The sequence below is a fragment of the Podarcis tiliguerta genome, assembly GCF_965153285.1.
Source record: "Podarcis tiliguerta genome assembly, chromosome: 2".
In the NCBI taxonomy this organism is placed as follows: Eukaryota; Metazoa; Chordata; class Lepidosauria; order Squamata; family Lacertidae; genus Podarcis; species Podarcis tiliguerta.
Window position 1 is genome coordinate 64,063,835 of NC_139535.1, and position 576,716 is coordinate 64,640,550.

The 576,716-nt window shown below is 40.8% G+C and overlaps 1 protein-coding gene and 1 long non-coding RNA gene across 3 annotated transcripts; both read right to left on the reverse strand.

Annotated features, from left to right (window-relative positions):
• Positions 1–3,125: 3,125 nt before the first annotated feature.
• Positions 3,126–13,276, reverse strand: LOC310672186. The gene is made up of 4 exons (XR_014508461.1): positions 13,225–13,276; positions 10,663–10,746; positions 7,788–7,856; positions 3,126–3,216 (listed from the first exon to the last, which is right to left on the reverse strand). It is a non-coding gene; the product is annotated as an uncharacterized lncRNA (long non-coding RNA).
• Positions 13,277–34,185: 20,909 nt separating this feature from the next.
• SPOCK1 (SPARC (osteonectin), cwcv and kazal like domains proteoglycan 1) lies at positions 34,186–426,818 on the reverse strand. 2 transcript variants are annotated; one of them, XM_083428898.1, is made up of 12 exons: positions 426,522–426,818; positions 425,805–425,972; positions 304,837–304,882; positions 210,657–210,771; positions 167,050–167,182; positions 113,081–113,195; positions 58,252–58,368; positions 49,768–49,989; positions 47,426–47,488; positions 44,843–44,980; positions 42,806–42,886; positions 34,186–42,559 (listed from the first exon to the last, which is right to left on the reverse strand). In XM_083428898.1, exons 1-11 carry the CDS (start codon positions 426,801–426,803, stop codon positions 42,810–42,812), a joined length of 1,476 nt encoding a protein of 491 aa, XP_083285024.1. In that variant the 5' UTR covers positions 426,804–426,818; the 3' UTR covers positions 34,186–42,559; positions 42,806–42,809. The 2 variants fall into 2 exon arrangements, with proteins under 2 accessions (XP_083285024.1, XP_083285023.1); XM_083428897.1 differs by lacking the exon at positions 42,806–42,886.
• Positions 426,819–576,716: the final 149,898 nt, after the last annotated feature.

Sequence of the window (576,716 nt, forward strand, 5' to 3'; positions counted from 1 at the left end):
TTAGGTTTAACCCTTTTTCTCCTGACATGATCTTAGTGAAAATGGCATCCATAGTTGCTGTATGCATCAGAAGCCTCCCCTTCTCCCAACAATTGTTTGCATCTATTGGCACCAATGAAGGCTTCTCTCCTTATGCAAACAACCATGGCATGGGGGAGATTTTTAGTCAGCATCATATAAGGGGGGGGGAGGGGCAAACTCTCCCACCCTCTTCAGGCCACTGCTGCTTGGCTTCTCCATTACAGTGGTACCTCGGGTTAAGTACTTAATTCGTTCCGGAAGTCCGTACTTAACCTGAAACTGTTCTTAACCTGAAGCACTATTTCTGGGTTAGTGGAGTCTGTAACCTGAAGCTTATGTAACCTGAAGCGTAAGTAAACCTAGGTACCACTGTACTGCTATTTTCACAACAAAACCTGTGCATGTTAATGGCATGAATTCAATTAATGTTAAATGCAATTGGTCTCGAGAGTGTGAGGTATAAGCCCCAAGTCCCTGGTTTAAATGTTGCCTCTAAAGAACTCACTACGTGGTTTTAGATAAGGCACTCTCTCAGGTCTTAGGGGGTTCTCAGTAACTTTTTGGTGCCCTTCTCCCATAGCTTTCCTTCATGGCAATGGTGGATGACTTCAAGCTCTGGAGTATTGTGGAATATTTAAATTTGTGGTTCATAACTGCCTAAGGCACTTGTTGGGCACTGGGGCTGCAACATGCGCCTGGAGGTAGCAGGTGGTGACACTGGGCTTGCACCTCTCTGAGCCTTGCCCCATCTGTATTATGGGGATAATACTAGTGTACTCCATAGAGTTGGAAGGAGATGCCACACCCAGAAAGGCGCATCTAGCTCTTCATTGCTTGCTTTAAAGCATGTTATACTGCATTTTTATACAGTGTGGGTTTTGTTTTTCATAGAATCATAGAATCATAGAGTTGGAAGAGACCACAAGGGCCATCGAGTCCAACCCCCTGCCAAGCAGGAAACACCATCAGAGCACTCCTGACATTTTTCTGCACTTTACTCTCATTGTTTTTTGCTTTTTAATTTGTTTTGTGGTTTTTAATTTGTTTTTGTTTTTTTAAATTGGTGGTTTTTATTCGGAAATTCTTGTAACCTACATTGAGCTGGTATTTGCTTAGAAAGATGGGGTATACATCTTATTATTTTTAAATGAGTAAGTAAATGTATGTTCAGCACATAGAACACTTTGATATGATATATGAATACTAAACATTCATTTGAAGCATGATCTTTGGCCATTTTTGCATCCTCCCAATATGTGGTTATGCTTTATTATAAAGAAGATTGGTATTTTGTGTAGATAATTTTTAATTTTTTTCCTTTAAAACGTCGGATGGAGGAAACGTAATTTTGAAGCTCTTATGCAAACAGTTTCTAGTTTGGTTTTAAAAATGAACTTCAGTGTAACGGTAAGCAGTTACTCTTTACAGAGTAGGCAAAAGAATGTTTAGAATTTGTCCACTGGGAAATAACAGCTTTACCAATATTCCACATGCTGGTGAGCATGACCAATAGCTTTGCTCCATCATAATTATATATTTTCTCCATATGGTTTTCCCCCAATTAAATTCAAGTGCATGGGCATTTAACTAGGCTTCAGTGTTTTTCTTATTAACTAGTGAGCCATTTCAGAAAACTAGTACAGCAACTTGCTGTAAAGCGTACATTGCTCATGTGTCTGACTTACAATGCCCATAGCTTTTTTCCACTGACTCTTTGGAATATCTGTGACAATGGTAGTGACTTTTGCCGCTGCTTTAGCAAATGAAACAGGAGAATGGAGGTAGCTTGATTGAATGCACAGTGACCTTTAGTGGGAGACAGAGATGTGCTAATATTGAAAGACAATTATCTGAAGTGCCAGTGGGTACCAGCTTCCTGTTGATAACCTGCAATTCTAATTACCTACAAGAATCCAGGGCAGATGTTTGTGACTTGAATTAATTGGCACTCAGGAAAGAGTATTTATCGTGGTCACCAGCAGAAAAGAATACAAGAAACAAAGCAGGTTTGTCAGCTAAGAGTGCAGACCTCTTACAGTTCTCATTTTCTCCAGTTATCATTATGCCACAATCACGATTTTTATTTAGCTTTATTAAAATCATTCCTGCATTACTGTTTGCCATATCACCTTTAGATTAATTAATTTATTGTGCTCGTCTAACATTGCTGGTGATCAGAAGTCAAACTGGATCCTACCTCCTTATCTTTCTCTATTTGAAAGCTTTATAGATCTATAAAGGAATGAGGGGGGATCGATGCCTTTTGAATCAAGATTGGTATGCATGAGGTGAGAAGGAGAAATTGAATTGGGTGCCACTTGTATACCAATGACACCTCACTCCATCAGCAGATTCATATGAATGTTAAACAACATGGAAACAAAATAGAACTCTGAACGTTGCAGCATAAATATCATGGTACAAAGCAACCCCTCCTCTGCCCCAATTTCTAGAAGTGACCTGTTAGAGCAAAACCATTGGAGCATGGTGCCTCCTCCTACCATTCCTGACTGGTAATCTAGAAGGATTCCATGGTGGATAGTATCAAATGCTGCTAAAATGTCTAGGACAATCTAGGGCTGCCGTATATCCGGGTTTTCTTGGACATGTCCGGGAATCAGACTGTGAAAATGGCGTCTGGGTGAACATATAGCAACTAGGGTGATTTTTGTAATAAAAATGCTTTAAAAATCCCCCCAAAGCCCAAAGACTTTTTTTTGGGTGGGGGAAGATGTTCCCAAAAAATCTCAACAACTTCACCCTCTCCCCAAAAGTCAACAGCTTTGTCTGGATTTTCACTTTTGGGATATGGCAACCCTAGGAGAATCAGCAGGTATTCATTCACCTATTTCTCGCAGAGGTTATCAGCCAGAGCAACCAAGGCAGATTTAGTTTTGAAACCAGGTTAAAGATCAGATTGAAATGGGTTAAGGTAATCTGTGTTATTTGGGAATTTCTGGATTTGGGCCACCGCCAGAAGAACAGAGCACCTTTTGTCAATCATTAATATAGTAATCTCCATACACCTGGTATTAGAGAAAGTATCATCTGGGTGAAAGGCTGTCCATGTGAAAGGCTGTCCGTTTAAAAGCTACTATTTAGTCCTTTGTCCTCCAGCCCTTTATTTCAGAAATTAAGCAGAATAGAAAAGCATCAACATTCTGTGCTGTTCTTGTGGGAAGGAGTGTGACGTATCTAGAGAAAAGAGCAGAAAAGTCAATTGAGACTCTTGACACATATTTTAATTAGGATGAGTAACGGAGCAAGGCTAACTAGCTTTCTTCGTTGCTCACATTTGGGAAGATGCACTGAGTTTTCTGTCTACTGTTGCCCTATTTAGAATACCCAATTGCCTTGACACACAAATGAAATCGGAGACATATTCTGATCCAATGGAACAAAATGGAAACTCTTACTGGCTCCAAAAGTGTATCATTGTTTCTTTTTGACTTGCAGAAAGCCAAAAAGTATAAAATGCACAAAGAATTGATCAGGCATTAAGAATGTTAAAAAACATTAATAATGCTAAGGACCAGCAACCCAATTATAGCAAAAGAATAAGAGAAACATTAAAAAAAATCTCCAGCCTTCAGATTTGAAATTCCTAGTTACTTTGTGCTAGTAGAATTTAAGAACTTCACCTGCCTTTCAAAGGCAAGGAAATAACTAAATGTTCAGGGTTCATTTGTGGAGGAAGTTTTGCACTATGTATGAAGGTGTCATGCGCAAAACAGCCCTGCTGCTAGCAGAAACGTATCCAACTTAAGATGAGGTATCCAAAGCAGGGCACCCCCCATTTTAGATGAATTTTAGATTGCTTATGTAAGTAGTTATTTACAGATGTTATCCGCACCCTCTCAAAAGGGTTGTTTTCTGCCTTAATAGGAAGTGGGTAGTTCCTTGGAGCTTTGTCGTGCTTCGATTCTAACCATGACCTATTATATGAATGTAAACTTGGGGTTTGCCCCCAACTGTGCATTAATCAGGGACCTGCAGCCAGTCGTAACCCCCTGACTAGCGTATGATACCTGTTGCAATTGCACTTCGTTTTAAGTGTAAACATATCTTAAGCTTACACCTACAAATGCAGTATTTTAAGTGGCCTGGACACCTATGCATGCACACTTGAACTTAGTGGGACTTGCAAGTAAAAGCACACATAAGATCAAGCTTTGCTGTACAACTGAGATTTGTTGGGAGTGTGACATTTTTCAGAACTGGTCTTCAGAGTAAGTTGTTCATGACCACTAAGGAAATAATAGGCAGAAATTTGGGGTGATGACATTAAAGGTAAATTTTGACATGCAAAAATATACCAGAAACAGTTTTGCCCAAATTCATTGTGTTTTCCTTAGGCACCATATGCCAGTGTTGCCTTAAAAAAGTAGCTGCCCCACGTATCTGAACTATTAGTTATCTGAATGACTTGAATGTCCCTCAGGGAAGCGGAATAAATGAGGTTGTACCGTAATTAAAATTTGACTGGATCAGTCATGCTTGCAGGCTACATACGTGGCATATGTCAAAGTTAAACCATAATTGGGAAGGATTTACCGTCCTTAGATTATGCAGTCCCCAAATGCAGGCAAAACCATCTGTAACTATTTCCCATGCAGATAATCATGCACAATGTTATGAATATTGAGTTGATAGTTCCTCATTCTATTGTATTTCCTCCCTAAACAAATTTTAAAGATTGTTTTTATGATTTATAAGATCTAGTTCAAGTAGAGTATCCACTTGGATGTATATGAACATTCAAATGTTTGTTGTTCATCCTGCTCTCCTGCTAAGCATATATTGACCTCATCACTAGATATATATGAATTTGTGTTACTCCTGGCTAGAAACATCATTGTACATCTAATTGTGCATCTTTCACGCTGAGCGTATGAATAAAATCTGTCATTCATTTTGGCTGCTCTTCTGCGGATGAATTTAGCTCCTGTGTGTAGTATATACATAACAGTTTAGGGTGGTTTTGTTCCAGCTGTTATTTATGGTGAAGTTATAGCTTTAAGACATGTCTTTTCCAATGTTGTGTGTGTGTGTGGGGGGGGGGGAAATATATGTGGTTTGCTAGGGTAAACCTAAGGGCTATAGTTAACTTACTGTTTTTAGTACAGTCACTTTCAAATTGCTTTGGAACAAAAAACAAAAAACTAAGAAGCAAACCAACCTTGAAAAAAATTGGATAGTTCTGGACAGACAACCTTTATTTGTGGTTGCCATTTGATTGTTAGGTGTGCAGAGCACATAGCAGATACCCAGAGAAGAAGGGACGCATCAGAATGAGTCAAAGAAAATCTTTGGGACTTGGTAACCCTTTATAACAGCACAAAACTATGGGTATTCTCTGCAATGACTAGAGTCATTGGATCTGGTGTGCAAGCTCAATTCCATGCCTTGTTCCTATGCTATTTCAACCCCTCTCCCCATTTCCTGAAGCCATTAGCACAATAGTTGCCAGCCTGGTGCATCCCAGATAGTTAAGTATACAACTCCCATCTGCTGCAGCTGTGCTGGCTGGTGCTGATGGGAACTTTAGCCCAAAATACATAGAGTGCACTGGACTGGCAAAGGCTGCCTCACCCTCTGTTCCTGGTAATGTTGGCCGAAACAAAATGACATTAGCATATTGGCTTCATGCAGACCTGATCTCTAAAATATTCTGCAGCAGAGTTTGTAGCGGCAGAGTAAGAATACTAGAAGAAGCTTAGGGTCCTACAGGTAATATGAAGTAACCAACACAGCATGTCAAATGGGAACCCAAAGTAATAAAAAAACCACATAGGGGCCCCGCCTTGAATGCCACCCCTGGGTGTGGGGAACTCTCCTGTGTGCCAGTATTGTAGCTAGAGTTCTCAGGCTGCTGCTTTGGTAAGGGACCTGTATCTTTTAAAAGGCCTGGTACTTTAATAAGCCCACAATGCACTGCACTCCTGCCACTCCTGAGCAGAGATTGAGAGAGGGGAGCCAGCAATGATTAGTTTGCCCCACACAGGTCTTATACATTTTTTAAGTTCCAGCCTGGAAGGCCTAATTGTGTTTCTGGAAAACTAAACCAGGAAGCACTTGGGATCTCTCCTTAGTGTACCAAATGCCCCGAGTTAATGCTTATATGATCAGATTTGTACTTTTATGTAACACTGTTCCTTTTCATTTTCACGATATTTGCAGGAACAAAGAAATGTGGAGCTCAAAGTTAACAATAAGTACTTGCACATGATAAAAGTTAAACAGCAGTGGTGTTAGACTAATTCCGTTTGAACTTCCAAGGGATTGCTTTTGGATGAGATTGGAATATATTTGTATAATCTCTAAGGATGCTTTCAGAGTGTATGGGCAATGATGGTTCTATCTCCAAGGCCAGCCATGCCATGATGCACTGTGAAGCAGTTCCTTCAAGTGGCAAATTTCACAGTTGCGGCCATTTCCTTACCTTCCACTCCCATCAGCCTGGACACCGAGGTCCAGCTCTGAGGGCCTTCTGGCGGTTCCCTCACTGCGAAAAGTGAAGTTACAGGGAACCAGGCAGAGGGCCTTCTCGGTAGTGGCACCCGCCCTGTGGAATGCCCTCCCATCAGATGTCAAGGAAATAAACAACTATCTGACTTTTAGAAGACTTCTGAAGGCAGCCCTGTTTAGGGAAGTTTTTAATGTCTGATGTTTTATTGTATTTTTAATATTTTGTTGGAGGCCAACCAGAGTGACTGGGGTAAGCCAGACAGATGGGTGGGGTATAAATAAATTATTATTATTATTGTTGTTGTTGTTGTTGTTGTTGTTGTTGTTGTTGTTGTTGTTATTCCAACTGCAATCTTTAATGTTATTTTTTAAATAATAAATATTCCAGTTTACTTACATTTTTGCAGGAAGCAGACTATACAATATCTACCTAATCTTGACAGTAGTCTATGAAAGCACTGTTGCACCATTAAAAATAATAATTAAAAAACTGGAAAAGTTTACCAGTACTATACAAAATGGAGTGCATGAGCATGACTAAACAGGAAAACCGAATAGCCTCATCCTCTACCACAGTACTAGATGATAAAATCTGCTCACTAGTTGCTGTGATATTTATGAAAGCCATCCTGAATGCATGAGCTACATGCAGTAAATATTATTGTTGTCATGTTAGTGTTGTCATGGAAGTGTATCTAGCCCCTGTGGTTTGAACAGTGTATCCGATTTGAAATTTGATCATTATCATGTTCATTTCTTTGTTCTGTTTTCAGTGAACATTCATGGGAATATCTTTCCGTCTCACCAGTGCTTTGAGCACAGGGCTTTTATTCCTGTGAATTTGAGCAGCTGTACGTGAACTAGGAAAATAATAAATAATGGCATGACAGAGACTCAAGGAAAAGAATGAGCCTTCAGTGATAATAGGCCCCATTCTGCTTTATTATTTTAAATACATTACCTGCACGCGCCGTTAGTGCACTAGAACCCATTCTTTAGGAAGATAGATTCCTGGGTAAGTTGTTGAATTTTGACATTTGCTGTGAGATCCATCAAATAAATTCATTATTTCATTTATGTTCCCATAAAATTGAGCTAGCTCATGGCAAACTAAAATATTACCCCTTCAACATGCTACACTTTAAAATAATGATTCCCCAAAGGTGGTAGATCATATTGCACCAGTGGGTTGTGGAAGGTGTGTGTGTGTGTGTGTGTGACGTGAGGGAGGGAGGGAGGGAGTGAACTAATCACAGTGAAAGGAGAAAGTATAGGGCAAAAAATTCAGCTAGAATTACCAAGTTTGACTTCAGAACATAAGGCAAATTTGGAACCCTTATATCCAGTGCAGAAATGCAGGCCACAATCTACAGAAATAGAAAAGGAGTATTAAGTCAATTTCTAGTATATTGTTACTCAGTAGCTTCAAGTTGACCTTGCAGGGAAGTGAGACCTTGCAGGGAAGTGAGTCATTTCTTTTAGCATACTTATTTCACAAATGACTGTTACTCTGATATCTTGGTTTGCTCTACCTCTGCTGAGGTCAAGAGCACATTGCAAGTATTCTCCAATAATGCCAGTTTTCTCTCCTTCAAAATGAACTGTTACTTTTTGACACAAACAGATGGTTCCAACTGGTTAGCATCTGCAGAACTTAGTAACAGACTGACAAAATTGATAATGACCAGTTTCAGCAACAGATGGCTTATAGTCAGATTTCTGTGTAAACTGACAACGGTACATTTAAAACGAAGGCTCCAGTGAACCTGTACGTTATAGCTATGATTACAGCACCACTTATACCCTGAAAAATTAAGCCAAGCTTTAACATAAGCGTTATGTAATGTCTGAGACAAAAGGTTAAGAATGATTGATTTGGCAATTACCATTGCTTTACAACATCTGCAGCATTCTTGTATAAATATTCCCTGCATGAACCGTTACAATGCTTATTTTAATATTTATCATGCAGACCGACAAGAGATGCATTTGCTTTGTGAGGTGTATTTGTTTCAGATTCAAAAACCTCATTTAGTAGAAAATTATCTGCCGTAAAAGACTGAAGTGCCAAGATACAAGAATCTGACCAAATTAGGATGTAAAAATAAAACACTGAAGCCACCTGTGGAGTAATTTTCATTCAAATATGAAATATGAGGACGTTGTCTTTGTTACTGAAGCTCATTGACTTGGAGGTCCAATTTTCTATCCTCAGCCGCCATCTAATGTTGGTACTTTCCCCAAGAAGCTCTCTGTCTCAGTATCGCCCAGCAGCAGCTCATGCATTGCATGTCCTAAAGATAACCTATTACAGTTGCCTAGAATATGTCTCAGATAATCCCTCTCTGCTGCTCTCTAGAACGTCACCACCATACTTCCCTAAGCTTCCTGCTACAATGCAGGTTCAATGTCTACATGAACAAAACAACAGGGAGTTTATTTTTCTTGAGATCCATAGTTGTAGGCCTGTGGCCAAATAGGGAAAAGAGAGAACATGCCTCTCTTCCCTTGACATGCTCTGTTGGAGATGTTGAAAGAAACCCTTCATTGCTGACCTACTTATAAGAGAAAGAAGAAAGTAGAGAAGACCATTAGCAGAGGGAGCAGAGTAGAAAGGCAATTGAACAAACAAACAAAGGAAGCTTCTTTGTCAGGCTATGCTCCCCCGGCTAACCCGATTGTCAGTCGGGGGACATGACGCGGCTGGGAGTCCCGATGATGTGGGCGGCATCACTCTGCCCCCTGCCAGGTCACAGTGAGGTCTTGGATGCCCGCCCACAACTCCACCCCCCAGGGAAGGGGAGTGGTCTAAACCGACAAACATAGGAAGCTACCTTATACTTAGTCAGGCCACAGAATCATCTAGCTCAATATTGGCTACACTGACTGGTAGTAGCTCTCTAGGGTTGCAGGCAGAAGTCTTTTTCCAGCTATACCTGGCAGAGGGCAAATGGGGGACTTTCTGAATCAAAGCAGATGCTTTATCATGGAACTATGGCCCTTCCCCAAAGAATTGAGGGACAATGGTTTCCAGCACAGCTGGAGTTTGAAGGAAGATCCATGTGCAGGTTTGTCGTCTTTGAGAGGATTGTATAAAATGTTTCAGTGCATGACAAGTCAGGGATTCTGAATGGCCAACTAAGATGGAGCCTGGTACCTATGAGATTCAGAGGGTATGTTATGGTCAAGGTATGCAGGGTTCAGGCGTGCGAATGAAATATTTTTCAAAATTGCACTCTGATTTTACCAAGTATTTGGTGAATCTGATATGAAGGAAAGCTGATCTGAATATTGCCAGTGGTTAGGGATCCCACAGTTGGATCTTGTGTGCTTAGCAATGGGGGATTGCCAGGATGGGTGTTGGCAATATAGGTAAAAAAGGTAAAGATAGAGGACCGCTGGATGGTTAAGTCCGGTCAAAGGCGACTATGGGCTGTGGCACTCATCTTACTTTTCAGGCCGAGGGAGCAGGCGTTTGTCCGCAGACAGCTTTCTGGCTCATGTGGCTTGCATGACTAAACCTCTTATTGCACAATGGTATACCATGATGGAAGCCAGAGCGCATAGAAATGGTGTTTACCTTCCCACCACAGCGTTACCTATTTATCTACTTTCACTGGTGTGCTTTCGAACTACTAGGTTGGCAAGCTGGGACAGAGCAATGGGAGCTCTCCTGTTGTGTGGATTTGAATTGCTGACCTTCCAATCAGCAGCCCAGGAGGCTCAGTGGTTTACACCACAGCGCCACCAGTGTCTCTGTTGGCAATATAATAGTTCCTTGCAGCAGGAGGTGGCTTCTCTGCACTATCCAATGGAAACATATTTTCTCACCATTGGGTGGGTACTGAGGATGGCTCTGTGCAAATAGAGCATGCCTTGCCCATATCGCCTTCAACACCTTGACGGGAACAAATTGACAGATCCTCAAGACTAAAGGGAGAGATGAGAATCATTTCTCCTCTCTGATGAAGACTCTTTGCTTTAAGTGGCACCTTTAAAAAGATTTTGGGTGAGATGTTTGAATCATAGAATTGTAGAGTTGGAAAGCAGGGATGTTCTCTACACAATAGGCAAATTGGCTTCTGATGGCATCAGAAAGGTAACCAGAGGGTCAAAATCTGAGGTTTTTGTCTTGTTTTTTGTTTTAAAGGAATTCTTAAAACAGAGTCTTACCTTCATTTTAGATGATTCCATCACTTTCTGGCTTAGTCCAGGTTATGCAGGACATAGTGCTGGGTAGATTTTTCTGTTAAAATCCTGGGAGGCGGGGGGCGGGGAGAGGGAGAAAGAAAGAGGAGGAATTCATACTGTAATGGAGAGGAGGATTGTTTTTATCTTGTGAATTGCCCTGTGATCTTCATATGTCGGACAGTATACAATTTAAATAAAAAAACAGAATAGAATAGAATAATGTTGGGACGACTAGGCTGAAGATTGGAGGAAGCATTTTATAGATGAATGTCAGAAACCTTTGGACCCAGTCTGCACCATAGATTGTAATTAACGTTCTCACCTCCTACCATTTTGTATTACTTTGCACACATCACCAGTGACAATTTTTCTCTCTCAATTGCCTTCACGATTCACTACTGTTAGGAGAATATATTTTCAAGCTTTTTCTTAAACTCTTTGTTACTTTTCATTGAATTGCAATGATTTATGTGCAGTTTCCAAGGGATTAGTACATCTGATACCAACTTGAAATTGAAGCTGTAAAAATACAAAAGTGAGCTCCACTGTGGCTTGTTCTGTCTTACATCAACCTGCGCAAAATAATTGCCCACTTCAAGAAAGAGAAACATTTAAATTCCCAAGTTCCCTTAACCCATAAACTCATATAAATAGTATTTTTTAATGGGAGGTTCTGTGCACTTTGGCTTCAATGGTCTGTTTTGCAGGTAGGCAATGACTGCTGCTCTGTTGCATGTCATAACTCTTGAAAATCATTCTTTTCGGTTGTCATTTTTGCTAAACTATCATTTAAAGTACATGAGATTCCAACACAGGGGGGAAATTGCATAGTCAAAATGTATCAAAATTCTAAGCCTAGTTAATTTCCATAAAATATTCAATTCAGTTTACTCTGGATTACTTTCCAACACAAATCACTTTTTCATGAATGTGCAGTGCTTTTATAATGACACAAAGGTGGGGGGGCCACTAGGTGGCGCGTTGGAAGATGGCCGACAATAACATCTCTCTGACCCATACGAGGTATTAAGGGGCTGCTATGGGAAGTAGGCAGCCTTCCTAAACCCCCCCAAGGGCATGGGGGGGCCTGCCCTTGCCAGCGGTGTTCAATGCACCCCCTGATCCGAGAGACGGGGGTGTGGAACACTTGGCACAAGCCCTCGATGGATTCAGATCTTCCCGACGCCGATTCCAATCAGCGCGTGCTGGTTGCTTCAGTCTGGAATTATATTTGGACTAATTGGCGATAACGGATTGGAAGAAAGACTGAAGCACATATATCAAGTAAGGCTCGAGATAAGGACTGCTGACTAATGCATCTCTGTGACCGGGAGCGACGGATGGATAAGTAAATCTCTTGATGAATTACCACCATGAGAACGTAAGGCTGGAACGAAGGGGGGGGTGGAGGGAAAAATCCTCTTAAATCCCTTCATATGATATGACTACAATAATCCTCCACCCCAGAAAGAAACAAGATCGTCGCGTTGTAAATAACATAAACAGAACTTTAAAACTGTGTGGGGAAAGGATTACAATACGAGAAGATTGAAAGGCGAGAAGGAGGAAAATTCTTATGACGCAGTTAAAAAAACATGGCGTCTCGCAAAGACAGGCTAGCAGGAGAACAGACGAGGGGGAGGAGATTCAGGAATTTGAAAAAGAAAGAAGGCTGGAATGCAAGTTGGACCTGACAGAGCCCCCGATATCGTTTGATTTATGGCTAGCCTGGGAAAAATAATGGACCGACCGAAGGCTGACAGAGGTCGCTCCTGAATAATATGAGTTTGGCAGAGCATACCCACACAGGGACGCTAAATCTTCAATCTGTTTGTGGAAACCATCAGAGACCGCAAAGAAAGGAATAAATGATAACAACAAGAAGAGAAAGAAGGTAATAAAGATCTATCCGAATCGAACTGGATGGAACTGTCTAATAAAAGCAGCAAATAAGTGATGTCTGGAGTCATCTGGAATTTTGGACTCGTGCTGAGCTTGATATATGGGTACCCCCCAAAAATTTTAAAATTTGGCTGTATAATTTGGAATTAATGTGATTTGAATAATGTGATGTGATTGGCCTATCAATAAAAAATTATTGAAAAAAAAAAAAAAAAATGACACAAAGGCTATTATGGTTTCAGCTTCTGAGAGTGATCAACTTGTAGAATAAAAGTGTTCTGTGTCCTAATCCTCATGGCAAAGGCAGGTGGCTTATTCCTTTGCTAGCTTCCAGAAAAAGGAATAACCCCCCCTCGTTTTTTATTCATCCGGATTCTCATTTTATAAGGATGCTGGTGTACTAGGATTAGATTTTGCTCCCCAAGTATCAGGCCTGCAGATTTACTATTCGCAATGGAGAAAGCCAATTATTTACTATCCTCTAATCAAGAGAGGGAACCAAGGTGACAGAATTGGGTTCTTGAGCTTCTGCATTGTGCATAGCTGTTTTTAATAGATGGTCTCTTTTGCAACAGAGTTTAATTAGTGTTAAATTAGTGCAACAGGATATGGAGGGTTAAGAACAGAAGTTCCTTCACTCACCAGATTTTTCCACAGCTCTCCTTTTGAAAGCTACTCTTCACAGAATCCCTGGTTAAAAACAAAAACTAAAGTTCCCAAACAACTTTAAGAAAAGAAAAGAAAAAAGAAAAGAAAGGAAAAAACCTAGTTTGTTAGGCCAGCTTTTTTTAAAAAAAAGGAAGTGTGGAATGGGTGGGAAACACCTTTGGTTGTGAATGTGAAAGTTGTGTGGATGAATATCCTTCTGTATTTCAGCATATAATACTAATTTAAAGCTTAACAGTTTCTGAGCCGCATAGTTGGATTTATTCAAAGGTCATGGTAGTAAAATTCAGTGCTTGTCAGAAGTGGGAATAGATGGTACCAGATTTGAGATTGCTGTCTGCTTGGTTGTATGCTATCAAAATAGTTTTCAGTTTCTCCTCTCGTTGACTCTTTCTTGGCAAACTTAGGTTCAATGTTATTGGGACATTGGAATATTCACTTACATGTAAATTAATTAGCAAATGAGTAGTGAGGAAGCAGGCCTTGAAATAGTCATAATAGTGGTTGCCTGTTAATATGTGTGACATATATGTTAAATAACATATACTTCAATTGTATATGATGTTGAGGCGGAGGAAGGTGGGTGCGGTGGGTGCGGGCTGCCCCGGGTGTCACCACTGAGGGAGGTGACAAAATGCCGGGCAGCACTCACTGGGGGGCCTGCAACGCACCCAAGCCACACATCTCTCCTGGGAGAGACGTGGTGGCTTTGGCACACGCAGGCTCTGCGCTGCCCCAACGGTTCACTTGCTGCCTCCCCCCCAGCTGTAGGGTGGCTGAGTGGGAGGAAGCAGGCAGACTCTGGAGGCCCCGCGGTGTGCCCTGCCCCTATGGGCGGCTCACCCCACCCTCGCCCTGCTCCTGGGCGCACCACCCCAGGCGTCCGAGCGGCTTCCTCGACCGCCGTTTGATGTCATTTTTTGTGATGGTAGTCTGGTTTAAGGTTGTCATTACAGCAGATAGACCAAGACACTGGTAGAGTCTGGAGAACCTTTCTGTGACGTTACATAATGTAGCCAGAAGTGTAACCATAATGTAGCACACACAATCTAATGAATATGTCACAAACACTGCCGTGATTGCAGTTAAACCTTGATTGCAGTGGAGACAATAATTAAGGCTGCAAGTGTTCAGGCAAGATGCACCGACTTCTGTTTTTAACCACCTAACAGACGGACTAAATATTGAGATTTCATTGGGAGCTATAAAAGAGTCTGTTTCAACTACTGTTGCCCAACAACCATCAAGGACTATTTTATGACTATGATCATAAACAGCAGCATGAGATTTTCCCTCTAACAATGGAGCAAATCCCCAGAGCACTATACAATCAAAACTAGTCTCTGATAGATATTGGCAGCAAAGAAAAAAAAGGAAATCTGCAATGCTTTACTAATGGCGCAAAGGCAAACTGCAAGACTGATTGATTGTTTGATTGATTGATTGATGTCCAGTGAAACCTGGTTTCCTATATCATTAATGCTTCTCATAAAGCCTTGTGAAACTGTCTTTCTGTTCTAAGTGTGAAGCCCTGTACAACTGGTGACCTCCTAAGCTTAACACAACCCAGCTTAGGTTCTTAGCAGTAAATTTAACCAAATTCAGTAGGATTGAGTAAACATTCATAGGATTGTGCTGCTAGCCATATATGAAAGGACAGCAATGCTCAGTAACTGCCCAAGCTTTTTGATATGGCAAAAAATAGTGGGATTTTTGGCCTCAATATATTGATAATGATGGCATTGCTCACTAGGATACACATGCACCTAAAACAATTTTGCTTCATTAACTATTATTTTTTATTCATATACCTTTTTAGGCAATTATGATCACTTAATTGACCAATCAAGCAAGTCTCATAAAGAGTGACTTCTTCAATTGGGCAACAGCCCCAGTAGTGATTGTATTTGACCTTTTCATCCTCTAGAACCTTCCGTGGAATCTGAATATTGCCTTGTTTTGCTTCATTTACTTGGCATCTGTTGTCTCCCTTGAAAGTTCCAGGGTCATGATCACCAGCTGGTACTGTTTTCCTTTTTTCTAATTGGTACAGACAAGTTTTCAAACCACATACTTCATCTGAAGCCTAACCAGACAGTCTTATGGTTTACAGTAGCTTCTATTTATATATTCCATTGCATTGGAAATAATAAGCTAAAGTTCAGCGCAGGTAACAGAAAAGGTTAGGTAAAGACCAATAGACTGTCTGCTTAAATTATAACCACAGCACTGTCTTTTCTCTCTCTCTTTTTTGAGGGCAAATATGTAATAGGGAACGGGCAGAGCTAAATTGTGGAAACTGCTGATGGGTGTGAATTTGATCTGTAATTTTGGAGGAGAACGTCTCTACTATGCCTACTTCTAGATTGATGGTTTGTAGGCAGAGTGTGCATTGGCTTTGTGTGTACTCAGAATTATGAGATAATTAGACCAGGGATCACCAACCTTTTTGGACCAGTTGGCACATTTTGAATTTTGACAGGGTGTTGTGGGCATCAGTCAAAAAATGGCTGCTATGGGGTGCTGCATAGTACAAAATTAGAGAGAGTACAGTTATTGCTGCTTCTCCAACCCCCTAACTCAGACAACTTCATGTTAGTATAGTTGTAAGTGTCCCCACCTGTCACGTGGGAGACTCGATTTCAGCCTTAGGAAAGAAGGGTGATAAATGATTAAAGCAGGATTTGATGTGATAAAAAACAATATAAGCCACAAATAGAGCAAATGAAACTTTTTTTTTTAGTGCTATGCAAGAGAAACATTTACTCTGGTTCCAATTTCTTCACAACAGCTGCAAAGAAGAGTAATAATAGTGTACAACCAAACTCAGTTCAATGCTAGCCAAACAGGGATGTTTGGATACTAAGGGATGGAGACAGGGATGTTTGCGTACTAAACTCAGATATTTAAACCACATTTAATTAATAAAAAGTATTGTCTGCACTTTAAATTAAGTGTCTCCAATAAAGATTTAATTTAGATGTATTTGGTCAATGGTTAATTAAATAGCAATTGATTATTAGCAATGGATAATTTAATAGCAATTGATAATTAGCAATGGAAGAGGATAACGTTCTGTAAGCTTAGAAGCTTTATTGCCCCATCACAATCTTTGCATCAGCATTTCTTAAGGTGTAGATGGGAAAAGTTTATTTCTTAATGAAAAGGGGGTGGGGAAGAGAAAGTGGTTATGGCATGAATCAGGGAGGCAGTGTAGGAACAATGAATTTCAGTTCCTATATTCAAATACGTATTTGTCTGAATTTCTGGTCACAATAATCTCATGAGTAAGGTTCACTTTTGCAGTGCAGCAGAAACATGAAGAAAAAGATGAAATAGGCCACCCTTATTTTTCAACAAGTGTGCCATTAACTTGGTAATAAAATAGAAGCAGGTTTCCAGACACTTGTACAGTTTCTGCCCCATCCACCATGGTCATATAACAGAAGTCAAAATCCGGACTGCGGTCCAAATACAAATAACAGTGGCATTTCTTTGGGAAGTCAGAATCCATCTGGGATTGCTGGGAGCAGCTTTTTCCTGTCTTAAACCTTAGCACCAAGAGACCATGGTGGCAGATAGTCACACTAGCTCAGAAATCTGACTACAGTATATGGAGACCATAGAGAAGTACTGTAATGCCTTTGCCCTCTACTCCGTAGTCAGGAACCCAGGCCAGTTGTCTTATCACTTCTCACTGTTCTTTTTAGCTTTGGGTAAGATTGAGAAAGCATACAGGCAGAGGATCTGGAGAAATGTCCCAATATTCATGTTTATGTTCTACTTTTGCCACTTCTTCTGGCTTTGCCAACTTTGCTGCAGTGTGGACAACCAGCAGGTTCTGATCAAAGTAGTGCAGACCTCAGCTGGAAAAAGGTTCCCTCTTTCTGGTGTAAGGGACACATTTTAAAATGTCTTCAAAATTTGTATATCTTTTATTGACCTCACGTTACATTTAACAAACAGTTAAAAGGTCATAACTAAGTTTTCTTATTAGCCAAACCTGATATACTGGAGAGAGGAAGTTTCTGAAATAGTGTCTTACTGAGTGACCTTCTAATATAGGAAGGAGGTACCTTCAGCGGAGTGATTATATAAATACTAAAATATAGTCTGGTACACGGAGAGCCTCTTTAATGGATTTTGAGAAACTGGCAATTAAAAGATTTCTAAAGGTAAATTATAAAATGTGTCATCAGATGCTCAGCTGGATGTAGTGTCAAACAGAAATAGGGGGGAAATTACTTGGGACAACTATAGTAAAACTATTTAAGTGCAAAACGTTACCAAATATTTCACTTATATAGAACACTTAAAGGTAAAGGTAAAGGTACCCTGACCGTAAGGTCCAGTCACGGATGACTCTGGGGATGTGCACTCATCACGCTCTATAGGCCGAGGGAGCCAGTGTTTGTCCGCAGACAGCCTCCGGGTCATGTGGCCAGCATGACAAAGTCGCTTCTGGCGAACCAGAGCAGCGCACGGAAATGCCATTTTCCTTCCTGCCGGAGCGGTACCTATTTATTTACTTGCATTTGACATGCTTTCGAACTGCTAGGTTGGCAGGAGCTGTGACTGAACAATGGGAGCTCACCCCGTTGCAGGGATTCGAACTGCTGACCTTCCGATTGGCAAGCCCTAGGCTCTGTGGTTTAGACCACAGTGCCGCCTGCTTACGATCCACCTATTATTATTTTTTGGTATGTGTGTTTTTCTTAATAGTTGCTGTCTTTGTATCCACATCTTGCTGTCCAATTTTTATAGCTGAGCTGCTTCACTCTCTTGAATTGTGTAGCATATTATCCACATAATCCCAACTATCTTAATTTTTGAGTTATTTTTTAGAAAAATCACCAAAAACGACACTGCCGACCTGGGTTGCCATACCTCCTGATTTTCCTGGACATTTCAGCGATTTCTGCCCGGACACTGTTTCCGACAGCCAATTCCTGGCAACCCTAAACTATCTGCATTTATGGTTTCTTGTTCCAAGATGCTGCTTGCCTAAGCAAGGAAACCTAACTTGTGAAGGCCACAATTCTGCAGGTAGTTCAGTACACTTCATGGATGATTTCTGCGGGACTAGCATGCATAATAAGTTTTCACTGGAAGCCCCAAATTGGAAATGAGTACCCACTAATTTGATAGAGGAGTGGTATTCTCAGATATGATTGGTAGCCCATATGGAAAAATTTACTTGTCAATTGAGCGAAAGGAGAAATCTAAGGAGAGAGAGAGACATAATGTGAGATGGTTTTGTTTTATTAAACACTTTTCAGACAAAGAGCACAACTGACTTCCTTCATTCCTTCTTACCCCGGAGCAACTATTTATATGACAGCTTCAAACATTGTTGTAGGAAATGTTGCTGGGGCTGGAATTGCCCATATCATAGCCATGTCAGAGCCTGAGAATAGCAACTCACAGGCTGGTTCTGATTATGTCTGTGTAGATGGTTCTGATGAGTTTCTCAATGCTAGTAAAGTATAGTGGATTGAATACTAGATTTTGAATAGGGTTCAAAACTCTGGTTTGCCCTGCTGCATGAACTTCCTTAGATGAGTACTTTCAGAGAGTGGTTGAGGGTACTGTGGATAACCCCCATATATAGTTCCCTGAGGAATGGGGAGAAAGAGTCGAACACAAATCTGATAAATAGGTAAAGAAATGCGTCTTATTGGCTAAGGCTAAGAACAGGGAAGTGTAGATTATGCTCCCTTGTGTTGCAAACAACAAAAAATGCCACATTGAAGGTAGCCCTGGGCACAAGGGTTGGAGATTGGGTTTAATAAGATGAGTAAAAGAAGTGTCTCCTTCCTCCTTTAGAAGTCGCTGTTTCTCCTCAGTTTTAATGGATATATGAAACTATTGCTGTCGAAACTAGACATTTCTTCTCTCTTCACCTTCAGGACTTCAGCAATTTAATTGGATTCTAAGAGTCAGGAAAACAGCATTCATCAGTATTAATCATCCTCCTCTTCTACTGCCCTGCACATTGAGTGGGCTTTGCTTTGTAACAGTGTCATCCAGTCACATTTATGTGTGATATTAACATCAAGTGCAAAAACATGTTTAAGCTCTTGATGCAAATGAAATTTTCATCAGAGAAATCACACCCCACTAGCAACTTTTACAGCATCAAGATTTCGATAAGCCTCTTGCTACACTTCACTTTTCCATGATTAATTTCACCTTTCCAGGCCTCCTTTGATACTCCAGTGAACCTACCAGCTAAATAAGTTTTGTTAAGGCAGATGAAATAGGCTATATATTTTATTTGGTACAGCATATTTTCATTTATTAGCTACCCTGTCCAATCCCAGCTATTTAGTTTAAAGGATTTCACTGTATAAATAGGATTCCAACACTGTAAATTTATCCCTGTAGCCTTCAGAGATAGTAATTTGATTAGGTTGAATGTATTTGGATTAAGCTGTTATCGAGCATGGTGATAAGTACAAAATCCGGGTTCATTTTTCTCTAAACAAGGTTGAGCATCTCTATAAAGTTTGGCTTTATCTTTAGATGCTGATTTTAACTTCTTAGCGTTTGGGAGGAAGTATATCTTAGGAAAACAGCTTAGAGAAGCATTTTGCACCATAAAACTAGTACCTTGCCTTGGAGCTTTTCTATCCCAGGTTTTTGTGGGCTGTTCATCAAGAAGGCTGTACGTCAGCTCTCAAGTGCCATCATGCTGCCTCCTTCAGTCATGCCCATTTTGCCGTCCCTCCCCTTTCTCCTGTTCCCATGGGTATTTAACAATGCCCTTCCCATTCTTCCCCAGTTAATTAACAAAGGAGTGAAATGAATGAATGCCAGAAAAAAAGGTTAATGCTGTTTACAGGTCATAAATTTTGATTCACATGGCAGTATGTAGCGAGGATCTAGCAGGGGCATAGCAAGTGGGTGTAACACGGCAAACAAGTCAAAAGCAACCAGTGGCTTAAGCCATGGAAGCAATTCCAGGTTGTTGTTTAGAAAGATGATTTGATCAAGGCATACATTTATCTATTCATTTTTCTGCATTTATGTAGGTGCCCCATAATAAGAGTTCACTGGGCAGCTCACAAAACAAAATGGCAAGACAGAATTCTTAAACGCTATCAACTCCTTGCTCACTCTCGTCTTACAAATGAGAGTCAGAGGCCGGGAGATCAGCTGCTGCCCATGCCGTTACTACATACAACATTTAAACTTTTCTTTTTTATTGTTTTGGTGTAACTTCAATTAGAAATATTAGTTTCAACATAGCCTGCCTACATTAAAAAAACTGCATTATTAAACTTCAGCACCTAAACTAAAAATCAGAGCCTGGCTCCCTTCTCCCAGCTCAGCTTTACAAAATCAGCTAGCTAGAAGGTGTTTTATTTATTTATACAGTTGATAGTCCACCTTATAACTGAAATTTGCTTCAGTATTTTATAGGTGTTAAAATAGACAAAAGTTGCAAACAGTAAAACTACTCATCTACTTAACTTGTGGTACTGTAAATTCATTGGTTCTCACCAATAACTAAACGACAGCTACTTTTGTACAGAAAAATTAAAGTGAGTTATCCAACTTCCTTTCCTTCTATAATAACAATCTCAAGTCATAAGAACAAAAGAACCCTGCTGGATCAGTCCAAAGGCTCATCTAAGCCCAGCATCTAGTTCTCACAGCTGCCAACCAGATGCCTATGGGAAGCCCACAGGCAGCAGCCCTCTCTCCTCCTAGCCAGTTTCAAAAATACATCTATGTTACGTTTGTGTGTCCCCCATATTCACAGATAGAACTGTACACTGAAAGGGAGGGAAACACCCACCTTTTCACTTGCCAATAACCATCCCATTTAAGTCAGGGTCGCTAAGGTGAAAGAAGCCTTCTTTCAATGCTCTTGAGTGTGTCCCCATAGACTTCCTATAAGTTACCTGACAACCCTTTTCTGTTCTGCTCCTTTATGCCTCTCAAATGACTTGAAAATGATAATCATCCTCCTGCTGCAAAGCATGGCTAAGGCACTTCTCTGGCTTCCACTTGACATTGCACGGAGACCATTCATTAAGGTCAGTGCTGTGAAAGTTGTCAGGCTGTCATCAAACACAGGGCAACTGCCAATACAATAACTTACTATTGATTGCAAGTTGGATGATTCTAAACCCTGGCTAGCCATAATAATTGTCATTCCCTGGTGGGCAAATTGAGAAAAAGGAAGAGGCCTAAATGTGCCTGATTTGTAGCGTGCTGGCACCATGCCACAGCTATGCCGATGTCACTCCTGATCAGCTTGTTGTTGCCAATATGCTGCAAATCTCCTAGCAGTTGTCTCAGTTCTCATTTATCACCAAGAGCCAGCAGCTGAAACAATCCTGTTGCTCCTGAGCCCCCTGGCAACTCTGATGTCTGCTGAGATGCAATTCTCACCTATTAACACAGCTTTCCTTTGGGATGATCAAACAAAAGGTCGAAATTGACATTAGCTATAATTATTCCTTTGCAAACATTCTGCTGGGCTACTTGCAGCACTGGCAAGGATGCAAGCAGCTTGGTTCTGCTCTTTAGGAACTTGGAACTGTAGCCTAAGGAGCGAGTATTTAGCTGTGCAGGCAGGAGCTGTACTGGCAGGTGACTCTTTGCAGATGGTCACCATCAATTGGATTAAAATAGGCCACAACTCTATTTAACTCTCAAACTTAGCAGTGATCAATGTTCATGGGAATTGCTTAATATTGAAACAATGTTTTAAAGTGTTTTTAGATTTAAAAATGAAAACATTTTTATTGAATTTTACTTTTGCATACAAAAAATGTGTAGACATAGGAGAAAACAGGCAAGTAACAAAGAAAATGAAAAAAAGGGTTGCGGAATGAAATCAAAACAGCAAACCTGTATACCAGACTACAATCATACGTCACTAAATATCAGGTGGTATTTAAATACCCCAACCATTATGAAGACTGAGAAGCTGGAGGGGAGAAGATCCCTCCCTGTTAAATATATTCAAATAAGATGTTTTTAACCATAATTTGCTTTTAGATAAAGTAATAATCCCACCCTAGTGGAACTGTCCTCCCATAAGAGTCTCCTGGAACTCCTAGCTCAATCCTGAACCAGAAGTCTACCCTGTGGACACAAAGCACTGCTTTGCACCTGGCGGGTGGGACTCCCAGTGGCAACAATGGGAGCATTCCCCCACTCACCTACCAAAGATTAATAACAGCACAGAGGGAGGGGATTTTAGTCAAGATCATTGCTAGCTGTTGTGCTGTGTGCTGAGGCAAGGCAAAACTGGCTGGGTGCAGGCTGAGGTTCAAGTTGGGTACAGGGCAGACTGAGACAGGAGTGGGTTAGGTATGGAAAGGTTCAAGTTGAATGAAGGTACTAGACTGTAGTCTATGAAAACAAAACTTGTATGTTGCTTCAGCAGTGAACAACTGCACCTCCTCAGTCATGTCATATATATATATATATATATATTTGCTTTCGTAGATTTTCACGGGTACAGGAATGCAGGTTTTGGTGTCCTCGGGTGTCTTCCCGTGTAAAAGTTGGGGTGTCTAGGCGACGTTTCGACGAGGTCTCACTCGTCATCTTCAGGCTGGTGCTTTCGGCTTCTTGTTACTGGAACAGAGCAGGATCTCAGTGTTTGAGTTCCTATAAATACTGTTGAGGAGGTGTGGTGTATAGCCTCCAATGTTCTGGGCAGAGAGGAGGTTCCCAGGCTAGTGTGCCTTTTCTTCTTTTGTTCCTTAATTACTTGAGGGATATCTTGAGTGATTTCTTGAGTGATTTCCTGAATCCCACTTAGGTGGGTCATTAGGTGTGGATTAGTTGCTAAAGCCTTCGTGTCTTGAACTCTTGAACTTTGTGAAGAGTTTTTCTGAGAAGATGGCTGTACTGCACTTGGTTGTGCTCTGGCTTGGCTTCGTGTATAGGGGCGAGCTGTGGTTTTGTGGCCTGTGCCAGCCAGATCTGTGTAGGGATTGCAGGGGGGTGCAGCATCCGGAGGTGCCACCCTGGTTTGGCTACTGGATGGTGTCTGTAATTTATCTGTGGAGAGGGTCTGGGTTTGGGTCTGGTGTGGTTGATTGGTGATGGCGTTCTGTGTGCCTCTGGATCTGGTGTCAGATTTTGTGGGGAGGGCTAATTTCCAGATGTCTGGCAAGCGGGATGTGTCGTCACGCTTGTTCATGTTGTGAGGGTGTTTCTCTATCTCGATGGCTTCCATGATTATTCTCTTGTGGTGATGTTCCATGTTAAAGAGCAATTTGGAATCTGCAAAATTAATTTCGTGTCCTGTTTCTTTCATGTGTTGGAAAAGAGAGGAAGTTTTTTCTTCTTTTTTGACGGCATTCTTGTGTTCTGCGATCCGTGCATTTATTCGTCTGTTTGTTTGTCCAATGTACGTGGCTGGGCAGACTTTGCAGGGTATTTCATAGACCCCTTGGTTTTCCAACTGAATTTTATCCTTGGGGTTTCTGAGGATATTGGCTATTTTTTGGTTGGTGCAAAAGGCTGTTTTGATATTGTGTTTATGGAGGATTTTGCTAATTTTATCTGTAGTGCCCTTGATATAAGGAAGGAGGGCTATGCCATTGTTTTCTTCTGTGTCTTCCAAAAAGAAACACCCCCCAAAAACCAAGACACAGAAGAAAACAATGGCATAGCCCTCCTTCCTTATATCAAGGGCACTACAGATAAAATTAGCAAAATCCTCCATAAACACAATATCAAAACAGCCTTTTGCACCAACCAAAAAATAGCCAATATCCTCAGAAACCCCAAGGATAAAATTCAGTTGGAAAACCAAGGGGTCTATGAAATACCCTGCAAAGTCTGCCCAGCCACGTACATTGGACAAACAAACAGACGAATAAATGCACGGATCGCAGAACACAAGAATGCCGTCAAAAAAGAAGAAAAAACTTCCTCTCTTTTCCAACACATGAAAGAAACAGGACACGAAATTAATTTTGCAGATTCCAAATTGCTCTTTAACATGGAACATCACCACAAGAGAATAATCATGGAAGCCATCGAGATAGAGAAACACCCTCACAACATGAACAAGCGTGACGACACATCCCGCTTGCCAGACATCTGGAAATTAGCCCTCCCCACAAAATCTGACACCAGATCCAGAGGCACACAGAACGCCATCACCAATCAACCACACCAGACCCAAACCCAGACCCTCTCCACAGATAAATTACAGACACCATCCAGTAGCCAAACCAGGGTGGCACCTCCGGATGCTGCACCCCCCTGCAATCCCTACACAGATCTGGCTGGCACAGGCCACAAAACCACAGCTCGCCCCTATACACGAAGCCAAGCCAGAGCACAACCAAGTGCAGTACAGCCATCTTCTCAGAAAAACTCTTCACAAAGTTCAAGAGTTCAAGACACGAAGGCTTTAGCAACTAATCCACACCTAATGACCCACCTAAGTGGGATTCAGGAAATCACTCAAGAAATCACTCAAGATATCCCTCAAGTAATTAAGGAACAAAAGAAGAAAAGGCACACTAGCCTGGGAACCTCCTCTCTGCCCAGAACATTGGAGGCTATACACCACACCTCCTCAACAGTATTTATAGGAACTCAAACACTGAGATCCTGCTCTGTTCCAGTAACAAGAAGCCGAAAGCACCAGCCTGAAGATGACGAGTGAGACCTCGTCGAAACGTCGCCTAGACACCCCAACTTTTACACGGGAAGACACCCGAGGACACCAAAACCTGCATATATATATATATATATATATATATATATAATATGAATGAAAGGTAAAGGACCTCTGACAGTTAAGTCCAGCTGCACATGACTCAGGTTGCGGTGCTCATCTCGCTTTACTGGCCAAGGGAGCCGATGTTTGGCCGCAGACAGTTTTTCCGGGTCATGTGGCCAGCATGACTAAGCCACTTCTGGCAAACCAGAGTAGTGCATGGAAATGCTGTTTGCCATCCCGCCGGAGTGGTACCTATTTATCTACTTGCACTTTGACGTGCTTTCGAACTGCTAGGTTGGCAGGAGCAGGGACCGAGCAACGGGAGCTCACCCCGTTGCGGGGATTTGAACCGCAGACCTTCCGGTCGGCAAGCCCTAGGCCCAGTGGTTTAGACCACAGCGCCCCCCCCTCTCTCTCTATATATGCAGCACATCCACCACTTATAATGAGTTCACTCATTCTTGAAGACAGTGCCTTGCTTAAAAGGGGACCAGCATCCTCAATTTGTTTTTTCTGTGATGTAACAGAGGAGTCTCTGGTCACACTGAGTCCTCCATGGAGTCCTTTGAGTCCAAGGAAGGCAGTGCCACATCCTCTGGCCAGGGGAAACACTGGCCCTGCAGGCTAACTGGGTGGTGACACTTCTGGGGTTTGCCCTGGAAGTCCTTCCCTAATGTTGTTGGACTTTTCAGTCTACCATCCTACCAGTTGTAATTGAGCTAAAGGAGTGAAGTGATAGGATATGAACAGTTTAAGAGAACAGAGTCTTCCTTTACCCTCATTGCTTTCAATGACACCACTATATGTGAACTTGTTGTCTATTTAGCTCATCTGTTTTTTTTTCCAAGGCTGCTGTTTGGCTGTGAATCATTTTTGCATAGTTATAGGATACTGCTTTCCGTACTAATTTTCAGTACTAATTTTCAAGCAGGTGAAAAGTTAAACACCGTCCTCCTGGGACAGACTGAGAAATAAGCCTTTGGTGCTCTGTTATTAAACTCAACTGTTTGTTTTGGGAGTAGGTCACTGGAAAGAAACAGAAATGGTGGGGGGAATGAATGTGAAAATAGCAATTAGGTTTCTCAATTCCCTGTGTGGCTATATCCACAAAACTGATCTTTATCTGCGTTTTCTTCACTTATTAAGAGATGCATGAAGCAAATTATTTTATACCCAAAGTTTGTATCATAGTCTTAAGGGACTGCCAATTAGTGAGCTGATATGCACTTTCCCGATGCCTAGGTAAACACTTTTCCGTTGTTTATAGTAACTTTCCTTCCCATTTATTTAGCTAATTGCAAAAAAGTGCCCCTTTAAGTAACCATTTAGGATTTTTCTTTTAGTTAGTTTTGATAAATCAGCAAGTGGTCTTCGCCTGTTTTTCATAAGACAGAAGAAATATATTCTATTCATTAGGACATTCAGTGGACTGAAAGATACCACAAGTATGGTTGGGTGAAAATACCTTAGGATGCTGTGCAAATATTGCTTGTAATATCCAAGTATATCCTTGGATTGCAGTACTTCTGAACAGATATTCTGTAAAATATATTCAGTGATCATTTTAAAATGTTATACTCCACAGAGCTGCATTTAGAAAGCTTTGCATTTCTTCATATGGGACTTCATTTAAAATCATTAAGTGTTTGGGTTGTAACCTCTCTATAAAGACATGTAAAAAAGATTACATGGGATAAGAAATGGCCTTCCTGGCCTCTCTTCCCCAACATGCTTACTACGAAGCAAACACAGTGAGACTTTTTTTGAGAGAACATGTACAGGGTCACATTGTTGGGGTACAATCTTATGATACTTTTTGACAGGCAGAAAGGGAAATCCACCCATGGAGGTTTGATTGCTGCTGCGGTGGCTCTCCTTTCACCACCATCAGTGCTCCAATAGTGTGGAGGGCAAAAACCAAATATTCCAGGATGTATGTTTGACATGTACCCTGAATGAACTGGGGGAATATAGCTGATACACTGATTTTTTTCCTCCTGTTGGAACCACTGAGAATGATTTTTTTTTTTTATTTTTGGAGGGGAATTAAACTTCCCTAGAGCAGATTTTGGGATTTGGCACCTCTGCCTTGTTTGATTCTTCACCTTCCTTCCCTTTGGATCAGTGGTGGCCAAACTCGGCCCGCCAGATGTTTTGGGAATACAACTCCCATCATCCCTAGCTAACAGAACCAGTGGTCAGGGATGATGAGAATTGTAGTTCCAAAACATCTGGAGGGCCGAGTTTGGCCACCACTGCTTTGGATTATTCTTTCTAGGAGCCTCCTGCCCATTCTTCAAACCTTTGCCCACTAGTTCTTTGCACAATCCTTGTTCATATGATTTCAAATAACAAGTCCTGGTGTCTTTCAGTAGGGTTACGTAATCCTCACAGAAAAGATCAAGATGTAGAATATCAGTTGAGAATTGTTTCTCTGATGCTTAATACTGTGAGATGATTGACATGTTTGATGCAGAAGTGCAGCCTAACACTTGAGTGTTTGCATTACAGCATGTAATGGCTTAGCATTATGAGGATGACTTATGGTAAGCTTCAAGCTCATGCACTCTCTTCCTCTATGCCTCACACCTCTAGGATGGCAGGGAGATGGAGTTTAAAAGATTTTGCTGGATCAATTTTATATTCTATATTAGGTTTGTCTGATAGCCATAGGCCTCATTTTCTGACTTCCTTTATGTAAATATGTCAGACACTGTAGTAAATCTTAGATGCCTCATTATCGCCTCATTTTCTTGCCCGAGTAAGGAGCATCAACTGCTCTAATGCTGTACAGGTAGTCACTGCTCCTGCGTAGGGAAGAATAAAACCATGAAACTGCATTCCTCTTCTTCATAAACACATTTAGGAAGCAGATTTTGTGTTCGCTAACCATAGTTAAGATTAACCACAGTTTAGTGGACATAGTGCTAAACAGGGTTTAAGCTAAAAAGGAAGTAGGAATCTATTTCTTGCAGAAACAGGGGAGGAGGATAAGGGATAGAGGATTATGCAAGCTCAAGACTTGCCTAGGCTCACCCTCATAACACTGAATTAATAGTTTAGGATTATGTGCAAACTGGGCATCCATGTAGTTTGTTCAGCTTTGATTTGCAGTAGCTGAACAATCAAGTATTTGGGGAACATAAACACACACACACACACACACACACACACACACACAATATGCAGCTTAGGAATTCATGAACCAGACTAGTTTTTACAGGGTACCTCCAAGTATATGATACACTATAATGTTTTATATCATATATTCAACTTTTATTTTCTAAAACGGCATTTTTAGTTGGAAAAAATGTCCATTTTGCAAGGAGATTTGCTTATATTGGGATATATAATAAACCCATTCCAAATGGTACCTACCTCTCAATTTTCTACCTTTGAACAAAAATTCAGAGTGACATAAAGTTCCTTTATTGTTTCCATAGTAAAATGTTCTTAGTGTTGCCTGAAAATTCTTTCAGAAATGTGTTCGCCTCTATTATTCATTCCCATATGTCTTTTTAAACATATTTTGACACTGTCCTCAGCCACAAGAAATGGATTGTTGTATAAAATGAACTTTTCATACCATGAATGCAGAATGGATCACAAAAGAAAATTGTTTCTTCTTCCTCTGAAATATTGCCTTCCTTAGAAGAATTTTCATAGGTAGGAGTGAATGTACTCAACATAATAAAAGTAAAATAAATCTCAGGGTTGAGTTTTATGACTCCCCTATTGCTTGTTACCATCATAAAATATTGTTTTGAGAACATGGTTGGTTGGTAGTTGTGGAAAATGCAGCTGCGCGTTATGGGTCTTGCCGTAAGCACCAGTTCCATGTTTTCCCTGTAATATAGGAAGCAGCAAATGGTGTGATGTGACCTCACACTCCAACTTTGTCTGCCCTTGTTCCAATTCATTGGCTACTGCTTGAAGAGAAAGGGAAACTCGCTGCAGTAATGTCACATTGGATCTTCTAAGTGCTATGAACTAAACATTACGGTGAAGAGATGACAGGGCTGATGCTTTTGGTGACTACAATGCACAGATTGAACAATGTATTTTCAACTACAGACTCTGCAGATGAAACTTAAATTGACCAAATCAGATATCGATAGCTGGCAGGTATTTTTTTTAAATGTGTACATGAGCTGAGCAGTCAGAAACGGGCTCTGTTTTAGATGTGTTGAGAACAGGATTTGAATGTTCAGTGTGCGTTTTGGGGTTGTTGTTTTTTGCCAAGAAACAAGGTAACAAATGCTAAATCCCAATCAAACACTGAGTTTTACCTCTTAAAATGTTAACAAAATCAATAGCAGCAGCCACTCGGGTTGTATATGGTTGTGCCTGTCACGGAATTGGGAAAGAACCGTATATTTCTATCTTTCCTTTTGAATTTCCCAAGTCGTTCGAGACGGGCGAATGCAAAGAGCAGCTGATCACCTGTTTTCTCATTTTTTAAACATTTCCCCCCAATTTCCCTCTGAATAGCCAAGCAGTGTGATCTTCAAAGCCTTGCATTGGCTCAGGCTCTGTGGACATAAAAGGGGCTTGCACACAGAGAGGTTTTGAAGCATTCTTCAGCAATACCTAGAGGAGAAGCTTTGAGGCGAGGACAGATTTGAATCAGGAAATAGTGAGGAAAATGCTACTGGCTAGCCCTTTGAAGTGTTCCCCACCCTTTCTCTGAGAATTTCAATGGTTACTTTTTCATTCCCATCTGGAAAGCAATCAAAGTTGGCCATGAGAGACCAGAGCCTTATGTAAAGCTTAACAAATGGCTTCTCTGATGCCATGTACGACAGTCATTTTGAAGATTCTCCCTATTGTACTTCATCAAGCTCCAGATCAGCTGCAGACACTGCACAGCCTTGGGATGAATGTTGCGGGGAAAGATCTATATAGAGAAATGCACTCCATCTAAATAAATGCGTAAAAGCAGAGAGCACGTGCCTTGAACCACTTGAAATGCGGAAATGAATGCAGCAGGGGAAGATAAAGTCCTTCACATCCTGATCCTTGCAAATTACCAGGTTCTACACACCCCATGATAGTGGGAAAGGAAATGATAGATTCTAAAAGTCAGATTGTCATTGTTACATGGTGTTTGACTCCAACTCCCATCAGCCCTAGCCAGCGTGGTCAGGGAATGAGGACTGAAGTCAAACAGCAGAGGACCACCTCCCCCCATATGGACCCTGTGATAACCATTTGAGGTTTTTCTTCATGTGCCTCTTCCGTGAGAGGTCTGGAAGGCGGCAATATGAAAATGGGCCTTTTCTGCGGTGGTTCCATTTGTGGGATGTTCTTTGCAGGGAGGCTCGCCTGGTGTTTTTGTTGCCTATCTTTAGCTGCTAGGCAAAAACATCCTTCTTCTCCCAGGCATTTAGCTAATTAAACAACCTATGGACTTTTAAACTTGGGGTGGGTATTGTTTTTATTTGTTACTATGCTATATATATTTTTGGTTTTATTTTGTAAACCACCCTGAGATCCTCGAATAAAGAGCTGAACTCTTTCGGCTGTCCCCAGCACCTGCCATTCAGACATTGGTGGCTCCATTTAGTTATAATGGTTAAATCACCAAAAGCCAGTGATATACCTTTTTCCTATAAATGATTTTTTTTAAAAAAGAACAATTTAAGTTAATGCTTATTGTCACATCTTGTGCTACTGAATTCCATTAGTTAAGTGAACATGGTATTTTATACCCTCTTCATGTGAAGGCTACATGAGAAGTGACCACATGAGAAGGAGGCAGTGGGGTGAGCACTTTAGCTCTACCCTAGAGGTGGACAAATCTGTCGGTCTTGATTTTCCCAATTTTCTCATTTTTCCAACCGTAGATCAAGTTCGCCACATTCCCACAGCTGTTTGGGTTCTTTTTGGTAACTCGTCTTAATGATAAGAGTATTCTCATCTTCAATAGATTTTAAATAAATATTTTGCAAGCTGCTTTAAACGTTTGGAAGGGAAAACACACATATTTATAAAATAAATGAAATAAGACTGACAAGTTGACAGAAAGGTCAAGACTGAGAATCATTTTCATTGAGTGACCCTAAGTTGTAGTAGTTTGAGAGAAAATAAGAAATCTATTATTTTTACAGTTCTTAATTTTTCAAACTTCTGTTTATGTTCTCCCTTAGTCTGTCAAAATTTTAAAAAACCAACCAACCAAATGCTTTTCCTATACTTCAAGGGGAGATGTTCTGAACTCTTGAAGAGCCTGATGATGCTTTCTCTATCTTTTTCACCTGGAGATGGGTGGCAAATAGATTGTGGGACTTCGGCACTTTAGCATAATGCTGCATACCAAACCACAACAATACTACACTAAAAGGAGTTAGCTAAGGCAATGAAATTAATACGATCAGAGATTACTCTATTTCTGTTGCTTTAAAGTGTGGTGTGAATGTAGACAGTTTCCCCCCTGATGTATCCTGCCAACATGTTTCATTCAGGGGCAAAATGTTTCCTGCATATTTGTTTTGCTCTAAAAGCACCATGTCTTTGAATTCCATACTGAGCTCCAGAATGAATCATGCTGTCAAAATTCATGCAATAGGAACAAATTGTGTTCACCAAGAATGAATCTTAGTGATATAATTGATAAACTTGACAATATGGGGAAATAATTGAAAAAGCTGGAAGGGAACTTAGAGGATAGATGAGGAAAATGGGAGAGTAATGAGCATTTGTAAATAAAACCCACAAACAATAAATTCAAATTACAGACTGACAAGCTGGAAATAATCAGTGCATTTTGTTAAGCTAAGGCATGCTGCTCCTTCAGGGAAACCCCAGCTTGGAAAAGTATTGGAAGAGCAATCGGGACGAGAATAAGAATGAGGGAACTTTCTTGTGGGCTTTTCTAAATGTCAGGCACGAGCCGGCAAGTGTCTGATTTAGCCCTTGGCGTCTCTCCTTAAATAACTTAGCTTGCATAATAAAAGCAAAGGTGCTGTCAGTTCCTTTTGCTTCTGTCAATGTCCAATCAATCAGTGCCGCTTTTTGCTAGTTTCTGCATGAAAAGTAGTTGGTAGAGAAAGAATTGATTGGCGCTTTGGCTAGTCTCTCTAATGCAGCTGCTTTAAATGAACGGAGCCTCAGTCCTATATTTACTAACTTGAACTCAGTGAGACTTACGTCTGAGTAGACGTGTATATGAGTGCATTTCTAATTAGGCAAACTAGACCTTAGACGATAGATTCATGTTACCATCTCCCAAAGAGTATTTTTTTCTTTTAACAAAAAACATCTGTGGAAGGCGGCAAACATTAGTCAGCACGTAGCACAGAGGGATTGTATTGATTCCATAGTGGTTTTTGCCCAGTATATAATTAGTGGTGTGGTGGTATGGACAACCAGTATAGACTGCTCATTTGATGCTGGCTTTTGTGTGCATAACTAACCTCAATATTTCCATCACTTTTCATGACAAAGGATGGCATTCAACTAATGAGTTCTCCCCCTCCTGGTGCACCCCTGTGCCCCCCAAGATTGGGGTGAGGACAACTGCTGGAAGAGCATGGCAGGGAAGAAGGGGGGAATCATTCTATCTGGCAAGCCCAAATTCTTGCCCTGACAGAATAATTTGCCTTAGTGTAACATTTATTTCCCCCTAAAGGCTCTGTGCCTGTAACAAAATACACTATATGTATTTGAAAGAACCTTTATTTAATCCCTAATTAGGTTCTCACAATTGTTGTGGTTTGGGCTTCTCCATTGAAATCATTCTAGAATGTGAGAGAAGCAAATCTCTTTAGTACAATATAACAAACATTTTGAACAGCTTTGACAGGTTTTTGCTTTGGGGAGCAGTTTGGATGCTCTTACAGTTTGGCAATTTACATATATTTGACATGTAATTTTGTTACTAACAGCTGAAAAACAGCTAAGAACAAAACTGAAGGTGAGTTTATGACTAAGTTTTATCAATGAAGCTCACAAGAAGGTAATATTTATTTTTAATTTTGTGCTTATAATACATCCCAGTGTGATGAAATCAAGGTAATAGCACCCTGAAAGAAATGAGGAGTGACTATAGCAGAGGTCATCAATGTGGTGACATCCAGATATTTTGGGCTACGAATCCCAGCATCCTTGACAATTGGCTATGCTGAGTGGGGCTAATAGGAATTGTAGTTCAAAAAATTTCATTTAAGCTTTTCTTTTTAATTCTACGTTGCTCCCCAAATTCTTCAGAACTCTGCAGGCCGTGTTTTAGATAGCTTCACATTGTAAGACCTCTTAGAAACCTGTAAAGGCCTCTTGGGAGGCCTGTAACAACCTGCAACAGGGAAAAAGCCACCATGTGAAAGATGTCAGCAAGCTTTAAAAATTTCAGCCAAGAATGCACACCACTCTGGAGGATCGGGAGAACCCTCAGAGTGGTTGGCAATTTCTTCCTAGGGTTATAGACATACACTTTCCCAACTTTACTTGGATATGCCAAGGGAATTGAACCTGTGAACTTTTGCATGCAAATCACGCACTTGAGCTAGAGCCCTTTCCTCCTGCTTTGAATAACATGCCTTTTATCAATCAAGGTGGGTGGGTTTTACCCACTAGCAATTAATTTCCAGGTGAGAGGAATTGGCTTTCTCCAGCACAGATCGCGAAGTCATTCTGTGCAGTTCATGTGCATTGCAGCACCCACACCCAGAAACAAATTGCTTACTTTAGTTATACTATTTTCATTATAAGCTGGTAATGCAGCATAGGTTTTCTCTTGCAATGCTAATCTTCCTAGTGTTTTTTTTAAAAAGGCATTAACTTCAGTCCAGCTAAAGAAAGCCTTATGTATAAGCTAGAGGGATGTGAAAACTATCAGCCCTATTTGTGGGTGGAGAAGCTGCCAGAAGTCATTATACACAGTACTGAGCTTGATAAACTAATGGTTTGACTCAGTATAAGGGAGTTCCCCCAGTCTGTTTCACCAGAGCTACATGCATGGAGCAGTTCTAGTGATGTTTGTATGCATAGTTAAATAAAGGCCAGTGTAGATATGTTCAATTTCACAAAGTGCCAACAAATTGTAGCAGAGGTAGTAACAGGGTCTCCATCTGTCTTCCAGGTTAAGCGAGGCATGGATTGCTATAACCTGGAGGGTAGTTTGGTCCAGTTCTTGCCTATCTTTACTTCATACCACTCCAGACAAAGTGGTACGTGCTACTTTATCATATTCCAGAAATTTAACAAAACAGAAGTCAGACAATGGGGACTCGCAGACAAATTAAAATTTATTGAGACAGACAAAAATGCAACTACTTAGTACTACAATTCAGCATTTACAATTAACCAAGGAAATCAGCAACATGTTCACATTCCATTTAAATCTTCATGGGGGAAAAAGCATTCATAATTTACTATGCTACTCTAATTAACTATGATATTGTACATTCCATCTACAGTAGGGACATAAAACTTAAACACTTAATATCTGGATCTCTCCTTACAACGCTACACATTAAACAGTAACGGACATCAGCAGCATTGAGAAAAGTATAAAAAGACCAAATACCACCTACTGTAGAAAGGGCTCTTTGATGTGTATTAACAGTACAAAGCAGTCTGTGCAATAAAAGAAAACTGAATGGCAGAAAGAAGAGTCTGCAGTGAAAGCCATCAAATTTCTATGGGGAAAAAAGAGAGTCAAATACTGGGAGTTCTGGTGGTCTGTTGCAAATAATGACCCTAGATTTAGTGGACACAATCCGGCCAAATTTAATGAGTTCCCATTGATTTTAGTGGGAGAAAATTAACCACATGCTTAACACTGCCATTAACTAACATCAGTGTGACTTAAACATCTTAACTTTGGCTGGCTGGTGTTCTATGTCATTTGCTACCTGGAGAAAATGGTATGAAATTTCTAATATTGAAGTATTGACTAGCAGATTGTTTTGCTTCTTATATGACTGTTGCATGTCAAGTACTGTTACATATAAACACATAGGCAACAATTCAACACAGAGGCGAAGGTTTGATCCTACGTACGTTCATCTGGAAGTCCTACTAAATCAATGCAACATATTCTAGTGTGCATAGAATTGCCCCTTAGCTATATTTTAACTCCACTGAAATCAATGGGTTTATCTCACCTAATTCTGTGCTGGATTGCGGGCACAATGTAGTTTTAAATCAGGTGTGAAAGAATGCAAAGCACAATGGAGGCTAGAAGTGAACAGATGTTACCTTTTGTGAAATCTGTAAAAAGAACACACACTGAAGCGCAATACAAAAACCTAACAAGGCTCCAAAATATTATTATTTTTTTGTAAAGTATTATGAAAAAAATAGGATGCATTCCTCAAAGCTTACTTCCTTGAAAGTCATTTAAATACAGGGAATGATTGGCTTGAAGACTGCAGAGTAGCCTTGTTCTTTTTGGTGCTGGAGGGTTTTTTTCCATTGCCCATAACTTTTTGGAAGGTCAGTAATTTGAAGGAAATGCAGTATTTTAGCTTCCAATGGAACCAGAAATTTAAGTCAAGCTGTAGGCAAGTTAAAAGCTTTAGATTGTCATAAGGGAGAAATAGAATAGGTAATTCTGCTGTGGGATATAAGAGCCAGTGGCTCTACTGTATACTGCATTAAAGGCCTTATTTCTTTAACATTTTAATGATCTGGAATATCACTTTTTTTTCTTGAGGCATGCTGTGAAATGGGGTGGGGAGAAAGCAATAAGAACTCTGAAACATGAATATAATGATACTTGCATTAACCATGTTGACTTTTGTATTAATTATGAACAAATATGGTGGCCAAGAATTTGACAAAGATTCTGATAACCAGTGTTGTTGATATTCTGGTTTACGGGTTTATAAAATAATTCCATTGGATTATCAAGATTTGTTTTCAAATCAACCTTTTTATTGTATAGGCATTTCCAGAAAACCAATAGGCGTAATTATGGCGAAGGTTGTTTGTTTTCTTAAATAGCAAGGTCAACCATGCGGTACCATGGCCCATGGGAGGCATCAGACCTTCTTCTCTGAGAGAGGGACAACTGATGTTGGATGCACTCTCCCTGCCATTGCAGAAACTTCTGTGGTACTTGCTCCACTGATGTTACTGATCTGTAGGGCTGAAAAGGATGTGTGCTAGAGGTGAATTGGAGCTGTGCTGGGGGCAAACTAAGGGAAGTTATGATCTGAAGAATACATAGATTTCCAAGAAGCCTGACATGCCCCTGAATCACGGATAGTCACGAGACCTGTCCCTTTTCAGTAGGCTGTGAAGAATTGAAAATGATACAGCATGTATTCAAATAAGTACTCAAGTCATTTAGTAATCCTTGAAAAGATACTGGATTGACTCCAACAGATGTTCACTTGCACAACAGGATTTCAACTTTTGCTCCTTCCACTCTATAGTCACCTGTTGTTGTTATTATTATTATTTATTAAATTTGTATTCTGCCCCTGTATCTGTAGATCTCAGGGTGGTTCACAGCATAAAATCATATGCATCTCCCTTTGGAGCAGATTTTGGGGGAACATGGGTGTGGGAGGAGAGGAAGGGGAAGTCTTGCTGTCTGAACAGAGGCCTGCTCCCACAACATTGGATTACACCGTTGTGATTAATGTATGCCGAATTGCAGACTGGATGCTTTGTTGAGCTAACAAAGTAAGTTTATTGCATGGTGATTGACTGAAAAACAACCCTATTTTGAGGTGTAAAATGGTCAAAACCATCCACCCTAACGTAAAGAATGAAGATGCTGTTCCAAATGATGTTTCTGATTTGTAGAAATATGCAACCATTTGCTTGGCATTGATTTTAGGAATCTTTTTCAATAAGCATTTGAGCTTTTTCACTTATATTGTGCAAAGCTCTCAGCCCAGCTTACCAAATGAAGGCAAATATCATGCAACAGTATATAGCATGAGCTGACTATGGCCACATTCTGTAATCAAATGCACATACTGAATGCCACTGATTTAGATGAAGTAAATCTCTGCTCTGATCCATAATGTATTAGATTATGTTACATTTGGTTTCTTATGACCCTTCTCACTGGTGGAAAAGTAAACCCTTTGAATTCACATTTTATATTACTAATATTGAGAAGTGGAAATGCATACATCACCAGAAGTAGTAAGGATGAACCATGGCATGTATTCCACAGTTCAAGCACCAGTTGGTAGTGATATGGCATGCCTAATTCATGTTCCCAAATAATGTTAAGGTGAGAGCCACATCTGCACTTGAGTTTTTAACATTTTATTTTTGGTTCAGCAGTGCAAGCTATTGAACTGGGGAAGTATTAAGGAGGCTGGGGTTGCCAAACTGAAAGTGAACACCGCCCCCCCCCCATGTTAACCACCTTTTCTACTTTCCTTTATACTAGATTCTTGCATTACTTTTAAACAGTGTCTAATACAAATGTATATTGAAAAGCAATATTCCCCCAGCCTCTGAGCTCAAATAGATATGCTGTGCCTTGTTTTCTGTTCAGATAAACGTCAAGAACATCTTGAAGTAACATTAAGGTTATTCATGTTTGGATAGGAGAGCATAGCCCTTCATAAATGTGCATAGCTATTTAATTTTACTGCTTTTGTTGTGAGGGAACTGGTGAATCTGATGAACTTGGGAAATATATATGCTGGGTGGAATTCCCATCATTCCCAACCATTGGCCATGCTGGCTGGGACTGATGGGAGATGGAGTTCAGCAACAGCTTGGAGGGGGGGGGGGGCTACATTGGCTACTTCTGTGCTTCACAGTGTGTTGCAAATTTGGCATTGGATTTTCTGTGTGCTTTTTACTTTCTCATGCACCATCATTATGTATACATGCAATGACATCCAAAAAGGTGGAAGCTGGACCTTTGCTGGCTACAATATATACTCTGACTAGAATTAAAAGGATAAAGTCAGTTGATAAGAAAATTCCTGCAGTCTTTGCAGTTTAGTATGTGAAGCTGAAGATTAGTAGATAATTGTATGTAGCTTACTGATCTTTAAAAAAACGATTTAAATGAAACAGAGATGGAAAGCTGCACTCTCGGAGACAAATCCACAATAAGGCTGGGTCCAGACTGTTGTTGATTGAGCCTACTGCTGCCGCATACCACTGTATCAAAATTATATATACTATTGTATAAAATAACCTATTGTATGTTCTTGTTATATGGCATAGCAGATATTAATCATTATATTTTAGCCGGTAGAGGTTAAAGCCATTAGAAGTTATAAACAAAGTAATTTTCACAGAGGTGAGGACAGGAGGCCTATTAATGTCTTGGTCAGCCAATATTGTAGGTACATTTATTATTTCTCCCCCAGAAAATGTAATGAGAAATGAACTACAGCATTTATCCTGTGTCTTGATAGAGAACTCAAGAGAACCTGTTGTGGCTTTGGATTGGGTTGGAACAAAAAAGCTTCTGAGACTTGCTTGGTCAAATTTCATGTAGCTTCGCCATCTTTTCCTAGTTCCTGAATCTTACATGGGCAATGGGGGGATGACGACAAATGGTTCAACAGGAGGTGAAACTGAGTCATCATGAAATAGATGACACTGCAACTTTTCATTGCTCCTGAAGGCACCACTTCATTCTGCTTCTCTGGCATTGCTCTAGTATTTTGCTAAGGGCTTTACTACAAAGGTTTCATTTTTCCTTCAAATGCTATTGAGAATCTGACAAAATTGTAGGTGTGTCTCCAATTGCTGCTGCTTCAGGTTTTCCACCTTTAGTAACAATAATAAATGGTATTTTTGTACCTCAACCTTTTCTGATTTTAATATTTTTCTCTCCAGACAAACAGGAAATCAAATAGCAAGAATTTTAGAGAATGATTAAACTCAGTTTTGTCTGCAGACTATAATTTGTCTTTGAGAGCTTATTTTTAAATGTACTAACTCTCAGGGAGATTATTGATTCTAAGGACATTGCCTGTTTTCACTTTTGTTAATGAATTCTATACTGATATGTATGAAGTGATCTATATTATCATGGATTTGCTTGGGAGTGGGGAATTGCTGGGAAAGAATTTGAAATGGTTCTTAAAAGAATAAACAACCAAAAACTTTGTGTTGGTTATTTTTTTATACATACAAACCCCATATAAACAAAATTCATAGTGTTTAAGACAGTGAGCCCAGCAATTAAGCATTGGTGCTAAAGAAGCAACATCAGAGGAGTCAGGGATTATGGGGTTTTGTGTGTGTTAATGGTGTAATTCATCTCATTGCACATAAACACCACAACTGACTTTAAGATTTAATCTGCAGGGTTGTTGTTTTTTACTCACATAAATAAAATGTCCCTGCTCCAGAAATTAAATGTCTCTGTATCCTGTTGAAATCAGTAGAATAGGTTAGGTATGGTATGGCTAATTTAAGTCTTTTTTATTGATTTCAATAGGACTTGGCTATGATTTGGAGCTGAAGAAGGCAGATCAGTTGGGAAAGACCCATGTGAGTGGCCTCACCCATGTGGTTTCAATCTTCACACACTCCCCAGCAATGATGGACTTCACCAGAAAGCAGCTGCATTCACGCTGCTCTGCGTGCGTAGCAAGAACAAAGGCTAAATGGAAACTTTATCGTAAGTATATAAAAGATAATAGCACTTTTCTCTGCAACCACAGTGAATTTGACTTCTGCAGGTTTTATTAATTTAAGTAGGTAAGCAGTATGGTGAAAATGATAGCTATGTTGCAGCTTCTAATTGGACGGTATTACAGTAGGTGACTTTTATTGTATACTAGTCCAGCCAGTGTTCAAATACAGCTTAATAGTGCACCCCAGAAAACCCATATTCTTAAAACATTAATCCCATGTAACTTACTTTCCAGTGTGAGCTCTGGATAACAATGCCATTAGCTGATAGTCTGTGGTGCTTTGTGAACATGGTAACTCACAGGAGTGGAGTAGTCGTATACCGGCAGCTGCTCCCTACCCCTTAATGTGTTGTAGCTGGCCTATTAAGGATAACTACATGGCTTTACTTGGAGACGGGCAAAGTTGAGGAAGAGCAGGGCATCCACAGCCCTCTTGCAGGACAGCCTATGTCCTTTTACAATAGCAAGGAATGGACAGTGCATTCCTCAATGAGGATGGGATAGAGGTCAACTGGCAATTAGGGCAGAGCCCAATGGCTTCATTCACCAGGCATTGGATCCTACTTTAAGCACAACAGCACAGGACACAATTTGCATCACTATGGCTAAAGAAGACAGAAAGGCCAAAGCAATTGTGTGGATTTTCTTCAGTGGAACTGCAGAGTTTTTAAGTGTGTATGATGTACATTTATGGATTGTAGCAGTGGCATCTTTAAAAGTCAAAGGACAACCAGCTTACTTAATTACTGGAATCCATTGAGCTCAGGGTTTCAGGCTAAGTCTGTATATCTGGGAGGTAGCTTCTCAGCTGGATATTATCATAATTTCACAAAGCCAGTAAATTTAGGATGCACTTGTTGGGAATATTAAAACAAACTGAAATGTAATATTAACATCATGACATTTGGCATTACTATTTGAAGGGTTCATTAACAAACCAGACCTTGTGTTAAAATGAATTGTTAAAAAACAGCAACCCCAGACTTCATCACACCAGAAGCAAAAGGCATAAACAAACAAGAGTATCACACATAGCAAACAATAGTCTGAGGATAGATGCCATTGTGCAGCCGCCTGAAAACTGTATAGAAATTCACACTAAAAAATTAGCACTTTCTCACAGAAATATAAGCTTTCTTTAAAGTGTACAGGCCATGTTCAGTTCTGGTATAACAGCACTATAATTGCCCTGATCAACAAAAGTGGTATGGTCCTTAGCGTTTGCAGAATTTAAGACCTATCTGGCATTTATTTCCTTCCATTTAATGAGAAAAAGATGGGGCTTGTTACAGATCCATCTTTTCCCTCCCAACCAATCATAGATGCTCATCATGTTTTGTCCTTGCGTGGACAGCTAACATAATAAAAGGTCTGCAATGGCAAATTCATTTCCCCACACTGAATGGCAATGGGGAACAATGAGATGCTGCTATGGAGATATAACTATGTGGAATATTTTAATCACATTCTCTTCTGGTTCATATGTGTAAGTATTACATGTCATATTAACCAGAAGTGATATTAACCAGAAACACAACTGCCTAAAGATGTTTTCTTTTTTAAAACAGAGCAAATAAATATCAACAATTTAAAATAAAGGGAAGACAGCTTATTACTGCTGATGGTTAGTGCCTCTGACAGCTTCAGCACTTCCAAATGAGGATTCATTTAGAGTAAATGAAGAAAAAGCGTTTTCAGCAAAACCAGTGGTATGCTATCCAGGAAGCAGAGGCAGCTTGCATAGCATTAGTGCAAACTTGATCAAAGCAAAATCCAAGACTTGCAAGCCTGCAAAAACGATTGTAAAGAAATGCATTTGCAAAGCATTCCTTTTCCACATGTTTTGAAAGGCCATTCCAGGCTTGTTTCCTTTGCTAAAAGTTGTGTGCATATACTATACCAATCATCAAGATCATGATGCTTAACTTAAAGTGAACTAATTTTGATTAAACAGTCATCTGAGATCTTATCCTGCACTACTGGTGCAGGGGAGAACTTTCATTGAGTTCTGCTAAAATAAGACAGTGGTTCTGCCAACCATGTTAAAGAAAAATGAGGAGGAACTGAAATGGAATTATTTCTGACTTAAAGCCAGTGGGTGACCAAATCAGAATGTTAAGGCGATTTTGATATTTTCAAACAAGTTCCAGATGGCGAGACAGAAAAAAACCCCACCCCTACCTGCTTTTAACATTAAAGTAGCAAAACCACAGTAGTAACAACAAATGGCACAATTAAAAAAGATCAAGTAATTGAAAACTTTAGTTCTGGTAACATCAGAAGCGCCCAGTGCTTGGATGTGCTGACCCTCTTGCTATGTTCCATATTCCATTTTTATAAAAGACGCATGTGAGCAGATTAAGCTATGAAAGTCACCATGTCAGTAAAATAGAACAATGCTTACAATTATGCCAAAAAATAGCTAGTCAGGTGGGAAAGCTGTCTTCCAAATTAAACACAGTGTACTAAATTAAATTGAGTGGAGAGATAATTGCTTCCATCCAGCAGTTTGCTGGCCACAAGAGCTCCAATGCACATGAGTGTGCCAAGTCCCACATGTGCAAGGAGCTCCCACATGTGAAAGGTCTTCCCAGTTCACTTCAATGTCAGGTTCAGCTCTGCATGCTCATCTCCATTGTGCTTGTGGAGTTACGCCCAGCAGTAAAGTGAAAGGGAAGCTCAATTGTAAGGGATACCTGTGTGCATATTGGAATGCCCAAACGGGTTTAAATTGAGCTCCATATGCAATGCCTGATGTTTCAGTTACCATTGCAGAGATACGAAATGACTTGTGATATTGTGCAAAACATGAGTCCTCAGAGTTATGGGAACTACCATATATAGCCAATTTCATCCTCCTTGTCGTCATCTTCATCTTCATCATCATCATTAGCTGCTCTTACATGGATCTTCTGTTTCCCTTCTTGGTCCTTTTTTGCTGCTTCATGTTCCTCTTCCAGATCATCCAATAATATCACTGATCCACCACTACCGAAATCCCCTGAGGTTTCTTGCTCCTCTTCTGCAACCGGGAAGAATTCACAGTTATACTTTAAGCCCAATTTTCTATCAAAACATGTCAATGTTCTCATTATTTCAACTATTTAATTCATCCCTCCCCCCAACATGTCTGCTTTTTAAAAATAAAATAAATAAATAGTAAAACATTTTTACACAGTAAAGTGCTCAGAGTAATATACAGTCTTCTACTACACCCACAAAACCACACGTTTTCAGGAGGAAGCAATAGCTGAAGACAGAACCTTACATCTCTAAATTGTTGGTTCAAATCCATTCCAGGTCAATGGTGACTGAAAGACACCACCATCTGATGAGTGTTCGAAGAGATCTGAAATGAGTTGGTGGTCTCAGTAAATTGCGTACCTCATAAAAACCTCACCACAAACATCACCAAGTGATATCTTTGTTTCTGTCCTGATATTGTCCAGAAAAAGTTGGAATGTAAATTGGCCTAGAAAATCTCAGTGTGGTCCTGCCAGCTGAGACAAATAAGGGGTTACATTTGGAAAGGTCCCTATTGCCTCAAAACTGATTTCCTTGTCACTTTACTTGTTCATTTAACTCTGTGTTTTGATTTTTTTGTTTGTTTACCTTTATTGGTATAAGTTTAAACAATAAAATCATACAAAGTCATCCAAATGCATTAATAATCCAAACACATACAGTATATAAAAGGCTTGGTGTTGCTAATAGGTGACAATAAATGTTCTTTCTGGGCAGGCAAAGGCGATTAGGTGGCAAATTTTCATGTGCAATGTTGTCTTAAGTCGTAATAAGGCTATTGAAACTGACACCTTGCGATTCTGATGTCATTATATACTCATGTGAGTCTACTAGATTACTATTTTTTCAAATTTGGTAGATCCTTGGCATTCAAACAATGGGTTCCTTGGTGCTCCCACCACTGCCGATTTCCTCCCGCATTGTGAACCTGTAGAGGTGTGCTGAATGTGCTATGGGGCACATGAGCACCTATTCAGGTCTGGTCCTGTGCTGTGCCTAACTGAAATGTGCTCTGCCTCTGTAATGAGCCCCATAATTCTTTGAAGTACAAAGGAGTCTCATGGCAGATACACATATATATCCCTTCTCTTATAGACAATTGGATGTGTAAAGGGTTCTCAAAAGGAAGTTAGAATGCTACTATCTTTCTTTTCTCTAGCATTTTTGGGAAGGAAGCGCATACCACTAGAATTATTTTCAGTGCTTGAATTCTGAAGATGAAATGTCATGCCTGGAACTTTTATTTATAGGAACTTCAGGGCTTCAAATAAGACTATAGCTATCAAAATTAGGGTTATCAAAACTGGATGAATCTGCCCATTTCCACTCCACATCAATTCCACGTTTCCATTAATTCTATTTTATCCTGCTTCTGCATTTGTCTGTAGGGGTTGCTGTTGTTGTTTTTAAATTGTACAAAAATCCATATTCATATTTAAATATGCATTTTATCTCAATGTACACATTTCTAAAGAAACTTACCTAAAAATATGCATTATAAAAATCCATTTGGGTTGTTTTGAGCTGAGAACGGCATTGCAAAATTCAGAGAACTGCAAAATCTGAAGTCTTATTTACTTATTACCTGTGTATTAGAAATGCAGACCAAATGTAATTCTCCTCCATCCCTACTGTTTGTAGCACTTGGCTTTTAAAAGTTCCAAAAAGACATTTTTCTTATGCCAAGGTGTTTCATTATAAACTCATTTTCTCCACTAGAAGAGCTGTATAAAGAGCTGTAGCGATTGCCATATACGGCACACATTTATATTATGTGTACATGTGCTCCTTGTGGGGTAATTTCAGCAGCAATTGTTTGTTCAGATTAAACCTCCATGGGAAAAATGCAATCTATATCACAGATAAGACTTTCTTTCAAAAGGCAGCCCTGATGAACAGGACTCCTTAATTTTGTGCTTTCTATTGCAGGGAGCAACATGTTGATTTTAAAATTTTGGATTTTTAAATGATCAGCCTGCAATAACTTCCTAACCAGCATATTTTTTTTAGCAGTACAAAGTACTGCAGTTTGTAAGCTGGTGAGAAAAAAAACATCAAATGCTTTTGCCAATTTTGTATTGTCACACTTATTCAGGAAGAGAGCTTACTTGTATGAGCACATTTGTATTATAAATATGAAGGCCTGAAGATTCTTGTCATGATGGCTAATAGGTTTCTCTTTTTGCCATTCTGTAGACTCATAGTCAGGCTTGCAGCAGCAGGCAAGGGCTCTCACAACACTCATTCTTATTTTATCTGAGAAAAGCATGCCATTACTCACCACAGCTAACAGTCCCTTGCTTCCTTGAGCCAGCTATCTCATTTCCATACTTATCAACACACCAACATTGCCCAGTACTTCCATGACACTGAGTTGCCTTGTAATATCCTTCCTCATTACACCGTGGAATGAAAGTTCCTAGGGATAGCAAATGGTGCCCTTGTCAATAATACAAATACTTGTAGAGCTAAGCAGGAAGATAAACTTGCATTTGTCTGGCCCTGACGTTCAAGGAGGGCTTTCTTTGACTGTTTGCACAGCAGGTTGAAATGGTCAGGCATACTGTTTCTCTCTCTCCCTCCCCCCGCCCACCACCATCAGTTCTTTTGTCAGTAAGGTTCTTCCACACAAATAGCATTTAGAAGAGATTGTGAGGGTGCAAAAAGGTTGCAATTCAAATTGTTATCTTGAAATGAAAAACAACAACAACAACCCTAAAGTGCCTTCATTTTATAAGAAGTGCAGTGAGGACAACTGGTTCGGTTTATCATTGTGGCTCTCTGTTCCTCTTTCATGAAAGCTGATATTTCTGCCATCAGCTTCAATGGATTCAGTGCAAATGTACTTGCATAAATTTAAAACAAACTACGTCCACAGTGGTACCTCAGATTACATATGCTTCAGGTTACATACGCTTCAGGTTACAGACTCCGCTAACCCAGAAATAGTGCTTCAGGTTAAGAACTTTGCTTCAGGATGAGAACAGAAATCGTGCTCCGGCGGCACGGCGGCAGTGGGAGGCCCCATTAGCTAAAGGGGTGCTTCAGGTTAAGAACAGTTTCAGGTTAAGTACGGACCTCTGGAACGAATTAAGTACTTAACCTGAGGTACCACTGTACTTGAAGATCAGTTAGAAGAATATTGAGCATGGGTTTTATATAGCAGTTTCCATCATCTACTGTTTACTTCTGTTACAGGCACAGAAGAGCAGACTTTTACTGGGTCTGGCTATATCTGAGAAAATACCTAGCACCTTTGTTAGAGAAATACTACTTGATTTACTACTCAAAATAAATAAAAGGCTTCCTTCACCAGTACTGTAGATCAATGCATCTCTGCAATGTGCACACATAACATTAAAAGGGCTATTTTACTCCATTTCACATGGATGAAGAATATCTGAGGCGTTATGTACGCTGGCATTAACAGCCATTGGCCCACCTTTCTGAGGAGTTGGCTGTGGTGATTTTGTCTGACTTTGCAGGCGCTGACCTGTACTGTGGAAGGAATAGGTTTAAGGAATGTGGAAGAGCTACATCCTCAGGTCAGGATGGCCCAAGGGAAGGGGATGAGTAGCTTAGCAAAAATTATTTCCTCCTCATTGTTATCTTCCTCATGGTAGTGTGAGGGGCCCAGGTGCAGGAGTCATGACAGCTATAACTGCAGTTCATTTAGGTATCACATCATGCATGCATTAGTTACTCGTCTACCAATTTGTTGCAAATGACCATTAAGAAAGTTTGCCCCTGGGCTATACGGATTAATAAATTTGATCTCATGAATAATGGGAATGCCTCATGGGCTTAATGTAGCTTCCTAGTAACAGCAATGGAATACCTTTCTACACTATTTTCATTGTTAAGTTCTGTTTTGTGGGAGGAATACTTTCATATAAGGAAGAAGGAACATATACATGGCACCAACTCAGACCTTAAAGGAGTCCATTGAGCTATGTAGTACAAGGGTAAACGGGTTGTTCTTAGGAGCACAACGGAATAAAAGCAAAACCTACCTTCTGTCCACAGATCAGGGTTATTACTACCTCCAAATGTGTCCTGGGGGAGGGGAGTACTTGAAAATAATATTCTTGAAGGGAGGGGGAAATTGCCCTGCCATGCTGTGTTCCCTTCACCTTCAATAAGAATCCCCAGGCAAAGTATATTTGTGCAGATACTTCAAGGCATTAAAAAGTACAAATGCTGTCTCTCCGCACATATCCTGTGTGTCATAATGATTTTTCTTTCCTTTTCTACTTGCATGGTTTTCAATTTATGTATGCATTTCAGTACTGCTGCTTTAGAATGATGTTTGTATTAATTTCACTGTGCATTATTGGAAGTATTATTTGATTTCAATTATGAATTATTTAATGTGGAAGAGAAATGCGCTGAAATTCACATATTTAAGCCCATAGTGTCCAAAGCTGTTAGTATTATACACCTACAGTTTAACAGATGGATTCTTCAACTTCCCAATGGCATTATGTGCTCAACATACCAAAATTACCTTAATATGTGTATCATTACAGCACATTTAAAAGTGCAATTTATACTTTAGGGGAGGGGAAGATCCAATAAGCCTATTTCTTACTTTGGATTTGTCAAACAATAAAGAAATAAATCTATGTGCTGTGTCAATTTAATGGCACTGATTTGAGATTTCAGTAGACAGACAGGCATAATGTTACCTAGTATGCCAAGTCATGGAACACATTTAGCACAGGCTGATGTTCTGTTATTTATATGAGTTCCTGAAGTGGCACAAGCACACAGTTGGGACCCTATTACAGCATGTAACGTCACAGTAATAACAGAAGCTTTAATTAGCAGCTTAAATGAGTGAGTGGCAAGTAACTGAACTTACCCATCAGGCTCTTCCCCTTGCCCAGCTTTTGAATTCTGTTCATCTCATTCTGGCAAGGGAGACCTAAAACAAAATACATGAGAGTAGTTTCCAGATGGTAAGGGACAGATTCTCTAATGATTAGCTTTGCAATTGACAGGCAGTGGTAGTCTATTGCACACCTGGGAATGAATGAACCACATATGCTTGTACTGTACTGCAGAACAAATGTATGCCATTAGCTTTACTAATTAAAAAATTCACAACATGCTTTGCTTAAAAAGTGTGTTTGGGGGCCATTTTGGTTATTAAGACAGTTTTCCTTTCCTTCACCAGCGTGATCCAAAGCTAGGATGCTAATTTACTGCTTGCTAAAAGACTAATTTTCACATTATAAGCAATGACATAAGCAATAAGCTAATACCAATAGAACAAATTTTGAGATTGAAAACCATGATCATAGTCTAGATTTCCTAGGGCACACTCTGCTCCTTAGCCAATGGAACAAGGAGGCCACCATGTGAAAGGAACCTCACAGGCATTTTTTAGCCACCAAGTAGGAGGCCATGAACCTAATTTAGACTCTTTGGCCTATATATGGATAAGAGGACACAGAGACTTTGGTGTGTTTAAATGGATGCCACGTACATGACGCCACCAACTTCTACTCCACACCCACAAGGGATAGAAGAGCAGGAAGACCGAGACCTTGCCACACTGTGTGTAAAATGTATACCAGATATAACAATGGAAGATCTCTATTCCTCTCAACAGGTCCAAAGATGGATATGGAGGAGGCATGAGAGTGCCCAAAAGAGTGCATTTAAAAATACAAGAAGTTTGCAGCCTTCACATAAAATCATGTATTTAATAATTTTAATGGGAGTTAAGCCCACTTAATTGAATAGCTTCTGTTATGCACAATCATGGTCTGCTCTTGTAAGTAATAGAGGAGGAATGAAGCTTGGGTCTAAGGAAGATGTTTAAAGGAAGCAACAACAAAAATTGTGGACAAAGAATAATAAAATGGGAAAGGTAAGAATGATAAGGAGAGAATTACATGGAAAAGGCAAACTAAAGGATGCCTGGATTAGAAAGAAATTTATTCTAAAAGGAAAACTAAAATGTTGGGAAAGAAAAGAATGAACAAATTATAAGAGAGGAACAGAAAAAGAGAAGCAAGAAAAAATAGGAACCTAAGAGGAAAGTAAAGTCGAAGAACTTGTCTTTCTAGGCAATGAGGACTGTCTGGCTGATATTGCTAAAAGTAACAAAACAATACTACCAGTCATTCTCCTCTTGTTCTCATTATCTCATAAAAAATGGAATTAAACACAAACGGCACAAAGAAAAGAGAAAAATGCATCCGTACACAAAGTTATGTTTGGGGAGGGAAGAAATGGGAAGGGCAATCCTTATGCAGAAACCATAGCAAAGTACGTAATAGTAAATTAATCATAGAATAATGACTAACCCTCTAGTCATCCACTTGGGGAAGAGCCATTTCCAAGTCACAGGTGGCAAAAGCCCACCTGCTTCTGGGCCCACTGCTGATGGGATACAGCTGGCCTAGAAGGCAGTGGCAGAGCTTCATGCCTCCTGCACCGGGGGGGGGGGGAGAGCAGGCTGGGACGGGGCTGGCGTGCATCCTGGGGGCATGGTGCGCAGGCTGTGGGGGTGTGGTGCCCAGCGTGGGTGGAGAGGGCAGCCATGATGGCACCCCACCGGGATCACACTGCCAGGAGTAGTGCGCTCCCCCCGCACTCCTCTTCCTCCGCTAGTGCTAGAAGGGTTTAAAGAAGATAAGGGGATGGCAACAACTGGATCTGCTGCTAACCCACCTCCAATTTATCTTGAAAGGGCTGCTGAGAGCACTGTAAGCCATGGTAATGAAAGTATTTTGGATCCATGGGAACTAACTGGTCTGGAGAAGCAGGGACTAAGGAAGTGGCAGTGGCCAAGTTTTGTAAATATGGGAGAAGAAACTTGCTTCCTGCTGTCTTCAGTAACCAGGTTCAACGTTTTAGGTGTCAGTGTTTATTTGATGCTAGGATTTTCACACCCAGGATTTTCTAGCCATCTAATGCTACTCAACTGAATTCCACTCAATACGTAACAAGTAAGTGGAGTGGTAATAATATCAGTGTTGTTTACCGTATGAAAATCAAGCATGTCTCCTCATTTAATCAATTTAAAACTATGCCAACTTTATTAGGAGTGAGGTATGTTGATGTGCCTTATACAAATCCTAATAATGCATTTGCCTTTTAATATTACATGGGAGCTAGTTTTCCTGTATAAATATTTTAGTATCAACATGCAATCACAGAGTCAATTTTCTAGTACAAAATTTAGTAACTTACCTCCAGGCTTCTGAAAGCAGTAGCACCATTCGTTGTTTGAAAGCTTTCCATCTTTGAAGGAGTCACAGGAGTTGAAGAGTGGTTTAATGCATGGCTCATATTTATCAAGATAAATGGCATTGATCTCTGAGTGATCGAGGAGAAGGTCATAGTTCATATCCAGTTTGTTGAACATCCAGCCCAACGAATCCTTGCAGATTGGTAATATGCTAGTGTCAAATCCTGTAAAGGCAGGAGCAAACAACCTAGACTGAGCTAAAACATACAGATTTCTCTTGGAAACAAGAAGCCCTGCTAATTGACTCTGTTTTCAGTCTTGCAGATAACTGGGGCAAAATTGATTTCAGATTAACCTTTCCTTCTTGACTTGTAAGAAAATGGAACATGATGATCCCAATTCAGAACGAAGTGTGAATGAAATGGATGGGCTAAAAGACGGCAGGGTAAACCTTAGAGATGGATAATACTCTGAGTCATAGCCATTCATTATTGTTTCACAAATGTGAATGAAAAGGCAAGGTAAGTGGTTCACAGTTCATTGAAGCCTGTTTTCGTTCAGAATTCAATTTTGCCGTCTCTGTGCATTTGCACATTTATTTATTATCCTGCACATATTATCCTGCTTTTCAGCCAAAACCTAGTCCCAAAGCTACTCACAGCAATTCTATTAATGTACAATGCAAAGTGCTGCACATGTGCGGGGCAGGGGGAATATATAACAAGGTCTGGGAGCACCCTCCCCTCTTAAAGAGAAGCAGCACTGTAATGACTTGGGAGTAGACATTTGCTTTATTCTTAAATTTCCTAGAATCAGAGAACAGAAAACATCATGAAAGATACCCATTTTTCTCCACTAAATTTCTTAATAGTCTCCTCTCACATTCCTTAAAATGATAAAATTCTTTCTGTAAATGTTTCTTCTCTGCAATACACTCTTCTGAATGCTGCATTCTGCATGTTAACAACTAGCTCTCCAATTTGATGGCAGTGATTAGCAGGCCAGCAGGTATTTTATGGCAAAGCTTTTTTAAAGAAGAAAATTGCTTGTATTTTCTGATTCAGGAAAACAATTACAGGACTTTCTGCTTCTCCAAGAACCCTGGCATCTCTGCTTGTAATTCTGGAAACCCACCTCCAACTCATAGTGTGAAGCAACTTTTTCATTTGGATGCCCCACTCACACCTCATCTTGCTATAGCTTCTCCCAGAGTTAAGCAAGACACATAATTTGTCAAAGATTTGTTTGCAATGCTCAGAAAGTCAAGTTTGTATACCCAGTGTCTTCTATCTATTTCCCCTTCTGAGATGTATTTTTAGCACCTAGCTCTGGTTTGATGATGGCAAATCGTACATTGGTTACCACATATTACAACCAATCCATTGAAGAACATGTCTTCTCTTTTTGAACAGCTGTCATTTCCTTAGGGTGCATAAAAGGAAGATTTCCCCATTATATGAGCTTCTTCATAACTGCGGGGGGTGGGAGGGTGGCATGGAGACTTCTTAGACTGAACTGTCATGAAAGCCTAGAATACAACTGAAGTCTATCTGCTATTTTAAGTGGAGGATCAGAAAGGCATCACACTGGAATAAAGCTCTTTAGGTGTAACTCTGATGGAGGGTTCTCTGTGACACTGAAGAATCATCAGAGGTGTTCAGGTAATATAAACATTAATGCTATTTTATTACACGCTACTTCAAAAAGATAAACCGATTTCCCTCCAAGCTAAAGACAACTGAGACTGGGGCCTGAGAGCAAGTGTTTTCCAGTACCTTGCTTTGTAGAGATGGGCTAGGGGCTTTTCTTTCACACATTTTAGATTATTGCCATAATTACTATTGTTATTCATTATTCATTTCCTTGGTTGACTCTGAGTTCCCAGAGTGAAATTAAGTACTTATGATCCTGGTGATCACAAATTATGATGATCTATGATACTTTAATTTCGGAAGAAACTGAGAAGTGTTGAATGGAGGCTAAGTGATCACGGTCTCCTCTTACAGTAGGACAGGGTACAATTGATACATGAGGAATGAGGCTTCATAGAATCATATGAATTGTAGAGTTGGAAGGGATCCCGAGGGTAATCAAGTCCAACTCCCTGCAATGCAGGAATCTCATCCATGACAGATGGCCATCTAAGCTCTGCTTAAAAACCTCCAAGAGGGTTGGTTGCACTGTTGAACAGCTCTTACCACCAGAAAGTTCTTCCAGATGTTTAGTCAGAATCTCTTCTCTTGTAACTTGAAGCCATTGGTTGGGGTCTTACCCTCCGGAGCAAGAGAAAACAAGCTTGCTCTATCTTCTAGGTGACAGACTTTCGATATTTGAAGAATATCTAAAAAAATACCTGTTTGCCCCTGTACAGACCTGTAAGATCATTTAGATTGTCTTGGGAATTTTTACTTGTTGCACAGCAGCCTATAGAATATCACAGGGTAGTGACCTGAAAAAGGGCATTTTCTACCATTGTTCCTGCACAGGGATGCTCTTTCCTGTTTTTACACCTTTTTATAATAACATTTTACTGGTTTCCAGTTTCTGTGATATAGTTTCATTGTTTTTATGTTGTATTTTTATATATCACTTGGAGGTGTTTAGATATTAAGCATTTTAGAAATGCCTTTAATTCAGATAATAAACAGATAATAGAGAGCAGAAGAGAGCTCCGAGTGCATCCCTCAGCAGCAGGGTGACCCTGGTTTTTCATCTGAAATCATCAGCAAGCGTGACAACCAAATCAAAATGCTAGTTTATCTATCCATCCATCCTCATGTTTCAGGGGAACAGTGGCAACAAATTTGTGTTACCCCATTCATTGATTGTTCCTTTAAAGAAACAAAGAAATACTTTCTAAAGGGGAGGGAGGAGTTTTCTGGTTGCATCCAGCAGGGGAGAGGTGGACACCAATTAGGACCATGTACCACTGGCTTCTCCTATAAAGTTGTAGAACTGTGTTTTTTAAAAATGGGAGGAGCTTTATGCTGAATAAAAGTAGGTACATTCATATAAACGTAGTGAAGGTGGTTCTAGGTAAACTCTACAGCTTTATACCTATTACGTCTGGCGTTTCCCATAACAGTTGCAGAACCTTTGCTACTAATCACATGATTGCAGTATGCAATCTCAATGCAAGCACTTAACTGAATGACACAGTAATTAATATAGATACAACGACTGCATTATGATGCACTTGTAAGGGCCAAATGTGAAAACCATAAGATGTTAATTGTACTTGCCTAAGATTTATTTGTATACATTGTTCTAGTATAATTTTTTTAAAAAATTTTTTTCTCAAGACTTCTACTAGAAAATAATAATGTGCTATTTTAATATGCAGGCATTTAAAGAAGTCTTATGAAAAGTTTAGCTAGCTAGTTATTGCTGTTTAAAAGGTTAAAGCAAGGAAGTGAGGGATCAAAGCCTTTCAAGTATATTATGGTGCTGAGATGTGGCAGTAAGTGTTTATTTCCACTTTAAACTGCCTTTGAATAAAAGTTGCTTTGATTGAATCACTACTTGACATGCCTGTGTCAACAATCAAGTCCAAGATTGCCAAGTCTTATGTACACTTTCTTGTCTCTTTCTAGACAAGTAAACCTTTAAGGGGAAAAATGAGACATACATTTATTCAAAGCAGTGACTTTCAAGAAACTACAGAAAAATCATCACATCAATCTATTACCTTTTCTTAGACATCTGATACGTCACTCTCAGCCTAATCTACCTCACAGGTTTGATAAAATGGGGAGGAGAACTGCGTATGCCACCTTGCGCTCTTTTGAGGAACAGTGGGATACAAATGTAATGAAATAAAAATAAAAATAATAGAATTGTAGAGTTGGAAAGGACCCCAAGGGTCATCTAGTCCACCCTCCTGCAATGCATCCACGGCAGATGACCATTCAACCTATGCTTAAACGAGTATGTGTAACTCCAAGGTGTGAATAATATATATAATAGGAATTCTATTGTGCTTGACATTGTTATCCTGAACTGAGATAATGGAAAACACCTCACCAAAACTGTCACACTATAAAAGTCTTGCTCCAGTGGTTTCTTACTCAGACTGCTTTTACCACAAGCAGCACTGCACTGTTCCATCTGAGGGATAAAAACCCAGCCCAAATCCTGCTCCCGCTCCTAAATACTGACATGTACATAATGAATTAACTGTAATTCTGAATTTTACGCCTGTAGCTTTACATTTTCAGTATAATACAGTGGTCAAAAGAAACATTGGACATAACCCAGCAAAGCTCCCCATTGATTTCAATGAGAAAGTTGAGGCACCTGCCTATTGTTAGTTGCTCCTCTTTTGCAGGGAATGGAATATCTATTTAAATCTAAATCATAGTGCTGTAGGATACTCAGCGAAGAATATCTTTTAAAGGGCATGCTACTGTTAACACAGATCCCTCTGACATCACTGGTGTAATGATCATAAAAAGGTTTGCTCAAATGATGGGTCATGACAAAAAAACATGATTTGATAAACAAGATACAGGCTGTCAAAATGGATTTAGTCACATACACATTAATGGGGTATATGTAAAAGGAGAAACCCTTTTACATATTGATATATTTCCTTTCCATGGCAGTGCTCAGCCAGTTTTCAGAAGTGTAGGAGATGGATGTGCAAGAAAAGTAGGGTAAAGACGACAACAGAGCTGAATGTTCGGTTTCTTTATATGTGTTGGGAAGCTTAATATACTTCTTTCACTCAAAATATGATGTCGACTTTGTTCTCTACTCCTCTCCTACAATGTTGGCTGGAAGTAAGCAAGAAACCTATTCAATGCTACAGCTCAAACACGCCTGCATCGAGAAAGCTTTGTCTTTTTCACTTTTTCCCTTCATCCCACAGCCTCAAATAATAAGGCCAAAGATCAAAAGTCTCGCTAGCTTTTTAGGTCATTCAAGTATCTCGATATATTTGCAGGCAATTCTAGAAAGGTTATTAATTAGTGCCTGTTGAGAAGGGGATTCTTTGGACTCAAAACACCTGCTCAACCAAAAGTGGGCTTAAGTCATTACATGTAACATTGTCTTGGACAGCTGGTAACAAGAGACACCAGCTTCCAATCACTTCAGATTCTGGAACAGATTCAAATAAGTGACCTATTTGTAAAAGGCTTCTTATTGTCTCAAAACCTTTTCACCCATACATTTCACACGTAAAAAATAAACAGAAAATTGTACACTGAAACACCGGGCACAATGCACCGTTTAGACAGAAGCAGACTTAATGAAATACAAAAAATGAAAATAAATAGTTTTGGAATAGCCAGATTCAATATAGAAAAAGATACACATAAATTTGTGGGTACAGACCATAGTTCAGTGGAGCTTCTGACGACACACCAGCTTAACTGAACCCGTGTACTGATTGTACACATCTGAGCTAGAATAACTACAGATCTAATCTTAAAAAATGTGCAAATTATGCTTTCTCTTAAATGAATGGGATATATATGGATGTTATAACTTAGATGGAAACAACTATTTAGTAGAAAAAAAACTATGGATAAGAACAGATGCATTCTCTATGCCTTATGTAACAATTGTACATGCTGAATTATTGTTTGCAGGTAAAATAAAATATCAATTTATATATATTGGGGCCTTGTGTTTGTGTTGGACTAGTGGAATGAACAAACCAAAAGAGAGACAAAAAGGCAAATCTGGATAATTTTTTTCAAAGAAAGCTATGCAGTGCTCAACACTTGCTTATATGCCATGTGAATGTTTTATCTTGTATACATGTAGGTGGATCTGTGGGCTCCATCCCTAAGAATTAATTTCTAATTTCTAAGATTGGGCTGTTGAAGCTAAATTAGCGGCATCTTTGATCCTAACCACACTTTTTAGGGCATTAAACCCACTGAACACAGTGTGGGAATTACTTTCAAGAAAACATGCATAGGCTTCCACTGCACAGAATAACTAGTTTCCAGTGACATTTAAAAAACACCACCACCTCACTTTAGAAAAGGTACTAATTGCAAAACAACAACAACACTGGTGCTCTGAATAAATTTGTTTCTGTTGCTTGCAAATAAGAAAGAAAAGAGCTTTGCCCAAAGTGGACAGCAAATGAGATTACAGTAGTTAAAACTTAAAACTGTGCCAATACTTCCATTTCACGAATGAATAGGAAGAATATAATCTTTACTTTTTGCCTGCAAATGAACTTGATCCACTCGGTTTTCGTTAACTTACAGCAGCATCCTATCAAACTGCAGCACAGGAAAAAAAATCAGTGGAACACCTTCAGATGCGGTGTATCCAGAGAAATCTTAGCCATCATTTCCAATCTTTTGGAAGTTGCTTTAAAACCACAGAGGAATACTCAAAATAGATTGCAGTGAAAAAAACATGTGCTTCTTATGGCTCTATAAGCATAACCTGACAGCTCATGTCAATGAAGTGATCACATGTCGGTGGAGGAAAATGCAAGCAGAATGGTGAAAGGCTGGAGATTCACGAGCACTGGAAACTTATGCCTGGTTCACACAAACAGCACTGGGGTGGGAAGTGAGCAGGAAGTTTTATATTAAGGATCATTCAGTTCTGTTATTCTGCCACAAGCAGTTTGACGCGGTACCGTCCACAAACATGGAGTCTGCACTTAGTATTTACTAGGCTCCTGGGTGGGATTACTGTAGAGGTGTACTATTCAAGGGGCTTGGGCTATCCAAAAGAACATCTTTAGTGTCCTCTTGGTTGTCATGAAAGATTACAAATGCAGTTTGTCCTTTTAAATAATTAAAATAAATGGAAGGGAAAGCCAGATATAGTTACACACCAATAGCTTCTACTCAGGATTGCTGTTCCATGGTAACACTTAGGCCTGCCTACAATCTGCACCCTCCCTCCCTAAATACTCATTAACCCAAGAAAAAAGGCACTTTCACACAGAAAAGGTCTTGCAGTTTCTTGCTCAGAGACAGGCGGTTGCATGCTTAATAATAAATGGATAAAAAAGCATTCTGTTAAAATTATGTTTCCAATCTAGTGCCTGCCGTGGGAATATTTGTAGCACACAAAGCCTGCTGTGAATTTTTAACCTACAGATTGAAAAATTGCCCAAGTTTGACAAATTCTGTTGAGAGCAGGTGGGAGGCTGCTGACATTTCACTTAGTTTCAGCAAACTCTGCCGCCCCTCACTAGAGGGAAGGAGTAACAGGACTGACAGAAAGCCCCTTTCTCTCCCCCCCCCCGCTCCCTGCCTACTGCATGCTGTCAGTCACTGGAAAGTCAGCAGGGCAGCAGAGGGCCTGTTCCTCTTGCACAAAGCCTTGACACAGCGCCTGTTGGATGCAAGATTCTGTGGGCCCTCAGGCAAGAGACTGTATTTAGCTCCCTTATGTGCCCTTCCTCCACAGAACCAACACATTTTTAAATCACAGCACTCACCAGTTGAGATGTCTTTAAAAGAGGGATTATTAGACAAATTCATGGTGGGGGGGAGGCTATTAATGTCTACAAGGCTTGATGGTTCTGTAAGCTGTGGAATTCACTCCCTGCAGTGGTATGTCTCACACCTTCCCTAAACAGCTTTCTGTGAACATAGAAGACCCAGAACTTTATCATAGCCTTTTACACTAGAGAGGAATGTTTTCAGGACCCACCCTGTTCTTGCGGCTGTATTTTCTTTTACCTGTTTTTAATTTCTGAATTTTAAATTGTTAAGACCTGTTGAAGGGTGGGTAGCAAGCTAGCAAGCTACTACTTATTAGTGGACAATAACAGGCAAGGGCTGCCCCCCCTACTCCCCCCAGTCCTGCTTGTGTGTTCCTCATATGCCTTTGGTTGGCCACTGTAGGAAACAGAACATTAGGCCTTTGTCTGATATCCAGCAGGAGTCACAGCCGTTGCTCTACCCCAGAGGTCAGCAACCTAAGGTCCATGGGCTGGAAGCAGCCCATGAGCGGCCCCCTGCGCTAAAGTAGCACAGCGCAGCATGGGGACTCTCTTCTACGCATGCCCAGATGCTGAAAATCACCTCTGCACAGGTGCAAGTTTCGGCATCTGGGCATGTGCAGAAGTGATTTCTGGTGTCGCGCTGCGCTGGCCCGACGCACGGAGGATCTCCATGGGATTGATTCGGCCCATGCCTGGTAAGCCTTGCCGACCCCTGCGAGTCTACCCCATTTTTCCTAACCCCGGTTCAATTAAACAAAGTCTTATCCTATTTGTTTAATGCATTGCAGGGTACAGTTCTTCCCTAGATGGTCCCTTAGCTACCTCACAGTTTCCCAACTCGACGGACTGCAAATGGTGATTAAATTTCAAATACTGTTTCTATATGCAAAAAATAAAGGAAAATAAAACAAAATAATGGGTGGTTTGAAATAGCAGAAGGATGTACCACAGCATAATTAAATGAAAGATTCCACATTAGCTGTCATTACAGTTATTGTTGACGTGCTGAACTTGTGAACTTATCTCAAACTTTATTTTTAGATTGTCATCTTACTGCCTTGTGCTGAATCCGAGCTGGTTGGCTTGATGACACGATTTGCATCTTCATGAAGAGCACCAAACCAATCTTTTAGGCGGGATGCAAGAGTCCTCAGCTCCTTGTCTGTGCAAGCTGTTAAGAAAATGACAATAATTAAATTAGTGAGAACATGCTACACATGTCCTAACAGAAGATGATTATTGTTCTTCTGTTTCCTGAAGAATAAACTTTGATTCAAAGACGTTTAGATTACAAAGAGACAAGGAGTAAGCAGGTCGAAGGGTTTATCAAGAAAATTCAAGGCAGCAAGACAAGATTTATTATTATACTTGAATATTGCCTAAGTGGGAGACAATTTATGGTTTACAATCCAGACAAAAATCCATCTCACAAGATGTGTGGGAATTTTTTGGTTGTCACCTTTTAGGTCTTCTGAGAAAGAACATCAATCAAACAGCAATAGGAAAAAAGAAAGCCATCTAGCATTGCTATTAGAACAAGACCCTGAGAATAATTTATATCCCTTGTTTGGTTTAGTTTAAAGCTATTGTCATGGCAATAGGAAATCTTTCTTTTAATGGAAGCTGTCATGTTCTCCAATTTGACGACAAATAAGACTTTGCAACCTCTTAAGGGTGTCTCTGCTTCTTCATCCTACCTGGATGAAAGCATACACTGCTTGCTTCCATTATAAATTTTTATTGGGAAACATCTAATTTTTTTCTCATAAATTTCTGCCAAGAGATTAGTGCCCAGCAGAAGCCAGTATTTATTAGCGGGGGGGGGGGGGGGGAGAATTAGACAGTGCTTCCTGACACAAAGAATGTTCCAGGTTTGCATTATCTTCAGTGTTTGAATTCACAGATTGAAGCCATTTTATCATTCTTGTCATAAACTCATTCTAAAATTTAAATAACTTTTCTTCAGATACAAAAGAAGGTTTTTCTCTAGTAGCATAGGACATGCTTTACAGAATAATCCACAGCAGAGAATCCCCATTCACTGCATTTTTTAATACAGCCCCTCCAACTATCTCTGATAGAGTCACATGAATGTCACTGTGCTTTATAAAGCTAAGTGACAGGTTCTTTTTTTGCTGCAAAAACCTTAGAGTTTAAAACTGAGAGAAGAAAAAAGAGCATGACAAACGACAGGGATGGCCAACAGAAGGACAGTGTATCAAAGGCAAAGGCAAAATCAGTTGCATGAACCAATACAACTGAAGATCATATCAGAAGGCAAGAGAACATAGACTTCATTTGTGAAATATGCTCAGCAGCCAAAAAACCAATTTCTTTACATGGTACAATAAACAACTGTGTTTTGCTACCTGTGACCTGCCTGGGACTACAAAAACAATTGGTGGGGGAAGTCCAGACATCTTGGTTGGCCACTATATATGGTTGGTGGACTACATTCAGGTTATGGTGGCTCTTACATTGGTTAGGTCAGCTCTATACACTAGATTATGGTAACTTTCACACTCATTCTTAAGTCACCAGCAAATAAACTGGGCTCTACAAAATCTACTGAATAAGAAATGAAGACTTGCTGTTCTTACATGATCTCAAAGTTCTGCAAAGGTGTTTTTTTTTTCTTAACCAAAGACATAAACATGTAAAATTGGCAAATTATAGTGAAGGGAAATGCAATTTTAACAAGAATGCTGTTTTTATTACCAAAAAGGCTATGTATTATTCATCATTCTATTCTTTATTATCAGAAACATATGCAACCTTATATTTTATTTATTATATTCTTCCTCTTCCTTGGTTCGCTTTCACGTAGGAACAAAATACCTTAATTAATGAATTATCTGAGGACATGAAGTATTCTTTCCTCCCAAATGCTGAACTGCTGATAATGAAAAAGTACTTCCCATTTCTCATCAGTTTTACTTGTTGAAACCCTTTGGAAAAACTCTGGGCTGCTGAAAACACTTAGAGGTAATTTCTCCCCTCCCCACAAGCACCACAATTTTTGTACTTCCTGGTTCTCATGGGCAAACTCTGGTTTGTTCAAACTGCCCCGTCTCAAGTTTCAATGAGAGAGCAAATTACAGCTTGTCAGGAAGTGTAGAAATACAGTGGTACCTCGGGTTAAGGACTTGATTCATTCCGGAGGTCCGTTCTTAACCTGAAACTGTTCTAAACCTGAAGCACCACTTTAGCTAATGGGGCCTCCTGCTGCCCCCACGCCGCCGGAGCACAATTTCTGTTCTCTTCCTGAAGCAAAGTTCTTAACCTGAAGCACTATTTCTGGGTTAGCGGAATCTGTAACCTGAAGCGTATGTAACCTGAGGTACCACTGTATTGGTATGTGAAAGGAAAGGGAAAGTGGAAGAGGGAGCCTGTAAGCCCAAGGCTGGTGCACTTTCTAGCATATCCAACAGTTATCGTGCATGCATCCAGAACTCTAACAGAATTTGAAAATCTAACTTTAAGTACTAACACAGAATCTAAACATGCATAATCAATAATTTATAAAATCATTAGTGACATACGATTAGGACAAACAAATTTGATGAAACATACTTGGGAATCTGATCTAGATACAGTAATTGAGGAGGTAGATTGGCAGAGCCTGTAGGGCAAAAAGCCCTTAAATTCAGTGCCCAGGCTCATAAAACAGAATAGTCTTAAGCTGCTACACAGATGGCATTTAACACCTTTGAGGTGCAGTCATATTAATGAAGCTATTTCTGCTCTTTGCTAGAGAGGGTGTAAAGTGATTGGAACATAGACATATGCCATGGGCCTGCAGCAAATTACAGCCATTTTGGAAAAATGCTGTTGGTGAAATAAGTTTGATCACAAAACAAATGTTATTTGCACCCCACCTTTAGTACTGGTAACAATCTTTAAAAATGAAAATGTCAAGCTGAGATACAAATAATTGATTGCTTTTCTTTAAGTAGCAGTTTGACAACTTGTTGCCCAAAATTAGAACACTTAGAAATGTCACAATGGAAATGAAAGTTTGGATTACCTTCAGAAAAAAATATATATATAAATGACCAAGAAAATTAAAGCCTTAGCTGGAAAGAGAGATTGGGGTGATTTTACAGATACATGGTACCCTTTCATCACATACTCGACAGAACATCAACTACAGCAGCATCCATTGGACTTGCATTTGAAATTGTGGAACAATGTCTTCCCTTAGGAATCTGTGGTTTGGGAGAGGCGAGGGGAAAGGAAAACGGGGAGTTATGCTCACAGTGGTGGGTGGGTGCATGCATATGTGATTGCATTCCAATATTTCTCCCCGGTCAGTACTAATAGAAATTCCATTTAAAGCCAGTTGGGAAGCTGGGAACGCACTTTAGAAACAGGTTTCCTAATTAGACCAAATATTCACCGCTGACATTTCATAAAACCAAGCAAGTAGCTCTTTTATGAAAATGTGTGTATTTACACTGACGTTCTCTGTCCCCGTCCCCGTCCCCCACTGCCTGTAGAGGGAAGAAGAAAAAGGCTGTTATTCTTCAATGCTGGGGAAACTACATTTTTCTAGATACAAACATTTCATGTCAAAGTGGTTCCCCAGTGTTATCATACACAATGTTCTGGGTGTTTTAATGGCCAGCTTTCTAGAAGCACAGTGCCTGTCCTGATAACCACCTCTGATCCTCCTGTCACTTATTTACACCTGGTGCTGCAAATAAAGCTGGAGACAACAAGATGCGTAGTAATAGCTGTGAGATGAATGCAGGACCTGCCAAAGCAGCCGAACAGAGGAAACACATTCTGATGTGGAGCTTACATAAAACAGGGTTTTTAAAGAACAAAGCTCAGAGATAAAATAGCACAAAGACAGAGGGCTGCCGTTCAAAGAGGCACGGAGAGAAGCACAGTGCCATAGCCTACTTTCCTAGTTCATGTCAGATGCTTCTCTGTAAGTGTTAATTAATTCTGTGAGAACCTTGAAAGTTTTGGCAGTTCAGCTTACTCAGATGCCCAGAAATCTGGAAGCTAATCAGAGACTGATGCAAACTATTTTAGCATACTGGGCAGGAAGATTATACTTCTCTATTGTACACCACCTGTAATGCTTTGCCAGATGTTTCTCCCTTTCTGGCATGGTGCTTCTGGTTTCAACAGCTGCACAACAGGCTGCAATTCTGGGTAGCTTTCTCTAGCATGGTAGTGTAGTGATGCTAGAAGTTCTCACTGACAAGTTGCAAAATTTATTATAGTGAGAAAATACGAGGTTTTTTATTTGTTGCTGATGTTGTTGCCAATTAATTGGTTACCTTTTATTCTGTCAGGACTCCTGTAATTTTGGCAATGGATAAAGAAAGCAGTGTTTGGGGGTTTTTTTGTTTTGTTTTAGCAGTCATTTTCACTGCAAAAACAGGATAGCTGCAGCAAGAACATTGCAGAATTGTGAAAACGTTGAAGGAAGTCTGTGCTTCAGTTTGCCATTTTGGAAAATGCAAATGTTGCAGGGTCACTTTTAAATGCTAGCTGAACTGAATTCATTCCCCATCTTTCCTTCCACTAATGACCCCTTTTATTCCTATGTCAATGCAGATCCCACACATACTCCAACCACCCTCTCTCCCTTCATTCTCCACTGTCTGCCTTTTCAAATCAACTGTACTCTTGAACTTTGTAATACCACTTTTTTCTCATTCAAAGCAGGGCCCCATTTGCCTCAACATGGGGAGGAAAAACAAGATGCACCTCATCAGACTGGGGCCAAATGGGTGTGGGTGTACAAAAATTCAAGCCATAAGGAAGTTAGGAGTATACAGATACAACTGGTGCCAATGGGAAGTAGGCAAATGTGACGCCCAATGATTGCAACATTATGCAATTACTTGCATGTGTCCATGGGCTGTTGCAGTTCATCTAACATTACAGGAAGAATGTCATAATGCCTTAAGAAAACCCAGTGCCTTTCACTGGTGTCAGTTATCACATTTATCTGACCATCATATGTAGTTTCTGTACATGTGATCATGGATGCTGCAAAATTCACATTCCCACTTCGTATGGCGCAAGTCTCTTCCACTTGCATACAACCTTGGATCAATGCATAGACAGAAAAGCAAGGCCAAGAGAAGCCACCCAACTCCCCTCCTGCCAATCTTTCTGAGATTAAGATAATGGTAAATGTCACATTTCACTGAAAAAATATTTTAAGCTTTACACAAAAGTAGGGCGTCTCAGGGAAATGGCTGCTTCTTTAAAAGAAACGAAAGTTTAACATGAATACTCTGCAGCAATCTATACAATAAGAGCGATTTCCTTGGAGAGTTGAAGTAATCCTAATGACCATGAAAACAATCTGCCTGTACATTAAGGAGAACAGAAACAGAACTAATTTAGTGGAAAAATACGGGTTGAGATTCTTTGTTCTGTTTGTAGCCTTCCAAGTAGCTTGCCAGGTGATGTTGTGGCAAATCAGTATTCTTCATTGTGAATCACAGCCAGCTCACCCAGCTTAGTCCGGAATGGGTGAAGTTTGCATTGAGGGCAAATGGACATGGTCTTTGTTGGGGAATAAGCAGTGAAAAAATTATCCTAAGAGTGTGGTGCTTACAATGGCTAGGCAGAGTGTGAACTGGTTGAAAGTAAGCACAGGCTGACTATGGAGATAATAATGTTGACAATATTAGCTTCTCTGCATCACATCCTATTTTTTTAGTTTCTTGTTTTCACCACTGGTTAGGAAAGTAATGAACTTCCATAGGAAGCATCAGATCTCTCTCTCCAAATGGGAACTCATGTCAGATTTCCCCCATCCACCACTGCAGAAACCTTTGCGGCCCCAATGACATCAGAGTAGCAGAGTTGGTAGGCCTGGAAAAGGGACATCCCATTCCACAATCTCTTTTTACTATTTATAACCGCCCCCCCCCCCCACATCTCATTGGGTTGCCCCAGCCACTCTGGGCACATTCCAACACATATAAAAACAATAAAATGTTTAAAAAACTTCCCGATACAGGATTGCCTTCAGACGGCTCAGGGGTTGGATAATGCCATACCCTCCAACATTTCTCCAATGAAAATAGGGACATCCTAAGGAAAAGTGGGACATTCTGGGATCAAATCAGAAACCAGGACAGCTTCTCTAAATTGGACACCCCTGGAAAATAGGGAAACTTGGAGGGTCTGGTGCTGGGGGTAGATTGGGGGGCCTGCTAGGATGGATAAGGAGGAGGACTTGGATCCAAAGCCACCTCAATCCAGGGAGAAGCCTATGCTAACCCATCCCAGGAATTGTTGCAGTTTATTTCCCTTCCACCGGAAACACAAAACAGAAAAGGAAGGAGAAACACACAAAACTCTCTCTCCCATCATTTCTGCCCTCTCAGCTAGACTTCTGAATTTCAGTGGGACCTTTCTGCATGTATGGCTTAGTGAAGAAAACCACACTGCTGTTTTTCATTCAATGTAACTAATGATGAATTCTGTGGCAGCTCATAAGAATAAAACTGCAGAATGAAACTCATGCAGCTCTTCTGAAATATGTTTGACATATGAAATTAATTAGATCCCAGCTGGTTATTGTTTTTATTTTAATTCCTTTAAAAATTAGATGTTTTCATAATTTGTTTCTTTCATTACCTACCCATGGGAAATGAAGTAAGTCTCCTTGTGATGTGCTTCTTATTTATTTACTTAGCGAAAAGGTAAGCAAATATGAAATTATCAACTGTACTTGTACAGAGCCAAATCATTTATTTTAATCTGAGCTGTTTACTTAGTATAATATGTGTAATCATGCGTATGGCATTATAATGCTTTACTTGTGGGTTAGCTGCATTGGCTTGTAGCCCATCGCATATTGAGAAGATCCATGTCATCTGCCTATCCTTTAAGATGTGTATGTGGTGTGCATGCATCATTTTAAAAACCACAGGAAAAAATAATAGGCAGAGACTGAATCAACTTGCCAAGAAAGGAAAACAAATGAAAGATGGAAAACTGTGAGATAGAAAAGACACGATGTTGGTTTTTTAATGTGAGGATTGACATACTTAATTTCAAAGTAATTTTATTTCATGACCACAATGCTTAACATATAAATCTAAATAAATTAGCATGAAAACTGGATCAAGCTGGAAGGGATGAATCATCTTATTTCCAATCTGTATCACTTTCTCCTGTGTTCATTCATAAATCTCTTCCATTACATTTCCGCGTTAATGTGCATTAAAAACAACTGGCATGAAAATCCACATTTGCATGCTATTTTAAATTTAACCTGGTGCCTCAGTTTGATGAAGCTAGGTGTTTGGATAGAAACCTTGGAAAGGGCATTGTAGAGCTGAGTTGCTACCACTAAAAAGGCCTTTTATTCAAGTCACCACCCTAGTTGTCACCTCAAACAAAGCGGGGGGGGGGGGGGGACAGCACTGGATGTTGTTCAAAGATGAGCATATGGGCCTTTAGAAATCTGGGTTCCAAGCTATATAGGGCTTTTCAGGTTAAAAGGAAAATTCTGAGCTGTGCTCAGATAGGAAGCCAGCGCAGCTCTTTTAAAACTGGTGGTGTGGTTTCTAACTGGCTACCAGCACCTGCCAACCATCCAGCTACCATATTCTGAGCCAATTTCAAAGGCAGCTCAGGGCATGAATGCACTGTAGTAGTTTAATCTGGATTCAGCCCAAGCATGCATTTGAGGACTCACTAAGGTTTTTAGCAATATATTGGTTTGGTTGTAGCACTGCAGTTGTGACCCACCATAGATCAGGCCATGACCCACTAGTTGAAGACCTAGGATGGAGAGCAGCCATAGGCAAACTTGGCCCTCCAGGCGTTTTGAGACTACAATTCCCATCATCCCTGACTACTGGTCCTGTTAGCTAGGGATGATGGGAGTTGTAGTCCCAAAACATCTGGAGGGCCGAGTTTGCCTATGCCTGATCTAGAGTAAGGGATGGATCTAACAGCATCTCCACTCTGGGAACTTGACTCTCTCTCTCTCTCTCTCTCTCTCTCTCTCTCTCTCTCTCTCACACACACACACACACACACAGGAGCTCCAACTGGGAGCTGCCTAGTGGAACCAATCCCAGCAGAACTTGCATTTGGCACTGTGACAGCCACCTCACAGCCATTCTGGGGCCCCTGCCATCTGAGGAAAGGTAGTACACCTCTCTGGTTAGCCCACTCTTACCCCTTTTAAATCAACCTAGAAACTTCCCTTAGGCCTCTCAAGGTGGTGTAGTTTATGGTTTCTACGCATGGAGGTGTTAAAATAAGAAAAGATAACCGGCTTATGAAAAAATTGTGTTAAAGGGACAGAAAGTATTTCCCAACGGGAAAAAAGAACACACAAGAGTTAAGCGTGATTATTTCTCCATCTTTATAATTGCATATCCTAGAGTAGAATCTTGTCCTCCAATCCTGGTACATATAATTTGCTCCACTACCTCTGAGCCTACATAAGCCTTTTTTTGTCTCTTGAGTGAACTAATCCTGTAACTAACTAACTAACTAACTAACTAACTAACTAACCCTGGCTACCTGTTAATAGAGCATTTGCCTACCTGCCTCCTGCCAATCATAAGTTTCACCAGTGGGCAACAATAAGTCGCGGAGCCCCTCAGACAATAAATGTGCCCGCAATCCCTCACACAATGAAGTTCTACTGTTTTCTCATCTGAGTCTCAGGGTAAATTAGGTATAGCAAGTTAGCCCTATAATCCTCAAATGAACAGGCAAGAAATAGTTGCATTTCCACATCATACACAATAATAGTCCAACTAAAAACAAGGCCCATACAGTCACTCCATTTCATCAAAGCTTTGTTCTTTCACAGGCACCAAATTTAAAAGGCACCAAATACAACTGCTTGCTTGCCAAGGCCATTTGTCCCAGGCCTTTTGGTTATTCTCTACTCAGCTCGAAATAACAATGGGCTTCAGGAAAGGACAAATGAAAGAGGAATGGACAAATCTGAATCAGTTGAGCTCCCCACTTCATCAGGGAATATAAAGTAAACCATCTGTCTTGAGACTGCAACCAGCAACCCTGTTGGAGTCCCCAACATTTCCTTAAACACTGTGACACTAATTTTATAGGGATATACTGGAATATAGCAGAGTTTACCAATCCTATTAGGTGCATTTCCATCCAGAAGGATGGGGTTGATTTACACAGCTAGACCTCAGTAGATGGCCTTGGATCCAAGCATTGGTCTATAAGCCTGCACTCTAGCAGGAAAGCATGTATTGAAGCACACACAGCACCATTCCCTTAGGACAGCCAGCTCCCAACTTCCCACAGATCTGGGATTAGGGAAGAGGACTGCTAGATAAAATAGCAAAGGTTAAAGCAGGGGTGGGCAACTTCTAACTATTGGCCATGCTGGATGGAGCTCGGATGAGTTGGAATCCAATAGTATCTGGAATGTCACAGGTTGTCTGTCCATTGCTGGCTTAATTTAAGTACTGGAATCACAGAGGATTAGCTGTTCAAAGCTCAGCTTCCAAGCTATTTGTTAATATGTGCAGGACTGCAAACAGAACTTGGAAGCAAATGTTATATGTAACTATCTGAACCCCCCCCCCAAATGCAGGTGCATTCCTCAATAAGAATGCAGTGAAGATAAATGCCCTTTTTATTGTGATGCAGCATTACATATAGATATACAAAGATTCATTTCTTTCTAATAATATATGTGGTAATTAAAGGAACCTGGAAGTCTCACCCTTTTACATATGCTTATTCTCTTTCCTTAGACTCATTAGTAATTGTCTCAGGATCTATGTGGTTATGGATGCTGAATTATTGTAATTCTTAAGTAATTTCCTGCTTTGTGATTTAGTTGAAATATCACTCAGAACCTGGAACAGGCTGAATAAAGATATCACACTTAACCAGAAAGGAGGCAGATGTATATTTTAGATCAGAAGCTGTGTAATTGGTAATAGGTCTTAAGAATCCAACACGTAAATCAACACACGTGTGTATTTCCCGCCTCCCCAATTTACTGTCCAGAAGGGATCTTTGCTGAACTGACATAAATCTAATTCGACTTGGCTCCAGCAAGATGAAAAGAGGCAGTTGCAAGTCAGCATATGCTTACAAAAACCGTTTTTCTCCTCCATTAGCTTTTTTGCATGCCCAGCTGATTTTGATTTTATATTATGTGCGTCCTCTATGCTTTTATTTGTATGTTCCCTGCTGAATGTTATCATGTCTCCTACCACCAGGGCTTCATTAAAGTAGAATGTTGTCATACAGCGAATTACTCTGAAATGTGAAAACAGAGAAAGACTTCAAAAGGAAAATGAGGTGTTCTCGGGCATCGTGGGGATGGCAGCATTTAGAGGTGTCCCAATGGATCCTCCCTGCAATTTTCTGAAAACCTGACAGAAAGGCAATGAGTGTGTGCAAATGAGGAGAAAACGCAGCTCCCTCGTGAGCTGCAATGGAAAGAACTCCATGGAAAGAACAAAGAATCTCTCTACCCTGCTGTTCCTTCTAAATTGAAATGAATGAAGCTTCTGCTGGCAGGGCACTTTGAAGAGCAGCTCCTAAGCAAGCACGATTCTGACGCTGTACCCAAAGACAGGACATGCAAACAGTAGGGACATGGTTGTATTCAAATCAAGGCAAATTAAAATAAGGCAGAAGGGGGCTGCAGCTTGTGGTTTCCAGCTTCTGAAATCACAACTCTCTTCCGTAAAACGTTTCAAAGAGAGGGGTGATCTACAACACATCACTCACTTCTGGGGCAGCCCAGTCAGATGGGTGGGGTACAAATAATAAAACAATATTATTATTATTTCTGAAGCACATGGAACAACCCTCTGTCTCTGCACACTTCATGTCTAGGTATGTTCTGCTATGCATGGACACTGTCTCAGAGACAAATGTATTAGTGGCAATTCTGATAATGCTTTTGCATATATCTTCAGAGATTTGTGGTTGTGCTGAAAGGGTATGCCTGCTCTGACTTTGAAAGATGACGTAGAAAGTGTCCTTTAAGTGGTTTAGTTGCTTTTGAGGCCCCAAAATATCCATAATTGTGCTGTACAAAGGTAAGTGGATCCTGACCCCTGTGTTTGCTTGCAGGTGTGTCTATGTTACAATCATGTAAGGAAGAACAACATAAGCCTAAGCTGGCTGCAGAGGGCACACAGTGCAAAGAACATTAATATGATGAAATCATCACCTAATGATTTTCTCTCCCAGGAACCAGAGAAGTGGCTAGTAGCTTGTTGATTAGGAATCTACATAGATACTATGTTTTCATTTAAAACAGTTGGTTTTTTTTTAAAAAAATGTCTACAGCCACACAGACATGGAAATTATTCTGACTTAAAAATAAACAGCTTCAGGAAGTGTTGCCCTGGGAGGTGGGTTGGCTGTCAGGATTCCTAACAAAACAGGCATCAAGAGCAAGCAAATCGATCCTCAGCTAGTGGGCTAATAATAAAGTAGACATCTGGTGAGGAGATTAAAAAGCAAAATGTCAGAAGAGATCAGAATTCCTACCTGGTGCAGTACCTGCTGTTACTTGCGTATCATTACCATAATTTTATGTCTAGGCCGCCGCATTCCCTAAAGTGTGAATCTATCCTGCAAATGGGCAGCCACATGCACCAATAAGAATGGTTATGTAAATCCTGAAAAAGTCTTAATAACAGTATTCTTTTTCCTTACTATTAAAGGGGCCTAGCACGGATTTTCTGGATTCCAAGATTTAATTTATTTAATGGATTGCTTTTGTCATTAAAAAACTAAGTTGAAGTCATTGTTAATATATTTTAGTCAACATACACATAGAATGGAAGCTCATTGTGCAACACAAGATGAGTAGGTAAAGTTAGGATTGCAGCCTAAGTCTGGATCCAATCCATTGTCTTCTCCAGCCATAGTTTGTTCTTTTCTTAGAACATTTCCACAAACTATCCCTCAATTTCCTATTATTTCTATGTAGAAGTCCTGATTTTTTTAAAAAGAAGCTAGTTTTGAGGAGTCAAAAGACAGTAGGGTCCATTCCATATATTCTATCAGAGGGAGAGCGCATGCACAAGGGGATACCTGATTTGTCCAGGTACAGGTTACAAATTTGAGGGGAGTTGTAAACTTATATAAAATGTAGAGATGCCCGAATGTCACTGAGCTGACACTTAAATTCCTATAATTTCCCTAGAACTCTCAGGTACACCTATACTTAAAGATCAAACAACAGCTAAATACACTAGGTAAAGAATCCTTGTTGTCTCACTTTGAGAAGAACAGCACAGCACCTTCTACACACCTTAGTGCTGTGTTGTGTTTTTATTATCTGTTCTAGCATGTATGCAAGAGGTAATTAACCTCTGTTCTTATAACTGTCCTGTCCTCCTCTCTCTAAATGTGAAGTATGAAATATTTTATTTATTTCATATAATATACCTATTGATTGTAACCAACCAACCAACCCTCAACATTACTGTGGTGATTTTAGCCATTTGTCCATGTTCCAGGAATGAGGAAGAACAGAGTCACCCCATTTTTCCTTACAACAATCTGGATCTCCACTGCCCAATTTAAAATCACAATTGTATGCAATTGGCTAAGCTGCTAATGCTATTGACTGCAATAGTGCAGAGTTCTTTGAACACTTACATGCCAACATATCTGAAGAAGTATCTGAAGAAGTGTGCATGCACACGAAAGCTCATGCCAATAGTTAGTCTCTAAGGTGCTACTGGAAGGATTTTTTTTATTATGCCAACATATGTATTCACCATCTTGTAGCAAACTCTCTGTTGAGCCTTCCACCATTAATAAAGGGAGTGTTTCAGAACCAAGACTTTGAGCTGACCTCTAGCAAAGAGTGGTTAAAGTCTGACAGAGCTGACGAGTCAAGGAGCAGGATAGTAAGTTAACTTTTGATAGCCAAGCACTTCAATATCTCCACTGGTTGAACAACTGCATTGAAAAGAAATGCAAGGTGCCCATACATGTACCTCATTACATCCCTAGCATAACCCACACCATTCCAACAACAAAGCAAACAATTCATTTGATGTTTGCACAACTGCTTTCATTGACAGAAGGGCAAATAAATAAGTGTACAGCCAGAAATCTCTCTCTCTCTCTCTCTCTCTCTCTCTCTCTCTCTCTCTGTGTGTGTGTGTGTGTGTGTGTGAACTGTCCATGGATTGAAAGATAGTTTCAGCAAAAGCAACTAATCCACTTTAAACGTTAGTCATTCTAGAGAAAATTAAATAGTTGGAACTGTAGTTATTGAAAGAAAATGCAAGCAAAGAGCAGTGTTCTGGGAGCTTGGCAACAGCCCTCATTTAAATGTAGATCTTGTGTGGTTCTTCAAGCCAGTCTCCTGTCAGTCCTCATAGGTACTGTTCTGAATAATTATTTCATCAGAGTGGTTATGGATCAATGCACCCAAAGTGTTTGCAATTAACAAATCTTGTAAAAGGTCCAGCCAGGCATTTTTTTATAATGAAGGATTCTGAGCTCTAGATAAAACTTTTACATTATGCATACATCATCAGCATTACGGCTGAGGCTGTTTAACTGCTAACAGCTTAGTGACATGCAGTGTATGTACTTAACAGTTAAAAAAAAAATTGTGGATTTTTATAAGACTTCACTGTATATCTAAAGTGATGTTAAGCCTGGGTAGTTCAATTTATCAGATTTATTCACCCAATACACTATATTACAGGAATTCTTGAAGGAATTCAAAGTCTTGACTGACTGGCTTTTGGGTTCCACATGGTTTGCAATTTGTACCTTTTCAGCAACAGCAGAGAAAAGAATGCACTAGAGGACCAGTGGGAAAGGGGGCTATTGAGGTAAAATGTCTTCATTTTCTGACAACATCACTGCACGACTCACGAGGATATAGAAACACAAAGCTGGCAACAGATTCATAGAGCTATAGGGCTAAAAGAGCTATGAAGTGATATTGCGTATTAAGGCCTCCCCAAACCCCCTCAATTAAAGACACAAAGGACTCAAATTTTAGATTAAAGTTTTTTGGCATAATTTTGGCCACAACTTAATTGACTACGGGCTGTGAGTGGTTTGCTTAGTTAGGCATTGGTTCCAAACTATCTGAACCTGTCCAGGACAGAGTAGAACTGACAACTGCCAGCGCAGAGGTCAGTAAGGGTAAACACCCTGGGAGATCAATTGGTCTGGGAGAAGTACCAAGATCATCCCAACATGCTCCCAGAGGCTCTCGCGTGGCCCTTTCACCTTTTCAGGGGTCAGGCAAAAGCAAGACGAGCCCCTGGATTCCTTTAACGGAATACTCATGCCACCACAATTGGAGGGGCGGGCAACAGCCTAGCCACACCCCCTCCAAGAACACCTTTAACCAATGCCTAATCGCAAACCTTACAAAGTTGCGACGATTTGCTACATGGTAGGCAAAAACCAAGAGGCAACAGCCAATCCGCCAAATGGCAAAATTCCTACATGCCCCTGATACAAAACAGACACCAAATGGCATAGCAAGGTCAGAAATACCCTAAATATAGGGAGGGATGATGGGTGTGAAAAAGAGGAAGCTCAGCACAATGTGCAGCGGTATAAAAGAGGCTCCCCGGTTGCTATTTGTGAAATCCCATTGACCAGATACTGCTCCAGCAACCGATGAACCAATCGGGTAGTTGTGGCTATCCAAACATACTCGGCCCCAGCAACCAAAGGGCAGTTTATGGTGATCTCAGCGCAACACGTGCTCTCAGTGAAGAGAACATGATTTGCCCAGCTCCTGCATCAAGGGATGATACTATGCATGCAAACAGTTTCCTAGCAGCTTCTCATGAGCCAGCATTACAACATGGGACAAGGGACAGTGTATCAAAGGAGCATTTGGGAGGGGCTGTAGTTTCAAGGGCTGGAGCTGCATGCTAACTATGGGTCCCAGTTCTTTTTCCAAGATTAGAAAAAGCGATCCTAATCGTTCAAATAGGATGTGCCATACATTAGAGGGGAAATCACCTCCGCCAGTTGCCTCAGGTGAGAGAACATAAGAAAAGAGAACAGTTTTACCTCTCAGACTATTGATGCCTCCCATAGCACCCCTTTACGTTTTTCAATAGAAGTGAATGGCAGCCATAAAGTCAGTGCCCTTTGACATTGTTGTGATGGGAGCAAAACATGTCACAACACCCAGACACTGGATAGCTTAGCCATAACTGACTGGGGATCTCACTGCATTTACACACTTAGAAAAACAAGAGTCTTCCAGACTCACACATCCTGCTAGCCATATTCTTTTATTTATTAAAGGTGACATAATAGCTAAAAACATACCTTGGGGGATAATATAGTCTCGGCCAGGTATGTCAAACACCAGCAGAAACAGCCAAGTCTTCAAATGGTGCCAAAACACCATAAAAAGGAGAGTCGAGAGGCATATATCCTTACAATCACATACAGCCTCTACCTTTTCATAGGTAAAAAGAGGGAAGCATCTGCTACTCTCACACATGCTCTCCCTGCTGCTTAAAAGGTGCCTGCACATTGTCCTGATGTGGATATGGCATGCCAAACTGCCCTGCATTTTCCCCATCTAAAGAACAAATTGCTTTAAAAGCAGACAGAAGAAACGCTAGGGGAGACAAAATAGCACTAGAACTGTAAGAGAAATGAAAGGGAACCTGCTTGCGAAAGTGGATTACATTTACCTATTAAACCAATTAAGGCTTGTCCAGTTTACTAAATTCCAGCAGCCTTTAATGTTTCCCTCGATCCAAATGATAATATTTCAGCTATTCCGGGGGGGGGGGGGGGGGAGAAGGGGAGAAAAGAAATGCATTAGAAGTTTTACAATATTTGAACTATGTATTAACTGAATAATACAGGAAATCTAAGGTGTCTGGACTTCCTAAATGGAAGAAGCCTTTTTGCTTTTTGTAATGACACCAAATTATCCGCTTCATATTATTATTTTTTTTTAAAAAAACCTTAATGCCTAGGTAAAACATTTCAGTTATTTCTTACTCTAAATGGCACAGATTGCCTCTTCCACTGCTCATTGTATTCAGCGTGTGAGAACTAAATCACACACTGTGGCTTTAAGTGGGACTTTATTACAGAGATTAGACTTTTCTTTCTATTCATATTGTGTTTATTATGAAAGTAAAATGATGTTTGTTCTACTTGACAGGTTAGAAATATTAATTCCCCTTAGTCTGGAAGTATAAAGTAGCAATAACTGAATTGTGAGCGCTTAGAAAATATGATTGGCGAACAAAGTTTTATTTTATATTACATTTACATCCCATCTTTCTTCCAAGGAGCTCAAGGTGACACACATTGCCCTCCCCTCTGATACCTCCTCTGAAGCCTTATCCTCTGAAAAGGAGTCCATCTCTGGGGACATGACACTCCCTGGTTGTTCCTACCCTCCTGCCCTGGTGGCAACTATGCTTCCTTATTGCTGGCCAGAATTGTCTACCTGTTTGGCTTACTTTCATTATTTCAACAGTTAGTAGGCAGAGAGGCAGCCACTCCAGGCCAAGCATTGTGCATGTGCGTGCTTTGCTCTGTTCACATGATGCACGCTGGTGTTATCACCACTGCATTGCAGAATTTATTTTGAGTGAGCAGGTGCTCTGTGAAGCAGTGGGAAAAATACAACAGGGTGTTGGAGCTGTGTGTGTCACATGGCTTAACTTGTGCTCCCTAAGCTAGTGTTTGTTGCCTTCAAATGTGGTGAAGGATGCTGAACCATTGCCAGATTCAGGTGCCAGTAGAATTGGCTTCTGTATATGGAAGGGAAAGGGCATAATAATAATAATAATAATATTATAATAATCTATTATTTGTACCCCGCCTATCTGACTAGGTTTCCCCAGCCACTCTGGGCGGCTTCCAACAAAATATTTAAAATATGTTAAAACATCAATCATTAAAAACTTCCCTAAACAGGGCAGCCTTCAGATGTCTTCTAAAAGTCAGATAGTTGTTTATTTCCTTGACATCTGATGGGAGGGCGTTCCACAGGGCGGGCACCACAACTATCTTGTTCACTTAAGGCAGCAAAATGACTCAGGCTATTGCTATTTATCATCAAGAGTAACATCGTTACATGGGGATTCATAGAAGACAAGTAACCATTTCTGCAAATGGCCTTTCAAACTGTATTCCTGGGAACACTAGGGTTCTTTGGAAGCTTGTCAAGAATTTCATCATTCGCCATCTTTCCCAGTACTACAATAAAGTTGTAGGAGGGAACATTCTGTTTGCCTGGGTGGACAGACCTTGGCTAGCACCCCACATGAACTGAGATACATGTAGAACAGAATCCTCTCCATTCGTTCATGGGATTTCACACCAGGTACCTGGAGGTTCCTCTATATGGGAAGAACTTTGTGCTAGTTGAAAATCCCTGCAGTAAATCCTTAGTTAATGAACAGTTGTAGCAGGTTGTCAATTGAGATAAAAAAAATTATCCATTACCTGATCAGATGAACTACTAAATAAGCACATCTCAGGGACTGACTCAGTTTCTCAATGTACGTCAGGAAACCTAGAGTGGGCTTTTGTTGTGCAGTGAAATAAAATAAGTGGAGATGGGTTTTGATGAAGACAAGTTCATGCTCAGTGTTAAGCAACCTGCCAAGTTTTATTCTTGCTTATTTTTTGAAACAGTGATTCCACTCAGACTTCTGTAGGAACCACTGGATCAGGGGAAAAAACCAGTGATTCATACCTCTTTCAAAAGTTCATTCCCCTTTCAAGAGGGATGTAGAAGAAGAGCAAAGAAAAAGAAGTGTATATGTAAATCATGATAAAAGAATTTTGGAGACAGCTATAAACTTACAGCAAATGCCATTATAGTAAACCAACACATAGCACCGTAGTGGGAAAAGGTCTTGAAAGGGAGACATCTGATCTTAACTTGTCTTATTTATATACTATTGCTATAGATCATTTAAAGTCCTCTTTGGAGTATACATACTTTCTGTCTACACTTTTCTCATTTAGCACTTCTTGCTACAGCAAACACTCTGCACACCTTCTTCTTTTTTACTTTTAACATTTAAACAACCCAACAGCTTTTTAAGGCTTTGTGATGCTTCACTGATTCTAATAGGTCTTTAAGAAGCAAAAATCCACACATGTATAGAGCCTTATTGATGCTAAAAGCCCCCAGCAAAGACAGGCACCTGTAAAGTTAGACCTGGTGGCAAAACTGGAAATCCTTGAGGTATGTACTTTTTCAATAAAGAGCTCACATCCTTGCAAGGCTAGAATAGAAAATGTTATAGTGTTTATAGTGCTGATACAGCAACTAACACACCACTTCTTTAAGTGTCAGCATCTCTTAGTTTAATTATAAGAGAAAACATCTCATTCAGAATAAGTCAACCGCTGCAAGCAAAATCAGATAAGCATTTCGACAGGGAACTGTGAACCACCAAAATTTCCAAATTAACTTCTATTATCATTAATTAATTCAAGATGACTGCTTCCTGTTTGGAAAACATACTCTATCATGGCCTGTCAATACAATTTTCTGTCAGTTGTCACTTTAAACCAAATATAATGGGGTTTGCATTCCATGAACCTTAAACTGTCAGCGGATTGTCACTTCAAGTATTGGAATGAATTATTCGGGGGGGGGGCATCTAGGCAACAACAATTAAGACAAACAAACAAACAAACAAACAGCCATGCCAGATGATCACAGATGGGAGGTGCTGCCTCATCATATGGAACTGATATAAATTCATAAAATTCTGAACAGTAGCTCCATGTGGTATCTTCAATAATTATAATTCCCATCTGGGCAGGCAGCTACATTTCCTTGCTCCATCAAGTATGTGAACTGGGTTGAAAGAAGAAGCGACTCAATAATGGTGATGATAATGTTGACAAGGTTTCAGCTTGGAGGGCAGTGGCTGGAGACCCCTGGTTCTTAACTCATGGAAAAAGCCAGCAAACTGAAAAATCAGTCAGCAGATCTCATTAGGATCATCCTCCACACACACCTATAAAGTATACATTGTGGAAGCAAAACAGTTATTTAGCTGAATATTGGGGGGAGGACAAATTTAACAATGTACTGGTGCACAGAATGTAAACACACTAGTATCAACAAGCAGTCTCATAGTCTGTTATGATACTAGTCTTTGTCTTTGTCATTCTTTCTATTAGATATAGCTACTGGCCAGTTTCTTGGGGTTCTTCCATAGTTCAATATTTCGCCAGCCCTTCTCTGGCAAGTCTGTAGTACAAGGATGGAAAACCAGTGTCTCTACAGCTCTCATCATTTTTAATAATAGACCCTACGGGCTAGGGTTGGAATTTTAACATCTGTAGGGGGTGCATGTTTATCATACCTGAAATAAGAGAACGAATAATAGAGGACAGCTCTATAAAGACACATGGCCATCCTGGGTACAGCCATATGACAAATTTGTATGTAGGAACCCAATGGTTAGTGATGATGGGACCTGTAATCCATCACCACTGACCTTTGTAGTTCCCACCTCTGACATCTGAAGGGTTGTCAGGACCAAGTCTGGTTTAATAATAAAGAGCCAGAAGAAGAGTGAGCAGGGCCCTTGAAATTGCCCACAAACAGTTAACACTTGGTCAGCACACTGAACAGACCCACAGGTCGCCACAGTGAGATATGCTGTGTTTCTATTTAAATTACTGCAATTCTTTCTAAAGGTGTCTGGTGGTGTCCGGTAGACCTACAATCAGGGCACTAGGGAAACAGTCCCTGGTATTTAGAGGTATACTGCTTCTATGCATTGGGTTTTCATTTAATTGTACAGTGGCTGACAGGAGAGGCTTCTATGAGTGGAGCAGGAGGGAGGAATTTTGGGGATGTGCAACTGAGCAGGGCTGGGGGTAGGGAATGCACGTGGCGGTTGCAAAGGAATAAGCTGGGGCTTGTGGGCCCTAATCTCAAATGGAGGTCAAGCCATGATACTGCGTCATGCCTACTGCAGACAGAGCTTGGTAGGGAAGAGAAGGCTGTACAGTGGTACCTTGGGTTACATACACTTCAGTTTACAGACTCCGCTAACCCAGAAATAGTACCTTGGGTTAAGAACTTTGCTTCAGGATGAGAACAGAAATCGTGCGGCGGTGGCACGGTGGCAGCAGGAGGCCCCATTAGCTAAAGTGGTGCTTCAGGTTAAGAACAGTTTCAGGTTAAGAACAGACCTCCAGAACGAATTAAGTACTTAACTTGAGGTACCACTGTACTGATATCTACAATGTATTTTTTGCACACTGTTCTGAAGACAACAGTCTTGTTCCTTAATTATGTAAGGGACCAGTGTAAAAAAAGTTCACCGTCAGAATCTGGGCAAAGTAGCTGAGTGGAAGATGAATAGCTAGGTCTACATAAATCAAACAAAATCCATAAAAGTCAATGGAAGTTTGAGCGCAGCATTTTTAAATTACTTTGGAAAAATGGTCTGAAGATTGAGACATTTCTCATCCTATCATTTAGAACTGTTGTCCTCTGACCTTCTGCTATGAAAGAATAAAACGGAAATAACCCATCTACCCCATATCCTGCCCTCTCCAAATGGACAGATTGCTCAGGGTGACAAAGTTCAGAAACAAACAAAATTGTGACTTCTCGCAGCTGGCTTATCCCATTCAGCATTTATAAATTCACTTCTCTTAGAAAAGCCAGCAATCCCAAATCTAAAAAGCCACACAGATACAGAGAAATGAGCTACGAATAAAACATTTTACTGGTTTCAGAAATGGTGATATATTTGGAAGCAATGAAGCTATGAATGTAGAACTGTTTGCAAATGTCTTTGATTTCTGCACTTCTAACCCCTCCATGTCTACTCAGAAGCACTACTCAGTTCAATGGGACTTTGAAGAGTATAGGAGTGCTGTATAGGAAGTAGATTCAAGTCACCCTTCATTACCCTTGTCTCTTCTCCCTCTTCTATTTTTTTCCATTGTCTTGTTTAGATTGCACGCTCCTAGAGGGAGATTGGGCACCCGTCTATTACTTGCCAATGCAATTTTATAAAGCACCTGATGCCACTTTATATATGTGACCCTGCTCACATTGCCCATCAATCCTTTCTCCCTTCCACCTCTATTGAACCCCCTAAACTTTGCTAACCGCCATTGGCTCACAGCTTATACAACCTTCCCGTTTACACCTCACCAGCCTTCCCCCTTTCAGCAGTCACTGAAGGGCGATTCCCAAAGAAGGGAAGCCTTGCACACAGGAAGCAGACAGGTGGCTATGGGGAGCAAGGCAAGGAGCGATCAACGTCAAATATCTTCACTGGAGACTGACATCGGTAAACCAGTTTTTGTTTCGGATGCTGGTCTCACCACTTTGGCAAGGCTGAATGAAATTCTGTCTGAAATGCTAATTCGCTTATATAGCACTGCAGTTCTGTGGCCAGTTTATCAGGGGTCTTAATTCTCACAGCGCTAAGGATTGCACATGTGAAAAGATGTCACATCTGGCTGCTGTGTACACACTGCAATAAAGAACAAAGCAACCAAGGTGCTACTAGTGGCAAGAGAGTATGTGTAGTTAATAAAAGGAAAAGTAATTTTACCTGAACTTATGAGTGTACCTTCACAAAAGCTTTTAACGTCTTCTACAAAATTTATTTTTCACATTTATGACACATGTCTTTATTTTAAACTGCATAAACCTTATTGTTGTACAATCCTGATCTCTTTGCCTTTCTCTCTGTTACAGTATTTCCACTATTGCTTCCCAAGAGCTGGATGAATAGCCAGTTTCTTTAATTCCTATGCTGGGAGATGCAATAAAGACTGTGCAACTCATGGCTCAATGAGATCACTGGAAACGTGACCTGATGAAGTGTTAGGCACTGCACTTGAAAAGACCATCTGTCCACTGCTCATGACGCGTCAAAAATGATCTCTGAAAGCAATGGCTGAGAACTACAGAGAGATTTGTAGACAAATAAAATAAGCACGAGCCTGTGCAGCCTTAGTGGCATCTACGAATTCCTCTATGTCTCAGGAAATCCTTGACTGTTCCTGTAGATTAGCTTCCTGGCGGCTTTAAGCAGCAAAAAAAGCTGTACTAGGACTCAGTATTGATCCCCAGATGGTGTGCAAAATGAGCAGAACTGGCGCACTGATAAGAAAGAGGACTTCGGCAGGAAAAGCAAACAGTAGGATTGCCTAAAAGATAAAATTGGTAGACTAAGGCTGCAGTCCTAAGCACACGTACTCAACAGTGCATCCCATTGAGTGCAATGGAACAGCTCTCAGTAAAGCATGCCACAGAGTTAGACCTTCTTTGCACTGGTATAGTTTGTTTCGGACATGACATGCCAAGATTTCCATTCAGAAGAAAAACCTTTTATAGCCCTACACATTTCTTCTTTTGTTCAGTTCTCATAATCCTATGTAGGACATGAAGACCCCTACGCGTTCTGGAAAGCTTTATTTGATATATTGATACTCTGATCTTAAACATTCTTTTTAACTGTTGGCAAGAGGGACAAACTAGATTTCAAAGGGAGATGCCTAGGAAGAACAAAGTTCAAGCTTGCTGATGGGGGGAGGGGACTTAGCTAAAATGGGGAAAAATAAGTAGTGATACTAGGGGCAGATGAATATAGGGGAAAGGGCAAATCTGGAGAAGTACTGAGCTGATATAAAAATACAAGTGCACTCTTGTACATGAAGTGGGAACCACAGAATGCGAACTCAGATGTCCCACAAAAATGGGGAACTGAAATTACTAGGCAAGGAGAAAAGTTGGTACATGGAGAGGCATCACTAGGAGTTGCAGTCAGACAGTACCTTAGACAAGGCATACACCTGTTTCAGGTGATCAAAATCTTCACACTGGTGTTTTAGAGAACAGTGGCACTTATTTATGAAGACGTTACATATGTGGCAAATACAAACTACTACATTTTTCCTTCTGGAGGGGGTTAAGGACACTGAAGAACCACTTGCAGAACTTAAATATTTTCTTTTAAAGGTTGCTTATCCTGTGAGTAAGGGCAGGTGCTTCAACCATCCTTACTGAGCACGTAAAAAGGTTTGCAGCATGCTCAGACATTACATCTAGGAAAGCCCAGAACGGAGGCAAATCCTAGCAGTATATTCTAACCAAGGCACTATAAAATATTATGATGACATAATTTTCTATGTGGGGTCCCATAAAGACTCTACATTACGGACATTGAGAAATAACAAACTTATCATACATACAACATTGCCTTAATGTGATCTGAGAAAAACAGTGTGGATTGGCCTCATATCCGCACAATACATTTAAAGCACACTTAACAAAGATGGCTTCCCCCAAGGAATCCTGGGAAGTGTTGTCTACCCCTCAGAGTCCCAGCACCCTTCACAAACTACAGTTTCCAGGTTTTTTTTTGATGAAATTCATGTACTTTATATGTGCATTAAATGTATGTTATGAATGTGACTATGGTGTACTGACTGCAGAAAAACCACAGCACAGAAGTTGCAGGACAGAAATACCACAACTACATAGAAGTAAATATTCTCCTTGCCTATGTCTTCTCACTTCAGTTTGAACAAAAAGAAAACTGTCGTTGTATTTGTATGGATGTGTTCAGTTGTAAAATGAAGTTACAAAATTATCTGCTTATGAGGCAACAGCATTTAAGTGAGGCATCTGCAATGTAGCCACCTCAATATTTTACATGGCAAATGATGTGTGTAGAAAAACTTGTCAGTTCATAGTTATCTTAAGTGACAAGCCTTCATTTGTTTCCTTTGTGGGTTTTTTTTAAAAAATCTGAATTGATAAAGGCAGCTAGAACAGATTTACATTTAGATACTGGAAAGATACAGCAGTGACATGCGACGACCAGGAAAATTCTAGTTACAATGCAAATAAAGGCAATAAAACTCACTTAACCATAGCATGATACATAATGAACAACTGGCAATAATTATCTTCCATAACATGCTTCTGGTCTGCTTCAGCACTTCTGCACTTCCTTTGTTGTCATTCATTTCTGAAAGTTCTGCCAGTGATTCTTCAGTATCCTCAACCCCCTCAGGAAAGGAAAACATGTAGTAGTTTGTGTAGCTTGCATCTGCCACATATGCAACATCTTTTTATATAATTGCCACTGCTCTCTAAAACACCACTGTGAGTTTTATTTATTTAAAACAATGACAAAGCAAACTTTCAGACTTGGTGCTTAGCAGACCTCAACACATCTCACAGACCTTCGCTCCGATACGATTCAGCCAGAGAATGAAAGAATGCAGTGAAGGATGGTAAGTGTAATTAAAATTGTGTTGTATGGCTGATCCGCTAGGCAGATTAATCCTATAAGCATAAAATTCCATCAAGCTTTTTTTTTTCCTTTAAGAGATAGACAAAAATTACATTTGACAGTTCATTTCCTTGGAACCTCTACACTGGCGTAAAGCTAGGGAAGCTAAGCCTGAAATTAACTACAGTTGCTCAAATTTTACTATAAAAACAGAGGTCTCCCTGCTCCCTTGAAGCTTTTGTGTGGAGGGAATTGGACCAATAACAAACCACACTAGTGGCAGCAATGCATTCAAATAGTTTTTCTGACAGGTGGCATTCCTGTTATCCAGTTACATCTGTATTTGCCTCCCTCACCCTCACCCCTCTCATGTGGCCAAAGCGAGAGGAACAAATCCAGAGTGTGTAGTGCTTTATACACGGGCATGGGATGACTCCAAGCCAATGGTATTCCAATCCTTGGCACAAACTCTGGCAGGACAACAGCTGGTTTGCTTTTTTCCAGATCCTGTATTTGCAGTTGGCAAATACCAATGATCAACTGGTACATGATAATTGGGCAATAAGAGGTTTATTACTGATCCTCAGAACTGTGTCTGCCAGGAAATGCTCCACACATGCACTTTGTCATGGTCAAAGTACTTAAGGCTCATCCAGACAATCTGTTTGTTCAGCATTCATCCTGATTTGCCTGGTGGTTAGACTAACAGTGCTTCCTGTCCAGATGTGCAGCGTGTGGATTGGCCAGTCTTTGTTTTTACAAACAAATAACTACCTTCCTCTTTACCTGGCTGTGCAGAAAGTCAACTGGCTGGCTGTGGTAGCAGGCAGAAAGCCATTATTTCCACATGCTGAGCAGAACAATATTTTAATATTTCTTTTAATGGATTTTCTTTTTTATAGGGGGCTGCCAAACAAACATGTAACTTAGCAGATATTCTAGGTCCTGGGGGTGGACCTTAATTTTTTTTAAAAAAATTAAGCTTGGGTGATTTTTAGAGGAGGGGTAGGAATTTGGGGTGTGTACCAACGACAAATATGATTAGGACTCCCAATTCAGAAATCAGCTCAGTTTGGCTTGAACCACTTTGATGGCTGCCTACTTCACTGCAGGTCCAATTTAGAAGCCCAGTTCAGAAAACTGAAGTTTCATGCCTCCCCAATGAGTATTATGGGGAAATCAATGAACAGCTGTATCTTTATATTAAGCAATGGGAGATGAGGCACCAGACAAGGCAAGGCTAGTTTCCCCTGGCTGCTTTTCTGGACCTCCAATCCTAAGTTGAGAGCAGGCATCACCTTCAGCAGAAATAGGTATCCTTCCCTTGACTACACCAGACAGCCAGGGAGAAAGTGATGGAGGTAGTGGTGGCACCAGGAAAAAAAGATCAGCTCTGGAAGGAGGGCACAGAAGGGGCAAAGTATATTTCTAGTTGGGCAAGTTGTGTCCCACATGTTAAGGTCTCCAGAAAAAAAACACCAGTATATGTTAAAGAAAGGAATCCCTAGTAAGAATCTGTTCTGAAACTGGAGCCTGGCATGTGTGTTCATAATGGAGCAAAGGCAGGGAAGAACAGAGCTTACCCAACGGCTCACTCTTCTGCCTGGTATCTGCAATTCTAACTTGTCTGGATTAAGCCTAAATTTGTCCACATTCACTTCTGAACTATCCTTATACACTGGTTCAGAAAAAGAAGGAGCAGCTGCATGTCAACTCCATATGTATTCCATTGGGACCTTCAATTTCTGGAATGAGGTGGTAGAGTCCTGAGGCGGTAGAATGGAAAGCAAAATTTTACGCTTCAGGCAGGAAATCACTTTTCTAAATATGCCCCTGAATTAACAATAACATCACTCTGTAAATTGTAAACTACCACAGCAGGGACAAGGGAATGGCTACAACAGATGCCCCTGATATCTACATCTTCTTGCAAGGAATAAGAGAGCATTCCGAAACAAAAGTCCCCACTTTTAGTCTCATGGTACCATCCATTTTAACACTGGCTTGGTAGTTGAATGCCTTAGATGTCAAACAAATCGGCTCCCGAACGTCACAAACCCATAAGTGAGTGTTCCGGTTTGCGAATGTTTTTTGGAAACTGAACGTTCGATGCGGTTCCTGCAGCCAATCAGAAGCTGCACCTTGTTTTTTGAACCATTTCGGGAGTCAAAATGGACTCCTGGAATGGATTAAATTCAAGAACCAAGGTACAACTGTATACGTGTATACCACGGCTGCGGCTTGTTTGCTGGGGTACTGTCTCTTATGTGGGTCACTTAAGAAGCAAAGAGCTTCCCTTCCACTAGCAAAAGTATAAACTGGCATTCTGGCTGCAGATCTGAACAATGCATAATGCATTGACTAAAACCTCTTCATGTTAATTTATTTTATCTAGCTCACAATGTGAGATGAATTCTTTATAGAGAAATCTGGTATCTTCTAGGCAAGATAAATGTCAATAAAAATGTCTTCTTTTAAGCATGTTGTGTTATTTCTTGAATGAGTAAACTTAGTTGAAGAAAATAAGCCTTGCTACAGATATCATGACGTGGGCAGATTCTGCTGCTTGCTCTTGTTTATAATAAAATATGTGGTTGTCCTCCTTGTGTCTTAGTCACAAACATTTTATCATCATTAAAAGTCTAATCACAGCAAGTTCCACATGGTGTACTATAAATCAGGTGTCCTGTTTACTTGTCAAATGTGTCTGCCGCATCAAACATGCTGGCATTTTATGAGAAAGTTACCCTTTTATCATATTCATCTGTCTATGAAAATCAGAACAACAAATTATCTGCTACAATCTCATAGAGCAAAATATTAGCACTTTCACAGGCGTCACCGATTAGTGACTGGATTGCAGTAGTAACACAAGGAAACTAAATATCAGCTCTACTTTGGTAATCAGATGAATGGATTAAAATAATAGGATGAAATTGCATGACTTCAACTAAGGAATGATTATTTAAATTGGTGTGATTCCTATGGGAAATATGAATTTAATTCAAGGAGATGGCAAAATAATGAGGAAATAAAGAATAATATGGCACCACTTTGAAATGTTTTTTCACTTTGCTTGTTCTGTTTCTGGTCTCTGCTTCTTTGGTTTCTGATCTAAGGCTGTCCTCATCTTGGCCTTAGTCAAAAACCTCTAATGATCACTGGTCCTCTGTGAGCTTCAGAATGAAGGCAGTGAAAAACTTCATATGGGATACTGTCTTTTTAACATAGCCTGACACGTAGAATTACTACTAAAATTATAGTACTGTATTTAGGTTGGATGCACCTGGAAATGAATGTTGCATAGGATCATCGTGCGTTACATCCTCATTGCATAATGATTCTGACAGTATAATGTTATCATGAACAGAAACCGATTTTTCAGGCAATGCATGTTTTCAGAATTTAATAATATAGTAGTGTACTGTGCTGCATCTAGTGGTTAAGGCTGCAATCCTAACCCCATTTATCTGCAAGTAAGTCCCACTGAATTTAATAGGACTTACATCTGAGTAGACACACTTAGGATTGCACTGCAAGAGACTGAGCTACAGATCAGGAAGTCTCTAGTTTAAATCTTACCTGTGCTACAAACCCATTATATGGCCCCAGGTAAGCCACTCTCTCCCAGCCTCAGTTCTCCTATTGGCATTACAGAGAATAACAATACTGTCTTATTTTACAATGTTGCTCTAAGGATTAAAACAGAATAACACTTAGCACACCTCAACCTCTCAGTTGTTTATACACTTAGGAAGTTGACACACAGGCCTTTTGCAGCATCTGATAGTAGTGGCAAAAAGCTAGCCTGTGCTACCTCTCTAGCTTTTTAGCCATTGCTAGCTTTAGGTCTAAACCACTGAGCCTAGGGCTTGCTGATAGGTCGGCAGTTTGAATCCCCGCGACGGGGTGAGCTCCCATTTCTTGGTCCCAGCTCCTGCCAACCTAGCAGTTCGAAAGCACGTCAAAGTGCAAGCTGATAAATAGGTACCGCTCTGGCAGGAAGGTAAACGGCGTTTCTGTGCGCTGCTCTGGTTTTGCCATAAGCGGCTTAGTCATGCTGGTCACATGACCTGGAAAAACTGTCTGTGGACAAACGCCCACTCCCTCAGCCAGTAAAGCAAGATGAGCGCCGCAACCCCAGAGTCATTCGTGACTGGACTTAACTGTCAGGGGTCCTTTACCTTTTAGCTTTAGGAATGGGTGGCAATGCTGCCTTTTATGGTCAAAGACTGGGATGCATTGCTTTTCTCCCTAATCTTAGTGCTGTTGGACTATAGTGACAAGACTGGAGATAAGCCTCTGCCTGGTCTTTGACACTAAAGTAGTAGCAGAGAGTTATCTCTGAACTTAGCACTGTGGTCCCACAGCACCAAGTCCATGTCTGCTGCCTTTTAAAGAGCAGGCAGGCAGTTATCTCTTGAGTGCAGTGCTGTGGAACCACAGCACATAGATAGGTTTCTGCCTAAAATTGGAAATGAGCCTCCACATGCTACCTTTCACTGTTAAAAAGCAGATAGATGCTTATCTCCAATCTTAGGACTGAGATGCTTAGAAAGGGTTTTCATCTACTGTTCTATAAGAGTAAAGAGTAGTGGCTCTAGCTCAGTGATGCAGCTCACGCTTTGCATGCATAAGCTCACAGATTTGATCCTAGGTATCTCCAGTTAAAGAAGAAGAAGAAGAAGAAGAAGAAGAAGAAGAGTTTGGATTTGATATCCCGCCTTTCACTCCCTTTAAGGAGTCTCAAAGCGGCTAACATTCTCCTTTCCCTTGCTCCCCCACAAACACTCTGTGAGGTGGGTGGGGCTGAGAGACTTCAAAGAAGTGTGACTGGCCCAAGGTCACCCAGCTGGAGGAGCGGGGACATGAACCCAGTTCCCCAGATTACGAGACTACCGCTCTTAACCACTACACCAAGACATAGATGATGGGAAAGACCCCTTTCATTGGGCTAAAAGGACCAGTGGCTGATGCAGTATAAGGCAATTGAATTCACATGCACTCAAGCTTGCATTGATTATGAACTTGTTTTCATGTGGTAGCTGTCCTTTGCACAAGATTTCTCATCATTTTGGCCTAAAGAAGACAATTCCTCCCCCCCTTTTTTTTCTTTTTTGCAGAAGGCCTTAAATTTACTGCAACAGTGCCTTATTCATTTTTATTTATTCAACAATAGGCTCATTTTCCAGATAGGTCTATTTCCCTTTCTCTTTCATAAAGCCTTCCAATTAGCACAGCACAGTCAAGAGAACTTAAAATCCCATAGCTCTTCATATGATTTAGTTGTTTCAGTTTCAAAGGGTTCTGCTGAAAATGCAGATATGGGCAAATCTTAATGTGGTAATTTTCATCTAACTGTCATATTTCCCTCCCCCACCTCCCATTCTATCATTACCACTCCTGTAACAATTTCTTCCCTGAACATAAGAAATTGAATATGGCATTTACTGCTGAAGCTTGAAAGCTTTCATTCTGACCATATGCATATCTTACGCAATCTATATCTATATCTACACACACACACACACACAGTGGTACCTCTGGATATGAACGGGTCTGTTCTGGAGCCCCGTTCACATCGTGAAGTAAATGTAAGATTCGACTACGCATCTGCGTGTGTGTGGCTTGCGTTTCGCCGCTTCCGTGCATGTGTATGATGTCATTTTGAGCGTCTGCGCATGTGCGAGTGGCAAAACCTGGAAGTAACGCACTCCGTTACTTCTGGGTCACCACGGAGCACAACCCAAAAATATTCATCCCGAAGCTACTGCAACCCGAGGTATGGCTGTACAGTGGTACCTCGGGTTACATATGATTCAGGTTACATAGGCTTCAGGCTACAGACTATGCTAACCCAGAAATAGTACCTCGAGTTAAGAACTTTGCTTCAGGATGAGAACAGAAATCGTGCGGCAGCCATGCGGCGGCAGCAGGAGGCCCCATTAGCTAAAGTGGTGCTTCAGGTTAAGAGCAGTTTCAGGTTAAGAATGGACCTCCGGAACAAATTAAGTATGTAACCAGAGGTACCACTGTACACACACACACACACACACACAAATACATACATACATACATACATACAGATACATGAGGTTTAACCTTCACCATTCACCTTTTTACTAGTTTGTCTCTTAGCAGACAGTTGAAGTACCTATCTATATCTCATCAATGGTTAACATTATTTTAAAAAGAGGCCATTATGTCCCACTACTGCTTAACCATTATTTGTGAGGAGATGATGTGCAGCATTCACATTTGGAGAATGTCATAGGGCTTCCCACCTATACACACACACGTACAGGCAGTGCACATGGGCATTTTGGGAAATGGGGGGGTGGGTGGGTGGGTTGTGCATAGCCCCCTTTTGTACACATACAGCCTTTGCTCTCTGCAATTGAGTTCAGAGCTCAAATAATGAGCTCAAGCAACTTAAGCTTTAAGCCCAAGTAATGCCTTGAGACATTGTGATTTTAACTCTTTGTAAGCCATCCTGGAAAGAAGTAGGAAGTAAATTGCTAAAATAAATAGACAAAGGAGATGCACACTCACAATCTCATAATCCTCACAACTGACTGGTCTGCTACTTGCTCCATGCAATGAATGGGGGAAAGCTATATTATCAAATTTTTGGATCTTGAGCCCACAGGAGACTTGAGTTTGCCTTCTTAATTTAGTCTTCCATCATACACCAAAGCATGTTATATCCTCTTGGTAAAGTCAATAGGAGTGAGTAGTTTAAAGTTGTTTGATGTTATAAATCCATAAGAATATAAGAAGAGTTTGCTGCATCAGGTCAACAGCCTATCTAGTCCAGAATCGTATTCTCACAGTGGCCAAACAGACACCTGTGAGAAAACCGTTTCTTCCCACCCTATCTCTTTGTATATACGTGTGTATGTGTGCATATCTCTCTATCTCTAAAGCTAGGGTAGTAACGATATGAAGCAGGCCATGCAATTACATTTACATAATGTCTCAAGACAGGTTTTAAGTGTAAAAGGTAATGTTTGCATCCATTTATTTTCAATTCTTGTCACAATCATTAGCACAAAATCAATTTATGTTGTGGCATTTTCAGTTCCCATTATGATCTTTGTTGCAAGAGGTTTTTAAACTCTCCATAAATTCAGGGGAAGACAGCTGCGTAATACGCACTAAATACATTATACATTTCATTATATGACCTTTTCACGGTTCTGCAGTTTGACTGCCTGGTCATTCCCCCCTCCCTCCCCCCCCGCCAGCCTTAGCAGTCTGAGGGAAACAAGTGGAAAAGTGTACAATCGAAATACCGAATCTTTACAAGACTAACATCAATCCCTAACCACACTTGTGCTACAGGCTTTATTATATACATTAAGTTCCCATTCACACCATACATTTATGGTGCCAATTTTAAACAGTCACAGCTTTCCTCAAAGAATTCTGGGAACTGTTATTTCTTAAAGGTATGGAGAATTGTTAGGAGGCCCCGATTCTCCTTACAGAGCTACAATTGTCAGAGTTCCCTGGGAAGATGGATTGATCATCAAACTACTCTAAGAACTGTAGCTCTGTGAGGGGAATAGGTGTCTCCTATCAACTCTCAGCACCCTTGACAAAATACAGCTTCCAGAATTCTTTGGGGGAAGCCATGACTCGTTGAAATGGTATGATAATACTTTGAATGTTGTTGTTGTTTAGTCGTTCAGTCGTGTCCGACTCTTCGTGACCCCAGGCACTCCTCTTCGTGATGCCAGGCACTCCTGTCTTCCACTGCCACCCGCAGTTTGGTCAGACTCATGTTTGTAGCTCCCAGAACACTGTCTAACCATCTCGTCCTCTGTCGTCCCCTTCTCCTTGTGCCCTCCATCTTTCCCAGCATCAGCGTCTTTTCCAGGGAGTCTTCTCTTCTCATGAGGTGGCCTAAGTATTGGAGTCTCAGCTTCACAAAGGGGTGAATATGGCTTAGGGTTCAGAAAAAAAAGCTCTCACTTAAGAACTTCTAAGCAGGGGAATTCAGGAATCCCTGAAACTGGTGATTATTGTTTGGTTGGGGAGCAAAATTCTTTGAAATTTAGGGACAGGCTTATCATTTGTGGTGACAGGAGGCAGTCCTTTTTACTTACTATTCATGACAGTGCCGGACATCCTCTTGGCATTCCTCAGAACAGCATTATACCTTGGGCATTTTCAGGGGAAAAGATGGGGACCACCGAAAGGAGCATCCTCATTGCCTTGTTAAGGGAGTGCTCTCTCCAGGGATGTGTGTCTGACACATACTTTGATGTCATTTCTGCCCCGCCCTTAAAACCGTTGCTGAGTCATTTCATCATCTGTGTTTTAACCTGCTGGTCTTACTCTGTCCTGTTTATGTTGTTGCATGAGATTTTATGTTGATGTTATTGATTCTATAGAGTTGCCATTTTTTTCCAGAAGTAAAATTCCTGACACCCGAAAAATTGAGGGTTTTTTAAAGGAAATTGAGGGGTTTTTTTAGGAAGACCCCCAAATTTTTGAGTTTTTTTGGGGAAACCTCCCCCCAAAATAGTGATTTTAAGTTTTGGGGGCTGTTTCCGCTGCTTTTTCCATCATGTTGCCATACATCTGTGTTCCCCCTGACAATCTGCCCATTCGCCAAAATTCCCTCTGACGCTATTTTTACACCTGAAAACAGGGACATATCAGGAATTTTCCTGACGTATGGGAAGCCTAGATTCTTTTTACCCTGGAAATACTTCTGTGTTGGAGAATCGAACACATGCTAAATAAACTGATATCCCCTTACTCAGCAATTTCAGCTTTCCGAGCAGAGCTGGTAAACAAAGCAACATTATGTTTTCTACACAACTATTTACCCTGCAAAACAATCTCCCCCCTCCCTGAAGCATATTTGCCACTGCTCTTGATTGCCTGCCCAGCTAAAAAGCATATTTTTGGAACTGAAGGCAATTGATTGAAACTTGTCACACAATCAAGATGATCACTGAAGAGTTTCATTCAAACTGGGTTTTCTTTTCTACTTACTTATAGGTATTGCTCCTGAATTATAAACATTCAATAAAAATCATGTACAGGTAGGAACCTCACACCTGGCTCAAATAAAGTACAAATTTCCACACACTCTGCTTTTAAACTGATGGGTAAACAGGCTGTTATTTCTTTCCCCCGGCATTTCTGTATTTAAGCAGGTAAATCTGTCATCCAGCATAATCCCTACGATGATGACATTCATGTCTGAGATGAAAAGAGAAAGACAGCGGTGAACCTTTGAGGTCATATAGACACCCTGCAATTTGCTCCTAGAATGTGTGCCCTTTTTTCACACACAGCATTTCAGAACTGCTTAACGTCTGCCTTAATGGGTGAGAAGGAAAATAAGAGGGAGAGGCAGCTCAGGGGCAGATTGAGGATCTTGAATGTCATCCTAATTCACAAAGGCAGCTATTTACTGAATGGTGAGTGCATATTATAGCCACAGGAAGGCCTCATCCTTTTAGAATGTGTTTTGAGATTACTCTTAGCCTCATGCACTTTGACAGGTATAATTAGGGATGCTTCTCTTATCACCTCCAGGTAACTGCCAATGTGAACAGTGCCACGGTCAACAGCTGTGTGGGTGGCATAAGTGCTTCAGAGCAAGTGCTAAAAAAATGACCTGATGTACATGCATAGAAAGAGGGGGAAAGGTCCACCCTTTAATCTCTCTTTGGCTTCCCTGATTACATATTCAAATGGCTCTTTAAAGCATATTAAATAGATAAATAATAAGCATCCAGGGAACTTAAGCACACATCATTATTTACTCACTCTGCAGCTTCCTGAACTTTACTTGCATGATGGGCATTCACATTCACGTCAACACATCATCTTAAAAATCAGGATGCTAGGTGTAGACTGTTGTGGCTTCATGCACACAGAAAAGCATACATATGTTAAGCAGCAGCACTGAACATGGGCACACGCCACAAAGCTTCTACTTATTTGTATTACTATAGTGGGAAGCGGGGACATTTGCTGACCTGCAGGTGATGCCTTGTGATCTGTACTGCATTCTCCAAAAACAATGGTGTGGCTGGGACACCCTCAGTGTGACACGGGACACTGCCCTGCACCACGCTGAGGTGGGGGTGGGACTTGGTGGCCCAAGAGCAACCCGGTCCCACTTGGGAGCGGAATCGATTTGTTGAACAAGAACTTTCATCAGCCCCAGAAAAACATGGCCAATGGCTGGCAACGACGTTGTAGTTCAGGAACAAAGGTTCCCCATACCTGTTGAATTATATTAACTGGATAGTATACTGATCATAAATTCAGATCTTCCAGGAAGTTTAAAAATACAGCTGTACAACAATTCCTTCTTTCCTTTCATGTTGCCTTTGCCTTTATTAATTTTACTATCCATATCATAACTATCCATATCATAATTAAGAATTTTGGAGGCTATACAGACATTTACTGAGGAAAAAGGGAAGTGGTACCAAATGAGTTTTTGGGTCGACATGTCAGGTTCTGTCTGTCTGTCTGTCTGTCTGTCTGTCTGTCTGTCTCTCTCTCTCTCTCTCTCTCTCTCTCTCTCTCACACACACACACACACAGAACACACAGCTCCACAGAACACAATATTACAGTACTACTGTTTTGTTATTGTTTCAGAATTTCTCACACTGGAATGTCTTCTTTATTTCAAATTATATTAAAAGGTGGTACATTTGCAAAGCAATATACACCATTGGTGAAATACATGGAGCTGCACTTATTCTTGATGAGAAACCCCGGTTTGCAAAAATCAGGGCATATCTCTATCTATCTATATCTGATATGAAGGCAGCAACTCATTTGAATGGCATCTCTCTGCAGGCCTGGCTTCAAACCCAGTGGGGGACCTGCAAACTCCCAAGGCACCCATGGCTGGGCCTTCTCATGTGTGAATTGGTTCATAGTACTGAGAAAAGAAACAGAATAAAAGTGGCAGGAGGAAAAAGAAAACATGACTATAAGATTGTCTGCATTTGGCTCCTTTCCAAGTCAATTCCTTTATCCAGGATACATTATGTTGCACAGATTTCTGTGTTGCTAACATGAGAAACAACATAATTAGCAACATAATTATATGATCTCACTGTGATTTCCTTTATTGTTGTACTAAAGTAGTGATGGAAGAATATCCATCCTCCCTTCTGATAGCTATCAGCTTTTGTTGTACACCATCACGGTAACATCTAATCACCTTTCTCTCATTTCCATTTTTGCTTGGCTCCTTTGGGGACAGTTTAGGCTCAATTAGCTCCAACAAAAAGGTAGGAGTTTGGTTTCTAAACCTAAAGTACTATTCAGAGCAGAGCAAACACATATATTGTGCCTTTATAACTCTAGCTCACTGACATGCATACAGTTTGCTTTGTCTCTTTGTATCCACGCACCAACCTTCCAAATACTATATATTTTATACAATATGTATGCCACCTGGGGCTCCAATGGGAAGAAAGGCAGGGTAAAAAGATAACAAATAAATGCATAGACAAGAAAACAGTTTCCTCAACCGTAAGTCATAAAAATGTCACTGGATATTTGTATGGGTGTATTATTTGATTATACAATGTTTGAAGGCCTATGTAACCCAAGGGTAAAACCATGCTTAGTTAGATAGTAGCACTATAGCACCTGACACACTCCATCATAGCAATTCCTAAGGTCACCTTCCACATTACAATATTGCATTGCCAGAGTTAGCTAACTAATAAGAGCTCTAAACGCCTGGTGCATTCTGATAGTTTGGGGTCATAAACCACTGTTGCTGCAGTCTGCTTCAGGCTATTTCAGAAGTTAACCTCACCCTGTATTCCAAGAAGGTATGTGAGGAGGAGTGGAGCTCCATCAACATCCTCAGACCTTCATTCATTGGGCAAAAGGTCTGAAGAGGTACCCAGATCACACTGTATCTGACTGGGAGGCCTGATCACAGTGGGCTCTGAACTGCATGGAAGAGCCAATGCATATTCAACTGAATATGCTTATGTTCTTCCCTTCACACTCTCTACCTGATGTGCAAGGATGGAGCCAGTGGGGATGGGAAGTTGGAGAGGGACCAAATGGTGGGGCTCATTTGAAAGGGGGCTTCTGACTCTTGCATAGGAGTCTCTCATGTTAAATTCACTGAGGATGGACAGATTAGCTTGATCCCCAGGAAAGGAGCCACCTAGTCTTTTCAGTACATGTTGTGCATGACTTTCATGTCCGATAGCTTCTCCACCATCCATCTAGTTCAAGAACACATTCTAGCCAGGCAAAAACACTTGAGAGGGTGCAGATCTGGACCATTGAGGGGTGTGGCCTGGGGGAAGAGATGTGGTCTAGCGAGGCCTGGGGGTTCCCCAATCGTGCTCTAACTGAAGATAACCATTTTTACAAACAAAAACAGAATTAAGAAATAACTGAAAAGTTACATTCCTTCACAAAGCCCGTTGAAGGAAATAGTGCCATTTTGTACTTTCAAAACCCATGAATTTAATATTGGCAAGACCACCTGAATATGGCTGAGTAACACTGTTGTCACTTCAAAGCACATTCTCTTGCCACAAATGCTCCTGGTGTGATCAAACTTTGCTCACACTGGACTGCTGTTTTCTTTTTTATCAAGCAACAACTTACTCATCAGCTGCTCCTGTACATCCAGTCTCTCTCTCTCTTTCTTTTTCCTTCCTTCCTTTTTTTAAAAGCCTGATTTATTACATACAAAAGACCATGTATATATTGTACATAAAAAAAAACAGTGAGTGACTGCAAAACCAAAAACACTGGGAGATGGAGCATGGAAGTGGAGTGGAGTACGGTGCAGGCATGAAACAACACAATTTCTGAGCCTGAAGTGGCCAGGAGGAGGAGGGTGGCATGTTGCATGCAGACAATAAAATGTGTTCAACATTACATTATAAATGCCATCTCCAACTCCTCGAAAGATTCCATCAACCGTGTCTCCAAAAAAATTTACACATCACTTGGGAAGACAGGCAAACTAATACCAGTGTACTGTACTGGAAGAAGCAAAGATCACCAATGTTGAAGCAATGATTCTTCAACATCAACTTTGGTGGACTGGTCATGTTGTGCGGATGCCTGATTATCGTCTTCCAAAGCAACTGCTCTATTCCGAACTTAAAAATGGAAAGCCTAATGCTGGTGGTCAACAAAAGAGGTTTAAAGTCTGTCTCAAGGCAATTTTTTAAAAAAATGTAGTATAAACACCAACAATTGGGAAACACTTGCCTGCGAGCACTCCAATTGGAAAACAGCCTTTACCAAAGGTGTCATGGGCTTTGAAGACACTCGAACTCAGGACACAAGGGAGAAACGTGCTAGGAGGAAGGCACACTTGGCAAATCCACACCGTGATCAACTCCCACCCAGAAACGAATGTCCCCACTGTGAAAAGACATGTCGATCCAGAATTGGCCTCCACAGTCACTTGGAGCTTGTGTCACAGAAAGCACCTATCAGCTGCCTGATCGCCGCCAGCAGCTGCCAATCACGCTCCCGCTTACTGCGACAAGGACAGCTGTCTATTGGTTGCCGCAGCGGAATTGGGAGGGCTAATGGCAGCAATCAGGCAGCTGCGACGCGAGCGGTTGTGTGCTGAGTTCTGGGGGGTGAGCAATTTTTGGCATTCCCCCCCCAACAATCAGGCGGCAAATGCCGAAAATTGCTCACCCGCTGGAATGAAGTGCGAGCCTGAGATTTTAAGTGCGAGCCCGAGATTGGAAGCGGCAATTGTAAGCGAAGCGAGTGGTTGTGTGCTGCATTCTGGTGGGTGGGTGATTTTCGGCCTCCCCGCCGCCAACAATCAAGTGGCCAATCGCCACTTACAATCTTGGGCTCGTGCCAAAAAATCATTCACCTGTTCGCCCTCAGCACTACCCGTGTATAAGACGACCCTAAATTTTGAACCTCATTTTTGGGTCAAAAAAGCTCGTCTTATACACGGAAAAATACGGTAATATGTACAATCACTTCTTGTTCCGATCAAGGAGCAAGATGGGAATCGGAAACGCTTCCCTGGGTTAGTTCAACATTGAGATTTTCCAGGACAGATCTGTTCAAGTGCTCTTGCCTATCCTCTTTCCCATTCACACGTTCTTGCTGACCATGGGGTTGGGCAAAAGAGGCCCACAGTAGATCAGGGAAGCATGCATCCAACAAATGCCTTGGAGCATTTAAAGCCGTAGGCACCAACAGACAACCCAGTGGATCATTAAAACAGGGTCACATCTTTGTGACTTGTTAACTATCTAGTATTATTTTGCTACTACAAACTAACACATTAACAGTTGGACTATCAAAGGCATATTTAACCTAATCACCAAGGGAATTTTTAGATCCGTAACTTCCTTAAGCAGTCCTGAAAGCCCAAACAGACATCTTCTGGCAAGGCTTAAAATTGTAGCCCCCAGGTCAGCTTGATTTCTCCAGAGTACTTCCTCACATCCTGACCTAATGCTAAGGGCATTTTTCATACTTCAGTCCAACAGCAAAGCACCATTTAATCCTGTTACAGGCTGGCATACTTGACTTGTAAGACAGAACCCTTTGCTTGTCTCCTCAGGGAAATAAACACTTCTAAAAGAGGTGTGGATTTGTAAAATGACTTAAACAAATATAACGGTCATGCTACTAGTGAGCCATTTAGTTCTCTGTTTCCCCACATAGATGACTATGACAAAAGGGGTGAGTTTTTATGTGCTCTTATACAAACTCATCTGTGACTTTATTTCTTTATTGCCCACATATTCTCTAGGGAAGCCAATTTCTCTTTCAAGCAGCAATGACTCTACTAAGCCAAAATATCCAATTGCCAGTGGAGTCTTCACTTCACCTTTCATCACTGAAATCCCCTTGCGGAATGCTAGTTGTTTTCAAAAGAGCAAAAAAGGTGAAGGAGAAAAACAAATGGCAATTATCCCACAATTCTGAAGAGCCTAGAGACCTCTCTCTCTCTCTCTCTCTCTCTCTCTCACACACACACACACACACACACAGAATTAGTCTAATATGCTGTGCTCAATGTAAATTGCTAAACATGACACATCTGCACCAAGTACACTGAGCTGATAGATTATTTATTTCTTTTGGAAGCTATCTTTTGGAGGCTATTCACGAATACACACTTTTAAGGGGATAACCTGATGTATGTGCACAATTGCAACAATCATCAACCCTGCTCTACAACTTTAAACCTGCAACACTGTTTTCTGAGAATCAACAACAACTATTTTCCAAGGCTATAAGTTCAATTGCTCCATAGCATCATCTCCCAGGTGAGTTGGTGCCACGTGGGATTCTTTCAGAGGGAGAAGTACCCATTGTAGCTATGCTGTCAAGAACACATGGCATTGCTCATGGGAATATAATCGTTCTCTGTGGACTGATTCTGTTTCAAATGTTTTTCTTCTTTGGGAAAACCATTTCACTGGAGAAGCACAATATCCACATGGATTTGAAGGAGAGATCATGAAGCACTCTAGTCTCTAGATCACAGACCCCTCCTTTAAAATTCGTGTTCATTTGCATTCTGTTATTTTCATGGTTATTTTATTTTTCTGCAGAGGGAAAACATTATGTCAGGTAAACGGAACTATGGTACTGAGTGAAGAACTAGCTGAAGAAAAGTGAAGTCTGCTTCCCTAGTCTTATCCTTTAGCAATTCTGCCATAATGATTGAATGTGATGATCTGGCAATCTCTCTGATTCTCAGACTAGTTACACCAGGTCTCCTTGTATAGCAGGCACCTCTGCTCACATTACTGCAGCTGAAGTCCAGAGTCAGAGATGAATCGTTAGCTAAAAATATTTCTCTTAGATAGTACAATAGAGATAGCACCTCAGGTGTGAGGGCCTGACGAACAGCAATTTCTCAGAATACGACAGACTGCACCATATCTAGTTCTGTTATCTCTCAAGCAGAGAACGAACTTGTGTATGTATAGGAGAGATTGACAAGCTATTTGAAAACTGGCTATCATATTTTATTTCACCGCTTGGGGGAGTAGGGATGGCTACCCTCTTTTCTTCTGAAAGGGCAAGTTTGATGTAAAGGTTTGTAGAGCTCCCACAAGATGTTTGCTTTTATATCTTTCTCAGATTTAACTGTGGTTTTATATTCGCTCATCACTGCTAAAATGTTTTATATATGCGTTATTATTAATTAAATTTGTTAGTCGCTTTATCTTGCTCAGGGCAACCCAAAGCAACTTGCAATTTCCCCAACATAGATACATTAACACTAAAGGGAGGGGGGAATACATTAGCAATATATACATTTTTCAAAACTAAAAAATGTATATATACTGTACACATTTTAAAACTAATTAACCAGGCAGCCCTGCTAATTATATCTTATATGCTGCATGTGTTAGTATTCCATAGGGTAGGCACACTTGCATAAGTCACCAAAAGCACTGTTTTCTGTCATTACTTTTAGCATTGTGTTCAGAGATTCAAAATAAAGGTTTAAAAGCTCTCACACATGGGACTGCTTTTCAGTGAAAAATGGAACAGCCATTTCCCTATCATCCTCCCGGCCCCAGCCTGCCTCTGCACCCACCAAAACAGTTGATAAACATGTTCCTTTTGGGTTTAACATCAGAGAACCTCACTGAGCAAAGAATCTGAATTAAAGTAGTTTTCTTTGAAGGGCATGAAGGATTGTTTTAAATCTCTACAATAATATCCCACTAGGGCAAAGCTCCATGCATAATCCATGCAACATTACAGACACAGCTTCAGAGTCCATATTGTTTTCCATCTTTCTGTGCTCTTTTCTATTGCTAGAAGAACTGTCTCACACAGTACTCAAAGCCTTCTATCAGGGAAAATAAATTGACTTGAAAATTATGAAGATGCTTGCTGGGGCAAGGCACATCTAATCATTGCCTGTATTAAAACTCCTAAAATATTATTTTTTATTCAAACCATATTTTCAGAGCCTGAGGCTGCTAAGTTGGCGTATACAATAATCCAAGGCTTGGGGAATATTTCCATTAGCTGTGGTACTCCTTCAGTTAAGTTAAAATATCAGAATTGAAATAAGCGACTCACTGGGATGTTGTTGTCAGTTGCGCTTGGAAGTGCTCGCAAGCAAAGAAGAGTGCATTTTTTATCCCAGTACTTTAGGGATCAAAAACCAGCCAACAGAAATAATAGATGCAAACAATGTCTTAGAATTGTACGTATTAATCTCCACAACAAAGGGGCCACTTTACTCCCCTGGAAACAGGCAACTGGCATGTCAGCTCCAGTATGCTCCTTTTCTATTCTTAAATTGGTTCTGTGCCTATATCCATGAGTTAACATCACTAATATAATATGAACTAAGTTTTATTCACATCTGTTGTGCTGGGCACACTCTTGTTATCTAGCATGCTGGAATCTGGAAGTGCAACTGGGAGCTGCCACAAAAAATTGCAGTGTGGGGATACTTCCTTTCAGCTCTGTCAAGTGCTCCAGCCACTTCATCCTCCCCCCCTCCCCCATGGTTCACTGCCCCCCCCCCAAAAAAAACTGGCAATACTCAATTGACATTCTGTGCCCACAGAGCATGCACAGTCCTCACTGGACTGTTTTGCAGCATTGTTGTTCGCTTCCTTAGGATTTGTTTCTGGTCATATACAGCGACAGAGCATATGACCGCACTGCCAAGGGTGGACATGCTCCCGAGGGGGGCAGGGCATGGAGGGGGGTCCTCCCAGGCACAGGATAGCGGCTCGGGTGCATGGAGAGGCACGGGCGCCCTGCAGCCAGGGGCAGAGTGAGCCACCCACGGGGGTGGAGTGAGTCGCCGATGGCAGACATTTGGTGCGCTGCTCCCCCATGACTGCCAATAATAATAATAATAATAATAATAATAATAATAATAATAAATTTTATTTATATCCCGCCCTCCCCAGCCGAAGCCGGGCTCAGGGCGGCTAACAACAATTAAATAATCAAACAATCAAATAATCAAACATTCTAAAAACTTTCCATTATAAAAATTAATTAAAATCAAATTAATGGCAACCGTTAAGCAAAATTCTGTGCAGGTTGCCAGAGGAGGGAGTCAGGCTGGGCCCTGACCAAAGGCCTGGTGAAACAACTCTGTCTTGCAGGCCCTGCAGAAAGATGTCAGGTCCCGCAGGGCCCTAGTCTCTTGTGACAGAGCGTTCCACCAGATTGGAGCCACAGCCAAGAAAGCCCTGGCTCTAGTTGAGGCCAGCCTAACCTCTCTGAGGCCTGGGACCTTCAGGATGTTTTTATTTGCAGACCGTAGGTTTCTCTGTGGGGCATACCAGGAGAGGCGGTCCCGTAGGTACGAGGGCCGTATAGGGCTTTAAAGGTTAAAACCAGCACCTTAAACCTGATCCTGTACTCCACCGGGAGCCAGTGCAGCTGGTATAGTACCGGATGAATGTGATCTTGCAGCAAAGACCCCATAAGGAGTCTTGCCGTGGCATTCTGCACCAGCTGGAGTTTCTGGGTCAGTCTCAAGGGCAGCCCCACATAGAGCGAGTTACAATAATCCAGTCTGGAGGTGACCGTCGCGTGGATCACAGTGGCTAGGTCAGGGTGAGAGAGATAAGGAGCCAAATGCTTAGCCTGGTGGAGATGAAAAAATGCCGCCTTTGTTATAGCTGTAATCTGCGCCTCCATGGAGAGGGAGGTATCGAAGATTACACCCAAACTCTTAACGGATGGTGCTGGCACTAATTGCACCCCCGCAAGAGATGGGAGTTGCCCCCCCAATCCCATATCGTCCCGTCCCAGCCAGAGGACCTCTGTCTTCGAAGGATTTAACTTCAACCGGCTTCCACATAACCATCCAGCCACAGCTTCCAAACATCTGGTCAGTGTGTCTGGGGCCGAGATGTCACCCCTCTCAGCGAAGGCACCTGGGACGGTCCACCCCCCCTTCCTCGGCCCCTGGTCATAGGAGGGTCCTTTGTACTTCATTCAAGCATGCTGATCTCTCCTCTACAGATGGTATCATTTTGGCTACATGAGGACCAGAACTGAGACCCACTTTCATCTTAGCACCTGTAGTCCTGTGTGGACCCATGACATGGTGTAGGGGCTTATCTCAGGTCCCAGACAAGGTATCCATAACACAAGGTGAACTGAGCTGGGGCTTTCTATGGAGTCACAAGCTTCTTCCTTGGATGAGATAGTATCAGAATCTATGTCAGATTGACTCCTGACAATAGGATTGTTTTGTTAGTGATCCTCTCCTAGAAAACAGCATGGTTTGGACGTCTTGTTCTGACCATAATTAATCCAAATCTAAAACTACTTGAAATAATAACTTCAGACTTATTGACAAATGTAAAGGTTTGTATGGACCCTTGGAATCATTGAGTTTCACTTGTCTTCATTTGTTTCGTGTGGTACTGTGGGTTGACATAATTTATAGTCCTCCTCCATGCCAGCTACCATGATATTTCTTACTCAGTATGTGTACTGTTAACAAAACCATGAATGGCAACGAGATAACAAGAGTCAATTGATAATCTTGTCTTTGTTATACCTTTGAGAAGTTTCATGATTATCAACTTTGCTTAAGTAAATTACAATCTCATTATTTGAGAAATTTCTTGTGGGGAGGTCAAATCCTGAGGCCTAACAAGGCATTTTGTTTGCTGGAGGATCAAAATTGCTTCCATCTTCATGAAGTTGAATCGTGCCCCCAAACTGGCATTCTTTTATTTTAATATTCAAATCTTCCAGTGTTGCGATGAGCTGGCATCAAAATATCATCATTATGACAGACCATAGGAGTAACTCACTGATCAGTCAACTCCTAAGCTGTACAGAATTTGTTATCTCCAATTTTGTGAGTTGAAACAGTTGTAATGTGAACAGATGCTGAGCCATAAAAAGTGTATATGCAGCATAAATTACTTTTAAAGTTACGAAACTTACGATTTTAAAATTTATCATATCACAGTGTTATGCTTTGCTTTAATAAAATCTGTTCTAAATAGTCTTTCTGCTCAGGTCTCTACCATCATATTGGTTCGATTACAATAATCGCCATGACACCTTCCCAAGGACATTCTAGGAACTGTGACAACTGGGAATCTCAGCTGTTCTTATATATAACCTCCGTGTTGTTGTTTATCAGGACACCTGCACATTCTTCAAAAATATTTGATAACATCCTAGCAGCAACATCACTGTTCTCAGGTATGTGATATATACTGTCTTTCATATACAGTCTGCCAAGAGCCATGGGCCCAGCCAAGAGTTAGAACTGAAAAGCAAGTCAGAGCCAGCAGACAAATCAGGAGACATATCAGAACTGTAGGAAATATCAGGATACAGAATCAAAGAGGAGTCATCACTTAAGAATAACCAAAGATCAGGAAGACCTTGTTGCTCAAATAAGGCTCAACTGAAACAGAAAAAGGCTTAATACTCCTTGCTACTACTTCCATTGATCAGCAGAGTCATTGAGAAGACTGTCACCTGCAGTTTAACCCGGCAGTGTTTTTCCTTTTCCTTTTCAGGGGAGCCTACAGGAAACTGGATCATCTGAAGGATTTGAACACACAATCTCCAATCTTTTACCAATAAGTCAAGTAAATGCCTAGTGTTCCTTTGGAAGGGAGACACAATCAATCCTGCCTCTTTGCAAGTGTATCTCTAGGAACACATAACTTAATACAACACTACGTTTTTGCATTCCCACTTTTTGCTTGTAAAACCTTCTACAACGTAAAACCTTGAAGAAAGCAATTGTGAAGCAATTCTGGGAGGTATGGTAGGGACCATTTTTCACAGAAGCAGAGGAGAACCCAGGTTTGCCACTGAGTGTACACTCAACATGGAGTCAGAGCCAGTCAATGCTCTTTGAGCAGTGTGCACCTATAGTATGATAATGTATTTCCTAGAGCACATTTGCCACATTCCAAACATTTTATGCAACATGCAACATGTAAAGTGATGCTAATAGTCAAATTTGTTTTAATTATGAAAGCTTGTACTCTGAAATTAATCTTCAATAATACTCTGAGCCCAATCTAAATGTTATGGGCAGGAATCAACAAACTAGTCCTGCTATCTAAAACCTGCTTACAGATTTCCACCAGTGCAGCAAGACTTCTCCCACTCCTCCCCCTGAGTGGCTTTACTCCCCCTGAAATTGGTTCAGAGGGGTCTGGAGAACCCCTAGAGCATTATTATTATTATTATTATTATTATTATTATTATTATTATTATTATTATTATTTCATTGGTCCTTGAATTCACATTGCTCTGAATTTCATGTTTTCTAGTCCCCCACCCAAACAATGCATACTGAAAATGTATAGAGTGGTGCCTCGGGTTAAGAAGTTAATTCGTTCTGGAGGTCCGTTCTTAACCTGAAACTGTTCTTAACCTGAGGTACCACTTTAGCTAATGGGGCCTCCTGCTGCTGCCATGCCACGGCCACGTGATTTCTGTTCTCATCCTGAAGCAAAGTTTTTAACCTGAGGTACTATTTCTGGTTTAGCGGAGTCTGTAACCTGAAGCATCTGTAACTCGAGGTACCACTGTATTAATAAAAAGTACCCACAAAATACATATACACCAGGCAAAATTGTAGTACACAGGCTTTTACCCCAAATACTGGGGGGAGGGGGGGAGAGAGAGAGAATGGAGAAAAACCCAGACTGACAGGTTTGTCCACCCCTAGTCTAGTCTTACATAAGTGTTTTATAACTTACTGTGAATACCTTTGAGACAGTTCAATATGCAAAATAGCCCCTGAAAAGTACACTTTGGCTCTCTATTTCATCTTCATGTAAAAGACAATCTTGTTCATACCAAGTGAAACAGCTCCTTTGATGGGCTGTTGAAAGTAAACAAACCTATTTTAATTTATTTTCTTTTGGTAAAGTATTAATATCCCCTCTGGGAAAAACAGAATTACAAAGAGCAGGATCAATTCCAGGTTTATGCTTTGAAACGCAATAAAGCTTATTAGGCAGCTAGCGTTCCAGAATAAAACACCTACAATGGCACATACTTAGAGAAAGAGCATTTAAAGCATTTGTTTTCAAATTAACATTATGATCTGCCAACAATTTTGTATAATATTGGTGAGTGCCGCATCAGGCACAAAGTTACAGCTGCATGAAGAGCATTAATAATGTGCTGGAATTGGGAACCATTTTTTATAAAACGTACCCCACTGAAGCTATAAGAATTTTGAGGACCTTAAGCTTCATTCTTAGGTCTCTGAATAGTCTCTAACAATTACCGTATGTTGAAATATGAGTCAAAAAAGTATAAAAGTGAGACAAAGAGAAAGTTGGAAAGCCATGAACAGCCCACATATGCCAAAGCAGTATAATAGAAGGGCCGTCGTTTAATTCTGTAGGGTGTCCTTTGATGATATGACTCAAATGCATCATTAATAGGAGCTTTTAGGAAGGCTTTAGGGCAAAATCTCCCAAACTCATGAAGAAAGTTGGGTGGGAACTTTCAGTTAAGAGGTTTTGTGGCATTTCGAGGTGGAAGACAGGTGGCTGCCAGAACACTTATGTTACTGAGTCATATGTTCAAAACATGCTGATTATTAAAGCTCTTTTGATTTAAACTGTGGTCCGAGCACTGGCTGTTCAGAAATTTGCTTTACAGTTCTTCACCACAAGAATGGTATTGAAAGGGGAATTAGCCCAATAATTTAGCTTGAGTTGGTGTAGGTTACTTGAATGTATAGATTCTTGAAGGCTCCTCTTTCTCCTTTCTATAATACCTTCTTTAAAAAAGAAAGATAAAGCTGTTGTTCTAGGGCCTGTCAAAGTTTTCCGAGCAGAGGTCCTAAAGGTTTATGTCATCCTGCAGTATTCAGGCTCATGACATTTCGATTTCATGTCTGGGAAATTTTTTCTCTCTTGGTTCTGAAATACAGCACAACCACTTACTATATTCTGATGGATGTTAGGTAAATAATGCTGATTAAAGAAATTCCATTGAAATTGAATGGAAATGAGTTAACTGTCATTGATTAGCTCATAAAATGTAGCTGACTTGCAACTCAATAAAGGAGAAGACAGGTAGTTGAGCACAAACAATAGGATAGTCACTCCACCGTGAACAGGATGTGCACTTTAGTGTGTAACATTTAGAGGGGAAGTCGTCAATATAAGCTGTATCTGAATTCTTCTACAATGACTGGACTTTCAGACAGGAAGTTGGAAGATCGGTATGCCATAGACCTGTATGGCCCAAATGCTTCTTTTCCCCCATTTTCCTGATATGAATTAAAGCAGGAAGGGGCTGGACCGGGCCTACCTTTAGGCAGAGTAAGGAACCATCTCAGACAGTAGATGCTAGGTGGCAAGCACTGCCCTCTGTTGTACCTGAACCCCCTGGATGTACACTCTTGTCAGAGGACAGAGCTGTATGTATCACATGGCCTGTCCTGCACCCCCATAACTGATGCCCTCAGGTGCAATGGAGGAAACTGCCCCATTGCCACTTACTGCTGTTGGTGTAGTCACATAAATGTTATGTCGTAAAGACTGCTGTTGCTGAATTATTGCATATAAAGGTAAAGGTACCCCTGCCCGTACGGACCAGTCTTGACAGACTCTAGGGTTGTGCGCCCATCTCACTCTATAGGCCGGGGGCCAGCGCTGTCCGAAGACACTTCCGGGTCACGTGGCCAGCGTGACAAGCTGCATCTGGCGAGCCAGAACCGCACATGGAATGCCGTTTGCCTTTCCGCTAGTAAGCGGTCCCTATTTATCTACTTGCCCCGGGGGTGCTTTTGAACTGCTAGGTTGGCAGGCGCTGGGACCGAGCAACGGGAGCGCACCCCGTCGCGGGGTTCGAACCGCTGACCTTTCGATCGGCAAGCCCTAGGCGCTGAGGCTTTTACCCACAGCGCCACCCGCGTCCCCTATTATTGCATATATCCATGGACAAATGAAATACACACAGAAACTGATATTTTTAAAAAGTATAGTATAATATCACCTAGACACGCTAAAAAACGCAAAGTTAGAAAGACATAGGAAGTACTGTTATAGGTTAGTCTGGAGACAGAGGTTACAGAAGGGCATAAAAACAGATTGCCGAGTACACCGATTGCCATTTTAAAATTCAGCACTTGCCAAGGTATATTCCTTTGGGATTGCCAGCTGTTTCTTCTTTAAGGGTCATCGCTTAATTTACAGTATTGCCCCTTCTTGTATTATACGCTAACTTTATGGAACTGAAATGTCACTTATTTAAGAGCTTGAGAGAGCATAAAAAAAAAAGTTTTGCCTAGTGCTTCAAACTGAAGTTGTGATAACAATAGATGCTTGTGAAATTTATTGTAATACACATTCTGTTCCCCTTCTGATAAAAGGTTGTGAGAAACAAGAGACAATGAAAACAGCAAAACTACAACTGTAGCTTTGTACTTGTGCCAATTACAATTGTGCCAATTTTATAGCCTTACAAAACAAACATACCAATGGCAAATTAGGTTATTCTGTTGCTTAATTGCTATTACAGTAGTTCAACAGAAGCTGCAACACTGCCAGTAAGAGACTTATTCAGTGATGCTCATCTGCTTCCCTCCAGTGGCACATGAAGAACTCTCTAGAACTCTCATTTTTCCATAATGGCAGAAGACTTAGAGACACAAATATGATAAGGTGGGCCCTGGGTCTGGAAAGCCAAGGAGTCTTTACTCAACACTCTAATATCCAAATTACTGCAATGTGCTCTATGTGGGGTTGAGGACATTCCAAAAACTTCAGGTAGTGCATAATTCTTCTGTAAGGATGCTGACTAGCACATCTGTATGGAATCATGTTACATTTATTTTGATACATCTGCATTGGCTGGCTAAATGCTACTGGGCTCAATTTAAGAAGTTCACATTAGTTTGGGATCTGATACACCTTCCCCTATCTGGCTCTGAGATCAGCAGAAGGGGCATTCCTCTTCTCACCAGCAGGGATTGTCCCTTATGTGGTTGCACAGAACAGGGCCTTCTCAGTAGTGGCACTCTGGCTGTGGAATTCCTTTTTCCTGGGCTTCTGACAATGCATCAAGACACATCTGTTCATCTGTCTTTTGATGAAAACTGGTTAGAATGTCCAGTGTTGTGAAGGTTGTGCATTTTAAGCTCCATTTTATGTTTGCTGCTATATCTTGCAGTGTTGTTTCAATAATTTGTTTAACTTTTTTTTTTCCAGCTGGTGTCTCATTATCATCTTGCTAATTGCCCTGGGATCCATTTGGTTGAAGGGCAATTTAAAAAGTTTAATAAATGAATGAATACCAAATCAGAGCAACCAAGGAACTTTGGACCAGCTCTATAATATTTACTGTCATTCATGAGATACCCTGCCCCATTCCATTTTCTCTCTCTGCAACACACTGTGGTGCTGATTTGTGGGTAGATAGGGAGGCAAGTACTGCTCTGTTAGCACATAGGCTTGGACTAGAACCTCTCCAACACTATTAAATGACCACAGACTCTTGTTTTAAACTTCAGTATTCATTCCCTTGCCTTGCTGAAATATTTCCTGTACTGAATTTGTTGCAGGAAGCAGGGGCATACTGTCTGAAAGGGCAGCTAACAAGAGCTGATTACAAATAAAACTTTATCTTTCAACAGCTGAGTTGGAAATGGTCACCAAAACAGACTGTGTGGCCTGGTGCTGTTGTTAATAATGAAGCACAGACCCCATGTTTTGATGAACTTCAAAGTTTGTGTGCCACAAGCAGGCAGGCAGGCAGAGAATGTGGATTAAACATTTGCTTTCACTTTAAAAATATGCCATTTGTAATACAGCATCACTATGAGGGTTTTGCTTCTTGGAGAACTGAGCAAAATCCAATTTTCAAACACAGGGACCAAAGAATACAATTTGCTTGTCTCTTCAAAGATTTTACTGCAGAATACCAGACAATGCAGAGAGCCTATATCATTACAGTGACAAATCGTCCTTTAATTTTCCATCTTACCATCAATTCAAATGAAATGATTATTATGATGTGAATGCCTTAGTGATACTGGGTGCTGATGTTAACAGGGAGCTATTATTAAAGAAATTATTAGTCCAGTTTACCCTTCTTCAGACCAGAACTGTAATCAATCAGGCACTGCAGCTAATACACTTCCAGTCAACTCAATGGGGGTTGCAAAATAGATCCTGAAAGAGACCCATGAAAGATGTGCAGCATAATTTTTACAAATTTAGCTCCAATCAAATCATTCATAGTATGGGTCTCTGCAGCTAAATCAGGCCAGTGCTATATAATCTTGTCTCATGCAGGGCATACTGGTTTCCTTACTCCCAGGAAAGCTGCAGACTAAATGAATGAGCTACACCAAATTTCCTGCACCACACATCAAATGTTAGCAGTAAGGGCCTGCAATGGTACTGTCCAAGGTCCTGTTTCTCCATTCCTGTCACCCCTTGGCACGCAACAGGAAGCATTTGTGGACCGCAGGTGTTCCATGTCAGGTTCATGGTGACCTTGCCAGCTCTGCAGCACCATCAGCACCAGACTTGGTATGGCCAAGGTGCCATACCACAAGCTGCGATGGTGTATCCGTTCAGATTCTAAATAAGGATGCCAAATCCAGCTGCCACTTCCCACCAGAGCCACTGACCTCCCATCAAGGTGAAAGTGGAATGTGCTTGCCTGATTGGAGGACAGAGAAGGGTTTGTGAGTGTGGATAGAAACTAGCCTACTGTAAGATTCACATTCCTTCCTATGCCCACTTTTGCCTTTGTTGCTGCCCCGCTGGCCTGCGGCCATTGGAAGGTGGCCATCAGGCTGTTTTGCACCCCTAAGTTTGAAGCTCTGATTCTCTGATCTGAGGCTCCATGGAGATGCTCTAAGTTACTAAAAGCAATGTTTTATTTCAAAGCACAGCTGTCAGGCCCCATTCACCTTGGTGGGAGTTGTGTTAGCTGCTTTCCTATAGTGGGATCTCTTGCCACTAGAAAAACACATGAATTAAGAAGCCACATGGGCGGGATAAAATTGCACAACAGAATTTTGAGTAGAAGGGAAAGATCTGTAAGATGGTGGTTGCTTAAATTGCAAACATTTTCCAATAATATCATCTGAGATCCCCCCTCAGGTAAGCCACACCGATACTGCTCTCTCTATTTTTCATTCGCATGGCATTTTTTTGGTTTTGTTTTTTTTAAGACTAATCTAATAGCACCCCAGAGATTAAATGTTTCTTTATACCTTTAACTTAGAATCATAATTGTGCTCAACTAAGTGCACATATGCGGAACAAGGTGGAAGCCTGGAAATTAGAAGTTTAAAATTACATATATTTAACTCGTATAAATGGATTAAGAAAGCTTATGCAGCAGTTTGGTGAGGCATGCTTCCATTTTGCTCAGAACCCTGGCATTGTAATTCTGTTCAGTAGTTTCCCACTAACATCCCTCTACTGAAGCACCGGTTTCAGCACTGCCTTCTTTTATTTCTGCTTAGCAATATGGTCATGTCTGAATAGATTTCACAAATTCAGCTTCTCATAAGTGATGGAAATACTGCATCACCTGTCAGCAAATTTCAGTTAAAGGAATTTTGTACCTGACACTCTTATTGAGAAAATAAATTAATCTCTGAGAGACTTTCTATTTACATTACCTCAGCACAAACTGGACCATGCTAATTACATAACAGAACTGAAGGCAGGACACCAAATTGCTAGCTTTATAGGGAGAGACATTATAAAATATTCTGCGCATAAGTGGGTGGGTGGGTGTGATCAGGGAGATACTGCGAGTGGGCAGAGGCTAGGTCTCAAAGGCAATGTTAGAGATGCAGGAATTGCACAACGACCAGCAATAAGCCACATCAAGTTTTTTTTTGATCCCAGCAGTTTTGGCCAGAGAAATATATCCTCCATGAGCAGACCATTGGTCCATCTAGCTCAATATTGTCTGGACTGACTGGCAGTGGTTCTACAGTGTTTCAGGCAGTTGTGTTTCTCAGCTTTATCTATGGATGCCATAGATTTAATCTGGGACATTCTGCATGCAAAGCAGATACTCCATCACTGAGCTCTGGCCCTTCTCAAAGAAAAGGATGCTCGTTACAGTTCTTCCGTCCACAGTTCTTAGTTATTCAAAAGAAGCAGCCATCTGCTTTCCCTAGCCAACAGAGGCAGCAATATTGATCTGTGTGGGCACCTCCATTGCAAGAGGTGGGTGCAGCAGGAGAAAAAGCCTCATAGCAGTGGCACTGCTGTTGCTTACTGGAAGAAGGGAGAGCGAGGCAGAACTGAGGTTGGGGCTGTGTGAGCATAGTGGTAGGAGTGTTGGACTGGTGCCACTCTCTGTTTCACCATCTCCATTCTGGTAGGCAGCCACAACAGTGCTGCTGGGAGGATATTGCTATAGCTCCATCCCACTAGCCAATCTGCTTCTGGTCACTGCTGCCTACCTTAGTTGCCAGAAGAAGAAAACCTGACACCTTTGTGAGATGGCTGAGATAAGCAACACCTTTGTATTGTGATTGGCAAGAAAGAGGCAGGCCCCAGTCTTGGAATATCACTAGGCCATAACTTTAATTATTTACAGGCATTGGTGAATCCACAGAACACATTGGTTGTAGTGGGGCTGGAAAGAAGGCCCTCATTTCTACCACTGCAGTTTACTACAGGAGCTGGCCTTGCAGTCCATGCCACTTTTGAGTCCTTGGGACAATCAGTTCAAGCCCAAAACGTCATGGGTGTGGATTTTGACACCTGCATTGGTCACAGGCCACATAAGAGAGCAGTACAGTGATTGGAAAAATGGGTAGATCAGTTACACACATGCACTAATTGTGAGAGTAACATACAGGATGGTCATTAAGAGAACCAACTCCAAAATAATTATTGTCTCAATCACTTGAGAAGTTGTGTTTCCAGAAGGAGAGTGAACACATCACAATGTGCTCTGCACAGCAGAATTAACTAATCAGAGATTCAAGCAAAACAAAAGCTTGCCCTGCTGAATACGTACATCCTGTCAAATTGCATTTATCAACCTAACGGTTATTAGAATTTATTCTGTTATGTGAATGAAATTGTGAGCTTAAAATGTCACTGGAGATTTATTAATATGATACAGCCTCTGATAAGGGCATGTGAAAGGGCATAGAGAGAGCAGATAATGTGAGGCAATGGGTGTGCATGTGTATTTGTTTAAGAGAAGAAAAAAAGAAAATAAAAATGTGGCAATTTATCAGTGAGGTTTTTTTCCAAAACCATCCCAGCCACATCAGGGATTACTAAACACATGTGTAATATTGGGTGACCATACCATGGAAAATGCTTTCTCAAAATTTGATAAAATGTGGTGAATAATGATGCATTCTTTAAGAGGAGCAGCCAAATTAAATGCTGTTATTTAGAACAATAGCTGCAGCATAATATCATCTTCCTTGGGTCTAAAAAACAATAAAAAATAACAATACAATAAAGATATCCTTTTAGATATAGGTTGTTTTTTCTACAATTTTCAGTGCGCAATTTAGAATCTTGGAAAATCAGGGTTCTGAATCACACAAGGAACCTACATGAGTAGAAAAATCTCCCTACCCAGAAGTTATTCTTTGAACTAATGTAGGGCAAAGGGGCAATGATGGGCTATTCGCCAGTGTGCTCATCCTCACAAACCCTCATCGTGTTAATGATTCGGAAACCTAAACAGTGCTGGCATGTGTCCTCATTGGGCTCATTAGTGACGTGAGAGAGGAAAACCAGGTGGCAATCAGTGAAGGCTTAGGATAGACATGGACACTCTGTTTTCTTCTATTCCATTAGCTGGGAATGCTGCAATGGTCTCTGGGCTAGCCACTCTGCTGATTGCCCAGTTAGTATTTTTTAACACACCTGTTGGTGGCGTTTCGCAAAGTTTGAGACACACTGAATGTTTGAGAAACAAGAAATGTTCTTAGAACTCATGCAGAACAGTAGTCCTAACTCTTAGTAGACTCAGGGGCTGCCTTTAGCTGAAACATGCATTTGGTGACCCACTTCCTAATTTTCAAACATTTATTTGCATGGTGATAGTGCTGCAACCCACTTTCAGACTGCAATCTTATACTACAGAACTTAAGTGAGAGTAAGCTCCACATTGAACTTAACAGGACTTTCTTCTAGACATGTATAGGATTTCGCTGTATAGCGTGTCCCAAAACACCAGTCAAAGACAAATGGTCTAAAAAAGTCAGAAAAGTTCTGCAGAGGGTTCTACCAATAGGAAGTTGCATTTTTTCTCTCCGCAGCCCAGCCCTTGGTTCCCACACTGACAAAGCTGTTACACACATTCCTGCCACCTTCTTCTGATGCACTACCCTTCACATGAACTTGCAGTAGCATTTCAATTCAACTGCAAGGCTCCAGTGACCCATTCAGTATTTGAAAATCACTCATCTAGGATTCCAGAATGCTTGGGCTAGAGGCCTTTTCCACGTTCTTCACAAGTCATAACAAAAGAGCCCCAGGACTTGCAATTCTGTTGCCACCACATAGAACAGCCATATGCTTGAAAGTACAGTAAGTCTCACTGAACTTAGTGGATCTCTCTTCGGAGTAAATATGGATTGGACTGGACAACATACCAACAGCAAAAGTAATTAGAAAGACATTTTATATCAAAGTCAACAGATCAACTCACCAGTTTTCTCCGCCTTGTGCTTTAGACTTTCCTGTCCCGGAAGGCATGGGCAAGGCCCTTCACAGCGAGCTGCAATGTTTTTGCCGGATGTGCACGCATGAAACTCCAACTTGCACTGTAATTGAAACAAAAACAAAACAAGGGCCTTTCATTTGAGGTAAAACAATTGTGGAGGGAGGGGGGGGGGGAGGAAGAGAGAGAGAAATTACATATTGCCAAATAGTTAGGACCTTTGAGGTGGCAGTTGTTTCCTAAAGAGCTTATTTCCCAAAGAGTACCCAGGTGCCTGGCCAATAGGGTATCACTGTATTTCACTAGGATTCCTTCTTCCTTTTCATGGTATGGCAGAATTCCAGTTTTGAGTGTTTGTTCAATAAACGAAAAGTATTTTGCTTTAATATGTTGTGTTAAGGGCTTTCCATCCTTATACAAGCTCCAAAATGTCAGGAAATTACAAAAGCTAAGCTGCAGGTGTGTAATTTAGGCAACATTGATATGGTATGGTATTCTATAGTTCTGTAATTAGTTCGATCTTCACCACTACCTTCGCGTTACAAGTGCAATTAGTACAATGTTGGTGTCCATGCCCTACAACCACTCTAGCCAATTTCTGCACATTCTATAGTTATTGAAGTGCAGGAGAATGCTTGAATTTGCAGGGTGGGTGGGTGGTGGCCAGCACTGGTAAGGCTGGTCTTCAAAAGTTGGAATGGAGAACAAAGAAATTCAGCAGATACAGCACAGTGTTACCACCTAAATCTTTTCCTTTTTTTGTGAAGACATTTCCCCTTCCTCCATGCCTCACAAACTATTTTTACTCATCTCTTGTGATTTCTTCTACCTGTCCTTTCACACCTAACATCTCACCTCTTGGCTGACCTGACCTGTAAGCTCTTCAAGAGTGAGGCCTATTCTATGAGAATCTTGTACTTCAGAGGCTAAGATTGGCCAAAAACTGCTGCCTAGCAACAATGGAATAATAGGTCCATTGACTAACATTGGCCAGGAAAAAGCATTTTTAATAACAATTAATATTACAGAACTCATAGGTGAAAGCAAATACTAGACATTCCTTTTGACCTAAATCAGCAGCCCATTTTCCAAAGCACACAGTGCACAGGAAGAAATCTTTATGGAGAACAACCCCGGCAAATTCTGTAGAAGAAAAACACATAATACCCTTTAACTCATTCAGAATAAGCCATTTCTTATATTTTCTACCCCAAATTTGTCACAGAGAGTCCTCAAATCTTCATTTCTTGTACTGGCAAGTTTCAAATCTATTTGTTGAGACATTTTTAAACTAAAAAAATTGTAGAACCTATTGACCCCTGATCTTTCATTATACTGATGGAATGCATTTACCCTTAACAACAAAACCTAAAATAAAATAAAATAAATAAAATAAATAAATTGAAACAAAATACACTGTTACATATCTCTCTTCTTTTTTCCAGTCCTTTTCTGGCTTTCTCACAGTCACACCCACAAAGTATAATTTCTTAACTGACCCAAATATGCCTGTCACTCACTCTCACTTCATCCAACATTCCATTCAACACCCCTCCACTTAATCTTCCCTCACAACAAGTTCATCCTCAGCATATGCATGACTAACATTTGTGGCAAAAAAGCCATTTTAATAAAAGCCACTAACAAGTTATACTATTAGGCAAAAACCAAAACAAAACACATTCTAGCCAATCATCTTGACCTAACACAACAAGCCTAATATAAAAACTGAAGATTGGGGGCAGTGAATAAGTCAGGATGACAATTAGAACAAAAGTAGAGGAAGACTTGGTCTGAGCCTAACATAACAACATTAGGACTCCTTCATGAGCAGAAACACTGTACTTTCTACTATCCATATCTTCAAAGTGTAACCCAGTTTGTGGTAATAAAAAATACTGCCTTACTTGGAAGATAATCCAAATTGAGTCTAACAACACAATCCTATGCATATCCATTCAGAAGTAGTCCTAAGGAGTTAAATGAAACTTATTCCTAGGCAAGTATGCATAGGATTTCAGGCTTAGCTTATTACAACTCAGCCCTGTGTTTACTCAGAAATAAGTTCCACGGTGTTCAGTGTGGCTTACCTCAAGCTAATATGCATAGGGTTGTGCTGTTAATTATTGCTCTGGTTTAATTTTTTTAAAAAAAGACTGAAGTCAATTTCTGATTCTATAAATTGTTTTGAATGATTTACAGAGTTGTTTTTATGGATTTTTACTGTTTTATTTTTTTAAAAAAAGAAAGGAATACAAGCAGAGTATAAATCTTATAAAATACATAAATAGGTGTGGTGGTTCCATTGAGGAGAGTCATGGGGTATTCCTTTGTGTGCAAAATTTAAAAGGTCACAACCTTTTATTTTTACAGACTGGTGACACTGGAAGAGAGCTCATCAGTGATCCAGTGTTTCAACGCAGCATACTGTAGATTTAGTACTGAATGTTCCTGAAAGTTATATAAAGCATATAATATATAAAGCATAACAATAATCTACTCTTGAGCATGACTGATTTATTAGAGCACAGATCAGCACTGAGCTGAAATATTTGGTGTAAGGTGGAGATATTGGATATAAAAAACACCCCTTGCCAAACTCAACTATGCCCTGGCTATTTAGTCTGTAAATAACTAGAGTACCACCAGTGATATTCCTTTTCAAGCAGTGACATTTGGTTGTTTGTATTTACACATTCTTGATAATAAAATTCAGCTGAGCAGAGGATATATGTTTTAGAGATGCCTTTTGTTTTATCATATTCAGAGAAATTGAGTTCCTCACATGAAATAAATTTGTGTTTGCAAATAGAAAGGTAGGGTATTAAAATGCTTGGAAGACAGTAATAACATATAGGTATACTCCCATATAGGTATACTCAAAAGTCAGTCCTATTGTGTTCAGTCAGGCTTACTCCTTAGTACATGTGTTTAAGGATGCAGCCTTATTGATTTAAACTGGGATTTAAGCATCCATTTAAGCATGCTTAGGACAGCAGCCCAAGAATCATGGCAAGGTTGGAAAGCAAGATGAACCAATCAGAAAACAGCAAGGCATATTCTGAACAATGACACAGTTCTTTTCTATTCTGCCACAACAAAAGAGCAGAGTGAATGGAATAGGATGTTGTTACAAGATAAATGCCTCCTACTTTGAAAATACCATCAGTAGCTTGGTTCTGCTTGTGTGTAGTTTTGCTAAGAGGGCTCAGTCTTCCCAGGCTTTAATCTAGCAGCAGGAGACCATTATCTTCTGACAACGTTTTGTACCAATGACATTATCTCCTGGGCTCTTTCTGAACTTCAGAAGACCCTGGTGATTGCATACTCCCTATGATATTCTGTCCTTCAGATTTAGAAAATTCACTGACACAGCCAGCTATCTGCTTGAGGCTTTGTTCAGGAGATACTTTGTGATATTTTGCTTGCCTGCATGGTTCTGACAAGTGTGGCTACAACAGAACCACACGCAACTACCCTAAAGTGGACATCACGGGGAACGCTGGAATCCACTCACAAGAGGAAGGATATTTGAATGTTAAAAATAACAAAGCTACTCAAGGCATTTTAAGAGGAAGACAATGACATTCTCGGGAGGGGGGGGAGAAGAAAAAAAGATAGAATAGGTCAGGATAAAAACAAAACTTTTGTGGGAAGGATATAAACATGAGCCAAAATATAACGGTCTTATTTCAAGACTAATTGCATCAAAGGAGGAGAAATTTCAGCGAGGGAAGGGTGAACTCTCCCCCCCCTCGGTTGAATTCCCCCCTCCCCTCCTCCCCTCTGTAATTAGACTTGAGAAAAATATTATAATGGTTCCAGAGGTAGTTTTAGGATGGTGTAGTGGCACTGAGCACCTCACTACAGGAGGTGCCACAAGAACGCTGTAGAAGGGAGCGAGAGAGACAAATTTAATGTCGCATAGGGTGCTGCTGAAATTTGAGAGCCCAAAGTCTGCCACTGATGTTTCCCTTTTTCAAGTCCAATTGCTGTAGCAGTGTGCATGGAGAATTGTGTGTCACGACCCCGAGCCCTCCCCCATTTGTTGAATAATAAAACACATGGACACCAGTATTTTAGGTTAATGGGCTAATGAAGGCCACAACTTTATTGGTTACAGAATGGGAGTGGTATTGGCTTAGGCACTAGAATTGAACTGACTATATCCGATTCCTGCCTGCCATGCAGGTAGTCCAGTAAGGGTCAACCACCAGTAGAGGGAGCCCTGTTGATGTACATCAACTGAGAGCTCCCCCAGGGTCCCCGATGGGGTCATGGCATGGCCCTACCCATACCCGTGCTTCGGATGACAGCCGCACCCCCGGATCCCTTTAACAGAATACCCTTAAAGAGGAGGGGCAGGTGATGGTCACAACCTCCCCTCCCATGAACCAGGTTTTAGAGACCTAAGCATTAAGCAGATCCAGGGAAGGAGGAACAAGAGGGAGATCCCCCGGCCATGTGGCTGCTTAAATAAGGCAAGCCACACCCCACGGCCACACCAGATTGTTTGACTGGGGGCGTGATGCGGCTGGAACTCCCCTATGGCACTGACACGCCCCGCTGTACACGGTAATAGCATGTGTTCTGCCTGCAACACCGCTAGACAGGGAAGTGGAGCAGCCTTGCTGCTGGATTACCATATTTTTCCGTGTATAAGACTAGGTTCTTTTCCTTAAAAAGAATGTCAAAAATAGGACGCGGGTGGCGCTGTGGGTAAAAGCCTCAGCGCCTAGGGCTTGCCGATCGAAAGGTCGGCGGTGCGAATCCCCGCGGCGGGGTGCGCTCCCGTTGCTCGGTCCCAGCGCCTGCCAACCTAGCAGTTCGAAAGCACCCCCGGGTGAAAGTAGATAAATAGGGACCGCTTACTGGCGGGAAGGTAAACGGCGTTTCCGTGTGCTGCACTGGCTTGCCAAATGTAGCTTTGTCACGCTGGCCACGTGACCCGGAAGTGTCTCCGGACAGCGCTGGCCCCCGGCCTCTTAAGTGAGATGGGCACACAACCCTAGAGTCTGTCAAGACTGGCCCATACGGGCACCTTTACTTATACTCTAGGCCATCTCCCTCCATTTTCTTAAATCTGAGACCCCCAAAATAGATGGAAAAAGACGGTAATTCCCCCTTTCGCACCTGCCCTCTCCAGGAAGATCATCCTATGCCCATTATGTTTTTTTTTGGGGGGGGGGATGAAAATATCCACACCACTGCTGGGGGAGGGGGAGTTAGTGTATGTGTAGTTGCAGTGTGCGTGCGTATTTCAGTGGTTGCAATAAGTGCATGTCTGGGAGTTTTATTGCAATGAGTCTGTGTGTGCATGGTTGCAGGGTATGTCTGATGCCAGTTGACAGATTCTGTGGTTTCAATGTGCCCAATGGCCCCAAAATGTTGACAACCCCTGTTTTACAACTTAAGAAGAAAACGGGCAGAATAATTATTGTTCTTTCCAATAGAACTCACGGCAATGTTTGAACAGAAACAGAAACAGCTAGCCATAGACCTCATACCAGTGTGATAGCTAACACGTCTCTGTCTGAAGTTCCATAATGATGCCGTACTTCTCCTATGGCACATTTCAATGGATAAATGCAATACTGCTTTAAGCTACATTTGTTCACAGTGATCCCCAAAGACCCAAAACCATTTTACTACAAACGGAGATCACCAGCTGTATTTGCTGCCAGATATACATTGATACAATAAAATACATGTGGGGTGGGAGAAGATGACAGAAATCAGCCCTTGCAAATTCTGGTGCTAGGTTTAACAGTTGAGTCTGCGTGGCAAGTTGTTAGAGAGTGTATTTTGGCTAAAGTGGGCCCCTGAGATTTTTCCACCTTACATGTGTGATGATTTAATTTTCATTTTCAGAAAACCTACAGCAATGTATTTTGCATAAATATTCACATTTCAAGGGAAATATAAAGTAACACCATAAACATTTATTCCTCGCTATTTTATATTTCTCTCATTTGTAGGACCCCAGCGGACTGCCATCATCTCCAAAAGAAGCCAGTAGCTGCTTCCTTTGAATGTGAATTCAGCTTAGTCTTTCCCTCTCTTGATAATGTCTCTGGGTCCATGGGGTCAAATTTGAATTTTATACTTTCCCTTGTCTACATTTTCATGTCTTAGGGCTGCCTAGAAGATTGCTGAGCATGGTCAATAAAGGCTGTCAATCCTTTGAAACCATAGTGTAGGATTTCAATTCAATATTATTTAAGTTTCTCACCGTCTTCCTAAATGGCACACCAAGAATAACACAACTTCAAACCTCAAACTAAAAATGTTCTACAACATGCTTGTGTTTTATAGCATATGTCTTATTTAAATCTCACAAAAGAATGGTGTCAACATGCAACTTTCAATATATTAGCTTCTTTCTGTGTGCTTAATATATCAGCAGCAAACACTAATGATTTTTTTAAAAAAAATTCTTTCTTTTACTCATCTGCTACATGAAAAAGCTGTGAAATTTTGAAACTACAGGATAGAGATGTTTGTCATCCTCCCCTAATCTTTCCTTCTTTTCTGTGTCTCTTAGCAGATAATTAGAATCAATTGGAATTCAGACATCCCTTTTAGAAAGAGATTTTGTTTACATGTATTTGAGCACTGTCTGCTAGAGTTCTATCGATGTTTCCATTATAAATCTTTCTCTTCTGATGTTTCTGGCTTAAATGGGGCTGGGGAAGATGCCATGGAATACATAGCTGCAAGAAACAATGCAGTTTCCTTGTTTTTAAAAAAATAATGCAGAAATTAAAAACTCTGATTTTTTTTAACACTCTCTTGCAAATGGGAAATGTTTCTTTATAATTGCTGTACTGTTTTCCCCCATGTCACGTTTACTACTTGAACTTTTGAAGACTACTTTTTAAAACATGAGAATGATGCATTATTTAAAGTACTGACAAATGTTTCACATGTTATATAGTTCTTTATTTATTTATTGCTGTTTCCGAACTCAGGTTTGAGCTGGCCAGCATGCTGCTTTAACTGCAATGTATATGTTTTTAGCATTTTAATGTATTTTAGCTACATTATGTAAAGAGCTTCAAAGACTTATTATTGAGTAAACAATGAATAATAAATATGCACGAGTCTTCCAAATGCTGCATTCTATTCCCATTTATTAAATATATTAAACTAGATTTACATCCATGTAACTAAAGGAGTATTCAGCCAGGGAACTCCATTGGGCTGGAATTGTCACTGTTCTAATTAAGAACACTGTTCTCTAGGTGAATATGCACCACTGCCATTAATATTAATAGGCATTAAATCTGGCAATGGTGGTCTGGCCAAGACCCCCCTAATTAACATTCACAGTCTATTGTGTAAATATGTATTTAGCCATCTGGGAAATGCGGGTGTTAAATTTGCTTTCTAAAGTGGATGTTATTTGCCTCTTTGAAGCAGATTTTACAGCTGATTAGGTCAGAAATACCAGTTTTACTAGCATCTAAATGTAAATTGACATGAAAGACCATTATTGACTGTTGTGTAAACGAATACACATTAAAAACTCCCCTCTCAGTGCATATTTACACTGCAGTCTAGCAATTCTTAAGCAGCTAGGAAAACAGTATACATTAGGAAAGCTTCCACATAAAGGAGACTCAGTACATATTGACAAAAGACATCCTTTGGCAATGAACTGAGTGCATTTAGTAAGTGGGAAGACAATTCCGCTAACCGCCCCACCCCCTGAAGTCACCAAAATATCTGTAGGAATGGGTCCCTTGGAGGCATGGACACCTGTGTAGGCATTGCTGTCACTACCAAATAAGAGGCAGCAGGTGACCATATTGTCATGGCCTTTCTTGTTGCCTGAAATAGGCTGCTGATAGATTCACAGATGCTGTCTCCAGGGCAGATGGAGGAAAAGTAGGGGGTGGTGATGGTGGAAATGACTTACGGAATTGGATTTCAGCAAGACAGGAGAAGCCTTGGAGCAGAGCGTTTCCAGGCTTTGAATTTCTGGGGTGGCTTATCACAACTAGCACATATCTAACCAGATCAGTGGTGGGTGTGAGTGTGTGTGCACAGGTGCACATCTGTGTGTACCTACGGTATATACAGACACCAACACATTTTCATATGACAATTGATAATGAAAATGTGTTAATGAATCATGTCTGCTGATCACACTTCTGACCTCTACAAATTTAACTGAACTTCTTCACAAAGCCTTTGTGTGTGCAGGCTGACACTGTGTACAGAACCAATTTGCATATACCTTCTACAAAGAGTTCAGAGCCAGAGTGCATGGTCCTGACTATCACCATCCTCCCCATGGAAATGTCTACTGAGCAAGGCTCTAGGCAGTCTTCCTAGAAACAAATCTGGAGACATGCTCCTGACTTGCTCTACTGCTGCTGCCTTGATGGCACCTGTGAGAAGCTGTGGCTGTGACTGCAGCTCTTGAACAAGCCCACTCTTGCCTTTCCCAATGCCATGTTTTCCTGTGCTGCCACCAGCCATCTGTGTATGGATGAGCTAAGGAACTCTTAGAATCAAGCCAGCGCCACTTCCAAAGTTGTTATTTGTAACAATAAGATGGCCCAGAGAGAAACTGGAGCAACAGCTCTTGAACCTGTTACACTTCTGGCTATGGTCAGAAATATGACACAGGATCATGCAAACTACCACAAAGAAATGGATGGTGGTTTCCAAACAGAATGCTTGCAACTCCAGTTATAAATGGACGATTAAACACTTTTGCAACAGTCTCTACACTTCTGGTTATCAGCTATGAAATGTGCAGAACCAACAATAATTACTGTTTTCCTTATATCACCCCTGCTTTTTTTGGTAGAAACAAAGGTTGTGGGCTTAGCGGTGAATGGAAATTTCCCCTTACTCTCTGGGAATACACTTTCTAGTTTTAACATGTGATGAGGTAAAAGAAAATCAAACAATCTCACAGAGTTTTGAACTGTAGGACCTATTGTTTTGTTGTGATTTAAGTTGTTCCCCTCTGTAGTTTTTAGTCTGAACAGCAATCTATTTGAATTTTGTGAGCTTGGCATTAACTTAACCTAGAGAGCACTGTTTATTGTTTCCTATATATGTCCTTAAGTGCTCTCCTGATTTCACAAGAAAGCCTGGATTTCTGCAGGCTTCTGTTACATTAGTGATTGCGGGGGCATGTAGACCCACAATTGACAGACTGGTTGAAACATGCAGTTGTTCTAGTTTCAGCAGGACTGAAAACCAAGTATGTAATCATGGAGTGCTATAAAACTGCTCATCTATACCTAGCAGAATCAGCTAATTTTGGGCCCAGCAGATGGATTGCTCAAGCATAAAATGCTATTTTAATGCCAAATAAATTGTCCTGAGCAATAGCTGGAGGATCAGCTCATTCTGGGAGAAGCAGAAATGTTCAGAAGTTCAGTTAATCACATTGGTTTTATGATAAAAATGTGTGCACAGTAACAGCAAGGATATGCCAGTCCAAAGGAGATTTTAAAAATCCAGCAGGTACTTAATAAAGCTTTTTAACCAAAGCATTAAACTGATTGAGGGCCAGGCAGCCTCTTCAGAAGGAGGCTATATAGACTAACATGCTATTGCCATCACATTTGGGGGACGTTAAATCAATTCACACATCAGCTCTCTTCACATCATTAAAATACTACCCTTCCTGCTGCTACAGAAGCGAAGAGGACTGCAGAGAGTACTGCAGGGACCAGGTCCCTGGGCAGGCGGGCAAAATGGAACAGCTGCTGTCCCAGCTGGGCATGGTCCAGAACGATGCCATGGTCAATGGTATGAAAACACATGGAGCAATTAAGGAGAACCAACAGGGTTGTACTTCCCCATCTTTATGCTGGCAAAGGGTAACCAATGCTGTTTCAGTGCCAAAAATAGACCTAAGACCAGACTGAAATAGGTCCAGATACTCTACTTCCTCCTGGCATACCTGCAGCCGGCTGGTCACCACCCTCTCAATAACTTTGCTCAGTAATAGAGTATTAGAGATTGGCTGGCAGTTTTCTAAAACCTTCAGATCCATGGAGGACCACTTTATGAGAGTTTGCACTACCTCTTTCAAGGTGGTAGGCAAAACTCCCTCCCATAGCAAGGCATGAACCCATTGTGGATCCATCCAGTCAACCTCCTCCTGCTAGATTTTATCAGCTTGAAGGCCAGGGATCAAAAGCGCAGTAATACAAATGTCTGTCCACACTCTCAAGCATCGTGCAGGAGAGCAACAGCTCACTATTTCGATTACATTTTTCCTCATCCTCTCAGTTTTCAGCAGGGTTTTTTTTCATTGGGATGACCTGCAAACAAAACATTTAATGTGGGCAACAGTCCTTTTATGAGAGAAGAGGACTGAGGGGGACATGATAACACGCTATAAATAACTGAAAAGCAACCACACAAAAGAGGGCAAAGACTCCTTACAAACACAAAACATAATGGCTGGACTCAACTAAATATTTGCACAACTGGCAGCCAACTGTATTTCATTAACAAGCAGCAGCAGTCAATTTCTAAAACATGTATCGCATCAGTCCACACAAAGGCTTGAGTGAATGGATAAGTTTTCAACAAGCAGTGAAAGGTGAACAGCAATTGTACCTCATAACTCACACTTCTAAGGAAGAGAAATGCCCTTTTGTTATTTATGATTTTCTGGTACTTCTTCAGGCAGAATGAATGTACACAAGGGCCAATGTTTCCTGCTTGAAAACACATACCAGATTCCTGTGGGTTGTATAATGTAACTGACTAATAATCTGCCTTCTGCTACTTTCACATGTGAGTACTTATTCTCTTTCCCAACATACTGATTACTATATAATGGGTGACTAGTGCACTTGGTTTCTTTCCTTTAAATATTGCTTTAAACTCCTTTGCTATTATCAGACTGTGGTCTATTTTAACATTTCTAATTACCAGTTTGGTTTCTCCAAGGCAAAAGCCTGTGTAGATCATACTCTTTAAAGGCTGTCTGTGTGTGTGTGTGTGTGTGTGTGTGTGTGTGTGGTTACTGGGGTCCCCAAACCCTGGGAACCAGCCCTTGTTCATTTGCCAGGTAACCAGAATCAAGAACCAACCCTGCAAGGTAAAACACAGTTTGGGTCAGGAGGCTCCCAGATGTTACCAGATGTCAGCTGAGATTCACAGCTACCAAAACTAAAAACCAGGCTTCCTGTCCTTGAGCCTCAGGCCCACAAAAGCTCCATAGTAGCAGTTTGACCAAGAGGCCAAGATAATTGTACTCAGCGCCCAGGCTTTCACTGAGAAAATACACAAGAGTTGAAGATATGGATTTAAAATGATTTTTTAAAAGCAGCATAAAAAGAAACTGTGTACCAGTGAGAAAACAGAAATAGTTAGGAGTACATTTGTTAATGCCAAAACTGAGCAAAAACCAATAAAGATAACTTACCCGGCTCTAATATAAACCATTCAGAGCAACGGACCGCACAGAAACATAACCAGAGGTGTCAGAAATCAAAGTGTGAGGTACCAGACAAGAAAAGAAAAAGTTTGGCATAGGTACTGAGGTAAGCCTTCCTACCCAATCAAGGTACAAGCAAGCTGTAACCTTCCCAAACTTTAGAGAGAGCCTTCTGTCTCACAGCTGAGGTATCTTTTGATTAGTTAACTGCCATTGTTGCTGAAGACTCAGCACAGGTGCAAGTCATGAGATCATTTTCCAATTAGTGAGAACAAGCTGTTTCTAAGGGGTCAACTTTTTACCCAGAGGTGTTAGTAAAGTAAGCTATGTTTTTGTACAAGGGTTGAATAGATAGGTCAGGTTTCTTAGCAAGTAATGTTGATTCTAGCAGCTACTAACTCTCCAAGATGTCAGACCAAGGTTTGCTACCCCTGTTACCACAATATGCTTTCTTAAAAATTGTGATGCTAGACTGAACTGTCCTTCCTCTGCATGGAAAGTATTCACTGTACTACTGAGCCCTACACTCCCATACAATATTGTCTGTCATTGATGGAACCAATAATAGGCAAATAAAGTCAAGGGTGATAGTTTAGTTAACACCTATACCTATATGCTTTCATTTGGACAACATCAGTGGGCCATTTGGGCAGCCCAAGTTCTCCATACACACTGCCTAGGCTTGCACCCTGGGGAGGTCACTTTGGTGCTGCTAACACAACAATTTGGCTTCACCCTCAGAGGCACACTCCATCGTCTCTTGAGACAGATGGATGCCAACAGGAATACCTTTCATAATTTGCTAACCTGTAGATGTTCTCCCCATGCCTGAAGTAAAGCATGCACTGCTGAAATAGAAAGGGTACACTCTTGGGAGTCATATGTCAGGAGACAAACAAACCTTGTAGCAGTTGCTGTAAGATCACCGATAGGTATTTACTCTGGGTGTGCCAAACAGGTAGAACCTCCCACTCTAATAAAAAGCACCAGAGGGAGAAATAATAGCCAGCACACAAAATACTGTTGAGCTATATGCCCTTTCCGGGACGAGGGGAAATGCAAAAGTTACTTTCTGAGCATATTCAATGAACATCTTTTGTGCAAAATGCTCTTGGAAACTGACTGTATTCCATTTCACAGCCTATTTAGTAGGAGAGATTGTTTAAAAACAAGGTCAGTTTATCTATTTGCCAATCCAATGCATTTAAAATCCCTGTATTTACAAAAATAACTGAACAAGCAACATTTAATTCAGAGTAAACAGTTATGGAACAAAACTACTGGCAGCCAATGAAACGACACACACACAAAAGCAGATGGCATTTACTGGACTTCCTGGCAGCAGAGTTGCTGCCACTTACTGGGAGAGTGGGAGGAGCCACAGGGAGATTGGTGCTGTGCAAGCATCCCAGCAGGAGTGTCATATTGGCTCTACTGCTGCATTCTAACAGCACTGACCTTCCCCCCCACCTTGCTTCTCCCACTGTGCCTCTGGGTAAGCAACAGTGACCCACCCACTGTGAGTCAGTCAAGTGCTGCTGCTCCACACTGCTGTCCACTACTGAATATATATGCAGAAAAGCCTGACTTAACTATGAACAGTTCTAAAATTAAAGTTTGTGGCAAACAAGAGCGTTGCCTTTAGTCTTTGTTCCCAGGCTTTGTACATGAGCCTCTCTGAGAGTGAATCCAGCTCCATGCAAAATGGAGGCTGTAAGGATAGAGACCTTTGTTTCTAGGTCTGTTTATAAGATGCTGAGCCTGTGCCGAACATGCACAAGATATTGTATGGTATTATTTGGATGTATTATTTGAAGAAAGTAAAGTCTGCAAGTAAAGTTTTGAATAATATCTAATGGGTCTGGGCAATGTTTTATTCCACTAAGAGTCAGTTTTTATGCATCCAGTTGCTTCATGTTGCACAATATTAAAATCTGCAAAAAGAACAAGAACAAGCAAAACGCAGTTCAACACATTACGGGTCTACACTAAATGTCTGGGAGGAAAAAAATGGATGAGTTGTGACTGAAACCCATACAGAAATGCTTTACAAATTGTTTTAGTTCCAAAACAAAGCAGCCACAGCTAATCCCCTTTGCCATATTCATGTGTCTCTGCCTTTAATAAATTGGTTTTAGCCAAGTCTGAAAATACATTTGATCTTTTCTTACAATATGAAATTAGTGTTTAGGAAGCGCACAAGTTGTACCGTACCACTTTCAGGGGTTGTTAATTGCAATGCAAGGCCACCTCATTCCATAGACTGTTCATTAGTTTGAACTTGATTGTTTACGTCATAAAAAGTTTACATGTCTAATTTTTAGTCAATAGATACCCGATAAACAGTTCGCCCACCTATGTGCATTCCTTTTCTGCCATCCTTGACTACTGTATTCACTCCCATATGGGAGCTTACATATAACAGAATTTTTTGCTAGTGGGGCAGCCTAAGGTGGTTAGTCCTCTGATCACTATGTCATGGTTCATCACTTATGTACACCATGCTATGTCACTTACACACTCCTTTGTCCATATAAATTTATGTATATGTCTTAGCTATACAAATGATGTTGGAAGAGTTATCAATCCTTGTCCACTTTTACATGACCCCCATTTATCAACAGTTTTTAAATTATACTGGCTTTAGGCATAAACAAACAACTGGTAATTAAAAAATACATTGATCTTTAAAATTAATTGTGTGCCTGCTAAAAACCAATTTAACAAAAGTAGAAAACCCAATCTTGCTTAAGTAGTGATTAGGTGTCAACTGGAAGAGAAAATAAAACAACATTCTCCCAACAGTATATGTTTTTTAATTTCCCCCCTGCGGGTACACATAGTTTGGAGTTGCATTGGTATTATTACTATTTATTGAATTTATATACCACCTTATACCCGGAGGTCTCAGGGTGGTTCATAGAAAAGATATGCAGGCAACTAGATTCTGTAGACAGAAAATAGAATGGCTATGCTTATTATCTCTATCATCTATCTATCTATCATCTCTCTATCTAGATCTATCTATTAACTATCTAACTATCTATCATCTATCTATCTAGATCTATCTATTTACTATCTAACTATCTATCATCTATCTCACTTCAGATTCTTCAGAGCAATTCTAACAACAATCCTACAAGGTAGATCAATATTGTTGTCCCCATATTGCTGATGTGAAGCTAAAAGAAAATAACTTTCCAAAGATTGGTTGGTGGAAGGAAGAGCTGAACCAGGAATTTATCTGACCAAAGATCAGAGTCTTCGACAAAACACTACACCAGTTGCAGAGAACATTGTTGGCAAGCGGGGAGGGCATAGATCCCAGTCATAACATTGGAGTGGTGAAATCAACTAATCTTTTAAGCTTTTTTCTGGGGGTACGCAGCGGTATGCATACCCCTAAACATTTTGTGAATCTAAGTTTGGCCTCATTGATGGGCAGTATTTCAATATGAGTAGGAAAACGAGAATACCCCTAAACATTTTTTTAAAGGAAAAAAAGCACTGGTTTTAAGAATTAGTAGCATACAGAGTCTGAATGTTCTCAAAGTACAAGTGTAATTGGTAAAAATATGCTTAAGAACATAGGAAGAGCCCTGCTGGACCAGACCAAAAGCTGATTTAGTGCAACATCCTGTCTCACAGTGGCCTACCAAATGGCTATAGAAGCCTGCAAGCAAGGCGTGAGCATCACATTCGAACCTCCTCACTCATGTTCACCATTAACTAGTATTCAGAAGCAGCCAGTTTGACCCTGAGCACTAATAGGACTGCTGTGATGGCATATGCAAAGTGTTCTGAGCTTTTTGAAAGGCAAACAGGGCACAGGTGTGAAAAAATAATAATTATTAGAGATTCCTTTAATCCCTGGTTACTCTTTAGGCATTTTGGAGAAAGATATGGGTATAAATGTTCATATTAGCATCTTCCCAATTTTGTAATTTACATAATAATTTCTTATTTTTGATGAGTTCCTCTAATTGAACAACCACACAATGGCTACCGCTAACCTTTATTTCACAGTTTGAGAACACGCTAACTAAAATATTAACCAATAGTTCAATGGCAATTTCTTATATACTTTTCAAGCTGAACATCTCCTGCTATTTCACGGCTGAACTCCCAAAAGAAGAGACGTATGTCCCTTGTGTGAAATGGGCCATATATCGCAAAGCACCTTTCTGTGATTTTTTATGATCCATCTTCGCCTTGCAAAACTTTGCCACAATGGATGGCTCTGCCACAAAACTTCAAAAACTTCTAAAGTACTATAATGAAATTGATGTACAACTCACAATGATTTCAGTAAATTGATCTAGAGAAGCTTGTTTTGTTTTTTATTAGAGGCAGGTTCAAAATCATATAATAAAGGAGAAGCATGCTTACTTCTTAACTGCCTTTTTCATCCAAAATTACAACATATTTTCATATGCTTAATATGGAAATTCTGGAGAAACAATCTTTACCCCTCTACTCCCCCCCCCATCCGACCCCTTTAATAAGGCCAGCTCTGAAAACACCTACACACTTTCATGTGATAAGCTGAATATCATATTCAAATGGTAATCATATTCATATGTTATATGATGAACTAAATGTCTAGAACTGTGATATTTGAGGTGATGTTAAAGTTCCATGGTTGATCAGAGATGCTTTATGAAATTTCCAAGAGGACAGCTAGGTCAGTCTGTTGCGGCAAAACAAGAGAGAGCCACGTAATACTTAGACTAACAAAATGGTTATGGCACAAGCTTTCATTTCATTAGAAGCAAATCAGTGCTTGTTGATGCATCCATTTTGTGATGGAGGCACACATGTATATGTGTAATGGATCTGCATGTGTGAAGTCTACATGTGTAAAAAGTCTACTGCAGTGATAGGAAGCCCTTGCCCACACAACTCCTGGATGAGGTTGGACTCCCAGCTCCCACCATTAGCCCTAGCCATTATGACCAATGGTCAGAATAATGGCAGTTGCAGTTCAGCAACTCCTGGACAGCCAGGAGTTGGCTAAAGGTTCCGGGTCTAAAGGTAAAAGGTAAAGTCCCCCTGGACGGTTAAGTCCAGTCAAAGACGACTATGGGGTTGTGGTGCTCATCTCGCTTTCAGGCTGAGGGAGCCGGTGTTTGTCCACAGACAGCTTTCTAAGTCACGTGGCCAGCATGACTAAACAGCTTCTGGCAGAACAGAACACCGTGATGGAAACCAGAGTGCATGGAAATGCCGTTTACCTTCCCACTACAGCGGTACCTATTTATCTACTTGCACTGGCGTGCTTTCAAACTGCTAGGTTGGCAGGAGCTGGGACAAAGCAACCAGAGCTCACCCGTCACGGGATTTAAACTGCCAACCTTCTGATTGGCAAGCCCAAGAGGCTCAGTGGTTTAGAGCACAGCTCCACCCGTGCCCGTGTCTATAGGCCTCTCTGGAATGCAGACCTTGATCACTTATGCTCTCTGTTTCTACTACTTCATGAATGAACCAATCTATTTGTTGTTGGTTCAGCTTCAATTCCTGGCTTTGGGTTTTTTTAAATCCTGCCCCTTCACCACAGTGATATCATTCTTTCCTATATTCGTAGCTGTGGAGGGTGGTCCATTAGGACAAATGGGGCTTTGCCTTGCCAACTGCAGCCAGTCCTCTGCTGTTTGCTTCCTTACTTACATCCAGTCCATTTGTAGAGATCAGCACGGAGGAAGATAAAATTAGTTGGTTCTGTCTGTCATTGACTCTAACTCCATCTACTATTTGTCTCCTTCCTTATGACCTACCAGTTCCAGTGGGCACAAGCCACCACTTTTACGCAGGTTTATGAGAATCAGATTAAAAAAACAAAAAAAAGGAGTGTTTCATGTTAACTGAGATTGCACAATTTCATTTTGTTGGTCCTATGCGGTGACAATACTAAATGTGCATACAGCCACATTTTGCGGAGATACCAGGAATCTTGTAAGTGTCTCCATTTTTAATATTTCACTTTTACTGCTGTTGTTCTTATCTCTGTGGTGAAGAATTCCAGTGTGGTACAGCTGAATATTTCCAAATGATACATTCAAAGAAGATATACGGTGGCATTTGAAGGATATTTCCCAAAAGGTGATGAAAGTTGTAAGCAAGTTGAACTATGGCTTATTCTGGTTCCCTGTAGGCTCTACTCGGATTATTGCACATTATTTTTTACATTATATTTTTAGAATTCTCATTAACCTTCTTTTTGTCAAGGTTGTACAAGACATGCCATTAGTTCACTGTATGCCTTTGTGTTCTTTGGGCAATTTGACACATAAATGACAACTACACATTTCTTGTTTATCAGTCTGAAAGCCTCGAAAAGGTTTTTTTTCATAGCTCAAGGTTGGTGGCGGTATATGTGTAGTTTTTGGAGGGCCTGGTGTGTTTGTTTGTAGGTGTCATCTTAAATTCTGCACTGCCATACGACAAGCAGTTTTTAAGGTCTGCATGGGTCTGAATACACAGAGGATAGGATTAAAGAGTCAGAGCTATTTGGGGAGTTTGGAAATGCACATTATTGATTCCCAGAAGTTTGATGACGTCTATTGCTCTTATAAGGTATTCTGCAACATGCATCCTTGCTAAACTACAGTGGTACCTCGGGTTAAGAACTTAATTTGGATTTGGATTGGATTTGATATTCCGCTTTATCACTACCCTAAGGAGTCTCAAAGCGGCTCACAACCTCCTTTCCCTTCCTCCCCACAACAAACACTCTATGGGGTGAGTGGGGCCGAGAGATTTCAGAGAAGTGTGATTGGCCCAAGGTCACCCAGCAGCTGCAGGTGGTGGAGCGGGGAAGCGAACCCGGTTCACCAGATTACGAGACCACCGCTCTTAACCACTACACCACATTGGCTCTCTTAACCACTACACCACATTTTGTTCTGGAGGTCCGTTCTTAACCTGAAACTGTTCTTAACCTGAAGCACCACTTTAGCTAATGGGATCTCCTCCTGCTGCTGTGCTGCTGCTGCGCGATTTCTGTTCTCATCCTGAAGCAAAGTTCTTAACCCGAGGTACTATTTCTGGGTTAGCGGAGTATGTAACCTGAAGCATCTGTAACCTAGGTACCACTGTAAAGCCTTTTTGCAATTCATTTTTGCTACTCTTTCTCTTCTTGTGGGTCAAGGCACTAAATTTGCCCAGAGACTCTGTACCTAACAGCATTTCTAATGAGAGGCTATTATAATCGTGGTACAAAATACAGTCTAAATTTTTGTTGTTGTTTAGTCATTTAGTCGTGTCCGACTCTTCGTGACCCCATGGACCAGAGCACGCCAGGCACTCCTGTCTTCCACCCAGGCTAAATTAGTCAGAAATTAACATTGTATCAGAATTACTGCTTTCTGGGCTCCACATATTTTCAGTCTCCTGTATATCAGTCGGCCCATGTGATATCTTTTACTGTACATTTTAGAAACAGTTGGGAATTAGCAAAAAGTTATTAGTAGGACTTAGATGTTATCTCCTGAAGAACTCCAAGGCTCAGAAGTTTAAAAATGTTTTATTGCAATAAGATGTTCAATGACTTCATACATATTAATAGATGCCTTGAAGTGGAAAAGGCCAGTTCTTCTAGTATAGATAAAACACTGTGCTGCTAAACGTGAATGAAATAAAGCAAACAAGGCAAATCTTACAAATATTTACCTCCTAGGAAGCCTCGGAAAGAGAACATGCAGGTCTCATTTGCATGCTTCATGCTGACAATATGTGTGTTTGGGGAGCCTATTTACATATTCAAAGTCAATTCACTTCAATAGTCAAATGTTTCACACACCCCTCCCACAAAATACAAAATCACAGAAGCTGAAAGATCTACCTAGGGTAAAAAATGATTGTGGTTCAGATAGTGTTCATTAAATGACCGGCATGCCTAGATAATGCACAGCAAGGTGCATACAAGGGGGGAAATGAATTGAATTGCTCATGTGAAACTATGCTGCTCTGGCTTCGCTGTTTCTTTAGGTTTGATGCCACCAACATTAACCAACATAAATCCTTTTTAAGCATGTGTGTAAAAAATTTAATTAAGAAAGTTGACTAGCCAGATTTTACAGGAGGCAGAAGGGGTTCACGTTTCAAGCTCCCCACACATACACAGCATAAACAAACAATTTCGACTATGCATATGCAAGATAAAACGTCAGGTAAACATTTGAAAATGCATCCACCTTTGAAATAGATAAAAGAGAAGCCCTTATTCATAAAATCAATTCAGTGCTCATATAAGGCTGAACCCAAACAGAAGTCAGGTGATGGCCATATATCTGTTAGGTACCATTACCAAGGTCAGATTAGATGTGGAGGGATGCAAAACACCATTCTGTAAATGTGCATGATTATATTAACCTGCAGAAGCAAACAAAAAAAGGGAATAGAAATAGAAAACATATGACGATGACGTGTAAGTAAGGCTTAAATTTGTTACAAAGCTTTGCCAACATAAAAGTTATAAAAGAATTGAAGCGTAATTTGAATGAATTTTTTTCAGTGTACGAATTCTGCCCACTACTTGAGCCAACAACAGATATTGCATGGAACTGATATCCTGATTGAGAACCATCTGAGTTTGGCATTCAGCCCAAAGGTGCCCCCTTCTTTATCCAAGTCTTGCTTGATGCCTGCTTGAATTCCACATGCATTTTGAAATGCAAGACTGACTTTTTCTGCGGTTTATCTCTCATTTGGTATTCTTCTCTTGTCTTTGTTTGTACTGAGAATGACTGAAAACCCTGTATGTTTTATGTAAGTCATCTGTTACTCATTTAACTCTCTTGCCCTTTAAATAAAACATGGGGGGGGGGGGGGAGGGAGCAGCTTACATTATTTGGGAGATTAAGTGCACTATGTGAATCAAAGGATGCACAAAATTGCACACAACATCACCCTTACACTTACACACTGAATACACTTTTGAAAGGGTTGGCTCCAAAGGCAATCTGTGACTGATGAACTTCTTGAACAGCTGCGCTGATTAATTATTTCTGGTCTAATTGTTTTTCCTGCATTGACTCATTTTGCCTGACACACCCAAATCTTGACTACTATGTATGAAGCGCACCTGCTAGCTTTTGAAAGGACTACTTTGCTGAACCAGAGCCCGCGTTATGATACATAATGAGAATTCCTGCATGAAGGGAAGCTGCTGGCAAGCCTTTGACAAAGATCAAAGTATCACTACACCATGATGTTTGTAGCTTTAAAATAAAAATAGCTAAAGGCGCATAGTTTTCAAAGGTTCTGAAGTTTTAGCAAGCCTATGTGTATCTTTATACACAGAACTGGTTTCCAGAAGGCTACAAAGTGAGTGTAGGTCCTACCAAACTAATGTTAGGGCTGCCATATGTCCGGGATTTCAAAGGCGGAATTGAGGTCCTGGGGGAATTTGTCCTGGATCTTAGGCAAGTCCATAGATAGATAGATAGATAGACAGATAGACAAGATAGTAAAAAACATTTTCAGGGTGTTCTGGTTTTTACTTTTTGAAATATGGCAACCCTAACTAATGTGTCATTTGAAACCATTGAAACCGAAGTCTGAAAAGCATACATGGTGAATTTACATAAAAGTGAACTAGGCACCAAAGTTATCGCAGACTATATAAATTGTTCTAACGACTCCAGGAGACTTTCTGCCATTCTGTGGAATTTTATCTGGGGCAAATTAAATTGCTCCTGTTATATTAGTAACATCGTACACACCCAGCACTCAAGAAAAATAATATTTTTTTTGTTTTGCTTTTAACCCAGGGGGCACATGGGCACACATGGTCTCGTGCAGGGGTTCCTGGAATGGTGACAAAATTGTTGGGAAGGTAACTCTTTAAGCATTAAAAAACATATTAGTTTTAAAACTTGTATTAAGGTATGGTAGAATTGACACCATTACTGAGACACATGTGGTTCAAGGAAAAAATTCAGTGCAACAGTATGGTAACCTTTTTGTCAGCACAAGTATTTGCCGGATGGAATGATCCCCTTTCCCTGCCCCACAAGCACACTATTCCAGGGGTTCTCCTGACCCACCAGAGACAGTTTATGGGGTGCATAGAGGAAGAGGGGGAGTCCCACTGTGCAAGTGGAAGCCATTGCACAGGCTTCCACTAGCAGGACTTGCCCCAAGAATTCAAAAGAATATTTTAAAACCAGATTCTTCTTATCTTTCACAAAAGAGCCATCAGCAATGCACTTACACACCACTGATAGTGCCTCCAGGTGTCTTTCACTCAAGGTATATCTGTTGCTGTTCTTGTATATGGTTTCTCCATGACACCCTCCTAATTCTATAACCTTGTGTATTTTTGGCTGAATGCTATTGATTTCTATACATAGCACTAGTAGCTGTATATGTCCATCATATCTATATCAGTTCAGGAATGCTGAGAACTCTTTTTTTCCATTCTAAAAGCCAGAAAGAGGGGCAGGAGAATCAGGAAAGATTTTGCCAGGTAAAATTGGGAGAAAAGAAGGGGAATGGGGAAGACTGACAGTCAGAAAGCTTGGTGAGCCCAGGACTAGATCTGGAAGAATCTAAGCTCAGCTCATATTTGAGGGGTGTTATTTTTTTAAAAAATAAAATCAAATTGTATACACATTTCTTGAGGCAATAAAGGAAATAAAATATTTGCCATTATCAGAAATTTTGACAAAAGCTTGTAACCAATTCCCAAGCAGGGCCCAACTAGCTGGTCACAATGTCCATACATTGAGCATCAGTGTATGAAGAGGGAATGTCTAGGCACATTTCCCCTATTCAGACATCCACCCTTAACCTTCAGATACCAGGGGTGAGGCCAGAATGGTCCACAACACAGGAAGTGTGGCTTGCACTAGTTACACATTGATTACCACACAAAAACAAAATATCTGAAAGGGTGTTTAGCTGAGGCATTTTGATCTGGGAGTTTGTATTCCAAGCTCTTCCAATTTGAACTTTGCCTCCATCACTAATAATTATAGATCACATAGCACAATACATTTCTCATCCATACGTTTTTAGACTATAATTATTTCTTTATACTTTAAAAAACTGCAGCTAAACCTTGTAACAATGGGCACGGGGCACTGAAGGGTTTACATACCGCAGAATGACTCGCGCTTTTGCAAAATACTCAGATGTACCAGATTAGTGGTAAAAATTAAATGTGACATCATTTAGGGGAAAGTATAACCCTTGTCTTTTGAAAGGGACGCGGGTGGCGCTGTGGGTTAAAGCCTCAGCGCCTAGGGCTTGCCGATCGCAAGGTCGGCGGTTCGAATCCCCGTGGCGGGGTGCGCTCCCACTGTTCGGTCCCAGCCCCTGCCAACCTAGCAGTTCGAAAGCACTCTCGGGTGCAAGTAGATAAATAGGGACCGCTTACTAGCGGGAAGGTAAACGGCGTTTCCCTGTGCGGCTCTGGCTTGCCAGAGCAGCTTCGTCACGCTGGCCACGTGACCCTGAAGTGTCTCCGGACAGCGCTGGCCCTCGGCCTCTTTGAGTGAGATGGGCGCACAACCCTAGAGTCTGTCAAGACTGGCCCGTATGGGCAGGGGCAACTTTACCTTTACCTTTATAACCCTTGTCTTACAAATTAAAAAAATGAAACGAAAGACACTTTGGTACTGAATTACGAAACCTGTTTTGTTCTTGTTTCGTTGTTGTTACCTGCACAAAACCTATTGCAATAATAACAAAAAAACCTGAGCACTTTTCTGAAGAGGGTTTGGTATGATAGATTTTGGCCATTTGCCTTTCATTTGTGTGGCTTTACAAGAAATATTTTGATAGTATAGATAGGAACTAGGCAAAATGCAGTCTGCAACTGATATCCTTTCTCCTGATTGTGACCTGATTGTGTTTCATTCCAACACACTGCAGAGGCTCAAATGGCTTTTTCACTTCAGCTCCTTTCAAATCAAAATTGGTTGTGTGTGTGTGTTCTACAAAAACGCCCAATCGTCAGATTTCATGCTTCCATCAACAACTGCGCTTAACCCCTCTTGGCACCATGTTGCTCCTTGACATGTCTCCCTCAAACATGTTACACATGATGACTTTAAAATTGGAATTTCCAGTGAGCAGTTCTCTTACGGATGAGAGACTAGGTTTCCTTAGAAAAACTGGACATCTGACATCTACAGGGTAAAGGCCATTAACAATACGAAACCGTGATCTACCACAGACTTTAAGTACTCCACTGAATTTTATTTGGCATTTAATGCAGTCCTAGGTATGTGCTTTCTCTCTACAAATGAGATTAATTAATACAGAACTTGATGCAATATGTCATTTAATGGCTCCAGATATTCTGTATTCAAAACTAATAAATAGTACTGATGTTGCTATCTCACATAATCATGTAATTTCTACACGTAATTAATTCAATCAATTATCTCCCTGTATATGTTATCTTTAACAAGGCAGTTTCTGAGGCAGTTAAAGGGAGTAATAGCAACAACATCACATCATATTCAGTTACTAACTTCTGCTTGCAACCGCATTAAAACTAACTCACAGGCAAAGCAATCTTTATAAAAGTTAGCATGGGCTCATAGTAGGGGAAATGGCAGCAGCCTAATGAATGTTACACATACTTTTGACTCTAGTAATCTTGGTCTTAATCAAGTTTGTTGGGTTGCCAGTTTCTGGTGAATAGCAAATTAATTTTTCAGCAATACAAATCTCACCTTTCTCTAACCATTCCAGGTCACTCATAATTAGAAAACCAGAAAACTATAGCCCAGTCTTCCCCTGTCTTGTACTCGCCAGATTTTTTTTAATGTTACACGGGGTGTAGCATAAAGAGATGGGTGATTCTGAATTGTGGTTATAAAGCACTCCACACATGATCTGCAGTATTCAGTGTGAACTATACTGCATGCCCTAACCTACAATATGGAAACACTGAACTGCATTTTCTTTGGAATTTGCATTAGCAAAGCTATTTAAGGAAAACACATCACACTAAATAAGAACTGATTTAGAAATGCATGGAACTCGTATCTTTCCTGCTACATCTTGGGAGGTGTTTTTGGGGGGGTGGGGGTGGGGGGATAGATGCACCGGTGTCTAATTTCAGCTATGTTAAAATCTTGGATTTTCACATTCATTTCTATGGGCAACCCTCTTTTCCTAAAGCTGGGGGCATGTAAACAATAGTTTCTCAGGAAATTACCTATTCAGAAAATGAGATGGGTTTTCTCTCACATTTTTGCATGCACATGTCTCTTCTTCTGCCTACTTGTGCTTCTTGCTTTTGGAGAAGGAAAACGAAGAAAAATGGCAAAAAAGGACAATGCGGGAAGAGATAGAAAGCTTTCTACTCTCCACCATGCCCAGCTCTGAGCTCCTTGCATGTTCTCTCAAACAGCCTCTCTGACAAGCAGATCAAGAGTTTTGCAGCCTCCTTGCTGCTGTGGCTGCTTCCAGCCAACCACTTCCATTTCCGTTGCCTCCCAGTTTTCATTTTCAATAAACACAATGTTCTATTACTATGGGGCATAACCAGTCCTTATTTGGATGCGTTTAGACTCCCCCACTCTGGTTGCATGAAGCCTCCTGATAGTTGTGGACTCTTCCTTTCTTGGAAGTTTTTAAGCAGAGGTTGGATGGCCATCTGTCATGGCTGCTTTAGTGGAGATTCCTGCATCACAGGGGGTTGGATGAGATGACCCAGGGACCATGTCCAACTCTACAGTTCTATGATACTAAGGCCTTTCCTCCTTATAGATCTGACTTCACCCCCTGGTCAGCAATGCTGTCTTGGGAGTGCTTTCTAACGTTGTTTTTAAAAACTGAACTGAACACTTGATTTTTATTGTTGCTGTTTTAACTCTTGGTCTGCTGTGATAAGTTACTTTTATTTTATCCTTTAGCATATGCTGAGGCTCTTGTTTGGGAGCTACCGTGAACTTTTGTAGGTAGAGTTCAGGTACAGAGAAACAAATTAGTGCAGACTTCAGTCTTTTCATGTAGTGCAGTGGAAATCTCAAATATACCTCCCTACTCCCACCTCCCCTCCTTTTAAAAGTTGCTAACCCAAACAGCATTTGCAGTGGCTGTGAGTTAGGAAGTCCATGCTTTAAACCGTACATGAACCACAAACTTACTAGATTGCCTTTGGCAAGAACCTCCGTTTCTCAACCCCCTGTCTCTTTTGTATGCAATAGAGGGTTGGTATGAGATAATGTATGTGCAGCATTTGAAATCCGCAGGGAAACTAGTATATATTTGCTGCTGCTTCTTTTTTCCTATGACTACTACTGTGGCTCTGACTATGACGGTTGTTTTTGTTGTTACAGATGTGCTTACAACTTGCACCGTTAGCAGGACTTTGAAAATGAGGAAGGATCATTTCTTTAACTATAAAAGAACCTTTTAAAACAGCTTGGACACCTCTTTTCAAGAACTGTACAAAGTCCTTCAACCTTTTGCCCCAGACCAAGAGCAAGCACTCGGCTCCACTAAAACTAAAGTGTTAAAGTGGATTTGTGATACCCATTTGGCAGGGTCAATAGCACAGGTCAATGTAGAAATAAATTCCACAGATGAGATGTAGCCTTTTCCTTTGGTAAACCTGAGTTTTAAATTGAGGTCCAAGAATAAGTACAGCTCCAAGACATTTCAGAGAGACATAGGATGAAAATGAACAACATTTCTGTGTGCGACAATTTTGTCTCAGTAATAACCCCGTCACTGCGTGCAACAATGTCTGTGCTTTCTGCAGTAATTTCCGTCATTTACAGAAAACGCTGCTGCTGCCAAGCTACATTTGCATGATGATATTTAAGGAGATTCTTTTAATTATTTTTGCATTATGCTCTGCACTTTCAGCAAAGTAATGAAAAGGACGAGAGCTGTAGATCGGCAGAATGTATGATGTAGTTACAACATTGCCTTAAAACTTACTCATTTACATAAAAGTCTACGTATTTAAAACACACGCACAAATATTGACAGAAGGCATTTTCTTTTATGGCTGGTGAAGTGGGTGTAATGTGAGCTGAACAAGTTATCTGTGGAAGGATTCTGATTTATCTGCACACAAAAAGGAAGAAAATGAGTTTTAGAGAAGAGAACAGAGTAAGAGTGCTGTTTTAGACAGCTGTATTAAAGGAATATGTGCCCATCACTGAAGCTCAGATCCCACGTGTGTAGGAATATATTTTTTTCCTGTGGTGATGACTAGTGATAGAAGCATCTGTCAATTTCAGTTATCCCAGTTTCTCATTTTTTGGATCTCAAATTCATTTCTCAGTGGTTTAAGATGCGGTTTTGAATTATGTAGAATCATAGAATCATAGAGTTGGAAGAGACCACAAGGGCCATCAAGTCCAACCCCCTGCCAAGCAGGAAACACCATCAGAGCACTCCTGACATATGGTTGTCAAGCCTCCGCTTAAAGACCTCCAAAGAAGGAGACTCCACCACACTCCCTGGCAGCAAATTCCACTGTCGAACAGCTCTTACTGTCAGGAAGTTCTTCCTAATGTTTAGGTGGAATCTTCTTTCTTGTAGTTTGGATCCATTGCTCCGTGTCCGCTTCTCTGGAGCAGCAGAAAACAACCTTTCTCCCTCCTCTATGTGACATCCTTTTATATATTTGAACATGGCTATCATATCCCCCCTTAACCTCCTCTTCTCCAGGCTAAACATGCCCAGCTCCCTTAGCCGTTCCTCATAAGGCATCGTTTCCAGGCCTTTGACCATTTTGGTTGCCCTCCTCTGGACACGTTCCAGTTTGTCAGTGTCCTTCTTGAACTGTGGTGCCCAGAACTGGACACAGTACTCCAGGTGAGGTCTGACCAGAGCAGAATACAGTGGCACTATAACTTCCCTTGATCTAGATGCTATACTCCTATTGATGCAGCCCAGAATTGCATTGGCTTTTTTAGTTGCCGCGTCACACTGTTGGCTCATGTCAAGTTTGTGGTCAACCAAGACTCCTAGATCCTTTTCACATGTACTGCTCTCAAGCCAGGTGTCACCCATCTTGTATTTGTGTCTCTCATTTTTTTTGCCCAAGTGCAATACTTTACATTTCTCCCTGTTAAAATTCATCTTGTTTGTTTTGGCCCAGTTTTCTAATCTGTCAAGGTCATTTTGAAGTGTGATCCTGTCCTCTGGGGTGTTAGCCACCCCTCCCAGTTTGGTGTCATCTGCAAATTTGATCAGGATGCCCTTGAGTCCATCATCCAAGTCGTTGATAAAGATGTTGAATAAGACCGGGCCCAAGACAGAACCCTGTGGCACCCCACTAGTCACTCTTCTCCAGGATGAAGAGGAACCGTTGATGAGCACCCTTTGGGTCCGGTCAGTCAGCCAGTTACAAATCCACTGAGTGGTAGCATAGTCAAGACCACATTTTACCAGCTTCTTTACAAGAATATCATGGGGCACCTTGTCAAATGCCTTGCTGAAATCAAGGTAGGCTATATCCACTGCGTTCCCTTCATCTACCAGGCTTGTAATTCTGTCAAAAAACGAGATCAGGTTAGTCTGACATGACTTATTTTTCAGAAATCCATGCTGACTATTGGTGATCACAGCATTCCTTTCTAGGTGCTCACAGATTGTTTGCTTGATGATCTGCTCCAGAATCTTCCCTGGTATTGATGTCAGACTGACTGGGCGGTAATTATTTGGGTCCTCTCTTTTCCCCTTTTTGAAAATAGGGACAACATTTGCCCTCCTCCAGTCTGCTGGGACTTCGCCTGTTCTCCAGGAATTCTCAAAGATGATTGCCAGTGGTTCTGAGATCACATCTGCCAGTTCTTTTAATACTCTTGGATGCAGTTCATCTGGCCCTGGAGACTTGAATACATCTAAACTAGCCAAGTATTCTTGTACTATCTCCTTAGTTATTCTGGGCTGTGTTTTCTCTACTGAATCATTTGCTCCAAATTCTTCAGGTCGGGCATTGTTTTCTTTATCAGAGAAGACTGAGGCAAAGAAGGCATTGAGGAGTTCAGCCCTTTCTGTGTCCCCTGTTTGCATTTCACCATCTTCTCCTCTGAGTGACCCCACTGTTTCTTTGTTCTTCCTTTTGCTACGAACATACCCATAAAAGCCTTTTTTGTTGCTTTTAACCTCTCTAGCAAGCCTGAGTTCATTCTGTGCTTTAGCTTTTCTGACTTTGTGTCTACACGTGCTGGCTATTTGTTTGAATTCCTCTTTGGTGGTTTCCCCCCTTTTCCATTTTTTGTACACATCCTTTTTTAATCTTAACTCAGTTAAAAGTTCTTTAGATAGCCACCCTGGCTTCTTTAGGCACCTTCCATGTTTCCGTCTCATTGGTATTGCCTGAAGTTGTGCTTTTACTATCTCCCTCTTAACAAACTCCCAGCCATCATGAACTCCCTTTCCTTTTAGTATTACTGTCCATGGGATCTCACCCAGCACTTCCCTAAGTTTTATGAAGTCGGCTTTCTTAAAGTCAAGAAATTGAGTCCTAGTATGCTTGGCTGCTCCTTTCCGTTGTATAGTAAACTTCAGAAGAGCATGATCACTTGCGCCTAATGATCCTTCCACTTCTACCCCATTAACCAGGTCATCGACATTGGTTAGGACCAGATCTAAAATGGCTGTTCCTCTTGTTGCTTCTCCCACTTTCTGGACAATGAAGTTGTCTGCAAGGCCAGTGAGGAATCTGTTTGACCTTATGCTCTTGGCTGAGTTTGACATCCAACAAATATCCGGGTAATTGAAGTCCCCCATTACTACTATCTCCCTTCCTTTTGCATGCTTGGCCATCTGTTCCAGGAAGGCATCATCTATGTCCTCCGTTTGGCTTGGGGATCTATAGTAAACTCCCACAATGAGGTCACTGTTATTCTTCTCTCCCTTAATTTTGACCCAAATGCTCTCACTTTGGCTTTGAGGTTCTAAATCTTGGATCTCTTCACAGGTATACACATCCCTGACATATAACGCCACTCCTCCTCCTTTCTTGTCTGGTCTGTTTCTCTGAAATAGATTGTATCCCTCCATTTTTACATTCCAATCGTGGGACTTATCCCACCAGGTTTCAGTGATGCCTATTATGTCATATTTAGTTTGCTGTACCAAGAGCTCAAGCTCATCTTGTTTATTTCCCATGCTTTGTGCATTAGTGTACAGACATTGAAGTCCATTAGTCATTCCCCCGTGTCTCTTATTTAAGGATTTTTTCCTCCCACCACTAGGTCTGCTTGCTGTTTGCTCCATTTGGTCTATGACATTTGGATGATCATCTTCATCAATTGATAGACTCCTACCTTCAGGAGCACTGTCTCCCTCCCCCACATTAGTCAGTTTAAAGCCCTCCTGATGAGGTTTCTGAGTTTTTTGGCAAAAACATTCCTCCCAACCGTTGTGAGGTGCAGCCCATCGCTTGCCAGAAGTCCATCTTCAAGAAACTGCAGTCCGTGATCTAAGAATCCAAACCGTTCCTGTTTACACCATTTGCGAAGCCAGCTGTTTACTTCCACTATTTTCCCCTCTCTCCCTGGGCCACGTCGTTCAACTGGGAGGACAGATGAGATGACGATTTGTGCATTTAATTGCTTCAATTTCCTGCCCAGAGCCTCGTAGTCTCTTTTGATCTTCTGGAGGCTATTGCTTGCAGTGTCATTGGTTCCCACATGAACCAAGAGGAAGGGGTATTTGTCAGTGGGTTTTATGATTCCTGGCAGTCGTTCAGTTACATCTTGGATCTTAGCCCCGGGGAGACAGCACACTTCCCGAGACATCTTGTCAGGCCCACAGATCACTGCTTCTGTTCCCCTCAGTAGGGAATCCCCTATCACCACTACACACCTCCTCTTAGGTTTGGTCGGGGTTCTTCCGTGAGCGGTCCGTTCCAAGGTCGCCTGCACATTCTCTGAGGACTGACTTTGCTGTTCATCTTCATATACCTGATCGACTGTAATGAGGGAGAGATCCTCAAATGGAGTCTGCTCTTCGTCTTCCATGCTAGGGGAGAGGACCTGAAAGCGATTGTGTATTTCTAAACAATCAGAGCGAACCCTGGGCCTCCTACTTCTTTGAGTCACGTTTCTCCACATATCGGGCTCCTGTGTTGGTGAACTAGCCTCCTTCCCAGGGGAGTCTCCTGTCTCCTCCTTGGTGGAGACGGTGTGCTCTGCTGCTTCCAAGAAGAGCTCCAGCTCTCTAATTCTTTGGAGTGTAGCTACACGTTCCTCCAGTTGCTGGACTTTGTCTTTTAGGAGGGCAATCAACATGCAATTGCTGCATGTAAAGCTGCCTGCAACCTTTGGCAAGATGGCAAGCATTGCGCAGGAACTGCAGGCGACTGCAGCTGTTCCCTCCCCCTCCATCTTGAGAACGTGTTGTTGGGGGTGGCTACAGCGGTCCTGCATCATAAAAAGTGTGAAGACAGGACTAATAACTCCCCCCCAAAAAAACCTAGGTCTCCCCCAACAAACGTTTGAGATTAGCTCCCCTAAATCTAAAAGATGGATCAAACTGCGCGCGCCACTAGGCGCGCGCCGCTGGCCTGCAAGGTCTAATAAGCTCCTCCCACAGCTAATCACCTGCCTCAACAGAAACCCTGCCCCCTCTGACCTTTGTACAGGGAGAGCAGCTAATTAGCCACAAAGAATCACACACACAAGAAAAACCCTTTTGGCTCCTTCTTCAGCCGCTGGCCTGCAAGGTCTAATAAGCTCCTCCCACAGCTAATCACCTGCCTCAACAGAAACCCTGCCCCCTCTGACCTTTGTACAGGGAGAGCAGCTAATTAGCCACAAAGAATCACACACACAAGAAAAACCCTTTTGGCTCCTTCTTCAGCCGCTGGCCTGCAAGGTCTGATAAGCTCCTCCCAAAAATGTACACAATTTTTTTTTGCAAACAGCAAACAACAGCAGCCTTCATCTGCCCCATATGCAACAAAAGATGTCTCTACAGCCACAGCAGGCGCTGCAACCTTCCAACAGTTTGACTTCACCTGCAAAGGTGTACTCTTCCATTGTCTTTCAAGACAGATGGATGCCAACAATAATTTTAGTGCATTTTGTTGTTGTTAAGAAACACATTTTAGATGCCGTTCTGATTAATGTACACATTTTTCTGCAAGCAGTTTCCTCCGATGTATGCGTTTTTGTAAATATAGACTGGCAAACTGCGTACCGAAATTGAGACGAGTGCAAATTTGGAAGGAGAGCTATGTTTCAGTTCAAATACTGTTTCACATGTTTGATGGATCTTGCTTCAAATGAGGACTCATTGTGAATATTCCCTTGGTCAGAAAAAGAACACACACATCAAAGGTGCAGGCTTGTGGCCAACGAGTGCTATCCAAGCTGGTTAAATCAACCAAGACCAACTTAGAAAATGCTGCTGCCTACAGGCATGAAATTAACAACTAAAGCAGTTCTGGATGGCGTGCCTACCTTCAAGCTGTATAATCTCAGTAGTCTCCTGTCTCTTCTCTTCCTATTGTTTCAGTTTGAGGTAGGGTGGGGGGAGAGAGATGAAAATTGCTTAGGTCTGCTCAAAGATCTCTTTGTCTGTGCCCTAGCCAAGGGCACCAGCATGCAATACTGCAAGCTCTGATTCTGTGAGAAGCTTGAAGTGGATGGCAAAAGGTCAGTTCCTCTTTACCCAGCAGGAATCTTCAAAATATCCAGAGGAAATCACTCTCCATAGATGAATAATGAACTAAGGTAGAACATAGGTCCAAAAACTTCTTTCCCTTACTAGCTATTTCAGTAACCAGAAGGTAAGTAGTAGAGTCACCTTCATCACTTTAGTTTATTATGCTTAGTTAACACAACCAAAAGGAGTCCCGTCGTGATTTACATGAGATGTAAAACAGAATACTACAGAATAAAGTATCTGTTAAAAACAATAAATGTATACTAAATGTTTTCATTTGAAATCACCTAAAACATAGAATAGCCACTCCTACCCAACTGATGGATGAGGACCAGAAGCAGGCAGCAGAAGCTGGACCATTAACACAGCCCAAATGTTTGGGGAAACAAAAATATGTTTGCCTGCTGCTGACAAATGACAGAGCGAGCACCAGGTAAACTTCCTTGAGGAGATCATCCCGTAATTGGCGGGGGGCGGCTCTCATAGAAACAGCATGCTATCTCATTGCCACCCTTGTTGCTTTGCAATTCCACAGCAAACTGCTGCAGTTTTGCACATTGTTGGTCTCCTGGGGCAGATCTGGGCGATGGTTTTGAGGAGAATTTGAGCAGGCCATAAGGGAATGGATCGTGGCTGCAAGGCTTACCGGATTGACAGATTCATCCATTCCTAGCTGCAGGCAGGTTTAAATCTGGAGGTATATGACAGTCAAAGGCAGAGCTTGGCAGGCCCAGGGTGGGATCAATAGCTAAAAAAACCTAATTATCTTTTAAAGCCCTGATACTGTTACTGCTGGAACTGTGGCTTTGGTAAGCATAGCTGGCATACAAACCCAATTAATTGTTTAAACCAATATTTGTTCACCAAGCAGAATCATTCAGTTGGAAATAAATATAGGTGTTCCTGAGGAATGATCAAATTAAAGGAGGAATGCCCTCATTCTCTTGAAAGGGCCTCCCTTTAACCTCTTAATTATTCTGGTGATGCTCATATGTTTTGCTCCCTTTGCTCCTGGGATGTTAAGAGAGGAAAAAGCTCTCTGTGATATTTTGCTGAGTATTTGGGTACTAGAGTAATGTGAAGTCAGTAATAAATATTAATATATGAAAAATACAACATGCAAGCTTCTCTGCAGAGAGCTGTTACAGCACTGCAGTTCTTTCTGGCCTTTTGACACCATTCTCATTTAATACAGGACGTTTCTTTAGCAGAAGCTGCCAGCTGTGCCAAATTGCATTCCATTACCCAACTAATGAAAAATGAGAATGGAATCCTACCTTCTTCTGATGAGTTGCTAAGCCAGCCAACGTCCAGCCCAAGATTGCAAAGCACACAGTGCACATGACAATAGGAAAACTTAGCTTACACTTGAATTATCAACATCAAATTGTCTTTCTCCACTTCATCTAATTTACAACAGTAATCACACCAAAGGGATCTGTATGTACCCATAAATTAAAGGAAGACTTGCTTAAAATCTGTTGACTTTGGCTTCGTTGTTCAGTTTAATGCTGCTATGTAGGCTAAGAACCCTTTTATAAAACCCACTTGAATTCCTTGCCCCCCCCCCCAAAAGAGATCTGGCTACAGGAGACATCAGCAATACCAGTTCAGCAGTATAAAACATCTGAAGGATAAAATTAATAATAACTTGAAGGATATTTCTATTCAATTTTTGTTCCAGTGTTTAAGAAAACCCTATTGATTTTTTAAAGATTGCTACTTTTGGTGTGAAATGGCAGTAGGTGCCCTTGGGGAGACCTATTGGTGTTTCTTTTTAGATTTGCTAACTTCAGGAGCCAGAAAATGCCGCTTCAGCACTTGCTTGCGATGTAAAACACTTGGCTGTGCTGCTGGAGTTATCTAGTATCATTCCAAACCTATGGAGAGGCAGCATGCTGTGGAGGTAATGAGCTTTATCTTGATAGGAAGAAAAGGTAAGGCTAAGTGGCTCACAAATGCACAGATTCCTTTCCTCTGCTTAATCAAGCCTAAGTACTTTTCTACCTAGTCCCAAGAGTGCTTGATGATGTGCATGCTACATATGTATGTTACAGTCCTCATGTCATCTTTCCTGGATTAGGCTCTCAAAGATGCTCTAAAGAACATATTCTTAAGAGAGAATTGTTCTGCTGCTGCAGGAAGAGAGCTTTGTTCTGCATATTCCTCCAAACCCTGTGAATAATTTGCTGCAACAAATACATTTGTTTGCATCAGATAAACAGGTGGGGAAGCAAGAACACATTTTTATGACCTTCCTCATCCCGGCCTCATACTGAGTTCACGTCTGCCGTGGCAGAGAGATCAAGTGCTGGAGTAAGCAACCTGCATGCAGCTCCCCTTTGTCAGAGAGGAATAACAGCTCCAGTACAGGAGGTTAGGGCAGCTTCAGTTACAAATAGAAAAAAGATCTGTAAAGCTTTTATTTACAAGTAAGCTATGAAAGTACAGCCAAGCAGCATGGTTTGTTATCAGAAAGTAACAATGCTGTGTGGACCACTGTTCCTGCACCAGTAGCATCTAGGATCAGCTTCTCCCTGCTGAATCTGAATCAAATGAGTCTGTAGTTACCCAGAAATTAGGCAATAGTGAGTTTGCAAATCACAAAGTGTGTGTGTGTGTTGAGATTTATCTCTTCCAGCTGGTTTGCATGGAATGTTGCAGCAGCTGTAGGAACATCTATAACTAGGGGGAAATTCCAGAACAAGGCAGACTGTAACAACAAAAAGACAAAATCCACACCAAGACTTTAAAGCAGGTGAAATCAACCTGTGGTCATCCATAAGTTGTTGAACTCCAGCTCCCATGATCCCTGAGCATTGGTCATACTGGCTAGGACTGATAGGTGAGGGAGTCCAACAACATCTTGAGAGACACAGGTTAGCCACCCATGTCCAGTCCCTGTAACAGACTTCTGTAAGAAACTCATACAAAATTGTCATACAGAAATGTCCACTTTGATGGCACAGAAGACCTAGTTTAGAATGAAAAACATGGCAGACATGATGCCTAGCTTGTGGGGTGCCCACCTCAGTTCCATATTTTTTCCTGCATATATTTGCTATGATTGGCATGGGAGCAATTTGCCTGACAGTATTCTGTACCCAAATGAAGTATTGGCTGCAATTCAATGCCACCTGGTACAAGATACTTTCATGCAAGTGTGGCCCAAAGCTTAGTTTCTATTCTTTTCTGCATGATACACTGTCAGGGTAGAATTCAATGTAGAGCTAAGGGATTTCTGCTTTCTCAATGGAACAATTTCTTTTTTCTTTTCCCTATGTACTGTCCTGGGGGGTTCTCTCAACCCTCCAGAGTGGATTTGGGGGACGCCTAGGAGACATGCAGAGGAAGGAGGAGGGAAGCCCTATTATGCTGCTAGGAATGCTTGAACTGGCTTCCTCTAATGGAACTGAGGAGTTGAATCTAGCCCTCAATATTTATGGACTATTTTTTAAAAGAAATATTTTAGGCAGGGAATGTGATGATGCTAATTCTAACATCAATGCTTATTTCTTGCATTGGGGGCATGTATTGCATTACACATTTACTTTCTTTGCTGTATGTTGAAAATTCACCAAGTGAAAAGCAGTCATTTCCATCGACACTGAAACCCACAGAGACCCTCTGGAGAACGATGCATAATGTATAGAAAAAATGAACACATATCAATCCTAGTATGGGCAAAGAGAAGTTTAGGCCAACTTCCTATACAGTTTCAGAATGAGGCCCAGCGTCTTAGTTTCCAGTAGCTCATGTATTTTTCATGGTCTAAACTGTCAGCTTAAAAGGCACCATTCCTTTATTTCTATTTTTTCAAGGGAATGAATGAGAGTTTGCAATCGTGAGCCTTATGGCTTACATTTTTAAAAAAGTAGCTTGCAATTTCTTTCTTTTTTGCATACTAAAAATGTAAAGAAGATCATATCACCCTAATAATCTCATTTTCCAATTCCTCTTTGTTAACACTGCTGGTTGGAGCCAATTACAAATGCCTTAAGGCTTTCCGGCTCATAATCATAACGTGACAGGTCAATTTTTTTTGTTTGCTCCATCCATCATTACTGACATGCTAATTCAAAGTAAGCATGGCATAGCCTATTCAGTGCCTCTTCTCCCTGTGCAACTACTGTAATTTTAATGCAGAAGGTTATTATGAAGCACGTTGCCTGCTGTCATTCAGAGCACACCTCTTCCATGCCTTTCAAAACAAATCCTATAATTATGCTTTCTCTCCCACTAAATATCTAATATTTCTTACTGCCACTGGGCAAATAAACCCAAAGAGGCCATCATGAGTGAAGTTTATGGGAAACAGCCAGTAATACTGTACAGCGTATAAATGAAGTGGATAAAACAACAACAACAACAACAACAACAACAACAACAACAACAACAACAACAACTGCTTGGGAAGATACTATGCCAGAAACTCCAGAATTGCTAACACTATTATTCCTGTTACCAATAACAGTATACTGCTTACTTAGCGGTAATAGGTCAGGGTTTCATTGTGCAAAGCATGTGAGCATCAGAGATATTATCCTTCTCCCAAAAGAGTTTGCCATGATCTTCACTATCTCATATTTTACATATATTCCATCACAAAAGACTCATCAGCTTAGCAGATAAGAAGGCAGGTCTCTTATAGATCAGTAACTAGTTCAAGAACTGGATGCAGAGGGCAGAATTCAACCACTGAACCCTACTAGTGGAAGTCAGTGCAAGGACTCCCACTAATGGGGCTTTCACCCCTCCCCTCCCACACCCCACAATTATTTCTGGGGAGGTCAGGAAAACCTGCAAAAGAGGGGAGGAGAGGGAGGATGGTTCCGTCCGAGAAAGTGATGGATGACTGCTTATTCCTACTGCGCAGGAGGAATATTTCTCACAATGGAGGGAGGTAACAAGGAGCAGTATCAGGACCTGTGCTTTTTAACTTGTTCCTAAATAACCAGGTGTTACAAGTGAGCAGATAGATGGCCACGTTTGCTGCTAACACCTCATTGTTCAGGGTGGGAAACAAACAAACAAAAAGTGATTGTGAAGAGCTCCAAAGGATCTCCCCAAACTGGGTGAATGGGCACTAAAAGGGCAAATACAATTCAATGTAAGCATGCAAAATGATGCACAAAGGCACCCAAAATTCCAAACTCCACTTATATGCCAGTGGGATCCAGGGAAGAGACCTTAACACTGTGATGGATAGCTAGGTGTTGACCCAGTGTGCAACAGCTGTGGCAAATTCCATGTTAGGGATCACTAGGAACAAGACTGAAAACAAAACTGCCTGTATCATAATGCTGTTATGCAAATCCATAGTGAGACTAAATTTGGAATACTTTCAGAGGTGGATTGAGGGGAGCACGGCCAGTTTTCGCCCACACTGGGTGCTGAGCTGAGATGGTGCTGCAGGGGATACTGAGACAATGATGAGCAATAGAAGGTGAGAGGTGGGGGTGGGGGTGTCGCCACATTTTAGTGTTGCAGAGCACGCTGCTGAAATGTTAAGGCGCAAAGTCTACCACTGATACTGTGTGCTGTTTTGATTGTCACCCCTCAAAAAGGATATTGTAGAAGTGGGAAATGTTAGTCATGTTTATAAATTTCAACAAGTCTTCTCTGAGTAGGACAGCATTTGATTCAACCCTGTGCCCTCAATTACAGCCATTTTTACTTAAGCATCCAGTGAGGATCAAGTCTGCTTCCATGCAAAGTCTCTTCCTAATGACCATTTCTTTGCTACTCAGGGACAGGGCTTTTTCCAGCAAGAGTCCACTGAAGCTCAGATCCAGCACCTCTCAGGTGGGCGCCATTGTCATTCTAGGAGAACAAGGGAGAAGTTCATGGTGAGCTCTGGCACCTCTTTTTCTAGAAAAATAGCACTGCCCACAGATATGATGCTAACGAGATGGAACAGGCATATATTACAGATGTCAGTAGGTATCCACAATGAACTAGCAGGGCTGCTAAGGATGGGAACAGAGTTCCCCTCCCAACTGGCAAGGGGACACTCAGGTGCATTAGAGTCCATTGCCCAATGAATCCATGGCATTGTCGGGTGAGAGAAAACCTAGGGGTGCCAAAAGTGTGCCCAAGTTTCATTTACTTCTATTCAGACATCCAAACTTCCAGCCCTCTCTGGTGAAGGGCTGTGCATATGAGATGTTCTCTACTGCCAGTGATGTACAATCCTTGGCTAGTGTTGGTTTGGGGATTTTTTCATTTGCAACAGGGTAGGAGGTCTCTGATGATGGCAGAGATCCTATTTAGCCCTGCGGAAGTCCTCAATTCCACACCTGTGATGTCCAAATACTCTGATAGGCAGTTACAATACTAAAAGGCATGCACAGCAAGCAGAGCAATGGTTACTGCACATAAAATATAATGGGTATTCCTTTTGTATTACAGTCCTCTAATTTTTAATTCAATACAAAAAGATGATGGCTTGCAATTTACTAGAAAAACTGTCTTCAAAATACTGTGGCTTCCTGATCACAATTAAAACCAGGCAACTGTGAAAAAGTACTTGCCTCTGAAAATAAAAGGTTTATGAATAAAAAGTAGGGATCAATAAACTGACAAAACATCTTAACCACACAAGAAAAACTAACTGTAAGAAACCTATTCCTTAACACCCTAGGGGAAAAAAATCTATAAATTGCTTTGTCTATGCAACATTAACACCAAAAAACAAACAAACAAAAAACAAAGGGGAAAAAACATGAAAATAATGTGTTAGACAAGGTCAGGAAAAGGTTATGTACATTCCACATTGCTGACAGAAATGCTGTCATTAGAATTTAACCCGTGTTGCTACATAAAGTTTGATGGTGGAACTCATGACAAATAATTAAAGGGAAACTGTCAGACAAGACCACAATTCCAATATAATGCTTTGCAGATATATTGGTCCATCAATCCAATAATGATGTCAATGCTGGGTGAATTTATGCATGCATGCATGGCTTTGTCAACATATCTACTCATTCAGTGATACAGCAGGAGCAGTGAAAACAGGCTATAGCATCAAAACAAAGTGGAGAAAACATAACCTAACAGAGGGGATTTGAATTTATTGCAATTTCAAACTTCCAGCAAGCAATTTCTATGAGGGGATCTCTTAGGTCTTACATTCTTCTTTGGGAAGTCCAAAATAAGCAGCTGGAAAATGTAACTTCAAACTGCAACCAAATCTGGGTATGTCTTTCATGGAAAACCCATGACTTTTTCCCCTAGCCAGAACTAACTAGAATTTAATCAGTGACACTGATTAAATATTAGGGTGCAATTGGGTCGGTGTCATATGACAGGCATAGGCAAACTCTGGCCCTCTAGATGTTTGGGATTACAATTCCCATCATCCCTAGCTAACAGGACCAGTGGTCAGGGATGATGGGAATTGTAGTCCCAAACATTTAGAGGCCCGGAATTTGCGTATGCCTGTCTTATGATATACCTATTTGAGTAATAGCTACCTCTGTGGATAATATCATCCATGAAGCTCACTGGGCCAGTCATTCTCTTAGTCACCTAACCTACCCCACAGGGTTGTTGTGAGGATCAAATGAGGAGGAGAACTGTGGAATCCACTTTGAGCATCTTGTAGGAAAGGTGGGGGTATAGATACAGTAATGAATGAATGAATAATGCGTAAATACAATTTTTTAATTGTGATGTTAACAAGTCTGTTAGGGTTCATATTTTGGCGATGTTAAGAGTGGAAGGGGATACTGGGGAGGAGAAAATGGAAAGAGATGGGGACTCAAGTAGCTGGGGGGTGAGACAGCACAAGAAGAGTTATGGAAGAATACTAGTCATGTGTACAAGAAGACACTGAAATGCTATCTGCTAAGCTCTAGAAACACTTCTTGTTTTATAAAGACTCACAAGACATTTTATTTATACTTCCAAGCATTTTTGCACAAACAAAAGGGCCTGAAAAGGAGTAAGAAAGGAATGATTAAAAGGTACCTAATTCAACCAAAATGCATATGCAAGGAGTATGCAGAGTCCTGGCAAATAAATGACAATAAGCATCTAACCAGTGAAAACAAGCTTTCCTCTAACACAAGGAATCAATGATCAGGCGGCTGCTTAGTTCGTATTATCACATACACCCACATTCAGAGCTGGACTTAAAGGCTAGCACTGGGATGTTGTAAAGATGAGAGAGCTGAATGGTACCGGTCATTGCTGAGCAGTGTGTTACAGAAGGGATCCTTTTCCCTTCAGAGGAAAACTCTTTCAACAGCCATACTCAAGGCATGAAATAATGATACATTAATAATATTGTCCATCCTTGCAGGATGACATAGTAGGAAATGCGCAGAGGGAAGGCAAAGATCACAGCTCTCCTGCTTGATGATGGATTGGTCAAAACTCTCTACTAAATGGAGTAGCTGCTCTAGCTCCAAAAACTTTGTTTTTCTTTAAATAGATTGCTCCAGTGTTTCAGATTTTTTATGAAGACACTGAGATGGCAGACAAAACCAGACTTCTACACACATCATCTGGACAAGGGCTCTCTGGCAGCACTAAAATGAATGGCTCATCTAAGGACTGGCCGTAAGGCACCTTTTCCTCTTTAACTATCCTGTGACAAGTTACGGCCAGGATTCAATATATGAACAGATAAAGGACCCAGATTTAGGTTTAGAATCATCTCTAGACTCTGGCTTTGTTCCATTTTGCAATTAAAATACACAAAGTTCAAAATTTCCACAGTATCTCTTGTTTTTGTAGGTGTCTAGCTTTGCTCTCTACTAATCAATAGGAACTGTATTGGCTCTCTACTAATAAATTTCCTGTGTTGACTAGTCCATCTTTCCCCCCACCATTTTCCTTCCTCTTTAGCCACTCCTGAATTTATCAGCACCAGGCGCATATACAAAGGGGCTGGAGATGCTGAATTTAGATAATTCCATACTTTTTATTTTTAATAAAAAAGCTTATCACCTGATCTGCTCTAGTCGCTCTTTAGTATTGGTATTGTACACACAACTAGTTTTGCCCTGATGGTGATAAGCATTGAACAGTGCACTCAAGTAAAAGCAGTGCAAATGTGAATAGATGGCATCCACACTTAGATGTGTATTCCAATAATTTGAATACACATATTATTTATACCCATTCTGAGTTAGCAAGAGATGCATAAGAACAAGCCTGCTTCTGTATGTAGAATTCTTTATCTAGATCATGCTAAATGTCTGGGAAAGTCTGCACTCAGTCAGTTTTTACTATTTGGATCATAAGTCACAACAGAGAACAGAAATTCCATTGCCAAAGACTGCATGTGGAGTGTGAGAGTAGGGAGACCCTCTTCAGCATATAAAATGAAACACTTATTAAATGCCAAACAAAGCACAGGCATCTCTAACAATGTTTCTGATTTTCAAAAATATCAGTTTTTGTTTAAAATATATATCTGGAAATAGGGAAGAGTTCCATTATTGTAATTGGCTGTGGGATTTGCCGAATTTTTCACATCTAAGCTGAGTATCTGAGGGAGAAAGTGAGCTACTTATTTAAATTTCTGGAAGCACATTGGAAGAATATCACTGAATCTTACTGGTTCCTTGGGTGAAAATCCTTCCAAATTTTAGCAATTACTCAAAAGCCAGGTGAAAAGGAAGTGGAAAGGAAACAATGAAAACTATGCAATGACGAGAATTCGCATAATAGCCCTCTAATATAACCAGATGCATACGTTTGAGCCACTTTTGAACACGGAAGTAAAATATTTTTAAAAATCACAACTACAGATCTTCTCACAGCTACAAAGCATTTTAGCCAAGTTTTGGACACTAATAATGCTGGGCTACCCCATCCTCTCCATTTAACTATCACATTAGGATTTAGAAGCTTATAGTTTGGTTCATTCACCAGTAATATTTTTCTTCTTCCAACGTATCCCATCCTCAAGTAACCCTTTGTTTTATTGGATATTACTGCTTATTACTTCAGTAGATCTATATCTATCTATCATCTATCTATCTTCTATCTATCTTCTATTGATTGATAGATATAGAGATATAGATATGGTGAAATGATTTTCAATAATGCTGTAGAACCTTTCAAATTGAATGGATGGACCTGCACTTCCTGTTGTTAGTCCTTGCATCCTAGCTGAACCTCTTTTGGGTCACTGTTAGCTGCCTCTTATTGGGTCTCAGTTTGGTAGCCATGGGGGAGGCTGGCATTTCTCTCCAGGATGACTTGAAAAAGAACTTGTCTTCTCCATGCTTCTGGTAAAAACTGGTGAGATGCTAAAGGGGGGATAGAGCTGCTCCAATTACAACATAAGCAATAATTTGGTCCAATTCAAATGAGAATTAGGGTTACTGAGTGCCATTAACACTCATCATGCTACCTAAGCAGGATAAGCCAGATGTGAAAAACAGTCTGAAGGAATGCTGCAAGATTTATTTGGAAGCTATAGCAGCTACACTGATGATGGTGATGTTTGTTTACAGTGTCAAACATTACAATGCATAGTTTATTATTGTCTGTGTCAGCACTTCCTCAACCATCTTTCAATGGATTAATAGTGTGCTCTGTCTTTGATCTTTGTGAGTCAGCCGCCCAGGAAAGCTGAAGAGAAGGGGGGTGACATGTGAAGCATACACTAGATTATTACATTAAGACAGGAGCAACTAGAGTTGACAGAAGGAAGCCTAGCATGACTTAATCGTCCCAGTGAGATTCCTCTTTAGTTTCAGCTACCTTGATCAAGCTTGATCTCAAATATTGGGCAATTTCAACCTTAACGCCAATCTTAACAACAACAAAATCAGAAAGACATCTGGGACCTCAGAAAAGGGCAATTTAAATCTTTATTACATACCAAAGCAAACAAATACTAAGCATGCAAAGAGGAAATAAAGCAGGTTTGCTACAAACAATAAACATTTGAACTGGCAAATGGTCTTATATTTGGGATATTTTAAGATAATGAAGTTCCGCTTACTTTCATGGACTCTTAGATCTAATAGATCCACCTTAAACCCATTGTGGAGATCCATCAGGAATAGACATTAAACTGCAAATTTTATTCCCTATGCCTAGTGAGGTGGAATGCTGTGACATGTTGAGCAGAAAAGTCAATGTTACAATATTATGATATAAAAACTGGTTAGCATATAAGTTACCTCAATAAAGGAGATATGTTGTATAGGGATTCTTCAGTTGCCAGTTTGGCAAGAAACAACTAGGCTGATACAATTACTAAAGAGGAGTCTGAATCTTTTCAGATTTTCCATTAGAACAGTTGTGGAACCCAATTTTGATAGAGGTCAGTAGAAACCAAAAAGGGCAAAGTGCAATAGATCATTCGGTGGCCATTCCATTTAAACTTATTGGTCCTTAGTTATAGTCCCATGAGATATCAGAATTCCGTGAACCTTGTGATTGGATAGGGGGTTCTGAGTGGAGAGAATAAAAAGGCAGGCACATCATGTTTAGGGAAAAAGCTTGGTGTCATTGAGGGACTTAGGAAGACTTAGGCCTTTCTGTACTTCTTCTATAGTGGTACAGTTCCTCTTTGATGTTTTTAACCTGAAACTGACTGACTGCTGCACCTTTGGTCACATGTCACTGTTATTAGGGAGTGAGTGTGGTTTTTCCCATCCACACTGGTGGTGGGTTGCAACTAACTTGAGAAAAGTTCTGTGGATGTAGTCACACCCCTTACGTACCGTTGTGTTCCTCCAGCCAGTAAAGGTTGAAGTTTATGAGCATGTGTACATCTTAGCAATCCTGATATTCCCACAAGGTGAGTGAGCACTCATCATTAAAAGCTTGGCAGATGGAGTGTGGAAACTTGTCAGAATATTTTTGTCATTTTCTTCCAGTTCAGAACTTCTTGCCCTGCTCCTGAGCATCTAAAGCTGCACTGTTACCTGCCTGAGTAAATATTACTTCCTTCCTTATAAGAAAGAGCTTCTGCTTGTGTGTTTTAGAGCCAGAGCAGGACACCCACCAGATTTCCACAGAACCTCACCTGCCCATGCTTTCTGAATTTGCCTAATCAGGTTGAAGATCTTCTGTTATAATTAATAAATACAGTGGCACCTCAGGTTACAAAGGCTTTGGGTTACAAACACTTCAGGTTACAAATTCCGCTAACCTGGAAGTAGTACCTTGGGTTGAGAACTTTGCCCCAGGATGAGAATAGAAATTGTGCGGTGGCGGCAGCAGGAGGCCCCACTAGCGAAAGCACGCCTCAGGTTAAGAACGGTTTCGGGTTAAGAACAGACCTCCGGAACGAATTAAGTTCGTAACCTGAGGTACCACTGTATGAGCATTCTACCAGTTCATTGCTTCTCAGGTCTGCTTTATGGGTGTGTTTTTTGTAAACTGGATGATACAGTACAGTCTAGGAACAGAAGCAGCTTTACTTGGCTGTTGTGACTTTGGCAGAAAGAGATACAAATAGTTGTCTAACACTAAACTCCTACAGGTGCTAAATGCATCTGCCATGCTGGGTAAGCAGTGGCGCACTCCCCCCATCCTTGTGCTGCCTTCCCAAAGGCATGAAAACACTAACTTGGCTTTTGGAAGGAGGAGGACTCTAGGACCCTGTGAGAGCCTCACACCTCCTTCTCAAAGCCCAGTGAGTCACTTATCTGGCTTTGAGACAGTGCCCAGTGCGTGTGCACTGTTCATACAGCCCTAAATCCACCCCTGGGGCTAGCAAAGCTGCAACTACTGGAATTCCCCTCTTCTACATGCCATTAAAAATACAGGAGCACAATCTTCCTTTGATTCTGGCTATTAATGCCTATCAGGGACTAAGCAGGTTCTCCATTGTTAGTGAGTCACATATGCAGACGCATAGCTTGTCCTGATAACCTCTTTATTGAACATTCCATCTGATCTGTTTGTTTGGAGGTTATGTGACTTCTCTTTCATCAATAGTTATTCCACACTTTTTAGTTCATTTCCTGCCACTTTCTTTACCACAAGTCTTTTTCTAAAAAAGTGGATTTGTTGTGCTAGAACACCAGAAACAATCTAAGCCACTTAACTGTGAAAACCTAAATGTCTGGTATGTGACTAAATCCCTCTCACAAAACAGTGACAATGTAGAGGTGACCATTGGTGAATACAATAAAGCAAGGAGAAATTCAAATTCACTGGTTCACTAAGGCATCAAATACTGCATCTTCTCCCCTCCCAAATTTCTGGAAACACTGCTTGCCTCCAATTTTTCTTGCCGAATTAGTGAGTGCTATGACAACAGTAGGCGCTTTTTGTTCCTATTTTCAAACAAGAGGCTTGATAATTGGATTAATTTGTTTACAATCATTTAATTAAATTTGCCAAACAACAATGTACATACTTGGAGGCACAATAATTATACCTATGTGTACCTTCCAATCACTGAAAGGGCTGTTAGTCACTGAGGAAGTATTTGGTAATTTAAGATTACCCTTATTTTCATTTTCTGATTAGTGAAGAACAGTCATCGTCATGTTCAGGTAATTGCTTTATTAACTAGCTTAATTACACATCCTGTAAAAGTGGCAGCTACGCAGTTATTCTGCTTAATGTGTTGCTCAGGAAAAAGTGCTAACTAATTGCTTACATATTCCTTTTAGAGGTCTGGAATATTTGCTGGCGTAATTCATTTGTGAAGAGTATGATGGAAATGCTATGAATTGGTACTTGGTGTGATGCCAGAGAACAAGATAAAGTTCTACCTGAACATCAGTTGTATGGTTTATGATTCTTTCAACAAGCAGGGAAAGGCTTTGAACCTAAATCCAATTCCTTAAAAACAAGCTCCATTGAAGCATCAGCCCTGGGCAAGTGACAGGATACAACTTGTGTATTCGGTCCATTAAGAAGATCCACACCATGAGATTCGGAGAAGGGCCAGAAGGCACAGCCCCGGTCTCACACTCCATATGTTCACCATCACTAGTTTTAATGTCATTTGCCCAGGTCTTCGTTTCCACAAAAAATGTGTTCAAGGTCAAGCTGAGAAGTAATAAGCCGCCCAGCCTTTCCCCAGTGTCTAATTAATTTAATTACGATTCTGGTGTCCTAAGAACTTGACAATTCAAAGATGTATAGGAATATGATCCTGGGTATCTTCAAATTGACAATCAGTGCACTGTCGTTTAGAAGTACAAGGATATGAATTTTGAATGTGATATCAGATATAGGTGGGTAGGTTCCACTGAATGGAATAGAACTGCTGCCGACAGATGTTTATGGGGTTTTTTTTGTTTTGTTTTTGAGGAAAGGGGAATGTGTTCTTTAAAGAATAGCCATAAGTTTGTAAGGGTACTGGAGAAGTTGTAGTTTGGAAAGAGCTACAAAATACAAACTGCATTGTGTTACATTTTTTATCTTTTAGATTACTTTCTTTAAACTGAACTCTACAACCACAATGTGTCATTTAACTATAAAAACGCCTTGAAATTAATTTAGTAAAGAGGCTATACCCAAGATGTACACCCAATATTGTCACAAACAAAGTCCAGGAAATGGAGATAATCCAGGAATACTGTGCAGTTCTTAATTTCCCCCTCCTCTAGAATTTAGAACACTGCCAGCTCGTGCATCATGGGATGTGATTTGAGAATCATACAATACACAGCAGGAATGTATGCTAAATTCTCTTTCCCTGGATCTCCTGCTGTTCCAGGCAAATGCTATATTGAGTTGGCAATTCCATTTTACTGCCATTATCATTAATAGACATTGTTTCCATTCAGTGCAGAGTCTCAGTGCCTTATTATCCAAATGAACTGGAAATCCACACTGTGGTACAGTATTGAGAATGGTGGCACTAGGAGGGGGAGTGAAAAGGTAACTGAATGGAACAAACTTTGCCCCAATGTGAAATACGCCTTGTTTACTTAGGTGAATTTAGCATGCTTATAATGGCAGCCTTATTTTTAATTTTAAGTTTATGATCCAGTTACAATTTGTATGTGAAATGTGAGTGTTCTTCAAATAACCACAGGGAGCAGCCATCATTTCCGCCCCCTCTGGTGCCACCAATGGTTTGGAGGACTTGCTACTGTTATTGTGAGTAGCATATCAAGGTCCAGATTTTGGTTAGTTATATGAAACTGTAATCAACACTTATGCCAGACTTTCAATGCGGAGAATTCTATAAAATTATCATAAATGTTCTGAAATAATAATTATTGTACAAAATAAAGCCAGTCTCTGGCATCAGAATTTTGTTTTGTTTTGCTATTATGTACTCAACCTGTGTGCTCTACAGCTTCATGACAGAAAGCATCCAAAATCCAATTTTCAGATACAAAAGCTGGATTGCCAGTGAGTGAACTGCAAGCCAAAATGTTATTACTGGTGTTAATCTGCAACAACCAACAGCAACAAAATATGGTACAAACATCGCCATCCATCATTACCAGAGAATGACAAATGGGAATGTGCTGGGATGCAGCCGTCATTATTGACAATTGGGTTACATGCAGCCCAGGTACTGTGTGTTTGAACAAGGACGAACACAGTAATTCACAAATATCATTGTCCCCTCTGGCCAACAACTTTTAACAGAACTGCAGCTGGTGAGATTCAACCTTTGCTGAAACTGGAAAGAGTCTCTGTGGTGGCTTGTTGTGTGATTGCAGTCTGTGCAATAATTTTGACAGCACAGTAGGAGCCATGGGAGCGCTTGAAAACAGAAACACTGTGGCCATTTATTATAAAAGGTTGCCCTGCTGTGGACAGCCAAAACAACCGAAGAGCTGATATTCATCTGACAGTGGCTTTGGTTATCATAAACCCACTCCATCATGTAATGTACTGGCATTCCAGTTGAAAAGGACCACACAGTTTTATTGTCCTTCAAAGAATAAGTAGTGCTTAGATTTAAAACTGAGACTGATCCCACAAGAAAATGATGTTTTGGGTATACTGGATTTTACAGCACAAATATGGGAAATAATTGACTAGTTCAGATAGATGCAATAAATGTAATGCTGAAACCGTACCCTTGAGATGCATGATGTCCCATGGTGTCTTCCTTCTGATTTTTGTTTGTGTTAACTTTGTTTTGGATAAATCCTTTATATTTGTGGATATTCATGCATTCTGACATTATATTCCTGGAGTGTGGGGACTAACAAATAGACAACAAAGGGGATCCTGCAAATCATGTTCCAAGATAGGGACACCAATTCTTAGCTCTTCTGATAAGTTTGGCCTCTGGAGGACAACTAATTTTCTCCACTCTAGATACACATGGAAGGTATATGATACGACAGTGTTATCTCTATTATGTCAGATGCATTGTGTCTTCTGTGTTACATTTCAAAACAATGATAATCCACAAATGCCACTTTTGCTGTTCTGAATTTTGTAAAGCTCATTAAGGCATTTGCTTGCTGAAGCCTAGAACATTCCCTGTAATTTTGGGCAGGCATTAGAATTTCCTGATAATTACTTACAATCATCAACATTTTATTTGCTAGGACATTAAATCTTGACCTTTAGTTTCACAGCAGTTGCTTGAAACAATTTAGACTGCCTGGGAAATGAAACCTTGTGCGAAGTCAAACAGCTGAAATAAATGCCAAGCCCATAAAAGCTGGCACTGCTGAGAACCATGTGGGTAACATTAGAGTGGGGGGGGGGGGAATCCTGCAGTACACTTGTCAGTTTTACATTTCTCCTTAGAGATTGGCCCTGGTAAACCATTTACTCATTGCAAACACAGAAATTTTCAAACAGCAAAGGGTAGAACTTGGCTTCTACTAACGTTTCCACAAAACTAAAAGGACCAAATTATGCACCCAGAAAATGGAAAATCTGTGCAATGACCAAAATGTACATACAGAGATCATTGGTTGATAATCAAGATGTTGTGGTTGCAAGAACCCTGCCCTGCCCTATGGGGTAGGATCATGGGACAGGTCTCTGAAATTCAGTATGAAGTCCGGGACAATTCATCACCCTCTGCTGCCACTCTGTGTCTGGGAAGAGTGCTGGAGTTTGTCTGTTGCACAGAATCTCTGAGACACATGAGCACACTTCAGACATCCTTTGAATGAGTTCAGTAAACACCATAGGGACATGCTCCACTTCTCTGTCACTTTTCGGATCACTCTCCATGAGTTGGAGGGTCATTTTCTGATGCAGAGGCTCCACACACATTTAGAACACTGGAAAACTGGGTTTTAAATTGTGAGGGAATCCTCTGTGAGTGTAAGCAGGCATTCTGCTTCAAAAGATTTCCCTCCTACTTGAGGTGGTGGTAGATATAACATTTTCATCCCCATATATCTGCATATTTACAAAATTTAGAAATTGTACCATAGAAATGCAGTGGAATATGAGAAGAATTAGGGATCAAGACAGTCTGCAACATGTGGATGTAGGTATTATGCAAAGCCCAAGTGAGACATCAATGATGTGAGGCACTTCAGGCTGCCTAGGGGCAATTGTGAGTTCTGGATCAGATAGAATCTTGACACCGGGGTGCCAGTGAATAGTCTTGCCCTACTATTCCTTACTTTGTTCGGCTTGCCTGAACATAAACTTTTGCCTTATACTGCTGAGCTGTCACTTGGAATGGAACAATGGTTTTTATGTAGTATCATGTTTTAAACAACGCGGCTGAAACATTGCTTTATTCAGATGGTTTTATATCATATATTTTTGTGGCGGAATGTTGTACAGTGCCTTGTGAGGGCAATGCATCCTGACAGGTGGTTTAGAAATCTTTTGTATGCATTATTATTTCTTATAAATTTTATTATTCTATTCCGACTTTTAGCTCAATTCTTTTTGAGAATCTAAGACTTTCTTATGATTTACTAATAAACATGTGAAAGAACTTGTTTCAAGAGAAGTACTGCACAAAAATACTACTTATTTTGGGTGAGTGATGAAAAGTTTATATTGAAAGAAACAACAAACTGGAGTCAGAGGTTTTTAATGTTACCCAAGTCAAGCTGTGAAACCTGATACACGTTTGTTTTGCATCATTTGCAACAAAGTACTATTGCAAGAAAGCACTCTGACAATGGACCACTTCCTTGTAGTATAAAGGTCAAAAGAACTCTGTGTTTGGTAGCTGTGATTGACATATCCTTTGAGAAATTGCTATTCATTATAACTGTCACCTGCAGAAACTTCAATCCAAATTTTCAAGCCAACCTGCTAGAAACATGCAACAGAAGGAGGGGGAAAAAATAACAATAGCAGAAGAATTCTGGACTTGATTAAAATGAAAGCCAATGAAACTATAATTGCCCAGCATATGGGAAGGAGTATAGTACACTACTGGGGGGAAATAAACAGAGTCATCCATGCCGCATTTTCCAGAAACTGGTGTCAAAATAAGTTTCCTTACAATCCTTGTGGGGACCACAAACCACTGAAATGGGAATTATAGGACATTATTCTTTAAACACATTATTAAAAGACTTAAGTCCTGTACAGATAAAAATGCAGTAGAATGAATATGTGGGGAGCTGGGGCAACCTAATCAGATGGGTGTGGTGGTATTACTAATCACCAATCACTAATTAATTATTAATTGTTAATTCTTCTTGACCCCACCTTCCACATGTTTCTTCAAATAGAGCATATGTATGTACAAGGTGCATGAAAAATCTATACTCTGTGAAATCTCTACCTTGCAAGCATGCTGGGTATAATTGCACATATACCTTGTCAAGTCTATGCACCTAATATAGGAGGTAAGGAGGAAATGATGCCAATGGGTGAGATGGTGGCCTCCCATCCACACACTGATTTTACCTAGACCTCTTTCAAAGTGGAATGAGGGGTGGAAGAGCCTGCCTTTCCCAGACAGCTATAGGCAACAGCAGGAGGCATTAGACGTCTTCATTATAACTAGCAGAATCAAAAGTGAGCCAGAGAAGGTTAGTGAACTAACAATATCAATGGCTCTGGATCAAAAAAGTATTTGGATGTAGTGATAAATAATCAAAGGGGCTTTGGAAAGATCTGGAGCTCAGCCTAAATCATGCAGCAAAGGCACGATAAGCCAGTGGAACAGATTGACTGAATATACAATAAAAGGCATTTACCATGGATTTATCAAGTCAATCCCATTTTGTTTTATCTGAGCATATTCTAAGTGGCTAAGAAGAGCATGGAAGAGCAAGATAATCACAAGAGAATGGAAATGTATTTTTGAAAGAAGACTTACAGGAATCAGTAACAGAGAATCTAGTTGGTGCATACGTAAGTGCCATATGAAAGCAAGTGCTGGTTTATATGGAGCTATCTTACTCACACCAATGGTCCATTGAGCTCAGTACAGCCTCCCCAGACAGACAGAAACTCTCCTGGTTTGCTGGAAAAGATATTTTCCAGTCCTGATACTGGACATACTTTTGGCTGGGGATATTCATTGCCAGATTACCAAATAGGCAGAGTAGGCACTGGCCTATGGGCCCCAAGCCTATTAGGGGCCCTGCAACAATGGATCAAAATAATATTTATTTGCTCTTGAAAGAAAATTACAAAAAAGTATTCAGATATACTTTGCAAGGCCCCCCCCCCTGAGATTTTGACTGCCCAGGGGCCTCCACAGGGTTTAATCTGGCACTGAGGATATTAGGAACTGAACCTATAAAAAGAGTGTGCTATAGCACCAAGCTATGACTGCTCCCTTAAATGTACAACACATATTCAAGTGCAATAATTCATTGTTACTATGGGATTATCTCGTTATATGTGATTAAATATTCTCTAATATTTTGGAAACATTCACACACGTGCACACAGTTCACAGATGTTATTTTGCCATCTAACTTAGATGGACAGCCAAGTGCTAGCTCAGCCAATGAAACTTCCCTATATACACCTTGCCCTCTGGTGCTTGATTGAGCATATCCTGGCAAAATTAGTCTGTCTTATCACTATGGATAACTCAACTTCTCCACAATTGTCACATTGCCTGTCATGTTCCACAAGTTGTCATGTTCCGCATTTAATTCAAAAACTAAGGTTTTCCTCTCCTAGCTCTGCTCCTCTCTGGCCCTGATTCAAATTCAGAATATCAAAGCTGTCAAGCGTCCCTTATTTGGCGGGACAGTCCCTTATCCCAGCGCCATGTCCTGCTGCTGTCCCTTATTGATGATGTCCCTTAAATTTCCCGAATTTCAAAGGAAGCAGCTCCTCTCCCTACTTCCCTGCTGGCTAGGGAGGAGGGAGGCTCCAACTGTGTTTCTTGGCTGTGTTGCTCACCCAGTAAGGAATCTAAGAATGACTGGGGGGTGGAGCTTGCATGCCTTGTGCCGATCAAATCGGCCGCATTGCCTGGGGACTCGCCTTTGCTCAGCGCTTCCCAGTGGAGAGGGGATGGTGGTTTTCCTTGCTGCATCCCCTTTGCCGGGCTGCTGCGCTATGGGAACCACCGCTTCAGGCTTCGTTTGGCTGCTGGTTGACTAAAATCCTTTATTTTGGCTGCTGATCCCTTATTTTTGAGTCTGCTGGTCCCTTATTTTCAAATCTGTAAGTTGACAGCTATGGAATATTCAGAAGCAAATGCATTCATATTGCCCCTTCTCTCTCTCATACATAGAATTGTGTATGTGTTGTGGGTGTGTACAGTTCCCATATGAGGATCTCAACATGCATGACTGAACTGGCATCAGATTTCTCTTTTCATGGCCCTTTATAACTTCATGCTCCTTCCTTTCTGCACCCACTCATCTGGTTTATCTCCATACCTTCTAACCTGTTGTTTCCTGTGCCTGGAACAATCCTCCTCCTGCAATTGGTCTTCCTTTCTCTATGCCACCGCTCAAGATCACTATATATTCCTTCTAACCCACATTTCTTCTCACATCCTCACCTACTGCACCCGCTTGATTCTGTTATGGCATCTCCTTTACACAATTGAAGCCAAACTTATCTATCTTGATATAGATGATAAATCCTTGGTGCATGGATCATGCAATTTTTATCACCTGGGTACTTGCTAATACAATGTAGGAGCTAAATATACATTAAAGTGAGTTAGGTCACCACAGTTACAGCCCTTTGGGGCACTTTTTATATGGGATATATTGATGCATTTTATCTTTTCTTCTTTATGTTTATGTTTTCAGACTTGTTATCATAAAGTATCATATCCAAGCAAAACCTTTGTGAATAGGGTATATTATATGTCTATAGCAATGAATGTATGAATAAATGATTAATCCAACAAAGTACACCGCAAAGAACAAAACATGGAAATCTTAATTCCACTTAAAAAGTGAGGTATCAACACTTGAATTAAACATGACTAAGGAGGTGATTTATTTTTTTTACCAAATTGATATCTAAGGCGTTAATAATCAGGCCAATAAAAAATATCCACTGACTGCATTATCTGCTCTCAGATGTGGAAATCCTTTAGTGTTTTAGCTATGCCTTTGGTGTACTGGTTTAGAATATATATGACCTATGCAGCACACCAAGTGAATATTTTCACTATAAAGTCAAATGTTACACTTCCCACCAAGGTTTTTACTCTCTAACAACCATGCATTGAGTGATATAAATGCAGTGCACATCATTCATTTTAATGTGTTATGCTACACCATAAAGAAAAGGAAATATAGGGAAACATAAAGCCACAGATTCACATAACAGGTGTCTTCAATCAATTGTTACTGCTTTTTCTGCACAGTCTAAACACAAGATCCACGTTATTTCCATTGTGCAGGAAGTTTGGCATCCAATCTGGCAATCTTACAATACCATTAAAAAATGCTTCTAAATGTGGACCCCCTTTCACTTTCCAGTCTGGGGTGTAGAGGAACTCTCCTGAACTACTGGCACTTTCAGTTGACATGAGGAGCATCAGGGTAACAGCCTTCCTTACTCACAGTCCTACATGTTTCATTAAACGGCTTGGTACTCACATTCCTAAATGGTACTTTTGCAAATGCCCGAATTACGACAGAAACGCTTTTGTCATTACCTTTGTTGTGTAAGTATGTCCATCGGAGCCACAAACCGCACTGGCATGCATCAGAGGGCATGGCTTGCATTTTACTAAATTAGCTGGTCCATTCCAGTGTCTCTGGGGAAGGTTTCCTTTCTTTTGCCGAAGGCTGGAAGAGAAGACGGGGGTCTGTGTGAATGTGATAGACAACTAAGACAAGTCTCTGCCAAATCGAAGCCTGAAAACAATCTAATTTTTTGTGCATGGAATCCTTTTGGATCTAATTCTGCCTAAGCACATTTCAGGGCCAGCTAAAGAGTGAGTTTATAATTGCTGGCAAAGCAATATTGTTTATTTCCAGTAGTTATATAACAAAATGATTATTGTTATTGGTTGTATGAGAAAAACAATAAAAGCCATATGAGACAGAAATAAATCATAAATATGAAAACTAGCAATAGCATAAAAACAGCATATAATAACAAAAAAGCACCACCACCAGCAACAACAATAATAATTTAAGGTACAGTAATAGAAATGTGGATGGTAGGGATATCCAGAATGTATTTTATATGTTTTAGATAAGAGATTGATGTATTGAATGGGAAAGTGAAGCTAAGATTATGCATAGGTAAAGGTAAAGGGACCCCTGACCATTAGGTCCAGTCGTGACTGACTCTGGGGTTGCGATGCTCATCTCGCTTTACTGGCCAAGGGAGCCGGCGTACAGCTTCCGGGTCATGTGGCCAGCATGACTAAGCCACTTCTGGCGAACCAGAGCAGCGCACGGAAGCGCCGTGTACCTTCCCACCGGAGCAGTACCTATTTATCTACTTGCACTTGGATGTGCTTTCGAACTGCTAGGTTGGCAGGAGCAGGGACCAAGCAATGGGAGCTTACCCCATCGCAGGGATTAAAACCGCCGACCTTCTGATTGGCAAGTCCTAGGCTCTGTGGTTTAACCCACAGCGCCACCCGCGTCCCAAACAGATTATGCATAGAGAGCTACAATTTTAAGTGGAAGCATTTTTTGTCTACCATTCTCCCTATCATGTTATTAGCGCGCATGCATGCAGAAAGCACTATATTTGAATTCTGGCATCATCAGGTAGGGTGAGAAAAGATTCTTGCCTGACACCCTGGATTGCAGTTGCCAGTCAGGGCTGCTAATACTCAGCTAGGAGGACAGCCTTACAATGTAGTTTATATGCTTTTAAACTATTTTAGGGATCCTTCTAAAATGAAAAGTAACAACAAGAAAACCCCATTCAGTATAACCAATGTTGACAACTAGCTTAATATTAAAATTGGCATGTATGGAGAAGCTCATTCAGTTGATGAGTGAGCTAGATACTATGATTTTATATTTCAGTTTCCAGTGGCCTGCTATTTAAGGAATATATTGTTAAGCTGATTTTATTTTTTAATCTCATAGGAAATATTCTAAAATGGGGCAATGCACAGCTGAGGTCACTCCTATGACTTTGTCTACTACAATGTTCACATTTCCTTGTGCTTTGCAAGGTGCCCATTTTTAGATTATGAATGTTTCTAAAGCTATTGAAAAGCCTGCAATGTACTGCTCTGGATATCTGAAACTTCAAAAATGAATGGCTATCTTGACTGTGTCATTGATGTTCTCACTTCTTCTCTTCAGTACTTTAACTGTTATATTACGGGGTTTCAGATCTAGGGTCTTTTTTAACTTGTTGGATTTTAGATTCTATATTGTGATATTGAAAGCCTCTGCTACGCCTGAATCACCAATGGTGAATCACTATGGCCTCCTTTTTCATACAGGAGTGAATAACACCATGGATAAAATAAAATTTGACAATTGGCAGTCCAATGTCCACTGACATTGTGCCCACCCTCTGATCTGTTGCAGTTGCACAATACTAAGATTCCTCTGTTTGAGTAGTTTTGTACATTTGCTATGTTACAGTCCATCAAATTATCAAGGTCAACTAAATAAAGATGTATCCCTTCTTAGCATACAAACATATCCACAATGTCTTGGTGCCAAGCAGAATTTAGCAATACCCAGGATTTGAAACCATTGTTCTGAAGCTGGCTACCGATCCTGCCCAAGAGAAATAAGAAAAATCAACCACTGCATGATTTATGAAATTAAATTTAAAGGGTATTAAATGAACAAGGTGCCATATAAATATTATATTTATATCTAAAAATTAAATATAAACACCTTACAAATAGGACTGCCATTCCTGATAGAAGCCTTTTCAATAATTGTTAAGGGTAACGCCAACTCTATTTTTAAGATTCATTTATATTTTGCATAGTTGTGCTAGTTAAGTATTATTAAGGTTACTAAATGTTATATTGTTTTAGGTTGTGCTTTTCTATGATTGCTTTCAGCATATCTGGTCTACAAATCATAACATCAAATACAGTACATACAGTTATCAAGACAACACATGCATGCACCTTTTAACATGAGAGTATAAGAAAACCCATGAATAATCATAAAGAGTTATAAATAGAGATAATGTCTATAGCAAAGCACTGAACCAGCACATGGAAATGTTCTTCTGTTACCTAGGGATATTCAAAATTGCTAATTACCTAGCAAATCAATGATCTCTTTTAGGTTCTAGACTAAAGGACAGTGGTGAAAAAAACCCACCCCCAATATGTCAGACTTGACAAATTTTGCAAGTTATGATCTAGAAGCCTCTTTAATGTAGCTGGTTGCTTTTTCTAACCCAAGTGACAGAAGATGGTGTTGACTTTGTTGCTGAATCCAGGAGCAAGTTGAGCTATCAAGAAAAAAGCCAGGGATAGGTAGTCATAATCTGTTGAGGATGAATATAGACAAATCCTATACTGCTGGGGCACCAAAGATCTCAAAAAAATAGTTTGTGTCCTCTCCTCTCTTGCGATTGATTGATTGATTGATTGATTGATTCATTCATTCATTCCTAATATGCACACCTGGATTATGTACATAGTTTTGGTAATTCCTTTGTTTTGGGGGCACCTTCAAACTAAAGGTATATGCTCATCATCCTTTGCACAGCAGAACCTCAACAACGCCACTGGAATAGTCCATGCACTCAATGCGATATTTTGAATTCAAAGTGAAGTGACCAGGATAGAGTGGATTGAAAAGTAACTCTCAAGTAGTTTCAATTACTAACTTGTTTTATGACATGCCCATCCAGGGTCCATTTGTATGTCTCATACCCTTTTGTAAAAAATCAGCCCTTTGTTTTTGTGTTAAAGAATAAAAATAATGAACCTGAATCCTACTTAAAAGTAAGCCCTGGCTAACATTACACCTAATCAAGGGTAAGGCTAGGAGGGCATGTGGTGGGAATTAGCTCTAGTAAGGACAGAGGGCCTCCCAAGGTCTAATGCCCCACCCCTATAACCATGATGGAGGGACTGTAAATATCATGTGTGAAGTAGCTCCATGTGATATTGGCTTTCTAGATTTCATAACAATATATAAATTCTACCCCAAGCATTTGGAAGAAATAGCAATCCCACTGCTTTGCCCTAATATGAAAGCACATCAGAGCAGTTTAGCTGAGACAAGGAAAACATTTTAAAACATCACCGAATGCCTTTATCATGGTTTAGAAAACACATATGGATGCTCTTTAAAGCAATTTTGCCCCAGTTTGCAATTTGCTGCACAATTCAAACTCTCTTGTAATATCACATTCAGCTGCTAAAATAATAAAAATGCTATTCTTTCATTTCAGTTAAAGCTTTCTTCTGCTTGAGCCTTTGTCACAGTGATAAATAGCACTATTAGGAAGCTTGCATCTACAGAAGCAAGCCCATCACGATATCATAAAATAAAAAAGCCAACCAAAAAGAGAGATAGAGAAGCCTGCAATCAAATCCTTGGTATCAAAAACCAGTTCTGTCAGTATATGACAGTGTTAATCTTCTAGAATGCATTCACTTTCCTTAACAAACTAACTCCTCATTAATTAAGACAGGTGAATAGTAAAATACTCTGGATTGAACCAAAAAGGGTGAAGTATACTTATTAAAATTTCTGCAAATGATTTGTGAAATCGGGTGGGTCCAAATTCGTAAAGCTCACAGTGATGCTACCCAAATATTACAACATGTCTACATCTTTGCGCGAAAGAATGCCTGCAAAAATTTAAGTATCTTAAAAATCATGCCATATAATCATAGCTAGGAGGCAAAAGCACAAGAAGCTGTGACTACCAGGGACCTGAGATCACAGGAGCAGGAGCATTAGGGGGAAGAAAAGTTTGCAAGCCATATGTGCAACCCACACACAGTCCCCTTGTGTAACTTGCACATATGTTTTTCTGTACAGAATCTTGCTAGAAGAAATCAACAACTCCATCTTATGGGTTGGTTAAAAAAAATAATTAGTTGCTGTGGTTGCGGATTATTAAGTTGCTAATTAACTTGAACATTTGATGGCTAGATTTCAAAAGGTGGCATTCAAGTTCATCTTCTACTCTAACCAAATGGCCTGGTTAGATGGCTACTGAGCAGTGTCATGCTTTGCATGGTGTGTGTTTTTTTAAGAAACATGTTTGTTGCTATTTGGTTGAACACATGCTGTGAAAGTGGTAACTTCCAAACATAATCTCAGGCTACTTTCAGACTACACTATTTTGTAGATGATACTCAGTACTCTGCCAGCAAATTTTGTGCAATTAAAGCAAATTTGGCCCTCTTGCATACAACAACATTTCTGTGGTAAGAAAAGTGACAGGAAAATGAACTGGAAAGTGTGGGATGACAGCAATGTCATATTACCTCTAAGCAACCAAAGCGGAATGAATGCTCAATGAGCAACTTGTCTGGAAGAGCCCTAGAACTAGAAACCAGTTGAAAGAGGCATGTAGTCCCTGAGGTGTTCAACATTGCTTTTGTTTCAAAAAGTCCAACCGTGAGGGGTCATAACCTTCTACTTGTTCCTTCAAGCTGATGATCGATTGAGTCCTACCACGCCACATCCATCTCTTTCCCATCTACTCAACAACTGCAATTAGTTAATATTGTCTTCTTCTTCATTCATGTGTTCCACTTAATCCATCAATGTGATTGCTAATGCGGCTCCGTAGATGCCAAAGAATAATCAGGCATGGATATTATTATGGCATGCTCTATAGTTGAAAATGCGAGGGAAATGTTGCTGAATGAGGACTGGCTATGGAAGAGGAAAAATAAGAGCGCCAACTTCCCGAGGGGAACAATTTGCATAGCAGGTGCTAGTTTTATGATATGTGTCTGAATTGATCATCTAAAAATATATCGTTGTTTTAACTTTTATATCACATAGAAGCCTGCCAAATGCTCTAACAGCCTGGATTGCTTTCCCTATTGGGCTTTTAGACCAAAAGACCAACAGACAACATAAGTTGGGCTTAGGTTATGTTAAGATATAGCAAACGCAAATGTGAGGTATTAATTACCACACTCAACCCACCAGTCATTTCACCCAGAACTTCTCAGCAGAAATACTGCACAGCCCTCTTGCACAAGTTCATAAAATATTCAATATACAAATCAGATCATTTTGAAGTGAAAAGGTAAAAAACCACCACCACCAAATCTATACTTGGTGGCAGAAAAACAGCTCTCAACCCCAAAAACCTTCAGATTTAAAATAAAGTATAAAATATGGTTATCAGCTAAACTGGCTTTTCTCAAGATTTCACTTTCTTCTAGCTGTTAGAAATGGTCTGATAAGCAACTTCAATTTATTAATAACAGGGTTTTAAAAGAAAAAAATACACATTGCAAATCTTTTAAGTGGAAAAGGCATTGTATTAATGCCTTTTCCACTAATACGTCAGAAACAAAATAGCTTTAGAGTGGCTTCTATTATGAACATTTTGTCTTTTCAGCTTGACAGAGACGTGTGTTCGTTTTAACTTTATCTCTCTGTCTTGCTCAGTTCCAGAAGCGTATGTGCTTTGAGTCAAAAGTATGACCTGCCAGCATTCAGAACCCAGACAGAAAAAAATATTTTTTATTATCTTATTTCTGCCTGCCTGGGGATGTTATCACCTATGCAGCATTCATATTATCTCACAGGTTTAAAAAGACTAGATTTTAAACACCCATAGAAGGGTTCTTGCTGTACGTTTCTCTAAAGAGATAGTGTTCAAGTTATGGCTGTTCTTGGTAGTAAATAGAATTCATGTAGGATTGCTGGAAAACAGGTCTTTCAATGTTAATGCCTGTAACATTTTCATACCTATAATAATTTACTATGTGGGCATGAAACAGAGAGACACATTGTGCAAAAATGTATGTTTTAAAATGATTTATTGGACCAAGACCTAATTAGCTGTAGTTCAGAAAGTGTAACTAGGGTTGTCAGCTACAAACTGGAAATTGTTGCTATATCTTTACATTTATTGATTAAGGGAGAGACTCAACAACTATGTCTTCTCCTGCCCATTTCCCCAGAGTTCTTTTGTCTTTCCTCCTTTCCCACCTGCACAGCTGGATTTCCTATTATGTCAAACTGTGGTGGGGGAGTGGTTAATGGATCTGGGAAGAAAGCATGTGAGAAAAGCCTGTGCTGTTGAATCTTAGGCTTTTTTGCAATCCCAAAGCAAACAACAACAAAAAGAAGCCAGCTAGCAGCATGCCAAAAATAGGAGGAAATAATGGCTATATGAGTGTAAGGAGAAACAAGCAAAGGTTAGTTAGGGAAATACCAATTGATAAGTGCAATTACTCACACTAAACAATTTACTTCGCACCCACTTTTAAAACACTTAAGATGCATCTTTTACTTCTTGATGACTATGGGATGTAGGGTTGGGCCCCAAGTTACCTCAGTGAGCATATTACAGCAAACAGGGACAAATGAACCCAACATTTGCCCCAAGTCTTCCCATTGTCACATCTTGCATTGCCCTGCCCCAGTTCTCCAGTCTGTTGGCTACTGCCAATGAGAGGCTGGTAAATTAATGTTGAGATGATGTAATAACAGTATAAGTAAGCAAACCTACATTGAAATGCAAAAGTGAAGAACATGGCATTGGCCAGCCATATATGGCTACAGCTCAAGATCTGCTATAACATGCAATTTAGCAGGGATGAGGATTTTAACTTAGGTTTCTCCCACCCAAACCTTCTCCATATTAGTTTCACACTCATTGCAAGGATGTAACCATGGCATTGCAGATTGATAACAACAATATAAACATTCAGAGCCAGCTTGCAGTGGTTATGGCTGTGAAAACCTCATTAGGAAGCAAGCATGTTTTTCTTATGTCTTCTTTGTTTTGTGTTCTCTGGGATCAACTTAGCAACATTTTATGCGGAGTCTACAAGGATCAGCCCCAATGCTCTAGAATTATCCTCTAAAAGAGATTCATTTAGTCTTGTCCCTGCTAGTTTGTTTGTGTTTTTTGGCAGTTGAAGGCTGTCACTTTTCAGAAGAACTTTCATTTTTAACACTATTTACCGGTACTTTCAGGGGTGGCACTGTGGGTAAAACCTCAGTGCCTAGGACTTGCCGATCGTATGGTTGGTGGTTTGAATCCCCACGGCGGGGTGAGCTCCCGCCGTTTGGTCCCAGCTCCTGCCCACCTAGCAGTTCGAAAGCACCCCTAAGTGCAAGTAGATAAATAGGTACCGCTTTATAGCGGGAAGGTAAACAGCGTTTCCGTGTGCGGCGCTGGTGCTGGCTCGCCAGTGCAGCTTCATCACGCTGGCCACGTGACCCGGAAGTGTCTCTGGACAGTGCTGGCCCCCGGCCTCTTAAGTGAGATGAGCGCACAACCCTAGAGTCGGCCACGACTGGCCCATACGGGCAGGGGTACCTTTACTTTTACCTTTACCGGTACTTTCAGGGTAGTTGTGCTTATTTTAGTGGCCGTTTACTGGGACTGTTGCTTTCGCTGATTTATTGATGTAATTTGTTTTGGTTTACTGAATGTTGTTTTTATTGTTTTTCCCCTCTATGAATTTTCATGACTGGTGCTGTAAAACAAAGATTTAAATAAGTATGTGCCACTCCATCAGGTGTGAAGCACAGTTCCTTTCAGCCTGCTTGAACTGCATCCCATGGCTTTTGTTGATCCTAGAAGCTTCTTCACTGTTTTGCTTCAGCAGCACATGCCATTGGTTCAGTAGCCTTGGGCAGACAACACATCCAGAGAAAACAACTAAAGGAAGGGTCAGGGTTGTGCCACCAGTACTATTCATCCCAGTTCCCTGTGTTTATGTAGCCTTCTGAGTCTGCATGCTGTACTGAGTTTGCTTTGGTCACAAGGGTGAATTAATATGTGAAGGTTGGAGGGCAGGCCAAAGGGCACACTTTCCTTGTCTCTGAATATGTAATCTGCACAAGGCTAAAGTCACACCTAAAGCTAAAGCTGCCAGTTTCATTGTACAATGGATATAACTATAGCAACTTGATTTTCTATTTGGCATGATGACTCCCACTACCGGTAAGTCCTATGCAGTGTATATCCATTGAAATTCAATGGCTGAGATTAGTCATGCCCATTAATTGAAATGGGTCTACTCTGCATAGAACTAACAATGGATACAACCTATTATGAATACTTATTTAGCAAAATAGTAATAAGTAGTAGCAGTAGGGTTTTTTTTCTTTTAAAAAAGGTTTAACAATTTTGTCCAAAGTTTCTTAAATTTTGTAAGTATTAAAAGTTGAGACAGTTCTTGCCCAGGTTCAGAGTCTAATACTTCACAAAAGGGGGGGAGAGGTGGTGAGAGGAAAGCAAGCTTTACAGCAGCAGCAGCAGCAATAATAATAATAATAATAATAATAATAATAATAATAATTTATTTATACCCTGCCCATCTGGCTGGCTTTCCCCAGCCACTCTGAGAGGCTCCCAACATAAGTAATGATGATGATGATAATAATAATAATAATAATAATAATAATAATAATAATAATAATAAAGTGATAAAACATCAGACAAAAAGTTCCCTGAACAGGGCTGCCTTCATATGTCTTCTAAAAGTCAGATAGTTGTTTATTTCCTTGACATATGATGGGCAGGCATTTGACAGAGTGGGCCCCACTACCAAGAAGGCCCTCTGCCTGGTTCCCTGTAACATCACTTCTCACAGTGAGGGGATCACCAGGAGGCCCTTGGAGATGTACCTCAATGTCTGGGCTGAACAATGGGGGTGGAGACGCTCCTTCAGGTATACTGGGCCAAGGCTGCTCCTTCCATGGGAGCTTCAAGCCACAATGGATAGGACTAGTTTGGTCTTCCCTTTGCCATGATGTTCTTCCTGAAATACAAGGGTGTGGTCTGTCTGTGGTCCTATGTAACCAATCTGTTCGCAGGGGGCGGAATGTGCCTCTTTTCATCTCTGCAACGCAGTTGCAGGTAACTGGTAGGAGCTCTCTCTCTCTCTCTCTCTCTCATACACACACACACACACACACACACACACACACACAACATTATACAACCAAGTAAAGCTTTGGGCTTTTTCTTTTTAAAACAGCATAGCATTGTTGTCTACCCCATCACTGGCAAGCCAGAAGTAGTGCATTCTGATGATTCCTTCTCATTCATATGCCAGAACCTGACAGCTTTCTTATGCTACATGCTAATTCTTCAATTTATTATGGATGCACCTCCATCATAATTTTTGATTTATCATAATCTAATCAAAACAATAAAAATCTGACTTCAGTCTATCTGAAATAATTTGGTCTATTTTCACTGATAGTTTAATTAGTCCTGTCTCTACATAGGTTCTCGTCACACCCCAGCTGAAAACTCATGCTCTTTCCCATTCACACTCATATGTGAGGCATTTTCAGGAGTAGCCTCTAATAGGAGATGAATCTTAGTGCTAATAACATTTTTCTGCTTCTCTGGCCCTCTTGTCATTTAGAAATACAGTTTTAAGAGTTATTTTGAGTGGTTTGAGTGGTTCACTAAATTTGAAGATCTGCCCCAGCAGTTTACAGCGAATAAAGAAACAACGCAAAGGGCTTGTGACTTGGGATGCCCTCTTCACAGCTGCCTCAAAAGCAAACATTAGTTCTTGAAAGAAAAATTAAGGCATATTCTGATACCTTCATCCTCTCTCAATGAAGGTAGAATTTTACTAGTCCTTGGGCAACTAATAAAGACCAGGCGCTACGCTGTAATTTGGCCAGGGTGGGGGAAGCAGTCTCAATGTGCCCAGCTGACTTGCCACAGTCAGGTGCCCTGCAAGCGAGGGGCTACAATTCTGCGATGACTCAGAGGTCTGGCAAATATACAGATACTGAAGATGCTGAGGACAAGGAAGGCTGTGTATGGGATTTACTCTTAGAAGGCACCTCTCTAAAGGGATCTTTTATCTCCCTATCCAACTGAGAGATAAAGCACTCTGTTTGCTACTTAGAGATCACTCTAAAATGTTTTCTCCCAATCAGATCTGGAGATAAAGCTGTGGGGCCACTTCCTGTGGTTTAGGCCTGCCAGATCCAGCTGAGTTTACATTACGCAACAAGAATGCCCTTAGTAACATACAACAGTTTGTGTCTCCAAAGTAAAAACACACTTACATTTTTTGATTCTGACAGTTAAACCACTCTTTCTGAAGTCAATTAGGCAAACTTTAGCCAACAAAGCCTCTCCTCTTCCCCGAGGGGAGAGGTTGTGAGCGGGTCTCGCTTCCCATGCTTCGCAGTGGGCGTAGATGGCCCACTGCGTCACAGAGAGTCCCTGGCCTGTGTCAGGCCCACAGCCAGCCAATACGGCTGGCTGGGGGGGCATGGTTTGCCGCTCTTAAACGAGTGCGGGACTGTGGCTCAGCCTGTTTGTTTCCTGCACACATGGATCTCCCTCCCTCCCTCTATTCTCGTGCATTCCACACCTGACCTTGCTATGGACCTCGGTTGGTCGTCTGTTGAAGGGGCCTGGTAGGAATTTTTTTCCCCACTTGGCAGATTGGCACCAGCCATTTGGTTTTTTGCCTACCTCATAGCAAATTGTCACAACTTTGTAAGGTTTGGCGGTTAGGCACTGGAAAATGTGTTGTGTGTTGGAGGGGAGGTTGTGGCCATCACCTACCCCTCCCCTTTATGGGTGTTCCGTTAAAGGAATCTGGTGGTCATGGTTCCTGTCTGATGCCCAGGTAGTGGCTAGGGCCATGGCACGACCCTCTGGTGACTCAAGGGGAAAGCTTCCAATTGATTTGCATCAACAGGCTCCCCCTACAGGTTGTGTGACTCCCTGTAGAGCGGGCAGGAGTCAAATGTAGTCTGTTCAGATCCAGTGCCCTAAGCCAATGCTACTCACATTCTGTAACCAATAAAGTTGTGGCCATTTTTAGCCCATTAACCTAAAATACTGGTGTCCATGTGTCTTATTTCATCATAAAGCAGGGCACGGGGCCTCGACTCACAAGTCAAAGTATGTTAGACGCAGTTTACTTCATTGTGGTTGACTCTAATTGTGTTAACATAGTTTTTTGAAATGATGGGATCTATTTCTGATGGGAAGAGTATGGAAGGTACACCACACCGGCTGCTGAACTGAATAAGTGAATACTCTTCTTTATGGAGCAAGAATAAAAATATTTTTTTTTGGGGGGGGGGGAGGAATGCTTTTCAAGAGTATAACCCCTAACAGCAATTCAAAATCCCAAACAAACAAATTAAAACCTCGACTGAAATGTTGGCTACAGTTAAATTGACAGACTGCAAATCTCTTCTCAATGGAAGGGCAAATACACACTGTGAATCTACTTTGGTATGCCAATCATCCTGCTTATGAATAAATGTGTTGAAACATCTTGGGCCAAGGCAAATGAAGTTCTATTTTGCTGAAAAACTTAACAGCCTGTAATCCTTGCTTTAAGATCCACAGTTGAAAGAATCTACTGTAATTCCGCAGCAGGCTCAGCAGTGAATAGTGAAGGAAAGCATTTTCTATTCAGTGGGGAAATGTTTGCAATATGCAGGGGGGAAGAGGTGGGGAAGTTTCAAGAGCAACTAGAAACATGTGAACCTTTATCTCCATGCAATTTATTTTCAAATTCATGAATATTTTGATGGTGTGCTATACCTTTACCACCTTCCTACTAATCAACAAAGAATATAATAAGGTATAGCAGTTAAGAACTAAGGCAGTGCCTGAGATTTCTGCTGTGGCTGTTTTCACCCAGCTGGAAATGGGATAAAGGACTCTGAGGTGCCTAGTATCTTTGAAAGAGGATATAGTGTTGAACAGGTATACTGCATGCAGATCACAATCACACCCCACATTTTCAAACAGGAAATACCATGTGACAATAAGCTGGCTGCAAAAAGGAGGGAACAAGAAGAAAGGAGATCCATACATATCATGGGGCCTCCCAGGTATGCAGATATATTTTATCCACAAAATGTGCCTGTGAGTACTAATGGCAGAGAAAAGTTGGCAGACAGATCTTAGCTTGGCAGCTCAGCAGGCAAGCATGGAAGGAAGTGATTCTACCAAAGTGTAAGAAGGAATTGATCACAGAGAAAGCATGCCTTTAAGCAGACATGCTCAAAGCCTAGAGTTAAAGGGCTGCAGCTCAGTGGTATAACATGTGGTTACTATGCAAAAGGTCTCAGGTTCACCCCCAGGAACATACAGTAGAGCTAGGAAAGACTCTTGCCTCAATCCCTGGAAAGCCAATGGTTTGAAGTGGTACAAGGCAGTTCCCATTGCACCTATCTTCCATATCCTCCCCCATCAGAGCTGGCCCACCCATGAAGTGGGGAGAAGCAGTTGCCTCAGGTGGCAAAAGTGCAAGAGGTGGTACCCAGCCCTTTCCACCACTTCCAGTGCTGCTAGAACAGCTGTCCTCACACAGAGTTTAGCAAGAGGGAGGCACTCCAGCATGTGACCTTGCCACTCATTTTTCCCACCTCTGGGGTGGAGAAGATGAGCAGCAGAATGCCCCCCTCTTGGCAAGTTCAGAAAGAGGGGGACATTCCACCAATAGTAGAAGTGGTGGGGCAGGCAGGGCAGGGTGGCAGGTGAGGCAGTGTGTGGTAGTGGGCAGTGGGCAAGGGGCAGCACATTCCCATTATACCTCAGGTGGTCATACGGGGTGGTCCACCCCTGCTTACCACACTCCTAGGACCCAAGCTGCTGAAACATCTACCCCCTTTGCAGTTTAAAGGAGTAAGGGAACTGTTTTAACAGCTTGCTTTGCCCCAGCAAAGACAGTACTTCTAGTTTTTTTCTCCCATCTGTTCTATCCATGAAGCTTTCCAACCTGTCTTTTATTTATTTACCAAAAAAACTAAGGAGAAGTAATTTACACTGGAGGAATTTCAAATGAGTTCAGCAATCACAAATGAAATGGTGATTGACAGATTACATGGCTCCACATTCAAGATGATAGGGCATATTCATGTATGTTGACTTAATCATCAAGCCAGACGTGATGGCAACATTCACAGAATTTATTCACATTATCTGCTCAATTCATGCACAAACAATCAAGCAGATGATTGTTTTTATGTCCAGATTTATGTGCAGCTGCTGGAGCTGGACCTTCTTCTACCTCGTCTGAACTCCCAGTGGACCACCACAGTTGATCTCAGCCTATTGAATGGGCAGGGGCCAAGTGGGTATGGGTTCCTTTTTCTTCCATAGTGCACATCATTTGATCAGACATATGGTGTTCTAGGAGCCCTTTGGACTTTCATATCCCTCATCCTTACCATGGCAACCCAGGAGGTAAATGGGTAAGGAAAATTAGATAGCTGACTATCTATTTCAGTTCTAGATCTACTCCAAAATACTGAAATAAACATTACTCCTGACACCTACTCAGTTAAAAAGCAGAAGGACTATTGCAAGAGAGATCCAACTGGGGTAAAAACATGAGAAGAGCATGCCTGTTTAGCAGTGGCGTAGCGTGGGGGGGGCGGGGGGGGCAGCCGCACCGGGCGCAACATCTGGGGGGGGGCGCGCTCGCACTCGCAGCTCTCTGCCCCTACCTGGCTCACTCACTCTCTCTCACTGCAGTGCTGGCTGTGCAAATCCGATCCGAGCCGCCGGGTCGCTGCCCACTGTGGAGAGGAGGGTGCCAGGCGTGCAGTGCGGTGCGGAGAGAGAGCGAGGGACTATCTGGGGGAGGGACAGTGCAGCGGGGGGGGGGCGGCAAATTACTTGCCTTGCCCCGGGTGCTGACAACCCACGCTACGCCACGGCTGTTTAGGCCAATGGTCTATTTAGTCCAGAAACCTGTTCTCACAGTCACCAACTGGATGCCTGTGGGAAACTCACAAGCAGGATTTGAGCACAAGAGCACTTCCCCCAAGATTCCCAGCAACTGGTATCCTTTCCTCCAATTGCTCAAAGCAGTAGAAAAAGTAATAAAATAAAACCATGCTCTTAATATGTAATTTTCTGTTCTTTGATATGTTCTTTCATTTTGTCTAACAAGGGGAGAAACTGACTGTGCTTCAGCTTAGGTCCAGACTAAGATTTTGTTCAAGAAAAGATGAAGAAAACATCTTTAAAATTCCAGACCAACACTTCAGACAATCTATTCTGTATGATGTTTATCATTTATTCAGTAGCAGGCTTGAAATCTGCCCACAAGTAGAGACTTGCAGTTTTTTACATAGAATGCCTTTATATGGAATATGGAATGAACAAACAAACAAAACCAAGTGCATGTGTTCTAGAAAACAGCTTATCATGTAATACGAGCCTATTAAGCTTTAACAAGCAAAATAATTTCATCCTCAACATAATGACTCTGATACAGAAGAGCTGAGCCATTATACTATAATTTTAAATGACAAACAATATCCACAGACAACCTTTCCACTTTCTTTATTATGCTGCTGGTGATTCAAAATAGCCAAATCAGTAATTGAAGCAGCAATTAAGGGGGTTAAAATTGTAATTACGTTGGCTTTTTTTTAAAGAATTCAATCTGCTTTAAAAAGGAACACTTAAATATTAAGTGAGTCTAATTCTAATATGTGTAAACAAAGCCTTTTTTAGTGTTCTGAGATGTAATAGTAGTAGTTACATATTGACCTTTAAAACGTAACAAGTGATTAATGTGGAATCAAAGTGAACAAACTGCAAAGCTATTTTGACTTTGGGATTACTGTGGAAGACAAGCAAATCTATTTCTAAAAATGGTTATTAAGATTTCTTTCTCTTTTTTAAAAAAGGGATTCAGACTACAGACAGTGCATTTAGCATTGGCATTCAACTTTGTGAATCAAGTAGCTTATAAATTACTCCTGTCTGGCCAGAGGGTTGCACCAGTTGGTGACACCTCTGCAATCAGCTTCTTTTGTTCCAAGAGACAGACGGGAACCTGGTCTGGTCTCTCTGGCCTTCAGCAAAGTGAAATGTTGAAGGACTGGCTATTGCTCCATTCCTAAACTTAAAATGATGGTGAATTTAAAGAATATAAAAAATGGGGGAAAAACCCCGCAGAACAATGTACTGTAGTTGGCCAAAACTTTAAGCATGCAAGAAATCAGAGTAGCAAAACCAGTTCAACAATCAAAACTATTTTATAGCCACAACTCTGAAAAAATGTACCAATGCTGGAAAAGTCTCAATATAAAAATAATGTCCTATGTTGATTCCACACCTGCTCCAATATTTTATCCAAGCTAAAATCAATGAAAATAATATTGACACATGTGACCTATTGATGCATGCTTACTCAGAGTACAAACAACGGGAATATAGTGGTAAAGGGTTTCAAAGAGCTCACATGCAGTGCCACAACATTTGCACTCACTGCCAGTTGAGCCCAATTCAATGTTTTATAGTTAGTGCTGTATTGAAACGTCTTGTCCAGTTTCTCCGTCATCAACATCATCACCATCAATTCCCCTGTGGAAGAGACTTCAATTTTTCTCCCTCTGTCTCAGGATGCTTTCAAATTTCCTTTAAATTTCTTCAGAATTTTGGTGGGTACAGGGTTGAGCTGACTTTTATTGTTGCAAAGTGGCCAAGGGCAATGTTTAATGTTTCCATTAAACATTACCCACCATTCTGCAGCCTCCCCAGGTGCCCAATATCCCTGAATGGAAAAAGCTTCATGGGAGCTTTTCCTGGGCTTTAACTGAAGCATGGGATGCTGGATACCAATTGATGTTGTATGCCGATTGATTTTCTTTTAACCTCTATAAACTATCTTCCCACACTGATTTCTAGTAAGAAAAGGCTTCACTTAAAAGTAAAATGGCTGTATTTTAAAAATAATAAAGAACAACTGTTAGGAGCAGTTGGCAGCCTTCCTGCTTTCCTGTGCTTATGTGAAAACCCAGCTGAGGATTTCCTGGGATTTCCTCCGGAAATGCAAGCAGCCAATAAGGCTACCGCGTGGAGGTTTATAGAATGAAAGAAAGGTCATTAGTCACAAACACTCCCTGACAACCTTGAATGTAAGGTAAATAGAACAAAATTCTGCATTCCACTCAGTGTGTGTGTGTGTGTGTGTGTGTGTATCTATATCCATAGAATTATCAATTCAAATGCAATTCCTTGTCTCATTTGATTGAGGAAAAGCACAAAGCAGAGCAAAAATTTTTGTGGCATAACACTACTTTTAGTCTATAAAATGCTGTATTACCGTATTTTTCGCCCTATAGGATGCACTTCCCCCCTCCAAAAATGAAGGGGAAATCTGTGTGCGTCCTATGGGGCGAATGCAGGCTTTCACTAAAGCTTGGAGAGCGAGAGGGGCCGGTGCGCACCGACCCCTCTCGCTCTAGAGGCTTCAGGAAGCTATCAGCAAGCCTGGGGAGCCTGGGGGAGTTCCCACAGGGCTCCCTAGGCTGCGAATAGCAGCCTGCTGCCTGGAGCGCAGGGCATGATGAAGCAGAGTGTCCCGCACTTCGGGCAGACATCGGGCAGCCCCACAAGCTCAGGGGACAGCAGGGAGGCGCAGCACCGCCATCCCGCTGTTCCCCAACCTGATTTGGAGGCTGGCGCTAGGGAGAAGTGCGCTTCTCCCCAGCGCCAGCCCCACAAGCTCGGGGGACAGTGGGGAGGCGGAGCGCTGCCATTCCGCTGTTCCCTGACCTGGTTTGGATTCCCCGACCTGGTTTTGGGGGGGAAATAAAGGAAAATAAATTCCCTTTATTCCCCCCCCCAAAAAAACTAGGTGTGTCCTATGGGACGAAAAATACGGTACATGGCTTAGGACCCAGTTACTTATAAGGCAGCTTCTCCCTGTATCAACCACCCCATAACTTGATGATAAGGCCTTGATGGCAGTGCCATCTGTGAGAGACGCTTGATGAGCTATAACTCAACACAGGGCCTTCTTAGTTATAGCACTCCAGTTTTGGAACATATATGCCAGGGACATTGGGTTGGTACAAACCTGGCTGAGCTTTAGAGAGAAACTGAAAAGGTGGGTCTTTTGACATGCTTTTGAGACAGTACATGCCTGGGCCACAGACAGCTGGTCAAGGAACGTTTATTTCAACTCCTTTTAATATTAAATAATTTTGTGTTCCTTGTTTGTAGGCCCCAGGGCAGGTTACAACAAAGGGCAGGGTTTGATAAAAAAACAAATAAATGTCTTCTCAGAAGTAAGTCCTATTGAGTTCAGTGGGACTTACTCCCATGCAAGTGTAGACAGGATGGCACCCTTTGTGTATAAAAGCAAATGAGAGAATTGTAAAAAAAATAAATAAAAATTGAGCAAAACTGCCACTAAATATTTACTTCTACTAAAATATTTTGAGAGTCAAAGTAGAATTCAAATATTTCACTGCCAGTGAAATGATTCATAGTTAAACAAAAAGCAAAGTCCCCCCCCCCCCTTTTAAAAGTGTCCGCTCCTTGTGCACACAGTGTTCTTCTCTCGCGGAAAGGAACTTATTATTATAACAGGAGAACCACTAGTCCCTGGCCTCTTTTTGCCTTTACCTTGTGTAAGAGGTTTCTTGCGATTTCAACAGAGGAAATGATAGATTCTGAATTTGCTAGGATAAATGTCAAAGCTATGTTCTCGTCCTACATCACTGTTCTGCACATTTATCGATGCAGTGGGGGTCAGGCACATTCTAATAGTATTCTAAATTTTTAAATACCATAAATGCAGCATAGATCCACAGCTGCTGTAAGAGCCCTCTGCACAGATATCATTTCATGAGGAAAAAATAATCTCCACCTGTATTCTGTTTGTGAGCAATAAAGCATGATTTTCAATGAAACATAAACCCTTCATTTAACACTGTAAAGTGAAAGGCGCAAATTAGGCATTTCCCACCTGGATTAAATACATTTGCAAAGAATAATAACAAAAAATGGGAGGATTTGTCTTGCTGTTTCACCATCAGCATAGAAGATTTGAATGGTATTTCTGTGATTTGAATGAAATTAATGATTTTGCCATTTTACACGCTTTCAGGCAAGTGATTGCTTTTACTCCCTTGGTTTTCTCCCAGAAGCATCTGAAATAATAAACTGCAGGCCTGTTGGCTTGCTGTTGAGTATACACAATGACTGAGAACAGCCTTGACAAGAGAAGACCCCTGATTATCGCTCTGGTTGTTCTGTTTGTGTCTCAATATAGGGTCCAAATCCACTTCTTAAATAGCAGTGAAATCACACCTGTTTGTCTAATAGGACTATAACAGTATTTAACACAGGCATTATCTCAACAGGTAAGGTTATGTAAAGGCCAGACTCAGCTATGGGACTTGTAGGAGTGAAGAACAGCAGGAGAAAAATGCATTTTAGATGACTTCTGAAGTGAGGGAAGGAAGAGAGTTGTGCCCTTGTCTAGTGTATCCCTAAGGACCTAAGGCATGGGTGCATAACCTTTTCAGTTTCTGAGCTTCTCCACTTGGAGAGCTGAGCCATCAGAAGCCATGTGCCCACATAATGATTACTTAAGAGAAGACACTTCTAAACTTTACTCATGCTTCCTACTTCATAGGTGATAGATAGAGCATCAGGCACAGCTGCTAAAGCACATTTTTAAAATCTAGATATACAGTGGTACCTTGGGTTAAGTACTTAATTTGTTCCAGAGGTCCATTCTTAACCTGAAATTGTTCTTAACCTGAAGCACCACTTTAGCTAATGGGGCCTCCCGCTGCCATTGTGCCACCGGAGCACAATTTCTGTTCTCATCCTGAAGCAAAGTTCTTAGCCCAAGGTACTATTTCTGGGTTAGCGGAGTCTGTAACCTGAAGCGTCTGTAACCTGAAGCATCTGTAATCCGAGGTACCACTGTAATTCAGTCCAACAGAGCTATGCTAAGTTTAGATCATGAAGAAAAGGCTTTTGGTTCTTCCAAAGTGTAAGTAAGAAAAAACAGGGTTGTGCAAATAGAACCAAATTGCTATGCTTTTTATTTATGTTTATTTATTTATTAAATTTATATACGCTTTGAATTAAGCACTGCTTTGGGCATTCCTTGAGGAAGGGTGATCGTTTCCTCCCTTCTGCTGTCAATCAGCACATCCAGCCCCATGGGGGACCATTCCATCTCATTCCTGTCAGGACAACATCCAGCTCTCTACATCTTTCAAAATACAGCACAATAAAAGCATCTACGTCAGCTTGTGGAGTCAACTAGCAGCCACATCCTCCTCCCACCTGCGGCTCATTGAAGCTCTGCCACCCAGACCTCCCCGTAGAAGAACTAAAACATTTCCGATAGTATTAGCAAGCATGGTATCATCATCCTTCAGCATCAGCACTCCTCAGCAAGCAAGGCCAAATGGGGCTATTCATCTATCTTCAAGGTTTTACAATTGTTAAGGAAGTAGCTATCCAGATAAACATTTGACAAGTAATTATTATCACAGTGCTGACTTGCTGTGTTATGAGCCCATTTTTCTAATGTAAACACCCTTCTAGTTATTGCATCCTGCCAATGGTGCTGTTTTCTGGACTGAAACTAGGCTGTTTGAAGGTCATGGGAGCAGCTGGTATATTGCTGGCTTTGGACTCTTTAAAAACTTTTTCTTTTCAAAAGGATGTTACTTTGCTCAAAGGATCATATTATTACCATTCCATGCAATATCTATTCTTCTTTCTTTCTGATCTGTATCATGCATACTCAGAGAAACTGAAATATTAAAGGGGCACTGGCCCAACACCCCCACCCTGGGGGAAAAAAAGCCTTGTTGTTTTGTTTTGTACCATTGCGATCTACTGAATATACAACACAGCTTCACAACCTTCCTGGACTTCATACATTTTAAAAAATTACAAACTGTTTTCTTTTTATTGCTATTTTTATACTAATGTTAATGAAAATTTCAAAAACAAATGCAGAAAAAATAGCAAGGGGAGCTTAGAATTTCAGAAGAACCTGCAGGATGGGAGAAATGTTAATATTTAAAATCAAAGTGCTCTGTCAACTCTTCTAGTCTACAGTAACTTGACCAGGGGCATTTCATAACAGTGTGATTTGAACATTGTGTCCCATGCAGGGGTGCATGGGCACACTGTATTTCCCAGCTGTTATCACTAAGTGGTCGCTTACAACCACCATCACCAGGAACCAAAGAAGTCCACATCCTTGGTTTTTGAATGTAATCTGTTCTGGAAGACCATTTGAGTTCTGAAACGTTCAAAAACTCAAAACTCAGTAGCTGACAGCTAGGCCTCAGGATCTTGTACTTAGCGGAAGCTGTGTGGCATGTTCGACTTCCAAGGTGTGTTCGAAAACTGAAGCACTTTCTTCTGGGTTTACGGCATTCGAAAACCAAAACGTTCGTCAACGGAGACATTCAAAAACCGAGGTACCATTATAAATGAATACTGGTTTAATCTATGAGCCATGATGAAGCCAAATATACAAAAAGCAGCACATAAAACTGTAAGTTATTATAGTTACTTATTATTATGAATAGTTACCATATACACCATTACAAAGTGTAAACATATTCTTGCTGCCACAAAAGCATAAGCAACGACTTTGTTAAAGCTTTTTGATAGTACTTTGCTTCTTGGAGGCTTTTCCCCCCTGCTGGCTTAAAACACCACCACTGCATACCAAAAACCAGGCAGTCGTCCCCATAAGGCATCCAGATGTTTTGGATTCCAACTTCCATCAGCCCTTGCCAGTGGGGCCAATAGTCAGGGGGAAAGGAGCTGAACTCCGAAAAACCTTAAGGCAACTAGAATGCATCTCTGTTGAAGACTTGCCCTTGTTGCTAGTACATTCTTGGCCATTTGGCCAGACACAGCTGTTCTGTTTTACCCTTACATTAGAATCAATATGAATAATACTGGGCAATCTACAAATGCATTTAGCATTTTGGCCTACAGCATGCCCATTTCCCCATTTAAAGAATTAAAAAATAAATAAATCTGTGTGACATTGAGATTTTCAGAAAATTCCATCCCTATTCAAGACTTTCCAATGGACTGACAAGGTGATCCTTAATCAAGGATGGTTACAGAAGTTGTTTCAAAGTAAGATTTTATAAAAGCCAAGCCCACCAAACAAAGCCTTTTCTTCCCTCCCCTAAAACAAAGCAATACAAAACCCAAAATAATGGGGATGGAGATACATATCATTTGCACAATTTCACCAATGCAGTTTTTTTTAAAAAAAGAAATAAAACTACAAAAATCTCACACAACACGTTTTCTGATTAAGGTAAAGGGCACATGTGAAAAATTCCCCCAGCTACTTTCAGGAATTATAAATTTTGGCATGAATTAAACTGGAAAGGGGTTTTGGAATCCCAGAACAATTAGGAAACAAACGTGCTTTTAGCTCTTAAGAGAAAGAAACCAAATATTTCATTTCATATGTGCTGCATAATATCTGGCACCCTCTCAGACCACTGTGAAACAAATAATGAGCTTAAATAAGTCCTAGCAAAATGCTTGCCTTTTCTGACACTTTGCCTTAAAGAGGCAAACACTGCATTCTCAAGAAGCTACAGAACACTAAACAATAAGGATATTTGAAAAACAATTTCTGTCCACTACCAAAAATATATATTATTTCCACACAGGTGCAACTGCATTTCTCTCCCTGTGTGTCAAGTACAGTGGTACCTCAGGTTAAGTACTTAATTCATTCAGGAGGTCCGTACTTAACCTGAAACTGTTCTTAACCTGAAGCACCAATTTAGCTAATGGGGCCTCCCGGTGCCGCCGCGCCGCTGGAGCACGATTTCTGTTCTCATCCTGAAGCAAAGTTCTTAACCCGAGGTACTGTTTCTGGGTTAGCAGAGTCTGTAACCTGAAGCGTATGTAACCTGAGGTACCACTGTAAGCTGTTTTGGAAAAATGTTGGGAAAGTTGCATGTAATATTTTATTTTTTAAAATAAACATAGGGTGGCATTCAGCTAACCCATCCCATCAGCACAATATTTTTTGCTTATGCCATGGGATTTCCCTGCTCTCTGCACTCCAGATCAGCTCCAGTGGGTTGTGGGATTCCTGGAGCAGATTTAGGAGGCATACAGGGAAGGAGAGGGAAGGAATGTTACATTGTGCAAGCAAAAATCTTTGTGCTGATGGACCATTAATGTAAGAGCTATATTGAGAACAACCCACTTATCCCATTTTTAAAAAAGTAAAATGTAATTCAATTTTCAAAATGAAGTATGGGTAATATCCAGCGCTACTCATACTTAGAAAACACCCACTGAAATGAAGTCCATTGCTCTCAATGGGTCTACAATGAGTAAGACTGATGCTAGATCATTCAGTATATTTACATTAAAAAAATGTGTTTAGGTTGTGTGTGTGTGTGTGTGTGTGTTTGTGTGTGTGTGTCAGATTATAACTTCTTGTGATGTGATACTAGTACAAAATATATAATTTTGCAAATTCTCTAAAATTATGTTCTAAGCATTGTTTTTTATAATGATCTTGCAATCAAATGCCATGTATTAAACATTTTATCCTACCTTCTAAAGTCCTTTTCTTTTGTTTCATGCTGTTTAGATTGTAAGCCTGAGGGAAAGAGCTGATCTCTATAAACTGCCTCTGGAATTTTTTTCAGCTTAAGAGTGGTGTAAAAAGAAGCCCAGAGAAGGTAGGTTGTAAAATGAATGCCTAGAACCTATTTTCTCTGGAACAGGTTCTGAGATAAAGTTGGGCTCCATGAAAACATCTCTCTTTTTTATTTGTAGTGAGTTTTGAGTTTTGAGAAACTTTGCTGTGTGTTCATTTTGCTTTCCAGAAATAATTCGCTCAAATTCTCCTAGGAAAAATAATACTTTTATGTCCTCTCAAAATGTCGCCTGATTACCTGAGCAAGTTAGAATAGCCTAAATACCAGTGTTGTGAAAACTTTTCCATAAGGGTTAGACTATGCCAATAATTCCTCTGAAACTTGCACAGGCCTTCCAAGACAATGGAGAAGTCTTTGATGTCTGAAGGAAAGTGGTTTCTCTTTCTCATATTTCCTTGTGTAGTTCAGTGCCCTTCAGTCGTAAACTAAAAAGGAACTCCAACATGTATTTAGCCTTGATCACTAATAGAAACCATGGGCAATAGGGGATGGGTGAGGAGGGACATGAGTTGGAATGTTGTCACAAAAGGCATGACTTGATCCATTCTGCTGCACAAAAATGTAGTTATCTTGACTGAACATTTTTATACAAATGTCACCCCCTGGACCTGTCTTGTTCTTCTATGTAGTTTTTGTCTTCCTGTCACTCAGGTAGCTCTTCCAACATGTGCTGTCTTACAACTTGCTGTATCTTCTGTGTTCCCTCAGAGCTTTATTTTAGACTGATGAAGTTCAAGTGGCTCTTTCTGTTCTATATATAGCTCAAATTCTGCAGCGATTTATTATCTCATTATATCTTTGGCATTAATGCTAGAGCCAAGACAAAACAATCTGCTTAGTTTTGCTTTCATTTTTCTTATTTTCAAAAAGAGCCTCCACTTTTCAGAGCGCTTTTGTCTTTTTCAGACAGGCTCTGAAATTCACCAATTTTAATCGTTTAAACGCCAAATAAGGTCTGTACAAATCTCCCACTATATTTATGGCCAACCAATAATATATTATTTTATTTGTGTCAGGTTTCTGTACCTCAGAAGGTAGCTACAAGCAACAGAGCTTTTTAAATGGCTCCTACTTATCTGTAAAACTCCCTGGTTAAGAGCACCCGCGAAGCTATCCAGGTGCTGTGGAGGATGACAACATTTCTACTTCTTGCATAGTGGGTTGGTGCAGTTAGTGGACACCTCTGCTTTTTTAAAAAAAACCCCTTCATTTTACAGGTTTTGGAATTTGTGTTTTGAAGTGATTTTAATGACTGTGAATAGCATAACAGTATTTCTAATTGTCGTGTTAAGCTACTTTGGAGATCCTTCTGCATTGAAAGGGAAGGAGAAATGGAATAAATATATAAACACATTACATGCCACACATGTAAATGCAAAACTACTGATGATCACAATCTGTAACACTTGTTCTTGGTTTACTGCACACCCTTAACTTTAAAGACTAGAGCACTAGGACTGCACCATCACCTTTGCATTTGTCCAAAGGAAGCCCAAATCACCCAAAGGCAAAAGAAGTAGCAACAGCACTTGTGTTGCTTCCAACTCTCTCTAAAGAAATGTACATATGGGCAGGTGAAGGTGGAGACAGATGCAGTGCATCAGTTTCTTACTGATGTGGTGGAGAACTGGAACTTCAGCTCCCAGCATGTGTAGTCCTGGGCACAAGCAGCTTCTCTTTCCCAGTGGGGATGCTGGTGTTCGGGAGTCTCAGTCGCTTTCTCAGTGTGAAAGTAAAACTGGGCAATCCCCTTTGCCTGTGTGGAGGTATGTTTTATCACCTTGGGGCAATGGAAGGGGAAGGCATCCGTTAGAAGGACCGGAGTAAAAACAACTTTGCTCTCATGGATTGCAGCAGGCTGCATCTAGGGCTATGTTCACCTTGTTCTGCTCAGAAGCATTTGATGCAAGGCACCTATAATCAGCTGCTGGAAATATCCCTGTGGACAACTGTAAGTTCAGCGATGGCAGCATCTTGGTAAATGTATGAAGCATGTACAATGTAAGAAGCATAATAATATAAAATAAAAGACATCTTTTAGACTTCTTGTAAAACTAGATGGCTGCAAACGCAAAACCCAAGCATCAAAAGCAAAACAAGTATTAAGGTGCAAAAAGAATTGGGCATAGGAAATCATTCAGAAAGTCAATTGTTGCTTGCATCATCATTTGACATCTCTAGGCATTGTGAAGTCCCACTACTGTGCTACTAGTGGGAGTAATGTAACTTAGTACTGAAAGTTCTTAAGCAATCTTTTTGACACCCATTGAAGTGGCATAAAATACAATTCTAGAATGAATTAAACATCCTGACTTACTCCTGACATTAATTAGTCCCTGGTAGTGGATGGTAACTACTGATAACAGGTAATTATTCAGGATTTGGGGGGGGGGGATTGTTAATGAAAGAAGATAGGTTGCCTTGTAATCAAAAGCCGAATGATAGCGGTCAAGTAAATTAACAAGACAACACTCCAAACTGCCATCCTAGATATGTAATATCTTTATTAGGATTTTCTTGTTGTTGTTATGGTATAAACTATGATAGGCTCACCAGAACAAAGGTATCATGGCAAATCATTAAAAGTTCAGATTTGGAAGAAAACTGCAATTCTCATTTGGAGTGTCTCTTGATAATACATTGTAGTATTGCAATATGCTACAACATGGTCTGCATTCTGCAAGCTATTCGTGTGCACACGAGTAGCCTGCAAAACAGGGACACAGTGATCAACCAGCAGCCTATTAATGCACATCCAGTCTGGCTTGCAGCAGCCAGGGTCAGCTCACAGCTGTCTTAATTCCTTGCATCTTGTGGGGTCAGGAGACTTTCTTTCTTTCTCAAGGCTTTGGCTGAGCTTTTCTATGCAAGTGAACAAAATAAAGGAAGGAGACACTGCAATGTACACAAGTAAATACCATACATTTATGTGTACAGTAGGAAAGAAAGGGTTGCAACTGGAAACAAAGGACATGTTGTCCCTAGGATCTGTATTTTTCCTGGGGAAGTTCTCTAATTATCCTAAAGCTCCTGGAATTCAGTTGTGCTGGGTATTGTCAACTGAGTTTGGCTGGCCCCAGTATGGCTGAACTAAAGTGTCTTAAAAACAAACTTTTAAACAGCCTTTTAGGATACATTCAAACAAAAAGTTGCATCAAATTAGCATATTACTGTTAAATGCAGCTCATTGTATCATCACATGCAACCATTCAAACACCATTCATATCAAGTACTCACACAGATTTTGAATGGTTAACAACAGGGCTGGGGGACAGCCCTAAGAGCCAAATGAGGCCCTCCAAGTGCCTCAATCTGGCCCTTAGGATTCTCCCCAGGCCACATCCTACTTTGGCCTCCTCTAGGCCTTCATTCAGTGTTTTTGAATGGCTGGAATGTGATTGTAAGACAAGCGTTTGCACAATTAGTTGACAATTTCCATTGGTTCCTATGGAGAAATTTCTAATGTGTTCCTGACTTTGAGCCCAAAATGATGAAGAAGCCAGGGCAAACCCAGGAAAATGCTCTGAAACCTTGCAAAAGGCAGGCAATAAGGTGAAAAAAAATGCTCTTATTGGTCCGATCTCTTCCTTCCCTCCCTCCCACTATTGTTTCTGGCAAAACAGCTGCTGCACACCAGCAAAACACAAAAAAAGGAAGGCTTCTTTAAGGCTCCTTATTAGTTTACAGCACTACACACAGGTCTGGCTGTTTAGATAGCTGAATCTGCTGTGTGTATAGTGAGGTTTAGGTACTAATTCCTTGTGTTTAGATAAGTGAATTTTCATATAATGAGCATTATATGATAGTAGGACCTATGTGTAATTTGACCAATAATCATGGCTTTCCAGTGCTTCTCCTCAAGCTGTCATTTTGCCATGGTTGCTTTTCCAAATCTTGTTCTCAATAGATATATGATAAACCAGTTCTGCAACTCTTATCACCCTTTTTATGCCTTTAAATCCTATTGCATTTTCCTTGGCTTCTACCAACCAAGCCACAGGCATCAAGCTGAAAACAAAATGCATTTTAAGAATGTAATTTTAAGACTTAAGTGTCTTCAGGCTGGTTTATAAATGTGCTGCCCCCCCAAAAAAAACCCCACACACAACTACACCAATCGTTGTTTTTCTTAGTCATAGTGAGTACACAAAACAAAACAAAAAAATGAAAAGGCAAATACTTTAGGAAACAAAAGAACTAGTTTTGTTTGCGCTCAGATTAGTTTCAAAATGACTGATTTCCTGATGGCAGCTGTTGGGAGACAAAAGCACTTTCTTAAATGCAAGGGAGTTGTAGAATAAGGTATCACACAGAAATGTGTATTTTCTTTAAATGAATATGTGTAATTAATATATATAAACCATGCTATTCATCACAGGGAAAACAGCTGGACTCCACTGAAGAACACAGTAATGGAGCAGCTTATTTTCCATTTCAACAAGGAAAGCATCAATACAAAATTGCACATGACTACAAAAGCCTCTAGCAGTAGGAATAGTGTGTGTGTGTGTGTGTGCGCGCACACACACACACACACTTGTTTAAAGGCAGGTTGTATAGGGTCATGTTGACTCAGATATATGAGGCAACACTTATTTTTACACTACAGGGATGCAGTCATTTCTTTGCAAAGTCCCCAGCTCCTAAGCAGGTTAGATGGTGACAAAATCAAAGGGACTCCAAGATGAACTGTCAGAGAGTATTTATTATGAAGACAATGAAGTGTCCTGTGGGAACCAATCTACAAAATGGCCCCAATGGGCACATCACTAAGCATTCTCAGGCATGTTTCTAGATGCCATGGAACCAATTACTGTTTCACTAGCAGCTCCTTGGGCATCCACCAGGCTTCTCCCCTCCCATCCACTTCCAAACAGCAGCTCATAATTAACAAGACTCCTCTGCTGAGCTTCCAAAGTAGTTTGGCTGCAACTATCAGAAAGGGTAGCTCACAGATTTTGATCCTATGGGAGATCGTGAACAGGACTTGTAAACAGGGACATCTGCGAGGGTGTTTAGCAAGGGAAATTGAGGGGGAGGCCCGGAGTGCTGCCTCATGCTGTGCTTAGAACCAAGAGACATGGCCTTGGGAGGGAGCTGCTACAGTGTCAGGGACTAGAACTCAAACTCTGCCAGGAATGTAAGGTCCAACAAATTCTTCAATTACTGATTGATGATGTAGAACTACTATAAAATTTGGGAGGAAGTGATTGTGTCCTCTTGTGTTTCATGATACAGAAGCAATGGAAAGCTAAGTGTAGTTGGATATACACTTTGGACTTTAAGAAACCTGATTTCAACAAGCTTAAGGAACTTCTAGGTGAGAGTCCCTGATCAGAAATAAAGAAAGGGAAGTCCAAGATGGATGGGAACTTCTTAAAGGCAAAATATTGTAGGCACAAATACAGACAATTCCAACAAGAAAGAAAAGTGGGAGGCATCTAAAAAAACCAGTGTGGCTGCATAAGGAGCTCACAAATGAGCTGAGCTTTAATAAGGGCATGTATAAGAAATGGAAGAAAGGGGAAATCATGAAGGAAGAGTATACATGAGTAGCCAACAGTTGCAAGGAGAAGGTCAGGCAGACCAAAGCTCAGAATGAATTCAGGCTTGCAAGAAAAGTTAAAAACAATCTTAAAAGTTTCTTTGGCTAGGTTTGAAGCAAAAGGGGAAAAAAAATAAGCAAGTAGTAGGTTTCCTGTAAGGATAAGATAAAGATATGCTATTTGGTGACAGAGAGAAGGCAGAAATGCTCATCACCCACCTATATATTTTACACGCACACACCCATTGATTACATATGATAATTTGTGACCTATTCTTTCTACAAACTACTATGGAAGCTCAGAGAATAAGGACTCTCAATGAACTCACCCAGCTAATTAACTAGCAAACTAAATAAGAGAAATTGAGCAATAACAAAACTGAGTCAATGTGGGGCTTGAGGGGGGGGTAATATTTATTCCCCCAGTAAGAAATGGGGAATGAACTGGTAGAAGAGATGGCTGGTGAAAGAGCGGAAAAGTGCCATCTAACACAGGTCAGCTAACTGTGAACCTTTGCGGAATGCCTAGTGGTATGAAGTTATTTTGGACCATCTGTGCTGTTGCTTTTATTCCTCTATTAGGTTTTATGTTCTCTCCTGTTTAATTTCAGCCTGTTAAAGTAGGTATTGCTTTACAGAATGTTACACACATCGATGCACTATTGGCATTATGATTAATTGTAATTGCTCTTAATATGTTTTTTGAAATTGTTATTGCTCTTCATTTGATATGTTGTGAGCTGCTTTCTGCAGGCAGATCAACAGGCGGCGGCAGCAAACTACATAAGCATGAAAATACATATTGAATAACTGTACCGCAAGGTGCAGAGGTTCTAGAACAGAGGGTTCTTGCACCCTACCTGTTGTCGCTTCAGTAGCTTACTGGGGATGGGGGGACGGCCCTAAGGCTAGCTCTGTTTCATGGCCACTGCTGCAGACGGCAAGAAGGCAGCATTGAAATTATCAGGACAGCAGTGTCTTATTGCTCCTCTAATGTTTATGTTCAACATTCTTTGACTTCACAAAATGAAACTATCTATATCTCCTAAATGTGAAATATGGTGCTTTTCTTTCACCATGGTACAGACCAGATTAGTGGCCTTTTTGGAAATAATTTATAACTAAAACAATGGCATATCAGTGCATCTATTTTAAACAAGCAAATCCATGTGGTTTAATCTTAGACCAGCATTAATATAACCCATAAGCTCAGAGCCTGAAAGAGACTGCACTTATATGGCTGATGCCCATAAATAATGTCATTCATGGTTCATTGGTCAAATTAATCTGATAGAAAATGACTAAATTGAAAATCTGTGGGTTGAACTTGTGATGAGTTTTGGCAGAATGCTAAGCAGGCAATTGCAGGCTTATTAATGAAAAAGGAGATGAGAGGAAACTGAAAAATGAAAGTACTAGGAAGTAACAGATTAGAAGATAAATGTGGTAAGACCACATATGTCAAACAGAAAAATGTTGTTGCATTAAATCCTTTTATTTTAGTATTGACAATTTAGGATTTTACCATGAGCTTGTAGAATGTGTGTATGCACAAACAAACAAACAATCCAGTTGCTTTTGGATTTCATCTTCCCTGAGTCTGACTGGGGTTTATAGAAACTGGAATCCAGTAACTTCTGGGGGGTGCCACACTGCTAACCCCAGAGAAATAGGTGTGTTAGTAGGAATGTAAGTTGAGCGATTAATATGCATAACAACCAGTCATTGTGCACATTCACCAGGACTCATGGTCTGACCATCAAGAGGGAATTGTGTACAGAATCTCCAACAGGCCTTGCAGAATGTGAATATATTTTGTACATTCTCCAGTCATTATGCATAGGGGCCTGGGGAATGTGCACAATGACTGGTTGTTATGCACATTAACCACTCAATGTACACACATCCTTTCCTCATACTTAAAAGCAGAAATGTTTGGTGATTGCTGGATGATACTTCTCTTGGAATCAGATTACATTGTGAAAACTCACTTAAAACAGAGTGTGACTGCAATTAAGGCAAAGATTTTTAAAGCATGGTATTGGAGGAGAAGCAATAGAACCACAAGGAATGGAGAGGGGGAGCTTAACTTCTACACTATGGTCTCTATGAAAAAACAATTCCCCTAGTAGCTGCTACTTGCATCAGGAGGGAAGTCACAGTACGCATCAATGAAGCTTTTCTCGTAATGTAAGTAGCGTAGGTATTGTACGTATTGTATTGTAGGTGGGTGGAATTTGAATCGGGACCACAGCAAGACTTAAAAGAGCAAATAATTGGCAAGCAAAGCTGGATAGAAGACTGCTCCTGCCCACCTCTGCTACCACTGGGGTTGCACAGCTGCTGCTGTGGCTTCCAGTGAGATCTTCTCTTGTGAGATCTCACCGGAAACTACTGTTGCCACAGCATAACCCCGATAAGCAAGGCTGTGGTGGTGATGTGTATGGCAGCTTCCCATTTCACCTCAGGTGGGGGAAAGGGCTGGGCCACCCCTGCTTAATCCACGTGCTTTATAAAGCATTCTTTGTTGGGATTTTCCTATGTTTAAGCCAGTTGTTCCTCTGCTCTCCTGTTAGAAAACTGCTAGTATCCTGCAATAAATAAATAAAATAACCAAGACCACACTGACAGGGGAAGCTGTACCACATCTCTGCATAAACTATAACTGGATCATTCAATCATTCCAGATGCAGCACAATTGCCCACCTTCTGAGAAGGAGACTGTCATTTGCATCTCTGCATGTCCAACAGCTCCGGGTGTGCACTAAATTATTTAGTGTTACAACTCTTGACAGCACAGTCCTACATATGTCTACTCAGAAGTAAGTCCCATTTAGCTTGGCAGTGCTTCATTTCAGGTATGTGTTTACAGGACCGAAGCCTAAATTGACTCCTGCTTGGCCTGTCGAAAGCCTCATGACCTTTGAATGTGCAGTGTTAAAGGTATCTATGTCTTGAGCCTTTGATGTCAATGATCCTTTGCATGGATATACTTCACTACAGCTTTGTTTTTGTTTGGTAACACAAATCTCTGTTTATTGTGTTGGAATCAGTTTTTAAACCTCCACCCACCCCTGAATTTGGGGGCAGTATATCAGGCAATGACAACATCTGCTTTGGAGACGTGGGGAATCTGAAACATCGGGACACACATAGATCTTGTTATGTTCCTTTTTGTATTTGGATCACTACCAACTTAGCTAGTCTGCTTTGGGGATACTTGAGCACTTGATCTCAAGTGAGGGCAAATTCATAATTGGTATGTTCAGCTGTTTGGTAAATGCAGACTGTTGCTTAAGCACCAGAGAGGACGGCTATAGGAATGGAGTATTGATTTGCCTTTCCCATATCAAAACATTCACATGATTTTGCCGTGCCCCTGTTAGATTTGGTCATCTGTTTAGGTGCAGGTTTGAACTTTAAGGAGTACAGCATTCCCATGTGCTGAACCTCCCCCTCTACCACCTTTCAGTTAAAATGGATATTAGCAACGGGACCATCGTAGAATAAAATGGGGGGGGGGGGGACAGTTCAGAGGAGCAAGAACCACTAAAACACATCTTGGTGCTTTATTCTGGACACTAAACAATTCCATAAATCCCTGATTGAACTAACATACTTTCGGTTGGTGTCAAAAAGCAAAGAGAGATACCACCAACCATACCTCAGAGGAGAAGTAAGCCTTCCAGGAATTAATGGAACATGTTCCAACAATAGGGGATGAGGGTGGCGCTGTGGGTAAAACCTCAGCCCCTAGGACTTGCCGATCGTCAGGTCGGCGGTTCAAATCCCCGCGGCGGGGTGCGCTCCCGCTGCGCGGTCCCAGCGCCTGCCAACCTAGCAGTTCGAAAGCACCCCTGGGTGCAAGTAGATAAATAGGGACCGCTTACTAGCGGGAAGGTAAACGGCGTTTCCGTGTGCTGCGCTGGCTTGCCAGATGCAGCTTGTCACGCTGGCCATGTGACCCGGAGGTGTCTGCGGACAGCGCTGGCTCCCGGCCCATAGAGTGAGATGAGCGAACAACCCAAGAGTCTGGCAAGACTGGCCTGTATGAGCAGGGGTACCTTTACCTTTACCTGGTTCCAACAATAGGTATGTAGAATGTTCAAGATTCCATTGTTGGTACTTCACACACATTATGGTTCGTGAATGAATTTATGAAACAGTTGGGCAAATGAGGCCTGTGCGTAGAAAGGAAGAATGACCTTTCCAAAGTGGTTAAAAAGATAAAAACACTCCTCTGTAGATTCCACTTTAAAAAAATGAAATCAAGGTCTGTTACCATCTGATTATGTTTAACATGATATAACACTATGGGGAAAAACTCCTAATTCATAATGGATAAAAAGCTGCAGAAAAGGTTTTATATACTGACCACCTTGAAAGGAACTGCAATATTTTAAAGAGGGTAATCTGCATATTTCATATGAATGAAATATTTTGTGTTCATAATTTATACTGCTACAGGAGTTTGTAATATCATCTGCCCAAAGATAGTAAATTAAAAGGCTGTACGTTTAACACTTTCCCACCAATATAGTATGGATGTTAGGAATTGAAGAAAGGGGTTAATAAAAATCCCTTCCCTGTAAACTTCAATTTCAATATTATAAAAGCATGCCTTTTATTAGCACTAAAAAGACTTTTCTGCTCAACACATTCATGTCCTGAGGCTTTACAGGGGGGAAAGCAATAAATTTAGAAACTCTCGTAAGTAGATTATTGTATAAATAAAAAATGATTGAAGCAACATTGGTGGTCATTTGTGAACATTAAATAACAATTTCTTTTTGAGTGAATTGCTCAGCCAATTTTAGTCATGGATAAACAATAAAAATAAATAGTTGTGTTCAGCATCACTGCCAGCTACGTCACAGTTATCATAACTCAGTAGCGGATAGCATGATGCTCACCTGACCTCTGGACATTCATGCTGCTGTTGCTTACTGGGAAGTAGAGAGGCTAGGGTGAAATGGTGGGGAGGTTGGCATGGTGGTGGTGCATTTGCACTACCACGCCAACCTCACTGCCACCTTGTTCTTACTCCGTGCTTCTGGTCAGCAGCAGCAATGCAGCCAGCAGGAGGGCAGGTGAGTGACAACACTCCCCCATGCCACTCACTACTGTTATAACTGTCAATATGTTTAAAACATTATGGGGAATTTTAGGCAGCATGTCCCTATCACAATGAACCATGGAATTATGGAAGCCCTCTTCTTGCTGGAAACATTTTAGTCAATTGACCCAATGGGTCAAAGCTGACAATTGACATAGTAGAATCAGTTACATTTTTGTGACCCTCAAGCTAAGTCTTGATAGTCTAGCTGAGGAAAGAACTAGGAAACTGGCAGACAGAGGTACCTTGCATCAGAGCCTTATGCTGATTCACGAATTGTGACTTTCTTTAGAGAAAGTGGATCATGCCCAGTTATACATGCCCTGGTTACTTTTATGCTGGACTACTACAATGCACTTTATGTGGGGGTGTCACTGAGATGTTTCAGAATCCACAGCTGGTACAAAATGCAACTGGCTTGAATGCTGGTGGGAGTCAAATAATTGGAGTGTATAATGGTGCCTAATATTCCAATACCTTTCTTTTTATTATTATTTATTAAATTTATATGCCAACCTTCACAGGGTAGTTTACAGTATAAAAACACAAAATACATAAGACAACAACGACAAAACAATAACACCCCACAACACATTAAAAAGGCCATAGACTGTTAAATCTGCCAAAGAGCTGGGCGAAAGGAATGCTTTTGCCTGGTGCTTTTCTGCTAGGCCTTGTACAATACTTGTTTCAACCTTGCTTTAGAGCATCATGTCTGGTCTCTAGCTTAAGCAAGAGTCATGCTGGATAGCTGTTGTTTTTATAGCCAAGAAATGTAGAGTTGGGTATACAGGGAATTGGTGCAATTGAAAATGGTGAGAACCTTCAAGATTATGTCGTGACTGCCTTTGTATCACTTTTTGCCCATGCTGGAAACTGATAGGTGTGATGGGTGATGTTTATTTTGAAACGATTAATAATAATAATGTAGTCAAACCATGCAGTAATGAAACATGAAGGTTGCTCAACGAAGCATTCATCAGTCAAGAAAATGTCAGAGTTATTGCAGCATGTGTAATCTTAATTCTCTCCCTAAGCACAAAGGATGCACTAAAAGAATCTTAGCATATATTTACTAGCATAACCTTTTTATTGCTCTTTAGTAGTGGTCTCTCAAGATTTGTCCAAAGGAAGACACTTATGACAACCATCTACTTACAACTAATTTACAGTGATGTCCCCAGTGTGAAAGGAGTTCACATTGCCCTTTTCTGCTCTTAAGAGCTTGATGATAATAAGACAAAAACAGGGAAAAAGACAAAAAGCATTCAAATCAAAGAACCAGTTTTGTGGATTTCTCAGCTACGGTTAAAAACACACTGCTAACATGACAACTATCTACTGAGTTCTGAAATGGGCAAACTGTTAAGATATTAAGATAATGGCTAGGGAAGATAGCTGGACAAGTAAGAGCTTGAATAAAGAAGAAGGGAGAATGCTTATTGGAAGGAAAACACTGAAGTGCTCCAACTACTGACCTGTATTCCTTCTAGGATATTTTGGGATAATCAACAGAGATGTTTAAGTGCAATGATGAGTAAAATCTTCCTTATTATTCTTGTCAAAACTGACACTACATCTCTGGGGTCAGGAATTATCATGAGGGTAGGGATTTCTTATTTGTTGGTTCACAGATTAGTTCAGATCATTATTGCACCTTTTTACCTGCTCCCATAAAAGCACATACTGTATTTTTCCGTGTATAAGACTATATCCCCCCCCCCAATTTTTTAAAGTTTAAAATTGGGGGCCGTCTTATACATGGAATGTTGCAATTATTTATTTCTTAATTTTGGGCTCAAAAAATAGGGGTCGTCTTATACATGGGGGCATCTTATACATGGAAAATATGGTAATTGGTTTTTTTGGCAAAAGTGCATATGCACAGATGTTATCATGTGTCCTTTCTACACATGTACATGGAATCCAAAGCATACGACACTCAACTGATACATATATCTTTGGATGTACAATAGGGCAAATTACACTGACATTAACATTAGAAGCACAGAATCATAGAATTGGAGAGCTGGAAGGACCCCTGAAGGTCATCTGGTCCAACCCCTTGCAATCTCAACACGGTGGCCCACCATCCAATTTGAAACCATACCAGACCCTGCTTAGCTTTGCAAAATGTGCTAGCAGTTTTATTTCTGGCACTTCCAAACACCCTAGCATCAGGGAGATTTATTAGCCAGACAATCATTCAGTGTTTAGAATTAAATAATGTAGAAATGTATTGCAACATTAGAAAAAAGATTGATTGGTATGCAAACTATTTCAGAAGTAAAAGAATGGATATGCTGGCAGCTTAAAATTAGAGCAGCAATCTCAGGTTTAACTTCAGAATCCAGTAGTGGAAAGGATCTAAAACAAATGGTGGAAGGAGGGCAAGAGACACCAGGCAGGCATGCAAGGAGTTAAACCGGAGTTAGAGCTTAGACTTAAGCAGTGCTGGCTGGGAGTAGGCTTGGCTTAACTTGCTTAGAGGAATACAAGAGGAAAGAGACAGTGGGGAAAAGAAAACTAGAACATCCCTTGATGAAGGCTTAGAGAGAAGAATTCAGGCCCAAAGTGAACAGAACATAGAGCAACAAAAAGGAAGAAGAGATACTGTGGAGAAAACTAGGAGGGGGAGGCAGGCTGACTAAGACTGGGGGGGAAAATCTGTGGAGATCCCTCATAGTCTCTAAGCTGAAGATTCAAAGAAGAGAAGTTTTAAAGCTTAGACTACATAAGAAGGACAGATCGTGAAGCTGAGGCTCCAATACTCTGGCCACCTATGAGAAGAGAAGGCTCCCTGGAAAAGACCCTGATGTTGGGAAAGATGGAGGGCACAAGGAGAAGGGGACGACAGAGGACAAGCTGGTTGGATAGTGTTCTCGAAGCTACCATTATGAGTTTGACCAAACTGCGGGAGGCAGAGGAAGACAGAAGTGCCTGGCGTGCTCTGGTCCATGGGGTCACAAAGAGTCGGACACGACTAAACGACTAAACAACAACATATAAGGAGAGGAATTTACCCAGAACAAAGGAAGAGGAGAATCTATGGTACTGGGAGGCCCGAAAGTTATGTACACCAAATGGTTATTGCTTTCTTGCTGAGGGCAAAGGAATGTTATGGTGTAGAAATGATTCGGTGTACCTACTTACAGCGGAGGATCCTATCCTTAATGGGTTATTCCACATCAAATCAATGCAAAAAACAAGGGTTTTGTCACCCACCTTCTCAGATTTTGATTAAACTTGGTCATCGTTGGTTATGCAGAAAAAATAAATAAAATGTACACAAGGGTATCTTGTGCCAAGGTTCTCAAGAGTGACAGACAACGCAGATTTAATGAAACTCCAAAGTGCTATAAAATTAAAACCATTTGAGATGGGGGGGGGGGAATTTAAGGGGGTTTCTTTCAACCATAAGGGAAGGATGTACACCAAATTTCATCAACATCCGAGATGGAGGGTGACGTGACCTCGCTGAAATGATGTGGATTGACCCATATGCTACTTGGCACTCATGTGCCTTCCAGTGGCGCTGGTGTATGCCATTTCCTCCTTCAGGAATTGAAGATGACCAAGACTACAAACTCACTTACCTGCAAGTAAGCCCCATAGCTAAGCTTACACTGTAAACTAGGAAATATCAGGGGTGGCTTAATTTGGCCAGAGATTAGGCAGTAGAGAAAGGCACTGGCTTACATACCCACTGTATGCACTCCATTGGTCAATTACATCAAGGTCATTGAATGCCAAGGGAAGCTTTCTTGCCCTGGGTGTTTGTGCTTCTGCTTTCCAAGCTTTCCATTTAAGTACAGTGGTACCTCGGGTTACATACGCCTCAGGTTACATACGCTTCAGGTTACAGACTGCTAACCCAGAAATAGTGCTTCAGGTTAAGAACTTTGCTTCAGGATGAGAACAGAAATCATGCTCCGGTGGCGTGGCAGCAGCAGGAGGCCCCATTAGCTAAAGTGGTGCTTCAGGTTAAGAACAGTTTCAGGTTAAGCACAGACCTCCAGAACGAATTAAGTACTTAACCCGAGGTACCACTGTATTGAGATTTCTAGAGCCAAGAGGCATGGGGCACATGTAAAATGAATACTTGGTAACAACATACACATCTCTCCCCTTATGAAAAGATTATGATCATTTACAATGGTAAGGCTTAATTGCAAATGGCCTCCCACTTAAAGAATTGACCAACTTACTGTTTCTCATCTAGTTCCCCCATACAAAGTCTTGCCCACCCTGCTTAGGATAGAAAGTTCAGGACATTGGCTATTGTTCCACAAAGCAGCCCTAATAGTGAAACATCTTGCACAACGAAGTGCCATCTTTCCACAGAGCTGCTACAACTATTTAGAAATCACAAACATTCATATTGGGGCATGTACGGCATTTTGCTACCAAATCTGTAAAACATGGATGTTTGTTCAATCATATTGTTGCAATGCAGTAGAACTGTACCACAGTACAACACTGAAATGACTTCCTAATTGCCAGAGACATTTTTATTTTTTTTAAGATGAAAGAAAAGTAGATTTGAGGCTTGCATCCTAAAGGACTCTCCAGTTGCCCTGGCATAAGCTAAAGAATTCAGACACAGATAGAAGGATAACACATTAGACTTGGGGAAAAGGGACTTTTAGACAATAAAAGGCAATTACACTGTAAGTCAGGGGTGAGTGGACTTCTTGCTTGTGGGATCTACTTTATTTTTCCCTAGGACCTCAGGCTGAAACCAGCTGAAGCCAAGTACAAAACAGTGGCTTAGAAGTAAGGAACAGGGCACCTCTAAAGAATTTGTCTTCAGTACCAGAACTGAGCTCATGGGCCTTTCACACAAAAATCCATTCTAGGTTCCCCCCAAAGCTTTCTTCATTTCTTTTGGAATAAGTGTTTGGAATAAAAACATTTCTAATTTGGAATAAAAATGTTTCAATTGTTAGACATTTTGGAGTCAGAAATCCTTGTGGAGTGACTTCAAATCACCCAGAAATCTACAAGCGTATTCTGATCTACCTTCTGCTCACTCCTGCTGGAAACATTGTGAAGCACAGCTCAGATAATATTAAGAAATATCAGAAAATTCAAACAAATTCTTAAATTTGGAATCTAAATACTTTTACTTAGAAATAAATTTCACTCCCCCCCAAAAGTGTGTAGGAATCCAGACCACCAGCATATGTATCTACAGCTGTTCTGGAAGTGAACAGATAAAAGGGTGTCTCCACTAGAAGCATTTTTCTAAAGGAAAGCAACAGGCTCAAATAACACCTTCAACATTGCCTACTATTCAACTTATTCATGTCTCAATGCAGAAATGTACAACAACTAACATACTATATCTGTAACATAGTTAAAATTCAACCAATGACATACTTTCAAATGGAGCAATTGCAGACACCATTTCTTGTATTTTAAAAATAAACTTCTCAAGGGCATTTGACTGAACAAAACTGCTGCAAAATAGGTCCAAACAGAACCTACCCAACAGACATTTTATTGCAATTTTACGTAAGCAGAGAAAGAACCAAAATATTTGATATTTCTAGCTGGCTATTATTTCTTTGTCATAAACTTTGAAGCTCCAGTGCATAGTAATAAATTGTCTAGCCATCTTGTAAAATAGGCAAAAGATTCAGTGCTTTATACATCTTTCTGCTTCTCAATATGTTTCTCTTCTTTTCTTTTCATGTCTGGCAATACCTTTTTCCTTGACCTCCAGATCAACTTTCTCCTGATCATATAAACCATAATCGGATACTTTTAAATGTACAATTGGTGAGTGCTAATGGTAAAGTATGGAACCTACTGCAAGGCATTATATTATAAATATAAAAAGAAGAACTTTTAAAACGCTGAAGTCAGTCCTGGCCCGCATTGCACTTCCAGTACACGTGCAAATTTCATGTAAATTAGGAAGTATTATAGGATGGACTGGAGAGAAAGAATGCTTACTGGTTACTGCTCATATGTTCATTTATTGAAACCAGAATATATTCTCTCCACTCTTCCCCAGCTACAAAGAAATCTGATGATCTTTCCCCCCATAAGGGATGAATCCAATATTTGAATGTTCTCTTTGGGTTCTAAAACCAACTCTACAGCAACAAAAGTTTAAAGAGCTCTAAATCTCAAAACATAGCAGTATACATAAAAATGTAGTTATGAGCACTCTCCATTTTCTTGTAACTTGGAGTGTAGCTAGAGAAACTGTACATTGGCAAACACATCCCAATAACAATTGTTTTCTTTTGAGCCACTGAAATTTATAGAATGTCTCCACAGGCAAGGGAAGCTCCAGTCTTTGTTGGTGTAACTAGAATTACAACATTCCCATACACAGTGGATGAAAAAGAAGTATGTACAGGCTTAACGGAAATGAATAGGAACATTGATACATCTAGCTCATGACTGTCTATGCTTAGCTACTCACAGCAGTTCTCCAGGGTTTCAGACAGAAATACTTTTTCAGGCCTATGTGGAGATATCAGGGAATGAACAAGGGGCTCTCTGTATGCAAGACACATGCTGTAACACTGAACTCCAGCCCTTCCCTGGGAATATCACTTCCTGTACTGCTCAGCCTCAAAAGCTCTCCCGAAGGGATACAGATGCACTCTCAAGTTTTCCCTTGGGGTGTAGAAGTTAGAGGCTCAATTTGGATGTAATAACAAATCATGGTTTGTCAGTATAATAATGTGCAGCAGTAAGATTTGGGCTCGCAGGCACTTGCCTACTCTTCCTTCACAGGTGATGAGAGTTTAGATGCCTCAGCGAACAATAAATTTACAATTTTGTCCAAATACAACTAATTGCAGTTTGCACAGAACATAGTTAGCTCTCAAGGCAGTATGGCAAATCATGGTTTGATCCCGGTATGGGATCCTGAATTGAGGGGAAACTATGGTTTGCGCTAACCATAGTTTGCTACATTAAGAGAAATAAACCAAGTATTATTTACCACAATTAGAAGGGGAAGCTTCTAAGTTCCTTCCCAAACATGCAAAGGAAGAGAAGGAGCATCCTACCTGATTGTTTGAATGTAGTTTCAATAGTGCTTTAATACAGAGGTTTTCAACCTTTTTGGGTCCACGGTTTCCTTGACCAACTACATACATTCTGTGGCACCCCTGTGGGGCTCAGGAGCCCAGTTATGTCACCCCCTGTCTGCAGAGCTGGCAGCTCCTCAACCCTTTTTGAACCCTTCCTTGTGCAGTGTTCCCTCAGCATCCTCTCTTCCCCCCTCTCCTTGGGAGTCCAGCTGCTGTGAGAATGTACCTCTCTTTGTGGTGGGGGGGGCAGCCACAAAGAGAGGTACATTCTCACACTGCCTGACAGGGGCCTGGGAAGCACCCCCTGGCCAGCCCCAGAGCCACCATTCACCTGGGGAGTTTGTGCGGAGTCTCCATTTGACAGAGCTGATGAAGCTCATCCTCCGATGATGATTAACGACCTGAGCCTTTGAGAAGGCTCCAGGCACATTCCCCATTCAGCAGAGTTTCCAAAGCAGCATGCGGAAGTGATGAGATTTATGGCTACATTGCTATGCTTTATTTCTTACTACGCAGACAGAAAACACATCCTCTCTCTGTGAAACGCAGAGAGCAACTTGTACAGGAAACCAGTAACGTCACATCCGTCTCCCATCTCCCGTGAGACTTCTAACAGCCTGGAATGTCTCTGGAATGTAAACAGAGTCTTGTGACTCCAAAGCACTGCACAGTGGCAAACGGAAACTAACAGTTTGTAGCCATGGTTGCTGCAACAAACAGCTGTGCAAGGTTTAGGGAGGCAGATATGTGAGACAGCACCAATGTAGGGATGGAAGGAAAGAGGGACAGAGGCCAGTGTTGCCTGCAGCACCCCTGACCAACATTCAAGGCACCCCAGGGTGCCACGGCACACTGGTTAAAAACCACTGCTTTAATAGATTGAAACAAAGAGTTAGGACATTTAAAGTATTTCTTCACACAATGCCTATGAACTTAAGGAATTTGCTACCACAGATGTGGTAAATGCCTTTAAATGTGGATTAGACAGGTTGATGGAGGATGCATCTATCAGTAGCTATTGCTCAAGGCAGCTATGTGGAACTTCCAGATTCATTATACCATTGAATAACTGTTCCTGGGAAACAACAGTGGGAGAACACAATTGACGAGTCCTGCTGCTGGGTATCTGTAAGCATCCAGCTGGATTGACTGCCTCTCCCCCTATGAACTGACCTGGATCCTCACTGGAGGCCCTTCTTTGTGTGCCTCCTCCATGAGAGGTCTAGAAGGTGGCTACATGAGAACAGGTCTTTTTTGCAGTAGCTCCCTACTTGTGGAATGCTCTCCTGAAGGAGGCTCACCTGCCCCCTTCATTATACACCTTTAAGGTGCCAGGCAAAAAGTGCCTTTTCAACCAGTCTCTTTTGTGTGTGTAGATGTGTGTATGATGGTAGTGGTGGCGGGGTTTATTTTGTTTTTCTTCTTGTTTTTCTTATGTGTTTTGTGTTTTTATCTTGTATTTTAATGCTGTGAACTGCCCTGAGAGCTTCGGATGAAGTGTGGATATAAATTTAATAAATAAAATATAAATATAAAAACCATAAATAGCTACTCATTTGTATGTTGCTCAGAATTAAATGAGGAATGCCTCAAGAATCATGCACCATTTCACCTTGTCCTGGCTATAAAAAGACAAGGGTCAGACATTTAATACATGGGAAAACTGCCCCCAAATGAGTGCTTGGATGCAAGTCAGCTCTTAATTAACATTCTGGTAAAGCATGAACATAAAAGAGGGAAGCATGGGTATGTATAGGCGATTTAAAAAAATAGATTAATGACACATTATTCAATTTTATAGGCTTTATGTTCAACAAATCTTAAAAGAAAATGCAAATGGTGTCTATATATGTGTGTGTACATTATACACACACACACACACACACACACACACACACACACAGGCAGAAAAAAACTAACAATAACACACTGTTAAAACCCATCCAGAAAGTCTAAAAAGGAGACAGAATGCCCCAAATCCTACTTCATCTCTTTAAAGTGGTCAAGGATAAGAAATTATTGCAACGATTAGTATCTTCCCTTCCTAAATTTTCCTTTTAGGCACAGTTGGATGAAACACCCTGTAGATTAGGAGGGAAGAAACTATAGTTTAGCATGCAAGGGAGAAATGACTCTGCAGCTTCTATTTGCCACAGGGAGCTAACTAACTAGTGGAATTAATTTTTTTTTAAGAAAGAAAGAAAGATTAGCTCTACTTCTTTGGGATAAATGCAGTTGTCAGTGCTGCCTGCTGCCTCTCTACTCAACAGAAGGCCTTGATTTGCAATGTAGGAGGACAGATGTTTTATCTGGGAACTTGTCCAGATCTTTAAAACATACGCAGATGCATACAGGCACACACGTTTGTACTATTTGCCTCTTTGGTCCATAACAAAGGCTTCAGCAGCATTGAGTCAATATAACAGACAAATTGCTGGATACTTAATACTGTCAGGATCGAGTTTTTGTAACACATGGACATTCTTACATTTTATCTTCTATATTATTCTATATTTCATATTATTTGCAGAAGCCTCTTTCTCATACACTTGCAATTTGAACTGAACCCACAGTGGTGGCACTGAGGAGACTTTTCACTGGTCCTTTTGACCCTTACAAAAAACATGATAGTTTTCTGAGAGTTGTAAATAGAGTTTGCCTACTGTGGAGGGTGAACAGTGTCGAGGGGGAGAAGGACTGGGCCCCTGTGGTTCAAGCAACCAAGCCAATTCTTCCTGTTTTGCTACAAGAAAATGAAACCAGCCACACAACATGACAAGACTGGAACCATCTGATTGTCTCAATAATGGGGAAGCATCCCTTCTTTCCTCTCTCTCCCAAATCAGGAGCTTCATTTCCTCTCACTGACATTGGCTATGTGGTGCCATAACATCAGGACACTGATAGGTTCAGCTCCCAGAATATTTTGAAAACCAATCAGAGCTGTTTAATTGAAACTATAAATCACAACATTCTTACCTGTGTACCAGTTGCTTGCGACTTACACAAATGGCTGTCTCGTAGTCATGAGTGACACACACTTTATGTGGGCTGCACTTTACCTTCAAGCATGGGTCTTTGGAAGGATCAAGAGCTATTAAAAGCAAGATATAAAGAAATAGTTTAGAAAATTATCTCTCCTCCCTCATTAGCCAAAATAATGAGCCAAGCATCTCATGAGGAAAGACTTTTCAGTGTAAAAATGTTTACCCCATTTATCTTCACCACTCTGCAAGAAAGATTATGCTCAGATACAGTCCAATGTACTTTATAGCCATCCAATTAGGATTCAAAGCTACATAGATCTGTTATCCAGGCCCTGTGTTCTAACCAATGCAACATCACAGGTTTTTTGCTAGTTACATACACTTTTGCTTGGATCTGCAGAATCACAGAACTGTACGCAGCTGGATGAATCCACCTCTTGGCTCCCCATGCCACCATTTAAGTGGGACGTAACTATTTATTATTAGATCATAGATAAGTACAGAGTCAATAGCAATTGATAGGATAAATAAATAAAAAAGTAGTGAATGTGCCCTACTGCTCAGGGTGAGGAACAGAAACAAAAACAGGTTGCATGAAAAACTAGGTGCCGAATAATAATTCTTCCTGGACTCCAAAATATTTGGCATGAAAAACTGCTTTCTGTATCCATTATGCATTTTTCCTTTGATTTTAACATCCACATCATAATTGATTTTTAAAACTATTTTAGATAGATCACACAAGATTCTTTAAAAGAAGAATACTGCTTAGAATATCACCAGTCTATCATGCATGGAACTCTGGACCATAGCAAAATGCCACAGTTATCTATTGAAATAACAATTGTACAGCCAGCTACTTAATGATTGCTACTGTGCAGCAGGACATGTAGTGATTGCTCAGCCCCATATAATAGAAGCAATCTTGTATTACTACAATGTGTGATTTCTTGTATTCAGCATAATTCTAAAATCAACAAAAACACAGCATGCCAGATCTAGCTAGTGCCAGCATGACATGCAAATACTAGTGTAGAATAGAGATACTATCATTATTGCAGCAATCACACCTTTAAACATTAACTCACAAAGAATCCAAAAGAACCTTTGAAGTTCTCTGTACACACATGCGGATGACGCTCCATTTGCCAGTTAAATACAATTACACCTGGGTACCCATCTCGGCCGAGCAAGGCAGCACCGATCCAGGATGTAGATTCAAAGGAATTAATAAATGTCATATCGTGGTTAAACTGCAGGCTGTCTTTTTAATTCCACAGAAAGAAAAATAATTACAAATCTGGAATTTTGCCAGGACACAAGGATTAAAACCTTTTCACATCCAAAAAAAGATCTCGAGGGACTGTAAGCAGTCCACTGATGTTCTGCCAACAATTAGATGGGGCTCCTATGAAAATGTCCCATTTAGCTTATGATAAACCTTTTGTGTATGCAGCATGAATATGTGAACATAACAGAAGGGTAGAAGGAGGGAAGTGCCTGAAACTCAAGGGCAGTATTATTATTGGACCAATTTTTGCATTGTTGCTGTCTATCCAAGCTGCTTCAAATACACTCATCCTGTGTGGATACTGAATGCACCAGGTGGGCACGGCATCCTTCTTGCCTGCTCTGCCTCCATTGTCCATGTGTTCACTGTCAGTGTAAGTCTATGAATGCATGGCTGAATGTATGAAAGACTCCTCAGTGCATTCAGAAACTCTTATCACCTCCTGGACAAATGTCTGGACACTGGAAGACACAGCTAGCAGGTTTGCTGATGTCAGCAGGCGTGTTGCTGCTTCCTCCTCACCTGCTGAATGAAGTTATGTAGGATGAAGTCCATGGGCTTGAACCTGGCTTCCACTTTGAATTGCAGCCGTGAGTGGGCAGTGGACAAGTGGGTCTGCAAGCAGGCATTGGTGGTTGTTCTGCCACCCTCCCAAACTGTTGGGAGGCTTAACGTGCAGAAGGCTTAACGTGCTGCATGTTCTATCAGGCTTTGGGCTGCTCACTCAATGGGAGACAGCAGTATGGTCCTGCTTCCCATTCATGTTATTTAGTGAAATTGTGCAGCGTGAAGCAATTGACATTTTATTACTTCATTTATCTTTAGAATAACAATGTTTGAAAGGTCAGTATTGTTGTCCCTCTGTTGTAGAAGAGGAGAGGGCCTGAGAGTCCGCCCTCCATAGCCTTCTAAAGCTTCATTGTTGAGGTGAGAACTATTGCAAATACACAAATGTTTCTACTACATTTTTCAATACAATTTATTATTTGGAAAAATGGGATTCATGGCATGGAAATGGTTTGTCTTACTTTCAAGCATTTTAGAATGTGCTTCCCCACATTAAGTGCTACACTGAAATCTTTAACTCTTTCTGACATTCTATATAGATTTCTGAAATCTGCTGAGCCATAAAGAGTGCATAAATTCATGTTCTGATTAACTGAGAGCCATCTTCCAAGAAAATTTAGAAATGCCTTTCTGTCGCTCTAAAACTGTGCAAATAGTATTTCAGAAGAAGTACCACATGCATATTAGCCATGGCATGGCATCCCAGAAGAGTCACACCAATTAATCTAATTACATGTCAATTTAATATGCAGAATAGCTGCACTTTGCCACCTATGATACATATTCACAGCATTTCACAGAGGTGAACGAGTTCCTCACATTGGCTTTCATCTATTCTTAAGGGGAAAACTGCATGCTCTCAGATGTATGCTTATGAGGCACAGGGATAAATTATGTCTGACAAGGATAAATTAGTAGTGGATAGAAAGAGGAATGAAACCATTTGAGACTTTGATCATCTGACCCTGTGAGAAATGTTCTGGAGCCAAATCTCATGCAGTAACCATTCTCAAGCCAAGTTTCATTCTACCATTCCATCCTTTACTAATATCTTCCCTTTTCTACCTCATTTTTAGCCCTTTAGTAAATCTCTACATCAAGCAGGTTTCAGCAGAAAGTTCTGAAGTCATTTTGACACAATACACCAGATACTCAAAATGTAGGTAGTATTGGAAATGAGGTGTGACAGACAATGTAAAATAGAAGATGAAAGACCAGAAATTTGGATTACAAACAACTTTGCTCATAAAGAAGTGGAGTTGGATCTGGCTGGTGGGCTGGATCCTTACCTCCCCCAATAGCAAATTTGATAGGAGAGCGGGCCCTCCCATTTGTCAAAACCTGGTGTCAGGTGACAACTTCAAAGGAGGTTGCTCTCAGCACCAGTGGAGCTGATTAACACTGATTGCACAGGACCCCTTTGAAGTCTGTTTGCAGGTTTGCATTTAAACCGTATCTGCAAAGAGATAGGAAAAGTACTCCATTTTCAGGTGTGGCTTGAATTCAAACTATGCCAGCAAACAGATGTTTTTCATTTCCAATTGCAGGGTTAGCTGGAGACCAAACTGTGGCTGCAAATGGACTCTTAAGGCATGCTATCAAGTGCCAACAATCGGCTGATAGTGTAAAATGTACACAATCAGTTACTTTGTCAAAATGACTATCTTGTATATTGATTATGTAAAATGTACATAATCAGTTACTTTGTCAAAATGACTATCTTGTATATTGTTGCTGTTTACGCATGCAAGCCCCACCCCCCATTTTCTAGAAGAACCCATCAGGATGAACTGTTTAAACTGTCAGTCCAAAGCAATAATACACAAGGTAGGGTGCTGTTAAGGAATAAATCTAGTAATTACCAGTGCAAACCTAAACATGCTTACTCAGAATTAAGTCCCACTATGTTCAAGGCAGGCTTACCCTTTTGCTTTGGCATAATCTTAATTTAACTCAGTGGGACTTACATCTGTGTAGACATGCACTGGATTGCGCCAAATAATTGCTCCTGTGAGCCCAAAATACACCACCCACAAAGGAGGTTACCCATTACCCATTTGCATAATTTACTGCTCTGAACCTTGTGTCCTTAATGTCAGACTTCACTGGGGTGGGGAATTTTTAATTTGTCTCGCTATCACGCATGACTGGATCTCACTGAATCACTCCTGATGCAGCGGTGCAGCAAAATTATTGCCCATCAGCAAAGGAGGCTCGTTGCTGCATCTCAAAACAAATCACTCTTCAGAGCTTGCATAATTCAATTGGGAGAAGTGTCAGAGATGGGACACGAGCAGCTGTCTGTGGCCCAATGTCTGCTATCGGAAGAGTCTGCTTGCCCTGTTGTTCAGGATCTATTTTAAACAGAGATAACTGTTGTGTTGTCCTTAGGAAGTATGATGACTTGCATTCTCAATACTTGCCCAGCTTTGCTAACCAGAGTTGCCAAGACAGAATAGAATGGGTGGATGGAAAAAATGACAGCTCTGAAGGAAGAAATGGTTCAACCATTTAAAACAGTGGACTCTTCCGACATGGCCAACTACTGTTCCGTCAAGATTTATTTGAATAAAGTGCCTCATCATGTGGCTCAGCTGTAGATGATTTTAGAAAAGATGGGGCTAGATGGGGTTATCTACATCCATTTTTGTCTGGGTTCCAGTCCTGTGAATACGGACTGCACAAATACAGGAAAAGTGTGTGTTTTGGTGTTTAATCAAGAGTTACAGAAAACAAAGGCGCTGCCTGTGTGCTTCCCATGGGCATCTGACTGACCACTGTGAGAACAGGGTGCTGAACTAGATGGCATGATCCAACAGGCCTGATGTTCTGAAACAGGAGAGCTATTTCCCACTGCCTAGGTTGCAGTGGGATTTATGGTACTTATGGTATAGTGTCATTTAATTTTTCAGGACTCTCAATGGCCAATTCAAAAGGGCAGTATAGTGAGGCTTTGGAATTTATGATCTGAGGAGGTCCCATACTAGCTGAATAGTGACAGGGGCCACACACTTGTCCACCAGTGGAGCATTTCAGTGGGAAATTTTTAAACTTGATCTGCCTGGTTAGCTACATCTCTATTAGCTTTCCTTCCCAGGAAGGCAAAATGGAACCATTTGAGTCAAGGCACTTGAAGTGGGCACATAAAATGGTGGAGAAAGTATGTGCATAAATAAATACACATGTGAAAAATCTGGAATACATACATAAGCACAAATGCACACCTTGCTTTTATAAGAAAAGGCACTTACTAGAGCAGCCCCCAAGTTCCACATTCATATGCACATTAGCAAAGTCTGCAGCTACACTGGAACGGTTATCTAAAGACCAATCACTGGAACCTTTGTTTGTTCCGCATTTCAGCTCAGTTATCACCAATATTAACTTTGCAGATGACTGTCTCACAATTAGCAATTTCCTCAGTCCCCTCCCCCAGAGCTGAGTATTGTAGCTGCTCAGTGTTGGCTCAGGTATTTAGAACTACAATAGTGTTCTGCATTAACACCCCTTTGAAATGTAGGCTGGGTAACTGAGCACAACTGGTGCAAGTGTACTGAATATGGTACATTTAGCACAAGTCACTGGAAGTCTTCAAAATAAACATTTTAAAAAGTGTCAATAGTTTTGGCACCTTAATACAATTAAGTCTGTAGGAGAAGGTAATGAGAACGTGGATCAGAAGGTCATTATGGGGTTAAGTGCCAACCTTCCATTAGTTTCCATTAAGGAAACATTTATGTATAATTTGAAGAAACTTGAAAGCACAGGTTCAGCTTAGCTGTAAGAAGAGTTTGGAAACAAAACCCTCTGTTGCTGACTCATCACAGCACTTCAGATTCATTGCTGCATAGCAACATTCAAATTTATCACTTGTCTCCTCTCATGGATAGAAAGAACAATAGCTAAAAATTTGCCAAATAAAAAATGCTTCACCTATTTAGTGGTACCTCGGGTTAAGTACTTAATTCGTTCTGGAGGTCCGTTCTTAACCTGGAACTGTTCTTAACCTGAAGCACCACTTTAGCTAATGGGGCCTCCTGCTGCTACCGCGCCGCCGGAGCACGATTTCTGTTCTCATCCTGAAGCAAAGTTCTTAATCTGAAGTACTATTTCTGGGTTAGCGGAGTTTGTAACCTGAAGCGTATGTAACCTGAGGCGTATGTAACCCGAGGTACCACTGTAGTTTAGGACAGATTTCTTTATATTCAAAGTAGCAAAGTACTAGGGCCTATGCAGAATGAACTGGAGAGCTATAACTTATTTATATACTTGAATCATAAATAATTTCCATATCATTATCATGGTAAGCAAATGAACTTCTGATTCTCCTCACTATTAGGAATGATATGGCTAGACTCCAGCTCCCACCAAGCCAATGATCAGGGATAACAGGAATTGCAGTTCAACAATTTATGGAGGGCACCACATTGGGTTACCCATTGCTTAGCCAGAATAAGAAATAAAAACCTGTCATACCACTTTGGCACTTAGCTCCACTAACTTGGGATGCACAAAAACAAAAAGGTGGTATTTTCTTTCTGATTATTTGAGCATTCAACACTTCCTAGGACTGATAGTACTTCTTTAGCACCTTAAAGGACTATGCCAGGTCACACTTTCAAGAGACAACACCTCAATCCCATCTGCCTTGTGCACAGTATAAGAGACATTTTCTGAAATATGTTAATGATGGATCATGTGCCATTAATCAGTTTCTAAGAGCAGATGCTCATCATCTGTAGGGGAAGGCAACCCATGGGAAAAAGATTAAAGAGAAACAAATCCTGTATTTTGTCATCACAGTTCTTTGTGTCCTAAAGCGTTGAACGTGAAAGCTTTGAAGCGAACAGTTGCAAATCTCGGCACATAAGAAGAAGAGAAGGAAGGAAGACAAGAGCATGAAGGATTTATTCATGAAGACCTGGCAAGAGAAATGCAAATAAGTGCTATAATAAGGTGGTACAGCAGCTCACAGTGGTGATGTTACATGGATAGTTTCCTTGCTGCGCTTCAGTTTTATGAAAAAATAGTCAAAATTTTGCCACGCCACTCAAAGGAAGCGACCTTTACCACCGTGACTCAGAATTCATTAAGTCATTTCCACAGAATTCAAACAAGGCAACATTTCCACACCCATCCACCCTTCATTTGTATGCTGGTATCAAAGAAGCCACCATACCTATATGCTGGAGTTGCATCTACCACGTCAAGATACATAATTTGTGGAAACAATTCTGAGAGACAACAGGGTGTAATATATAATCTAATATCTGAGCAGAAGATTCCTGCAGTGTTTAGAAATTATTGTAAGTTGTCTCTCTCTCTGTGGGTGATTCTCACTAAAACTGACAGAGAAACATAAGGCCATATGTTTACAAAATGGAGGAATGCACAGACTGTTCTATATTCATTCAGTATACGATGTGGCGTTTTCTTCAGAAGAGCAGTCTGTTGCCATGAGAAGCAGAGTCATTCCCAATCCAATTTTCGTTTGCTTGCATAAGTAGGCCAGGAGTCAAGGCATGTGACTGATCATTTCATGCAGATTCTTTAATGGGAATATAACCATTGATTTAAATAAAATAAATAAATAAATAAATAAATAAGGTATTCACCTCACTTTTTACTGAAAACTACAGCTCGTTTTGGAAAGACATTTACCTTGTAAAGTTTTTATGTTTTTTCTGAGGCCCCAACAGGAGATTTGAATGGTGCCTACTGATTTTTTAACACACAGGTTTGCTTGGCTATGATGACATGCTTATTTTCTGCTTGCTTGTGAAATACAGCGACATTTTCAGTAAAAAAAAAATGAAGTGAAGCAAAATACTTGTGCTGTGTCTCACATGAACAAGCAACTGGTCTACAGAGTCCTTAACCTGCGACTGACTCCTTTTAATGCAGCGCTCTCACATGAGCAATACTGTAAGTGTTCTAGGAGTAAACTAAAGGCTGGATTCAGTGCTCTGCTTGTGCAATAGGATTTCACCTTATCCTCCTCCCTTCAGCAGACATTCTTGCCCCCGAAATCTGCCCAGAGTGTTCCCCAAGATGGGAGGCTGCAGGGGAGGAGAAGGCAAGCAAGGCAAAATGCTGTTGCATGAGCGAATATCCATTCTGCTTGTATATTGGATCCAATCTTACATATGTGTGCAAGTGCTGCCTGCAGAGAGAGGGCAACCCACAGTTTAAGAAACTGAACATGAATTGTGAGGTGAGCCCTTCATGGGGTCCCGCCCCCCAAATCTTGCAGAAATTGCTCTCCTGGGGAGCTGGTTTTGACTGCATTCTTGAGTCAGTTAATATTTTCTTCAACCAACAGGCGTCTGTTACAACTATGGTTTTTTAATACTTTTCTTCTGCTCAGTATGGAAGGAGCTCAGAATATTAAAATGTGTATTCTCTCTTGGCTTGGGAATTGTCTTTTTGGTGCCCTTTTGTGATTCAGAACTTGTGTAGCAGCCTCCCTTCCATAGCTTCATCCCAAAGCTCTGCGGTAATGTTTAAAGAACCGGCAACATATGGGTAGTGCCAGTTGTACAAATCTTTCCCATACAGCTGTCATTCAGCTGGTATCAGGGTGTATGTGTTCGTGTCTGTGTAGACCAGGCATAGGCAAACTCGGCCCTCCAGATGTTTTGGGACTACAACTCCCATCATCTCTGACCACTGGTCCTGTTAGCTAGGGACGATGGGAGTTGTAGTCCCAAAACAGCTGGAGGGCTGAGTTTGCCTATGCCTGGTGTACACACACCCCCCCCCTACATACCAGTGGGTCATAGAATGGGTCATAAAATATATTTGCGTAGGGTGCTGGTGGCAGGGCAGAAAAGGGAATTAAAAGAATAAAAATAACACCTCCCCTGAAAAGGTGAACTTTCTTTTTCTTTGGTGGGAACATAAAGAGTTTGCCAGGCCTGTGAAATTTCACTAAGCTGACCAAGATGAAACAATACAAATTTTCACAACAGATGAGAGGAATTAAGAACATTTCACAGGAATGTCATGGTTGGGAGCAAGTTTAAAGTCAAGGTCAACAACTCACTTGATACAGAGTTTCTATGGCTACCAAAACCTGCTGAGAGGCCACACTGGCTGAAAGGCAGGCAAAAGGTCAGCTAAACCCAAGGCAAGATTAAAAGATTCTTCCATCTATGTACAGTGTTTCAAATTCCTGTCCAAAGCCAAGCTATCCAAGCAAATTTCTGGCTTCAAGTATTAAAGGGTGAAATGCAGGGAGTGTATCTTCTTTCACTGTTTTCCAGCTGACCTTTTGTTATTCATAGCTTTCTAAGCCCCTTATTAAATCTATAAATCCTCTGCAGCTCAGAGCTATCGAAATAATTGGGAAGTAAACGCCAACAACTGTACTAGGTCCTTAACAAACTACCAACCAGAATTTGTTATAGGTAGGTATATAAATAAATAAATAAATAGAAACACATAAATACACGCACAATACGAGCTGCATTTCAGACCCCTACTTGTCTTGCCTTCTTATGATCCAGAGAGCAGAACATTTTGCTATGAATAATACAGGCTGCTCTGTCCCTTACCTATTGCAAAATGAGTAACTTAATACAAATCATTGCTGGACAAAGAGCTAACAACAGTGCTTGAACTACTTTCCCATTATATTTCATGCTTATATATAGCTGCTATAAAGACAGACATAAGACCTGAGAGAATTTTTTTTCAAGTCAAGATAGTAGAAATCCTTTGGAGGGCTCGCATATTAAGAGTATATTGTAGCTCTAGGATATGTTTTAAACACACAACACAGCAAATCTATTCTTCATACATGTGAGGGTGATAACAAATAAATACTCCCAAAAGCTTTCTGCGATAGAGGCACAATTCTACAGAACTTTATAACACACTTGCAAGATGATTTATGAACTTGATTTTGCTTCACAGCCATCCTTTTATTAAGAAAATCCATCCAACTCACAACGATACAGTATAGCTTTTCTTTAAAAGCCGGCAATCAAAGGTAATATGGCATTATGTAAACACTCTCTGTTTTCAATATTGCCCTACTGTAACTAGCATGATCACTCCAAAGCAAAAGGACTTTTATATAATGAAATGTCAAGAACAGTTGCCTCAAATAATCCCTTTGAAATTGTTCTTGGTGTAAGACAAAGAAAGAACATCTGTTCAGAAATGACTGAAGGAAAATAATGTTACACACTCCCCATTTCCCTGAGCTCTGAGACGTTCCAGGAGCAACACTCCTCGGGTTTGGCTTCCTTTTTGGAGAAAATATTATCAGGAGCTTATGGCATTTTTTATAATAACTGATTTATTAATAAATATACAACTAGAAATTAAGTGGAAGCAAGCAGCATACTCACTCCCAGTAGGCACCAGACCTGCTACCTCATATCAGACCCCCAAGGTAAAAAAAAAGGTAAAGGTAAAGGACCCGTGGATGGTTAACTCCAGTCAAAGGCAACTATGGAGTGCGGCGCTCGTCTTGCTTGAGGCTGCGGGAGCCAGCGTTTGTCCACAGACAGCTTTCCAGGTCATGTGGCCAGCATGACTAAACCGCTTCTGGTGCAACAGAACACCATGACAGAAGCCAGAGTGCACAGAAACGCCATTTACCTTCCCGCCACAGCGGTATCTATTTATCTACTTGTATTGGTGTGCTTTTGAACTGCTAGGTTGGCAGGAGCTGGGACAGAGCAATGGGAGCTCACTCCATTGCGGGGATTGAAACCGCCAACCTTCTGATCAGCAAGCCTAAGAGGCTCAGTGGTTTAGACCACAGTGTTCACCCACATACCCAGTGTGTCTCAGTGCTCATGACCAGTGTGTCTCAGTGCTCACAACTAGCTTTCAGCTTTTACTCTAGTTCTATTTGGGGATTGAAAATCACATGCACACTATAGTACATCATAGCCCTCCACAAGCTGAAGGATGAAGGTCTGAAGTGGGAGTCTCCTGTACTTGTGGAAACATCCAATGTATTTAGAATGTTGTAGGTGGTGTGTCTGAACGGGTGGGGCTTGGCAACACACCCTTCGTTGGCATCTGTTGGTCTCGAGAGACAATGGAGTGCACATTTGGGGGTGAGGTCAAGCTGTTGGATGGTTCCAGCACCTGCTGTGGCTGTAAAGACCAATGCAGGAGAGACATGTTTTGTTACAGCTGGGGCAGATGATGGTTGTGCTGCTGCAGACGCACCACAGTGTTTCTTCCCCATGCTCCTCCCAGCAGTCATTTCTCATCTGGTTGCTGCTACGGATGCACGATGTAATTGCCTCCTTGTCACCACACCCTTACTCTCAGGTGATGGGGCAATGGGGGTGTGACTTACAGCTTGGTGCAGTAGGCTATCTTCCAGCCATGCAAAGAGGTTTCTACAGCTGCCCCACATCTCCCCTCTTGAGGCAAGCAAGAAGCATGATTAGAAATGCACTCAAGGAGGCCACAGAGCAGGGTCAATGAAGATTGTGGCCTGGGAGTTCACAAAGCTGGATTTGGGGCTGCATTTGGCGCCAGGACTTGAGGTTCCCATCTCTGCCCTGCAGTAGAGCTCTGCATTGTGTATATTGCCATCTTGCTCACATAGAGCAACTAATGCAAATGGACATCTTATGAGTTAACAAGAATAAGTAGGTGAGAAAATCCCTGTCACTGAGAAACAGTCTCTAAAAATGGGAAAGAAACAGACACTATTTATTATTATTTACTTATGGTGAATCACATGTCTGTCAAGGGCTGTTTGGCTCAACTTTCCCCTCAGTCTGGAATCTATGAACAATATATTAGTTATCTGTGTGGCTTATTGTGTCCCAAGGTACTCAGGCAACCAGGAAAAGCTGTATGTGAAATAAAAATACAGTCTGAAAACAAATAATATCAGCAGAGTCTGAAAATGTCAGTCACTAGAGTTGAAAAAAAAAATGTACCCCAAACTAGCCAGATATATGGGATCCCAGTCCCTATAAAAGCTCTTAAACAACTCCCCTTTGTTTGGGTATGTCCTTCACAGAAGCTGATGTAGGAAAAAGTTTACATTGCCTTGATGAAAAAATAAAAGCTGATCAGAATACTGGCGGACTTGAGAAAAATGTCCCCCTGCCCAGTCTATTTGTATTTATAGTCAAATGAATCCTGACATCTTTGGGAGGACAATGATAAAAAAAGATGAAATGCCCAATTAAAATGCTATTAAAATCCAATGTTATAACCTTCATGGGAGCAAGACCTACATATAGCATTGCCAGTGACAAAGAGGGAACAGAACCCTTAAGACCAAACCATTAATCCTTTGTCCTAACAAGCATTCAGCAATGCAGTCAATAGTTAGTTATTCAAGATAAAACATGTTTTTAATGCCTTTTAGTAAGTCAAGACATTGCCTTGATTACAGTTTACATGGAGCTTGATGAAGAAGTAATCTGGAGATCTCAATAGCAATGTTACAGTATATATTGGTTGTTGTGTTTTTTTTACAAAATGCTATTTAGTAGCACCAATTGGAGGAAAAAATAAGTTGCATATAAGTAAGTTTTTGTATGTTCCTCCTACAAATCCTGGTATAAACCATCCTGCTTCATTAGTAAAAGAAATTCTCAGTGCCCCTCCTGCAGCACATATACAGCGGTACATCGGGTTAAGAACTTAATTTGTTCCGGAGGTCTGTTCTTAACCTGAAACTGTTCTTAACCTGAAGCACCACTTTAGCTAATGGGGCCTCCTGCTGCTGCCACGCCGCCGGAGCACAATTTCTGTTCTCATCCTGAAGCAAAGTTCTTAATCCAAGGTAATATTTCTGAGTTAGCGGAGTCTGTAACCTGAAGCGTCTGTAACCTGAAGCATATGTAACCCGAGGTACCACTGTACTGTAAAGGGAGAGGCTCTGATTAACACTCTCCAGCTCATTATTGCTTATAGTCATTTGCATATAGAAATGGATCTAACTAATGTATGATCATGGATATGAATGCTTCAGACACACAAAGGAATTAATTTCAAGTAAGTAAACTTCACATTGTAAAAAATAAAAATAAAATAGAGGGTGGTATGTAACTAAGTTGTCCTGTTAGCACAAGGAGCACTGCTAGTCCAATGAGACTTCTCCCTCTTGCTGCACACACCTCATACGTCCCTCAAATCTGCTCTGGAGGGTTGGAGGAACCCTTAGAACAGAATTAGGGGGCATGTGGAGGGAGGAAAGGGAGAGGTCCCTTTGCACTAGCAGTAATCCTTTGGCTAATGGGACCCTGACTCAGCCGTATGTTGAATGCAACCTAGACAGACTAAGTTGTTGGGTTACTCATTTTCTGCAGCGTGCTTTGTTTTATATATAGCATATGAACAGTAAGAAAGAGAGGAAAAATGCACTTATTTTATTTACATTGGCATTTCCAAAATAACCTTTCACTGTTGAAGTATGAAGGTGCTGATGGATATCCACGCTAAAGATACTGTAAAAGGACTGGGCAGATTTGCTTCCCAACTGTGATAAGAAACCTAAGTAATAACAGCCTGTTTGATAAAAGGTATACGAGAGGCAGCTATAAAAGGTGATGGCTATAAAACACCAGGCTGGATGCCTGAGATAAACACCAATGAATATGACAAATATATGGTCTTGAATTTCAAGCTGATATGAACATTTATGTGCATTAATAATATTAATGTTTTCAAGAATGCAAATGACATGCTTACAGGGACGTCCAAGCAATCTATGGACTTACTGAGAATACATGCACCTTGCAAAACTGTGGTCCTTTTTTGTCTAAGTACATCAGTGTGTGGCACACACTTCAGTTTATCTCATGAAGAGTCACATCTTCCTCACATCCTGAAAATTAATCAGCATGTCAAAACAGAGAAGTAGCGAACAAGGCTCAGAGGAAACACATTGTATGCAAGTGCACCTGGATAAAATGAAACAAGTTCCTTGTCTCCAATAACAAGACATGAATCACCAAACCAGTGGCGTATGACGTCAAGCCGTTGAAAAGAGCCCAACTTTCAGAACAGAACTTTGAAAGCAATTGGATGGCCTGATTTCTGCTTTGAAGGTATCTACATTCAGTGGGTTGCAATCCAATGCTACTATTTCACTTGCACAGCAGACCTGCTTGTGCCACGGGACTTCCCCTTTCCTCCTTCTCATCTGTGCACCCTCAACAACTGCTTCAGGGGGTTGGGAGACCCTCCAGAGCAGGATTCAGGGACACACAAGGAGAGGAAGTCTGATTGCTCAAGCAGAATTCTGTTCACACAGCATTGGTGAAAACCCCATGTACAGTGGTACCTCAGGTTAAGTACTTAATTCGTTCCGGAGGTCCGTACTTAACCTGAAACTGTTCTTAACCTGAAGCACCACTTTAGCTAATGGGGCCTCCCGCTGCTGTTGTGCCGCCGGCGTACGATTTCTGTTCTCATCCTGAAGCAAAGTTCTTAACCTGAGGTAATATTTCTGGGTTAGCGGAATCTGTAACCTGAAGCGTCTGTAACCTGAAGCGTATGTAACCCGAGGTACCACTGTATTTGTCAGAGGTTGATGGGTAAATGATGGATCCTGCTTTCTCTGCAGCTGTCTTGTTTAATTGTACAAACCTTACCCCTTCAGTGTTCCAAGATGGTTAACATAGTACGTAAAACAGATTTACATGAAAGAGCAAAAACAGTAGAATAAAGTCATACAGCCCCACCCTATTCATGTTTACTACCGTACTTTTCGCACCATAACACTCAGTTCCCCCCCCAAAAGGTAAAGGGAAATGTGTGTGCGCGTTATGGAGCGAATGCAGGCAGGAGGAGCCACTCTTGCTGGCTGTTCGGCAGCCTCTCTTCCTCCGCTTGGCTCGCTGAGAAGCCGGCAACAGCTGAGTGTCGGGAGACAGCCTCTCTTCCTCCTGTCTACCTGCTCTATGGCTTTTTGGCGAGGTGGGAGAAGGGAGGCAACTCGGAAGCCGGCAAGAGCTGCACGCAGCGTGTAAAAGCCAAGGTGGGTTCGAGGCAAGGCAGCTGCACAAATGTGAGTTCCCCCTCTCTCTTCCTTCCCTCCCTCCGTCTTCCAACTTCAAAAAATATTGGGGGGACAGCCAGGTAAGCCCCACTCACATACCACAATGGGGGGTGGGGGATGACTCCCTCAAATATTTAATGGGGGGGGGGTGAAGGCACCTAGGCCCATAGGAGTTGGCTGCTTTGCCTAGGACAAGTGTGAGCTCTCCATCTCTCTTCCCTCCCTCCCTCTTCCAACTTCAATAAAATATTGGGGGGGGGGCAGGTACAGGTAAGCCCCATCTCACAGACTGCAATGATCTCAAGACAAAGCGCATGCACACTGGTACCTTATATGAATGGCAATGCCCATCAGCATGGGGGGAGGATGACTCCCTCAAATATTTAATGGGGGGGTGAAGGCACCTAGGCCTATAGGAGTTGGCTGCTTTGCCTAGGACAAGTGTGAGCTCCCCCCCCCCCTTCCTTCATCACTGTATTGGAGATACCATACATTACTGACAGTTCCTTCATTCACGTGGTTACAAAGCACGGATCCACATGGATCTTCAGGATTTTTGCACTGGGTCACCCCAAATTCACCATCAGATCACATAGCATGTCCATGGCTACAGCTTGCACCCAAAAAATCACGCACCCACTGTTGCCTGGGGCCGCAGTGGTGCAAAAACGTGGTTACAAAGCACGGATCCACATGGATCCTCAGGATTTTTGCATTGGGCTACCCCCAACTCACCGTCAGATCACATGTCTGTGGCCACAGCATGAACCACAAAAATCATACATCCACTGTTTCGTTTAGAATATTTTTTTTCTTGTTTTCCTCCTCTAAAAACTATGTGCATCTTATGGTTGGGAGCGTGTTATAGAATGAAAAATACGGTAAGAAATAAGTCAAATAGGTCATACTCCCATGTAAGGCTGAACAGAATTGCTGCCTTAATTTGACTATTAAATCACTGTACTGCAACTATCAAGTTAGTTGGAAATGCTACTTTTTGAAAATGTAACAAAGAAATACAATAGCATCTATTGCAGTATATTTTAGCTTTAAAACTAAAGGATGCAACAAGGATGAGGTTTGAAATGCAAACATTTAACGAATGGATGCAAAGACCATTCTTTTTAGACTAATAATCTATAATCTGACATCTGTAGCATCTTGGTCCCTTAAGTCCCAGTTGCTGTCTGTGAGAGTTAATTTGTTCTTGGATGCTTCTCCCTCTATGGCAGCTATGCCACATGTCCTGATAAGCTCAAGGCCAAACTCTGTTTGAAACTAAATAGATTTGAAGCAAGGTCAGTGGTTGGCTGTTTACCCAATTATTAACTCTGCAAAGTATGGAGAATACAAATGAGGAATTGCTTAAAAGGCTGGAGTTTAAGCCTGTTCCTCATGTCAGAGCCTTTTCATACCAGTTTGTCTATTTCTCCAAGAATGAGCTTCATTTAAATATTTTAAGATATGTATCTCAAGGGTACATCCATGCTTTTAAAAGCTTGCCATATCACTTCATGCCCAGAAGGAGGGCTCTGTGTAGAATCATGTTGCTTCTTTGTGTCTTGCGTGCAACAGGGTACCATGTGGAGTACACTAAATACCCTAACCCTACCTCCAGAATTCAGGACTGACATGTTGCCATCTGAGTTAAATGAGATCCACATATGCATCCTCTAGAACAGGTATCTTCAACCTTTTCACACCCAGGAACTAGGACTTTATGAACAAACAAACAAACAAACAAACATGCATTTGGAGGCCAATTTTGTAATATTTTACCATACACCTGCATGGTGGTAGTGCTCTTGTTACAACCCACCTTGGATCAGGCCACAAAATGGCGAGTCCCAATCCACCAGCTGAAGACCAGTGTTCTAGAAGACAGTAGCCTTGAACAACAGCTATCAGTTTAAGTTGGCAAATATTAATTCAGACCTTTCCCTACATACCAAGGGCTTTCAGATCAGACCACTTTCATTGATAGCTGTATGTGCAGATACCTGGACTAGGGCTAATATGAGAAGCAACCCTAATAATAACATAGAACCCCATGGAATTTAAGAGACTAACAATTGTATTGTAGCATAAGCTTCCATGGGCTAGACTCCACTTCATCAGTCATAATAAAAATCATTTGAGATGACTCCTCTACACCCCACAATGTTGCTGAAGACAGTTATGATAATTATATGCTTCTGATGCTCCATTAAATATGATGCGCAGGGCATGGTCTGACCAAAGTTTTGTGCTTCTAAACCCCATTGATATGAATGCTAGAGATTAAAGCACATGCTTGAGCTTCCTTTGAAAACCAAATGAGTTACATGTACCTACATTTGGTCAGACTGCGGTACCATTCTTTAATTAGCAACTACAATGATTATTAGGAGACATGAGCTAACAAAAGCTGTCTTTTGAGATTCCCAGCCATGACACAATCCTAATCGGACACTGGAGCCAACTCCAGGGGGCTGTGGGTGCTTCAGCACCCACAATAATATCTTGATGGGGACTAGGCCCCCTCAAAGTCAATGGGCAAAGTTGAAGCCCATTGTTGTGGGCACCCACAATCTTTGGTGTGAGATGGAACCTATGTAACCAGACAACTAAGACTGCAATGCCTGACTGAGCTATATTATACTAAGAACAATGGTAGTCATCCTGGCCCATAAGAAATCTCCCCCAAAGCAGCATTAGATCCATACCTTTATTAGGCCAATCAAAATGTCGTAAGATAATGTTCAAAAAAGGGAGCGAGGAGAGTAAGGCTTAGGCATTGGCCTAGATTGGGCCAACACTAACACAATCTCCCTAGCCTGACTCAGTGAGAAGAGGGGAGAACATGTGGTGGAGCGGGCTTAAATACAGTGGTACCTCAGGTTACAGATGCTTCAGGTTACAGACTCTGCTAACCCAGAAATAGTACCTCGGACGAAGAACTTTGCTTCAGGATGAGAACAGAAATTGCATGGCGGCGGCACGGCAGCAGTGGAAGGTCCCATTAGTAAAGTGGTGCCTCAGGTTAAGAACAGTTTCAGGTTAAGAATGGACCTCCAGAACGAATTAAGTTCTTAACCCAAGGTACCACTGTAGTCTGATCTCTACTTCTCCTCTATAGGGCAAATCACCCCTAAGCGGTTGGTCACGTCACTCCTGTGGAAGAGTTCATCTCTCCTCCTTTCAGGGGAGGAGGGTGTGGCAAATGTGCTGCCCTCCCCAACCCCATACAGGGAAGGAACAGAAATGTCATAAGGCAGTGTGCAAACTTTCAAGTTGCGGATAATTCTTTATAACACTAGATGTTTAAAAGGGTTAAGGATGGGAAGGGCAGGGAAAAGCTGCTGCTGCTGCTACTTAGCTGTTCATGTCTGCATCCATATCTGGTAAATTTTAAAATGTAGTGTGGGATGAGCTAGCAGACATTCAAATAAGGCGCTTTCAGGAGTTTACAAGTTTCATGTTGCAATACTTGAGCAAATTACTTGGGTTATATCATTTTTTTCATTGTTCTTAAATAAGAGAGATGTGGGAGGTGCTAGCAGGCATTCAAATGAGCTGCATTAAGGTGCTTGCAAGTTTCATGTTATAATACACTGTAACTGGAATAAATTACTTTGGTTATATAGTTTCTTTGTCATTCTTAAATAAGAGATCCTAACCAGAGCTACAATATAGCTCTGCAGTAGCCATTTATATCGTTATATCTACTGAAAACATATGAACCACATGAATGTTTAATTTCCAGATTTGCATGCAGACTATGTCTCCTGGGGGGGGGGGAGCCCTCATTAATAAACCTGAGTCCATTATGATTTGCTGAAAATTAAGCAACAAATTATCAAGCTTATGAATCTGAACTTCAGCAGGAATAATAAGGCTGTTTCCTAGTAAACACCATAGTCCCTATGAGCTTTTGAAAATTCATATCCCTAAAGGCTGAGTCACATATGCGGAGTGGAATTGCATAGGGAGTTGACAAGTTATGTGGTATAGTTATTACTGTGCCTGTAATTCCCATTCAGGGAATCAATCTTATACATCCAAAACACACTCAGAATTACAAAAGCAATTAGGTGTAATGATAGGTTGTGTTATATTTTCAACTACATCCAGGGCAACTGTAATATTTCACCTTCTTTCAATGGTGCTTTTCTGGCTCTGGCCCCCTCCTTCCAACTAAATAGTGAGAACAAAATTGGTGGTCTTCACATGCTTTTCACCTTGTTAGCATCTAATAGAGGTGGTTACTCAGTCCTCTTGGGAAAGCAGTATAGCATAGCTTCTAGTCTCACTGGGCAGGGAAAGCATCTTGAACTGTTACTTTTTGTCTATGCCATAAATATGCAGCACAAGTCTCTTGTAACGTATGCGGCCTCACTGGGAGTGGGGAATCTCCAGAGAACCCAACACAGAAACTGAGTGAAGAACCGGCTCAATCTAACTAGCAAGGAAATAGTACAAAAGAGAGGATGGGGCTTCAAATGGGGAAGTATCCAGCCAATTTTCCAGAAAAGAAATGGGAAGAGAACAGAGGTTGACTTAGGAAGGAAGTCATGTATCTAGACTCAGTGTTTCTCCCGATGACTTATTTATTAAACATTAATCCTGATTTGCTTGAGGAGGTTAGACCATATCTGGTCTTTACTGAGCTTTTGTTCCAATTTGTTGTGGGGCGCGTATATGACAATTAGCATCCATCCTCATTAGCTTGTGTGGTGTTTCTATGGCTTTGTATTGATCATTTGTTCATCCAATGCTTCTTAAAGCAATTCCTTGTCACTTTCCTAAATGCAAAAAGGTTTGTTTCTTTTTTAAAGTGGATTTCTTGCGCTATGGCAACAAAACACTTTAATCCACTTTAATGTTATATACCTACATTTCCAAGTACACTCTTGAATCTGGAGGTGGGTTCAATGACTTCATAGTCCACTCTCCTTTGTCTCTAGAGATCACTGATTTCCCTCCCTAGTAAAGGTAAGGACCCCTGGATGGTTAAGTCCAATCAAAGCAAACTATGGGGTGTAGTGCTCATCTTGCTTTCAGGGAGCTGGCATTTGTCCACAGATAGCTTTCCGGGTCATGTGGCCAGCATGACTAAACTGCTTCTGATGCAACGGGACACCTTGATGGAAGCCAGAGCACACAGAAACGCTGTTTATCTTCCTGATGCAGCGATACCTATTTATCTTGCACTGGTGTGCTTTCAAACTGCTAGGTTAAGTGAGCATCAAATCTGATTTTATTTTTGTCCTTTGGATCTCAGTATGTACACAACAAGCTACTTTGCCTCTACCAACCCCCACATTGGCAGAGAATATAAGACAGAACTGTTAGAAATAAAGTATTAGTTCACTGTGGCAGAAAATCCATTCAAAGTTCTGCTTCTCTTCTTCCATTGTATGGTTTAGGACTGTTGCCTCTCATTTCCCCCCACATTTAAAATAAGAGCAATAATGCCTACCTGTAGGTTACCTGAGTTCTCACAGAGCACCTTTTGCCATGCTGCCACGTCTAAAAGCCAAGTTTCTGTTACCAGAGCCAGTTACTGATAAAAAAATTATACAAAACAGCTGAGAAACCCCTGCAGAGCTCAGAGCCATGATAATTCATCATAACTTTCTGCCTGTTACCAAGGAAATGTGGGGAAGCATTTTATTTCCTTTATCAACAATTAAAGACTTGTTTCCACATTATGTTAATTTTAGTCTTCACTGAGAAAACCAAATGCAAAAATGAGAGGGGAAATTTCAAAGATTAATCATGTTTCTTTTATATGGAAATAAGAGCATCCTTTAGAAATCTTCGTGAATGAAGAAATGATTCACACATTCTCTCTAGCATGAGTCTCTTTCTCTCTAGCATGATGCAGCAGAAATACCACTCAATTCCATGCAGAGTGTAAGCACATACATTTCAATGGATTTAGGCATATGCAGTACTCCACATAGGACGAAACTGGAAGTCCAACAATGAGTCAAATTATTCCAGGGACATGTAAAAAATACTCTTACGGCCAAGGAATGTATCTGAATCCAAGGTACATTTTGTGAAATGAATAATGCTGATCTTTGAGCCAGAGGATGATCTTCCCCACAAAAAAATTAAATCACCCAGGCACCACTGTTTTATCTAGATTCATTTTTTAATAACCTGGGCCTATAAGGTGGATCTGAACTTTGTCTAAACAGAACTTATATTTTAGGGAGCAAGCCTATGCTTCCAGGCCGTGAGGCTGAGTGGCAGCTAAGGGGTTAAGAACATAAGAAGAGCTTGCTGGATCAACCCACTGGTCCATCTAGTCCAGTATCCCATTCTCACAGTGGCCAACTAGGTGCCTATGGAAAATCCATGAGCAACAACTGAGCACAACAGCACTCTCCTCTCCTGCAGTTTTCAGCAAGTGGTAATCAGAAGCATTACTGTTTGTGGAGATAGGATGCTATGGATCTTCATAGATGGAGCACAGAATCTTCACCACCCCACTACATCTGCTCAAAGTTTGCACCATACGTTTCTAATGACATTTTCTAAAGCAGCTATTATACCTGGCCAAAGTGCTGCCGTTATTATGCTTGTGACTTGTATGCATATAGGAATAATTCAAAAAATTATACTAGGTAAAGAAAATCCATTTTCTTCAGGGATGAAACTTGCTTCTCTAGGTTCATTTTCGCTCACTTTTTAGAGAAATCACTGTACTAAAATACAGACCTTGTAGAGATAACATGCCATTGTGATATAATTGATAGACCGAAATCTGTCAGACAGAAAATAATGTAACATTCAATCAGGACAATCAACTCATTTAAAACAAATGAACCAGAACCCCAAATGAACTTCTACAGGTAATATATATTTTGATATTAATATCCCCATATTTTACAATTTAACAGAGGACTTTAAAAATCAAAGGGTGTATATGTTACTCATAGACATTTTAACTGATGTTTTCTGTTCTATTAAACACAATAAGGAGAAGAACCACAGCTCAGTGGCAAAGCACATGCACACAAGAGGCCCTGGGTTCCATCTCTAGCATCTCCAGCTCAGGCTGTGGGAAACCCCTATCTGAAACCCTGCAGAGGCACAATCATTCAGTGTGTAAAGAGTACTGAGCTAAATAGACTAATGCTGTGAGTCATTTAGAAAACATCCAAAGACCGATCTTGCATTATAGCACTCTTATAGGTAGGGATAGGGGTGGAAATTGGTGAGCTCAGTTTCCTCAGCAGACTCATCTCATCTGTACCATCCAGACCAATATGTAGATTGGATGTAGCTCCACCTCAGAATCCACACTCCTGATGGACTTCATGAGGAGGTGGTCTAAGGGCCACCTCTCGCCAGATAAAACCAGTCACCCATAAGGGCTCTTTGCCATCGTAGAATTCAGCAAGGAGCAGGATGGGGGGAAAATAAGAATTAGTCTGCTCAGCTCATCCTTGGCTGTGGTTGCACCTATTACTGGCTTTGGCTCCACTTATTGTTGGCCACAAACTGCAGGATGGGAGAGTGCTGATGTGTTTTAGTCCTGCTTGCATGCTTCCAATTGGCATCTGGGTGGCCACTGTGAGAACAAGATGCTGGACCAGATGGTTCCTTAGCCTGAACCAGCAGCCTCATATGCCTCCCTGTCTTATGCACTACAAGCCCCAGCAGACACCAGCCACCATGGATTATGCATGTTGAAAATAATGCAACAATTACCCCTGGGAGCAATGGGTCCTGATGACGTCCCACGATACCCAGGAAGATTGTACTGGGAAACAGCCCACATAAAGCAATGTGAGTAGTCATGCTTGTTTTCTGTACAATCTCCTTGGGAGAAATGGTATGTCATCAGATCCCATAATTCCCAGGGGGAAATGCTACACTATTTTCAAAATGTACAATGGGAGGAGCTCCATGTGCTAGTCATTCCTCTTGACAGCTGATACTATCTATTAGAATAGAATAGAATAGAATAGAATAGAACAGGCAGTCTGGAGTTAGAACACATGCAGAAATAAGATGGAACAGACTTGGGTCTGTACACCATTCCTACTAATAGGTGTACAGCAAGAATAACCACCTTATATAATACAAGGGAGAAATCCCTCATTTTGAAGGAGAAGGAAGATCTCAGCATCCCCTCCTTCATGATGTGCCTATGGGGTGGGGTTCTATTTAGGGGTTTCAGACAGCATGCCAATTGGTCTTGCAGCCCAATTTTACTCTCCATTGTGGTCAGTTTGGAGCTTTAGGCTTATTTCCTGAGACCAGGTATTTTCAACAATAGCAATAATATCTGATAGTTTTATTTTTCTTGATTTCATCGTTCTCTGCTGTAAAGATAGCTTTACAGATAGTAAGTGGAAGGACTTCTCAAGATTTTTAAAAAATGCTATTCCATTTTCCAACAACGGTGCTGCTCTCAAAGTATTTTGTAATCAGAGGCAGAGAAACTGCTTATCTATTCTTCGCTTGCACTCCATTGTGGGCCAGTCTCCCCTTCCCCAAGGCTGCGTTGGGGTTGGCTGCCTTTTGCAGCCTAAGATCAAGACTGCTGACAATGCCTGCCAGCACCTTTGGCCCTAGAGCTTCAAAGCCTGTAGCTGCAAAAACACCAGGCACAAAGAAAAAAGCAACCCACCACCGAAGACCCCCTTGGGATATTTCTTTTTACCCCATAGCAGCTGATTTTGCAGCTGCAGTGCTCTCAGATGGAAATTGATAGATACACAAAGGCTCAAATGATTTTAAGATTGCAGCTCCAAAAATATGGCTGGTGGTGGGTGCAGTGACCTGACAATGAGGAGCCTTGTGACATTATCATCTTTGGGTTTGTCTGTTTGCTATTTTCCTCCCACCAGCTGCTTCTAGGCATGCCAGTTTGTTTAAATCAATGTACAGATTCCAAAAGGCAGGTTTAAGCATGCTCCATGGCTGAAAATGGATGGTGAAATGCAAGGAGCAATCCTACTCCTACACTTCTTTAAATTTGCCTACTGAAATCAGTGGAGACCACTGTCTCTTTCTATTGAATTCAATAGGCACATCAGGGTTTTGCAAGCATTTTCTCCAGGCCCACACAAAATCTGTCAAGCTTCTACAAGTACTTGAAGGCAACACCTGGAAAACACCCGTTAAATTCTGAGCCCAACATAGAGATGTTCATTAATCTTATCTTGCAATAATCTGAGCCACTGGGAAAGGGAAAATCAACATTCACAAGTCTTGGAGTTGAATCATATGAATCTTTCAGTGCAATCAATCATTTTAAATCCTTATTGGTCTATAGAATTCAACAAACTGTCTTTGAATTTTGTTTAGTGCAACAGAATTTCACTCTCACCGCTTCTGGCATGGTCCACATTTTAACTACGTATATCTTTTATGTGCGGGCACACACACACGCACACATTATACAGGCACCACTTCTGTTGCACAGAAATCAACTAAGGATTGTGGGGCGATTACAAGAACCATTTTGATGAAGCAGCAGCAACAAACCTTGAGAGCTCTGCCTGAACCTTCAGAATCCCTGGTTTACTTTTAAGTATAGTTCTTGTCCTCATCTTTAAAAGGAAATCCTGGCAATGTCTTGAGTGTTCAGAAATAAATACTAGATTCTATCGAATCCAAGGTAGTGACAGGTGTAATTAGGGCATGGGTAGCTCCCTCCAGGTGTTGCTGGACTACAATTCTGATTGCAAATGATGGGAAAGTCTATGTGGGAAGAGGTGGTCCTTTAAACACCTCACTCCCAAGCCATTCAAGGCTTTGTAGGTAATAAGCAGCACTCTGAATTCAGCATGGAAATGAACCATCAGCCAGTCCAACTGTAACAAGACTGGTGTGATAACGGCTATGCAGACTGCCACTTTTTGAACTTTTCAGGGGCTGAGCCATGGATAGTGTGTTGCAGTGACCTAACCTAGTAAGGCATATGTAACCATGCATCAGATCTGATTTCCCAAGAAAGGGATGCATCTGGCGCACTGGCTGTGCTTTGGTAATGGCACTCCTAGCCTCAGCAGCCATTGGGCCATTCAGGAGCAATGTGGGAACCAGAAGCACTCCAAAACTGCAAACCTGATATTACAGAGAGAGCACAACCCCATTCAAAACAGGTTGCAATCCTGGGTCACAATTTCTACTATGTTTCAGAATGAGCACTTGGCTTTAATATGAACTATGAATGTATGTCTGAGTGGACAATGCTTTTAAAGCATTGCTTCAGAATTTAAGCACATGATCCACAAACTGTTCATGCCACTTTATTGGCATGTAAAGCCAGGACATTCTGATTAACCTCAATATGTTTAGGCCATCTGAAACACAAGGACTCCTCTTTAGTCGCCTGTGGTCTGTAGTGTAAACATTTTCACTGTAAAACAAGTCTCTGGAGGTTCTGACCTGGTAAGTGTTCAATGGAACTATTTATGTAATGATCACTCTCCCGCCATGTTTATTGCTTGCATAAAAACAAAATTAAACCATTTGCGAACCACAACAAGGAGAAATGTCAATCTTTCACACGTATTACTCCTTGTGGAGTGTCTAAGTGTGTGACTGTGAAGATGCATAAAAAAAACCCACCAACACATCAGTAAACAATAAAGCCACTGTAAGCTTTGCACCGACATACAGAAGCTAATGAGGGATTTTCTCTCTCTGTTCCTCATAAGAGTATCAATTTCATGCCCTGTAGTTTTTAAAATGAGTCACAAATCTCCATGCTTTGTTTTTTTCTCATCATCCACAAGATTACGACAGTACCTATAGTCTATAATGTAAGGTGAATTGTCAGCTGGGGAACCACACTTCTTAGCAAGTATAATAGACTCTCCAACAACACAGTCACTTTAGAGTCATTTGTCTATTTCCAAGAAGAGACTGGTGTTAGCTAGGAAGATTCTGTGGTACACTCTCAATCCAAAAAATAAGGTGACAGAAGGCATACATTCTGACCAAAGGACTGCTTTGTTACCCCTTTCTTGTTTTGTTAACATCATGTGAGTGTATTTATCTACCATAAAGATAGTGAAATTCTTTTCAAACAACCTACAGCTAGTGACGAATCTGTCAAACTGTCTAAATATCTGGATAATTATTTGGGGTTAAGAATTTCAAGAACATGGTTCTTATAACAAAGATTTCCCCAGATGCTTCTTCTCCAAGTGAGATTGAACATTGCAAACGTTATCTGCCATGAGTATCTTCCAACTTCTATGAAAATATCTTCTCACACATCACCTAGGAAGACGCACTTCCTTGGGGACTCTTGTCTGTGAGCTGAGTAAAAGCACAGGCTCTATAGAGCTTTCTGTTGTATTGTGGCATGAAAACAGAGTCACACTTATGAAGGGATTTGGAGGTAGGCAAACCATTTGGAATATCATTGCAGAGGCTTTTTGACAACAATGATGCAGGAGTGCCACCATTCTGGACCCTGTGGCATTGTCAGGTAGCTGTTGCAGTTGCTCAAGAGTAACCAGGCAGGACTGCGACCTGTGTTTCACAGGCTTTATTTTGGTGCTAACTATTTACAGTGAAGAGCCCCAAAGCTCATGTCTGGCTCAATCGATAGCAGAATCCGGGAGTGGTCTTTTTTTGGACCTCCTCCAACATAAGAGTTTCGTTACCCTCAAACGTCTCCTCCCCTCTCTGCGCCCCAAACTACTGTGCAGGATGGGCGATGGCAAGGGCGTGTTTCCCTCTTGTCCGGCTTGCCCAGAAGGCTCCTACCAGCATCCTCTGGTCCTTGCACCTCTTCCCCACTGGAGGTGGAGATGGCAGTTTCCTGACAGGCATCTTTAGTTGTTTCTTTGCCTCTTGGTGGGTATGGTCAGCACAGACTGGTCAGCAGTGGAGAATCACTGCCACGCTACATATTTGGGGTGTGACCTAGAGGCATTGGAAAGGAAAAGATAGCCACAGAGTCTGTACTTGACTTGCCAAATACTCTTGCTAAATTAAATTTTGTTCATTAAAAAGAGGCTGTCACCAGCCCAGGTGGGAGCCACTGTGCGTCTGCCCCAGAACATGTAGACATCTGCATTTGTCTGACTGTGCTGGGTGCTGATGCATGGTCTGTGCATGGTTCACATGAGGCTTGCTGAACATGGTGCAAACTTGAGCTGTTTCTTCAGATGAGGATTATATACTGTGGTAGGTGGGCAGAAAACTCTACATGCATGAGGTTATAGAACAAGCTACTTAATTTCCAGTGTAAGAATATTTCTGCATTATTTATTTGATGTTAAATCTTGTGCATGCAATGCTGATCCATGACAAGTATTAATTACCATGATCTCAAAAGGGAACAAGCGAAGCACAGAACACAGAGGAGAGATCCACTTTCACACTGTGTTTTTAAAACTGAAGTGTTAAAAGTGTTTCTTCAGAAGAGGGTTATATGTAAGTTGAATGCAGCTACTTGAGGGGGGTGGAATGATGAACAATTTAGTATGGAGAGTCCCAAGGAATGTAAATGCTAGGAATACAGATTTCAGTACAATTTGAATATGGTGTACTTAGGTAATTTTAGACTCTGGATTTTATGGTTTTATGGGGAAGCGGGGGCTCTTTAGATGCTAATACATGTTAGTTCAAAATGTGGTGTGCCTTGCGTGGTGCTACTGGATGCTTTCCTGTTCATTCTGCTAAGTGTGGACCTTGACATCTGCCCCGAGGGCACCACTGACTTTGAATTAAAACAAGATGGGGAAGAAGAAAAACATTATTTTGTTACTTTTTAATGTTAAGTTATGTAAGTAGTGTTCAGAGCCAGATAATAGTGTTTTGAACTGGTCTGATCTCTTCCTACCTTCCCCATTCCCCAACTAATATGTATAACCAAATGAAAGATTCTGAGAGCTTTTCCAGTGGGTACTTGTTAAACTCTCAACATGTTAATAAACAATTATGTGCTGATTTCACTGACTGCGCTGATCAATTATGCTGGCTGGTTTTGACCTTTTTCCTATTGTGTATGGCTATTGTACAGGTATACTCCCACACAGACTTAATCCTTTTGTATGCTAGTGATCCTCAAAATTAAACGAATCCCTTCACTTCCCTACTTTTCAGGGCAACAGGTTATCTATTTTAAGGTTTTATATGTTGCAGGCAGCAACGTGAAACAGAAAACAGCAGCCTCTGCAGTGTACAGTTCTGGAAATGTTATTCAGAGCTAAGTAGTCCCAAAACATGGCTGTTTATAGCCAGCCTTAAAAAGGCTTACTGATATTGCCAAGGAGATGTGCACAGTGGGGAGGAGACGGGGGTTAGCAATTTGATAGGACTGGAAATTAGAGCAGGACAGTTAATGCAATGCAAAGTGACAGCACCAAACAATATGACAGCCTATAAAGGCCCTCAGGCAAGGGTGAAATATCAGTTCATCTAACAGAAATAACTAAAATTCCTAAGGCAAATCTCCAATGAGCAACACAGAAATGGGATAATTAAACAGCCACCAACATATGTCTTGTCATTTGTAAATGGTTTAGGGCCTTACATACTGTGCTCCACCAACCTAGCGGGTGAGTCACCATTTCAAAATGGGAAGACAGAGACGGGGAAAACTGAAAGTGCTTCAACCATTAGAAGAAGAGTACTGGAGGAACATAACTGATCATGCAAAGTGAGTTGATTGACCTTCACTCCCTATCTCTAATACTTTGAAAGCTTGGGGTATGCTTATTGCACTGCACTTTTGTGATCAGCATTCCACACCTTTTATTTTCATTGCATATATCCAAGTCACATAAGACCTTAGAATGCTAAGAAACATCCTATCTGGTTGCAGAAGTAGCTGTGATTCACTTGAAACCACTTCATAGGACCCAACACACAATCAAGAGTCTGTAAACCTGACTGTTACTTATAGCTTATTTTAATTTCTTTCCCACACTATTCCAAGAAACTCAGGGTTGGTTACAATAACATAGCTTTTGCTCATTTGCTGCTCATGAGAACTTTATGAAGTAGGAGACTAATATAGGTTTGGGAACTTCAGTTACGTTGCAGCCATAGATACACCTAGCCCATATGGACTTCTAACTGCTCCCAGTACATGCAGCAAATGGAAATGATTAGTCACATACTACTATTAATATGACTAGTGTTACAACTATTTCTATATTCTACATCTCCACAAAGTTTATGGTGCCTACTACTTGCCTGCACATGCTAGCTACGATTTGAAGCACAGAGCAGGCTTTTTAGGCTGCAACACAATGAACTGATCCACAGTGATTTATTCTGTGAACCTTTATAGAGTGAAAAAGTTTTGAACCTGGATTTCTCATATCTTTGGGCTGCATTTAAAGCTATGTGTACAGAGTTCCACTCACACAACAAGACTTCTCTTTCCTTCCCTGTTCTCGTTAGCTAAGGCTCTAGTACCATGGAAGGGAGGTAACCAGAGGTGCAAGGAGGTCAAACTCGAGACCAATCTGGTCGCAGGGAGTTCCAAAAGTGGAACGGGTACTACAGGGATATACTATGTGTATGACAACTGTATGTTAACTTCACTTACTGTTGTGTTAGCCTATGCAGCATCAGTTACCTGAAATGGGGGAGGATGTTAGCAATTTCACTCCTCCGAGGCTACATTTTATGATTAGTGGAAATCACACGGTCTGTCTGAGAGCAAGCGTGAGAACCAGGTATAGTCCTATCTGTATGTACTTTGTGTTGTACTTTCATTTTTGCCTGTTCTCTCTCAGAGCTGGATGAGAGAGAGCACCATGATTTCTTGTCGGTGCAATATAGTGTAAAAAAATAGAAGTTTAGAACTACGACACTTCATTTTTCTTGCTGTGCTCAGCCAGAAGACTAGTGTGCATAAATCACTGGAGTGCCCTGGAAAAGAAGGGGATGCCTTTTCCAGAGCTATGCTCACCCAAGGACGCACGGAAATCTGGGGGGGGGGGGGGCTGCAGATAGCCCGGAGCGCTCTCCCAACACTCCTGTACCCCCAAAATCTCCCAGGAGGGTCCCCCAACACTCTGAAGCATATTTTGAGGGTGTATGGAGGTGGCGACAGGAGCTGCAGAGGAGGGAAAACTTACATTGCACAGGTGGAAGTCTGTTGCACAAGCGGAACAGCATTAGATAGAATCTGTTCCTCTTTACCAGCAGCCACAGCTATAGTGATAACCATTGCTGTTACCCAAAGTGTGTGTGTGTGGGAAACAGACAACGAAATAATGATAAGGGGTACAATATTGTTGAAATATGCAAGACCTTGATGTGCAGAATTGACAATCCTCCTCTCCAGTACTACAAAGCCACAAAACACTTGCATTAAAGTCTCTGGTTAGCCTCGACTCGTGATAAGGTGCTGTATATGGGAGGAGGCCTTGCTTAGTTTGCTTGCATGTTTCTGTTCACCAGGCTTCAGGCTAGACATTTTCCAGACTCGAGAACACAAACATAGTTTCCTCAACAGACCAAAAAGGTAGCTAAATAGCAGGCCTGCTGCTGCTTTGCTTCCTTGCCAAAGAAGGCAGCATGGGCAGCAGAAGCAACAGGGCAGGTGAGCAAGCCAGCACAGACAAGATTCGATATCAACATTTGATTAGTTTGTACGCTGACATTAATATAAAAAAGGCTGAGCTCCCAACATGTCCTTCACAGTGCAGTGAGCTCTCAACGTGTGCTTTCAAGCCAGAGAAAGTGATTTGGAAATTGTCCTGGTCTGATTCTGCTGAATGCTATCAGACTACATCGGGAAAATTAAAAGCAATAAAAGGATACGGGCACGTAGCCGAAGTTGTTAATGGGATATAACGTCTGTCAATAAGCTTCCCCCACCCTGCACTTTCCAGCCACTACTATGGAGAGACAGGCGGCTATCTTGATAGCCCTCAAATTTGTATGCTCCTGCCCACAGTGTATTCTATAAATTACAGATTATCATCTTGATGTACTGCACAAAGAACAATTTTCCTCATTAATATAAATTGAACTTTCATTTCCAGGCAGCTCAGTGTCAGGCTGGAGAATGTCCAGAGCACCTCCGGTTCCCACTGAAACAGCGGAGAGACATTCAGCCCCTCTTCAAGATCCGGCCTTCATTAACAGCGTGTTAACATTTTCTTTACATCGTACATCTTAGGCTTTTGCATTCCACATGTATCATAAAAGGGCTTAGCATACTGACTGGCGATAAATTCATTTGAAATATGAAGAATCGTATCAGCTAAATATTTAAAAGGTGAAAGTTATAAAGTATTAGCCTGTGCTCTAGAACTTTATTTGGGGAAAGAAATATACTTTATTGTACCATATGTTCTTGCTGTTGTATTACATTTTATTAATAGAATTTCTAGGCTGCAGAGCATCTTTCCATCATAATTTTATTGGTTGATGCTGGAAAAATATTCTCCTGTCTGCAGCTGTCCTAAGCACCTGCAAACTGAGGGTATGCAGTGTTATCATTTCTGTGTCTTAAGCTGCTCACACAATAGCTACTCACCCCAGATACAGTGGTACCTCAGGTTAAGTACTTAATTTGTTCCGGAGGTCCGTACTTAACCTGAAACTGTTCTTAACCTGAAGCACCACTTTAGCTAATGGGGCTTCCTGCTGCCAGCGCACTGCCGGAGCACAATTTCTGTTCTCATCCTGAAGCAAAGTTCTTAACCTGAAGCACTATTTCTGGGTTAGCGGAGTCTGTAACCTGAAGCGTATGTAACCAGAGGTACCACTGTACTTGCCAAACAACCACTGTGTACACTCATTTCATTACCAACATGTTACCAACTACCACGGAGTTGAAATGCTACAATCATAACCAGCCTCAGAATATATTCACCAAATCACAGCCTTCAAATCTTTCTGACCCTCTTATGCTAGGTCAGATTTCTTGACCATCTACCCTGGTGGTGCCTCTCTCCAGGATCTTTGGCAGAGGTCATTCCCATCACCTCCTACCTGATTCCTTTCGTTAAGATGCCAGAAACTGAACATGGGAGTTTCTGCATGAAAAACATGTGCTTTTCAATGGGCACATGTTTCTCCCCATGCCTGTTTTGATATTCTACACAATGACTGCAAAAAGATACAAGACCAGGCTAGGAAGCGTATGGATTCAGATGTAAGGAAATACCATTCCCAGTGAAAGGTAGCTATTTGTTTTTGTAAAGGGAAAAGCTTTAGGGCAACAATGCAAGTTTTCTAGCCTCCAACAAGCCTTCTGTATTACAGGTTAGAATTATCACTTTGGAATCAGTTATTCTTTACACCTAGGTCCTCTTTTTGAAAATGGTAGTGAAACTATGCTGCGTTTAATGCTGATAATGCACAGTAAATAGTGTGCTGTAGTAACATGTGAAGTACTGAATTTCAGAAATGAAGGGTGCAGATACAGCCCTAAAGATTTGATGCTATCCAGTTTCATGCAATTTAAAAGGCAAATTTAAGAAGCTAAAACACCTGTGCTATTACATGGTAAAATACCCTTCACAATGTTTCTGGGCAGGACTGCTGCTGGTAATGGAAACTGGCATTTCAATAACACACTTAGATGAAATTATCTTAGCCTTTAAAAAAGAGCTTTCAGATTGCTCACTGATAATTTGCAAAGGAGACCAGAAGGGGTGCGATATATTTCGTTCTATTCTTGCCCTCTCTTGCACATCAAAGCTGGGTGAAAAGAATAAATTGCTTAGATTTCTTAAAATACAATAGAAGACTTCATTATCCCACTTATTTTGCCAGAAGAATGTACTATCTGCATGTATTCCTTTTGCCCAGTATGAATCTCTCTGCGCTTCCAAATTTACATTGGAAAAAAAGAATGGAAGGGAGAGGGCAACTGTTCATTGACCATTGTATAATTGATAAACTAACACGTGATAATTAGTTGTGTGAACTTACCTTCATTTATCATATCATCAGTCATCAGGGATAATTGTTTCTTATTCCATTACCTATTAATGACAGGGTAAACTAGAAGGTGGAAATCAAATCAGAGCCTAGCTATTGGAAGCCTCTGTTAAACAAACTCCAAAACTATACTGACAGAGTGGAGTTGATATATAATATTCTGTAAAGGCATCAGAAGAACATTTACTAAAGCAGTGCCAGTGAAACTCACTGATAATGAAATAAGGCCTAGAGGAGAAAAGAAAAATCAGGATGAGTTCAGTCAGTTCCTGTATTAATATGCATTAGCTGATAAGTCAAAGGTAAATACTAACAAAATTTCTGTGCTATCTCTGCTGCCATGAAGTGAATCCAATTATAGAGAGGTTGGCTGTATTACCTCTACGGTGGAGACAAGAAATTTATAGGCATTTCATTTACCTTGCAGTTTAGATAATGTTGGTAAGGGGGTTTCTTCCCTTGGATTGGTTCATTGTCATAAGGAATGAAAAATGCACACAAAATTGTTGATAGCTATATTTATTTATATATATGATTTCTTACCTGCCCTTCACCTTAAGGCCCTATGACAGGCTACAACAGTAGCACATCGTTATAAAAACAGATAAAACCACTACAGTTTTAAATCATGTAAAACCACCTCTTCAGGATCTCTGATGGTTATCTCTGCCCTGTCACCTGCTGATCAGTTCATCTAGAGCTCTGGTCTTGCTTATGCAACTCTAGAATCATGGCTGCACCATGTGGAAAGCAGCTTCACAAAATAGTCCCAGGACATACCTAAATTGCATGGGAGGTTTCTTCACTGACTTAGTACATGTATAAACTTCCTTTCTTCCACAATGAAGGTAGCATATATAGAGTTCCAAGGCAGCTTCTCAGTGTCCAGGCTCAGAACAGGCCCACATTTGCATAGTTTGAGTAAGGTGGCTGCATAACATGTCTCGACTAAAAGGCTCTTTTGACTTTCCCATTTCTTAGACATGAGTGGGACTCTGACCTTGAAGTACAATTTCATCCATGCCCCTGATTGCTCATATTTCCCCTTTGTCTTCTGTTCCTTTACTTCAACTTTTCAGTCCTTGGCTTTATATCTATTCTTCAAATTTTCTTTTCTAACCACCTGGCCCAGGCTCCCACGATTACAGAGAATTCCAAAAGAAAGAACTTTGGTGTTTTTTTTTAAGTCTGCAAGAAAGGTAATTAATGGCTTTTAAAAACATTGTTTTCATGTTTTATTTTAAATGAAATGAATGTAAGTAATGCAAATCATGTAACTAGTTGCATAATATATTTTTAACAGTGGGAAGTGAGATGAAAAACCAAAGTGCGGGGGAACTATTTGGCAGAAATAATTCTGCCAAACTATTTGGCAGAAGCTAAACTTCAGCAGAATGGAAACAGCCCTGATTGTAACGAATACAGGTCGGAGCAGGATTTGATGCCTTCTTCCAACCCCATGTACTCCCAGTTTCAACCTATTTGCTTTGCTATAGTGTGCAGAGAGGTGTAGGTATGTGAGAGACCGTGTGATGAACTTTTGTTTTCCTCCAGAGATATGAATAGCGCTCTGAATGTGACACAGTAAATCTTAAAGGAGATGCTGACTGGACTCCTGAGCTCAGAGCCCTCCACTGATTAATTACAGATATGTACTGTGAAGCAATTTCAAATCATACTTTGTGTCTTGCTCTGCCAGTCAAGCAGCAAATGCTACAATTCCAGTCAGCCAACGATCGCAGGTTAAAAGGAAAAGCAGGAGAGAATCTTTCCTACAATGCCAAAGTTTAGTTGTGGATATAGTCTGTACCTTCCCCAGCCAAAGTAAGGAAATAGTCATTGGAAAACATCTGAGGAGAGAAAGTGTCATTCCTCACCAGTGAGATACTAACTGCTAATTTGTATGGGGGCTTGTACAACAGTACAGTGATACCTTGGGTTACAGACACTTCAGGTTACAGACGCTTCAGGTTACAGACTCTGCTAACCCAGAAATGGTACCTCGGGTTAAGAACTTTGCTTCAGGATGAGAACAGAAATTGCATAGGGGTGGTGTGGCGGCAGCAGGAGGCCCAATTAGCTAAAGTGGTACCTCAGGTTAAGAACAGTTTCAGGTTAAGAACAGACCTCCAGAACGAATTAAGTTCTTAACCATAGGTACCACTGTAGTATAATAGACATCTTCTGCAGCAGTAAAGCAGCTTTTTAAAAACCCTGATGCTTTAAAAATTAATGCTACTGTGACTACACAGTGACACACACATATTTAATGCCAGAGATGAGTATGGATGGTAATAATAATAAAAACTTTAAAATTACATTTGAAAAATTCACATTTCACATCTGTATTCAGATTTCCAGCATTCATCTTTCTCTTTCCCTTGGTTCAGAAATGTTCTGTCTTACAAACTTTACATGGCCTAGCTATTAAAGCAGACATGTTGCTTTATGACAGGCATTTTGCTGAGGAAATTATTTTTGCACGTTGCAGTAATATGCATGCCAAATAAAAATACTGAATTTATCCATTACCCATTAAAAAGATGGGAAATATTATTAATCCTATCTACATTAGGAAAAATAGGCTTCAACTCCCATACATAGTCTTAAGGAACTAAGCATCAAATCTGTTGTGGTGGGGGTAATTATTGTTGTACAGTGGTACCTCAGGTTACATACGCTTCAGGTTACATACGCTTCAGGTTACAGACTCGGCTAACCCTGAAATAGTGCTACAGGTTAAGAACTTTGCTTCAGGATGAGAACAGAAATCATGCTCCGGCGGCGCGGCAGCAGCAGGAGGCCCCATTAGCTAAAGTGGTGCTTCAGGTTAAGAACAGGTTAAGTACGGACCTCCGGAACGAATTAAATACTTAACCTGAGGTACCACTGTAACTGGAGAGTATTTTCAAACTCACTTTGGGTCTTAAAAAAACCCCCAACAGCATTTGTCAAATACCAGTATCAGTGTCACATAATACTAATATCTATCTATTAGATTGGGTTGGGAAGTGTGTCTTCAAAGGAGATCACTGGAAGCACTGCTCAGCTGATCTATGGATCCAATGAGTCCTTTTGAAGTCCATTTGCAGGCATGGCTTGGATTCACACACACCTTCAAAGTGCAAACCATGCCTGCAAGCAGCCAAAGCGGAACTCACAGCATTGATAATGGAAGTGTGCCTTCAAAGGGACTCACTGACAGTGTAGTTCGGTACCGACACTGAGTCCCCTTGTCTTTACTAGGAGTTCCCAATGGGACACTCCCTAGAACAGTTGGTCCCAGTGGGGCTCACTGTCAGTGCCAGTCAGCTAATTGACACCGGAACAAGCCCTACTTGCTGAGAAGACTTGGGAGTTCATTATAAGCTCTTGACGTTTCCCCTGTAGCTGCATCCATACTTGCACCACACCTGAAACCACAAATGACATCAGCTATGGAACAGATCGGCATTGTTTGGGGGAAATGGTCTTGTGGGCCAAATTGGGACCAACACTGGACCTAATTATGAGCCCTGATCTAGTTTTCTAGAGTTTTCTACCAAGTCATGGGTAGGCAACCTAAGGCCCGGGGGCCGGATCTAGCCCAATTGCCTTCTAAATCCAGCCCGCGGACGGTCAGAGAACCAGCATGTTTTTACATGAGTAGAATGTGTGCTTTTATTTAAAATGCACCTCTGGGTTATTTGTGGGGCATAGGAATTCGTTCATCCCCCCCCCAAAAAAAAATAGTCCAGCCCCCCACAAGGTCTGAGGGACAGTGGACTGGCCCCTGCTGAAAAGGTTTGCTAACCCCTCTAGACAGTGATTTTTGGATTTTAAAAAATGGTGCTGCTGCTCATATATTGATAAGAGTGCCATGGGTGCCAGCTAGGGATGGGGGATAAATTTGATTCAGTTTGCATTCAAAGCTGATTTTACCAAATTCACAATTTCTGAAACAATACAAAAACCAAATTATAACCATCCTTCAAAGTTCACACTTATCTAAATCTTGCTATGCAGTTGTCCAACCAACCAATGATTAGGAAAATGCATATATTAGTTAAAAGTATGGACAAAAATGAAGATTGGTGAAAATAATGTACAATTTGCATTATATTAGGATAAATTGCTTGCAAAAATGTGTACATTAATGTACACATTTATGAGGAGAAAATAGCACCAATATGATGAACATAAGAAGAATAAAACCAATGGACCTTGAAATACTAAGGACTGGCGCTTGAGCTTTCTACATACAAAACATATGCCCTGCCACTGCCACTGAATTTTCTAAATTCAGCATACATGTTTTATTAGATATATACATGATTTTAATTTTTTTGCTTGTATACTGGTGAGATTTCTTTTGTTTTGTTTTTCTATACACAGCTTAGGGATCTAAATTAAAAATTATTCTAAATAAATAAAAATCATTTGATTTTGATAGACAGATCTCCACTGAGAAAGGGAAGGCACAAGGAACACTGAACCCTAAAATGATATGGTAATCAACTACCATTTCCCCCATCTCCAAACTTAAAACTGCTTTTATATGATCTCACAGAAATCTACACTGCAACAGCACTGGGCTGAGACTGTGCTCTTGCAGGTGAATAACCCATTCAGGAGACATCCACAGCCCTTAATGGAACATTCAAGTTCTTTTGTCAAACGCTGGCCTCAATCAGGTGATACTTCAGGCAAAAACAAAGTGATAGATCCATTCACAGTAATCAGAAGGCCAAACTCACAACCCTACGTATTCCCCCTGCCAGGTAAGCCTCCACAACTGTACAGAGACTCTTTAAATTATTAATGGCTGCAAGTGTCTTGGAAATAAGAAAAATTAAAAATTAAAAACATAAAAGGCAAAAATATAATTAGCTATTCACACATATTAAATGATTTTTCCATTAACTAATAAACGTGTTTTTTCTTAGACAAAAACATCCCCAGTCAGACCATCAGTAGAGGCAAGGCACAAGGAAAGGTTTTCTCTTTTACCTAAAGCCATTGTCCCACATCCAGGTATGCAAAGATAAACATACTTTTAGGCTTCCAAACAGCAGCAGATAGTGTGCTGCAGCAGCACCACACACATGCTCTCCATCCACCTGAGTAACTGCAGCATACTAGGATGGACAGGGAGAGAGGCATAGTCGTTCACACTGGGGGCAGAGCTTTGGGGGCGCCATTGGGGGCGCCGCAACCATGTTTTAGAATGGAGCGTGAGAGGCAGAGGGGTGCAGAATTTGCCATCGCACAGGGTGCCACTGAAATGTGAGGCTCCAAGATCCGCCACTGGCACAAATGCACTAGCAGGAATACCAGATTGGCTGAAGTCTAATGAGATGATATAAGGGAGAAAAGGGGACACTGTGCCTGTAGCACAGTGGTAGTAAGAAGTACTGCTTCAGGTGGTTGTCATTTCCCACTCCAAAACTGCTGGGAGCTATGCATCATCATCATCATCATCATCATCACACTATCATGTCCAGATGTCTTCCATCAGCTGCCAATCACTGGAAAGAGACCTTCTTGCTGTTACCATTTTGACCACCACCCGCTTCCAAATTGCTCCCACAAATGTGGCTGTAAAATGCAGGAAGTGTTTGGCTTCGCTCTTTCATTTCTTACATCTGATCGTTTATTTTTTTTAAAGAAAAAAGAAAAAAATGTGTTTCCCTTACATGGGTAGAGGAGGGAACAAAATTCACTTTGCCATATCAGAGCTACATTCAATATTTTTATTTTTTTTGAGGGGGGACGGGGAATCTAGATGTCTCAAGGAAATTCGTTTCATCTCATTTGCATTTCTTTTCTGTACCAGCTAAGATGGGTTTGCATTTTCCCCTTCCTGCTGCTTCTGAATATAAACTTATCTTAGAGTTACAACCCACTTAATTCTAACATCAACAACACATTCCCCTTGAGATGTGTTCTTCTTTGTGTTGTTCTGAATAGAATTCCATGTCTGTTATATGACTCTTGCTGCTTGGCAAAGAACCTCTACCCAGATTTCAATGACGATCAAATCAAAGTTCTAATCAAATTGTGTCTCTCTGTGAAGTGATCCTTTGTCTGTTGCCTTGCCTTGTGCACATTTCTGTGTGCCAAGACCACAAAGCTCTTTGCATCTGCCGCAAGTTATGGAAGAAGTCCCAATTTCTTCCTCTTCTTGCTACTCCTACCATGGCTTTGGCTTTGGAAAAATGTCTAGGCTAAGGCTTGCCATAAAACTTGTCAGGCCTGTAAGGCTGACAGGCAGAAATTCCCCCTTTCCTCCTTCATCCCAACAAAGACAGTGTGAAACTGATATAGAGATACTTTCCTGCCTGCTACTTCCCCATGGCAAGATTCTGGATTTCTTCCACTGGAGCAGCCTATCTTTTAGCTGCCCTTCAGATGTTGCTGGATTTCAACTTTCATCAGCCTCAGCAAGCATGGGAAATGGTCAGGGATGATGAGAACTGTAGAGCAGCAACACCTGTAGGGCACCACACTGGCTACACCAACACTGAGGCCTATAAGAATTATTTGCCTCCCAGGGTCAAACTGGTCCCCATGCATCTTCCTTTCAAAGTGGGCTCCATTTTCCTCCTATTTCAATTCTTTAAAATTGTTTCATAATGATCTCTCCAACTCCAGGGTATTTTCTCTTTTTGACTTGTCTGTTTTTTATAGTTACAATTATTAGGGCCATAGGCAGGATATAAATGCTTTTCGAAATACATACACGAGGCAACTAAACACGCCTCATTCATGTCAAAGCTACAGATAACAATGGCTGTGGTAAATGGTTGTATAAACAATTTCAACATTGCTTAATATTAACCACAATATTTCTAAATGCTTCCAAGAACGGTTCTATATGTAAAGCTGAGGCATACTGCTCTCCATTCAATAAACACTGACCCTATGAAAAGCTCTTGTCATTTTCTTGTATACAATCAAGTAGTTTCGCCTAACTTGCTGTGGTGTTCCATTAATTCTCCACAATGGAGACTGAAGTAAAGTTATTAACAGGAGACAAAGCATCTCCCTCCATTATTTCTTGCAAATGAAAAGCATATACCTAATTTTGCAAGAGTATTTCATTTATTTTAGACTTATGAAAAGGTCTTGTTCTCTCATCATAAAAGAAGTGCAATGCATTTCTGTTTCCATTAAGCGTCTGATTCCAGGTTTAACCATCAATATCAGAGCTGAATTTTCTGCTTACTTTCTCATATTCTCAGAGGATGTCAGGTTTTTATTTATTTATTTGCATAAGCAGAGAGAAGATAATAATTTGTCATATGAAAGATCTGCCCAGTAGCACAGTTCCTTTTTTTTCTTTCTCAGATCATTCAGATTTCACCAGAGTAACTATTAAAAGGGAATATTTTGAAAGTCCACACATACTCAAACATTTCAGAATACAAGCCCTGAAAACTTTTAAATGTGGCTTTTGACATTCAGTTTCAAGAGACTTTTAAACCCCTGAATCATCTGCTTTGCTGATATAGTGTGTCCTTCAAGAATCTTTATTGAGACAGATGCTGTTCAACCAGTTCATAATTGTCTCAAGTCAGGGGTGAGCAGTGAGACACTCAAGTCTGTGGATGACAACAATTTTCTCAGTATATTTAAAACATGGGAAGCTGCCTTACCCTGAGTCCTACCCATTGACCCTCCAGCTCAGTACTGTCTATGTGTCTCCCAATGATTCTAGACAGTCCTTGGTCCTACCTGGACATGCCAGTAAATGAATCTAGGACCTTTTACATTCAAAGCATATGCTGTACCTGCTGAGCTACAGGCTATTCCCTAAGTGACGTTAGGAGCTTCAAAATGACCTTTCCAAATTGGGTGAATGGATAAAACAAATGAGATTCAGTATGTTTAAGTGCAGAATACTGAGACCAAAAATCCCCAAACAAACCTAACTTCCCACATACACACAGTTGCATCCAAGCAGCAGAGCTCACTGCAGAAACCAACACAGTATGATGTGGCACCGAAAAATGATGAACGTAATGTTGAAAATAAAGCAACATGTATTCCAAATACTTTCCTCCTAAAACATGTCTCCTGCTTTACAAAATTCACAAGGCTACTAACAGCATTAAATAAAAGCCAACCTCAACAACATAGCCCTAAGCACTTTGTGTCTGCCTGCCCCTCTCTCCTCTGTATATGTCTGCCTTTATATATTCAATATATTTATCTTTGAAGAGATATATAGGGTTCAGAATAGGGAAACCAAAATGACTGAGGGCTTGGAGTCCCTTCCTTATGAGGAAAGTAAATAATGAGGTTGAGTTTTGTTTTGGCTTGGGGAGCCAAGGTGATGAAAGTTGGGATTATTGAACTTTACAAAATTGCAAGTGGGACTGCAACAAATTGTTTCTGTTCAGGGTTTCAATCATTTAGCCTTCCCGGCTCCTGGATGCTTCACTCCAGCTTTCTGTAATGCAGGTTTTGGAGCACGCTCCTGTTTATTTCAAGGCACAGAACTTGTAGAAATAAGAATCTGGATTCAGACTACATTTTCTATTGTAGTTTTATTTCCTTGTCTAAGGCAGCATTCAGACTGGTGTTCTTCTTTCCAGAAAACCCACTGCACTGCCAGACTACTTTAAGTCATGTGGTGGACTAGTCTGTCAGAGCATTCTGAAATCCTGATGTGAATCAAGAAATGTCTCAGTGATAAACACAACAGCTCTGACCTTTCACTGTGGATAGGGACACTGGAAACTATAATGGATATGAAACAATTGAATCTTCCAAATCATGACAAAGCCCCCTCCTTACGCTTCCCATAATGCATACCAGCAACACAAGAGCAGCTTAGAAGCAATTCTTGGTGTATGCCTTGGTTGTCATTTCTCTTTTCCCATCTCTTCACAACTTGACATTTATTTATGTTAGTTAGGAAAATATATATACTGGTTAATCACAAAACTCCCTAAGCAGTTTACAGAATAAACTTACTGATAAAGCACATCTAAAACCCACAAAAATGTTATTTTTTTAAAAAGAAGTACTTGTATACAGACATATGTGTGTGCACGTGTGTACAGTAAAAGTATGGTAATTTGGAAAGGGGGGGGGGGGAGAGACAGCAGATGAGAAGGCCAACACCAAACTATTACAAGCCAAGGTGAGCTGGACTTTCCTTTAATGGCTTGGGTTTCTGATTTACGGCACAACATTGAAGATTTGTACTCTGCCTAAATTTTCTGATGGCAGAAAGCGAGGAGGAACCTTTTAATGAGGGTGGAAGAGGAAAGCGCAAAATTTTGTCTGAAGCTCAACATCAAAAAAACGAAGATCATGGCCACTGGGCCCATCACCTCCTGGCAAATAGAAGGGGAAGAAATGGAGGCAGTGAGAGATTTTACTTTCTTGGGCTCCATGATCACTGCAGATGGTGACAACAGTCACGAAATTAAAAGACGCCTGCTTCTTGGGAAAAAAGCAATGGCAAACCTAGACAGCATCTTAAAAAGCAGAGACATCACCTTGTCGACAAAGGTTCGGATTGTTAAAGCTATGGTTCTCCCAGTGGTGATGTATGGAAGTGAGAGTTGGACCATAAAGAAGGCTGATTGCCAAAGAATTGATGCTTTTGAATTATGGTGCTGGAGGAGACTCTTGAGAGTCCCATGGACTGCAAGAAGATCAAACCTATCCATTCTTAAGTAAATCAGCCCTGAGTGCTCACTGGAAGGACAGATCCTGAAGCTGAGGCTCTAATACTTTGGCCACCTCATGAGAAGAGAAGACTTCCTAGAAAAGGCCCTGATGTTGGGAAAGATTGAGGGCACAAGGAGAAGGGGACGACAGAGGACAAGATGGTTGGACAGTGCTCTTGAAGCCACTAACATGAGTTTGACCAAACTGCGGGAGGCAGTGGAAGACAGGACTGCCTGGCATGCTCTGGTCCATGGGGTCATGAAGAGTAGGACACAACTAAATGACTAAACAACAACAATCTGTGAAAGAGAAAATATGTGTGCATAGGTAAGTAAATAAATGTCAGTATAAGAGATGAATACCTCTGCCAGTGTGATGTAGTGGTTAAGAGCGGTAGACTCATAATCTGGTGAACTGGGTTCGCGTCCCCGCTCCTCCACATGCAGCTGCTGGGTGACCTTGAGCTAGTCACACTTCTCTGAAGTCTCTCAGCCTCACTCACCTCACAGAGTGTTTGTTGTGGGGGAGGAAGGGAAAGGAGATTGTTAGCCGCTTTGAGACTCCTTAGGGGAGTGATAAAGCGGGATATCAAATCCAAACTCTTTTATGCAGTATTGCAATATATTTCAGTTCTTGCCTATCATGTCTCTCAGGAGGTAGAAGAGTCTAAGTGCTATGGTCTAACCTAATCATTTTTACCTTTTTGAGTACAAGTGGCCTTCTAAGGCAATCTTTTCATAGCCACCTAAGTTGGTAAGCTTGGAGAAATGCTCAAACCATGCTGAGTTCTTATTATATCACTGTAAATTTTGGTTTACAAAGTAATATAGACAAAACAACTGTTTCCTATCCAGAAAGCTTGCCATCTAAATTTCCACAGCATCAGCCTGATCAGTCTCTGGGCAAGAGACCACTAGGAGCCCCGGGGAAGATGGACTGAACTTTCAATTTTCATACAAGTCCTATTAATTTTAAATTGAACTTGCATGGTGGAAGCTGAGCAGCAGCAGCTTTGCTTGATGGATTGCTTCCTTCTAGTTTTTCACAAGCCTTCATATGCTATGAAGTTGATCCTTCACAACAAGTTTAATAAATTCTAGTAGCACCACTGATCTTCACCGGTGAAGTCTTGTGATGTACAGCACCTAGCTACCAGCAGGGAACAAATAGTTGATTTGACTTCATACATTCTTTTATGTTGCACTTTTCACTCAGTACCTCGTGCATTTTCTTAGGGTCAGTCAAACAGCTTCCTACTTAACATTTAGGAGTTCCTCTCTAATTTCTTGGAGATGCAAAGTAGGATCACAATTGGGTAGAACAACATCAGATAGCAACAGTGAGCACCACACTAACATGTCATGTAATTCAGGAGCAATCAGAAGCCACTTCACAACTTTCTGATTTTTTTGCTGTGTTTAAATGGCAACACAATGTTAATTGCTAACCGCAATGCGGAAGTACATTTCTCAGGCATCAGTTTTGAGTCTGCACTCACAGACAAGAGACACTGCCAAAACAAAAAGAAATCACAGAACCAATAGTTCAACAATGTTGTTCATTCCCAGTAAGTTCTCCAGTCATTGTAGGTTCTGTAAAACCAAGAGGCACGTTACCAACTCTGTGGCAACTCTGTAGACACACATACCTATTATCAGTGCTAAACAAGCTGTTCAGAACAAGATAATCCCTCAGAGCAAAAGCATACTGCCAGTTCTGAAGACCCTGTGAAAAAAAATACTGAGGCCATTAATTCCAATAACCAACAAAGGAAAGGACTAACTTGGCTGTTACCTTGTCAGCTTAATTTTTAGTACTGCAGGAAAGCTGGGGATAAGCAAAATGAACTTCCATATTTGCTACAGTATATGGTTTCTGAGACAGACTGAGCTGTGAGCTACTCAGTGGTAAGAAGCAGTAGATTACTGTTTTAAACTTCACATGATGATATCAGTTCTGACTGCTACTCTATTTCTATAAAAATTACTGTGCAAGTCAAGATAACATACTAGGTATACAGGATTTAGCCCAGCAATTCCCTATTATGTGGGCAGCAAAGAGGAGGGAAAAGAGGCCCTGACACTTCTTCCTGATTTTCAAAAAGCCTCTCCATCAACAAGAAAGCTTCTCTTCCCACCTCCCCAACCACTTTTCAATAAGCACTTCCATGGGCAGAAAAGCAAAGAGAAGACAAGACAGGCAAAACCCCTCATGGCTTCTCTCTTCATGGGTAGCCAAAACAGAAGTGGACCAACCTCAGCACTCCCCCACACTCTCAAGATTTGCCAATTCTTTCTTCTCCATATTCGTCCCGCAAAAATTGCCCAAGGAAATCTTTCCCTCCAGAAAAGAAGGGAGGAGTTAACATCATAGCCAATGGGAGATGGAAGTGACTGGGGCCTTCCAACCTCTGGCTGCAGAGCAAAAATAATAATTATACTCACCCCTTTGCTTGAGTTGGGTTGGCAACCCCCAGCTTAGGTTGCCTGCACATTGTGCATCACAACTTTATTTCTAGAAGGTGGAGTGGGGAAGGTATCTCAGTCTGGCATCTCAGGGTGCCAGTGAAGGCTACTGATTTCCACTCTATCTGACCAGCCTCCATTGACTTTACTTGGGAGTAGGATAAATGATATTAAAATACTCGAATTCAACAATATCAATTAATTGTTTGTAGTCACATTTCAAAGGTATCCTCTTAGTGAACAATGTATACCATGAACCTGGTGACCCCTCAGCAGCAGGGGTGCCTAATTCTGCACATACTTAAAAATTCCCCCTGGACTAAGAGTTGTATCCAACTAAGTCACTGCAACTGCGAACAACTTCTGTTTGCATAACAGAACTTCTACTTTTTCTCCTTCCACTCACCCTCAGATCTGCTCTGGGGGCTTGGGGGAACCCCTAGGGCAGATCTGAATGGGTGGGGTGGGGTCAGGAGAGGAAATTGTTCAAATGGAAATCGTTCTGTGAGTGCAACAACCAATGGTCTAACCCAATATAAGGCAGCTTCCTGTGTTCCTGTTAAACACCTTCTCTAGAAGAAAATGCTTCTAAAGAAGTGCTTCTTCAATACTTGTCAGATTTTTTTACACTGTCCTTCTATATTTATAGCAATGGTTGGATATATTGGTTTACTTTTGAATTAAAATGAGGTAAACTAAGCACTTGATCTTTATACAATTAATTCCATACACAGAAGGCCAACACAAGGTCAAGGTAGCACCAAATCTTAAATAAAACATAATAAAAAGAATTAATGGCTCAATTTTGCATATAGAGGCAGAGTCGATGTCTCCTTATCATTTTCCAAGAATAATCAATGAAAAAAAAATGTGTCAGAGTTCCCTTCCTTTAACTTTTGCATAGGCAATGAAGAGAGAGAGGGGAGTGGCAAACACAGGCTGATTTTAAAATGTGATATTTTGCACCAGTGGCATGAAGAATTTGTCATACTATTATGCTTTTTATTTTATTATTTTATCAATATCTAATGTCAAGCATTATATTACTACTATGGCTATGACTGCTACTTGGGAGTATTTTTTCTTCAAATCATATCACCTATACACAAAGAATATAGGTGAATCTTTACAGAGCTTTATGTGGATTATTGCAACAATTCATGCAATGCACCACGTTATGTTCCTTTTTGTATTAAACAACTGTGGACAATTCCATTCCCAGAATCCAGTCATTCAACATGCTCAAAATGATGATCTATGTGCTAGAAATTCACAGCCATATGCACACCCTCAGTCAACCCATCTGCAGACCATAATACATGCCAGTAATTTTAGACAGAGTGAATTGGAAGAGCAGCCCATTAAATAACTGAAGTTAATTAATAAACATTCTTTTTATCTCTTCTGCCTTTCATCTGGGGATTCTGCTGCCACAGCAGCTGCTGATCTAGCATTAGATAAAAATGGGGCTGTTGGAGATTTTAACATAGGCCCCCAAACTAGTTTTAAAAATTACTAGATTGTAGAGTATCTTTCCTCACCTGTTCTGTTAAATTAATCTTGGTAGATACAGTATTTAAACAAAGCAGATTCTTTTGATGTGCAGATTGGCAGATCAAGGAATTATAATCACTTAACAAAATCTTTCAGAAAAGTACCGCGGCATGACTGCACTCATTAGATTACAAAACTGGTGTTTTCTCATCATCCATATAAAATTTGGAAAGAAATCATATAGTGGACTTATCAAAAAATAACATGGTACTGTGAAGACTTTAGGCTACTCAAGAAGTTGATAAATAAAATATATTTCTCAGACTTCTAAATTATGGATGTATTTATATAACATACAGTGGTACCTCTAGTTACGAACTTAATTCATTCCGGAGGTCCGTTCTTAACCTGAAACTGTTCTTAACTAGAGGCATGCTTTCGCTAATAGGGCCTCTTGCTGCCGCTGCGCCGCCGGCACACGATTTCCGTTCTCATTCTGGGGCAAAGTTCTCAACTTGAGGTAACTCTTCCAGGTTAGTGGAGTTTGTAACCTGAAGCGTTTGTAACCTGAGGCGTTTGTAACTCGAGGAACCACTGTACATTATTTTAATTTTTATTATTTATATTTTTTATCCCACCTTTCTTTCACAGACCTCAAAGTGGTCTATATGAGTCTTCTCCAGCCCCTTCATTTTATCATCACAACTACTGCACTGAAGGAGGTTTTGGCTGAGAGAGAATGATTTGCTCAAAGTTTCTCAATGAACTTCCAAGCTGAGTGGGGATTTGAACCCAGGTGTCAGCCTACTCTGGCATTCTAAAAACTATACCACATTAATCCTGTAACTATTGAAATGGAGGGAAAGGCAAAATAAGTAGAAAGGAATCTGTATAAATATCATGAAAGTTTGCTTCTCTAAATTGGATTCAATACTTATTTTACCTAAATGCATATTTTCTTAGTTCCTGCATTTGTCCAAAATATTTTCTACCTACTGATGTAATTTTAGTTAAATGGAATATAATTTCAATTAAGGGGAAATGAAAACCAAAAAATTATTGTGTTGTATCTTGGTTTTCCATCTATTTATGAGCTAGCATGAACAGTTGTTTTCTGTATTGTTGTGTTGAATAAAGCTCATTAAACGGTCTCTGAAAGAGATGAGCAAATTCCCAGTGCAAAGAAAGAATGTCTGAGCTCTTGCCAAAGTGAAGAGTTCTTACAACCCTGGATAATGCATGCTAATTGAAGTCTACCCTAGTTGGGTAGCTGCCTGCCTAGCACTTTGGAGTCCTACCATGTTTTGTGTGTATGAGCCCCTATTTGTTCCCACTAGGCCCTACAGTCAAGTAACACAAATAAAAAGAAGAAAGCTCAAGCATTGCTGTGCTCCCCTCTCTCCAATTTCAATTATCTAGTTGCAGGATTAAAATACTGCACTAGAGAAGCAAACAGGAATGTTAAACTGTCTGTTGTTGTCTTTTTCAGCCTGCTCGTATGCTTGTGTATAAGTTATACTACACTGTGTGTGCACAGAGTACTTCCTTATTTAAATCTGAAAATACAAAGAAGAAATATGTTGTATGGCTGCAATTCTTGGGTCAACAGTTTGAACAACCCTAGAAAAACAGAGCACCATAAAGTTGACCCGCTATTAAGAACTTAGTGGTTTCCATATAACTTCCAACTTGCAGACACATTTCTAGTATTACAATGGACCAGTGTCTGCTCAACACTGCATAGGACTGAGCAGTAATTCCTCATCACAATCTCCGTTCTGCCAGAAGCCCCCTTCTTGAGCGTACTTACTGTGTGGTAGGTTAGGAGATCTAGGACACTTCAGTGAAGGGTGGTGTGCCCTCAGCTTTGATATTATCATCTGCTGCAGATGTAGCCACATCAGAGTCTTAGCCTTCTCCTAAAGTGGTGGTGAGGGTGTCTGACTTTTGGTTCCTATGATTGGTAAGTTGACCAGGTAGAGTTGGCTTTTCATATTTCTTTGGTTTCATTTTAAAAAATTCAGGTGACTCTCGTTATTATGCATGCTTTTAATGTACTGTTGCTGCTTCAAGCCCTGGACATGCAATGAGGCCATTATTATTAAAATGAATAATAATAATAATAATAATAATAATAATAATAATAATGTTTTGCAGACAGTGTGCCAATGACTAAAGCTGTGCCAGAGCATTCAACTCACTGCTGACACAGGAAACACTTGCAAAATATATGAAGGCAAGAAGAAAGCCTTTGAACCAACAGTCAAGAAAACGACTGCAATGCCTGGAGACAGGTCATGTAACCACAGCAGTGACCAGAGGAGGAATGACTGCTGGGAGGGGCACAGAGAGAAGAAACATCATGGTACATCTGCAGCAGAACAACAGGATGTATTGGTCTCTACAGCCACAGCAGGTGTTGTAGAAGAAGAATTTGGATTTGATATCCCACTTTATCACTTCCCTAAGGAGTCTCAAAGTGGCTAACAATCTCCTTTCCCTTCCTCCCCCACAACAAATACTCTGTGAGGGGAGTGAGGCTGAGAGACTTCAAAGAAGTGTGACTAGCCCAAGGTCACCCAGCAGCTGCATGTGGAGGAGTGGGGACGCGAACCCGGTTCACTAGATTACGAGCCCACCACTCTTAACCACTACACCACACTGGCTCTCTTGTAACCTTCCAACAGCTTTACTTCACCTCCAAAGACACACTCCTCCATTGCAGCTGTCTTATAAACCCATTCTAAATGGGTCAAATATAAAACCTTCAATTCCCATTTCAGCTGGGGCCTTCTCAGTAGTGGCGCCTTCCCTGTGGAACGCCCTCCCACCAGATGTCAAAGAGAACAACAACTACCAGACTTTTAGAAGACATCTGAAGGCAGCCCTGTTTAGGGAAGCTTTTAATGTTTAATGTACTACAGTATTTTAATATTTTTTTGGAAGCCACCCAGAGTGGCTGGGGAAGCCCAGGCAGATGGGTGGGGTATTAATAATAATAATAATAATAATAATAATAATAATAATAATTAGATGGGTAGTGTGAAACAGTGAGCATTGACACAAAAAAGACCAACATAGAAGTTTTACCCTACGACAGAAAATAAGTCTTCACTATTCTGGCAGGCACAATGCTCTTTGGTATTCAAAGGGTTTGGTACAGTTTACTATTCTGCAATTGCCAATATCAATTCAATTAAGCCAGACTCAGTTCCCATGGTACACAGAGAGGGCAGCAGTGTTCTCGTGTGCAGCTTACTCACACAAGCAGAATGCCAATTAAGTCACAAATGCATGCAACACGATGGCTCCTCCTCAGCTTATGCGCTTGTGAATAAGTCTTGTGTCTATGTGCAACTCTTATTTGGATGCTGGCACACTGAGTGCAAACTCGAAGGCTTCAATCCTATTAACACTTATCTAGCTAATCCTATTAACACATACCATTGAACTCATTGGGGCTTATTTCTGAGCAGATATAGGACTGTGAAACATACATACATATTATATGCTAATCACTATATAATACAATATGGCCTCTATCTTGCAAGTCAGTGACTGTGCAGGACAGTTGCATAGGAACTCTATGCAAATACTAATAAATATTAATAAAAAAATATATAGCAGGGTTATAATTTCTCCCTTTTAAGCTAGTTTTACTGAAACAAATAAGTTCCTCGACTATGCACAAATGAAAAAGGTAGCTATGCCCCATTTAGATAAAAGTTTAATGAAAATAAATGACACTCATAGTAGAAGGGAAACAACAAAATTGAGCGCTACATTTAGACCATCTATGATTAATGAAGCATTGTTTAGATGTATAGATGAATATACATTGATCAAGGAATGCTGAAAGGCAGACAGACACAGGCACCCACACCCACACAAATTTCACAATTTCATCTCTTACAAAGGACAGTTGAGAATTTTTTTTTTTTTGGGGGGTGTATTTTATTCTATCTTGAACAACAAAGGGTGTTATTATTGAAATGTTTGCAGTCAGTAACTGGTGGCAAATGCACATTACACACACTAATGTCTTGGCTAATGGAGGGCTGGCCAGTTACATGAACTTGAGAGTTACCATTCCTGGCCCAGTGTTGAAGTTTTTTGTTATCCTGGACAGCAAATCAGTCAGTCAAGTGCCCAGTCCAAGGTCAATCCACATGTCGGAAAGTCCAAACCAAAGCACCATCCTGCTGAGGTCCATCAACATGGGCAGCTGAGCAGACACATCACCTCAGCTCTGCTGCCCTTTTATACTCTGCATGCTGATGGCAGCATCTGGGCTTGATGAGCCACGTGACTCTCACCAGTCCAAGCCTACTCCAGCTGAGGAATTACAGGGAGCTGGGCTGTGGGCCCTTGCCTGTCTCAGCTTCCTGAAGTGTCCTATCCACTGCCCCTATACTTCAGAGTGTTCATGGAGACAGGGGCCCCTCTGACTGGTGATGGGTCCTGCTGCTCTGGTTCCTGTGCACTGACCCCCATCCTGTCATCATCCTCTGTCACCCCATGAGTACCTTTACTACACCAACTTAAGGTTACCAGACATCCCCGTTTCCCAGGGACAGTCCCCGGATTTACCAATCACTCCCCATACAAAATCAATTGAAGTTGAAAAGTGTCCCCGGATTCATTGAAAAAAATCTGGTAACCTTACAGCAACTTCTTCTTCCCCATCTCCAGCTTGCCCTGGTGTGTCCCAGTCCTGGCTACACCCCTCACCAGGATCCTCTTCCTCTTCCCCCCTGTCCTGTCAGTTCATTACAGTTACTTGCTTATGTGAGTCGTTCTAGGTAGACATGTATAGTGTTGTACTGTACAGAAGCTAGATGCCACCACCAAACAAACAATTACAGCTGATAGGCAATCTATATTACTGAGTCACAGCAACACAATTATAGTATTTCCACATGTTACTGGAACATAATGAGGGAAGCAATAGGTAAGATACAGTGGGAATGAAGAGGAGAAGCATGTAAAAATGAATACTATTTTTTTTTGGGGGGGGGGGGAAGAAGTGCTGTAAAACACGCAGTGGCTTATTCAATAAATAGTCCTCTCTCCTCCTCAAAACAGAAGGAATTCATACTCCACAGCTAGAATGGAAATGACAGTGGAGATATTTGTCATTTCAGTATCTTTAATGAAAGGCTCACATTTCACCCCCATTAGATTTTGATCACTAAAAATATATAAAGACTGTTAAATAATAACAATAATAACAACCATAATGCATAGGTACATGGCAGCACAGAGAAAGGTTCGTATGTTCTATACTGTCATGGCTCTGGAGTAAGATTCTCCACAAGGAGGTGATTGAGATGGAGAGGTTATTTGCTTCAGCACCAGACCTGGCTGACCACACTTTTCCAGAAGCTCCAGCTCATGAGGATCCCATCTTTCCACAGCTTCCTTAGAGTCTCCCCACAGTCTCTCCCATGCCATCAGAGCCAATGGCCAATAGATCAGACAAGACCTTTTTAACTATAAGTCTTCTTCCAGATGAGGCAAATCCAGACCAAGCTATATTTAAGTCCCAAACTAGAGCTTTCTGCTTCTGAAACAACATTCGACTCCCCTTGTATTCAATCTCAGTGTCACTCATTGCTGTCCATGGTGCTACTTTGAACCTGAACTCTTGTCTTGAACTGGGACTCCTGATGAAATCTCCACCGGGCTGTGACCACCAGTTGGGGGGGAAAGAACATATGTGTGTTTTAATCCACAATGATTAAATGATAACACAGTCAGCTCACCGCAAGCGCAGCCCGGTTCAAACTTTTCATCAGTATTACTGCAATTTTGGACAAGTATTTCTACTGCAGCTGAAATGCTTTCCTTCTTGTCTATGCAATAAACACCCTGAATCACTCCAAACCTGTCTTTCTTTCTTATGTTCCTCATTCTATCAGGGCTCATTTTATTTCGCTACATTGGAATCCTTTAACATGACTCAAACTTGTTTAATTTAAGGCTTTGGAGTGGAAACCACAGCAACACAAGTTTGGCCTTGGTGCACAAGTCCTGCCCCAAGACATATCTCCATGATTACATTAGATGGCAAGTTCTGTGACTTCAAAGGGATAAACAGGCTACTGCCATAGAGTGCTATTTCAGGGGAGGGAATTATCTCTAAAATTCAGAAAACTGTGAAAATTGAATACCAGGAAGTTTCTTTAAGTCCCCCTCTCTTCGAGCACTCTCTTCCTGCTTTGTAGATCCTTTTGGGCAAATAGCTGTATTAAAAGATAACTATCAGAACTTTGCACATTTGTCTATTTTTCAAGTGCTATATAAATGTCACCAACTGCATTAATCTGATTGGAGAGAACTTGGAAAGGTCCTTCTATGATATATCTATACCTATTTTTGTCTACAGGAGGACAGAGAAACACAGGAGTGGTATTCAAAATGCTTTCCAAACCTTGGGTCTCTTCCATACCCTTGGTTCTATCCCCCTTGTCTCTGTGTTTCAGATTATACCTTGGTTGAGGGCAGAGACTTGTTTGTGTTTCTGCTTAAGAAACTACGTAAAGTTGCACCAAGGGCACTATATATAAATAAGCACGTGTGTGTGTGTGTGTGTGTGTGCGCGCGCGCACACACACACACACACACACACACACACAGGAAGCTCTTGAGCATTGTCTTCTTACTATGAACTTCTTTTTTTATTATAAATACCAAAGAAACAATTGCTTTCCTTGCTCAAAACCCAGAAGATTTTCACAGATTGTAATATGCCCCCCCTTAAGAGGAGTGATTACAGGTCTTCATTGTGTGTCTGAGACTTGGGCGCCTAGATATTCACAGAAATATTTTGAATCCTACTGCCTTTGATGAATTCTCTCTGTGTCGCATATATATGTTCACAATAAGACTGGTTTATATTTTGTTCCCTTAAGGGAGTTATTTTGTTGTAGGAAGATGTAAGGCAGAAGAGAGTTGGTGCACTAAGCTGCTAAGGGGAGTAAACAAACTGAATGTCATATTGAAATGCTGAACAATTGGCTTGGTTTTTTTTTAAAGTCAAAATATGCTAAAACACGGAATGATTCTGGAAGGTGTAGATCTTAAACCACCTCCCACTGAGTCAACAGTTTATCCCAATGGGTTATGAAACAACCCTCCTCAAAAATAAATAGTCAGTTTTTTAAAACAAAAATCTCTATGCATGCATGAGTGACTTTCCAGCTAGCCCTTGTGTGTTCGTACATCAGTGCTGCCTCATACAGGACAGCTGTTAGACAGTGGAATGGTCTCCCATGGGAGTTTGTAGACTCCTTCCTTGGATGTTCCTAAGCAGAAGTTGGATGGTAATCTGCCATGGATGCTTTAGCTGAGATTCCTGCATTACATGGGGGCTGGACTAGATGACCCTTAGGATGCCTTCCAACTCTACAATCTATGATTCTAGGACAGCCTGGCATTCCTATGGAACCTTATCAAGTAGAGCACATGCTGCCTGCAGAGGCCATGTTGTTTCTGAGTCAGTTACAGGCTTTGGGATTTTCTATCGTAATCAAATTCTCACTCCTTTAGGGGAGTTATAGAGAGTGTGAATTTGTGACATTTTAGTTGGTCCTAATTCAATAGGACTGGCGAATTTACGGCTTCCCAGATGTTGCTGGATTCTAGCTCCCATCAGCCCCAGCCAGCCTGGTCAGGGATGGAAGTTGAAGTCCAGCAACAACTGGAGGACCACATTTTCCCCATTCTGTAATAAATTTATTTATTTATTCTCTTGAGTTTGGAGAGGAACTTTGATATAACTGGTTTACTGCTCCTAACTGGGGGCTTTTTGAAACTTGTGTCACTAAGCAGTGGCTAAGATAGCATCTGTTAGCATAGTTAACACAAAGCAGACTTTAATTCATGTGACAAATCTTGATCCCTATTACTGTGTGATCAGAGTTATGATTGCATTGCTAGATTGTTTCTTGTGATCCTATTGTTAAATGCTTGTTTTGTCAAAGAATCAAACCAATGTTGATAGACTGTTAGGCTTTCTGAACCTCTACCTTAGATATGGTAGCATCACTGGAATATGTAGCATGATTCACTAGTGATTTCAGAAAGCACCCAAAGAACAGAAGCATAATTATTCCTGAACAGCAAATGCCAGTGATGAATATTTGTTAATACAGAAACAACATTAAGGTCTTCCTGAGCACACCCACAAGCATGGTACTCACAGCAGAAATCATGCACACTCATCACCCTTATATAACATTAAAAGGGACCCCTGCTGCATGGATCTGTTTTCGAATTGACTTTGCATGCTCCCTTGCTCTAATGTTTATCAAAAATGCAACATTAGTATATTTCAATTTGTTTTTATGGGAATTTTAATATTTCCCTTGTTAGCATGCAAAGCATTATTGAAAACTTCTGCACGCAATAGTGTGCTCAGTTCAGCCAGCGGTACCAAAACTAATACAACAGTTAGAAAAGTTGGCCTTGGGTATAATACTTACTGTATATGCATGTATATTTTGTACACACACACACACACACACACACACACACAGTTTGCTGCAAGCCCAGCTCACTCATAAAAGCTTGGTTAAAATGAGCTTTTAAAGCCTCTGCATAATATGGATCAAAAGGAATTATTTATGAAACATATTTGTATCTCACTCTTTTTACAAACAGACCTCCATACATCCCACGTTGGTTCAAAAGAAGAAATTATCGTATTTTTCGCCCTATAGGACGCACTTTTCTCCCTCCAAAAATGGAGGGGAGATGTGTGTGCGTCCTATGAGGCGAATGCAGGCTTTCGCTGAAGCCTGGAGAGCGAGGGGGTCAGTGCGCACTGACTCCTCTCGCTCTCCAGGCTTCAGGAAGCTATCCGCTAGCCGTGGGAGACCCAGCTCTCCCAGGGCTAGCGGAGAGCTTGCCTGCACCCAGAAGCTTGGGGCGCACAGAGCTCAGCACGAAGTCGCGCGGCTCTCCCATGGCTAGCAGAGACCTTGCCTGCACCCAGAAGCTTGGGGCACGCTGAGCTCAGCACGCTCCAAGCTTCGGGCTTAGCGCAGCGCACCGGGGGGAAAATAATTTTTTTTCTTTTATTTCCCCCTCAAAAAACTAGGTGCGTCCTATGGCTGGTGCGTCCTATGGGGCGAAAAATACGGTACAATAAAAAGAAAGCACCCACCCACCCACCCAACCAACCAACCAACCGCAACCCCCCAATTGAAACACTTCACAACTTCGCTACAGCTTCCAAATAAATTCTGGCAACGGTTACGATCCAGTTATGAAGAGTGGGATTCACCTAACCAGCCCTGTCAGTGGAAGCCTTGCAATAGGGCTCCCCACCCCCACCCCATGTGCCTTCCCCAATTGCTTTTGGAGAAACATTTATAAGACAGTAATACTGAATTCTACCCTTAGTGTTCAAAATATAGCTTTCTAATCCATCACATCTAAAAACTTCATTTCATTTAAAATGTTTTGGAAAAGAGAAAAAATGTTTTAAATAGTGCCCAAACGACCACCATGTAGGTAACCAGATTAACTTCCCTGAGGAGAAAATTCTATTATGAAAAAAAAAAAGCTCTTGCTGCTATTTGGTTATGGCAGTGACACCCTGAGAAGGGCCTCAGTGGAAGATCTTATCTCTTGTGCAGGTTGATATGGAAGAGAACACCTCTTGAGGTTTCTAGGTTTCAAGCCTAGAATTAATTAATTAAAAAATTAATTCAAGAACCTTGAATTAATTTTAGAAATAAAGTGGAATGTTCCCAGTGAGCCATCCCAGTTAGAATTCTAGCTGTTGTATTTTGAACTAAATGCAGCCTTTGAACTGTATTTAAGGGTAACTGCAGGCACAACACATTTAACTAGTCTGATTGGGATGATACTAGAACACTGTTAACCAGACTATTCCTGTCTAGAAAAAATTGCAGCAAGATTACCAGTCTAAGGTGGAAAAAAGCAAAAACTGCCACCAAGTACAGTGGTGTCTCTAGTGATAGAGCTGGATCAATTGTTATTCTTAAACTGTAAACCTGATCTTACAGGAAAGTGCAGCCCCATCTGAACCTCACCTCCTTACCAGACAAATGAATCCTGGCTTCTACTCACAATGCCCATGTCTTATCAAGTTTAAGCTTCTGTTTATTGCCCTCCCCACACCAGCACACTACTGAGCTCTGTCAACAATTTGACCCTTTCATTGCCTCAACTGCATTAGGTGACACGGAAAAACAGATCTATGTATTGTCTGAGTACTGTGGATATTTTATTTCAAGGCTTTGGAGAACACTTCCTGGTGGCTTCACACTGTGGTTAAATGGAATGGGGGTGGGGCAAGATGGAACCCTGTGAGATCCCATGACACAAGTGCCAGGAACCTGAAAAATTATTCCCCCAAACTCTGCTGGGAGAAGGGCATAGGCTCAAAGGAGTTGGTGGATTGTTTCCAATGAAAGAAGCAATATTCCAGAATGAAAACCCTGCGGGAAAAGGGGGAAAGAAAAACACCCAACACTCCCTTCTGTTCCACTGCTGCATACAAAGTAGGGCTCATCAACTTTCAGTTCCCTCTCCCCCAATCCCGCTTTGGATGTCTCTCTGCCCAATTAATTCATAAACTTTGTGAATGCCTATTTCTGGGTTTCTACATTTGTAATGTAGCTTCTGTGTTGTTTCCCAATGATACAAATGCAGGAGTGACTTCTGAACCTCTAAAAAGCAGGGGGAAAGTAATACATTAATAGTCAATAGGTGAGGATGGCGTTTTAGAAGGTTAATATTTGTATTACAAGTAAGAACTATTTTTTTTTATAAAAAAAGAACTCTTTCTATGATTAGTTATTAGACCACCTTCAGCCATGGTTGGAAAGCTGACTTTCCCCCTTAGTGCATCAGGCAATCAACATTCAATTACTGAAGTGCTTTGATTAGTTGATTAAACATCTAGTTATTGAATATGCATGAGACTCCTAAAACAAGCATTTCCAGTTTAGTGGGCTTATTCCTTTTGAACCACTTGTCCAGCAACTTTCAAATGTTGACAATTCATCAATATTCATAGAGCCATTTATTCTCTTGCTGTATTTTTAGCCCTATCGTGCATGCATTTGATGCGTGTGTACACTTGATATTTCTTTGTATTTTCAGTATCTCCCTCAAAGGAGATTTGCATAAGGTTGACATTATATATTGAGGAGATTTTCTTTTTTCTATACATGTGTGTCCAAAGGTCATCTTACTCCTTCTTCTTGTGCACCACATTTTGTGGTGGTGATAAACTAACAGGACATTTGAGGAAGGGGAAGCTGGATGGGGCTGGACTAAAGAAGTCAGGAATTCTTTTTTGGCTCAGATGTATTTCAGTCATTGTATGCTGAGCATGTGTGATGGATTCAGAACCATGACCTATTAGAAATATGATTGGGACTTGAGCTAGAGTCTGAACAATAATTCACAGAGGAGCCCAATACAGTGCAATGGGGCATCCACACACATATTTGAATTGATTAAAGATTTGGGCTTCAGTGATTAACTTCCACAATATGACTGTTGTGAATCTATATGGCAGAAGAAAAGATTATGTTTCAATCTCTTTAATATTTCAGGAGGAAAGTTATGATTCAATCTCAGTTTGTAAATATTTTAGGGTTGGGGCTTCAGGCTCTTAATTCAGGGGTCTAAAAGATTACTCATTACAATTTCCACATTTAAAGCATTTGCTACAATATTGTGTGTGCAAATATAAACCTTTGGCTCTTTAATATAAAATGCAACCTCTGTGATTCATCTGAGTGGCATCTCAAAGAATACTGAGAAATGATGTTTATAACAACACCAGGTACAAATTAATGATTGCTATAATATCAGAACAGAACACATTAAATGAATCCAAAAAAAGAAAAGAAAAGAAAAGAAAAGAAAAAGACAGAAGTGGAGAGAACATCAGGGGGTGCCTTTCAATTCTGCTCCATCATGTATGCTGCTGTCGGGATATGAAAAGGAATTTTAGTACACTGTCACTTTGAGAGACATATTCATCCTCCTGAAGCCAGACTTCACTGGGTTTGATTAACTGAATACTACTGAAAAGTGCTGTGCTGAACTGACAGTTCTAGATGCTGATTCCCTTCGCAGTCCACACACCAGCTACACAAGAAAGGAAGCAGCAGCACAGAGAGCAGCAGGCTCTTAGTGTTACAGAAACCATAAACAGGTAATCAGGACAATGTAGTTACAGCTGCCAATGCTTAAAACAGTATATATTATAGAAATGTATTTCCAGGCGATAGTTCGCAGCCCAGCTACAAAGCCAGCTGTGAGACTGCTGGTGCTTCCATCACCATTACGGGCATTCTGGAAACGAACAAACAAACATGCCAAATTTCAAAATGCAGCAGCTTTTCAAATTACGAAGTTTTCCCTTCCATTTGAATTTCAGAATCAAACTTTGCCGTCTAAATTTGAAAGTACGCTTTTGTCGATATAAATATTACTAAAGTCTGTTGAGATCAAGCTGTCAGATCTGTCAAATACTGAATGCTGCTGCATGTTTTATATAAGGCACCAGCAGCTGTAGGATGCTATTAACTGTTACACGTTAGACACCATCTGATTTCAACTCTGCTACTGCTACTATCAAATATTGTCCACTACTGCAAAATCTTTGGATATCTTGTTTTTCCAAGAAACACCATTATTTTGACTGAACCAAGGGAAAACCCCAACCAGGATTAGGCACCAGAATTTCCTACTGCCTCGCAAAATGCCCCCCCCCCAAAAAAAATCCACATGTAGATGGCAAAGGACAGGAACAATGGCTTACTTCCACTCCTCAAAATTTTAGGTCCTTGTTAGGTTGGATGATCTTCTTAGCAAGTCATACTGAGCCACGTTAGTAGTTCTTAAGACCCAGAAGCATTTTGTATTGTCAGAGACAGGCTGGGGTGGAAGTGCCATTACTGTGGCACCATCTAACATTTCTAGCATCTTACTGTGGAGATCTATCAACTCTATAATCTTGAGTGTTGTTGTTTGTTGATATGAACTGCATATAGCTAGAAAACTGTATTTCTGTCTCCTGCCACTTAAATGATTAAATGAGCATGAGGGGTAAAGAACCTGTGGCCCTACAGTTGTTGTTGGACTCCAACTCCCATCAGTCCTAGCCAGCATGGTTGGTGGTTGTAGTCCACTAACATTGAATCACTGCTTTACACTGACTTATCATATTAGTCACAGTGCCCAAAAGCCCTTACTATTTTTTCAAATGTGAGGCATGTTCCTATGTCAAACAAGTAGAACAAATTTATCCTGTGACTGTTAAGAAAGAGGATACATTAAACATCCACTTGAAGTAAAAACAATACTTGTACAAGGATGTTTACACAATAAAAAAGTTGAATGAACCTAAAAGCTTTTTCTGTTTTTTAAAACAAGCCTTTACCCAAGAAAGAGTTGCTTACATTCTCCCATACTGGATAAAAACTCCACATCCAGCCTGAAATTTGCAGTGCCCTTGGAGCAGTTAATTTTCTTTGTATGGTTATATAAAATTTCAAGGCTACCTGTTCCAATACATTTACTTCTTGTGCAATACTGCTCTCAGCTACTCCAAAGAAAAGGAAAAATAAAAACTTCTAAATAAGAGTTCCTGTAGATCACTGACAACATCAAGGATTTTTTCTCCTGTCAGCAGTTTTTACTTGACCAAGGTCACCTTCATGTTTCAATGGTAACACTACTATCAGCAAACCTTACACTGGAATTTCATCTCCTCATATAATTCTCAACTGATGGCACAACATATTTTAACAGAATCAGATTAAATCAAAGAGATTAAGACAAACCACTGTTATTCCTATTACTTCTTAAAATCTTCAAGCAGCAAACTGAAATGTTCTACCAGAGCCATTGTTACGTAATGCTATTTGTCAGCAAAATGGGGCATGCATGGAAATATCACTGCTCTCTAAGGTTCGTAGTGTAAAATATACAAATCTGATATATATATTTAAAGCTTTGAAGTCAGACTTTTCAGAGTGGCACATGATTTCTAATTCATGTTGACCAGAAATGGAATGGCAGCATTCTGTGCACATTCTAAGAAGTCCCTTTTGATGATTTTCTGCATCTCTTGGAAACTGAGACACTATAAAAAGGTGGGAAGGTGTGTCCTTGTCAAGGGGCTTAGATCCACACTTAAACAGGAACATGAATCATGTTGTTGTTTTTTGTAATTGACTTTGAGGGTTGTTGTTTTTGTTCTACAATCAAGCAGAATATAAATTTTATGAAATGAATAAAATTAATAAATCCAAATACAGTGGTACCTCGGGTTACATATGCTTCAGGTTACATACACTTCAGGTTACAGACTCCGCTAACTCAGAAATAGTACCTTGGGTTAAGAACTTTGCTTCAGGATGAAAACAGAAATCGTGCTCCGACGGCGCAGCAGCAGCAGGAGGCCCCATTAGCTAAAGTGGTGCTTCAGGTTAAGAACAGTTTCAGGTTAAGAATGGACCTCCGGAACGAGTTAAGTACTTAACCCGAGGTACCACTGTATGGATTCTATTGAGAACAATGCAGTGCAGAACATGATGTGCGTTGGAATCTATATCCCAATGTGATCTATACCCTGCTGCTCTGATCATGGGAATTAGTTTCTTGCTCCACCCTCACAACTGCACAACAGGAGATCAGAGGGCAAATAGGTGCAACCCAAGTAATAGAAAAGAGTGTTGTTTTGTTGGGAAACTTCTCCCCTGAAAAGGCAGTGTCATAAACATTCAGAACTGTGTGAGTTTTAGTTCCTTCAAAATTATTTTGAGGCAAACCTTCATTCAGCTTCTGATTCTACATGTACAGTAGCTGGGATGATCATAACTAAAATTTCCATTTCAAATGACTAACGGATCAATTGTTTCACTCCTCAGAATTGCATATGCTTCTGACCTCCCTTCCCTGCCTGCTCTGGTCTAATTTGGTATAGTTGTATCTCTCTACCAAACAGCCTATGTCATTCATTTTCAGTCCCCTTTTTGCTGCCACCATGCTCTCTGTTGGCACCTTCCATCTGTGGTTCCCACTTTTTCATCTCTAGCTTGAAGAATAAGCATCCATGCCATGCTTTGTTCTCCCCTTCCCCATGCTACAGTCAGTTGAAGAAAACATTGGTGCTTCAAGAGTACTTCCCACACTGATTGTACCAAGAATCTTTTTTTTAAAAAAATGTTCTTCAAAATATTCTGTGTGCTTATATAGTACCAACAAGAAACTAATAATAATTTAACATACACAATACAATTGTTTATACATAACACAATTAGAGAACCACTATGAAGTCTGAGATAAAAGTAAATGCTCTTATATGCTTTGAGATTTGGGAAGTTGAAATATCTCTCCTCCATTACACATGTAAAATGGTTAAAAAGCTGAATGTCCCATAATCTAGCAATGAAACTAGGAAATCCCCCCTCTTCTCTCTCTTTAATAAGATGGCAGAATAGAGACTGGAAGTCTTAAGTCTGTTGATTAAGCATGGGCAAGAAAGCTACATTTAACATTAACCTTCTCCAGTTTTTGTTTCCTTCTGAAGGAATATGTGTGACTTTGCAATCTGAATATTGCCTCACACTTTTCTCTGAAAAGATTATCATTGTTACACTTCCATTCATCCATAAGACAGGGATTCGTGAATGCTTGTTATTTGGAAAACAACATGGGCAATGACTCATCTCTTGCTTACTTTGATTACCAAGTGTGAATGTCAAGTGCCTGGGAAAGCCAGATGATCAGATTTTGTTTGTTTGCTGGATCATTATATCATGACTTTAAATGGTGCCATCACTGGGGGTGGGGGACTACCCAGGATTTTTTGCCCTGGGTGGAGGCTCCAGAAGGGTGCCATTGAGGCTCCCAGCCTCTGTGTGTGTGTGCGTACGCAAATGTGCCTGGTGTGTGTGTGTACCAAACTGAGGCTTTCACTCGGGTGAAATAAAGCCTCGTTTCGCTCCTAACTTTTTTTTAAAAAAATAGCAATGGAATATTATTCTCCTTCAGGAACTACAGCACAGATTTTTCTCTCTACATTGGTCTGGATTTCAGGTTGTCCCTGAGATTTTACTGGCTTCTACATCTATAAAGCACTTAGTCTTCCAAAGCTGGGGCTCCCCCCCCCCCCGATGGTTTTTGTTTTAAAAAAACAATTAGTGCAGGAGTTGTGATTGACAGCTTGCAGTAGCATAGGAAAGCTAGACTATGATACTCTTCACCCCATTTTGAAAAAAATTAAAGCGCAGGAACGAGTAGTGTTAACATCTGGTTAAAAGTGTCTGAGGATCTAGTTATTCAAATTCCCTCCTGTGCTGAGAATGGACCTGTATTATGCATATCACATATGGATGACTGATCTGCCTGTAGTAAAGACCTGAAAAGGTACCCTCTGCAGAAACCCTTTGCTGAGGGCCTGTAAACTATGTGAAATACAAAAGGATTACAGGGTGGGGGGGACTACTGCGCATTTTGCACAGGTCATAGGAGGGAGTTTCCCCGCTGCAAAGTTTTAAAAGAAAATATTCTCCTTCCCTCTATGCAGCTGTAGAGGAAACACTAGACACTTTCATCTTTCTACAGTCTGTGGTTGAAGCAATACAACAATGGAATTTCCAATGGATTTGGGCCAAGATTCAGAAAATAGGGCTAATCTGCTGAGGATAGTCTGATCTCCATGACTTTCCCTGCTTTGCTATAATAGCTACTAAGAATTACAACCGTGTGCTATAACAAATATATGCCCCCCATTTTGGGGTATGGGGGGGCTTTTTTTTAAAAAAAATGTGAAATGTGGGAAAACATTAAAATCCTTCTACCTGCAGTCAGGTGTTGTACAGTCCCATTACACCACATCAGGACTGTAGCAATTCATTATGTACTTTCCCCCTTCATTTCAACTGCTACTTCTAAAGCTAAGCATTTGGAAGCCTTGCTGAGCAAACAAACCCATGAGCTTTGACAAGAGCCTGACTCAACTACCCCTGCTCCCAAACCACAATGAAAACTATAACAGGTTCTTTTTTAAAAATAATAAAATATTTGTACTATGGCAAGATGGTATATGGGTTAAAGGAAAGAAGTCAGTAATCACAAGGCTTTCTCAATAATGCCTTAAGTTACTTCTATGAAATTCTGCCAAACATTAATGGAACAAACCTTTCCTAAGCACTACTTCTAGGCAAACAATATTGTGCTTTTCTCATTGCTCCATGGGTGAGCCCATGGACTTAAGTCTATTCACTTTTCTACCACCACTTATGTGGTGATGGAGAATTCCCCTCTGCTATTTCTCCGGGTAACTCTCTACCCAGCTGATGTTTCATTTTAGAAGGTAATTCATGCAATACTGACACTGTACGCAACATTAACTTCTGTTAACAAACAGGCAACAATAAGCATAGTATTCTAAGCCTTTATGAGAAAAGAAATATGAAAGAAAACAAAAAAACAACAACAGTGAGAACCCTCAAGGTTATAGCATTTATAGTTCTTTTTCTGCAGCATAAGCTGGTTAATGGATTCATCATAGATAGACATGGTTCCAAAGATCATTCTATTAACATTCTGTTCACCCCTGGTTAAATGGAAAGGCTGCAGCGTTCTCAATACATTCAGTAAGGAATTCATACTCCCAACAATAACAGAAGAATAGCTCACAAATGGCATTCACTGCAGAAAGTGAAATTTGCAAAAGACAAAAACAACACTCCTGGTAGAAATATTGAAAGCAGCATTGTGTAATTTGTGAATGAATTGCTTACTATAGTAGGGTATTTTTAAACATAAAGAAATGCCCCTCCCTCTGCATTTTCTATAAAACACTCTAAATTTACTTAGCGCAAGTAGGAGAAGAAGAACATTACCCCAGGCAGGGAATACAAACAATTTTCATAACAATTTGTTTAGTCAAGTATCAAGAGACTCTTCTCCCAATTTGCGAAGTAGATAACATACCATTAGTCTTGACTGAATCTGACAAAACAAAACAACACCCCCGATTTACTGTACATAATGTATAAAATAAAATGCTTCTGAAGGCTTTAGTGCTACTGTCAGTCAGAGCAGATGCAGATATCTGTGTGAAAATAAGAAGAGATTCCTAGGAATTTGAATGTCACATAGCTATAGATTGATTTATATATTATTTATGGGCAGATTCAACTAATGAGTCCCATCAGTAGGACTTCTGCTTGCACAGGGGGGCTCCCCTGTCCTTCCCCTCGTGCCCCCTGCACCCCCCAAAATTGGCTTGGGGTATGAGAGGGTGAGAGGGGGATCATTCTGTCTGGCAAGCTGACAGAACAACTGACTTAGCACAATGTTGAATTCCTCCCTAATTATTTATCTCTATTTTTCCCTTCACCAGAATGATCACAGGGCAGTTTACATCAGAATAAGGCAATACAAGATGTAATACACAATAAACATAAATATTAAAACAATGCTCATAATTAGCAGCATCCAAACACAGAAATGACTTCCTCCACCAGCTGCTCAAAGCCTGAAAAAGGTGTTGTTGTTTTTAGCATCTAAATAAATATTTTGCTCCCAGTGCTATGTTCAGAATGATCACATAAACCCAAATTGCATTTAGCAATTCCTGTTATCCAGAGTACTTTACAGCTGTATATAAACTCTAGCTGAAAGGCACCCTGTGAAGTAGAAAGGTACATACACATTTAGTGATGTAGTAGCAGGAACATAAGCTGTGACCAAGGGGAGGTTTGCTGAAGACTGGCATCCACAGGCAGATGACAGGTCCCCGGTATCCCAACAGGGGTCCTGAATCTGTCCTTAGGTCCTTTTGCCAGGTGTCTCCAAGCCATCATTAAAAAATTCCACAGTGTCCCGGAGCATCCAGTCTAATGATCCTACAAGGCATGGTGGGAAATTGAAATGGTTGAGGCTTCTCCTCACTGCTGCCTCGAACCTGGTTCCAGCCCTGTTTAGCATCCAGGACACACATGGGCTGGAATAAAACATGATTCTTGAATGACTGCTGATAAGCATTTTAACAATCGTAATAACCAAAGTGGTATATCTTAGGCTTAGAGCAAACATGACACCCAACACATGTAAGCCAGAGAGAGCCCGATCCACTATTCACATGCTCAGTCAATTTTATACACAAAGACACTTGTAAATGCCGGAGACAAGAATAGTTCAAGCAGGCTGCCTGCTTCCAATCTCATTAATCTATAACTATATTCATTTCTTTCTCAGATGCTTCAAACACAAATATAAATGGCTATTGACCTCTACTCTGTGTGATATGTTCAGCAGACTCCCAGATACTGCATGCAACACTTATCATGTGCAAGCTTTTCCAGAAGTGAGCTATTAGGTGTAACGAAGCAGCTCCCTTAAAGATTCTCTCCTCTCTGTCCCTGATTTACCTCTCTCATTTTATTTATTCATCAAAAATTTTATATCGTTTTATTCTAAATAAATTCAATCTAAATGGATTACAATAAAATAAAATGTAATTATTATTTTTAAAATACAGTGAAAAAATGGTATTAAAAATATTCAAAAGATGATTAAAATCAACAGTAGCTAAAAAGAAACAAAAACACAAATTACTTCTACGTTGTTTTAAGCAAGTGCCAAAAAGAGTACAGCAAATATACCTGCCTGGTGTCAAAAGAAATGGAGCTCCAAAGTGTAGGTCCTGTCACACTGGATCAATTTCTTACAAGCGTCAGTTCTGCATATCAAAGTGGTTACACTTATATTGGGTAAGGCAATCCCATGAGAAAACTGCTCCCAAGTGCCCACAGGCTTTATATACTAACATGCATATAATATGTAGCAGGCTTCCTCAACCTCGACCCTCCGGATGTTTTGAGACTACAATTCCCATCATCCCTGACCAATGGTCCTGCTAGCTAGGGATCATAGGAGTTGTAGGCCAAAATCATCTGGAGGGCTGAGGTTGAGGAAGCCTGATATACAGTTTCATGACATCAGATGAAACCACTTGCCCTTCTGATAGACTCTGTGGTTAACACATGAGTCTGAAGAGCTCGTTCTATTCAGAAATATGACAGAGTCATGTGGTTATTTTAGGCCAATCTTGTGTGAATTTATTTGAAGACAGTCTGCAAATGTTGACAGGAGGTTAGCACACTTTCAACTGCACCCTAATTAACCTTATGAACATAGCTTTCATAGTCAGAGTAGGCTCTTTCTCTTTACACTGGGTTTAGAGGGAAATCTTTAACCCATAGTAACCTAAAATGAATTATAACCCCAAATTCACTCTCTATTCTAGGGATCGCTGTTAGGTATATATGCCATGCCATCAATATGCTTGCTGCAAAGTATTTTGCTGCTCTACATTTCATACCCCTTACAAATTTTATACAAACTCCACACTTGCCTACAGGAAAAGCTTTCATCAGTCTAACAATTTGTCCGGCAATCTGTTAAGATAAAATACACTCCTTTTATGGGAACAAGGCTGGTAATAGTCAAGCTAAGTAATCTTTCATTCCAAATTATTTGCACAGTAGTCAGCATTCACATTCTTGGCATAACCAATCTTAAAAGGCAGTTCTCATGAATTTTAACACACAGTTGCGTCTGAAGATGAGCCTGCAAGCATGATCTTGAAATGGATGAAGCACCCAAGCTCTTCCAATAGGCCATGCAGCACTAGGATAAAGGCACCATTCATCTATACTTCTCAAAATCAATGACAATGAGATGGAAGTTGGCATCTTAAGAATGTGATGCCTTTGCAGAAAAAGCTTCAATACAGTAATGCTATTTGGATGTAGACAATAAATTATGCCACAATTAATCACCTTGGTATTTCACAGAAATACTGATTTACGGACTGTACAAAATAAATAAAAGGATAAAGAACTATATCCAGCTATAGTGAAATTTGAAGCTGTGAAATGGCAATGCACAGTGGTTAAGCACATGAGCTATGAACCAAATTCTAATCTCAGCTCACCAACAAACTTGCTAGCTAGAAGCAACTCACAAGGATTACTTGCAGGATATATGGCATCTGGAAATGGAAGGGTGACAAACAGACCATTGGGATGTCCTCCTGCAGACCCTTAGCCAATCATGGCAAGGAGGAGAAACTACCAATCAGGAGAGTGTGAAGATGCTAAAACTGTTGAACTGGCAGACGGGGCCTGGCTAGGGAAGTAAAAGCAGATAGCCATTCTAGGAAGAAACAGATTTAACAGCAACTGTTCTGTTGTGAAGAATTATAAGAAAAGTTCTTGTTTAAACCTGAAACACAACTTGTGATAGAAAATATGCACTGTGCCTTAATAGTGAAAATGTCAAGCTTTATACCTCATTGAGTATTTGTTAATAAAAAATACAGTTTTTGTTTCCATTGTACCTCACCTTTAGTGTACATTTAGATCATAGAATAAGTTGTCAAAGGAACTCCAATATCAAGAACCTTTGCTGCTGATTTATATGATATGAAACCACATATATAGAACCCCTGAATGGTAGGCAGGAGTTGACAAAGGTTAAAGGAAATAAGCAGCTATCCTATTTTTAAAAGACATCTGAAGGCAGCCCTGTTTAGGGAAGTTTTTAATATTTAATGCTGTGTTGTTTTCAACACTTGATTGGGAGCCGCCCAGAGTGGCTGGGGAAGCTCAGCCAGATGGGTGGGGTATAAATAAAATATAACAACAACAACAGCAGCAGCAGCAGCAGCAGCAACAACAACAACAACAATAATAATAAAAACACAGCAACCTGACTTGGTCATGTTGCTCAGCTCCCATCTCACTGAGGAAATCAGCCACAGGAGGCTGCTCCATTAAGAAAAATGGGGCATTGCCCTATATACTCCTTTCTCAGCCAGTCAGCCCCACCTTGCTTGGCCTACCTGCTTGCAACTAGTCCAGGTAACAACACTGCCTCTCAGCGTCTGTCCTTCAGTGTTGCCCTTGTGGAACTTGTCAGGGAGGAGGATGGGGAGAAGTTTAGAATTAGTTGGCTCTGCTTGACATTGGCTCCTGCCTTCCACCCTATAAGTCCCAATGGACAGCAGCCACCTCAAGATTACAGCCTCCAGAGTAATCAACTTCACTGCCAGCCAAATGGCTTGAAAATATTATTTATTTATTTAGGTTTCAAAATAATAGTGTGCCTAGGAATCAAACCATCTCTTTTACTACCACCATGGCTAGAAGTGCTCAAAACCACTTTCTTCCTGTTTGAAAGTTTAGTTGTCAAGAAAGTATTGCATTTTAAACTGTAAGCAAAGGAATCAGAAAAGAAGAAAATGAGTTTCTAACAACAATTATTTTTTATTTCAGAGTTTCTTATAACCAAGTCAACCGAACGACCAAACAAAAAATTGGCTAGTTGAATGACTGTACCTAAGTGAAAATTTCAACACATGGGTCATCCGTGCTATCCGTCCAATAACCACAATCTACAACAGGAACAATATTTACTCATATGTAAATTCACTAACCCCCAAGTAAGTATGATTCAGAATCACTTGTGGTTGTGAGTCTGAAATGCCTTTGACAAACTTAGTTTCCTGCTGCAGCCTGCAGTTCTACTGCACACGAATTGCAGAGAGTAACCTTCTCTTGTGTTGCCTAGGCAACCAGAAAAAGCAAGGTCCTAGCTATTACTCTTTTCCTTATTAGCCAATGTCCTCAGGAAAGTCATCTTTAGCACCTCTCTTTTTGCCCAAGGAGAACCAGCAAAGAGCCCTCTAAATGAAATAGAATTCAATTAGATAAATTCAACATAAATATTTCTACTTGTCTGTTTCATGAATTCTGGGTAGAAACAATATTTCTTCACAGTTCTAGTTTGCACCTAATAATGTACAATTATTAATATATAATTATTGTTATTACTATAACTAGTTGTAGAATTGTTTGGTTTAGAATTAGAATGTGGAAATTGTATTTCTTATGCTGATTTCTTTCATTGGACTTTGAAAACTGTTTACAGGTTTCTGTTGAAATATGAAGTAAATAAAGGAATATAATGCATATGGTCAGTTTAAATGCTGAGCCACAAATATTTTCCCATTGCTCTATTTCCTTTCCTATATCTGATTCCCAGAACAGGAAGGTAGATCAGATAAAAGACTGGTTGAGAATAAATTTTGTCCCACTCTAATAATCTAAAATGCATTTCCAAAATATATGGAAATTTGGGCCCTTTTATCCAAAAAGGAAGTAATGTGTAATATACTACAAAGTAAAATTATTCACAACATAAAACATTTATATAACATTTATATATTGGAATGATGTATTTTTATATAAAAAATAAAAGTATAACAACAGAAAGATGCAAGGTAATAATTAATTAAATTTTGGACAGAGCAAATATGGCATTGAAGAGAATTTCTCATTATACAGGTATCAGTGATTGCACACATTTCTGTTCAATTATGCCACCTTTACTTCAAAGTTAATATAATTCTACAGCATAATGCTTCTTCATGGAGATTGATGGACACGTTTCATGCTAATTCTTTCCAGAGTTAGTAAGCTTTTATTTTTCATGTCAAGGAAACAAAATGATGAGAAGCAACCAAGCAGAAATGCCACTGCATATTTCAAAATGTCATTATGTAGCAGCCACAAATTAAAGTGTTTCTCTCTCTCTCTCTCTCTCTCTCTCTCTCTCTCTCTCTCTCTCTCTCTCCCCCCCCCCTCTCTCTCTCTCTCACACACACACAGAGAGAGAGCACTGCCTTTAGGACTAAACAGATACTCTATGGGTGTCAACACTTATTTGGCAGGTCTGATTACAAAAAGCGTACCAATAATAAATATTGAAGCACGTGCTCAGGTGAAAAATACCACACAACCCTATTTTGCTAAGGGGGGCTGCAGTTGAGAAAATGCAAAACACATTGAAATAAAACAAAGGTTGAAAAAAACCTCTATGTATCTATATCAACAAGTTCTGTGCTAAATTTCATTATGTATGATTTTGGATTCCAGTTTTCGGGCTTTCAGGATGTAAATAATTCAGGATGATCAAGTCAACACTTGACTGCTCTACAAGAGCATTTCAAAGAGTGGCCTCCTTTCTGTACTGCCACTGTTTATTATTTATATAGCACAAAATTTGATTGTGCTCACCGTCACAAAAGATCTGTGAGGTATGTTACAGACACTAACAATGCCACTTCAACACACTATTTGGTACATACCTCAAATTCTTAACTCATGTTCAAGGATGGAGTGATACCTTTCCCAAACTAGTACTTTACAGGAATTAACAAACAAAAGGAAACCTCTATCACACGTGGCGATGGCTCACCCTCACAGCAGAGCTACCAACAGGCAAACTGAGGAGTGTTATTATTACTCCTTCACTACCATTCATTTCTTTTCAAGTTGCTTCATCAAATATAGTTTCCATTTTAGTACCCAAGCAAGAGAATTCATTCTCAGAGAAGCTTCGGGCATTGTCTCCTGCAGGGCAAGCAGGAATGTGTGCTCTTGATCATCACCTGAATAAAAATGTGCTCTGAGGGAGGAAGATGCACAAGTTCTGCTTGTGATTCTACAATCAAGTGAAGAGAGAATACACAAGTCACTTGTGATTTCTAGTGTCTGAGATACAACATTCAGGATTGCCTACTCTACTGAAGACAGGTACAAAACGTCCAGTAGTCCAGATCCTTAGGACCAAATTACATGTTCAAAGAAGTTGCATGTAACTTCACTCAGGATTTTGAAAGTGTTTTATCTTTTATTTGTTCTAGGGGAGTGGTACTATTTTGTGTTTTTTTTCTAATGATGGGAGAGGGGAAAGACTTAATCTCTTCCCACGTGGGAACTGAAATAGTGAGGAAATCAATAGGAACTAGCAACGGGTCGATAAACAGTTCATTCAACAACCCTGCCCCACCCCCAATCTACAAGCGTAAACTTTAATTTAATGGTGGATTTGGGGGAGGGTGGACTCTGTGTGAAATCATACAAATTCAAGATGATCCATTTTCATTCTGCTGGATCTGACTTCTACCCAGACCCCACATGAAAGGAGAGAGAGAGAGAGAGAGAGCGCTTTTGAGATTTCTGTCTTGGGCAGTGGAAACAGTTGTCTCTGGGTGACTTTGACCATGCCTCCAAACTGAAAGGAGGCAAGACGAGGAAAGTCTTGGCATACAAAAGATATCCTGTGAAGGCAGGTAACCCTGCTGCATCTCTGAAATAGGGCTGAATATGCAATTCACTCCTAATGTTGAGATGTGGCAAAAATACCAGGACCCAGTAGATGATGACTGGATAAGGCAAGACTCATGAATTGTTCAGAGATACATCAGCCAATTTCAGTATAGTACTACTTAATAGAATTATATTAAATGTTCATAATCATAACGGATGTTCTATATCTACAATTTTGCATTAAGGCTGAATATTTAAAGTTCCACAGTTGTCTACACTATGTATAAACTAATTCTGCATTTTCTAAAGTGACAGTGGAACAAGTCCGGCAAACAATGCACTGAAGCTACCTTTGCTTCCAAGCAGCTAGGAATCCTTGCTTGGGAATATGTGTCTGTGTTATCTGAAGTCTACATGGTCATGTAAAATATACAGAAACATTTCTATGGGTCAATGCCTTCTTCCAAAGCTTTAATTGCTGTGCTTCGTCTTTGGCAAACCCAGTAAGTTAAGAAAATAAAAAGCACAGGAATGTTCTTCCTCATTGGGCTGGCTGTATCAGATCTGTTGTTTCTATCACTACAATGACCCCAACAAATTAAAAGGTGCAAAAGAAGCGAGTCCGAATCCTCTGAAGTAGTACAGATATAGGTCATGTTACTTCATATTTTGGGAAATAATTGTGTCTTGATGGAGCTCTGTATTTCATTTAGTTTAAATTCAGTTGCAACTCTAATTCCATTGAGCCTGCTATTTACACCAGCAACCTTTTATAGAATGTAAATCACTCACTTCAGGACTAAATGGCGGGCTTCATGAAAAACATACATTGCGTTCTACAGGAAGACTTTCAATAAAGCCATAAATGGTGGTGAGAAAGAGGGAGGAAAGCCTTGGAGGAAAAAATTCTAAGTGGCACGCTTTGGAAATGAAAGACAGTATTAAAATTGATGCATTTTTGACCACAGTACTATTCATTATTATGGATGAATAAATCTAAGGCTGATTGGGAACAAGAACATTCCCTTCGGGAACCTCTGAAAAGGCATAAATTAGATTAAATTGCTCTTGTCATTGTGTTTGAATACAGAAGCAACAAAAAGTAATTTCAGTTCAGAGAAGCTTAAGGTAAACAATGGTAATATTGGGTTTCATTTTCATTCCAATGGGTCCTCTCATTGATGGCGTCCCTTTAATTGCTTTTCTAGGTATCTAGTAGAGCATAACTGCGTGATAATATTCAAGCTATTTCACTTTGTTTTATTAGTTCCATTGGGAGATTGGTTTTTTTCCCCTGGCAAAGCACTGTGTTACATCCAACTGCAAGTAACAAAAGGCTAATACTCTGTTGGCCTAGAAAATATATTGCCTTCTAAATATGTGAAGAACCAGTGCTTGTTTATATCACTAGTTACTCCAAAATGACAAGTCCCAATGTACTTTAGTACCAGATTTCTTTATATGACCAAGCTGCTCTATACACAGCTGAGCTGAAGTGGAGGAGAAGCATTCAGAAGAAGAAAAAAATTAGCCAGCACTGAAAGACACCTGCCCTCCCCTTTAATGTTTTTCAGAAGGGATTGTTGAGGAATGTACCAAAAACTATTCACAGAACATTGTTCTCACTCTCTTTTCTTTCTTTCCTTTGTCAGTAACTTGACTACTTAAATTCATACATGTGCAGGCAGTTTTGCCCTCTCTTTAAGCTAACTTCACTTGCCCTCTGTGTTGCTGGCACAGAGCCAAACCTCATTGGCTGAATAGCATTCTTGAAAGCCAGGACATTTACTCCATGACCTCAGGACTTTCAAGATCACTCTGATAAGGAGAAATAAATGCTAACCAAGAAAAAGGAACATCAGATAAGAGAAACAACGGCAGCAAACACCTTTGGGGGGGGAAGGGGTAAACATTCACACATTTAAAAAGGTTTTTTGGGGGGAGGATAGTACTGCTCCCCACCTTCATAGGGTCAAACAATCAAAACAGACCATTTTGTGCAGCTCTAATTTATATCATTGTAAAACAGATGTAGGTTAAGTGTTTCTAGCTTCCATAGTTTTTATTATTCCTCACTTTTAGGTTGCTTCAACAGCCTTTTATAATGTTGCTAAATCTGTCTAGACCCTCCATATTCTACATACATTGCACTAGTCATTTTTATAAACAACCTTATAAGTTGCCACATGTGTACGATATTACTGTCTCCATACTACATACAGGGAACTGAGAAACATTGCTTCTCCAAAGGCAGGGCCCTTGCTTGAAACTGAATATGAGATTTAAAACAAGTGCTTCTTGGTTCACAGCTAGTTTTCTTAACTGGGGTAGAGCTGTCAAAAGGCGTGTCACGGGTGGCTCTAAAAGATACGACTTGCCAGTCACCCAACGCTGTTTCTCTATAATGCCTTTGCTGTTGCTAGTGAAGTAGTCTACCAGGGGCTCCGGCTTACTATTGCTATGGCAATACAGAAGCCCAATGGCCAGGCACAATGTGATTCACATGGTTCTCATCTCAGGCTTGAGGTGTAAACAGTCAAGTGGGTGGGGAACTTCTGTTCCTCCAGATGTCAACTTCAACCCCATGGCCAATGGTCAGGGGCGATGAGAGTTGTAGTTCAGAGTCCAATAAAATACAGAGAGCCACGTTAGCCACCTGGAACTAAAGCATTCCTCTCTCTCTCTCTCTCTCTCTCTCACACACACACACACACAATCACTCCTTTAAAGTCTTTGGCACTGGGGGTTTAAGGCAATCCTCTCTTCCCAGTTCTTTTTACAGCAACTAGACTTCTTCCTAAAATTCAAGCAGTTATTTGTTGGCCTTCCTATGTCAGGCTACTCACTCTTGAGTGAAATACATTCTTAAGCTTTTTCCTAAATAACGGTAGAAGTTGTTTTTACCTTTAGCTGAAAAACAAATGAAAGAAATATGGTTATGTGAAGCCAGCCTGCCAAATAGGCAGGATTATGTGTGTTCACAGTAAGATGCATCATGATTAAGCAATGGGATATTATAACATTAATCTCCTCAGAGATTCAGGAATTAGTATCTGCCCCTGAACTGCTACTCACAGCAACTATGAGCCATACAAAACAAGATCCAGCTTTGCTGCACATTAAAGTAATGAATCCAGAGGAAATTAAAGTATCTGATCAATGAGAGGGGACCTTTAGGAAGCGCTTGTGGGAGTTTGAGGTCCCTGGCTGCAGAACACACTGATGCACACCTGCACCTCTTCTTTCTCCATGCCAAGGATGTGTTGATTGAGTCCTCTGCTCAAATGGGATGCCATGTTATTATTTCTCCACCTGTTCCTTCTGATGCAACCCTTCAGCAGCAGTATAAGGCCACTACTAGTGCAGTTATTTGGAATGTCCTGACAGTGGCTGAAGGCGTGTGACTGCCCAAGGCAGACAGCCTGGCTCAGCCTGGCTTCACCATGCTACTTCCATTGCTGCCACTGCTTGTCCAGCCAGAATAAAGCACAGAATCCAGGCTGGCACCTCCTTATAGTACTGGTAACAGTGAGCTCCAGCAGCCAGGCATGGCGCAAAGCAGGGGCAATTTGAATTTCAATTGCCCCATGATGGTTAACTTGGCAGGGGATCAGTTGCTCTGGGGCAGAGTTGGATGAAAAAACGTGTGTGTAACCACAGCTAAGAAATATCACTTTATTATGCTTGTACTATCACTATGTGAATATAAGTTGGCATAGGTGAATCAATGTTCCGCAAACAAATGTAAAATTAAATAATCTCTTCCCTATGTATCAAACCTGTACGATGTAAATTTAATGGTGAATTCACTGTTAGTATGTTTTCCTGTTAATAGTTCATTTGCTACTGTCAGGGCTGTCAGGGCTGAGTCAGAGCGCCCAGAGCCCCCAGACATGGAAGAGAGCATTTGGCAAGAGCCAGAAGAAGCAGAGGAAAGTGTGGCTACAGAGGAGGGGGAAGCAGTGGCAGAGCTTTATGCTCTGGCACTGGGGGTGGGGTGGGGGTGGAGAGCAGGCAGGGGCGGGGCGTGCATCCCGGGGCGTGGCACACCACCTGCGTGGGCGTGGTGCCCAGCACAGGTGGGGGGCAGCCACGATGGCACCCCACCAGGATCGTGCTGCCAGGGGTGGTGCGCTCCCCCTGCACTCCTCTTCCTCTGCCAGTGGGGGGAAGCAGGACCCAGCAGAGAAGGGTTGGAATCGGTGCAGGCAGAGAAGCAGGAAGAAGTGGCAGATGAGCAAGCAGTCTCGCAGGCACCGCAAGGGTTAAGCTCTGACTTGGAGGGAGTTTTACCTTTGCTAGAACCAGGAAGGAAAAGAGGCAGAGTCAAAGAAGAGTTGTAAAGTTCCCGCACTTTAGATGCTGGAAATGGAATCGTAAATCATTGGGGGTATCTGATCTCTCGGACTCAGACTGATGGTGATGAGCTTGTAATGACTTTTGTAAATACTTGTGTATAAAGACCATAAAAGCACACCTCGTGGAAGTGGTGGTTGCGGTGAAGAGAGGAACGTACCAGCCAGACAGCTACACACTGGTGATCATACACTTTCTTCATTGCAACTTTAATGAACAAAATTAATTTGCTATGTTTTTCTTACAAGAAAAGGTATTGCACATGAGTGAATCAAAACTAGGTTTGTCTTCAAACCTAAGCAAGTCATTGCCTTCACCAACGTTTTGCTACAATTTCTAGCTTTCAGCAAGCTGGTTTCTTCATTGTTTGAAATAATTTCACCCTCATTGCTTCTCTCCCATTAAATAATCCTTTAATCCTGCTTAGTACTAACAGATCTTGTCTTATTTAATGCCTTCTACTAATTGATGCACACACAATGGCACGGTACAGTATATGAGGTCAGATTGATCAGTTTATCAAATGACAGAGTCATTACCAAATCATTAGTTCTGGTTGCTTCCGTGATTAGAAAAAGAATTCTTATACCTAGGGCCAGCCATATTCTTTCATAATAAGGGATTTGGAAGATATTTATACAAGCAGAAAATTGAATCAGCATCACCATCAGTGCATTAAATTATAGAATTTTTTGAAGTGAATATTGCCTTTAAAACATGACAGTGAATGTGGATAGAAAATAATGATCTACACTAAGTATCCTTAAATTGCACTTCTTATTATTTTGAGACCATTAGTCATGACCACAAATGACTGCCCTTTAACTTAAACTGTGAACATATGTTGAAAAAAAGTATGACCTGGTACAGCTAAATGCATACCATTGCCACTAAGCTTGCATATGACCTCCGTGTCTAGATAGCAAGCTGGTGTGCTATCTGAGCCAAACCTTAGCTCTCAAAATTGTTTTGAATGCCATGTCTTACATCTTGAACGTACAGAAAAATATTAACCTTTGAGGAATGGCAGAGAATATGTACTGTCTATGCTGAGCAAGAAGGAGACTAGGAAACTATGGTATGAAGATTTAGTGCTTCAGTGACCTCTTTGTTCAACCCGCATCCTTTTTTGTAAGGTTAACCTGCTCAATATATGCCCTGGGAGCTGTATGGGGGAAAGTATCACTGTAAGGACACCAGCTATTCCACTGTGTTGGCGACCCATGACTCTCAAGCATAAGCTGCTTTGCCACTACAATAGCCAATGGGATTGGGCAACTAGAGAAAAATAATGTGAATTAAAGATTAACCAATTTTTCTTAAGCAGGTCACTAGATGTTTCGTAATTCAAATAAATGAAAACTGACAAAATGGGATTGTGTGTAACTGATCTAAGAAACTGACACATGAGAAAGCCTGAATGTAACTAATACAGATGTATCATGTACTTTAGCATATATTTCAATGGTGGGAAACCTCAGGGCCAGGGACCAAATGCAGACTTTCAGCTCTGGCCCTCAGAATTCTCTCCAGGCCATACCCCACACTGACACAGACTGTTTTTGCCTGGATGGAATATATCATTGAACTCTCAGAATGCCTCTTGCTTCTCTGGATGAAAGACAAAGGGGTGTGTGTGTAGAAGCCAACTGACTGCAGAAAACTAAAATTTACATTAACTGTTCTGCCCGCTTTTGCCTTTGGCCCTCACTCACCATAGGCAGATGACCTTGGAAGATTGCTGAGAAGGGAATGTGACCTTTGGTCTGAAAAAGATTCACCAGCCACAATTTATTGGACCCAGAGATTACAGATGGCTGTTTGGATCCATGAGGAATCCCCCATCCACCCATCAATGAATTATTATTATTACTTCATCCATAGATCTCAAGGTGGTTCACAGCATAAAAATACAAGATCAAAATAAATAATAAAACAAACAAACCATTTGTGAACTAAAATAAACTGCCCAAAGAATTATATTAGGCTTTGAAGAAATCACTTCACTGTATAGGCACCCAGAGCACTTCAGGCTGTTCAAAACTAAAGATGCTCAACTGAACATGTATGAAACTGTTCTGTCCCAGGATCCCTGTCAGGTAAATGACAGCAGAATGTTATAACCCTGTGTGTACCAAGTGGGTCCTCAGTGGTGATTCATAGTACTAAGGAGTGAATTTAGCCCAGCTAGCAGTAGACCATGAATCAGGCTGCATTTGACCCAATCTTCTTATGAACATTAAAAGCATGGCCTGTTAGAGCACCTCTCTTTGAAATCTTGTGACATCCCTGTTCAAAGCCATCATACAATTTCCTCACTTTGGAAAACAAAACAAAACAAACCTAAAGTCGAATAAAGCTTATTACTAATATTTTTTTATGCCAGTTAAAGAATATGCCTTTAGACTATTCAGTATCTTACAATGAAACAATGACTGAATATTTTAATACTGAACTTGAAACTTCTTTAAAAAATAAGAGCAAGTCCACTAAAGGAGCATGTTGCAAAATTAATCTCACATTCCTTTCCTGAATCACACTAAAGTATTTTAATGTGGGCATTTTTAGCAAGCAGGAATGGGCTATATCATAAAAGTACATTACCTATTTAGAGATGTGAATCTCTTTTGGGATTGAGGGTGTATAGGAGTTGTGAGGGAGGAAAAGAAACTTCAGTAAAAACATCATACTAATCTGACCTAAAGCAACTTCAGATATTACAAGACTTCAGGGCACACACATGTGACATGAATGGATGAACACTTTGGGGCTTTTAGAATACCCTGCACAACTGTAGACCACCACACTGAATATATTCCAAAAACCCTGAACCTCCACTGTGGAGGACAGTATTACTGCATTCATTTCCTGCATCCAAGCTTCCTATTGGCATATGAGAGAACTGGATGCTGGACTAGATGGGCCACTGGTCTGAACTGACAGGATTTTTATGTTTTTAGTCATAGTTCACCAGTATGCTTTTCCTTGCCTGCCTAGAAAAACAATGGTTTTGGAACACCTGGCGGACCAGAACACAAGCATTTGCCCTGGCAGTTCAGAAGTTCGGTTGCCTGCAGAACAATATAGAAAGACGGAATTCATTCAGGCTGGCACCAAACTGTTGATACAGTTTCAGTTTTTAAGGTCTAAAAATACAGTACAACGTTGTTTCTGGAAAAGCTTCTCAAATATTATGTCTTGCTAGTCCTTTCACTGATAAAGCACATATTATGAAACTTGATTCCCATGCCCCAATTTGTGTACTGTAAATTTAGGTCAATGGAACCATATAAGATTTGTAATCTGACACACTACTCACTATGCCAATTCTAGGGATGAATGCAAGCTGGGCTTCTAGTGAAATTTCTCTGGGATGTTTACTCTCTACTTTGTGCATGTTCTGAAGCAATTATACACCTGCCATATGCCCAGCCAGTCAGACCTCAATGCTCTGACTGATATAAGGATGTTTGTAAAAGTGACTTAAAAGAATTTGACACCAATGAGTGGAAAAGTCTGGCGAGTAACAGAAACATCTGGCATTACAGGCACTGGGCTGGCACTCAAAATTATGATGAGAAATTATCCCTACGATTTTAGCACAGAAGTGAGCACAAGAAAGCAAAGCATTGTTCATGGCTTTTCCAGTGAAATACACAGATGGAAAAACTGTGGCAGGACTTGCCGATCTTGGAATAGATTCTTCAGCCACCAGAGAAAATGGAATTAAAATACATCTAAAAGGATGCTCTCTATCATCAAAGAAGATGGACAGCTTATGGGCAATGCCCCTTCTATATTATGCACCAGGGTCTTTCAACTGTCATCACAGGCCAGCATTCTTAAGAGTCACCAACTGCATATCAGATCCTGAGGAGATTGTGCATTGGTTTTGATAGGGACGCGGGTGGCGCTGTGGGTTAAACCACAGAGCCTAGGACTTGCCGATCAGAAGGTCGGTGGTTCGAATCCCCGCGACAGGGTGAGCTCCCATTGCTCGGTCCCTGCTCCTGCCAACCTAGCAGTTCGAAAGCACGTCAAAGTGCAAGTAGATAAATAGGTACCGCTCTGGCGGGAAGGTAAACGGCGTTTCCGTGCGCTGCTCTGGTTCGCCAGAAGCGGCTTAGTCATGCTGGCCACATGACCCGGAAGCTGTATGCCGGCTCCCTTGGCCAATAAAGCGAGATGAGCGCCGCAATCCTAGAGTCGGCCACGACTGGACCCAATGGTCAGGGGTCCCTTTACCTTTACCTAGACAATGGAAATGCACTGCTTCGAAACAGATATTTTAGGCAGTGTCTGTTTTGAAGTTGTATTGAACCACAGTATTATAAGACATAAAATCCATATACTACTGAGAACTGCCAACTTTCCCTTAGCTCTAAATACAGCTTAAATATATAATATGACACAGATTTTGCTGTCAGCCACATTACTTTATAACTTGAAGATAGGGTTACATGAGAAGAAGACAGTTCCATGCAACAAATTCTTCTGCTGGCCATCCATCCTGTGAACAGGATGTAGCCCATCATGTACTTGTTTTTTGAAAATAAAAATATTTGCAACTTGGCAAGATAAACACATCATGAATCTCCACTTGAGTTAATTGTATACCCCACTGTGCGCATTACTTAATGTGCCTTACTGCATATGCTTAAGTAATAATATGATATAAAAGAGTTGTCTCTATCAAAAGTTCATTTATAGTGCACTACACAATCTATCCATGCTACACATTTCTACAAAAATTGTGTATTGTCTGGAGCTTTAAGAAGCAAAGAGACAGTAGATTTATCATGTTGGTATTTTGTCCAGTTATGGTGGGTGGGAGTGGTGGTTTCCTAGTTCAGGTACCTCTATCCAACATGGTGATTCTGCTTCTTCTGGGAACCCACAGTGTTACTTGCTGGCATCAAACTCAACTTCAGTATGAGAGGAGAGTAGGGAAATGGGCAGATGCGCACCTAGTTTGGACGGGCAGTCTCCATTGTTTTGTGGGCAAGACGGATGTCACTATTAATGCTGCTGGAGCTGCCAATTCTTTCCCTCCTCTGTGTTCAAGACACTAACTGCACTGATCATATTAGAGGACAAAACTTCAATGGATACATCTATATGAATGTAAAAGCAGGGAAACACTTTATTTGCACATGCAATGTGGTTCATGCAAATGAAAATATAAGAGGAAAATTATCTGCACATTTAAAGTCCAATTTTTATGAGCCTCTATTAGATTGTGCCTTTGAAGTATTGGCCAGTATTTCACAGGTTTCAGTACTGAAAATGCCAATGTATTAAACTCATGTAAAATTCACAACGGGAAATAGAACATTTGACCTCTGTTTCATGCGCTCAGCCTCTAAAAGCTTCTTGATGCAGTGATTTGCAGTTATCGTCATTACTGCTTGCATTAAAACAAATTGCACTGTGTTAAAATAGCACCTGGACGTCTAATAGTTGAAAGGGTTATCCGAGCTTTTTATTGTAATCTTGGTTTGCCTTTCTTTTCCTTGGACACTTCAAATTATTGCAACATGAAAGTTGTAGAAGTTGTCACCAAAAATACTTTAAAGCACTTGAAAAATGCTATTTTCACATTGTTAGTTCAAGGGAAAAAATTGCAAATTTATTTAAGTGGTAATGGTGTATTTTGCAATGAAAGGCATACTAAATGACTAAGGTAATCTATCAAGATCAGGCTGGATTTTTGCCAGGTTATGATATTAAATGAAATGTTGGCTCCCTCACCATCCAAATCATTTCACCTCTTCATTTATTGTTCTAATTAAAAATGTAGGCACTAAATAAATAAAAAATCTAAATAAATCTTTATAGCACATCTTACTGCGTGACACAAAGGCAATTTAGGTATTTAAAATTACCATTGTGTTTCTAATCAGGCTTTTCATCTATTTTCAGAATCTATAATCTAAAAATATGCACAGCATTAAAATAACGTTCCTCCACTTAACAGGAGTATTTTACTTCACAGTGTTTTATTTCTGAGTGCAAGCTTAAGTATTACCCTCTGTTTTAATTATGAGCAAATTGAGACACAGACATTCTGGGTTAAGTAAGGTCACACACAGAAAATTGAATGTAAAAATCAAAGCAGAAAGTTAACACAAATTATTCAGATCTTGTGTCTCATCTGAATATATAAATCTTGAGACAGCCAAAATTAAGCATTTTTAATTTCAATTAATTTCAATGACAGGGTTAAGCATAAGCTGTTTATAAACTTTGGTTGGATGATGCCAATAATACTTTGCAATATTATTACACTCCTCAAAATACCGGTGCATGACAGTTTCAATACTGGTGCTTAATCTTTCCTAATTGCAACTTTAATTCAATTTTCACTAGTATACAATACATATTTACATTGCAATCCTATACCTCTGGGGTGGGGAGCCCCACTGCACAAGCAGAAGTCATTGTGTGGACTTCTGCTGCTGAAATTCATCATTTGAACGTGACCCTATAGATCCTGATTTCCCCCCAACTTTTTATCCCACCACCATATGAAATTAAACTCATGGCTGCATATTCTTCAAAAGTGGTTTACCAGGATGTGCCTGCCTAGTCACAGTGGCTGTTGCACAGTGGTTGGATTCTTGCAATGTGCTCTACATGGGGCTGCTCTTGAGTTTGGAAGATGCTGCTGACGCAGAATGCAGCAGCCAAGTTAGTGAGTGGGTAGTTGCCCGTGCACAAATAACACCAGCATTTGCTGCCAGTTAGCTACAAAACCAAGTTCAAGGTGCTTGTATCAACATATAAGGCAGAGCACAAATTAGTATCTAGGTGCCCACTGGATTGCCAATATCCTGCTCTTTATAAAGCACCATGGTTTTTGAGGTCTGTTAAAGAAGCCCTCCTAAGGGGAACACATCAACCAAGGGTGCAATATGTGGTGATGTCAGAGAGGCTATTCTCAATTTTGGCATCCCATTTAATCACAGATTCGGTCGGGAGCAACCCTTTTGGGCTTTAGACACCTTTTGAATACTTATTTATTCATGCAGGCATTTGGGAAGTACAGTGGTACCTCGGGTTACATATGCTTCAGGTTACATACGCTTCAGGTTACAGACTCTGCTAATCCAGAAACAGTACCTTGGGTTAAGAACTTTGCTTCAGGATGAGAACAGAAATCGTGCTCCGACGGCGCAACAGCAGCAGGAGGCCCCATTAGCTAAAGTGGTGCTTCAGGTTAAGAACAGTTTCAGGTTAAGAACGGATCGCCAGAATGAATTAAGTACTTAACCCGAGGTACCACTGTACTGTTCTCTCTTGCTGGACTGTATATAATTTTTATGTTTTACTGCTGTTGCTGGTTTTAGATTGTTTTATACCAGGGATGAGGAACCTTTTTCCAGCCTGAGGGCGACATGCCAGTGGTGACCACTGGGCCAGAGACAAAACATGGCAGAACAGTGAAGTTCCCTACTCCATTTTTTATAGGATATTTATTTTGCTGTACCCCAATCTGGTGTGGATTTTTTAGAATTAAGAAGAGGCTAAAAGTCCACTGAAGAACTATGGGAGCTATCCCACACGGTTTCAGATGGACCATCAAACCTTGAGGATCAACACTCAGACAAGCTTTACAGGAATAGTTCAGCTCACATTTATCTGATCACAGACCAATGTACTGAACCCATTTTTTTTGGAAAAAAAAATTAAGGGTATGCCTTTGTTATATAGACTACAGTCCAATTGCCTTTCCAAGCCTTCCTGCTATCACAGGATTTGATGGGTGGCAATGTCCCTCTACCCCAGCGGTCGGCAAACTAAGGTCCGTGGGCTGGATCAGGCCAAATTGCCTTAAGGATCCAGTCCGTGGACTGTCTGTGGGTTGGTGCGAGGATTCTGTTTGTTTAGGCTGTGCCATTCCCCCCCCCCTGCACCATTCCATTCCCCCCTTCCCTTACACACACCACAGCGGTGCCTCCTCCCTCCTGGCTTCTCCCCGCCCTGCCTAGAGGAGGAAGGGGGCTGGGCTAAGCTGACTGAGTGCCAATTTCAGCAGCCCTTCTCCGGAGCCAGCCCTTCGCGCCGCTCATCTTCCCTCCTCTGCTGCCGTCCTGGTGCTCCTGTGGCCCAGAGAGCGGAGTGGACGAGCTCGCTCTGCCTACCCATGAGAAGCAGCGGTGGTAGTGGTGGTGGCGGCAGCCCCAGGGAAGGTAAGCGCAGTGGCTGGGGCTGGGGGGTGGGGAGAGGACTACTTGCCCCCGTTGCCTCTTCTTCCAGCTCCCCCCCCCACTAGTGCCGCTTCTCCGGCCTGCCACAAGGGACAGTCGAGCGGCCTGCGGCTAAAAAAATTTGCCGACCCCTGCTTTACCCAGCCCCAAACAGCTCTGCTGTCTTCTGTTCCCCAGTGTGCAACCTGTAGAAATTCCCCCAAACAGAGCATGTTGGAAGGCAACATAGAGCTGGATCCTCTGCCATCCCATGCCACCACTGGGCTCAGCTGCTGTGCCTGCTCCTGGTTTGCCTGCCTTGTCTTCTACCCCAGCCCCAGTGTAAGAGGCAGAGTAGTGGATGCAGCAGAGGCTGTGCTGCTTGGTCACACCCTGCTGCTGCCTGGCTGGGGTTAGGATTGCTCTGTTAATGTCAAACTGAATTACAAATCTGATGGCAAGTCAAACACAGAGGCATTCTGATATGGCGTACTGAAGAATTAAATAATACAGGAAGACATCCTTATAGATTTTGCTCATATGTGGTTTGTCAGAGCCTACAGCTATTCCAACTATATTTTTAGTGCTAAGTACTTCATTTCATTCACAGTTTCAGTTATTGTTCTCTGCATATTCAAGCACTATTAAAATAAAGCTGATTTATTGGGCAATCACTCTTATTAATAAATGTCAAAACCCAGAGTATTGGGGGGGGGGGGAGGGGGCTGGTATAAATGGCCAAACAGAAAATCTGCCAAGTGAAACAGAAATAACAGAAAGATTTTAGGAAACTGCACATTTATGGGGAGCAAAATAGATACAGAAATAAACAATTCCAGAAAATGGATTTATGAGTGGCTTCTCAAAAAGCACATCTTGGCTAGGGCTAAACGAAAATTGAAGCCTTCAAAAATAATTGCAGGTTCCATGATTTTAGCCTGCATCACAATTCTCTCATTATCTCCTTCTGGAAGGATATTCATTAACTCCAGTCATCATCTTTCTCTTTCTCTCCCTCCCCCACCCCCCAACAGTACTGAGAGAAACCATTTTGTGGGTCATAATTCAGCTGTCAGACACTAGGAAGATGTGGGTCCTATTCTTACTTCATATGGCAAAGTGGAAGGACTGATATACATTCAGGTGTTTGTAGATAAAAGCTTTAATGATCCTACAAGGATGCCAGGGGCTCTCAGCTGATACAATGCTAAACACCTTATTGTGCATCTTGGAAACATTTCTTCCTTGGACCAGTGGGCATATTGCTGTCTCACATGCACCAGTTTATAAGCCTGCCCAGAAACCAGCTAGCATACCAATGGAACAAGGGAGCAGAGGAATGAATCATATTTTCCAGCTGAAGCATAAAGGAGTTTCTGTGCAGAAGGATGCTTGGATATCTCTGATGATTATCCTTCCTTCTTGGAAAAAAGAATCTTGTGAAAATAGAAAGGATGAGCTACTATATTGTATACCTGTGTCTGAGAACAGTTCCCCCCCCTTTTGGGGGAAAAGACAATATCCGGAAGAGAGAATAATCTACTACACTGCATGTTCACTGGCCTTTTAAATATCTGAACAGTTTTGGCATTCTTGGGCCTTTTAGGCAGTACCAGCTGTGGGTGTCAAGAGGCACAGAGGGTTAAAGCTCTAGGTGCCACAAACGGGGTACAAAGTGTCTGCTAGCCACTTCTTCTCTTCCACACTTGAGAGAACAAGAAGACATAATGACCTGAATGCATAGATGGAATTTGCTTCCTGCACAAAACACAGAGCTAAAAGGCAATGAATAATTTTTGATGACAGGGCGTGGAAAATCGGATAGCAAGAAATAATGAGTTACGAGTTGGCCTGGTAAAAAGAATAGGAGTGGCTGTTCAAAATTAGGGAAGAATGAGAAAAGGTTCAAAAGGTGGAACCATGAAAAGGATGCAAAGATGTTGGATCTAATCAGGTAGGTAGCCGTGTTGGTCTGACGAAGTCGGGGGGGGGGGATGATAAAAAATTGTCCAGTAGCATCTGAAGGTATCTGAAGAAGTGTGCATGCACATGAAAAATTATACCAGAACAAACTTAGCGGATCTAATCAAAATACCATAAACACAATGGATGAGGATTTTCATCAGTTGGAATATTGGTATTGGGAACTGGTTGGTCTTCCTTAAGGGTACAGGCTCTAGAGCAGGAGTAGCAGAAATGATGCACTCATGTGCTGTAGTTAGTCGCTAAGTCTCATCAGCCCTAGATGGCATGACCAATGGCCAGGGATGGTGAGAGTTGTAGTCCAACAGCATCTGGAGGGTGCTACATTGGCTATCCATGCTCTAGAGTTCAACATTCAATCAAACAGTAAGCTGGCAAGCAAAGACTGTGTAAGACAAAACCATAAACCTGGGTTCAGGTAACACACTAATGGCTATGACTTAGCTCACAGCAGCAGGAGGACCAGAGGAGCAGCAAAGGCGTCATAATCTCCTCTCTGGGAGCCTGCATGCACTAAGACAAGATCTGCCTTAGCTTTACATGTAAACTGAGCCACTGCCATGCCTAGTTTGACCCTAAGTTGTTTTTAAGGGATGGAGCCCTGCAATTAATGTTGGTGAAGCCTGGTTCATTAACACTAAGCCAACCCATTGTTTAGCCTTGGGTAATGTGGTAGCAGTCAGACTGTGGGGAGGAGTCCTGCAGCTGTGATATCACTCTGTAAGCCTCTCATTTGTTCATTCACTCTGAGACAGGGTTTGGCTCAGCATTAGCATTACTTGCAAAACTGGGCCACTGAGTGATTTCTGTCAGGACTATGGCAAGAAAGGAAATACTCAAACTTCCGCTTCCTCAGTCCCAAGACCGCTCACAGAATTAGTATCATGTCTAGCCTGGGTCTTTATGAAAGCAGCCAATTCTGCTGAACCACTGAGACCCATCATGACATCAAGCCTTTTCATTTATGCTATCCTTGGTATTTAGTCAATACAGAAATAAGATATGAATGAAGATTCATGCACCATGCCATTTTTAAGTTGATATTTTGCTTTAATGTAACTGTGAACTTTGAGAGGTTGGGTTGCTTATCCGGGGTTAATTACAAATGTTTGAATACCCTCACTAGAGCAATTTCAGAAACTGCTGTGGAGCATATGGGAAATGTAGTTTGAAAGGTCCTGCCAAATAGGTGAATGACACTTGCACCTCCTACATCTATTATATCTGGCAGTTCTATAATCTCTTGCACCCAACATTCTGGAGAAGTTGGATATAGTCTCATTTACGAGACAGGTTTTCTTCTTTCAGTGTATCCATCTGCTTGCTTATTAGAAATAATAATGGTCATTCAGTGAGACCAGTATTTTTTAATTCAAAGCATATTTCTGCAGTACAAAAAGCATCCCATTACTTCCAGTGTTTCTGCCTTTTGGGTAATGATGCTTCTTAAAATGCCATATGGCAAACAAATTATAAACCATTCTAAACTGGTTCACTGATTTTAAGGCTATCAATGTTTATTCTTTATTGGTGCACATTACCAGAAAAATTAACAGCATCTGCTTGCATATCTAGGATTCTGCAAATCTGTTAAGAATTTAAATGAACCTCTGCTACAGTGGCATGTAAGATTTCTTGTGCTGGATATATGTTCTTTTAACTTAACATTTCAACAGTTAACCATTGATAAGAATGAACTCATTTCTGATGGCATATCCTTCCTTCAAGTCCTTCATAAAAAATCTCCTCCTTCTTTCAACTAGCCTTTTAAATGGAGATCTTTATGCTGATTTGCACCTGTATTGTAATTATTTTTATACAGATATATTTAATTGTTTTTAATCAAGGATTGTTTTCAGTTTGTTTTATTGTATTGTTCTACCACTGATGTGTTTATTGAGCTCCTTCAGGAGGAAGGGGAGGATATAAATATTATTCTTAACAACAACTTTGCTGGCACAACTTCTTAGTTCTTATCCTCTAGTGAAGCGAAGCTGAAGCACCTATAACTGAACTAAAACATATTCTTCCCTTGTTTACCTTCACCTTCAACTCCTCTTCTTTTCTCACCTCTACTGCATTGAGAATTGAGGATAAGGCAAAGGCCTGTATTATTATTTATAGAGCCAAACACTCTATAATCTACATATATTATTGTTGTTGCTCATAGTGATTACACTGAAATGTTGCTGTTATGCTACACCTACCGTTGACTTTTTCTCTTGTACTTATGAAGTATGTAGCAAAGGTATACAACCACTTTTCCAGCTCTTTCTTTAAAATCTGACACCATCTTATTAAAAAAGAGAGGAAATGATTGCAGGGATCAGGACTCAAATGTAACAAGGTGAACTGTTCAAGTCCATAGAGCATGTTTAATGGGTTTCTTTATGTTTGAGAGCCGGCCCTATAATGTAGTTCAATGAGCAGTAGCAGAACAGCTGTAGTAAAAATGACAGGAAGGACACTATTCGCAAAAAAAGCGCGGGGGGGGGGGGCTCAGGCTGCACAACTGGGATATATGGTACATTTACACAACACCCAAGTTCTGGAATGACTTGAAGGGCAAGCAGTGGTATTTCGACTAAGCTGTATTTGCTGCTCTTCTAGGAACATGAAATAAGACAGTGAAGTCACACCTCCTGCCAATGGGCAACCAGGGGTGCATTTGTGGCCTATGTACATATTTCCTTATCTTAGCAGGCAATAAACCTCCATCATCATGGGACATGGGTGGCAGGCAGAGACGAGTGCAAATACCCTGCACTTCTCTTTTATCATGCAAAGCCAAACTTCTGCATCTTCCCTCCACTCTCAGGGGCAGGTACAGGCATATTCTCATTTGGAAAAGTTATTTATTTATTTCATTTCTATACCATGGATCACAGAGTGGCTTACAATATAAATCTGAACCTTTTATTCTGAATGAAGGAGGAAAGATGTGGAAGCATGGAGGAAGTGTGGGCCACCTGCATTTGTTTGTAACTGCTATGTTCCATAATATCAGAAGTAACCTCCATTGTGCGCTTCTCTTTTGGCTCAAATCCACAACTGCTTTGGACAAAGTACAGATTGTTGGTTTCTTTTCCAGTCCCTGGAGCTATCTTTAATTCTGAATGTGTTACGTCCAAGAGCAAAAGAGCATAGAGTGTTGCGGCTTCTAAGCTTCCAACCCTTGAGTTTTCTTTATCTCTACTGGGCGCCATTGTTAGTCTACGGGGCTAAGAGTGGAAGAAAAATCTCCCTTTCATCCTCCTGCCTGTGTACCTGTTCTCTCATTCTCTGTCAAGTCCTCACATATGAAGTGAAAGAATTCCCGCATTCTCTAAGGGGAGAAAAGCGAGTCAATATTGTAATCTCAGAGGAGAATAGAATCCTAATGGTTATTTTAATAGCTTAATTGTTGGCTATAAATCCCTCCCATTTTATGACTATAAACATATTCTGCCAATATATTTCCCCCCTCCACTTTAAATTCAGGAATAAGACTTCAAGTTTGCAAACCTGCCACCTGTGCAATTCCTATCCCCCAATCCTACTTCCTAGTCACAGCGAACAGTCAAGAATACACATTCCCAGCATTAAAATGAACCCAGACTTTGAAATTAGAACTACGTACTTCTGCTGATTACTCATCAATTATGTGAGACTTTCAGGGTGCAGTCCGATCCACCAGCACAGGTATATTGGGAAGTGGCAGAAGCCTAATTATGTTGGTGGAACTCGAAATATGCTACTGGCCTGACAGATCTGCCAGTAGAACTCCTCTGACGTACCTGTAGAATACTCTGCTTGCAGAGCTATTTCACCAGTGAAAGTATGCTGATGAAATTGGGGTGAGCTGTAGATGGGACAGCGTAAGAGCACACTTATGCCAAATCTTCTATGCACCCAGAACATGGCTGCAAAGCTTTAGACAAGCTGCCAACCTGGTGTAAGGAATTTACCTCCCAAAACAAAGTAGCCACCTCCGGTCACCTTCCATCCCTGACAGTAAGAGCTGTTCGACAGTGGAATTTGCTGCCAAGGAGTGTGGTGGGGTCTCCTTCTTTGGAGGTCTTTAAGCAGAGGCTTGATAACCATATGTCAGGAGTGCTCTGATGGTGTTCCCTGGTTGGCAGGGGGTTGGACTCGATGGCCCTTGTGGTCTCTTCCAACTCTATGATTCTATGATTCTATGATTCCATCCTACCAATATTGCCTTGGCAGAGCATAGGATATGGCATAACAACTCCCATTCACAGCACACTACCACCAATATAAAACCCCATATAGGGCGACTATAAGACACATGACATGGGGCCCTTTTCTCTGACTTCATTTCACATGTACTTGGAGCTCCCAGAGTGGTATTCTGATGATGGGAAACTATGGAAGAAGGATTACGTGGCCCATCTAACAACGGAGGCTTTGAAATGAAACTCTTAATGATTAGGGCATACAGAGGTGTATGTTGTGTAGCATTGTATCAACAACACTATCATTCCCTGCCCCGCTTTATTTTGGCCTAAGGTAACAGGACCTAACTGCCAAGAGTCAATTATCTGTATTAAAACTGCCCACTTTATGAAGTCTGATTTCTGAACAGCTTAAATCAATAATTTTAAACAGGTCACTGATTATATGTCAGAGTGCAATAGCTGTGCTTTGGATTTTTAGAGAGAGGGGGAGAAAATGTGCAGACTAGCTTCAGAAGCCCTGGAGAGGAAACGTGGCGTTCACAATAACAGCAAACTGATTAGCAGCTTGAAAGTAAGGCAATTACAAATATGAGAGAGAACTTGACATCATTATAATTCCAAGAGCACAAATACATTAGCATCCCAGGAAATACAAGACAATAAAAACCAGCAATGCAATGCAGGAGCATAAGGCTTACTTATATAAAATGGTCACATTTCAGTAAAGAATGAAACTGAGCTCTCCTGAACTCACCCCAACACACATCACCATTACACACGCACATTCAATCACCACATAATACAGCCAGGAAGCTTGAGATTATGTACCAGTTAGAAAATGGGTGAGTCCTTTCACAAATACCTGCTTTGCATAAACGAGATAATTATGCATTAAGAATTGCACATTCCAATCATTGTATGTCCACAGAGGAAAGTAATTCCTGTGCCAATCAACAATGAAAAACAAAAAAACCAAATTTAAATCCAGGAAACACAAGGCTTAAGAAGGGATTTAGGTAGCCTACAGACATTCTGTTGAACATCTAATCCAAACAGAGATGTATTTCATTGGTATTCCAGTAGTGGCAAACCTGAAACTTGCATGAGTGGATTGTCCTTAAGTTGCATCCAGAAACACACAGGAGATAAATTCCAGGGCAGAACAACAGCACAATTCAGCTATTTTTGTAGAAATGATTGGATCTCAAGGATACTTTTAGCACTTCATCAGACACCTATTGGTCAGTAACTACTGTGATGTACATCACATAATACAGCAATAAATATGGAAGAGAATACTATTTGTCTGTAATGTGCCAGTGAAATGTCAGGGATTTTTAAAATTTGTAATGGAACTGGTTGGTTACTGCATAGTAATTTACAAAACTGCATGCTTTATAATGCTGGTCACCATCCTGGGAAGCTGTCCTCTTATATATGCCAGAGTGCCAGCAGTGCTTGTTTGCAGTAGACACCATGCAGTGTAAAGATGATCAATAGCATCTGCTAAAATTTTAATGAGGCAAGACCCAGGGAAGGTTAATTGTCCCACATGTTCTCCTTGCTAGTAACAGAGTCTTAATGAAAAACCATTTCAAGCAGCTTTATTTTTTTCTTATTTAAGGGTTTTCAGGACACCAGTGCAGAATGGTATTCTTCTGCCGTGCTGTTGGATGCAGCAGAAATGTTAATTTCTAAGGGAGAAATGTGGTCGTCACATTGTTAGAAATCTAGTGTGGTACCCATCACTTTATAATATGCACTTAAACTACTTTCCAGTTGAATGGTTGCAGATTCTTTGCTTTTTACTCAACTGGCAGAAACTGATATGTACAACCCCAGCAGGACTGCTAATGTGCCTTATTATCTGCTCAGTATGAGATCTGGAAAGAATCTGCTGCACAACCCTGTATAGAAGGGGTTCTCAATATGGTGGTTTCCCCCTTGAAGGGAACATGGATATGTATGTTCATTAAGCAAGTAATGCCTTCCTGACCTCCAGCCAAAACTTGGGTGCATTCTATATCCCTGACAGAGGACTGAACGCAAGGGCTGTGACAGCACCCCCACTTTCCTAACATCCTAATATGATTTGAAAAGAAAGGAGCTAGAGAGAGTAGTCACTTTGTGGTTAATGGTATTTTCCTGACTATAGTCTATGGATAGGATTAGAGATATGTTCTATTCCTCTTATAGGGCCAGTGTTCAGATTAGTATCCTACAGATCAACACAAGCAGCAGCAACAGGCTGTATAAATGAGGTTATAACTAAGGATCTTGGCATGTTCATCTGTACAACAGATGACAGCACAAAGATAAAGGGGTTGGAAGCCAGAGTCAGGCATTAAGGACGGAGGAGGATCTAAAAGTTTGAGAAACTGCTGTAGAGTCTCTGGAAATTCTACATGCATGATAAACTTCTAAACTACCCACATGTAGAATCTCTGTGTGCTCCAGCCAATCAGAATTTATTAAATACCTTTCCTAAAGTACTTGTGGCTTCCATCAATCTGTGATTTACCAAAAGTGATCTGACTAGAAATGGATCGTAAATATACTGTGCTGCACTACATTCTTTACGAATCCAGGCATATGTTACCGTTATAGGCAGGTTATTATTGGGCTATATGAATTTATAGAGTAATGGCAGGCCAGATATTCCTTACCATTTTACTTTCCTCAAGGCAGGTGAGTTCTGGTCTGCTAGGTTAATGATTCCATCATTTGGTAACATTGTTTTCTTGAGTGATAGATTTCATCAAGGCTTTACCAGTATTTCCTTGCCAACATATGGTACTGCATCACAGCACTGACTCTTTTATTTCTGTATACTGCACATGAGAGCAAGACAGCTCTGACACCTTTTCCTTTAGCACATTTGATGGGTGTACTCTTTGCTGTGAGAGATTTTTTTTGCACTCACAATGAAACAAAAATTGCATTTAACAGCAGTCTTTCCAGGGGTAGCATTACACTATTGTTTACGGTGACCTTTTATTTTCAGATGAGGAAGCAAGCTAAAATATCGCTTGCACAGAAGCACACAAAAAAAGGAAAAGGGGAAAAGAACAGAAATGTAGCAAGAAAAATGAAAGTACAGCAGATGATGATGCTGAAATTCTAAAGCCATGTTTGGCACAATTGTTTCATCATAAACTGGCAACTTTGACAAAATGTATTTAAAGATATTACAAGGGAAACAATCACAAAATATAACAAATATGCATGGTTTTTTTGCAGTGCATTTTTTTTTTTTTTTACTTTTACAACACTATTCCAATACAGATGAGAGATCATAGAAAGGTTACTGCAAAAAAATGAGATCTTTACAGAACATGTAAAGCACCAGTCTTCATGAGAAAGTACCTAATTTATATGGGGGAAAGGCACAACAGTAAATTAGACACTCTCTTCCAAAGCACCACTTTCTCAGTTTTCAAAGCATTCCCACTGGGCTGCTAATGAGTAAAAGAAGTATCACAGAAGATCCTAATTCCATGTTGCAACTACTTTGACCCTTTGTAATAATATGAATTCAGTGAGACTACAGTGTAGTTGAATGAATGGAACTTTATTGTTTAATCTGGGGTCACCAACCTAGCGCCCACAGTCACTACGATAACTGTGAATGCCTTCACTGGTGCTCCTGGGCAGAGCTTCTAGATGCTAAGATTTATTTGCTTTCTTTAGTGTTTTTAAGGTTCTAGCCCTCCTGGAAAAGGAAGTTGTGAAGCAAAATGTGCAGGTACCCTTGTAAGCAATTTCTACGAAATAAGCCAGGCTGGCTGCTCCTGTCAGTAGCTGTCTTAAACTAATAGGTGAAGCTATGTTGTTGGGAAACCAAGCAATATGGATAGTGATACTTATAAAACAAAGCAATTATATAGAGTGAATATAATATTTCTTTTACCTTGATCAAAAGGCTTGTTTGGATTCCAGTTTCTGAAATAATCATCCTAAAGGGAAGAAAATAGGAGTGAAAACAGTTAAACTGTTAAAATGAAATGTAGGTATTCTTTTGGGCAAGTCTTTTATTTATTTCTTTGTTAAACAAATATGCAAAGCTCTTTTTCTGTAATCCATTTACTGTTTGGCCTCAAGATAAAACAAAGTTTAAAAATTTAAAATGTTGCTTTCAAACATATACACACAAAATATAACACAGAAAATGAAGATATATTTCACAACTCAAAATACTGTGCTATCTTAGTGGCTCCAGGGTTGTGTATATATCCAGGGAATTTCAAAGAAGCCTAACCAGTGAAGGGAAAACTCCTCTTGGCTTTGGGCTCATCTAGCCCAACCAATTGTCTTTTAAAGTCAGCAGAGAGCTTGGTTATTTTTGAGTGCAATCCCAAACTTTTTCAGGATATCATTGCACACCCAATGACATAATGTGGAGAATGACATGGTTGAAATCCTTCCTCATAACCAGCTCACTTTTCTCCCTTACTCCACTCCAAAATTTATACCTGGAATGGATTGAGAAAGGAAGAGAGTTAACTTGGGTTATATCTGAGTTAGAGGAAAACTCTGGAAGTAATAATGCTTCATATTACAGCTGGGCTTTTTAATTTGCTGATATTCATATTCAAAGCAAAGGCATTATGAATTGCAGTGACTAAATTTGATAGCAAAGGTTCTTTTACCCATTACACACGTTAGTGATAAGTGAACTTTCCTCTGTCTCTGGCATGTATACCTGTAGAAATCAGCACTAGCAACATATTTACAAATGAAGTCTGTGAAACTGGCCTTTGTGGTAAGGTATCTGTTTAAGAGCTATGCATAAGGAACTGTAATATTGTGCAAGTATTGAACACAAGACAAACAGAGGCAGAGGTTGCTTCCTTTCTCAACAGGGCCACACACTGGCTGCTATTAGCTAAGTCTTCTCCTACTCCTCAAGATGCACAGGATTCCAATTCACAATACCAGATTTTGTAAACATGGCAAATGGCTCTTCCTGGGTGTGCATATCCTGCATGGGAGAGAAATGACTGGGTGTAGGCCTCATATTTTTGTGCCAGAGATGATAAAAATACTACAGGTTGGTGGTTTTTTTACTAGGTATTCCTCTCCTGTAAAGCACTCTGGGATAATAAAGAAGTCATGAAGGGTGGCATGCAAATGACATTTAAAAAACCCCAATATTTTCAACTACTTAACAAGCAAAGGATTTAGTGAGCTGTCTTTAATTTAACAGTTTAACTAGTCAACCTTAGTACATTCCCCATCCCCTACATTTATCTACATTTTTAAAAATGAATTAAAGTTGCCTTGCTATTGTCTAGTCATACTGCACATGGTAATTTTAGTGATCTTGAATTATATCCAATACACTCTGGGGTAGACCATTGAAATCAATGGATTTAAGTTATTAAATCTATTGATTTCAGTGAGTCTACTCTGAGTATCACTAATAATGGACATCAATTTGTTCAAATAAAAAACAAATTATTATCTCTTAATGAAGCAAAATGATTGCTACTTGTCCCTTTTGCAACCTTCAGTCAATTGATTCTGAGAGCTTCTCTTCATCTCTTTCTCCATTTCAGTCCGCTGCTTCTATGGACTATGTATAACTTCTTCACTTGCTCCTTTCATCCTTTCTTCCAGAAGTTTTTGGTGAAAGCATTTTAAAAATCCATTCCCTTTACCCCCATCTACATTCCTCCTCCTCCTCCTCCTCTCCTGTATTGGCTGAGTTTCCACTATTTGCTTTTCCCCCTGTGATTATTCACTCATATTTGTCTTTCATGATTCTCTCTTTCCACTCTACTACTCATGTCCCTCACTCAATTTTCTCTTGCTTCCTGACATCCATTGCCCTAGCATTCCTTTTTATTGCATATTTACAATTATTCTCTATATGTTCTCTCTTTCATTCCTGTAAGTCTACCCTTGTTACACCAAAAAAAGTGTTTTGATTCTCATTCTCTCTCATTGATCTTCTCTTTCTTGAGGATACTGCTCTTTTACAATGTCTTACTTTCCAAATGTTGTCACCTTTTTTTTTTTAAGCCGCTCAGCCTATCTTCTCTTCCTCCAACCCACTTAGAGAAAGAAAGCGTAAGGGTCAAAAAATTAGCAAGCAACAGCTACATGAATGCAACGTTGCCCACTTGCTTCTAGCTCAGAAAAGGTTTGCTCCTCACAGTTCACTTGGCCAAATATGTTTGAGTACAGCTCTCATTTGACAGTACAGAGATAATTCTAGAAAGTATAGTCTTTCCATAGGTCGTCTTCGTTTTCAGATTGGTTTTAGTTCTTTTCACTCTCTAACTTCTATTTCTAATAATCTTATTGCAGCAATATTTCTTCTCTGTATTCCTTCTTCTGGTTCTTTAGCCTCCAGTCCAGCTGACTGACCCACTTCCATTGCTTGCTTGGATATTGGAGTTAAGCAGTAACTTTCTTGTCATTACTTCAGTGTTTCTAACAATGGTTCTGCTTAACCACCTCTTCTCCTTTCTGAAAGAACTGTGTACTGTGCCTTTCTCTTTTCACCCCTGACATTCTCCCTTTTGGCTCTTCCATCTGCTTATTTGCTCTCACATACCACATTTATATTGAGTTGCAGCTATACTAACCTACACCCAAGCCATTTCTTCTTTTCATGTTCCAACCCCCTGCGGTTTGCTGATACCCTTCTATTCATATGAATAATATCCAGTTTCTCAAACTTAATTTGGGTCAAAATTGAGCTTCTGATTTTTTCCTCCTTATGCAGAACTTTCTCTTGTACGTGTTCATATTGTTTTTCTCCTCAAGCTCAAAATCTAGGCATTCTCATTTCCTCCATATGTCCATGGTCTTTCAAAGTCTTAACATTTAAGGTAAACAATTCACTACCAAATGAAGTAGACTGCGCTTATTCATGGTCATTATTATTTTCTCCATTTTCTGCACAGATAAACTGTAGCATTCTTCTTGTTGGTTTTGCTGTTTCAGCTCTCAAAATTCTGTAGTCTGTATTCAACTCTGCCACCTGCCTAATATATTCTACTTGCCTTTCAGCTCATGCAATTCCCATCCCCACTCTGGTTATACTGCTCCTGTCACTTGCTTCCTCTTCCTTCTCATCAGTGCTTTAAGCTACTTGTATTTAAATAATTTTGCATTATCTTTTCCCCTCTCTATCATCTCTTATTTCTATACACACTTCTTCCTAAAGCCTTCACTCTAAAGGTACCAATTTCCTAGTTAAACCTAAGTATACTTTTTCTATTCCCCACCTACTTCCATTTCTCATTCCCTGGAGTGCTCTTCCATTTAGCAGCTGACTCTCTTTTACAATGAAGTAAAAAGTCCTTTACATTCTTGCTTCTCCCAACTGCTGCTCTTCAACCCCTTTTTACCATTCTTCCATTTCCGCCCTAATATCATTGTGCCTTTTTGTTTGATTGCAAGCCTACAGAAAAAGCTTGCTTAATTTGTGCGCAACTTGCTAATTTATAGGGCATTAGGCATATTGTGAAGGTGCTACTAATGGGTTCTTTTCCTTCCATAAGATCCACATACCTCCTGATTGTAATAAAACCTCAAAGTGGTTTACCAAAGGGCAGAGCGGTATATAAAAAAGTGTGTGCTGGAGTGGGAAATTGATCAAATGCAGATCTAATAACATGAAGTGGGAAATGACAGCTAGTTAAGAATAAGAAGATATTTTCAATGTACAGATTCTAAACTAGCATCATTTTATTTTAGCAGCTTCTGCATCCCAGGGCTCCTTCTAATGCAGTGGATTCACTACTACGAAGTTTTACTGCTCAACTGAACAAATGACTTTCAGAAGCATATTTCCCTCTCACAAAAAGTATTATTAGACCTGACCCCCACTTTAAGCTTAATTGCTTTTAATTTATTCCTATACAAAATACAATGCTTTAGTATTTCTTAGGTGTCTTTTCTTCCCCAAGCTATTCATTACTTACACTATCTAAATGGAGAGGAACCTATTCATTTAACCCACTGCACTGTAGGGGAAGGCAGCACAATGATTCCATCTAGTGTGATGAGAATGCTATCCCCAGTTCTGCTCTGGAAAGTTGGGGAAACTCCAACAACAGATTTAGGGAGCACACAGGGGGAGGAGGGGCACTGATGGAACCTTAGTTTTAATGCTATGTTCAATAAAACTCAAAGTCTCTTAGGACTAAAAGCATGTTTGTGTAGGGGGGGAAATACATAGATAAGGGAACTGTGGGGAGGTTTTGTTTTTGTTTTTAGAGAAACCTTCTCTGATATATAAACTTTTAGCATGTAGAAAATGACATGCTTTCTTGTACACTGACGTGGTGATACTATATTAATGGGAGACACTTTATAAATATTTTAAATAAATAAAGATTAACAACGGCATTTATTGTGCTATTACTGCTTTATTAACTGAGCACTGGAAAAGCCCAAGGGGTGCTCAGTGAAGTTTGTGTGATTAAATGCCTGTACCAGTTTGATCTTCCCTCCCTACTGGATCAATTTGCCTAGAGCCATTTTGTACCCAGATGTTAAACCAGGGATGACAAACTTCTGTAATGTTTAATGGGCAGCATTAAGCTACATTTTGCTCATTTCTGTGGGTCTACTCTGAGGAAAGCTTAGTTGAATACCACCTGATATAGTTTCCAAACAGAACGAACTATTGCTCAATACTTTCCAGTCTATTTCATAGACCAGTGACCAGAAAATGAACAAGTTTTGGAACAAAGAGGCTAAACCATTATTTAAAATGTTGACTGTGTATAAAATGCCATGCAGTACCTTTTAGGTATTCAATTGTTAACAAGAAGAAGCAAACATACCTCAACTTCCTGATGACGTTAGCATAATAAATGAGGAAACATAAAAGAATGAATTTAAATATTGGGAAAGAATACAAACATTTTTCAGTCCCCCCCCCAACAATTCAAAGATACATTTGATGCAAGACAAAATTTAAAATCAGAATATCCATTTATACTTTCTAAATTCCAATGCAAGACATCTAGCTATTTCCATTACCTAAATAAATATACAGTTCTGTAGGCAATAAAATTCTATTTAAAAAAAACAAAACTGTAATAAAATGTCATGCTTGACAAGTATAGGCAAACTAAACAGAAATGAGCTTATCTTTCATGAGCTCTTAATGTTATATGTTGAATGATTTTGCCATAGTTGTGGATAAACCTGGACCTGAATTTTTTAAGTCCTATGTTTTGTGAAGTTAGAAAAGGGGGGGGGGGAGAAAACCCCCCAATGCTAATTACTATTAGAACTATACTCCCTAAAAGTAACTGATCAGTAGTGGCCTCAGTAGGGTCTTTGCCCGTCTGAGCATTTTGAATCTTAATTCACTAGTACAAGTGACTAGTAAAGGTAAAGGGACTCCTGACTGTTAAGTGCAGTCGCGGATGACTCTGGGGTTGTGGCACTCATCTCGCTTTATTGGTCAAGGGAGCCGGCACACAGCTTCCGGGTCATGTGGCAAGCATGACAAAGCCGCTTCTGGTGAACCAGAGCAGCGCACGGAAACGCCGTTTACCTTCCCGCCAGAGCAGTACCTATTTATCTACTTGCACTTTGATGTGCTTTCGAACTGCTAGGTTGGCAGGACCTGGGACCGAGCAACAGGAGCTCACCCCGTTGCGGGGATTCAAACCACTGACCTTCTGATTGGCAAGCCCTAGGCTCTGTGGTTTAGACCACAGCACCACCTTTACCTTTCTTTCCCCTTTTTTACCTTTACATCAACAGTACATATTATTTAGACATGTAACATTTATGTAATGAAAGCAGCAAGGTGAGAGGATTATAAACCATTGGGAATAATTAATAAATTGTAATATATTGAAACATACAATTTTTAAATGTTTAAAATTTTCTTTAAAACATTTGCAATGCAGTAACAAGCTTTAATTTAAACAATATTAGTAGTTGTATGCTATCTACTAAGTATATCAATAGTTATAAATCAGCTATATGAAGAATATGTTAATCTTAGTGGTGTGCAGGGATCCAGATGAATCCCAAGCAGAATGCTTTGGAGGGAGAATAATGTTGTTCAAGGTGAAGCAGGATCTGTCCAACATGCCCTCAACCAAAGCAATGTCCCCTGAAGCGTTCTGTGGTGCACTGGGGATGTGGGTGTCAAAGACACAATTACAGTGCATCTGCTAAAAAGTCAAACTATGTATTTAAGCTTACTGTACGGGGAAAATGTGAAAGGGAGGGTTCCATAACAGATTACAAATCTATTTTGTAATCTGAGGGAATAATTTTATCAGTGCTCTTCAATCACAGTGCTTTGGGAAGAAGAGGTGCTGATGAAATAAAGAACTTTGCTCTTCAGTGTTTCTTTCTCTTTTGAAAGTTCTGTCTCTAAGGAGCAGGATGCAAGAAGAGTTCTGGTGGGATTCTCTGGAGGTTTCTTTTGTGTTCCTCATTCCAATCAATACACCCAAACTCTTGTTGCCTACCTTTCCTAAGCTCTTCTTTTCTTATTTATTCTATTTTGACTTACTTTTACTGCAGTTGTCTTTTTGAGTCCAAGTGTATTATGGCAGCAGTACTCATTCTTGCTCATAGTATGGGATAGGAGAATCTGTCCATTTTTGTTTCTTTCACTTTCTCATTTTTCAAATCTTAAGTTCCGTTCTCCACTTTTGCACATCAATTAGTGAATGTTTTCTTTCAAAAGTTCTCAGCAGCTTTTGGGTGCTGGGAAGGATTGCTCTATTTGCAAATCCTTGTTTTGCTGATTTCATTTAATATTCTAATTTTCTGAGAGGTTAATTTCTGTTAATTTGAGGTTTTCATCAGCTGTACGCCGTGATCATCACAATTATAACAAATAAAGGCTTGACATATCTCGCTTTGCATGTCATGAGTCTATCTCATATATTTGTTTCACCTTTCAAATTGAATTTCCACAATATTCTAATTTTTTGAGTTTCACCTGTATTTCACACACTTGTCTTCAGAACATTATACTTGCTAATGTAAGACACCAGAGTGAAAGCTTTGAAGGTGGGCGTGGGTAGCAGCATTAATAATGTTCAATGTACACATACCAAGTGGCATAGCACCATCAGCATTTATTAAAATAATGTTTGTTCCACTCTTCATCTAAGAAAAGGCCCCTGGAACAGCTTATAGATTGCTTAAAAAGATTTCAGCCTGTATTTTGCCCCTTACCATCAAGGATGAAATTAGCTTTAACTTCTCCTGCAACTATCCTAGACATAGAGATCACAACAGAAGTAAAGTCAAATCAAATCACAAAAAATTACTTGCTCAGATTAACTTTTATGAGTTACAAATTTATGCAACTCAACCCAGAATCTCATTCTTGTTTTTTTAACTTCTGCTTTATAAACCTGATAATTAAACTCCTTGAAGCAAGTAAACTCTTTATTACATAGGAACACATTTCACAGATGTTTTGCAAACTTGTCAAAAAAAGGAAGCTTACATAAAATGCTTAGGTTATGAATAGCAAAAACATTAGCTAAATAGGACTATAAATGTCGGATAAATTGCAGTTATCCATTGTACACTAATCTAGCAGCAATGAGATGAATAAAAGAGCTCTAGAGCGAGTGTACTACTCTCAATACATTCTCATATTTGGGGACTGAAATGCTAATCTTAATTTTGCATTAAGTAAATGGCAAGAAATGGCCTTTTGTGCATCAGTGTCCTGGAACGGCAGACCAAGGCCAGCTGACCATTACTTTCCAGGTAGATCAATAACACCATAGGAGCTGAAGCAGTGATAGCTGCTGAGGCAATCAGCCAATCAGGAGAGTGGCTGTGGAATTTAAATGAGCTGCTGACAGTTTAACAGGCAGATAGGGACTTTCTGAGCAGTCTTCTTAGCACATATCTGTCAGAAGAAGAAGAAGAGTTTGGATTTGATATCCCGCCTTACACTCCAGGAGTCTCAAAGCGGCTAACATTCTCCTTTCCCTTCCTCCCCCACAACAAACACTCTGTGAGGTGAGTGGGGCTGAGAGACTTCAGAGAAGTGTGACTAGCCCAAGGTCACCCAGCAGCTGCATGTGGAGGAGCAGAGACACGAACCTGGTTCACCAGATTACGAGTCCACCGCTCTTAACCACTACACCACACTGGCTCAGGAGGGACAGATAGTGAATTGGCTCTCAAAGATAGGGATTTGACTCTCAGTGGGAGAGGGACTAACAGTGTAGACAGTTGGGGATCAGAACTGTGTGCAGTTAGCTAGGCAGGGCAACCCAGTTTTCATTCCCTGAGGGCAAGTTAAATCCAAGAAAAAGATGAGTGGGTGTTGCTGGTTAGGACACTGATAGAGTTGGGGGGGTGTTGTCTACCTGTGACTTGGTTTGTAAAGGACTGCTGTTTAAAAGTTCCTATGTAAAGAGTTTGTAACTTTTGAAACCAGAAAATGTTAAGCATTCATTGACTATAATTAAATAAAAAAATAGTTTTGTTCCATAAATGCCTCCTCATGCTTTGAACCTCCGAGCTAAGAGTGAGTTGTCACTGGGTAGCCTTCCCTGAAATACTATACCTTGCTGTTGTTAAAACATGAATGCTACCTCAAACAGTTAACTGTAGACCTCTGCTCTGTGGGTGCAGTGAAAACTTTATCTAGTAGAACACACAGAATATCATTCACAATACCCAGCACCCATCTTCGTTGAGGCTGTTTGTTACACCTGTGCTTTTTGATGCCCTTGCTTTGTAATATGGAAAATCATCTCGACATCAAAGAAAGGTTGGAGCAGCTGCTTGCTGAAACCAACCTAGCCTATACCATAAACATCTCCCTAAGGTCTAATGCCCATTTAAAGCAAACTCTAGTACCAGCAAATTACACATTTTCCCCTGTTAATTCAAATGGAGATTTCCCAGTTGAGCCTGCTCTAGTAAGAGAGGTTAGTCTCTCAACCTTCTAAGCACACTGTAATTTTCCTAGCTATCATTTTCTGCCCTGTCTCTTGGGAGGTGGAGAATATTCATTCAATTAGGTTGGTTTCCACAGTGAAAGGATTGCATATACTATTGGGATATTTCTTGTAATCCCTCCATCCACCCTTTGGCAAAAGGAATAATTGAAGACATGCTGATACATTTGCCAAGGCAGTTGGAAGTCAGGTGATACTACTTGTGCACATGAAAAGATAATGCAAAATATATATGGCAGGGACGATTTTGGATAGCAGTACAGATCTGGGGGAATCAAGATCTCTGAAGTTGCTGCACCTCAGTTGCTTACGAAATTTTAGTAGAGTCACCAGTTTGAAGATGTTTTGGGTATGCATTTGAATGTGTCTATATGTATAAATGTTTGCTTTTCATAAGTTTATAAATATATAATTTTTTGTTTACTTTACTAAACAATGAAGATAAAATCATACACTTCTGCACAGTATGACACTGAGTCTCTTATCTGGGATCTAATAATTAACCAGACTTTTCCTCTAAGCCTCTTCCTTTTTGACATACTTCATTTCCGAGGCCTTTTAAAATTATAGACTCTTCCCGCAGATAAAATGTTTGTCTCTTCACTAACTAGGAGAAACTGACAGTCCAAACCCTAGCTACTTCTCCTCTGCAAAGCAGAAACTATGGATAGCATGGGATCCCAGCTGTTGCAGTCCAATATACAAACTCTCTCAGGCCCAGTCTAGTTGCATAACAGCCTAAGGCTATGATGTCAAGGTGATTTTAAAGGTTTATAAGATTTGATGCTTTTGAGCATCCTTGCATTGATTTTTTACTTTTAACATCCAATAGCAACACCCTAAAAATTCTCATCGATTTTGGGGGTGAGCAAGACTGTGTTCACATATCCCTAACAAAGACATGGGTTGGGAACCCTAGTTAGATAGATGGCCGCTGTGGTGAAGAAGTGATATATCGGGCAAGAGTTAAGTATCCCTCCTCTCACCTATACTATCTTCCCTGAAAATTGTGTCTTTCCAAAACCATTTTCTAGAGGAGCTTAAAACTGTAGGATTAGTTGGATGAGAACTCCCTGGAACCACCATTGGCTCATTGCTTGTTTGCAGAACCTGTTCATGGCACTCCTAGGTCTTTTGGTGGCTGCTGGCTGCCATTTCTTCTCTAAGAAAACCCTGCTCTTTACAGAAAAGAACTGCTCTTTACAGAAACCATGCTGATTTGTCCTCAGCAAGGCCTATATACTTAGAATTTGAGATTTAATAATGCCTTTCACTAACGTAATGACAGACTTTAACAGGCCTGTAATTTCTTGGTTTCCCCATGAATGATATCTAAATATATGAGGTCAAAGAAGAACATAAAATTAAAACCTCATTCACTATTGAGCTACCTAGAGCAAGTAACAAGGGTAACAATGGCCAGTAATGAAATATATGTCCATAGTTTTTGCTTTGTATTATGGAAGCAACTCAAAGTTTTGCTTTTATTGGCTTAACTCTTAATCATTTTGAGAATAATTAATATCAGATAAAATGAGTGCTCTCCAGAAGTCATGGTTCCCTGCAAGTTAAATTATAAATCAAATTGTAATTATGTTCCACAAAGAACTACAAGCCCCACTGGTTAAAATCTATAGGGAAACAAATACCAGTCAAGTACAACCAGTTTATCTCATTTTGACATTTAGTGTTACAAGTGTTCTACCTCAATAAAGATAACTGAAAACACTAAGTGGAAAGTTTTTCAAGGAGTTGTATAAATGACCAACTAATTTCTGCTGTTTGTGATAGACAAATATTTTAAAATGCACACAAATTTCAGCTTTAAGGATGGACTACAATATTGTGTGGCGAGGCCCTGGACCCCCCAGCTCTCCCCAAAATAAATACACCAACACAAGTATATGGGTTAATGGGATAAATAAGGCCACAACTTTATCAGTTACAAATGTGAGCGGTTTGGCTTAGGCAATTGGGTGAAGCAAGACTATATCCTGACTTCTGCCCGACTGCAGGAAGTCTCTTAAGGGTCAACCACTGGAAGGGGGAGCCCTATGATGTACATAAATTAAGAGCAGCCCCAGGGTCACTGATGGGGTTGTGGCATGACCCTAGCCCACACCCAGGCTTCGGACAGGAACCACACCCCCAGATCCCTTTAACGGGATACCCTTAACGTGGAGGGGCAGACGGAGGAACAACCTCCCCTTCCATAATAGGGCTTACCCAATACCTAACCTTACAAAGTTGAGACGATTGCTACTAGGTAGGCAAAAACCAAATGGCTAGAGCCAATTTTGCCAAGTGGAAAAAATCATACCCGGCCCCGACAACTAGGTGACCAACATAAGACTCCAGGGTTGCTGTGAGGACCCGGATTCCCACCCGCAAAGCAGCCCCTCCTAAAAGGGGGAGCTGACTAATGCAAAGGAGATCGTCTCATCAGTGCAAACATTTATGTTTGCCCAATGAGACAATCTCCTCTCTCCTTCTCCTGCATGCTGTTCTGGGATTCTTCTGACCCTTTGGAGCAGATGTGGGGGAGCTGTGGGGGTGCAAGGGAGGAGGGGGGAAAAGGTCTATTGCATTAACTTATGTTAGTACGTGTTAGTTGAATCTGGCCTTAATTTTTCCTTCATCAAAGATCATACAACACTCTGAACAATACAGTACCATTGTCATGCACTTTACCTAAACATATAGCACTATCTATGTTCTACCAGAGCAGTTTTATGATATGAAACAGACTTAAAAATGGTAATGACCCTACACCATGGAATGAATGGCTATTTGATGCAGGGATTTTTAGGAATTGGACTCATGGTCATCTAATCAGATGAAGCTGCCACATACAGAGTCAGGCTTATAGTCTATATCTCCAGGGTCCCAGGACAGGGATCTTTCCCAACTCTGCTTGCTGTAATAGAAGATGTTGGCTTTTGAACTTGGCATATGAAGCATGTGCTGCTCCTTGTCCACCACAGAGTTCAGATCACTTCTGCCTGAAAACTCTTCAGGATTCCAAAATTTGTGAATATCTATTCATTACTTGCAAGACCCTTCCTGTCTCTTTTTACTTCTCCAGTAAGTAAAGTAGCAAAAAGTGATCTCATATGAATATGGATGCCATGAAGACCATGTATAAATGGGAAAAAGATTTTTTCTCTCCTTTGGAGGTATTTCCTACATGAGGTATTAAAAGGAATAACAACAACAACAACAATAATTTATTTATTATTATGGTTTCCCCAGCCACTCTGGGTGGCTTCCAATCGAATATTAAAAACAAAATACAGCATTAAACATTAAAAATTTCCCTAAACAGGGAACAACACAGTAAAAACAACAACACAGTAATGAGCATATTTCTCCAGGATGGACAGAAAAGGTAAAGACATTTCAAAATGGTAAGTTTCATTTTTGGTGCAAAATAAGGATGACAAGCATTCTGTCTGATTTTTGACATTTTCCCCTAGCACAAAGCACACTGTTATTTTGCAAAGCTACTTTTTGTTCTCTTTGCAAGAAGGATGTGTTCACATATGATCTGCGGCAGCGGCAGAATGAGCACATGCATTGCTAGATCACACAATACTTTCTTTTTACAGTCACAAGGATATACAAGCTACTGTTCTCACTGTGCAATTTAACTATAAGATCTCACATAAGAAGAACAAAGTGCAATCCTAAGCAGACTTATCCAGAATTAAATCTTTCTGAATGCAGATGGTCATTTCTATTCACTTGCACACATTTACACAGGCAATGACTTGCTGGTGTCTCTTTCCTCTCCTACCTCCAGTTTCTTTCAATAAACTTGAAAAACTTCTGGGCTACTGTATCCGTACTTGTAAGGATCCTAAGCACTAACTAGTTGCATGAGAGACTGTGTAAATATGCCATGTCATGTTTTTAAAGTGTAATCTTTATTTTTAACTGATCTTGAAACAGCAAGAAAGAAAGAGAGACTAAGTGGTCCTGAAGCCAGGATACCTCTATCAGTTATGAGCCTGAGCTTTTAGATTGTGAAGGTGGCTTCCAGATCTGGACCAAATTTGTCTGTGCTAGCCTACTGAACATAATGGAATTTAAAGGCTTCCTCCCAGTCTGAAAATGAGATGCCATGTGGTTAGCAGTTAAATGTTGTTGTTTGTTGTTAAGACATCAGCCTTAGCTTCCACTTTCCTGGCCTTGTAGAGCTTGAGCCAACATGAGATAAACTTAACTTTTGTATTAAACTAGTAGGGTGTTCCCCTCCCCCCATTGAATAACAATATATTTTCAAACATTAACTAAGACGGGCAACCTTTTCTGATCTAGAATATAGTTCCTTAACCAGCCAACAGTATTATGACATATTAAATCGTAGGCTCCAGCTAGGGATGGGTGAATCTGTCAATTTCAGTCTTTCTAATTTTTCATTTTACCACTCTTGGGTTCACCTCTCCACATTTTCACATTGGTTTGTGTTTTCTTTCTTTCTTGTTTAGGAAAGTCCTTGTGAAAATCATCAGCAATTTATTGCAAATTTCTGCTACTATACACATTTCTTCACATCCCTTTCACTAATATATGCATTTATATGCACTCTTTACCCCAGTATATGCATTGTTGTACATGTTATTTGGGGTGGATAACTGCACTGCAAAATTTGGAGAAGTGTGAATTTCAAAGGATGGCTATGTTTCAGTTCACATAAGTGTAAATTAGGTATGTTCGCCTTTAAATGCAAACTGAATCTAATTTCTCCCCCACTCTTGTCTCTGGTATGATAATGCTACTGCTATGATATGTTTGTTTGTTTTAAAAGTATCACAGGGTTATTTGTTGTTTTTCCTGTAACAGTTTACCATTGCTTTCTTTCTATAGTTTGTCACTTTTGCAAATTAGATCACTTTCAGCATTCCTTCTGATTTGTTTCCACAAAGCTTGTGTGGAGGTGATAAACTGGCTACTGTTTATAGAATATTCATTGAGATTTGATTGTGGAGAGCTTACAGGACCTAACAGCAAAAAAAATAATCCATATTTATTTTTTATTTTTGGAAGCGAGTTCATTGCATAAGCTTGCCAAATCCACTTTAATTCTGCCAGCCATGGCTATCATAGATACATGATCAATTCCCCTGCTTAGTTCATCATGCTTACTGAATTAGTCTTATTATCAAGTATGTTTAATTAGAAATGCTTTCCTTTGAAAAACAACAACCCTACCACCATAGCCACTGTCGCTTGAATACTTAACTTTGATAGCTCATAAAAACTACATAATCAGACAATACTTTTGTAGCTGTTGAATTATTCCTGAATCTTATTTCCCAACTTAACTTATTGCTTTTAATATTAAATTTATATCTTTCCATCTCCTGGAATGGAAATCTCATTTAATCTTTTTTAGCCCGTTATTAGGTGTGAACTCATGTTTCCTCACAATACCAAGGCTCACTGTCTTCTGCAATGGCAGTGATGAATTATGCTTTCAGCTTGGCCAGTGCTGAACACACTGTAAGAAAGATGAAGAGCCTGAAAAAATGCCAGCTCTGGAAGGAGAAAGTGTTGAAGGGAGTACTCTGAAAGGAGGGTGAGTGTGAAAATGCTTCAAGGGTTGTAATGCAATAGCCAGGTAACAATCTATTCCAAGATGAATAGCTCCCCAAGTTACTGTTTGCTATTCTACTCACCAGCACCTTTCCAGCATGTGATGCTATCTGATGATCACTACTGTCCTTGTCCCTACCAACCCTTAATTCCTATTGTTTCTCCTGAGTTCTTTCAGAACTGTGGTCATATAACACCAATCCTGACAGATCTACATTGGCTGCCTGTTTGCTTCCAGGATGAAGTTCCCAAACAGTTTGGGAACCAGATATCTGAAGGAATGCCTCTCCTTGTATCCACATGCCTAGGTCCTACCACTGAGGGGAAATACATCAGTTCATCACATGGGACTTCTCTGTGGTAACACTTTGACTCTGGAATAACCTCTCCTAGAATCATATATGCTTTTGGCATTTTGGCACCAGGCAAAGACCTATTCATTTGTCTGTGCACTTATGCCATCACTGCATTTCTGGTAGTTCTTATGACTGAACTTTCAATGCTATATCTTTAAGTGTCTGGAATGGTTCTTGTGCAATTATATTGTAACCAACCACTGGAACACATCAAAAAGGCTGAAAATATACTTAATAAATAACTTTCCTCCTCTTATTTTCCTCTAAAGTTTGATAATATTATTACTGCTCTGTCTAGATGCCTTTGCTGGGTAGCTTTTAATGCCTCTCTACATCCATTCACAAATTTAATATCATGCTAAGTTCTGTCATTATCACCTTATCATCTTCTCAAAATTCATAGATAGAACAGTGCCACCCCTAACACAAATCTGCACAGAAATTATTGCTTCTGGTAGGTGAGATGCCTAGATTCCTTGTATGCCTGAAAACCTCTCAGCAGAAAGCTTAGCAGTAAAACATTGGTCAAGATGAATCCATGTTACTGTATTAATACAAGTAGCACAAGCGGAATCCATTTTATTTTTTGATAGCCATGTCAGAGACAAGAGCACACCATGCACACCAAGCCAATAATTTAAACAAAAAGGTATGGGAATTTGCACAGAGATAGCCAACCCAACTCCTCCATCAATAAACAGCAACAAATTATCCAGCAGGAAACTACAATCTTAAACTTCCAACAATAGCTGGATCATTATGAATTCTAGATGACAGTCAACTAGTATCAGGTTCACATGTGAACTTTGCGTGTAGAATAGTACACAAAGCAAATTTGATTCAAGGATCTTTAGCTATGGTCACTCAGTACTACTCCACATATTTTATAATTATACAGAGCTTCACTGATAGTGGAAAACATTGATATTAGAAATCTGATGAAGGTACTTGAATACTTAGGTTGCTCTGTGACAGGAAATTAATCAGTTAATAAACTTCTTCCTGATGCTGATTAGAAATCAGACTAGCATACTAACTGGATAAGAGACTGAACCATAGTCACTTGTAGCCCATGACCACTGCTTTCTGTTGGGTTTGATAGCTGCTGGAGAAATAAAGGGAAGCCATAAGAGATAGGAAAGGGGGAACTCAGAGGACTGGAACATGATCTAAAGGTGTCAGCCCAGTGAAACAGGCAAGCGTTTGTAAGAGTAAGAGTAAGAGTAAATTAAAACCATATTCTTATTTAGACTATTGAAGTTTTATATCAACTGGTTTCTTTGCTCAGATTCTTTTCCAAACTTCACTGCTTCCAGACTCTGCCTCATCTCTATTTGTGGCCTTAATTTCTTACACACACACACACACACACACACACACACACGCTTTAATTAGATTTTTCTATTTTTCCAATTGAATATCCTGGTACTCCTGCTACTATATGTGTTCCCTTTATGCCTTCTTTTTATGCATTTCCTCAGTCTTTGTGTTCTTACACTAACAGCCACACAGACTTTCACATGCTGCATGACAGAATGTTCTGTCTCCATGCCCTCAAAAGAGTTAAGTAGCAGCCTCAAAGAATGTGGCAATGGGAGACCAGGAGCTTGTGGAAGAACCAATCATAAGGTGGCCTGCTGGTCTATTTAAGGATGCTAGTTGAGCCTCACTCCTTAACATTCACTTTTGTGGCAAAAGGCAATTTAACTCATACAGGAAGGAACACCTCTTTATCCTAGAGTGTGAGGACAAAGCTTTATATCTTGAATCATTGTGTGAAACCACTATTTTTTGTTTCATTCCATGAAGTACTTCACAGTTCATGCTTTGTTGTTGTACCACTAATGCCTGCCATATTCATTCATCTAGAGCTGACACCTGAACTAACATGTGAACACATGTACACAATTCCCTACTCCTCCTCTTCTCCCACACCCAATGAGTTGTCATAAAATAGAGGAAGGCCTCTCTTCACATAAATATTTGTGATTATGGGCAGGAGAAGCACTTTCCCATCTTTTTTGGTAGGAGCTTCCCAATCACATTGAGGAAAGGAAGTATATATCAATATGCTAGTTCTTTTAAACTGCTACATTTGTTTTTCATGCAGTACCATAACCTAACCCCTGGCCTTTGAGGAAGTCTCCAGCCATGCTCCTTAGGAATCTACCTCTTCATTGATGAACCCAGATAGATGAAGCTTGGGCTAACACAAAACCTTGCGGTTGTGTCAAACAAATAAAGGCCATGTCAATATTTCAAGGTCTAAAGAGAAACAAGAATGGCTAGAGGTGATCACCACTGGCTCTAGATCACCTAGAACTGTACTGGCCTACTGCAGCCATTGTAATGCTGTAATGCTGGCTTGTTGACTTCATCTATGTCACCATTATTTTTATTATTTTTAGGCTGTGCTCTATCAAAAATTACCATTCTTTGTAGAAATTGATTGTTCCAACTGTGTGAAGTTGATCCGAATATCTATCACATGTAATTCCAGATAGGTGAATTAAGTGAACTGGCCTCCAAATGTTCGAAAGTATATTTATACGCACTTGCTGATACGTATCTGGACTTTCAAATTGCAAGGCAGAAAATAACTGAAATGTATTAGCGTTGTCTGTTGTAGCACCTGTGTGGGAAGACTAATAATGAATGACAAAAAGTTATAAGCCATAAAATTGCATGGTGTCATCTGCTTGAGGCGATAATATTCCCAAGATAAACTTTTTGTAAGCTTGAACAGTGTTTGAATTTGAAAGCGCTTGCTAGAATAGTCAATAAAGAGGAAATAAAAATAAGATAAATAGACAAAAAGCATAATATACTGGTTCAGTGGATGTACCACTAAACTACAATAACGATTGCAGTGAGACTCAAATGCAAAGGTTGTTAGTATCCACAGAGCAGAATTACCGTGGAGACAGATTCAATTTTATTGGGGCGGGGAGAGGGGAGTAGAATATGACTACCTACTTTTATCATAGTCTGTTCCTCATGAGCGCTCTACGTTGCAGAGTATAAAGGTAATTCCCAATCCTTTGAGCTGCAGCTATTGAATGACAATTCAATTTGTATTCAGTGTGAAAATGACTGGCTAAGTGGTTAATGCTCAAGACCACAATTTTGATAGGAGATTAGCTAGGCCTCTGAATATGGACAAACATTGCATTTGGGTGGTAGACATAACATGGTTTTTTTTTGTTCCCTGTTATCTTCCTGAAAGAAGATAAAGGAGGGAGTTTCACTTTTTCATGTTAGCGATTAGGACAAAACCGAAAGAATGCTTGTACCATTGTTAGCAAGGTCAAAAGGACACCCAATTTCTTCATTCAAGACTGGGAATGGGGGTGCCCACATATACGTCCATTAATAATACAATAGCATCCCAGATATTCCATCAACAGAATGCAGTTAATGTATGTGCAGAAATGTCAGGGTAATGGGGTAAAGACAAAAATGTCCAGAACCATGTTGGCTGGAATAAATCAACTACTTAAAAATATGTGTGATTTCACATCATTGTATAGGAAGTATAGCCCAATATGCTATTTGTATTGTTATCTTTTTTTTTTTTTTACTGAATAGTTAGATTATCTACATAGGTAAAAAACAAGTCGAGAGTCTTATCAAGTTGGAGCAAGCGTTGGACTTGCGTGCTGAGGTCCCCCAAAACACCCTAACCCAATAACTCACACTTCACACATCATTTTTGTTTAAGGTTTTTGGCATAATTTTGGCCACAACTTTATTATCATACAAATTGTGAGTGGTTGCTTAGGCATTGGTTATGACTAGCTGTCCCCCCCGCCTTGGGGGACAGCACTGACTCCCGGACTCCGGCGGGAGCCAGTGTGGAGGAACAGGACCCAGGGATTACTGGAGCTGCGCCGTTCAGACCCTCAGTACCATCCCTGCCTGCTCCCAGGAGCTTACGCGGCCCGCACCCTGCACCAAGGGTTTGGACGAGGGGGATGGTAAGCCCCTGAATTCCTTTAACGGAATTCCCGTGCAGCAGCAGCATTGGAGGGGTAGGCACAGCCAATCCACACCCCTCCACCAACCAATTTTAACCAATGCCTAACCGCCAACCTTACAAGTTGTGACGATTTGCTACGCAGTAGGCAAAACCCAATTGGCACGCACTAATCAGCCAAAAGGTAAATTCCTACCAGGCCCCCGCACCAATGCAAGCGACCCCTAGACAGGCAATAGCAAGGTCAAAGCGCAAGCCCAATCAAGGGAGGGCGGGCGGGTGATCCGGTGCCCACAGCGAAAGAGAAAGGAAAATGCTGTGCACCTTGTTTAAATAAGCTCTGATCCCACCCCTAAATTGGCAACATCAAATTTACCCCAGTAACACCAACCACCAATCCAGTTCCATCCCTTTGAAACTAGCCTGCCTGTTAACCCTGGGGTGCTTTGTCTGGCCCCATCCGCAACACATGCTCTCCTTTAATGAGAACACGCTTTAGCAGACTTGCACCAACAATGGAGGAAGATCAATTTTCACCAATTCCTCTTTCCCCAGTGGCCCCAAAGAGTTCCAGATGAAGAATGAACCCTCCTAATCAGCATTACAGACTGTGCAAGGGTATGAAGAGAAATCAACAAAAATTATCTCATCCAATAAAGAGTCTATGTACAAATTATATATATATTTAACTTAACCTTATAATAAATTATTGCTCTTTAAAAAAGAAAAAGCTTCCTTAATTTCACCTATTTTTATATTAGCCTAGTTAATAAGTCATAGCAATGAGATTGATCCACAACTGAGTCAGTCTTCAACCAAGTACACCACATAATCCTGTATATACTAGAAGACGAGACAAAACAATGGGTACACCTGGAGAGGGACACAATTGAAAATACCTGCACCACAGCACACCCTTTCCTCCCAAACAAACTAAAGAAAATTCCCACAACACTAAACAGGTTCACACAGATCATGCTTAAAGCATGGAAAACAGAAGTAGGTAAACTGTCCCCAACCCCATCCCCACAAATTCCCCTGGCACATCACCCATTATTCCATCACGCAGCACAAAACCTCCAGATAAAAACCTGGCAAACCAAAGGCTTATACCGCCTAATAGACTTCTACGAAAATAACCCTTATCAACGCAAGAAATAAAAGACAAACTAGGAGACACCCAAATGCCCTGGCCAACACACCACCAATTACATGCCCTCTTAAACAATCCAGTAGTAAAATCAAGAGCAACTAGGCCCCTGACAACCTTCAAAAACCTCCTTCTAACAACAAAGGGACACGGCAAAGGGATGGTATTCACAATATACAAAATACTTACTCCAAAATCCCACAAACCCTCTATGTGTAATCAAAAAACAATGGGAGAATGACATACGCTATGAGCTTAACTTCACTCAGTGGACCAGAATGTGGTAAACCTCCCTTTAAATCCGTATCAGTGAAAAGGAAAGAACTCACTCTGAAACTCACATACAGATGGTACCTAACACCAAGGAAACTAGTGCTAATATGCCCAGGAACCTCACCCCAGAACTGGCCCTAGAGGTCACCCCAGAACTGGCCCTACGAAAAATCTTCCAAGATAATTATGTCCACTCACATCATAAAGAGTGCATAAGCCACCTACTCTCAGCAGCCAGAAACAACATAGCCAGACACTGGAGAGACCTGTCAGGAGTAAACATGGACCATTGGTATCAAATAGTATGGGAAACAGCCTTATTAGAAATACTAACTAATAAACTGAAACTGACACGGGGACAAATAGAAGACACCTTCACCCCAGTATGGCTCCCCTTTATCACATTCACAGCCCAACAAGACAACGACAAGAATCCACCAACAGCATACAAATCAAAATGGCTAACCTGATACAAAAACACCCACCCATCCCACTCACATATGAAAACAAAGTTCACCACAGCCAATCACAAACAACCACACACTAGGCTAACCCCAACCTCTCTCACCACCAAAGAAACAGAAGCGAATAGTAAAAAGAACACGCACAAGTGACGCTGCCACAAAACCCCACACATACATTAAGTAGAATAGAAGCATTGCCACCCAACCCCACCCCCACTCACCATGCCCCCCTCCACCTCTTTCTCCCTTTTCTTCCTAATGTAACACTAATGTCTCAACAAATGAAACTGATCTGTAGAAAATATAACTTTAAAAAAGAGAAATTGCACATACTTTTATAAACCAAGATATTTTTAATAAAAAATGTTTTTTAAAAAACCAAGCCAGTCTTTAAACAAGAACAGATATATTAATTTTTTAATTGTATTTATAGCTAACGTAACTATGTATTTTCTTAAGTATTCATTATTTGAATAATAGTGACAAAAAACTTTGTCTCAAGAGTATTACATACTATGCAAACACACTGAGAGATCTACTCCAAGGGGAATAAATAGGCTAATTAATTTATTTAAGATAGGAAAAAGAAGGGATTGGTGTTGGTGTGGTTTCTCTACCAACTAGATAATTAGACTATATTCTTTTCTATGTACTCGTGTAGGAGTCTATGCTGGAGGAGTTGTCTGAATACAAATGATCACTATAGCAAGGAGTACACCTTCTTGAAAGATGAGAAATATGGTTTGAAGCGTCATTTAGCAATGATTAAGTTTTCTATAGGCTTTCCCCAACCCCCAGTATAAAACTAAGCACCATGGGCCATACTAGCACCAACAGGCAACATCGCCCAGCCCAGCCCAGCTGCCATTCTTCAGAGAGTCAAGCCCATGCAATTCACAAGAGAGGAGAGAATGAGATCCCTTACTGTTACTGCCACTGTGAGGGTCATGTTTCTTTACATGACTCAATAAATAATTACAGTACCAGGGTGAACAACCTGTGAACCTCCAGATGTTGTTTGACTCCAACTCCCATCAATCCTAGCCAGTATAGTCCATAGTCAGGAATGATGTAATTTGTAGTCTAGCAACATGTGAAAGGCCACAGATAGTCCATCGCAGTCTTAAGCCATTAGGGCTGCAGCCTTGTACCTTTACCTACCTTGTATACACAAGTAGTGCTTAATTCTGAATAAACAGATATATGGTTACATTGTTCTCGGCCCAGTATACCAGAAGGAGCGTCTCCCCCCCCCATCGTTCAGCCTGGACACTGAGGTCCAGTGCCGAGGGCCTTCTGGCGGTTCCCTCACTGTGAGAAGTGAGGTTACAGGGAACCAGGCAGAGGGCCTTCTCAGTAGTGGCGCCCACCCTGTGGAATGCCCTCCCATCAGATGTCAAGGAAATAAACAACTATCTGACTTTTAGAAGACATCTGAATTCAGCCCTGTTTAGGGATTTTTTAAATGTTTGATGTTTTATCACATTATTATTATTATTAGTAGTAGTAGTAGTAGTACAACTAGTAGTAGTAGTAGTACAGTAGTAGTAGTAGTAGTACAGTACAACTACTACTACTAATAATAATATTGTGTTGGGAGCCACCCAGAGTGGCTGGGGAAACCCAGTCAGATAGGCGGGGTATAAATAATAAATTATTATTATTATTATTATTATTATTATTATTATTATTAAACTTAAAAAACAGAGCAACAAAAGTGGAGATTTAGCTCTTCAACAACTAAAAACAAATTCCTTGTACAAAAGTTGCACATTTCTTTAATCCAGTACAGACAAGCAATGAAGTCTGATCACAGAGAAAAAAAATGTCATTCTGTTGAACTTTCCAGAATACATTCCTCTGTGTTTCTGTGATAAAAGGTCAGTGTTTCCTTTCTCCTCAGCATAGCCTGACCTCTGACACAAGGAAATCAAATGAAACAAAATATTATTTCAGAAGGCTTCCTAACCAGATAGCTATTGCTCAAGAGAATATAGAGCTCCCGAATCACCAAGAAGCAATTTTCAACTTGAAGTTATAAAGACAGAAATGTCTTCCTGTTTTTGAGACATTATAGTTACTACCTGCAAAAAAGATTGAAAATCAGGAGGTGTGTCAAACAAACCAAAACAGTTGTTGAAAATCCAAAGGTGAGAATGTGATATTTAACAGCAGCAGAACTTGTCAAACATGAGAAGCCTGGAATTCTAATAAGCTGTTAACTTACACTTAGGGCTTGAAACAATTGATTCTTCTATTTTTAGCAAAACATAGTAAACACTAATATGCAGTTGTCCTATTAAACACACTTCATATGTTCTCTCACCAGGGTGGTTGATACAATCTTCCTGGTTGCTCTTACATCACTCTAGGACCATGTATATAGCTCCTGCCATGCAATTACTTCAAACAGCATGTTACTCCCAATATATCTTAGTCACGAGTAACCATAGTTAGGAACTCCTTTCTAGAATGGAGTTGAGGAAACCAACCACAGAGGAAGTCAATGCCACACCAATAAGACAATTTGTTAAAGGGGTATAATGCACCACACACAGTGGCATAGCGTGGGTTGTCAGCACCCGGGGCAAGGCAAGTAATTTGCGCCCCCTAACCCATGGATTTTAGTAGGGGCAGAGAGCTGCGAGTGCGAGCGCCCCCCCCCCCGATGTTGCGACCGGTGCGGCCGGACCCCCCTGCACCCCCCACTCTATGCCACTGACCACACATGGTCCAGCCACTGCCTCTCACTCTGACCTACCTCACACAGCTGTTGTGAAGATAAAAATGAAAAAAAATAATGGGGGGAGGAGACTCACGTACACTATTCTGAGATATTAATGTAATAGATAAATAAATTCTCCCAAACATGATGGAAATAAATGTGCAAATGAAGCTGTTACAGTATCACTGCAAACTGGAGATCTTTAATGAACTTTCTGGAAACCATGATGATCTGAGGGGCCAGACTGAAGTGCAGAACAGAACTTCACCATCCAACTTCACAAATGTTTCAACACATTTTCTTAACCAGGAACTGCATCAAAATACATTTAGAGATGTGTATTTTGAGAGAAAATATGCTGAAACATATTTTAACAGAAATGTCTCTGTGCTGTTTAAAAAAATCACAGATTAATATGGAAAAGGGGCAGAGTGAACGTATGGGTTAATGTAGACCAAAACATATCTGCCCATTCCTATGTGCATTGCTAGTGCCAACCACAAAGCTTCTAAGCAAGGCTCCTCCACCCCCGCCACTGCCACCTGACTGCAACGCAGGTTACAGCTGGCAGAATCAGAAAGCCAGTTCTTTTCCAGGAGCAGGCTTATTTCAGAAAGCAGACAGGGGCTATCTAGAGAAAAGTAAGTGTAGCGTGCAAGCTGCCTAGTAATCACTAGGTGTTCTTTTGGCTTCTGAGCAATAGGAAATAAATTACTGGTTGCTTCCCACAATTTCCACCTCCACCTGTAGCCCAACGGTGACCACCTACTAGGCTACCTCTTGCTTTAACCTTCAAATGTGCTGTGTGCTGGTTGTATCCAGTTCCAGCTTCTTTACTTGATGGATGTTAGGATAAGGAAGTGCTATGCTATTGTGGGAATGGGAAACTGCCTCTTGGTTAGACAGAACAGTGATGCCTAGCTAGTGACTAGGGGCAGATAGTAAGCCCTTGATTTACATCCTAACTTCTTCAATTGCCCATCCTGATCTAGATGAGAATAGGATGTCACACACTTAACTAGCTACATGAAGGGTAGCAATGTGTCTATTAATTACTTTGAGCCGACTGGTCCTTCACAACTGAAAATGTTTGTATCATATTGTCCCCACTGCATTTCATATGGATGAGTTCAAAAAGTTTCAGTGATATACTATTCAGATAAGTTTAAAAGTTTACAGTTGCAGGCTTAATATTCTTAAGCTTTTCAAACCCTTGAGATGTTTATAGAAGTTTGATGGAAACCAGAGAGACTTGATGTATTTTGCAGGCTAATCTGTACATATGCTAATTTCTGCTCCTCCACAATACAACAATTTTATGATCATAAAGAACTTTCTCCCCACTAGAAACAAAACAGGGATTAACTCAAAGTGATATAATTCATATTGTTATCTCCAAACATCCTTCAAAGAATGGACTAATAAGCTGCAAATCTGAAAACAAATATTGGGACAATTATCTTGATATTTCTACCAAGACTTACTCACAAGAATAAGTTCAAACAAATACACCAAAATGCTACTTCATGTACCTGAGATTTCTGGAAATTATTAAGTCAGGAAAGGGTATCTATAAGATTTCTAGATCCCCCCCCCCCCGGCTTATATTTGTACACATTTGTACACAGTTCTCTGGCCTTAAGCAGGGATTGCATATTGCACAGTTGCCACCTGAAAGATTGTGAATAGCAGAGATGAAAGTAGAGCTGCAGCAAAGTGGACAGAGGTGGGGGTTTGTTTCTTCCTAAGAGGGGTGGTGAAAAATGGGTCTCTGATTTGAATACGGCAGGTGCATTTACCTTCACAGAGGACAGCAGGTACCCTTTCCCCTCCCTTTAACTTCTCAATGACAACGCCTATCAGTGCAGCAGCCGTGGGCTTTCTGTTCCTTTTCCCGTCATGATGACAGGAGTGTCCATGTAAATATGCTGATAAGCCCCCTGCCCCTGCAAGTGAAATTAAATCATAAGGAGAGGCAATGATCACATTAGAAATTGAACCTGGCAGATTACAGGATGCTACTGAAATGTGATGCTACTTTATTTTTAATCATGTATCTGTGGGCTGTTCCAGATGACCTGTTTATTCAGCAATCATCCTGATTTGTTTGTGCAATGATTAGCCTATGTCTGGTCTTTATGGAGCATTTATTTTTATTTGTATAAAGGGTGGTTATACAACAATGAGCCTTCATCCCGATTTGCTGGATGAGCGTTTGCATGTCTTCTCAATAATCATTCATCCCACACTTTTCAGTGCATTTTCCCATTACCTTCCTTACAGCAAAGTTTTCCATGCCCCCAGTAGATTTGTGCTCTAGAGTGACAGAGTGACTGGGATCAAAGGAAAGTTGTCTGACCAGGAGTAAGGCATTCCTAGGTTCCTGACCTGCAAAATGTTTTAATTCTGTAACTGCATGAGCTTGCAATAACACGGATAGCTGCCAGCAACCTTGCAGCAGGGTTACATCCTGGAATATTACTACTGTACAAGAAAGACCAATTTGGATACACCAATTTTCCCCTGTACGTTTTCCCCTGTGCTGACCCAAAATTTAACAGTATCATTGCAGAGCCAAACTTGCAAGAACCTGCAGTATGCTGAAAGAAAAACACTAAGCTTCAGTTTCAGCTTGACAGCCTGAAAGCTGATCCAAGAGATCTACTCCTTGTCATGTCAGAACTGTGAGGCGCATTAATCAAATGTAAATAAAGCCTTAAAGGAAATTTCTGAACTCGCTGTCAGCAACCTGCTAGTTGAAATGTCCCATCATTTGTGACGCTGGAAGGTCTAGCTGCCTTTAGTGCATCCAGATATTTGAAATGCAAATAAGGCTGCGTGGGCTGGCATAAGTAAAGGCTGAGGATGTGAGTAGGATAGGAAAGGCGACGTCTCTTTCTCAGCATAACAAAGTTTATTTTTCTGCGTTTCCTATCTACTAAGTCAGTCTCCATTCTCAACTTGCAGCTCAGCTATAGATGTTAATTTTCTCCATCACCCTTAGACCACTAAAATCCAGAAGCCAAATGATGTCAGGTACCATCTGATTTTAAACTTGTTTATTCGAGTAAGTTGTTGTAAATGGCTTAGGCCACATATAGGGACCATTTGCAGAACTGCCATTTTATGATTTGTAAGTGGCACTCTAGAGCATTAAATAGGAACCAACAACAACAACAAAATCAACAACAACCCTATAGTTTGCAAGGAAGTCAGATGACATCAACTTTTTACTTGAGCATTTGTTCTGATTTGTTTGTGGGGAAGTTATATGACATTGCATCAAGCAATTGTTATCCCATGCTTTCCCGTATATTTCCCCATCCGTTTCCTTTTAGTTATGGTGGGAAGCAGATTGATTGTGCAAGTTGACTGCCAAACCAGCTATAATAGCACAAACTAAATTTGCTGGTACATGATTGAATTCCACCTGAAAACAGCAACAGTCTGGACGTACCAGTAGACTAACAAATTCTTTACAGCATGAGCTTCTTCATGCTGTAAATGTAGATGTAGCTTCTTCAGTTAGTTGGGAAAGGAGAGGCTTCTCGTGCTGCCTGCCTGTCAGCTACTCCCTTATCCAAGAGATAGATGAGAATTGGGGAGGGGCTCTATTCCAGGCATGAGTTAACTGGGCTACTGGTGCAGCTTATGTAGCTTGCTTTTTGTATAAGTAATGCTTAATATATTAGCACTTCACAGTTAAGACATGAAAGAGTCCTACTGCTTCTGTGTCCATCCTGAGTCTGTAACAGCAGCAGGGCTTTGCAGGCTGTGTTGTAAATTCACACTTTTCGTTAATGAAGCATTAGAACTGGTCATTTTGGTGTCTTTGGCATTCTTCTTTGGTATCCTTGCACTAAACCACTCGAACAGGCTCTCCTTTGGGCATGTGGATCTGGACAACCCACTGCAGAATGTCTTCATAGCAACATACAAAAGGTGGGCACATTGTTAGTTAAGATAGCATATAAAGTGCTGCCATAGTCCTAGCAGCTGGATAAAAAAGATGAGCTTTCAAAGCATGACATTATTGTATATTTTGCAAATGTCTATGCCTGTGAATGTGAATGTGAGAAGGTAAGAGAAGAGCAAAATGAAGCAAAATCCTCTTGGCCAAACACCCACCCCACACAACAACATATCTTAGCTTGACAGCACAACAAAAAAAGTCTGAGGCTCTCTGTGATTGGAGATAACTGTAACCTCAGCTGAAGCATTTCTGACTGGTGGGTTGGAAAAGCTTTATCTGAAATTGAGAAACTAAGTTGTTGCGTACTGGAATGGAGAAAAAACTAGGTTCTGCTAGTACATATTATTCAGCGTGAAGAGTCAAAGGCTTCAGCTTCTTTAAACTTGCACAGGGGACTGTACTGTGTCCCTTGCTCTTCCACAGTGTCAAAGGCATAATACTCATCAAGTGCACTTTGATGTAAACCAGGCAATAGCGAGGTGTTCCCATGAGATAATATCAAGCTATCTCAGGTTCCTTGTGCGATAAAGTCTTCAGCTTGGATGAAATATTCAGAGAGCAGTGAAATTGATGGAAGATTAAATGTGCAAAAGTAGAAAACTACTGTCAGATTTGAGTTTGCACAGGGATCTAACAACCTGTGTTTCTGGAATTTAAAGTAAGCTGAAGAGCATATTGACTTGTTAATGCATCTTGATGTGGGAGCAGTTTTCATATAAACTACTATGAATGGGAATACCAGAGCCTTTAACTATTGCAGCGGCATGTGGGCAGCATAGATTATGGCATCATTAGTATTTGCTGAGAAATCTGGATGGACACTCAGCAGTTGTTTTGGTCAAATTACTCTGTGCCTTTCTGAATAAAATGGTGCTATTAGGGGCTTGCCAAGAGAAAACAGTCAGTTCTCATCAGCTAATTAGGTCTTTAGTTGAGCTGTCCCATAAACATTGCAAAGAGGGTGTTCCCCTCTCCTTCCCCTCCATGACCTCTAAATGCTATTCCATATAACCTGGCTGATTCACCTACACTCAGTAGTGGACTGTGAGGGGCCTCCTGATAGTAACACCGCTGCTGCTTCCTAGGAAGGAGAGGGGGATGAGAGGGGAGGGAGGATGGTCAGTGTGGTGTAGATATACTAGCCAGTGTGTCAGGTCATCTTTTCCAGCCATGCCAACCTCTGCCTTTCCCCTCCCATTCTTCTTCCCAGTAAGCAGCAGCAACTCAGCTCTCAGGCAAGTACCACCATCCCATTATGCCACCTGCACTTCCAGTCAAGAAGTATGGAACCACTGGAGAATTTTGAAGTTTAGGGGTTATGTGATATGCAAGGAATGTGGATCATCTTTATCCATTCCATACCAGTGATGAGAGTTACTGTTGTTGTTTTATTTCAAGCTGATTATTGTTGTTTGAAGAGACTATCTGCAACAATTCTAGCCAGCTAAGTTAGCTTTTGTGTGCTTCTGGTCTCCTGAACTGGGGCTTAAATTGCAGATGGCTCCCCAAGAAAAGCAGCACCCATTAGAGCCTTACTGGCCATTCAGTTTTTTGTTTTTATGTATTTGTTAGGGCAATTCCTATCCTGGAGAGTACTGTCTTTGCTACTTCGATTTTATGTTGTTAAAAAGGCCACCAGCCATGCCAAATTGTATGTAATTTTCTGTGGCAGTCAAAAGGCCAAATTGGTAAGTGAACTCAAATTCATTTTCATGTGTCCTGAGCTGCATGTTGTCTTGCTGAGGTAATTATACACAGCAATGCTCACCCTCTGATGCAGCCTCAGATCTGAGAAAAGTCAATCTCTTGACCAATATTTTCAGCCAATTAGCAAATGGTCTTCTTACTCAGGGTCATCCTAAAAGTAAACAGTAACATTTGGATAGCTGCATATGCAGTTTCAAGAGGCACTCAATTACAATGCCATTAAGGTAGGATTTCCAATACTAACGCAACATTGACATATCACCACTTTGATCTAGTTCAGTGGCAAAACTTCCTTGGCAGTACAAAAGAATTCACCAGCTCAACACTTCTTTAAAAAACATGCCCTTAATAGTTTAGATTGTGTCTTTGAGGGTGACAAACTTTGCTGAACATGTTTACGTCTCAACTTCTTAGGGGCAAATTAGACCTGACATTATTCACTCAATTAGCAATTATGTGATTGGTTTCCCTAACACAACTTGGGTTGGGGAGGGCAGATCCAGACCAGTAAAGACTGAGAGTGTGGTAAAATGTCAAAGCCTATCCTGTGAACCTGATCTGGACCACTGCCTCCTTTGCAGATGCTACTTCATTCACATGCAAAAATGATGCAACTGCTAATTGTGTGAAGAAATATCAATACTACTTTGGTCTAAACTCACTGAAAAATCCGTGATAAATTTATGTTATCAAAAGGCACAACTCTCTTAAAACCCTGCCAGCTCTGTCCCCCCCCCCCATGTCAGGAAGGAAGGAAGTTGGTAATTTTTCTGACTACATCACTTATGAAATTATATATGCCTGAAGTATTATCCTTTTTCAACAAAAAACAGCTCTTGATCAAAAGATTGAAAATGATGGAGGATCATAATTTATCAGCGCATGTGAAGTTACACTCCCTGTTTCAATTCTAAAAATAATGTATTTGTCCTCAGCTTCCATATTTTTTAAGTTTTAATGATTTTTAAATGTATATACTGCTCGGAAGTAAGTTTCACTGAGTTCAGGACTGCAGCACTGGGGATCATTATTAAGCCACCTGTTAAACTGTCATTGGATTATAGAATTCCAACCTCCTTCAAGGCTAATTCACATGTGACTCTACTGCTTAATTTCTTTCATGCAAGTGTTCTTCAGCTTATAGGAAACTACCTTACACTGAGTCAGACCATTGGGTCCATCCAGCTTAATACTGTCCACACTGACTGACACTGCCTCTCCGAGCTTTTAGGCAGGGAGCTTCTTCCAAACCTACCCGGAGATGCCATGGATTGAACCTGGGACCTTCGTAAAAGCAGAGCTATTTCTCCAACGTGTATGTGTGTGTGTGTACCTTTAACAGTTTTTAAATGGGATTAGATTAATCCCAGAAGAAAATCTAACAATGGCTTCTAACCATGATGGCTACTTGGAATCATCAAGCAGCTGATACCTGTTGCTGAGGAAGAAGAAGAAGAAGAAGAGTTTGGATTTGATATCCCGCCTTTCACTCCCTTTAAGGAGTCTCAAAGTGGCTAACATTCTCCTTTCCCTTCCTCCCCCACAACAAGCACTCTGTGAGGTGAGTGGGGCTGAGAGACTTCAGAGAAGTATGACTGGCCCAAGGTCACCCAGCAGCTGCATGTGGAGGAGCGGAGACGTGAACCCGGTTTCCCAGATTACGAGACTACCGCTCTTAACCACTGCACCACACTGGCTCTCTATTGCCTTCTTGTCCTACTTGTGGGCTTCCCAAGAATCATGCGGTTGGCCACTGAGAAAAACAGCGCACTAGACTACATGGACCTTTGGATGGTTCCAGCAGGCTCTTCTTATGCTCTTATGTGGTTATACACAATTATACAAGATTGCACTAATTCCCTCTATTGTGATAGAACTGCAAGGATTGCCACAGTCTTATACTATATACAAACTGGCATATATACTACCTGTGTAAACATTCCTTCATCCCTCTGAAATTCATTCAAACACCAGCTCAGGGAAGGAAAACTTTATTGTTGTAAGTCATTTGGGGTCCCTTTGTTGTTGTTTTTTAAAGTGACTAAGAAATGTAACAAATAATAACTTTTGAAAGGATTGCCATATGTGTGAACTAACCCTAAGCCTTTGGATATTCAAAAATATTGAAAAGATTTATCTCTCCCCAGTATTCTTTGAATTGAATATAAAATTCTACAATCTTCCTTGATCTATTTTATTTAACAAGTATCTTTATTCTGCTATTTATCTAAGAAAGGCTTTCAAAGCAACTCTGAAATCTTAGTAGAAAGGCAGTTACCCCTCTCAGGTTTATGATGTAAAAGACACAACACAAATGTGAAAAGGAATTGAGAAGGGGGGAGAAAAGAAATGGAAGTCCCTGAAATGAAGGTATTCCAAGTAGAGGAACAACCAAAGGTTTCAGCAGATTTGAAGGAGGGGTCCTACAGTGATATATCCCTCCCGCTCCTAAAAAGGTAAAAGGTAAAGGACCCCTGGAAGGTGAAGTCCAGTCAAAGGTGACTATGGGATTGCGGTGCTCATCTCACTTTCAGGCCGAGGGAGCCAGCGGTTGTCCACAGACAGCTTTCTGGGTCATGTAGCCAGCATGACTAAACCACTTCTTGTGCAAGGGAACACTGACGGAAACCAGAGCACACAGAAATGCCATTTATGTTCCAGTTGCAGCGGTACCTATTTATCTACTTGCACTGGTGTGCTTTTAAATTGCTAGGTTGGCAGGAGCTGGGACAGAGCAATGGGAGCTCATCCTGTCACATGGATTCAAACCACTGACCTTCTGATCAGCAAGCCCAAGAGGCTCAGCGGTTTAGACCACAGCATCCCCCCTCCCTACAGTCTAATGGAATCACTACTGTAGATGATAGTTGAGGGAGAAGGCTGATGAAGCTGATCTTTCAGCAGAGCAGATGGAGAGAACTTGCTTTATTTTTACAAGTATAAAATGTCACCTTCTTAAAATTGTATTTTTAATGTAATGGAGGAAACTCATTAAAACTTCAATACATTCAGGACAATCCATGTCCCAAGTTTAACAGAAGTTTCACCTGAGATAAAATATCCCACATCTAACTCCAGTGAAGTTAGCTCACAAATTATTGCTTAGGATGGCTGGCCGTGTAATGGAAGTGCCGACTACATTATAAGCACTCTCTCTGTCCAAATGCATTTCTGGAGACTACATAAATATGTAATCTATTCTTCTCTTTTTCCTATCATAACATTCCACTGGGTGATTCTGATTAGCTCTTCCCCTACTGCTGCAGTAAAATTCTGCAGAGTGTCTGATGGATGTTTATGGAGTGTGAATAAAGACAGTTTCTGCAGCCATCCATAAACCCAATTCATTTAAATTGCAATCTGATACCAGCAATGGATGGGAGGGGGGGGGACCCTTCTAGCTTACCCCACCCCACTCCTCAAAGAATGTAGATGCCTTGTGTGGAAAGCTAAACAGAAATATTGAATCTGAAAATAAACTCAAGATTTCACTTTTGATTAGGATTACAGTGTACGCTTTACTTTGTTGCTTATTTCTCAATAATGAAAGCAATGAACTGGAAATATGTAACAGTATTATATTAAGTTGTGTTTACTCTGGTGCATTTATTTTTTATAAAAAAATCAACAAAGCCGAAATGATTTTTTTATACCTGGCAATTTGTCTCAAGAAACAGAAAGAATACAAATTGTGGATCATTGTCAAAATAATCTTAGGTTACATAATTCAGTTCCATACATTATTGGATAGACAAAACACACATATGTTACTAGAAAATTGCTAAAATATCTGATAGGAAAAGTTTGGCAAGAGTTACATTTAAGTGTCAAACAATTATTTTAAAAAACTATTATTCACATATTTTAATATTTAAAATTACATCGATGCTAAGAATTCTATGTTCAAAAGCATGGCTTATAATAATCAAACTCATTTAGATACCTATTTGGACATATAAGATGCTAATAGTAATCTACTATACTATGAATTGAAATTCATAGAGTATTCTTATTCTTAATGTGAGCTGGCAGTGTTTTTAATCTTTTCCCACTTTCTATTGTATTTGAAAAATATAAAATCTATTATATTATTATATCAAGAAAAGGGTTGGTAAAGCTCATTGCTTTCTCTTAGGATCATTACTAGAGCTAAACAACAGTGGAGCTTTAGGGATGAAAATGGAGGCAAGGTGAAATATTTCATGCAACTGCTCCCCCTGGTTCCCCTTTTTAGATACCACTAGTGTTACCTTTTTCTGGTAATGGTAGTGTCTAGCTCCCCCAGTTCCCCCCTCAGGAAGTCACAGAATGAGGGTAAAAAGCATGGTTTCATCCTGAATCCAACTGGTGTGAATGCAGGACCTCCTGTCCCAACTTTATAGATGCCTGGAGGATTCCTGAAAAGATGCCCAAATACTGATCTTCTCAGCTTTTGAATAGGAACGACAAAACCGGGGAAGGCATTTCAAGTTGGCACTATACTAGATACAGATACAACTACATCACAATGGTTCTCAGACAACACTATTGCAAACCTCATAATCTATTTTTGAACCCTTGCACTCACCCAGTCTTCTTTATACCCAGGATATTATGAGCTTTTCCAGTCCCGTGAGATGTACTAGAAATGCACCACATCCTAACTCTGTGGTTTAAGTTTAGACAAAGACTAACAGTATTAGTTAATATGTAGTTAGGGTAAGGGAAGAGAGTGCACATTTCTCTTATGACTGTAGAATTACTGGTAACACAGAAGACAGTTTAAAAGGAAAGGGGAAAAAAGAAGAATGATTTCTTAAAGAAATGTGTATCTTCCATATATCTGGTGATATATAAACAAAACAGATTGAAATCTACACATCCTGTGGCGTAAATCAACCACACAGTGGCCACATGCACAACTTGCACATTCAACACACAAAAACATGTGCAGGACTGCAACTGTGGTTCTAGTACTTTCCGTAATGAAACTTTAATGTCAACTTCCCTAAACAGAAGTTAAACAGAACTGTGATCAATATCCTTTTCTCCATTTGTTTTGTATCCTCTGGACAGTCAAAGTGTGGATGAACACACCGAACAGAGGGGTGTGAGTCCTGGTGAGAACGAAGGGATTATTTTCTTTCCCCTTCTGGCCTGCTGTACAAAATCTATACTACATTAATCATTTCTGAGCTCAGCCCCAGCATGGTGGGAGCACAGTGTAATTTACTCTGTTGGTGCTGGAATTTTCCTTCCTTCAGTGTTTTGTATAGTTCACTCATAGTAACTAACCAAGGCCTGCACATGTAATGGAAATGTCCTTTGGTTGCGGTGGTGGTAGTCACAGAAATACAGAAAATGAGCAATTAAATCCCTATTAAACAATTATTCATCAAAATAAATATTGAATTAGTAAATGTTATAAGATAAACAAATTAGAGGAGATACATTATTTCATAGACAGAGAGCAAGCATAAAGCCACTGATTCACTTTGTGGTAAACTAGAATAGGGATGATATAGTTGGTAAAGCTTAGCATACATAAGGAGAAGCGAAGGGTAGACCAGCTTTTGGTATTTAAATAGCCAGACAAATGCCTAGACATTTGCTGATTCTAGAGGAGACACAGCTGAGGGCTTGGAAGCATGTTTGCCATGGAATGGAATTAAGGCCAACAGAGTGAGGGAAGGAGGTTTAAATCTTGTTTTTGTGCATGTGGCAAAATCCCTTTCTTTTGAGGAGTTACATTAAGACAAAGCTATTGTCCATAAGGCAAATTTCTGCATCACTGAAGTGAATAGAAGTATGTGAAATCCAAGAGAGAGTTCCTGTCTGTGGGCTTGATGAAAGTTCATAATTGATTATGATGTCTGTACACCTCATACACTTTTAAAATTGAATCAACACCGTTTTCCTTTCATTCAGATCAACATAGTATTTAATCTAGAAATTCAATACTGTGTTGATCTGAATGAAAGGAAAACGGTGTTGATTCAATTTTTTTAAAAAATATAATTTTTATTCAGTTTACAAATGAAACAAATTAATTTGATTCAATTTTAAAAGCCTTGCAAGCTATTGATTTACAAAAATGAAAGAAAAAACATCAATACACTATTTGTAAAATAAAATATTAACATAGAAGGTATTATGAATAGGAACACAAATTACATTATCTTCCAAAAAATGCCAAAAATAAATTTGCCACGCTGGGGGTAAATGAACCCATGGCCATCCTCCAATCTGAAAGTAAATCTGATACTATATATATATATATATATATATATATATTCCTTGAATTAGATCCATCAGTTCTAAAAGAAAATAAGCATAGACCTCATCATGTAGAATGCTAGTATATAAAGAATTAATGAATTAAAGGAAATTCCCTTATTCCGAATAGGATTCCTTGCAAGAAAAGGGAAAAGTTGACAGCTATGCTTTTTGGAGTAATTTTCTCAAGTGGTTTAATGTCTCAAAGTTCCAGTCATTCATACATCTGGATGAGAGGATTAGATGTGGTAAGTACAAATTGAGAACTTTAACTGAACTGTGAATGGGTTCTTTGATTGTGGCTGCCAAATCACTATTAATTTTAATTGTTGATCTTACTCAATAGATTCCCTAATCCCTTTACTATCTCTTTTATTAACCTTAATTTCAATGTTCGTGAACACATATTTCATTCAAAAGTTGTTTTGTCTACATTTTTATAGTTGGATGCAAAAATATCCCTACATACATGATTCATCCCTACATGAATCAAGTCCAAAAGGATAAAGATATTTAACAGTTCAGTTTTGTTCAAACAATGTACCCAATGTACTGAGCAAAGAAACACACTGACTGCAGCTCTTCACCCTGGAATACAGAATTGTTAGTTGAATCAAATGTTTTACAAACCAATTATCTCACGGCGAGAATTCATTAATACAAAAATCTGGATCTGAGTGCTAAAACTGAATATGCATAAGTTATGCTATCCTGATCTAGAAATTAGTATCAACCTGAATCCATCTCAAGTTAGTCATTATTAGCACAAAACTAATTGTATTAATAAATAAGCCAGGATGCTCAGAGAGGGTTGATATTATACTCCCTTAGAGTTGCAGCAGAAGCAGCACATAGATCAGAAGCCCTATGAAAACTCATTTAAATTGTTCACATAACTATTCATTCATGGTAAAAGGCTCAAACCACGGACCTGGTCATTTCCCCCACACATACTTACTTTAAAAGGAAACGGTTTGCAATGATAAATTAGCAAAAGATGTAGTGTGGATGGTCATTCCAGACAAACAAGATTGGGAACACAAATCCAGGTGAGTATTTGGCTCGAAGATATGAAACCGGCTTCTAATGACTGTTTAGGAGGATTGCCACTTGCATAGCCCTTGTACTGTGCAGCCTTTAACTGCCACCATGCGACCTTATGCATGCAAAATAACCTCAAAATATAGCTCTGCCACTGAGCTATAGAATCATCAAATAGAACGTCTACCACAGAGAGTAAGGTAAGCGGGCTTCATATAGCTGCTCTTTCAAGATTTGAAGAAAACATAAGGCCTGCTAGAGCCTAAGAAATGAATTTGCCAGCCACATCTGCCACTCATACACCCCTTACTTTAATCCCTGGATCTTTGGGTCTAACAATGGGTTAAATCAGGGGTAGTCAACCTTTTTATACCTACCGATCACTAATGAATCTTTCTTGATGGTAAAATTTCTTTACCGCCCACCAGTGCTTGATGGAAGGAGGATTCAGCTTGTGCCATAGAACCCCCAACCGCCCACCATAGCTGTCAACTTTCAGATTTGAAAATAAGGGATCAGCAGCCTCGAAAATAAGGGATCAGCAGCCTCACCTGTCCCGGGGACAGTCTACGGGATTTCTAATAATCCGGGATAGCAGCGGGAAGCAGCGGGAAACGGCACTAGAATAAGGGAATTTCCCGCAAAAAAGGGAAAAGCTATGCTGCCCACCTAGAATCCTAAAACGCCCACTAGTGAGCGGTAGGGACCAGGTTAACAGCGCCTGGGTTAAATGAATGAATTCAGAATGAGTTCAGAATGAAGCTTGTTAGTAGCAAGACTGTTGCCATTACTTTGAATGTACCATTCTTAGAACATACTTTACTTAATGTGATGGGTTAAGTGCTGATCAAAAAAATAAAGTATTGCTGCCCCTTGTAATTCAGTCATGCCAGAGTCAACTCAAAATGCTGGTTCATTCACGTGTTAAAATTTATTGGTGAAGCATTTTTGCTGCAGGGTAAGAAAAGGAAATAAAAATAAGCTCTGTGATTCTGAGGAACTCTCTCCTTTTCAGAGTACAGATTTCTTTAACATTTGTTACAATGGTAATAATGGTAACCAGATAACAAAATTTCAGAAGGATCCCCACTTCCTTATTTTAGGCTTTTTTGCTAGTTTACCCACAGTACTGTAGTGTATTTTATCTTCAGACAGCATCACCATCCAAGCAATCACGCTTTGTAGATAAGAGAGTGCTAAGAATGTCAATTTCCCAAGAGGCTGGCTCTACCTGCTGTCAATTTGCTTGTTTAAACATACCATATGCCCATAAAATTTATTATAAAAATGAACATATTTTGCAGTGCTAGCCAGGAATTAATTAATTAATTAATTTTTAGGGACAATGTGATTCGAAAACACACATCAAAAACAAGTGCTATCCCGAGTGTAAATAGGTACTACGATTAAATATCCTGTTGGCTTTTCTGTATACCCCACAATGTAACTCTCACTCATGGGGCATTATCAAATAAAGGTATGGTAGGGATGAGTATTATTTCCATGGAAATTTTCAGCTTGCTAAAGTGTGATGCTGCAAATTCAGGGCATTAATCCAAAAAAGTGGATATGTAATGGCAGGATATTCTGAACATGTCGTTCCTGTTAGACTACAACTTAGTTTCAGCATAATGTGCACATGCTATCAACTGACCTGCTATTTCATGTACTGATGGGCTTTCATGTATCACAGTTCCCCTTCAGTTTTATCCACCTTGTTATTTCACACTGTACCAAACTGTTTTTCAAAAGAGCAGATTATTTCATGTTCTTTCATTCTGTTTAATTGGCTTGATTTTGCAATTTATTGCACAAAAAATGTTACTTATTATTTTATTTTTGAATCTACAATCAGTTGCAAAAGCTATTGATTGATTCAGGACACTTATTCCACCTGTAAATAAATATATTCATCCCTTATATGTGGGCAACTGAATCTTATGGGCTTAAAATGTGCCGAGATCTGGGTTGGATTCTGCCCTGGTCTAAATTCTCAACTATCTGTGTTTCTTATATCCAGGTATATAAGAACTGTTTGAAGGAGGCAGAAGTAAAGCCACTCCTCAATAAACCCTCCATGGGTTTGGAAAACCTAAGTAATTACCAGCCAGTTGCCTATCTCACCTTATTGGGCCAAGTTCTGAGTGGGTGGTTGTGCACAAGATCCTGGTGCTTTTGGAGGAAACTGATTTTCTAGATCCATTTCAATTGGTGTTTAAGTTTGGTTTGGGCACAGAAACTGCCTTGTTTGCCCTGTATGATGACTTCTCTTGGGAGAGAGACAGGGGAAATGTGTCCTTGTTAATTCTCCTTGACATCTCTGTGGCTTTTGATACCATCAGCCACGATATCCTTCTGGAGTGGCTGTCCAAGCTAGGGGTTGGTGTCACCGCTTGGCAGTGGTTCCGATCCTACTTAGATAGTTGTTTCCAGAGGGTGATACTTGGGGAGTGGTCTTCAGCCCCAGGGAGCCTTCAATATGGGGTTCCTCGGGGTTTGATTTTATTCTCCATGCTGTTTAACATCTACATGAAACCGCTGAATGGGGTCATTTTGGACTATGTTGTCAGCAACACACTGATGGCACATAGCTCTGCATCTTTACATCTGCAAGTGTGGCAGTGGGTGTGCTGGACCATTGTCTTGCCTCAGTAACAGACTGGATGAGGGCCAATGAAATAAAGCTCAATCTAGATAATACTGAGGCACTGTTCCTGCGTGGTTCCTGAGAGCTGATGGATGGGAGGTTGCCTGTTCTTGATGGGGTTACACTTCTTTTGAAGGAGCAGGTAAGAGGCTTGGGGGTACTGCTGGATCCATTGCTATTGCTTCAGACTAAAGTGGCCTTGGTGGCACTGAGTGCCTCTTATTAGCTTTGGCTGATAACCCAGCTGCACCCCTATCTGTACAGGGATAACCTAATTTCTGTTGCCTCTACTCCAGGACTCTCTACATTACTTGACTGCAATGTGTAATACGTGGGGCTGCCTCTGAAGACGATTTGAAAACTTTAGCTGGTGCAGAATTCAGAGGTCAGGTTGCTCACTGGGGCAAGGCGGTTTGACCATATAGCACCAGTCCTGGCTCATTAACTGTAACAACGACAACATTACTATGCAGAGCCTTAATAAGAGAGAAAAGTATTTTATCAACAATAAGGTTAAACTTGGGAATGGAGTCAAAACCTGCTTTTAGGTCTGTAGAGGAGTTCAAAGTGGTAGACACGGTTCATCTCCCTCTCCATTAACAACCCTGTGAGAAAAGGTTAGGCTGAGAGACTGAGTGGATTTCAATGCGATGCTATGATGAACTTCCCATCAGCATAAGCATTGCAACTTGCCAGATGCAGCAACGCCCCCTCCATCACCACACTGTTCTGGGGGTTCTCCTGAACAGGAATAAAGGGGAGAGGACCACTGCAGAAGCCAAAGCCCTGGGAGTTGTTAGGCAAATCCTGTCCTGTGAACGATGTAGTCACCCACCAAGCTTCATGGCTAAGTGGGGATTTGAACCCTGATCTCCCACCTCTTAGTCCAATACTTTAACCACTTCACCACACTTGCTCAGAGGTTTTGTTGATGAAACACATCCTGGCATAATTCTGGTAAACAATTCTGTCACCTCAAAACCCATGGAGAAAGGAAATATTCAGTTTCAGACAAATCCCAAGAACAGAACATGGATTAAGCTAGGACTGATATTTCAGTTTGCTGATCATTTTGGATGAGTCAAACGTAGCCTTCAATCTAGTCTTTCTATAACTTTAACTTTCAAAGCAGTCAATTTCAACAAGTATTCACCATAATACAGTCCATTTCTCCCTCACAATAGTTCCAATGATTTATACAAGATTCGAGGACCACTCTCTAAGTTTCTGTGCATTTTTGTTTGCTTATTCATTCATCCCCTTTTCATACTGCAAAGACACCTGACAGTTATGAGTTAGTATGTTAATAAAATACCAATATTCCACACTGCTTCACTTCAGATTTTGGAGCAGAAATATATTCCACTTCTGAAACCTGTCAAGCAAAAGCATCCGTCTTTTAGTTCTTATATATTTTTGAGTCATACATTACTTAATCATCTGATCCAATGGTGTTATTGCCTGTTATATTCTTCTGCACATTTCTAAATAGTTGCTCCTGGGATAGCTCAGTCTGTAGATCATGAGACTCTTAATCTCAGGTTCGTGGGTTTGAGCCCCACATTAGGCAAAAGATTTCTGCATTGCAGGGCGTTGGACTAGATGCCTCTCACGGCCCTTTAATATCCTGAGAGATAGCTCAGTTGGTAGAGCAGGAGACTGTTGGTCTCAGGGTTGTGAGTTCGAGCCCCATGTTGGGTAAAAGATTCCTGCATTGCAGGGAGTTGGACTAGATGGCCCTTGTGGTCCCTTCAACTCTACACTTCTATGATTCTTCTATGATTTAAAATGGCAGGTGAAAACATAAGAAACAAAACAATGTAGTTTTGGATACTAATATATGCTGACAAATACATAATTGCAATAATGGAAGCATCATCATTCCTAATGTCTTATTATTAATCACATTCTGATTATATTAGTTGTGTGAGGAAATTAAGCTGAATCCAAATTAAGGTGCCAATATCACAGATGGTATTTATAAACTGGAAGAAAAAACTGTGGCACAGATTCATGAAGTAATTTTGAAATATGGGATCTACTACATCAAGTACCAGAAGTAATGCTGGGCAGATGTTTACCGATGATTAAAGTAGTACTCCTGGCCTGTTGCCAACCTGTGCTGCTGAGAATGTATACAGTCAGCACAGTGGGTTCAAGTATCTGAGAAAATCCTCATGGAGCCTCTTGGAGAATATCTGCCATGGAGTTTCAATGTCAGCTTAAACAGCATCAGTGGACATTACATTAGCCCCTCAGTCCTTGAGTGTGTAAAAGCTTCTAAAGTATTTTATTTACTGGCCAGACACATTTCACTGGCCTGACTTCAAAACTAGCATGACACACAGAAATTTAGTAGATGAAGCTTTTTCTGGTATGAAGTAAATTAGAGAATAGCTTAATGTGCTTAAATGGAATCAAGGTCAGAAAAAATGTGCCAATCCTGATGGCCAGAGTTTACCACCTTTGATTATGTGGTAAAGTAATAGTTAGACTGATATGACACTTAATATGACTTAATTAATCCAAGTTACATACAGTACTGCAGATATGTTACAGCCCCTACCTCACAGATTGTATGTGGGGAGGGTTGAACCTGAGAGTATGTGATTTGACTAAGACTTTGCACACAGCAACTGGATTTGAAATGGGGACCTTGTGTTTAACAGCTTAATATCACTCTCTCCAACAGAGAACCCAGGTAGTGAGTGCTGACCAAAATGAATCCAAAACTGGATTAGTTAGGGATGGAGGGATATGGAGGGATGGAGGGATATATCAGTGAGTTTGTGTGAACCCAGGTGTTTTCAGAAGTACAGAAAAAAATATTTTTAACAAAAAACCTTAGGTAGCAAAGAACAGCCCTATTCCAACTCTATGATTCTATGATTCTATGGAGGTCTTTAAGCAGAGGCTTGACAACCATATGTCAGGAGTGCTCTGATGGTGTTTCCTGCTTGGCAGGGGGTTGGACTCGATGGCCCTTGTGGTCTCTTCCAACTCTGATTGTATGATGACTAGCATGCTCAACAGCTATAGAATGTTTAGTGTTAGATGGAAAAGAAAGCATAAACCATGTAATAGAATTTCCTAAAGGACAGCATGGCTGGCTGGAGTGCTGGACAAGAGCACTTTTGTTAAAAGCTATGCCATATTTTCTTGAAGGCCACTCATGTCCTAGCTGGTATGCCAATCTCGGAAGATGTAGAAAACAAAGGGCTAGCTAGCAAGTTCAAATAAAGAACTAGGGCAAGCGACAAGAAAATCTGAGATGCACTTTGAAGCCGGATATCCTAAAGCTGTAATAAACAATATATTTCACGAGAGCACAAATGCAGTAGCAAGTCTGTTTTAATCACTCATTTATCTTTATATATGCAGCTGCACCAGAAAGCAATGACTGACAGTAATAGCATGGCAATAATATATCAATTCATTGACCGCTTATAAGTAGCTGACTCAATTCCAAAGTGAAAAGCCATGTCAAAAAGGTATGAAAATAATTTCTTTGCTTTAGTGTCAATTTGAGGTATGATTTTAAAGCTGCCCTGTCTTCAGGTATTTGAGAAGAATTTCTATTATACACATGTCAAAAAAGCCATTTTATTCAGGAAATACTCGAAATCAAATGAACTGTTAAATGTGTCATAACAACAAACAAATGGTTATTAGCACACTTGGCAGAGTCTATAAGTTGCTCATTCCTATAAACACTTCAGGGGTGTATCTTTATGGGAGCTTCCTGTGTCCCATGTTTAAAAGTGGTACTCAATGGTATTCCATGAAAGAATTCCATGAAAAAAGGAAGTAAAATGGGAGCTGAAAATTCAGCATAAGTGAATGGAAGCAAGTGCCAGTACACACAAAAAGGAAATATAGATGTGCTCATGTCACGTGTTTGGCTTTATAAGATTACACAAATTGATAAAAGGTACCTATTGATAGACATTCATTACAACAGCTAAAATCTTAATAAAACTTTTTAGAAACCCAATTAAAAGTCCACTCAGTTATGAATTTTTGACATATATATTAGCATGCAATTTATTTATTTTTATGTACTAGTGGGGAGTGCCCAGCATTGCCCAGGAATTTGTAAAAACCAAACAACTGGTTGTTGTTGTTAAAAAATGCATAGTTTAATTTGTGAATTTGGACCCATCATGCCGAAAAATGGGTGAAGGGTCTCATTTTGTCCCAAAGTCTTAAAGTTGTGGCTGGCATCCAAACATCAATGAAGAGCCCCAGCCCCAGCATAGGAATCCTCATGCCATCTCAAGAGGCAGCCAAACCTATGCCTAAAGTCACACCAAAGTTGCATTTTGGTCTGCCATCTTGATTCAAAACGGTGCTCAGCACTCCAACAAAAACATAGTCTGTTACCCCCACCTCAGGAACCCTCACGATGAGTTTGGTGATATCACAAGAGGTGGCTGAACCTAAGCAAAAAATGGGCTAAGTCATGCCAAAGTGACATTTTAGTCCGTCATCTTGATTCAAAATGGCAGCTGGCATCCAACATCATAGCTCAAGACCTTGACTCCCACTATAGCTCAAGAAACCTTGTACCAAGTTTGATGACAATATTTCGAAAGATGCCCAAGGCTATGGAGAAAAGATTGACTGACAGAAACCACTTTCCCAAATACATCGTGGATGCAACTGCTGATTCTTGGGGGGGGGGGGCAGGGGGTGTGTCAACTTGTTTTTAACATATACTTTTAACATTTATTTTTATTGCTTCATGTAAGAGGGCTTTGATGGTTAAGTTGCATATAAATCATGTTAAGAAAAATAAATGAAATGGAACCTAGATTTCTTTAGAGGCGATCAAAGACTAGGACTATGAAGAAGAGTGTGTACTAATTTCCACTCTGTTGGTCTACTCCTGACACATATTCTCAAGGGCAAATCAATAAAACCTTGATCCATCCTCAGCTGAAAGGATTGCACCAATACCAATGGATATAAAAGTCCATATCCACCCTTGCCACCGTTTCTGTAGAAAATGTAGCTAAAATATAAAGCAAAATCTCTGGCGACGGGCTTTTCCAAGCCTTTTGACATTTGAGTGCTGGATCTCAGCATAAAGGTCAAAAAGAAGGAACAATAAGCTTTGTGTCTGTTCTCACTACAGGCCTTCATTGTCCCTTAGATATTAGAACTGGAATCCACATCAATCACACAGTTATTTGGTGATTGCATTTTGACCGTATTGGCAGAAAACCACTTTTTTATTTGACTGAATAAACATCTTCTCCCACCATGAGAAAATGATGTACAGAGGAAAGCAATATTACCACAGCTATAACTAAATTTAATTCCCAGAGATATAAGAAGGGGAAAGCTCTGAGGGTGCAGGGAGTTGATAAATGAATTTATAAAGAACTGGCTTCCAGTAATGATAGAGTCTATTACCTAGTAGAATGATCACAGTATTATCCTTCTACACCACCACAGAATAAAAGACTAATGTTTTATTTGGAAGAGCCTGGGAAAAAAACTTTTCACTGCTAAAGTTAACTTCTTCTCTATGGTTTAGAAATAAAGACAATCTCTTAACATCAAAACTACTTTGCAAGTATTGTTTTAAGAACCTTATTAACATACGGGATGCCCAAGTATCCGACAGACAACACATGATGTTCTGCAGTGAAGAAATATCCAGGAAAAGGAGGGAGATTAAATGAAGAACAAGCTGGTCATCAGTTGAAGTATTTATTATTACCGTATTTTTCGCCCCATAGGGCGCACCGGCCCATAAGGCACACCTAGTTTTTTGGGGGGGAAATAAAGGGGGAAAAATATTCCCCCCCCAAGGCGTGAGGCTGGGGCGGGGAAAGCCCAAGCTTCCCCCGACCCCAGCCCCCAGAACAGGCTGCTCTCTGCAAGCCGTGGGAGCCCTCCCGCGGCTTGTGCAGAGCTACCCGAAGCCCAGGCACGACTACTCAGCACGCCCGGGCTTTGGGGTGCAGGCGGCTCTGCACAAGCCATGGGAGCCTGGCGGGAATTCCCGCGGGCTCCCACGGCTTGCAGATAGCTTCCTGAACCCTGGAGAGCGAGAGGGGTCGCTGCGCACTGACCCCTTTCGCTCTCCAGGCTTCAGCGAAAGCCTGCATTCACCCCATAGGATGCACACACATTTCCCCTTCATTTTTGGAGGGGGAAAAGTGCGTCCTATAGGGCGAAAAATACGGTATTACCAGGTCTTGTATTTGCTATAATAAATATTATAAATATATAACTGTAAAGTAATGCTATGGTGTATTTAATAATTTCACATTAAGTACTTTGGAGAATTAATATTTTAATGTTCATTTAGATTACTGTGCTACTGTAACTTTTGTATAGTTTCTAAGAATTATTACTTATTAATAAAGCTTATAAAAAAACAAATAACACTCCCTGTTGGGAGCTTGTTTTAAAGCTACTGAACCTCAAATTTAATTCTGCAAACATGGCTTATTTGTTTCAAAACTTATTGCAAAGTTGGTACCAGAGCATAAAAGGCACACAATCTCTTGTGTGGAGATTTGATTTTTTTTGGATTCATTTGTGTGGATGAAAATGTGTGCCCAAATTTGATTTTCACATAAATGCATTTGGCAACCTATACTCTTCTGCTATCTTAAGTTTATTTCAGTGATGATGATAGTGATAATTATAATCACCATCTTGCGTGGTGGGGTGTGTGTGTGTGGAGAGAGCTAACTGTGCTACTGCCAATAGCTTCCAATCTCTAACCATCGAATCTTAGAGGCTTATGGTACATTTTCAGCAACTCTTGCAACAACTGGACCCCCTTCAGGGCTGTGTTTGGGACTGAATGAGTCTTGCTTGCCCAGATAGATGACCTTAATCAAGAGAGGTGTGCTACTCTTACTCTCTCAGCAGCTTTTGATATCATCTGCCATGGTTTCCTTCTAAACTGATGGTGTGGGATGAGTTTTGGAAGCACTGTACTGCAGTAGTTTCATTCCTATCTGCATGGCCAAGTCCAGAGAATTTCATTGGGGGCACTTGAGTTATGGGATTCCAGAGGGCACATTTTGTCGCCAGTGCTATTTAACATCTATATGAAGCTTTTAGGAAACATCAGAACATCAGAATTTAGGAACACAATGTTATCTATTTCTTCAAAGCATCACAATTTATTCATAAACATCTTTTATAAATAAATAAATAAGTAAGTAAGTAAGTAAGTAAGTAAATTTGCCATTTACTATTCGGCAGAGTTTTTTTTTTTTAAATCTGCTTTTTTATACTGCTGTTTCTTTCAGAGCTTTAATATATTTTCATCTTTTGTTGTTAATTCTTTTGATGAAATTATGTGAGCTCTCATGGAAATGGAATTGCTTGAATTGTAGAAAATAAATGCATATAATAGGGGACTTTGTTATGAAACTGATGGGACCTGAATTAAGACTGGTTCCATTAGATAGTACAAACTTCCTCAATCTACTCTTTAAATTGTTGTCCTCATTCCCAGCTGCTTGGCGAATGGAACTGGGGCTGATGGAACTTGCAGTCCAAAAATCTGGAGGGCACCAGATTGGTAAAGTCTGGCATGGGACACTTGCAAGGCCAAATCTAGGCTTGTACTCGTCAATGCACATTCAGTGTGTGAGAAGAAACAATGACCCACAAATGACAACCAAATGCAAATTTGCTACTAGTGAAAGAGGTAGGCTGATCCATTCACTGTGGAGTCCTATACAAAAATAATCAAAAGCAAGCCCCCTTGAATTCAACGGGAGTTACAGGGAAGCCTTAGGTAGAAAAACTTACATAAGATTATATGTGGTTCCTATAGCCTTAATAAGATACGTTCTTAACTCCACATGACAATGATATTAAGGAAGGGTTTGGGGCAGATTTAATTTATTTAAAGACAAGAAGAAGCTGATACTGAACACAACTTCATCAGATTTACTCAACAGACTTTGGTGGAGTTTCTTTTGATTTTAAACAAAGACAATGATTTCAGAAACAAGCCATAGTGTTCTGCTACACTGAGTGGAAGGAAAAAATATTATACTAATAAGTCTTGACATTAATGTACTGTGTTGAATTCTGGTCACACCATTTCTGAGAGGAAGAGGCAAATTGGAGAAAGTTCAGGCAAGGGTAACAAAAATAACTGGAGGCATGGAAAGTCTTCCACATGAGAAAAGCTCTAAAAGGTTAAGACAATTTTGTGAGGAGGTGAATAAGAAGTGGCATGGTATAAGCTTAAAACAATGCAAGGCATAGAGAAGGTCAGTTCTAGTTATCTTCCTCGTTTTAACAGTAGGATAACCACTGAGAGCCGAAGACAATAGCCATGTTCTGGAGCCCCTTTATGCATGTGATTAACATTACATGGAAAAGGAAGTGCAGACCAGTACTCACCCTGCTGACTCCATTGCTATCCCCTAGCCATGAACTAGAGGGCAATCATCATCAGCAGAGTCTGCTGAATCTGTATAGGCTCCTTGCACATTCTAGAGCCCTGATTTTTTAGGGTAATACTATAGTGACAATACTAAAACATACACCTGCTTTCCACTCAAGGTATAGGCTAGCAACTCAGACCTAGTAACAAGCAAACCCATGCTTTATTGTTTAACCATTGGGAGGAGAATAATGCCAGGCTGTAAAAATAGTAACAAATGTTTGGCCCATTTAGATATGAGAGAGATATGGAACTCCAAAGGTACATGTATAAGGGCTTCTCAAATTGTTCTGTGGATACGCCCATGGCCTCTTCCTTTGAAGCACCCACCCAGCCCTCTTCACTTGGCTTAGAACAGAACTCAGTCACACACAGGACAATTTGTGAGGAGGGGAATAATTACCCAGGTCTTTGACAACTGAAACACACACACACACTCTCTCATCTAATATAATTTGTTTTAACTGATTTTTATATTGTAGTCTTGCATTGTTGGAATTACTTATAATACAACATTTATTAAAAAATAAAATATCATTTTCAAAAACAGACCCCCCAAAGCAAAAAGCAAAATAAAAACAGACTAACAAAGTTTAACAAGAAACTAATGACCTTCTCTCGAATTAAGCAAAATGATTCCATCCTCTCAACTGAACAAGTGAAGAAGGGGTGAAGTGAAGAAGAATTCAACACCAGACAAGCATTCCTCCACTTAAGTATTTACAAGGAAACCTATTTACATATAGTCCCAGAGCTGCTCAAACCTTATTTCAGTGATACCATTGGCAGAGCACAGCAAGGATACCTGCCAGACATTAACATTCACATTGGCAGCTGCAAGATCACCATCAGAAGTACAGAGATGATAAAACACTGACGGAAATTTGGGACAGGAAGCATTTGCTATCGTGTGGAAGAAACATAACATTTTAGACATGTTTGACAAAAATGATATTGTATTCTTATATTGTTGTAAGCTGCCCTTGGACCTTATGCTGAAAGAGAGGTGAGAAATTTAACATACAAATAAATAAATGGTGGAAGTGCTGTGCTTATTTCAATTTAAGTGAATAAGTATGACAACAGGATAACTATAACAAAATATGTAACATTGAATGCTCATGTTGAGTTTTAGCACATATCGTGGGGGGGGGGGGAGCAACAGATTAAAGTGGAATATGTGAGGCTGCTGCTTATGTGTGGTGTATCATCTATCCCCCCCGAGAGCAAGAAGCCCATACAGGATTAGGCAGTGTATCACACTGGAAAACCTGTTATTTGGCTCCCACAACTACTTTTATAGATGTCACTACAACTTATAGACAGAGGTTTACTGAGAAACACAAGCATTTTGCAGAATCATGCCTTCAGTCACAATGCAAAAAATAAAAAAGAAACAGTTCTGTATGAATTTTAGCAGCCTGCAAACTTCCATGTATCATTGAGGAGAAAATGCAAAATGAATTGTGTCACCACCTTGAACTACTCTCCAAGGATTAAGTTCTATTAAGTGTTTGGTGTGTTTCCCTGGGGCTACGGCTGTCCTGCAGAGAATATCATATTAGAGGAGAAAATAACACGCTTCACCACAACCTCAAAGACTGAGGGCATGCTTAAAAACTTTGTATTTTCCTCTCTTTCCAAGGTTTTGGACTGTAAGAGCTACTGCTTCATTTTACAACTTGCAGACAGTTAGCTTCAGCTCTCAACCCACTTTTAGTGATAAGCTCTTCTCTCTCTGACAACAAATCTACTGCCTACGTGACTTAGTTTAAACTAACTTGAGATTTCTCCTGAATGATTTATCATCCTCTAATAGAAGGCAACTCCAGCCTTATCAGTGTAGCTTCAAAACCCACAGTTCAATTCAAATAGTTTGTATCTGGCTCTCACTTTGAGCTAACTGAGCCAAATGCGATTATATAGCTGTTGATATGGATTTTTTTAATTAAAAGAGAGTTTTTTATAGCAACTTGAGAATAAACAGTAAACCTACATCTACAATATCCAAATACCAAGGGGAAAAGAAAAATAATCCCACAGAAAAATTTATACTGCTTTAGAATCACAGTTCATAAGCATAAGCAATAATGTGAAAAATTGCTTAATCACCCCTTAAAATAAAACAGGTTAGTCTGTCTGCATGTTTTTAAGCAGGGTATATATGTATGTGGAATTGGAGGGGGTGCCTTTCTCAAAATTATGTCTCTGTTTTATGGTTCATATACTTTTCTCTTAGATTTATTTTCTTTTGAAATCTGTGTGTGTGTGTGTGTGTGTTTCCGCCACCTTTTTCTAGCATCTGGAAAGGTGACCAGCAGCACCCCCCCCCAAAGGTAGGAAGCACCCCAAGCAGCACCCTTCCCAGAAATCGGGAGAATGGCTGGTTGCACAAAGTTGGTTAGAAACATTTGGGACTCCTCAGACCAGCATTGGGTAGGGGTTCGGTTGGACATTTGAGATTCTAGTGGTGAGAGTTATGGACTGGTTTGGATTCAGCACAACCAGCATGGCAAGGCAGAGAATGACAAGGTTCAGTTGCCAGAGAGGCAAGCCAAGCCAAGCCAAATCCCGGTTTGATGTGAGTCAGTCAAAACAAAGACACAGCAAGCAATGCAGAGGACAGGCTGAAGCATCAGGCAGCAGGGCTGAATGTGGTTTCAACACCAAACCTATATTGAGCCTCAGATAAAGCTGTAACTCCATCTGATTAGCCAGCTCCTCACAATGAGCAAAGCTTCTTTGGTTAATGAGACACTGACTGCCTTAACAGTCATTGAATTTGACCTCAATGGCACAGAATCTAGTGCAGTTTAGTTGGGCCACACAACAGCAGGATCAGAGAATGGCAATTTAGTCTCTCAGGCTGGAGGAGTATGGATGCTGGAGATTCCTTGACAATCCGGTCCAGTTCTGAGAGCTACTGTCCTCACCCACTGATGTTTCTTTCAAGTTGCACTACTGGAATGGTCTGCACCTTATGCCCAACTTGATGTCCTGCTGTAGTCCCAAGTACTTCCACTTGCTCAAGTTGCTGTGCAGCAAGCTTCTGCTAATGCAACTGCATTTCATATTGTGCAACCTTTACTTCCATCCTTATGCTAGTGCAATAGCCCTTGTGCTGGTGGTCAGAGAGCACTGAATCCCGGCCAATATCTGCAGACTCCATTTTTGTACTGTTTGAATGCTGAATTAATCTTTTATAAACAGGCATCTAATAATCAATGCAAAGAGTTGATAATCTTTCTTGGCAATGATTTACAGCACTTAATTATCCTTGCTTGTAGAAAGTGACACATTTTCATTATTGTCACTTTTGATAGGAGCCACCCAAAGTCCACTGAAATCAATATGGCACTGGCGTTTTCGCTTGATTAAATTAATATAATATAACCCGCAGTTCATATTCCAGTCCCTTACCCAAAATTGAATGCATTTGAATACTTAATGATACTGAAAGATGAATGAACAAGAGATCACTCTCTTTTCTTTCATGTTACCACAAGTATGCTGAAAACATTGTATTTAAGAACACTCCCATTTAAAGCCATGTGCTATGCATGTTTACTCAGAAGCTGCACTCTGTTAAATTGAAAGAAATGTGCATAAGGCAACTGCTTTAGAACGCTGTAGAATAAAATACATTGGGAGCTCTTTGTGCTGCTTTTAAGACCATTACCCTGGTTGGATGGTATACTTTGAAACACTTTTGGCTAAAATATACATACTATTGATGTTCTGTGAAGGACAGTGCAGTGGATTCAGTATAAATCTTTCTCAACAGCTAATAATACCAACTTGGCTAATTGTTAAGACTGGTGATTTCAATATAATTGAATGGAAAGAATGTAGTTAAGCATTTAAGACTTCAATAACCTTCCTGAAAAAAATCAATACCACTTTTAAACTAGCCTCCCGGGCTTGAGGTTTTACAAGCATGTCGATAGCACTGAAAGCATTGCGCTGTCCAGCTCTGCATATTTGTCCCTTCCACCCAGATCATTTACAGCATGAAAAAAGAAAAGTTGTTAGGGTATCTTTGGAAAACTCTCCAAACCAAGTCAAAATCAATATCTCTCTGGGGAGCAGACTGCTAGATATGATAACTTCTAGTTTGCATATGTGTGACTGTCAGCACATGACTGATTGCCTGGGTGTCTGATGGTAAAGATCAATAGTATCTTTTTAAAGTCCTGGAGACACAAAAGATGTTGAATCCAAATAGTTTATTGGATTCTTTTATCCCTGCGTCTGATAGAAACCTGTGGAGCCACTGGTGCACATGTTTTGTAAGTTAAACATTTAGGACCTTTTCACTGCTGTGCTGTATTCCAGTTCCCAAGCAATGGTAGAGTTGTGCACTCCCAAAGTCTGCTTAAACCACTAGACATGGGACTGGGACTACGAGTCCCAGAATCCCTGGCAGAAAAAATCTGCTGTTCACAAAATTTCATCTGGGGAGAAGGCCCTCTTATGAGAGGAAGTGATAAGAAAGGGGGTGAAACTGTGCCCTTTTCCCCAGCAGAAAAGTAAATGGTGTTTTACTGCTGGAGATTCCTGGTGGTAAAACATGATCCACCAGATCTCTGGAAATGCCCGTCACAGCTTCCGCTGCCATTTCCCCCTTCACTGGACCCAAAGGTAAGTTCTTAGCCTTTATAGCCAGGTCAACACAGGCCTACTCACCTCAATCTTTCTGGAAATCATTCAAACAAGGGTGAACATCCCTGCTAAGGATTTTGGAAACTGTGTACAGCATCAGATAGGTACACACAGATGTACATGCACTTTGTGTTTCATGCAAAATAAGATGAATGCACAGCTGTCACTGAAAGCAACAAGCACATATTGCCTCCTCTCACTCCTAGAAACATCTGACAAAAGAAAACACACGGTGTGATGTCAAGTTATCTACCATGAGCTTGTATAATTCCACCACCACATTTTGTGATCAATAATAACTTTAGTTATGTGTGAAGAAAATTCCAAGATTCAGCTTCATTGGATGGGAAGGAGAAAAACATCTCTCTATCCACTTTATCCATACTGTGCATATACATCTCTCGCTCACTTTTTCTAACTAAAAAGTCCTAAAAGTTATAAGCTTTCCTCATATGGGAGTCACGCTGGTCATTTTGATTGTCCCTTTCCATCTGTACATTTTGAGACAAGGGAGCAAAAGTGGTAGACAATATTCCAAGTGCCATTGCAACACAGAGTTGTATAACATCATTAGGGTAATGGTAGTTTTATTTTCAATTCCTTCCCTAATGAGTCATTGGATTGGATTTGCCTTTTCACAGCTGTCACACACTGGCTTTATGTTTTCACTGAGTTATTCTGAAGACCCTACACTGCCTATGTGCATTGAAGACCACCCCTCACCATACTCAATGTGCAGCTACACTGACCAAAACCTGCCATTTTATTGCCATTCACCCAATTTGGAGAGATACTTTTGGAGCTCTTAACAATCTTTTCTTATTTTTATTCTAACCGCCTTGGATTCTGTAGCATGATTTGTGAACTTGGCAACCTTATTTATGAACAAGTTTAAAAACATCAGCCCCAGCATAGATTCAAAGGGAAATCCCACTTTTGACATGGTAGAAGGTCCATCTATGTCCCTTCTGCCCACACAAGGTGGGAAGAGATTTTTCATCTGTGCCATTGTAGCCTCATTCTAGACTGTTCCTTTTATGAGAAGACAAGCTGTCAGAATCAGATGTTTTCCTCATATTGAAAAATAATAATAATTCCTGAACAGGCAGCATTATTTTGCTCAGCTCCCCTGCTGTGCAACATCTCCAGACCTTCTGTGTGTTTACACAAACACAAAGGACAATGTCAAATCTTATTCAATCATTGTTTACTGGATATATAATTCCACTGATGGCTGCAAAACAATCCTGAGGATGAGATCTCGTAGAGTGCATTCTTAGCTATACAAAGCTCCATGCAAGTGGCCAAGATGCGGAAGCTTGATTTCTTGACAGTTGTTCCTAAGGAATGTGAAAAAAGACACCCCAATTCTCATCTGTATACTCACATATTCCCAGGTTCTGAGCAATTCCACTATTATGCTTTTATACTATGATTACTAGATACCGTTAAACAGCACGGGGATTGGCAGACATCCTGTGCAAGAAAGGATCCCCTGAAATAAGATTAATATGGAGAACAAATGTCCCAAATTAATCCAATTTTAAAACAAACCTAGGCCAATTTGGTCTTATTCTGTTCCCAATGACTGATCAGGCACACAATAGGATCAAGCATTTTCCTTGTCAGCTTTCTCTTAGAGAGCATTTCCTTCCATAGTTTTCAGCTATGTTGCATTCTTACTATCATTTCTAGTGATAAATACATTTAAGCCAGAGGAGATAGGCCTTGGACGAGAAAGTGAAAACCCATAGAAATCCGATATATGGCTTGAATACTACTCCTATCACCTCTGCCTGCTGGTAATGCTGGCTGATATTTTCATACTCAACATTATCCAGGTAATCTATGAACAATTATGAACAATACTTATACTTCCTCCCATCCCTAGATGCTTATTTGGTCAAGAATGTACTCTACAGTGTTGTCAAAATGGGGTTGTAAATTCTATTCTATTCTATTCTAAATTCTATTCTGGTTAAACCCACTGAAATTAATGAACCTAAATTAGTCATGTTGATTAACATTAATGGGTCTACTATGAGCAGGACTAGCATTGAATATAACCCAATAGATTTTAAATAGCTAGGGAAAGACATCTAAACATGACCACAAGTAAAAATTGCAAAAAAAGAGAGACATTTGTAACCAACAGCCCTCCAACATTAACATAGTTGCAGATACCATTGGATAGCTTGCCCTTTGGCATCACACAAGGAAACAAATCGACTTCAGATATTTGTCAACACTGCTATTGTCTCACAGTTGTGATGGGCTGTCCTATCAAATCTTATAAACTTCTGTGTCAAAACAGCAGCACCAACTGCTTCCTTTGTTTACACCAATGAAAATCTTGAGTAAAGCTGCTGAACGGCACCACTAAGATTACACAATCATCTGGCAAAGGCAGAACATAATAGAAATAGCTGCTTAAAGCTAATCATGATTTAAATGTTTGTGCAAAGCTATTGTTTGTTACATCATATAAATGGTGTATGTGAGCACATTGTGCTGTAGGCAGATATTTAATGATTAAATATAAAATAGTTATTAATGAAAGAAAACTGCCTCTGGCACTGTAATGATTTCTTGGCAATCAATGTTAATCAAGGGGGAAATCTTAATATTATTTTGTACATAGTTTGAGCAACCCAAATCTCTATAAGGGAAGCTTTCTCCAACAAATAAAATGTCTGCTGTACTGCACTTGGACAAAATTTCTTTTTTGATAATGTTCAGCTGTATTACTGAGTGCCATGTATCCTAAATAAAACTTACAGACGTACAAAGTTCAGCAGACCAGCTGCCCCAAGTGAGCTGCTTTACAGGTGCAAAAGTTGTTGAAGTCAACCCCATACATTGAATGAAACTCTTTTTTATGGATATGTAATATACCAACCAGAACTACCTGATCAAACAAACTATTTTTCCAAGTATCTTCTTTACTTGGGCTAATGAATTCTCCTGATTGTTTACTGCAATTGCTTCTTCTTTGCAGATGGTGATGGGTGTGTGGTCAGCACTGAATTTACAGTTGCTATAGTTGGTGCAAGTTAAACCAACTACAAAGGATCAGTGACAATATAACAGTGACACTACCTTCAGCATCATTATGAACTGGGAGGGAACTCTTGGAAAACAGATTTCTTTCTCCATAGCATCTTCTTACTCAGTGAAAAGGAAATTATATTTGCTATGAAGAGAAGAGGAGCAGGACCACCCATGACTGGGGCCATGTGCATGTAAGTCCATTAAACATAAACTGAAATCATGTCCATCTAGGGACCCATCTAGGGATTCTGAGCCTCCTGCCTCCTGTTCCCTATTTACTACCAAACATGTTGTTGTTGTCCGACTCTTCGTGACCCCATGGACCAGAGCACGCCAGGCACTTCTGTCTTCCATTGCCTCCCGCAGTTTGGTCAAACTCATGCTGGTAGTTTCAAGAACACTGTCCATCCATCTCGTCCTCTGTCGTCCCCTTCTCCTTGTGCCCTCCATCTTTCCCAACATCAGGGTCTTTTCCAGGGAGTCTTCTCTTCTCATGAGGTGGCCAAAGTATTGGAGCCTCAGCTTCACGATCTGTCCTTCCAGTACTACCAAACATACCCATAAGTAAAACAGAAACATCTATGCGAACATAGCAATATGTGATACCATCTTTTATTTTTGTACTTTAATCATAGCTTTGATTACAACTTCCTTAATGACACTTTTGAAGTTAAAATTAATGTTGAAAAGTTTAGGATAAAAAGAAATTCAACCCCTTTGGAGAGATATGAATTTGGTTTGAAAGTATTCCAATATTAAGTTAGAAATTGTTGCTATCCTATAATGAAGTTTTATGTGACTATTTCTCATAGGGATAATTCCAATATAGCTCATTCACGCAGCTTCCGAGGTCATTCTTACCCTTTCCCACTGGGTGGGATGGAGGGTTCTGCCATTATTATGGTATGCAGACCTTCATGATAAGCATCAGGCATCCATTTGAAGGCGTCTGCACCCAGCCCTCCTTGCGCAGAACTAAGGTAGGCTGGATTGTGTCCAGTGATTTTTTTTCTTTAATAGTTTAACCAGTCTAAGAAGATGAAAGAATCTAATTATGTAATGTGTATCAGGATCACTAAGAAACTTGACAATTCCAGATAGAAAAAATTGAGTTGTACTGCAACATTAGGCAAATACACAGTCAGCTGAAAAGTTAACCCAGAGAAGATATTGATAATTTGTTGCTAAATCAGTAGACAGGAAGGGGGAGAGCAAATAAGCCAGTCATTTTTGCCAATGATGTGGAAAATATAGTTGGAAAAGTATTAGACTGACAATTTTCCCCCCATACTTGAGTTGAACTTCAATTTTTAAAAAAGCAAGAATTGGAATCTAAAACCATATCCATATGGTTACAGGAGATTATTGTTATTACTATTTTTTTATATTAAATTTGTATACCACCCTATACTCGTAGATCTCAGAGAAGTTCACAACATAAAATCACAATATGAAAAACACAAAACACATAAGAAAAATAAAGACAACCCGATGATCCCCACCCCCTTTAAAGATAATGAATATAAAGTCATTGATATAGTGGAAAATTCAAACATACTTGGGCCCCAGATGTGTTTTTAAGATGGGGAAACTCAAGGTGCTCCAATAATAAATTTAAAAATAAATTCAAAAAGGAGCCCAACAGTAATGAAGTGGTACATATTATTATACAACAGCAGTGTTTACGGCTGGTTTTTCTCAGTGCTTTCTCCCTCTGTCCTCAAACATTAGCTCTTGGCTTAGTTTAGCAAGTGATCGGTTCAGTCTAGAGAATAGGCTGCTGATGTCCCTTTTTCTTTACTAATCATTCACCCCTCCCCAATGATCCCAGGGAGTTCACCCACTGCCAATCTTAGGGGAGGCTGTAGTCTGGGGGCTACCAACCCAGCACCTGCAAACACCATGCTGCTGCCCATGAAGGGCTTTATTTGTACCCCTAGTTAAAGGCCTACTGATGTCTCCTGTAAGAAACTTGACAAATCAGATCAGCCTTTGGCTTGATTCAGCATAATTCTTATTTGCTTATTATTTATCAATCCCTGAACTCCTTGGAGGCAGGGGCGTATAAGAGGCACTAAATAAATTTATTGCTATTGAGCTCGGTGATTTGTTTTTCCACCTATCTATTTTATCTTCACATCAAACTCAAGCGAGCTTTAAGATTTAACTGACATTTAGACTTCTCCTTTTTACTTAGATTTTAGGTGGGCAGTTAAGACTTTTTGTTATTCTACCAGGCTTTTCGTGAATTATAATTTTGTTAGGCACAACTCTGCTTTGTGTTTTGACTCTCTCAGAATTTGGTTAACCAGTAACAAGCTTGCATACCAAGGCCAATGCAGCCCACCGGGCAAGCAGGCTGGGGCTTGACAATCCTCTTGTTTTTACTAGGTCTCTCAGGTGACAAGCAACTGAGTGGTCCAGCACCTGACAGGCCACAGTACAAGGCTGGTGAGTTGCCTTTGCCTTGGTAGATTACAATTGACCCAGGCCAGGTCTGACCTACATAAATCAGAGCTTTTTCAGTGTCACAAATATGTGCTTTGAGAGGGGGAAGTGGTAGGTGAAGAAGAGGTTGACAACTTTCCCACCTGCTACTTCTCTGCATACCCACTCTGCAAAGGGAAAGAAAGCTCTGAAGGCAAACACTAAAGGAAGAAAGGATAGTTCAATCTCTAATTTTATAATTAATGGTTAAACTACCAGCTTTTAGGAGAAACCTGTGTTACAATTTCCAACTTCAGTCCATTATGAAATGTTCTACTCTCTTCTTTCTTGGGAGAAAATGCACATAAAAAGAATGGATAGTAAAGTACATCTACTGGAACCATTTATTCACAGCCCAAATGTAAATTATTTTAAATCACACCATAGTTAATTATAATGTTAAAATTCTTTCCCCTGATAATTATCACAAAAGCCTCTTACTGTCTTTACCTACAGCCGGTCCTTTGGAATTTTTAATGAATTGCATGAAAATCCCTGAATGAATCTTCAACAGAGACTTTCATACAATATAATTTTTGCTTCAAAGCAGATATCTTATGCTTCATAGAAGACAGAAGACACAAAAAGCTTCCTCATGCCCCCCATAAGTTAAGCTGCAAAAGACATCATGTGACCAGAGATTCTAATCAGGTCTCGTATAAGTTTCCAATTTATCACAAACTCAGGAATGTCTAGACTAGAGCCAGTGTAGAAATTATCATCCTCTTACAATATGGTCCCAGTTCTGCTTGAGGTCTCACCTGCAGCTTGAAGTGGTTCAGCCCAGAGACAAGATTACTATCTCTGTGAGAACTATGGATCAGAAAACAGTCAATTTCTGGCAACAGTGTCTATGGGTTTATCACTGAGGAGACACCCTGTCTCAGAAGACTGCAGTGTTGCAACTCTCAGGGAGCATAAGCTACAATCTTTATGTCTGGAGCACACAATCCTATAAATCAAAAGGACCAAGCTTCAGATAATATGCAGGACTAGTGTTGATTCTTCCTGCTGTGACAGAAGGAACAAGAGAACACATCTAGCTGACACATAAGCAAATCAGAAAAATGCTTCCAGTAGGACTGCACCAAAAGACTCAACACACACAAACATGAACGAACCACTTTTCACCACAATGCAGTCCCAAAGCATGTTCCCTTGGGTTTCTCAATTTACACCTTGGGTCCCTCCATTTATACACGTCGCTACACACAAACAGAGAGAGATATTCTGTGGTGGCTGAAAGTTATTCTGCTGGCAATAAGAGAATAACCCCCTTCTCTCGCTTTATAATCGCTATAGCATGATTCAAATATTTTATATTCATGCCCAATACATTCTCTCTGTGTAAAAATTAAGGTGGATATCAGAATAGAAACACAGAACCACTTGTTTCACAGTGTTCCATATCACAGGCCTGAATGTGCTTTAATTCTGGCTGTTAAGATCACCATAAAGTTAGCTTGACTTTATATGCAGGTATATCTCCTGAAGATATGAAAAGTAATACACGTTACAGTGCAGCCTCTTTTGCAGAACACGCTGAATGTTCTTCAGATTAGAATTACTATTTTCTAATCACTCTTTCAACTCTAGCGCCAGCCTGTTCTGACACTTTTTATCATACCATTATTTTTTTGTGCAGAAGCTACAAGCCTTTGTAAGAGGTAAAGTTTTTTCCCCCTTCATATTTTGATATAGAAAAATTCTGATATACCTTTCCAGTTGCTTTAATGAAACTTTGCCATGGAAGATAAAATATGAAGAATGCAAAAGGTTTGTACCTGTACCTCCTGGCTAAAATGTTCAAGAACTGCAGGATCAGATGAAGGATCTCTATACTTTGAACTTCAGTTTAATAGGCACTCTGTCAGTTCTCCCCATGACAAACTTATCACAAAGCATACAGAACACAGATAATAGAGGACTACTTCTTAAGATTCCATTTTGGGAATGGATGGTTAAAAATTGTCTATCATAGCCAATTAGCCTCAAAGGAAGACTATTTACAGCCTGTCAGCTGGGGAGTCTATGGCATGAGATCTATATTGGAAGAAATCCCAGGGGGGGGGGGTGTGTGTGAAATGAATGTATAAAATTAATAATAAATGGGTCATGTAATTTCAAGGACACTGAATAAGTGATATTTTTAAAGTTAAAAAGAAGTTTCAAGAAGCTGTAATTTTTACCTGTGAATATGCCCCACTGAATTTAGTGGAACTTATGAGTAAACATGCATAAGTCTAGGTTCCCCCAAAAAACAACAAAGCCAAACAACACTACTTTAGACCTGCTTTCTCCCATTTAGACTGCATCAACGTTTGTTTGTTGCAGCCTAAACATTAAGTTGTACCACACACTGATTGCTTACTCAAGCTATCTAAAGCACTATGGAGCTGAGCAACTTTATCCCCAAAGTGCCGTGCAAATCACTCACAACCTACGGCTGAGTGTTCCAGAGGCTGCTCCTTGGCCACATCAGCCAAAGGAATATCTGACAGTGGCGAAAAGTAGGATAGACTGCTGTTTTCATGAAGACCCACACTGTCCCCTTGCTACTCAGCTCATCAGTGGGAAGATAGGATGCGGCCAATGTAAGATTAGGTTGCGGGGCAGAAGCTTTGACTTTAGTCCAAAAAGGCACACTCCTCCATTGTCTTCCAAGACAGACAGATGTCAACAGGGGGCAGAAGCAGCCCAGGAAAGTGTGGGCGGCACATTTCTAAACTGACATTCACTTTAACACCCACACACACCACAGACACCACCCCCCCAAACTCCATGATCCCTGAAATGATAGTCAAAGAAATTAAAAACTAGAACCTGGCTCTTGCATCACAAGGTTTCCAAGTCTCTTCCTGAGATGCATGCACCTCCCATGTCCTACTGACAGATATTAAAATTGCAGGCCTGGCCCACCCATGAGGTGGGTTGAAGCAGCCATTTTGGGCAGCAGAAGTCCCTGAGGCAGTGCCCCTGCCGACTGTTGGTGGCATAGAAGCAGTGCTGGCTTCAGTGCTGATTTCCAGCAAGGACTCATGAGATGCTGAAGCTGCTTCTACATTGCTGGTGGTGGTGGGGCAGAGCTGGGCAGCATTTCCTGTTTTGTCTCAAGTGGTGCAAGGGGACACACCACCCCTGTGAAGTTGAGATTGTTGGCATGCACACACACATACACTGAGAGGACCCTAGTGCTTCTCCACTTGCCTTCCTGCCTGCTGAAAATAGGCTTGAAGATCATAGCCAACGGAAAGCATATTTCATGCCAGAATGTGGCAAAGGATGCATTCTGAGACTGTGCCCTCCCCACCTGTGCCCAAAAATGGTCCCCTGAAAAGGAGTTGTTTTGGGGGGTGGAGTCATGACTCCTTAGATGAGACCCCTCCATATGAACTGAACCCCCCAGCATCAATTAAGTTTACATTTGTTATGAGGATTGTTGTGGAGATTAAAGCTGGGGGGGGGGGGGAGGAGGGAAAGCTTAACCCGTTCCTCTGGGAAGATCACCCTCCCATTAGCCTTGAAAAAGCTAAAATACTTTTTAAAAGCTTGTTTGGGCATAGGGAACGGGACTGAGTGAGCATATCTGTGTGTCTAGTTATGCGTGCATGAATGTTTTGTGTATCTGCATCTGTATATGCATGGTGTGTGCTGCATGTGTGTGTAATTTTATGCGCCTGTGTGCAGTATGTGTGTGGAGGTGGCAAGTGGGCCTCTTAATTCTTGCATGAGAAAGAGGGGGTGAAATGTGTTGGATGCCCACAATTCCTCTCTCTCAGAATGCTACATGTGCCCACAGGCACACAAGGTCGGTGACCTCAAAGACTGCCAACAGGCTATGCACAGCAGAGAGGCATTTCACACCTGATCCTTTACCATAGGAACAGGTTCGGGAGTCTGTTAACTGTATGAGTGAAGCTGGAAATTTTGGAAAATGCAGTTTCCGTAATATTACTTTCAGAGCACAGGAAAATAAATATGGCATTTTGGTTAAGAATCCTGTGCTTAACTAATGCAGTTAGAGGACTCAATTTTTAAAAGAAATAACTATGCCAGGTCAGTTCATATTCTTCAAAGTTGCCAAGCAGTCCAGGATATGTTAACTTCATATAGCACAGTTGTTTAGAAAAAAAATGTGCTCCGTCATGATCACAGGTATTCATAACATTATATGGGGAAGAATGAGGCATCACACTTTGGGCTATTCTCTTTTCAATATAGGTACTGAAAGCTCCATTCTTAATGGGAATAATGTATCAGGTCATCCACAGAAGGATATATTGCTTAACTTAGTTTATTGCCACCAAGCTGGATGCGTGGGGTATTATTATTATTGCACTGTGCTCACAATAAGCCACAGTCACTTTTAAATTCTGCTTTTTACACCAATAAAATAGTGCCTTGCTTTGCTTAGACTGAAAGAAAATAAATAGTTCTCATTATGTTACTGACTACCTTGAAGAAACTTTTGACTTTATTAATTTCTGTCAAATCCTTGGAAGCATACATTGATATTTCCCAGCAATCCAGCCTAATTTGGCAGGCAGCGCCAATCCTTCTTCAATCCGCGGACGACAATCTACAGTGCTCCTAGGTCATCTAATCAATGGTGAAATACAGAACTGCCAGACTTAATAAAATGTAAGCAATTCATCTGAATCCAGTGGGCTGTTTAGACCACTGGGAACCAATAGTAAGTAGACATGTGACAAGCATTCAGAAACTCTGCAACTTAGGTGCAGTTTGGCTTGCACATTTTCATTTCAGCATGCAACTTTCCATATCGGGTTTACTCAAAACTTGGTTTCGTGTATTCGATAAGGTACAAGTTTGGAAGTAACAAACCATATCTCAGAGAGACACAGAGAAAGGGAGTCTTGCTAGTGCCAAATTTATTAAATTTGAATCTCACCTTTCCTCCCAAAGGAGTCTAGGTTAGGAAACATAATGTTAAAATGACACATCTTGTAGAACGTAGCTTATCAGGGCAAGGTGGTTGCAGTACCAGTCACAGTGCCCCCCCCCTCAATGCAGTGAGTACAATCTAGATTGAAAATGGCCATAGCTTTATTTATTGCAGATGTAGGTGGATCTTTTGCTCAGGCATTTGCTGTTTGAGGTGAAAACACAAAGCCTGTGAACTGGAGGCTAAAGTGAGTTGGGGGAAAATACACACTGGCAAAATGTTCCTGCTCTATCCAGAGGTTCTGTTCATTCAAGAAAGAACACATATAGAACATACAATGGGCAACCACCTAAACTTGGATGTTCCTGATAAATAGGTTGGCTGAGATATTTATATCCATGAAGGCTTTAACAGTTAATGCTATTTCATGGATTGTCTTTACTTATGTTTTGATTCAGATTCTTCCTTAAAGTGGGGAATTAATTAAAAACAAACACAACCATGAAGGCAGAGATAAATACAAACAAGAAATCAGCACCATTATCTAGCATAAACACAGGTAAATTCCATTACGCTTGGAGGTTAAAACCCTATTTGAAAAGAATAGTTCAGCTGATAATTTCTAACCAAATCCATAAATTCTTTGGTGGCCACAAAAAAAACTTATTTAAGTTGCTAAAGAAAAGCTAGCTTCCAATGTAAGAGGTAACCACAATTTCATTACTGGAACAATAGGCATCCAAAGGTGGGGGTGAGAGAGGGAGGAGGAGGAGGAGGAGGAGGAGGAGGAGGAGGAGGAGAAGGAGAGACTAGCCTCTTCATTCATTGGCCAAAAACATTAAAAGGCAGGGAATCATAACAATGACTGGCATTTGGGGGTGACAAATCTAGCCAACTTGACAAAGAGAATGATTGAGTGACATGCACATTAGCTGAAGAAGGAACTTACTGGGTCATATTTAAGTCCTTTTTAACTTCCCAGTTAAAAACTACATAGTGGGGTCCCATAGTAAGGAGGCTTCTATTTCACCTTTCCCAGACTTCAACAATGGCCTCAACAATGCACAACCTTTTGAAGAATGCCGGTGTCACAGCAAGACAGAGCCACCTGTCTTCTGGGCTGCACAATGCCACTTCTTAAGTATAGCTGGTGGGTTGCAAATGGATTTTAATTTGTTTATGGGTTCTTAGATACAAGCCTGATCAATACTGAATGGAACACACTAGCATGCTGCTGTAAATCAGAAGAAATACAATGAAGGTGAGAAATAATTCTTGATCAACAACAATAAAATATGAATACCATTAGGTGCGCTGACACAAATCTTTAGTGCAAGCTATGAATGGCCCCAAATATTGTCAATTTCCTTCAAGTCAATGGAGCAATACTGAATTCAAAATCACTGGGCCCAGCTATTGTTTTCACCTCCTATGAATGCTGTAGATTGATTCAAAATTCAATTTCTGCATGCTGCTTTACAATTATGCAATGCAGTATAGCCCTGCCCTGCCCTTCTGGTCATATCTTAAAGCACAATTCTAAGGATGTCTACTTTCTTAAGAGTAAGTATGCAGAATGCTGAAGTCCAGATTACTGGAAATGTTGCATATAGAGAGAAATCTATTTCTGCCTTGTGATGCTGAATCACTACCCTCATTCAGAGAAGATGCAAGGGATTCTTTCATGCAAATTTATTCATGTTAAAACCTTTCTGGAATTCAACAATATTTATACAGCCCCCTTTTTAGTATGCATATTGTCACTCACACAATTCCCACCCCTCTGGATCAATTCATGTAACATTACAGCTGACCTTATTAAAACTGCTGCTGCACCACTGATTTACACTCCCCCCAAAATGTATCCCCCTTAACTGAATTTTCAGGCAGTACTTAAAAAGCATGAATCAGTACTAATTGCTTCATATTTAGCAGCTGAGAAAACCACAGCACGGACAAAGGTCTCCAGCAAACATCTGTGTAGGTCTCGGTGTGATGTAAGCTTAGTCACCCAAACAATTCCAAAGAGTTAACATGATACAATGAAAACTCACCATGCAGAGAACTGAACTACAGTCATCTGCTTGACAGCTATCCAAACATTGCATGTATTGAACACAAAGGAAGTCACAGCATTAAAATGGATCAGCAAGCTGTACAGACATAAGCAATACAGTGTAGCTGCCCATTTGTTTCACATCCAAGGCTGGCTGTGTATGAGCACCAGCATCTGCACTTGCTTTCAACTCAGGAATATTTGTTTCTGTGTTCTAATATTTAGACTTCCAAAAAGCCTAAACAGACACCTGGTCTCCTCCTGCTGCACTTATTCCTATAGGCACGACTGCTACTTCCTGTGGTCTGACGTGTTTTGAATATGCATAGCTGTAAAAAAAAACCCTTACTTTATTTTTTATAGCATATCCTTCTTCTCTCCAAAAATAAACCCGAAGTGGCTCACAAAAATCAAAATCAAATGAAGTACCAAAAATACAGCTGCACAACAATAAAAAATGTGGATACCAGGAACAGGTGCAAGGGCAATAAGGGCTATAGCTATGGACAGAAGGAAGTAGCACCAGAAAAACTAGACAAGAACATTTTGGCCTTTTTCAGTTAAACAGTTCAAGTCATTTTCTGTCTGACCTGAAGTCACATCCAAAGCCCTAGAAAGCCTTATAACTGATGCAGCTGCAAGCATGCAAATTAGAAGGGAAGTTAAACAACTTCTCTGAAGTCATAATCCAACACAGCCTATAAAATGTCTCATACTTCTTTGAGCCAAAGAAAGACAAGCAATAAAAGAGGTGTGAATGAGATTGGCAAAAAGAGGTATGAGTGAAATTAGCAATATCAATTAAGAAGAACTGAGTTTTTGGAAGAGATGTGTTACACTCAGGGAGGGGGTATCTAGGGGACTCCGAGGGGCTTTCCCCCTGAAATTTTCAAGGAGGGGACTTGGCCCCCTTGATATCCCATGGTGACATACACACAATATACCTGAAAGCCGTGCAACGTGCTCATGTCATGCACACACACCGCACAACATGCACATGACACATCAGCATGTTGCACAGCACCAACCTCTGCAATTGCGGGGGCAAACCAGGGTGATTTGCTACAGTTCTCACAGTTTATCCTGATTTCTATCCAGAGCTCTGGATGACCAGTATTTGGGAAACACATAAGAAAAGAAGCGCCCCAAGTCACCAAAAAATATTCTAAATATTAGAGTTGGACAAAATGGGGTTCCATACAAAGAACAAATATTTAGCTTCATAAAAGAAGAATGTTCTACCAGAAGGTATCTTTTAACCATCACAATTTAATATGCTGTTAAGATTCAATCAATTCATCCTGAGCTTGCAAAACTTGCACTTGTTGTTGTTTAGTCATTTAGTCGTGTCCTACTCTTCGTGACCCCATGGACCGAGCACGCCAGGCACTCCTGTCTTCCACTGCCTCCCTGTCCAACCATCTTGTCTTCTGTTGTCCCCTTCTCCTTGTGCCCTCAATCTTTCCCAACATCAGGGTCTTTTCCAGGGAGTCATCTCTTCTCATGAGGTGGCCAAAGTATTGGAGCCTCAGCTTCAGGATCTGTCCTTCCAGTGAGCACTCAGGGCTGATTTCCTTAAAAATGGATCGGTCTGATCTTCTTGCAGTCCATGGGACTCTCAAGAGTCTCCTCCAGCACCATAATTCAAAAGCATCAATTCTTCGGCAATCAGCTTTCTTTATGGTCCAGCTCTCACTTCCATACATCACTACTGGGAAAACCATAGCTTTAACTATACAGGCCTTTGTTGGCAAGGTGATGTCTCTGCTTTTTAAGATACTGTCTAGGTTTGTCATTGCTTTTCTCCCAAGAAGCAGGCGTCTTTTAAATTTGTGACTGCTGTCACCATCTGCAGTGATCATGGAACCCAAGAAAGTAAAATCTCTCACTGCCTCCATTCCCCCCCCCCCTTCTATTTGCCAGGAGGTGATGGGACCAGAAACTTGCACTAACTTGGTTTATTTGGGGATATGTGGTGGTGATACCTTTATTATGACAAGAAACACTGATGAAACTAAGTTTGGGGACTTGGCAATGCAGATGAGAATTAATAGGCTCAAAACTGTCCTTCTGCTCATGTCCCAATGCTTTCATGCTTTCCCCCTCCAGCTCCAGTTTTCATTCCTGGGCAAACTCATTCAAAAGAGCCAACTCCTAGGGGGTGAGGAGCCTTCGCCCCTTGAGGCCCTCCCCCCCAAATTGATAGGCACTGCCATTCCAATGGTGTACCTGCACTGTGTCATGTGATTGATTATGCAGGGGCAAGGCTTACTTGTCCCCCTCAAATATTTTATTCAAGTTGGCACCCCTGGGCTCATTCCATTGTTCTAGCTAGCGAAATACTTTGAAGAGCTGCCCCCAATCAAAACTGCAGAAGAGGTATCAGTACCCAAACCCTGCTGGGGACTGCTGAGCCCTGGTGGGACCCCATGGAGCATGCAGCTTAAGTTTTAAGGTGAGTTTCAAAGCCACCAACTTTCCCAACCATCGCAACTAACTCTTATATGCAGTTGTACCTTGGTTCTCAAACGCCTTGGTACTCGTATGTTTTGGCTCCTGAACACTGAAAACCCAGAAGTGAGTGTTCCGGTTTTCGAATGTTCTTTGGAACCCGAATGTCCTGCAGGCAATCGGAAGCCACGCCTTGGTTTTTGAACGTTTTCAGAATTCAAACAGACTTCCAGAACGGATTATGCTTGAGAACCAAGGTACAGCTGTACAATGTAACTTTTAAAATAAGTGACAAAGTCTCTCTCTCTCTCTCTCTCTCTCTCTCTCCCCTCCCCATCTCTCTTACACCGTGAGTCTGATTTTCTGAGGATTTTTTTTTTACTGATCTGGAAGCTATTCTGGAAGTGGAGTAATTACAGTGGTACCTCAGGTTACATACGCTTCAGGTTGCATACGCTTCAGGTTACAGACTCCGCTAACCCAGAAATAGTATCTCGGGTTAAGAACTTTGCTTCAGGATGAGAACAGAAATTGTGGTTTGGTGGACGGCGGCAGCAGGAGGCCCCATTAGCTAAAGTGGTGCTTCAGGTTAAGAACAGCTTCAGGTTAGTACGGACCTCCGGAATGAATTAAGTACTTAACCCGAGGTACCACTGTAATACAAAAATCTCAGGCCAGTGGGTCATAAATTTTCTCCACTTAATTATTTTTGTGCCTGTTACAGTATATCAATTGTAATGCACTATGCGAGATGCTGTATGGTTTTAAATTGTATTTATATTGCTGCTTTTATTTTTTTGTATACTGTATTTTAGGGAAATTTGAATTCCATAGAATATGATGGATATGCCATCTCCTGTCATCATCAACAATTTTACAAGCATATCGTGGACCACCTGAATGAAGTTCACAAACCATGGGTGGTCCACAGAGCACACTTTGGGAACCCCTGCCTTGGGCAAAGCAACTGAGAAGCATCTTTGTTGTTTTACATCAAGGGTTCCTTTGAAGGGCTTCCCCCAGGGTAAGCTGGTGAATTCAGATTTCTTCAGAAACTAACAGAGCCATGCCTCAACTTTCAGGGAAATAGCTTGTCTCATTTCTGAGTCAATCTAATGTGATCCAAAAGGAGCTCTCTAATTAGGGCCAAGCAGCGGCATGGAAATCGAAATTGTCCAGACTGGCCTTACTGGTTCCCTAGATGGCAGAGTAAGATGACAGAAAAATTTAAATGAAATGTTTGCCTTTTCAGTTTTCTCTCTGTTGTTCCTTTTCCACATGCTGACTTCCTCCAACAAGTCAGCTCATTTTTCTCTCTCTAGTCTGCCTCTTTGAATATTCATAGGACTGGTTTTTTAAAAAATCTCTTTTAAGTTCATTTTCTTTGTTTAATTTCCTCTCATAGTCATAGGAGACAGAGCATGTTAAAGAAAAAACAGAATCCTGTGTTTAATCACTTCACAATATTAAAATGACTAGATGGCATTTTGTTTGAACAAATACAGCAGCATTAATCATCTGAAATTTTTAATATATCTACTATACAAAGTTCAGTTTCCCAAATGTTATATCCCAGTATACGCTTATGTTCCAGCAGTAAGAACAGGCCATTGAATCTCTCACTTGTATTTGTATTACTTGGGTTTGGAGGCAAGCTTGCATGGTCTGGCCTTACAGATGCTTTTTTTAAAAAAAGATATTAGGATAAAATGTTATCCAGCATGCCATTATCTCTTTGGAAATAAAGCAGACAAAGTATTCACTGGTTAAATTATATGGGATTTGTATAATTATCAATGTAGATTTGTTTCAACTGGATTTAATTTGTGTGGCCCATCTGCTGACATCTACTTTTCAGAGAAATCAATTTTTCCAAAGGAGGAAGACAGAGTTAGTTACACGTTTCTTCCTCTGAATAGTTCTTGAGCCTGCAGTTCCTCGATTTATTAACTTGTTTACATTTAGCAACCTGAAAGATTACATTTCTCAGTTATGTGGATACTAATAAAAGCTCAGAAGCTTGACCATTGGAATACTAAAGTGCGAAACCAGAAGGTCGTAAGTATCATATGTATTTCTCAGCTCAACTGATCATATACAGACTTAGAAGCTTAAAAGTCACAAGCGTTTTGCCAAAAATAAGGGTGGGGTCAAATGACCCTTTATTGAACCCCAAAGTTGAGGGTGTCTTATATTTTGCAATTATTAACCAAGCTATTCTTCCAGCACAAGCACAACTCCAAAAATGCAGCCAACCTTGTATATAGGAAAACGTACTGTATGTTTAAAATACAATACATTGTACTATAAGCTATCTAGCTCTAACTGCAGCTGCTCTGTGGCTGCCTGATGCATTAGCCAATGGTGCCATGTTGATATGCAGATGCTACCACAAACAGGTAGCTTTTTTCACACTGCTGCAAACCACCATAAAATATAACACACATATTGACCATGAGTCATTCCATACAGCGGTTATTGTGAATTCAGACTTGAAAGCATATTGGCCAAATGCAAAATAGAAATTGCTTAGTTTGGGCCTGAAGATCAGCTAGCTTGCAGTTCCAGTAAGAGGAACTTTTGGGAAGCACTGGTGGAGAGGAATGAGAGTACGTGTCCTTTCACCACAGAAAGACTATTGCCAGCTCAGTAAACGTATGAACTGGGTACTTAAAAAACAAATTTCTAGGAGTCATCACAAGGCATGAAATTAAGAAATATGGAAGCTCAGAAAGAGCTCAAGAACTAAACAAAGAGGAAAAGGCAAGCAAGCAAGAATGAATTACTTAAAATAAATAAATCAGATGTAAGGGACTCATTATTTGGCTTTTTCTCAGATCTGCAAAACAGACTGCCATAATCAAGATGCTTAACCTCACAACATGGATCTTTTTCACATTTAGCTGATGTGGTAAAGTCACCCATGCATTAAGATCGAACCTTTAGATGAAAGATACTGCATTTCCCCATCATGTATAAACCCATTAGGTTCTGTTCTATAATAATGAAATTCCTATCATAATCATTCTTTTCTCTTGAAACGTAATTTCAATGCATGGCATATCCCCCTGGAGCAACCAAGCCAAAGCTGTGTGTCTATTTTAGTTATTTTTTGTCAGAGCATTTACCTTTGTGTTATTTTGATAGGAAGGTTCATTTTAGATTAAGCTGATAATCACAAACACTTGTCAACTGTAATCAATCTGTTGGAAATGCAAACAGAATGTAATGTCTCAAAGTTTTCTGGCAAACAGAAATAAAGAGTGATTTCTGTATCTTTGAGAAGTGATCATCTAGACGAAGAAGTTATGGGAAGGTTCTTACTGACTTGCTTTTCATAATGGCAGCCTCAGTGCATTGAGAACAAGCAGCTTAGAAACACTGCTTACCATATCTCTGGGAGGGGCAGTTGCAGTCCAGCACAGCTGCAGAAGGACTGAGGATCCTCTACTGCATGACTGACAGCGTCTTCAGCCTTGGCTAGTCATGGAGGCTTCCCACCAAAAGTTCAAATTTGAGATGGCCAATTGGGGATGGTTTGGAGGGCATAGTGTTTGGAGACAGACCTGCGGGAGCCTGTTTCCACTCAGGTATGTCTCTCTGCCATATATCCCACCTGCCCACTCTGTATATCTGTGCACTCTCTGAAGGTAAGCGGAGAGTGCTCTTGCATGATCATGCTGTGGAATTAATCCGTTGCTGTACTCGGGGCAAGGGAGGAATTTGCCTGCAGATAAATTAGGCCTATCTGGGGGGTTTGCCTACCTCATAGCAACTGTCACAGCTTTTGGAGGAAAAGGCCTAAGTTGGATCCTTAGTTAAATTGGAACAAAGGTTTAGGGTACCCCAGTAAAGGGTCCATGGGGCTAGTTCTGTCTGAAGGCTCAGACAGGGGCTAATGGGTCATAACACTCTTCCAAGTGGTAGCCTGCCAGGTTTGCCCCATTTGAGCTATGTCAGGGGGGAAATCCTTTAAAGCAGGATTGATCCTAATGGAGCAATCAACTAACAACTGGATAGAACTGATTCAGGATACATACCTGCTGCCTATACCAAAGTCTATGTACATCTGTAATCAGTGGTTTAGGAAAGGGGGCGGAGGGGGTGGTCCGCCCCGGGTGCCACTCTGGGAGGGGTGACAAGATGGCCCCTGCCTCCTCACAGCTGTAGAGTGGCCAAGGGCATCCGCAGTGCGTATGGGCTGCCTCTCACATGGCAACTGTATGGGCTGCCGTATGTGAGCAGCCTGTATGGTAAGCGTGCAGGCCACATGCGCAGTCCGTATGGGCTGTGCCGCCCCGGGTGTCGGAGAGGGTTCCTCTGCCACTGTCTGTAATCAATAAAAGTTGGGGCCATTTCATTCCCAGGTCATTACTGATACTTTCACACCTCCAAACCCTGGTGAACCTGGGCTCACTGAGCCTGTGTCTGCAAATGCCTCTTATTTTATCACACAAGACTTATTTAAAAGGGAAGTTTAAAAAATGCAAAATCTGAAATATAGTTTGTGGTAAGAGACAGATATAACACTGCCAATCTGTAAGCCAGGGTCTGCAAATTGGAAGCAACCTTCTAAAACATACACGTCACCCTGCAACATTTTGTTTGCTTTAATCATGGCACTACACCAATGCTTACTTCGGAGTCAACAAATTTGCCACATTCATCATATACAATTTTAATCTGAAATGTGATAAAGCATTTGAGTGGAAATGCTTTGCAAATAATCGTTAGCATCTGTCTCAACAGACCTCTGGGGGTCAAACTGCTGGAGAATCACGGCACCTGCTGTGGCTGCAGAGACCAGTAACTCATAACTGTGGCCTCCTGCATTGTTTTTGCTGTGTTAGTAGCACTGAAATGACCACTCTGGGGCATGAGCCTGGACAATGTATTTGGAGGTCCTGGGCTTCAAAGAAGACAAAACTCCCCTCTTGGCCTCACAGATGTGGTCCACATTTCCCGATGTGGAAACTGTAATTTGTAAATAATAAATACATAATGGCAAATTAAAGAGTAGATTGTGCAGTTTTTGCTGCAACACCAAAACAAGGTCCTGCGTGACCAAGGTATTTAATGTAGCATGAGAATTTTTAACCTACAGGTGGTAAGTAGTATATCTGGTAAAGGAAGGGATGATAAATTATGCACTCACTCATTTCTCTTTCTTGGTGATGTTAGTTTGCCCTGGAACAGAATCATTTAATTTTTGCATAGTGGGAAGCAATGTCCAAGGTTCAATATCAAATTACTTTGCGTCACCAGATTTGCAGCTGATCGTTTTAAAATGGACAAATCATTGTCTGAAACGTATTTTAATAATGCCCTTTTCCTTTATCAAAATGAAAGCTTGCCAGATATCATGTGAGAACACTGAACTTCACAGATGACACATGCATAGATATCTCTGAAGCAACAGATGAAGTACTAATGAATCAAGTCAAGTGCAATAAGGAACTTAGTATAAACTGAAATTTAGGCTGACAAGGTGGCATAACATTGCAATTGATTTTATCTCTCCCCCTTCAATTCCAACTAGGATAGTTTTTGAAAAGGAAATCATAACTTTAACACGTTAGAAAATTTGTCTCCCAGAAAGCTGTTGTATTATGAACAATTTCACTCCTTTAAGGTTTGCGGTATCAAAGGAGTACCTGAAATCTTGAGTACTTTCTGAAACATCTTAAGGATATTTGTGAAACTATGGTAAAACTTGCTGCTGGGGCACTGTGATTGGCCAAAGCTAAAGGGTATGTATTAATATGAGTTTCTGGGTGCTAGACACCCTAAATTCCTGGATTAAGTAAATGCCAGACTTTAATCTATGTTTAGAGTGTTAAAATTGGATAAGCCAGGCCAGGTCCCTGTGTCAGAAAATCACATGGGAGACAAGTCATTAAGAAATACAAAGGAAAGTTAATGAGCCATTAGGAAAACCAAAAAGAGAGGACTCTGTGCCAGATAGAAAATGGGAGGGGCCCCTCCCTCAACTCATAGTTTAGATAAGAAGACAAAGCAGAGTTTAATGGTTTCAGAGTTAGCTGTGAGGTGACCCAAGGGAAAGTGTTTGCAATCTGAAAAAGTCAGCCAGCTGCAGAGAGTCACAGTCGTGGTTGGTGTCTGTCTGAATCCATGGCTGCAGCTATGGGAGAAGCAAGACCCTCTTGAGAGCATCAATACTGTACTGTTGTATATATGTGTAAATAAACCATATATCATAAAGACACTATATTTTCTGCTGTGCCTCATTCCCAAAAGAAAACACAAACCCTGGGAAGGCATGCCTGGAATCCCTGGAACTTTGCACTGCACAGAGACTGGGGTGGAGTGCAACAGTATCTATCTACTATATATGTCTTTGGAAACATGAAAGCACTTCAAAAGTTACAGAAAACATCTAGTCAACCCATAACTGAAACACTGAGTTCCAAAACTGTGCAGTAACAAGACAGCTCTATGTGTCTCATTTGCATAGATCAAGGGTGGCTAACCTGTGCCCCCACCCTCATACTTTTTGGAGTCAAACTGACATCAGCCCCATCCAGCATGACCAACAAACAGTCAAGGATGATGGGAGCTGTGGACCAGGAACACCTGAAAGGCCACAGGTTAGTCACCCCAGCACAGATTGATAGTGATGTAAAATACCATATTTTTCGTTCTATAAGATGCACCAGACCATAAGACGCACCTAGTTTTTGGAGGAGAAAAACAAGAAAAAAAATATTCTGAATCTCAGAAGCCAGAACAACAAGAGGGATCGCTGTGCAGTGAAAGCAGCAATCCCTCTTGCTGTTCTGGCTTCTGGGATAGCTGCACATCCTGCATTCGCTCCATAAGACGCACACACATTTCCCCTTACTTTTTAGGAGGTAAAAAGTGAGTCTTATAGAGCAAAAAATACGGTATATCACTAGGTAACAGCATCATCTGAAATTTTCCGTAATGACTGGAAAGTATGGAGCAGAACCAATAAATGTTTCCAATAAATGTGTACAGTTTGCTTCCCCTCCCTTTTCTCCTTGTTTGCAAATGACATCCAAAATGGATTGGAGGCACTGATGGACAAGAACTGCAGATAGAAAAGTATGGACCTCTTGGCTGTTCTTTGCACTCAGTCTGCTGTCAGGTCCATCAGATAATCTGATGGGATTTACCAACTAGACAGATCACAAACTATAGCTTGAGAAGAAATTGCTTTACTACACTTGTAGCCTGCCCTTCCTCCAATAAAACCAACCAATTATTTGCTTGTCCCTGTAAATCCTGTATCTATTGCTTCTCAGGTTATGGATGCCAATCTCCAAGGACAACCATGTGGTGGGAGTATAAGGACACCTTCAACTGGCAAAGGAACCACTATGATCAGGCTATAGATCATGGGCAATGAGGTGAGAGCTTAAACGCTATCCTGTGTTTGGATGACATACTAAGTTGAAGCTTGCTAAGCTAAAAGGACCAGTGAGAAGCAAAGTAGGTGGGAGCTCATCTCTGCAAGCCAGGAGATTTATGCAGTTGGAGAACTCTGTTGAAACAAATGAGCAATGCACAGGTAGCTTGTCATAGCTACAGCCCTAAAAACACACTCTCTTCTATACCTTTGGGTTTGGCAAATGTATTACTTCCCCATTTGTGGCACAGTAGCCAACATTCACACAACAGCAGACAGGCAAATAGAACATGTATGGTCATAGTGCTCTCAGTGGGGGCAGAGAGTGTCTCAAATTGATCTCTCTCAGGGGGAGAGGGATGTGAGTTACATGGGCCAGCCAGAGTGCCCAGAGGGAAAGGCCAGAACTGCCTGACATTTAAGGCTGTTCCATCCCCTGTTCCCTCTCTTTTTGCCTTGCAATACCCTCCCTGCCTCTATAGTGTGAGCTTTGCCTAGCTGCCTTTTTTCTGGGGCTGAGTAGGAATTTTGGGGGAACCCCTGATGAGCAATTTTGTCTCCCTGTTTTCACAGACTTCACACTGTAGGGCACCTTGTGTTGATCTGGAAAAATTTGGCTGCTTATCATTCAGTACAGGCAGGTAAAACCTTAATTCACTGCCAACCTTAGGCATTATGAGGATAAAGGGAAGTCTTCAGTCATCACGCAATAGTCTGAGGCTTTGGGGTGCCATTAGGGCCTGACCTGCGCACCATGGTAAACAATGGACAGCAAGACCCAGGTACACAGGTTGGAATTTTAATTATTGAAGTTTCACTTAGCAAGGTGAAACTTCTTCCAATCCTTGGCTGGGGGGCAAATAATTTGGTAGCTCACGTGCCTGGAGGATGAGGGATACGTTCCTCACATGTAATCACTGATTCCTCTGCCTGCATTTAGTTAGTTGGCTAACCAGCAAATCTTCTAATTCATTGTATTTTATAAAACATAAGCTTTTTTAAAACCACCCAACATGTTGTCTTGAGTCTTCTTTCTCGGTATGGGGGCGAAATGCTAGCATGTTCCTTTAAAATCAGGAGAACTATGTTTTTGTTGCAGGCCTCGTCCCAAAACAATTAAACACAGAGTACACCAGACATTGGTAGTGAGCCTATATAACCTTTTCATCACAACAAAGATATAGTAAGCATTTGAAAAGATTTTCTTATCTTGAATATAATGCTAACGTTGTTAAACTATAAAACAGATTTAAAGCATACAGATTCATCTTTGCCTCAAAGAGAATTCTGAGACTATTAGAAAATGTTTTACTGAGCATTCAAAAGTTTAAAAGCTTAGACTTTTTTTTTTAAAAAAAGGCTGCTCCTTTTTATGGATATTATTTTGTGTGAAGAATGTTCTGAGACTCAAGATACATTACTATGTAATGGCTGTATGATTTCACAGAGAGAAGACAAAGGAATAGTTTAAATATGCTTGCTTCAATATCCACACACAATTTATCTACTGTTTATTATGTATGCAGCTAATCTACGCTTAGCAATTCCATTTACCAAACGAAGCTTAAGCATTCCAGTAGACACAAACCTTTACATCACCATTGTTTCAAATGACTGTCTTACGCCCTACTGACTCCAAATGAGTCAGTAGGCTTGCTTCCTGAATAGTGCATGAATGGGTTTGCAGAATGGTTCAGGCTTTATTAACAGTAGCTTAATAAACATGAGACATGATAATAAAATGACACTTAGTTTTGTAAAATGAATCGAGCACAGTATTGTCATTTGCTACTTACTGCCATAAGCAAATTGAGAAACTGAAAAATTGAGCCTCAATTCATTTTCCTAAGCAATATCAGCATACCACTTTACAAAAACATCCACATCTTTGATATCAAGATTGGGCTTTCAATCATGCTAAATCAGTTTTAAGCTCCACTAAGTGGCATTTGACATAATGATGCTTGTAACTGCCAATTGAGAGGAAAAAGCTATACAATCTATTATGCAAATGGCAGCATCTGATCCTGAAATGTTGGCAAACCAAAGCAAAGAATATCAAAAAGAACTATCAAGAGCACTGGATATACGATGAACTTCGACTGATGATTCTCCAAGGGTAAAATGATAGTTGCCTTAATCAGACACATTCAATAGCACAATGCAACAAACCAAAATGAGTACACCATTGTACTCTGTGGGACTTTCCTCCAAGTAAATATACATATAACAAGATTGCATAGCTTATATATTTTCATTTATTTGTCTTATATTTTATGATAAAAAATTGATAAAAATAATATATCAGTGTACTTTTGAGAGATGGCAAGCAGATTTGATTTGAGCTCCTTTACAGCCATTAAAATATGTAACACACTTCCTTTGCATCTATTTACAAATGCCTTTTAAATCTACCCCAGTGACATGAACATAACTTGTCAAATAAACACACCATGGGCATAGTCCCACTTGGATGCTGCACTCAGCTCTGAGCCAGCAAAAGCTCTCAATTTTTGAGGCTTAGCCTAATGGTAGAACACAGGGTTTGCATGCAGATGGTCTCAGGTTAAATTCCTAGCACCTCCAGGCAGCACTAGAAAACACTTCTGTCTGAAATCCTGTAAAGCTTGACATAAAATAGCTTGCAAAATGCTGTGCTGTCTTACATTTTTCTTGACAGAGAATTGCATATGTCACAAGTTCCTGTGTGTATAATAGTGTTATTTTTCCTAGAGAAAGGGGTACCGGAGCTCACCATGAATGCCTCCCTTGTTTTCTTATAATGGCAATGGAGCCCACCTGAGAGGTGCCAGAACCAAGTTCCAGCTGGAAAAAAGCCTTGGGTGCACCACACAACCACTGGTGAAAATGCTGCACTGCTGGCCTGCCCAGATTCCCACATTGTTGTAGACATCTGCAGTTAAGAAACCTATGCATAAGGAGATGATCATACACAGGTTTTCATGTGAGCAGGAGCCTTTCCTGATTCCTCAATCAAGAAGGCTTAAATGTGCACTCAGTCTTTCCGGCCAGCTTTCCACAACTTAGTGCCTTCCAGATGCTTTGAACTAAGATTCCCATCCACCTTGGTCAACAAGGTTGATTGTCAAGGATGATGGGGCATGCAGTCCAAAACATTTATAAGGAACTAGGTTGAGAAAGGTTGTTTCAGCAGTCCAGCAGTTCAATGAAACACTGAGCATTTGGTCTAATCCTTCCCCTTGGGGATATAAAATTACCAGGCAGCCAGGCCTGATGACATTAGGGTTATGAAATGGAGAGATCACAAATGGGCTGTATAACAGTGATGTTTGCTACAAAGTAAGAAGTCTGAGAGAAGACAAACTAAAGCAGCCCTTGATTTTTAAACTGGCACATCCAATGTAAGGCAATCATTTATTCTAAGCAACATCCCCAAGTTGCTTTTCTGACTCTACAGTACCTATTGTTTTGGCTGTGGGTCAAAGATTTGCCGTTACTTCATCCAAGAACATAGTTAACCAGCTTCTGGCATCAATCTGTGAGGGTCAGCAAAGGAGCATAGTCTGCTACAGCCACAGCTGTCACATTGAACTTGTACAAAATACCTCTCATACTGTAATCATTGAAATGTAAGGCACAAAAGTAATACATAACAAGTTCAGTGCTTATGCCAAGCATATGAGTAATACTTTTTTTGTCAAGCTTAAGTATTGCTCTGCTGTCCACTGAAGTACTACTTTCAATCAATCAATCAATCAATCAGTCATGCTTTTTTGCATTTTAAAAGTCAGATTCTTATATAAAACATTCTAAATACAAACACACAGAGGCAAGTAATGAAAGCCCAAAAGGGTAGTGGTAAAGATAATGGTAATGTACTGAATGGAATGGGGAAGCAGCAGGAAATCTTTGCATACAAGTATGGTCTGTGTTTTGGTGCATCACCAAGGATTAGAAAAAGGGATATGATTATGCAAATAGTAACAGGCTTGGTTATAAAGCTCGTTTAAGCACCCCTCTCATGAGGGTCTCTGATAATGACCCTTCCAGTTCTCCCTTATAAATGAAAAACACGTTCCAACCCTGATGCAAAAATGACCCAGCTTCCAGCACTGTGTTGTTCCTTGTGTTAAAGAACAAAGCTAGGAACTTGTAAGCAAATGACAAATGTTTCATTTTGCTTTAATACTAAAGAATTCCATCATGATGAATCTTCCAGCTTCTGCTGTTCCACACCCCTTTGCTCCTTGTTCCTTAAAGGAGCTTCACTCGCAAACACCACACTCAGAGAAAGGAATGCAAGGGGACTTTGCGCACAGAGCCCTGTGCATCTGGCTTTGGAAATCTTCCACGCACGTGCACACACGCAGTGTGAATGCCAAACGCCATAAACAGACATTTTGCTACCAACATTTTAATGATGAACAATTATTCCAAATCCTGTATCGGTGAAAAGCCACATGAAATTTTTGTTGTTCCTTTTCTATGCCAGCATCATAAAAATATTTCTACAAGATTAATAATAATAATAAAAAACCCGAACAGATGGATGCAGTTCCTGGTTGTGTGGGCCAGGCTGTTACTTCGGTTAAATTAGAGAAATACCAGTACTTTGACAACTTGGTTGCTTGTTGGATGTTGATAATAATACCAAAAGGAAAAAAAATTCAGAGACAATGCTGCTGGGAACAAAAAATAATCCTGCAACATAAATAAACGAATAAGAAATGCACACACTCCACCACTGGCGTCCTTGTACTGTAATAAAGTACCATATTTTTCAGTGTGTAAGACTAGGTTTTTTCCTTAAAAATGTCAAAAATTAGGGGGTGTCTTATACACGGATACATCTCCCCCCCCCATTTTCTTAAATTTGAGTCCCCCAAAATAGGGGATGTCTTATACATGGGGGCGTCTTATAGATGGAAAAATACGATATATCTCCACTGATATTCTAATGATTGGGAATCCCTCTGTAAATGAAATGGAAAAACAAAGCCTCTTTCACTGTGGGGTGAAGGGAGAAAACTTTCAAAAAAATGGAGGTCAGGTTTTGGGCACAGTACTAGTATTTGCAATGGCGGGGGGAGGCGGAAATGTACATTTTATTAATTATGCTTGGTTTTGACCCATACCTCACCCAATTTTATAGGAATCCACCCCCTGAACTTCTGAGCTGTCACTTTATTTCTTTAAAAATCAGTAAGTCATGCCACATACACAGAGTCATCACTTTGGAGATGAGGAAAAGGCGACAATAGCCATTTCTAGAACTACACAGCTTTTCAAATCAAATTGAAGTGTCATCTAAAGCCAGTTCTTGGTTAATACATTGAACAGTATTTTCCTATTAACAATTAATGGTCATTTGAACATAAGTGATGAAGGGCTGTTCAAGAGGAACTTGGTCTTTTATTTGAAGTTTTGAGGAATGTGGTTGAATGGAAAACTTTCGAGTAATTATAGAAAGATCTTGGCTATGGGGAAATATGTAATATGGCATTATATTAAATTCTGTGTATATTTTAATTTTGTTCCAGATAATTATGAAAAAGCAAAGTCTCAGCGGAGCTGAAAGACTCTTTTATGGAAGCACCCCTTGCCTTATGGAAGCATTTATCTCAGAAGGGGAAGCAGCTCCTGATTCTGGAGAAAAGTAGCAGCAATTCCCTCCAGTTAAGAGCATGCTGTACTCAAAACACATTATGCACAATAGTGGATTCATGGAATGGAATTGTAGAGTTGGAAGGGATCCTGAGGATCATCTAGTCCGGCCCCCTGCGATGCAGGAATATGCAGCTGTCCCATATGGGGATCGAACCTGCAACCTTGGCATTATCAGCACCACACTTTAACCAGCAGAGCCATCCATGCTTGACTTGTAGTGAGTCCTTGAAGACCTTGTCCCTGCCCATTTTCACCTGAACTAGAAGAGCATAGCCCTGTCTTTCTCGAGCCACCAAAGAAGTTACTGCAGCTAGAGGTGATACCCACAGGCATCTGGCTGATGCACTAGATGGGTCATTGGTATGATCCAGTAGGTTCCTTTTATATTATTAGGTGCCTAGCTATTAATATGAATATTAGTCAGTTTGCTAATGTGGGTGTATAACACTAATTTTGTGAAATTATGTATTTATGACTATATATTTGATGTACCTACAATATATTTTGAGAAACGCTTGCAAAAATGAAACATATGAAAGACACAAAAAAATGAGAACCAATCTCAATAATCTAAAGTGTACTGCATTTATTAAAAATTGAAATACTCTTTAGCTTCCTGAAACTGGTCCTCCTTTTTCGTCCTCAGTGTTCTTAAGAGCTGCTTTCAGCAGTTTTTCTTTAAAATAAATAAATCTGATGATGATAATGATGGTAGTGATGCTTCCATAAATATTATTTTTGTCCTCTACCATAGGTTGAGTTTGCATCAGTTGCTGCTGCCCTCATTTCCCTGCTTCCCCACAGTGTACAAAAGCCAGATTATAAAAATCATATACTACTCTAGTACATGAATATTTTGATCAAGTGTAACAACGTCATGACCCTCTGTAAAAGCAATTAATTTCTTTAATCTCGAAGCCATCCTAAGGCTCACTGCCTTCTGCTTAACGTCACCTTTATGTGACGTGCTTCAGGCTATAAGAAAGATGTGAACACCATATTTGAAAATGTTTCCAATACTTCTCAAGTAAAATCGGCATAGGAAAGATATGTATTTATTTAACACAACTTCCACAGGCTTAATAATTTAAACAATGTTATTACCCATGCCCAATGCATATTCTCAGTCTGTCTATATCAAGAGAAGCCAATGTAGTGGCAAATTCCTATCCTCCCTGACTTTTGGTCATGCTGCCTAAAATGGATGGGAGTTGTAGTCCAAAAGCATCTTGAGGATCAGAACTTAGCCATTCCTGGTCTACATGCTGCCGTGTACAGTATACCCTTGACAGATACATGTGTAGCAGAAACCTTTAAAAGTAGGCATGTGTGGTTATCACCATCTCATTATTACCTGGGCATATATTCCAGGTCATTATTACCAGGACCACATATTCTATGGTCACATTCATAGAATAGTCATGTTTATGGGAACACATGTATGGTGAAAATCCCCCAGTGTTGCAAACCTGTCTGGTCCTGCCCCCAACTTTCACACCAAGAGCTTAGGTCCTCAAAGGGGCACTTGGATTTTCAGTTGTTCCTGCTTTTCAGACCTTTGACACTAGATGCAAAAGTCAGAGACAGGGGCTAAATGACTGCAGCAATGACAGCCCTTTCTGTCCTGCACCGCATTGTTTCATGTGTTCACTGAACATGCAAAAGAAGAACTATGAATGGTGTTTATTTCACAGCAGCACAGGAACTTCCAACAGAACACTGCTGCTATCACTTTACACCTACATTTTAGGGACAGTTTAGAATAAAATCATGCTTCCCTTCAGGTTCATGTCCTCAGAGCTAAATTTCCTTTCCCTACCCCTTTCCCCAAAAGGATTCTTCCAGTACTGAAGGCAACTGCTGGCAAGACAGACATCACATTTTCTCCTTAAAAAATATAAAATAACCGCAAGGGTTTTGCCACTTGGTGACAATGCAGAAGCAGGGCATTCTCAGCAACAGCACCCATTCTATGATAGAGTTTCCTCTGTCAGGTCATTCTTGGGGCAAAGATAGTCATGGCCTTTAAATGCTTATTTTAAAGTTACATTTAATGTATGGCTCTCAAGAATTAATTATATATTTTTGTATATGGCTCAGTTTTATTTGTGATATATAATTTTGTTCAGTGCTTTATCTAGCTTTAAGGGAATTTTATTAAATGCTACTGTTGCCTTGTTATATACATTATTTAATTAATATTTATTTATTTATTGGGTTTATTATGCAATTAGAAGCTGTTTCCCTTTTATGCTTCTCTCTCTCTTATCATATATTTTTGTGGGTGTCAAAAACTAATGTATCCTGAAGCCAGAGAAAAAGCTTTGCCAGAGAAAAGATGATCAGTACATAGAATTCCCACTCAGAAATATCACAGGTCTCCCAGGGCAAAAGTGCAGAGAAAAATGAAAAATCTTTACCATATGCTAAGGGAAGGGGCAGCATATTATAACTTCCCTTATTTCAGCCTAATAGGCAAAAAAACAACAACCCAAAAAGCAGAACACTTCAAAACTCAATATCAGAATTTGCAAGCTTCAAGTATCACTTTTCAGTCATAATAAATCTCGATACTTTAACCTGTTGGCAGCTTCTTTTATGCTATTGATTGCCTCCTGGGTCTACCAGCTGTACTAATTTAAATTCTCTAATACCTAAGCATTTTAGCAACAATGCCTAGCATTAATTAATGTGAAATACTCAGCTGTACCCAACTTTCATCTGTCTGCATCTACAATGCTATCAAATAAATGGAAAGATCAAGTTGTAACATTTGCTACTTGGGAAGCAGAGGGGGACGAAAACCCAGTTTAATGTGGCTAGAAAGGGCAGGGAAGGGGGAAAGCTAAGTTTGGTCTTCCAGGAGAGGCAATTTCTGAGTGGGAGGCGCACCTGCTGGAAACTGGCAGGACCATAAAAGGTCCACCAGGATTTTTCATGATAGAAAATTCTCCCCGGCAAAGCTCCAAAGGATGGATTAAGGTGTAACCACCAGGTCACCTACAGCTCCCAAGAAGCTTGACTGGGAAAAATTAAGCCTCTGAAGCAGAGGAAACTAGAGATCACTCTTTAAATCCTAAATTTTATTCATTTCTCACTTTTAAGATATACCATATTTTTTCCTCTATAAGACTCACTTACTTTTTCCCTCCTAAAAAGTAAGGGGAAATGTGTGTGAGTCTTATGGAGTGAGTGCAGGCTGTGCAGCTATCCCAGAAGCCAGAACAGCAAGAGGGATCGCTGCTTTCGCTGTGCAGCTATCCCTCTTCTTGTTCTGGCTTCTGAGATTCAGAATATTTTTTTTCTTGTTTTCCTCCTCCAAAAACTAGGTGCGTCTTATGGTCTGGTGCGTCTTATAGAGCGAAAAAAAATGGCACTTTCCTTTATTTTTCTCTCTGTAATGACCGAGGAAAAGCAACAGGCAAAGCAGCTATGGAAAAGGACAAGGTAGTCATTATGATGTGGAAAATGAAAAACAATAAGCATATGTCATGGAAATGCAAGCTATTCGCCTAAGGTCACATATTATCTTAATTTTAAATACTGAATCAATGGTAAATGTTTAGCTATGAACAACACTATGTTACAGATCAGGGCTAAAAGATGAAATGGGTAAACTTTCTTTTGATGTATCTTTTTGCATAAATAAATACAATTAGTTTACATGCTGAAATGAAATACAGGAAACAAGTTGTTGTTTAGTCGTGTCTGACTCTTCATGACCCCATGGACCAGAGCACGCCAGGCACTCCTGTCTTCCACTGCCTCCCACAGTTTGGTCAAACTCATGCTGGTAGCTTTGAGAACACATAGTGGTGCTTATTTATGAGTAAAGAAGATGTGGACTCTGCTGCAAATAACTTCACATTCATGCTTAGGTAAGTTAACAGACATGCTGTAAATGAGGCAGCTATCTTCTAATTTGAAGAAACATATACTGTGTATTAACACACTGGCAGTGTATCCTGTGGACTCTGGAGTTGAACCAGAACCCTTCTTATATCAAGAGTTCAGTGATCATGGGTGAGAATATTTCCCACTAAATACAACAGAAACCAATATGTCTCGACATACATCACTGTCGGATACTAATGAGGCCAGGACCTGATATGTTGCCAAAGATCAAGTTTAAACAGTACGGAAACTAAGTAAGTGTTAGTGCAAGTAGGAGCCATTTCAAATTTGTTCTTCAGTGTGCCTGCATTTGTGAAATGGCATTGCAATTGACTTCTCAATAAGGGTACTATATACATATAAATAGGGTCTGAAGATTTTTAGAGACAATTTCAGACAATTTCAAACTGCAACACTCAAGGCAGGAGGTGAAGCTGAACCAATAGCCCATATATAGGCTTGAGAAGAATGCTCCTGGATGACATTTTGACATTAAAAGATCAGGCAGCTGGGAAACATTCTTGTCCATCTAAACCAAAAATGGCAAGCTACATATCCACTGCAGCTATTAACCAACAGCTATATCTGATACTAAGACAGATTTTGAGTTGCTTACCCTTTCTAACTACTTATCAGATTCAAAATAGGACATTTAGGCCCAGTTTAGATGCAGTTACAAACCACGGTGTTTAGTGAGTCTGGACCTCATATGTTTGTTCTCTTCTCTCTCCTCTCCCCCCCCCCCCCAATATGATGGACTCTTTAAAGATTGCAGGTACAATCTGGACTAAATACCACTTGCAGATCATTTCCTGCACAGGCTCAAATTTCTTTTCCTCAGAATTCATCAGTTAAAGTAAAATTGCCTGCCAAGATCATATATGACTATTTAGTTCAATCATGACTAGATTGCTGTTAAATGTCTGATTAGGAAACATGGATAGCAAAGTATTTCTACATTTAGTTGAATTAAACAGACATCGCTGTCTACTTGAAATAGCCTAAAAGCACTTCAGAACTTTTTATTTCTAGTGACATGCCTCCCATTATGATGGGTAGAATGTTTGTGCTCAGAGCTGTGGTCTAAACCACTTGAGCCTCTTAGACTTGCTGATTGGAAGGTCAGAGGTTCAAATCCACTTGATGGTGGTGAGCTCCTACTGTGCTCTGTCCCAGCTTCTGCCAACCTAGCAGTTTGAAAGCACACTAGTGCAAGTCGATAAATAGGAACCACTGCGGCAGGATGGTAAATGGTGTTTCTGTGCACTCTGGTTTCCGTCACAGTGTTCTCTTGCACCAGAAGTGGTTTAGTCATGCTGGCCACATGACCCGGAAAACTATCTGTGGACAAACATCGGCTCCCTTGGCCTGAAAGCAAGATGGAATGCCACAACCCCATAGTCACCTTTGACTGGACTTAAGCATCCAGGGGTCCTTTACCTTTTACCTTACCATAATGCACTTGGACTCAAAAAGCAAACTGCAGCAGAAGTAAATCATAATAGAATAAAGAGTTTGAGTTGATTATATTTCTATTTATTAAATTTTAGTCATCATTTTCATAGAAAAAAGTCTCAAAGCCATTTCCAAGTTTAAAAATTCAAAAATACTATAAAATAGCCAAGAGCAGTTTCCATTACAGCAACAATTATGATCTGCTGACAAAACCTGGTGAGTTTACTGAAGCAGCTTCCTGAATGCAATTTAAAACAGGATGCCATCTGGAGGAATGCAAGATTTGCAACATTACATGGTATGGAAGTTATATTATAAACTAGCAGTAATCTTGATGTTTCTGAAAGAATTTGATTATCCTCATCTAGACAGTGACAAAATTCGTAAAGGAGATGAAAAATATTGACTGTATTTGTTTAGATATTGTAAGAAATTGCATTTGTTATATTAGCAATATTCCACTGGGAAATAATTACTGTGTTCAAATAACAGCATGTGACTGCTAAAATAAAGAGCTACAATTAAACAGTGAGGTGATACTTGAATGATACTGCTAATGGAACACACAGCAGAAATATGTTCTAGAATAAAGCAGGACTGCAAATTACCATGCAGAAAGGATTATTCCTGTCTTTTCTTATACAACTGACAGCACATTGCAGAGCAGCCAAATGATGAACGTATAAAGATTCTTCTTGGTATCTTAACTATTAGATTATCTAACTCTTCAAAGCTATTCAGGGGCAACTGGGAAATAACTTAAGAAGAGCCTTCTTCTCCATGCTGTCAAAAGCCATAAATATATACTGGCAGGTACTAAACTGGAACCCAACCACAAACACCTAATAACATCACAAACTTTATTAACAGAAGTTAGGAATGCATACCACACACCGTAGGCTCCCTTAGAATTATGTGTTATGTCTTAGTCTTATGTCTTGTGTCAGCACTTTTAGCATTCAGCACACAGCAGCTCAAAGCTGCTGATCCCTAGTTGGCATCAGACTCACTGTTGCTTTTGTATACTTCCAGATTTTCAAAGCAAGATCCATAGCAGAACCCACTCCAGCCAAACTTTCCTCCGTTTCATTGATTTCACTCACCATTGTAGGTAGGGAGCGATCACTCCTAACTTTCCTGGAGATCATAAGCTCTAGGTTTAAGGCACAATGATTTCCAGAGTTCAGACCTGCTTTACTACCACATTATCCCAGTATTTACTGTAGAGTATCACATATTTTATTAAGGCCAATAATAGCACTTAATGTTAAGCTGATGCATCTGGAGGGCTTCTGTATTGATTGGTCTATAATGCGCTTTTTTCTGGCCAATATATTCCAACCAACACTTCATTTTGGTGTAGCGCAATGGATTAGCTCACCCAGGAGAATTGCATTTATTACTAATGCTTTTATTGATCTGTATGGCTTTTTTTTATTTGCCACAGTCTTGTGTAAGTTCTTATCACAGCAAAATGAACTAATAGAAACCTGCCAGGAAAAAAAATCCAACATAAATCTTAATGTAACATATCGTATCAAAGGATCTGATCAATATTTTCTTTTAATGTGTATTACTGACTTGGCACTGCTAGATACAGAGCTTAATTTAAGATTTGGATACACTCGGCCTTAAGTTTCTATCACAGCAATTGCTTCAATTTATTTCGTTTACATATTTGTATCATCTAATCATGACATCTATCCTCACAAAATTGAGAAAGCTCAAATAAAAATAGCAAAAGTCCTTTTTTCAGCCTTTGGACATCATTGGCATTCCAATGTCTTACAAAGGAGTCCAGTTGCAATATCACATGGACCCGTAGAACCAGGAGAGGGTTGCACTGGATGACCTTTGAGGCCCCTTCAAAAGCTACAATTCTCTCTCTTTTCCCATGGAATTTCTCGTTCTATTCTATTATTGTTTTAATGTGGTGAGTTCAGCCCCTCCAGGGAAATCCCATGCTCACAATACATTTTTCAGTCCTGAAAAGTCTCCTAGAAGAAAGTTTACATGTACTTGTGGCAGACATATCACATAGGCATTGGGAGTAATCACAAGGCTGGCTCCATCTGTTTAAAGATTCTTTGATTTGTGCCTCATCTAGAAACAAAGGCCACAGCTCACTCATAGAGCATAGAGCACATTGTAAAACTTCCAAGGTCCAGTCCCTGGACAGTTGGGTAAAAGGCTCCTATCTAAAACTCTGGAAAGCTTCTGCCCATTATTAGAAGGTAGAACCCTGGACTCTTTACTGTTACTTTGTTCTGCTGCAATCTTTCTAGAAATTACATCTGCCCCCAACCTCTGCTTGACCCATTTGCACATTTCCTGCCTGTATGCCTTTCTTTCCCTTATTTCTGTAGTCCCCTAATACAGTCATCTAAAACTCCCATCATCCCTGACCACTGGTTCTGCTAGCTAGGGATGATGGGAGTTGTAGTCCACCAATATCTAAGGACCCAGTTGTTTAGAAAAAGGCTGCTTTATATGGTGCTGGACTACAACTCCTACAGTTCCTGACCACTGGAAATGCTGACTGGAGATGATATTAGTTGACTTCAACTCACACATCTGGAGTTACTATTATTTGATTTCAATGCACAGATTTACCTACAGCTGTGTTACACTAAATACATTCCTCACCCCATGAGCTGAAATGGCTCTGGAAAGGGATTGGTAAACAGGCAGAACTTCTAGTTCCATTGGGCAGCATAAAACAGCAAGAGCAATAAGAAAAAGAAAAATCGGAAATTGCTTTGTATTCTTTGCATTTGGCAAAAGGAAATAACTCAGATGACTGCACTGTGATTTCAACATCATACGAATCACTGGGGAAGGGCATAGCTTAACAGTAGAGGGCATGCTTTGCTCGAAGAAACTCCCAGATGTATTTCTGCAATTTCCAGGGGGAAAGACTCATGTCTGAAACTGTGGAGAGCTATTGACAAGGCAGCTTCCTAGTCCATGAATGACAGATGTTGGCTCCAATTATGCAAATCTCAAAAAGAGAAATCAACCATGCACCAATGTTTTTCATGCCCTCTCTCCCTCATAATATCTGTAACAAACAGTTTTAATTGTTTGTTTGTTAGTTTGTTTTATATACTGCCCTATACCCGGAGGTTTCAGGGCGGTTCACAAAAAAGGTTTTCCCCATTTTAATAGCCAAGATCTTAATTCCATTCCTGATAGGTTGCATATATTTTGGGACACTGGGAGAGAGCAACCACCAGGTGGCAGTAACCATTCTCCTCTAGCTCCTCTACAAGGCAGGCCTTAAAATGGCAGCTCACCAACATGCTGTACAGAGCAGAGCAAAGGGGGCACATTAGATGATAGGAACACAGAAAAGCATTATATATTTAAAATACAAAACCAAAAAGGAAATAAACTAAAATAATAAAAGGAGTCCAATTATATAGAATTATTTGTAACTTGTAATAGCGGTAAGTGAGGAAACAATTCATGACAAATTCCAATTATAAAAAGAAATTATCTGTTCTGCAACAGCAATTTTAGTGACATTTATAATACAGAAGAAATCATGGAGCTTAATTATTGGAATTTACTGGTGCTACAGATGCTGTACTGAAACCTAATTAAATAGATCCGATAGCACTTCCAGACAGAAGGTTCCAAATGGGGAATTTGCTGATCCGTGTGTTGGTTTTAAAACCCAATCTTGATGACCTCTAAAATAAAAGGAGAAGGAACTTTGCAGAAAAATAAAATCATCACCCAGAGGAGAAGGGACATTTGTGTTCTAGTTTTAAGATCACCAACTTGAAAATTATTTCACTTGATTAGCTTTTGTACCCTCAATAGGATTGTCAACATTATTTTTTTTCTCCAGGGTTAATTAACCACTATTAAGAAGTGTATAACCCCTCCCCCCATTTTGTATGTGATGTTACTATGACCTTACAGATGAGTGGAATCACTAGGTTCTGCTGCAAGAAAGCTCTTATGAAGAATGGATTCAACTCACTCTGTTTTATCAAATCTCTTATTAGATGGGGGCATCTGAAATGAATTCCTCAACCTATTTTCAGGCTTGAGCAGATATCGCCCTTGTAGCACTCTGGAGAGTGGGGATTGGGGAGTCTCAGCTCAGCCTGGGAAGATCTCAAGTCACTTTACATCATCCACTCTAGAGTCTTCCAGCTATTGATATTGCTCTGCATGATGGGAGGCCTTCAGACATGGAAGATGGGTAAGTAATAGGCTGAGCACATTATGGAGCACACAATGCCACCTCTCTTATATTTGGAATGTGCCTGAAGACCCAAGAAAGCAGGGGGGGCCTGGGCATATTTCATAATTCCTTCAACTTGGGTTAAAAAACCCCCAAACCATTCCTCCCTTAGTCCCCTTCATTTCATTTTCTCAACTACATACTGTAACTTAACCCCATTCTATATGGAGTCTATGTGGCTGGATCTAGAGATTTTTGGACACAGGAGGCATGCATGCACCAAGATAAGATGGCTGGCACATTGTGCTTCACCAGCACAGAATCAGAGACAAGGGAGGTGAAAGGATCTCTTCCACCAAGTGACAGCTGTTACCAAGAGCTGACGTGGATTACTATGCATGCAAAAAGAACATGTGGAGGAACTGGTAACAAGCCAGCAGATGCCATTGCAGAACACACCTGGGCATTTAGAGTACAGGCACACTCTTAGTTATGGAAACCCTAGTGCAGAGATGTGAAGCCTATGACTCTCCAGATGCTGCCAGACTACAACCCCCACAATTCCTCACCACTGGCCATGGCAGCTTTGGTTGCTGGGAGCTGGAGTCCAACAACATCAGGAGACTCACTGGTTCTCCATTCCTGCCTTCATGTACTACGTCAGGTTCATTAAGTATGCCTAGATTTGGATACATCTCTGATCTGGTTTTTATCATCTATGTAGAGCTCTGGTCTGGATCACGTTTCCATATACATGGCACTTCCTAGAAATCTTGCTTGAAAGCCAGCTTCCAATATTTTGATATAAAGCAAGATTTCAGCTGCCTGAAGTTAAAATCAAATTTTTAATCCTTCTCACTAAAATTTAAATCCTACTCCACACACTGCTGCACAGTCACATCATGATTAGGAATGGAGGCATCAAATCAAAACAGCTGAGACTGACAGGTTTTAGCTGCTAGCTGACAGGAGTGTCTGGTTGAGCAATTCTAAATCCCATCTGAGTGGAATTATATGTAAATAAATCTTAAATTGAATATTCATTCCCTAGCTTATTCTGATTGTATACAGAAGGTGCTGAATGTTAGCCAAGCTCCATTAAAAATGAAGGTGACTTTAAAGGCTCTCCCTAGATTCATTTTCAGATGTCTGTTAATCTGTATTTGATTTAAAACTTATTATACCATTTTTTTTAAATGCTTCCCATGAAGGGGTGTAAGTGGAACATCAAGTTGTCTTTTAATCTCAGGAGTATAATTTACTATTCAGTCATATTTTAGAGCGTGACAACTAACTAGGTGGTTAATAATTTCTTGTGCAAGAAGGAACAGTACCAGAGATGCAGTTCACTAGACTATGAAACAGAATTTTAAAAAATATGAACAGCAATTCTAGAATTATCTCAAATTCCCACTATTGGTAGATGTGCTTGTATCATTAAAGCATTGCTTGAATTCTGCTTGCACTTGCTGTTCCTCAGTCATCTCATTGCTGCATCCAGGCAGTCTACGGACTGCACAGCCTCTCCTGATTCAGATGATATGGATAAAGAGAGCTAAGTATCATCAGCCTAAACTGAGATTGGAATGGTTAGATGGTTTGTGTCCTCCAAGAATGCCTGTAGCTGCCCCACTACAACCCTCTGAACCATCTTCCCGAGGAAGGGGGTAGCTTTTCCCCCTCTGAAGTCAAGTGACTTTTATCCTAATAATCTGTAGTCAGTTGGTCACAGTAGTTTCTTGAATGCTCCACAGGTTCCTCCACCACACTGCAAGTCAATAACCTCTGCAGAGTCTGAAATAACTTCACTGGCCGGCCACTAAAAGATGCAATGCAAACTGCAAAATGTGCCTTCTCCACTGCCTGCACTGCCATCACCATCGTTAATTTGTATACCGTCTTTCTATCTTACAATACTCAAGGCCGTTTACAAGCTGAAGAAACAAAAAATGTACATCTTATAACAATCTAATGCAATATAAAAATGTGATAATTAAACAAAACTTTAAAATAAGCAACCTACAGCAAAAAAGTAACATTCAACAATTATTAGAATTGTATGAAATAATAATATCAACATATAAAAGTTAAACAGAAATCCACTCAACAGATACAATAAATACTTTCTAAACTATAATCCATAAAACAACAGCAGGCCACAGGACATAAAATAATACAATACAAATTGAGAAGCAGAGACTAGAGGGTGGGGCAAGTAGCCACTTTGGCGCCACAGCACCGGGGAAGATGTTCAGGAGCAATTGTGTCAACTGTACATTTAATCTCATCATTCCATAGTGACACCAGGGTTCTGGCAGGATCTTCAACTGGACCGGATTATCCAATGCATAATCCCCCAGAGCATCTAATATACCAGCTGAGCCTTTTCCCAACAGGAACCTGACCAGTTCCATCATTCATTTGCAAACTCTACAACTGTTAAGTTAACCTAAACAGCAAGATGCAGCTTTTTTATTTCCACAGTTTTAAAGTTAAATCCCAAATCAGTCCTATATGGACTGCTTGCGCATTCACGCAGAAATGAATGCTGGATTAAGCCACAGCCTATTTGACACTAAATTGCTTGATTAAAATTACTGGCCATTTCAGGCAATTTCATCAAGAGTAGAATTCTACATGAAAGCCATAAAACACAAAGCAAGAGATTCTCTTATAGGGAGTTTCAGCAATGTTTAGTATTGCAGTCATGAACAATGTGCCAAACTCTATAGCTTCTTTAACAACTCCTAGCACCGCAGGCACTATAGGAAATCAATTCTGCAGGCTTTATCCAACACCATTGAAGCCAGTAGGAGATTTGCCTTTAGCTTCAGTAGGAGTGAGGTCATGCCGTAAGCTGACTAACTATGCCTTTTCAGGAATCTACCAAATACAGAGGCAGGGACCTACATTAAACTTTCAGCATGTGCTAGGAGCATTAATTTACACCTTCCAAAGTGCTCATACCCTTGTGCCCCAAGGAAAATAGACAGGAATGGCAAGGTCAGTGTTGACACTTTTTGCCTGTGATAATGTTTTCAACTAGGAAAGACACTGGCCTTTCAAATGCTACAATCTAGTCATTCATAGTGTTTAGAATTTCTTTTCTACAGAAAACCATTGCATGACTTCACATGCATACATGTCTCCATCCTAAGCGAGCTATCTTGCAATATAATAGATTTGTAGGTGCCAATCCAATAACGCATGCACTTTCTGTAAACAACAACTCCCCAACAACAACTCTTCAGGTGACCAAATATTCCATAGGTTTTTAAAATTTAATTCATACTAGTTTTTATTAAGATATTTATGCCTTGCCTGTCTACTGAAATCATTTTTAAAAATATGGCTTACAAACAGCAGTAGCAGCAGAGGAAAAACCCTCATCAAATTATCAGAATAAAAACTTTTTCACTTGGCACTCAATAAAGTCAAGAAAGACAATGCACCTCATGGCAGGCAGGAGTTATTGTGGTCCAATGGAAGAAGTAAGTGGGTCCTGGGACCATCACAGAAATGCTTGCACACCTTCTGAAAACTATGGTTGCAACCCAGAGAGTTGGGGATATCCATTCAATCCCTAATACAGTGGTACCTCGCAAGACGAATGCCTCGGAAGACGAAAAACTCGCAAGACGAAAGAGTTTTTCGTTTTCTGAGTTGCTTTGCAAGACGGATTTCCCTATGGGCTTGCTTCGCAAGACAAAAACGTCTTGCGCCTTTTTTTTAAAGCCGCCAATGCATTCCAATGGGAAACCGTCAATACACACTGGTGCTTCGCAAGACGAAAAAATTCACAAGACGAAAAAACTCGCAGAACGAATTAATTTCGTCTTGTGAGGCACCACTGTACAAACATTTCTGCAAGAAAAGGCACTCTTATTTGCACATCACTAAATCTACTGTTTCAGAGAAGTTACATTTTAAACCTGTTAAATAATGGGAGCCCCAATACAAATCGCAGCCATGAATGCCAATCCAAATTGGGGCCCAAGAAGCATGCAGAGGGTTAAAATGCCCCCTACTCCAGCCACTGGATTCTTAATCCCGCAAACTAGCAATCTGTATAAAAACCCTGAACTTTAATGGCACATATACCTAGCTAACATCTTAGCTTTACCATCTACCTCAGCTTGTTCTAATCTACAATAATGTGATGAGTGTTGGTGGAACTCATTGAAAACAGACAGTATTACTGCCTTGAATTGGGGCTGACTAGGTCTACATAGGGTATTGAAAGACGTTCACCCCGGTAAATGCCAACCCTGTACTTGGGGGCAGAAGTAAATTAGAAAGCTCCTGGATGCACTTTCCAAGTTTATAGCTCCATTATTCTGAGGCTTTTCCATAGTTAGTAGTAGCCATGACACTGAAATAGCCTCACTTCTACCCATCATTGGCTGGGGAAATGCTGCTATACAAAATATGGTACTAACCCAGCTGCCACAACCACTATCAATTTCAGCCTCACTACACACTGTAGTTCAGTTAGCTATAAGCTGATGCAAAAGGTAGCATCCCCAAAGGTGGAACATAAAATATAGATGACATCATAGCCATGGAGTAGCAAATTCTTTTCTCTAGGGCTGAAATGTGCTTTTTCTTTATACATTATACACACCGAGTCATGGAAGCATTTCACAAAAGTAGTTAGATTTTGGCTTCAGGTTTTAACTATATTTCATTAAGTAGCAACATTTAATTGTACAGAGCTTAGCAGCACATTATTAATCACACCCGACAGCACGTTATTTCCACTGTCATGCAGGGTAATGTATCAGCAAATGCCACATAGCATTCTTCATGACAAAAGGCAGAGAGAAAAAAATCCATAAGAGGATTTCTTCAAATGAAGCAAACTGTTTTTGTGTAAATGACACCCCAGGACTGTGTAATGGAAAGTGTCACTCATGTCCCCTTGTGTTTAGCCGTTATCTATTTACACCATGGAGGAAGAAGCTCCCCACACACTTGAATGACCATGGACAGCTGTATACCAAATCAGCCACAAACAAAAACACAAAGCGTAATGGGGCAGGGAACGAAGAAATGTGAGCCTAGCTGGGAATGGCACATTCATCAGTTGTGCTCTTAGTTAATGCCACTCAGCGTCCAACACTTGAAAACATAGGTACTCGTTTTTTAATAATGTGCCCCAAATGGTACTGTAAATAAGAAACTATAATGGTACAGCTTTAAATGGAGGACTGGCTCCAGATTTGTATGGTCTTTGGGGCCTCTTTCCCTGTATTTATTACTTCTAAAAAGTGTCCCTTTCTAGGAACTGGCACTCTAGGTTCAGTGTGCAGAGAAGGAATCTGGAAACTGGCTCTTCAGTGTTTCATCACCTTTGATTGCCACATATTACGCCCAGCCAGGGGATTATTTAAACTTCCCAGCAATCCATGTGGCGGAAAAGTGAGCAGAGCAGCTGCATTTTATGTTCCCAGCCAGGGCTACATCCAGGACTTTTGCGGCAGTAGTGGCACATTTTACTTTCCCTGTCATTTCTGCAGCTGAAAATTGCTTTGGCTCCCATGAATGGAAGCAGTGATGTTTTCCAACATAGCATCTCCTCTCCCTTCTTCTCAATTGACAGAGGAGGTTGAATGTATTGCAAAGTCATAGGATGATAGCTCCTATATTTAAAAGTGCCATTGTTATACCACACTGTCCCCTTTTGCTTGTTATTGGTTGCAGGAGAGGAACAACTTCATTATGCATATGTCTGATTATGTGCACAATGCAGAACAAAGACAGCAATGAGTGGCGATGTTTGCTGGCTTCTCTGTCTCTTTTCAGGGTCTGGCAGTCTGTGCTTCTGCTACCAGTCTACTATTAATGTTGGCTCTGCTTAAAGCAGATGCTAGCCAGAAGCATAGATAAAAGTCTGCAAGTGTTACATTTACAAAATAATAATCATTTCTTGAAGTCCCAAGGATTGAATCAAAAGGCAATGAAGAACAGAGAACCGATTTAACTAATCATGTGATCCCTCTTGTCATATAGAGAGGGCAGTCCCAGTCAAATGATAAACAGCATTTCTTTACTCCCCCAGCACCCAGAAATCAGAGGAAGCAAATTCTGTAGCAATGTATGGCTCATAACATTTCTCACAGATAATGGTGGCCAGATTCTAGGTATATCTTTGTAGATGCAAGTCTCAGCTGTGGTCCAGAATGGCCTTATCTGGGAGAACAGTTAAATGATTGATTGTGACCATTAAATGAACAGTTGTGAAGATTTATTCTACTTCCCCCACTTGTCCGGCAGAGACCATAAATGCTCCATGCTGTCCTAACTGCATCTAGGGCAGCAATAACAATAAATTATCTTGAGTTTCTTAATAGATGAAATTATATTATGTATTGTTTTAATAAGCGGCTACATTCATGTTATGCTTACAGGAATTGCAACAGTATCTTGTTACCCAGGATAAAATAACACACAGTGCATTTTAAGCTCCAGGGGAAAGCTTTCTATCTGTACACAGAAAAAGGAACTAATTATATGGGCTCCTTGGAGAAAAACTAGAAAATGAAATGAAGCTTGTTGGAAGGCCTTTCATCGTTTGATCATATTTTCAATAAGAACAACAAGTGAAATATGTTTTCAGTAACCTATTTAAACATGCTTCTCTCCCTCAACTCCAAAAAAGAGAGAGCTCTGATTAATTTGCTCTCTGCATTGAAAATGTATGACTTTGCACATGCACACAATAGAGACAAAAATCTTGCTCTGGGGTTTAATACAGATTAAAAACAGGGTCATACTAACTCCGGAACATACACAGAATTCTAAATGAAACATTGCATTTGACATTTAGGATATTCATATTTCCATTTCCCCTTCCCCCACCCAGATATACTTTTAGACATCGGTCAGCTCAGAGTGGAATCATGGCAAGTCAGAACATATGAATAGCCCTGCTGTATCAGGTGAGAGGCCCACCTGGTCCAGCATTCTGTTCTCAGAGTGGCCAACCAGAAACCCAAGGGAAGCCTGGAAGCAGAACCTGACTACAACAGTACTCTTTCATCCTTCCATTTCCAGTAACTTGCATTCAGAAGCATGTTCCTCTGGCTGTATCATGACTAGCAGCCACTGATAGCTTTATCCTCCATCAGTTTGTCAAATCATATTTTAAAGTTATCCAGCTTGGAAACCATCATTACCTCTTGTGGAAGCAAATTACAGTTTAGCTAGGCACTGCGTGAATAAGTATTTTCTTTTGTCTGTCTTGAATCTTCCAACACTCAGCTTCACTGGATGTCCAGGAGTTCTAGTGTTTTCTCTTACTACTTTCTCCATGTCATGCTAAATATTGTACACTTCTGTTTCCTCTTATTCTCCTTTTCTCTAAACTACAAAGCCCCCAAACTTTCCTCACAGAGAAGTTTCTCCACCTCCTTGTTGGTTACTCTTTCGTGAACCTTTTCCAACTCTACAATATTCTTTTTGAGGAGAAGTGATCAGAACTGTACACAGTATTTCAAATGGAGTTGAATGATGGATTTGTATAATGGCCCTTAAGATACAGGCAGTTTTATTTCTAATTACTTTCCTAATGATTACTAGCATGGAGTTTGCCTTTTCTTTTTGCATGTGCACACACATGGTCAACATCTTCATCCATCTATCCACCACAACCCCAAGGTCTCATTCTTCATTAGTTGTCATCAGTTCAGACCCTGTGAGTTTGTATGTGAAATTAACACCCTCCCCAACCCCAAGCACATGTATCACTTTACACTTGTTTACAATGAACAGCATTTGCCATTTTACTACCTATTCACTCTGTTCCTTTCCTTTTGCAAGTTCTTTTTTCTTTCCCTCCCCCTTTTTTTGTTTTAACAGCCTGAACAGTTTAATATCTTCTGCTATGAGGATAGGTGCAGAGAATTCATTCAGCCTATCAGCAATCTCCCTACCCTCCTTTAGCACACCTTCAACTCCCTTGTCATTTAAGTTGCAGAGCACAGTTTCAAAGCCATGTCTCAGTTCTTGCCGTTTGTCACATTCTTTCCATACAACTTTTCAACCAGATGAAATATAACTTTGCATATAATATGTTCAAATAAAACAAAAGCAGTGCAGCAGCAGATCTCTGCATGTTCCTATACCACCCGAAAAGGTTCGTGAAAGGCTTCCGGGTTGGCGCTCTTGGCTGCAGCAGACCTCCTTCGTCTCGGAGGAGACTGCTCTCTGAAAAGAAGGGTCTGACCGCCTACGGCGAGGCGGAGACCCGCTAAAAACCACGGTCGGAGGAAGACCGTGGACTTGGGATCCGGCTGGTGCCAGTAGCGCCTCCCTTACTCGCGGGGAGACCCGGCTACGGGCTCCGGAGCGATGTGGGGTGAGCGGCGCGGCACTTTGGATCGATCGCTGTTTTCGGGGAGTGAAGCCGCACAGCTGCTGTCAGGAAGCGCTAACTTTTCCTGTGGACATTTGGATTAAAGAAACTCTCGTAAGTAATGGAAATTGGATTATAAATTACTGAAACTCGGCATCAGATGGAAGGTTAAAACAGGAAGCCTGCCTTCCACTTTGTAGAAAGATCAAGGCAAAAGTGTGAGAACTGGAGCCTTTAAAAAGTACTTCACAAGGTAATAAATCTGTCACCTAAGCCCTTTAAACCCCCCCTCGGAAGCAGGGAAGAGGGGGAGATTGCTTTTAACAGTTTATAGTCCTGCAGAGCAGGGTACTTTGAACTTATCTTTACCATCTCGAGCCCGGGACTGGGCGGCCAAAACAAGAAAAAGAATCTTTATAACAAGAAATAAATTATTAAGAATTATTAAGAAGAAAAGGATTAAGAGAGAACTCAATCTGTTGTTTACTGTTTGGGAAAGGAAAAAAGGAGTTAAATGACAACTGTTCTTGTGGCTGTGGAAAGTTACAGAAACTCATGTTGGAATGTTACAACTGTTATACCTTTGGATAGAAACTTTCACACAGGCTGCAACTTTACAGACTAAATAAGCATTCGACCTTGACAGCAAGATAACATTGAAAGAACAGACTTGGGAACATGGAGGGAAGAATAGCAGCTCTGTTTGAGCAATTTCAAAAAAAACTGTCTATTTTGGAATTTGGCATTTCTGATTTGAAGGAAAATGTTCACAGCCTGGCTCAAGAAGGGAAAAAATTACTAAACTCGGCCCAAGGATTGGAATTAAATCAACAAGGAAGGACAACTGAGAAGAATATGGATCAAACAGAACAGGTTCCGTCTTTACAAGAGGAATCCCTGGTGGAAAATACAGTAATAGAGCCTCAAGTTGATGGACAAAAAGTGGATTATGAGAGCAAAGAGTTTAAAGGACAGATCTGGATAAGGAGTGCCATGTATGGACTAAGAGACACAGGTTTGATAAGATATATCTTGGAAATTGGCACTCTGAGAAAGTTTGAAGAGGTGAATTTCAGCAACCTTAAAGAGTGTGTGGAGCAAACTTTGGACAATTCTTTGGTCTACAAGAGGAATTACAGAGTTCGGGCAAGCTTGTTCATAAAGGTTAATGGAGAGGTTGAGGGGAATGTGGTTTGGGACACAATTTTAAGCTCAAAAAAGACTCTCCAGACAGGCCAGAAAGATGATTTAAAGGCCTCGGACACCAGGCAGCCTGGCTGATGGACTGAATTTATCGATTGGAAAGACTTTAAAAATTTGTAAAAAGGATTGGCAGCACCTAAAACCGGGGGGATGAGATGGGGGAAAAATTGGAGATTATTAAGTAAAATTGATAAAATATGGTTTTAATAAGTATTTTGAGGGGATGACGGAAGGAAGTTAACTGGTTCCAGGAGTAAGATAAAGAAAATGAAAAATTAAGATATAAGGGTATATAATTATAGAATCTAAGATCAGAAGTTTTAAGATAAATTCTTTTTCTTTATATTATTATTGTTTTTTTTTTTTAAAAAAAGAGGTAAAGGTAAATAAGGGAAAAAGTATCAAAAGTCGGAGGGAATTTGCCGATTAGATTAAAATCAGGAATATAAAGAGGGAGGTGGGAGGAAGTCATGGAAACAAGTTAAAGGAAAAAAGGGAATGTGAGACTTTGTGTTGTGTGGGGTACTTTTGTGTTTTGTTTTTTGGGATTTTTGTGTAGGGGGATGGGGAAGAGGGTTTTTTGATTTTTGTTTTTTCTTTTTCCTTTTTTTCTTTTGCTGTTCTTTTTTCTTTTCTTTGTTTTTTGTGGGTATGTTTTGTTTTGATGTTACGTTGTTGAAAAATCTTAATAAATATTATTAAAAAAAAAAAAAAAGGTTCGTGAAAAAGCTAGCAAGCTCTTTCTTGAGTCATTAAAAATGCCTTCATCCTATGCACGTACAAAAGGACTGAATATATCTTGCAATGCACTGTGGAAACTTCCATAGCAAAGGTTATTTAGGGCCAATATGTATTACCATTTCAGTGTGCTGCTTTGAAATATGTTGCAGTGAGAAAAATAGCCACCTGCTTCATTTTCTGCAGTTAGAATTACTCAGTAATAAGTAATATTTTTCACTTGGTTCATTCTAGGATGCCTTGTGATCTAGTCATGTTGTTCTCCATATCTCATTTTTGTGCACTGAAATGCTGCTGGACTGAATATATGTGACACTTCAGTCCATTGAAAAGCCATCATGGGATATATTTAGTGAAATGGAATTGACCAGTCCCCCACAGGGCTTCTCAACCCATTTAAGTTAAAAGGAAGGAATGGTGGCATCATTTTCCAGTTGACTTTTGGGTTTCAGTGCATGTGCAAAATTCCTTGCAGAAGATTCTGAGAGACAGTATCCTTGGTTTCCTGATCAGATGGTTTCAGGAACACAAGGACAGAGTAAAGCCTCACCTATTCAGGGGAGGTGGGGTATCTCAAACCAGTAAAATCTTCAGATGCAGGTCTTTCATCTTAGAAAATCCTAAAATGGGTGTTTGGCCCAATCCTGAGATCTGCTGCATCTCTGATGTCAGTGGCCAATGTAGCCGATCAGAAATTTACTAGTCTGGCTCCACCTTCTTAATGACTGTATTTATATGTTAAGCCACTCTGATCACATGAACATAGAATTAAAAATGTATCACATAAGGTTTGCCATATTTCAAATAAACGGCTTTATAAAATTGACTTAATTTTATGCGAAGAGAGGTACAATTTTGAAAACAGTTCACATGAGGTGTTATTTGCATAAACTGGTACATATGGCATCTTAATCAGGTATCCACATTTTGCTCTTAGTAAAAAACCAAAATAATCAATTGCAGCCCAAGACTAATTAAAGTGCCAGTTGCATTAGAGTTTGTAAGCACACCTTTGCTAAACTGTATATACTAGGAGTGTGCCCAATATGACCTCCATTAAAAAGTGTACTTTTTAATAATTCCATTCTGGTTCTGAGTCACTCCATGCTCTTTCCGCATCAGTTCTGAGCCTCTTTGTACAAGACAAGCTGTGTTTTTCCATTCACTATAATGAGGAATCTAAAAATAGCTAATACATTTCCACATTTTGACCAAAGTCAGTGAAATTTATAGACACAGGAACCCTTCCCCAATCAATTAAGCCTGCCAAATTGCAGACAAATAGGCCAATAATCTTTTTGTCAGGGAAGTAAAACAGATAAATTTTCATCCATGGTCCTTTAAGGTGGGGGAGAGGAGATTTGTTTCTTTCCTCCCTTAAAATAATTAAGAGGTGGGCAAGTAGTGTGTGTTCTTGTTTGTGTTTTTCCTTTAAAAGTCACACCAGCCTTTCCTTCTGGCGGTTGTTTTTATCAATGAATGGACCTTTACAAGTTTCCTAATAGACCAGGGGTCAGCAAACATTTTCAGCAGGGGGCCGGTCCACTATCCCTCAGACCTTGTGGGGGGCTGGACTATATTTTGAAAAGGGGAAGAAATAACGAATTCCTATGCCTCACAAATAACCCAGAGATGCATTTTAAATAAAAGCACACATTCTACTCATGTAAAAACACCAGGCGGGCCCCACAAATAACCCAGAGATGCATTTTAAATAAAAGGACACATTCTACTCATGTAAAAACATGCTGATTCCCGGACTGTCCGCAGGCCATATTTAGAAGGCGATTGGGCTGGATCCGACTGTGGCACCCCTGACCATCATTCAAGGAACCCCACGGTTCCACAGCACACTGGTTGAAAACCACTGCCATGCGCCATTAAATAAGAGCCCTATTACTGCTCTTGCCAAGTGAGACAAATACTGTAAAACAAGTACTGTAAATAGCTTTGCTTAACAAAGATTAGTTATGTGACTCAGAGAATGACTTAACTGGTGTTACAATGTTGGCTCATTTTAAAAGAAGTCAAAAAAGGAAAAAAAGTGTGTGTGTGTGTGTGTGTGTGTGTGTGTGTTTAAGAACCATTAACTCCCACTGTAAACAAGTTGAAATGTGTTTTTCTTTGAGAGAGGATTCTGTTTTTCAAGTCAACTACCGAAATGCCTCTAAGAACAGTGGAAACTTATGAAACAAAGTAAGGTATCTTAGAAAACAGAGAGATAATAAAATAAAAGCATGTTGCACTTATACTGTTTCTTTTTGCTTTGGTCTTTTCATATGTATAGTATAGTACAGTACAGTATAGTGTAGTATTAGTATAGTATAGTAAACTACAGTATAGTATAGTATAGGATAGGATAGGATAGGATAGGATAGATGGAAGACCTCATCTAGGATTTTCAGAACCGCAGCTGACTTTACAAAAGCTAAAGGCTCAATAAGGGCATTTCCAAATTGCTATGGGGTAATCCTCTTAAAGGCTGCACCCCAACAACAAAGTGCTGATAACACATCTTCTAAATAGGGTTCTGCTCAGGTGGAAGAATGTAAAATGATTACCAGAGCAACAATTCCAGCACTAATCAGATTATATTACCTAGGATGGCAACAACTACCCACCTTCACCAGCACTATGAATACACTTTTGGAATTTTACTTGTTCAAGCCCTTGCTGGTTCAGTATTCCTGTGGAATGTTCAACCAGGTGCCACTTCCCTTTCATACAGACATGATTTATTGTTGAGCTAAATGCTTAAAATGTGAACAAAACATTTTACAACATGGATATCTATGGCACAAATATTTGATGAGCTGCAACAGAGTAGCTGCTTTCTGAAATAAGAGGAAACTAGAATATTTTATGGTGCACTGTTTTTCTGTTAGCAGGAATGTCCTTCAAAATATGAGACATCTCTTTAAAGCATATGTCCCAGTTCCAGCAGTGTACACAGGGCTGCAAAGAGATAAGAGAGATCAACTCTCATTAGGATGCCAATCACTCTCCCTCTCTGTCTTCGGAAATAAAAAGTGGGTCTTGTATAATATTGGCATTTGGCATATATCATTAACTTCCAAATTATTTCAAGGCTACCTAGAGCTTTTAAAAAGCTACACCTAATATTTTCTTGATTGATGCTTTTAGAACAACAAATGCTTCCCTTTGTGTTCTCTCTCATTATCAACTTTATTCTGAAATATACACATATCATTACCACCTAGTAGAATGCCCACAGAAAGGAAGCATCAAACAAAGTTCAATGGATACACAATGAATCATGTCCTTCTTACTGCATCGGTGACAGGTGAGTGATAGTTCCATTATAGCAAGTAGTGCCTGGAAATGGCATAAGAAGCTTGATACACAGATTCTGAAGCTTTGTGTAGGCTGACCAGACCTGGAGTGTGGTGGGCTCCAACCTGCTAGAGGAGTTGAGAGGTTCAAGGGCTTTAATCTGCAGTACTTTACTTCTGCGAGGGTGGGGAAGACAGGTGTTGCAGAGTCTTCATTGTCTGAATAAGAGGAAGGTGGCATTGTGGCCAGGAGGTCCCCAAGTATGATACTGATGGTTCTCCCTTTGAGTAAGCAGCCAGAATGTCATCCTCATCAGAGTCCTTTACAACACACTGCGAGTTCCCCAGACAATGTAATATGAATTCCAGGGGACACAACTTTTTGCTAATATGAACTGGAGGCCTTTGTGGAACATTTATAGGAACTTGCCTGAAAAAAATGTATGCAATGGCAAGACGTGCTTTAGCGTATTGAGTGGGTGTGAAACGAAGGTCAACCAGTGATCACAACATGCACTTTTGCTCTCAGAAGGACAGGTGTGCTGGGAGATCTGGGTGAAACTAAAGGGCAGATACAGATGCTTATAAATTACAATTTAATTTGTTGGACCTCTAGCTTCCTGAATTTAATCTGAGTCTGATGGATAGTGCACTTTTAAAGATCTCTCTCTTGATCTTTATGGCCAATAACAGTAGCTTAAATATTAGAAAATTAGTTTTAAGAATAAAATCCTTAAGTCCTCTATGCATCCTTTTCAATGGTGGGTCTTGGCTCTGGAATGCCCTCCCAGAGGAGCTATATGTGATTTACAAGTTTTTATACATTATTAACACATCCATTATTAAACTACAGTGGTACCTCAGGTTACATATGCTTCAGGTTATATACGCTTCAGGTTACAGACTCTGCTAACCCAGAAATAGTACCTCGGGTTAAGAACTTTGCTTCAGGATGAGAACAGAAATCATGCAGCCATTTTCTAGATCATGGATCTGAAGCAAACTTTAATCTACCGTAATTCTCAAGTTCACTTCAGACTTGCCCTTTCCTTCCATCAGCATGTTGTACACTGTTACATACATGTAGAGATTGTTTCTGTGCTAAAAGAAATATAGAGACTGAATATGGAATGCACTATTCTTTCCTCCTCACACTGCAACATGATTTACATCCATTTGTAGTACCCACCTTGATTTTTGTATTTAAGGGAAATGACCATTTAAATGTATAAGAAAGTTCCAGAACAGCAGACAGTTCAAAATATTTCAGTGCAGTGGTTGTCCTCTTAAAGTACAACTTGACAACAAATTGCTTGAAAATGTGTCCCCTAAGTTTAAGGTTGCTCAGAGCTTGGATGAGTTGCAAAGTAGCCGATGAAAACATTTAGAATGCAATTGTACAACTGAGGGTTACCACAGGACCAAAAGTGTGTTGAAACGATTATGCTGTCTTCCCAAATAGTGCAGAAGGCGTTTAAGTTAACGACTATTAACTTGAAGGTACTTGACTCATGAAGCAGTTTAAAGTCTAGCCCACAGCGATACATGAGCTCAGATGGCCTTGTCAATGTCTGAAGAAGGAAGAGAGCAAAGTAAAAGCACAGAAAAAGAACTGAGAGGGGAAGCCAGCTTTTAAAAAACCTGATATTCTCAGCAACTCTCAAACAAACCCTGCCTTCTAGCCTTTAGCAAAGTGTTCTTTGTTCACAAACAGACTAAACTAATAACATGAAGTATGGTGATCGATAAAAGGGTCATGATACTGGGAATTCCTAGGTCTGTAACTGACTGTATATAGCCGAGAGGAACTCTGTGCTGGACACTCAGATGTGAAAAGGCTTTTCAATTTTTTTGCTCCAAATGCGCTTCTAGCTAACATAACCCGAAAGAAAGAGATGATGTTGTGCTTCACAGTTGCCTATCTGTGTAGTAAGAAAAGGAAATGTGGAGAAGTGATTTCAAGAATATCTGAATCAATCCTTGGTGCCAGTGTACAGGTCAGAGGGGAGATCTGGCCCACCCTCCACAGGCCACTTTTGACAGGTGGGCAGGGCCACCTAATCACCTGATGTCATGAGATGTCAGGTGGCAAATTTCAAACACTAAGAGCACTGCTGATTCTTCCTTTCTTCAACTGCAGCCATGACTTGAAACCAAGGTAGGGCTGCTAAGATTCCTGCTTAAAGCAGGGCTTGCATTTGACACCAAATTTAAATTCAACTCTGACTGCCAACCCTGCTTTTGGCAGGGATTGGCTTCACTTAGGACTATATGATATATACAATATATTCGTATAGTACTTGTGCCAGTATTAGTTCCCTAGCTTTGGACCCCTATTTCAACATGTACAAGTCATGCTTCATGAGAAAATAGCAAGTAATAAAAGTTTGAGAAGAGGGTAGCTATAACACAAGTCTTGCATGCCTACTTGGAAATTGCTCTTAGCTGTTACTGTGCATAGGATCCCAGGCTAGAGAGAAGAATTGAAAACTCCAAGACACAGTCCTTGCAATTCAGAAATCCTACTCAGAGTAGACACAATGAAATAAATGGACACGACTAATTTAGCAGGATACAATCTAGAGCTACTCTTACCATACTGCAGAAATATGCCCATTCCTATACTGAGTGGGTATGGAAAAAAGTCACTAACTCACAGGCTTAGTTCTGGTGTTCATAGAGAGCCTAGCCAGTGTGATAAAACATCCAAGCAGCTATTTCTTATTATTTCAAACTTATTTTTAATGCTCACACAAAAAGCCAATTAACAAGAATCAGTTCACTTATTCACCAGTTCTGCAAGCTCAATAAAATAAACCGATATGTTTATAAAAGACAAAAACGAACACCATGCAAAACTAGAGCAATTTGTCGTGGACTGTTTGTTACTTTAAAAGACTTCACAAAACTCTTAAAGCTGAGCTGAACTTCTCAGCTGCTATCTAAAGTATGTGGTATTTCTTTTTAACTTTGATTCCTCATGAGGAGGATAGGGCAACTGAGGCTCTCCAGATGTTGCTGGCTACAACTCTCACCATCCCTGACCACTATTTCCAACAATTTGTCCTAGGAGATAAAATAACTTTGTTCTTGCCCAACACTGTAACTCTTATATTTCTGCTTCGGCATTTCTTGTGATTCTGGTTGTGAAGAAATACAGGACATTACTAGCGGCACACAGAAGATGTTGTCTGCAATGTAGCATCAAAATTTACAGTTCAACATACAGAACAGAGGCATGCATCACAAAATATTACTTCTCTGGAAGTGAAATATATACTATACACTTAGAAGTTCTAATTGTATATACCTGGAGATGCCATCCCTGTTTTGTCAGAATCATTTCTCTCTCTCTCTCTCTCCTTTAGAAGTCCAAGGAATGAAAGCACAGTATAAAACATGACTGCTATGTTTATCAGAATGCTCTATTCATTGTAGCCTGAAGATAAATATAAGCTATCTTACAAGATAAGCATCCAAAATGTCGTTTATCTTTGGCTTTTTTTGAAGCCATCTGATTGTGAACCAAGAAGAAATTGGAAAAATAAAACCAACTGATCCTGGCAATATAGGACAGGATGCAATAATCCATCGAGTCTCTTCAGGATATAAAAATAATATATCTGTTAGATTAGAGAAATAGAGTACTTTAGAGTGGTTCTCCTTCTCACACAGAAGGGAGGAAAAACTCATTTTTTCCCATTTGAAATTTGTACAAAGGACCATCTCACAACTAATCACTACACAGCTTTTGCATCTAAAATCTTATCTTCCTGAACAGTAGCTCACATGGACCCTTGTGATTGTGCCCGTAAGGCTACAACTGCTTTCTAAGTAGATTACATGGACCAAAAGAAACCACTTTGTTTTGCCCTCTGGCTTTCTATGTAGAACTAGTATCACTGTGAAATGCTTACAAAACTCCTTCACACATTTCCTGGCTTTAAAGAGCTAATGTGAAGACAGAAAAGATGAGAATAAATGTTTTTGTTTTTGTTTTCCCAAAAGGAGGAAGTAAACACATTATAATATATCACTGATAAATCAAGACCAAACTGAAAAATTTTGCTATTCTGCATTACACAAAAGTAACAACTTTTGGCTAGAGGTTGGCCAAATAATGGCACTATTAACATGTTTTCAACATCAGATATACAATCCCAATTTCTCTGAAACTGTTAAGAATTTCAAAACTGACAAAAAAGTATCACTTTCCAATAAGCAAATACAGTAAAAGTCAGCTAAATAAAATTTGGGTTGCTCAATTTTCTAGTTGTCATGACTGTGAAGAAAAACTTAGCATAAGCTGGAAGTTGACAAGCAGAAAAAGGATGAGTTATTCTGCTTTGAATACCTCTCCCCTCCCAATGCTTCTTAGATCCGGGCCCTCAGCATCTATATCCTTACTGCTTCTCCCCTCCCACCCTCACAGTGTGAATTCTCATCACCCTGCCAGTACGGTGGTTTATACAAGGCAGTATATTTTATGCACATTGATCTGGCTTGCTCAGTCAATTAGCCAAAAGTATTTCTTTTAGTACTTTGTATCTGTTTTAAAGCACTGTTTTGTCTTTGTATAAACCTAAGCAACGTAAACTAAGTATGTATTATTGGAATGTTTAGTGGGTAAAACTAGGACTTTGCCATCTGTTCCACTTCTGATTACGAATGTAACAAACTTTTGCCATTACCTCAGCAAAAATGTTAAGTAATTTAACATGTGCTCCTTCCACAAATGGACTTGCAGTTCTCCATTTAAAGTGAAGCCTAGGCAGGCAAGACAGAATGAGAGGGAACTAATATTAAAGTTGTTTGCTGTTGTGCAGCTTTCCTAGGGAGACACGACATGATAAAAATGTGATGTCTGACATGCACTCAGCAAAATATTGCTTAAGGCGCTCCTACATGGTAGTGGGGTGGGGGATACCAAGGACAAGGCTAATTATACCTAGGAGTCAGTGACTGGGTTACCTTTCCTACATTAAAGCACTCTTCTGGTAATACAGGGTGAGTCCTTTAAAAGAGGCCCCGTGGATACAGAGTACACATGTTCCACGGGGCCTCTCTTAAAAAGATTCACCCTGTACAATCTGGCTTTCCTCAGTAACTCAATGAGGTGCTTGTAGAATTATTCAGCACTGGACAGCTCCTTGTGGCATCAAAACCAGGCATCATTGAAAAATTCAAGTTCTTTAAAAGAAAACATGGTAAAGGGACCAACGTACATTTTTAAGGGCACAAACACAGTAATTTATAAGAGGGTGGTGAAGTAGCAACAGTTAATAGAAATGTTTGGTTTTCAAAAACTTCTAATTTAGATAATTTCTAGTTACTTAAAACATGTTTATGCCACCTATCATTGAAAAAAGGGAAATTATGAGTTATCGTTAATAGTACATTCTTGAGTTTTGTATATGTAGTAATGTGTCCAAGTTACAGCACAGGACTCCTACACATGGCTATAAAATTAAATGTAGGGAACTAATTTATGACACACACAGCTCTCCTTCAAATTTAGTGGTTTCTACAAAATGTGGAATAATCGTCATTGTGAAAGCTCAGCACTGAGTTATATACAACTGTGGATCTAAAATGGTAGCAGTGAAGCATCCTCTTCCAGCTGTAGAGAAATAAAACTACAGATGAAAGCAACTGGACTTACTGAATGCCAACATAACAGTAGACACAGAAGTTAGGAGAGTTAGGCAGAAACTAGTCAGTGTACATCTGCAAGTGGGTTGGTTTGATTAGCATGGTTTTGTACATCTCCTGCTGATGTTTCAGTTTGGGGACAGATAGAAATAAGAAGAGTAGTCCCCGTAAGGTTTCACATTTTTCAGAAACACAAGGGAGACCAAACTAAATATCACTTGGAAGGCACAATGACAATATATTTCTTCTCTGGTGTATTCCAAATTAACTCCTTGGGATCATTCCAGAATGAGCTATTTGTGGTTTGCAATCTTAAACTGCAGTTTAAAACTAATAAATACAGTGTGTCCACTTCACTGAACTTCAGTATGGAATACGTAAGAACTGGAGGAAAACTATTAAGGATTAGATCAGGTGATCTTCATGCTGTGTGAAGTGAAATGCCTGGTTTAAGTGTTAAAGATTTTGAAATAGCTATACACATACATTTGGGTAATGAACCAATGTACAATGAAAGAAATGTGAACTGCCAAAATATTTGAAGAAAATTAGGTATTTTGCAGGTATTTGCTCATTGATGATTAAGTTGTACACCACACACAAAAAGGAAACTACTTCCAAACATATAATTACAAAGACACATGTGATAATAATACTACACACTGCTTTTCCAGTGATCATCCAGTACTTTATTACAGAAGTGAAAAAGTGAAAAAGCTCTAATTTTCCAGGACAAGTTTTAATTGGCCAATATACTGTACTGAAAAAGCATGTACTGAAATTAAAACTAATGATTCAATACATATTATTTAAAAGGTACATCTTATGATCAAAGCGCTTTATAATTATCACCTACAGATTACAGAAAGAATTAATGCATATCAGCATTAATTATATATGCAAAATTCAGATTGTAGCAGCTGGGCCTTAGAATATGCTATGCAGATGTTTTCCTTCTCTTGGATGCAATTTCTAGTACCCTATTCTTCAATTTGAAGTATGGAAAGAAGCCAAATGCATCCCACTAGCTATGTATCATGACCTGTTGGGTGTTTGACCTGTTTCCATGGCAGGCATCAAAAACAAGAAATAGTTAAAACTTGCCATTCATAAAATGCCAAGGCAATGCACAGCAATCACAAATACAATGGAACATAAAATATAGAAACAATACAAAATATCATTAAGTCATTAAGCTTGACTTTAGAAAATTTAAACAAATAATTAGGCCTGTTGGCATAAAGAAAGGTCATCAAAAAACACCTGAAAGTCAGCTGTGAGGATGCCTGCTGAATGTCTACTGGAACAGTGTCCCACAGCATGGGAACAGCAATTCTAAATGCCTGACTTCTAAGTTTAAATGAGTCAGGCTTATGAAACCTGAGAGACAACTAACTAGCTAGTCATGCTCACCTTGGTGGATGACAAGTTAAGCAGCTTTTAAAACTACTTCTATGTACCAATTATATAAAGCTGAACTCTATATGCTCTATAACAACTAAATGATGATACCAACAGTTCTCTTTGAAGGGGGAAAAACCTGTACAAGATTTACCTTGAAAGTCATTCAATAATAGCATGATAAGCATAATGGAGAGCAGAAAGCTAAAACAAGGTCCTCTGTGGCCAATTATATAAAAAGCAGCAGATGAGGACAGAACAATGAGGATGAGCAAGGCATCAGGTTGATACATCTGTGATATTAAGCTTACAAAGGATCAGATAATAGAAAGAAGTCTTGCTGTTAAAATATTGAGCAAATATTCAGGTTTAATACAGAATTCCATGGGAATGTCCCTAATCAAGAAAGTATGCCTTAGAAATGAGAAGCTGTCAGTTCAGTTTCAACTGGGACACTAGTTCATTGCAGGGGGTGCATATAGTTCAGCCACTGAGAACATGATTTGCATGCAGAAGATCTCAGGTTCAAATTTTGCAATCTTTTGTTTTGCTTGCTACCCCTTACCCTCCAGAACAGCTTTGGCAAGAGTGTGGGGCTTGCAAGAAGTGAAAGGGGAGTTCCATTGCAGAATGGGACATGTTAGTTGGATAGCACTCAGAAGCTATGGAGGCCTGGGTCATGTTGATAAGAGAAAGAAGGATTTGCAAATCCACATTTGAACTTAGAATTTGGAAACAGCAAAAAACTTAAGTAAAGTACTACTAACATGTGCACAATAATGAAATGCATCTTTGTTGTTGTTTAGTCGTTTAGTCGTGTCCGACTCTTCATGACCCCATGGACCAGAGCACGCCAGGCACTTCTGTCTTCCACTGCCTCCCGCAGTTTGGTCAGACTCCTGTTTGTAGCTTTGAGAACACTGTCCAACCATCTCATCCTCTGTCGTCCCCTTCTCCTTGTGCCCTCCATCTTTTCCAACATCAGGGTCTTTTCTAGGGAGTCTTCTCTTCTCATGAGGTCGCCAAAGTATTGGAGCCTCAGCATCTTTAACCCTCTCCAAAAAGTATGAACATATAATATAGTGATAAAATTACAAAAATGTAATTATATCTGATTTCATCTATCCAGAATGAAGCTTAAACATCAACGTGATGTGATGGACGACAACTGCCATGTGCCAATGAATTCAAGAGCTTCTCTTTCTATTTAGATTAACCACAATTTAGCATGTCATCCAAACTTTAAATTGAGCTTAATCTTCTGTACGGTTGGTGAAAGCAGTCCAGATTCATTAGTTTTGGTTTGGCGTTGTTTTGTTTCCACTGAGCATAGTTAAACCACAGTATGGGAACTTTATCTACATGAGAATTAAAACCCAAAAAGCCCAGGTGGATTTACAAATACACTCTGGGTCATGAGCTTCATCAGAGGTTCCCCCCTAGGTGTTATAACAGGAGGTCCCAGTTTTCACCGTAACTATTATTTTTTCTTATGTTGAGGAAGAGAAGAAAGTTGGATAAGCATGCATGAAACAAGGTTTCCCAAGTCTAATACAATTACATTTGGAAGACGGAGTGCACACCTCCACTGAAAATGTTATTCTCAATTTCATTTTGTTATTATCTTTCATTTTCTTATCTTTACAAGGCAATCTCTTTTCTATGTTTTATGATTATTACTCATAGCTACACCAAAGTGTTTGCATAGCACAATGAATAAGCTTTGCAAAGCTTCAATGAAATCTAAGAGACAGTATATTGCATCCTGGTACATATGAGAGCACTAGAAAAGTAATAGAATTCTTATACAGGTCAGGATGTTCTGAGTATAATAGGTTTGGGAAAGCTGGCTATCACTTGGGATACCCAAGTTATAAAATCTTGATTGTGTGGGGATTATTCATGTGCTTCTGTTAGCAAAAAAGGTGCTACTATGAGTTTGCTTTGGAATCTTCTGTAAGAACATATCCCCAAACTAACAAAATAGAGATTTGTGGTTTTCATCGCAATCTCAAATTATTTACAGGACAATTTCAGATAGCAGGCCAAAAACGTAGGATTGTATGTAAATACATATTGCCCAATAGTGCTGTGATAATGTTGGTTTATATCCAAACTAAATCATTTTGTGCACAGAATGACTTCTGCAAGCACAAAAGAACACCCCCTCCCTCTGCCCCCCCGGACTCTAAGTCTGCTCCATAGGTTGGGTAAAACCGCAGAGAGAATTTTATGGCGAATGAAGGGGCAAGAGACGGAGGGAAAGTTCCACTGCCCTTGCAAAAGTTGTTCCGGGCATATAATAGTTTAGTTGGATACAACACAATATTATTGTAAATGCCTCTCAGAAGTTTTTCGCTGTCCTCTTCTTACCCCGCTACAAGCTTATAGCAAGCACACTGAACAAGGAGACAGTTGAACTGACTTCAGTGTTTACACTACCAAGGACATTTTTATACATCTATCACCTGCTGTCTTACTCTCCAGAGTCCTAGCCTGGGAGAAATACAGAAGAAAAAGTTTTCATACCCATGTTAAAATGTGTGCATTCTGAGAAAACACAGAGGAAGGGCTCAATATGTTGAAAGAGCGGGGTGAATTTATGGTGCTTACTGTAGATCATTAAGTAAACTAAGGCTGCAATACTATACACTTACCTAAGAGTAGTAGGTTCAACTGAACTCAGTAGTACATACTTCTGAGTAGATATGAATAGGATTCCACGAATTAATTTAAGTCACTTGCGCCCATTTAATGAGACTGATTTTCTGTGACAATGGATTACAAACCAAACAGCTTAGGTGACAGATAAAAGACTGATCTACTAACCCAAAATGCCTCCCTGACAAAGCCTCTGCTGCACAACTTTAGGAATTATTTTAACTCTAAGCTGCCTCTTAAAACGCCACTTGCCCTTGAATCCCACTATGGAATATCAACCCTGCCCAAATGAACATTCAGTTTTTTAAATGTTAGACTGACAGAACAAAGTTCTTCAAGCAATAACAAAGAAGTGACAATATTCAGGAATTTAAGGGGCAAGTAATTTGGTAAAACTGAAATCAAGGTTTAGATACACTGGTTAACAACATGGTGAGTATAATGTGTGGGAAATAATTGAGAGAAGGGGTATATCTAAAAAATAAATTAGATATGCAGTGTTTGATATGCTAACTATACGAGATCTTGAAACGTATAGGTAGCATACCAAATTCTGCTTTATATCATCCTGGACAAACAGTAACTTTGTTATTAGGTCATTTAAAACTAGATCAAATTAATTAACAAGGTTATATAACACATACATTTCATGAGATAAAAGCATACAGCACCCAGTATTCTCAGGTTTTCTCCCATCCAAGCTCCCTGCTTAGCTTGGAAGTTGAGATGAGATCAGGCATGTTCATAAACTATGGGGTTTATGGAATGGTTAGGGAAGGGGTAGTACCTGTGGTAGGGGACACATCGTGCTCCTTCTGGGGTAGTTTGTCCACCTTTGGTACTCACCCTGCACTCAGATCTCACTTGTGTCTTCTAGAAGCTATCACCATTCAACACACCTACACCCCAGGAAAGGGCTTAAACAAGTTGGCTAAACCAGGTGAGGGTAGCCGATGGATCTCAAACCCTCAGCGAGTTATGGACTTCCCATGAATGTGAAAACAGGCTCTGGAAGATTGAGCAGCTTAGATCAACAGTGGGTCCAACAGTCAAATTCTGCATGGACTGTAGAGGGAAGGGAGGGGCAGATGAAGCTTGTCAGCCTGGGAAGGTAGCCCTTCTAAGAGAAGGAAAATTCTGATCCTAAACCTTTGCTGCCTTCCTGGATATCTTCAGGAGAAGAAAAGTCTAAGGAGTAAACCCTACACAAATCTGGAGTAGAGTCCCTAAAACAGTTGGATGGCACCTTGTATGTCTCCTTCTCATGCAGCCAAGTTGGTGCCAAACTTATTGCTCTGCTTTCCTTTGGACATCAGCCCAGGACCTCCATACACACTGCCCAGGCTTGCACAACAGGGAGATCACTTTGGTGCTGCTAACACAGCAGTTGGAGTTCACCCCCGAGGCACACCCCATTGTCTCTCAAGACAGATGGATGCTAACATCTCAAATGCTTGCAGTGTTTGGTTTTTAATTTTTATGATGTACTGCTTTCCCTTTCCGCATCCCATTTACTGAAATTTCTACTCTGGTTCCTTGAATCCCTCCAGATGTTAGTTCTGGGTTCTGAACTGATTTCTAAATTTACCCCACCTCCGATAATCTACAGAAAAAGCAAGCCCCGTCACATGCAAGGCGGAAACCAGCTCAGCCTGCAGGCATTCCCTTGTTTTGCTCTACCTGTTTTATATGTTTCAATGCATTCAGCAAAGTTAGGAAGTAATAATGCCATCACTTCTCCTCTCAGCTAGGGGTCAATGGATCATGCAAAGTGGGAACTAGCACAGCTTGGGGATATCCCCAAGCTGCACTAAGCCCCAGCCTCATATTACATCTTGGTTCTATAATATTTTGCCACCTGTTTTTTTCATGGAACATTACAGAGTAACAAATGAAGATGGTAGGTTCCAGCCCCAAGGAACTTACAATCTAAATTAAGAACAAAGGTCAGCAAAGGGAGCAGAGGAAAAGAGAAACCAGGATGACACAGGATTATATGTTCAGCAAGAGGTTACCAGTCTGATTTATTCTTTATGTATCTGCAAGTGAGGCAGAACATCTACCCAGAAGAAGGGCAGCCAGTGTAGATGGCCCTGAAGGGTGGGGTGTTTGTTTTTTGTTTGGAAGCTTCTTTTCCACAAAACTAGACAGTATCAGGGCCTCTTTAAAAGACCAGAAAGGACCTTAGAATAAGAAAGTGACTTATTATAACCACCACTGGAACTTCATTGCTCTCCAGGGATATGAATTTAAGTTTCTCATATTTGAACCTAATATTGCAGCTGCTACATCAAATGGTCTCTTCACAAATACATGGCAGGAGGGCAGCATCAAGTCCCAATAGAGTAGTGTACTTTCAAAAGCTGACTCTTTTATAGCTATACAAACCCACAGCTACACTGTTGTATACTAGAATGTGGGTCTGTTTTCCAAACCTGTTTTGTCTCTTACCAACTTTTTAATGAGGAGATACACAGAAGTGCTTTTGGCAATACTGTTTCATTTCTGTTTAGGATTTGCCAGTGTTACTGAAAAAGAGAATTTTGCCCAGAGGCTGCTTATTTAACAAGGGTTTAGGATTTCATCAATCTAAAAACAATTCACATCTCAAGCACATCTGGCTAAGATCTAATTTGCCCATTTGCCCCTTTTCATCCTTGAAGGCATCCATCTTCCATATAAAGGTTGTCAAGTTTCTTCATTTTATTTTACCCAACAATTCACCAAAAGCTGAAATATTTCTTTTTCTTTCTCCATCCTCAACATGAAGATAGCACGATCTCAACATCATTATAGTTCCCTGCAGCTTGGCTATTTTTGGTACCTATAACCAACATCCAGAAAGCAAACTATAACTTTTTTTCTAAGATGACAGACAAATTTGAAACATGGGCATAATCTTTTTAAATGCAGCCCAAGCTGATGAAAACTATCTTAAAAACATACTGGTAAATACAGAGATAACCCTGTCCAGTTCTATAACTGTAATTGTTCATAATTCAGTTCAACGTTTCTCATTGTATAAAAGAAAGCTCCCTGAAAGCCATTGCACCCAATGTATTTTCTACTTTCAAACATTGCAGTATGAAGAAACACTTTTTTTGGCGTGTCAAAAACCTAGCATCAGGAAATAGAGATATGAAAAATATCTGTATGCAGGCATAATACATAATCATTTGACTGCTTGGACCTCTGTGGCTGCAATCCAACTGCTTTAAAAATAAAAATTTCCTAATGATTTCAGTAGGTCATTTACATCTTCACTGCTGTGCGAAACATTCTTTATTCTATATAAGCATTATAAAACAAATACAAACAGACTATTTCATCTTCAAATATCTGAATACATGTGACTGAACTGACACATTTGCATGATTTCTGCTGTTATCACTCAAGCTTTTCAGTTTTGCACTGACCATGACACCTTTCTTAATGCATGCTCTAAGACTCCCCAATTTTTATACATTTGGAACCTAGAAATATTCTCTGTCTAAATATTTTCTTAGGTCTTGCATACACAAGTTGCAGAATATGTGTTCCTTGGATTAAAATTCATTATTGCAAATTGATTTATCAAATACTGATTTATGAGCACAAAGCAAATGGAGAAGCCTATTATCACTCCTGCTAAAGCATTGCTATTAATTTAGATTTCCTGCCGTGAGTTGCTCTCCTATTTTGAAGCCAAATGTATCTGATTTGGATTGCTGACCACTGAGTTATTATATTCAAGGAAGTGGCCTTCAAAATAAACCATGATGCTCTTTCTTGAAAGTATGAATGGGTTCTACTCTGCTAAATTTTGGCATGGAAGGGTATTTTTTTTTATTCTGATCCACCAGAACTCCAGACCCTCCAAAATTTCTCTGATGGAAATAGGGATGTCCTAAGGAAAAGCAGAACATTCTGGAATCAAGTAAGAAACCAGGATGGCTTCTGTAAATCCGGGACTGTGTGGAAAATAGGGACACTTGGAAGGTCTGGAACTCAATGGAAGTGGATCACATTCACTCTAAACTAAAAAAAGTGGTAACAAACACCATTCCTTCTCCATATCCTAGGAGAAAAGTCCACTGATCCAAACAGGGGAAGTTAACACAAAGTGCCAATCTGGGGAAGTGGAAAGCTCTGGATTCTGGCTGGCAATGGGGGGTTGGGGGTGAGGTGTAGTGCTGTGCTAAACTGCCCTCTTAGCCAATATCCTCTTGCAGGATATATATGTTTTTATTAACATCCTCCTTGCTGGATATCAATGTTTTCATCCTAGAATGCTGAGGCAAGACAGAGGTATTGTGGAGCCCAGGCGACCGAAGTAGACTCCCCAATCTAATGACAAAATGCCTTTAAGACACAAGATAAGAAAAGCAAATGCACATCCTGCTATCTGGTGAGAGAGTCCTCCCTTTATTTCTGAGAGGGATGAGCGTGTGTGTGTGTATAAAATCACTGATGATAGAACCACCCTTCAGACCTTCCTCCTCAAGGTTGGGGACAGGGATGCTTGGAGAGGGACCAGCATTCATAACCCCTGGCCCCTACTTTTGTTGCAGTTCCCTGCTCAGGCATAATGCATCATATATTACAACTCATACTGGAACCCTGGTGCTATTTTACAAACTGTGGTTTTATTTACAGTTCTGCAATTGTGGTGGGATAATTAAAATTCACAGGCCTAGACTAAAAGGATAGTAAAAAGAGATGGCTATGACTTTAAGCAGATAATGGTAAGCCATGGGTTTGTTCACATGTTACCCTGAACCCAGGTACAAGCCTTTTCTACACATGCACAAGCATTTAAGCAAAAGAGTGTGCAGCCTGTTGGTTTGTTCAGGTATTATTTACCCAGGTACACAGACTGTGCACTTGTTAAGCATTACATGCAAATAACTGCATGAACAAGTCTACAGCTCAACAATCTGCATACTGAGATTGTACACTCGCTGAATGCAATGTGTAAACATCCCTTATGAAATTTAGTTAACTGTTCCTGAGGGGGAAGCAACGTTCCACAGGGATCTGAGATGGCTTGCTCTTCCTTTCCCTTCTACTTGCCTTAAGGGCAGAGGTAAGCAAATGTGCTGGCTCATAGGATCGGGAAAAACATATGTTTTCATGGAAGGCCATTCACTGAAGCAAAAACACCTCCCATCACATCTAGTTTGGCAACTTAAGTTTCTTATTCTGACGAAGTGCATTCCCCAAATGGTAGCTCAAAACATCAAATATCCAAGTCATGAAAGAAGCATGTATGTTAAATACTTATATGGTTTTAAGATTTAGTACACACAGGGCCATTCACCTACATACTAAACCCTGATGTTTTCCTGTCTTTTGATAAATAATCTTTTGACAGCATTACTACTGCCAGAGCTGAGGTACTCAAATCTCCTTTTAAAGATATATGCCATCCAGAATTTGAATAGTGTGCACTTCTCTTCAAGAAGAAGGATGATGACTGGTGAGCAATCTTCTCCTGACATTCTAAGAAACAATCTACCTGTTTTCTGGTGTGTTAGGCCCAATGACATGAGTTAGAGATGCTCTGGGTAATGCTCATTTCAATGGCCCAAATGTCATGGTAGAGTATGCCTTTGCTACCACCTTTCATCTCTGAGGAAAATGGGTCATATTAAATAAATAGCTCTCTTCAAGCACAGTATACTGGACCAATCAAACAGCCAAAACCACAGTATACTCCTCTACGAGGTGTGGAGAAGAATAATGAAAGATATATTTTAAAAATGAGATGCAAAGCAAAATGCATTTTGTGTTTGTGTTTCTCGGCCAGCCTACAACAAACCACTTTGAAAACAGAGGAAACTTCAAAAATCAGTTTGTAATTTTACTTAAAAGAAAAATTCAAACATCCAAATCGAATCTAAACAACGAGTTGAACCCAATCAGGTCAACTTCCCAGCTCACTCGCATCCACTAAACCGCACCAACTCTTAAATCTGCTTATGTAAATTACTATCTTTTGGTCTTCAATAATCACAGTGGGAATACATAAAATGTAGTAACTAGAAAGTTTAATCAAGACTAGCCCACCTGCCTATTCACCTATGGCAAATAAAAATTGCGACAAGTTGATCAAGTAGGTAATAATTTTGTTAGTGAAGGGCTCATTCACACTTCTACTCATTCTGTCATACTTCTGCTTGTCCCATGCCTAGAAAGCACTGGTCCAAGCAGTTTTCTGTTTGACCCGCACTTTCTAGGCATAGGTCTGAGTGGTTTTCCCCTTGTCCTACTCCTTTCCCAGAGAAAAATCAGCTCTTTAGTGCTAAAACCAAACAAGTCTGAATCCAGAGAAAAACCAAATTGCCATTTACTCCAACTGAGCACTAAAGAGCAGTTTCCCCTGGAGGGTGGAAGGAGGAGCAGGACAGGAGTGGATAATCCCTTAATTGGAATAACCCCACCCGACCCCTCACCCTGGAAGGCTATGGTTGTGCCATAAAATAATTACTTATATGGCATTATTGAGCAGGTAGGTTAATAGACTAGGTGGTGGTTTGAAATGAGCAGATGTGGAGAATCTTTTGCCATCTCCTGGAGAGTCCGCTCAGAGACTGCAGAAGGCCACTCATTAAATAAAATTCTTTAAAAGCTTGCAAGTCAAAGTCAGTAGACTCAATAGCAAAATTCCTGTTGATTTCTGACCATAAAGATCAATCCTTCTTCAGTCATAAACATTAACTGAATCATAACACCTCCTCCAGCTTAGATACATTTATCACTGATGGTTCAATGTATACTTAGAATTTTGTTTAATATATATAAGGAAGTTGAAAAAAAATGAAAATGGCATCAATGGGACTGAACTGAGGCTTTACTCAATTGGAGAACTGCTTGCAGTAAATAACAGATTGCAATAGTCATAGTCAAGTAAATGCCATCTTTTTAAGAATCTGGTCTTATTTTTCCCATAAGGCCTGACATAAGCAGATAAATGTTGCTGTGAATCTGCCTCATTGTTTTTAGAACACCAGGTGACCAATTCTTCCCAGCCATCTCCCTACAATCCACTTGGCAGAATGCCCTTGCTTATACCAACTGCAAGGGAATGGTATATGTTAATGGCTTATCACAATATTCATTTAGACATTTCTAAATGGGTTACATTAAGCTTCTCAAATACCTAGCCTTAGTAACAAAGCCATTACATTCCCCCCCCCCCTTTACTGATCCTGGGGAGGTTAACCACAATGGAATTATTTCTCGAAGTGTTCATTTTCCCTAAAGTTTTGCTTATGAAATACATTTTCCCTGCCCATACAAATGCATTAAGTTTCAGCACAATCCATAAACTGGAGTAAGAATGCTAGCTGAAATCATTCCTGAATGTTTAGTATGCCAAGGCAGAGAAATACAGACACCATAACAAATACTCCTGAGAGCAGAACTGAGATAATAGAATCTTCTGCTTTGGTCTCCTGCCACATGTGCATGAAGAAAGCTTCAGGTGTTTACCACCTTGTGGCTTGAGTGGGTAAATAGTTTTGCATCCTCCCCCCCCCCCCCAGACGGTTGCATTTAACAGCAACTAATCTCTTAACACAGGCACACAGAAAGTTCTCTGAAAGTTATGCCCTAAGGAAAAACTGAAGACCAAGAAAATGAGTCCTTAACCACACATATACAGAATACTAATAGTAAGAAGACGGAAACACAGCTGATCTTAAAGGATGAGGATCTTCTTCCAACCATTGCCATATACTGAAAGATATACCCATCCCTCTGACTCCACCAAAACAACACACCTGAACCATCAGACAGTCCCTAGCAAGGGGGGGAAAAATCTCTAAGGACCAGCTTGGAGGGGGGGAAACAGGAGTACTTACATCTCTGAACTTATTCCAATATTTATCTTTGTCGTATTGGGAAACAGTGCTCAGCCATTTGTCATTGTCCAAGAAATTGCCATTGTTGCTGCTCCCAGGGATGATTTCTGGATGCCTGCCTTCCACTTGCAGAAAACACCAAACAACTATGGCCAATATCCTATGCATCTGCAAAACGGGGTGCGGGGTGGTTGGGAGAGGGAGAAAGCAGGAAGAGAAGAAAGGAGGTGAGGAGGTGGTGGGGAGAACAGGGACAAATACCTGTCTCAGTCAATCAGTCCACAAGAAAAAGAAAAAGGCAAGCGTTCAAAACACAGCGGCTTAATAGCTCTAGGAGGGGCAAGGAGGCGGGTGAGCCACGCATTTGATGGGAGACGCAGCTGATGGTCTCCGGAGCAGCTCCACCGCACAGGGCGCTCCGTCAGAGGAACCTCGAGATGGAACCAAAACTGCCAAGGCAGCAGCAGTCCTACCGGGAGGGGAGGGCGGCGGGTTCCCGGGAAAGTTTGAGTGGCAGAAGTAGGGATTCTCCTCACGGGCTTGACCTACCTTGGGAGCCCCTCCCTGCGCCTCCTCCCCAAAGGAAAGCAGCCGCCCCTCGGGCTGAGGGAAGCAAAGGACGCTCTGAGGGAGACGCGGCTGCCGCCAGTACCTTTCGAGAGCGGCGCGAGAAGCAGCCTGCAAGTTTCCCTGGCGAGCTATTCCAGGCGCACTCACCTTCGGCCAGAGGGCTTTGCCGTCCTCCGCGCGCTGCCACTCGTTCCGCCTGCCTTTGCGCCGCCGTTCCCCGCTGGCTCGGCGTCGGAGCCCCGCTCCAGCTTCGCCCAGCCGCTTTGTGTGCGCTTGTGTAAGTGTCGGGCTGTGTGTGCGCGCGTGCCTCCTCGCCGGCTCGGCGTGAATCATCGAAATCTGGCGCCGCTTGCTGACCGATCGGTGGAATGGCGGCGGCGGCGGCTGGCGGAGGAGGAAAGGAGCCGGCTCCTCCCGGCTGGGCTGCATCCCGGGGCCTAGCTAGCTCCTTTGCAGAGGCGTCCGCTGGCGAAAATGTTGCCACTTTCTCTGCTCGCTGCCTCATCAACGCAAAAGTACTGTGTGCAACAGCAGAGCTTCTTTAACCGTCTCTGCGTCTTGCAACACTCTTGCCCAGGGGTCAGACTCTCAAGGCTTGGGGTTTGTAAATGCAGGTGTGTGTCGTTGAGGTCCAGTTGCCACGAAGTTGGTTTGCGAAAGCTCTGTGTCGAGGACCCAAAATACTTTGGGGACCTAAGCGGTTGAGCTCAGCACCTGCATGGGAGACTTGCATTCGTGTGGTCGGTGCTATTGTTCTAGAAAAAGAGGTGCCGGAACTCACACATTCTCTTGTAATGGCAAAATAGCACCCACCTGAGAAGTGCAGGAACTGAGGGCTGAAAAAAGCAGTGGGTGTGGTTTCTCTCTAGCAGAGTTTCCCCAACCCTGGGGCTCCAGCTGTTTCTGGACTACAGTTTCCATCATCCCTGACCACTGGTCCTGCTAGCTGGGGATGATGGGAGTTGTAGTCCAAAGACAGCTGGCAACCCAAGGTTGGGATACATTGCTCTATAGCAATGATAAGCAGAATTAGGGCTTGTGGGATCTATTTTGAGACAGACATATTAACTCCATGAACTGGAGCAAGGCACCAAGCAGTGACTGAACATATATTTGTTGTTGTTGTTTAGTCATTTAGTCGTGTCCGACTCTTCGTGACCCCATGGACCAGAGCACGCCAGGCACTCCTGTCTTCCACTGCTGCCCGCAGTTTGGTCAGATTCATGTTTGTAGCTTCGAGAACACTATCCAACCATCTCATCCTCTGTCGTCCCCTTCTCCTTGTGCCCTCCATCTTTCCCAACATCAGGGTCTTTTCCAGGGAGTCTTCTCTTCTCATGAGGTGGCCAAAGTATTGGAGCCTCAGCTTCACGATCTGTCCTTCCAGTGAGCACTCAGGGCTGATTTCCTTCAGAATGGATGCGTTTGATCTTCTTGCAGTCCATGGGACTCTCAAGAGTCTCCTCCAGCACCATAATTCAAAAGCATCAATTCTTCGGCGATCAGCCTTCTTTATGGTCCAGCTCTCACATATATTTAGAATTGCGGAATAGGGTGTCTCTGTACACATACCAGGGTTTTGTTTTCAGTATCACAAGTGAGCGAGTCTTTCTACCCACAAAATACACTCCCCAAGCCTTTATTTCAGCAATGAAGCTGGGAGGAGGGTAATAGTAATTCATAATAATTTTATTATTTGTATGCCGCCCATCTGAATGGGCGGCTCCCAACACAATATTAAAAACATGATAAAACATCAAATATTTTTAAAAAGCTTCCCTAAACAGGACTGTCTTCAGATGTCTTCTAAAAGTTAGATAGTAGTTTATTTCCTTGACATCTGATGGGAGGGTTCTCCACAGGGCGGGCACCACTACCGAGAAGGCCCTCTGCCTGGTTCCCTGCAACCTCAATTCTCGCAGTGAGGGAACCGCCAGAAGGCCCTCGGCGCTGGACCTCAGTCTCCGGGCTGAACGATGGCGGTGGAGACACTCCTTCAGGTATACTGGGCTGAGGTCTTTTGGGGCTTTAGAGGTCAGTACCAACACTTTGAATTGTGCTTGGAGATGTACCGGGAGTTAATGTAGATCCTTTAAGACCAGTGTTATATGGTCCCGATGGCCGCTCCCAGTCACACATCTAGCAGATGCATTCTGGATTAATTGTAGTTTCTGGGTCACCTTCAAAGGTAGCCCCATGTAGAGCACATTGCAGTAGTCCAAGTGGGAGAGAACCAGAGCATGTAACACGCTGGCAAGAGTCTGCTGGCAGGTAGGGTTTCATCTGGCATACCAGATGGAGCTGGTAGACAGCTACCCTGGGCACAGAATTGACCTGTGCCTCCATGGACAACTGTGAGCCCAAAATGACTCCCAGGCTGTGCACCTGGATCCATTGTTGAAAACCTTGTTTATAGTTAAATTTATATCTCACCCTTCTTCCCAAGGAAGATCAGGGTGGCAAATATGCAAATGGTAATGCATTTAAACATACTTCCATTACCGGTGCAGACTGGGAACAATTTCTTCTGAAGAGGGAAGTCAAAAGACAACAGAGGAGGCTGCTGTCTAATATTTAACAGGAGGGAATTCCAAAAGGTAGGTGCCAGAACACCAAGGACCCAATTCCTATATTGTGAGGAATAGACCTCCTACAAAGATGGTATCTGCAGGATTCTCTCATGTGCACATTGAAGCTGTTGATTGGGCTTATAAGAGGTGATCCTTGTCCCAAGCTGTATAGTCCCAATTTGAAAGTTGAAAATGTCAAGTAGATCCCAATCTACTTCTGTTCTCCTGTGCTGTACAGTCACACCCATGCAAACATATTCTGTTGATCCAACAAAGGCAAGGTAGGGTTGTGGCAAAGCATGGCAATGACAGCTGCAGCTATGGGAGTTGCTTACACACCTGCTGTTATGCCCTCCAGCATGAGTGGCACCAGGCCTCACCCAGTCCCAGAAGCTCTGAAGTTTAAACAAGGTGTGTAATATGATATTTACTTCAAGAAAAGAAGGGATGAGCAGGACGGTGGCATTGATCCACATAAGCCTAATGCAATACATCACATTTGAATTGTGGAGGTGGAAAATAGATCTGAGCCACATGTGGGCAATTAACAAAATAATCGGCTTGGGACTTTTAAAGGGTGCAAATTCTGGGGGTGACATATAAACATAACCTTCAAGGTACTGGAAACCCTACTGTTCTACTATAGTTATCAAGTTTTCCAAACAGTTTTGTGCTTCGCTTGTATATTCTGAACATTGTAACATGGATTATGTTTGCACAAGAAAGATGTGTTCCCATTTGCCTAATTATGCCATAATTCCATATTTCAAATGCTTCTAATCCATTTTGATCCTACTAAGTGTGCAATTCTAGGTTTAATCTTTGACAGTGTTTCACATCCTTCAACAGCTGCAGTATATCACAGCTGTTTATTACTTACAGTAGCAGTAAAAAAATATAAACCCTTGCCTGTAGATTTAATAATATATTTACCACCAACTAAAGCTCTAACTGAAACATAATTATAATTCGGGGGGGGGGCACAGTAATGTATATTCCCTTCTTGTATATTGTAGATAGTTTCAATTTTTAGAATAGCATGTGCCATTTTCTCTGTAGTGATGGGGGATTAAAGGGGCTGTGGTGGGAGATGGCAAATGGCTGCTCCCTCAACAGACAAAGCCAGAGTTTGGAGTTGGGTGTGGGGGTGATGTGACCTAGAAGTAAAGCTCCGAGAAAGACTCAGAGCAACATTTGATTTCTGTTTGAATCCAAGAAACAAGACCTTCTTGCTGTGAACCCCTCCATCGTAGGCTCGGGTTGTATAGATGTTTAAAAAACCCATATATCACAAAGATGCCAAAATCTCCTCTGGGCCTCAATCCAAAAGGAAACACAAATCCTTTGGAACCTTTGGAATCTTGCACCACTCAGAGATTTGTATCAGAGTATCAAATATGAAAGGCACATATGAAAAGCAATGTTCAAGGAAGGGTGTTCAGTGAGTAAAAGATTTGGTAGGAGGGCATGTTCCCAAAGTCTGAGTCTAAATGGGGAGAAGGTTGAACTTCCTCATTTCATTCTTTTGCCTTGGCCACTTGCAAGACTGAAGGGCCAGGAAGCAATGCCTCCTTGGAAAATCTTTCCACTTGCACCTTCAACTGGCTGATAATCACCATGGCCTTTTATATGCCCTCCTAAAGGGATAAAATGTCTGCTTAATACAGCCCTAATCCTACCTAATTCCTGTTGGCAGGGGACTATCATGATTCTTACTTATAATAGAGTGGCAGGCTGCTGAAACTAATATTCCATGAAATACAATTCCATGAAATGTTGTTGTTGTTTAGTCGTATCTGACTCTTCGGGAGTCGGACATGACTGTAATTCCACGAAATACAGTTGCTGAAAAGGAAAGACAGTAAGAATAACACTTTCTGGGGTGGAGGAATGGGTAGTGACTTTTGTAATGTCTTCAGGTCTTCAAGGAGCATTCCTGTTATGGGGAATGTAATTTATGGGTAGGAAATGTAAACAATTCATGAAGCTGTTTCACACCCCTTCTGGACATTGGAAATGCACTACAGCAAGGCATGCTTTTTTCTGCTCGTTGGTGCCAGGAGAGGGTTGTTTGTCCCAGGCTAAGATTCACAACCAAATAAGTATGGCATTCTGGGCCAAATTATGTTTGGTTTTTTCCAAATCTACCACCAACACAAAAAAGAAAAATAAGTACCATACCAGGACTCAAAGAAGTGATTGTTGCAAGCAGAGCAGAGAGATCTACATATTCTGCTACAGTTCCATTAATTGCTTTCATTGTAGTAGTTTCCACTTCTAAACAGACACACTGTTGTTGTTGTTTAGTCGTGTCCAACTCTTTGTGACCCCATGGACCAGAGCATGGCAGGCACTCCTGTCTTCCACTGCCTCCCGCAGTTTGGTCAAACTCATGCTGGTAGCTTCGAAAACACTGTCCAACCATCTCATCCTCTGTCGTCCCCTTCTCCTTGTGCCCTCAATCTTTCCCAACATCAGGGTCTTTTCCAGGGAGTCTTCTCTTCTCATGAGAGAAGACTCATGAGAAGAGAAACAGATGCACTAGTATTTGGTTTTAAAAGTGAGCTGTTTCTTTAGCAATGAAAACACTTCTGAAATAACACAGAAAAATTTGTTCTAGCTCCCTGTCCCCCAGTACTTTAACCTACATTCACACATCATTTACCGTATTTACATCTCTCTCAGGCCTACATGGCATAGATATTCCATTTGTGATATTTTGCACAAATTCGCATACTATGGTTCCACCCCACACCTTTGAAATTTCCAAGACTGCAACTTCAGCATTGTTAGCTGTGATGCAGAGCAATACAGAAAAGCTCATTTATCCCCTACTGGAAATGATTATGAGGCAATGAAATGTTTCTTAGATGGTCTTCCACATTTCACTGAGCTGCAATTCTTCCCCTATCTGTCTGTTGCTCTGAAGTTGGAAGCACATTTTAAACAAAGCAGCAGGCAGTGAAAAGGACTTAATTCATAGCTTCCACAATGTTAAGACAGGCATGCTTTCAGTCCCATATGGCTGTGCAAGGATATTTTACAGTCGAAGGACATGGATCTTGTCAAGAGTCTGCCATATCCACACAATTAAAGGAGAACTAAAGAAAAATGGCACTTGGCATGAAAAGTAACGTGCTAACAGAACAGAGAACCACTGACCATATATTAGACTTTGCAGATTTTCCCTGTACTCAGCAGTAAGAGATACTATCGTATTGAAATTGCATACTCCCAATGGCCCAGTGGGAGAAATCCCATTGACTTTAATAGGAGCAGCAAAATTGGACTCCACCAAATTAGCAGATTCTGCAAACAGTTCATTAGCCTTAATTGGTTATAATAACCTGAGAAAAAAAATCCAATTTAAGACTTTACTGCAGCTGCCAAGCTTGAAGTCAACACAGGTGTTGGCTGGGTGCATGCGGCGGGGGGGGGGGGGCATGGGGGAGGAAAAGTTGGAAACTATGCAAAGGTTGTTATAAATGAATGTAAATTGTTGCCAAATTTCTGTGCAACTTTTTCAAAGCAAAAAAGTGCTCTTTTGTTGATACAACAGGGCACAACCAATAAAGAACATCTGTGAAAGTCTTATTGATATGAGTCAGACTAGATGTTAAGGGAGTTCACGGTTGATCCCTATGAGCTTACTAATGAATCTCATCAGTACCAACAAGAGACATCACTTTTAGAAATGTATGGCATGTGGAAATAGTTTGCTCATAGCGATGGAAGCCCTACAGTGATATCCTGGCAATGTCATCCCAATCCAGCAACAGCTATAATTTGAGCAGAACTGAAAAAGTGTGTTGTCATTTAACTTGATCATCATTCATCAGAAATAGCATAAACCAAGATAAAATGAATTGTGCATAATAATGCATATTAAGATGAATTAAATGATTGTATTAAAATTAACTATCTTCAGCGGAGTCTATATAGACTCTTACTATATGGCATTTCCAAATGAAGCTTTTGCCATGGCATGGTCAGTGTCAGATCACCATTTGACAATTAATGAGACAAAACTGATCAAATTGCATAATTCCAAATCCAAACCTTAAATACCATTAATTCCCATTGATTAGCATTAGAGCATGCATTCAATAGACTACTACATGTAACATTGTTCTGACTTTAGAGCTCCCAAAGTAATCTCATTTCTGTAAAATCACCCACAAATTCCCCTACTCATCTGGATTAGGGCCTTGATGTAGGTGAATGGTTGCTTGGGGCTCTTGGGGCCTCAGCTGGTTTGAACTGACCCTCTAGTGCCTGTTTTAAGAAAAAGGAATATATGATGTGAACTCTAAACACAGAGGTCCAACATACCATATGGTGTAATCCTAAACCTCCTGTTGACATCAAGAGCAGTACTTAACTTTTTTTTAACCAGCCCAAATAGAAACCAAGCAAAATCAGTGGCTTAAAGATACTGGCCCTGATCCATTAAAGTCAATGGGCTCTTTGGTTAGCCCCGATTAATTTGTTCAGATGGTTTCAATAGACACTGAAACCTAGGCACACAAGAGGTTGCCTTTTACTGAGTCACACTATTGGCACGTCTAGCTCAGTATTGTCTACATTTACTGTGAGTGGCTGGCCAAGGTTTCAAGCAGAGCATCTTGTGTGACACAGCCTCGGTGACAAAGTAGCACCTTCTCCTTTTGCCAGAGCAGTGTGGCATGACCCCTTTTGCTGTGCTAGGATGGATGGCACTATTCCAACATACTGAATAAGCTTCTGTACAGTGCAAGTGGTATAGAAAACAGGTGGAGGATATGGAAGGGCTGCTACCGTTCATTCCTCTTCTCAGAGTATGTTTGTCTCCCCAATACTATTAAAAAAACCACTGATGCTGAAGAGCTCTGCCCTATTTATCTAGCACATGTTACTGAAGCAGCGGCAGAGGAAGGAGAAGTTAATGTCTTCCATATATGATCATCCTTTTCTTTAGCTTTCGCCACACACCAGCCTCTTGCTCTGTAACTTTACTTTGTTGGTTTGCCTCTCTGGTTCATTTGAGTGCCCTTTTTAGGACGATTTAATTGATTTCTGAGGGATTCCTATACATAACAGAACTCATCGCAACCCATCCCCACCCCTCACTGGACAGTTTCCCAAAGCACTTATCACCTTCACGGGCTGAGCTTGGCATCCATTCTAATGAATATTTAAGAGACTTGAAATTGCTGAATAGATTTACGCTTGCAGATTCTAAGTTTTATTTGGTTGGTGGTGTCTGTGCACACTTGTGTGTGCCAGACAATCTATTAATCACTTTGGTCAGTTGCTTTTGGTTCCATTAAAACCACAGTCATGTAAAACGATCCCCATGCGGGCATAGCCATGCATGTGAGGGAGCTGTCACCATAGGACAGGGATGGGAGAGCCGAAACCCTCCAGAGGTTGTTGAGCTATGACTACCATCATCCCAGACCTCTAAACTTCAGATGGGCCCAGGGTCCCAATCTCTGAAGTAGGAGGTCAGTGGAAGCCTCTTCTATTCTCCAGGGTCAAACTATATGTTACATTAAGCCTATATTTAATATATTTACATATTTTTAGGACACTGCATAATCCTCATAAGGCAGCTTACAAGCTTACATAGAACAATTGTTAAAATGTTTTAAAACACACTACGGTTTTATTTGTTTATTTCATAAAATTTATATGCTTCTTGAATGTAAAATATCCCAGAAGCTTGAAAAGGGCTTAAAGATTTCTTACCCACCTTTCACTATAAGTTACAGCATAGAAAATACAATTATAAGTTATAAATCAAATAAAACCATTGCAAATGGAACAGAACAATGTTAATGCAGCAAAAGGGGTGGGAGCCCCACAGAACAAAATACTCGAAATGTCAAAGCCCAAAGTAAAGAGGTGTGTCTTCAGCATATGGCAGAAGCTGTACCATGAAGATGCTAGATGCATCATCTAGATGCCCTCTCCCTTACTGCCACTCCCCATACTGAGGGTGGTGGAGTTACCAAGAGAACAGCCTCTGTGACTCTTAATATCTGTGAAGATCGATATGGATGGATATGGTCTTTCAGATATTTGTTGTTTAGGGTTTTAAACACTAGCGTGAGTACATTGGATTGGGCCCAGAAACAAAATGGCAACCAGTGCAACTATATCAGTTCTAAATGGAATCTAGCTGCTGCATGTTGATTTCTAAATCATTTTCAAGGACAGGCCCAAAGTGAGCACATTGTAACTGTTCAGTCTGAAGGTTAACAGTGCATGGACTACAAGGGTCAAGTCATCTCTGTGCAAAAGCGGCTGTTGCTGGAAGTCAACACTTAGCTCCAAGGCTACTTGAGTCTCCCATGACAGCGTTGGATCCAGGAGTACTTACAAGCTATGGTCTTGGTCCTTTCAGTGCAAATAAAACCTATATCCAAGTGCTAAAGAACAACTCCTTTAAAAGTATTTTCTTTCAGAGGCAATTTTATTATCCCAAACCTGCCTTAATATGCTGAATGAAGTATCTTAATCCATTGCTAAGCAACACTTGTCTTGCATTAACTATTAAGCAAATTTAAGTATTTGAATAGTACATTTACATCACTTTCTTTGCTTGTTTGTCATGAATTATGATTGCCTGGTTGAGGAAATCTAATATTTGAACTAACTTCTTAAAAACAAACCTCTTGTTTCTTTTCTTAGGAAAGGTTTATGAGTTGGATATTACTTGGTTCATTGTATTTGTGAAACAAACATTCTTTAACCAACATTTCAGCAATACTAACAATAAATAAAAGTAAAAGTAGTATTCCCCCCCCCCCCTTGGTATTTTAAGTGAGAAGTTCAAACAACTATAATACTAATCTAATTTATAATTTCATTGAAGGCACTTTAATCTAACGTATGTCAGACACTGAACTCATAATATCTTTTCCATTGTTCATACTGTGCAAACCACTGAGTTTAGTTATTTCTGCCGTTTTCTAATCAATTGGCTGATATCTGTTCCCTGAAGGCATTCTGCTGATGGGGTTTGTTAGGTGAATGCCACCCTTAGTTTTTTTTTAAAGAAATCCAGCCTATTTTTTCAAGTCCTTTTGTGATTTGAATTGCATCCCTTTCCAGTTTCTATCTGAGTCAGTCTTGCTAAATTGTTCCCATTATTTTCATCCATCACTTAACATTTGTGAGCATCTTCCCCAGTATCTCACTGTATTTCATTGTACCTTGGGTAGGTAGGATAGGATAAATTATGATTGCTCCTCTTGAAGATGTGATGCTTACTTAAAAAAAAAAAGAAAGAATAAATCAGTGCCTATTTCCAAAGGACTTTTCTGATATACTGGTTGTTGGGTTTTTTTAAATCATTTCTACCATGGCAGGTTATTTATTAACCTCATCGAGAGCAGGCCACCTCCCTATCTATCCAGTCAAGGGAACCAACCACTAACAGTGCCTTAGACTTATCTGGATTGAATTTCGGTTTGTTGGCTCTTATCCAGTCCATTTCCAAGGTGTAAAGGAGACGTTTTGGTCCACCACTTTGAGGCAAAATAGTGACCTACTGCCCAGTACGGATGAAAACCATCACCCCAGGAACCCTGAGTTTGGAATGATATCTCGAGAGGCAGCTGAACCTATTGAGAACAGATGGACAAACAGACAAACCACTTTCAAAAATATTTAGTAGATGCTATTCTTCACTGCTTGGCCAGTCAAGGTCCATTTGTTCCCTTACACACTAATTTCTTTAATATTTATTAGATGCCCCACATATATTACCTTCTCTAGGTGATGCACTAATAATATTTTAACACTAACCCAGAACAATATGTGGCTCGGATCTTACTGTTAGTCATTTGCTCCTCCAAGATTCTGCAAAGGATTGACAGACATCATCAAAAGGGCAATGACAAACATTCGTATCTATAGTGCAGCATTGTGTCGTCTGCTGAACTTCAGCTCTGCACAAAGCTGACAACATAACAGGCTTATTTTATATATGTTGCTCCCTGGCAGGACTTTAAAAACATGAGCCTGCAACAAGGTTTGTCCTAGTCCAAAGGCAAAGGAGAGACCAAGGAGCCTGGAGGCTGGACTATCATTAAGGGGACTGTGTGTGGTTAATTCAAAAGCCCAACTCCAATATGATCCTGCCACTTGTCTATTGAGATCTTCATTGGATGTTCTGTTGTCTATACCTGAAGTATGCATACTTGGGATTAGGAAGGGGGCCTTTTCAGTTTACCATCCCAGGCTTTGGAAATCCCTTCCCTCCTTTCATGGTCTTCTCTTGGGTTGTCAAAAGCTTCCCTTCACAGAAAAAAAATGGTTTTTCAGTTCCTGCACTGAATTGTTTTACCTTGCTGAAACTGCTTGATGAAATTGTTTTAATAACCATATTTGATTTTACTTTTTATTTTGTGTTTACATTTTCTCCTCTGTTGTTTTTGTCCATTTTATTGTTTCACTCCTATTTGATTTAACTTGCCTTTGTTAGCCACCTGGAACTCTGTGTGAGGACAGGTGGGATATAAATGTTTAAAATAAATAAATATGCCAGAATACCACACCAGTAGTGCCACCATGCTGAACGCAGGTGCTGAGAATGTGAATTACTGTGAGATGAGGATCTCTTCAGGTGAGGCTGAGAGCCCACCATTAGTTTTGAATTCAGCAACGCTGCTATTGTGATAGACTTCGCAATGAGCTAAATCAAGAAAAAGAAGTAACAGTATTGTGATTACCAGAGCCATTTCCCATCGCTGTTTTTGTCCCTCGCAACTGAAAACTTGGCCACAAAGAGTGAGAAACAAAGACAGTGTAAAAGGCTTAGGAATACTGATGAGCCAATCAAAATGCCACAAACAAAATCTGGAGGGCTCCAAAGCTGGAAATCTTAATTTGCGGAAGGCATGGTGATCAGCATGCACCATCTATTACAATACAAGGAAGATGAGACATGATTAGAAGGCACGGTTTTAAAATACTAAATCCTGATGAAATTTAGACATGTTGGCATGAAAAGCAAAGGAAACAGAGGGCTGTGGAAATATAGTAGTGGCTACAAAATAAAACCCTCAAAAGCCGAAAATGTATTGTATATAGAATTTTTATTTGAAACCGGCATATTAAATTGCTTGTTCGAAGAATTAAGTATTCTTTTTCTGTTGTTACATCCCAAGGGAACAAACCAACCGGTGTTTATGAGGTAATCAGCTATATAAACCTGTATTTTTTCAGGCCAAACAAACATGCTCCAAAAGATGTGCCAAGCTACATATCTAGCTTCTTAACAGAAAGGTGTGCTCCCACAGAAGAGGATGTTTTCTTTCAGTCTGTGCCTATAACTCATCATTATCGACCCATTACAAAATGACACCCACACTACAGCTTGACTATCCATGTTATGATCCTTGCCAGTTAATTAATTACCATTTCATGATCAGACAATTTGTAGCAATAAAACTATATACATATGTACCTCAAAATTACCTGTCTTTTTCTGCCAGAGAAGGTGTGTGTACAAATAAAGGATTCATTCTACAGCTTAGCTGGGCTACCCAACACCTACACTGCTTACCCGGGGTCCCTTCCTGTTCTTCTGCCTTCATGCTTTAGTTCTGACAACATCCTTACAATTTTATTATATAGAGATATATACATTGCATCATTTTTTCTTAACACCCCCCCCCAAGTATACATATATCATTCTTTGTAATTTGAATTAATTTGGAGATTTCCCTTTTGTTTCCCACAGGAAAACATGACCTTTCTCAGTCTGGGGAATCAGCAGCTTGTTTCAAAATAAACAGGATTTTGCATTGACATGGTTGATGGACACACACACACACACACACACACAATCCTGCAAACCAACAAGAACAAACAGTGCTGCAATTGTCCCCCCCCCCCCCCGCTCTGCATATGAACCTAAAAGGTGAATAGTCTCTGCTCTGTTATTAGAAGGCCTTTGTAACAGAAGGAATCTAAACAAGCTGGTAAGCAAACTTTTTCTGGCCTACCTTGTGCCACCCTTTGAAACTTTATATGAAATGGCTCGTCTTTCTGTACAATTCTGTACACAACCATGCTATGCAGCACTAATTGAAAAATGAACATTGAAAAATGTCAGGGATGTTATTACTATGACTGGGATAAAAAGTGTCCCAGGAAGTTATTTTATTCCACCTGCCTCTGGAGCCTTCAATTTCCCTTTTCTTTTCTTTTTCCCGCAGAAATGTGCCATAGCCACACAAAAAGAAATAACCAATAATCTATGGCCCCAGTCAAGAAATATAGTTCTCAAGTAACTTTCACATTAATTGGACAAGTTACTGTCAAACTATCTGTTATGTAAGAGATTCTTGTTCTGATCTCCTGATGGTTTTGATTTTAACTTAGAAGTAGCTTTCCTCTGCCCCCTGAATGGGATTAGAGCAGCAGAACAGGAATCATTGAAATAAAAAGCCCTGCCTCCAGACATGTCTCATGAATCACAATGATGGGCATATTACTAGCACTGTAATTGTTCATCATGGAAAAATATGAAAATCGAAAAATAAAAAGAAATAGTGTCTCTGATTCCGGGAGCTCTTCTTAAAAAAAAAGAAGAAGATATGTGATCTGTTCTCCAAGGATGATATCTTCTTCCATTTAGTACACACATATGCACTTGTACTTTATAACTTCAATCCAATGTAGCACTCACAAACCAGAGCAGGCAGCCTTTCTTATTTTTTTTATAGGTTATAATCCCACCAATTGGCCGTTTGGTAAAGAAGGAGCAATGAGAGAGATGGAATCCATCTTCCCAGAACACCCAATTAGCGAGAATTCCACTTTTTAAAAAGGGCTAAAAACACTTGTTTCCAGCTGCTGAACCATGGCAGGGAACTGAATGCCAATAGCACTCCACACATACACCAAGGCCTGCTTCCATGCATATATAACCCTCAGCTGGATAGGGGCTGCAAATGTATACTGCTGAAAGCTGCTCACAGGGCTAGTGGTGTGCATGTTAGTGTGAGCTCTGCATGTGGACTGTACCATTTCAGATACAGGTGTGGCGATGATTAAATGTTTCCAAGGTGGGGCAAAATCCGACATTGGTATGTCTGAGGGAAGACTAGGTATCTGAAGAAGTCTGCATGCACACAAAAGCTTATACCTATAACAAACTTAGTTGGTCTCTAAGGTGCTACTGGACTATTTTTTATATCAGGATAGAGCACTTCTCCTTGGTATCTAATTGTCCATGTGCAGGGTTTTTATTTATTTAAGTTTAGTCATTGAGTGTCCACTAGCAGACACAAATTTGCCAGCTCGTTTGCGGCTTGTGACTATTAGGCCTAAGTACATCCAATTCAGGGAGTCATTATACTCTTCTAGAATGCCATTCCAATTAGAGTAATTTGGATATTTGCATGTGAGCTGGTTGGCAACTATTTTAATGCTCGTCTTCTTAATATTGTTGCAGGTGGGGGCTGGAAGGAAGGGTGGATCCATATTTTCTCTCACAAGTCTCTTGACTCATTTCCAAAGTACGTCTGTTTTCTATGCCCTTCTCAACACTGCATAATGGTAGCAATTAGTAGCAAATAGCAATGTCAGCCCTATGCATCCCTTGGCCCAGTTTTGCATACTTTGCAGTTCTTAATCCAGATTTATACTCACTAGCACTGTTACGTGATGCAACCCATTTCTACAGCTGATCTATAGCTATTGATGTGGGTTTCTCCACTGGTTACCTTTTGAAAATTCCCTGTTTCCCTGTTACTGTAAGAGTTTATTATCACTGTGTTTTTGAGGCAGAGTACCAAATGTGTTTGGTACGGGCTAGAAACAGCTAAAGCTCTGGTGTCGATCTAATAAATCCTTAAAGGCACCCAGTGGTGGTTGATGCCTACTGAGACTGTTGGGGTGTAAAGCAAGAAATCCAAATTAGGTGGAGCCAGAGCCACTGACAAGCACCACCAATGATGGGCAGAGCCAACTAATATTATCTTTGTCCCCAACCTCCTCACTACTGGATTCCACAAGAGCAACTCTGAGACTAAAAGAGGAAGGAAAGTTGATAGGTAGTTCTACCCCTTGGATTCACTGAGGGCAGACTGAGGCTGGCAAGGCACTGCCCCATTTCCCTAATTGACCAACCGCTACTGAAGGCACCTCATTTCTCATAACATCTGATTATAAAGAATCTTCTTGCTAGACACAGTAAGAAAACATTGTGGTTCCTTTGCTCAAAAGAAAGTTTAGCCATCATACATTTTCTTAAATACCATCAAAGTAAAATGTAATCGACTAGAGAACTGGAACAATGGACTAGGGGGGATTCCAAAGGCTTGAGGCTAGGGCAGAAAAGGCTCACACTCTGGACGCTGCACAGGCAATGGAAAAAGCAGGAAGTCCTGGTCCGTAGATCCTGGTGAGTGGGCAGTACCAGAGTGAATACCCTAGCACTGTAATAACTGACTTAAATGGCCAGAGACAGAGGGGTGCAGTGTTCTATCTTCTTGGCATGTAAGTTACATAACATTCATGTCATAGCAATTATCATTCTTAGTCTGTGCAATTATATGCAGAAAGACACGTCTAGCTAAAGCACAGTTAATTGTCCTCTGAATGACAACTTATTGGTGCTAATGAGCACACTGGTTTGTTTGTGATGTCAGAGTCTCATCAGATAATGCTGTCAGATATGCACAAAGCTTGTACTGAAAACATTCATAATATTCCTATTGAAACAATGACTACAAATCTTAGGGAAAGAAAAAGCAAATCCAGTCGTATGCATCCACCATCTGGTATTTGTTTAGTTATCATTTGTACAGCTTGATGTTTTCTCTTAAACAAAATCTCTTTTATGGACTTCCACTCTATTCCCCACCCTCACCCCTGGCACAGATTTTGTTTCCAACTTCTAGCTTCCTTTGCTGCATCAACATTAACTGTCACCATACCAGTCTGTTCTTGAATTGCAAGTTGCCTTGGGAAGGAGATCACTTTGCTGCAGTTGAGGACCAAATGTTGTATCCTTTAAGTTATACTGTTTCCTTGCTTCTGTGGGTTGTGTTCTGGTTCTTTATACTGTACTGGTTCTGTAGAATGCCTTTGCTGTATTCTCCATGGAAATGTTAATTTCAGAGCAAGCTGAATATAACAGCACTCATAATGAATGCTGTCTTTCTCATTGCTTTCAGACTTTACATCAGTTCTTCCGCTTTGACTTGATTGGGTGAGTGAAATCAGTCCAGTACCTGATGCTATCACTGCAGTGTCTGGTGAGGCAACTTACTGATTTGCCTTGAATGCCAAAGATAGGAACTATCCTATCCTATCTTGGATTTCCTTTTTTAAAAAAAAAAATGGAAAGAGCTCACCTGCCCTGCAGGAAAAATATTCTAAAGTAACTAGAAGCTAGGCAAGTTCAGGGATTCTCTCCTGATCATGTGGCAGGGGAAACAGGGTTCTAAATCACGCCAGGATCTATACAAACAGAGAAGATTTCTTGCTGCAAAATTTCAGCACACAGTGGAGGGCAATGAAGCCAATAATTTGACAGAGGGAATTGGACCAGGGAGAACTCCTCAGCCCTCTAGAGATGGTGCAGAGGGCACACAAGCAGAGGAGAAGGGTTGAAAGTCTCATAGTGCAAGTCAAAGTCTTGTGCCTTTATTTAGCATAATACTGTCCTGAATCCCTCACACCATGAGTTTAAAAAATCTTCTCACTACTCCCCTCCAGTTAAGTTACAATAAAGCAGTCAGGTTCAGAGCTGGTGACTCCAATCCTAAGGCCTTTACCACTACATAGCACATAACTGGAAGGTTTTAAGAATCTGGAAATGGAGGGGGGAAATGTGGTGACTGGTGCCCATTGGAACAACTAAGATGGAAGGCCACAAGGGACAGCAACAGTAGGTAGAGTCAGAGAAAATGACAGAAAGAGCCAGTTTCTAGTCCCCAAGGCCCATCCTCCTCTTTGTTGAGTTCCACAATGACAACACCAAGACTAAGGAGGAGGAAGCTTGCATGCAGTGTCACCCCTTGGGCTCGTTGTAAGAAAGAAGGCAGGTGGGTGGGGGGATTTCGGAGGGAAGACTGAGGTTAGGGGGACAGTATCGCACCTGCCCAAATGGACCAACTTCCATTGGTGTCATCTGTGAACCCCAAACTTTGCTACAAGGCTCCCATTTCAGATTGGTTGGTCCCTGAACCAGAACTTTTCTTGTTTTGAAGTTGGAGAAACACTGCAATAATATGTTTTGTGTCCTACCACATGCTTTCCTTATTATCCATTGCTTGCTAGCTCTCTAAACAATAACTTGATTTTTATTTCATTTTTTATGTTTAAGTGAGGTGATCTTTGTGTGAAAAGAATGAAGCTATAAATCAAGCGATAGTGCCTCAATCTCTGTCCCCTACAGTTTTATGGCTGTCTTTACAAACACAGAAAAGCCTTGCTGTAGACTTCACAATACCTGAAAAGCTTTTCTTTAAGGATGTATGAATGCAGACTTGAGCAAAAAAAGAATAGAAACCTCATGCAAGACATTTGACCTTTTTTTCTGATCTTTGAGGTCATTCAGGCCCAGAATTCAAAAATGTGGACTGAAAGTAATGCATAGAATTTTCATTTCTCATCTGAGATACACCTGTATAAAAGTTTAGAGCAGTTGAGAGGAAAATATTGCTTTTGTGTGTAATTGAAAGGAACCATCTGTACATTTTCCTACACCGACTGCTGAAAATTAATCTCCTGGTTTTTAAGGGAAAAACCATGAAATGTTCCATTCTTCATAGGAAAGTAGTTCTCAGAGGATACATTTAAATGTGACTTGTAAACTAAGTAGTACTAAATTCACTTCCATTTATTACTATTAAATGAAAAAGAAAGAGATAGGTCTGAGAATATATTACCTTTCTTATGTCCATCAGTGTTATATATCAAGCTACATTTTAAAGCTGCACTTGTATTGCGACAGGATGTGAAATGCCACTTGGTTTTATTTTGCCCATTTCCGATCTTAGCAGAGGCTGTGGCTCTCAATATTTGGTGCTTGCATCCTAATAATAATTTAAGAAAGGGTCAAATCCCAGGAGGAAGTTACAATGAAAAAACAATAAGACTTAGTTCTGAGTAGGCATTTATAGTATTGGGCATCTATGTTCCTATGATGTATCTCCTTGGCTTCTATAAACTAGAACACAAGTTCTGGTTAAGAACACAAGACAAGTCTGCAGGATCAGGCTAATGGCCCATCTAGCCCAGTATGCTATTCTCACAGTGGCCACCCAGATGCCTGTGGGAAACAGCCTTCTTATACGCGGTGTGTGGAAAAAGACCTTCTTCCTTGACAATGCCCATATATCTCTCTGACTAGAGAAGAGATTTCTTAGATTTCTTAGATTTCTCTCTTTCTTACCAAGTCCTCACTCAACTTCTCTCTGTATATTATGGTGAAAATCCAACTTTTCCTTTCCTTCCTTGAGGCTGAACCTCTGATTCATGCTTTGAAGAAACAATTAGATTGTGAGGGGATGGTTAAGCAATAACAACAGTATACTGTTATCAAGGGTTAACTTCGTGAGATGATAAACTGGCAGTTTACTTCTGACTGAAGCTAGAAGCAAACAAAAAGATGCAGTCTTCCAAGAAGCAGTTAAGGTTTTCAACACAGTTTTTGTGTGGGTGGAAGTTAACGGTAAAATCCTGCTTTAATGGAAAATTGTCAAATTGAGGCAAGTCTTTTAGTGACCACTCTTTTCAGAATCAATGCTCCTTAGTTATGCACCAACAAGGATATAGAATCACTGGAAGAACCTGATGATTAGCCAGAAGGTTCTGATTGGCACGAATACAAAACAGGCACAGCACTGTTGGGGGGTCTTTAGTTGGCCAGTTAAAGAGTGGGTGGGTAGAGGGCAGACCATCATCTAGCATTCTAGCAGAAGACCAGTTCCCAAAGGACAGTCTTGTACCTGTTGGTTTCTGGGCTTTTGCAAAGAATGTACTAGGTGGTCCTTGGCATGACACAGCATGGTACTTCTTATGTACTTAAGCAAGAGTGCATAAAGGCAAAGGAACCCCTGACCATTAGGTCCAGTCGTGGCTGACTCTCGGGTTGTGGCGCTCATCTCGCTTTACTGGCCGAGGGAGCCAGCGTGCAGCTTCCGGGTCATGTGGCCAGCATGACTAAGCCGCTTCTGGTGAACCAGAGCAGCGCATGGAAATGCTGTTTACCTTCCCGCCGGAACGGTACCTATTTATCTACTTGCACTTGGACGTGCTTTTGAACTGCTAGGTGGGCAGGAGCTGGGACCGAGCAACGGGAGCTCACCTCGTCACAGGGATTCGAACCGCTGACCTTCTGATTGGCAAGTCCTAGGCTCAGTGATTTAGACCACAGCACCACCCACGTCCCACAAGAGTGCATACTTGGGATCATTTGACAGACAACAGAGGATCAATTTCCTTTCTGCACTTCCTATTATTATTATTATTTATTATCCTTTAACTCAGCTCTTTAATACCCTGGCCCAGACCTTTGCGGGTGAAATTACACCCGAGTGCACTTCTTGTTTTGGAATTGACAGAGAAGTAGTAGATTCACAGTGTAGTCCTGTCCAGTAATAAGCAATGTCTCTACATTTCAGCTACTTACTGTTTTCAGTTTTCATTCTGTACAGAAAAATCATCAGGGACCAGAATAAAAAATAAAAAAATGGCGGAGGGAGGAAGTAAACCAATTGAATTTTACATGTGGGGATCTGCTTTTTGTCCCAGCCAATGTAACGAGTCTGGGTAATTTTTCTTTCCAACAAGAAACTCCAGTGGTGCAGGTCTATGTGTGAAGAATGAGTTATATTTTTTGAAAACCAATAAAGAGACTGGGGAATAAAGTATTCCAGGAAATATTTTGATTTTTGCCAATAGGGTGCTCTTTTTGCCCCAGCCAATGTTAATGCATCTGAATAAAAAGAAAGAAAGAAGTCACACGGCTTTTTCATGCGCAGACTGATACTGAGAAGCAGATACATTATTCCATCCAGTATACTTATTTTTATCCAACTGGGATATATTTCAAAAATGTTGGAGACAGATCATTTTCCAGAGCCACCAATAAGTGTTCTAGATTCTTACTTAGGCTAGAGATAATGTGATTTATGGCATGGACAATACTCTCATTCCTTTTGACTGCTAACTGATACATCCATTATGTTGAACAAACCTATTACTTTAGGCCATTCAGTTAATGCATATTGACATATTAATTTTTCCATTATACCCATTTTCTCTAACTGGACTGAAGTGTCCATATAAGCTGAAAAAGACACACTCTAACCCCTCAAATTCTTAAATTCAAGGAATTGTTCATATTTAATAAAATCCCAGTTAAACAAACATCTTACAATTTTACAATGCTGTTCCATTTTCCTCCTTCCCTGCTCTCAAGAACACGGGGGAGATGGAACACGCTTTTCATGTGTTAACTCCGTAACTAATTCCTTTAGTCCAGCAATCTGAGATACTTGTTTGAGCAGACTCTGATTCTGCTGTTCCAATTCCCCAGCAACACATTGTGCTTTCATAAGATGCTCTTTAATCCCTGTTATCATTTACTTTCACAACTGATTCTGACACAATAAGCGTCCTTTTTTTTGTCTAGCATTTGTCTATCTGCTCTTCTCCTGCAGAAATTTGCTGCTGGGCATCTTGAGCTCTCTCGAACTTCTCTTGAGCTGTAGCTCCTTTCCTTTTGCCCCCAGAAAGCTTGAGAGCTGTACAATATTTATCAAACAATTTGCACAGGCAATCTACCCCCCTGCATTACTATTGCATGGGCTTCCCACAGAGAGGCCCCAGTATACAAGTGTACCACCTTACACAGTGGCTTCACCACCCCTTTCTCTGGAACACTGGAGTTCCCCTCCAGTCATTCTTTTGCCAGTTTTCTCTTAAGCATTTTATTTCTTCTTCAACTCATTACATTATCTTCTAGAAAAGGATGGCCAAAATGATCAAAGGGATGGAGCAACTCTCCTATGATGAATTGCTACAGTGTTAGCAACTTTTTAGCTTAGAGAAAAGGTGAGTAAGAGGTGGCATGATAGAAGATTATATGCATGGCATGGAGAAAGTGGATAGAGAAAAGCTTTTCTCCCTCTCTCACAACACAAGTGAGCGTCCAATGAAGCTGAAAGGTTCAGGGTAAAAAAAGAGAGAAATTACTTCTCCACACATTCCCATAGGAGGCAGTGATGATGGCCACCAACCCGGAGGCTTTAAAAGAGGATTTGACAAATTCATGGAGGGCAGTGCTATCAATGGCTAGTGGTCATGATGGCTTTGTTCTGTCTCCACCGTTAATGACTGTTGTTGTTGTTTAGTCGTTCAGTCATGTCCAACTCTTCGTGACCCCATGGACCAGAGCACGCCAGGCACTCCTGTCTTCCACTGCCTCCCGCAGTTTGGTCAAACTCATGCTGGTAGCTTCGAGAACACTGTCCAACCATATCATCCTCTGTCATCTCCTTCTCCTTGTGCCCTCCATCTTTCCCAACATCAGGATCTTTTCAAGGGAGTCTTCTCTTCTCATGAGGTGGCCAAAGTATTGGAGCCCCAGCTTCACGATCTGTCCTTCCAGTGAGCACTCAGGGCTGATTTCCTTCAGAATGGATGGGTTTGATCTTCTTGCAGTCCATGGGACTCTCAGGAGTCTCCTCCAGCACCATAATTTAATGGCTATATGCCTCTGAATACCAGTTGCTGGGAATGGCAGGTGGGCAGAGTGCTCTTGTGCTCAGGTCCTGCTTGCAGGCTTCTCACAGTCATCTGGTTGGCCACTGTGAGAACAGGATGCTGGACTAGATGTGCTGTCAGCCTGATTCAGCAGGCGTCAACTTCTGTATTCCAGACATATGTTCTGCCAAAAACATGCACCTTGGTGGATCAGAATAACAACTGGCAAGTCAACATGCACATATAGAAGATACATGGATATTATCATGAGAATATATTCAGGGCAGAGCCAGCTGTCCATATTGAATGTCCAGGAGTGAACTAAATCTCAGAAACAATGCTAGCTGGAGGACATGATGGGAATGGGTTGCAACATTTAACAGCATCTAAAGAACAATACAGCTTGGAGACTGGTGCAACTATGCTGTCACATTACCTAAATTTGACAAATGTCACTTCGTGCAGGAAAGCAATTGCAAGGAATTATCTTTTCAACAGTTTGAGAGACAAAGTCGGCAAGCTGGAAACTCTAATTTGGCCAACTTCTGTAAGTGAGAATGTGCAAGAGCTTTCCCTCTAATAAGTGTTCCATAAGTAGAATAGTAGCTACATACATCCGTATGGTGGATTCCTGATCCCTCTCTACTTTACCCTTAGTGGTGAAAGGCCTGTGAAATACAGGTGTCACATGTTCCATCATGCACTTGCCTTGATGGTAAGTCTGTGGAGGAGCTTTCTGGATGATAGATTTGTGAAGCACTCCTATGGTGTATTATATAAGAATAGTTTCACATAATTATTTTGTCCAGGAAAAAGTCAGCTGGTAACAATTCCCCCACTGTCATTCTAGTATGGTTAAGCTTCTTTTTTAATGAAAACCTGCCATAATTATATTTTAACCATAAACTTAAACATAAAAATAAGTTGCTTCAAAATCCAACTAAATATAAGACTGACCACATCATTTAATTATTTTGTTTTATTATCAACTCCTCACAGGGCAGTCTATAAAATGGACTAAATAGAATAAAGGACCTTACAGAATAACTTCCTGCATAAGAACATAAAATCTATTTGCAGAAGACAAGGGCACATCCACAATAAACTTAATGTGTGCTAGGGATAATTCACTTCAATGTGCCCTTTATTGTCAAAATTGACTGTGCAAACACACACTAAGATGAATTTTGAACAAAGGGTCTGTCTAAGCACACTGATAATCTCATCACATCCCTGCTGGCAAGTGGATTTTTCACATTGTGATGACTGTAATCACTTTGCTACATAAAAAGTGGCAATGGAAAGCCACATTAATTTGTAAAACAGTTGGAATAGCCCAGCAGTTTGAACAAATGAAATGCATCCAGTGATTGCTGACAGCAAAAGACTAACCAGGTGATCATCAGATTTTTTTTAAAAAAATGGTTACTGAAGTAGTCAAGTTTTATAATACAGGGAAATCCTGTACACTATACTTATACCTATATAAAGTTATTTAAGCCAAGGCAAAAATACGCCAGATCCAAACTCCATTTTCTCACAGGGTTACTGCTAGCTAAGCCAGCATAAGTCTGACAGAGGGAAAACAAACCTTTAAACAGTTTACATTACACCACCCTTTTTGCCAATTTAACCTAAGCTGGGTTCTCAGGTCACATGACTATACTGACCATACTTATTCCTTAGGTTGAGAAATTGTTTGTTTTAAAATCAGATTAGATGTGAAGTTTTTGCTGTAACAATATATGACATTATATAACTTCCATCTATGTTGATTACATTTTCAGATATCCCAAAGCTCTGTTTCTAACTTATAAATTTGTCTTTTAATATATGACACTTTCCAACATTTCTCCAATAGCTAATGATTCATCCAGTGAGTAATGATTCTGGTAAATTACTGGAAGGTGATGTCTGAATACAGAAAGACAATAAAGGCTATTATTTGCAGCCTAATGTTTGGTTCCAAGGACAAGTCACTTGCTATTTTCTTTTGTCTCCCGCTATTTGAATGTCAAAAAATTCTATAGAAATTTCTAATCTAGGGCACTGTAAAACATAGTTGGGAAAATTGATTTAATTTTAGCAGTAATATGAAAGTGTATTCTATTGGATATTTCATAAGATGATAAACAGACCTTCATTTATTAAACTTTGAATAGATGGGACATATTTTGAAGTAACTTTTGGTCTCGTACATATATTTACATAAAGCAAATCGAAATTGCTACCGAAAAGGCATTATGAATTATTCTTTAAAGTCATGTGGGTGCTAGGTTAACTATCTTAAGGAGTAGCATACTGGAGCTCCCAAATGTAACAATATACGGTAAGTGATATTCTTTGTTCAATACTTTCCTTTCTCCAGCAGCCTTGCAATCCTTAGAATCTATATATTATATCACATACATGATACTTCACACATTATATTATACATATAATAAATTCTTCTTCTTAATTTTTAATACAAACATGAACCAGGCTGAGCTGGCATATTGTTGTGCCACCACAGAGGAAGATCCCCTTTGGCATCACCTCCCATGAGTGTGGGGTGAAGCACTTACAGTATGCTATGGGTAAGAGTCAGAATCTGGGGTTATCCTAGGTGTCACAGTTTTCCATCTGAGTCCATTTCCATTGTGAATTTCTTGGTTCAGCTGCCCTTCTTTTGTCATCTTTCTGTGAATAATATATTCTTGTGGAAGTCAATATTCCTCAGCTGCTCACATTGTCAGGGAGTCAAGTCAAACGCGACTGAATCTTTATTGTTTCCCAAAACAGAACATAATGGTGAATCACTCTCTGAAAGTATACGTCTAACTCGAACTAGAATAGGAACTTGAAAATAAAATAATAATGGTTTGATTACAGCAACTGGTGACACCCTCAGCGGTCCCAATAAGGAAAAAAATAAATCACAAGCTGATAAGAATAACACTTGAAAGGATTTCTTCAAATACGTTAGGGGTTTGTTCAGGATGTGCTACGAAGTGTCTAAGACTGTGGTACTAGGCAGTAAGTTTGAATGAACTCTGAGCTTACTTCCAAATAAACACATGTATGATGGGATTGTGCTGAAAAAGACATAAATGCTAAGACGCAGCATACAATTTCTTACCTGATATAACCTTACGTAGGAAGCCTAAGTGCCTCTTGTTGCTAAATCACATTGAAACTGTGAAAATGGCCCCTTTGAATCAAAACCGGACTCTGGGAAAATTTCACAATGAATATAAATTGCAAGGAACCTCAGATAAATGTATTCATAGATTTTTTAAGGCTGAAGGAACCCATCATTTTATGTGACCTCTCGTCTAATGCAAGCCCAGAACATTCACCTAGCAATTTCTGCATCCTGTTCAGAAAAATCTGATATTAGCAAACGCATGCTCAGAATATATATTATTTTGGGCATTTCCTTTGATATTGCATGGATATTTTTTTTAAAAAAAGAATATACATGAAGCCTCAGAGGCTAGAATGCGATTTTCCGAGGCTAAGGCATTTTCAGTAGATCAGCAGAGGGCAATTAAATTAGTCTCTCTAGGATACTGAGTATGTCTTTTGAGTCCAAATAGTACTTTAAATGTTCAGAGACATTTTCTGTTGTGTCATTTGAAGTCAGATGGAGTGGCCTCTTGCTCCACAGCTATGCTATTGGCTGGCTCTTAGCAAGAAAAAATATCCATTTCCAGCTCTTGGTCCCGAGGTAGGTACATGAAGTCATCTCTTAAACTTTCCATTCATCTTAAAAGTTAAGAGCTCAACTGTCAGAGAAAGGAGCCTCGGAGTTGGTATCAGCAGCATGGGATTTGACAGTTAATCAAGCCTGTCTTGAACAATAGGCATTGCTGAATTAATACCTATTACTGTAGAAGGGTTCAGTTAACATAAGGAAATGCTAGCTAGTTTCAAAAAGAGCTACAGTAGACGCCAAGGTCTCTCTTTCCCGATATTTAAGGTGATGACATCAGACATTTTGTTTATGACTATATAGAGGCACATTGCAGATCTCAATTTGTCTTTTAGGAATAAAGCAATCTAATTGTTATTAGCCTGCCCTTCAAGGAGAATAAAAGCATTAATTGGACTGATACATTAGTCCAGACATTTAAGTAAAAGGACTCTAGTGCCAGCTTATGAATGTAAGGACAATAAAATGTGGAAGTGACCAATATATCCTCAGTTATTAGAGAAGTTTTACTGCCAAGTCTAATATATAGATAGCTTTCTACCAAACTGAAAGCTTTCATGGGTTGCTTCCATATTAAAGAATCTGAATAACTGCATGGTTTTTAACATTTACTCTAACATTTCTCCCTTTGATAAAGGGAACCAGGGACTTTTTCTCAAAAAACATCAGTCTCATAGTCTAGTACCAACGTTTGCTTCACCAGTGTGTAGTTAGGATAACATGGAAAAGCAGTTCTAACAATAATAGACATTGGATCCCAGGATATTGATAGAATGCTGCAGTACCTTTGGCAACAGATTTCCTGGATGCAGTCTTTTACAGTGTTCGGCAGCAATTGTCAAACAATCTGTTCCAAATTGTCCAAATCGTTTTTGAGACACACATAGCAAGGCCAATTGCCTTATAGATCCACTAGCTTCTATAGCACCTTAATATCAAAGACTTCAGTGGCACCAATTCTCAAATTTAGGTGGTTTGTATATCCAAATGACTTGAAGGCAAGTCCTATTCATTTCAGTGGCATCTAATTTAGCATTGTTATGTATTCAGACTGGCTGCAGTTCTCACTCTGGGCCACCAGTATGCAAATGAAGGATTGAGTGTTGCTTTCACCGACTGGGTAGATAGTTGGAATTTGTTACTGTTACAAGTTATTAAGCATTATATAAGGCAGCCAGCTTCACTGTTGTTCAGAGAGACTTAGAGCATGCTAACTGCTACAATAAAGAGCTGTTGCTTAAAAGAGCTGTGTCTGTCGCCCATCTTTCCCACTATACAACAAGCATATTGTCTATTATCCTCTCTGTGCTAATGTGAATATGACTGGATATCTACTAATACTTCATATCATACGGGTTTTTTTAACTAAAAGAGAGGGGGGGGGAAACACTGATTACAAAGCTTCCTTACAGTGAGGGGGGGAAGTATTTGATCCCCTGCTAAACTTGCCTGTTTGCCCTCTGACGAAGAAATGACCAGTCCATAATTTTAACGGTTGGTTTATTGTAGCTGTGAGAGACAGAAAAACCCCCAGAAACCCAGAAGACAAAAGTCAGAGATTGATGTGCATTATAATGAGTGAAATAAGTATTTGATCCCTTTGCAAAAGATGACTTAGTACTTGGTGGCAAAACAATTGTTGGCAGAGGTCAGACGTTTCTTGTAGGTGGTCACCAGGATTGCACACATCTCAGGAGGCATTTTGTCCCACTCCTCTTTGCAGATTCTCTCCAAGTCAGTAAGATTTTGAGGCTGATGTGTAGCTACTCGAGAGCTGAGAGTCCGGAGCCCGAGAGTTGAGTCTGGGGAAGAGCGTCGTGGCGGGCTCTTCTGCTGCGGGTGGCTCTGTGCCGTGAGTTCAGGGGCTACTGAGCCAGCAAGACGCTGACGTGCCTGGGACTGGGCAACCGGGGGGGGGGGGGCACTGGGCGAATCTTTGCACCCCGGCGCTGCATATGCTTAAGATGGCCCTGGATTTCCTAGGGTTCTTCTATCCTACACAGAGGCTTTCGGTTCCCAAGTGTATTTATGGGGCAGGGAGAAGCACTGAATTTACCAAGAACTCTAACCATGGCTGGCCCTATGGGGTGGTAAATGATATGTAAAACCAAGCTACAATTCCTGGAGACATTATAGTAATTTTTTAAAAATGTATTATATTTGTATTCTACCTTTACACTAAATTATGGTTGAGGTGGCTAACAGTGCTAATTCAGTAAAACAAGTATGTTTTCATGGCCCACTCAAAAAATTCACAAGGATGTGGTTTGTCTGATAGCATTTGGAGTTTATTTCTACAAAAGTGGAACCACCTCTGAAAAGGCACTCTAATGTATGCCCACCAAGCTTGTGGTTTTGTTGTTAAAGAGTTTTTTCACAGTTTGCACTGTGAATGGAGCCAAATGCCTTTAAAAGATTCTGCTTCAGGTTACCCATCTGTAGGAGAAGAAACACCAAGCTCATTTGCCAATGAATTTAACCTCCCCTTCCATCTTTGGGTAGAGTTTGCTTCCTTGTTTTGTGCTGCCAGTTATGCAGATTTACAGCTGTGCTGAACAAGATGATGGGCTTTCTTCTACATAATAGACAACTTTCACTCTGGCCCAGTTTGTTCAAGCACCTCAGCTTAATGCATAAGAGGATGTGTTTGATTCAGCAGCATGAGAGAAATAAATAACATAGAGAAAAAGAATTTGAAAACAATATCAAGGGTTATGAAGGAAATCAAACAATATGATCAAATGATATGAAGGTAAAGTCTCTGGAAATGAAGACAAAATCTGAGCTGAACTTCGTCAGACCCCAAATATGAAACCCTAGAAAAGGATCATATGAATTTACAGAAAATATGCATTTTGCAGAGCAATATTAATTCATTATTTAGATCTCAATAAACATGCATATAAATAAAAGTTTTATGTGAGCTGTGTTCAGATGAACATCAGCTCAAAACAAAGAACCATAATGAAAAGGGGAGGCACTTCATGGACATTTTTGATATAATAAAAAGGCCCCCCTTTTCAGTGATTTTTTTCATGTGACAAAAGAGAGGAAAATGCTCCAGATACGCAGGAAGCATTGCCCTAACTCTGTATTGGCTGTGTTTGCCCTCAGAATTGTGCTTCATTGAAATGTGATTACAAACTTGGTTTACAAACTTAATCCATTCTGGCAGTCCGTTCTTAAACCAAAGCCGTTCTTAAACTGAGGCACTCTTTCCCTAATGAGGCCTCCTACCCCCAGTGCCCTTCCACCGTTCGGCTTCTGTTCATAGACCGAGGTAAAGTTTGCTAACACCTACTTCCCGTTTTGCAGAGTTCGTATACCGAATAGTTCGTTAACAGGGCTGTTCGTAAACCGAGGTACCACTGTATAGTGTTGTGACATTGTCCTGTTCATTGTGTGATCCCTAATGGACTGGATTACACATGTAACTGATTCAGGAAGGATAACACTTGTTCTCAATTGGCTTGATGTTGAGACAGACTTGACTGGCCACACAGCATGAGGACTGTCCTATTTACTCCATAGTCCCCTGTTGGCTTTGCTCACTCATGTAACTATTCTGTGACAAAGAAGGCCCAGTGATTAGAATAAATAGATGGTACTAAAGAGGCAACATATAGGGGAACTATGTCAGCAAACAGGAATGGAAAAAGTTCTGTTTCATATAATGCAGTGCTGTTTGTTGGATAGGTATTCATCCACCATTTTTGACCAACAGAAGAACATTTGGTACAGTGCTTTCAGGGATGCATTACACAAGAACCTTCTCCTCAAATTACTTAATTTAAAACTGCCATAAATAAGGTTAATTTTGGTTTAGTATTAAACTGCTAAAGGCTTTTGCTTTTGGCAACACTTAACAAAATTACAGAGTGTGAAATGTAATTTTTCCTCTTCCTAACCTCTTTTGTGTGTAACCAGCAAAAAAAGAGGGCACAATTCCTCTATTTGAAGCTTTTTTCACGGAGCCTATTACCATATTTAGGAATAATTGCTCTCCCTAGACGTGATTGAGCATACAAATACCTGCAGCTTGGAAGAAAATCTCATAGCATATTTATTTCAGGCAGAGGGAACCTGAAAAGCAACCCAGCAGCCTAGAATTAATAGGAAAATGGCAGGTAAAAACCATGCAAAATGCCATCTTCTCACTGTTTTATACAGCAGATTCATGTACTCTGAATAACAGGCTACATTTCAGAATCCCAACTAAAATTTCTACCTACTTAATGTACCTCTAATAAATGTTTACAAGCCTAGACAATACATTATCTGAAATTGGAACTGGATACCAAAGTTACTGATTGTACCAACAACCCTTTCTCACCATCCCTGATAAAAGTGCACACTTATGTGCATATATATATTTGTGTAAGTTTTGTATTGTGCAAATCACAGGCCGCATACCTAACTATACCTGGTACTGCTCTGTTCCTGGTCAAAAAGCTTTACACCTACTGTGATTAGCCACAAGTCTTCTCCATCAGAAACAGGCAGAATTGGTAGTAGTCAGTTGGCATTCTTGTCCCACATATGTTTGCCCAACTTGGTTGGTTGTACTGCCATGAGGAAGCTGAAGATCATGACTGTATCAGCAAAGCAGGGCCCTCTCATGAATCACACCCTTTTGAAACACTTATATTACAGCTTATGGAGTTCCCAAGTCAAACCTACCAAATCCATCAATCTTGCTGCAATGTCATGTGACTAACAGGTGATCTCTACGAGGGACGATAACAACAATTGGGCCTCTTTTGTGAGTACATCCAGGAAGTGGGGGGGGGGGGCAGGCGGGCTTGTGTTCCACATTATAACCTCCATAAGCCCACTCCCCCGATTCTCTTGAAGATGGTCTAAAATGTGGAGCTAGTGTAGAATTCTGCCACTAGAGTACTAGCTGATACAGCACTACATATGACACCCATTTTTCAGGACATGCACTGGCTGCCTATACATTGCATGGCCAAATTTAAGGTATTCATGTTAACATACAAATCCCTGAGCTGAGATGCTTGATGAAGTGCCTGTTCCCATATCAGCCATCTTGGAACCTGAGCTTGGTGGTGGTTGGATGACAGCAGGTGTACATTCACAGTACAGCATAGTTTCTCTCCGGCACACCAACTGTGAAATTCCCTCTTCCTGGCAGCACAGATAACCACCACATTGCCATTTTTCCATCACCGAGTAAAAACATAAATATTCTAACAGGCTTTTGAAAGACTTGTTTAGCATGCACCAGATTTTAGAAGTGACTGCACTGTTTTGGTTATAAATTGTGATAATCTTAATTGTGTTTTATGAATATATTGGAAACCCCTAATGATCAGGATGTGATGAAAAGCATTCTAGGACAAGTAAATTAATTTTTAAAAATCTATTTTCATGAAGTTTTGGACTACCTAGAGCAGAAAAAAATTATTTTGCTAAGTTTGTGGAAATAAGAAGTTCCAAATCCCAACTCTGATGGCCATTGATTCTGGTTAAGTATAGTTATCTGTAATCTGCACACATCATTTGAATGTGTAAATCTGACACCAGGAGATAGCAGCTCATGCCATCTGAGCTCTTCCATTTCCACCAAATCCCACTGCTTTGACTGGATGTGACCCTCCACACACATACCTTTTCTGCCCTTTCTTCAGTGATAAGGATTTATTTGTGTGATAGCTTCACCCATTTCCCCCCTTTAGTACCAATCAGTGTGATATTAAAGACAAGCAAATGTATTTAACCACAATCTTTTTGCGGGCAAGGCCCTATGTCATCAAATGCGTGTCGCGTTCTTGCATTTGATGGTGTCGTGATGTGTCTGCCTTTGTTGTGTTTTCGGCTTCAACACAGCTACTATACTGAATTCTGAAACGAACTGTTGCAAAACACTTATTTCAATTATGTAGATGCCAATATATGTCAGTTTTGAGTAGTATTGGGAATGCTAACTGTAAGCAGCTATTCCAGTTAAGAAAATGAAATTACATAGCCTACGGGGATATGGATTTGAACTAGGAAACATCAAAAGTACTGCCTAGTACTATGTCAGACCATTGATCCATCTAGGTTAGTACTTCCACACAGACCATCAGCTGCTCTCCAGAGTTTCAGAGAAAAGGTATCTTTCCCAGTTCTACCTGGAGATACCAGGCATTGAACCTGGAACCTTTTATATACAAAGCAAGTGCTTTACAATGGGAGCTACAGCCCTTGCCCATCATTGTGATACTTCATAGATTCATGGAATCTTAGAGTTGGAAGCAACACAAAGGGTCATCTGGCCCAACCTCCTGCACTGCAGGAATCTCAACTAAAGCATCCATGACAGATGGCCACCCAACCTCTGCTTAAAAACCTCCAAGGAAGGATATGGGTATGGATTGCGCTTCCCTTGTGCAGTTGGCAGGAAAGTTGTTCGGGCCCAGCATTGTGACTGGTTGTTCAACTGATCTAAACATACCTGTATCATCTTGACCGCGTCATGACTCTTGACACTGTTTACTAAGTATAGAATGTACACTAGCTTGTAGTTATGACAGTAAAGTAGTCACAAATGCACTATAGAAATGAGCTGCCCACTTCTTTTTGTAAAAAAATAAATGTATCTGTTTATAAAGCTTTTCAAACTAGATTTTTTAAATAAATCATGGTTCTCACGTGTATTAAGAGCATCTCAGGTGAAGGTTTTCATGCCGTATTGTGCTTTTGCCGATGCTTTATAGAAATATATGTGCCTTCCTGGGATTTTTGTTTTACTATTAGATTTTCGGAGACTGCACAAGAATACAGGGTATATAATAAAGCCAATGTTAACAACACTGCTAGCTGGAACATGAAATTGTAGTATTGCAGCACAGTAACTACAATTATTTGCTACTAGCTGTAATCTACTGAAAATTACAAGAATTAAAACAGTTGCAGCAGCATTTATCCTACTGTGATTTGGAAATGCTTAACCAGACATATTCAGCAGGGGAACTTGAAACTGTGGAATAGAGCAAGAGCAAACAGTTGTGATGTATCCCTGTGTTACACTGGTACCAAAACTGGGTGTCTTTCTGACCCTTTGGGAAACAATTTATTTGAAGGTACTGCTCTCCCATGCCAGCAAATGTCTTCCTTTTTAGATAGTTTTGATGGTGAAAGACGCAACATGGAAAATCTTTTCACACAAATGGCTTCCCATGTGGTTAAGAGCCCATCTATGGGCTCACAGCAATTAAACATCTGGGCCCGGCTTCGGCTGGGGAGGGCAGGAAATAAATAAAGTTGTTGTTGTTGTTGTTGTTGTTGTTGTTATTATTATTATTATTATCCTGCTTAAGGATTTTCCCAGACTCTGGATTTGCTGTGCCTCACTGTTTGGTAGCTTTGGCTTCAAATCAGTTTATGAATCCCTGTCCATTTACACATTATCCTCTTGGGTCTCTTAGGGTTTACTTACAGATGCACCCTCTGGCAGAGACGGCTTCTGCATTTGCATAGAAAGAAGAATTTTAGAGGCGTGGCCTTTTCTGTTACGGAAGACCCATTACCTAGCTGAATTTTCTGAACTCTGCAGTTCTTGAAGGTGCAAGCTTCATTGGTTCATCTACTTCAGTATTGTTGACACTGGCTGATGACAGCTCTCCAGGCTTTTACGTTAGGGGTCTCTCCAGCCCTACCTGGCTATGCCATGGATTGAACTTGGGGCCTTTTGCATGCAAAGGTGATGCTCTGCTCCTGAGCTGCAGCCCTTCTCAAAGTAGTTGTCTATTCAATTGTCCACCTTGCCTCCTCTCTAATGGCCTTTCATAAATCAGTGAAGAAGTTTCCATTTTATTATTCATTATTTATTTTATTAGGTCCATTTATATACCATGTTTAATTTAGGAAATCCTACAACAGCTCACAAATCAAGCTGTCACACACACACACACAACCTCTTAAGGCCTTTGGGTCATAAATTTTATGAAAATGACTTTAACTGTCTCTGGAACTTTGCATCTTTTTTATTTATTTTTATTGCTGCTGTTGTTTCTGCTGTTGATTTAAAGTGTTAGTGTTCTACTGTTTGTAAGGGATATTTTAAATGCTAATTTCTGATTTTATTTTTGTTCCCCACCAAGGAAAGGTGAAAGTGAAGAGTTTTAAATAAATGATCAAAACTCTCCCTTCTTCCCTTCCTCACTACAAAGTCCCTCATGTGCCTAGGTCCTTCAAAAGAATTTTCCCAGCCCCATTTTCATCATGGCCCCTCCTTTCTTGCACTCTATATCGCCGTAACTGATTTTTTCCCTCAGATTTTTTATGTATGTATGCATGCATGCATGCATGCATGCATGTATTTGTTTATTTCTCTTATTAGATTAGATTAGATTAGAGAGCCAGTGTGGTGTGGTGTAGTGGTTAAGAGCAGTGGACTCATAATCTGGTAAACTGGGATCACGTCCCTGCTCCTCCACATGCAACTGCTGGGTGACCTTGGGCTAGTCACACTTCTCTGAAGTCTCTCAGCCTCACTCACCTCACAGAGTGTTTGTTGTGGAGGAGGAAGGGAAAGGAGAATGTTAGCCACTTTGAGACTCCTTAGAGTAGTGATAAAGCGGGATATCAAATCCAAACTCTTCTTCTTCTCCTGTCCTTTACTGTAAAGTTCCAGGGTTGACTACAATAATAAAATAGCACATTATAAAACAATTACAACCACAAAAGAAGAAAAGTGTAAGAACATTTAAAAACAGTTCCATCTATAAAGCATTTTAAAATAATTTTACATTCTATATGTAGAGACCATAGTTTTTTAACACACACACACATTACAGACTGCATATTCCATCTTGATATAAAGATAATTATTTGCATCATCCACCAGCCACTGTAATTCATGTACAAAATACAGCTGAACAGATAAATCTGCCAAATTAATTTTTAACAATATACAAATTAGAACTTGGAGAACACCATGGTGGGCCTTGTTTGAATGGCAGCCTGTGTCACCAGCTACTTTGACTCTCAGAGCAACTTTAGAAAGTAGGATGTAGGATGGACAAGCAGATTACATTTCTAGGCTTGGTGTTAGTCATTCTTCTGTGAAACTGGCAAGCGGCAGGAGCCCATACATGGTTCAGTAGAAAGTAAGAGACCACTGCTGCTAGGAAGAAGAAGAAGAAGAAGAAGAAGAAGAAGAAGAAGAGGAGGAGGAGGAGGAGGAGGAGGAGGAGGAGGAGGAGGAGTTTGGATTTGATATCCTGCTTTATCACTACCTTAAGGAGTCTCAAAGCGGCTAACATTCTCCTTTCCCTTCCTCCTCCACAACAAACACTCTGTGAGGTGAGTGGGGCTGAGAGACTTCAGAGAAGTGTGACTAGCCCAAGGTCACCCAGCAGCTGCATGTGGAGGAGCAGAGACGCAAACCCGGTTCCCCAGATTACGAGACTACCGCTCTTAACCACTACACGACAGCAGCTGGGAAGACCAATACCCTTTCTAACAGGTGGCAGGAGATGGTGGCAGTGGAATGACAGCTACTAGGCCAACACCATGTACTGTTTTCTGGCTGGCATAACCCAGAATGAGCTTCAGACCTGCTACTGATCTGTTAGCAGCTGCATACCTGCATGGCATTGGCTTCACCATATCCATGCCTCCACTTCCAAGCACCCAATGCTAAAGGCATCTGGGCCACTCAGCCATTGTTCAGCTTCTTATTTCCCAATATACCACATCATTGGCTGTCACAGGTAGCAAGCTGTGAACTACCTGTTTTCTTTCCTTCCTTCATCCACTTCGACTCCCCTAGCATTTGCTGATCGAGTGATTAGTTATTTGAAGAATAAAGTTAATTTAATATCACAAACCCTTGTTACAGACTGTTTGTCCAAGTTCATCACTTAGGATTGGTAGGTATCAAAAATCAGGGTGGTTTCCCCCCCCCCCATTTGTGGCAGTGGATTTCTGCCCAATAACATATATTGATCATAGAATCATAGAAGTGTAGAGTTGGAAGGGACCACAAGGGCCATCTAGTCCAACTCCCTGCAATGCAGGAATCTTTTACCCAACATGGGGCTCGAACTCACAACCCAGAGACCAACAGTCTCATGCTCTACCAACTGAGCTATCTCTCAGGATAAAGAGACATCATCTCATATTGATGTCTTGACATGTTATGAAAAGCCGACACAAAATATACAACATGCTTAGATAGAAGTCAGTTTGGTCTGTTAAGTCACCTTGAAATCTACTCCAAAGCAGAAGTTTTTTTCTTTTTCTTTTTTGGTAGCTCAAATTTCCCAGTAAACCTCTGGCTTCTGAAGCTTCTCCTCTTTTGGTGTGTGCAGATTGGGGATGGGAGAGGGTGAGGAACTGCAGAGGGAAGATGGAATAGCCCTATTCTGCGAATGTGAACTCTGCTCCTCTGCTCGAAGGCAGCATACTATTCCCCATTGCCACCTGCTAGCCTTTCTTAATGTAGCTTTTCAGACCTTGTCTGTCACAGTGGCAGTTTCCCCCAGTTAGAACTACATGCTTTAAAGTAGGATGGTCATATATCCTACTTTACAGAGGACAGTCTTCTGTTTGAAGGAGTTCTTCTCTTTAAAGGGCTCTCTGGTCGAAGTCTGTTTTAAAGATAAAGAACCATGAGAAGGAAGAGTGGCAGGGAGCTGGAAGTCACAGCAAGCAGGCTGAGCAGGCACACAGGCAACCTAGTCACAACATATTATTTCTCAATATGTTTCTCTGTGTATATGCTGTCTTTGACATCTTTTGGTGATATGTAAGTGGCCATCCAGCTTTGCTTGTGTGTGTGTGTGTGTATGTACAGTGGTACAGCGTGTTCTCATTAAAGGAGAGCACGTGTTGCGGATGGGGCCGAGCAAAGCACCCCATGGTTGGCAGCCAGGATAGATTGAAGGGGCCTGGCTTGGATTGGTGGTTGGTGTTGCTGGGGTAAATTTGATGTTGCCAATTTAGGGGTGGGAACAGAGGTTATTTAAACAAGGCTCACAGCATGTTCCTTTCTCTTTCGCTGTGGGCACCGGATCACCTGCCCTCCCTCCCTTGATTGGGCTTGTGCTTTGACCTTGCTATGCCTGTCATGGGGTCGTCTGCCTTGGTGCAGGGGCCTGGTAGGAATTTTTCCTTTTGGCTGATTAGTGTGTGCCAATTGGTTTTTGCCTACTGCGTAGCAAATCGTCACAACTTGTAAGGTTGGCGGTTAGGCATTGGTTTAAATTGGTTGGTGGAGGAGTATGGATTGGCTGTGCCTGCCCCTCCAATGCTGCTGCTGCACGGGAATTCCGTTAAAGGAATTCAGGGGCTTACCATCCTCTCGTCCAAACCCCTGGAATCGGGTGCGGGTCGCGTAAGCTCCTGGGAGCATGCGGGGAGAAGCTGAGGGTCTGTGTCGCAGCTCCAGTTATCCCTGATCTTGTTCCTCCACACTGGCTCTCGCTGGAATCCGGGAGTCAGTGCTGTCCCCCAAGGCGGGGGGGGGGGGACAGCTAGTCATAACCAATGCCTAAGCAACCACTCACAATTTGTATTTTAACAAAGTTGTGGCCAAAATTATGCCAAAAACCTTAAACAAAAATTATGTGTGATGTGTGAGTTATTGGGGTAGGGGTGTTTTGGGGACCTCAGCATGCAACTCCGGTTAAGTACTTAATTCATTCTGGAGGTCCGTACTTAACCTGAAACTGTTCTCAACCTGAAGCACCACTTTAGCTAATGGGGCCTCCTGCTGCTGCTGAGCCGCCAAAGCACAATTTCTGTTCTTATCCTGAAGCAAAGCTCTTAATGGGAAGCACTATTTCTGGGTTAGTGGAGTCTGTAACCTGAAGCGTATGTAACCTGAGGTACCACTGTATGTGTATGTTTCTCGGTTGGTAGCTCAGGGCTTGGTGCTGATAATGCCAAGGTTGCATGTTCAATCACCGTATGGAACAGTTGTCTGTTCATTGCAGTGTTCTTACAGTGGCCGACTAGATGCCTGTGAGAAACCTGCAAGCAGGATTCAAGAGCACTCTCCCTTCTTGCGGTTCCCAGCAATTGGTATTCAGAAGCATCACTGCCTCCAACTATGGAGGCAGAGCACAGCCAATAGCCCTCTCCACCATGAATTTGTTTTATCCTCTTTGAAATCCATCTAGGTTGATTGCCATCACTGTCTCCTGAGAAAGCGACTTCTATAGTTTCAAAGTTGCCCCTGTTGGAACCCTCAATGTGAGCTGAGTCAACTCCACAGTGTGCCTTTACACTTAGCAAATGATAGGCCATCTCTCTCTCTCTCTCCCTCTCCTCTCTCTCTCTCTCTCTCTCTCCCTCTCTCTCTCTTTCTAAAAACTAGCTAATATGATTAAATGTCACTGTGGTTTTTCTGGATCCATGCATCTGTCTGCTTATTTGTTAGACATTGATGTTCCTTAACTTGCCTTTCCCATGTTTACTTTGTGACATTGAAAGCCAATTAGTTTCTGGCAGAGTGTTTGAAAATGTTGTTAAAGCAATAAATGCTGCAGGTAGCTCTGGCGGCAATGTGCAGAAGCATGAAATGCCATAAAAGGAAAATTTACAGGGCACAAAGCTTGCAGAGACGCTTGGAGTAAAACTGGCCAGGTAATATTACTGTCATTAGTCACATTAGAACTGCACAAAGGAGACTGCTCCAAAGCTCATGAATCGTATGGGTATTCCAATACAAATCAAAATCCAACCGGGACCATAACAGACCCATCTTTCCTTCACACCATCATAACATTTATGGTACTGAGCAACCAGTACCATAGTGGCTGGCAGACGGACAACAATTTGTGACCTTTATTCTGCAGAAAAGTGTCCCCTTACTTTGTGTCCGCTGAACAAAGTCAAAGCAAAATGTATTGATGTTGGCTTAGATATCTTGCTTTATTTTTTGGCAAAAACCTTCAAACCAACAAAAAACCCTTATATAACCCTTATTGTTGTTGAGCGTCTGATGGCCTGTCTTGTCGCCAGCCTTGTCATTGTTCTTTGAACACAAGATCATTTGTGTCGTGGCATGGAACTGTCAAGTTAAAGACGTTCTTGCCCCACTATCTTTCATCACTAGCTTCTGAGTTGTTGTTTTATTTGTTTTATCTCAGTTGTCTCCTTACCTGCACCTGCTAGGTCTTAACCAAATAACCTCTGCTGCTTCTCAGTAGCTTCACTGCATGCAACATCTATGCATATCAAACCACACTGTGATTTTTCATCACAAGCTCATACTTAACATTCACAGCTTCTTTGTTTGAAAAGCGTGTTCCCAGACACAATCTGAGTCTAGGGTTTGCTTGCATGTGAGGTCTAAGGCTTTGGTCATCTCAGGTCCAGAGTGACAATATCATTTAACCCTTTAAGGACTGGATTGACAAGGGGCAGAATATAAATGTCAAAAAGAAAACTTCTGGTGTGACCAGCCAGTGAAAGTATAATGTTCTTTCTAACATGTTATAATGAGAAAAAGTTATGTTATCTAACATGTTACCTAGAGGCGCAACCTTGCTCTCATTTTAAGTATCTATACAATACCTTGGCTGCTAAAATCTCCATTTCATCTTGGACTTAGAAACCCAGGGCATGAGCAAGCAGGAGTGTATCCTGTCTGCTGTCCATTAGCATAGAACATAGCAGTGACCGTTGGGCATTATGCAAAGATACATGAGGCATCCTGACTATGAAGGTATCTTCCTCCCTGTCATTCCTAATGCAATCACATCAGCAAGGTGTGCATACTAATTGGTGTCAGGCAAAAATGTTTCTCTGTAACCAGACTTTGAGCTGGTTAAGCAATCTATGGCCTTTTGAATGTGTTTGTAGGAGGGGGATTTTGGTTTATTGGGTTATTGTTGTTGTTATTATTATACCCTACCATTTTGTAGTTTTATGTTGTAAACCACCATGTGATCTTCAGATGAAGGGCAGTATACTAACATTCTAACGAAACTATGAAAATAAAATAAATAAATAAAATAAAATAATTGGCCATCCTAGAGACCTGATGAAGGAATATTCCAATGCCTGAGGCACTGCAGCCATAAGTAAACACATTTCCACCCATTAGTCTCAAGGTTAGAGAAAACTAGATCGTGTGGAACTCAAACATTTGCTTAGCTATAATTCAAAGGGTCAAGACCTTCCCTAGCCTCCCATCTAATAGATGTGCAATTTAAACTATTAGCATGAAGTAGGAACATTAAATAAAATGAAATAGGTACCCAGCCTCTGTTTGTATATTGTTTTGTTCTCATTCCTCTATGCTAATATATCTCAAGCAATATGCATCACAAACAGCAGAACATGTGAAAGCTTCATTATCGCCTCACTCACTTGCCAGAGTAAGGAGGACCCATCCATTATCCTAGTGCTTTGGCAGATAGCACCATTGCTACTGTCCTGCAAAATCCAAAAATTGCCTCCCTTATGTTCCCCTCCATTACATTTCTGAATCAGTGTAAATAACTGCTCACAAAACAAACGTATTTAAAACAAAATTGGGAGCACATCCAGTATGAAATAATCAGTACAACAGGAAATAATCCTCACCCTCCACAAACCCAGGCTAAAATGGATGTGACCCTTGCTCTCATGCTAACATAACAGGAGTGATTCTTATTTATTTTCCTGGCACAAATAAACTGTGTTCACAAAGGAATCATATTCCTAAACTCTATCACAGATGAAACAGTATATACAAAGTGACGTAAGTATGGAAAGAAATATAGCAATGTAATTAAGCTTTTCATCAGGGTTTGGGAATTTATGGCCTTCCAGATGTTGTTGGACTCCGATTCCCATCAGCCCCAGGTAGTAAGGCCAATGGTCAGGGAGGATGAGAGATGAAGTCCAATGAAATCTGGCGGGTCAAAAGTTCTCCATTCCTGTTTTACATGGTGACTGGGGTTTAAGACAAGGCTGAACCATAATAGACTTTGACTTCGCCGTTTCCAGAGAACTCACACCACATGCCCCACTTATTCCCAAAGTATTTAGCACAGCTTTAGTCTAAGGTTCTTGCACAGTAAAACTGGGAGGTAAAGTAAGTGGTTGGAATGCTTCTGTAGAATCTGGCCCAGTCCATCTCTTCTATCTCCAGACACGTTGCATTATCATGTACCAGATGGTTTGCATTAAATAAGAAATCTGTTTAAATTTTTAATTGTCTGAAGTCTATTATCTTTCCTCTTACTAGGAGCTTGTGCACAGTTGGGTTCTAAGAACAAGACTTTCTTTTTTATCACTACCATTATAGGCAGCAAAAATTAGTCTAATCACCAATGCATGCACCTAGAAATGTCTGTGATTTACCATGGCACTAATTCAATTTTATGCTGATGTACTCCTATATTGGTTTTCATGCAATTACAATCAAACAAAATGGTCTGTGAGATCCGTGATAGCCATGTGGGCTTTTGCATATGCCATGCCGGAACTGATATGTCTTAGAGCAACTGCTGTGTTCTACTTTGCAAGGCAAAGCTTGAGACAAATTTGCCCTTCTGTTAAATTTTAAAATCCAAACCCCTAGACTCCTTTATTAATTCATTTCCTGTTCATACTACTGTAAACATCATATATCATACTGTTGTAGAAATTGACTCCCATTGCATCCTCTACCAAGGCCTGGCATGCACAATACAAAAAATTTGCTTAATGGACATAAATGTTTAATCTGTCGATTTATATTTCCTAGTAAAATATGACATCAATTAAATCTCTTTATGTAGGTTGTACATAATGTAGAACCTCTTCCTAGTTTCACTAACTGCTATAATCTTTTGATAGGGAAGGTTATTGATAGTCAAGATCATCCTTGTATATTCTTGCAATGCGACAGACTTGCTCTGTTACTTCTGTGTATATTGCCATGTTGTCAAAAATGACTATCAGCATCATAATATTTGTTTGCAAAAGTGCATGCGCATTTTTGTCTGTGCGCACATATTTTTCAACGTGTAAGTTTGCTTAGATCTTAGCCTCAGATAATAATATTCCACATTCATTTAAGATAATAGACAGAGCAATCCTATACTTGCGTTATGCTGCTATGAAGTACAAGGCTAGCAGTGCCCCTGGAAAACCTGCTGAAAGTGGCTGCATGCCATGTGGACACAGAGAGACCCAAGATGCACAGGCTGAGCCGGGGTGAGTCTTTTGTGTCACCAAGCCCCAGACATGGAAGAAATACACAGAAGCCAGCAGAAACAGCAGAAACAACAAGGGGATCCTGGGGCACATTTTGCTAAAGCATATGTACACAAATGTTCACAGAAGCAATGGTTCAGATCTGTTCTGAGCAGGGGTCAGTAATGAACTGGATGAGGGTGAATAACCTGAAGCTCCAGATGTCTGTTTCATTGGTTGACTTTTCTGACCAGGGAGTTGGCATTCACCCTATAATGGATGAGTCTGTGCTCTTCTTCAAAGAGCAGGTTAACAGCTTGAACTGTTCACAGTTGTTAGGTCCAGCCCTTGCTTTAGATTGCCAGATGACATTTGTGATATACAAAGCACCTTTTGCTAGCATAACCCCTCCAGGGTAGAGATAGCAGGATTAATTATCCATGCCCTTGCTGATGACTTATCCATGCAAATAGATTACTGCAGTTCATGTTCCATGGGGATGCCCAAAGTCTGCTAAAATGCCAATGGATGCAAAATATTGTGGAAAGACTATTGACTTGAACTATTCACGTGGAACATATCTTAATCATGTGAAAAGATCCTCAGTGGTTACCTGTGTGTTTCTGGTACAATACAAAGTGCTGGTTTTGGTATGAAAAGCTCTTTACTGCTTGAGAGCTGGACATTTAAAGGAATACTTTCTCATGCATGAACCTGCCCAGTTAAGACCTGAATAGCTCAGTTGGTTAGAGCATGGTACTGATAATGCCAAGGTTGCAAGTTCAATCCCCATATGGGACAGCTGCATATTCCTGCTTTGCAGGGGGTTGGGCTAAATGATCCTCATTATCCCTTCCAACTCTACAATTCTCTGGTCCTACGAGATGTTGTTTGGCAGTGATGTCAAACTGGGGAACACTGGCTTCAGAAATAGTAGCTCTGGTGCCTATCCTATAAAGTGTTCAGTGCCAAGCCAAATGTCTTTGTCTGGTATTTAGATGAATAGTTGATATTATTATTGTTATTCTCTTGTGCTGTGTTCTGCCAGGTTGCTCAATTTACAGAGTTTGCATTTTATTGAATGTTAGACCTTTTTTGCTGTGTTTTTAAAGAACCTGCTTTGTGAATTTTCTTGAAATTAAAATGTGGGATATAAATATTTCAAATATATACATGCATAAAATTAGATAGCTAGTGGCTCATGTATGGATTTGGCCCAAAATGTTGAAATTACAAAATGCATCAGTGTTGTGAGTTCCAGGCCCCAACTGGCCACTTAAAATTATTTTCATTTACTGGGTTCAGTTTATTTCCGACTAAGAGTGTTCAGCAGAATTTCTTGCTGCCAGATTGTGGCCAATGGAATTCACAATTTATGAATTCAGAGAGACCAGAAGGTAGAACTGAAATGCAAAGCTGGAGCTTTTTCAGTTCTGTCATTGATACTGATTTGTTTACATGAACCCTGGGGAACTGACCATATATTTTTTATTCTAGAGGTGTCAGCTTTGGCCTCAAACGGTGATCTCCCTTGCCTTTAACAGCTGTAGTCCTAGGAGATATTTGACATACATCTGTGGAGCTGGCCAACCTTTTTGCAAGTGTGCCACAGGGCAAGTCCAAAGAATGAGATAGGATGCCACTCAAGAGTGCAGTACACATGCCATACAGAGTCTGCTGCCCGTCAGATGATAACCAGTGGAGTTCTTAAATGGCCTTCAGCTTGGACAAAAGAGAGAAATGGAGATGCAAAATGGAAGCTTTTTACAATTCTGCGATTTATAATGATTTGTTTACATCAACCCTGGGGAGGCAACTACCCAAAAAAGCATAATAAGGTACTTCTTTCCTAACAGGGTGTTTGTGCATTTAATGGCTCTGTGGTAAGGAAAAGATTTCCAGTGTGTAGGTGTAGCAGTCGGAAAACTTAACCTGGTGAATTTCTGCTTGTTAAAGGTAAGCAGCCATGCCAAGAAAACGTTGGCAATCCTAGGCACAATTTATCAACAGAGCTACAAACCTGGGTTCGTTTTCAATGTAGTTGTCTCACATGCAGTTCAGGAAAACCACTGAGAGGCCTCCGGCAATTTTAAGTTGACCTTTGCTGAACAACAGCAACTTGTTCAAATGCTAGGCTCTTTGCCTGCCTTAAGTAATTTCTTCACTCAGTTGCTTGCTCAGTGGGATATGGCATTAAATCAGTTTGCTGTCTAATTCTGTAATGAACAATTGTCTGCTCAGCAAAGGCTAAACTAAATTAAACAGAGAAAAATAGATGGGCTGGTCCAGGAATCCCACTGGAGCATTCGACATCATCAGCCAGAGATGTGGAAGCTGAGCACTTGGTATCACTGCAGTTGCTAGCTTAGATTGTGCAAAATTTCAGATTAACTTTTAGACTGCTCCATTTTTATTGCTATAATTTTTGAACTGCTTTGATAAAGGTTCCCCCCCCCCCTTAAAGAATATATCATTCTGAGTAGCCCTTGCTAGTTTGTCTGACAGTACTTCGTGTTCCAGCTAGTAGCTTGGGCTTCATATAAATTCATAATATCATGAAAGCAATTCAAGCAGTCATTATGTTCAAATGTTATGGACCAGGCAGGCAAAACGAAGAAGCCATTCTTGATGGTATCTTCATGACAACTATAATATGTGTTTTGACTCACAGAGCAAGATGTAGAATCATCAGGATCCCATGAATTAGACAGTAATGCTTTAAACTTCAGGGATAAAACTGTACTCTCTCTCTCTCTCTCTATATATATATATTCATGCACATATATTAGAAAATAAGAGAAAATCAACATTTAAAATGTTAAGAAAAACAATACTTTTAAAGGTTTTTTTTTAAAAAAAGGATATTGTATTGAATACTCTTGCAGCATACTTTACTTTTAAAAAATCTAATAAAGGGGGAGAATTCAAATGAGCGATTCTCCCACTTGTAGTCTGCAATATGACAAAAGCTGAACATAGCATCACCAATTCCTTGGCCAGGCAGACCAACAATTTTGCAGCCTGAAAAACATACTCCTCTGGTGTTCTGGACTTGGAAGCTTATGTCACAATAAATTTGTTACCAAGTAATTCAGTAGCTGGCCAGAGGCTGAGGAGCCACTGGAAGCTGTACTGCTCTACCAATGGAGAGGAGCTGTCCATCAAGGGAAGGAGCTAGCAGCTCTGCATGCTAGAGGAAGGCTCCACCAGAGTTGATGTGTCACCAGCAGGAGCCCTCTGCACCCAAAACTTCACCAGTCCTGAATGTTGTTGTTGTTTAGTCATTTAGTCGTGTCCGACTCTTTGTGACCCCATGGACCAGAGCACGCCAGGCACTCCTGTCTTCCAGTGCCTCCCGCAGTTTGGTCAAACTCATGCTGGTAGCTTCGACAACACTGTCCAACCATCTCATCCTCTGTTGTCCACTTCTCCTTGTGCCCTCCATCTTTCCCAACATCAGGGTCTTTTCCAGGGAGTCTTCTCTTCTCATGAGGTGGCCAAAGTATTGGAGCCTCAGCTTCACGATCTGTCCTTCCAGTGAGCACTCAGGGCTGATTTCCTTCAGAATGGAGAGGTTTGATCTTCTTGCAGTCCATGGGACTCTCAAGAGTCTCCTCCAGCACCATAATTCAAAAGCATCAATTTTTCGGTGACCAGCCCTCTTTATGGTCCAGCTCTCACTTCCATCACCAGTCCTGAATATGTTGTAGTTAATTTGTGGTTAAGTCTCTGGCTTAAATCTAACACAGAGTTATCCCATGCTTAAGACCATTGAAATCAATGGCTCAAGTGTGCCCACCTCTATTTAGGTCACAGTCTTTAAGGGGCTACAATACTTTTTGCTGGTTAATTTCCTCTTTGTATTTATTTTATGAAGCAAGGTGCTGCAGGGTAGAGGCAGTTAGCTAGACAGATACGACAAGGATACTGATTCACATGTCTCTGTGTTACAGTAATGGTCCTTGTTGACTCTCAGATAATTTGAAGAGTAAGATATTATCCCAGTCTTCGTGCTGAGATTTTATTTTTTAATGACGGTGACAGCTGAACAGTCCTCAATCAATGTTTCATGCTGCCCCATTCTTCTACTTTTGCCAAGTAATATCAATCTGTAAAGAAGTATATATGGATTCATATGGCAATAAATTCAGATCCCTGAACTAATTAAGCCAGAAGTATTTGATGTTCATGCTTCTAAATGATTAATAGGAAAACAGGTGTTTCTGGGCTAGGTCAATTTCTATCTGCAAATTCAGGAAATGGAAGCTGAACTAAGTAAAAACCAGAACACCCCCAAAATTGTTGAGCTTTTCTTAGATAAACCCCAGGACAAAGCGCTGCCTTTTGGAAATTCACCCCGAACGTCAATTCTGCCTTGGAAATCTCGGTAATGTCTGGACGTATGGCAGCCCCAATCTAAACTGTTGGAATCATTGAATCATAGAATTGTAGAGTTGATGGGACCTTGATGGTAATCTAGTCCAACCCTCTGCAACGCAGGAATCTTAACTAAAGCATCCATGATAGATGGCCACCCAACCTTTGCTTAAACACCTCCAAGGAAGGAGAGTCCGCAACCTCCTGTGGATTAACTGCATACGTAGCTCCCATAGAATTCAAAAGACAGTATTAAGCTACATTCTATTATTGCAAAATGAACGTATGATTTGATTATTTACTGAATGAAATGGAGCCTTACACTGTTTTGAAAGGCTTTAAATAAAATTACTTTGCATTCTTCTATGTGACTGCATCTTCCTTGAAGATACAATAGACAAAAACAAAACATGTGAAGCTAAAGATATATTGACAATGCGCTCCCATTGTCTTTTAGTCTTCAACTGCTGTGCTTTTTCCTTGTATGTACAAATATTTGCATCTCCCAATTAAACATGAATTGTGTACATATTTTCCGCATTCTAAACTCTACACATTATATGCAGAAACTGTATTGGTTGCTGTTGGAAACCTCTATATTCAGTGGACTCAACAAGTCAGATCTGTTAAAGAAATTTGTATGCTTCCATATTATTGTTCAGTGCTGCTAAGCTAAAGAAAACATACAAAAGGTTTCAAAGAAGACTTGAGGTATATATGACTAGAAATTCCTTATCACATAGCTTTCTCAGAAGAAAGAAAGATTTAGAAGTTTCTGTCATGAAGGGGGTCGCTTTCCCGAGTCTTCCCTCCAAGCTACTAATCAATCACACGCAGGCACCAAACGGGTTACCAGACTTTCTTGGCTTCTTCTCTGGCACCAGCTACAGAACATCAAACAGCAAGTCTAAAGCACGGCGTGTTCTCTGCCTCCCCTGGCAGGTTAACTTGAAGATTTATAGGGGCTGGGGAATGCTAGCAACCAGCCAGCCCCATCACATGCTCCCACTTGGGGGGCTAATTGTTACCACCTGCCTGAGGGCCCCCCCTCCCAGCGATACTTGCTCACAGGACCACTACTTCATGACAGTTTCTATGTGGGCAGAGCATCTGAAGAACTGTGACTGAAGGGAAATGCTTCAATAGACCATTGAAATAGCTGATATGCAGATCCCCAAATAATACATGGGGGATGAAGTGTATGTAGTGCAGTGCAGAAACTGTTACCCTAGTGTCTGGAAGCATCATCATTCTCAAGCTTTCTACTAGACATTCTGTTAGCCTGTTTTGTGTGTGTTTATTTTTGTGTTTATTTTTGCAGTGCAGGGATGTGTGCCTGGGTATAGCGAGGAAGGGATCAGATCAGCTAGTTTAAGAGAGCAATGTACCATATACAGTGGTACCTCAGGTTACATACGCTTCAGGTTACAGACTCCACTAACCCAGAAATAGTGCTTCAGGTTAAGAACTTTGCTTCAGGTTGAGAACAGAAATCGTGCTCCGGTGGCACGGCAGCAGCAGGAGGCCCCATTAGCTAAAGTGGTGCTTCAGGTTAACAACAGTTTCAGGTTAAGTACGGACCTTCGGAATGAATTAAGTACTTAACCTGAGTGGTACCCACTGTAGTGGATCTAACATACATGACTATATAAAAAACAAAGAGGAGGTTGGTTCTAGCTCTCCTTTGGCATTGGTACTGCAGAAGAGAAAGCTTCCTTCCTTTGCATATCTACACTTCAATTCCATCTCTTATTACCTAGTGCAATACGTAAAGAATGAGCTCAATCCATGTTTTTCTTTTTCATAAAAAAAGCCAATACTTTAAGTGAACAATGGAACAACTGTGATTTCTAGACTTAAAATTGCTGTTTTAAAATATTTTATAATTTATATACAAGTTGAGCAATTAGAAGATCAACCTAATCTAATATTCAAAAGTGCCACTTGGTTTTTTTCCTTGATAGCTTCATTCCAGATACAGTAACCTGCAAGAATGCTCATACAGCCGAGACAAGCAAGGATGTGCATTTCTATGCAGTCATATGTGCCATGTGAGCAAGGCCAGAGAAGCAAATAGCAGTTGCCAGGTGAATTCTCACTCAGTCCTTGCCTGTTTCAGCTTGGGCTTCTTTGGTGTGAGAGTGTGAATCTGAATATCTGGCAAAAAAAGGATTCTCCATGTAGAATGTGGGGCAGAGCAAACCTACAGAAGAATAATAGGGATGTGCAATGAACACAAGATCTGGCAAGGACTCTGATTTGGTACTTCAGAAAATGGCTCACGTCAGCCTCTCTTTCGGGGGTTAAAAATGGAATCACACACTCTCTCCCATTATTATGAAAACAGCAGACATGAAAGAAGTTCTTCCTAGATAAGGAATCTGTCAATTTTTTTAAAAAAACTATTTGGAAGAAAATGGGTTATAAATAAGGAACTAGGTTGGAATGATGAGTGGTTAACAAAAGGCTGCAGGAGACTCTGTAAAGTTCTGCTTCTCAGGGGTGGGGGGGAGCAATTTGCAAAGCACATGAACAAGAGGCTGTTTTATTTCCATCAACATCCCTTCCCCAAAGCATTGGGATTGAAGAGTCTGGGTAAATCATCCCCTCTGATTATAAAATTGACCTGTCAGTTACAACAGAAGTTGCCCTCTTCCCAGAAGAGCATTTGTTCTGCACCCCCCTCCCGTGTCTCCCTTATATGGTAACCTTAGAGATACCAGTTTCGCTTTGTGCAGACATTTGTCTGTAGCGTTTTCTTTTTGGATGTCAAATGCATGATGAAGTGCACATTGTACCTTTACCTGACACAGACCAAGAAACATTCCGAAACACCCTGCTTCAGCTTTGTCTGAAGTCACTGCACATCCTTGATAATATTTAGAAGTGGAACAATAAACTTCGCAGGAATTCAGATTTTGCACTGAAAATTTCACTTTTTAAAAAAACAACAACATGTAAGCAATGTTCTGCATCAAAATCAGGGTGGTAAAGAACTAGAAGATGCCACCTACAAGCAAGCCAGCATTATCTGCACTACAGTGACATACCAGAAGCTGGACTCACTGCAGGCTGGACAATGGAACACTGTTGTGCCCTGTTACCTCCATATTGCTCCTCCGTGACAGCAGGTTACCTGTCTTTTTTCTCCGGCAGCTTAGTCCAATGAGGCCCACCTGAGCCAGTTTCTTCTTAGGTAAATGATGAATACTTTCCTCTTTAGGCAGGTATTTGGGCTAAGAGCTCCTTTATGAGAATATACTCAGTTGTTTTTGTCTGGTTTTATTATGTTTTATCGTATAGGTTTTACGTATTTTATTGTACATGGCCCCGGGCAGTATTTTTGACGAGGCAATTGATACATTATGAAAACCACATAAAATAAATATTAGGCAGGGCAGGGATAACTGTTCTTTCACAGTCACATTTTCTGGTCCCTCATTTTTTACAGTTGTGTGTCAAAGAGTAGGCCTATTGGGAGGCATTCCGAGCCTTGAGCATTTTCAACAAACTAGGACTGTGGTAAAGTTATGTTTCCCCAGGAAGTGAATTCTGTTCTGACACTCAGAGAACAAACTCCATGCAAGAAGGAGGACAATGAAGTGCATCTACTGCTGTATGTCTCATGCTCTAATCCAGGCATAGGCAAACTTGGCCCCCCAGATGTTCTGGGACTACAATTCCCATCATCCTGTTAGCTAGGGATCATGGGAGTTGTAGTCCCAAAACATCTGGAGGGCCAAGTTTGCCTATGCCTGCTCTAAACCTTTGAGTTCAACTCTTCCACCATTTATCAATATTTTCAGTGCTATGTATAATAGCTAGATAGAAAATGTACAAAACATTTTTAAAAAATACAGGCTTGGATCCAGAGATCAGCTCATGGGATGTTCCCTCTCATGGAAGGGTAGAAGTGATTTTTGTCGATCACTTTTTCTTCCTTCAGCCTCATCACACCTCTGCTCTGGAGGCTGAGGGTTCTTCTGGAATATGCGAGACATGCTGCAGGAAGTGTGTGTGGCAAACTCCTTCACCTTTCTCTTAGTTGGAGTCTCTGCTGGCTCAAATACCCTTCTGCCAACAGAAGAGCAAGCCTGGATCCAAGCCATAAAAACAAATGGAATGGTTCCTAATAAGTCTTATTAAACCACTAAGATTATCTCAGCCAATTCACTAGCCGTTTTCAGGCTTTGCATGATGGGATAGGCCAGGCCTACCTGAGATATGGCTAGTGCCAGCCTGGGGTCCACATTTCCCTCCCTGCCCCCCTCAGCTGCACAAAAGATATTTAATAATGGAATTCAGATCTATAGTAGCTTAGGCAGGGAGCAAAGACATTAAACTCAGCAGAATTTGGTAGCTGCTAAACTTTTATCATAGAGAACAAAAACCTGGCCAACAGCATTTCTTTCCTTCTCCCTTTGCGGGAGGCAGTAGCAAGGGGAAAATAGCCACACTAAATCCATTTGTTTCAGTGTTCTGCTCTTCTGTCAAGCAAAGACACGGCAACATGATATGCAGCTCCTCCATTTACTATGCACATTTTAATAGCAACCCAGAGGCCAGGATTGATAATTGCATAATTTAAACACAATAAGAATGTAGAGCCATCAATTACGTCCAACTGATTTTTATTGACTACATCCATAAATACGAGCTTATGACAGGGTTCTTGTTAAATATGGTATATGTGAGTTAAAACTGAAGTGGCTTTTTTCAAAAAAATGTTGCTATGATTTATAGGATTTTAATACCCACCAGTGGACATTGCAGGAAGAAAATGCAAATGGAGAGATCCTATATCACTTTCTGTGACATCCACACAATAACCACCTTGGTGCAGTTGGGCGAAATGGCTGTGCGGCTGCTGGTGAAGAAGGCAGCCTTGTGTCGTGCCCCTAGCCTATCTTCTATGTCTGGTATAGCTTATCTCGTGGCCTGTGTGATTCCCTGCCCCTGCCCACTCCACATCAATGGATGTCACTGCCAATGGAAGACCCAGTGGCCCTTTCCCCAAGGTCACATGGCTATAATTAGGTTACCAAGACAAGGTAAAGGTAAAGGGCCTCCTGACCATTAGGTCCAGTCGTGACCGACTCTGGGGTTGCAACGCTCATCTCACTTTTTTGGCCAAGGGAGCCGGCATACAGTTTCCGGGTCATGTGGCCAGCATGACTAAGCCGCTTCTGGCGAACCAGAGCAGCGCACGGAAACGCCGTTTACCTTCCCACCGGAGAGGTACCTATTTATCTACTTGCACTTTGACGTACTTTCGAACTGCTAGGTTGGCAGGAGCAGGGACTGAGCAACGGGAGCTCACCCCGTCGCGGGGATTTGAACCGCCGACCTTCTGATCGGCAAGCCCTAGGCTCTGTGGTTTAACCCACGGCGCCACCCGTGTCCCCACCAGACAGTAGCTTACTGCTAATTGTTCTCCTATGCCTGCCCTCTTGACCAGTTTCTTATTTCTCTAGCCTGGCAAAAAAGGTTGGGGGGCGGGGGGGGGGGATCTGAGACCTCCATATCTACAAGTCAGATCCATTCCAGCTAGCATCGGATATTTTCAAGCGAAACTGGGTTCCCCTAAAACAAAATGCAAATCCAGATCCAATCAGGCAGAGGAAAAGCTTCAGTAGCCTCTGTTTCTCTGGTGTTTCTGACTTTTAGTCATATCCTCTTTCATATCAGATACACCACATCCGGAATCCTTAATGCTTGTTACTTGCATTGGCTTGTGCATAGTTTTTTCAAATCTTTTTAGACCAGAGGCATGTTGGGTTTTTTTTGTAATGTTATGTGCAAAATCTGATGAAAGCAGTGATATATTTTCTGCTTACTGTGTCATTGCACCTGTATAATAACACCTCTCACCTTACTCCCAGCTGTAGCATAAAAATGCAAATACTGAAGCATCAAAACCTGATTTCAGCATTCAGGGTGTCAGTTGAACAATTTTAATGCCTCTCTGAGGAATCGGATGCCATGAATTCTCAGGTATTTTGAAGGTCAGAAATGTGTTCCGATTGCAGAATGTTTACCTGGACTGCTTTAGCTCTGCAAGCCCCTGGACAAACCATAGACAGATGAAGGTTTGAAGGTTTGCTGAACACACAATGAAAAACTGTTGATATCACTCCAGTTTGCTGCAAATGCAGCCTAAAATACTTTTAATTGGAGAAAACTTTAAGATTTGTTGAGAAAGACTAGCCAAATCAACTTAGCATAAATGGCTCCTAACTATGGATTGACAGTGCCCTCTGCTGTTCTGTTTCATTAGTGCTTGCCTTTAGAATGTGCCATCATGAAACAGAAGCTACTTGCTCCACACAAGGGCATTTTGTGTTAGCACACCACTCCTCATATGTTTCGGGATAATCATTAGATGGCTCATTAAATAGTAATTTTGAAAATAAAAACATGGTGAAATTGGTATTTGAAAATAACCATGCTCACTACAGGAATCTGAGAAATATTTAATATATTAGGAACATAGAAAGCTGCCTTATAAAAAAAATGGTAAAAGGTAAAGGACTCCTGGACGGTTAAGTCCAGTCAACGGCGACAATGGGGTTGTGTCACTCATCTTGCTTTCAGGCTGAGGGAGCCGGCATTTGTCCACAGGCAGCTTTCCGGAGAGCGCACGGAAACACCGTTTACCTTCCCGCTGCAGTGGTACCTATTTATCTACTTGCACTAGTGTGCTTTTGAACTGCTAGTTTGGCCCCGTCGCGGGAATTCGAACTGCTGACCTTCTGATTAGCAAGCCCAAGAGGTTTAGACCACAGTGCCACCCGCATCCCTTTTAAGCTGCCTTATACTGAGTAATTGGCCCATCTAGCTCAATACTTGTCTACCCTGACTGGCAGTGGCTCTCCAGGTTTCAGGCAGTAATTTCTCCCAGCGGTATCTAGATATACCAGGGATTGAACTTGGGTCCTTCTGCTTGCCAAGCAGGTGTTCCACCCCTGCACCCTTCCCCAATCCCCATGTTGTAGGAAATTGAGGTCAGAATGTAGCTTGTAGGTTTCCCCTACAATTCCATTCCACTCTGTCTATCCAGAATTCCTTCAAGGGAGCTGGTGTCGAATTCATTGAGTTAATAGACACCATTAACTTCCTTTGTGCTTCTTCCATTTAGCTGATTTAAATAAAAGTGGCAGAAGTTGAATAAGAATGGTGCTATCTGTGGGTGAAGAATTCAATGCCCAGGAGGCAAACTGGATTGGACAAAGAAATAAATGACATTATCATGCTAAACTTCATTTGTTTAAAGGAAGATAGCAGTTTGACCTCCAAATCATTTGAGTCTCGAGATGGAAGACAAACCACACACTTTTGCACATGAATCAATCAATTTTGAATTTGGTATGTATAGAGAAAAGCCATATCAGATAAACTCAGATTCACAGGACAGCTGATATGCGGCGGTCTGAGTTCTGAGCTTCCTCTAATCTGATCTCAGTCATGAACTCCCTTGGCAATACATAATTTTCCAGTCTCAGGGTATTAGGCTGGCGATCCAGGACTTTCTGATATAATGTATAAGAGATAGTAGGAAGACTCGAACTGGATGGAGGCAGGGTCACTGGGAAGGAAAGAGAAACCGTTTAGTCCTCTTCTACATCTTTCTGTAATCTAAACCATCCTCTCACAGTGGAAAACAGACTAGTAGCTGCAGCATTTGTTCCTGGAAAAATGTACAGTGGTACCTCGGGTTAAGCACTAAATTCGTTCCGGAGGTCTGTACTTAGCCTGAAAATGTTCTTAACCTGAAGCACCACTTTAGCTAATGGGGCCTCCTGCTGCCGCTGCCACACAATTTCTGTTCTCATCCTGAAGCAAAGTTCTTAACCCGAGGTACTATTTCTGGGTTAGTGGAGTCTGTAACCTGAAGCGTCTGTAACCCGAGGTACCACTGTACCGGAACTGACCCACTCCCCCTACACTTCCCCCCTTTCCTTGCCCCCCGCAAGTTTTCAGAATGCATGAGATCCTTCCCCTGTAAAATAATCTCCCACCAATGCTCCCGTGGGGAAGTTTAGCCTCACTTCAGTTTCTTCAAGTAAAGGAATATTTCCACTCCATTTCAGTGAGGCACACACAAACTCTTTCTGCTGCTGTGTTGCCTTGGAAATCAGCTAGGAGGGGGGAGCCTGCTGAGGCCTCAGAGCTCAATTGTGTGGTCCCCAGCTTCTCTGCTGTGATTTGGTCTCCCAGAGAAGCTATACTCCTGGAAAACTCCCTTTGCCTCTCTCACAAGTACCCAACAGTTAAGGCAGAAAGGAATAAAAACTTTTAAGATGTTTAGGCGTCTTGACACTTGCTCAAAATGGTGGCCAGAGTCCTTTTTTTTCTGCTGCTCTACAGCTGTTTGAGTTGGTGGAAGGATGGCAGCAGCAGAACTTTGACTCCTACCGTGAATGTGGCAGCAGTGACTGGAGCTCTGCTAGTGTCACTATACTGCAGTAGAGATACAAAAATAAGAAATGAAAAAGGCAAGGGGAGCAGTAAAAAGCCACACTCCAAAGCCAAATCCCAAAGTTTCCCCCCTTCCCCTTCAGAATTTCAGCCAAAATGCCCTTCCCCAGAATGCACCTGAAACTCAAAGCAAAATTAAAGTGCTCTTGAAGGCAAGGAGGTGCTCCTTCAGATATTTGGGTCCTAAGTCACTTAAGGTTTTAAACACCAATGTGAGCACCTTGAATTGGTCCCAGAAATAAACAGGCAAGCAGTGCAGCTGTTGTGAATAAAGGAATTATGTGAATTCAAAATGTTGTGTTACTGTTCTTGCTTTAAGTTTAAAGCCACCCAGAACATGATTGTTACACAGAAGACTAGGATATAATTGGATTAGAGAGACAGTGCTGAAATGACTTTGTATAGTAAAGATTGTACTGTTCATGTACAAATTGTAGTATTGTACTTTATATAGTACTAGCATGAAATAAGGTTTAATTGAAATAAAGTTATTTCTATTCCAACTAAACGTGTTCAGTATTGTGGCATTATTATGCAAAGAGTTTTACCCTATTTGTGAGGATAATAATTCCAATTTTAGAGATGTGGGACTAAGACTGTGAAACAGCAATTCCCTCAAGGCTGCACAATAAAAGCTTAGCTGAGGTAAGCCTTGAACCCAGGTTTTCAAAATCTTTGTCCACTGGCTTACATATACCCTTGAGGGGAGTTTTTATTATTTATTTATTTTAAAATACAGGGATATTTGAATAGGCTGACATTTTCAAAACAAGGATTCCAGCCTAATTTATCACGAAAATTGAAGTGATTGAAGATAGTTGAACTTTACTGTGCCTGGAAAGGATAAAGATTTTAATTTGAAGACAATGAAATTGTGTGTGAAGAGTGGCAGCTAAGAGTGCTGAGGACTACGAGGCTCGAGCTGCAAGAGATTAAAGCTTAATTTGACAGTGGTTCTCATTGTTGAAGTGATTAATTATCAAGACGTTTCATTGATCTTAAGTGCTAACTTAATGTAAGCCAAGAGGATCAGCCCAATCATTTAATAGCCATGACAGGACTGCTAACAATGAGTAACAATCAGGGACAGGAGTCAATAAAGCACATCGGGAAAAGGTTTTCAAAGTTTCGTGACACAGCAATACATTGTACTTATTTTAAATGGGTTTGGAAAAAAACAATATGTAGACAATGGGACAAAGTATATGGATGCCGTAGAGTCTTTTTTTTAAAGTGGAATTTTTAATGCTTCAAGTGACATGTTACAATGATGATATGTTAGTAGCATTGTGTTGTGTCAAGTGAAGAGATTGCCATATTAGACTGTGCAGTTTAACTGCTTGCCTGCTGATGATTTTCATGGTTGTTGGCTATCTTGGAGCATTTAGTACATAGGTAAAGGTAAAGGACCCCTGGACAGTTAAGTCCAGTCAAAGGCAACTATGGGGTTGTGGTGCTCATCTCACTTTCAGGCCGAGGGAGCCAGCGTTTGTCCACAGAGAGTTTTCCGGGTCATGTGGCCAGCATGACTAAACTGCTTCTGGTGCAATGGAACACCGTGATGAAAACCAGAGCGCACGGAAACACTGTTTACCTTTCCGCCACAGTGGTACCTATTTATCTACTTGCACTGGCATGCTTTCAAACTGCTAGGTTGTCTAGCAGTTGACTAGGTTTAGACCACAGCGCCACCCGCATTCCTATTAGTACATACCTATTAGCTATTAGTACATAACTATAAAGAGGGACGCGGGTGGTGCTGTGGGTTAAACCACAGAGCCTAGGGCTTGCCGATCAGAAGGTCAGCAGTTCGAATCCCTGCAACAGGGTGAGCTCCCGTTGCTCGGTCCCTGCTCCTGCCAACCTAGCAGTTCGAAAGCATGTCAAAGTGCAAGTAGATAAATAGGCACCGCTACGGCGGGAAGGTAAATGGCGTTTCCGTGCGCTGCTCTGGTTCACCAGAAGCGGCCTACTCCTGCTGGCCACATGACCCGGAAGCTGTACGCCGGCTCCCTCGGCCAATAAAGGAAGATGAGCGCCGCAACCCCAGAGTTGTCCGTGACTGGAGTTAACAGTCAGGGGACCTTTACATAACTATAAAGGCTAAGAAGCTAAGGGTTGCATTCAACATAGCACTAAGGAAATCATTTTACCAGTGCATTTCTGCTTGCACTGGTGGAATTATCTCCCTGATCCCTTATTCTTTCCCTATCACAACCTTCCTTTTTGTCCTCAAATACAAATGCAATGCAGTGCAATTTTGTGAGAGTCTTATTACCCCAGTTAATGGCATGCAGTAACTACTAAGAGGAATAAGATGAGATTTGGGCTGAATCGTGCATCTTTATGAGTCAGCAGTCAATTTGCGGCAGTGTCTACAGAAGTGAAATCATGTTCGTTGCACACCTGAAGATTGAGAAGCCTAAAAATAGCCGTTCTTGCAATGGGATGGTGGGAAAGAAAAAAAAATAGTTAGTATATTTTTATTCAGTGGTGCTACATAAACACTGACTACATGCTTGTCTTAGAGGGAAATATCAATTTCAAAACAGACATATCACCCTGTTGTACTGACTATATATATATATAGAGAGAGAGAGAGAGAGAGAGAGAGAGAGAGGACTCAAATTACATAGTTTAAAGCAATGCAATCTAGCAAACAGTTGTGGATTCCCATATTGCAAATGTTTTATATTTTATGTATAAAATATAAATAGGGATTTGACAAATGTTTAGCTATGAAGAAATAGTGCCCCATCTGGCCTAATAAAATTTAGCAACTGAACCATCTCCCATCCTTTTCTGTCTTTCAATAGAAGTAAAATAAAGTGAAGAAACCCTCCCACCATAACTTATTCACCTGATAGATTTGCAGCATAATTCTTAGAATACCAAAAGTTCAAGCTTTTCGTGCAAAATAATTTGCGTTCTGCTGTCATCTGTGCCATGCCATCTGTATCTTGCAGTTTTCTTCCATTCACGTGAAATCATCTCTATTCCCCACAGAATGATCTCATGTGATATTATCATTCATAGGACAAAATGTTCATTTTTGCCACCAAATCATGCATGTGTCTGAATGACTGTCCTATCCACACATTATTTACACGCAGGGTGTTGATGTGGGGTAGTTCTGTTGTCCCTATCCCTGACATCACACCCCAAGCTAGCCTTGCCTTCCAGTGACTTCATGCTGAATGACTTCCAAGGATTTCCTGTGTGTGAGCAACTGCTTACTTATGGAGGTCTACATATTAGTAGGAGGTTAGTGTGACTGAGTATCTCAGTCAAGTGGAGTTCCATGTATGAGCAGCCATCTGTCCAAAATGTGACAGCAGGTGGCAGTGTACAGCAATCAATTGAAAATTGCATTGAGAGCTATACAGTATAATGGTTTTTTTAAATAGTTTTTTAAAAGATCCATGTGGCTATTGGGAACCATGGCGAGCTCAGGTGCACAAATTTGGGAGTGGACCAGCAGCACTCCCGTTTCACCACACGAATACGCTACATGTGAGCAAAGCATGAATAGGGCAGCAGTTTGAAAACTACATGATCCATGTTGCAGTGCAAGACAATTGAGGCAGCAACTCTGTGTGCATGTAAAACTGAAGTTCCCCCTTCCACTCTGCTCACTATTGTCCATAGAAATATTAGCGGCTAAATGAAGTGCAGTCTACGTGACTTTGCTTAGTTTCACTCCTCTTCATTAAGAGTTGTACAGTGATACCTTGGGTTACAGACACTTCAGGTTACAGATGCTTCAGGTTACAGACTCCGCTAACCCAGAAATAGTACCTTGGGTTAAGAACTTTGCTTCAGGATGAGAACAGGAATCACGCAGCAGCAGCAGCAGCACAGCAGCAGCAGGAGGCCCCATTAGCTAAAGTGGTACCTCAGGTTAAGAACAGTTTCAGGTTAAGAATGGACCTCCAGAACGAATTAAGTTCTTAACCCGAGGTACCACTTTATTCCCCGATTTCTTCCTTCTGATGCTCAGAAAGCAGAATCCACTATGACAGTTGTATGGGAGGACGAGAGTAAAGAGTGGCAAGTAGCCAGTTAGCTGTCTATTCCCTTTCTAGATGCAGCCACAATTTTCTGAGTCCTCAAAATTCGTTTCTCCCAAAGTGACGGGACACTGGCACCACACATTTGCAAAAAACGCAGTAGAACTTTGGAAAAAAGTGCAATGGGAGTGGGCATCTTTAAGATGGATTTGCAGAGAAGCCCTAATTCTCCACTGGAATGCATTTCTAGCATGAAGCATCTCCAAACTAATTCCCAACACGAGATGGCAGCAAAACCCTGTGCAATACAAAATGCTTTGTGGATAATTTGTTAGAGAAATGTTCTTCTTTGACTATGAGGAAACAAAAGTCATGAACAAATTTGATAAATATGATCAGACACTCTTAAAATGGCTGCAAAAGGAAATGGAATATATAAATAAAATACAATATTTGGTGCTGGTAGAATATGCACTGTACTGTTAATATATAGCTTTATATGCATCAAAATGCTGCTTTTTGCCCACCTCCCCTCCTCTGAACCTGCAGAAGATAGTTGTGTGTCAAAGCCTCAAGCCACCCCCATGAAAATAAAGACACAAGGACACAGAATTTTAGGCTAATGTTAATGGGCAAAATTTAGACATTGGCTTCAGCGGACTGTATCTGACTCCCGCCTTGCAGGGAGTCTGGTAAGGGTAAACTACCAGTAGGGGGAGCCCCGCCAATGTGGATCAACTCGAGCATCCCCCAGGTTCCCGATGGGGTTGTGGCATGGCCCTAGCCCCTCCCAGGGCTTTGGATGAGATCTACACCCTGGGATTCATTTAACGGAATACCCTTGAGCATGGAGGGGCAGGTATGGCCGCACCTCCCCTCCCCCCCACATTGCTATTCCAATGCCTGTGTGAGGCTGAAAAGGGGCAATTCAGCGTCGTGGTTTAAGTTGGCCCCGGCCACGCCCCCCAAGACGCCTGATTTGCCGCTTGGCTAACTGGCATGGCCGGGTTTCCCCAATGTAAGGTGGGACACAGTCTTGCCAGCTGGCCCGCAATGAGTCACCACAAGGAGGTGGAGCCCATCTGTCATCAAATTCTGAGGCTGGTCCTCAGACTCATTGGAGGTTTAACAAAACCTTGAGTGAAGATCCCACAGCCAGAAATTCCATCAGCTCAAAGAAGCCAATAGCTACAGAAATATGCACCAGCCCTTTAACTGCCTAGGAGGCACCGCCAAGAGATGGGGTTTCTAGTCAATGACAACCTGCTATAAAACTCAGTCAGTTGCACTTGATAAAGGAAAATTTCCTAAAGATGTTTTATAGGTGGTGTATAACACCCAGCAAAATATTCAAAATGTACTAAACAAGATCTAAAATGTGCTGGAGGGCTAACCAAGCAGAAGGGACGCTATTTCCTATGTGGTGGACCTGCAACAAAATTAAGAGCTTCTGGGACATTGTTTATGGGGAAAAAAAATTGAAACAAACTTTTATAAAACAACAACCAAGAAGCCCTTTTTATTGGGCATATTAGACTCAGACATCCCAAATGAAAATAAGAGAATATTCCTTTATGCATCATCGGCAGCAAGAATATTAATTGCAAGAATTTGGAAAAGTGAAACAGTATCAACAAAAAAAGAGTGGCAAGGCAGACTATTTGATTTTCTTGAACTGGCAAAAATGACGGATGCAAATAGGGGACAGCCTAACCAAAAATTTCAAAAAGAATGTATAGAGATTACTTTAAAAAACAAATCAAAACCTGGACTTGCTTTGAGTAATTTCGGCAAAATAAATTATGGTCTACAAGCATAGTATATGGAGAAGGGTAGAAATGATGAAATGAGAAAGAAATAGTTTATCAAACACAAAACCAGAACTGCTTTGAAGAGAAAGAAGTCTATTAGAATAGAATAAGAATTGGAAAGAGAAAATAGGGTAACATAAGTCTGTATGTAAGAACTTTCGGATTTATGGCTATATGTTTGTCATTTGTTTTGTGTGTGTTTTTTAGTTTGTTTCTTAAGTGTCATGTGTGTGCGTGCTCTAATGAAAAGTTAATGAAAAGCATTATAAAAAAATAAAAAATAAAACTCAGTTAGTTGCACCAGGCCTTTGCTAGTACAACTTGGATGTCATGAATTGGCAGAACAGTGGGAAGGAGGAAGAGGACCTCAGTGAGAGGTGTAGCTGGGACTGGGGCAAGCTGGGGATGGGAAGGTTGGTGTAGAAAGTACAGGGTGACAGAGGATGACAAGGGGATGGGGGTCAGTGCACAAGAACCAGAGGAGCAGTACTCATCACCAGGGCCAGAGGGGCCCTTTCTCTCTGAACGCAACAGACTCTAAGGCAGGGGTCAGCAAACTTTTCCAGCTGTGGGCCGGTCCACCGTCCCTCAGACCCTGTGGGGGGCTGGACTATATTTTTTGGGGGGAAATTAACAAATTCCCATGCCCCACAAATAACCCAGAGATGCATTTTAAATAAAAGCACACATTCTACTCGTGTAAAAACACGCTAATTCCCAGACCATCTGTGGGCAGGATTTAGAAGGCGATTGGTCCGGATCCGGCCCCTGGGCCTCAGTTTGCCTACCCATGCTCTAAGGCGTAAGGAGCAGCGGGAGGTGCTCACTAGGAGGCAGAGGCAGGCAAGGGCCCTCAATCCTGGCCAGGTGGGGCTCGCAAGCTTTGGGAGGAGGTGTGTGATTCCCCAGTTGAAGTTGGCTTGGACAGGTGAGGGTCACATGCCACATCAAGCCCAGATGCTGCAATCAGTATGCCAATTATAAAAGGGCAGCAGAGCTGAACGCTGTGTCCACCCAACTGCCCATGTTGATGGACCTCAGCTTGGATGCTCCAGAATCTCTGCAGGACTTTGCAGCTGTGGATTGACCCTGGACTGGGGACTTGACATACTGGCTTGCTGCCAGGTAGGCCAGAGGTTCATGGAATCATAGAGTTGGAAGGGACCCAAGGGTCATCTAGTCCAGTGTTTCCCAACCTTGGGCCTCCAGCTGTTTTTGAACTACAATTCCTATCATCCCTGACCACTGGTCTTGCTAGCTGAGGATTATGGGAGTTGTAGTCCAAAAACAGCTGGAGGCCCAAGGTTGGGAAATGCTGATCTAGTCCAATCCCCTGCAATGCAGAAATCACAGGTAAAGCATCCATAAAGATGGCTATTCAACCTCTGCTTAAAAACTTCCAAGGAAGGAGAGTCCACCACCTATAGTGGGAGTCCACCACCTCTTATTCCATTATACTGTCTGTTCCACTGTCAAACAATTCTTACTGTCAGAAAGTTTTTCCATATGTTTAGTTGGAATCTCCTTTCTTGTAACTTGAAGCCAAGTTCAGGACATTAGATGTTCGGCCTCAAACATCCACGTTGTGCTTTCCTGGCTAACTAGGGGAATGAGAAGCTACTGACCTATTCATGACTGGACTCTTAACTGGTGGTAGGAATCCCCATGGATCATGACAGTTGATTCTCCTTGATTTCATACCAGCTTTTGGTCATGCTGACCATGTTATCTTGGTGATATGCTGGTTTTGCTTCACTCTGCTCTGGAGAGTGTCAATGGGAGACTCCTGCTTAGCTCCATGGCAATTGCACTGTGGGGTCCTATAGCATTGTCTCCTGTACTGGTTAACATCTATACAAAACCACAGGAAGGGAATCAGTGTGGTTGGTTTGCTGTGTAGGGCTGTGTGTAGAGGTAGTGATAGACTGGATGTGGACTAGTCAACTGAAGCTGAAAAAGATACATATATATGCTGTGCCAGCTTCAGCCATTCCTGACATTTCTTGTCCCCCCCCCCCCCCAATAAATGAACCACAAGATTATTTAAACACTCGCAGTCAATCTGTTCAAGCAAACACATAAGACTCCTGGGTTTCAAAAACCCATGACTGAACAGAACCTTTTAAATATTTTCCTCTGTTTTACTCTTCATCCTCATGGGATCTATGTGGATTTACAAGATTGTGACTAATATTGACTTTAATCTATAGCATAGTTATGTACTCTCATCCCTTTGGCTTTCCAGAATAAAAGTAGCTTCCCCTTGCAAGCTGTATCTCTGCGTAAGAATGAAATGATATGAATGCATTTGAGGAATATTTGCTAACACATAGCATAAATTACCATGTTCCTTTCACTAAGTAAGGCAGGTTTCTGGATGGGCAGCTAATAATAATCTGGACATGTTCCATTCATGTCCCTTTCTGTGTATTCTTGAATTGATGTATTTATTTTATACTTATTCCAACTCTAGTGTATGAGTGAAGATGCTGTTGCCCAGACATCATCATCATCATCATCACCACCACCATCATCAACATGTAGAGATCCAACTGTGGCAACTCACAAGTGCAAGGCCCAGATGTTAGATGAAGCCCTGTTCCTATGGCAGTGCAACAGCGAAATCAAATTAGCACCTGGGATTGGCAAAAGTGTTAACCTATCATATACTGTTTTGTACTGTTACAGTTCTGCTTGTGCAGTAACACCAACTCTCCAACTTGTCCACTAATGTTAATTTGGAACTTCCCCATTATTGTTGTTTAATACATTTCTTTGTTACAAATAAGTAAATAAAACCTGCAGAATGATGATGGGTAAAGATATTGTGTTGTAAAACAATGAAGAGAGACAACCTTATTTTCAGGTAAGATATAATATTAGCTTTGTCTGAGAAGGAGTGACTTAGTGACAGTCACAACAGGAAAGTATTGTATTGAAGTCAAACAGGGTTGATATGAAACTTTACCTTTCAACAAAACATTTTTTCAATACCCCTGTGATTTTATAAGATGTATATGCAATTTTCAATACATGTGCATATGAGTAGGCATCTGTGCATTTTGAGAGAGGAAATAATATGAATAGGAGTTAATCTGTTGTTCATTCCTATATGCTGAAGGAGACGAGTTTGCTGCTAAGCCTAGCTCCATGCAGCCGTTTCTAGAATCCATTTGGGGGTGCTAGAAGACCCAGCAGTTTAGATATATAACTTATTCAGCTAGTGCTGCTGCTTTGTATTAATTTCAAATCAAACCCAGGCCACAATCTGCATCATGCCTGGAAAAAAGGAAGGTGAACTGTGCTAATTTCTTCCTGATGTCTGATACACTTGTAGATATTAAAAGAATTGGCTTTCAGTGGTACTTCCACATTTTTCATGAGCATATTCCAAGCAAGTGCTGTGACATGGCCCAAGGGAACTCCACGCTTAGGTTAATTTTATTATGAGCAAATATCCAACAGGGTTAACCTAGGCTTAAACATGTGCTGGTTCGCTTTCACAGATCTTAAACGCAAAGCCGTAAAGCCTAGTAAAGGGGGGGGGGCAGGGATAGGCATGGCTCTGTTCAAGAAGACAGTCATCTGCACTTGCATAGGTAACCAAAGTACAGCTTTGAGATTGTTATTCCAGCTCCAGGACAGGTGAAGCAGTGTTTATCTTTTTCGGTGCCTGCAGCTAGCAGAAACTGTGATAACACACATCCCATGTAAATGCAGCGCCAATGTGTCCCACCTTACGGAGCTCAGACTTCGTTTTGAAGGAATACTCTATTTGAAAGGCTGCCTGGTCTGGGCCCTTAACTTCAAGTTTATTTCATAAAATTTATACACTGCTTGATCATAAAAAATCCCCTCAAAGTGGTTTACAAAGAGATAAACTATAAAACTGAGGGAAAATTCACCACCCTGTTTTAAAACATACAAAATTAAAATACCAAAACAGATTAAAATTACCTCAGCTTTCTAAGTATCTGGGTAGACTTGTCTAAGCTGGAATGCTTTTAGCAGGTGCTGTAAAGAGTACAGTGTGAAGGCGCCTGCTTGATCTCAATAGGCAGGGAGTTCCAAAGTGCAGATGCTGCCACACTATAAGCAATCGAGTTCTTGCAAATGCAGAGCATACCTGTTCCACTGTATTTCTGGCATGGCTGACTCCATCCTGGCTCTGAGAAGTGAGGTTGCAGGGAACCAGGCAGAGGGCCTTCTCGGTAGTGGCACCCGCCCTGTAGAATGCCCTCCCATCAGATGGCAAGGAAATAAACAATTACCAGACTTTTAGAAGACATCTGAAGGCAGCCCTGTTTAGGGAAGTTTTTAATGTTTTAGCGTGTTTTTAGTATTCTGTTGGGAGCTGCCTAGAGAGGAAACCCAGCCAGATTATTATTATTATTAAGATGTTTTTGTCATGTGACAAAGGTATTTGAGAGAAGAAGCAGTAAAGGAGTCTAGAAATGTTGTGAAATGCCGAAAAGCTGCAGAATCATTTAACATGCTGAATCATTGTGACTCATCTTGAGGATGACTCATTCTCTGTATATGCATTGTATCTTCTTGCAGGCAGACTGTGTGTGTGTGTGTGTGTGTGTGTGTGTGTGTGTGTGTGTGTAGGTGGAGCCTGTGCTTAATGGAGACTCTGTGTGGCTCAGTAACTCTGTGTTTGCTCTGAAGCTAGTTTAACCTTCTGTTCACTATGCTGTTATTTGCAAACAAGTTTATTTTAACTCAGTAAAGATTTTATTCTTTTACTGAAGAAGACCCTGCATTACTAATGTACGCTGCATGTCAGTTTTAATTGTGTTTGCCAGGGCTAAAGACCAACTTTCCCCATAGCCTCTTGCTCTGGTCTTCCATAAGAAGTCAGTTGTATTAACGGCTCTACACCATATAGATGTCTGAGAGGATAACCTTTGCTTATCTCCTTTCCTGACCACACTGAACCTGTCACCTGTACCAAAAGTGCATAATTCTCAAAATCCACCAAATTCCCATAATACCCTCTGAAATGAACACAAAGGAGACTTTTTAAAAAGCTCTTCCTAGCTGCCAATTATGAGATGCACCCCCAAAAATCTCCCCTTGGATCTAAACAGGTGACAATGGAGTTTGCATACTAATAGCAGATTCTTAGGTTTTGTATCTTGCTTCAGATTTTGCCTTCTGTTTCTAGCTCAGCCTCCCAGCTTCAGGCAGCAGTTACAGTGGTACCTCAGGTTAAGTACTTAATTCGTTCCAGAGGTCTGTACTTAACCTGAAACTGTTCTTAACCTGAAGCACCACTTTAGCTAATGGGGCCTCCTGCTGCTCTGTGCCGCCGGAGCACGATTTCTGTTCTCATCCTGAAGCAAAGTTCTTAACCCGAGGTAATATTTCTGGGCTAGCGGAGTCTGTAACCTGAAGCGTATGTAACCCGAGGTACCACTGTATTTCCTTCTGTATCTGGAAATAGATTTTGTGGGCCCCCATTTGTGGAGTGTTCCTTTTGGAGAATTGCTTATAGATAGATCAATGTCCATTTCACCCGGTGATAAAGAATATACTTGTCAAGACACCCATCTGCTTCTTACATGATCGATGAGGGTCAGATATGTAGGGCATGTGTGTAGGGTGAGGAAGCAGCTAGTGAGCAAATGAAGAAATGGTTATGAAGTAATGTAGCACTCTCTTCCCTGGACAACTTCCAGGATGCTGTAAAAAGGGGGAGAAAAATCCCTCCCATATCTGGAAACATATAAAGCAAAGAAAGAAAAATGAAAGCAAGGGAGGGGAACAAACCATCACAAAGCCAGTTTTAATTTGATTTCAGTGTGAAGAATTCCCCTCAGCTGCGGTATACTTTGACAGAATATCTGCCAAGAGAAAGAACAGATGTGACCTCAACTTTTTCTGTTTTTCTTCCCTGAAAACATGGATGGCAGGATGTGCCATGAATATTATCTCTTTCTTCAGCCGCATTAAAAATGTTTTTGAAGGGGTGGCTTTTCATTTCTAACCAGTTTTGGACCCTAAATCAGCAGGTAGGTGGAGCTAACTCCCATTTCTGGCCTCTGGCCATACTGGCTGGAGCTGGTGGGACTTGTGAGCCCAATGACAGCCGAAGGAGACCACATTGGCTGTCTTTGTCTTACACTCATGAATATTGTAGTTGAAAGAAGTACTTTTACAATTCCCCTCCCCCATAACTAATCAACTAAATGGGATCTGTGTCTGCTTTCAAAGGAATGGGGTATGTGTGTTGTATGTGTGTGTGTGTGGGGGGGGTATTTTAATGTATTGCCTACATCTACATAGTTTGCATGGCACAGGACATTTGATCATTTGAAAATTTACAATCCGCTCTTTCATAAAATATAACAAGGCAGGTTGCAACACGTGAAATACAATAAAACAAGTCTATAAATACCCATAAAACATAATTGCAACCATCAATGGGTACTGTTTGGTTTAAAGAAAAATCCATATTGTGAAGGCCTCTCTAAAGAGTGGAGTTTTCAGAAAATCTCTGGAAGAAAGCAAGGACAGTCTCCACCAAAGCTGTAAGAAGACAGGGGCACTTACACTGAAGGCTCAATCCCTAGTAGATGCCTACCAAACCTCAGGGGCATGGAGAACCACCAGAAGTGCCCCATCAAAAGGGGTCGTGACATATGTTCAGTGTTAGTAATGCACTACAGTATTGTACAGTTCAAAATGCCAGGCACATGAGATTATACTGTTGGAAAGAGGAGGTGGATCATTGCTGCAATCCATCTTCTGATCCCTTTGCTAAGGCTGCAATCCTAAAACCACTTACCTGGGAGTTAGGCCCACTGAATTCAATAGCACTTACTTCTGAGTAGATAGGGAAGCCAGTTAAAAACTCTGGTGTCCTTTAAAAGCTGAAGCAACATAAATTGGCCAGGGATGAACTTTTTATAAACTTAAGGAGAACATTTGGATAAACATGCTCATTTTATAAAAAGGACAAACTGGAGCTAGTTCCTTTTTTGCACAGGGTGAACTGGAATGAGTCCTAGCTGCTATTAAAAATGACTTTTCCAAGCGCTGCTCTCAGTACTGTCTCCATTGAGTGACAGTGGCTCCTCCAGAGTTCAGGCAGAAGTGACCTAGAGATGTCAGGGATTGTACCTGAGACATCTTGCATGCCACTGAGCTCCTGCCCTCCCTCTACAAATAAATGCACTGGTACAGAAAAAAATATTGCACAGGAGAAAGGTAAAGGGTGACTAGGGATATCAGTTTAGGGATTTGAATGGATTTTCAGGTAGGTCATGTTTCTTAATGCCATAGAAATGCCATAATGTCACATATATCACAATAAACGTAGTGGTTGTTTGTGTCACTCTGTTCACCTTTCTTCATCAGATCTCTAAATGAAATTAAATGCTCTAGCATGACTGTTGGCTGTTGCTCTTCATAAACCTACATTTCTGATATTTTATGCCTCATAAACAAAGTAATTGAAAGCTTTTACAGCAAAACATCAAGCGTTTGCTTGCATCTTTCTTGCTGCGTTTCTTTTCCTAAGGCTCTCCAAAAATCATTTTCTCACCTGGAGAGTACTATAAATATTATCTGGATAACTTGTGTACTTGATGACGCACAAAAGCCCGAAGATAAAAGGAAATAAGTTGCTTCACAGGAGGTTCCTTAAAATAAATAAATAAATAAATGAATAAATGAATAAATACAGTCGTACCTTGGAAGTCGAACGGAATCCATTCCAGAAGTCCATTTGACTTCCAAAGCATTCAACTTCCAAAGCACGGCTTCTGATTGGCTGCAGGAGAGTTGGATGTTCGGCTTCCGAAAATCGTTTGAAAACTGGAACCCTCACTTCTGGGTTTCGATCATTCGGGAGCTGAAACATGAGTACCAAGGCGTTCGGCTTCCAAGGTTCCTCTGTGTTGTACAATACACAGATGTGAAGTTTGTTATGAATTAGTAATGGGGGACTTCAATTACCCGGATATTTGTTGGACGTCAAACTCAGCCAAGAGCATAAGGTCAAACAGATTCCTCACTGGCCTTGCAGACAACTTCATTGTCCAGAAAGTGGGAGAAGCAACAAGAGGAACAGCCATTTTAGATCTGGTCCTAACCAATGTCGATGACCTGGTTAATGGGGTAGAAGTGGAAGGATCATTAGGCGCAAGTGATCATGCTCTTCTGAAGTTTACTATACAACGGAAAGGAGCAGCCAAGCATACTAGGACTCAATTTCTTGACTTTAAGAAAGCCAACTTCATAAAACTTAGGGAAGTGCTGGGTGAGATCCCATGGACAGTAATACTAAAAAGAAAGGGAGTTCATGATGGCTGGGAGTTTGTTAAGAGGGAGATAGTAAAAGCACAACTTCAGGCAATACCAATGAGACGGAAACATGGAAGGTGCCTAAAGAAGCCAGGGTGGCTATCTAAAGAACTTTTAACTGAGTTAAGATTAAAAAAGGATGTGTACAAAAAATGGAAAAGGGGGGAAACCACCAAAGAGGAATTCAAACAAATAGCCAGCACGTGTAGACACAAAGTCAGAAAAGCTAAAGCACAGAATGAACTCAGGCTTGCTAGAGAGGTTAAAACCAAAAAAAGGCTTTTATGGGTATGTTCGTAGCAAAAGGAAGAACAAAGAAACAGTGGGGTCACTCAGAGGAGAAGATGGTGAAATGCAAACAGGGGACACAGAAAGGGCTGAACTCCTCAATGCCTTCTTTGCCTCAGTCTTCTCCGATAAAGAAAACAATGCCCGACCTGAAGAATTTGGAGCAAATGATTCAGTAGAGAAAACACAGCCCAGAATAACTAAGGAGATAGTACAAGAATACTTGGCTAGTTTAGATGTATTCAAGTCTCCAGGGCCAGATGAACTGCATCCAAGAGTATTAAAAGAACTGGCAGATGTGATCTCAGAACCACTGGCAATCATCTTTGAGAATTCCTGGAGAACAGGCGAAGTCCCAGCAGACTGGAGGAAGGCAAATGTTGCCCCTATTTTCAAAAAGGGGAAAAGAGAGGACCCAAATAATTACCGCCCAGTCAGTCTGACATCAATACCAGGGAAGATTCTGGAGCAGATCATCAAGCAAACAATCTGTGAGCACCTAGAAAGGAATGCTGTGATCACCAATAGTCAGCATGGATTTCTGAAAAATAAGTCATGTCAGACTAACCTGATCTCGTTTTTTGACAGAATTACAAGCCTGGTAGATGAAGGGAACGCAGTGGATGTAGCCTACCTTGATTTCAGCAAGGCATTTGACAAGGTGCCCCATGATATTCTTGTAAAGAAGCTAGTAAAATGCAGTCTTGACTATGCTACCACTCAGTGGATTTGTAACTGGCTGACTGACCGGACCCAAAGGGTGCTCATCAATGGTTCCTCTTCATCCTGGAGAAGAGTGACTAGTGGGGTGCCACAGGGTTCTGTCTTGGGCCCGGTCTTATTCAACATCTTTATCAACGACTTGGATGATGGACTCAAGGGCATCCTGATCAAATTTGCAGATGACACCAAACTGGGAGGGGTGGCTAACACACCAGAGGACAGGATCACACTTCAAAACGACCTTGACAGATTAGAAAACTGGGCCAAAACAAACAAGATGAATTTTAACAGGGAGAAATGTAAAGTATTGCACTTGGGCAAAAAAAATGAGAGGCACAAATACAAGATGGGTGACACCTGGCTTGAGAGCAGTACATGTGAAAAGGATCTAGGAGTCTTGGTTGACCACAAACTTGACATGAGCCAACAGTGTGACGCGGCAGCTAAAAAAGCCAATGCAATTCTGGGCTGCATCAATAGGAGTATAGCATCTAGATCAAGGGAAGTTATAGTGCCACTGTATTCTGCTCTGGTCAGACCTCACCTGGAGTACTGTGTCCAGTTCTGGGCACCACAGTTCAAGAAGGACACTGACAAACTGGAACGTGTCCAGAGGAGGGCAACCAAAATGGTCAAAGGCCTGGAAACGATGCCTTATGAGGAACGGCTAAGGGAGCTGGGCATGTTTAGCCTGGAGAAGAGGAGGTTAAGGGGTGATATGATAGCCATGTTCAAATATATAAAAGGATGTCACATAGAGGAGGGAGAAAGGTTGTTTTCTGCTGCTCCAGAGAAGCGGACACGGAGCAATGGATCCAAACTACAAGAAAGAAGATTCCACCTAAACATTAGGAAGAACTTCCTGACAGTAAGAGCTGTTCGACAGTGGAATTTGCTGCCAAGGAGTGTGGTGGAGTCTCCTTCTTTGGAGGTCTTTAAGCAGAGGCTTGACAACCATATGTCAGGAGTGCTCTGATGATGTTTCCTGCTTGGCAGGGGGTTGGACTCGATGGCCCTTGTAGTCTCTTCCAACTCTATGATTCTATGATTCTATGAATTGCCTGTTATAAAGTTCATTGTTGCAACAACACATTATGTGATCAAATCTTTGCCATTGTGGGAAATTCCTTTTACTAGGCCATGTGTTGTGACTGCTTAGAACACTCACTATCATTTAGTAAGGTGAGCCATTTTAAAATGCATATATCTTTCTATATACATAAACATGTAGGGCTGTCACTTGGCAACTGCCATTAAAGTATTGGTGCAGCATCACAATCCTGGATTTGCATGAAGTTAGGATGGGGTAAATGGGGGCATAAAAGAAGACAGGATGCACAACACCAGTGGCCATGGCATGAGTGAGAAGGGACAGACACTAACAGGGGGAAAGAGGTGGTTTCAAACGACAGCAAAAGCTTGAGTAAAGCATGAATGGAAGAAAGTTATAGAAAATGGTGGTTATGAACAGCAGCAGGGGTTAGAATTAAGCAGAGTGGAAAGACACTAATGAAAATGGTAGAGGTTTGAATAAAGCAGCAATGGTGGTTTCAAACAATGGCAGAGGTTTGAATAAAGCAAGGACAGAGAAAAACTGAGAGGGGAAAAAGTGACATGTTTAAACAGGCAGAGAGAATGGAGTAGAGTTGGCAGGGGTGACACAGGAGAGCAACTAACAGTTTAAAACAAGGTTTGAGTGCAGCAAGAAATGAGTTTGGAAAGGCTTTTGTATTAGCTTTTTGGTTAATACTTTTTGTATAATACTTTTTGGCTTCTGTGTTATACTGATCTTGGCTTTTTCCTTGTTAATTTTGTTTAAAACAGCAAGAACCACAACTCCCTCAGTGTGCCTCCATCCCTGGTTTACTCAAACCTCTGGCACTGTTTAAATAAGAAGGGTGGAAGAAAAAAAGGGAGTGAATATGAAAATGGGGGAGCAGCGGGGTTGCGAACAGGCAGGAGCAGGAGTCAAGGGAATGGGCGGTGAAGATGAAAGCTCTGGAAAGGGGCTTGAAAGGGTCTGAGAAAGAGGAAGGGATTGTGGCTTCAGAGCTGGGCACTAAACAGTTGCAATGCGTGGAAAGTGAAAGATGCAGGAGGTCACCTTGGGGTGGTTCGTGTGCCAGCAGGTTTGTACAAAAGGAGGAAGGAGAATGCATGGCCAAAGGATGAAGGTGAAAACAGATGCAGTGGGATTGCAGAACAGATGAGAGAAGTGGCTTCAGAAGCATGGACCAATGGTACCAAATAAAGTGGTACCTCAGGTTAAGTACTTAATTCGTTCCGGAGGTCCGTTCTTAACCTGAAATTGTTCTTAACCTCAAGCACCACTTTAGCTAATGGGGCCTCCTGCTGCCGCCGCGCCGCAGCAGCACAATTTCTGTTCGCATCCTGAAGCAAAGTTCTTAACCCGAGGTACTATTTCTGGGTTAGCGGAGTCTGTAACCTGAAGCGTATGTAACCTGAAGTGTATGTAACCCGAGGTACCACTGTAGTATGGGAAACAGCCCTACTGGAAAAATTAACCAATAAACTGAAACTGACACGGAGACAACAGAATAAGACGCCTTTACCCCTTTATCACATACACAGCCCAACAAGACAATGACAATAATCCACCAACAGCATACAAATCAATATGGCTAACCTGATCCAAAACACCCACCAGCCCACCCCACTCTCACACAAAGACAAAGATTGCCACAGCCAATCACAGACAAATAACCACACCCTAGGCCAACCCCAACCTCTCTCACTACCAAAGGAACACAGTGAATAGTAGAGAACCTGCACGAGCAACGCTGACACCAAACCCTACATACATTCAGCAAAATAGAATCATCGCCATCCGACCCAAACCCCACCCTTCTTTCCCCCCTCCACCCATTTTCTTCCTAATGTCTCAACAAATGAAACTGATTTGTAAAAATGTTACATGGAAAAAAATACAAGAGACATTACACATACTTCTGTAAAACAAGAAAACCTTTAATAAAAAGAAGAAGAAATGGGGTTGGGGAAATGAATAAGTGCTTAGTAGCTTGCAATGGGATGAGGAAGCTGTGGGGGATTAATAGGGGGAATGCCAGGGCAGTTGGTGAGCACAGCAAGCAGTTTCACACCCCCTAGTGCGTCTATGCATGTGTGCACACAGATGCTCACACACACAGTGTTGTGAGCAAAGATAGCTTTCAAATTTAAAGTGCCCCAAGGGGGTTAATTACGCTGAAGAGCCTTGGCAAAAATAGCATTCTCGTTTTACACTGATTATCCATAACGCCTGCTCTTTGACCATGCAGTTTGCTTTGCAAGGGGCAGCAGCAGCAGCAGCAGCAAATGTACTATTTTCCAAATAGTTTCTTGCTTTTAGTGTTGCCCTTTAGGTCTTTTTGAAAGTTGGAATTGGGAGTAACTCCAAAAGTAACACAGATAAAATGTTCTGTCTAAAAGTATATTTTATGTTCAAACATTAAAGAGAATCTGGGACCAGACATAATTAAGTCTGTGATATCTTTTCTAATTATTGCAGGAGCACATTGCCCAGCTGAATTTGCTTCCTAGTTGAAGACTATCTGTGTTACAGCTAAGGATTAAGAATCAAGTGACAGGAATGCATGTTTTTTAATAATGACAAACAAGGACTATATCCTTCTCTTGCCTGTTCCCACTGCCACCTTTCCTTACCTACCCTCTTTCCCCTTCTTCCAGTTCATCTCCCTTTCCTCTTATAAGTTCCCCGCCCACATTTCTCCTTTCCTCCTTCAGATTGGTTATGAGTTTAAGACAAACCTACCTAATCTGTGCTTTCTGAAACAATGTGCAAACTGAAACACAGTGAGCCTTCAAAATTCACTTTTCCAAATTTTGTGATACAGTTTTCCAACCTGATAATTTACGCAATAAAGTGTTTATTAGGGGAATTCACATATGAGTGGAAATAATGTACAAAATGCATTACATTAGGGGGAAATTGCTTCAAAAAAATGTGTATATTGGGCAAAACAGCATACAAATATGAGAATATAGGCATAGATTTGCACTAAAATGCTAACAAATTTTCACGAGGACTTGTATGGTTTTTAAAGACATCTGAAGGCAGCCTTGTTTAGGGAAGTTTTTATGTTTGAAGTTTTATTCTGGTTTTAATGTTCTGTTGAAAGCCGCCCAGAGTGGCTGGGGAAACCTAGCCAGATGGGTGGGATAGAAATAATAAATTGTTGTTGTTATTGTTGTTACTGTTACTGTTATTATGAAAGTGAATTGATGCAGAAATGTGGAGAACTAAAGACTGGGAAAAATGAGAAACTTATGATGGCATTTTTCCCATCTCTCCACTCTCATGGTCATGCCTTACCTTCTCTGTGGAGCTGGGGATAAAGGATGGTGCTCAGTACCTCTCAGTTTCCTCTCCACCAACTAATGTCCTGCTTCAGCAGACTGAAGACAAGTGACAATATGATGTTCATAGGTAGAGAGGCCCTCTACTTGCTAGCCAGATCATCAGTTTTCTATCTTCCATATCCACATGAAACACTTCTTCTGCCTTAGGTACCATTTCCCCAAGCCATATATTCTTTCCCCTCCTTACATTACTTACATGGGTGATCCTGGGCGATCAGGCATTGTGTGGTGAACTTGATGATATCATGACATTACCTAGCCAGTTAGATCTGAGTATATGCTGATAGTAGTGAATAAAATCAATTCAAAGTGGAATCAGTGCTCTCTAACAAGCCAGCACCTTCTAGACAATAGGAAGGGAGAATTGTGTAAAGAATGGTGCTCAACATTTCAAACTTGCTCATGGAAAACAGTGAGTAGTTTGGTATAATGTGTGTGTGTGTGGGGGGGGGGACTACTGCATTGTGGATGTCTGAGTGTTTTATGTACTTGCGTGACGGAGACCTGGGTACGGGAAGGCGAAGTAGTCTCCCTACATGAGATAACACCCCCAGGTTTCTCTGTCCTCCATCAATCGCGGACTGTGGGTCGGGGGGGAGGAGTAGCATTGTTATTCCGGGAGGATTGCTCTTTCAGAGCTCTGCCATCACCGGCGATCTCCGGCATTGAATGTGTTGGTCTCGTGTGGGGCACCAAGGAGAGCTTGGTTGTCTGGCTGGTGTACCGACCACCCAGCACACCTGCAGCCACCCTGTCAGACCTGCTGGAGGTGGTGGCGGGCTGGGCCCTGGAGTTCCCAAACCTACTGGTTTTGGGAGACTTCAACGTCCATGCCGATGCCGCTCCCTCCTCACAGGCTCTGGACCTAGTGACTTCCATGGCAACACTAGGGCTCTCCCAGTTTGTTTTGGGCCCCACCCATCAAGCAGGCCACACGCTGGATCTGATCTTTGGGGCTGGCATAGATGTGATCATGCTCCCCACTGTGGAAGTACCATGGTCTGATCACTACGCCCTGAAAGCCAAGATTGACTTCCCGCTCCTCCCTGGCTCGGGTGGCGAACCTATTTGGGCTCGTCCGCGAAAACTGATGGATCCTGATAGATTCCGACAAGCCTTGCGGAACCCTGCTCCTCCTGGCGACTCATTAGATGACCTTGTTGAGGACTGGAATAACCAGCTCTTGGCAGCCATTGATGAGATCGCGCCTAATCGCCCTCTGCGACCCCGTCGAAACCGGGCACCTTGGTTTACTGAGGGGCTCCGGAAAATGAAGCGGGCTCTCAGACGGCTAGAGCGAGTATGGCGACGGACTCATGACGGAGCCCCAAGAACATCTTATAGGACGCTTATGAAAGCCTATGAGATGGCTATGAAAGCTGCTAAAAAATCTTACTTTGCAGCTTCCATTGCATCCGCTAGCTCTCGCCCGGCACAACTTTTTAGAATAATTAGGTCATTAACATCCTTAGGAGGACAACCAAATTTAAGCACAAATTCGACCCACAGCTGTGAGGCATTTGCAAGCTTTTTTGTGGAGAAAGTCCTGTTGCTCCGCCGTGACCTCCCTGCCAATTTAGATACAGTGACTGAACTGGAGGCCCCTCGACTGACTTCGGGTCCAGTGTTGGACCATTTCGATAGGATACACCCTACTGATGTGGATGGATTCCTCCAAGTTAGTAGGCCCACAACCTGCCTCCTTGATCCGTGCCCGTCTTGGCTGATTAGGGAGTGTCCAGATGTTGTGCGGACCCCCCTGGCTGAAATTATCAATTTGCCCCTTGACACGGGGACATTCCCAGGGGAACTGAAGGAAGCAGTGGTGTGTCCACTCTTAAAGAAAACTTCATTAGATCCCTTAGACCTATCCAATTACCGCCCAGTTTCAAATCTTCCATACCTGGGTAAGGTAATTGAGAGAGCGGTTGCTGAACAGCTTGGTAGGTTTCTGGAGGAAACATCGGCATTAGATCCATTTCAGTCCGGTTTTCGTCCTGGTTTTGGGACGGAGACGGCTCTGGTTGCCCTAACAGATGATCTCCGTAGACAACTAGATCAAGGCGGGTCAGGACTGCTGATCCTTTTAGATTTGTCAGCAGCCTTTGACATGGTCGATCATGATCTTCTGGACCACCGCCTCGCAGACGTGGGGATACAGGGCATAGCCCGTAACTGGTTGTGCTCTTTTATCTCTGGTCGGGGACAGAGGGTGGCACTAGGGAGGGAAATGTCGTCGCGCCACTCCTTGGTGTGTGGAGTGCCGCAGGGCGCAATTCTCTCCCCGATGCTTTTTAACATCTTTATGCGCCCCCTTGCCCAGATTATCCGGAGCTTTGGGCTGGGCTGTCACCAATATGCTGATGACACTCAGCGCTATCTGTTGATGGATGGCCACACCGACTCGGCCCCGAACACACTGACCAGATGTTTGGAAGCTGTGGCTGGATGGTTTCGTGGGAGCCGATTGAAACTAAATCCTTCGAAGACAGAGGTCCTATGGCTAGGTCGGGATGGCATGGGGATGAGGGACCAACTCCCTTCTCTTGCGGGGGCCCAGTTAGTGCCATTGCCTTCTGTTAAGAGTTTGGGTGTTATCCTTGACGCCTCCCTTTCCATGGAGGCGCAAGTTACAGCAACAGCCAAGGCGACATTTTTCCACCTTCGCCGCATCAAGCAGTTGGTCCCTTACCTTTCCCGCCCCGACCTGGCCACAGTGATCCATGCGACGGTCATCTCCAGGCTTGACTACTGTAACTCGCTCTCCGCAGGGCTGCCCTTGAAGCTGTCTCAGAAACTCCAGCGGGTACAGAATGCTGCAGCGAGGCTCCTCACGGGGTCTCTGCCATGGGAGCATATTCACCCAGTGCTTTTCAAGCTGCACTGGCTCCCGGTGGAGTACAGGGTCAGATTTAAGGTGCTGCTTTTGACCTTTAAAGCCCTTCACGGCCTAGGACCCTCATACCTACGGGACCGCCTCTCCTGGTATGCCCCACGGAGAGCCTCAAGGTCCATAAATAACAACACTCTAGTGGTCCCAGGCCCTAAGGAAGTTAGATTGGCTTCAACCAGAGCCAGGGCCTTTTCAACTCTGGCTCCGGCCTGGTGGAACGCTCTGCCTCATGAGACCAGGGCCCTGCAGGATCTGATTTCTTTCCGCAGGGCCTGTAAGACAGAGTTGTTCCGCCTGGCCTTTGGCTTGGAGCCAATTTGATTCCCTCCCTCTCTTTCTTTTTTCTTTTCCTTCTCCTCCTGCAATGAGGCTACATTTTAATTTTTTAATGTTCCATTATTTTAATGTTGTATTTTACTTTTGTTTTTAAATTGTAATCATTCATCTTGTTTTTATTATTGCTTGTAAGCCGCTCTGAGCCCGGCCTTGGCTGGGGAGGGCGGGGTATAAATAAAAATTATTATTATTATTATTATTATTATTATTATTATTATTATTATTACATCAAGAAGATGTGTGGGCATTATTCCAAGAAAATGTGCAGTTTTTTTTAAAAAAAAGAATTTAATGTTGAATTTTAAAAGTGGAAAAATATAAACCTGACAGCAGTCCCTGAAGATGGTTCCTTTAAGTTATAATAAAAATTATTTGAGCATCGACTCCTGGAAATATTTGTTTATTTATGTGCCCCACTCATCAGCCAAAAAGGGCTCCCAGAGTGGCTTACACACAATTAAAACAAGACAGTCCCTGCCTGCAAACTTACAGATTTTATAAAAAAAGACACACAAAGGAAAAAGGACAGGTAATGAAGAAGGGGAGAAAAATCAACCCCCTGGCACAGTGGGTTGGGGTAGGAGATGTCTGATGGAGCTGTTGTTTCAACAAAGTGGAACAAGCCCTGCTTCCCTTTTCTTCCACCGAGGTACTTAATGGAATGGCTGCCTCCAGGTGACAGTCTGATAAAGTCACCATGTTTTATTAGAGAGAGGACTCTCACTCAGTGGTAGGGCCCCTGCCGCTATGACCATCTCTCTATTTTTAAATAGATAATATTAGCTTCCGGTATTGGCTCATTAAATTTCTGGCAAATTAAACACATCATGAGTTTTTGCTTGGCTTTGAACTGAGTGGCATTTAAATGGTTTTGGCATATTACTGTTGTCTGTAATACGTTTGTTGGCAAAAGTATTGTGAATTATATTTTTGGCCGTGCATATTTTCTTTTCAGCAAAATTATTTTAGTGTCTAATTTTCTTCCCTATAAACTATGAATTAGCATTCTCCTATAAAATACCAAAAGTAGACTTGTCTGAGACTTGTCATTCTAAATATATTTTTCTCCAATCCATATATACCCAGCAGTATGTATATGTATATATATATATATATATATATATATATATATATATATATATATATATGTTGGTGCATGAATCATAGAAGCATTGAATTGTAGAGCTGGGAAAGACTCATAGGATCATCTAGTCCGACCCCCTCAAATACAGGAATCAGAGCTAAAGAATCCTTGGCAGATGGCCATCCCACCTCTCTTTAAAAACCTCCAATTCAGGAGAGTCCACCACCTTCCGAGGTAGTTCCCCCATACCAAACAGATATCCAGTGTTGTTTGCTAATTGATGGTGCTGATTGGTTTTTTGTGTTCTATTTGTACACATCAAAGAGGTTATTTGCAAAGTCAAAGGTTTCATGTTTGGGGCTGAATCTTACAAGTGGTTCTAATCCTAAAATGCTAGGTACCAGTTGTGGATACTATGCAGGCCCACAGTTCTCTGAAAATATAACTTCCTCCCCAAAACACAGGTCTAAGTGAGAACCTTCTAGCGATGTAGGTCTAAACCGCTGAGCCTCTTGGGCTTGCCTATAAGAAGGTCAGCGGTTTGAATCCATGTGACAGTGGTGAGCCCCCTTTGCTCTGTCCCAGCTTCTGCCAACCTGGCAGTTTGAAAGCACACCAGGAAAGTAAACAGTGTTTCTGTGCGCTCTGACTTCTGTCATGGTGTTACGTTGCACCAGAAGTGGTTTAGTCATGCTGGCCACATGACCCAGAAAGCTGTTTGTGGACAAATGCCGACTCTTTCAGCCTGAAGCGAGATGAGCACTGCACCCCATAGTTGCCTTTGATTGGACTTAACCGTCCAGGGGTCCTTTACCTTTTTTTTTTTACTTCTAGCGATGTGTTTCTGTCAGAAACTGGGGACGTTTTTATTCTACCCAGCCATTTGCAGACCCTTGATCATGAACTATCTTGCTAGTTATTTCTCTTACTGCTGTGCTGTTATGGTGTACAGTGGTATCTCGGGTTAAGTACTTAATTCGTTCTGGAGGTCCGTACTTAACCTGAAACTGTTCTTAACCTGAAGCACCACTTTAGCTAATGGGGCCTCCTGCTGCTCTGTGCCGCCAGAGCACGATTTCTGTTCTTATCCTGAAGCAAAGTTCTTAACCTAAAGCACTATTTCTGGGTTAGCAGAGTCTGTAACCTGAAGTGTATGTAACCTGAAGCGTATGTAACCCGAGGTACCACTGTATATATTTGTCATTGTTTTAAATGATGAATAATACTTTGATACATAAAAGGAATATTTTAATAAATAGTGGTCAAACAATGATGTCCTAACTAACTAACCAACCCACCCTTACTTCATTCTAGTATTTCTAAGCTAAGAGAGAGATAGAGTGATAGGCAGGCCTGGGATAGCTCATTCGGTAGAGCATGAGAGCCTTAATCTGAAGGTCACAGGTTCGAGCCCTGTGTTGGGCTAAAGATTCCTGTGGTGCCTTCCAACTCTACAAGTCTATGGTCTATGGTGATGGCTTCCAGATCTTGCTGGGACTACAACACTCATCATCCTTGACCATGGGCTATGCTGGCTGGGGCTATGGGACTGGCAGTTCAGCACAGCTGGAGGGTACCACAGTGGCCACCCCATACAAGTTCTTCCCAGTATATTAACTTATTTCCCTCTGTATTTTGAAATGAAGGTGATGGTTACAACTCAGGTGAGTTTTGGTTTTTCTGCTGTCATTTGTATAGTCAGTGAAGGTGAACCTTTCACAGCTTAACAGATTGCCTGAAAATGAATGGTGAGCCTCTGTTTTCCATCCAAGTTCTGGAGACAAATCATAGCTGAGAGGTAGCTGTGCAAAAGCATCCAAAGGCTTATTTTTCTGAGGGACTATGAAACTCCTAAGCTAACCTGCAGCACACAGCTCTGGCCAATGCCTGAGCTGCTCAAGTGAGAGAGCTCTGCAATCTCTAATCTTAGCTCAGTCTGATCAGAGAAGCTTAGGCAAAGCCCCTTCGTATTCATTTTGCCTGCACGTCTTCCCCTATTCTGTGCATCTGTAGGCAGGGCAGGAAGAGAAAGGGCAAGGGCAGGGTAATTACTAGTGGGATGTTCCTTAATGTAGATGCTATAACTTGATGTTTTTGATGCATCAGGCTTTGATTTCAATGGATTTTGTTTACATATTGCCTAGAAGACCTGAGTGGTTTGCAGAACTATTACACTGTAAATGCAACATGGCAGGGAATCAATCTTTTCTTTTAAATTTAATTACAATTTTCTTCCCGCAAGAAGCAAAATAGAAAAGATTGCAAATTTTGCAATTTTTCATATTTTAAGAACTGCCATAGTTTGCATGCACTTTTCTTGTAAGGCTATGTTTTTGAGAGCATGCTTACCTGAAAGTCAATGAGCTCTTCTCATATCACTTCATAGTGTGGTTGCCATTTCTTTATGCTCCAGTAAGTGAAAAGCATTTTAGTCACCATCAGCCTAAATCAGTCATCAACTTGGTTTATTTTAATTGGTTTTGCAAACATATTTGCATCTGTTTTATGAATTTGTAAGCTGTTGCAGGGACCAGATTAGTTTACCTAAATAAATGTGACTATGTCCACAAATGACGTAGCTCATTGCATGAGAATGAGTTATTAATAACATGGGACCATATTGGGCTAGGCAGGGGGTTATGAATCTGAAGAACAGCTTTCTGTTGCCTGGCTACTTGCCTGCTACTCAAATTCTGTCATAGCATGCCACGCACTAACATATAAAAATCTGCTAATTGTGAGTTGGATCTAGAAAAGATTGAGTGGACCTCTGTTGGGTGCTCAGTGAAGTGGCTAAGCTCACCAAAGGAAACAACTGTTTAGCAGAGTTATCTCTACTAGGCCTACACATTATGTACATACATAGTATTATCAGATGTTGCAAGTAGTTTTCATTCTCTGAGCCCAGAGAAGGTTCTTTGCCCACAAGGTCCTTGCTAAGTCCTGAGTTCAGTTGCTTGCAAAGTCCTCTGGGGTGGTGTGGGATGGGGCACTGAAGCTACAGGAGGATGAGGAAGTTTGATGGTGGCACCAGGCACAAGCAGATATGCTTTTCTGCTCACATGAGACCCCTTTAGACATAAGCCAATATATATTTTCAAGTGAAACATAGACAAGGTCAACCATCATTAGGAAGTACTGGCTATCATTTATCTATCTGGGAAATGCCCAAAGATATAACACTGAAAGATCAGTGAATGTGCATATCACCTAAAGGTCATTGTCTGCTGCCGACATTTGTTAGTGTAACTCTATAATTTTTGGCATTCATCTGGAATCCTAATATGCCCTCATGTCTGAAGTTAATCTCACTTTGAATATTCATTGCAGCGTATATAAATGTTATATCCTTACTGTCCAATTATTTCTCTTTATTCTTATTAAAAAGATACTATACTATAAATAGAATATAAATAGAATATAATACTATAAATATACTATATACAGTATATTGCATACCTATAGTTATAGGAAATAAATTTTCAAGGAGTTCTGCTTGTACAACATACTCCAGATTTTTGCTTGATAACATCTACTGCCTACATTCTTTTAGTTATTTAAAAGAGAAAAAGAAAAACTTCGGTTGGCTTTTAAAAAATAAAATAAAATAATGGGAGCATCGCTGCACATGTCTTTGTTAAGCCTTTTCTGATGATCTTTTGCTGCGACCTACGAAAAGAGTGTTGTTATTGTTCTGAATAGGGGCAAAGTACTATTTGTGCAAGAAACCATAACTATTTCCTTCAGGCTTATCTCAGCCTTTACAACTTTCTCCTTCTTTAATTTCTATTTCTCTGAAATACAGCATCTCTCTGTGCTGAGCCAAGCTAAAATACATTATAAATTAGTTCTTTCCTTTCCCCCCTGCTCCCAAATAACATTATCAATCCTTTTAGTGGCCAAAAATGGATCTAGGTGGAATATATTGGAAGCTGCTATGTGTAGGCAAAAGGCTAAACTAGAGATGCTGGTAATTTTTTTCCTCCTTAAATGAGCTTGACAAGTCCCTGAATTCAGCACTCACCTGTATCAAAATCCATAATTGCAGTAGCCCTCAGGAGAACTAAATATCCACTCCTGCTTGCATTTGAGCAAGTAAAGGAAAACAGGGGTGTTTGGGGGATGGGGATAGCTGGTGGGAGCTGGGTTGTCATTTTCCAAGCCTCAGATTGCCTGAAAACAGAAGTAAGTCAGAGACAGCTTGCCTATCGTGAGGCTTCAGTTACAATCCTATACTCACTAGCAAAAGTAATCCCTATTGCATTAAGTGGTATCTACTGCCAGGGTTGTGTGTGTGTGTGTGTGTGTGTGTGTGAGAGAGAGAGAGAGAGAGAGAGAGAGAGAGAGAGATATTTCAGCTTTAATACTTCTGCATTAAGTGCTGTAGTACATTAGAATGCAGATGTTAAATACCATATTGAATATTCCCTGTGTAAACAACGAACACACTACAATTATAAAATTCACTGTCAATTTCTGGGTTTTCCCCCTAATATCCCCACCCCCCAAATTATAAGGTGGTTCAAATATGCATCTAAGAATGTCTTAAAGTCAATCAAAGTCATGCCCCCCCTTTTTTACCTATTTTGCTCTGACTCTAATATTCATTAAAATCTACTGTGTAAACTTTGAAGAATTCTAGACAATGTGCTAATATGCGTCATATTGTTTCATGTCATCCCAGTCTCTTAAGTGGTGTGAAATTTCAGGGGTTTGGGAAAGGTAACAACAGGAAGAATTAAACTATTGGAAACTCAAGGCAGTAGAGATATAAGATGATCAGAGCCTCACCGAACTTGAAGCATGGGAAGCCCCAATAAAAATTTATAATTTGGCGGAATATTTGGACTATATGATATGTATTTTTATAATCTGGAATATTTAATGTGATTTGATTGAATTGTTAAAATGGAAAATTTAATGTATATTTTTAAAAAATAATAATTCAGGGGTTTGAAAATATGGCAGAGTGAATAATGTGGTGTCTTTATGATATATGGTTTATTTACACACACACACACACACACACACACACACACACACACAACCTTAGCCTACGATGGAGGGATTCACAGCATTAACACCCCAAAGTTTTTTGTTTCTCTCATAGCCACAGCCAGTGGCCGAGCTTGCCCCCGCCATAATGGGAAGTGAAGAGGATGAACCTGGTAAAAAATCACTCATCTTGAACCTTTTTAAAAGTGATATTTTAAAGATCTTTTAAATCTTCATGGGATGCCTTCTCCTCCTGCTCCAACATGAGGCATTCCATTTGGTTGAGTGACTCATGGCTCCCCAATTTAACCCCACAAATAATATTTGTGTTTCCCTGCCTAGAAGAGAGAGACTGGCTAAGATAATTTAAACATAGGCTTACGTTTAGAAAAGTTTTAATTTCATGCGTTCTCAAATTACCGTATTTTTCGCCCTATTGGACGCACTGGCCCATAGGACGCACCTAGTTTTCAGGGGGGGAAATCAAGGAAAAAAATATGATTTCCCCCCCGCAGCTCCGGGAGCAGCGGACAGGCTGCACGCAGCCTGTGCGCTACTCCAAGACCTTCTCCCTGCTTTTGCGGGAGGTGGCGGAATTCCCCCACCTCCTGCAAAAGCTCACAGGAGCCGTGCGCGACTCCTACGGGCTTTTCGACCAGGAGGGAAAAGGGACGGACTCGGCCAGTCAGTCCCTTCTCCCTCCTCGGGGAAAAGCCCCCAAGTGGGGCGCTCTTCAAAGGGTGTGCGGCTCCTGCGGGCTCCTAGAAAAGCCCGCAGAAGCTGCGGAGCCCCTTTAAAGAGTGCGCAGCTTTTGCCTGCTTTTGCGGGAGGTGGGGGAATTCCCCCATCTCCTGCAAAAGCCCACAGGAGGGAGAAGGGACGGACTCGGCCAGTCTGTCCCTTCTCCCTCCTCAGGGAAAAGCCCCCAAGAGCGGTGCGCTCTTTAAAGGCTGCGCGGCTCCTACGGGCTTTTCTACGAGGTGGGGGAATTCCCCCACCTCCTAGAAAAGCCAGCGGAAGCCGCGGAGCCCCTTTAAAGAGCGCACGGCTTTTGCCTGCTTTTGTGGGAGGTGGGGGAATTCCCCCATCCCCCGCAAAAGCCCACAGGATGGTTGGAGAGTAGCGGGATGGCGTCGCGTGCCTTCCTGCTGCCCCCCATCCTCTGGGGCTGGCGAGGGGGGAAGCGCTGCTTTCCCCCCCGCCAGCCTCAATGCCGGGATGGAGAGTAGCAGGAAGGCATTGTGCGCCTTCCTGCTGCCCCCCATCCTCTGGGGCTGGCGAGGCGGGAAGCGCTGCTTTCCCCCCCGCCAGCCTCCAACCCGGGTCAGAGAGCAGCAGGAAGGCGTCGCGCGCCTTCCTGCTGCTCCCCATCCTTTGGGGCTGGCGAGGGGGGAAGCGCTGCTTTCCCCCCGCCAGCCTCAATGCCGGGATGGAGAGTAGCAGGAAGGCGTTGCGCGCCTTCCTGCTGCCCCCCATCCTTTGGGGCTGACGAGGGGGGAAGCGCTGCTTTCCCCCCGCCAGCCTCAATGCCGGGATGGAGAGTAGCAGGAAGGCGTTGCGCGCCTTCCTGCTGCCCCCCATCCTCTGGGGCTGGCGAGGCGGGAAGCGCTGCTTTCCCCCCCGCCAGCCTCCAACCCGGGTCAGAGAGCAGCAGGAAGGCGTCGCGCGCCTTCCTGCTGCTCCCCATCCTTTGGGGCTGGCGAGCGGGGAAGCGCTGCTTTCCCCCCGCCAGCCTCAATGCCGGGATGGAGAGTAGCAGGAAGGCGTTGCGCGCCTTCCTTCTGCCCCCCATCCTTTGGGGCTGACAAGGGGGGAAGCGCTGCTTTCCCCCCCGCCAGCCTCAATGCCGGGATGGAGAGTAGCAGGAAGGCGTTGCGCGCCTTCCTGCTGCCCCCCATCCTCTGGGGCTGGCGAGGGGGGAAGCGCTGCTTTCCCCCCCGCCAGCCTCAATGCCGGGATGGAGAGTAGCAGGAAGGTGTTGCGCGCCTTCCTGCTGCCCCCCATCCTCTGGGGCTGGCGAGGGGGGAAGCGTTGCTTTCCCCCATGGCCAGCCTCAAAGAGCAGACTCTCCTGGCTTATGCGGAAGCAACGCAAAGCCTCCGGAGCGCAGGCTTCGGAGGCTTCGCGTTGCTATCGCTGAAGCCAAGGAGCCTGCATTCGCCCCATAAGACGCACCTACATTTCCCCTTCATTTTTGGAGGAGGAAATGTGCGTCTTATAGGGCGAAAAATACGGTATATAAATAGTACAATTTAATTTTTCCACCTTTCACCTTTCGTTTTGTTACATACGATTAAAAAACAGTTAAAGCAAGAAATAGCTGATATATTTAAAGTGAAACTATACAAAATAGGTGCTCATGGCACAGACATATTTATCCACCTGAGAGAGCCTGTCAGAATTGCTTCCAGAATGTGTAGATTGTGAGTACAGTGGTACCTCAGGATATGCTTCAGGTTACATGCACTTCAGGTTACAGACTCCACTAACCCAGAAATAGTGCTTCAGGTTAAGAACTTTGCTTCAGGATGAGAACAGAAATCGTGCTCCGGCAGCGCGGCAGCAGCAGGAGGCCCCATTAGCTAAAGTGGTGCTTCAGGTTAAGAACAGTTTCAGGTTAAGTACGGACCTCCAGAACGAATTAAGTACTTAACTTGAGGTACCATTGTACCCGCCATATCTTGTCAGAAATGCTATTTCGCAGAGCAGGGGCAGCAGCACAGAAAGCTACTGTGGAGTGGGCTTTTGAGATCTGTACAATGTGGCTTGACTCATTGACTCACTTCAACTTTGAGGGAGGAATCTGCTTGTTGGGCACTTTAGTATGGAACGCAGTGTTTGCACTTGTTTATTGTTTCCAGAAGTATGTGACTTACCTCTAATACTTCTGATGTATGGAATCTGTGTGGTGGGGTACTTGATTACCTTTTTGTTCATTCCTGCTTTTTGATTCTAACTTATGTAATGCAGTATGAAAGCATGCTACACTGGAGTGTGTGTTTGGTTGGGGGGTTGTTTTGGAGTCAAACATGAATGCACTTGACATGAAAGATGTTAACAGCAAACGTCGCCAACAGTTCTGTCCTTTTCTTTGCACCAATGATTTGCCTCCAGCTATTGTGTGCACTTATTAATGTATTAATCATCATTAGTATGAAGTCTGGCTTAAAAGTTTGGTTACATAAAAAAACCAAAAACCCCACCAGAGGCCATATGAGGATTATAGCTACACATTATGAGTTTGTGGGTGCCAGATCCATTTAATCCCTGGTATCTACTTGCACTTTGAAGTGCTTTCGAACTGCTAGGTTGACAGGAGCCGGGACCGAGCAATGGGAGCTCACCCTGTTGCAGGGATTTGAACCGCCGACCTTCCAGTCGACAAGCCCTAGGCTCTGTGGTTTGGACCACAATGCCACCCACGTCCTTAGATGCAAAAGTAGCAGACTGGAAAAACACACACAGAGAGAGAGAGAGAGAGAGAGAGAGAGAGAGAGAGAGAGATGCCAGATCTCTGCTTGAATCCAAGGCTGTGACCATAGGCACCTGGTCCCAAGGGCACCCAGGGCCTCCACAACATTTTAAATGAGGGGACCGGGCACCCACAAAGGGTGGTGTGGCTGCATATCCCGCCCCCCATATACATGCAACTATCATCGTGTCCCCAACATGTGCGAGTGACATCAGTGTGTTGACATGCATGTGCATGCCAGAGGGCATGATGACATAGCGCACATGCTCTGCATGCACTGATGATGGCACTCAGCCCCGGGCACCTGCAGTCATCCTGACTTGTACATCTTTCAGTATTGGGAAGGAGAAGAACCTTTTTCTTAGGTTAGCCTGACAGTCATCTTCTTGAAATATTGGCTCTATAGGACTGAGACAATGAAATATCAAAGGTTACTTCCACTTTTCCAAATTCGGTCTGAGATTCTGCTTTTCTGTTCATAGGCACAACTATCACTTCAATAACAGTCATCTTGTAGGACTTATCACTTTGTAGGAATTGTGTCTCATGGCAATATATTGAAAAAGTTACTGGATAGTGAGTATGTTGTGGATTACACTGTAAAGAAAGAAAACGAGGATCTGGCAAATAATAGCTGTTGGGCATAACCATGGGAAGGAAAGTGAAGGAGGCTCTCCTGGAAACTGACAAACACTTTAATCACTCCCATGTCGTTCATATTTCTTGAGCATAGCCTCTCTTGATTTTAGTACTGATTGCTATTCAAGACAATCAAGACAAGACCTTGAATTGAGGTGAATTGTCATTTCTTCAGGAAACACATTGGCGGCCATGTCAATGCATCAGCATCAGAAGGAACATTCCACAGGACTGGGCCTGTAGCAATAAAGGCTCAGCTTCTGGCCGCTGTCAAAGGAACCTCAGTAACTCAAGGCTCCAAAGTGCCCTGGGCTCTTTGGCATGCAAAAACCATCTGCTAATGCAATCCCTGCCACTCATTAATCAGCACTTCAGTTCATAGTTTTTTGTTTATTTCATTGGTAGTTGGTGTCAGGGAGCAACTACAGGGAGTAGGAGGAATCTGGGAAAATTTCCCCACTACTTTACAAATATGAGGTGCTTCCAGTGTGTTGAAGACTCTTCTGTAAATGAATTTGTCCCTTCTCAGATCAGCAAGTCTGGATCCAAAGTCACTTAATTTGATTTGTTTGCTTGCTTCTTTTTGAGTTTCCTGGCAACCTGGATCTCCAAGTAGCCATGACACAAACTCAATTCTGAATAATCATAACCTTTAAAAAAATAATAACCATGCAACAGTTACTTTCTAACAGTATGTGCCAAAAAAGAACTCTCACCTTTGAAAACCTGAATTTAGTGTTTTGTTTAAAAAATGATACGATTTTGCTAAAGCCATGGCTCTTTTGTGGCAAATAAGCAATGATTTCTTGCTATTCTACTTAAATAAAAGGAGACCTTGCTTCATGAAGAAAAATGAAGAAACAAAATTGAATCTTACCTGAATAAGACTGATTGGTCTATTTTATTTGGGTGGTTGTAACAAGAGTTTGTCATTACAGGTGGCTGGAGAATTGCTGAATAGAGCCTTTCAATGGAGCCTTTTCCCACAATGAAAACAGCTGCTTTCTTCAGAAATGTGTGTGCCTAAACTTCTTTTCGGAATATGTTTTCCAGAGAGACAAAAGTTTTGTCCATATATTAAGAAGGGAATTCAGAGTGTATGAAGGCAAACTGAGGTGAACCACCCTGAAGCAGCTGATTTGCCACTGTCCATAGATGCAGCTTCATTTGAGCCAGGAATCATCAAGGCCATTTAGTTTTCATAGTAGGAATATGCAAAGTAACTTTTGCTAATATGCAATCTCAACAATTCCATATCTTGAAATGAGGTTCAGGACTTCCAGGGTGAGGATCTAGATTCCCAAATAGGTTGAGGCTAGTCTCCTGTCTTTGCCAACACTAAAATGTCAGCTAAGGTGACCCATTTGTTTGACCCAGCATGACATTTTTATATAGCCTCAAAACGCAGCTGAGGGGATTTGCAGTGGAGGCCAGGAGTACATACAATGCTGAAAACAGGCCATTTTGAAATCTTTGGGTGACTTTTAGAAAACAAACTAGCATCTCCTTTTGCCTAGCAGCCGGCAGATAAGACCAGCTATGATCAGAAACACCCCAGAGGATGTCAAAAGGGCAGCTGAGGCAAAACACAAAAGACCCAACAACAAGACCAAAGGGAGCTATTTGTGCGCCTGCATTTTGGGTCTGCTATATTGTTTGCTAGCCTTTGAGGTTTCTATCAGGAACATGATTCTGCACTTGCTTGCATAGTCTATTGTTAGATACACAGAAGGGACTAGATTGTACCCTACATTTTTAAGAAACTAATGCAAAGGAACAGCCTGATTTATTTTCCTTCATGCATTCTTTTCATTACCCTTGTTACTGAATTGTTATACTCTAGCTTCCTTCTGATCATTTGATTTCTGGACCTTTGATTGACACACTGTTACACATGCAATGCATATTCTAGTGTTAATAACATAGTGAACAGGGATATGTAATTGGTTGTTGGACCCTGTTATCGATTTCAAAAATAATAATATTGGGGTAATCTATAAATATCCTTTGCTTACTTCAGAGTAGCACTAGTGAGTTGATTCCAACTAAGTTTTCCCAACTGAAATTAATGAGATAGGTTAGTCGTGTTCATTAACTTCAATGGGTGTACTCTGAGTAGGTCTCGCAATGAGTACAGCCCAATATTGATAGTGATGGATATGGATAACATTATTTTGATTGTGTTTATGGGTAATGTTTTGTGATAATGTGAGGCTTTGAATAAAGCAGCCTGATGTGAACTTCTTTGGATCTTAAATCAGGACAACTGGAAAGGTTTGGAAATTCAGAGCCATCCACTGTCCCACATGTCGCTGTGGCCAAGACAGCACATCCCATTCAGTCTGAAGGGCTCAGATTAGCAGTCAAATTCCTTTATTGCTGAGCTCATTTCATTTTGCACAATGTGATCTGAGAGTCTCATGATTTTATCAAGAGTCCAGACAGGCTCTTATTACACTCTAAATCTTTATTTTAAGGATTCCCATTCTATCTTCTTGCCTAAAATTAGTTTAATTGATTGTCCTTTTCCACTCTAGTCAAGAATACTCACATGCAAAATCAATCTGAGGTTCATATTCTCCTTCTATTTAATAGCTAAGGTCTGAACACAACTGGGGAATAAACAGATTTGCTATGTCAGTCCACTCACAACAGAATGGGAACCATTTCCCCCTCTCTCACTTTCAGGAGGTTACACCTTTACTGGGTTTTCTCTACAGTAGTACCTCGGGTTAAGAACTTAATTCGTTCTGGAGGTCCATTCTTAACCTGAGGTACCACTTTAGCTAATGGGGCCTCCTGCTGCTGCCCCGCTGCTGCTGCACGATTTCTGTTCTCATCCTGAAGCAAAGTTCTTAACCTGAGATACCATTTCTGGGTTAGTGGAGTCTGTAACCTGAAGCGTCTGTAACCTGAGGCACCACTGTATTTGTTGCTATTTGTCCCTGGCTGAGTTGAAGAGAAGTCTTTTCAAAGTACAAGCTTCCCTCGGCCCAGGGCATTTATTTTGCCCCCTTCAAGTTTCTCCAGGGCCAACCTTTTAAAGACACGTCATCTAGAAAAGCAATGTAGCATTTCTCCATTGCTTTGCTAGAATGCTGCTTTGAAGGTCTATCCTTGGAGAAAGCTCTCTCTCTCTCTCTCTCTCTCTCTCTCTGTGTGTGTGTGTGCATGTGGCAGAAGTCCACTTTCCTCATGGGAAGGTTCCCTGTAGAGCTGGGCAATGTGTTAATACCCTATACTTTATTGTAGGATGAATTGAGACTGTTCTGATTATTAAAAAAGGGATTAGAAGAAGAAAGGCTGTGCTTCTTCTAATCAGAGGTATAGCTGTAGCAGTGTGGGATTACAAGAATCATACATCCTTTAGCTCTCCAAAGTAGCATTTGTGAAGTTAGTTCAAACACCATTAATTGTAGTGTCCTTTAGATCTATCCTTCACTTTTCTTTGTTCCATGGTTTTAGAGATAAATAGGATACTTTCACTATCTTTTTAGAGATTCTTTGTTGGCATGTCTGCAGCCTGTCCACCATGCAAATGCTCTCCCAGTGAATACTGTCAAAGGGAAAGAACAAGAGGATGCAGAGAGAAAATGCTCTGAAAACAACTCTTACAATTGTCCACCCAGAAAAAAGAGCAAGAGTTTCCAAGAAAAGAGTGGAAAATTAACAGAGAGTAATGTGGGGTTTAAGGCATCTTTCCCCATCCTGTGATGGGAGATATTTTGACATCAGTGGATAGAGCCTGAGTCAATCCTGTGGTCTGGGTCACAATGGGCTGGCAATAGGTTGCTGGACAGGGCAGGGGGCTGATCCAAATAAAGTGTACTGGGCCCAGGAAATCCTTTTGGCATCCTTGCTTATATCTTGTTGAAAGTGCTTTGAGTACTAGCACCAAGTGGCTGCCATGGGCAGCAAAAATAAAATAAAATAAAATAAATAAAAAAGGAAAGAGAAAGAGAGAGGTGATGGTCCTTGTGTACTGCTTTTTGTGATGGTACTCACCAGTACAATTATAATCTGGACTGTTGGAAGTATATTGGTTCAGAAAGGGTGAGTAGCTGTATCCCTCACACAGATGGGCCCTCTTCCACAACTTCTGACTTGTACAATACACTCCAATATTATTACAGTGGTACCTCGGGTTAAGAACTTAATTCGTTCTGGAGGTCCGTTCTTAACCTGAAAGTGTTCTTAACCAGAGGTACCACTTTAGCTAATGGGGCCTCCTGCGCCACCGCCATGCGATTTGTGTTCTCATCCTGAAGCAAAGTTCTTAATCCGAGGTACTATTTCTGGGTTAGCGGAGTCTGTAACCTGAAGTATCTGTAACCTGAAGCGTCTGTAACCCAAGGTACCACTGTATGGCTCTAGAGCAGGGTTTCCCAAACTTGGGGTTTTTTGGCTGCCGTTGGACTACAATTTTCATCATCCCTGACCACTGGTCCTGCTAGGTAGGGATGATGGGAGTTGTAGCCCAACAACAGCTGGAGACCCAAGTTTGGGAAACCCTACTCTAGAGCAAGGGTGGAGGACCTTTGGCCCTTCAGATGTTGCTGGAGTCCAATGTGCCTCATCCCTGACCATTGACTATGTTCATGGGCTGATCTGAATTTTAGACTATCAATAGATGGAGATCTACAGGCTCCCTGCTCCTGCCCTGGAGTCATACACTGTGCCAGCCCTCCATCACTGACAATTTGATCTGTTAAATGAAGATGTGAGGAGTTAAGCATAGACCTTCTGTGTGTTCTGCCTCTAAGCTACGTGCTCTTTGTCAAGTACTTTGAAGCAAAGTTCTACGTCTTAGATTTGAAACCTTTAACTTTGAAGGACATGTAAAAGGTAAGGCCATCATTCTCAAATGGCAGCAAAATGCTTTAGAGGCTTGTTTCTAAGGATGGGCGAACCTCTCTTCCTGTTTACTATCTTTGATGTCATTGGGTCACTCTCTGTAGGGACCACATTGCTAAAAGCTTTTGCCACCTTTTTATTTTTGGTTTTTCATTATTATTTTTCCTGAAGACCAGAATTTTGAAACCAAAAAGGCTTGCAGCTAACTGACACAGATTGGATATTAGTGGGCTCTGTGTGGCATCATGATTAAAGACCCCTCACCCAAAAAGGCAAATTCTATTAGCATTCTTACTTTATGCTTATGTATGACTATCCTTATTGAGACGTAGCTCATTGTTGCTGGTAGCTCATTGAGATTGCAAGCCCCCATTAAACATTCCTCATGGGTGCACTCATGGGTCCCTTCAAATGGGGTGGCTCAGAATATTGACTTGGAGGTGCAAGTCATTGGTTTAGCACTCTGGTAAGAAGCAAATGTGGAAAAAAAGGTGTAAAATAAGTTAATGGAAAGTGAGGAAGAAAGAATCAAGGACAAGAGGACAGAGAGAAACTGAGAATGAAAGAGTACATAGTAGTGAGGTGGGGGGGCATTTTACAAAGTTCCCAATCCAGGCATATCCAGAAATAATAAATATATGACCCTAAGACATGAATGGCAAATTTGTACAGATCTGTATGTGGGTGGGTGGGGGTGAAATATTTAAGTCAGTCAATAAACGTAAGACAAGCCATGTTGGATCAGACCAGAGGCCCATCTGGTCCAGCACCCTTTTTTCATAGTGGCCAACCAGATGCCTATGGGAAGTCCACAAGCAGGAAACAAGCAAATCAACACTTCACCATTCATGATCCCCAGTAGCTGATATTCAGTGGCACATGACCTCTGACACAGCAGACACAAATAGTCTTCATGACTAGTAAAAGCCACAATGAAATTAAAACCGCACCACCTGCAGATTGAAATAAGTTTAAGATTGATTGATTCAAGGAATTGTTGTGCCCCTTCTTGGTGCAAAACGTATTTTGCACCAAAACAAAATGGCTGCTCCCATTAAAAGCACACACACACATTATTTGTAGGTTTGGGAATCAGTTTACAGCAGCTCCTTGTAATACACAGCTCCTTGGGGAGGCGGAGTCATCTTCTCCTTTCTGTTCAAGATAGTTGAAAGGCTTTAGCTTGGAGAATATGCAATAAAATAATAGAAAGCGGAAATGTATCTTAAGAAGTTCAAAGGGCATATCCCTCATCACCCATTAGAAATTTGGGGAAAGGCTTCCAGTTCAGATGTAGACACTCAGCCATAACTGGTCATTTTCTGGACATTAAACAGCAATGACAACCACATGGAGATGTGTGATCACACTCAGTAACAGCCACATTGAGGCATATTGTGTCACACTGAATATTTCTTCCCTTGTCAGACGAACTGTGCTCTGAGGAAGGAAAAAGAGCAGCTCCTATGAAGAGCTTTCTCATTACTGCCAATCACACTGAAGTCTCCTCCAGAAGTCCAGCTGAACCAGCCTTTTAAATTTGACTCATTATAATGGTATCTTTTTTAAAAAGGCCAGAAATAACTAAGGAAAATGACCCTTAATGTACATCTTTATTTCAGAAAACCGAGGCTGGAGATTTGAATCCACTCTTTAGTAGTACCACACCACTTCATCACATTCTGTGAGGCAATTAAGAAAAGAATCAAGATGCCCAATAAGCACATTACAGAAGTCAACAGGTCTCCAATTCCAACAGGATCAATATAGCCCCCTCACTTCTTTTAAAACTACAATCTTTCAGTCGTTTTAAAAATAGTTTTGGTAAGAAAGGAAACAAAACACTGCACAAAGATTCAATCTTTTACACAACTACCCACAGTCATTATAGAGGGTTTTGTAAGTGAACTGCTGTCATCTGAAGATGTTAGAGTAAATAAAGAGCATACAGAAACATTTCTAATAGCCTGGAGGTTGAGATAAGTCAGCTCTCCCTCTTTGGAGGGCTGCTTTGCGGGTGGGAAGCTGGGGCCTTCCTGCGACTCGGCTGTGGGCAGAGGTATGCAGCCCACGTCAGTGGCATCCCAGGCTGCATCACGCCCCCGGCCAGCCAATCGGGCTGCCTGGGGGCATGGCTACCCATGATTGAATTGTGGCGTGGCTGGGGAGACAGCCTCCTTTGCTTCCGATTCAGGATCTCCCAGCCCACCCACCCTCTTTTCTTGCTTGGTTTGACTACTGGCCTTGCTATGACTTATGTCAGTTGCCTGTTTGTTGGGGCCAGGTAGGAATTTTTCCACTTGGCAAAATTGGCACTAGCCATTTGGTGTTCGCCTACCTAGTAGCAATCATCACAACTTTCTAAGGTAAGCCTTATTATGGGAGGGGAGATTGTTGCCTCCGCCTGCTCCTCCATGTCATGGGTATCCCATTAAAGGGATCTGGGGGTATGGTTCCTGTCAGAAGCCTGGGCGTGGGCTAGGGCCATACCACGACCCCAACGGGGGTGGGGGCAGGGGCTCAACTGATATAAATCATAGGGATCCCTCCCCTTCTGGTGGTTGACCCTAAAAGAGACTTCCTGCAGTCAGGCAGCAGACAGTTAATAGCAGTGGTGTCCAAACTTTTTTCAAAGAGGGCCAGATTTGATGAAGTGAATGGCTGTGAGAGGGCCGACCAAAGGGCCAACCAAAGTTGTTGACCTTTTTAAGGACTGAAGTTTTTGAGGTGTTTTTAGGATTTTACCCCAGGAAATAAACTGCCACAGGGTCCGGATTAAACCAAATGGCGAGGCAGATTAAGCCCCCAAAACGGACTTTGGACATGCCTGGTTTATAGTCTTGCTTCACCCAATTGCCTAAGCCAAACTGCTCACATCTGTAACCAATAAAGTTGTGGCTTTATTTATCCCATTAAGCCAATATTTTTGTGTTTGTATATTTATTTTGGTGAGCTGGGGGGATCCAGGGCCTCACCACGCAAATGGCAATGCGTAGGTACATAGCACTTTCCCATATGGGACTTCTTCAAGGGATTCAGGTAATTTCAGATCATTAAGCTTAACAACTGACATCCATTAAAATAAACTTGAAAGAAAGATTAATTTCACTATTTTCCAATGAACTAAAATGGGAGGAAGAAGATAGCAAAGCATTATTCTATATTAGCCAGAGAGAAGACTTTGGCCCAGTTCCTTGTTGCCTTGGTTAGAAGATCACATGCCATACCATACATGACAAATAGCTAAACTATGTAATTCTCTCCCACAAGAGATAGGGGTGGCTACCAATTTGGATGGCTTTAAAAGATAATTGGGCAAATCCATGGAGGATAAGGCTATCAATGGTTACTACCCACAGTGGCTCTTCTCTGCCTCCATAGATGCTGGAAACTGCAGAAGGAGAGAACCCTGTGGCACTCATGTCTAGCTTTCAAACTTCCCACAGCCATCTGGTTAGTCACTGTGAGAACAGGATGCTGGACTAAATAGGCTCATTATATGTCAAGACCGATGGAAACATTTACTGTCTCATTAGTGGCAAATATGTGCAATAGGATTTCATAGACAGGCCTGCTCTTCATTCTATATCAGTCAGGCTTTTTCTAGAACAGCAAGGATTAGAAAACTATAAACGACAATTTCACAATGCCTTCACGTTGGTATTAAAAAGCCCGAAGCTGTCGGGAGATAGTGGTGGAAGACTTTGCTGAACTGAAATGGCAAGAAAATTAGACATGGGTGAGAGCTTTTCCACTCACCTCAGATTAAGTTGAAAATGACCAGAGCTCCCTGCCCCCCCCCCAAAAAAAAAATATTGAAAAAGAACTCAGACTTGTTTTACCTAGCTATTCAGAGACTTGGAAAAATGGCACACTACTATCTTGTCTTCAAGACCCCTCTTATGCCAACCCCACTTCTTGAAATACTCTCCCCTCCCCTTTCCATTCTTTTGTTCTTCATCACCATGAACAACACACCAGGGTGCAAAGTATGAGTCATAGCAGTTATTTCTCTCTCAAGGGCTAGTACTGTGACCCACAGACCCGTTTGCCATGCCCAGGCATGGTGGTAATGAGAATGCCAGAGGGAAAGATCAAACATCCCTCCTCTTTACTTCATACGCTTGCCAGGTAAGAGCAGAGAGGGGAAGAGGATGCTTTGGGGACCGAGATTACCAAAGAAAGCAATCGAGAGGGTGATGGCTGTGAGAATGGAATTGGAGATAAATTGGGAATTCCACTTTGGCTCAGGATTTGTTTTTTAAGATGGCCATTTCAGGCAGATTTTTTTTATGAGCCCCTGATGTTTTTCATTGGAGTTGGCTTGGGAAAACTTGGCTGCCAACTCTAAAGAAAATGCCATTCCCTTCCTGATTCACTTTTCCTTGAAAGATTTGGAGTTGCCATAATTCTGAGCCGCTAAATGGTTTCAGAAAGCTGAGTTCCATGAAGCAATAATGATAAAAACCATTGCAGATTTTTTTAAAGGTTGCACAAAGGAACAATGATGCCCTTCTTACATAAATGTTCCCTGATCCTAGACAAGGTCTTGAAATGCTAAGAACAGAGGTTCAAAAATTGCACTTGACTCAGTGAAGCAGCACAAATGGATTGTTTACCATTTACCAGACTGTTTAAAACTGCTGTGCAGACTTTGATTAAACTGCCAGAATCGAAACATCTGTTGAAGAGTTAGGCAAACCGGTATCTCTCAACCTCAGTTCTCAGTCTGTAAAATGGGGATTTTTAAAAAATATATAGCTGATATTAGCCTGCATTACAGATACTTATGTGTTTAATGCATGGTTTTACACCAGAGAGCGAAATAATATGAGAAAAAGACTTGTGTGGATCGCTTCCAACTAGAGTTTATTTTTCTGCTTTTTAGTTAATTGCAGGTAACATGATATGTCCTGTAGAAGAAGAAGAAGAGTTTGGATTTGATATCCCACTTTATCACTACCCGAAGGAGTCTCAAAGCGGCTAACATTCTCCTTTCCCTTCCTCCCCCACAACAAACACTCTGTGAGGTGAATGAGGCTGAGAGACTTCAAAGCTGCATGTGGAGGAGCGGAGACTCGAACCCAGTTCCCCAGATTACGAGACTACCACTACACCACACTGGCTCTCCTGTATACCTAAAGGAGTGTCTCCACCTCCATCGTTCAGCCTGGACACTGAGAACCAGCGCTGAGGGCCTTCTGGCGGTTCCCTCACTGCGAGAAATGAGGTTACAGGGAACCACGCAGAGGGCCTTTTCGGTAGTGGTGCCCTCCCAGTGGAACACCCACCCATCAGATGTCAAGGAAATAAATAACTATCCTACTTTTAAAAGATATCTGAAGGCAGTCCTGTTTAAGGAAGTTTTTAATGTTTAATGCTGTATTGTGTTTTTAATATTTGTTTGGGAGCCGCCCAGAGTGGCTGGGGAAACCCAGCCAGATGGGTGGGGTATTATTATTATTATTATTATTATTATTATTATTATTATTATTATTACTGTGAACATATGTCCTTCCAATCTGAGGAAGAGGAAGAGGCAGGTTAGCTGGTCAGGATAATTTAAATACAGTGGTACCTCTGGTTACGAACGGGATCCATTCCGGAGGCCTGGCCGTATCCCAAAAATTTCATAACCAGAGGACCGCTTCTGCACACGCGCGAGCAGCAAACCCTGTTAGGATTTCACCGCTCCCTATGCTGCAGATATAGGATTGTTGGATCACGTGTCTGTATGTAATGCATTTCAGCTGCTGATTGTTAAAGCTATAGAAGCGGAAAGGGAGATACGCTGTTTGCTCCCTGCCTCCCATTGTTCTCTCACAGTGATGTTTTGTTTCAGCGTTCTCTCCCAGGAAGAGAGAGAAAGGGGAGCCATGTTTATTTTGTCCTGTTTGTACTGTTATGTTTGATTTTGTTACAATAAATAAGGATTAGATGTTACACCTCAAGGCTAACGCTTCTGTTTTGGACTCTGCTGGTTGTATGCTCATGTTCCAGGAGGATATGGGTCACATCAGCATGACGGGGGACCAGAGTGAAGAATCCTGGGTGATGCTGCATTGGGGGAAGGCACAAGGCCTCGGCGTTATATCCCATCAAACCTACTTCCGGGTTTGCCATGGCCGTAACCTGAAGATTCCGTAACCTGGAGGTTACACAACACGAGGTACCACTGTTACTCTGTACAAGCTGGAGTTCCTAATGCAATATGGTCCTCAGCCAATGCCTGACCCAGCCAACTGCTAGCATTGTCTGTCATATGGACAAGATTAAGCAAGTGGTCCCCCCGCCCATTCTCTAAATAGCTGCAATGGTATTGCACATTGATTATAACACATATGTTTTGTGAGTCAATGAAGACTCAGAGTGCACCAAAGCACACAAAGTTTCAGGGCTGATCCTGCTGTGGAAGTACATTGATTGCATCTGTACCCCATCTGCAGTTTTCTTGCTTGGGTTGGTTCTAGCAGGATCCTACCTGAGAAGGACAGAGGTGGATTTAGGGAAGTGTGACTAGTTTGCTTGCACTGGGCATGGAGCTTTGGGGGCACTGCTGAGAACACCACAGCTAGGATTACCATACTTGATATTTTAGTGTAAAATCACAATGCAGTGGTACCTCTGGTTACAAACTTTTTTTCATTTCAGAGGTCTCTTCTTAACCTGAAACCATTCTTAACCATTCTTAACCTGAGGTACCACTATTGCTAATGGGGCCTCCTGCTGCCACTGCGCTGCCACGCCATTTCTGTTCTCATCCTGAGGTAAAGTCCTTAACTCCGGGTTAGCGGAGTCTGTAACCCAAAGTGTTTGTAACCCGAGGTACCACTGTATTGTTAACAGAGTCAGACATACCAGGAAAATATAGGAAAGGCTGTGGCATATAGAAAGCAAAATCCTTGTGTTTCAACCTGGTGGTTTGAAGTTCGATATCCTAGAATCTGCACAGACCTAAATATCATGGAAAGGGAAGTATTTCTGGAAGCAACAATTTCAAAATGCCAATTCAGATCAATAAATTCAAAGGTACACAACAAGGCAGTGTCGCTTCTGGCTATGGGAAATACAGCTTCTGTTTGCTGAAACATTTAATCAAGAGGCTCTAGGACTTTAGCAACTGCATTGAAATTTATTTTGACAACAACAACAACAACAACAACAACAGTCCTTAAAGACAGTATGGCTGAATGGGCCCCTCTTCCTTAGTCCCTTATAGTACTGCTGAAGAGGGAAGAGTATTTGTGTTGGTTGGAATAAGATAAAAGGATCACACTAATTAGTGCCAATTAGTTTCTACAAAGCATTGGAGTTCAAATAAAAGGTTTTGCAATCAAAGAGTCTTGCAACCATTTCAGAGACTACAATGAATTAAAAGAAATCCTTAGCTTAAATCTCAGTCCCAAATCACTCATGCTGGTTTTCTAACTTTGGGTATTGTGTGTGATATATTGATCTCTCTCTCTCTCTCTCTCTCTGTGTGTGTGTGTGTGTGTGTGCATATGGACATCTGGTGAAAAGAGGGTGGTTCACCTGCCACTTTTTGGGGGGTGATACAAGGTAGTCCTTCTATTCTTCTATTGAGTTTAAATGTACAAATGTTGCTTGGATATGCATTTAATTTCACACACACACACACACACACACGTATGTATATGTATGTATATGTATGTGTGTGTGTGTATATATATATATATATTTACAAATGCCCATAAATGGCACCTGCACCTCTTTTACACTGGATGGATCTGCAGTACAATGAGAATCAAATAGTCTGGGACAACCCCTTTTAGCCTACCCACTCATTGTCTCATATAATTGGTAATTGTGACTGATGTTGAAATATTTGAGCATATTTGTGTTTTGAGGGCATCACTATGTAACTGTTTTTCATTAAACTGTGAAGATGACAAGTCACTATTCCACAAGCCACTAGGACTCTAGCCTTTCAGCTTTTGTCTCCAGAATACTTCACTAACCATCCTTTTTTCCTGTGAAATCTTACTCCTCTTTATATTCTTATGTTATTGGAGCCCTCCTTCTGCAGGATGCACTTTAACATCTGGGCTTATATTTGGAATGCACTGCTAATGCCTGAAGATGATTAAAATGCCCACTGAAGTGAATTGAAAGGTTTTTGTCTGAGTTAGATTGATTCCTTGGTAGGCAGTATGATCTTTGTCTAGTTATTGTCATTTTTCTTAACATAATCATAATTGCATTTGTTGGACCAAGAGCTTGTACACACACATTACACTGTGCACAGCATTTTCCTGGAGTAAATTACTTTCTATGCTGCATGCTTGCCATCTGTCATGGCCTGAGGTTTCCTACTTACCTCCAGCATTTCTTACAGCAGCACTCCATCTTCCTAGAGGTAAAAGCAATGATTACTTCTTAGTATAGCAACCTAAGGCTGGCATGTAGTGAATTACTGATGAGCCACCAGTAATTCACGGATCTCTGCCGTGCCTTTAGGCCAACATTTCAAGGCTACCAGCCCCTGGATTAATCAAGCTAGGGGAAAATCAGTCAAAATACTTTCTTGGCATAAGTGATTTTAAAACTGCAATCAAATTTTTCGTAGAAGATATTCATATTTTAAAGCAGGGGTGAAGAAAACATTTGACAGATGGCCACCAGAAATTTGAATGCAGTTTGTAGATAAAGTGCCTCTGAGGACTGGATCTACCTTCTGGAAGGAACATGAAAGTCTCTCAAGCACCAAAGACAAAGTCTTCTCTGACATCCACGAGCCCTTGCCAATGAATGTACACAATCCAAAGCCATAGTACACTATACCACAAGAGGGAGCAGGTTCTCCACAGAAGGTGCTTATGAAACAAATGGCTCTCAAAGACTAAACAAGTAAGCCAAGCCATATGTGACAGAGGAAAGTCAAGTGGAGCAATGAGAAAACAGCTTAACCTGAAGTCTGAAATACAGAATAGATAAAAAGTGAACATGTGGACTCAGCTCTCACAAGATGCGGTGATGGCAACCAACTTTGGATGGCTTTAAAAGGAATTTACTCAAATTTTCATGACTGTGTGACATGATATAAGACTGAGCTGAAAGTGCAAGAACTTTGAAGGCAGAGCAATCTTTGGGTGAAGATCTCTGAAGCACCCAAAGGGGCAGTGGGAAGTTTCAACATCCTCCTATTGCACCGTCTCTATGTACTACTAGGCTGGCCACTCATTAGTCAGAGCAACTACCTTTGGCTACTATATTGCTGAAGGGCATGTGTGAATGTGCTGTTTGACTGATAGCTCTAGAACATATAAAAATGAATAAACACTTTTGAAAACTGGTGCCAGTGGTTTAGTTTCTGTTCACTCTTACTCTGATCCCAGGCTAAATTCATGACAACTGGTCCTGCCTCCTTCTGCAGAGGGACTGGGGAACCTTTTTCAAGGGTCACATGCCCTCATGAGCAACTTTCTTGGGGCTGAGGTTCCCCAGTCTTGCTCTGGGGAGCCAGTGTGGTGTAGTGGTTAAGAGCGATAGACTCGTAATCTGGTGAACTGGGTTTGCGTCCCCACTCCTCCACATGCAGCTGCTGGGTGACCTTGGGCCAGTCACACTTCTTTGAAGTCTCTCAGCCCCACTCACCTCACAGAGTGTTTGTTGTGGGGGAGGAAGGGAAAGGAGAATGTTAGCCGCTTTGAGACACCTTCGGGTAGTGATAAAGCGGAATATCAAATCCAAACTCTTCTTCTCTTCTTCTGCATCTCTTTAAAAATGTGCCTCGGAAGCCATTTGACTTCAGAGGCACGTTCAAAAATGGAAGCATTTACTTCTGGGTTGTTGGCGTTCCAAAGCCAAAACGTTCGACAACCAAGGTTCCACTGTACATATAATTTAGTGGCAGGTAGATCTAAGTACTTTATTCACTGCTCACAATAGCAGATCTCCAGAAGATGGAGCCACTAGGATCTTATTATCTCTAGCTGGTCATCATCCACGAACCTGGCCAAAATCGAGTGCTGCCATTTAGTGGTGGAGGAAGCCACTCGGGCGTCTGGGGTGAGATGCCCATAGGGGTGGGGCGCACTTTGGGGCCTCCAGAGTCTGCTTGCCTCCTCCCACTCCGCCCTACAGCTGGGGAGGGGGGAGGCAGTGGGCGGACTGTTTGGGCAGCACAGAGGCTTTGCTTGCCCAAGCCACCATGTCTCTCCCAGGAGAGACGCATGACTTGGCATGCTGCAGGCCTCGCAGTGAGTGCTGCGTGGCATTTTGTCACTCCCCTCAGTGGTGACACCCGGGGTGCACTGCGCCCACTGCACCCCCTTCCTCCAGCCCTGCTGCCATTGGCTAGCTCAGCATTTGAGGGAGCATTAGAGATTTCACCTGGATCTTGACAGCTTCAGACTTTAAAATGGAGTATCTGTTTGAACAACTTATTGTAAGAGGGAAGACCAAGCCCTGGACCTGTTTTCTCATCTGGCTGCTTCAAGTCTGCCAGCCTGAGTCTCAGCCAGATTTACTGCTTGTCCAACTCAGTCAGGGCTCTGCCAGACATAACATGGATTTGCCTTTTAATTCCTAAGGATATGAAGATGAAATGGCCTTTCCTTCCTCTCACAATGATTCTAATGGATATCCTTCAATGCTTTTCTTTTTTATTACTGCCAATTTTAATAAAGGAGTCATCACCAGAGATTTGTCGATCATGCTAAATGCAGCCCAGGGCCCTCCTTTGGGAGGAAGTGTGGGATATAAATTTAAAAAATAAATAAAATAGGATGGAATGCCAATTAGCTACTTGAAATATGTGACCTTTTTCTGATCAGCTTACAAAATTACATTGATTTTAATTTTTATGGAATGATTGTTGCCAAAGCCCATAGTCAACATCAGCAATAAAACACATGGCTTAAGAGCCTTTTGCAATTCAGCCCTGCAATGACATCCATGATAAATGCAACATCTAATCCACCAATTCTTAATATAGTTTGAAAGAAGACACAGCAAATGAATCCAAGCCTTTCCTTCTGTTCTGTCTATTCTGCAAAGAATACTTTGGGGACTGGAAGAGGGGAGGTGATGTTTAAATGCTCAATAATGATCAGTGGTGTAGTGGCAAATTTTGAAGTGCAGGAGTTCATCGTGATATTGCCTAAAAGCTATCAAAAGCTGAAGAACAGTCAAAAAGTGTAGTGGGGCTCTCTGGCAGATAATGGCATTCCTCCTGCTCTGAAAAAGCATCCTGCAGCTGTGCCCCCTCCCACGGCATCACAGATAATAAGAAATGGTGTAGAAAAGTCATACTTGGAAGTACAGTACTTAACAGCCACAGAAGATGATCCCTGAGCTGATAAATGAAAGCCCCATTCATGCATGATTCAACACTGAAACGTGTTACAAATACATTAAAATGTTGTTACAAATACTGAGCTTTCAATGGGAAGATAATTAAATGCTTAAAAACAAATGGCTATATTCCCGAATAAGTAAAATATAAAGGCAGCTTTACTCTGAAAAATTATTTGGCATATTTTAGTACATCATCAAGATGGGTAATAATTCTCGCATGTCAACTGATTAAGAATGCCTAGCTTAATCATATGCCTTTTAACTAATCAATCAGTTAAATAATTATATTTAAATACATTTGAATATTAGGAAGATGATAGATAGTTAGGATTGCCTAAAGAGTTGTAGGATTATCTAAAACCATCTAGTGAGAAAATGAGATAAGTCTGAGGTTGTGTAATTTAATAATAAGGGGCAGTGCCCCTCAACTTCTCAATGAACAGTTGATTTGTGACAAAGTATCTATCTGGGCATATGCACACACAATTCCGGCTGTTCCAAGTGCATGAATTTCAAATAGAACACTTATGTAGATGGTCTGTTGTGAGCAAGAAAAAGAGTATGCTCATTTGCTGTACAATAAAACCACTGGAGAGGACAAAGGGCTTTTTATTAACTCTGCTCGGAAGTTTATGACTACCAATATTGCTTATTGATGTGTGGGGATTCCCTCCCTTCTTAAGTTAGTGCTGCAATGCTTCTCACAGGCCAGGAAACCATTCAGATGAAATGCGGCCTTCCAGAATACAGTTTGAAATTCTGGAAATTTGCATAACTAACCGCAAAGGCTGTGTGCATCCGTTAGCTTAGCCAAAGAGACTTCATTGCAGCACGCCATTCATCATTGACCTTAGTCCAATTCTAATTGTTTAAATGTGCATCTGTTCTTTTAATGAACTGGGTTAGGGATGGATTAAATGGAGAGCCTCAACATCATTAGCTCTTTCACAGCCAAAATATAATATTGCTGCTGACGCACCATGTCCTATAAATTAGACAGTTTTGTGAAAGGCTAGTTTACAGGCAATGACATGTCCACATCCTATTGTATTTTGGCCGTAGATAGGCTACAGGTTTTGAGACTCAGATTAATTGATCCTTAATTCTTCTATTTGACGTGTTCTTTTTTATTTTTTATTTTTTCCTGGGCATTCAGTGAAAGGATAATTAAGGCAATAAATAAATATATAACTATTTTCAGTGCAATCCTTTACTCAGAACTAGGGCTGCATTAAAAGCCTCATTGCACCAGACTGGTGGGTTAGATGGGGCAAAGATGCCCCTCAGTCCGGCCCATAGAGCAGCCCCAGCATCACTTCCCTAGCACAGAGATTCTCATTCATTCTGCTGCACGTGTGGGTAGAACTCTGTTGGGGCAGGGAGGAGCCTCAGCCCCACTGCTGTCATGTGAAGGCACCAGCCCTGATTCAGACCCCCTTGCTGCACCATCTCCAGATCCTTTGCCTTCCAACCAAGCCACTGTGAGTGGCAGTGCTGAAGATTTGGCAGCAACCCCACTAATCCACAAAGCCCTGGCATTGACCTGCCAGGTTTTGGATTGCAGCCTGAGTTTCATTGTTTTGAATGGGGTTTATTCTGAGATAAGTTTGCATTGGGTTGCAGCCTATAAAGCAGTCAGCTTTATTGTGAAGTTACTGGCATATACCATATTTTTGCTCTATAAGACTCACTTTTTCCTTCCTAAAAAATAAGGGGAAATGTGTGTGCGTCTTATGGGGCGAATGCAGGCTGCGCAGCTATCCCAGAAGACAGAACAGCAAGAGGGATTGCTGCTTTCACTGTGCAGTGATCCCTCTTGCTGTTCGGGATCCCTCTTGCTGTTATGGCTTCTGAGATTCAGAATATTTTTTTTCTTGTTTTCCTCCTCCAAAAACTAGGTGCGTCTTGTGGTCTGGTGCGTCTTATAGAGTGAAAAATACGGTACTTGATAACTGCATCTTGGATATCACTGTGACTATAACCTTATCCTGTGCCAGATTTAGGGTGGTGTGGGCAGTTCCTTCACACAGGGTGTTGAGCTGAGGGGGCCCAAAATCGAGAAGATCCATAATTGAGAAGATCTATTTCGGGATGGCAAATTTTGGCCTTGCACAGGGCGTCATATTATGGAACATTACCAAAGTCCTGCCTTATCCACATCTTCCCCCTCATGCATGGGGGGCGTGGGCATGGAATATGACAGTGCTCCCTCGCTGTAGCATCTCTGATGTATTGCCATCTTCAACATGATGGAGAAGAAAATCAGAAGTGGGGAAGTTTGCTCCAGAAGCCTGCACAATCAAGGTTCTGAATCACATGGGGGACAATGTAAATGAGTACAGCAGACATTCTGAGTTAAGTCATATTCAATTTTGTGGTCAGATCTCAACCTGAGCATCTTCTGGTCCTCAAATTTGCACATCTTTACCAATATACATTGGATAATTTGAAAGATATGTGACACATATTTGTTTTTAGCCAATGTCGTCATAGGACTTTTTTTGGAAACATGAGGTGTTAACAAAGAGAAAAATAAAAACCACATGATATGAAAACTTTTCAATGGCTTATAAAAATGCAAAAATTGTACACAATTTAAATGCTTTCACTTTATTGAACCAGGGAAGCCTCCAAAAATCCCTCTCATCTTTCATTTCATTCTTTTGATGTGCCAAACTGAAGATTTGCTCTTCCATATCAAAGCTCCAAGTTGCACTTGCTTAAAAAGCACAACACAACCTGAAAACATTCAAATATGCACCTTTTAAACTTTTATAAGTCATAGAAAAGGTCTCAGAGGCAAATAGAATATTAAATAAAAATATTTAAATCAACAGCTCAGATTTTCAAAATGATTGCTCTGACTAAAAACATGTCATTTTCATATGTATTTAAAACAATCTTACAGTCACACTACAATATTATATGATTTGTCTTTGCCTTATAGTCTCATGAAATTTTAAGAAGAATGTTGTGAATTACAAAAATATGAATTAATCATGAACAAATAGTATGTGACTGGTAGATTTACTGTTCTTTAGTGCCCCCTCTGACAACTGTATAAAGTCATGTTGGTATTGAAATGTGTTTGCCATTCCTGTGATTTACAAAGGGCTAAGGAATGGTAAATAAATATTACATGAAGCTGAAGGCTCGGATAATAATCTTATTGCAAATTCTCAGAAGGAGACAAATTAGCTATGCCAACAATATATGCAAAATGGTAGTATTATTTATTCTGCGTAATTGAGTACTGAATTTCTGCTTAATACAGGATTCAAATTATGCCATGAATATTGATGCATATATTCCATTTAGGACAATGACGTTCTTAGAGCAAATGCAGCAACATCAGCAGAGCTTATTTCACTGACTGGCAGACTGAGATAAATGCACAAAACCTCCCAAAAGAATAGTGGGTTAGATCAGATTTCATGTCATGGCTACTTTAACTCCCATTGATGTCAGTGCATTACTCTAAGCATGACTAAGTCTGAATCCAACACAATATTTTAATATCTTAGTTACATCATCATCATCATCATCATCATTACCATTATTAATCATTTCATTTATATAGCTTCACATCAGTAAGCAGCGCTGAGGGGTGACTTTCAAACAAAACAGTGCTAAAATGCAGTATCTCATGATTAAAACCAACCTGTGAAATAAAAGGCAATAAAATATTTTCATTACCACAGAGATGGCATTAAATAGCCTCCTATTAAAGCACAATTAAAAAGACTGGGTAAATATAAAGATCCTCACCTGCCATTGAAAATACAATTAAGAAGGCTCCAGATCAGTCTCTCCAGGTCACCTTGGTAGCCACTCACCTAAATTCACTTGGCCAGGACACCTGGAACAGGGCATCTGAAGAGGATCTGAAGGTTTGGGTGGGCATATATGGGCAGAGGTGATCTTTCACTTCATATTTTAGGCTCAGTGCTGTTCCTGGCTTCGTATTTGGGTCTCCCTGTATTCGATTTATACTACACTCTATTGCATGAGTTGTTCCATTGTCAGGAGTTCATAAGATTCTGATGGGATAGTGATGAAACCAATGGGCTATTTTATCCTTGCACAAGTAGTGACATCACCAAAATACATATTTGCTTTGGTCAAAATATAAACTTAACCAGTCTGAAGTGCTTGCCTGCATTATGGATTTCCCCTAAAATTTCTTCTTCACCTTGAATTTCATGTTTGCCTGTGCTATATAACAGATATCCTGTCTCTTGACCACCAGGTTCTCAAAGCAGCTTACAAAACAGGCAGATTGGGAATGAGAGATGAATAGAGAAGCCTCTAGTGAAAAGTTTATGTAGGTGGAATGGAAGAAACTGTTTGGGCAGGAGTTGGCTGGAGGGTCTGCAGGGGACAATTTGGCACCAGCCATCAGATCCCATTATATTGATGGTTTCAGGATAGAGGCTGAATTCTGGATTTGGGGTTCAGTGTGTCAAGCCTAGTTCTGAAATGAGTCAAGGGGAACTCACCTGTGGATGCCTCCCTTCCAGTATAACATGAGAACTGATCTAGCTACCATACCATACCATACCATACCATACCATACCATGCATCTTTCTTTATAAATCATTGTGGAATACATTGTGGAGTTTTCAATATTAGACTCTGCTATTCTCACCAACCTTTTGGTATTCATCAGCTATCTACACCACCACTCCATAGCATGGTAACTTTAGCCACAGTGCCATGTATTATGCAGGTTGTGTGAATGTTAATGATCTGAACACTGTGGATCACTGTGACTGATATCTTTAGCACACAATCCCATCTTCCTCATTTTGTCCTGTTGCAACTGTGTGCTAAGAAAACTGAGCCAACTCTTGACACATACAGTGAACCAGCTTAGCATGGGGGCACAATAAGTAAAAATCTGTGGAGTTGAGTAAAAAGTGCAACTGCCATGGCAAAAGAGGGTTGTGTGAGAGAGAAAATATTTCAGGGCTATGTCCCATAAGAGCCTGTTGCTCTTTCATGCTGGAGAACAGCATTATGTACAGCACATATCTTAGTTTACTCATTTACAGTTTTGGCCCCTGCTCTTCCCTTTTTGACCTATGAGCATAATTTTGTTTTCTTTGCTAACTTATGACAGGTAAGAAGGACAGGAACATAATCATTTTCTTTTCTTTCAATCTGATTCGACTTTAGGGTATAAAACAAAAGAACATTGCTTTTTCCTGTGAGAACAACCAATCTTGATGGGTCTTTTTCTTTCTAAAAGGCAGCTGGCAAACATGAAGCCTTGTTGTTGTTGACTGTTATTTAAAATGAAACCTGCCAGCAGACTCCCGCAGGAATAAGACATTCTTCTTCTCTTTAACCCCCAACCAATTATCTCCTTAATAGAAGAGTCTCTAGAACACAGAAATGTGTTGCTTTGAGAATTTGCTTTAAAGCCTCTTCGAAGGGGTTTTATTGGGGGGGGGGAGGGTTTCAAAAGCATTCCCAATGACAGCTTTTGATAGCAGTAGTTTAGCAGAAAAGTTTTTTAATTGTGCACATTTCCATTCTAATCTAAATTAGAATATAACAACTAAGCATAGCCTAGGCTGGATCCAACCACCTGGCACTGTCTCCTGCTGTGGCCCTGGTATTTATCACCATGTCAGAACTACCCATCATTGATATACATATCTACACACATTTATCTAACGCAGGAATAGGGAAGCTTTTTTCAGACTAAGAGTCACAGGCATCTTTGTGGGGACCAAATGCCAGTGATGGGCATTATCAGAGTGGGCAGAGCAATGGATATGCCTTTTACCTTTGTACAGTTGGGTACATTCCAGTCAGGCAAAAGCTAGCCATTCTCTGTCCTCCATCCAGGCTAGCAAGAGGCATTGTCACACTCCAAGGACATGGAAAGCAGAACTAGAGTAGTCACCCCTCTGTCGGTCCCCACTTGTTCAGTCAACATGGTGTTGGGATGCCTTCATGTAGGGCTTATATAAGGATCTTTGCTCCTCAAATAAAGACTAGAACCTGGAGCTGGAATTATGGGCGATATAGGAGCTCTTGATGATTTTGGAAATTGTTGAAGCAGGGTGTCTGCTGCTTGGGAGCTGTCCTGGGTTCTACAGAGTATATATTGGACCTTGATTTTGTTTCTTTTTTTATGATAATTTTTCAGTTTCTGGTTTAGGGTTGGATACCACCACCCTGTTTCTCAAGTGGACTACTCTTATTCTCTGAAAGTATGTCCAGAAAGTTCTGTTCAGACTCCCCACGGACAGGTCTGGACAGTTTTATAGCGTTACATTTTCTGTCATACGTATTCAGATAAGGAATATATATGTTTGGCATCATTGAAATGCAGCAAGCTGCTTTCTAATTTGGAGCCAGTGAAATTAATAACCTGTTGGCACACACCAGATTGCTTCATAGAAGCCGGTCATTTTGCTTGCTTATTCAATACAGCACTGATTGCAGACTTGATTAAAATGTATGCTTGCTTGCTTAATATGAGATTAGTGTACTTACATTCGTCACTCAAATGTTTGAGCCGAAGAAGAGCAAGGTATGCTAGGGTTGTATATAACATTAAGGAAGTGTATTTTCAGCACCCTTAAGAAAAGCATGCCCTGAACAGTGTCACTGAAATAGTGAGGAAGTGAGTTTTTAGGCATAAAAATCACTTTGTCTCCCTACAACTCCCACATAACCCAAGCATACTGGAATTAGTTATGTTTCTGCCAGCTTCATATTGTTGATAATAATCGATCAGCAGCTGATTCCAACTGTGCAGAAAGAAGATGAGATTTCCCTCCCACATTCAAATATCCTTGTCAAGTAAAAAAGATAGATGAGTATTCCACAAATACTTTTCCTAGTTGGGTTTGGAAGTCCCTTGCAGCCTTCTCACATCCATTCAGCTCCTCCTCTGGCAGTAGAAGGAAGTCAAGAGAAGAGAAGTCACAGAAATACCCTTGTTCTTCCCTTCCAGAAACCAATCAATTCCAGAGAGCAAAAGGAATAGCAGAAACAGCTGTGATGATGGATATGAATCTCTTTGTGGGTATATATAGCACACGGCCAGTCATAGCTCCTCCTGACACCCCAAAGCTTAATGGACATGGGAAGTTCAGACTGTTGTATGAATTGCTTCAATTGCTGTGCTATATTCCTCCCTCCCTCACTGCACAAGGACAAATCCTCTTAACAGGCCAATCCTACATCCATTTGCACTGACCGAAAAGCTTTTAGGACAAGATATTAATATCCCCATTGCCACAACAATGCTGTAGTTTCATCTCCGTGCACTAGCACTGCCCCTGCTACTTTCACTTGCATCTTGAGTTGTCAACCTTTGTGTTAGCTGTGTGACCATATTGCATCACTAAGTTACACCTTAAGTCAGCCTTGTATTTAGCAAGTTGCCTGGTTGTCATAGGTGACAAGGCAGGCAAGTGAGAAGGTTGGCCGAGGAGGAGGAGATTGCTTCATGGCTCCTCCATAAACCTGGAGTAGCTTCCATTTCCATGTGGACCACCAAGCAGAGCCAGTGTGGTGTAGTGGTTAAGAGCGGTAGTATCGTAATCTGGGGAACCGGGTTCACCTCTCCGCTCCTCCACATGCAGCTGCTGGGTGACCTTGGGCTAGTCACACTTCTCTGAAGTCTCTCAGCCCCACTCACCTCACAGAGTGTTTGTTGTGGGGGAGGAAGGGAAAGGAGAATGTTAGCCACTTTGAGACTCCTTCGGGTAGTGATAAAGTGGGATATCAAATCCAAACTCTTCTTCTTCCCTCTTCCATGTCCAGCATAGCAGGCGAGTAAAAAAGTTGCAGGATAGTAACTTCTGTGGACTTATTTATAAGGGAGCCCCAATCATTTAAACAATCTGTATGATAAAACTATGTGTTGCATGCCTGGTTTTTATCATTTTAAACAATCTAAAAATATAAATAGTGGCATAAATATAATTGCATTGCAGAAATTAAAAGCTCAAATATGCGCATTAGATCAAAATCTGGATTCTAGAACCCATACACTATAGTTTAGCTATAGATGGGTAGGTATAAGATGGAAGAGTAATTTCCTTCATGTCCTGTATACATGGAAACAGTGTGCCTTAAAAACTCCCATCAGATGTCGCTGGAGGCCAAAACTCAACACCACATTCTGTCTAATATGTTTGTTTAAAAGGGAAGAAATCTAATGAATGCTTCATTAAACATATGGTAAGCTTTGGTTCCCTGGGTAAGGATATGAAATCCAATAAGCAAATTGAGCTGCAAGTTTTGGATGAACACAAATGCTTATTAATATACCTTGTAGCTGAACTCAAGAGAACAATTAAATGAATTCATATTGGAGAGAGATGAACACAGAGGGATGTCTACAGGGTGTCTCTTATTTCGTGATAATAAACCTAGGTCCTGATCCAGAAATAGTCACATATAACAGTGCAGACCTAATTCAAGACAGTGGCCAATGATGCTCATTCTTAAAACATGTCCTTATGATGAATAGAATGGAAGTAAATGGATCTCAAAGCAGTTAACTTTGCCTGGATTGAGCCTTATATTTGAAAAGTCTGTCTGCTACTTCACACAAAATTTTTTTGTGCTGTATTATTTCACGGATAACAAGTCTGGCAGATAATAACTATAGACGCTAGCATAGTCCAAACGAAGGCAGGCAAAGGTCACAGGCCGACCAGGAATGCCTTCATGTGTTATCTTAATACTATTATGACTGAGTTACTGAGCAAGAAAAAGGGAAAATGTCATTCTTGACAGCAACATATGTTCAGCTTCAGGCTCTCGTTCTCAAAATCATTCTATACTTCTAATGCAGAAAAAGAATAAGTATGGAAAGATTTTATGTTTCTCTCTCAGATTGGGTAGGACAGAGCCAAAAGAGTCTGAAGGGTGGCAGAAATGGGGTCACAGCTCACAGGTCATGTTTTTATTTCTTAAAAGAAGCTGTGTGAGAATGCTTACCAGCCTAGATGAGTCATAGAGAAATGTTCAACTTGTTTTTCTTCTCAAGAAAGGCTGTGGATAAACCATATAGGCAGATTTTATGTCTCTATTTTTCTCTTTCCTTCCATTTATAGGAGCTAGGATACAAATTAAAGCGACAAACACTAACACAAAAGAATGGATAAAGCCTCTTGCATCTGGCATGTGCAAGTTTTAGAAGGAAGAAACCTTCTAATGGCCACGTAAGGAAAGAGGCCATTTGTTGTTTAGTCGTTTAGTCGTGTCCGACTCTTCGTGACCCCATGGACCAGAGCACGCCAGGCACTCCTGTCTTTCACTGCCTCCTGCAGTTTGGTCAGACTCATGTTTGTGGCTTCGAGAACACTGTCCAACCATCTCGTCCTCTTCTCCTTGTGCCCTCCATCTTTCCCAACATCAGGGTCTTTTCCAGGGAGTCTTCTCAGCTTCACGATCTGTCCTTCCAGTGACCACTCAGGGCTGATTTCCTTAAGAATGGATGTGTTTGATCTTCTTGCAGTCCATGGGACTCTCAAGAGTCTCCTCCAGCACCAGAGGCCATTAGAGTGGTGTAATGTTAGACTGTTGGACTAGGACCTGGAAGACGGTTGGACTAGAAACTGTTGCAATAAGCAATAGTCTTTAATTAATACCCACTGTACTGGTAGGGAAAAGCCAATAAAAACTGAATGTAGGTAAGTTAGTTTCTTGCACCTGCTCCTTAACTCCTTGCTTCTATTGTCTGATGTTGTTAAGCAAAGGATGCAGTTTAAATTTCACAGAGACTAAGCCCCAGGAAGCATAAAGAAAGAAGTTCTGCCAGAAGGGGTTTGGAATTTGGAAGCTGTACTTAGGAGATGCACAACCTGATCCCAATTCACACAGCCATCATTCCACTTAATCCAAGAGTTGCTGCAAGCAACTCTCTCTCTCTCTCTCTCTCTCTCTCTCTGTGTGTGTGTGTGTGTGTGTGTGTGTGAGAGAGAGAGAGAGAGAGAGAGAAGGCAGTCCTTGCCTAGGGCAGTATTTATCCTAGGGGCTGGCCTTGCTTACAAGCCATAATTATTATATTTCAAGACACAAGTTATATTTAATAATTGTTTTAGAATTTTACTTTCTCCATCGAGCATAAAATATAATAGTAGAAGTAACTAAATCAAATCAGATCATTTGTCCATTTGAAAACCATAAACTATCAGTCATACACCAAAGAGAATCTCTCATTCAAAGGTAATATGTTACATTTGCATTGTAGTCATTTACTTGTACTCCTTCTCATACCAGGAATATTTTATTTCTGCTATATGGCACACTAAGAAAGAAACAACTTTCCATCCACCCCTTTTTGTGACAAAGTATTTAGCCTGGAAAAATATCAGACCATGTGTCACTTATTGTTAGTAATATCAGCAATAAATGACCCAGTTGCTGGAAAACAGTTCATTATCAGTTATGCAACTGCGAAGTAAAAATGAACTTTTATAGATATTATTTTATGGATATTGGTTTTGTTATATGCTTTACAAACAAAGGGAAGTATTGTTTAGGTTTTTGATACAGTCAAATGACTTTGGCAATGAATCTCCATGTAATAAAAGACACCTATAATATCATTTGAAATTGCTTTAAGGTGATTAAGATAGTAATCACAAGCACACTTACCTGGGAAGAAGCTTAACTGAACAGAATAGGGATTATTTCTGAGTAAATTGTCCTGTTGTTAAGATATTTTGAGACTTCTTTTGTATAAAGTGCTTAACAAATGCAATAAATAATAATAAATATGCATAAGTTTGGATACTAAGGTACTGTACATAGCTTTTACCTGTGAAAACGTTGTTTGACTTTTTCTCATTTCTTTTGATGTATGATTGCCATCAGCAACAAAGAGTCAGCTAATCAAACCATTAAGTGCAGAGGCCCCAATCTTTTTATTATTATTTCTAAATCTTTATTTCATTTGATTATTATAACATGGAATATATGCTCTAAGATATACAGAATATACAGTGTAAAATATTACATTAATAAAATTCCCATTTTCCATTCTGTATCTATCTTATTCTATTATTGTGACTTCCCTCCACTACAGCTCAACATCATTTGATATATTTTCAACTAGTCATTGTGTTATATATATATAACCAATGCAGAGGCCCAAATCTGTCAGACATGAGGCAAGCCGCTTCATCAGCTGGAATTGAATAAAACATTGGTCATGCTGGTTTAGAGGGATTGCTCATACCATAGTTTTCTGGTTAGGACAGAATCATAGATTCATAGAATTGTAGCATTCGAAGGTACCATCTCTTGTCCAACCACCTGTCATGGAGGAATCTCAGCCAAGCATCCATGACAGGTGACTATCTAACTGCTGCTTTAAACCTCCAATGAAGGAGAGCCCACCACATTCAGAAGGAGTCCATTCCACTGACAGATCAGCAAATAATGGTTATGATTAAAACAGGAAATAGGTTCACCAGGAAGTAAGTACCACTGGACATGTATTGGAGTGCACTGTTAGTTGCTCTTATATTGAAAAAGACTAGAGGTCCTGTGCTATTAGCAGTGACCACTGTTCCTACCAGACAGTCAATCCTCTGAGCTGTAAACTTGTTTACTCAGCAAGCATGAGAAGTAGAAATACTTGTATATGCCAGGAAACATGCAGCTCTATGCTGCAGGAGAGAATTTTTGGTCTGGACTACGGGGATCTCCCCATCATTACATAGCCTGCATAAATGTTTATTTATCACTGGGGAATTCAACTGTTTTCGCTATGTCCTGGGCCATTTGGCAGATAAATGATGCTCTGTACTACTTCATTGTTTCTTGAAATTAAATCAACCATCTCTCAAACCAGTAACTGAGAAATAAACAGAATAATACATCAACCATGTAACAAATAATACAAATTGTCAAGTTGGATGAAAGTATGCATACTTATAAGGCAATGATCAGGTAATGTATTGATCACATGTTTAACTTTAAATGTGTGAATAGTGACTTTGATACCATTAGGATGGGATCTGTTTTCTATGAGGATGAAATATAATGGCTTTAAAACAACTCCAAAAGTCCAGTATCAAAAATTTCCCCCAATGACTTTCCATAGCATCTCCAAGAATAAAGGATCTTCAGCTGTGTTGGGACAGGGGACAGTTTCAGAATCAATGTGTATTGTTTTCCAATGACATGGATAGGATGACTGGAGTTTTCCGGTACTCATACTGCTTTATTTCACTTTACATTAGTCTAGGGAACAAGAAAACTGTTTCATTTCACGAGGCAACAGTTCAAATGACTGCAAGGAAAACTAAGCACTGTTGAAACCAATGTTCTTTGTTCTAAGAGAGTACAATGCCCCAGGGCAATTATTTTGGAAATTCCTGTTATTAGTGCACTGAATTTTGTCCTATCGAGTTATTTGCTACCAAAGAGAGCTAATTTTTCATCCCAATCTTTTATACTCTAGTCTTAGTCAGGAACTATACCACTTGGTTGATCCAGAATGAATTGCACACTGCATGCTTGATCACTCACAGTCCCACGTGTAGGCATGCTGCTCCTGTGTACAGTGGTACCTTGGGTTAAGTACTTAATTCATTCCGTTCTTAACCTGAAACTGTTCTTAACATGAAGCACCACTTTAGCTAATGGGGCCTCCTGCTGCCGCCGTGCTGCCGGAGCACAATTTCTGTTCTCATCCTGAAGCAAAGTTCTTAACTCGAGGTACTATTTCAGGGTTAGTGGAGACTGTAACCTGAAGCGCATGTAACCTGAAGCATATGTAATCCGAGGTACCACTGTATATGGGTTGCACCTCTACACAAAGCTTTACAGAAAAGTGGTGCATAGCTGCATTTAAGGGCAATACAAGATGTTGTGGCAAATGTGTGCTTGCTGTCAAAAAGAATGACTGCCTAGTTAATTCCCATTTCATTCTGTAACATCATGTAGAACTTACCCTCTTGTGTTGTGATACCCAAACAGCATTCTGGGTTCTACTCTTGCTCCACATAATCTGGCTAAATAAAGTTTAGCTTGGCCCTAGGATTAAGCAATTTATTTGTTCAAATATCGGTATATGTAAAAGTAGCTTTGGGCCCTATTGCCTACATTATTCATTTTAATTTAATTTATACTTGCTCATATACTCCCTTTGCTCATAGGAAAATGTGTGTGCTAATGGGATCCTGGGAACCTTTATTTTTCTTCTTAAATTACAAATGAACTCTTTCCCAAATCAAATTCTAAAGTGAGCAATGCAACTCTTTAAAAATTTGTCCCTGAGCTACTCTAGACCTAGTAGAATCAAGAGAGTTTAGGGACACATAACTTTTAATTCCTTGAGTTTATACAATTAGAAGTTATACTAACAATATTTAGCAGCTTTTCTCATGATACTTCTCTGATCGGCTTTCGTGGGAAGAAAAGTTCCAGACAGATGTTTCGGTGTTCAAACAATGACATGTGAAGTCGAAAAGTGATGTGCTTCATTATAGCTTATTTCCACCTACTCTGGAAGCAGTATGAATTCAATTACAGTTCTCCTGTGGCAATAAACCCGCAGACGAAATCTTAATTGTTCTAGCACTATCGTGTAATTTGCATTTCTACTGCATTGGCAACTCTAATAAGAAATTTCTCATATTAGATAAAACAAACAGAGAATTTTGGAGAAGCAGGTCTTTGTCTTTGAGGAACAAAATAGCCAATGATAAACTTATTCAAATAGTAATAATAATAATAATTTATTATTTGTACCCCGCCCATCTGGCTGGGTTTCCCCAGCCACTCTGGGCGGCTTCCAACAAAGATGAAAAATACACTAAAATGTCACATATTAAAAACTTCCCTGAACAGGGCTGCCTTCAGATGTTTTCTGAATGTCAGGTAGTTGTTTATCGCTTTGACATCTGATGGGAGGGCGTTCCACAGGGTGGGCACCACTACTGAGAAGGCCCTCTGCCTGGTTCTAGCTGCCTGGTTCTAGCTACTGCATTTCTTTCACTAGTTCCTTTGCCTTAATTGTAAAGACCAGAAATTTTTCATTCTCGCCTTTCCTGTTCTTATTTATTACTGGGGTGTGTGGGTGTCTTATTTCATTCTATGCTTGCCCCCAAAATGCCAGCTGGTTCAAGGTCACCTAGCAAACGTCTTAGTCAGGTAAAGGTAAAGGACCCCTGGATGGTTAAGTCCAGTCAAAGGTGACTATGGGGTTGCAGCGCTCATCTCGCTTTCAGGCTGAGGGAGCCAGTGTTTGTCCACAGACAGCTTTCCAGGTCATGTGGCCAGCATTGCTAAATCGCTTCTGGTGCAACAGAACACTGTGATGGAAACCAGAGCGCACGGAAATGCTATTTCCCTTCCTGTTGCAGCAGTACCTATTTATCTACTTGCACTTTTTGGCATGCTTTCAAACTGCTAGGTTGGCAGGAGCTGGGACAGAGCAACAGGAGCCCATCATGCAGATTTGAACTGACAACCTTCTTACTGGCAAGCCCAAGAGGCTCAGTGGGTTAGACCACAGCGCCACCCGTGTCTTAGTCAAATAGGGATACGAATCCAAGCATTCACAGGTTAAATGCAACCCATTGTTTTACAATAAATGAGTAATAATTTTAGGTTATAGAAAGCTGACTTTTAAACACCATAATCCAACGGAACTAGGTAAAGTGGTGTAGGATTGGACCCAATATAAATAAGCTTGTTGCATGTTGGCTGGGCACATGTAAACACAGTTACCTCCTGTATCACAAGTACTAGCATCAGAGGCACTTGTGGGTGGAGGAATGGATGTGACTTACCTTTGTGCAGTGGGCTACATTATGGCCACACATAAATCAAAGGTCTCTAACACACACATTTCCATCTTCCACTCTGGCATTATCACTGTTCAGGTACAAATTCTAGCCAGGCAAAATCTCTCAGGGAGGGGACGGAGCAGGGAAGACATCTCTATCTGAGCCATAGGACTGAGAAAACATACAGATATAATTGAAATCAGCAACCTACGCTAGCAAGATTAAACTTGTAATGGGTGAAAACAACTTTAATTGTGCAGGAAGTAGAAGACAGCAGAATTAAGTTCCAAGTAAATAAATATTTCTGTGTGTTCTGGATGAGGTGCAGCCATCTTGAAGGTAATCTAAGATGCTTAGAAAACTGGGGTAATTTTTAATTGCTTTAGTAGTTTGACTTTTGTATGTTTTAAAGTATGGTTGTGAATTTTTCTTGATTTTACTGTTTTATATTTTATAAACTGCTTTGAGGTGGTGTGGTGGTTTTTTGTTTTTTTTACAATCAAGCTGTGTATAAATTTTATGAAATGAAAAAATAAAATTAAAAAAATTAATTCAAATGAAATGATTTCATTGACCTGATGGCATGAACCATGCAATGTAACACCATGGCTTGGTAAGAATGATAAGTGTCAAGTTACTTAAAATGAGAGGTATCATTGAGTTTTGTAGATACCCACATTGGATATAGAAACAAAACAAAAGCACTTAGGCAGTTGCAAATCTTTAACATTATTTATTGCGCCTTAAAAACTACTTTATAGTATTAAGCAGTCCAGCCCTCTGAGAATGTATATTCAAAGCAAACACTTACAGTATGCTTTCAGCACTTTGCAATATAATATTTTCATGCAGTCCACCTAAAGCACTTTATGGGTTGTGCATTTGACATACCATGAAAGTATTTTGAAAAACCAGTCAGCGTGAATGTGCATTATCTGGCTCCTCTGTCCAATCTCCCGCAACACACCAGAAAGGTCAACAGCGTATGTGACTATTATTCCCCAACTAAAATATCTTTCTTCACTTCAGTATACTGTACCTTGCAAAATGGCTTACAGTGACAATGTTTATAGATTTTGTCCTGAAAAATATTCCATTGATGCGGGCCATTTTTGAGAAGAGGGCTTTCTGTTCTGTTCCTATTTTATTATTATTATTAACACTAAAGAACGTAGTTGAAATATTTCAATTGAATTCAGTTTGTGGGTCATGGGCTTCTGGAGTAAAGCCTTTCCCGTGTGGATTTATCATTGCTGTCAAGGCATACGTTGCGCATATAAATGTCAGTGGGAGCCATTAGCAGCTGCTGCTCTCCTTTCTGGTGACTTGCCAAGCACATCAGTAGCATGCTGATGGAGTGACAGACAGCAATGCTTTGAGTTTCACTCCTTTCTAAAAAAACCAAGATGTTTGTAGAAAGGATACCAAGGTTTTGCTAAAATTATGCCCAAGAATATGGATCAAACTGCCAGAGCTGCCTAGCTCATCATCCATAAGGACATCAGTAGGCTGGCAAACTGCCTAACAGGAGAAAACAGTTCAAATATCCATGTCACAAGGGAAATGAGTAGAAATGAACAGACTTCTCTCATTCTATTACTCTTCTATGGGTTCATGTAATGGGACAGCAAGGTGCATCTGGCATAGGCAGGGTCTTGTATATTCCAGCACATGCCTCTAAATTCCTGGCAATACATCAAGGTTCCATTACCGACATTTGCAGGGTTCTTTTGCTGACAACAAGACATGGCTCAGAACATCTTATATCTTATAATGGCAATGGCGCCCACCTGAGGTGCTGGAACTGAGTTCTGGCTGAAAAGAAGACCTCTATATGTCCCACTGTTCTAGTTCATATGAAATACATGCCCCCCTCCAAAAAAAACACCCCAACCACTGTAATAAAAACAGAGGAAGTGCAACAGATAAAATACGGCGGTACATTGGTTCTCAAACGCCTTGGTACTCAAACAATTTAGAACCCAAACACTGCAAGTGTTCCAGTTTGTGAACTTTTTTCGGAAGCTGAACATGCTCCATTTTGAGTGTTACACTTCCAATTTGAGTGTTACACTTCTGTTTTGAGTGCCACACTTCGGTTTTGAGTATTACTTTGAGGTCTGTCTGTTTTTGCTATTTGTGTTTTTGCTTTTGCAGCTGTTTGTTTTGTTTTTGTGACTGCGTGGAACCCAGTTCAGCTACTGATTGTTTAATTGTGTGACAGCAGTACATTTTTTTATTGATTTCATTTTATGGATCAATGGCCTGGTTAAATTCATGTTAAATTGCTGTTTTAGGGGTTGTTTTTAAAAGTCTGGAATGGATTAATCCATTTTACATTACTTTCTCTGAGAAAGCGTGCCTTGGTTTTGGAACGCTTTGGTTTAGGAATGGACTTCTGGAACAGATTAAGTTTGAGAACCAAGGTACCACTGTAGAGGTATTGGATAACAAACACCTGCCTAAACAAGAAGGTGACCATGTGGTGAAACATCACCAAAAACGTGGGAGGGGGACTGAACTTCTCCTTTTAGTCAAAAAGTCTTACCAAATATTGTAAACTGAGTCTGACAGGTCTGCAGAGGAAGGGGGACTCAACCAAAATGGAGCAGATGAATCTCACATGGCTAGAAGGTTCCCATTCCTGCTGTAGCCCTATAAGACACAGAGGACAATACTCAGTAGGTTCCTCTGGAGGGTTTTACAGGCAAAGTTCAGGGCGCTGCAGGAGGGAGAAGAGGAAGAGAAAGATTAGTTGAGCAAACTGCCTCCCATTCACATGACGTTGGATGCAACCCTAGCTGTCTTGTAGATGTCCCTTGGACATATCCAGCCAATGTTATTTGTGAAATGCGTTATTCCTTAGACCGCCTTTGGTCACACACAAAAGCATCGAATCATAAAACGTCACATGCTTCCTATTTTCCATCATCAGTGAAAATTAACACACGATCTTGGCTACTTGTGAAGGGTAATCTACTGACTAAGCTCCTGAAATCACTGTACAGTTCTTTCTTATCAAACCAGATTAGCTAGTGCTGGGAAGAAAAGAAATGCATTTGGCTTTAAAAACCTGTTAGCAATGGGATAAATCAGCCAAAAATAAGCCCTTCTGTTTCAATGAATCCCATTGATTTTCATTTGTCCCACTGAAATCAATTTGGCTTATACTACTTAACTTTGACTTCTAGGGCATGCCAACTATTTATATCTAAAAATGATTATCCCTAAGAACCAGACTTTGGACAGGAACTTTAATCTAGTTATTCTAGAGTAATCCCATTAGCACTGGCATTAGCCCAAATGGTGCAACAGAACCTACTTATGGTTTTATTGTTAAAAGTAATAAATCAAGGAAAGGAAATTGAAAGCACACCTGGATATAATTCTTTATGTATAGGAGGCTTGATCAATCCTTTTTCTCCCTCCCACAATTATAAAAAAGATCAATAGAAAGCAAACCCTCCGGAGTCAATTCAGGCTTTGTTGTCCCATATATGAACGGTTGGATCCTAAATTAACATAAGGAAGTTCATGTTATGAGCCTGAGGTTCCACAGTGCTCTGAAAAAGGCATGAGTGAGGATTAAATTTGTCTTCCCCTCTGAGAGAACCTTCAGCACCTCATGCCCTCCCAAACATTATCTCCAGACTCCAAGAACAAGCCTTCAGGAGCTGCTTCATTTCCTAGGCCACATTTGCATGACAAGTATTATTCTACCATACTAACACTCATGGCAACCCACAAAGCATTTTGGGAACTGTAGTTTGTTCAAGGTTCTGTGAGTTGTTAGGAGACCCCTAATGAGATCACACAGCAGACACAACACAAACCTAAAGTAGTAACAATTGATGCCTTCCAACAAGCCTTGGACAATCTCTTGGACAATCACCTCTAGCAGTTCAAGCAGCTATGCTAAGGAATCAGTTGTGCTAACCAGCTATAAAGAACAAAATGAGAGCTTGAATCAAGTCAAAACTGATGGCTTCAGCCCCAGTTTTATTAATTTTATTTTTTATTTTATTGCCATACTGCCAACATTAAAATAATTATTTTGGTGAACAAAGTACAATTACATTGATAAAAGCAAATTCAGAATACATCTTAAACAAAAAGAGTAGCAGCATATGGATGGTAGGTCTTACCTTCAATAAAACAATACACTAACAGTAATTAGCCAGCAACATTATCAATAAAGCATCTTGTTAACAAAACAGTTAAGAACATTTAATCAATGACCCCATGCAAAAAGTTCAAAATAATTATTATTTATAACGTTATTGAAGCATTCTGATAATAACTGATGCAATACTTTGTACTTATTTCTGAATGGAAACTCTCATTGCAAGATGCTCCAGGGAGAAAAATATAAATGGATGCCATGATTCAGTCCACTGTGAGCAGAGTGCCTACATGTTGAGGGCTCCTCCTAGGACTGGGGAACAAGAAATGAAGAAGTGGTCCGATTCCCCCAAGAAGGATGTCACACTGGAAAGCCTGTACTGCGAGGAACATTATTTTTGTATGGTAGCCATTCCCGACATAGACATGAAGCAGGCTATGCAATCTCTCTTTTTTTGGCTTGGAGGAATCCCCTTTCATGCTGCTTTACTCTCTCTACTACGTTATAAAAGCCATAGCCAAGATGCTTCACTTCCCATGTAATTAAAAAAGAAATAAAAGCCAATCGTGATCTACTCTAAGCAGTGCCAGTAGTGACACAGTTTGAATGCCATGCTGTTATAATTGCCTTCCTTTCTAGACAGTGTGCATAATGGAAGATTTGCTAAGTATATTAATCATAAATATGATACTTCCTCTGCAAACATCTTATATGACATATAGAGTACACATCCACATATTTCCCAGTTCATTAAACACACATCTTTCTTGATCACTGGAGAGAATTACACCTGGCTAAAAGAGAGGAGTAGATTGCAGAAATTAAAAGCAATGTGGGGTGACTTTAGCTTCCAGGCTTGTCTGTGAATATCTTGAACTCAGTATAGAACTACCGGTACTTATGTATTTCTGACTGCATGTTTTAAACAGATCTTAGTACTTGGTGTTCCTTGAGCAGTGCAAGTAGTGTATGTCTATTAGGAAGAATGTTTTCATTTCTTTAAAAAGCCTCTTCTTTTATGGCCTATTTATCTATTTGCACTTTTTGGCATGCTTTCAAACTGCTAGGTTGACAGGAGCTGGGACCAAGCAACGGGAGCTCTCCCCGTCATGGGGATTCGAGCCGCCGACCTTCTGATCGGCAAGCCCAAGAGGCTCAGTTGTTTAGACCACAGTGACACCCACGTCCCATAACTAGAAATAATACTGGGAAGTAATTAATAATAATAATAATAATAATAATTTTGATAAAATAACCATATTAATACATTTCAGCATAGTGTAGGACACAGGTGTCCTGTGTCCACTCAGTCTGATGACCAGTTGCCACTTTAAGGGCACTGCTCTCCTTTCTTATGCCCCAAACCCTGTTTAAACCAGATTTGGACCAGATCATCCCTCAAATATAGGGCACCTTCAAATAGTAGCATGTCTTCTGTAAAAACCATGTATGACAAAAGGGTTCCTATGCACTAGAAGACTCTCTCTCTCTCTCTCTCTCTCTCTCTCTCTCTCTGTGTGTGTGTGTGTGTGTTCTGAGTTGAAACAATTTGGTTTAAGACTCTGGAAGAGTGAGGCTTGTGGGTCCAATTCTCAACAGTTTAAATCTGCATTCTTTACCAACAATGTGTGTGTGTGTGTGCGTGTGTGCGCGTGTGCGTGCGTATGTGCATGCACACACTGCATATTTTACTCTAAGTATGAACTTGCTTTATCAATGATGTAAGCATACTGTTGTCACCTTCATTAAAGTAAACGACTTAGCCTAAATCAAAAATTAAGCAGCCAAACATGCCAAGCTTCATGTGTCAAGTCTATTTTCAGAGGGTGGTAACTGGAATTTAATTAAGCCCCAAAGAAAGCAGTAGAATAATTGCATTAGATATATCAATCTTTCAGTGTTCTGGGTACGTGAGCTGCATCTTTTTGTCACTAAACAAAACAACGGTAGAACGGAAGCTATATTTGAATAGTTAGCTGCTATGAGACATAGTAGCAGCCCATGTTTGGTTCATAGATTTGGCTCACCATGGTGACATAGAGATCTGGGCCCTTTGGTAATGAATTCATTTTGTCAAGTACAGAGCTCCAACAATGTACTCTACTTAGCCATAGAGACTAAGCTTATCTAGCCTTAAGAGGTCCTGGAACACCTGCTTCACCTTCTTTATGCCTGGATACAGGCAAATCTATCCAACTGTGTTTCCTTAGTATGAAAATGCTCCCTTCAAATTCATGGAAACACACATAGTGAGAACTGGACAGTGTCAGACTTGGTGGATCCAATGGATGGTATACAATGCAGAGCTAAGTAACCATCTCATCAGCACAAGTATTTGGCTTGTACAATGGGACTTCCCTCCCCTCTCCTACCCCAAAATCTGTTCTGAGGTTTCCCAAGCAGATTTGGAGAGGGCCCTGGGAGAAATGTCTTACACTGATGTGGTGGTTACTTAGCTCTGTATTGGATACAAGCCAATGATTCTGCAAGATCCTGTGGTTACTATGTTAAGAGGTTTTGGTGGCCACAGCCACTCCTAACCTTGGAAGTAAATATCCTCTAGTAAGACTTTGCTATATCTAATAATATCATGCCACCATTGGCAATAGCAGATGAGATGGAAGCATGATGTTTTTACCAGTCTCTGAATGCTATTATCTGATACTGTGAAACCAAATGGTGCACCCCCTCCACCCCAGTGGGTGAAGACAATAGTAAAATACAACAAATCTGACAAGACAATAATATGGGATTAAAAATTGCCCACAACTTTGTTGATTACAGATACAGTCGTATTTTGGAAGTGGAACAGCTTAGTTCCCAAACATTTTGGCTCCCGAAGTGACCGTTCCTGTTTGCAAACTATTTTTGGAAGCTGAATGTCTGGTGGGGCTTCTGCAGCTTCCAATTGGCTGCAGGAGCTTCCTGCAGCCAATCAGAAGCCGTGCTTTGATTTTTGAATGTTTTGGAAGTCAAACAGACTTCTGGAACGGATTCCATTTGACTTCCAAGGTACGACTGTATAGGTATGCTTTGGCTCAGGCATAGGGTGTATATCCATTTCAGTCTCCCGATGGAGGGCTGAAACTTAAGCAGGGTCATGTCTGGGGTATGGACCACATCAAGACACAGATCCACTGACATGGTCCAGTCCTGGCCATTGCTGAAACCTCTATGGCCCATTGGCCCCACACTTGGCTTCTGGACAGAGATTTCCACTCAGTCATGCTCAGAGTAGGTCTGCTGAAGTCAAAACAGTTAAGTTGCTTTCCGTGGTTCTACTTTGAGTGTGACTACTGTACTGCTGGAGATCTGTGCACCTACTGACTATTTGATTATATAGAGATGGTGCCACATACATCCAGATGGCTCAAGTTTTGATGACACATATAGCAGCTCTAAACTAAAGACCTTTCTTTGAAAGGCAAATAGCACCAAGCCTGAATGTTTGAGTTCCTCGTTTGTTTCAACCTCGGATACCTTTTCACATTATTGTAGTCAGGGCTGAATAATAATTTCCTTGGATACTCATGCTTCACCTATTTGTTATGCTTCATCAGTGAGCAGACACATGTAATACAAAGGCCGATTCATTTTCAAAATTGTTTCAGCAGAAGATAGCATGGTAATGAAAATGACTTCAGAGAACATTTTCTTCCATTTTTATCACCTTACAGTAATGATCTCTATATGTTTAATTAGTTTATATTATACCTGTGTAAAGCACTAGGCTAGTGGGCCATACCAGTACAAGAAAAACAGAGGACAGCTACATAGCAAAATATTATGTCCTTTATTCCTGACATATTTTAGTACAATACTTTCACAAGAGATGTAAATTTTAAACACACAAGCCCCTTCCCACCCCTGCCACAAAAAACCAAGCCCAAAGCCATTAGAATTTATCATAGTAGGTCTGGAAATTCCTGCTGCTTATCTCCCCCATAGTCCTGGGCTTTCTTCAGAAGAATCCATTGCTGCTAGGAAGACTGTGAAATGGAGTTCATGGTGCCTCTCACCTCAATGCACTAGGAAGTGAGAAACTTGTTGCCCTCAACTTGATACTTCTGGACCACAATATTTCAGGTATGAATATCGCACAGCTTGAAGTGACTGGATGCATGAAAACTAACTCCTTCTGGAAATGAAGTATTGTCCAGACCCATTAGATATTATTCAAACTTGCAGAACTTTCTTCAAAACATAACAAAAGCATCAAAGATACATGAAAAATAGCCATACAATATATTGTGATGTCCAGCACAGGCTCAGCATCTTAGAAAATATGAAATGATCCCAACAGAACTAGAAGCAGAGGCCTGTCTCTCCCCACACCCCGCATCCTGTCTTAGGTTGTCTACATTTGCATCCTCCTTCCACAAAGTTTGGGAACAAAGAACCAAAGGCAACTCCCTTCAAAATGGCAATTTGCAATTCAATACCTTAATCGCCTGATCTAATGTTACTCACTCACATGTTAGTAAGCTAGCAGAAAACAACTGTTAGTTAATTATCAATCCATTAAGGAACTCAGTAACCACTTAGAAAACTACTGTGGTAAACCCCCAATGTTAGCAATACACATTTAACCATTTTCCATTTTAAACTTTCATTAACGCACAGGCATTTCCTTCATTTGTGTGTGAATTAAACCAGTTATACTTCACATGCAACTCCCTTCACCCTTGACTCATTGACCATGCCAGCTGGGACTGATGTGAGGTGAAGTTCAACAGCAGCTAGAGAGCCACAAGTTCCCCACATTTTAATTAAGCCAAGAGGTGTTTAGAGGCTTCCAGCCAAAAATATGCACATGTTGAAAAATAGTCACAGCATTTAGGCCTTCAAGATTTGGAAACTACTACTTTATTTTTGTAAATTTCCATGAAATGGTTAAGAGGGGAAAACAATCCTAGAACTTCAAGATGAAGCATGGAGAATGTGGCAAGTCCCACACAGCAAGTCCCCCTTCTGGGAACCAGCTCTCCTTTCCAATATATGGTGTGGGAAAGAGGGGTGCCAAGCAGGCTGCTGACATAATGGATTTGACTTGGCCAGAGGTTTCTCTCTTTCACAGCATATAGTTATAAGAAGCAGAATGAGCTCTATTGTTGTCTATAATACCATGCCACTCAAGCGTTTTGGAACTGTCAACATGCTCTGAGCAATTATTTTTAACACGGTATCTCTAGGGACTGTACGATGTTCGAATTTGGTTATGAAACTGTAGAATGTGATACTAGACTGTTCTAAGTCTTCATAATCTTGCTTTATATTTCCTTTAGGGAAACAACATTCTGTTGGTTAATAATGCGAAGTGTAGCACCAGGGCTTTTTTTTTGATGGAAGATAAATGGATGAGACAAAACACTCATCCTGTGCCCAGAGAATGCTGCCAGTACCAGTGGCTAGCCTCGGGCCTCCAGCACATTTTGCTTTGTATGTGATCTGTTTCATCTTTCCACTTTAACTTCCCAAGAGAATCCCAGTGTTCAAGTGCAAGAAAAAATATGGAGGTTAAGTTAGTTATAAATACAAAAGAATTGTTCCTAATATTATGCCTACTTAAACAAAATAAGGAGAAAAAGGCAATGCTTCTCCCGTTCTTTCATCTTTACTGTAGATAAGTTTAATACCTTCACTAGCAAAAGCCTATAGGATATCACACAATGTCTACTGAGTAGATTCTCCCCTTATATTGTTTGACTAGGACACACTATAATTGCCTAGTATAAACACTGAGGTGTTTTAATATTTTATTTCCATAATATATCTGTATTGTATGCAAGTGTCTCTAGCACCTGTTATATTTCTGAATCAATTTTCAGCCAAATTCTAATCCTAAACCCACTTACCTTTAACTTCTGACTGGTAGAAGCAGCCACTAGTTATTCACACTGAATGTTTCCCTGACCAACCAGGAGAACTGTTTTAGGGACAGTATGCATAATACTAAGTGGGAACTCTACAGCTGAGATGACCAGTTCTTCAGTTTCCTCCAGCCAGAGGCATTTCATTTATTTCTTCTGTCTTTCACTAATAATAATAATAATAATAATAATAATAATAATAATAATAATATATTTCTACCCTGCCCATCTAGCTGGGTTTCCCCAGCCACTCTGAGTGGCTTCCAACAAAATATTAAAAATACAATAAAACATCAAACATTAAAACTTCCCTAAACAGGGCTGCTTTCAGATGTCTTCTAAAAGTCAGATAGTTGTTTATTTCCTTGACATCTGATGGGAGGGTGTTCCACAGGGCAGGTGCCACTACCGAGAAGGCCCTCTGCCTGGTTCCCTGTAACCTCACTTCTCTCAGTGAGGGAATCACTAGAAGGCCCTCAACGCTGGACCTCAATGTCCGGGCTGAACGGTGGGGGTGGAGATGCTCCTTCAGGTATACAGGACCGAGGCCATTTAGGGCTTTAAAGGTCAACACCAACACTTTGAATTGTGCTTGGAAACGTACTGGGAGCCAATGTAGGTCTGGTGTTATATGGTCTCGGTGGCCACTCCCAGCCACCAGTCTAGCTGCCACATTCTGGATTAATTGCAGTTTCTGAGTCACCTTCAAAGGTAGCTCCATGTAGAGCACATTGCAGTAGTCCAAGTGGGATATAACCAGAGCATGCACCACTCTGGCAAGACAGTCCACAGGCAGGGAGGGTCTCAGCCTGTGTACCAGATGGAGATGGTAGACAGCTGCCCTGGACATAGAATTGACATTTGCCTCCATGGACAGCTGTGAGTCCAGAATGACTCCCAGGCTGCACACCTGGTTCTTCAGGGGCACAGTTACCCCATTCAGGACCAGGGAGTCCTCCACACCTGCCCGCCCCCATCCCCCCAAAACAGGAGTCAGGAGTGAACCTCAATCTGTTAGCTGCCATCCATCCTCCAACTGCCTCCAGACACTCACACAGGACCTTCACTGCCTTCACTGGTTCTGATTTAAAAGAGAAGTAGAACTGGGTATCATCCGCATACTGATGAATGCCCAGTCCAAACCCCCTGATGATCTCTCCCAGAGGCTTCATATAGATGTTGAAAAGCATGGGGGAGAGGACGGAACCCTTAGGCACCCCACAAGTGAGAGCCCAGGGGTCTGAACACTCATCCCCCCCCCCACTTTTTGGACACGGCCCAGGAGGAAGTAAAGGAACCACTGTATAACAGTGCCCCCAGCTCCCAGCCCCTCTAGATGGTCCAGAAGGATATTATGGTCGATGGTATCAAAGGCCGTTGAGAGATCCAGCAGAACTAGGAAACAGCTTTCACCTGTGTCCCTAGCCCGCTGGAGATCATTTACCAGAGCGACCAAGGCAGTTTCAGCCCCATGATGAGGCCTGAATCCCAACTGGAAGGGATTCAAATGGTCCACAAAGAGGGAAGCATTCACCACCCCGCAGAGTCCATTGCTTAGCCCTTCCCAGCTCACTTTTATGAGCCAGGATGGGCAAGGATCAAGGAGACAGGTGGTCGGTTTCACTTGTCCAAGCAGCCTTTCCACATCCTCGGAGGTAACAGATTGGAATTGATTCCATGCAACTTGACTAGACAGGACTCTAGCACTCTCCTGCCCCGGCCCTGCTCCCACCATAGAGTCTACCTTTTTCTGAATCTGAGTGACTTTATCTGCAAAAAACTTTGCAAAATCATTGCAGGAGATCTTGGGGTCTTTACCAGGCCTCAATGGCAAAGGTGGTTCCGTTAAATTGCCTCAAAAAGGAAGTGGGAGGCAGTTTGGCAGATCAGCCAACACCTAAGATATAGGTGCACTCCTGCTCCTCCCTTTCATGCACTGATGTGTACACTCCTGTGTTTTCTGAACATGCCAAGGCACCTTCTTAATCACACCCTCTCTCTCAGGTAATATAGCCTAAAAGTAACACATTTAGCATTTAGATGGCTGAATGGAAAATTCCCTGTCTGTCACACAGAACATGTTTAGGCACTCACAAACCTCATAAAAGAAAACCCATGTATTCAATCAACTCAATTTAACACAGCAGAGATATTAAAACTGTTTGCCGCATTTCTCAGTCGTTTAATATCAGACATATCTTGTTTCAGAATTGTTTGTATCATATGTTGAAAACAAGAAAAATGGCAATCATTCCCACTTGCCCAGAGAAAATGGAAGGCCACTTCAGATGGCGGTGATAGAAAAACAGACTTTTTCCTCAACTCTGCACGGTTATGATAGAAAATCTGCTGTATTTGCCAGATCGGCAAGGTTATGTTATCAACTTCATCAAGCAACAGAACAATGCCAGTTTGCATCACCATTGACGTGATCTGCAATATCTCTCTTTTCTCACTGCTGCAGGACATATGCTTATGGCTAGATATGAGGGTATAAAACATTTGCTAGATGAAAACATGCACATTATTTGGCAGCTGGCTAACAATCCTTTCCCAGGGCTTTAGCCAGCTGCATTGTCAAGTAGCCTTAGGATAAGGCTTGTTTTACACTGCAATAATACTTGACAGACAATTAAACGTTTACTGTAGCTCTAAGGCTCTGGAAAAGGATTGTTATCCAGCTGCCAAAGAAGTAGATCATCTAGAATGTTCTCTATGAAGGAATCTGCATTTGGCGTTATAATCCAAAGGGCAGCATCTCTACTTCTTTTTGTAAAAACAACATTGTATTGAGATTTATTCCACATATAACCAACACCATTGCAGCTCTGTACTGCTCTGGATTGACCATTAGAAGAAAAATATGTAGGTGGTGGTGGTGGTCACATGCATGACATGGAAAAAGCATAGTGTGATGCTTTACATCTGGTTTGTGGAACTATAATACTGGAAATAGGATGGAGCTGAAGGTTTTGGTATTAAGGCTTACAGATAACAAACCTATCTAGAGAAAATGGGCCTGGCATCAGTCATTCATGCCCTCGATACCTCCAAACTGGATTGATGTCGTGCTTTCCTTGAGGTGTTGCCTTTAAAGACAATCCAGAAACTTCAGTTGGTGCATAACATGGCTGCTAGGCTGTTCGCTGCTATCATGATATTGGAGGGTATTTCTCTGATCTTACATTTTCTGTACTGGTCCCTCATTTTCTGCTGGGCTCAGCATATGAGCCTGTTGGCCTTTCAGTTTGGCTGTAGGGCCCTGGTCTTTGTTCCTTTCATATGAGCTGCTAGATGGGCAAGGGACAGGGTCCTTTTGGTAATGGTGCCAGTAGTGCCAGTGTGGTTAGGCAGAGCTGTGGTCTTGCCCTGCTTAGACTGGTGTCGCTACAGCTTACTAAAATGGGGCTGGGTGTTGGCAAAGTAGCAGTTGCTTAGATGCACTGCTACTAGCATTGGATTGGCTCCACTGCTATTTCTGCATGGCTTTGACCTCACCACTACCCAAGCCCTGCCCAGGTATGCTGTAATGATGCCAGTGTCAGGAGGGTAACTCGCTTTCTGCCCCACCACATATGCCACTACTGGGTGATGTAATTATGGAATGTCCTCCTGATGGAGATATACTGGGTTTCTCTCTCTCTGATTGTCTTTGACAGGTGCAAACATTAGTGGAGAGCAAGTTTCTAAGAAGTGATCTAGTTTCTAAGTATTACGGATATTTATTTTGTTGTGCTCCTTGTTTTTATTTATTGCAATTATTTTTTTAATGTTGTCAATTGGTTATGTGATTTTATTCTTTGGCCTCTATCGTATATTGTATGTTTTAATTGTAAACCACTTTTTAAATAGAAAAGTGGGGTGTAAATATTAAGCCAAACTAAATTTATGGGCATACATATATGGAACCAGTGAAATGAATAGGCGCCAAAGAATGATTTTGGGCAGTAAAGGCAAGCAGGTGAAGTATTAAGCACTCCTTCCCCCTGATGTTCCTCCACTAAAAAATAATCATCACATCTTCAGTTTGCTTGTCATTTTAAAAAGGAAAAAAAACAAGTGCTTTTTTTCTGGGGGTACTTAAAGTTATGCAGTACCAGTACCTTTTTTCTAGAAGAAAAGCACTGGTTAAAAACATAGCATTTACTGTAACAACTTCATAGTGAGTACTGGCACCTCTTTTTCTAGGAGAAAAGCACTGAAAAACAAAATAACTTTTATGGCTATGTTACATGCATTTATGTATAAAATGAATATGCCCCAGGTGTGAATGTACTATATAATTCATAGGCTTGACTAATCTAGAATGGTTTGTTGTGTTATCCACTCTCTATAACTGAATTTAGCAAACTTTGATAATTGAATTGGCACAGCAAATAATAAAAAAAGCCATTTTATCTATACTGCTTCCCACCAAAATGCAGACATGCTCTCAAAAAAAAAAAAAAATCAAAAAAGAAGAAGAAGAAGAAAAAGAAGAAGAAGAAGAAGAAGAAGAAGATTTTCTGTTTTGCTTTTTGAAGCAAATACACCATTACTGCAGTTCTCAGTTTGGCAGACATTCATTTCAGATGATGCGAACTTTAAATAAAAAGTAGCTATGAGTCTCCATAGAACAAGATACAGCAGTGTGTTCATGGCCGGCCCCAAACATTTGCTGCCTGAGGCAAAGGACAAGATGGCCTACCTCTCCATTCTGCATACAGAAATTGATTGGACTGGCAGCTTACTTCAACACTGGCAACTGGTTAGCATCCTTCACTGTACCTGTAGCAGCAGGCAAGTTTAGGGCCCCAGGACATGCCATGTGGCATACACAGCTCTGTCCTCCAACTGACCTTACCTGCCTAGACTGATAACACACATAACACATAATAGAAAATACTGCCACCTCCTTCACCAGTTATCCATTGCTGCTATTATCCAGTGGTAAATAATTCTGAATAAGATTGCCATAATCAGGATCGTTTTAAGCAGGCCTGTCCCTCATTTGCTGAAAGGTTTTGAGGTCTCAGTTGTGAGGGGAGGGGTGTAGGACTACGCATTTTCATCCAGTCTCATAACTCTCCTTGGGTTGTAGACAGGCAGTTGTAGTGTCTGTGAATGTTTTTCCTCCTGAATTCTTATTGTGTCCCCATGGCTACATAATAGCCAGTAGCACGCATGGCATGACAAATCACAACAGTAAAAACTCTTCCTATGCTGTTACTGCAGAGGTGTGTAATCTTGTTTAATGTAATGTAATCTTCACAAGCACCTATCTGATAGTGTTTTGACTTCACAGCTGACACCAAACACAACTGCCTCCTTTACCCATGCCTGCACAGCTTGGTTTCCCTCTTCCAAAAAAGATACAATGGTATCTTCCTTCTTCCATCTTTTGGGAAATAAGAACTTCTGCCTGAGGTGGAAAATGGTTTTGTTTGTTATTATGTTGTTTAGTTTTGTGTTCTTATACTGTAAACCGCCCTACAATTCTCGGATGAAGGACGGCATATGAATTTAATAAATAAAAACATATAATGGATATTGTAAGGCTATATATAGTCTTACACTGATAAAGTTAGACCAATATTACACCTGTTAATGTCTTAGTCCATGGGTAGGCAAACTAAGGTCTGGGGGCCGGATCCGGCCCAATTGCCTTCTAAATCTGGCCCGGGAATGAGTGTGCTTTTACATGAGTAGAATGTGTCCTTTTATTTAAAATGCATCTCTGGGGTTTTTTTGTGGGGCATAGGAATTTGTTCATTCCCCCCAAAAAAATATAGTCCGGCCTCCCACAAGGTCTGAGGGACAGTGGACCGACCCCTGCTGAAAACCATATAGGTTTTATGAGCGTTTCTCTTCAATTCTCAAACAATCGTGAGGGGTTATTCTAGGATTTGAAAGCACTATGTAAAGTTTGAAAAGGTGAAGGAGCACAGCCCCTCACTTTCCTACCAGTCTCCGCCATCTTTCTCAACTAAAAACAAACAAAATACTTCAGGAAAATTCATTACCAAACAGTATGAAAACTACAAGTCCCATCATTCCTGACAGGAAATGACTCTCTGAGCATTATTTCCAGGGATGGTGATGGACAAGATCTCTCCTGTGTGGTAATGAACCCCCTTTGCCCCCTGATGATACTACTTCCCCTTCTCCCAAAGTAAGGGACCGTTGCTTGGAAAGGCAGGTGGCTGTAGGGCAGGGTGTGACTGCCATTTTGAATCGGACACAGGTGAAGGGGAGATGAGTGTTTCAAGTCACCGCACACCTCTTGCTGCTTAGCCTGCTTGGCACAGTTCCCTCAGAATCTTAAGTAAAAGACTCTCTCACTTCTGCTACTTGAGATCCTTTAATTAGGGGTATTGAGGATTGCAAATGGGCGTATAAAGTTTATGCTCAGCTGCTGAGCTGCGCCTTCTCCTCTCATAAGGAAGCTACTGAATGCCCTTTCTCTTGTTGCAGGAGCAGAGGACAGACACATGCGGCCAGTGTACTGAATCTCATCTACATAAGTTAGCACTCATGACCTAAATCATAGGAAAACAGTATAGCCATTGGAGGGATCCTGGCTGTGGGAACTCATAGACAAAAGGAAATGATGTTTGCACAAGAAGGTTAAACCAATACTAGTCACACACTGTAAAAAGTATGAGATGAGATAATAGCATAAATCCCTCATTGCTGTAAAAGTCCTCAGTTTATACTAGAAACCTACTTAAAAAGTCATCTGAAGCTGGTGCATCAAAGGGAACTTCTTGATTAAAGCTATATGGTAGAAGTTGGTAATAAAAGCTGCATGATGCAGTAGGATATCACATTTATACAAGATGCATGCCACTACCTTTATTATCATTCATTCATTCATTCAGTTCCCTATGGATACAATCATATTCCCACATACCTAAATGGAGCAGGACTTACTTCTGGGTAGGTATGCATAGGATTAATTTTGTGTGATACCTGTGATTTTTTCCTTGCTAGATGTTAATTTTTAATGGTAAATTTATGTGATCTTTATGTGCTTAAATTACATATGATGAGTTTATTAAGAGAGTGCTTATTTTGTTTCTTTTTTGCAGTTCTGATTAAAGTTGGGGTCTTGGCATGCTTTTACTACTGAATGCAACTGAAACTTGAACCATGTTCAAGTAAGAATGAGGATATTGAAAACTGGCGAATATCCACTGCTGAGCTAGATTGGACAAAATTCTCTTGCATCCTGCAGGTTTCATCTGTAGCATGCAATCCACTGAGCAATTCTGCTGGACAAATGCCATTTGTTTAAATGAGCAGCTTGTGCAGGGGCTGCACTTAGTAAATTGTTGCTAAAATTTGCCTAAATTATTGGCAATTTGTTAGACCTCTGCCAGGACTAACACAGGAATATTTCTGTGTGTTTTAAAGCTGCAGTTACAGTACATAAACCAGGGGCTCGGCTATACAGCTGCAAATATAATGTTTTAAGTACATTATACAAATGTGACGCTAGATCAGGCATGTCCAAAGACCGTTTTGAGGGCCTAATCTGGCCTGCTGGTCAGGTTAGTCCGGCCCCTGTGGCAGTTTATTTCCTGGGGTAAAATCCTAAAAAAACCCTCAGCACCTTCAACCCTAAAAAAGCTCAACAACTACAACTTGGGGGTAAAATCATTTAAAAAGGTCAAGAACTTCAATCCTAAAAAAAAGTCAAGAACTTTGGTCTTTGAAAAATGTTTGGACACCACTGTGCTAGATGGAGATGGTGAGCTTATGTCAATTTCAATATATTTTTCAAAACTTTAAAAAAGCATTTTCATAGCCTTTTTTTTAATGTGCCTAGATTACACCCATGTATGCCAAAACAATAAGAGGAACCTGTAGTATTCCAGATGTTGCTGGACTCTAATTTCCTTGAGCCTTAGGCAGCATGGCTGAGGGTTAGAGATATCCTCATCTCTGTATCATATAGAGTTCTACTATTTCAGTTACCACTGCACTGCACATAATTTCCTAGTTCTCAGTAGCAAATGTCTTCAACAGTACCACTTCAGAGGAAAAGTGGGCTCACAATCAAACTCATGACTGAATATTCTTCCATGCCAAAGCATTTTATGCACATAGAAAAAATTGATCACCAGGGAAGGATAATAGCCTAGCCCTCTCTCCAACAGGGCAATATTTTATGAAATGGAAATTTGTTTGTTTCTTTGTTTTGTTTATTGTTTCAAAAGAAGATTGTTCAGTTATGTGGGAACCAAATCTCCCCAGGGGTAGTTAACACTGTGATCTCTAAATCAGGGTTTCCCAAACTTGGGTCTCCAGCTGTTTTTGGACTATAACTCCCACCATCCCTAGCTAGAAGGACCAGTGGTCAGGGTGATGGGTTTAGGAAACCATGCTCTAGATGTTTCTCAGTCCAACAACAAGCATTGCTGACCATTGGCCATGCTGAAGGTGGCTGCTTGAAACTGGAGTACAAAAAGCTGAATTTTTCAGTTATATAAAAAAATTCAAATTGGAGCAGCTTTTGATGTGACTCAACCTATCTGACCCATCCTGAACACTTAAGTATGAATCCTAAGTGTTCAGTATATTTTTAAATAACTACAATTCTTAGTCATCAGTAAATGCCACAGAAAGGGAACTAGCTTTTGTCTTATCTATCTTACCTTCATCTTAAAGAAAGCAAGAACACATATAAGCCACTTCAGATTAGTATGTGACTGCATAGTCAGAGGTCTCCATAGACAATGGAGACCAAAACACGCTGTAGATTTTTATCCTAATTGGTTCTAGCCAATTAGTTCCTTCTGCCTGACTCAAACTGGAACTTTACCAGTGGAGGCAATCATTCAGCCCTATCGTGGCTGAAATGAGCTCTCTAAATGCTTTTCACTAGTGCTAAAAGAAAGAGATTTGTTCATAATAGAAGATCTTAACAGCTCAATACTGAAATTGCTTCTCCACAAATTAGTTATTAACACATAATCCCAAACAGATGTTCAATGCTATCATTGACGGCCTTACTGGAACAATGTGCACACAGTTCTGGCTCCTGAAGAGGACCTTTTGGTCTTTGGAAATAGATGTGCATCACCCTAGTGCTTAGTCACTTTATTAAAGAGTATTGTTGCTGCTTTCTAGCATAATTTTTGCCAGCTAAAGAGCAAGATTCGCTTCCATTTTGTGTATCCCATTATAAGCACGTTAGCTCAAATGGCTATATTTTGTTGGAAAGATCAGCTAACCTGGAAAGGATCTAGAAAACTGAGACAAAATGAAAGTTTATTTGCCCAATATCCTCTACTGGAATTCAAGGGAGTGTCTGCACTTCCAGTCCCCAGTGTCCTGAAATGATTAAATAATCAATCTTTGTCCAGTTCTACATATAATCAAAGCAACACTGTCTCACCTGTTGATTATGTAGGGGCCCAAATTCTCAAGTATTCTTCACAAGAAATATTTCAAATTCCTTCTAAAGCCTAGACCCCATATGCTACTTTGTTAAACAAGAAGTTTTTGGCATCTGTCTTGAGAGACAATTGAGGGTGCCTCCAGGAGTGAAGTCAAACCACTGACTTAGCAGCATCAAAGTGACCTATCTGGGGGTGCAAGTATGGGCAGTATGTATGGAGGACCTGGGCTGTCCAGATGATAAGACACCCCCCCCCCCCCAGTCTTGCTGATGTGGTCCAAATGAAAGCAGAACAATACATTTGGCACTAGCTAGGCTACAAGAGTTGCCCTTTCTTCTCCTGAAGATATCCCACAAGGCAGTGGAGGTTTGGGATTAGAGTTTTCATTCTCCTAGATGGGCTACCTTCCCAGGTTGACAAGCCCCATCTGACCCTCTACAGAACATGCAGTAACTGCCTTCTTGACCATTGGAGCCACTATTAGTCTCATCTGCTCAATCCACTGGAGCCTGTCTTCACATGCAGGGGAAGTCCCTAGCTAACTAAGGGTTTGAGACCAGTGGTTACTCTTACCTGGTTTAGTCGGCTGGTTGAAGCCATTCCTGAGGTGTGTTCATTGTAGCATTCTGACAGCTTCTAGGAGCCACAGGTGAGAGGTGAGTGCAGGGTGGGGACTAGAAGTTTACATACTACCCCAGACAGAGCACAACATGTCCCCCACCAGAGGTACTACCCCTAACACCCGATATAGGAACAAGACTATCATTGTTTCAGAGCCACCTTTCAGATTTCTGAATCTTTGTGATCAATGGGTGTAACTTGTTAGTTTCTGTTTCTCACTGAGCAGCTGCTTGCAGTCACAAGACTGTTTACATTCCAGAGAGTCCAGATACTGTTGGATTCTCACGGGAAAGGGAGACGGGATGTGACGTTACTGGTTTCCTGTTTCCTTTGTTCTTTTGTTTCCTTTGTTCAGTTGCTCTCTGCTTCTCACAGAGAGATGTATATTTCTTTGCTCTCTGCATAGCTTAGTAAAAAAGCATAGCAATGTAGCCCATACCTGCCTCATCCTCCCGTTGTGGTCTTTGTTGTTTTAATGCTCTGCTGGGCTCAAAGGAAGATGAGCCATATCAGCTCGGCTGACCGGAGCTGAATTTTCAATATAACTATCCAAGGAACCCTGAATTACACAAGTCACCCAAGTCCTTCACAAGTCTTTCCAGAGACCTTTCAGTGTGTCCTTTATGGGACTTGTAACTATATTTTGGGAGTTCTCTATACTGTGCTTGTTCTTGCACCTCTGAACTCCAAAGGATTCCAGAAAAGGGTACGATAAGTGTTGCCTGACTTTGCCCCCCTGCTCCCAGTGTATTGTATGCCTTGATCAAGAAAAAATTTCCTATTTTTATCATTCTTTTTGGATTTACCTTGATATTAAGAACCCCACATACTCTCCTTATGTTGCAACAGAACATTGTCTTTTCTCCATGTCTCTTATTCTCAACAACTTTTCAATGTCCAGTACGATGTGTGGAACCAAGGAATCACTATGCAGCCACTGTGGCTGAAGGCTGCCCTTACTACTCATTTTCTCCACCTTCGCTTCATACTTAACCATGTTCATGGAAATAAGAAGAGTGCTAATGGAGCAGGTCAAAGTTCTATCTAGTCCGTCATCTTCTCCTCACAGTGGCCCACAAGGCATTTGCTAAGCAAATAATTGCATTGTAAGGAACCAACAACTGGTCTTCCTCTCTGAAACCAAACAATTAGTTTTCATATGGGAATACTTTAGTGGGCTTCTAAATCTCTTAAGCAATGTTGGGGCTTGTTTTCTGGCAGCTTTGAGCATCATACCATTTCCCTTTCACTTCTCGGATCAATGTCATGTTCAGGGGATCCTGTTCAGGGATCCTTCTCAGGTTTGGTTTTCCTTCAGAGGACTGCACAATGAAATCTACAAATAAGGATGTGTTAACATATTTGCAAGCTGAGAAAGAATTGATGGCAAGCATCAGATAGCATTGCTAAATCCAAAACAGAACCATAAAGGTTTGTTTTATGCAGAGTATTCTCACCCACAGTTCAAGTTACTCTTCCCTACTGAGAGGCTCTCAAGCATGGCCTGTTATTAAACAGATAAACAGCATTTTTCAGCAGTAGCAGACTCTTCAAAAGAACATTTAAAAGCTATCAGATCCCCAAGAGTTCCTAAAGCCAATTTAGAAACAATTAAAAGCCCAGGAAAACAAGATAATTTTGCTTGGCACCTAATGGTCATCAAATTGGATGCCAGGTGAACAAATAGGAGGAGGGACTTACATAGCCAATGTACAACCAACAGGTATTCGGGATATGTAAAATCCCGGAGCTTTTGGGAGTAGGCAGTTCTTTTCAATGATATTTAGGGATTTAAAGGTTACTAAAGTCAGAATTTGGAATTGTGCTAAATAAGAATGGCTTATTCTTATTCAAAAGACAGTAGGCTTTCACATTTTTCACAAGTGCTTTAAGAAAGCATAACTGCTTTGATTTTTTTTAAGTTAGCAAATTATTATCAGGGCTGAGATGAAGGGGTCAATATTTACAAACTTTTTAAAAGGGTCTTTAAAAAAGATATTTTTCAAAGTCAGCAGCAAAAGGAGACGAACGTGTTCAGCTGCTCAGGTAACAATGATCTGATTTGTTTGCCCTCAGTACTAACACTATAATCACTGCACTATAATCACTAGTCAGGACGGCCAATTTGATCAATATGATCGTTACTTTGATCTGCAGATCAGTTAACTGATCTACAGATTGTAAACTGCTAATGCCAGGCTGATGTGCTATATAGCATTGTCATATTATCACATGCAGATTGTGATTTCTGATTGCCTGGGATCAATTGAGAAAGGAGAAATGGGAGAAGAGAGGGTGATGATGAAACATCATCAAGAAATGGGGAACTATAGCGGCAAACCTTTCCAAAGATGAGCATTTGCACCTTTAAAGATCTTTTCAGGAAATAATTATCTATTGCCTACAACCAGAAATTACTACTTTTCAAAAGAACATCAAAACCAACTAACATTTGATCAAATCCTACATTTATTACAGAGCTGAACTCCATCCAATCAGTAGATTATTGCTCATTTGCTAACATTTCTTTTTGAACAATGAAAATCTTTTATTACTTCCTTAAAAACACATATTCTATTACTGAAGCAGGAAGCGTCGTATTTAGAGATCACATTGAATGCCAGTGTGCTCAGATGAATGGAAAGAGATAGGGATCATATCCTCAGCTGGCATAAAATTATGTCAGCAGGGTGCTTTATTTCCAACGGACGATCTAACCCAAGGGAAATGGAACAAACATTCTCCTCCTCTTCAAGTTAATTGCTTTTTTTTTATCTTCCTTTCATTGTAGGATGAAACATGACATTCACTTGCCTCTTTTTCCTAGGGAATATTAATCTTTGATATCAAGAGATGTTAAATAGCTGTAGACTAGCCACAGGTGGAATGTGTTTGGGGTGGTTTCGTTTAGAAAATATATGAGCAACAGTGCAATGCTATACATGTCTACGCAGAAGTAATTTCCGGTATAAGATTCCTATGTAAGGGAGGGATATAGCAGAGCAGAGGTGGGCCGTGAATCATTTGGCCCGTGAACCAAATGTGACCCTCCAGGGCATTTTTAACTCCTTGACCACATCTCTTCTCCCCAGGCGACACCCAATATTTTGCCTGGCTGCAATGGTCCTTGAACTGGGCTCAGAGTCACATCATCAACCAGTGCAACTCTTTAAGGGTTGGCGTGATTTGTTTCCAGCCCATAGTGTCTGCCAGGATCCTGACCTCTGCATTTTGCCTCACTTGCAGCTTCTCAACACTTCAACACCAGCCCCACATAGAGTTCATGACATAACCCAGTCCTGAGGTTGCCATAACATCAGTCACTGCAACCAAGCTTTCTCTGTCCAGGAAAGGCTCACTCCTAGCCACTGAGGCCACCTGGTCTCAAGAGATGGTCCTGGGTCAAGAAGCACCTCCAAGCTATGAACCTGTTGTCTCCCTGGAAATGACTCTCCATCCACCACAGGTTATCCAAGTGGAATAGCTGAAGCTCATACAAGATAATAGGAACCATCAATGCTTGGGACACATCCTCAGGACTATTCCTAACAGTGGTATCTAATTCTGGGCAATTCTGGGCAATTGTATAATTGAAGTGCCTTGCAAATTGTCTCAGCAAGTTTTGGGTGGTTCAGAAGACCCTTGGGTGGAATTCAGCATCACACTTTTCTAATTGTTACATCTGTGCTGTCATTACATCTTATGAAGTGGAACAATCCCTCTTCTTCTCCTGCCACCACTGTTCTGGGGGTGGTTCTTCTACCCACCCTCCCGAGCCAATTTTGACAGCTGTGGAGGGAGGAGTAGGAGGAAAGCCCCACTGAGCAAATGTCCTTGCACAGGGCTTTGGCTGATGAAGCTGTTTAGGTGAATCCTCTCAATCCATCCAGATGTTACTAGTTGTCTAAAGACTTGGAATAGTTTTGCTGGACGGCTATTCCAGAATGCAATAGAGATGAACAGGTAGGTGTCATTTACTGCCTCCACTAGCACATGATGATGTGTCCAGTCATGCTGACATCAAGATTTACACTACTTATGCTCCAGCCATTGCCCCTGTTGTATATTTAATGAAGACACCTGTATTCTGTACATCTAACAAACAACCACACATATGTTGTATTTTGAATGGTTTGCTTGGAAATATTCTTCTTCAGTTCTTTCTCCTCCCTTCTCCTCTATAAAAGTATACAGTGGTGCCTCGCAAGACGAAAAGAATCCGTTCCGCGAGTCTTTTCGTCTTGCGGTTTTTTCGTCTTGCGAAGCAAGCCCATTGGCGGATTAGCGCTATTAGCGCTATTGACAGTTTAAGGGCTAAAAACGGCTTTTTAAGGCTTAAGGGATTAGTGGTTTTGCTGCTAAAATGCTTTTAGCAGCTTAGCGCTTCAGAAGAAGGGGTTTTGGAGCGGAAAAAAAATTCAAAATTTTTCGTCAATTTTCGTCTTGCGAAGCAAGCCCATAGGGAAATTCGTCTTGCAAAGTGCCTCTGCAAACGGAAAGCCCTTTCGTCTTGCAGGTTTTCCGTCTTGTGAGGCATTCGTCTTGCGGGGCACCACTGTAGTAACCTCATGCAAGATTGAGATCAGTTGGGTTTTTTTCTTGTAGTATTGCCTTTTAAACCACCATCTCTTTTTTGAAAGGAAGAAAGAAGAATTATTAAGACCTTTACATGAGTCATAGTCTAACTCTCTAGACCTTCACTATTTAATCAGAAAGCCTCTCCTCTGATTGTTCCTTTCATTCCTGGACATTTCTTTCTTTAAGGAATTGTTCAGGGATCTTTAATATTCTGCTAATGCTTCCCCCCTCCCCACCCCTTTTTCTTTTTGCTGCACAGATTGCTCATTCTCTTTGCTCTTCCCCTCCTTATGTTACAATTTGTCAGCTTCCCTTTGTCCTGTGCTGCTTTCTCTTCCTTATATGCCATCTACAATTTCCACACAAGAAACCTTTTCTTATTCCTTTTCTTTTCTGCAGTCAGCACTGAATGTACTGCACTAATAACAGTCCATACATCAGTCCCCTCCACACCCCTCCCTCTCTAGAAAATTATTAATCATTTCCCCTTTGCTGCTCATTATTCACATACAAATCCATGCCACAGTGCTGGAAACTGGCTATCCGTCTTACTTAAAGCTGAGTAAAAAGTTCCCAGAGATAAAAGTGCGAAATGTTTACAGTTTCAACAGGCAGTGGTTGAGGGCACAGAGGGGGAATGAAGGAAGGAAAGCATCAGTCCTGAAGTTGATTAGCAAGGAAAGATGGAGAACAAAGGGAGGAGAGTACTCTTTCTCTTCTGAAAGTGATCCACACTATACGGTCTGCAGCTCGGGTGTCCCTCGCTTGCCTTTCAAACCACTGATCAGAATACTATTACTGCCTGGACGAAGATTGATGGAAAAACATTCACAAAACCATATATTTTCTTTCTTTTAAATACATCTGATAAAACTTAGCAATATCTTGGGATCCAGGGTGCTTCCTGAGGGGGGCTTAATTCACAAATCGTATCGCAATGATAGATCACAAATGTGTGTTTGGCAAGAGGCTGTGTGTGTGATACTTACTGGATTTTCCTTGGAAATGGTAAATGGAGCAGGCAATGGACTGGCCTTTCAATGCCAACAGTGTTGTGTGGGAAATGACTCCCCCGCCAAATCCAAAGTTGTGTGCATGAGCAGCGTCAACCCTACAATAAGAAGGGAGTTCCCTGTGGGCTGAACTGAAACGCACCACCCCTTTTCATGGGGCCATACATCTGCCATAAAAGTGGGGTTATTTAAAGGGGGTTATTTTCAGAGTCATTCAGGTGGGAGGAAACAGGGCCCCACAAGCCTTTTTGAAGCAGTTGCTTCAAGTAGGACTCTGGGAGGAGTGGCAGATTTAGATCTGGGTGCTGTGTCTGCCCCCCGCCTCCTGCTTGCTTTCCTGTGGTGGTGTCACCTCCTTCTCACTGGGGCAGCTTCTCCATACTTGCACATCCATTTCTATCTTCCATTCAGGAAAGGTCTCATCTCAATCCTCACCCCACTGAATGCCTCCTCTTTCCGTTCTGCCTACCTCTCTCTCAGCCTTTAAGCAGGACCTGAGAGCAACAGCGCTCTTGCCTCCTGCGGTTCCTGGAAACTGGTATAAATGACTAGACGAAGGGGGATTTCTTATTCTGCTGCATGAAAGATGCACAGTCTTCCTGAATAATCAAATTAGGTTGCTTAATTCTGAAGATAGAAGATCTGTTACTCAATACAGGGAGATACCCTTAGGATTTAGGTTTTTGGCTTACGTCATTGAATTAGGTTTATAATTAAGACTTCATGATCTAGTAAAGAAACTATGCATATTTCCTTAAATGTGTTAGTTTTAATGATAACAGATGAGTTAGAAAAGGCTTTTCATTACACTCAGATGATAAATAGTTCAGAACAGGAAAAACTTGATATCAAAGTAAATTAGGTAGATGAAATCACAATTTTCAAAACATGTGGACATTAATTGAGTAACCAAAACTAATAGATGGCATTTAATACCAGTCCATGTTAATGAAAAACATACGTTAATGAAAAACATTTCATGGCCACAAGGATTCTGAATAGTTTACACTAAAGTCACTGGATGACTCTTACCAAGGTATTAGTTTGCATTACTGTTTGTCTTTATTTAGTTCCTGCTAAATTGGTCCCTTAATGTCTTGAGCTGTAATACCCTAATTCCAAATCATATTTAGGCCCTTAAAATACTACCCTAGCCATACAAGAAGGAATGCCAGCCTCTGTTCAGGATCCCATTTAAACAGAATTTTATTTAGATTATCTATGATGACAACAAATTTTATCACACCCGCCTGAAGGAGTCCATACAGAAACAATACAGAATTAAAAACCATTTAAGATACATGTGGAGACTGTTTCAGAAACAACACTTTCAGAGCTGCTAAAACCAACTTTTGGTTACCAAATGCCTGGGTGAACAAAAAGCCTTTCAGATTCTTTCTGAAAGAGAATATTGATGGGGCCAAAACACATAATTAGGGAGGAGGTTCCATAAGTCCACTGAGAAAGCCTTGTTATACTCAATAATAGCAGGGCCTCCCCGTCAATTGTAAGGCCTGGAGAGGGTGATACTGGGGAGGATCTCTTTTAAGTACTTGGCCTTTCAGTAATTTAGGATCTTGTAAACCAGTACCAAGGGGGACGTGGTTAAAGCCTCAGTGCCTAGGGCTTGCCAATCGAAAGGTCGGCGGTTCGAATCCCCGCGGCGGGGTGCGCTCCCGCTGTTCGGTCCCAGCACCTGCCAACCTAGCAGTTCGAAAGCACCCCTGGGTGCAAGTAGATAAATAGGGACCGCTTACTAGCGGGAAGGTAAACGGCGTTTCCGTGTGCGGCTCTGGCTCGCCAGAGCAGCGATGTCACGCTGGCCACGTGACTCGGAAGTGTCTTCGGACAGCGCTGGCCCTTGGCCTCTTTGAGTGAGATGGGCGCACAACCCTAGAGTCTGTCAAGACTGGCCCGTACGGGCAGGGGTACCATTACCTTTTACTAAACCAGTACCAACACCGTGAATCAGGCCCACAAGCCCTCCTGCATCTAGTGCAGTGCTTTGTTGACTGATGGCGGGTGGTCCCACCATGTTGTTGCACTCATCACCCTGGCTATCACATTCTGCACTAGCTGCAGCTTCTGGATTATCTCCAAGGGTAACTCTACATTACAGTACTAGACTGTAATGGTTGCTAGACTGTGGAGACCAGGCTATCTAGTTGCAGGAAGAGCAACAGCTGGCAACCCAATCAGAGCTGGGTATAAGCACCCCTTGTCGCATGGGCCACTTGGGCCTTCAGCAATGGATTATGCATCTTCAGGAGTAGCACAAACTATTTCAAAGGAAGTCCTCCACCTAATTCCTGAACACAGGAACCATCAGCCCATAGCACCTCCATCCTGTCAGGATTTAGCTTCAGTTTATTGGTCTCCATCCAGCCCATCCTTGTCTCTAGGCACCCGTCCAATTTTATGGCCAAGGGCCATGCGCAATTGGTTGTGTCGAGTCTCCTTTCACACATTCACAGATATCATTGAGACAGTGTGGATGAGCCAGCTGTTACATGCTGTATCAGGAATTTCTGCAGGCAGGAAGAGCCAACAGAATGTGGGCATAGGAAGTCATGGCCCGTTGACGACACAGATTCAGACCTTATCAGATCAGGCTTGTCTGAAGGATCTGTGTTGTGATTCTCATAGTCTGATAACCTTATTCTCCTCATTCTCAAGGAAGAGAGATTTTCCTCTCAGAGTCTACATTTGGTCAATTAATCTGTGGAATAACCTTGTCACCCACACTGATGATCCTGCCTTGATGATCATGAGAGAGATCATGACTGGAGCTATCTGGGGTCAGGTCACAACACAAAGTGGCCTGTGGATGACAATTTTGCAATCTGGTTCATAGCAGTTTAATTTGAGTTAATTTGATTGCCTTTCATCTAGCACCAGTTCCTGTAATTCTTCTTGGTTTGTGTAATTTTCCTGAATTGTTTGGATTTGTTTATTTTCTTTCTTCACGTAATTCCAAGGGAAGAGGAAGATGAGACACACAATGTTGTGATAACACCAATCTTTAGAAATATGCCAAATTTGCAGCATAGGAATGTGCCCTGCAGCAAAATAGACCTCAGTGGGTCATGGATTACTGAAGAAGATGGATAATGCTAATTGGATGGATTCATTATTTAAAAGACGCACCTGCTTCACACCTGCTTGTAACTTTTTTTCAACCTGTATTTAAATCAGCTCATGCATCCAGGGCCATGATTCATTCCTCTCTTAATGACAGGGAGATTCTCCATTGTGGGGCAGCTACAGAGAACTCTGTATAGCACACATTTGCATGGCACGAAAACAGTTCAGTCCAGAAGATGATGTCAGTTGACTCTGATGGTTGTAATGCCAAGAATCTATGATGTATTTTTTTAACCCCAGGTAAGACAACAGGGAGTCAATACAGATGCCAGTATCATCAATGTTCAGTCCCAACATGCTTACAGGGTTGTAGCCAAAATGTCACTACTGAGCAACAAGAGGTACCTGCATGCTCAGGTGCATTTGAGGCATGCACAAGTACAAAAAAAATCTGGAGAGAGAACCCAGAAGCGGGGAAATTCCTCCCCCAAAGGCTTTGATTGCAACTGTGAAGATATGCAGCATATGCTAGACTCACCCTGTTCTCTCCCCACTACAATCTATTCAGACCAAGCCCAACGTGGCAGGTTTTCATAAGGCCTTGGTGGAAGCAGGAAGGAGAATGAGAAATGGGATACAAACTAACAGATGGCCAATGGAGGGGGTGAGGGCAAAAGTAGAGAGGAAGTCAAATCAGAAAGTAGAAGTCAGTAGTGGATGGATTACAAAAGCAGAAGCAAGAATAACACAGGAGGGTATAAGGTGCTGGCAGGAGCAGAGATAAGTGGGAGAAGGACCTGGAGATAGGAGAAAGTACAAGAGGGACAATGGAAACAGGACCACTAACAGCTGAAGGAAGAGCAAATGAGAAAGAATGAGCAGAAGGAAGGGAAAGGGCAAGATCAACCACAGACCCAAGAGGAGGAGACAAGAGAGGTATGAAATGGAAACTACAGCAAAAGAGTGAGGAAGAGGGACCCCAAAACAGAATGACAGGCAAAAGTGGGGAGAGGGGCATGGGGAGGATATGAGGAGTTGTCTGGGACATTGAAGTCCTTGCTTGATTAATCCAAGCAACATTTTGCTGCAGCCCCCACTTGTTCTCTCTAAGAGCAAAGGTGAGTGATTGGATGGGAGTGAAATGAACAAGTCCACCCAAAAACAAGGTAGCAGTTTATACCCAGGGATTCCCTGGGTACACTAAAGTATATCAATTTGTAAATAGATAGATAGAAAGAAAGACTTAAAAGCAACCTGATAACAACTGCAGGTTTTCCAATTTGTACAGAGTACTGATGTGTCCTTTCAGGGAGAGGTGATTGGAGATGTGTAAGGAGAAAGAATTGGCATTCTCATGCCTCTAACAGTTTATAGTAAATATCCTGGAGGGGGATTTGACAGGACAGTCAGTGACTATGAGGAGGTGCTTTTGCACACCTCACTTCCTGGCAGTGGAATTGCTGCTTACTAAGAGTGGGAAAGGGAAGGGGCAGGGAGGTTTGTTTTGTGGGAGCGCCTCAGAAGAGCCAATCTGGCACTCCCACTGATGTGCCCATACTGTGTTGACCTCCTCATCACATCCCCATTCCCACTCCCCATAAGTGGCAGTGACTCCACACCTGGAAGCCAGGTGTTTGATGCTGCACCTCCTCACTGATCACTCTGGCATTAGGATGGGGGGAAAGGGACAAATGCTGTGATGTTAAAACTCTCCTCCCTACATTCTATGGAGATGTTTCAGGCAGAATAAAAGGGAGAAGAAAAGCATTCCCTTTTCGATAGTACCCCACTTTATTATGGAGCAATAAAATGTTTAAGTTTAGGACTGGCACAGTTGACGATTGCTTAGATATATGACAGTTTAGATTTATGAAAGCAAGGGAAACATCTTTGGGGAATCCTCCACTTTCTATATTGGGGGAGCTTTGCATTGTGTGTGCTGAAAATAAACTTATAAGGCAAGCCACAGCAACGGGTCTTTTGCTTTATGGCATAGATAATAAATCAAAGCTGGAGGGAGGGAAGAGAGATCAGCCCAAAAGCTTTTCAGAACATAATTAAAGAAAGAAAATGAAGTTAGGCTTTGTTTAACATTGGCACACTCAAATGATCTGGTGATGTTGTCCCTGACTTACTTAAAATAATACAAAATTATTCTGCAAGAAAGGTTCAAGTTTACCTAGTTCTGTCTCAAGATTCCTTCCTACTGCTGTATTGATGATTTTAATCAGCACACTTCATGGCCAAGGCAAATGGTGCTCGGAGAGGGGTGTGTGTGTTGAAGCAATAGGCAAATAAAATGTTTAAAACCCACATGTATAATTTCTGCCGATGCAGAGAAAGACAGGCTGTTAAATTAATTGAAATGTCAAAGTACTCTGAGCCCCGTGGAGTTCCTGAGGAAGAGACTTTCACAGCGTAGGTTCCTTTCGACAAAGGACTCCTGCTATGTGAAATTTGCTGGCAGGACCTTGTGAAGAGGTTAGCTTCAACAAAACCACAGGTCAGAGACACCGAACATTTCTGGGGATCAATGCTCAGTAGTCCTCCCTAGCTAGCCATGTGTTTTAAAAATCAATATGTTGTGAAGTCATCAGGGAATTCAGGAGAATGTTTCAGTACCCGCAGCCCATGGTTGCATTCTAGCAGCTGCTCTTTAGTGCACCAATTCTGATGACTGTGAGAAAGGGAAGTGGTACAAATATTCTAGGTACACTAAGTTCTCAAAGCTTCATTGAGAGTCTTACTGGCCATTTCCTGTACTCTGTGGTCCTTCGCCATAAACCACTGCCTGCAGCAAATTATTGATATTACAGATGAAAAATCCTAAAACTGCATAGTGCATTGAATATGAGTGCTTTTTGAATTTTTCTGCCTTTTAACTTCTCCATATGCTTCCCTCCTAGTGATTCTGTTTCCAAGCCTGCTCTTCTACCTGTTTCCTACCTGTATACCTGAGCCAATTCCACGTTCCCTGAACTGATTTTTTATTTCAGGCACCAATTTACAATTGTCTTCACCTCACATGGACCTGCTGCTGTGCTTCATCTAGCTCTGCTACTTAGTTCAATTAGTTGTCAAATAAACCAAATTGACGCCACAACTTAAAATATAAACAACTCAACTGCCATAGAATAAAATGAAATAGATTCTAGGTTCATATCCCACTAATCCCACTGTCCCTCCACTAAAGTCTCATCCTCCAAACTGCCAAATGAAGGAACTGCAGACTGTGATGTATTATTAATCCCCCTTCCATCAAAATTAGATCTGGCATTAGAGGTAGTCTGTAGAGTTACTCCTTTCACAACTTCAGCAGCGCGGGGATTCAAGCCTGCTTAAATTGATAGAGTGCAATTGGTAGATATTCCACTCGTGTTGCCAGCAATTTAGGAACTGCAAAAGATGCCAATAGCATTAAAAGGTACTGATAGTGAAACTATGAGCCTCTGTGAAGCTGCACTCTTTGCCTTCCTGGAAAAATGTCATAGTATGGAGCAGACCAACCTGCTCCTAGCCACCTGCCAGTGAAGAAGTAGTTGCTCCAGTGCTTGCTTTCATCTACCCTCCCCATTCCTTCTACCTTTTGTATTGTGTCTAGTCAATTATCAGGCTGTAGGCGGGGGGCAGTCTTACCGTTTATTATGTATGCAGTGCTTAGAAAGTTTTAGAAGCTTTGCTAAATAATAACAGCAGTTACAACTAGAAGTTCCTACCTCATAAACTTGTCTCTAATCCTTGGTTCCCACAGGATCTCTGAAATTAATAATAATAATAATAATAAT

What these genes read in the sequence shown, in the direction of transcription:
- SPOCK1 (XM_083428897.1), bottom strand. Translation starts at nt 426,803, where the DNA reads ATGCAGCCCAGCCGGGAGGAGCCGGCTCCTTTCCTCCTCCGCCAGCCG. An exon ending in ATTGGAATAAGTTCAGAGAT is followed by an intron (nt 304,883 to 425,804) that starts GTAAGTACTCCT and finishes TCTTCCCTTTAG; the next exon opens with GATGATTATTTCAGAAACTG. An exon ending in GCAAGGGACTGTTAGCTGTG is followed by an intron (nt 42,560 to 44,842) that starts GTGAGTAATGGC and finishes TCCCGGTTGCAG; the next exon opens with AAGAGGAGCAAGAAACCTCA.